The following is a 576716-nucleotide window of genomic DNA, read 5'->3' as shown; positions in this document are numbered from 1 at the left end:
TTAAAGATAAAGGTACTGTCACACTTAGGCTAGTTTCACACTAGCGTTTTTGAGCACAGCGACGGCCTGCGCACGGCCGCCGCTAAGCCCCGCCCCCTGCTGCGCCTCCGCCGGTAGCTCCGCCTACCGGCGCATGACGCTGCGTGCGCCCTGCGTCCCCTATCTTTATCACTGGGGGCGCAGGCCGTGCGCAGTATGCGTTTGGCGGCGCATGCGCCTTTTTGACGGTGCGCCGGCGCAACCAAACTGCAGCAGGTTGCGTTTGGCGCAGGTCGGCGCACCGTCAAAAGGACGCATGCGCCGCCAAACGCATACTGCGCACGGCCTGCGCCCCCAGTGATACAGATAGGGGACGCAGGGCGCATGCAGCGTCATGCGCCGGTAGGCGGAGCTACCGGCGGAGGCGCAGCAGGGGGCGGGGCTTAGCGGCGGCCGTGCGCAGGCCGTCGCTGCGCTCAAAAACGCTAGTGTGAAACTAGCCTTAGCGATGCACCAGAGATCCCGACCGGCGATATGACGCGGTCGGGATCGCTGGTGCATCCTTAAGTGGTCGCTAGTGTGCTGCCACACAGGCAGATCTCACCAGTGACATAGCAGCGGTCGGGGGTCACTACTTACCTGTCAGACGAGGCGATCCTGACGTCCTCCCGCCTGCGTCCACGCGTCGCTCGTCAGCGCCACAGGAAGCCCAGCAGGAAGCTGACGACGAGAAATGGCCCAGAACGTTCTCGCGCGATCAGCGATAACCAGCGGGGGAGCCGGTCGGAGGTAAGTATCACACACAGCGATATCGCTAGCAATATCGCTGCTACGCCACAAAACCAGTGACGCTACAGCAATATTGCTAGCGATATCGCTTAGTGTGACAGGGTCTTAATTATCATATAAGAAAATGGTCATATGTCATATGCTTTGTGTTCTTGATCACTTGCGGTCTGCATCCTGCAATCCTCACCAATCAGTCAAAACTTTAGAGCAGTATTTTGACGTATCAGTCACAGGACCCAATCTACCACCGTTTGGCCTCACATAGCATGCTCTATTACATAGGTTTTTTTTTAAATAATTATTTAATTTTTTAAGCTAATTTTCCTATACTGCACTAATCTCTTCCTAAACAAAGTTTGAATTAGTCAGGCAGCAGAGTTAAGGATAGACTGGAGAGTTGCAAGAGAGCAGGGAGGCCACAGTAAAGGATGTAGAGGCAGGAGATGATGAGGGCATGTACAAGCATTTTAGTAGATTGAGGGTTGAGGAAAGGACGGATTCTGGAAATATTTTTGAGCTGAAAGCGACAGGAGGTGGAAAAAGCTTGGAAGTGTGGTTTGAAGGACAGAGCAGAGACAAGGGTTACTAAAAGGCAGTGGACGTCCGGTATGGGGGAAAGCAGGATGTAATTTATTGTGATAGATCAGGTAAAGAAGATCTGTGAGATGGAGGAATGATGATGAGTTCAGATTTGTCCACAATGAGATTGAGCAAGTGAGAGGAGAATAAGGAGGATATGGCTGAGAGATACTCCGGGATTCTGGACAGCAGAGAGGTGACGTCTGGGCCAGAGAGGTAGATCTGCGTGTCATCAGCATAAAGGTGGTACTGGAAGCCATGGGACTTTATGAGTTGTCCCTGGTCAAGGGTATAGATTGAGAAGAGTAGGGGTCTTAGGACAGAGCCTTGGGGACTGCAACAGAGAGAGTGTGAGATGAGGATGTAGTGTGGGAGTGGGAGATGAGGTCTTTGATGCCAAACGAAGAGAGCATCTGTAGTAGGAGGCAGTGGTCAACTGTGTCAAAAGCAGATGACAGGTATAGAAGGAGGAGAATACAGAATTGTATGTTAGCTTTGGCTGTAAGTAGGTTGTTAGTAATTTTGGTCAGGGCAGTCTCAGTGGAATGATGGGGACGGAAACCAGATTGTAGATTGTCAAAGAGCAAGTTAGATGAGAGGTGGGGGGAGTTTAGAGTGGACGTGCTGATCCAGGAGTTTTGAAGCGAAAGGGAGCAGTGATATGGGTCGATAGCTGGACATAGCAGTTGGGTCGAGAGATGGCTTTTTAAGGATGGGCGTGATTGTGGCATGTTTGAAAGCAGAAGGGAAGGTACCAGAACTTAGTGATAGATTGAAGAGATGGGTTAGGGATGGGTTAAGTGTGGTGGTGGGGTTGGGGAGGAGGTGGTATGGGATGGAATCGAATGTGCAAGTGGTGAGGTGTGATTTGAATAGGAAACAATTAAGCTTTCCATGGTGTTGGAGAGGGTGGTTATGGAGGTTGGGCATTGGTCTGGTATAAAAGGAGGTTGGGCTGGTTGGACAAATTAATAGCTACATTTTAAACACTGGCACAGTGGTTTATACTGTTGCTTTGCAGTGCTGGGGTCCTGGGTTAAAATCTCACCAAGGACAACATCTGCAAGGAGTTTGTATGTTCTCCCCGTGTTTGCTTGGGTTTCCTTCAGGTTCTTCGGTTTCTGCCCACATTCAAAGACTGCTAGAGAAATTAGATTGTGAGCCCCAAACCAATGGGGACGGTGATGATAATGACTGTAAAGAGCAGTGGAATATGATAGTGCTATATAAGAAATGCATATTAAATATTAAATAACCAAAGGAAAGTGCCACATGATATCATCTCTCTCGTAAGATTATTTGGACCAATTTCCTTTCGTTTTCATACTGAGCACCGTCCCCGTAAAATACTTATAACATTTTGCACTGTGGTGGAAATCAACAGTGCCCGTCTTGCTACTTTTTTGTTTGAAGACACCAACAAAGACTGGAAGAAAAATAATCTATTTCTGTCATGGAATAAACAGCTCAGCTCTCCAGGCTAAGGGTGGGGATGGACAAGAAGAGAGTGCTGCTGTAAAATAGGACATGTTCTGTCAGTCACTGTATAGTTGATGAACCTGTTCCCTAACATAAATGCTAGGAATAGGAAGACATCTAGAAACACTCTGATTTTGGGGGAAAAAAAACTCAAGAAAATGATATGATTGGGCTCAGTCAAAAATTAGTGATCATCAGGAGCGGAGTTAATGCACTGTCACGGAGGAGGAGGCTTTCCCAGAGTTACAGGAATGCTCAGCAACAGTTGGGGTGTGTGTCTCCTGCTCACTGACTGACACACGGAGTCTATAGAGAAGTGACGGACAAGCGGCAACCTGCAACATGAAAAGGTGAGATTCTTCATAGTGTAAATCGAACAAGTGCCATTAGGGTGGAATGCAGTTGAAGGGATGAGTTTTGATGCATTTTTTAACACAAAGCCAGAAGTGGATCCAACATAAGGAAAAGCGTAAGTCCTTCTCTTATGTTTCTTTTGTATCTATCTATGGCTAAAACACTGAGCCAAAAACTGCCCTAAATAGTGAATGAGTGATTCAGCTTTAGGGTAGGCGGTGGTGTGAAGTTTAACATTACTTTTAAAAATCACAGCTTATTCTAAAGTTCTCACTGACTGAGGAGGAAGATTTGTAAAATAAAGTGTAATTTTCAGAAGTATTTTTAAAACAAAATGTGTAAAAGTCACTTTAAACCTCTTAATAGTTTTGTCTGAAAGTGGTGATGATTTGCGCCGTATTCATACATCACATGCGTCTTCTCGCCACTAAAAACATGGCAGCGACTAATGCCTTCCACTTGTGTGAGAACAGCTGACACTTCATTCTCCAAAGCCTCAGTCACGACCTGCAAAGTAAATATAAAGGGTGTATTCTGCTGTGACGGGTACATTGCGAGGAAGTATTCACACATACCTTCCATGCTTAGTGGAATAATTGTTTGATAACTTGTTAGTTACACGTGTTTTTTAATTGCAGCGTTCAATGTCCTGTATCTGAGATATATAAAGTGTTTAGCTCAAATTCCCATATACCTGTACTTCGATTTGGTGATCTTGTCAGTTAATTGAACCCCCCCGTAGTTGATTTTAGGCCCCCAATGACTGTGATCGTCTTCAGCTGAATGTGTATGTCACCTAAACTATTGTAAGGCTCCATTCACACACTTGTGCTTTCTGTTTTTAAGACAGCGAGTACACCGACCCGTAGTCTCCAACTTATCGTATAGTTTTTGCCAGAAACATTACCAAATTTTTGTGCAACTTGAAGTTGATCAAGAATGTTGTCACTTTTGACATTTTTTAACCCAACATTTTGTAAAATGGTTAAATCTTCGCGGGGACGGCATGTGGCCAAGTGCAGCAGACAAGTTCATTAGAATTTATGCCACAATGTGGAGTAAATCTGAAACTAAATGTAATTTGGTCACTGATGGCGCACGGCAGCTGAAAGATGCACCAAAGTGATGAAGAGGTGCATGCTTCATAATGAATTTGGCGCATTTTACTCAGCCGCACTTTTCATCAAGAGTCTTGATCAGTCGGAGCCACAGGGTTTATTAGAACCTTTCACACATCTTTTTTTTACAATTGATCGATATGTCTGTTCCGTTAATCTCAGAACACCCACTATTCTCATCTGTTTCCTTGGCTGAGACTCGGCCATTCAAGACTATGGGAAACCATCAAAAATGGATGAAATACGGGAAACATCCCTTTTCTAGTTTTCAGTCTGATATTTGGATATAATGTTAAGTGTCAATGGTGAGAAATAAGTTCAATCAGCTGACTGCCTTCAGGTTTTAAAAAAGTATGAGGAAAAAAAGGATGCAAAATGGTTGGGAAAACGGATGGAAAACAGATAACACGTAGGAGAAAACTGTCCACTTTTGATAGATATAAAATTGGAAACACATGTGTGAATGTGGTCTAACACTGCCCTCAGCAACATCAAGAATGAGATTATCCTAAAGTCTAGAAAACCCTTCTCAGAATGAAGTGCCCACAATCAGCTACTGTCGCAGGGGAAGATGCATGTAGATACTCTCAAAGTATAACTACCATATTACCATACACGACATAGGGCTGTAGTGTGCACAATTGGAGAGATAAAAGAATTGCCCAGTCATGGGTGCCGTGCCATCTAATACTTTATGAATGACTGCCCAGCAGTTCCCACAACACCCAAGGTAATAATCTTCTATCACCAGATGATGCTGCAGGCAGTCAATCATGTGAGTGGAAATAAGGTAGTGATATTCCATGAAGACTAAACCTATTTTATGAATTTATAGAACACCAACATGTTCCACACAGATTGTCATAACTCATATCGGTCTCTGTCCCCATTAGGGTCCAGAATCTAAGATAGATAGATAGATATGAGATAGATAGATAGATAGATAGATAGATAGATAATCAAGCCTTACAGAAGCTTTTGTAGGAAAGTTCACAGAAAATACAAGCTATGTACCTTTGCCAATTTTTGGTACAGATATTAATCGAGGGTATTTTGCTCTCACAATGGCAGCATTAACCGTGACTTGATTATCCCTGGTAATCACAGTATAACTCCAGACTTTTGTGTGTAGAGCTTAAGAGGTTGTACAATGCACTGAATACATCAGCTCTAGGTATAATCTACTGGACCAGAAACCGAGCACTTTCCACCAGGCTAAATGTTTACTGTCATATTATATCACATCCAATAGCCATTAGATGGCGGAGCAGATGTAAACTATGAATGGCACGTCATTAGTCACACAGGTAATGAGTTCAGTGCACTTATAAGGCCAGTAAACATGTATTTCTATGATAAACTGTAATAGGCCTCTCCTGGTTGTAAAGTAAAAAGACTAAGCTGGGTGTGATGTTTGGATGGCAACCGATTAAGTCATTCTTTGTATGATTGCTAAATGAGGTGTATTATACGCTGTAAATCAGCATCTTGGAGGAGTATTACCGCCGTCAGAACTTTCTTTTCTGTGAGAAAGAAATTTCCTTTGCTGGAGGGATTCTGCAACATAATGGTCTCCCGCTGAGGCAAAGTGTAAGTCACCGCTCTTGTTCTAGAAGAAGAGTTAGTTCTTTAAGGCTTCATATAACATGTAAACTATTGTACTTCCAAGGTGATCTCGCTGATCCCAAGTAACTGGGGTATAGGAAGGAGATGAGGAAATCTGTGGAGTCAGACAGTGGCATAACGAGGGCGAGCGCCCGTAATTACACCTCCTTAACCCTTCCATCATTAGAGCCCTCGGAGAGCCTTGCGCCAGTCCAGTATTGTAATTTTTTATGAAAATACTGATGTAATAATAAGTTGTGATTTGACCACCTCGTTTTATTCTGCTTTTTGGTAAAATATTAAAAATAAACAGTAATAAGTTTTTTGTTTTTTTTTAACTAAGCCTAAGCCCATCCGTAATCCATTCCCTAGCCCTAACCCTAAACCTTATCCGAGCCCTAAGTCTAACCCTAAACATTAACCTTACGCTCAGTTAGGGATAGAAAAAGTGTGAAAATGTAAAAGAAGCTCATAGGGTGTGTGCACACGCTGCAGATTCTGCTGCGGATCCGCAGCAGTTTTGGTCCTGAGGATCCGCAGCAGTTTCTGTTGCGGTGTACAATACCATTATAATCAATGAAAAATGAAAATCGCAGTGCAGACAGTGCTTATTTTTCCGCGTGGATTTGCTGCGGTTTCAAAACCGCAGCATGCCAATTCTTTGTGTGGATTCCGCTGCGGTTTGGCACCTGCTCCATGGCAGGTGTCAAACCGTAAGGGAAAACCGCAGGCTAAACCGCAGCAAAACTGCAGATAAACCGCATAGATTGTAGTGCACGGGGAAACCTTCCTCCTACCCCATGTTTGCCACATTACTGCAGTCAGGTAACTAATACACGTAAAACTCTCTAACTATTATACATTAGACAAAAGTCAGCTGACACCATTCATTTCAGCCAATGATGTAATAAGTATGGGGTATGATAGGTAAACGATGGCTCGGGTATTTATGATCCCTTTTTGATTTTTGATGTTCTGCAGCCATAGGCTTGCTCCACTCTACCATTGGAAAAAAACATGCACGCTCGAACAAGTAAGCTTGCAAAATTATGGTGGAGTTGAGTGGAACAGTTGTTGACTAAATTAATATTTGGCCAAAAGCTGAAGTATTTAGCCAGTTTTAATTGAAAACCACTTTTAGACATTTGTAATATGGACACATTTTAACATCGGAGCAGTTCCTGCAGTCCTACCAAACTATCCTTACATCACCAGGAGATCTATAGTGAGCTAAACTCCATTTGGTTGAACTGGAATAAAGGTCCATTTACATGCACTGACTGGCGGCACTAAGCGGCTGCTGATTGTTTGCCGATTGGCAGCCATTTAAAAGCCTGTTTATATAGGCAAGCCGCTCCCACAATGCAAAGTGAATGACCTGTCATACAGGAAAGATGTATATCTTTGTACCGTGTTAGCCAGTAGATAGAAAAATATTCAGAATTGAGAGTCCTCAGTGGTTGATACCTTTTAATGGCTAACTGAAAAGATGGTAACACATTGCAAGCTTTCGAGACTACTCAGGTCTAGTGTTGAGCATTCCGATACCGCAAGTATCGGGTATCGGCCGATACTTGCTGTATCGGAATTCCGATACCGACTTCCAATATTTTTTCAATATCGGAATTCGGCATCGGAATCGGAAGTTCAAAGTTGATTGACAGCCTGACGTCATCATGATGCGCGGTGTGTGCGCATCATGATGCGCCGTCATTTCGGGCCTTCCGGGGGTCTCTGCCGGCCTGCCGGGGGCTGTGTGGACTGCCCGGGGTCTGTACCGGCCTGCCGGGGGGCTGTGCCGGCCTGCCGGTGGTCTGTGCACCCTGTGGGGGTCTGTACCGGCCTGCCGGGGGGCTGTGCCGGCCTGCCGGTGGTCTGTGCACCCTGTGGGGGTCTGTACCGGCCTGCCGGGGGGCTGTGCCGGCCTGCCGGGGGGCTGTGCTGATGTCCGGGGGTCTGTGCAAGCATCGTCCGATGGGACTACAAGTCCCATCTGGCGATGCCTGCTACCATGACAGTGATTGACACATTAGCCAATGATGGGACAGTAGTAGTCCCATCATCCGGCTAATGTGTTAAATGTTAAAAAAAAAAAAAAAAAAATACTACATACATACTACATACATACTACATGCATGCTACATACATACTACATGCTACATACATACTACATATATACTACATGCATGCTACATACATACTACATGCTACATACATACTACATATATACTACATGCATGCTACATACATACTACATGCTACATACATACTACATGCTACATACATACTACATGCTACATACATACTACATGCATGCTACATACATACTACATGCTACATACATACTACATATATACTACATGCATGCTACATACATACTACATGCTACATACATACTACATATATACTACATGCATGCTACATACATACTACATGCTACATACATACTACATGCTACATACATACTACATATATACTACATACATACTACATACATGCTACATACTGCATGCTACATACATACTACATACATACTACATGCATGCTACATGCATGCTACATACACAAAACATACATGCTACATACATACTACATGCTACATACATACTACATATATACTACATACATGCTACATGCTACATACATACTACATATATACTACATGCATGCTACATACATACTACATATATACTACATGCATGCTACATACATACTGCATGCTACATGCATACTACATACATACTACATACATACTACATGCTACATACATACCACATATATACTACATACATGCTACATGCTACATACATACTACATACATACTACATACATGCTACATGCTACATACATACTACATATATACTACATGCATGCTACATACATACTACATATATACTACATGCATGCTACATACATACTGCATGCTGCATGCATGCTACATACATACTACATACATACTACACGCTACATACATACCACATATATACTACATACATACAATACATTCATACAATACATACATAGACATACAGTACATATAACATAGAGTAACATACTTACCAATACTTGTCACATTGTTCCCAGAAGCCATTGTCTTTTCCGGAATAAATATTAACATAACAAACCACAAAAATACTCACCCACGATCCGAAGCAGTCCACGAGTGTGTCCCACGACGATCTTGGGTAGAGAACTGCAGCATCTACCCAAGATCGTCGTGGGACACACTCGTGGACTGCTTCGGATCGTGGGTGAGTATTTTTGTGGTTTGTTATGTTAATATTTATTCCGGAAAAGACAATGGCTTCGGGGAACAATGTGACAAGTATTGGTAAGTATGTTACTCTATGTTATATGTACTGTATGTCTATGTATGTATTGTATGAATGTATTGTATGTATGTAGTATATATGTGGTATGTATGTAGCATGTAGTATGTATGTAGCATGCATGTAGCATGCAGTATGTATGTAGCATGCATGTAGTATATATGTAGTATGTATGTGGTATGTATGTAGCATGTAGTATGTATGTAGCATGCATGTAGTATGTATGTAGCATGCATGTAGTATATATGTAGTATGTATGTAGCATGTAGTATGTAGCATGCATGTAGTATATATGTAGTATGTATGTAGCATGTAGTATGTATGTAGCATGCATGTAGCATATATGTAGTATGTATGTAGCATGTAGTATGTATGTAGCATGCATGTAGTATATATGTAGTATGTAGCATGTAGTATGTATGTAGCATGCATGTAGTATATATGTGTTATGTATGTAGCATGTAGCATGCATGTAGCATGCATGTAGTATGTATGTAGTATGTATGTAGTATGTATGTGGTATGTATGTAGCATGCATGTAGTATGTATGTAGTATATATGTAGTATGTATGTTGCATGTAGTATGAATGTAGCATGTATGTAGTATGTAGTATGAATGTAGCATGTATGTAGTATGCATGTTGTATGTATGTAGCATGTATGTAGCATGTAATTTTTTTTTTTTTTTTTTTTTACATTCAACACATTAGCCGGATGATGGGACTACTACTGTCCCATCATTGGCTAATGTGTCAATCACTGTCATGGTAGCAGGCATCGCCCGATGGGACTTGTAGTCCCATCGGACGATGCCTGCACAGACCCCCGAAGCCTGCACAGACCACCGGCAGGCCGGCACAGCCCCCCGGCAGGCCGGCACAGCCCCCCGGAGCCTGCACAGCCCCCCGGCAGGCCGGCACAGCCCACCGGCAGGCCGGCACAGCCCACCGGAGCCTGCACAGACCACCGGCAGGCCGTCACAGCCCCCCGGCAGGCCGGCACAGACCACCGGAGCCTGCACAGACCCCCTGGCAGGCCGGCACAGCCCCCCGAAAGGCCCGTACAGACCCCAGAGGGGCTGTACAAGGCAAAAACAGGGTTTTTCTTATTCCGATACCGGAAGTCCCATAGACTTGAATGGGACTTCCGGTATCGGAATCGGCGATACCGATACTTTTTTTAAAGATCGGCCGATCCATTCCGATCCGATACTTTGAAGTATCGGACGGTATCGCTCAACTCTACTCAGGTCTCTTCATTAGGCTAGACTAATACAACATCTGAAGAGTCACATATATATGCACAACACAGCACAGAAAAAATGCAATAGATGAGACAAGTGACCTGAAGCAGAACTATCATTATGGGAGAGGGAGAAACATAAATATTGGACCAGTTCATAGATAAGGAGTCCGGATGTTTTATTGTCCTCTGATTGGGGTCTCCTAATGTGTTGTGAAAGTAGTGATGCACCAGTGATCCTGACCAGGTCGTATCGTTGTCACCAGCAGACTCACCAGCGATCAGGACCAGTGAGGACGCTGGTATCCAAGGTAAATATCGGGTAACTAAGCGCGCGCGTCGCTTAGTTACCCGCTGTGTACCTTGGATACCAGCGTGCTTGTGCTGAGAGCTGATATCCAAGGTAAATATCCGGTAACTAAGTGCGTGCGGCACTTAGTTACCCGCTGTTTACCTTGGATACCAGCTCCCAGCGCGAGCACGCTGGTATCCAAGGTACACAGCGGGTAACTAAACGCCGCACGCGCTTAGTTACCCGATATTTACCTTGGATACCAGCTCCCAGCATCTGCTTACAGCACTGGGAGCTCGCTGATCGTTGGTCTCCCGCTGCCACACGCAGTGAGCTGCCCAGCGGGAGAGCAACGATCAAAAAATGGCCCAGGACATTCCTGCACGATCATCGATACCCGACGGGGGGACCGGTCGCTGATGTGTGCCACACACAGCGAGATCGCTGATGCGTCACAAAATCAGAGATCTCGCTAGCGATCTCGCTGTGTGTGATGGGCTCGTTACACAGGAAGCCCTGGGGTGGGGCCACAAAGACTGACTCGTGGAGCAAGCTGGCAGGCAGAAAGGTTTGTCACGCAAGGTGGATACCAAGAGGTAACTTCGCAGACAAAATCAGAAAGATTTATTGGCATCAAAACTCCCAGAAATAAAACAGGACTGAAGCTGTTGTACGTCACCGACAATAATGGCACAGTGCCGCTCAGTGGCCGAAATGGAAGCAGAGGGGACAGGAAGTGGCACAGACGTTAGACTAACAATTAATAAAACAAAGATGCAGAAGCTCCAAGTCTATTGAGCCTGTCTCCAAATTCAAGGAGAGTGGCACTCACTTGAGGGATTCTGCCCTTCTGTTTTAGTGATTAGCATCAGGCTGCCTCTAATCAAGACTCAAGAAATATAGGGATGTTCCTTATAAAAAAAAGATAATCTAACATTTGAGAATTTCACATACATACAGTACTTTGTTATTTTTTCAGACTTTTCTCCCTTGTTAGACTAATGAGAATGTCACGGCCTACGTTAGCAGATTACAGTAGGAATCACATGATCATATGCTGGTTTGCAAGAGACTAAAAAGCACCTGATAGCACTTGAAGGCATGTTAGGAATAGAGATCATAACTGGTGATGTTACACAAATCTATGGCTCAGGGGGAAATACAGAAAAGGGAAAACAGACATCAGTAAAGACAGAAAGTAGGGCTCAGGTAGACATAGCTAAAATACGATGAAGGTAAACAGACACCAAGTGACTCAGTGTCATTAACCCAGAGACTGACATAAAAGACATTAGACGAAGTGATTTGCTAGTGATAAGAATTAGATAACGCATCCATAGTGCAGTCTGCTTGTACTTCAGATAATCAAACATACTGCCATTTCTAGAAATCTCTAAAACCGCCATCAGATTGTATAACCTGATATGATAAAGGGGCAGGTATGAGTAGGAGTATTTGAATGATGTAATGTCACTTTTACAGTTGTGGCCAAAAGTATTGACACCCCTGCAATTCTGTCAGATAATACTCAGTTTCTTCCTGAAAATGATTGCAAACACAAATTCTTTGGTATTATTATCTTCATTTAATTTGTCTTAAATGAAAAAACGCAAAAAGAATTGTCCTAAAGCCAAATTGGATATAATTCCACACCAAACATAAAAAAGAGGGTGGACAAAAGTTTTGGCACTGTCTGAAAAATCATGTGATGCTTCTCTAATTTGTGTAATTAACAGCACCTGTAACTTACCTGTGGCACCTAACAGGTGTTGGCAATAACTAAATCACACTTGCAGCCAGTTGACATGGATTAAAGTTGACTCAAGCTCTGTCATGTGTCCTTGTGTGTACCACATTGAGCATGGAGAAAAGAAAGAAGACCAAAGAACTGTCTGAGGACTTGAGAAACCAAATTGTGAGGAAGCATGAGCAATCTCAAGGCTACAAGTCCATCTCCAAAGACCTGAATGTTCCTGGGTCTACCGTGCGCAGTTTCATCAAGAAGTTTAAAGCCCACGGGACTGTGGCTAACCTCCCTATATGTGGACGGAAAAGAAAAATTGACAAGAGATTTCAACGCAAGATTGTGCTGATGTCGGATTAAGAACCTCGACTACCATCCAAACAAGTTCAAGCGCCCTGCAGTCCGAGGGTACAACAGTGTCAACCTGTACTATCCGTCGGCATCTGAATGAAAAGGGACTGAAAGGTAGGAGACCCACGAAGACCCCACTTCTTACCCCGAGACATAAAAAAGCCAGGCTGGAGTTTGCCAAAACTTACCTGAAAAAGCCTAAAACGTTTGGAAGAATGTTCTCTGGTCAGATGAAGCAAAAGTAGAGCTTTTTGGTCAAAGGCATCAACATAGAGTTTACAGGAGAAAAAAAGAGGCATTCAAAGAAAAGAACACGGTCCCTACAGTCAAACATGGCGGAGGTTCCCTGATGTTTTGGGGTTGCTTTGCTGCCTCTGGCACTGGACTGCTTGACCGTGTGCATGGCATTATGAAGTCTGAAGACTACCAACAAATTTTGCAGCATAATGTAGGGCCCAGTGTGAGAAAGCTGGGTCTCCCTCAGAGGTCTCCCAGCAGGACAATGACCCAAAACACACTTCAAAAAGCACTAGAAAATGGTTTGAGAGAAAGCACTGGAGACTTCTAAGGTGGCCAGCAATGAGTCCAGACCTGAATCCCATAGAACACCTGTGGAGAGATATAAAAATGGCAGATTGGAGAAGGCACCCTTCAAATATCAGGGACCTGGAGCAGTTTGCCAAAGAAGAATGGTCTAAAATTCCAGCAGAGCATTGTAAGAAACTCATTGATGGTTACCGGAAACGGTTGGTCGCAGTTATTTTGGCTAAAGGTTGTGCAACCAAGTATTAGGCTGAGGGTGCCAATACTTTTGTCTGGCCCATTTTTGGAGTTTTGTGTGAAATGATCAATGTTTTGCTTTTTGCTTCATTCTCTTTTGTGTTTTTTCATTTAAGGCAAATTAAATGAAGATAATAATACCAAAGAATTTGTGTTTGCAATCATTTTCAGGAAGAAACTGAGTATTATCTGACAGAATTGCAGGGGTGTCAATACTTTTGGCCACAACTGTATATGTTCTTCTTCCGATCCAAAGAAAATCCTTTGTGTGCATTGTGCATAATAGGTAGATTTTTAAGGAATCTAACATTTCCAATTTACTTATGACTAGAAAATATTTGCCTCCTCATTGTCAGTGTAGTGGCTGAGACAAGATCTCTATGATTACACTGTATCCATATGTATGAATATCTTTATATATGCGTGTCCATACCGTAAAGGTTGGTTTATATCACCCGACTTGCGTCATTAAATGACGGCTGATCTGTAAATATTTGTTTATTTTATTTTATGGCGCCATGAATTCTACAGCGCTTTACAGACATCGTTATCTCTGTCCCCATTGGGGCTCACAATCTAATTTCCCTATCAGTATGTCTTTAGAGTCTGGGAGAAAACCAGAGTACGGCTGGGGTCACACTAGCGTATGGCATCTGATGTGAGAGCATCCGATCGATATGCTAATGACCCTCGGCTCCTGCTCTGCTGCGAGCGGGATCCGAGTGTCATGCTACTGTGCTCCTATCGTCTCGAGTCTCAGTGCAAATCGCAGCATGCAGCGATTGTTCTCGCATGCCAATTCGGCATGAGAAAATATTCGCTGATGTGAGCTGCCCCATAGATTAACACTGGGCTGAGTGCTATGTGATGTTTTCTCACATAGCACTCGTCCATATTCTACGCTAGTGTAACCCCGGCAAACCAGGAGTAAACACACGCAAACATGGAGATAACATACCAACGCCTTGCAGTTGTCCCTAATGAAACACTAAATATTTCCTGTTTGGTGGTCGTTTAACCCCAATTTTGACTTTAATGATCGGACCAAATTTTTTAATTCTGACGACTGTCATTTTATAAGGTTATAATTCTGGAATGCTTCAATGGATCCCACTGATTCTGAGAATGTTTTTTCATGACTTATTGTACGCCATGACAGTGGTAAATTTTTTTCTATATGACTTGCGTTTAATTGTGAAAATATCGGAAATTTGGCAAAAATTTGAAAATTTAGCAATTTTTAAAATTGTAATTCTTATGCCCTTAAATCAGAGAGTTATATCACAGAAAATGGTTAATAAATAACATTTCCCACATGTCTACTTTACATCAGCAAAATTTTTGAAACAAAATTTTTTTTGTTAGGAAGTTATAAGGGTTAAAAGTCGACCAGCGATTTCTCATTTTTACAACAAAATTTCCAAAACATTTTTTTAATGACCACCTCACATTTAAAGGCAATGTGTCACCCCATTTTTGGCCTATAAGCTGCATCCACCGACATCAGGGGTTTATCTACAGCATTCTGTAATGCTGTAGATAAGCCCCTGATGTAACCTGAAAGATAAGAAAAAACGAGGTAGATTATACTCAACCCGGGATCCTCTCTGACCTTTCCCGGCGCCTGCGCACTACAGTACTTTACTCTGCCCTCAACAGGGCACATAAAGTATGTCTGCGCAGGAGCCATGGCAGAAGTAAGGAGGAGGATGTCATCTCTAAAAGATGGGAGGCGCCGGACCGGACCGCGACAGCCACCGCCCCCGATGAGTATAATCTATCTTGTTTTTCTTCTCTTTCAGGTTACATCGGGGTCTTATCTACAGCGTCACAGAATGCTGTAGATAAGCCCCTGATGGCGGAGGCCGCAGCTTATAGGCCGAAAATGGGGTGACAGATTCCCTTTAAAGTGACTTTGGAGGGCCCAAATGAGAGAAAATACCCAAAAGTGACACCATTCTAAAAACTGCACCTCCCAAAGTACTCAAAACCATATTCAAGTTTATGAACCCTTCCAGTGCTTCACAGGAGCTAAAGGAATGTGGAAGGAAAAACTGAACATTTAACTTTTTTTCACAAAAATGTTTCTTTAGCTTCAAATTTATTATATTCACAAGGGTAACATGAGAAAATGGACACTAAAATTTATTGTGCAATTTCTCATGAGTATGCCGATACCCCATATGTGGGGGAAATCCACTATTTTGGTGCACAGCAGGGCTCGGAAGGGACGGAGCACCATTTGACTTTTTGAATGCAAAAACAGCTGGAATCGAGAGCAGATGCCAGGTCGCGTTTGGAGAGCCCCTCATGTGCCCAAATAGTGGAAACCCTCCACAAGTGACCCAATTTTGGAAACTAAACTAAACTTATCGAGATGTCATGAGCACCTGGAATCCCCAGGTGCTTCACAGAAGTTTATAACGTAGAGCTGTGAAAGTAAAAAAAAATCACATTCTATCAACAGATATGTACTTTTAGCCCAAAGTTTCTTATTTTCACAAGAGTAACAGGAAAAAATTTACCTCAAAATTTGTTGTATATTTTCTACAGCAAAAATGGCTGGAATTGAGAGCAGACACCATGTCACATTTGGAGAGCCCCTGATATATCTAAACAGTAGAAACCCCTGAAAAGTGACCCCCTTTTGGAAACTAGAGGACATAAGAAACTTATCTAGATGTGTCATGAGCACCTTGAACCCCCAGGTGCTTCACAGTTTATAACGTAGACCTGTGAAAATAAAAATAAAATCACATTTCCCCCACAAAAATGTACTTTTAGCCCCAATTTTTTTATTTTTACAAGGGTAACAGGAGAAAATGTACAAGAAAATTTTTGTTCAATATCTCTTGAGTATCCCGATATACCATATGTGGATGAAAAACCATTGTTTGGGTGCATGGCAGGGCTCGGAGAGGAAGGAGTGACATTTTGAAACGCAGACTTTGATGGAATAGTCTCTGGGCGTGATTTTGAGTTTGGAGAGCCTATGATGTGCCTAAACAGTGAAAAAAACCACAAGTGACCCCATTTTGGAAACTACATCCCTCAAGAATTTTATCCAGTGGCACAGTGATCATTTTGAACCCACAGGTACTACACAGAATTTGATAACATTTGGTCGTCATATTGAAAATTTTCATTTTTTTCTCTAAATTGTTGTTTTAGCTCCAAATTTGTATTTTTTCACAATAGACAATAGGAGAAAATGGACCACATAATTTGTTGCACCATTTGACCAGAATGCAACAATATCCCATGTGTACGAAAAAGTATAGAAAAAAGTCAGCTCACCCATCAGTCGGTCCCGGAATCCAAGCATGGAAACTGCAGTGTAGCAGGAAAAAAGTAAGTCATGAAGGTTTAATCCAGCTCAGGAAGGTCCGTTAAAAACGTAATTTTTTATTGAAAAAAATATCTTTCATAAAATTGGTTACATGTCATAAAAATTTACAACCCCCATGTGGAAATATAATGTGGGCAGACGCATTTCGAACAACAGCGCTTAGTCCTTGCATGAAACGACTAAGAACTGTTGTTCGAAACGCGTCTGCCCACGTTATATTCTCAGATGGGGGTTGTGATTTTTTTATGACATGCAACCAATTTTATGAAAGACATTTTTTCAATAAAAAATAAGTTTTTAACGGACCTTCCTGAGCTGGATTATACCTTCATAAATACCCCATATGTGGTCAAAAAGTTCTGCTTGGACACAGGGCTAGGAAAGGAAAGATCGCAATTTACCTGGGATAGATTGTGAATGCTATGTCGCATTTGAAGATCCCCTAACATTTGAAAACAGCAACAACCCCCCACAAAGTGACCCCATTTTGGAAACTAGACCCCTCAAGGAATTAATCTAGGGGTGTAGTGAGTATTTTGAATCCATAGGTGCCTCACAGAATGACATTAAGATGTGAAAATATGAGATGTTAGCAGTAAAAATGTAATTTTTGTATTTGCTACAAATTTGGCAGGCACACAAGGGTTAATAGATGAAACAAGACCCCACAATTTATTGCTCAATTTTTCCCGAATGCGGAAAAAATGTCAGAAATTACTGAACTTACAGAAATTAGGCCACACATCATGACTGAGAAGTAAGGATCACTATTTGGCTTTTGTAGCACAGATTTTGCTAGAATAGTTTTCGGGCGACATTTGCGGATCCCTGAAGGTGCAAGAACAGCAGAAAAAAAAAATAACCCCACTGTAGAAACTTCACTTGTCAATGTGCATCTGTAAGTGGTTACATAGACTGGGATACACCCCTACCCCTTTAAGCACGTTCCAGTTCTTAAAGTAGTGAGAGTGTGACCATACTATGTAAATGTGATTTCATGCTGCTATGTATATAATGTTTTATATTACTGTGCATTGTATTGTGTAATACCTTAGTTGGGCCACTAGATGGGGTACATGACATCTTGTATAGTGTATATAGTTAACTATAGGAAGTGTTAACTGGGGTAAGGAAGGAACAATTTCCTGGTTAGAGGCAGAGGGGTAGAGAGCCCGGACAGCTCACATGGGCTTTAGAGCATGAGCTACCCAGTAGCTCCGTAACGTTCGAAGCCAGGAACCCAGCCATCCAGGGCCAAATGAGCCAGAAGTGCAGCCTTAGCAGCAGTGTGACAGCAGTGGTGGAACAGATACTACAGCTGAGGCCACATCAGTATGGGGACGCAGGTGGCTCTATAATGTGGCAGCTTACTTCATGGGCTGATACCCTCATATCTGGGGCTAAACGGACAAGGGAACTCCTAAATATAGTAAGTCTGAACAGGGAGGACACTGCGTTACTGCAAGAGGCGGTACGACCTGGGCATGTACTGAAGGCCGTAGGAAGAAGTGCAGGGAAAGTGGAGGATGTGGACTGTATGGAACCCTATGCTGATGTTGTATCTAAAAAGGATGTGCTGTGCAAAGAAAGAAGTAAAGTATTGCATTTAAATTTGCAACTGGACTGTGTCTCTGTTTGTGTTCAAACAACCGGAGCGGGCCTTAAGCAATGTAGAGAAGACCCTGAAGGTGCGGATAATGGAGAAACGGGTACACTGACATTGGGACATTTTTTGCATGTGACGGGAGACCAGAGTGCACAAGACTCGATATTCTCATCCATGACTACGGCCCTGGCACTCCCTCACACTTGGCATAGCCAGCAGAATCCTGCAGCTTTCCGAAGCGGGGATGCTGTGAAGAAAGAAGATACTGAAATCCTGGATGTGATTGAAATATTGGACTTAACTGACACTCTGTTTGTGACTAAGATGGCGGCCTTGCAGATGATGGGCATTGGCGCCAATAAGGAGAACGACAACTATGATGACACATTTTGTGGGCATGACAACGTAGAGATGGCACGAAAATCTGTCCAACAATGTTCCTTGCCCCACCCATGGAGGTTGCGCCTGAGAAAAAGAAGACCTCGTCCTCTGCCACAGGCTGCTAGGAAATGGGAGAAGTGGCTGGATTCGACCCCACCTTGGAACGGGCGGGGCCCACAAGAAAACTCTGCATGCAGCTGCGCAATGCCATTACGCGACACGGCACTGGCAGTGATGGAACACCCATTGCAGGAGAGGAGGCCAAGTGGAGTGGAAATGGCAGCAGGAAGAGGAGAGGACACGACCTGGATGACCAGGAGGAGTTGTAGACGAGTTCTGGACTCACCGCTTTCCAGTGCTGTCACCTGAGCAGAACAGACGGCTGCCAGAGTTGGAACATCAGAGGGAACTGGAGCCTCTTCTTGTGGAGCCAGGGCTATGACGCCTTCCGGAGCAGGAACACTGTCTTCAGGAGCCAGGACATCAGAAACAGCAACCGCCCTGGAGGAACCTACGCCGGAAGTAAAGGCCGGGCAGGGCCTCCACAGCTGCGACTGAGGAGGAATCCAACGGGCACGGCCCGGGACGGACAAGCACAGGCTGCTGAGACCGGAGGTGGTGAGTACACCTTGGCCCTTGACCCCGGAGGGTTGGTATTTGCCTCGGCCTCACACCCCAGAAGGCTGGTCTGTCCCCCAGTTGCATAATCCGGGGAGTGAGCCACAGCATGATGACCCGGGGACTGTTATGAGTTCATTTTCCCCTTCACCATTGAGGTCTGATGAACTCCCTCTTCTGGTGAAGGAAGGTAGTGAGGCTGATTACCAAACACCTGAGCTGGTAGAGGATGACTGGGTGACGGGAATTGCTGACTGGATATAAGGCAGCCGATGCCCTTCTGCCTCGCTGGTGAGTTCTCTGAGGAATTCTAGGAGACCAGTCTGATTCCTGCTCCTCAAAAGCTAAGTTTTCTGCCTTGCTTTTTGCATTTGTGTTTTGGTTTTATTTTGCCTTGCTTTTCTGGATTCTGCCATTCTCTGCTGGGGTGAGCTGAATTCCTTTGTGTCTTTTTGCTCTGTCTTCAGAAAATACCTGAGTACTGACATAGTCTTTTTGAAGCCTAGCGTCTTCAGGGCCTTTTTCCCTGTCAGTCTGTTGGCTCTTGTTTTGATAGGGTTTTTGGCAGATTGCAGACAGCAGCTTTTCTATCCTGTCCTATCTAGTTAGCTTGGGCCCCATCATTTGCTCAGTCCATCTTTCTATCTGTGTTAGTGTTTTTTCTTCTTGCTTCACCATCATTACATGTTGGGGGCTGCCTATTGCTTTGGGGTCTGCTCTGGGGCAGTTTAGATTTCCCTTTCTCTCTTTAGGCTATGTAGTTCTCCGGCTGTGATCGAGGGGTCTAGGGCACCGTAGGAACCCCCCACAGCTACTGCTAGTTGTTGTTGATAGGTTCAGGGGTCTGCAATCCGATAGCTGCCAACTTCTCTGGTTTTCTGGACTTAGCTAGCATTTCTGTTTTTGCCTCCTACAGTGACTCAATCATAACAGGGGACCCTTGATTTGTCGCCCGGCCATCGTACCCAGGTGGTCAAGCCTACCACCAATGCTAGCACATCATTGGGAGCATCTAATTTCCATCAGACTGTGGAGGGCCCATTTCCATCCCCCAGGCAGTCTGCCTGGATTGCGGGCGTGATTGAACGAAAGAAGCAGTGGGAGAAGGAGATCTGGGCAGAGCTGCGCCAACCAGGTGGGGGTGCTATGGTCAGTTGTCGTCCTCGCAGCCAGCTTGTCTATACTGACATCAATCGAGGCTTTGGATTGATACGGAAGGCGGGCACCAACCTGCATGAAGCGGACTGGGTCTCCTTCTATAAAGAGGACTGCCCCAGGGACTATTTTGCGGTGGCAGTGACTTTATGTTCAGAGGAGGATATGGAACTGTATGCCGGCCCGGACCAGGTTCGGTCGGCTCCTTGTGCCTCATCTACCTCCCAGCCCAACACTGCCTCTGCTGCGTCCTGGCAGCCTACGGACTCTGCAGCTGCAGAGTCCTCGTCAGCCTGAACACAGGCAAGGAATAATTCAGATAAAGCAGCACGTGACGCATGCAGGTTGAACTATAAAAACTTCCTGCTGAGAAGAATGTTAGTGTTCGTTGCACCATATAGCGTTGGAGTAAAATAATGGGATATACGGGGACTGTTCTTCGTCCCGGCGGGCAAAAGGAGCCCTGGAACACTCCCAGAGTTGGGAGTGATGCGGCCGATACCGCCAGGAGTAACTGTTGCATTTGAGGTTTTGTTTTGCCTGTTGCGCCATTTCTGCTGGAAAGCAGGAATTTGCCCTGGACCTGTTTCACAGACTGTGTGCAACTGCAGCAACAGACTGTTCCCGGGACAGGCAGTGCACATGGCATTTAAGGGCAGTGCTACCCTTAAGGGTGTGTGCACACGCTGCGGATTCTGCTGTGGTTCCGCAGCTGTTTTGGCCGCTGCGGGTCCGCAGCAGTTTTTCCTGCGGTGTACAGTACCATTATTCCCTTTGGGAATAAAAAACCGCAGTGCAGATGGTGCGGATTTTTCCTGCGGTTTTGAAACCGCAGAAAGAATTGACATGTCAATTCTTTCTGCAGATTCCACTGCGGTTTGCCATCTCCTCCATTGAGGAGATGAAAAACCGCAGGGCAAAACCGCAGAGCAATCCGCAGGTAAAACCGCAGGTCTTTTGACCTGCAGATTTAACTGCGGATTTTACAAAATCTGCGCGGCCAAATCCGCACTACAATCCGCAGCATGTGCACATACCCTAAAGGGAGGGGGACATATAGTGTAGCACCGCCATACATTGTGCCGAGCATGTGCTTGTGATGATACGCAACCGTAAATTAAATGCCTTTTCTCCATTATAATAATGCCAAACATTGGCCTCTTACTGTACTTTAGGCACAGTGAGGCTCAGTATGGGGACATTTGGATTTGGGAGGGTAGAATTCAATGGATTTTATTTCAGGGGGTGGGAGCCATGTCGCTTTTCCAAAGTCTTTGTTCTTCCTGTAATGTGGGAACCCCCTATAGTTCCAGTGACAGATGACGGACCTGAGTGGGGGCTGGTTTTGTGCTGGATATATTAGAACTTTTATTGGCAACATTTTGGGGTACATAATGCAAGTGCAGGATAAATGTGAGCCGAGCCTTAGTCTGATTTTTGGGAGGTAGAATGAACAAATAGAGAGCAGTACAAGATTAGTTCTTATTTTTGCACAGTTCACCATGTAAAATAAGTGATGAGGCGGATTTATTCTTCGGGTCAGTGCAATCACAACCAGATTTATATAGTTTTTTTTAGGTTTTAGGTTTTGCTGCTATCACTCAATAAGAATGCTTTTTCATAAAAACTGGGTTTTTTGTCACCATATTCTGAGAATTGTAACTTTTTTATTTTTTGGCGAACAGAGCTGTCTGAGTGCTTTTTTTTTGCAGGATGAGTTGCAGATTTTTTTGGTAGCAGTTTTGGGTACATAATATTTTTTGATTGCTCTTTATTCAAAATTTTCAAACACAGAATGAACAAAACCCAGCAATTCAGTTATGTTTTTATTTTTATTTTTTTTGCGTGGTTCACCGTGCGGTAAAAGTGATAAGACCAATTTGTTTGTCGGGTCAGTATGATTACAGCGATAGCAGATTTATATACTTTTTTTATGATTTGCTATTCTAAGGCAAGTTTCACGCTAGTGCTTATTCCACGCAGCGCACGGCGCCGCTAAGCCCCGCCCCCTGCCGGCTTCCTGCCCGCCCCATCCGGTCATCGCCGCCTACTATCGCGCATGGACGTTTGCGATCTGCGCACCCTATCTTTAGCATAGGGTGCGCAGATCGTGCGCTGGCCGTGCGCTAGTAGGATTTTGGCGTGCGCTGCGCACTTTTGAAGGTGCGCCGTGCACGCCGAAATGCAACATGCTGCGTTCGGCGCGCACTATCAAAAGTGCGCAGCGCACGCCAAAATCCTACTAGCGCACAGCCAGCGCACGATCTGCGCAGCCTATGCTAAAGATAGGGTGCGCAGATCGCAAGCGTCCATGTGCGATAGTAGGTGGCGATGACCGGATGGGGCGGGCAGGGAGCTGGCAGGGGGTGGAGCTTAGCGGCGCCGTGCGCTGCGTGGAATAAACGCTAGTGTGAAACTAGCCTTACACACTAAAAACAATATTTTAGCAAAGTGAATTTACTTTTGCACTGTCCTATTCTAAGAGCTGTAACTCTTTTATTTTTCTGCCGAATGAGCTATATTAGTGCTTCTTTTTTGTGGGACAGTTTGGCATTTTTGTTTTTATATATACTGTATATATATATATATATATATATATATAACTTTTTGATCACTTTTTATTCACTTTTTTTGTGAGTCACTATAATGAAAAAGTTAAATTTTTGGCATTTTTTTTTTATGGCATTCACCAAATATGTGTACTTTTTTTGTTTATTATTGTTTTATCAGAAACGCTGTGTATTGAGTGGCGAAACAGATTTCAGTGTTTTCTGTGCACATTTTTGTGTGTTTTTTTAACGTTTCTACATATTTTATTTCTTTTTTTTTACACTTTTTCACTGTGGGACATGTATAATTTTTACTTTGATCACTGGTCTCCTACACTGTATTCATGTACAGCAATGAATGAACTGACACTCTGGAGATCTTGCCTGTCAGAGCAGGGACCCGGCGTGGTGCTAACACCGGCCCATAGATCTTAACTCATTTACATATAACAAAAATGTGGATTTTTCAGGAATAAGACATCGGATCACAGATATCACTGTGCTTGATTGGTCAGCAAACTCGCCTGACCTTAACCCCATAGTTCTCTATGGGGTATTGTCAAGAAGAAGATGAGACACCAGACCCAACAATGCAGATGATCTGAAGGCTGCTATCAAAGCAACCTGGGCTTCCATAACACCTCAGCAGTGCCACAGGCTGATTGCCTCCATGTCACGCCGCATTGATGCAGTAACTGATGCAAATGGAGCCTCGACCAAGTATTGAGTGCATTTACTGAACAGACATTTCAGGAGGCCAACATTTTGGATTTTAAAATCATTTTTCAAGCTGGTGTTATAAAGTATTCTAATTTACTAAGATAATGACTTTGGGTTTTCATTGGCTGTAAGCCATAATCATCAACATTAACAGAAATAAACACTTGGACTAGCTCACTCTGTTTGTAATGACTCTATATAAGGCCTCATTCACACTTCAGTATTTTTGATCAGTATTTCCTCAGTATTTGTATGCTAAAACCAGGAGTGTCTCCAAAACACAGAACAGGTGGCAGTCTTTCAATTATAGTTTTTCTATGTAAGGTCCACTCCTGGTTTTGGCATACAAACACTGATGAAAAATACTGACCAAATACTGATGTGTGAATGAGGCCTAATAGGGGTGTTTCACTTTTTGTATTGAAAAACTAAAATAAATTAACTTTTTGATGATATTCTAATTTTGTGAGAAGCACCTGGAGATGCCCATATAGACGGCTTTGGAGGGTTGATCCTACTGACGCATTCCCTTTAAATCTTCTTGCAGGTATATCTAAACAGCCAAGTTATGTAGACAGCCATAATTACCCTACATGTGTAAATAGGATATGTTTGTGAAACGTTAAAAAGACTACGGACTGATAGACATACAGTTGTGGCCAAAAGTATTGACACCCCTGCAATTCTGTCAGATAATACTCAGTTTCTTCCTGAAAATGATTGCAATCACAAATTCTTTGGTATTATTATCTTCATTTAACTTGTCTTAAATGAAAAAACACAAAAGAGAATGAAGCAAAAAACAAAACATGGATCATTTCACACAAAACTCCAAAAATGGGCCAGACAAAAGTATTGGCACCCTCAGCCTAATACTTGGTTGCACAACCTTTAGCCAAAATAACTGCGACCAACCGTTTCCGGTAACCATCAATGAGTTTCTTACAATGCTCTGCTGGAATTTTAGACCATTCTTCTTTGGCAAACTGCTCCAGGTCCCTGATATTTGAAGGGTGCCTTCTCCAAACTGCCATTTTTAGATCTCTCCACAGGTGTTAGAAGTCACCTTAGAAGTCTCCAGTGCTTTCTCTCAAACCATTTTCTAGTGCTTTTTGAAGTGTGTTGGGTCATTCTCCTGCTGGAAGACCCATGACCTCTGAGGGAGACCCAGCTTTCTCACACTGGGCCCTACATTATGCTGCAAAATTTGTTGGTAGTGTTAAGACTCCATAATGCCATGCACACGGTCAAGTAGTCCATTGCCAGAGGCAGCAAAGCAACCCCAAAACATCAGGGTACCTCTGCCATGTTTGACTGTAGGGACCGTGTTCTTTTCTTTGAATGCCTCTTTTTTTCTCCTGTAAACTCTATGTTGATGCCTTTGCCCAAAAAGCTCTACTTTTGTTTCATCTGACCAGAGAACATTCTTCCAAAACGTTTTAGGCTTTTTCAGGTAAGTTTTGGCAAACTCCAGCCTGGCTTTTTTATGTCTCAGGGTAAGAAGTGGGGTCTTCCTGGGTCTCCTACCATACAGTCCCTTTTCATTCAGACGCCGACGGATAGTACAGGTTGACACTGTTGTACCCTCGGACTGCAGGGCAGCTTGAACTTGTTTGGATGTTAGTCGAGGTTCTTTATCCAACATCCGCACAATCTTGCGTTGAAATCTCTTGTCAATTTTTCTTTTCTGTCCACATCTAGGGAGGTTAGCCACAGTGCCATGGGCTTTAAACTTCTTGATGACACTGCGCACGGTAGACCCAGGAACATTCAGGTCTTTGGAGATGGACTTGCAGCCTTGACATTGCTCATGCTTCCTCACAATTTGGTTTCTCAAGTCCTCAGACAGTTCTTTGGTCTTCTTTCTTTTCTCCATGCTCAATGTGGTACACACAAGGACACAGGACAGAGGTTGAGTCAACTTTAATCCATGTCAACTGGCTGCAAGTGTGATTTATTTACGGCCAACACCTGTTAGGTGCCACAGGTAAGTTACAGGTGCTGTTAATTACACAAATTAGAGAAGCATCACATGATTTTTCGAACAGTGCCAATACTTTTGTCCACCCTCTTTTTTATGTTTGGTGTGGAATTATATCCAATTTGGCTTTAGGACAATTATTTTTGTGTTGTTTCATTTAAGACAAATTAAATGAAGATAATAATACCAAAGAATTTGTGTTTGCAATCATTTTCAGGAAGAAACTGAGTATTATCTGACAGAATTGCTGGGGTGTCAATACTTTTGGCCACAACTGTATCTGCCAATTTCTCAGGCACTAATTACATGTACAAAGACTTGCTTGTCATCCAATACTAGATGAATCAATAGTAATGCATACAATAGTCAATAATACATACTGTTGATATGAATAGAAAAACACAACATGTTTTTCTGTTGGCCTGCTGTCATCATGTTCTTCCAATCAAGACCTAAGGCTACTTTCACACATCAGTTTTTTGCCGTCAGGCAGGATCCGGCTATTTTTAGAAAAAACGGATCCGGCATAAATTTTGGAGAACTGTAGAAACGGATCCGTTTTTCTGCTGGATCCATCTAGCAGGTTATATCTGTTTCCTGGGGGCTGGCCAATTGGATCTGAGCATGCGCAGACTTAAAAAAACGGATCCGGTGGCTGGATCCGTCTTTTTCTGGATCCGGCGCCCATAGACTTTCATTGTAGCAAAAAGCCGGAAGTGTCGGATCCGGCGCTTCCGGCTTTTTCGCCGGAGACAAAAAACGTTACAGTAGCCGTTTTTTCCAGACGCCGGAATGAGACAAGTAGCCGGATCCGGCAAAAAACGGATGAAACGCAATGCCATCCGGCCTGATCCGGCGCTAATGCAAGTCAATGGGGAAAAACTGGATCCGGCATTGCATTTCGCCGGATCCGGTTTTACAAAAAAAAGCCGGATCGCGCCTGACGGCAAAAAACTGATGTGTGAAAGAGGCCTAAGTGAAATATGATGCATCTTATTGCTGACTAAATAAATTCAGTGTTTAGTCTATTGTAATTATTATAGTATGCATGAAAGATTTCCTTTTTGTATACGGTATATATATATATATATATATACATACAGTATATTGAATGTATTATCACTTTTATCAGATTCATTTATTCATTGATGGTGATTTCCCTTATAGGTGATGGAAATGTGAGAAAGATGTTGGAGCCAGTTCACTTTTGTTTCCAGAACATGGACGAGAAGGACATTTTAATTACTGAATACACAGATGAAGATAATAATGTTGACGTTTTTGACGTCAGCTTGTCATCTCCTTCAGAAGCAAAGACTGACGAATTAAATTTTAATAGTGAAAATGACAGACCTAATTTAAATAACAAGCAGCTCATATTGGATAATCCCAAGACTACATTAGAGAAATTGCACAAAAAAGCAAATATTGCTCCACTTATTTTAAGGGAGACAGATGGGAACTTCAGTACACCCTTTCAGTTTGATAGACAAGCGCCTGGCAGGATTTCTACTTCCCCAACATTGAGGAGGCTGAGGAAAAACACTATAGGGAATTACACGTCATTACAGGATGTTTTTGATGTCTCCAAGTTTCCAATTCACAAAGAGGAAAGTGTGGCGGTAAGTTATTCAGATTGTCCTTGTGACTATACACTGCATCTCTACCATCTAACCGTTAACGTGGCTATGTCACATCCTCAGGACGATGTTTCTCGTGTGTCTCCGGACGTAGAAGACACTATGGATACCTATGATCAGTTAGTAGATGCCGCTCTCCACACTAATTATACGGATGATGAAAAGTCTCCTGATAACAACCACAATGGAACAGCTGCAACGGAAGCAAAAGAAGATCCAGAAATACCGATCCATTGTGCCAAGGTAGAACATATTCCTTATTTAAAGAGAATAACCAGATTTTTGCTACCCCATCTGAGATTTGCATGAGGTAGGGGCAGAGACCCTGATTCCATTAATGTATCACTTACTGAGCTGCTTGATGCAGTTTTGATAAAATCATTGTTTTATTCGCTGCATATCTACCAGTTTTCTGAATGCTGAGCTCTGTATAACCACGCCCACACCACTGATTAACAGTTTCCTGTGTACACTTTGCATAGGCAGAAAGCTGCCAATCAGTTGTGGGGGTGGAGTTACACAGTGCTCATGAATATGGAGGACTACGTGACAGCAGATTTATTAGTCCTGTAATGATCATTTCACGCAAAAAAAACAATGATTTTTTTTTCAGAACTACATTAAATAGCCCAGTAAGTCATACAATGCTAAAATTAGGGTCTCTGTCTCTACATTATGCTGGTCTCAGATTAGGTGTGGAAAAACCTGGTGACAATTTACTTTCAATTATATTCATCAGAATACAGCTTTCATCCTTAGTCCAAACATTTTCAGAAAATATAAAAAGGCAGGAGTACGGTAATAATTAGGCTTTGTTCACATATATCTTTTATTGATACATTGCCCTATCAGTTTTATGTTAAAATATATATGATTGATTTTATTGTGACTTCCTTGTTAGTGACATAATCTACATAAAATGAAACAATGACATTAGAAACAGATGCGTCTTCAGTCAAAATACATTAGTTTTTAACTAGAAGTCAATGGAGATGATAATTTGTTGTCCACCCTGTCTTCACAGGTGCCATTCTGTGCCTCCATCAGTATTCCCTAAAGATATATTGGGTATATATTGTGGTGCAGATGTGTGTAATGGAAAACAAGCCTCGACCCCCAGGGCGGGTTTTAGGCAAAGTGGGGCCCTAGGCAAAGTTTAAAATGGGGCCCCAAATGCTAACATATTGCACATCACACAGAAGCATTTTGATTGTATTTACATGTGCTAAGTTCAGGACGGTAAATGAGTGTGATCAACAATATTGAAGTCGTTCGACACTTGTTTCCCGGCCCCTTTCCACCATCTGAGAAAGGATGCTGGGGCCAGAACAATCACTAATGGATCACTAACAGATCACCATACAGTATCATGTTATCAGCAGCACATCTACAGTTTACACCCCATAGTCCTCCATATAATATAATGTGCCCCATAGTCCTCCATAAGTATAATACACTCAGTCCTCCATATAGTATAATACACTCCTCAGTCCTCCATATAGTATAATACACTCTTCCTAGTCCTCCATATAGTATAATACTCTCCTCATAGCCCTCCATATATTAAAATACACTCAGTCCTCCATATAGTATAATGCACTACTCAGTCTTCCATATAATATAATACACTCCTCATAGTCCTCCATATATTAAAATACACTGCTCAGTCCTCCATATAGTATAATACTCTACTCATAGTGCTCCATATAGTATAATACACCGCCAGTTATCCATGTAGTACAATTTACTTCCCTTAGTATAATGCACCCCATAGTTCTTAATATAGTATAATTTATTCCCCATAGTCCTCCATCCAGTATAATGCAGCCCACATATAGTATAATGCAGCCACCCCAGAGTATAATGCAGCCCCACCATACAATATAATGTAGCCCCCCTCTTATAGTATAATGCAGCCACCCCTTATAGCATAATGCAGCCACCCCACAGAATATAATGTAACCCCCATAGAGTATAATGCAGCCCCCCTCAAATAGTAGAATGTAGCCCCTCCACAGAATATATGGCAGCCCCCTCATAGAGTATAATGCAGCCCCCCATAAAATATATGCAGCCCCTTATATAGTATAATGTAGCCCCTCCATAGAATATAATGTAGCCCTCCTCATATAGTATAATGCAGCCCCAATAGAATATAATGTAGCCCTTCATAAAGTATACTGAAGCCCCCATACAATATAATCTAGCCCCCCATAGAATACAATGTAGCCTCCTCATATACAGTAGTATAATGTAGCCCCCTCATAGAGTATGATGCAATCACCCCCCATAGAATATAATAAATATAATACAGCCCCCCATAGAATATAATGTATTCCCCAAATAGAATATAATAGCCCACCTCCCCATAGAGTATAATGCAGCTTCCCATATTATATAGCACAGCTTCCCCCATAGAATATAATGTATAATGCACCCCCATGGTATATAACACAGCCACATAGTATATAGCACAGCCACAAAGTATATAACACAGCCGCATAGTATATAGCACAGCCGCATAGTATATAACACAGTCCACATAGTATATAGCACAGCATCTCATGGTATATAGCACAGCACCACATAGTATATAGCACAGCCCCACATGGTATATAGCACAGCACCACATTGTATATAGCACAGCACCACATGGTATATAACACAGCACCATGGTATATAGCACAGCACCACATGGTATATAGCACAGCACCATGGTATATAGCACAGCGCCACATGATATATAGCACAACCCCACATGGTATATAGCACAGCCCACATGGTATATAGCACAGCACCACATAGCATATAACACAGCCCCACATGGAATATAGCACAGCACCACATGGTATATAGCACAGCACCACATGGTATATAGCACAGCCCCACAAGGTATATAGCACAGCACCACATAGCATATACCCCCCCAAGAATGGCCCCACAGTCCAGTACTCACTGTTACATTAAAAAAACACAATCCTCACCTCTCCTTGTGCCCACTCTGCTCCCAGCTCCTGTCTCAGTGGCTGCACTGCTGGCACACGTCATCGCGCACCCGCAGTGTCAGAGGCAGAGCGGGGAATGATGGGAGAGGGAACATCAGCTGACACTCTCTCCTCCATCATTGCTTTGAACTATACCGGCATCATCATTGCTTTGAACTGTACCGGGCCCCCCTGTCTCATGGGCCCCATAGCGGCTGTGTGATGTGCCGCTAGCTGTGGACCTCTGGGGGAGCGGGGGCCCTAGGCAGCTGCCTGGTCTGCCTGCCGCCCCCAAATTAAGATCAAAATTGCCTGCAGCACCAAAGTTGTACAGTTTTACTAATACTCATATGTACATTTTATATTGCTGTTTCGGAGTATTGAAATTGGGTGATATTGGGTGGTGCTCTTAATTTTTCCTGCCTTCAAGGAGTTGGGTGGAGACCTTCACCAAGAGAGATAGGTGTTCTCTCTCTCTCTCTCTCTCTCTCTCCTTCCCCAGGCAGCGGTTCCTTTAAAATTCTTCCTTTGACGGATCCGTTAAAATAACGGTCAGGTGCCAAACGTTGTTGTCAGTACAGGAACAGATCCGTTATCTGCCATTTTAGCGGATTTTGACTGACCAAAAAAACTGATGTGTGAAACAGACTTAAGCGGGGTTTTACAGAACACAAGACCACAATAGAGTGTTGTTTTTCCTTTCTGGTCAGAATCAAAATTTTAAAGGTTGTCCCTGTGTGTAGCCGGACTGTGTGTATCTCTGTCCCCGTGCCACTTTTTGTTGAAGCCCCTTTATTGCCCGAAAGGGCAGGGTCCTCTCTCCCCTCTATATCAGTATGTGTTTGTTAGTTTGTTTACTGTAAGTGATATCTGTAATCTGTATGTAACCCCTTCTCATGTACAGAACCATGGAATCAATGGTGCTATATAAATAAATAATAATAATAATAATAAAATTGCTCACTGTTCAAACTCCTTGCCATAAAATCGTTAAAAACAATAGGGAAACATGACATTCTCCACTGTAAGTGTATAAGGCCTACATGGAGCTGTCCATGACTATGGATTCTTTTATGAGTGAAAACCGTGCTGGAAGTGTGAACAGTATTTCATCATATTTTTCAGTTATTATCTGCAGTTGAAAAAAGTGGTGACAAGTTGTAGTATAGATTTGCAATCTTGGCCCTCGTTCAGAAAGTAAGGAGCTTACCTTATTCTGGATGTAACTCCTAGACTCGAGAAAGGTCTACTTTACTGAACCTACTATACCTTAAGGAGCGATTATGGTGTAATTAAGTAAAATCAAGTGGAATTCAATAGTTTCATCAGAAATATGGACTGTTAAAGGGAATGTTTCATACCTGCATCAGGTAACTATCTTGCCCAACACATAGCAGCGTCTCACCATGTTCAGTGTTAGAAAAGTAAAGTATGGCCCAACAATACAGACATAACATGCGCAAAAGACACAATTTGTATGTACTACTGTGTATGGCGAGTGCAGAGTGTTACTGTGAATACAAAGAATAATGTAATCTGCACCGGTCCATATGAGTATTATTCCTCATGTCGTGGTATACGGAAATTCAGTGATTAATTGGCACATCTTGTCAGTAGGGAGAAAGGAGAGTGAGACCATGTATTGCTCAGTAATTCTTGTAATCGTTCTAATTTCTTATTAGGTCTATTTCACTTCTTGGCCAGACTGCAAAAAGCTGCAACAACTTCAAATACCTGGCACCATAATCATGTCATACTGATTCATTGTGAAACCGATCCACAGTAGTTTTACCATAAGCAAGGGCGGTTTAGGAAAGTCAAGGGAACAAGTAATGGATAGAGATAGATTCCTCCAAGTGGTTTATTTGGTCCACATTCGGCAGAGCACACCTCCCCTGTATCTCTCCTGTATTATCCCCTGTATCTCCCCTGTTATCCCTGTATCTCTCCTGTATCTCCCCTGTATATCCCCTGAATCTCCCCTTATCTCTCCTGTTTCTCCCCTGTATTATACCCAGTATCTCCCATGTATCTCTTCTGTATCGCCCCTGTATCTCCCCTGTATGTCCCCTGAATCTCCCCTTATCTCTCCTGTGTCTCCCCTGTCTCTCCTGCATCTCCCCTGTATCTCTCCTGCATCTCCCCTGTATCTCAACTGTATATCCCCCCTGTATTTTTCCGGTATCTCTACTGTATCTGTAAGGTTCAGCCATGACCATAGTCGTAGCCGCGGACACCGGGGCCCTGGTGTCCTGGCCTCCCCTCACAGAAAATTCACATGTATTCATCAGGATACCTGTGTCTCCTGGTCCAGCTCCTTCTTGGTCCTCTCTATGCAGTGGGAGACCATTCCTGGGTAATTCCCGATTAACTGAAACACAGTCTTTCACAACTTTAACAAGAACATCTTTATTTGACTTGTTACGCAGCACTTCCAAAGTTTCCACAGCATTAGCAACAGGATACGCATCGCAAGGTTCCTTCATTTTCCCTGCTGTTTCTTCACAGCTACTCAGCGTGGACCATCCCTGACGGTTTCTCAACATTCTCTCTATACAGCTCCACTACGGATATGCATCCCTCAGTATGTTTTGCCCCAGACAAAAGATCATTAATACCTGCAGTCAGCTACTTCTGAGAGAGCGACGTGTTCCGATGTTCTGTCCACTGTGCTGGCCCCACTTTGTCGCTGTCTGCATTCACTGCTTCTGTGTGTTCCCTTGGTGGTTCAGCCCCGGTCCTAAGGGTTTGTGCCCAAGTAATGAGTTGCCACATCTTAGTACTACTTCTGGCCCCCAGCTGCGCTGGTCCGCTGTTGTATGGTGCTGCGCAGTGGTGAACTTGGCTTCACTGCTAAACGTTTCGTGATTGCTGCAGCATCCTGGGCCTATAGCCTATGTGCACTCATCGGGCGCCTCTGGCCCTCTCCCTAAACCTACCACTGTACACTACCTTACTATGCAGCAGCCCCTCCTACACTTAACCATGTGTTTACTAACTATGAACTGTGTGCACTGGAATGCCCCCTATCTAGTGGCTAAACCCATGAACTATGCTTACCCTATTCTTATTCAATGCAAAACTGTACACATTTGACAGTAATGGTAATACAACATATGATGTAGCAGTACCAATTGAATAGATAGCAGTAGTACACTATAAGTGTAGCAGTACCAGAATATAATAACATATATACATTAACATATGGTAAAAGAACAACATTTCTCTATCCCCTTACATATCTCCCCTGTATCTCTCCTGTATTGTAACAAGGGGGAACCGTGCTGGTAGTTATAGCCGGGTGACTTAAAGTCACAGTCCACAAAAAGAGTCCACTGAGCCAACAGACAGCGAACACCCCGTCCCCCTTGTACATAAAAAAGGACAGAACAGATGTAGCTCAAACGATTACCTTTGCTTTTCCCAGCCATGGCAGTCCAGGCAAATAAATTCCAAGACACAGCTGCGGTCCAACAGGGAATAAACTTTAATAAAATTGTAATTAGAACAAGGGATACAACACTGGCTTCCTGCTCTTTCCCTGACACTTTCCACGGCTGCTCCTACTACAGCCATGGTAGCCGAAATCGAGCAACTTTCCACTCGCTGGGACCTGGACGCTTTAGTCCCTTCAGTGGGGGTCCTTCCGAAGTTCTGGGGCCGTGTTGCGGTACTAAAGTCTTTAGTCCGGGGCAGCAGATTTGGTTCCCTCCTGGGATCTGGCAATGCCCCACCTGTTCTTATGCATTTGCTCAGAGCCAACATGCCTGGCCTACTGACTGGGAGCAGCAGCTTCCTGCCACTTTTTCTGCGGTTTGTTCAGACCACAAAATTAACTATTAAATCTCTGCTTTCCCTAACGCTAATACAGCATGTACATTTGGAACACCGACTATTTAAAGGGACACTTATGTAAGGAGATAGACCGGACCGCGGGTACCTGCATGCCAAGTTCGGAACTAGAAAGGCTGCATCCTCTGTTCCCGGGGGGAAGCCTGAGTGGGGTGGACCTTCCCCTGCTGTCTGGGGAAGCCTGAGAGAGGTGGACCTTCCCCTGCTGCAGGAGGGAAGGAAGAAAGAGATGGAGCTTCCTGCTCACCGAGGAGAGCTGGGAAACAGCACGCAGCAGCAGGAGGATAAAATTGAGACGCGCACCAAAAAGGTCAGTCTGGCGCCAGTGTAGAGCAGTGCAGAGGACAGCACAGAGAGCAGCGCACAGAGCAGAGAACAGCGCGCTCTTCTTCCCCCACCAGAAAGTACCGGTTTGGCGACGGGCTGTATAGAAAGAGCCCCCGTCGCCTGCAAAGTGGAGCCGTGCCAGCAGAGCCATGCAGAGCCGTTCCAGCAGAGCAGAGCTAAGCCGAGTGCCTTACTCGGCGTGATAGTATCGCACACATTCTGCCCAAGAGTGACCTCATAATTGACAGACCCCTGCATACAGGTCCACCATTTGAGGACGACCGACTTTCAGTTTCCTGCTATCCTCCACGCTAGGAGATGACCCTAGTGGAGGCAGAGACAGCACTGTGAGTGCGATGCACAGAGAGAGAGAGACAGACGGCTAGGACAGAACCTCGCTATCAAGGACTTGTGTACACTGCAGAGCGAAGTCCGATTCCAGCGGTTCCCCCACCCACTAGACTCAATACCATGCTAGATACATTTGAGCACGGGAAATCTTCCTGCCTATGCTAGATACATTTGAGTACGGGAAATCTTCCTGCCTCCCAGAGACTTCGTCGATATGTCCCACACCACTGTTGTCGGTACCACCATTGGATCCCCGCCAGTTACAGACCTCACCGACACGTCACGTGCCGCTGTTGTCGGTGCCACCGTTGGAACCCTGAGGAGCTGCACCCAAGAAGATTACAGTCTTATAAGTTTCACCTCTTTATTACTGAACTTTCATTAATCCCTGACCTACCCTGCCACTCTCCCAGTTCTGCCCCATTCCGTATCATACACCCTACAATCCCTCACTCCCTGCATGGAGTACATTCCCCTGTAAATAAACCTGTTAACCCTTGCTTGGCCTGTGTCCCGTCACTGCATCCCGCGTTCCTGCTCGTACTCTTACACTTACACGGTAAAACATTGCAGACACATATTAACATACATTACATAAAGTGAATACAATAGCAGACACATATTAACATACATGACAGCAATATACAGCACAATACAGTTAATTCAACAAAGTGCATAGGGTCGACACATAGGAGATAGTGTAAGGAGGTGGTAGGATCCTCTCTATCTCCCCTGTATCTCTCCTCAATTTCCCCTTTATCTCTTCTGCATCTCCCCTGTATCTCTCCTGTATTATCTCCAGTATCTCCCCTGTATCTCCCCTTTATCTCTCATGTATCTCCCCTGTATTTTTCTGGTATCTCTCCTGTATCTCTCATGTATTATCTCCTGTATCTATCCTGTGTCTCCCCTGTATCTCTCCTGCATCTCCCTTGTATCTCTCCTGCATCTCCCCTGTATCTGTACTGTATGTCCTCTGTATCTCCCATGTGTCTCCCTTGTATCTCTCCTGCATCTCCCTTGTATCTCTCCTGTAGCTGTACTGTATCTCTTCTGTACCTCCCTTGTGTCTCCCCTGTATCTCCCTTTTATCTCTCCTGTATCTCCCCTGTATTATCTCCTGTATCTATCCTGTGTCTCCCCTGTGTTTCCCCTGTATTTCTCCTGTATCTGTACTGTATCTCTTCTGTATCTCCCTTGTGTCTCCCTTGTATCTCCCCTTTATCTCTCCTGTTTTTCTACTGCATCTCTTCTGTATCTCTCCTGTATCAATCCTGTGTCTACCCGGTGTCTCCCCTGTATCTCTCCTGCATCTCCCTTGTATTTCTCTTGTATCTCTCCTGTATCTCCCATCTCCCATGTATCTCTCATGTATCTCCCCTGTATCTCCCCCTGTATCTCTTCTGCATCTCTCGTATCTCTCTTGCATCTCCCCTGCATCTCCCCTTTGTCTCCCCTGTATCTCCCCTTTATCTCTCCTGTATCTCTCTTGTATCTCTCCTGTATCTGTACTGTATCTCTTCTGTATCTCCTTTGTGTCTCCCCTGTATCTCCACGTTATCTCTCCTGTTTCTCTCGTGTATCTCTTCTGTATCTTCCCTGTATCGCTCCTGTATCATCTCCTATATCTATCATGTGTCTCCCCTGTATCTCCCCTGTATCTCTCCTGTATCTCCCCTGTATTATCTCCTGTATCTATCCTGTGTCTCTCCTGTGTCTCCCCTGTATCTCTCCTGTTTCTCTCTTGTAGCTCTTCTGTATTATCTCCTGTATCCATCCTGTGTTTCCCCTGTATCTCTCCTGTATTTGTACTGTATCTCTTCTGTATCTCCCTTGTGTCTCCCCTTTATCTCTCCTGTTTCTCTCCTGTATCGCTTCTGTATCTCCCTGTGTCTCCCCTGTATCTCTCCTGCATCTCTCTTGTATCTCTCCTGTATCTGTACTGTATCTCTTCTGTATCTCCCTTGTGTCTCCCCTGTATCTCCATGTTATCTCTCCTGTTTCTCTCTTGTATCTCTTCTGTATCTCCCCTGTATCTCTCCTGTATTATCTCCTGTATCCTGTGTCTCTCCTGTGTCTCCCCTGTATCTCTCCTGTATCTCTCTTGTATCTCTCCTGTATCTCTCCTGTATCTCTCCTGTATCTCTTCTGTATCTCCCCTGTATCTCTCCTGTATCTATCCTGTGTCTCCCCTGTATCTCTCCTGTATCTGTACTGTATCTCTTCTGTATCTCCCTTGTGTCTCCCTTGTATCTCCCCTTTATCTCTCCTGTTTCTCTCCTGTATTTCCCCTGTATCTCCCCTGTATCTCTCCTGTATTATCTCCTGTATCTATCCTGTGTCTCTCCTGTATCTCTCCTGTTTCTCTCCTATATCTCCCCTGTATCTCTCCTGTATCTCTAATGTATTATCTCCTGTATCTATCCTGTGTTTCCCCTGTATTTCTCCTGTATTTGTACTGTATCTCTTCTGTATCTCCCTTGTGTCTCCCCTTTATCTCTCCTGTTTCTCTCCTGTATCGCTTCTGTATCTCCCCTGTATCTCTCCTGTATTATCTCCTGTATCAATCCTGTGTCTCCCCGGTATCTCCCCTGTATCTCTCCTGCATCTCTCTTGTATCTCTCTTGTATCTCTTCTGTATCTCCCATGTATCTCCCCTATATCTCCCCCTGTATCTCTCCTGTATCTCTTATATCTCTCCTGCATCTCCCCTGCTTCTCCCCTGTGTCTCCCCTGTATCTCTCCCGTATCTCCCTTGTATCTCTCCTGTATCTGTAATGTATCCCCCTTATGTCTCCCTTGTATCTCCCCTTTATCTCTCCTGTTTCTCCCCTGTATTTCTCCTGTATTATCTCCTGTATCTATCCTGTGTCTCCCCTGTATCTCTCCTGTATTATCTCCTGTATCTCTCATGTATCTCTCTTGTATCTCTCCTGTATCTCTTCTGCATCTCTCCTATCTTTCCTGCATCTCCCCTGTGTCTCCCCCTGTATCTCTCCTGTGTCTCTTCTGCATCTCCCCTGTATCATCTTTATCTCTCCTGCATCTCCCCTGTGTCTCCCCCTGTATCTCTCCTGTATCTCTTCTGCATCTCCCCCCTGTATCTCCCCTGTATCACCTTTATCTCTCCTGTATCTCCCTTGTATCTCTCCTGCATCTCCCCTGTGTCTCCCCCTGTATCTCTCCTGTATCTCTTCTGCATCTCCCCCCTGTATCTCCCCTGTATCACCTTTATCTCTCCTGTATCTCCCTTGTATCTCTCCTGCATCTCCCCTGTGTCTCCCCCTGTATCTCTCCTGTATCTCTTCTGCATCTCCCCTGTATCTCCCCTGTGTCTCCCCTGTATCATCTTTATCTCTCCTGTATCTCCCTTGTATCTCTCCTACATCTCCCCTATCTCTCCCATGTATCTCCCCTGTATTTCCTGTGTGTCTCCCCTGTATCTGCTCCAATACTATTGTCCTGCTCTAGCTCTGATGCCTTACAATGATAAATATTTCTGTACCAACAAGTCAGACATGACTAAATACTTTATGTTTGCTTTGTCTTTCAGTTGAAGGCGTTCCACCAGTCACGGTAAGGGGAAAAAAAATACGTTATTTTTTCTCCATGAGTCACAGCACAGCTGCCAATTGTACCTGTCTATAAATGTTTGTAAGGAGAGTCTACTGCCAAGCCGCATTTTTCTCTTTGCTGAAGGTTAAAGAATGAAGTAGAAATCTGGGCTTGTGTAGCAATTCTGACTGAAAACAATATACTGTGTATATCACCAATATTTAGGACTGTCCCAAACTGACATAGACCACTCACATCAGACCCTCTCCCCAATAGCACTCTCAATCTGATTTGGCTAAGGCCACGTTCACACCTTCAGTATTTGTTCAGTATTTTACCTCAGTATTTGTAAGCCAAAACCAGGAGTGGGACAGTCAGAGGAAATGTATAATAGAAACAGGTCACCACTTCTGGATTTATCACCCACTCCTGGTTCCGGCTTACAAATACTGATGGAAAATACTGATCAAATACAGAAGTGGTGACGGGTTTCTATTATACTTTTCCTCTGATTGTTCCTCTCCTGGTTTTACCTTACAAATTCTGAGGTAAAATACTGACCACCTACTGAATGTGTGAGCGTGGCCTAAGGTCTCTTCCAAACATCAATGATTTTTATCATAAACAAAAAAATGTTCCAGGTTTTATCAGTGTTTTTGATCAGCGCCATCAGAGTTTGGTCACAGTTTCATCAGTTTTTCTCACCGTTTTCTCAAGCTTTTCCTATCAAGATGGACCTCACATAGATGGCATCCTAGCTCCGTTTTTTTCACCTACTCACAGACTAAAGGCCCCTTTACATTTAGCGATGCACCAGCGATCCTGACAACGATATGACCCAGTCAGGAACGCTGGTGCATCGCTAAATGGTCGCTAGTGAGCTGCCACACAGGCAGATCTCACAGCGATGCAACAGCAATACAGCGATCGTTACTTACCTTTCAGACGCGGCGATCCTGACGTCCTCCCGCCCGCGTCCACGCGTCGCTCATCGGCGCCAGCAGGAAGCCCAGCAGGAAGCGCCCGACGATAATTGGACCTGCGCGATCTCGCGCGATCAGCGATGGACTGCGGGGGAGCCGGTCGGAGGTAAGTATCACACATAGCGATATCGGTGATGCTTTAGCGATATTGCTAGCGATATCGCTATGTGTAAAACCCCCTTTACACTGGCGATATTCATCCAACACTAGATTAATATCTGATAAGTCTTCATACTTTTATGCAGATCACTTTGTCTGCAAATTATGCTTGTGAACTACCCCATTAACTATCATAAGTACGTGGGATATCCATGAAAAATATGGATAGCACTCGTGCAAGAAAAGCTGATGCCTAAATGAACCCTAAGCATGGGGTCAGACGAAAATGTGAAAAAAAACATAGAAAGTTCTATCCAGAAAACTCAGATGATTTTTATTTATATTGTCACTTGTGTGACATCTGTGTGACGTTCATGTGAACACATCAACATTTTAAAATGTGCATGGTCAAATACAGTTTCCTATTTTAAGAATGCAATGTATCCATAAATATTGTATACTACATAGATGATCCATATGGGATCCGTTTTCTTTTTTTTCTGTGCGCCAAATCCAAAGACTTGTATGTACAGTAAGATGCTTGGATGAGGTTAGTGCATACTGCAATTTTTTTCGCACGTCTGTATAATATGATTGTCTGATTGAGCCCTAAAACTACATTCACACATTTTTCAGACACATCCTAGTGCTGTTTCTTTATTTCACGGACAGTACACTGGCCCATAGCCTTTCATCAATCTATACATGTATCAGTTATAACAATGGATACATGTCTTCGGGCCATGAGACTTGGAGCGTGTCCCATTTTCATCCATGTTAAAGTTCAGGCTCTGCCACTAAAGAGATCCTGTTGGGTTCCCCATGCTCTCCAACCCTGCAGCATTCACCCATGTATGAGCAAATTCCCTGCTTAACCATTCCTGTATACCGTTAATCAGTAAAAACAAGGTATAAAAAAATGTATAATGTCCCATGGAGCATTAGTTTTCTCCAGACTAGTCGGCCCTCTTTCCATGCTATCACGCCCCTGTGAGCGTAATACCATAATTTTCACGAGCACCGTCATGGACAGTGGATGCAAATCTCGTGTATGCACGCCGCTTATTCCGGCAGCTTCACTGCATCTCTGAAGCCTGGTGAATGCTTCCCAACTTCAGAGGCGCACTGCGCATGACCGGAAGTTCGGAAGATGGCTTCCATGCAGTGTGGTTTGATTTCACAGACAGACAGAATGGAGAAGATGGAGATTTTTTTTTACATCTTCTCTACATATGAAAAAAGCTGATCACACTCAGATCAAACCCTGATCAGAGAGTGATTCGCATAATCGGCCCGATTCTCTCGGGTGAGAGAAAATACAGTCGGGTGACCTTAGCCTATGTTGGACTTTTCAAGCCTCTTGTATGAACAGTCTCCCATCCCATTTATGGGAATCCAGAATATGAACTCTTGATATAATTGGAACCAATATGTTGTTGGTTACAGGATCTGTGGACGGAATAACTGATAATAAACAGGCAACGCACAAACAGAAGTAAAATGGCAGCTTAATGTAGCATTGCAAATAAATGAGCTCCCGTAATTCAAACAGATTGTATTTGCTGCTGATCTGTTGCCAGAATGGTAAAATACTGAGTTGCCTGAATGGGAAGCGGACTATCCAGTTATGTGTGTACACAGCAGCCATGTGTCTGATAGAAGTTACATTAAGATTAAATGCTTTTCCTTTACCAAGAGCAAACAATGAAAACAGCCCTCAGCCTCACTTAGCTCTCCGGATACCGTGTCCGGGGGACACTCATCCTTGGCATTGCTCTGCTGCATACATCGGCATATTCACAACGCAGTGCACCTGATAGTCTGCGACACAGTATGTGGTGGACGTTCTGCCAAATGTATGGCTCGGTGCATCAATATTAACAATCATCAACAGTTATGTGACCCTGCAGCCAGTTAAGTGCCGCTATGATCGCAATAGTTCAACTCCTTAGGTGCATTTATTCTGTCAGCCATCGGAGCCACCCACAACACGATCATGGATACAGATGTGATGGTCATGGCAACCTGAGGCCTACTGAATGCCCCCATCTGTCATGTTTGTACACCTATGAAGCACTGCCTGTGGTTTGGCATCGTAGGAGTTTGTAATTTAAGCGATAGACTGCAATACTATAGTACTGAAGTGTATTTTACAGCAATCATGTAATTATAGGTTCAAGTGCCCTAAGGTGACTAACTGAAAGATGAAAAATACAAAAAATAAAAAAAAAATCTATAAAAAAACAAAAGCAATGGAAAAAAAAAACATGAAAAAAAAAGTGTTTTTCTAGCATTTTCTGTTGTTTTTATATTAACTTTTTTGTTTTTTTTTGTGGCAATTTTCAGATGCTTTTGGACATCCATTAAGCAATGAATAAATTATGTTGCGTTTTTACGCAAAAAAGGCTTAAAATGCTCAGAAGGATGCTAGGTGTCTTCATGATGTCTTCATGATGTTTTTTTTAACTTTCCCAGTGACTTCTGTTGTAAAGTATGGAGTGCCTTCTCAGAGGAAAATCCCAGAAGAACACATTACTTTTTTAAAATATTTTGCATTTTTGAAAGCCAGAAGCATTTAAAAATGCTCAAAAGTCTGCACATATGAACAACAAGTCATTTTTCCATATAAAAATACACACGTGGTCAAACCTCGTTTAATGACAGAAAAATCCACGATGGTCACAGAAATAACTTGAATCTGACAAAAGTAATAATATATAAAAAATCTATGATACTGAACAAATGAAAGTCAGACATTGCTTTTCACCCATGCTTCCACAGAATTTAAAAAAAATAAAACTCATGAAATAGGCCTGGACAGAAATGATGATACCCTTAACTTAATATTTTGTTGCACAACCGTTTGAGTCAATCACTGCAATCAAACGATTCCTGTAACTGTCAAATGAGACTTCTGCACCTCTCGAGAGGTATTTTGGCCCACTCCTCAAGAGCAAACTGCTCCAGTTGTCTCGTGTTTGAAGGTTGCCGTTTCCAGACGGCATGGTTCAGCTCTTTCCAAAGATGGAGAATAGGATTTAGGTCAGGGCTCATTATTATTTATTATTATATTACTATACATTTTTATAGCGCCATTTATTCCATGGCGCTTTACGTGTGAAAAGGGGAAAATATAGACAAGGACAATAAACATGAGCAATACAAGACACACACAAGTACAGAAGGAGAGAGGACCCTGCCCGCAACGGCTCACAGTCTACAGGGGAAGGGTGAGGATACACTAGGAAAGGGTAGAGTTGGTCGTGCGGCGGTTCAGTAGACTAAACATCACTACAGGTTGTAGGCTTGTCAGAAGAGGTGGGTCTTCAGGTTCTTTTTGAAGGTTTCCATGGTAGGTGAGAGTCTGATGTGTTGGGGTAGAGAGTTCCAGAGTATGGGGGAAGCACGGGAGAAGTCTTGTATCCGGTTGTGGGATGAAGACATAAGAGGGAAGTAGAGAAGGAGATCTTGAGAGAATCGAAGATTGCGTGTGGGTGTGTGCCAGGAGACCATGTCACAAATGTATGGAGGAGACAGGTTATGGATAGCTTTGTATGTCATAGTTAGGGTTTTGAACTGGAGCCTCTGGACAATAGGAAGTCAATGAAGGGCTTGGCAGAGAGGAGAGACTGGGGAATAACGGGGAGACAGGTGGATTAGTAGGGCAGCAGAGTGCAGGATGGATTGGAGTGGTGCTAGAGGGGAGACCAGAGAGTAGGAGGTTGCAGTAGTCAAGGCGGGAGATGATGAGGGCGTGCACTAGTGTTTTTGTGGTTTCATGGTAAAGAAATGCACGGATCCAGGAAATATTTTTGAGTTTGAGGCGGCAGGAGGAGGCAAGGGTTTGGATATGTGGCTTGAAAGAGAGGGCAGAGTCAAGGATCACCCTGAGGCACCGAGCATGCTCATAGAAGGCCACTTCAGAATAGTCCAATGTTTTCCTCTTAGCCATTCTTGGGTGTTTTAACTGCATGTTTTGGGTCATTATCCTGTTGCAAGACCCATGACCTGTGACTGATACCAAGCTTTCTGACACTGCGCAGCACATTTCTCTCTAAAATCCCTTGATAGTCTTGAAATTTCATTGTACCCTGCACAGATTCTAGACACCCTGTGCAAGATGCAGCAAACAGCCCCAGAACATAACAGAGCCTCCTCCATGTTTGACAGTAGGTGACAATGTTCTTTTCTTGATATGCTTCATTTTTTCATCTGTGAACATAGAGCTGATGTGCCTTGCCAAAAATTTCTATTGTTGTCTCATCTGTCCATAGGACATTCTCCCAGAAGCTTTGTGGCTTGTCAACATGTAGTTTGGCAAAATCCAGTCTGACGTTTTTGTTTTTTTCAGCAATGATGTCCTCCTTGGTTGTCTTCCATGAAGTCCACTTTGGCTCATACAACGACGGATGGGGCAATCTGACACTGATATTCCTTGAGCTTGAAGTTCACCATTAATCTGTTTAGAAGTTTTCTGTGCTCTTTCATTGCCATTCGTATTTTCCGTCTCTTTGATTTGTCATCAATTTTCCTCCTGCGGCCATGTCCAGGGAGGTTGGCTACAGTCACATGGAACTTAAATTTCTGAATATGTGCAACTGTAGTCACAGGAACATCAAGCTTCTTGAAGATGGCCTTATAACCTTTACCTTTAACATGTTTGTCTAGAATTTTCTTTCTAATCTCCTGAGACCACTCTTTTGCTTCCTCTGGTCCATGTTGAGTGTGATACACACCATGTCACCAAACAGCACAGTGAGTATCTGTAGCCCTCTATACAGGCCCACTCACTGATTCCAAGATTGTAGACACCTGTGATGCTAATTATTGGACACACCTTGATTTAACATGTCCCTTTTGTCACATTATTTTCAGGGGTACCATTATTTCTGTCCAGGCCTATTTTATGAGTTTTATTTTTCAAAAAGTTCTGTGGAAGCATGGTTGAAAAGCAAAGTCTGACTTTCATTTGCTCATTTTCATAGATTTTTTATTTATTATTACTTTTGCCAGATTCAAGTTATTTCTATGACTATAGTGGGTTTTTCTGTCATTAAACGAGGGTTACCAACAATTTTGATCGCGTGTGTATACAGGGCAAATCTTTTGTGAGAACTGTTTCCAGCATTTTTCAGAGTTTGCTCAAAAAATGCCAGAAATATGCAGTGTGAACATACATTAATAGTTGCAGAAGATTCTGCAGAAAAGCTTTCTCTTTCTCATGGGAAATTACCTTGAAAAGTAATAGATCACTAATGATGTAGGCGACTGACTGAAGATAATGATTGTAAGGCCACGTTCACACGTTCAGTATTTGGTCAGTATTTTACCGCAGTATTTGTAAGCCAAAACCAGGAGTGGGACAGTCAGAGGAAAAGTATAATAGAAACTCGTCACCACTTCTGGATTTATCTCCCTCTCCTGGTTTTGGATTACACATACTGATGGAAAATACTGATCAAATACTGAAGGTATGGTGGCCTGAGTTTGTTATTATTGAGAGAACTAAAAAAGTGTTTTTTGCTGTGCTTGTCCATACATATGGGGTGAACATAAGGTTCCTGACAAAGAATCATGAACATATACAGTAGTTTTGTCTTACTTGGAAGCCTGCTTAGTTTTCACTAACATGTATGCACAAGTTTCTCTCCATTATATCTTTTACTAGCTGAAGAGCCCGGCGTTGCCTGGGCATAGTAACCAACTGTGGTTAGTTATAACAAATTATAATGATTATATTGCACATAAAACCATTTCACATCATATATTCAACACTACAGATTTGCAACACAAATTAACAAAGCGATTACCCAAGTATTGATAGTATTTTATTTTCAACTCATTCAAGAGCCTTTTGATAAACAACATGTTTGGTTTTTCCTTTCGGTGCAAAGATGAACAGATTTTTGGCAGTTCCAACTCTTGAACAGACCACGTAAAGTTGACCATGAGAAAAGCATGGAGATTGCAATTCGATCCCTACTACTTTCAAGTACTGTCTCTGAGCATTGTTAATGGACATTGCAAATAGCAGTTGAACTGGAAACTCCAGTTTCCAGTTCAACTGCTATTTGCAATGTCCATTAACAATGCTCAGAGACAGTACTTGAAAGTAGTAGGGATCGAATTGCAATCTCCATGCTTTTCTCATGGTCAACGTTACGTGGTCTGTTCAAGAGTTGGAACTGCCAAAAATCTGTTCATCTTTGCACCGAAAGGAAAAACCAAACATGTTGTTTATCAAAAGGCTCTTGAATGAGTTGAAAATAAAATACTATCAATACTTGGGTAATCGCTTTGTTAATTTTGTACAATCAAAAAACAAATCAGATGGAATGAGTGGAATTCTTGGAATGAAAATGTCCTCTCCTTTGGCACATCCTGTTTCAGAGCTGTGTATCTAAACCTATCCTGTGTGATAATGTCTGCTGAGCTGTGTATCTAATCCTCTCCTGTGTGATACTTTTGTCACGGGGGGCTTAGTTCCACTAAGGCTGAAATACCCGGGGCCCCTGTGATGTCCCTTTAACTAGGAGAAACCCTGTCTGACCCTCAACCCAGGGTTTTTGCTGATGGTGCAAATGCCTGAGCCTCCAACCTCTCCTTGCCTCCTGCTCAGCCCTGCACTTAACCCTCCACCCTCCACCCAGTGAGGAGTCACACCACCAAAGCCCCCACACAAATTATGACAGACAGGGAGAACTTAAACTGCACTGCGCCGCACACACACAGGAATATACAGTAATGTGAACAGGGCACAACTAAACACAAATATGGGAAGGAGAAAGGATAACAACGGATCATACGCCACCAGATACGAATCTCTCTCTCTGCAACACCTCCACTCCAGACCGGAACCACTTGGTATGAAACACAAGCTATAATCGGCGACGCCCATAGGCCAGCATGACTATTTAAAGACCGAGGGCTTGACTAACCATCCAACCTGGTCTCCAGCAGGATTAACCCCCGAGAGCCTGAAGATCAAGCCGGCGCCACTGAGGCTATAGTGGCTGGAGGTGGAACTACCTCTGCCTGCCAGACGCTGTGGTGTGAACAGCGTCCGACATGACATTACCCCGTCTTCTACGAGGGGCCTCCGGACCCTCAAGACTCATAGGACCCGGCTTGTCCGGATGAAGACGGTGAAAAGAACTGACCAGCCGATCCGCATGTATGTCTGAGGCTGGAACCCAAGACCTCTCCTCCGGACCATACCCCCGCCAGTGCACCAAATACTGAAGAGTACGGCGTACTACTTGAGAGTCCACTACCTTGGCGACCTCAAACTCTAAATCGCCATCCACCATGACTGGAGGTGGCATCGGCGTCGTGTCCACAGAGCCTACCACCTTTTTCAATAAAGCCCTGTGAAACACGTTGTGTATCTTGTACACCGCAGGAAGTTCCAACCGATAAGCCACTGGGTTAATGATGGCAGAAATCCTAAAAGGCCCAATAAACCTTGGACCCAGTTTTAAAGATGGAATTTTGAGTTTAATGTTCTTCGTAGCTAACCACACCCATTCACCCACACACAGGTCCCGACCTGGCACGCGTCTACTGTCAGCCACCCGTTTGTACCTGGCACTCATGCTCAACAAACGCTGTTTCACCCGCCTCCAGACTGATGACAATTGGGCTCCTAGCTGATCCTCCTCCAGGACACCCCCCGAGTCACCCTGACGTAAGGTACAAAACTGAGGATGTTGACCGTACACACAAAAAAATGGAGACTCTCCCGATGACTCTTGGCGGTGATTATTTAACGCAAATTCGGCCAGAGGAAGGAAAGTAGACCACTCCTCCTGGTTGTCGGACACAAAGCATCGTAAATACTGTTCTAGATTTTGGTTCATGCGCTCAGTTTGTCCATTAGACTGTGGATGAAACGCCGATGAATGTGACAACTTGATCCCCAAACGTGAGCAAAAAGCTTTCCAAAACCTTGCCACAAATTGCGTACCCCTATCAGATACTATGTCCGACGGTACTCCGTGGAGTTTGACCACCTCCTTCACAAATACCTGAGCCAACGTCTTAGCATTGGGCAATGAAGACAATGCCACAAAATGCGCCATCTTTGAAAAACGGTCAACCACCACCAGGTTGACCATGTTCCCCGCCGAGGCTGGCAAGTCAGTGATGAAATCCATGGAGATTTCTGTCCATGGCCTATTGGGTACCCCCAGAGGCTGTAGCGTGCCAGCAGGACGGGTACGGGGTGACTTAGCCCTAGCGCACGTGATGCAAGCTGCCACGTATGAGACCACGTCCTGCCGGATTTTGGGCCACCAGAAACGACGCGATACCAGCTCTAAGGTGCCCCTCACCCCTGGATGACCAGCCAGTACCGAGTCGTGGTGTTCCTTCAACACCTTAAGCCGAAGATGCAGGGGTACAAATGATTTGTTGGCGGGAAGTCCTGGTGGTACCTCCTCTCGGGCCTCGGCAATCTCCGCCTCTACCTCCGTCATGAGAGCCGAGACCACTACCCCTTTCTGGAGGATGGGTACCGGCTCTTCCCGAGGTTCTCCCCCCGGAAAACACCTAGACAAAGCATCCGCCTTGGTGTTTTTAGCCCCGGGACGGTAAGTCACAAGAAAATTGAAACGAGTAAAAAACAATGCCCAGCGAGCCTGCCTAGGAGACAGACGCTTGGCCGACTCCAGATAGAGCAGATTCTTATGGTCGGTGATGACTGTGACCTGGTGAGCCGCCCCCTCCAAGAAGTGTCGCCATCCCTCAAAAGCCAGTTTGATGGCCAACAACTCCCTGTTGCCGATATCATAATTCCATTCGGCCGGCGACAGCTTCTTGGAGAAGTAGGCGCATGGATGCATCTCGCTCAAGGACGAGCCTTGAGACAGTACTGCCCCCACTCCCACCTCCAACGCATCAACCTCCACCACAAAAGGTTTAGACACGTCTGGTTGCACCAGAATGGGGGCTGAAGCAAAACTATTCTTCAGACGCTCAAATGCACATATAGCCACCTCAGGCCAGTTCGCCAGATCAGCACCCTTTTTTGTCATGTCCGTGAGCGGTTTGGCGATAGTCGAAAAGTGTTTTAGAAATTTCCTATAATAATTCGCAAACCCAAGGAACCGCTGGAGTGCTTTCAGACTCTCCGGCCTCTCCCATTGCAGCACCGCTTGCACCTTAGCGGTGTCCATTTTAAACCCGGCTGCGGACACAATATATCCCAAAAAGGGCAACTCCTGGACAAAAAATAAACATTTTTCCAGCTTAGCATAGAGCTGGTTCTCCCGGAGCAACTGTAACACCTGCCTGACATGCTCCAAATGAGTGTCCCGATCGCTAGAATAAATGAGGATATCATCCAGGTATACAATCACAAATCTCCCCAGGACATGAGCAAATACATCATTAATAAAATGTTGGAAAACGGCCGGCACGGTGGTCAACCCAAACGGCATAACCAGACTCTCAAAATGACCCTCAGGAGTGTTAAACGCCGTCTTCCACTCATCCCCCTGACGGACCCTTATGAGGTTATACGCCCCCCTGAGGTCCAGCTTGGAGAACCATTTCGCCCCCGCTTCCTAGTTGAACAAATCCGGGATTAACGGCATTGGGTAGGGATCACGGATAGTAATCTGGTTTAACTCTCGGAAATCCAGACACGGGCGTAACCCCCCATCTTTCTTCTTAATGAAGAAAAACCCCGAGGCTACAGGCGAGGACGAAGGCCGGATGTGTCCTTTGCTCAGACTCTCCGCGATGTAGTTTTTCAGAGCTTGTCTCTCAGGACCAGAAATATTAAACATCCTGGCCTTAGGTAATTTGGCCCCGGGTTTTAACCTAATCGCACAGTCATAGGCTCTATGTGGAGGCAGTTCTGAGCAACCCTTCTCAGAGAAAACATCCGCGAAATCCTGCAAAGCCTCCGGCAGGCTGGGCGTCACGGCGGACACACATGTGGCCAAGCAATTGTCTTGGCAGAAACCACTCCATTGTACTATGTCCTGAGTTTTCCAATCAATTACCGGGTTGTGCCTGGACAACCATGGAAAACCCAGGACCATTTGTGCTGGGAGATTACGGAGGACCCTACATATAACCGACTCAGAATGTAGGACCCCAATGTGGAGTTTCACCTCTGCCACAAACTCCGTAATCTCCCCTTGAGGGAGGGGAACAGCATTAATGGTCACCACCTGTATGGGGTGAGGAAGTTTTTCGATCTTTCCCTCCGGCGGTGTGTGCAAACTCCTCATCTATGAGATTGGTGGCGGAACCGCTATTCACAAACACTGATATTGGTAGCTCTCTGCCCGCAATAATAACCTTGGCAGGGAGCATACATTGTGATACCATCATGGAGGATATGCATACGCTCAGTTGGGTCTCCTCCATACCCTCTGAGCTTAACAGTTTTCCGCCGATGTGACCCTCTTAGGTAGTCCCGGGCAAACGTTAACATAATGACCACTTTTACCACAGTAGAAACATGCTCTGGGTTTCCGGAATCCCGGAGCGCGACGCTTAACCTGTGCCACGCCAGCAATCTGCATAGGTTCAGGGAACTCATCTACTTCAACCACACTTGCACCTCTGCTTTCCCCCAGAGGTAGCGTCTCCTGTGCCGCCTGACGAAAACGGCGATCAATACGTATCACCAAACTCATGGCAGACTCCAACGATGCCGGAGTCTCATACATCAGGAGGGCTTGTTTAACCCTCCCTGATACCTCATGAATAAACTGGCTCCGCAGTGCTGGGTCATTCCACTGTGTGTCTACGGCCCAGCGGCGAAATTCCGAACAATAGTCCTCTGCCAAGCGCTCCCCCTGGCGGAGGGCGCGGATTTTAGATTCCGCTAGAGCCAGTCGGTCAGGATCATCGTAAATGAGCCCGAGGGCAGAAAAAACATTATCAACAGAATGAAATGTAGCAGAGTCAGCTGGTAAGGAAAATGCCCATGTTTGGGGGTCACCACTCAGTAATGACAACACCAGCCCTACCCGCTGGGCCTCATTACCTGAGGAGATTGGCCGCATGCGGAAGTATAACTTGCAGGCCTCCCGAAATACGACAAATTTGCTGCGATCCCCTGAAAATCGTTCTGGCAGCGGAAACTTCGGCTCTGCACCGATACCTGCAGATGCCGTTTGCACCTTCGCTACTACCAGGCCCTGCTGCTGAATTGCCCCTTTCAACTCGGAGACCTGTATGGACAGCGCCGCCAACTGGCGGGTTATGGAATCTAATGGATCCATGGACTCCTGAAAAAATGTGGGCCGATTATAATGTCACGGGGGGCTTAGTTCCACTAAGGCTGAAATACCCGGGGCCCCTGTGATGTCCCTTTAACTAGGAGAAACCCTGTCTGACCCTCAACCCAGGGTTTTTGCTGATGGTGCAAATGCCTGAGCCTCCAACCTCTCCTTGCCTCCTGCTCAGCCCTGCACTTAACCCTCCACCCTCCACCCAGTGAGGAGTCACACCACCAAAGCCCCCACACAAATTATGACAGACAGGGAGAACTTAAACTGCACTGCGCCGCACACACACAGGAATATACAGTAATGTGAACAGGGCACAACTAAACACAAATATGGGAAGGAGAAAGGATAACAACGGATCATACGCCACCAGATACGAATCTCTCTCTCTGCAACACCTCCACTCCAGACCGGAACCACTTGGTATGAAACACAAGCTATAATCGGCGACGCCCATAGGCCAGCATGACTATTTAAAGACCGAGGGCGTGACTAACCATCCAATCTGGTCTCCAGCAGGATTAACCCCCGAGAGCCTGAAGATCAAGCCGGCGCCACTGAGGCTATAGTGGCTGGAGGTGGAACTACCTCTGCCTGCCGGACGCTGTGGTGTGAACAGCGTCCGACATGACAACTTTCTGCTGAGCTGTGTATCTCACCCTATCCTGTGTGATACCATCTGCTGAGCCGTGTATCTCACCCTATCCTGTGGGATACTGACTGCTGAGTGTGTATCTATTCCTATCCTGTGTGATACTGACTGCTGAGCCGTGTATCTAATCCTATCCTGTGTGATACTGACTGCTGAGCCGTGTATCTAATCCTATCCTGTGTGATACTGACTGCTGAGCTGTGTATCTAATCCTATCCTGTGTGATACTGACTGCTGAGCCGTTTATCTAATCCTATCCTGTGTGGGCTCCCCCTGCAGTCTGTGTCAGAGGGTGGTCTGTGTTGGCACGGTAATAAATTGTGTTATTTCCAGCTTTACAGAAGGACGATAACACCATAGAAATTATAAGAATAATAGGCCTCAGTTACCACAACTGTCTACAAAGAAAACTGTTGCTGATAGCAACCAATCACAGCTCATTTTTCATCTTTTAAACAGCTTTGGGACAGCGTGGCGAGTTTTGAGTGGCGACTTTTCTGTTTCGACTTTTATGTGGCGAGAAAAAACACAAAAAATTGAGCTTGGTTTGAGTTGGTACACATGCAGCATATAAATGCACTTTTGCATTTTACTTATTTAATTATAGCAGGGTTTTTTTCATTTTGTCTTTTGTAGGTTTTTGTGTGCTTTTTGGCCATGTGAGCATGCATTTATATGCTGCATGTGTACCAAATCAAACCAAGCTCAATTTTTGTGTTTTTTCTTTGTATTCTTGCATTCTGTGCAAGCTGGGGTGTGGTCTCCCTCTCCTAAGCTGGAAATTGTATTTAAAGGCTTCCCCTGACTGGTGTCCAGTGGTTGGGACTTGGTCCTTGTCTGCCCTTATTCACACAGACGTCAACTTTGACACATGATAAGGTTATTAATACTAGACAGTGTAGGACCGCCCCGACCACAGAGTCACCTTGTCGATGGTGGGACGGCTTTTATGCTATGTTTGATCAAATACAGTATTACTAAGAACTCTGTATGATTTAAATGCTCTTTTGCTTTGTACTTATTTAATTATAGCAGGGTTTTTTCATTTTGTCTTTTGTAGGTTTTTTATGTGGCGAGGTTGGTGTATGTGTGGTGAAATGTGTGCTGAGGGTGATATATGTGTTGAAGTGTGTGGCACATTTTGTGTGTGTGTTCATATCCCCGTGTGTGGTGAGTATCCCATGTCAGGGCCCCACCTTAGCAACTGTACGGTATATACTCTTTGGCACCATCGCTCTCATTCTTTAGGTCCCCCTTGTTCACATCTGGCAGCTGTCAATTTGCCTCCAACACTTTTCCTTTCCCTTTTTCCCCATTATGTAGATATGGGCAAAATTGTTTGATGAATTGGAACGCGCGGGATTAAAATTTCGCCACACAACATAGCCTATGACGCTCTCGGGGTCCAGACGTGTGACTGTGCAAAATTTTGTGGCTGTAGCTACGACGGTGCAGATGCCAATCCCGGACATACATACATACACACACTTTTTCCCCATTATGTAGATAGGGGCAAAATTGTTTGGTAAATCGGAACGCGCGGGGTTAAAATTTCGCCTCACAACATAGCCTAAGACGCTCTCGCGGTCCAGACGTGTGACTGTGCAAAATTTTGTGGCTGTAGCTACGACGGTGCGGATGCCAATCTCAGACATACACACACACACACACATACATACATACACATTGAGCTTTACTGTATATATTAGATATTCAATACAACTCTTGCTCACACACACATTTATCCATACAAATAAACGAGGTTGCAAAGCAAGTCAAACATAATTGGCGTGGCATATTTATTCAGCAAACAAGAAATATTGCAATAAACTATTCCATCAAAATTATGTTACATTTTTGCTATGTGTGTTTAATATTACATTTATTTAAAGCTCCATTTAAGGAGCAAGTCCACTTGTTAACATGCTTTCACAGTGGACATAAAAAGTCTACAGACCCTGGTTAAAAAGCAACTAAGCAAGGTTTTTGCCATGTAAATAAAATTACACCAAGGGTAGTCTTTTGAAAACTTTTTCCATCTTTAACATTGCCTATAATCTGTACAAATCCATTGAAAAACAAACTGAAATCTTTTAAGGTGGAAAAAGAAAGAATAAATATCTAAAAAATTGTGGTTGCCTTACTATACAGACCCTAATAAACTAACATTTTGTTGAAGTACTCTTTGAATTTATGGCAGCGTTATGTTAGGAGTCTATCAGCATGGCACATCTAGAATTGGCCATCTTTGCTCACTCTACCTTGTAGTAATGTTCCAAATCTTTCAATGTGAGGCATCTCCTGTGTTCTGCCACCTTCGGGTCACCCACAGATTTTCAGTTGGATTCAGGTCTGGGCAATTCCAGATTGATCTTCTTCTGGTAAAGCCATTAATTTTTTGAATTGGAGGTATGTTTAGGGTCGCCTCCTGCTGGCAGGTGAAATTCCTCTTCACCTTCAGCTTTTTAGCAGAGGCTTGAAGGTTTTGATGCAAATTTGACTTATATTTCACAACTGTTCATAATTACCTCCATGTTGACTATAGCCCCAATTCCAGTTGCAGAGCCACAACGCATAATGCTGCTTCACTATGGGCATGGTGTTATTTTGGAATTAGAAAAAGTTCAATTTTGGATTCATGAGACCACACCATGTTTTCCCCACATGCTTTTTGCAGTCTTGATGTAAATTTTGGCAAAAAATATGATTGCATTATATACAGGCCAGATACCTTCCAAGCAGTGGCCTGTAAGGTGAGGAGCACTGTTTGACTTTTTTAACTCAGAAAAGGCTGGATTTGAGTGCAGATGCCATGTCACGTTAAGAGAGCCCCTGATGTGCCTAAATAGTGGAATCCTCCACAAGTGACCCCATTTTGGAAACTAGATCCCTCAAGTAATGTATCTAGATGTGTGGTGAGCACCTTGAACCCCAAGGTGCTTCACAGAAGTTTATAATGTAGAGCAGTGAAAATAAAAAAAAATCTTATCTTTCCCACAAAAAATGCTTTTTTAGCCTCAATTTTTTTTATTTTCACAAGGGTAACAGAAGAAAATGGACCCCAAAATTTCTTGTGAAATTTCTTTTGAGTATGTAAGGACTGGGCAGCAGGCACCTCTACTGTGTCGGGTCTGGAACTGTGTCCAGGGTAAAGAATAGGATACCGAACAGACCTTGTTACCCGGAAGCAGGGGGCACGGCAAAGAGGAAAACGTGTGAAGCAATGGGCAGATTCCCGCTGGCGGAGACAGGGCTGGGAGGTGCGCAGCATGCTCCACAGGATGTGCAGCAGCCCTGCAACGTACCGCGGTGGGCTATACACGAGCACGCCACCGAGCCCAGCAGCAGAGGAAGAGCCGTGGGCTCCGTTAAGTTCAGTGCCGCATGCGGGCATAGGAACGAGGGCCGTGTTCAGGACTGTTCATCATGGCCCTCTTTCCCGGACAGCACACCACAGACCCTTCTTGTTAATAGACTGTACGCAGCTCCCTTGACTTTGGCTGCACAAGTTTATGGACTAATCGGCGCAACGTGTAAAAACCAGAGACCGCCCAGAAGATATACCGTGAGCTGTGGAATCTTCCCTGAAGGAATTACACCTGCTGTTACTGGGACTACATCCCTCATCGGATCATCTGCGGCTGAGGAAGCCACATGTAGGGTATCAGCGTACTCAGGACAAATTGCAAAATAACTTTTGGGGTCCAATTTCTCCTGTTACCCTTAGGTAAATAAAAAAAATCGGACCTGAAGTAATTTTTTTGTGAAAAAAAGTTAAATGTTCATTTTTTTTAAACATTCAAAAAATTCCTGCAAAGCACCTGAAGGGTTAATAAACTTCTTGAATGTGGCTTTGAGCACCTTGAGGGGTGCAGTTTTTAGAATGGTGTCATTTTTGGGTATTTTCCATCATATAGTTATAAAATTGAGAAATCGCTGGTCAACTTTTAACCCTTATAACTTCCTAACTAGAAAACCATGTATCATTTCCTTTACACTTCACAGATTATTGCTATTTTGTGTTGATATATCAAATACAAAGCTTGTGGTTGTAACGTGAAAAAATGTGGAAAAGTTCACAGGATATAAATACTTTTTCAAGGCAGTGTACAATAAATTAATCTGCATCATGTAATAATTTTTGCTTAGATTTTGGCTATTTCGTAATTGCTTCACTTTAATCCATAATTGTGCTTGCCTTATGAGAGCAGTGAAAATATTGACCTCTTGCTTCCCACCCAAATGTAATCAATTAGAGTTATTGTTAAAAGAATGTAAAAGAATTTAACATATCCATTGTTCAATCTTATCTACAGTATACCACCTGCTAGTCAAGTCCCAAATTCCAGGTTAATTTTTGTCGTCATTTATTAATCCCATATTAATATACCACTAGGGACAAACAGTTTGGGATATTTACATTTTTAAAGCAGCTTTTGAGATTAGAAAACTGTTAACAATGCAATGTGAAGAAAGATTTAGTGCAGGAAAATTGAAACTTATTCAAGGTGAAATAAAATGGAGTGCAGGAAAAACTGTAGATCTTAAAAAGTATCATTTAAATTCACAGAAACCATATCAAAAGAATCTCATAGACGAGTTAATGGGTTCTGCATCCTTAATTATACAGCACTGGCAAAAATTAAGAGACCACTTCCAAATGTTCAGTTTGTCTGATATTTCTCTTTATAGGTGCATTTTTGAGTAAAATGTAAATTATTCTTTTAATCTATAAACTTCTGACAACATGTCTCCGAATTTCCAAGCAATAAATTTTGTATTAAAATTAAAAAACAAAACAAAACAGTGCTTTAAGATCTCAAATAATGCAAAGAAAACAAGTTAATAATCATTTAGAAACAACAATACTGTTTTAACTCAGGAAGAGTTCAGAAATCAATATTTTGTGGAATAACCATGATTTTTAATCACAGCTTTCATGTGTCTTGGCATGCTTTCCACCAGTCTTTCACACTGCTTCTGTCCTCTTTCACACATCAGTGGCTCCGGTACATGTAGTGACAGTTTTCTACCGTACCGGTGACACTGACGAACGTAGACCCATTCAAATGAATGGGTCTGTGCACATGTCAGCGTGTTTTCACGGACCGTATGTCTGTGTGCAAAATACGCTGACATGTCCGTATTAACACGGACACACGGCCTGCAACACGTGCTGCACATATGCACACGGAGAACTGTTCACACTGTCCTCTGTGCTCACAGTCGGCCACCGGGAAGAAGCGGCTACAGTAAGCACTGTTCCCAGCGGCTGGTGCTGACCGTGGCTGTGATTCTTCTCTCCTGTTCTGCCGGCAGGAGAGAAGAATTAATGAAAACCCGACTTGGGGTCCCCCTCATTTTATGAACCAACCAGATGAAACTTACAGCTGGGGGCTGCCGCCCTCAGCTGTCAGCTTTAGCAAGGTTGGTTCTCAAGAATAGAGGGGTCCCCACACTGTTTTTTTATAAATAATTTTAAAAAAAACAGCGTGGGGACCCCTCTATTCTTGAGAACAAACCTTGCTGCAGCTCCCAGCTGTAAGTTTCGTCTGGTTGGTTCATAAAATGAGGGGGACTCCACGTCAGGTTTTCATTCATTCTTCTCTCCTGCTGGCAGAACAGGAGAGAAGAATCACAGCCGCGGTCAGCACCAGCCGCTGGGAACGGTGCTTACTGTAGCCGCTTCTTCCTGGCGCCGTCCGTGTTGTCCTGATGTGCCACACGGAGGTACCACGTGTCCACACAGACACACGAACAGCTCCGGTACTGGTTTTTCTGGTACCGGAATTATCTGAACGTGTGAAACTGGCCTCTGGCACAAAAATTTAAGCAGTTCTTCTTTGTTAGATGGCTTGTGACAATCCATCATCCTCTTGATTGCATTCCAGAGGTTTTAAATGGGGTTCAGGTCTGGAGAATGGGCTGCCCATGACTGGGTATTGATGTGGTGGTCTCTTAATTTTTGCCAGAGCTGTAGTATAATTTGATATTGCAGTACAGCGGAATGATCTCCTATGGTAAATTCTTAAAATGATCAATGAATGTAACCCAACCTCATATTTTTGATCCAACTGTTAACCATGTAAAAAAAACTGACCCCCCCCCCCCCCCCCCCGACATGGACAGCACTAGGACCAATATTAGGGAATTAGGATAAACATTTTTTTTCATGTGGACCAAATATTCTTGTGAAAAAAGCATAGCATGCACTAGAACCCGATTTATATGAATACATTGTAATTCTTAACATAGGAAACTGATTTTGGTCTAGTAAATTGTATAAAAATGAATGTCATAAAGATGGCATACACATGACAAGGCAGGTGAAAAATAATTTTTCTGGAAGAACATTTCTTGCATGCAAACTTAGCCTTAGAAAAACAGGACGATGGTCTTACTAATGTTATAGAAATGAGAATGACTGTTGACCACTCAGTATGCACTGCTGCTAAGATCTCAGCGGTTTGGAGAGCAGTTGGTTTAGCTTCTTCCCATTCCTTCATCAATGTTGATAACTTGAGACATCTGGCTGGGTCAGAAATCTGATGGTTCTCCAAATGAACAGAAAGTTAAATGTCACATTATATTGCAAATTTCCAATGACATGGTTGTGAATAATTTGGAAAACATCAGGAATTATACAGAGAGTCCCTGACAAATGAACACATAACTTACAAATGACCCCTAGTTACGAGCGGCGAATGTTAAAAAAAAAAAAAGTAATACGCTCCTCATCATTGAATTCTCCGCCCGCCCTCCGGTCCTCTTCTTTCCACAGGTGAGGGCAGTATCTTCAGTCTTTTCACTATAGATCAAGACTCCAAGCTGCATCCAGGCTGAAGCTCGCTGCACATCATAATGTTGCATTATCATTGCAGCCTTATGATGTACAGTAAGCTCTGGCCTTGATGAAGCATGGAAAGAGGAAGACCAGACGGTGAACAGAGGCATGGCCGGAGAGGTGAGTTAAAAAAATAATAATACTCACCTCACCTTTTCGGCTGACCCGTTGCTCTTCAACTGGTTCTCTTCCTTCCACTGTCATGCAAAAACTCTGTCATATGGATGTTGGCATTGCAACCTTATGAATCACAGTAACCTCCGAGGTCTGGGCGTGGCCGGAAGTCCTGGTCCCTAGTGAAAAGGCCAGAGATGCTGCTTGCTGTGGTGGTGTAGTAATCCCAGGCACGTGGGATGCAATGACGAGACGGGAGCCGGAGTGAGCTTAGAATGTAACTTTTTATATATATATATATATATATATATATACAGTATATATATATAGGCAGGCTATCTCGAGTAACCAACAAGCTAACATCAGCAGAGTATTTGCAGGGATCAGAACAATAATGCACAGGTAATACGATAATAACTACCCGGTCGGAACCAGTAACTAAGAGGCCACGGTATGGCCGACTACAGGTCCAGAAACTACGTTGGATTAACTACAATGTGTCACTTATCCTCCTCTGACGTCCGGCAGAGTGGAGGTCGGTGTTTCTTCAGCGTGTCAGCTGCTGGGCCCAGCCAACGAGGAGTTGGTGCAAGCTTCTGGCGTTCCTACGCTCAGGTGAAGTGTGGGCATAACAGGCCCCAGAAGAGTTCCTCTGCGTTGCGCCTCCCGACGGAGGCGGAAAGGGGACAGCCGGGGCCTGAGGCATGTAGGCTGCAGCCGCAGGCTGGGGCCGGACAGCGGCGGCCGTGGGTGGGAGCGGGCATGCCGCAACCGCGGGCTGGAGTCGAGCAGTGGCTTCCGTGGGAGGCAGCAGGCAGGCCGCAACTGTGGTCTGGAGTTGAGCAGTGGCGGCCGCGGAAGGCAGCAGACAGGTCGCAGCCGCATGCTGGAGTCGATCAATGGCGGCCGCGGGAGGCGGCAGACAGGCCGCGACCGCGGGCTGGAGTTGAGCAGTGGCTGCCGCAGTCAGCAGCGGACAGGCCGCAGCCGCGGGCTGGAGTAACGGGAGCGTTGTCGTTCGGTCGGTGCCCCGCTGCTCGAGGCTGTCTCCTCCTTGTCTGTGGTGAGTCTCTCCTCTGTCCCTCTGGTCGTCACTCACTCCTTCTGGCTGTGGCTCTCTGGCGCCACCTAGGCTCCCTGCTCCTTCTCTACCGCGCTGTCGTGTGCCCCCTGCTGGAGTTCTCAGCTCATTTTATACCTGCTCAGCCCCCACTCCTTCTAGAACTGTCTCTGGTCCATCCTCCAATTATGTCCCCTGGAAACAGTCTCCCTAGGAACCTTGGTGACAGTCTCCTTGGTTCTGGTCCGGCTACACAGCAGGGACTCTCCCTCCTACAGTGGAAAGAAGCAGAACGGATCGTGGGTGGTGATCGTCGAGGCAGCCGGAGTGGTCACAGATGAGGTAAATTTTTTTTTTTCCTGGTCCCATTCCAGCCTACATACAAATTTGGTTACAAACAAAGCTACAGAAAACGTCTAGTTCATAAACTGGGGACTTCCTGTTTCGATATGCAAACTTGGTTGATGATAAAGTTATGTAACATTGGTATGAAATTTACCATATAAATGATTTACCATATAAATGACAGGTAAAGCAGTTACTCAATGTCAAGTATACAAAACAAAAAGCTATCAAGAGAAAGCTAAGAATGCTAGACCTTTTCATCTTAGATGGAATTTTAATAAATAGGGAATACACAATAATCCCCATTCATTGGAATCTTTTGTGCTAGGAAGTATTCAGAGTAAAGCTTTCATGTACTTCTTTTTAAAGTTAATTAACACATGTCAATCAAGGAGAATTAACGATGTAGAAATTACTTACGGTGTAAGACCTAGTGGAAAACCTACATTTTTACATTTTTGCTTTGTAACCTACTGATGAGATCTGGATAACAGCATTAAGTGGACCAGTTTGGTAATAATAATATTGTTTTACGCCTTTTTTAAGTTTGAAAAATATTAAGACTTTTCCATATTGTATACTTAATACATGATCAACAGTGATGCTGGAGACACACCACTGCTGGCTGCCGAAATGTAATGTATATGCTGTAGGCTGATGTCTTCCTAGTGGACTAGTGGGTCATATTATTTACTTCCAAGTCTAGTAGCTTACAAGACTTTTTCATACACTGCATTAAATGTGAATTTCATAGGTAATAAATGTAAATGTGCTCAATATTTCATAGTTGACTGTTCACATGCAAAAGAAATCTATAATCAAGTTTTTGCCACCTAATCAGCAAACTAGCGTGGAGAAAGAGATCCCGATTCCAGCAATTTATGACTTAATATACTACTTGCTGTAGTTTTGATATAATCACTGTTTTATCAGCAGGAGATTATCAGTATAGGACTAGCAAACCTGCTGTGGTTGGCAGCTTTCTGTCTGTGTACAGTGTACACAGAAAGCTGCCAATCAGTGGTGTGGGCAGGGTTATAGGTTAGAGCTCAGCATTCAGAGAACTGCCAGATCTGCAGCAGATAGAACAGTGATTTTATCAAAACGGCAGTAAGCAGCCCAGTAAGTGATACATCGCTGGAATTGGGGTCTCTGTCTCTACATCATGCTGCCCTCAGATGTAATAGAAAAATCTGGTGACAGGTTCCCTTTAAGCATGATGCATATTAACTAATAATGTGTTTCTAAATACGTGAAATATAATCTTTTATTTTCAAAGGCAGAGTGAACGAAGACGTAGTTCTGTGGTATTAAGCATACCTGGACTGGAAGTATTCCCAGGAGATCTCCTGGTATCAGATGGTGCCTCTGACTACATGTATCAGGCCTCATGGCTTCCAAACAGTGGTATGAATATGTCCAACCTGAATCAGGTTTTAGAGATTTATTTTCCACACTCACTGAATTGTGCTGACCTAGGAGCTGAGGGAACTGAGACAAATTGACTTTTGGCTAACCATGATAGAGAACACTCCAGAATTGCCCCAATGTAACCTACTTGCCCCAATGTAACCTACTTGCCCCAATGTAACCTACTTGTCGGTAGCTTTTTTCTATTATTTGTACTGATACGTCTCCAATTCTGCTGGCAGATTGAATTGCTACACCAGCTCATAGGTTTGGTCCAAAGTGCTAACTGTGTTCTGCACTTCCTTCGGCCACGTCCTATAGTTCCTAGATATGTGACAGAACCGTCCTTGACTTACCAGCTCTATTCTGTATCTCTATAGCTTAATAAGGTGAAAAGGAAATGATAAATGCTGATTGTTTTTTAGCCATAAGTAAAAAGTTAGCGAAAAACATGAGCTCCTGGTTCTGCTATAGCTGGGGCGATCGTCATAATTTATAGTTATTCCTATTTATAAGCATTAAAGTGGATGTATGAGACTAAAAACCCATATTTGTTCACCAGTACCTTTGTTGTCCCTGGGCTCCAACTATTATATGCTTATAGCCATTACCTCCAAATGGGTGGAATGGGCTGCTTTGGACAATTCCGCTACTGTGCATAATAGGAACCCTCTGAGATCTTCATATAACCAAGCATCACCTAATGCAAGTGGTTTCATGGAAGCAACCAACCGTGTGCGGATAGATACAAATCACATATTATGCACCTACTACTAGTGAAGCATTAATATCTGACACATATTCATGTCTATGTTATAGTACAAGCTGCTTTTCTTTTATTAAACAGATGCCAAGAAACCAAAATGGCCGTTCTCTAAGAAAGCATCGGTAAGAATTTCATTTTTTTTTTCCTAATTAATTAAAGAGATATTTATGTATTTTTCTGTATTGCTTTAAGGCTCATTCAGACGTCGGTTTTTCGTGTATGAGTTCTATCCGTGGTTTTCACAGAACTCATACCTGCTATAGTAGTCTATAGAGTTGTCCATGTGAGGGAAGGCCAGGGCTATAGTCATGGCTGACAACACTGATGTATTTGTGCCCTGGCCTCTCAGCACATGAAAATAGTGTCCATTACTCTGCATACCTGTGGCTCCATCTTCTGCGCCGTCAGGGTCCTCTCTGCTTTACAGAAGATTCCCTATAGACGGTACCGCATAAATAGAGACACAATCCATCTCAACTTTCAAATGCACAACTTTACTGGTTACTTTACGCAGCACATCCATATTCTTCACAGCATTAACAACAGGTTCCGCTTTGTACATTTCTTCCTCTTTCCCTGCACTTCTCTGTCTGTCACACAGCACGTACCCGGCTCGGACTGTATCGTACAGTTCCTCAGCATCCTCCCTGTTCAGCTCTGCTACAGTTAGATGCTCCCTAGTCTGTTTTGCCGCAGACCTGAGAGTATCAGCCTCTGAAGTGAGCTGCCACATCGTGAGTGACCTGCCCTTCCGTACTGTCTCCTGTGGTGACGCAGCCTCCTCCCAGTCCAAACTCATTGCATCTGGGGGATCCCTCAGCCGTTTCACCCCGGATCTGAGTACATCAGCCCATGCAATAAGTTGCCACATTATGGAGCCACCTGTGTCCCCGCACTGCCACTGTTTCTGTCTTAAGCTTCTGTTCCAGGACTGCTGTGGCCCGCTGCTGTTCTGGCCTGCTGCTATTTTGGCCTGGTGCTGCAGATGGCTGGGTTTCTCCCTTGATAAATGTTGCATGGTCACTGCTATCATTCCGTGCTCTATAGCCCATGAGGCGGTTTGGGCACCCTGGCCCGACTAACTACTTTGAGGAAGTTCTCCCACTCTTTGCTGCAGCTGACCCCTCCTATATTAACTGCTTTCTAACTGGTTTCACTACTACTATATTACATCTACCATACTGCCCCCATCTAGTGGCGAGAAAGGGGTACTACACTTTCCCTAATAGCAGGTACACGAAATAACAAATATATACATTGCATTATGTACATTGTTATAGCACTAAGAAAGAGAGTGGGGTATTACACGGTCCCGGTACACCCCTTACATCCACATGCCCGAGTGTTTTGCAGACTGAGTGGTCGAGACAAAATCACAACAGATTTTGATTTGAGTATTTGATTCTCAAATCAATTTCACCAATAAAAGTCTACGTGCCCAAGAAAATGTCAGACGGCACTCAGATGCCACCTTTGTGCTCTCTGTATCTTAATGAATGTTTGATATGAGAAGCCTGAGAAAGATTCACAAATATTTTTTAGCATCTGAGAAAAATTGCTGATCTCTGATGGTAAAAATTGCCATTCTGATTGCTGACCAAACTCTGGTGAAACGCTACTAAAAAATACTGATTAAACTTTTTTTTTTGCATATAAGCACAATGGGTGTTGTCTGAATGAGGCCTTAGTTCTCAGAATGGTATAAATACCCTTTCTAAGCTTTCGATATGAGGGAGGTCTTTGGGTAACTATGGTTCTAGTTTTGTGATGGGAATCCAACCTACCATGGCATAATTTAATTGACTTTAAAGCTTATAGCAGGTGGTTACAATTTCAATCTTTGAGCCCCGAAACCACCACTAAACATATTTGTCCTCCTAGACATTATTGTGGCCTACCATGGATATGCTTATAGAGTAACATTGTTATTTCACTTTCATTTGAAAAATCAATAGTGTCCATGAAAATCAGAAACTTTGTAATATATTTTATCAGGAAGCTGAATAAAATGATACCTTGATATCTGCAATCCAATGTCTTATTTCAGAGAAATGTTGTGTTTTTCGTCTTACCAAGTAAATGAGCAGTTAAGATCTATGGGCCAGACATAGATCTCCCTGAGCTTATTTTAAATTAAATGGGACATTACTAGTGTGAGTAATTTAGATCAGGAGAGCAGACTGTCATTCATTACATCTTATACTGGTGATGCCCCATTTCAATTAATTTAAGCTCTGCAGGCAGATTCTTGGCGAGATCCACCCATAGATCCTAACAGCTCATTTACATATTAAGAAAATTGTGGATTTCTCTGAAATAAGACGTTGGATCACAAACATAAATGCCAATGCGAATATAGACAATCTAGGAGGGTTGATCCTACTGACAGATTCTCTTTAAAGTTTTAGGCATCTGTCGCATGGATTACAGAAAGTGGTAATAAATTCAAAGTGGAAACGAGAGATGGATGAAAGAACGATAGAAATAGGGAGAATGTGTTGTTAATGGTGAAGATGGACTTTGAAGTGTTATTTTGAGATTAGGCCTGATATATACATAATACACACTCAAGGGCAATAGCATGTAACTAATAGCCCAAATAATGAAGCGATCCAATCAATATTATGTAATAAAATCACACAATTTTTATTTGATGAGACAAAAATTAAAAAGACTACATATCATTTTACATAATGTACCCCAAGGGGGAATTGCACAGCCCAAGATACTATAATCAAAACAATAAGTGTACATACATGACACAATAAATAACCATCAAATACCTCATACAATTGCTATAATCCTCATAATTCTCACTATAAAAAACTATCAAGGGTTGACATTACTGAATGAAGCAAGAGGGCGAAACGCGCGTCGGGGCGCGTGGGATTTTTGCACAGCACCATGATTACCGTCACACCTCGGCTAAGGTAATTAGGATCTATACCTATATTGCTTTTATGCGGTAACTGTTGTTCAGTTATAGAGACCTGGTAGCAGGCTATTTAGAAACTGGCATTATTTTATGCTTTCTAGCTATGATCATTTCAGGATATGCTGCTATTATCTTTGGGTATGCAGCTGATATTGTAGATGCTATTTACTAGACCTTCTGGGGTCATTTTGGCACTGATATAACTAAATTCAGTAATGTCAACCCTTGATAGTTTTTTATAGTGAGAATTATGAAGATTATAGCAATTGTATGAGGTATTTGATGGTTATTTATTGTGTCATGTATGTACATTTTTTGTTTTGATTATAGTATCTTGGGCTGTGCAATTCCCCCTTGGGGTACATTATGTAAAATGATATGTAGTCTTTTTAATTTTTGTCTCATCAAATAAAAATTGTGTGATTTTATTACATAATATTGATTGGATCGCTTCATTTTTTGGGCTATTAGTAACATCCTATTGCCCTTGAGTGTGTATTATTGTGGAAGAAGTGCCAATATAGTATATTTGAAGGACACTTTAGTGTGTTAATGTGATATATACATAGTAGTGGACCAGTTTGGTATCCAACCGTAAGAATTTTGAATTGTAATTTTATGTAAATGGTGACTGAGGTGGAAAACAATGGAAGCAAAAAAATCATAATTCAAATATTTTTTTTTTAAGCAGAGATGCAGGTTTTAGTAGTCAAGGCAGGACATAATGAGGCCAGAAACTAGCATTTTAGTTGAGTCACGATTGAAAATGTTTTTACTCTTTATTCTTTCATAGTTCATCAAGGGCAAGCAAAAGCAAAGCTCTGACTTGGAGAACTGTTTGCTAATGTTCAAGGTCTCAGATTTCACAGAATACGAATTCACTAATATTAAGGTATTGTAAGAAAATATTAACTGCTGTAGCCAATAGACAAGAGCGAATCGATTTAATGCTAATCGAATTTGTGTAATATTTTTAACTATTTGCTGTGCTGAACTTGGCAAATGTGAGCAATTTGCAATTCACTTTGCTTGATTAAGAAAAGTCTGAAATCACCACTGCCTTTTTACACAATGCAGAAGATTGCATCAGCCGGAGAAGGCTCATAGGAAATCGGTGACAGACGGGTGGGCTTCTACATAATGACTTGCAAATATCACATCACATAGAGTAACATATCCAATCAGAAGGATCTATCGTAGCCTGTATAAAAGCAGAGGCAGGAAATGCAGAAGCTATCACATCCTACATCTTGGCAATAGTGATAGGGATAGAAAACCATAAAACAGTGATCATGCAGTACAGATAATGTATGATAGCCCAGAAGTGAAGAACAGTTGCCATCTATTTACACATAGCCATATATGTTGAAATCCCCATATATGTTGAAATCCCTTTGATATTATTAAGGATGTGTTAGCGTTAGAGTTTGAAAAGGTTTGGATACAGTTATATACATCTTTTCAAAGCATCTCGAGTTTGATTCGTAATGGGTCTTGTTTTTAAAAGAATTTAATGAAGCTGGTGAATTTACATTTCATATGATTTGTTCATCTCTATCAACCAATTATGAAAAATCCAAAATTACTATGTAATTTCCATACCCGGATATTTATTTTACTCATTTATACAGCGCCATTAATTCCACAGCGCTTTACATACATTATCGGCACTGTCCCCGATGGGGCTCACAATCTAAATTCCCTATCAGTCTGTCTTTAGAATGTGGGAGGAAACCCACGCAAACACGGGGAGAACATACAAACTCCTTGCAGATGTTGTCCTTGGTGGGATTTGAACCCAGGACCCCAGTGCTACAAGTCTGCAGCGCTAGCCACTGAGCCACCATGCATGTTAAGTTCATATTAAATATTTAATTGAAATATACAAATTTTAGTTTATGTTGTATGGCTTATATATTCTTTACAGGTGTATTTCAGGGTCATGATATCTTCCAAATAGATGAGAGTACACTTGGCACTCATCAATCTTCTAGAAATGTTTCTTTTAGTTTAAACAGTGCATTCAACATGAAGGCTAGTGGTGGCTTTCTTCCTCTAATACAACATGATGGCCATTTCGCTTCGATTCACTGGATAAAACGTCATCTGGGACATGAAATAGCGATCGTGCTATAGTAGGAGATAGAAGTCTGCTCTGGCCCTCATGTTGAAAGCATGGTTTTCATAAATAAAAGAAACATTTTCAGATGCCTGGTGAGTGTCATCCCATATTATGTCATTTCATCTATTTACAAGGTATTCTAGACTCATGTAAACTCTTCGTTAGGCGCCACCTGTTTTGGTTGAAAGAGCCGCACTGACATTTCACTGGACACTGCCCAATACTGCTGAAGTAGTGCTGACTTTCTTGGTGTATAAAAATAGTGTTATATACTTGTCCTGGGTATCTCAGTCTCTGATCCCTTCTCCTGGGTCTGCCACCCATTGTTGTGCTCCACAACAGGTTTTGCAGGTTGTCCAGCATGGATCAATGACATCATCTCCCTAGACCTATTTAAGTCCCATTGACACACATCTGTCTTGGCATTGAGACTCTTATGTTCCTTGTTTGGTCTTCTCTATGATCTGTACTACTGTGTTTCAAATCACAACCATCCCTGCAGATCTACACTCCATCTGTCAGCTCCTAAATTTACAGCTAGTCCTTGCCTCCAAGATACCAACGTCTGAGGGCCGCGTGCCCACCCGGACAAGAGGCTTAACTGATCCATCTCACCTGGTGATCCCCTTACAAATAGTATTTCAGGTTGAAGTTCCCTTATTTGCTTTTGTTTGGTGAAAGTCAAAAAAGTAGTGTACATGTTCCTGATATTCAACAAGTCTAGCTTCCACTTCAAAATGTGCAGTTCCTGTAAAACTCCTGATAGTAAAATATGGAACCAGAACTAAAAGTACAAGTACAAATAGGACAATTGGCCGACTATATCAGTATACTGTTGCCAATATATTACACAGTTGTTTGTACAAAGTAATAGCCATTGTCCCCTCATACAAGGTTTATTTTCCCCATGGCCACTTTGTGTAAAGCCCCCGTCACACATAGCGACGCACCAGCGATCCCGACAACGATATGACCTGGTCAGGATCGCTGGTGTGTCGTTACATGATTGCTGGTGAGCTCCCAAACAGGCAGATCTCACCAGCTATCAGGACCAGCGACGACACGAGTAACAAGCGCGTGCGTCGCTTAGTTATCCGCTGTGTACCTTTTAATACCAGCGTGCTGGCGCTGAGAGCTGGTATCCAAGGTAAACAACGGGTAACTAAGCGCGTGCGGCACTTAGAAACCCACTGTGTACCTTGGATACCAGCTCCCAGCGTGAGCACGCTGGTATCCAAGGTACACAGCGGGTAACTAAGCGACGAGCATGCCTAGTTACCCGCAGTTTACCTTGGATACCAGCTCCCAGCGTCTGCTTACAGCACGGGGAGCTCGCTGATCGATGGTCTCCCGCTGCCACACGCAGCGATGCGTGCTGGCCAGCGGGAGACAAACGATCAAAAAAAAGGCCCAGGACATTCGAGCACAATCAGCGATACCCGGCGGGGGGGCTGGTCAGTGTCACATACAGCGAGATTGCTGCTGAGATCGCTGATGCGTCACAAAACTTGTGACTCAGCAGCGATCTCGCTAGCGATCTCGCTAGCGATCTCGCTGTGTATGACGGGGGCTTTAGGTCAGGTTGCCACCCGTGTCAACAGCTCAGACAACAATAGTTTCATTTTGCACTGTGACAAATTAGTAATATGGGTCTCCCTCCCAGGGCTGTGGGGCACTCGGTACCGGGCCCGTTGGTTTCAATGGGAGTTGTCACGGTAGCTGTGACCCGGTCCGTGGCCCTGGGCGTCCATTGTAAAAGGGAAATGTTGAGCGTGTGGATGATGATTAAAGTTTATACTGGATGATTCGTGACGCCACCTGACGCAACTATATATAAGAAAGTTTGTAATACATTCCAAGTTCATGATCACTGCAGTTCAAATTTTCATAATACTGATGCCAAAAACTAGGCAAAAAGAAAACTGAAGAAAAACATGCTAAACAAAACAAAAAGGCACAATGGTGCTAATACCCTCCTGGGTAACAGTTTAGTTATTTATTTGTGGGCATGTTCCTTAGTAGTGGTCTCCTCCTGGGGTGGTGGAAGCTGATTTCTTTGGCTGCTTCCAGGGGAGAACTTCTGATTTTCCTCTTCCTGTGGGTGGTCTACAAATTGCAGGTATTCCTTCTCCCAAGGAGTTAGGTTAGTGGCTGCCTGTGCAAATGGGGTGGCAGCTGATGGAACTGCTGCCGGTGATATAGCAGGGGTAGCAGCTTGTAACAATGGATGTTGTACCTCAGCTCCAGGTGGTATCTCTGCTGCCTTGGCTTTTGGTCTGACCGCTGGTGAAACTTTTGCCTCTGGCCGCTTGTAGGGTGAAACGCGGGGATCATGAATCTCTGGAAGGGGGAACCCATGATGCATAGTAACACCCATCAGCTGCTCAGACTCCTCTGCTGAAATCAGAAGATGTCGAATGGGACGCGCTTGCTCCAGCCTTACTCTTTTCAGCTGGGACTTCTTCCATTTCCCCATCGCAGTCAGCTTAGTGCTTTTGAATTGAGAACACAGCTCCTCCATTTGTCCCATGCGGGGTACTGGCCCGTTGCACGCGGTGTACGGGAACTCAGGGGGCAACCCGGTTGCAGGGGTGGCGGCCGTACCTGATGCTTCCCAGTGGTGTTGTGTCAGCTCCGGTGCAGGCATCGGGTGGCAGCGAGTGGCAGAGGTGGTGACTGGAGCTGCCTGGTCACAGGCGAGAGACGGTGGTTGAGCGGATGGCGTCTCCGGGTCCGCAAGGGCCTCCGGTGTGACCTGCGCAGCCGCGCTAGGTCCAGGCAGGAGTTCAGCTTCTTCCTGCTCTGCTCCCGTGCCCTCCGGTAACTCTTCCTGGCAGACAGCGCTCAGCAGCGGTTGCAGCGGGGAGATGGTGACAGGTGCTGCCTGGGGGAGAACCAGTGCATCGGCGGTGGGTAAAGGTGGTGAAGGTACTGCTGGTGTAGGCCCCGCCTGAGCGCGCTGCAGGTTCAGGGTCCAAAGAGCCTCCTGTTTTAGCCGCAGGCAGTGGGTCAGCTGGGCAATTTCGTCCTCTAGCTGCTGGCGGTCCATGGTGGAAGCGGGGTTGGAGCCTTCAATCAGTGTGCCGAGGAAGATCAGCTCAGCCTACTCGCGCTCTTCAGGTCTCCGTGCTTCTTCCAATATGGCGTCCTGGCGTTCTCTCTCCTTCCCGGGCTCCTTTCCCGTCACAGGGCTTCGCTCCTCCTTCTGGGGGCGGCGTCTTCTTCCCCTACCTCCATACCAAGCCAGTATACGAACCCCTCTGGGGGTGGGCCATGTTTCTGTAGCATAGAAGTTTAGGCAGGGGAGGCCCAGGACAGTTCGCGCTCTTTTCTTAGAACCACCCATGTTGTCACGCCCTTCTTCACCGCGCCGGCGGCCATTTTGAGAGTCCATTTTACAGTCTATAATTGTGGTTATTTTGCACATTCTCAGCTATTAAGTCCAATAAATCTTCGGCACACAGAACCCGGTGGCACCAAGCTTCGTGATCCTGTTCGTGACGCCAAAAATGGGTTGCCCTCCCAGGGCTGTGGGGTACTCGGTACCGGGCCCGTTGGTTTCAATGGGAGTTGTCACGGTAGCTGTGACCCGGTCCGTGGCCCTGGCCGTCCATTGTAAAAGGGAAATGTTGAGCGTGTGGATGATGATTAAAGTTTATAAGTGGATGATTCGTGACACCACCTGTGGTGTTCGGCAATGAAGATGTTAAGCCGACGCTGCAGACAGATCCTCTGGGACAGATGGTGTGGTGCAGCAATGATGGTGTAGCTCTCCACAGGCAGGGCTGGAGTCCCAGGGCAGTGTAGATGAAGAGCTAGGGAGGAGAGCGTAATCGTGCAGTGTTAAGCACAGAGATGTAGCAGTGCTGAGTGGGTTGGCGCAAGAATAAGCAGAGGACACCAGGGCATGTAGTTCCAAAGCTTTACTCACAGTCTGTTGTGCATACAGGTGCCCGCCTCGGTGCTGTGTCCTCCAGGTCAGGGGCTCAGCCAACCTCCAGGCAAGATGAAGTACTCCGTTCCAACACTCCGCCAACATGTGCCTTTCCTGAACGTCTCCCTTCTAGCGCCTATTTGAAGTACTCACAGTACTGAGTTACACTGGAGTTCCTCCATTCAGATGTTCTTAGAACTCTACTTGTACGGCAGACAGCTGTAGCCTGCTTCGGGGACTCCTTGCTACTAAGTCCCGGCTTACTCTCATTGCTGTTGTGCCCTCAAGTCTTGTATGGGAATAAAGTGGTGACAACTTCTATTCCTCCGGTGTCTGCTGCAGGATCCTTAGTATCCATACAACCTCGGGGACCGGACCCCGGCCATGTGCTGAGAACTTGAGGAAGGGATCTGCTCTAACCCTAATCCTTAGTTCTCTTCTTCTCCTTACGTTCTGCACCAAAACTATCTTTCTTATGGAGAATCAGGCTTTCTAAATATCTCTTTCCTGTGCCAGCAGACCCAGGTCACTGAGGTCTGCTGCAGCACTACCTTCAATCCATCCCACTCAGGGGATCTTCTCTCACAGACTGACCTAGTCAGACTGACCTTGTCCTAATGAGCTCCCGCTCTCTTGTGCAGGCTAAGGTCCACCCACCTCCCAGCACTCTTCGTGTTCCAAGCAGGGAGCCACCAAAGGTGCTTTGCTACACTACTATGTTGTGTGGGATGCAGGTGTTGGAGTGTGGTCAGGTGTCTCCACCTTACCTGAATTGTGGGGTACCACACCTCAGGAGGAGGTGCAGTACTTCTGTGGTGACTGAACCCTCAGGGGCGCCACAAATATCATACACCACGGTGTGTGATAAGAGAAATAATGTAGAAAAGGTCATCATCACCATGACAAAAGCTATTCCAGTTACGGTAAGTTATTACCGTACTAAACTTCTAATTCTCCTATTTCTGATTTATAGGATAAAAGCTGGGATGAAATCCGAAGTACACAGAATATAGAGAACAAACAGATAATAAGATCTTCAAACAGAAAAAGGCAAGAGGCAATATGGGAACTTTTCACCTCCGAATGTTCTTACTTTTTAGAACATTTACTAGTTCTCAAGAGGGTGAGTTTGATGTAATCTTGATATAATTATTTTGCATGCGAGTATTCAGTATATATTGATTAATGAGTTTACCTGGAACCCTAAAGCCCCCGTCACACACAATGATCTCGCTAGCGAGATCGCTGCTGAGTCACAAGTTTTGTGACGCAACAGCGATCTCACCAGCGAGATTGCTGTGTGTAACACTTACCAGCGACCGGCCCCCCTGCCGGGTATCGCTGATCTTCCTGGATTGGCCAGGACATTTTTTTGATTGCTGGTCTCCCGCTGGCAAGCACGAATCGCTGCGTGTGGCAGGCGGGAGACCATTGATCAGCGAGCTGGTGCTGGTATCTAAGGTACACATCGAGTTTCTAAGAGGCGTTCAGTGCTTAGAAACCCGATGTGTACCTTAGTTACCAGCGCGCTGGTGCAGGGAGCTGGTAACCAAGGTACACATCGGGTTTCTAAGTGCCGATGTGTACCTTCGTTACCAGCTCCCTGCACCAGCGCGCTGGTAACTAAGGTACACAGTGAGTAACTAAGCGACGTGCGTCGCTTGTTACCCGCGTGTCGCTGGTGCTGATCACTGGTAAAGCTGCATGTTTGGCAGCTCACCAGCGATCATGTAGCGACACACCAGCGATCCTGACAAAGTTCATATCGTTGTCGGGATCGCTGGTGAGTCGCTATGTGTGACGGGGCCCTAAGATTAAGTGATTAATGGAAATTGGTGTTGATACTGTTGTTATTTTCCCAAAATCGCGATTGCAGCCTGGTATATTTTACTCTGAAGTTGACTTTTAAAAGCTGGCCAGGGACTATGTGTTTCGGCTGACTGGTCCGAGCCAGGTCCCAAGATGGCTTCTCCTCGCTCTCATCCCTATGTCTGACTGGTCTCTCCCTATGAACAAACATCAGGAGAGACCTGTTAGTCAAATGGAGCAGGGTTGGAAGAAGCTGACGGAGACTTGCCTTGGACTAGTCATCTGAGACACACAGTACCCGGCCTACAAAGTATGTTTACTCTGAAACGCGTTTCATAGGACACATACCTGTCTAGCGCACATAAGGAAAAAATTCCCAAAAATTCAAAAAAAAACACATTTGAAAGGTAACTCACCAAAACCCTGACTTAGGCCGGTTTCACATTAGCGCTTTTTCAGCGCGCGCACGGCCGGGGGTAGCTCCGCCCCCGAGCCGGCTCTCTGCCCGGCGTGCCCGCCCCTTGCTTGTAGCGCCACCTACTAGCGGACAGCGGCGCCTGCGATCGGCGCACCCTATCTTTAGCATAGGGTGCGCAGATCGTGCGCAGGCCGTGCGCTAGTTGCGCTTTGACCTGCGCTGCGCACTTTTGATGGTGCGCCGTGCGCGCCAAAATCTGAAAAGTTTGATTTTGGCGCGCACGGCGCACCGTCAAAAGTGCGCAGCGCAGGTCAAAGCGCAACTAGCGCACGGCCTGCGCACGATCTGCGCACCCTATGCTAAAGATAGAGTGCGCCGATCGCAGGCGCCGCTGTCCGCTAGTAGGCGGCGCTACAAGCAAGGGGCGGGCACGCCGGGCAGAGAGCTGGCTCGGGGGCGGAGCTACCCCCGGCCGTGCGCGCGCTGAAAAAGCGCTAATGTGAAGCCGGCCTAATGCAGTCGCACAGCCAGTGTCTGATTCATACTGCCCGCGGATTGGGCAATATGCATGTGATGACCAGTTCCATTTAAACTAATAATTCTGTATAACCAATCTAGTTTATCAGTCTACTAAAGTCATCATGATAGAAAGTCTGTATTCCCTGGGTGACATCTTAATAATATACAGTTGTGGACAAAAGTATTGACACCCCTGCAATTCTGTCAGATAATACTCAGTTTCTTCCTGAAAATGATTGCAAACACAAATTCTTTGGTATTATTATCTTCATTTAATTTGTCTTAAATGAAAAAACACAAAAGAGAATGACGCAAAAAGCAAAACATTGATCATTTCACACAAAACTCCAAAAAATGGGCCAGACAAAAGTATCATTGCAATCATTTTCAGGAAGAAACTGAGTATTATCTGACAGATTTGCAGGGGTGTCAATACTTTTGTCCACAACTGTAGGTATCATATTGTGACTCGCCCCCAGAGACCGTGGGGTACTCAGTGTCGGGCCTGTTGATTACAATGGGAGATGTCACAGTGGCAATGACCCGGTCCGTGGCCTCAGGCGGTCAATGTAAAAGGGGTTGAGTGATGGGGATAAAGTCATTGAGATGATTCATGACGCCACCTGTGGTTTCTGGTCAGTTTGACCAGCGCTGCAGGGTTGCTTCTCTGGGACAGATGGTGTGGTGCAGCAATGATGTTGTAGCCCTCCACAGGTAGGGCTGTAGTCCCAGTGCAGAGTAGAGGAGGTTGGCAAAGGAGGAGATAGTGAGGAGAAACAGATGGTGCAGTGTTAGCCACAGAGATGTAGCAGTGCTGAGTGGGTTGGCGCAGGAAGAAGGCACTGAGACAGATGAATGCAGTTCCAGTTCTTTTACTCACGTTCTTGGCACAGGGCTCAGCCAACTCCCAGGCAGACGGAATTAACCTTTCCAGCTCTCCCTTTCGTGTGCCTGTTCTGAACGTCTCCTTTCTAGCGCTTATACCAAAGTACTTGTAGTTGTGTGTTAAACCCAAGTTCCTCCTCTCAGATGTTCCTTGGAACTCTACTCGCATGACAAGTGACTGTAGCCTGCCTCGGGGACTCCATCCGTCATGTCCCGGCTCACACATAGGTTGCCACCGTGTCTTTGAGTCTTTTGTGGGAATAGAGTGGTCACAGCTCCTATTCCTCCGGTGTCTGCTGCTGGAACATTAGTTTCACAAACAGCCTCAGGGACCGGACCCCGACCATGCGCTTCAAACTTGAGGAACGGTTTTGCTCTGACCCTAGTCCTTAGTTCTCTTCTTCTCCTTACGTTAATCTTTCTTCCTTCTGAAGAATCAGGCTTTCTATTTCTCTTTCCCGTGCCAGCAGCTCCAGGTCACTGAAGTCTGCAGCAGCACCTCCTTCACTCCATCCCTCTCAGGGGATCTTCTCTCACAGACTGACCCTTTCCTAATATTCTCCCACTCTATTGTGCAGTCTAAGCTCCACCCACCTCCCAGCACTCTTCGTGTTCCAAGCAGGGATCCACCAAAGGTGCTTTGCTACACTACTATGTTGTGTGGGATGCAGGTGTTGGAGGCTGGTCAGGTGTTCCCATCTTACCTGGAGAGTGGGATACTACACCTCAAGAGGAGGTGCAGTACCTCTGTGGCGACTGAACCCTCAGGGGCGCCACAATTGCATTGTGTGATTTTTCTTTTTTTCATTTACACATTTACTTTGTTACTTTTCTATTTAATATTCTAGATATTTTTTCACACACTAAGGCTCTTACAGAGCAATGATCATCTGTTAGACGTGGATCCAGTCAGGCTCTTTGGCAATTTGGAGGAGCTGAATCAGGTACGCTAATTTGTATTATTACTTTGAAAATATTCTTATATGTGATTCGCTGGTAGGTGAATACTTGTAGTTCAGTTGAAAGTCATAGTTAGCATTACGTTGTATTATAACATGATGTTACTTTGGGTGTGGTCTAATATTCTTTTTATTACCAACCTCTGGAATCATAGAGTTGTTTAATATTTTACGTGGAATTTTTTTATTGTATTCTTTTTATTCTCATTATTATTAGGAAAGCCTTACCTTTGCCACCAGCTTGTTTAACACTATTGAAAGTGAAGAACTTGGATTTACAACCTCCTTCTCCTTATCACTAACAGACTTACTAACAAAGGTCAGTTTAATAAATGTCAGTATTACTGAGCACAGGAGAGCACAACTAAGAAGCGGTGTTCTGTACAGTGTGAACGTGGTGACATGGACAATGCATTTTATAATATTGGTATGTGAAGGGCTTGTCCAGGCAGAAAATATTGATAGATCTTCAGTATGATATTGGTGGGGGTCCAACACTCCACACCCCCACTGAGCAGCTGAAAAAAGCTCTGGCAGCCATCAGATGCAATAATATTGAAGGGAGATGCTTGATGCAATTTCATGCAGTGTGTAGCAGTCACTGCTGGGTACTGCAGGACAATACCCTAATGGAGCAGTTTTCAGCAGATAGAGGGTAGAGTATCTGGTGTTGGCCCCCCACAATCTCATATTGATTACCTGTTCTATTGGATACTGTTTTATTTTTTTTAACAGGCACTTTTGCAATCTACTACCCATTAAAATTTGCAGCTGTTCTTGAGATATTAACACTTTTTTTTTTTTACATCTCGATGCCTGGGAGACCAACCACCTCTGCTGTCTAGCTTGTAAGCACTGCACTGAAAGTGTCCAGGATTAGGAGATGACAATGCACTACAACATTACTGGCCAGCATCAAAACAGCGCTTACAAGTTCAGTAGGAAAGAGCTTGTAAGCACTGCATATGTTCTGCTGTCTAGCAGTGGTGGTGCGCAAACAAAGAAAAAAAATAGAATATATCAAGAACGGCTGTAAATTTTAAAAAGCAGTAAAATGCTAAATGACATATTTACAAGCACTATCTGACAAGAGCCATTTACAAAGATGAAAATAACCGTTTGTTTAATTTTCTTTGCTCTTTTCTGATACAGAGGTCCAAGTTCCATTGATGTACAATAGGTTAAATGCTAAAATGCAGCCTTCATTAGTAGGTGCTTAAGAGTAATGAAACTACATGCTATAAGCCTCTGCTAGGATTGAAAGCAGGCAGCGTTTCCATGCATATGCAAATGAGGCAAATGTGGCTGTGCAGTACCGGCCGTGGCCACTATGCAGTTCTTGGCGCTGTACTGTGCAGCTCCGCAACTGATCACATTCAGCAACCACTGTGAATAGCTCATAAGCAAATGCAGCAACAGATAGAATATATAAAGGTGTCAATGGATTTACATGTTAAAGACTTGCATGTCCATAAATGAATTTGGAGAGGGTGATCTCTCTGATTCCCTTTTACATCCTTGGGGTGGTAGTGCTCTGTAATTTTTATGCGAGCCCAATAATGCATTTGTAAAATATAACATTGATTCTAGTCATTTGCCAATAGCGTGACCAGCGACTTAACCAAGTTTTATTTTTTGCTGTTGCAGTATTTCAAAGATAATCTCTGCTTAAGTCATCAAATCTACTGCCTGAATTACACGTCTGCCATTATCTACCTGGAGACACTGAAGCAAAGAGACGATTTTGCAACATATCTGAAGGTAATAAGTCTTTTAAATGTCAAAAATGATCATTGTGTCAGAGATGAGAGAAGATAACAGAGCCACGGGCAAGATTGGTCAAACGTGAAGTCAGCACTTATAATCTAAGCGATTCTCTCCACAGACAACATTTTTTCTTAAAGTTCCCTCTGGGACTGTGCAATTGGGAAAAACCAGACATGTCAGAACTGTTTAAAGGGATTGTTTGGTTTCTAGTAAAAAGCTGTGTGCTGAACACCTTACTAGTTTGCACTGTGCTCCAGGTTGGACTCATATTTTCATCTTTCTCATGGGGGCTTTGTATGAACGTATAAGTATATAAAAGGGTACACGGTACCTGACACTTATCTGTTCTGTTTGTACCTACTGTGATGTTTGGGGCTTTCATTATTATACTTCCGTACATACAGTATATAACATATTGTTGTTTCTCTTTTAACCTAAACAATACACAGCTATAAATGTAAACTGCTCAGAAATGGTCTTAACGGTCGCCGACACATCAGAGCACTGTCGGCTGTCCCCAGAACTGACCAATCATCTAATCTATGCATTTGAAGGGAATCTGTCAGCCTGTTTTTGCTACCTCATCTGTGAGAAGCATAAAGTAGGGAAAGAGACCCTGATTCTAGCGATGTGTCATTCAGATTACTGCATACAGCAGTTGTGACACAATCAGAGTTCTTAGATGTAGGAAGGAGCAAAGCTGAGAAAGCTAATCCCGCCCATGCCAGGCTCTGTATGTCCATTGTCTGTTGACAGTGAGCTGCTTATCAGACCACTTGGCACAATGGAGCTAGTCTGGGCACTGATATTTTCCTAGTGATAAAACATTGACTGTGTGGAAACAACAAGTGACACATCCATGAAATCTGTGTCTCAGACCTTACTTCATACCTTACATAGAAAAAACATCTGACAGATTCCTTTTAATGTGTCTTGACTCTCTCCCCCAACAGCTCAGGGCAAAAAAAAGGCATGAATATGTTGACTTTTACCTCCTGATCCTTTGATCTCAAAAGAAATAGCAGCAGCTTACTCCCCTCTCCCAATTAACATTCAGCTGACACCTATTGAAGGTGGATGGTGACCTTAGGGCCATGTGCACATATTGAGCATTTGGTGGGGTTTTTACCTCAGTATGTGTAAGCCAAAACCACTAGTGGAACAATCAGAGGAAAAGTATAATAGAAACCCGTCACCACTTCTGGATTTATCACCACTCTTTTTTCTGGCTTATAAATATGGAGGTAAAATACTGACCAAATATTGAAGGTGTGAATGTGGTCTTAGAGCAAAATGGTCAATGACACTGCAGTGGCTCTTCCATTCACTTGGACAAATTGTACATACTCTGGACTACATTGCGGTGACCAGTAAAGATTTTAGTTTTTTTAATGATAGAATAAAATAATGGAACATTTTGTAATTATGCGGCACGCCAGATGGCCATCATAACGGGGCGTGGAGTACCGCTTGTTGTAAAAGTGAATACTTAAAAGGAAGTAAAGAGTCCAAAAGTAGAGTTTCCCCAGTAGGCCAGGGTCAGTCGAGCATATAAAAAATAGTCCGATTTTGCTCCCGGAAACTCGGACGATTTTCATCTGCATTGCCCTCAGTGTACCTGTATTTTATAGCCGTGTGGTATCCGCAGAATGTAAATGATTACATTCAGTTTCCTATGTTAATAATGGCAATGTAGCCGTGAAGATCAGATGTTATATGGGTGATCCGTAATGGATCAGATTTTTGAGCACCCAAAGACTTGAATCGACGAGTCGTGTCCCAAATATGGAAACAGTAGAGCATGTCGTGCTTTTATCACATACACATGGTCCTTGTGAAGGAACTGTACTTTGCACAGCAGCCATATTGGATTACATTGGTCAGTAATTGTTACTCAGGCAGCACATGTATCATACTCTCATGAGAACGAGCCCTTAGTCATAGGCCCTCCAAGGGTGTCACCGGTACCCTGTGATACCACAGATGCTTTCACCTCGTACCTGCGCTGAGCAGATTTCTTACAATTCTCCTTTGTTTTCATAGTGGTGTGAACAGCAAGAACAGTGTCGGCGGCTGCACCTCACCGATTTGCTAGTGGCACCATTACATCGGCTGACCCGATATCCGTTGCTCCTGAAGAACATATGGAAGAAAAGTAATGATGCTGCAGAGAAAGTGTCCATCTACTCCATGAAGGAGAAAGTTGAAAGTTCCATAAGTAAGTCAAGAATCCTTGATTTACCGACAACTTGTTTTATGACATTGTTTTATTGATTACCCTGACATATAAAGCATGGATCACATACATAGCACAGACCTTCTTAATGGATAGTGTCAATCGAAATATAAAGCTGTCGCCATATAATGCTGCACATTGTTGTGTGAAGGGGGCTATACAGTCACATAAAAGAAAACATTACCAGAATTGCCGTCTTTTTCTACATCCTAGCTCACAAACAGCATAATAAAAAGCTATAAGAAAAAAAAGTCCTACATGTCCCCCAAACTACTCTGCTAAATCCCCTCTGGCTCCGTGGCCGATGGTTCAGGGGCCCTGATGGTTATTATTCACATTGCAGCTACACTATAAGGTGCAGCCACAAGATGACTGCAGCCCAGTGCTGAGACTGATGGAGACCCCCGGAGCCACAAGACCACTGCAGCCCAGTGCTGAGACTGGCGGAGACCCCCGCAGCATCAGTGCCGTGGGCGATTTATCGTTTCTATACTAATTATTTTTACATTCTAGAAAAACCCTGTAGACACTGTTCACACGCACCATTTTTGCTGCGGATTGATCTACAGTGTTGGCTGGAAACATTCTACTTTTTTTTGCAGCCTTTTCACTTTCATTCTTGTTTCCTATTCATTTGAATGGGGGAAAAAACGCTGCAGAAACGCTGAAAGATGACAGCAACAGATTTATAAAAAAAAAAAAAAGCGTCTTCTGGCTGGTGTCCGTGTCTGGTCGGTGTCCGTCTCTGGCTGCTGCACTAGGACAGCGCGGAATAGTATAGTAGACTGCACTATTCCACACAATAGAATATTAAGCCCTGTTCACACTGCGCTTCTGCCTGAATCCCACTAAAATAGGAGTCACATAAATCCCAAACTGGGCTCAGACTGCACTGACACAAGCAGAGGTCAAATGAATTCTATTTGTTTTTTTCTGAATTTGACCATCTGATTTATTTTCTTAGAATCTCAGTTTGTGTTTTTTTTCAAGTAAGGCCGGGGTCACACTTGCAAGAAAGTGTGACCCCGGCCATACACTCTCGTCCCGAGTCCCGGCGGCAGTGCCGGGTAATGAGACACGAAACTTGTGTGAGTTTCTTGCAAGTGTGACCCCGGCCTAAAAGTGTCCACTTTTCTGTGGCTGTTGGAACAGATGGACACGTTCAGAAAAAAATATTAAAAAATCACAAACTGTGGGGGAAATAAATATTTGATCCCTTGCTGATTTTGTAAGTTTGCCCACTGACAAAGACATGAACAGTCTATAATTTTAAGGGTAGGTTAAATAGAATATAGAGATAGAATATCAGAAATAAAATCCAGAAAATCACATTGTATAAATTATATAAATTTATTTGCATTTTACACTGAGAAATAAGTATTTGATCCCTCTGGCAAACAAGACCTAATACTTGGTGGCAAAACCCTTGTTGGCAAGCACAGCAGTCAGACGTTTTCTGTAGTTGATGATGAGATTTGCGCACATGTCAGGAGGAATTTTGGTCCATTCCTCTTTGCAGATCATCTCTAAATCATTAAGATTATGAGGCTGTCGCTTGGCAACTCGGAGCTTCAACTTCCTCCATAAGTTTTCTATGGGATTAAGGTCTGGTGGCTGGATAGGCCACTCCATGACATTAATGTGCTTATTTTTGAGCCCCTCCTTTGTTGCCTTGGCTGTATGTTTTGGGTCACTGTTTTGCTGGAAGACCCAGCCACGACACATTTTTAATGTCCTGGCAGAGGAAAGGAGGTTGTCACTCAGGATTTTATGGTACATGGCTCCATCCATTCTCCATTAAATGCGGTGGAGTAGTGCTGTGCCCTTAGCAGAGAAACACCCCAAAACATAATGTTTCCACCTCCATGCTTGACAGTGGGGACAGTGTTCTTTGGGCCATAGGTAGCATTTCTCTTCCTCCAAATACGGCAAGTTGAGTTAATGCCAAAGATCTCAATTTTTGTCTCATCTTCCCCCAGTACCTTCTCCTAATCACTCAGAGAATCATCCAGGTGTTCATTGGCAAACTTCAGACAGCCCTGCACATGTGCCTTCTTGAGCAGGGGGACCTTGCAGGCACTGCACGATTTTAATCCTTTATGGCGTAATATGTTACCAATGGTTTTCTTGGTGACTGTGGTCCCAGCTGCCTTGAGATCATTAACAAGTTCCCACCGTGTAGTTTTAGGCTGATCTCTCACCTTCCTCATGATCAAGGATACTCCACGAGGTGAGATTTTGCAGGGTGCCCCAGATCGATGGTGAATGACAGTCATTTTGTATTTCTTCCATTTTCTTACTATTGCACCTACAGTTGTCTCATTCTCATCCAGTGTCTTATTTATGGTTTTGTAGCCCATTCTAGCGTTGTGCTGGTCTATGATCTTGTCCCTGACATCCTTAGAAACCTGTTTGGTCTTGCCCATGTTGTAAATGTTAGACTCTGACTGATTAATTGAGTCTGTGGACAGGAGTCTTTCATAAAGGGGAGTTGATTAGGTGCGTCTAACTGGTCTGTAGGAGCCAAAACTCTTGGTTAGTAGGGGATCAAATACTTATTTCTCACTGCAAAATGCAAATCAATTTATATAATTTATAAAATATGATTTTCTGGATTTTATTTTTGATATTCCATCTCTCAATGTTAACATTAGCCTTCCCTTAAACCCTACCCTGGGCAAACTTACAAAATCAGCAAGACAGCAAGAGATAAAATAATTATTTCCCCCACTGTATATTAGGAAACACTAGCCACATTAGTGCCTTCAGACCCAGTGACCATGGGCTCACTGACTGTAGGCAGGGAACAGGAGCCAGAAGGATATATGTCCTCTGCAGCTAAGGCTAATATGCCAATCTAATATATAAAGCTCAATGTGTGTGTGTGTGTGTGTGTGTGTGTGTGTGTGTGTGTGTGTCCGGGATTGGCATCTGCACCGTCGCAGCTATAGCCACAAAATTTTGCACAGTCACACGTCTGGACCCCGAGAGCGTCATAGGCTATGTTGTGAGGTGAAATTTTAACCCCGTGCGTTCCAGTTCACCAAACAATTTTGCTTATTATTCTTATCATTTCTATGGTGTTATCGTCCTTCTGTAAAGCTGGAAATAACACAATTTAGTACCGTGCCAACACAGACCACCCTCTGACACAGACTGCAGGGGGAGCCCAGTATCACACAGGATAGGATTAGATACACGGCTCAGCAGTAAGTATCACACAGGCTAGGATTACATACACAACTCAGCAGTCAGTATCACATAGGAGAGGATTAGATACACAGCTCAGCAGACAGTATCACACAGGATAGGATTAGATACACAGCTCAGCACACAGTATCACACAGGATAGGATTAGATACATGGCTCAGCAGTAAGTATCACACAGGCTAGGATTACATACACAACTCAGCAGTCAGTATCACATAGGAGAGGATTAGATACACAGCTCAGCAGACAGTATCACACAGGATAGGATTAGATACACAGCTCAGCACACAGTATCACACAGAATAGGATTAGATACTCGGCTCAGCAGTCAGTATCACACAGAATAGGATTAGATACACAGCTCAACAGTCAGTATCACACAGGAGAGGATTAGACACATAGCTCAGCAGTCAGTATCACACCGGATAGGATTAGATACACAGCTCAGCAGTCAGTATCACACAGGATAGGATTAGATACACAGCTCAACAGTCAGTATCACAAAGAATAGTATTAGATGCATGGCTCACCAGACATTATCACACAGGATAGGATTAGATACACAGCTCAGCAGTCAGTATCACACAGGATAGGGTTAGATACACGACTCAGCAGACGGTATCACACAGGATAGGATTAGATACACTGCTCAGCAGAAAGTATCACACAAGATAGGATTAGATACACAGCTCAGCAGACATTATCACACAGGATAGGGTTAGATACACCGCTCAGAAACAGGATGTGCCAAAGGAGAGGACATTTTCATTTCAAGAATTCCACTCATTCCATCTGATTTGTTTTTTTATTGTAAATGCCTCCAGTTTCCAGTTCAACTGCTATTTGCAATGTCCATTAACAATGCTTAGAGACAGTCCTTGAAAGTAGTAGGGATCGATTTGCAATCTCCATGCTTTTCTCATGTTCAACTTTACGTGGTCTGTTCAAGAGTTGGAACTGCCAAAAATCTGTTCATCTTTGCACCGAAAGGAAAAACCAAAAATCTTGAATGAGTTGAAAATAAAATATTATCAATACTTGGGTAATCGTTTAGTTAATTTGTGTTGCAAATCTGTAGTGTTGAATATACGATGTGAAATATTTTTATGTGCAATATAATCATTATAATTTGTTATAACTAACCACAGTTGGTTACTATGCCTAGGCAACGCCAGGCTCTTCAGCTAGTACTAGTTATAGGGGAAATAACCCTAAAAATAAGGTATTAACATGTTATTACACCCCTCAAAAGTCTTTTAAGACCCTATGGCAGCAACAAAGTGTAAAATAAATTTAAAAAAAAAAACTAAATTAATTAAAAAGAGCAAAGATAAAACAAAAAGAAATCATCTCTATACATAAAAATCAATGTGTGTGTGTGTGTATCACCAACCAATCACAAAGCATCTTTCATTTCACCAGAGCTGTTCAAAAGAAGCTAAGCTGTGATTGGTTGCTATGACCAACAGTTTTCCTTGCAACCAATCACTAAGCATCTCTCATTTCACCAGAGCTGATTAACAGTAGCTGAGCAGTGATTGGTTGCTATGCGCAAGTTTTCCCACTTGACAACACCTTAGCAGACACTGACATTATGGGAGAAATCTAGCATCCCCAGGAACATAAGCGCCAGCCATCGTCTGTCCCCCAGAAAGGAGCAGTGAGTACATGACAGAAATGAATTCCCCTCTCCGGTGTGGTGTCATTAAGTGACACACATGAATGTAGGAAAGTGCACACATTAAATGTCATGTGGATTTAATATTTTCTCAGACACTTTTATGCATTATTGATGTGTTACTGTGCTCTGATGCTGTGAGTTTTTTTAAAGTGCTACTTTCCCCATAATTCACCTGAATATACCCATATAACACGTAATGCTTTTCCCATAACAACCCATTAAATATGATACTATACTGCATACAGATGCTGTACATCCATGAGCAACTCAGCCGGACAAATTACAAGTTGACGGTGCATGAAAAAGTGTGTGAAGGTTTCTTTACTGTACTAATGTATAAGGTTTGTGCCTGTCCATTGGTGAAAAGCATGACTGTGATATTTATGGTGGCAGATAAGTGAGAATATCAGCCTGATCAGTAGAAAACCTGGGATCTTAGTGAACCATGTTTCTGTACAATTACACTATTCTACTTTTACTGGCTCTGACGGGATGATGTGAGATATTAGGGGTAGTAGTCTGGTAGCTTTGGCTGATGGGATAATGTGTAATCAACGCTAAGGAAAAAAAAAAAAAAAGGGGCGCAATAGGGTCTTATCTGGGTGGAAAGATGTAAAAGGTGTGAAACAAAGCTACTCACCTTTTCCAGGGGGAAAACACGCATATAAAACAACTGTCAGCCTGCTGCACGCCCGAAGGTCCACTCCGTGACCGCCAATGTTGATCCTTATGGATAAAGTTTTTTTCGGGTTTAATGTGCGCTGCTTGACCAAGATAATTTCCCACACATAAGAAGTTAAGATTATTTTAATTCCCAACGCGTTTCAAAGTGTGAACCACTTCTTCCTCAGACTTCATGTCATCCCCTGAGGAAGAAGTGGTTCACACTTTGAAATGTGTTGGGAATTAAAATAATCTTAACTTCTTATGTGTGGGAAATTATCTTAGTCAAGCAGCGCACATTAAACCCGAAAAAAACTTTATCCATGATGGGATAATGTGGGATATTATAGTGAATGTGGCTATGTGGAGTGGGCGGGACTCTACACTCAGCTTTATATATATAACGATGTGGGATATTAGGGGTAGTAGTCCGGTGGCTCTGGCTGACGGAATGATGTGGGATATTAGGGGTAGTAGTCCAGCGGCTGTGACGGGATGATGTGGGATATTAGGGGTAGTTGTCCGGTGGTTATGGCTGACGGGATGATGTGGGATATTAGGGGTAGTTGTCCAGCGGCTGTGACGGGATGATGTGGGATATTAGGGGTAGTTGTCCGGTGGCTCTGGCTGACGGGACAATGTGGGATATTAGGAGTAGTAGTCTGGTGGCTGTGACAGGATGATGTGGGATATATGGGGTAGTAGTCCGGTGGCTCTGGCTGACAGGATGATATGGGATATTAGTAGTCCGGTGGCTCTGGCTGACGGGACGGTATAGGATATTAGGGGTAGTAGTCCGGTAGCTCTGGCTGACGGGATGATGTGGGATATAATAGTGAATGTGGCTATGCGGCATGGGTGAGGCTATGCACTCAGCTTTGCACACTAACTAACCATAACCGTAGTTAGTTACTATCGCCGGGCTCTTCAGCTAGTAAATAAATAAAACAGAACTGAAAAAAATATTGCAAGTCTGAATAGCTTTTTCTATCCCCTCCCCTCTTGAAAAACAAAAACAAAAGTCAAATATATAAAAATAATTTTTATAAAAAGGTGAATGCAGTTTACGCAAGTTATTAGCAGTCCTTTGTGGTCGTAAAAAAATAGAAAATGTGTAAAATAGACAGGTACTTTCCGTTTTCTTTATAGTTTTCCCCCAATATCATAAAAAGGAAGCCCCATAAATCACAACAAAAAACAGGCAAAAAAAATGTAAATATCCAAATGAAAAAAAAAGCTGTTTAAAATCGCATGTGGGATAAAACACAAATAGTGGTCAGGAATAGGCTAAAGTGACCCAATCCTGAACTGATTGGAGTGAATGTGTCATAGTATTTCACAATACAAACTGCCTACATTATGACATAAATCTCCGAAAGCTAATGAGGCTGTTGTATTTACTTGAAGATACGTCAGAATGGTTGAATATCTCTTATTTCCAGAGTTAAGCCCCTTTACATTTACCGATGCACCAGCGATCCCGGCAACGATACGACGCGGTCAGGATCGCTGGTGCATCGCTAAATGGTCGCTAGTGAGCTGCCAAACAGGCAGATTTCACAGCGACGTAGCGACGCAGCAGTGGTTGTTACTTACCTTTCAGATGCGGCGATGATGACGTCCTCCCGCCCGCATCCACACGTCGCTGCCAGCAGGAAGCCCAGCAGGGAGCTGCCGACAAGAAATGGACATGGATGATCTCGCGCGATCAGCGATAGCCAGCAGGGGAGCCGGTCGGAGGTAAGTATCACACATAGCGATATCACTAGCAATATCGCTCCTGAGTCACAAAATCGGTGACGCTTTAGCAATATTGCTAGCGATATCGCTATGTGTAAAGCCCCCTTTAGACTCATTTGCGGCACACGTTCATTGGCCCCGTCAGGGCTTATGTCTGAACCCCATCACAAAATGGGTTTCGGACAGGGCCATAGACTATAATGATGCTGGAAGAGTGAACATACGCTGGGCCATGCATCATTTTCGGGTGTGTACGCCTACTGGAGGAGGACACCCAGACGCAGTCTACTACATCCGAGTGTCCACCTCTTGTAGGCCGTATAATGCACGTCAGAGCTCACGTCCGCTCTCTACCGCTATCATTATAGTCTGTGGCCTCTGCACACAATGTGAATGCACCCGTACTGGGATACTGGGACGTTTATGGAGTGTTCATACCAATTTATGAAAATCAGCACAACCCAGTATCTCCGGTCTGCCATGTGCCAGGGGCCAGCTGTTTGGCAGTGTTATTTACCCACCTGATAATGACAGGAGCCGGCACAGACGGAGCGTGTGCTTAGTCACAACCCCTCAAAAAAAAGCATTAAACTGCCCATATATGTGATGTAAATGTATCAGGCAGTAGGAGCCGCACTTCACACCACACAGTGCCCCAACCATCCGACGGGCCAGTCACAGACATGCAGTTCCCAGCAATACTAGTAGCTGGCATAGCACAATGATATAATAATCGCATTATATCTGGCTGAATAATCAGATGAGCTTTGGAACGATCATTTTACGTAATGATGGTAATTTGGAGTTGTCTTTCATCTTTTAGGAGATCTTGAAGGGAGAGTGAAATGGCTGGATAAATCGCAGAAATTCAGACAGCTTCAAGATGTAATCGTGTGGCCTTGTCTATGGGAGAGAGACAAAAGATTCTTCATCCCAGAGGTAGGTTAATGCTTCAAGGGGTGGACAGTTTTAGAAAAAAACAAGTACCCTTTTAAAGGGAATCTGTCAGCAGATTTTTACAATATCTAATCTGTGAGCAGCATAATATAGGATCAGAGACGATTCCAGGGATGTGTCACTTACTGGGCTGTGTTTTGCAGTTTCAATACAATGATTGTTTTATCAGCAGGAGATTATCACTACAGAACAACTGCCCTTATGACTTAGTTCATCCACATCCCTACTATTGATTAGCAGCTTTCTGTCACTATACAATGTGCACAGAAAGCTGCTAATCAGAGGTGTGTGAGGCTATGCACAGCGCAACATCTTAGCTCTGCTAGGACCGCAGCAGAGAAAACTGTGACTCTATCATCACTACTGTACACAGTAAACTAAGTGATACATCACTGGAATTGGAATCAGAGTCACTGTCCCTTCCTTTTGCTGATGTCAGATTACATGGGAGAACCTGCTGACAGATTCCGGTAATGTTTTCCCTGCTTTACTAGTACAGTTCCCCTTAAAGGAGTTGTCCTCTACAGGGATAGTCTCTTCTCAATCCCCATCTCCTCCCCCCCCCCAGTAAAATAATAACACCTAAACTCACCTCCAGTGCCAGAGCCATCCCTCCGAAGTGAGTATAAATGTTATTGTTTTACAGCTGGGAAAACTTAGGGAATGAGAAGTAGTGAACAACCCCTTTAAGGAACTCTGTAGTAGTAGTAAAGCAGGGAAAACAATAATTCATGATTCTTATTCTGTATATTATAGAATGGCTACAAAGACTATATTCACTATAAAGGACTTGCTTTCTTGCCCCGCCCCACACACACACACTGCCATTACTCATTAGGATATACAGCAGTAGCATATCCCATAATGAGTTTATTATTAGAGGACCCTACTAAAGTAAGGAATTGTCCCAAGTGGTCACTCTTTCCTGTAGAATTCTGAATAAAGCTTACCTGTTATTCAGAATAAACTGTCATACGTGCATGTGTGTACATGAGGAATTACACAATTTTTGGACACTATAAGAATTGTGTGGCGCCCCTGAGGGTCCAGTCGCCACAGAGGTACTGCACCTCAACCAGAGGTGTGGTACCCCACGACCAGGTAAGGTGGGTGCACCCGACCAGACTCCAACACCCACACCCCACACACACCAGTAGTGTAGCAGAGCACCCTTTATGGCTCCCTGCTTGGAACACGAAGAGTGTTGGGAGGTGGGTGGAGCGTAATTTAGGAGGGAGAATCTAGGCTGAAGTAGGTTGAGTCCCCTCAGAGGGAGGGAAGGAGAAGGACGTGTCTGGAGCAGCTCCTGCCTTGAGTTACCAGACGTTTGGAAAAACAGCAGATTCTTCACAGGGAAGAAAATCTGTTCTTCCAGGGACTGGGTTGGAAAGTTATCCCGTGGGTCCCGTTCCACGCTGACGGCCGTCAGGTGGAGGAAGGAACCGGACTGGTTGCAAAGGGAACGGCCCCTAGCCTAGATTGCATTCTTCAGGGTGCCACTAGCAAGCCGACAGCTTTGGTTACTTTATGGACCATCGCCTCTTCCACAGTTAGTCCAACTGGAAAGGCAGCCATATAGAGTCACCGAAACTGTGAGGCGTTGTCCGAACAGGATTCGCAGCTGCTGGCCCGGAACGCTAATTGTGAAGCGCTGGATTGGAAGAAGGAGTTTAAGCAGCATATAGTCTGGAGACGGCCAGGGAAGGAACACACTGACAGGGAGAGCTGGAATGGTGCACTTCATCTTATCTGGAAGTTGGCTGGACCCCTCACCTGGAGGACACAGCACTGAAGCGGGCCTCTGTGCATGCCAGAACTGTGAGTAAAGCCTTTGGAACTACATGCCCTTGTGTCCTCCACTTTCTTCCTGAGTCTCTCGCCCGGCTCTGCTACATCCACCACTCCACACCATTTCACCATGTACTAATTCATCACCACTGCCCAGGGACTACAGCCCTTCTTGTGGAGGGCTTCAACAACTCAGCTGCGCCCCAACATCTGTCTCAGAGAAGCGACACTGCAGCGCTGGTCAATCTGACTAGAAACCACAGATGGCGTCACAAATCACTTCATAACCTTTATCCCCATCCAATTCTAACCCTTTTACATGACCGCCTGAGGCCACAGTCCGGGTCACAGCCACTGTGACATTTCCCATTGAAGTCAACGGGCCCAGCGCCGAGTACCCCACGGCCTCTGGGGCGATTCAATTGCATTCTGCATTTTCGCCAGTTTTCTCCTCTGCAAACTCTGTCTCTAGTCTTCAGTTGTCTCTGATCTGGTGGGTGAGACTGGCTGCTATGAAGTCTCCCATACACAGCAAAGATAAAGACAGATGGATTGCTGCTCTTCTTTCTCTGTAGCACACAAACAAACAGCATTTGGAGGACTTTATACAGCAGTACCAATCAGTGTGGCTGTGAATCCAGCAATGGAGGGAAAGACATTTCCAAAATGCTGCAGCAACATCTTGTCTGTGTGTTTGATCTCTCACTATACTAAGTTCTCTCCATAGACAGTTTTTCAGAAAGGATGGTGAGTCCAGAAGGCAGGGGAAGAAGAGGCTCTTAAGTAATGAAAGACACAGATTTCTCTGATAAGATACATTACAAAGTTACTACAAATTTCCATGCAAAGATTAGTGAGCGGGTATTCAGTCAGAGCTGGGCTATGTGTTTTTTTAGTCAACTTGATGTCTCAATTTAGTTTAGGGCTAAAAGTCTGAAAGAGCACAGACCACAATGCAGACAGCCTCATAGGCATACATAGAGGCCGCGGAGTTTGGGTGGAAACCCGCAGCCAGTCCGTACATAGCGGTTCGTGCTTGGACAGAGTTTCACTGAGGGGCAGAGGAACCATTTTGCTGGGAAATGTGGAAGCTGGTACATTCCCCTAATAGGATATGGTACAAAGCTTCATGGTCTGATTTCTACATTATGAAACATGTACACAGCCATACTACATGTCACGGGGTCTTTCTCTGGTATCACACAATCAACAGAACAAGCGAAGCGTGAACAATTCCAAGACCTTTATTCAGGCAAAAATACGAAAAGGTCCATATTCAGTCCACCACACAAAGGATAAGATAGTCCAGAATAAGAATGCAGTCTAGTATCAGGATAAAATGTCCAGGGAAACGAGATTCCAAAACTCTAGCACCAGAGGATAAAATGGGTCCTTCTCTCTCTGAAGTGCTGTCTGTACACGATCCTGTCCACACCGGAACTGACTTGCCCAGCTCCTGTTCTCTCTCCACCCCCTTCCTTGTCCAGGGAAAGTCAAACAAGATGGGGCGGTTTCCAGGCCCCCCAGAGGAGAACAAAGGGCCTTAGGGATTAATGCACTACAGGGGGGTCATCAAGAGACAGATACAGTAAGGCTGTAGACGTACAATGTAATAAGAAAAACACTGTGAAAATAACTGAAATAGAAAAATAGGAATATACAAAAAATGACATCCACATAGCATATCACACCATCACACTACATGTCCTGGTATACCACAGCAGTTGGACATTTCTGTCTTATCTACACATAGTATTATATTGTACCAGAATTCTGCTTTTTTATGTTACTTAGGGCCTGAAGCACTACTTTAAAGACACCAATGTAGAGACCATGTTGTCTTCACCCAACAGGCACCTCCTCTATGAAGGGAGACTCACCCTCTCAGGTCTGTAGTCCAGGGCATTGTACTCTATATAATGACATCATGTTCATTGGGTTTGTTAACATTAGCATCTTTATCTCTTTTCTTTCCAGAGAGTACACGTCTTCTGGATGTATACCTGCTTCTTTTTGATGACTTTTTGCTGATCACAAAAATTAAAAGAAACAAACGAGTACGTGAGATAAACTACTGCAGTAATCAGCCCGGCTGTTCATGGATTGTACAAATTATCATTATTGTGTTTTCTTTGTGATTGACTTAAAGGGGTTGTTCAGCCTTAGGCTACAAGTCTGCAGTCACTCTATGTGACTGCAGACTTGTGAATCCTCACATTGCGCATACTGTGCACTGTGAGGATTCTCAGTGTGGTGGGTGTGTGACCGCAAGGATTTGATGTGCATACATCTGGTCACATGCCGATTAGATGAGTGGGGCCTCACTCCATGCACGTATATTGAGCAACGTTGGACACAGTCTAGTCGGAATGTGGCTGGAAGCATGTAAACTGCATCCTTACATTCACATGACCGCCCACTCCCGGTACCGTGGAATCCTCACAGTCCATAGTACACGAAATGTGAGGATTCATAGGTCTGCAGTCACATCGAGTGATCGCAGACTTGCAGCTTAAGGCCAGACAACCCCTGTAATACAACACACTTACGGAATGAGAAATATTTGTCTTACAGAAATCATCAAGTCTAGAAGCTAGCACAATGTATCCATCTTTACACCCAGAGCTGCAGGCCATTATTAAAGAAGGAGGTTATTGTAAGGTTCTGGACCAGCCAATTCCACTCGACAGGTTGACCATTAAAGGCATTGACCTTTTCCATGTGACAGGTAATAGAAATGCAGATATTTCCATAATTCTTCTATCAAATTCCAAAATGACAAAGTTAAGCTAATGGTTAGTGAGCCTTTGTTTGTATATTAGAAATGACATTTTGTAGAACTTCCCTAATATTAGAGTGATTCATATAAAGGGAGAAAGCAGCTGCCAGGAATAGAAATCACAGTTGGTTCCACTGGTACAGTCAGTAAAGCCCAGGATTAGGTTACAGGGGCTTTATTATGTCAGTGAACAAGCTATTATAATGTACTGACAGCCATTCATCTACACAATACTGGTGCTGTAAATGGCAAGTTATTGTGCCGCTGGCACCAGAAGAACACCCATAGGCTCTCTATCTCTTTCTAACAGAGGAAGCTGTGCTTGCAAAAGGGAGCGATGATAGATGTACTTTAGGGTAGATTGTTCATTTTGTAGTTCATTTAAAAGGCATCAAATAACAGGCAGGACTTTGTCGTGCCTATAATTGTGCAAGCTGATGTGTATAAATGTGTAGTAAAGCACCCATATTAGGAGCCTGCTCCATACCTATCTATGCCTCTCATTTTTCTCAGATCCCATGAGAAAATGTAAGGTTTACACCATTGCATTCCTTCTATGGGTAACTATGGGTCAGCAGGCAAGGCACTGGCAAGTGTGTGAACCCTTACCCTGGCCATCTATAATAGATGTATAGCACCCAAACCAACCCATTTGGCAGAACAAACTGACTATCTAATGTCCATGGGGGATTCCTGATTCTACCATGACTTTAGGCTTTGGGGGAGATAACGTAGCTGGATTTAATCTGTTCCATCCTTGTGTTCTTAGGGAGATAAGTCATCAGAAGTATCACACAGCAGCCTACTCCCCTCTTCCCATAGGGAACATATGCATGCTATTGTAAGGAGGTGACCGGGAACCTCACAAGCCTCCTCTTTACCGGACGCTGTTTGCATGTTCACCTGCGGCACCTCACTATTGATTAATGTTCACATGCTGTAATGTCATCTGAATGTACTGTTTATAGAATAATAGCAGGATAGAGGGGGGGGGCTCATTAGTGATAGAGAATAGCATAGAATAGAATAGGAGACAGGCAGCACAGGGGTTAAGTTAATGGGAGGGGCAGCACAGAGCAGAGAGACATGATCAAGATACTTCCTGATTAGGAGCAGAAGTGCAGGCAGCCTGCCCAAGGGCAGGACTTGTGAGCAGTAATGGAGCAGAGTATTGCAGGCCATGGGGATAAAGCTGTCATCGCAGTAAGGGGCCCCAGGCCAGAGAAGAGTGCCGACGGGTATCAGACGTACAGAATCATCCCCATTAGGATCCGGGGTCTAGGACCATGGCAGGAGCAGTGGAAATGGTGCTTCCGGTGCCTCTCCCCATCGGAGTCGGACAAGGGACTGACAAAGAGCTGATAACAGTAAGGGGACATGTGGGACACAGCTTGTCCAAGGATACTGTCTGAGAATACAGATGGGACACGGATTGTACAGGGATACAAGTGGGACACAGACTGTCCAACGAGATAGGTGAGCTTGCCAGAAGAGGGAAGCTGAAGGAGAAGATAGAGCCTGTCAGGATGGCAGGGATAGATATGAAGATGACTCTGTGCTTGCCTGTGCTGCCTGTGTGATGAAAGTATTGCTGTCCAGTAAAGTTACGTTGTTTGAAAAGACTTGTGACTCTGAAACGTTTTGTGAAGCTGAAGTGACAGAGTCTGAGAGGAACCTGACAGTGAGTACTTTGCTGTACACACCACACACACTACAGAAGGGACTATGTATTTCCTCTGTGAGGTGCTATGGTGTGGGAACACTACAGCTCGTTGCCACAACTACCACCCTGGCCGCCTTACACTATGCCAAACCAATTGTGAATATGAATGAGGGAGGTTGGAGAGAGCTATCTAATGTGTATAGTGAACGTTAGTCCTAATCTAGAATACATAATACTATAATACATCATTTCACAATTCACCTGTCAATTATGAGTTCATCCCTTGTTTAATGTCTTCCCAAGCAGTCTATGGAATGAAGCCCGCGTTTTTGATCCAGCATGAGAATCGATATCAGCAGTGTATTGCTGCCTTCATTTTGCAAGCAAATACTGAATCTGCTAAGGTTGGTGTTATGGCTCTTAAAATATGAAAGAAAACAATACTACAGCACTGAGGTCATTCATTTGATACTAGATTATCAAGAGAATGACAAGTAATTGCTATCATTCATTATGTCTGTCCTGCAACTAACAAGATGAAACGAGGCCTCATTCAGATGTCTGATTTTCATGTAAAAGTGCTACGTGTGGTTTTCACGGATAACACTCGTTCCTGTAATAGACTATGAGGCCATTCACATGTCCATGTCCTGCTGAAAATCATGGAGACATGTTCGATTTTGATCCAAGAGCTGGCTTAAATTTGGCATTGCAAGTCTATGGGCTCATGAAACAAAAGTGAACCACACTCTAATCAAATCTGAATGCAGTCCAGTTTTCATAGACTGTCACGTAGGAGGAGGTGGAGAAACTTTTTTTTTCTCATGTAGGAGAAAAACTGATGACACTCAGGCTACATCTTGATCAAACTCTGCTCAAAGTCTGATCAAAATAATAAGACCATTTTTCTTGTTCGTGAGGAAATCGGAAGTCTGAATGGGACCTTATTCATAGGGTTTGTCTGGCATTGTAATTCAGCCTTATTTGAATGGAGAGGGGTTGCAGTACCAGACACAACCTATGGACAAGACTGGTGCTGCAGGGGGGAAACAGACTGATTTTTAAAATCTAAGCTGTTCTCTGAACCAATGACATAAAACAATGACATACAGCATGTATTTTAAAAGTAGAACTTCTGAAATAAGGATAAAGACTTTCTAAATTTTACTACATTTATTTCACAGAAAATGTGGATCTCGCAAGTTGAAACTGCCATTTCTTGCTACAGCGAAGTTTACGAATCCAACAGAACATCAGTATATGGTCACCCTGTGGAGTCAGCAGAAATCTAGCCTTGTATTATATTATACTCACCCAGGGGCCGTGCGGTCTGATGGATGTCACAGGTCTGGGCCTGGCACCTCCCATCTTCTTGCAATGCCGCCCTCCCGCTTGCTTCATCACTCCCCAGCATCGTGCTCCAGGGCAGGCGTACTTATCTGCCCTGTTGAGGACAGAGCAGAGTACTGCAGTGCGCAGGCGCCGGACCTCACTGACCTTTCCCGGCACTTGCGCACTGCAGTTCTTTACGCTGCCCTCAACAGGGTAAATAAGTACGCCTGCACAGAAGCACGATGGCGGGGACCATGAAGCAAGCAAGAGGGTGGCATCGCAAGAAGATGGGAGGCGCCGGACCTGGACCTGTGACACCCATCGGACCAGACCGCCCCCGGGTGAGTATAATAAAACTTATTTTTCTTATCTTTCAGGTCGGATCAGGGGCTTATCTACAGCATTATAGAATGGTGTAGATAAGCCCTGAAAGGCAGCAGCCGTATCTTATAGCGGCCAAAACTGCTGACAGGTTCGCTTTAATGTATGTGTTTTCTGTCTTGTCTGTGTTTTATCTTTGCAGAAGTTGTAACATATTGAAAATATTATGTAAACTACATTTGTACTGTTTTTATCTATTTGATAGTGTAAATATTTGTAGTCATTTTCCAAATCTACAGTGTTTTTTTTTTAAAGATAAAATTAGATTTTGCTTGTTCAGGTCAAATAAAGTTGCTCATATTAAACCCAAGTCTCTGCTATCAAACAGATGACTGGTGTATTGATTTTCTGACAAGACATTTGAGTTTAGAATCATTGGAAATACATGAAGTCACTATACAGAAAGGTAAGAAATGAAGCCGGAGTGTTCCTCTGCATGCCCCTCTCTATAATATGCCAGCCACAGAACAGTTATTAAAGGGGTTGCCCCAAGACAAACACGTACCAGCAATCGGGTGATGCAAATTTGGGGTTTTTCACAGCTTGCTTCAGTGTCTTTAGATCTGTTAGTCAGATGTTTCTGAAGTAAAGTTACAGTTATATGCAAAATAATAGCATATAACATCACTAATGTGTTTAATGTTTTGGGCAAAAAAGGATAATACAACATCGGAAAAAAAAATCATGATTAGGTATAGGGGAGTAATGGGCGACATTCATAACATTCACAATTCTAATTGGGTGTAATTGACTCATTTCATGAAAAGGGGGTGTTCTAATTAATAGCAATGCAGCGTTCAATTAGTGAGGTCATTCATTGGTTTCAATTTAGCCCTTATTTAAAGAAGGAGGGCAACAAATGTTGTCCCTGCTGGTTTTAGCCATTGGTCAGTGAGCAAAATGGGTCGTTCTAGACACCATACCAAAGGAGAAAGCAGTTTGACCAAGAAGTTGATTGGAGACGGGAAAACATATAAAGAAGTGCAAGAAATGATTTTACTGATCAGCTAAAAAGATTTCCAATGCTGTAAAATGGCAAACACAACCTGAAACACATGGTAGGAAAAGAAACGCTTCCATCCACATAGATCATGTAATCACAAGAATGGCAATAAAGCATCCAGTGATCAGTTTGAATCAAAGAAGATCATCAGGTATCTGTGAGTCCTGCAGCCATCAGAAGATTCCTAAACTATTTGCAAGAAACCCTCCTAAAGTACCATTGCTGGAAAAAGACTTGTGGAAAAAGTTACAATTTGCCAATTTTGCTGTTTGGGGAGGTGCAATATTTGATATTGAATATTTTTGAGCTCATTTGCTTGATGTTTGGGGTGGTGCAATATTACATGTGTACCTTTGGCTATTATTATTTTTATTGGTTTCCATCTGATGACATCTATAATTGTCCCTGAACATACAGCAGAGTTACATCTAGTATCTATTATGCTGTGCTCATCTGCATGATATCTTGGATGGTGCAATAGTATATGTGGAGATTAGCACATCATATTGCTATATAGTATTGCTAGACAACATTCCCTCGCTACCTACTATATGCTCTTCCTGATTGTCAGACACCTACTGCATTTAGGGAAAGGAGGGACAGCCATCTGGAGCAGGGGCGCCAAAAATGTGTTTTTATCATTTAGGGTACCAACCTCCACTGACAGGCAGAAAATAGTTTAGGGTCATCGCCCGATTCTCTCTATACTGGCCCCTATAAACCAATTGTTGATCTAAGCACCTTATTCCCTTTTTTGGGCAGTAATACTTTTATTGACTAATATTTCCTCCACAAATAATGGTGGATTACTGTCCAAAGTCAATTTAAATTTACTATCCTTTTCCCTCCTTCCCCCACAATCCCATTTAGGGCTGGACAGGGTTAGAAGGGTCAGTCGACGGTGAGCGGGGGCACCATTGCGCAGGTGTCGGGTGCCAACCTCCGCAGGCAGGTAGGCACAGTGTAGCCTAGTGACAGGTACAGGCACCTCCTGGTATTTCTTTCTTCCTTTTAATTGTGGTAGTGGTCTCTTTTGATATCACTGATTGTTTGCGTTAAGATGTTAATAAAAGTAAGTTTAACTACAGTTCTTTTAAACAGTGTCCTTGGAGTTGTACTCATCCTTCTTCCTGCAAACACGGCTAATGGAGCGGATACAAAAAAGTACTATTTTGGTCTCATCTGCCCACCTGACCTCCTCCCATGCCTCCTCTGGATCATCCATATAGTCATTGGCAAACTTCACACAGGCCTCGACATGTGCTGCCGTGAGCAGGATTTTAATCCATGACATTCTAGTGTTACTGATGGTAATGTTTGAAACTGTCATCCCAGCTCTCTTCAGGCCATTGACGAGGTCCTACCATGTAGCTCTGGGCTGATCTTTCTCAGAATCATCCTTACACCGTGAGGCGAGATCGTGCATAGACCAAGGAAGATTGACAGTCATCTTTTGTTTCTTACAATAATTGCACCAACAGTTTTTGACTTCTCACCAAGCTGCTTGCCTATTGTCCTGTAGCCTATCCCTGCCTTGAGCAGGTCTACGGTTTGTCCCTGGTGTCAGACAGATCTTTGTTTTGATGGAGAGACTGGAGTTCGATTGAGTGTGTGTGGACAGGTGTCTTTTATACAGGTAATGAGTTCAAACAGGTGCAATTAATACAGGTAATGACTGCAGAGTAGGAGGGTTTCTTAAAGGAAAACTAACACACCTGAGAGCAAGAATTCTTGCAGGTTGGTCAGTGATCAAATACTTATTTCATGCAATAAGAGGCAATTTAATTATCTAAAAATCATACAATTGTATTTTCTGTTTTCTATTTTAGATTCTCTCTCACAGTTGAAGTGTGCCTAAGATAAAATTTACAGACCTCTCCATTCTTTGTAGGTGGGAAAACTTACAAAATAGGTAGTGTATCAAATACTTATTTTCCCAACTTTATGTATGCAAAGGTTGTTGAAATAACAGTGAACATTTAAGCACAGATGTCTTAAAAAATATTAAACATTTCTAATCCCTATTGAAGGGGGCACTCGATCCCCTCCTTTTTCCATCTCACACAGATTGCCAGTGAGGAAGCAATTAGCTGACAGTTTGAGGCTCGTGAATAGACTGTACAGTGGACATAAGAAAGTAAGGAATTACATATAGTTGTGAAGTGAACCATCCTAATTAACATGCAGGCAGTCCATTTTGGAAATAAAGGACCCCTGCAGTGTCAGGAATGATGTCTTTTGTACTAGAGACAGACATAAGTAGATTGGACAAATAATTAAGACAGGAAAAGGTCTTTTCAGAGGGTTGGAACAAAAGGTACCTGTGTTTACACATAGATAGAGCTGTGTGAGAGCATCTTTTTACATCCTGAAATGAAATGACACCTGAGTTCCCCCAAAGGAAGTATTATACACTGCTCAAAAAATAAAGGGAACACTTAAACAACAGAATAGAACTCCAAGCAAATCGAACTTCTGTGAAATCAAACTGTCCACTTTTGGAAGCAAAACTGATTGACAATCAATTTCACATGCTGTTGTGCAAATGGAATAGACAACAGATGGAAATTATTGGCAATTATCAAGACACACTCAATAAAGGAGTGGTAGTGCAGCTCATCCAGGATGGAACATCAATGCGAGCTGTGGCAAGAAGGTTTGCTGTGTCTGTCAGCATAGTGTCCAGAGGCTGGAGGTACTACCAGGAGACAGGCCAGTACATCAGATGTGGAGGGGGCCGTAGGAGGGCAACAATCCAGCAGCAGGACCACTACCTCAGCATTTGTGCAAGGAGGAACAGGAGGAGCACTGCCAGAGCCCTGCAAAATGACCTCCAGCAGGCCACAAATGTGTATGTGTCTGCACAAACGGTTAGAAACCGACTCCATGAGGATGTTCTGAGTGCCCGATGTCCACAGATGGGGTTTGTGCTCACAGCCCAACACCGCATAGGACGCTTGGCATTTGCCACAGAACACCAGGATTGGCAAATTCGCCAATGGCGCCCTGTGCTCTTCACAGATGAAAGCGGGTTCACACTGAGCACATGTGACAGATGTGACAGAGTCTGGAGACGCCGTGAAGAGCGATCTGCTGCCTGCAACATCCTTAAGCATGACAGGTTTGGAAGTGGGTCAGTAATGGTGTGGGGTGGCATTTCTTTGGAGGCCCGCACAGCCCTCCATGTGCTCGCCAGAAGTAGCCTGACTGCCATTAGGTACCGAGATGAGATCCTCAGACCCCTTGTGAGACCATATGCCGGTGAGCTTGATCCTGGGTTCCTCCTAATGCAGGACAATGCCAGACCTCATGTGGCTGGAGTGTGTCAGCAGTTCCTGCAAGATAAAGGCATTGAAGTTAAGGACTGGCTCGCCCGTTCCCCAGACCTCAATCCGATTGAACACATCTGGGACATCGTGCCTCGCTCCATCCACAAACGTCACGTTGCACCACAGACTGTTCACGTCTAGGAGGAGATGCCTCATGACAACATCCGCCGACTCATCAGGAGCATGCCCAGGTGTCGTAGGGAGGTCAAATAGGCATGTGGAGGCCACATGCACTACTGAGCATCATTTCCTTGTCTTGAGGCATTTCCACTGAAGTTGGATTAGCCTGTAATTTGATTTTCCACTTTAATTTTAAGTATCCTTCCAAATCCAGACCTCAATGGGATATTAATTTCGATTTACATTGATCATTTTTATGTTTTCCTGTTCTCAACGCATGCCACTATGTAATGAATAAAGATTTACAGCTTCGTTTATTTCATTCAGTAATATCTACAATGTGGTATCTTAGTGTTCCCTTTATTTTTTGAGCACTGAACATGTACAATAGACGTTCGTCTCCAAAAGAAAATGATCAATATTGGAGTTTATTTAGATCCGATTGTGATGAGACATACAGTTTCAGCTCCAGGGCTAATTGAGGAAGGCGATGCATGTTTTCATAACCCTAACACCTGCCTTTAAGCCCCAAATCCATGGTGGTCAGATAAATGACAACAGCCATGTACTATATGGTTTATGGATAACAATAAAATACCGATAAAAAATATGGTGGCGATCTCTAACTTCTGCGATCATCAGTAGTGAAGATATGGCAAGATATGGCATAAATTGGGAATTTCATAAAATCCTGAAGGGATGAGGACATTCCACATCCTGGCCCACATACAGTCATCACGGGAGTGTGGATGTAACTTCGGTACAGATAAAAGGTCAAGACACATTATGATGTGTTTATTGCTGAGGAAGATACATACCAGTGTAAGGTTGATCCCGTAACCAAACATTTCAATCAGATTTCTTCCATCCATCCACTTAGCTGAATAATCTCTGATGATCGGCGTAGTAAATCTTTTGTTAATCCCTTTTATTTTCTGCAATTGTATATGATGTATTGTTTTGTCTCCTATGTAAAAATGTTTGCACATTTTTTTTATACACACTGCCTATCGTTTGGATTAAATATAAAATTTAATAGTTCTGTTCCTTTCGTTCTGCAACCCTAAGCCTTACAGTACCAGAACAAGGTTTACAGTCAGCCTGTATAAATGAATGGTGATGGCAGTGAGTAGTCTGGGCTTATCATTGAGTGTGCAGTGACTGTATCAGTAGTAAATACATACATTCTTTGCGCTGGAATTAGAGGTGTGTATATACCATATGCTGAGCTGACTGCTAGTTTCCTGATAACTGGCCTATTAGTGGAGGCAGCCTGCGGCAACCTCCGTTGATCGTCAGTCAATCGCCTAATTGTCCAGACGATAGGGAGCAGCAGAGAGCTGTGTGCTCCAACGATAGCAGCAGGTGGATCTGAGATACAACCAACTACGGCTGCGATCTTTGACAAATTGGTGGCGATGGAGAGATTATGAGCGACCCCTCCTTGACAAATTGGTGGCAAACTGTGGGATATTACAGAATATCAGTGGCTGGGTTGAGCAATCATTCCCGTCACTGAAAACTTTCACTGTCCTTGCGAGAATTCTATTCAGAGTTTTGCGGAATCAGACTGTGTTTTTAATTTTTTTTCTTATATGGGACAGTACTGTACCTCTAGTAATTACACCTCTCCCTCCTCTTCTCTTTTTTTTTGTCCTATCTTTTATTTGCCAAGTGACTGCTGAGATGGCAGCTGCTTATAAAAAGCACAAGAAAATGGTGCTGTTAAGATTGTATGAAGAACGAGGTCTCAATGGGTCCGACAAGTCCAAAGAGGTTAATCTATGACTTGGTAGAGGACGATGCCAGGGAGTAACATGATGTGGCCCCAGAGAACAGGAACAGTGGAGCACCAGGAGACCTAGCTATGGTTCCAGCTCCCGAGCTGTCAGAGTGGGCTAGCAGCAACCACAGCTCCCAGAATGGAATGAACTTGTGTGCCCCTCCTCCTGCAGCAAATGAGAGACTGTGACCCTCAAATACGCCTGCAGCTGGTGCTACAAGGACCCAAAGCAGAGTGTGAGTTCGCAGAGCAGCATGCCAAGCTAGAGGAGTGACAAGCTCAGCGAGAGCATGAGCTGAGGATGGCCCAAATCCAGATGCAGAGATCTTCCCCACTGAGCCGTGAATCCAGCAGTGCACACAGCTTTAAATCCTGTCCTGAGCATTTTCCTGTGATAGACAAGGACGGGGGACTTGGACATATTTCTGCGGGGGTTTGAAAAATCCTGCAAGAAGTACCAGTTGCCTGAAAAAAAGTACTAGCTGAATCCAGGTGTACTGCAAAAAGTTTTGGGCCCTCCAGCGTGGACCACATGACAGCTACAGTAATATGGTGGATGGGCTATCCGTTACCACCTTCCAGGAATTGGAGGACTTTTTTGGGAAAGACCAGTTCCTTCATCTCTGCTCTGTGGAGGTGTGACAATTCGTGCTGGTTTGGGAGCCAAAGGAGGCACCAAAGAGCCAAGATAGCAGACGCTTATGAAGCCAACCATACACCGGAGATGCAGAAATCCACTCTCGCCAGCTGAAAAGGGGATAAGCCGACAACCATCCCCAGTGCCCCTGCCTGACGGTCCTCAGGGGTCCTGCCCCATCTTCCAGCATCTGACCTTCATCTGACAGTCAGCAGTGCTATACCCAAGACCTAACTGGTCACAGTCTTACCTGCCCGCAGAGGGAGAACCCCAAATTAAACACCTGGAGGGCACCATCAAAGATTAGGTCAAATACACTAAAGATAATCAACCTGATAACATGTGAAAAAACGAGGCTAATGCAAGGAGAGAAGACATGTCATAAACAAAAAGAGACCACCAATACTAGGAAAATGTATATTAAAAAGTCAATTTTATTTAAGTGTACAAAATCAGACCAAAAAGGTACACATTAAAAAAACTAAAAACAATGTTTACAAAAACAAGAGTCAAATTCTCAGTAGGCCCTGCTGACTAAGGTTACCGTTACACTTAGCGATGCACCAGCGATCCCGACAACGATATGGATCGCTGGTGCATCGCTAAGTGGTCGCTAGTGAGCTGCCACACAGGCAGATCTCACCAGTGACATAGCAGGGGACAGGGGTCGCTACTTACCTGTCAGACGCGGCGATCCTGACGTCCTCCCGCCCGCGTCCACACAACGCTTGTCGGCGCCACAGGAAGCGCCCGACGAGAAATGGTCCAGGACGATCTCGCGCGATCAGCGATAACCAGCGGGGGAGCCGGTCGGAGGTAAGTATCAGGCATAGCGATATCACTGCTACGTCACAAAACCAGTGACGTTACAGCGATATCGCTATGTGTAACGGGGCCTTAAGAGATCACAGTGTCATGTCAAATAATGCACAATGCCCCAAGTGTACAACATAAGCAAACAGTGTTATAGATAAGCAAAGTCTTGAGCTTGATAGATCAAATATGAACGAAAAAACACTAATAGAAATTGTAGATGAAAATATAAAGAACAATATTTATCAGTTCCAAGAGAAGCATTCCAAATGGTGTGTGGAAGAGCCCTATCGGGAGCGGGCAAAATGTGTTAGTAAATATTTTACAACTAATATAGTCAACACATAGATTGCATATGGAATGAGGTATATTTAAACTACTAAAGCAGAATGGCACCATTGAAGCTCTAAAAAACTATAGGGAGAAAAATACTTTATCTTAAAAAACCAATTAAAGCTGACAAAAAGGAAACAGATGCACATTGCTAAGAAGAGTAAAACTAAACCCAAATTCTCTTCAACATATTTATTAATGATCTGGTAGAAGGTTTACGCAGTAAATTATTGATATTTCAGATGGTTCAGGGGTTCAAGAGAGGCCTGGATGTCTTCCTGGAGCGTAACAATATTGTATCTTACAATGATTTGGTTCTTTATAATGACGTAGATCTGGGGATTTATTGTGACGGAATATAGGTTGAGCTGGATGGACAAATGTCTTTTTTTTGGCCTTGCTAACTATGTAACTACTGCCACTCCTGTGTCATGTGTGAAACAGTGGGGAAGTCAGGACCTACGCCCAAGGCTCCCCTGATCTCTTTGCCAATGATAGAGCCATTCCAGAGGATTGCTATGGACATAATCCATCTGCTGGTCATCTCCAGCAGCTCTAGAAAAGTTCATCCTTACTGTGGTAGACTATGCTACACGTTACCCTAAAGCAGTAGCTCTGTTCTCAATAAGGACTGATAAAGTGGCAGATGCCATTTTGGCCATTTTCTTGCTTGTAGGATTTCCCAAGTAGATGCTTACAGACCAGAGAACTCCGTTCATGTCTTGGTTATTGGAAGCCCTCTAAGAAAATGCATGTGGAGTACCTGGTATCAAGTTCATATCACCCAAAGACCAATGGTTTGTGTGAACAACGCAATGGTACCCTTAAGCAAATTCTTAAGAGGTTGGTTGAGTCCCAGGGGCATGAATGGGAACAATACATCCCACACCTACTGTTTGCCTACAGAGAGATACGACAGGCCTAATCAGGGTTCTCTACCTTCGATCTCCTGTATGGCAGATGAGTCTGGGGGCTTCTTGGTCTGATAAGAGAATTCTGGGAAGGGAAACTAAACACCCCCGAAGTGTCCGTCATAGAATATGTCATGCGACTCCGTGACAAAATGCAGTCAATGATGTGACTGCTGCATAGAAATATGGTGCAGGCCCAGGCCAGTCAAAATGCCCAGTAGTGGGTGTATGAAGTGGGCCATGTGTGGATCCTAGTCCCAGAACAAACTTCAGGTGGTGTGGGAAGGTCCATATCTCGTGCACTAGCGCCTCAACTACGTACATTACGTGGTCACCATTGACTATGCCAGGAAAAGACAGGAGGTCTTCCATGTCAACATGATGAAAGCTCATCATTACAGGGAAGCTTGTTCCCTTCCTATGTATAGCCTTCCTGACAAAATATTGGTGGACTTGCTGGCAGCCTGAGACAAGGGGTCTATGGAGGACCCAGGATTCAACCGCAGCTGTCCATGGACCAGAGGTGCCACCTGTGGGAGCTTTTCTATCCTTAGCTGACCATCTTCATGGGTGTATCGGAGGACGTAACTAGCCTTCCACCAGATGGACACAGGAAGTCACCCCCCCAGTCCGGCAGCCCGCATACCATGTCTCCCTAGAGGTGCAAAAAGACATCAAGGCGGAGATAGATTAAATGTTGTGCCTGAGGGTGATCCAAAGATCCTAAAGTGCATGGGCCTCACCTGTAGTGCTGGTCCTGAAAAAGGACCGGACAACCCAGTTCTGTACGGTATACAGGAGGCTAAATGCCATCACAGCTCCCAGTGCGTACCCAATGCCATGCATCAGGAGCTGCCAGATATCTTAGCCGGGGCCCGGTACTTGACAATCATGGACCTGAGGTGAGGATACTGGCAAATTCCTATGTCTAAGGTGGCACAAGAAAGGTCCGCCTTCATTACCCCATTTGGACTGTATGAACCCCTCGTCATGCCCTTTGGCATGCAAAATGCACCTGCCACTTTCCAGCGATTAGTCAACCAGCTGCTCGAGGGTCTAGAGGGGTTTGCGGTTGCTTACCTGGACGACATTGCCATCTTCAGTCCCACCTGGGAGGAACACCTTGAGCTGGTGCTCAGGCGGGTCCAGGGCACTGGTTTGACTATAAAGTAGGGGAAAGTGTCAAATAGGCATAAATGAGGTGCAATACCACGGTCACCGAGTGGGTAACAGAACTTTGAAGCCATATCCAAGGAAGGTTTGTGCCATCATCTCCTGGCCTACCCCTAAGACCAAGAAGCAGGTGATGCCCTTCTTAGGTGCGTTAGGGTACTGTAGAAATTTTGATCCCAACTATAGTTCCCATATTAAACTTCTGACTATCCTCATAAAAAAAAAGAAGTTACTGCAAATGGGCAACTGGACAGCCTACTGTGAACGGTCCTTCAAGGCGTTGAAGGCTGCACTTGCAAATTCCCCAGATGACCCCTCCAAAGAAGCCAAACGTGAAACATGCGTTATTGGTGTTTTTCCAGGTATGAATAATCATTTTGGGTAAATATGTCACTTTGGATTTATTTAGGGTTAATTTTTGTATGCGCATTGAAAATTCATGGAATATATACACTAATGATGGAACTTGGTTCAAGCATTGCTATATACTTTAGGATTGCATGACAATTGATGGGTGCAATGCTTTATTTGAACGCACATATCTATATATTGATCCTGGCTTGTAGGATTTTTCCCATATATGATCATTTGTCATGGATGCCAATTTTATATTTGCCATTTGGCAAATTCAAGAAAGTTCTTTTTTCTCATTAATGTACATTCTGCACCCCATCTTCACTGAAAAAAACAGAAATGTAAGAATTATTGCAAATTAAAAAAGAAAAACTGAAATATCACATGGTCATAAGTATTCAAACCCTTTGCTCAGCCACTCATATTTAAGTCACATGCTGTCCATTTCCTTGTGATCCTCCTTGAGATAGATCTACTCCTTCATTGGAGTCCAGTTTTGCTTAATTAAACTGATAGCACTTGATTTGTAAAGGCACACACCTGTCTATATAAGACCTCACAGCTCACAGTGCATGTCAGACCAAATGAGAATCATGAGGTCAAAGAAACTGGCCAAGGAGCTCAGAGACAGAGCTGTGGCAATGCACAGATCTGGCCAAGGTTACAAAATAATTTCTGCAGTACTCAAGGTTTCTAAGATCACAGTTGCCTTCATAATACTTAAATGGAAGAAGTTTGGGACCATCAGAAGTCTTCCTAGACCTGGCTGTCCAGCCTATCTGAGCAATCGTGGGAGAAGAGCCTTGGTGAGAGAGGTAAAGAACCCCAAGATCACTGTGGCTGAGCTCCATAGATGCACCAGGGAGACGGGCTAAAGTTCCACAAAGTCAACTATCACTGCAGCCCTCCACCAGTCGGGCCGTTAAGGCAGAGTGGTCTGACGGAAGCCTATCCTCAGTGCAAGACATATGAAAGCCCGCATAGAGTTTGTTAAAAAAACACATGCAGGACTCCCAGACTATGAGAAATAAGATTCTTGGTGATAATTCTAAATGGTATGTGTGGGAAAAAAACAGGCACTGCTCATCATCTGCCCAATACAATTCCAACAGTGAAACATGGTGGTGGCAGCATCATGCTATTGGAGTTTTTCAGCTGCAGGGACAGGACGACTGGTTGCAACTGAAGGAAACCTGAATGCGGCCAAGTACAGAGATATATACTGGATGAAAACCTCTTCCAGAGTGCTTTGGACCTCAGACTTAGCAGAAGGTTCACCTCCCAACAAGACAATGACCGTAAGCACACAGCTAAAATAACAAAGGCGTGGCTTCAGATCAAGTCTATGACCATTCTTGACCGGCCCAGCCAGAGCCCTGATCTAAACCTAACTGAGCATTCTCTGGAGAGACCTGAAAATGGCTGTCCACCAATGTTCACCATTCAACCTGATGGAACTGAAGAGGATCTGCAAGAAAGGCAGAGGATCCCCAATTCCAGGTGTGAAAAACTTGTTGCATCATTCTCAAGACGACTCATGGCTGTACTAGCTCAAAAGGGTGCTTCTATTCAACACCGCGCAAAGGGTCTGAATACTTATGACCACGTGACATTTCAGTTTTTCTTTAATAAATTTGCAAAAATTTCTACATTGTTTTTTTTTCCAGTCAAGATGGGGTGCAGAGTGTACATTAATGAGAAAAAAAAAACTTTTTTGAATTTACCAAATGGCTGCAATGAAACAGAGTGAAAAATTAAAAGGGGTCTGAATACTTTCCATAGCCAGTGTATTTTGCGGAATCTAATGCAAACATGATATTTATACCGCTTGCACAGTAATATCCCTGGAGAAATGTCTCTCTGTGTTAGCATCTCCCATTTATTGTTTTTTTATTTGTTGTGTACTTACCCAATAAAGTATATTGAATTTATACATGACTTTATACTTCGAGTATGTACCGTAGGTATTGTCTAAAAGTTCTAGTAGGAGAGCCTTTGATTTTTCCGGTCTACTGATAGGTACTGCTCCAAAGGTAGCAACAGGTGGATCAGAGAAACGACCCCCCTGACTGTGATTTTTGACAAATTGGTGGCAGGGGTGGGATTCTGAGTGACCCCTCCTTGACAACAGATTTTAGATCATTCTTTTGTATCGAATGTGACTTGTGATATGATCACTGATTTGTTTTTAGGCAATTCATCTTTAAATGGATCAAATTGGTAGCAAATCCAAACAATTCTGTGGAATTGGACACCTCTACAGTTTTTCTTTATTTTGAATAAAATAAGAAACTCCGTAATGAGCACAGTAAACCCCGAATAGTTGGAAAGAATCTATTTTATTTACCATTTGCTATACAGATTAGAAAACAAATAATGTTTCAACAAGCATCCTTCCACTCAGCTCAAGTTCGGGACCGGAGATATGTCTAGTCACAGATACATCTCCAACAGAAGTGCACACTGGAATAACAGCTCTCACAACGTAAGGCACCACTACATGAGCACAAGGCATAAACAACATTAAGAAAGGGCTGGGAAAGAAAACATGGCAAATACTCATGCAAAACTGTATACATGTGATATGATCCAGTTAAGTGTAGTGTAATGTGCATCAATTGCATTGCGATCCTTGTAAAAACCCATAAGCAGCTACTCATTCACTGCGGGGTGAGAAACACATCCTAAGTGTCAGGTTCTTTGTGCAGTTCCCCTCCATGTCCAGCAGTAGATACAGTGATGGGCTACACTGCGGCTCCATGCAGCTTACGCTTAGCCAAGGTGTCGATCAAGTGCATCAGGATTATGAACATTATTAACCGTGTAGTTTCTGGTATGTATTAACCTCCATTCATTAAACAGTGGGGTCATGCTCATCAGTAAACTGGTGGTCTTTATATGAACTGCTAATTCACTAAAATCACAGGTAGGGTAATATGACCAAAGACTAATTTATAGCTTTTTACTACAATCTAACCAAGGCTGATAAATGCAACATAATACATGGTCAGATGGAACATTCCTATATATAGTTCATCATGATCAAACAGGATCACAGTGATCCCTCTAGTAGTGGCATGTAAAGGGAAACCCCACCATAGGAAATAGCTGGAAATCTTTTTTGCTATCAGAGAGACAATTTTCCTTGTTCCCATCTTAGAAAACGGTCAGTTGTATAACCCAAGCCAACATGTAGTTTACTATTAAGGCCTGTTTCACACATCCGTTTTTTGGCATCCGCCATCCGTTTTTTGTGTGAAAAAACGGATCCGTTTCCGTTTTACCGCAAACGGATGCAAACGGATCCGTTTTTTTGACGGATCCGCGGTAACCGCTAATGGAAGTCTATGGGACCAAAAAACGGATCCTCCAAAAAAATGGCGGATCCGTATTTTAACGGAAAACGACGGATTTGGACGGATTTTAAAAAACGGAAGTGTGACCCAGGCCTAACTATACAGCCCATTTGACTGTCTTGAGGGATTGTAAGTCAAGCCTTAAAGGGAACCTGTCAGCAGGATTGTGCTCAGTAACCTACAGTGTCAGGTTGGCGCTGAGATACTGATTAATATTATACCTTGGTTGATGAAATCCGTCTTGTGGTTGTTGTTTAATCTTTATTTTCAGTTTTGAGTTAATGATATGCTCGTGCTTCGAGGCGGCCTGTGAGAGGTCTTCATGTGGTGCTCTGATTAGATATTCATGTGTATGGCTTCTGACAGGTCACTGATCCCTCACTGACCTGCCCCCTAGGTTACATAATGAATATTATATATATTTAAGAAAAAATAAAAATCACCTTCTGCAGGCAGCATCATCACATCTATAATGTGTATTTCATTATTTTTTTTTTGATGGTATACATTAATTCCTAAAAAAAAAAAAAAAAATACTCTGAAAATGGCACCAGCCATGGAGCTGTTTTCAGACACTTTTTTTAATGAATGTAAAAAAATAATTAAATACACATTATAGGTGTGATCATGCCACCGGTTATTTTTTTAAAATATATATAATATTTATTATGTAAACTAGGGGACAGGTCAGTGAGGGATCAGGGATCTGTCAGAAGCCATCAGTATGAATAGCTAATCAGAGCCCCACATGAAGACCCCCCTCCACAGGCCGCCTCAGAGCACGAGCATATCATTAACTCAGAACTGAAAATAAAGATTAAATAACAACCATAAGACGGATTTCATCACCAGGTATCATTTTAATCAGTATAACGGCGACAACCTGACAGTGTCTGTAGGTTACTGGGCACAATCCTGCCTTTAAGCACACATCGGAGTCTATGAGACTTATGGAATTCTGTATCAATGACACGGATGCAGACTTACCATTCTTAGTGCGCCTACACTTGGGTGGAAAATAGGCAAGGTAAAGGCACAAATTGTTTGTCTCAAACCCCTGGATAAGAAAGAGGTGCGTCAAAGTTTCTACACAAAGTATACCAAGAGTTGGTGTAAAGTGCAGATGGCAGTATCCAAAGATGCATCACATTTATATACCAGGTGGTGTATTTTAAGCATGTCCAGTGAAATGCTGCATTTAGACAAACTATTACCTGCCATTATATGACAATTACATGCAAGCCAATTAACAGAACAATCAATAAAGGGTATGGCCGGGCTCAGTAAAAAGTCTGCAGCCACTGTACGAGGGAATAGCTGCTATGGAGAGAAGTAAAATGCATCTCGTGTCTAATTGGCACATGGACACAAGTCTGAAAATCGCTTACAAGCATTCACATGGCCACACGGACCGCATCCGATCATGCCTGTGCAGACACAGTGTGACTTCAGATTTCTGTCCTGAGCCTGGACAGCCGATTTAACATGATCGGTCTGCTTGCATATCACTGTTCTCAACAGCACATGTCCTGTTTACACGGGATGATGTGCTGCCGAGAACGATGATTTTTAAAAAACCTTAAAAATCATTTCACCCAATGAACAAATGTTTTACTTGTCTGACAGGCGATTGTCGACCTGTTTAATAAGCTCATGATAAAGAAAGAGCATTACTATTAACAATTGTTCCCCAGTTACAGGCCTTAAATTTTCTTTTTTTTTGTTTCATCTACCTTGGATTCAGTAAATTTGACCCAGTATGAACCCCACATGTCTAACCAATTCCCCCATCCCTCACCACTTAATTTTCATAGTTCATCCAATGAATGTAACAAATACAGGCCTCCAGTTTTTGCATATTACCATATTATGATTCCATTTCATATAAATGCCTTATTGGCAGATCAGGGAAAACAGTCCTAAAGGATGGCTTTGTAAGACTTTCCTGATCGCCCAAGAACATCGCATATGTGCATGAGGTATTAGGCAACGCTTCAGGATGATGCATCTGCCTTTATAGAATCAAACAATACTGGCAAAAAATAACCCCAAAACATTTACTTGTTCAAAAATATCACTCCACCATTCCTTACCATCTGTGTAACATTGCTCACTGGTCAATAATGGCATATATACATGGAGCTCTGTACAACATGTGTTTATTACACGCGAGCACATAGTGGCACATGGATGCAAGGCTCTGGATCAAAGCACTGCTTTCACGGAAACAAATTACTACATAGAACAAGGATGACTATTGAGGTTCCTTTCAGTATTTTACATATGTGTACATCTAATACACATTTATTTACAGATTTCACGCATTTGTTCAGGCAACACATTTTTGGCCTTTTGTGCTTTCCATGGTTTTCTGGACCAAATATCCAAACCAAGCTTTGATCCATGCCACAGATATTGGATATGATGCCCTGGTTATATGTAATAGAGATCATGGTATATGGCAATAAGGTCCTGGAACTGCAATACTAGACAAAGCCACAAATGTTCCTTCCACATAAAACACTTTTTTTTTTAATAAGTAACAAGGTCATCCAGAAATGTGCTTTCTGATACTGAATAGGGTCACTGAGCGATTTAGAGGCTAGGGAGGATTCAATGCTGAATGTTTCACGTTCTTCGATCCCAATCTCCCTATGCATGTGTACACGCATCTGCGACATCCATACATAAAACCTATATTGGGCAGGAACACAGCATAGCAAAAACTATTAAACATACCACAAAGGATAAGAAAAGAAAATCATCCCCAACGTACAGGCCAAGAAGCGGTTAGGCCTGTTTCACACTTCCGTTTTTTCAAATCCGTCAAAATCCGTTGGTTTCCGTAAAAAAACGGATCCGCCATTTTTTTGCAGGATCCGTTTTTTTGTCCCATAGACTTCCATTAGTGGTTACCGCGGATCCGTCAAAAAAACGGATCCGGTTTTTTAAAAACGGATCCGTCTGCATCAGTTTCCGTCAAAAAAACGGAAACGGATCCGTTTGGTGGACACAAAAACGGAAGTGTGAAACAGGCCTTACAACGAAGCACCGGATGGCCATGAACGGTGCACAAGCCTACACATGAGGTAACAGCGTTACCTACAATTCCCCAACATATTCCGAAGGCAGAAATTGTTTGCAGCCCAGTGCCAATCTAGGGGTCAAAATCTGCTATTAAATATTACTGGAAAATATTCCTTAGTTAAAACAGAAGGCGCACCTACTCAATCAGCCGTGGTATGGCTCATATGCATCTAAAATAAAAAAGCAAGGGCCATTTCATGGTAACGGACTACAAAGTGTGGTTCGGCAGACATATCGCCATCTCCTGTTCCATAATTCTTGCTAACCTACAAAATATATTCGGATGACACGGACCAATCTAAGTGAATGGGCAAGAACCTTTTTTTAGGCACTGACCAATGGTCCAAGTGTAAAAAAAACAAAACAAAAGATAGGATTCTGAAAGTTTGTTTTGGATCAGACTCACACTTAAGACTGAATAAGTGCACACAAAATGCAGGTCGTAAGTGATAGCATCCAAAAAGGAACCACGTTCCATGGTTACACAGGAATCGGAATTTGGCCTCACATGGTTTTTAATGCTGGTAATAACATGTGGGACGTATAGAAGAAGAATGGTTCCTTCTTTTTCTGGAGGAGAAATGGACAATTTTTCACCTCTTTTATGTTTAGGGTGTAAACTGGGGGTTCACAAGTCTGACAGCTGACCAAAGCGTTTCCCTTTGGCCTGGGTCTGACAAATCAATATTAGTGATGAGCGCAAGCGTTCGTTCCTCGGGTATGCACCGAATATTGTGGGTGCTCAAGTGACATGTTCGAGTCCCCGCGGCCCCATGTTACGAGGCTGTTAGCCACAAAACATGTGTGTATTGCCTGACAAACGGGGGCAATTCCAGTATGTTTTGTGGCTGTACAATAGAAAAAAGGGCCGCGGGGACTCGAACATGTCACTTGAGCACCCGCAATACTCGGTGCATCCCCGAGCACCCTAGGTAAACTCGAGGAACGAGCTCTTGCCTCCATCACTAATTAGTATGGCACAACATTTTTTTAATAATTTAATATACAGTAAACAAAATAGAACCCATGTTTTTTTTTTTATCTAAACAGGGAGGTCCAAGTGTGACATGCTTTTGTAGGACAAGTGTGAATCATAGACATCATGAGCTTCTCATGTTATACTCGTGCTCTACTAGCCTATGGCTGACGGCTGCCACAGAGGCATCTGTTAAATGGAAACATCATGGAATACCCCTGAAGAGAAAAAGATGAGAATAGAAGACATTCTACAGTACGTATGAGTGCAGGATCTATAGTCTGTAATCTATTACCAGGGAGATGAACGGGTAAGTAATGATTGCAAATTGCCAAATTTTACACTTGTAATGTGTTGGAACAATAAAAATGTTAAGCGTGACCATCCTGTAAGAGCCTATAAAGCTTTACCAATTCTGACACTACTTTGCTTTACTTGTACACAATTACAATTTATTCCTGTGTACACTCCCATCTGTGGAATCAGAGAACAATGATCTGTGGGACGTCGGACGAGAGCAGTTTCGCTCCATTATGCTAGACAACAGTAACCCATCTAGGGCTAACCATCAGAATTTAGAGATCAGGCATGTGTTAAGTTCATTTAAACTGTTAAATGAATCTGTCTCCAGGTTTTTGCTAGGTAATTGGAGATCAGCATGATGTAGGGTCAGAGACCCTGATTCCAGTGATGTTTCACTTACTGACCTACTCAGTGGAGCTTTGACAAAATCACTGTTTGCGCTGCAGCAGATCTACCAAGTCTCTGATCACTAAACTCTGTATAACTCAGCCCCCACTACTGATTGGCAGCTTTCTGTGTACACGGTGCATAGGCAAATAGTTGCCAATCATTAGGGGGGGGCGGGGTTATACTCAGCAGGAGGACTACATGGGACCAGATAACTAGTCTTCTATGTGATAATCTCCTGCTGATAAAACACTGATTTTATTAAAACTACAACAAACAGTCCAGCAACTGACACATTGCTGGAATCAGGGTCTCAGCCCCTATATTATGCTGTTTTTCAGAGTAGAAGAAATAGCAAAAACTGGCTGACAGATTCCCTTTAAAAGTAGAATTACTCATTTTACACAGTACATAACAAAACAGCCTATCTCAATGCTCAAGCTGAAGGGTTCGAGAAGATGAAATTCTCTGCATATTCTTCATAGAACTGATTACACATAGTGAAAGAGGTAGTCAGCAAGGTTTTGTTCAGATATTAAACACCTTGCAGAATATTGAGGTCTTGTGAACATGGAGGATGAAGCCAGTGGTAGTGTAGTACTGCTATGACATAAGCAGAAGTATAGCCGAGGTAGAAGAAGCGCAGTTCTCAGCGTCAAACAGCAGGTAAGCACTTGTGTTGGCTCTCCAATAATATGTATACTGTGATGCCACATGGCATATCGCCCATGGGGTCACATTCACCAAGAACATATGGCACGTTGTTCATGGAAGGGAAACATTTCTAGAAAAACAAATTATTCACTTTGAGGACAAAAGAGAATGCAAAGCGAGTTCCTGTAGCTACAGACTTCCAGGACTCAGAATAGGTTCCTCTTGTAGCATTCTGTGTCATTTTGAGGAACTGACCTGATAAGGTGTGAGTTGGCTGGCACATCAGTCACATATCCCTCATCACTCGCCTTATCTGTGCCCTTTAGACGGAAACACCACTAATGATACAATCACATGCAAATCCGAGTCCAAAACAACTTATCACGGTAACTTTTCCCATTTCAGTCTTGAAACTGGACGAGGTCATGTGAACTAGAGAAATTATTAGGGTTGTTTTTTGCACTTGTGACTATTCACTTACCAAGTGCAGAAAATATAGATGTTTGCTATACAGGTAATCTAGGCCGGCATCTCTGGGTTAGTAGCATTCATACCTTAAAATCCCGACTCATCAAGACTTCAAGAACGAGGTGGAGAAAGATGGGCCAAATTCATAACGAGCACAGTAATAAATGTGGTACATCTTTCCATAAATGTAGGCTGGAGTACATTGCTGTCGTAATTAATGCCACCTTTGTGCCGTAAATGATGATGAATTTGTCAGGCGAGCTAAGGCAGGCCCCAATCTGCCCGAGGGCCATCCGGAAAACTGCCGAATTGAGATCCAAGTATGTAAGAGAGATCCGGATCACCGTGACTAACCTAAAGGACCACAACTGGGTAGGTTCCAGGAGTTGCTGAAAAGTCATCATCTCGGGGACCCTAACTGTATGGAGATACTGAGGGTACTCTGTATACATGTATGTAGAATACACATAGGATGGAAAAGCATGTGTGCACACCATACATGTTCTCATCTTGGGGGCTAGCAGTTAAATCAGTGTATGTATATATTGGTTTAACTACTGGTCAATACATATACATCAGTAAACAAGTACATCTGATGTTAGAGGTCAACCTTATGTATTGTTAGCTGATTAAAGCACAGCTCCAGCATTTGTTTTTTCAATCCTTTTGTTAAGAATCACATAAGTAAGTTTAAAGCATGTAGGTACTAACTCAGCAGTTGGTGTCTGCACCAGTTTTCAGCCCCAGTCCAGCACCACGCGACAGCTTTTGTAACCTGCCAGATCAACATGTGCTCCAAAGTCACTTTTCTCAATACATGTCTATGGGACTTAGTACCAGGCTATAAGCCACGTTCTGAATTCCCATCGATGTGCATTGAGCAGTTTCCAATCTTTGCCTCACACAGCTGGTCACAACTGGAGTCACGTGGTGGTGCCAGAGCAGGGCTGAAAACGGGTAAAGACGGCTACCAGTGAGTATGTAACAGCGCGCATTACACAACGACAAATGGAAGTCAGCTCACCCACCAGACACGCAGAAGCTTTCAGAGCCACGAGGTCGTCTCATAAAAACAATTCTTCACTGTAAGCAATTAACAGTCGCATTTTTATTTTGACAACTAAAGAACTCCGTCTAAAAAGCGCTTGTCGTTTTGGTGATGAAAGTTGTGACTTTTACTTACTTACAATAAAGAAGTGTTTATAAGAGCAGACCCTGAAACTGGATTTCTATTTTACTACATGCACTTAAAGACGTGACCCCTAATAAAGGGATAAAAAAACAAAAAAAGAGCCCTGGAATAGTGCTTTAAATTTCCTCTTTGTTTGCCGACGATGTGATACTGGTTTCGAGCAACAATTGATCAAACTTCTTGTTAAAGAGAATGTCACCCCCAAAATGCAACTTACACTAATCAGAAAGTCATGTAGGGGAATTCAGCCCTATAGAAAAAAAAAATCATGCCAGTAGTCTAAATTTCCCACATATGTTTATCCAGAAAACAATCTATATAATATTACTGAGGGTCTTCGGTGCACTCTTGGTGTGGCCAAGCGCTCAGTGCTCTGTTCTGTCCCCTCCCCTTATGATCACTGACAGCACTTTCTTGCCCACAGCCTGAACTGAAAAGGCAAAATGCAGTCAATGATGTGAATGCTGCATAGAAATATGGTGCAGGCCCAGGCCAGTCAAAATGCCCAGTAGTGGGTGTATGAAGTGGGCCAGGTGTGGATCCTAGTCCCAGAACAAACTTCAGGTGGTGTGGGAAGGTCCACATCTCGTGCACTAGCGCCTCAACTATGTAAATTACGTGGTCACCATTGACTATGCCAGGAAGAGACAGGAGGTCTTCCATGTCAACATGATGAAAGCTCATCATTACAGGGAAGCTTGTTCCCTTCCTATGTGTAGCCTTCCTGACAAAATATTGGTGGACTTGCTGGCAGCCTGAGACAAGGGGTCTATGGAGGACGCAGGATTCAACCGCAGCTGTCTATGGACCAGAGGTGCCACCTGTGGGAGCTTTTCTATCCTTAGCTGACCATCTTCATGGGTGTATCGGAGGACGTAACTAGCCTTCCACCAGATGGACACAGGAAGTCACCCCCCAGTCCGGCAGCCCGCTTACCATGTCTCCCTAGAGGTGCAAAAAGACATCAAGGCAGAGATAGATTAAATGTTGTGCCTGAGGGTGATCCAAAGATCCTAAAGTGCATGGGCCTCACCTGTAGTGCTGGTCCTGAAAAAGGACCGGACAACCCAGTTCTGTACGGTATACAGGAGGCTAAATGCCATCACAGCTCCCAGTGCGTACCCAATGCCATGCATCAGGAGCTGCCAGATATCTTAGCCGGGGCCCGGTACTTGACAATCATGGACCTGAGGTGAGGATACTGGCAAATTCCTATGTCTAAGGTGGCACAAGAGAGGTCCGCCTTCATTACCGCATTTGGACTGTATGAACCCCTCGTCATGCCCTTTGGCATGCAAAATGCACCTGCCACTTTCCAGCGATTAGTCAACCAGCTGCTCGAGGGTCTAGAGGAGTTTGCGGTTGCTTACCTGGACGACATTGCCATCTTCAGTCCCACCTGGGAGGAACACCTTGAGCTGGTGCTCAGGCAGGTCCAGGGCACTGGTTTGACTATAAAGTAGGGGAAAGTATCAAATAGGCATAAATGAGGTGCAATACCACGGTCACCGAGTGGGTAACAGAACTTTGAAGCCATATCCAAGGAAGGTTTGTGCCATCATCTCCTGGCCTACCCCTAAGACCAAGAAGCAGGTGATGCCCTTCTTAGGTGCGTTAGGGTACTGTAGAAATTTTGATCCCAACTATAGTTCCCATATTAAACTTCTGACTATCCTCATAAAAAAAAAGAAGTTACTGCAAATGGGCAACTGGACAGCCTACTGTGAACGGTCCTTCAAGGCGTTGAAGGCTGCACTTGCAAATTCCCCAGATGACCCCTCCAAAGAAGCCAAACGTGAAACATGCGTTATTGGTGTTTTTTCAGGTATGAATAATCATTTTGGGTAAATATGTCACTTTGGATTTATTTAGGGTTAATTTTTGTATGCGCATTGAAAATTCATGGAATATATACACTAATGATGGAACTTGGTTCAAGCATTGCTATATACTTTAGGATTGCATGACAATTGATGGGTGCAATGCTTTATTTGAATGCACATATCTATATATTGATCCTGGCTTGTAGGATTGTTCCCATATATGATCATTTGTCATGGATGCTAATTTTATATTTGCCATTTGACAAATTCAAGAAAGTTCTCTTTTTCTCATTAATGTACATTCTGCACCCCATCTTCACTGAAAAAAACAGAAATGTAAGAATTATTGCAAATTAAAAAAGAAAAACTGAAATATCACATGGTCATAAGTATTCAAACCCTTTGCTCAGCCACTCATATTTAAGTCACATGCTGTCCATTTCCTTGTGATCCTCCTTGAGATAGATCTACTCCTTCATTGGAGTCCAGTTTTGCTTAATTAAACTGATAGCACTTGATTTGTAAAGGCACACACCTGTCTATATAAGACCTCACAGCTCACAGTGCATGTCAGACCAAATGAGAATCATGAGGTCAAAGAAACTGGCCAAGGAGCTCAGAGACAGAACTGTGGCAATGCACAGATCTGGCCAAGGTTACAAAATAATTTCTGCAGTACTCAAGGTTTCTAAGATCACAGTTGCCTCCATAATACTTAAATGGAAGAAGTTTGGGACCATCAGAAGTCTTCCTAGACCTGGCTGTCCAGCATATCGGAGCAATCGTGGGAGAAGAGCCTTGGTGAGAGAGGTAAAGAACCCCAAGATCACTGTGGCTGAGCTCCATAGATGCACCAGGGAGACGGGCTAAAGTTCCACAAAGTCAACTATCACTGCAGCCCTCCACCAGTCGGGCCGTTAAGGCAGAGTGGTCTGACGGAAGCCTATCCTCAGTGCAAGACATATGAAAGCCCGCATAGAGTTTGTTAAAAAAACACATGCAGGACTCCCAGACTATGAGAAATAAGATTCTTGGTGATAATTCTAAATGGTATGTGTGGGAAAAAAACAGGCACTGCTCATCATCTTCCCAATACAATTCCAACAGTGAAACATGGTGGTGGCAGCATCATGCTATTGGAGTTTTTCAGCTGCAGGGACAGGACGACTGGTTGCAACTGAAGGAAACCTGAATGCGGCCAAGTACAGAGATATATACTGGATGAAAACCTCTTCCAGAGTGCTTTGAACCTCAGACTTAGCAGAAGGTTCACCTCCCAACAAGACAATGACCGTAAGCACACAGCTAAAATAACAAAGGCGTGGCTTCAGATCAAGTCTATGACCATTCTTGACCGGCCCAGCCAGAGCCCTAATCTAAACCTAACTGAGCATTCTCTGGAGAGACCTGAAAATGGCTGTCCACCAATGTTCACCATTCAACCTGATGGAACTGAAGAGGATCTGCAAGAAAGGCAGAGGATCCCCAATTCCAGGTGTGAAAAACTTGTTGCATCATTCCCAAGACGACTCATGGCTATACTAGCTCAAAAGGGTGCTTCTATTCAACACCGCACAAAGGGTCTGAATACTTATGACCACGTGACATTTCAGTTTTTCTTTAATAAATTTGCAAAAATTTCTACATTGTTTTTTTTTCCAGTCAAGATGGGGTGCAGAGTGTACATTAATGAGAAAAAAAAAACTTTTTTGAATTTACCAAATGGCTGCAATGAAACAGAAACAGAGTGAAAAATTAAAAGGGGTCTGAATACTTTCCATAGCCAGTGTATTTTGCGGAATCTAATGCAAACATGATATTTATACCGCTTGCACAGTAATATCCCTGGAGAAATGTCTCTCTGTGTTAGCATCTCCCATTTATTGTTTTTTTATTTGTTGTGTACTTACCCAATAAAGTATATTGAATTTATACATGGCTTTATACTTCGAGTATGTACCGTAGGTATTGTCTAAAAGTTCTAGTAGGAGAGCCTTTGATTTTTCCGGTCTACTGATAGGTACTGCTCCAAAGGTAGCAACAGGTGGATCAGAGAAACGACCCCCCTGACTGTGATTTTTGACAAATTGGTGGCAGGGGTGGGATTCTGAGTGACCCCTCCTTGACAACAGATTTTAGATCATTCTTTTGTATCGAATGTGACTTGTGATATGATCACTGATTTGTTTTTAGGCAATTCATCTTTAAATGGATCAAATTGGTAGCAAATCCAAACAATTCTGTGGAATTGGACACCTCTACAGTTTTTCTTTATTTTGAATAAAATAAGAAACTCCGTAATGAGCACAGTAAACCCCGAATAGTTGGAAAGAATCTATTTTATTTACCATTTGCTATACAGATTAGAAAACAAATAATGTTTCAACAAGCATCCTTCCACTCAGCTCAAGTTCGGGACCGGAGATATGTCTAGTCACAGATACATCTCCAACAGAAGTGCACACTGGAATAACAGCTCTCACAACGTAAGGCACCACTACATGAGCACAAGGCATAAACAACATTAAGAAAGGGCTGGGAAAGAAAACATGGCAAATACTCATGCAAAACTGTATACATGTGATATGATCCAGTTAAGTGTAGTGTAATGTGCATCAATTGCATTGCGATCCTTGTAAAAACCCATAAGCAGCTACTCATTCACTGCGGGGTGAGAAACACATCCTAAGTGTCAGGTTCTTTGTGCAGTTCCCCTCCATGTCCAGCAGTAGATACAGTGATGGGCTACACTGCGGCTCCATGCAGCTTACGCTTAGCCAAGGTGTCGATCAAGTGCATCAGGATTATGAACATTATTAACCGTGTAGTTTCTGGTATGTATTAACCTCCATTCATTAAACAGTGGGGTCATGCTCATCAGTAAACTGGTGGTCTTTATATGAACTGCTAATTCACTAAAATCACAGGTAGGGTAATATGACCAAAGACTAATTTATAGCTTTTTACTACAATCTAACCAAGGCTGATAAATGCAACATAATACATGGTCAGATGGAACATTCCTATATATAGTTCATCATGATCAAACAGGATCACAGTGATCCCTCTAGTAGTGGCATGTAAAGGGAAACCCCACCATAGGAAATAGCTGGAAATCTTTTTTGCTATCAGAGAGACAATTTTCCTTGTTCCCATCTTAGAAAACGGTCAGTTGTATAACCCAAGCCAACATGTAGTTTACTATTAAGGCCTGTTTCACACATCCGTTTTTTGGCATCCGCCATCCGTTTTTTGTGTGAAAAAACGGATCCGTTTCCGTTTTACCGCAAACGGATGCAAACGGATCCGTTTTTTTGACGGATCCGCGGTAACCGCTAATGGAAGTCTATGGGACCAAAAAACGGATCCTCCAAAAAAATGGCGGATCCGTATTTTAACGGAAAACGACGGATTTGGACGGATTTTAAAAAACGGAAGTGTGACCCAGGCCTAACTATACAGCCCATTTGACTGTCTTGAGGGATTGTAAGTCAAGCCTTAAAGGGAACCTGTCAGCAGGATTGTGCTCAGTAACCTACAGTGTCAGGTTGGCGCTGAGATACTGATTAATATTATACCTTGGTTGATGAAATCCGTCTTGTGGTTGTTGTTTAATCTTTATTTTCAGTTTTGAGTTAATGATATGCTCGTGCTTCGAGGCGGCCTGTGAGAGGTCTTCATGTGGTGCTCTGATTAGATATTCATGTGTATGGCTTCTGACAGGTCACTGATCCCTCACTGACCTGCCCCCTAGGTTACATAATGAATATTATATATATTTAAGAAAAAATAAAAATCACCTTCTGCAGGCAGCATCATCACATCTATAATGTGTATTTCATTATTTTTTTTTTGATGGTATACATTAATTCCTAAAAAAAAAAAAAAAATACTCTGAAAATGGCACCAGCCATGGAGCTGTTTTCAGACACTTTTTTTAATGAATGTAAAAAAATAATTAAATACACATTATAGGTGTGATCATGCCACCGGTTATTTTTTTAAAATATATATAATATTTATTATGTAAACTAGGGGACAGGTCAGTGAGGGATCAGGGATCTGTCAGAAGCCATCAGTATGAATAGCTAATCAGAGCCCCACATGAAGACCCCCCTCCACAGGCCGCCTCAGAGCACGAGCATATCATTAACTCAGAACTGAAAATAAAGATTAAATAACAACCATAAGACGGATTTCATCACCAGGTATCATTTTAATCAGTATAACGGCGACAACCTGACAGTGTCTGTAGGTTACTGGGCACAATCCTGCCTTTAAGCACACATCGGAGTCTATGAGACTTATGGAATTCTGTATCAATGACACGGATGCAGACTTACCATTCTTAGTGCGCCTACACTTGGGTGGAAAATAGGCAAGGTAAAGGCACAAATTGTTTGTCTCAAACCCCTGGATAAGAAAGAGGTGCGTCAAAGTTTCTACACAAAGTATACCAAGAGTTGGTGTAAAGTGCAGATGGCAGTATCCAAAGATGCATCACATTTATATACCAGGTGGTGTATTTTAAGCATGTCCAGTGAAATGCTGCATTTAGACAAACTATTAACTGCCATTATATGACAATTACATGCAAGCCAATTAACAGAACAATCAATAAAGGGTATGGCCGGGCTCAGTAAAAAGTCTGCAGCCACTGTACGAGGGAATAGCTGCTATGGAGAGAAGTAAAATGCATCTCGTGTCTAATTGGCACATGGACACAAGTCTGAAAATCGCTTACAAGCATTCACATGGCCACACGGACCGCATCCGATCATGCCTGTGCAGACACAGTGTGACTTCAGATTTCTGTCCTGAGCCTGGACAGCCGATTTAACATGATCGGTCTGCTTGCATATCACTGTTCTCAACAGCACATGTCCTGTTTACACGGGATGATGTGCTGCCGAGAACGATGATTTTTAAAAAACCTTAAAAATCATTTCACCCAATGAACAAATGTTTTACTTGTCTGACAGGCGATTGTCGACCTGTTTAATAAGCTCATGATAAAGAAAGAGCATTACTATTAACAATTGTTCCCCAGTTACAGGCCTTAAATTTTCTTTTTTTTTGTTTCATCTACCTTGGATTCAGTAAATTTGACCCAGTATGAACCCCACATGTCTAACCAATTCCCCCATCCCTCACCACTTAATTTTCATAGTTCATCCAATGAATGTAACAAATACAGGCCTCCAGTTTTTGCATATTACCATATTATGATTCCATTTCATATAAATGCCTTATTGGCAGATCAGGGAAAACAGTCCTAAAGGATGGCTTTGTAAGACTTTCCTGATCGCCCAAGAACATCGCATATGTGCATGAGGTATTAGGCAACGCTTCAGGATGATGCATCTGCCTTTATAGAATCAAACAATACTGGCAAAAAATAACCCCAAAACATTTACTTGTTCAAAAATATCACTCCACCATTCCTTACCATCTGTGTAACATTGCTCACTGGTCAATAATGGCATATATACATGGAGCTCTGTACAACATGTGTTTATTACACGCGAGCACATAGTGGCACATGGATGCAAGGCTCTGGATCAAAGCACTGCTTTCACGGAAACAAATTACTACATAGAACAAGGATGACTATTGAGGTTCCTTTCAGTATTTTACATATGTGTACATCTAATACACATTTATTTACAGATTTCACGCATTTGTTCAGGCAACACATTTTTGGCCTTTTGTGCTTTCCATGGTTTTCTGGACCAAATATCCAAACCAAGCTTTGATCCATGCCACAGATATTGGATATGATGCCCTGGTTATATGTAATAGAGATCATGGTATATGGCAATAAGGTCCTGGAACTGCAATACTAGACAAAGCCACAAATGTTCCTTCCACATAAAACACTTTTTTTTTTAATAAGTAACAAGGTCATCCAGAAATGTGCTTTCTGATACTGAATAGGGTCACTGAGCGATTTAGAGGCTAGGGAGGATTCAATGCTGAATGTTTCACGTTCTTCGATCCCAATCTCCCTATGCATGTGTACACGCATCTGCGACATCCATACATAAAACCTATATTGGGCAGGAACACAGCATAGCAAAAACTATTAAACATACCACAAAGGATAAGAAAAGAAAATCATCCCCAACGTACAGGCCAAGAAGCGGTTAGGCCTGTTTCACACTTCCGTTTTTTCAAATCCGTCAAAATCCGTTGGTTTCCGTAAAAAAACGGATCCGCCATTTTTTTGCAGGATCCGTTTTTTTGTCCCATAGACTTCCATTAGTGGTTACCGCGGATCCGTCAAAAAAACGGATCCGGTTTTTTAAAAACGGATCCGTCTGCATCAGTTTCCGTCAAAAAAACGGAAACGGATCCGTTTGGTGGACACAAAAACGGAAGTGTGAAACAGGCCTTACAACGAAGCACCGGATGGCCATGAACGGTGCACAAGCCTACACATGAGGTAACAGCGTTACCTACAATTCCCCAACATATTCCGAAGGCAGAAATTGTTTGCAGCCCAGTGCCAATCTAGGGGTCAAAATCTGCTATTAAATATTACTGGAAAATATTCCTTAGTTAAAACAGAAGGCGCACCTACTCAATCAGCCGTGGTATGGCTCATATGCATCTAAAATAAAAAAGCAAGGGCCATTTCATGGTAACGGACTACAAAGTGTGGTTCGGCAGACATATCGCCATCTCCTGTTCCATAATTCTTGCTAACCTACAAAATATATTCGGATGACACGGACCAATCTAAGTGAATGGGCAAGAACCTTTTTTTAGGCACTGACCAATGGTCCAAGTGTAAAAAAAACAAAACAAAAGATAGGATTCTGAAAGTTTGTTTTGGATCAGACTCACACTTAAGACTGAATAAGTGCACACAAAATGCAGGTCGTAAGTGATAGCATCCAAAAAGGAACCACGTTCCATGGTTACACAGGAATCGGAATTTGGCCTCACATGGTTTTTAATGCTGGTAATAACATGTGGGACGTATAGAAGAAGAATGGTTCCTTCTTTTTCTGGAGGAGAAATGGACAATTTTTCACCTCTTTTATGTTTAGGGTGTAAACTGGGGGTTCACAAGTCTGACAGCTGACCAAAGCGTTTCCCTTTGGCCTGGGTCTGACAAATCAATATTAGTGATGAGCGCAAGCGTTCGTTCCTCGGGTATGCACCGAATATTGTGGGTGCTCAAGTGACATGTTCGAGTCCCCGCGGCCCCATGTTACGAGGCTGTTAGCCACAAAACATGTGTGTATTGCCTGACAAACGGGGGCAATTCCAGTATGTTTTGTGGCTGTACAATAGAAAAAAGGGCCGCGGGGACTCGAACATGTCACTTGAGCACCCGCAATACTCGGTGCATCCCCGAGCACCCTAGGTAAACTCGAGGAACGAGCTCTTGCCTCCATCACTAATTAGTATGGCACAACATTTTTTTAATAATTTAATATACAGTAAACAAAATAGAACCCATGTTTTTTTTTTTATCTAAACAGGGAGGTCCAAGTGTGACATGCTTTTGTAGGACAAGTGTGAATCATAGACATCATGAGCTTCTCATGTTATACTCGTGCTCTACTAGCCTATGGCTGACGGCTGCCACAGAGGCATCTGTTAAATGGAAACATCATGGAATACCCCTGAAGAGAAAAAGATGAGAATAGAAGACATTCTACAGTACGTATGAGTGCAGGATCTATAGTCTGTAATCTATTACCAGGGAGATGAACGGGTAAGTAATGATTGCAAATTGCCAAATTTTACACTTGTAATGTGTTGGAACAATAAAAATGTTAAGCGTGACCATCCTGTAAGAGCCTATAAAGCTTTACCAATTCTGACACTACTTTGCTTTACTTGTACACAATTACAATTTATTCCTGTGTACACTCCCATCTGTGGAATCAGAGAACAATGATCTGTGGGACGTCGGACGAGAGCAGTTTCGCTCCATTATGCTAGACAACAGTAACCCATCTAGGGCTAACCATCAGAATTTAGAGATCAGGCATGTGTTAAGTTCATTTAAACTGTTAAATGAATCTGTCTCCAGGTTTTTGCTAGGTAATTGGAGATCAGCATGATGTAGGGTCAGAGACCCTGATTCCAGTGATGTTTCACTTACTGACCTACTCAGTGGAGCTTTGACAAAATCACTGTTTGCGCTGCAGCAGATCTACCAAGTCTCTGATCACTAAACTCTGTATAACTCAGCCCCCACTACTGATTGGCAGCTTTCTGTGTACACGGTGCATAGGCAAATAGTTGCCAATCATTAGGGGGGGGCGGGGTTATACTCAGCAGGAGGACTACATGGGACCAGATAACTAGTCTTCTATGTGATAATCTCCTGCTGATAAAACACTGATTTTATTAAAACTACAACAAACAGTCCAGCAACTGACACATTGCTGGAATCAGGGTCTCAGCCCCTATATTATGCTGTTTTTCAGAGTAGAAGAAATAGCAAAAACTGGCTGACAGATTCCCTTTAAAAGTAGAATTACTCATTTTACACAGTACATAACAAAACAGCCTATCTCAATGCTCAAGCTGAAGGGTTCGAGAAGATGAAATTCTCTGCATATTCTTCATAGAACTGATTACACATAGTGAAAGAGGTAGTCAGCAAGGTTTTGTTCAGATATTAAACACCTTGCAGAATATTGAGGTCTTGTGAACATGGAGGATGAAGCCAGTGGTAGTGTAGTACTGCTATGACATAAGCAGAAGTATAGCCGAGGTAGAAGAAGCGCAGTTCTCAGCGTCAAACAGCAGGTAAGCACTTGTGTTGGCTCTCCAATAATATGTATACTGTGATGCCACATGGCATATCGCCCATGGGGTCACATTCACCAAGAACATATGGCACGTTGTTCATGGAAGGGAAACATTTCTAGAAAAACAAATTATTCACTTTGAGGACAAAAGAGAATGCAAAGCGAGTTCCTGTAGCTACAGACTTCCAGGACTCAGAATAGGTTCCTCTTGTAGCATTCTGTGTCATTTTGAGGAACTGACCTGATAAGGTGTGAGTTGGCTGGCACATCAGTCACATATCCCTCATCACTCGCCTTATCTGTGCCCTTTAGACGGAAACACCACTAATGATACAATCACATGCAAATCCGAGTCCAAAACAACTTATCACGGTAACTTTTCCCATTTCAGTCTTGAAACTGGACGAGGTCATGTGAACTAGAGAAATTATTAGGGTTGTTTTTTGCACTTGTGACTATTCACTTACCAAGTGCAGAAAATATAGATGTTTGCTATACAGGTAATCTAGGCCGGCATCTCTGGGTTAGTAGCATTCATACCTTAAAATCCCGACTCATCAAGACTTCAAGAACGAGGTGGAGAAAGATGGGCCAAATTCATAACGAGCACAGTAATAAATGTGGTACATCTTTCCATAAATGTAGGCTGGAGTACATTGCTGTCGTAATTAATGCCACCTTTGTGCCGTAAATGATGATGAATTTGTCAGGCGAGCTAAGGCAGGCCCCAATCTGCCCGAGGGCCATCCGGAAAACTGCCGAATTGAGATCCAAGTATGTAAGAGAGATCCGGATCACCGTGACTAACCTAAAGGACCACAACTGGGTAGGTTCCAGGAGTTGCTGAAAAGTCATCATCTCGGGGACCCTAACTGTATGGAGATACTGAGGGTACTCTGTATACATGTATGTAGAATACACATAGGATGGAAAAGCATGTGTGCACACCATACATGTTCTCATCTTGGGGGCTAGCAGTTAAATCAGTGTATGTATATATTGGTTTAACTACTGGTCAATACATATACATCAGTAAACAAGTACATCTGATGTTAGAGGTCAACCTTATGTATTGTTAGCTGATTAAAGCACAGCTCCAGCATTTGTTTTTTCAATCCTTTTGTTAAGAATCACATAAGTAAGTTTAAAGCATGTAGGTACTAACTCAGCAGTTGGTGTCTGCACCAGTTTTCAGCCCCAGTCCAGCACCACGCGACAGCTTTTGTAACCTGCCAGATCAACATGTGCTCCAAAGTCACTTTTCTCAATACATGTCTATGGGACTTAGTACCAGGCTATAAGCCACGTTCTGAATTCCCATCGATGTGCATTGAGCAGTTTCCAATCTTTGCCTCACACAGCTGGTCACAACTGGAGTCACGTGGTGGTGCCAGAGCAGGGCTGAAAACGGGTAAAGACGGCTACCAGTGAGTATGTAACAGCGCGCATTACACAACGACAAATGGAAGTCAGCTCACCCACCAGACACGCAGAAGCTTTCAGAGCCACGAGGTCGTCTCATAAAAACAATTCTTCACTGTAAGCAATTAACAGTCGCATTTTTATTTTGACAACTAAAGAACTCCGTCTAAAAAGCGCTTGTCGTTTTGGTGATGAAAGTTGTGACTTTTACTTACTTACAATAAAGAAGTGTTTATAAGAGCAGACCCTGAAACTGGATTTCTATTTTACTACATGCACTTAAAGACGTGACCCCTAATAAAGGGATAAAAAAACAAAAAAAGAGCCCTGGAATAGTGCTTTAAATTTCCTCTTTGTTTGCCGACGATGTGATACTGGTTTCGAGCAACAATTGATCAAACTTCTTGTTAAAGAGAATGTCACCCCCAAAATGCAACTTACACTAATCAGAAAGTCATGTAGGGGAATTCAGCCCTATAAAAAAAAAAAAAAAAAATCATACCAGTAGTCTAAATTTCCCACATATGTTTATCCAGAAAACAATCTATATAATATTACTGAGGGTCTTCGGTGCACTCTTGGTGTGGCCAAGCTCTCAGTGCAGTGTTCTGTCCCCTCCCCTTATGATCACTGACAGCACTTTCTTGCCCACAGCCTGAACTGAAAAGGCTGCATGGCTAAATTTTCAGTTCAGGTAGCTTTCACTCTGGGCAAGCGAGTGGGGTCAGTGATCATAAGGGGAGGGGGCAGAACACTGCACTGAGAGCTTGGCCACACCAAGGGTGAACTGAACAACCTCATTTGACTAACTGATGATAAAAAAAAACGTTACCACATGTGAGACTAGAATAAAGGGTTTGATTTCTGCGGGGACCAAGTCCTCTATATGATCACATGATTTGTTTAAATTGAGTTCTGGGGGTGACTGACTGCTTTTAAATCCTCTGACTTTCACAACATAGTTTCCCATAAGCTTATGCATCTATGAGAGAGCTTCCCATATTTAAAGGGAATCTGTTACCCTTTGGGAAGTATATGACCTATTAATATGGGCATACAGGTGATGGAAACGTTACACTAGTCCTACCTGTATGCACCATATCAATGGTCTTGCTGCTGAGAAATGTTATATTCTGTCTTTATGCTAATGATTTCTTCCAGGCTTCGGGGCGTGCAGCGACTGGAAAAAGTCCCTGCCTCCTGTCTTCATTATACTACTATCCCCCCTCCCAAGCACATCAGTTATGGCCCTGGAATCCTGCGCCCCCGCCACAATCTGTACCTTTTCCTCCCTTCTATGGGTACTGCATTCAGGGATCTTTTGCACAAGCGCCAGTGACTTCCACTCCAGTGATCTCCGATGTGCGCAATGATAAGGTGCTCCCCTCACTTCCTCCCTGCATAGTCATCGCTAGGAACCATTTGTACATGATGACTATGCAGGGAAGAAGCGGGGAGAGCACCTTATTGCCAACGCTGGAGGTAACAGATACTCACCGACGCCTGAGCAGAAAACCCGTGAATGCAGCACCCATAGAAGGGAGGAAAAGGTACGGATTGTTGAGGGAGTGCAGGGCGCAGGAGCGGGATTCCAGGGCCAGAACTGACGTGCATGGAAGGGGGGTAGTATTAAAATGGAGAGAGGAGGCAGGGATTTCAAGTCCTAACTGTATGCCTCATTTTAGCAGCCTTATTGAGAAAACTTATATTCATTCTTTCCTTATGCTAATGATTTCTTCCAGGCTCCAGGGTGTACAGTGCCTGGAAGAAATCAGTAGCATAAAGACAGAATATAACATTTCTCAGCAAGAAGACCATTAATATGAGGCATACAAGTAGGACTAGTCTAGTGTAACATTTCTATCACCTGTATGCCCATATTAATAGGTGATATATGTCCAGGGGGGTGACAGATTCCCTTTAAATACATATATTCTTGACTGGTAGAGGAAGAGATGGAAAAGAAAGTCCTCTATGTGCAACTGTGCCATGCAAATGAAAGTGGCCAATGAGTAAAGTTCACCACAGAAAGATTTGGTCACTATATGAAGACTGCTTAGAATTGAAAGATAGCAATAAGATGTGTGGTGTTTTGGAAAAATCTTAATTTTTGTACAGATTCCTTAACGAAAACAAACAAGAAAGCCAGAAAACAAAAGCCTATATCATAAACCATTCTTCTTGTTAGCTGTAGAAGGGACAGGAAGCCTTCACTCAAAATACCTGATATAGTAAGAAGTCCAGCTAATATTTCACCAGGAGTTTCTATGAAAAATGACAGGGGTGACAATTTACCCTAATAAAGAAAGGTATTGGCTTTTGGCAGAAATGTACAGCTGAAATATAAAGGATCACCTATGACTAGATAAAGCTGCATAAAAGTACACGTGTAGCTTACAGGTAAGCTACAGCAATGAAGGCTTTAATGGCTGGTCACATCATTGGGCAATGCCTTATTACTTTTAGCAATGAGGCATTGCAGTTAGACATATACAAACTTTAAAAGGGGTATTTGGGCTCAAAACAAACTTCTGGAGCTGTACTATGCATTCATCTGCTTCTTTCCATTTTCCAGAATAAAAGTGAGAAAAGCAGAAGAGAGTCTAATGGGCAGGTGACCTCAAGTATGCAAGTCACATATTTGTGTTGCGTGACCACCCACTCATGCTGGAAATAAAGGGGAAACCACAAACTGACAATCTACAGATGGCTATTTCCCTTGAGCTTTGTGTGTCAGGTTACCGTCACTGCTATTATTGCTCCGTGTTATCACTAAGTGGGAACTCGTTATTTCATATTTAGAAGTTACTGGTTGGCTATACCATTAGTGCGCTGACACACCAGTGTTTGCTTTGCGGACAAGTTTCCTAGAACCCTTGGTTGAGAGCGAACATTTGTATGTCTGCTCCATAATCTGCCTATGTGAAAGGGTCTTAGGTCTGTGCCAAACATTTTTGGCAGTGGCTTACTATCGCCATGTGAGCTAAAGATGGTGCATGTTAGAATCTAACATACTTTCCTTCTCCAATATCAGACGTCATGGGTGACATCCAATACACTTTGGTTGGGATGATCATATAATGTGCAAGGCCGCATCTCGCAGTCAAGAGGTGGATACAATGGTATCCATCAAAAGTGCCATCTCTTTTTCTTGTTTCCATTAAAAGACATAAGACACGGATTACGCCGTGCTTACAGAAGACCACTGTGGTTACGTCTACAATACTGTTACTTTTTAGCTACAGTTTGTATGAATTAGGCTTTGTGCTCACTGGTGACAAGGGTCTATGCCATCATGTCTCCATTGCCCAGGACTGGCAGATTTGTGTTACTTGCTGCATAATTCTGCGTGGAAAAAAGTAAATGGAAACCAGACAGACCAATGAAGAGTTAATGGAAGCTGTCACTTAATGGATCAATTGTGATTTATGTCAAACATATACCAATGTTAAAAGAGCCTTAAAGTGGTAATGTCTACAACTATCCTGCTTGAATACACTCAAACCGTTTTGCAGCTTCCTCCGCGGCATTGTCACAGTATGGGATATGGCAATCATTAACTTTGCACCTCGCTAGCAGTACCTAATTTGCTTAAAAACGTGTCACCTTCATACGACACATCTGCTGCGAGACTAAGTAACCAAGTGCAAAGTCTTGTTTTCCAGTCGTCACCAATGGTATCATAAAAGACAAGGTCACATACACAGAAAATATCACCCAAATAAGCAATGTAGTCGCGCCTTAGGACAAAGTACGGATCAGCCATACTTCTGCAGGTATTCATCGTTAGACACAAGTACACACGTGTACATGGCACAAGTCTCTGGGGAGTCACAGATATTACAGCACAGCTATAGGCCACATATCTGGATGCGCCAGGGGCAAGAGGATGGGAAAATACTCATCGTCATTGAGAACTCTGCAGTGAGTGGGACAGCTTGCAGAGCCATCAACACCTAGTCAGATGGGTCAGTACTGGGGACGAAAGAAGAAACAAGGTCCTGCTATAGCATTACAGATTCACTCTCGTGCAGTACAACTACGGTTTAGACTTGTGGCTACTCTCAAATGATGGATAAAAAAATACATCGTTACTTTTCTGTTTTGCTATTATTTACAGGCAGCTGAGAAAACAAAATTGGCGGCAGATGGCAAAAGATATGTGCGGGGCAGGAGGCGCTCTTAAACACGTGTCTCATGAAAAATACAATAATTTCACTTTGTAGCAATAAAACAATTGAAAAAGGTCTTTTCGTGTTTCCACATTTTACAATCTTCATCCAAAGGGATAAGTACTCCGAGTGCTTAATGAAGTGCAATAACAAAAATACTACATGGAATTTGCCTACACATCCGCTCCTATCCTTGCAAATCAGTAAAACATGTATTGCAGACACGGACTGGTTTTTTGGAGGAGGGAGTTAAGGCATTCTTCGAGGAACATTCTGCACAGAAGATATTTCCACAGTGTCTACAGTGGTGCTGCAAAGAGAATGAAAAATACATTAAATGTTAACGACAGTGACAATAGCGGCTAAACTGCTTGTAAACCGGTCTCTGCTTGCTTTTAGGGTTTTGTGCTTCCTTCACCACGGCTAAAAGCGATGGGAGAGGTAGATTTTAGTTTGTGGTGCACAAAAAGCCCAAGATGAGAGAAGTAAATTAGGAAATATGAATCTCTTAACCTGTTCCCAACCGCCAAGTCAGCAGTGACCTCGGTGTCAGCCAAGTACACACCTGCTCCTGCTTTAACCACTTCATGACCCAGCCTATTTTGGCCTTAATGACCTGGCCATTTTTTGCAATTCTGACCAGTGTCCCTTTATGAGGTAATAACTCAGGAAGGCTTCAACACATCCTAGCGATTCTGAGAATGTTTTTTCATGACATATTGGGCGTCATGTTAGTGGTAAATTTAGGTCGATAATTTTTGCGTTTGTGAAAAAATCAGAAATTTGGCAAAAATTTTGAAAATTTCACAATTTTCAAATTTTGAATTTGTATTCTGTTAAACCAGAGAGTTATGTGACACAAAATAGTTACTAAATAACATTTCCCATATGTGCATCAGCACAATTTTGGAAACAAAATTTTTTTTTGTTAGGAAGTTATAAGGGTTAAAAGTTGACCAGCGATTTCTCATTTTTTATAACAAAATTTACAAAACCATTTTTTTTTAGGGACCACCTCACATTTGAAGTCATTTTGAGGGGTCTATATGGCAGAAAATACCCAAAAGTGACACCATTCTAAAAACTGCACCCCTCAAGCTACTCAAAACTACATTCAAGAAGATTATTAACCCTTCAGGTGCTTCACAGGGACTAAAGCAACGTGGAAGGAAAAAATGGACAATTTAATTTTTCCAACAAACATTTTCTTTTACCATCAATTTTTTCATTTTCACATGGGCAACAGGATAAAATGGATCCTAAAATTTGTTAGGCAATTTCTCCTGAGTACACCGATGCCTCATATGTGGTCATAAACCACTAATTTGGTGCACGGCAGGGCTTAGAAAGGAAGGAGCGCCATTTGCCTTTTTGAATGGAAAATATGCTAGAATATTTAGCGGTTGCCATGTCGCGTTTGGAGAGCCCCTGTGTGCCTAAACATTGGAGCTGCCCCACAAGTGACCCCATTTTGGAAATTACACCCCCCAAGAAACTTATCTAGATGCATAGTGAGCACTTTGAACCCCCAGGTGCTTCACAAATTGATCCGTAAAAAAAAAAAAAAAAAGTACTTTTTTTTTTTTTTCACAAAAATTTTCTTTTAGCCTCAGTTTTTTCATTTTCACATGGGCAACAGGATAAAGTGGATCCTAAAATTTGTTGGGCAATTTCTCCTGAGTACACCGATACCTCATATGTGGTCATAAACCACTGTTTGGGCGCACGGCAGGGTCCGGAAGGGAAGGAGCGTTATTTGACTTTATGAATGGAAAATTATCTCCAATCGTTATCGGACACCATGTCGCGTTGGTAGAGCCCGTGTGCCTAAACAATGAAAATCCCCCACACACTATTTTTTATTTTCACATGGCTAACAGGAGAAATTGGACCACAAAAGTTGTCCAGTTTGTCCTGAGTACGCTGGTACCCCATATGTGGGGGGGAACCACTGTTTGGGCGCACGGCAGGGCTCAGAAAGGAAGGAATGCCATTTGACTTTTTGAAATGAAAATTAGCTCTAATCGTTAGCGGACACCATATCATGTTTGGAGAGCCCCTGTGTGCCTAACCATTGGTGCTCCCCCACAAATGAATCCATTTTGGAAACTAGACCCCCTAAGGAACTTATCTAGATGCATAGTGAGCACTCTGAACCCCCAGGTGCTTCACAGAAGTTTATAACGCAGAGCCGTGAAATTAAAAAATACTTTCTCCCTCAAAAAATTATTTTTTAGTGCGCAATTTTTTATTTTCACAAGGGTAACAGGAGAAATTGGACCCCAAAAGTTGTTGTCCAGTTTGTCCTGAGTACGCTGGTACCCCATATGTGGGGGGGGGACACACTGTTTGGGCACACGTCGGGGCTCGGAAGGGAAGTAGTGACATTTTGAAATGCAGACTTTGCTGGAATAGTCTGCGGTCGTCGTTACGTTTGCAGAGCCCCTGATGTGCCTACACAGTAGAAACCCCCAACAAGTGAACCCATTTTGGAAACTAGACCCCCCAATGAACTTATCTAGAGGTCTGGTGAGCACTTTGAACCCCCAAGTGCTTCACAGAAGTTTATAATGCAGAGACGTGAAAATAAAAAAATAATTTTTTTTTTCCACAATAATTTTTTAGCCCCCAATTTTTTTATTTTCCCAAGGGTAACAGGAGAAATTAGACCCCCAAAGTTGTTGTGCAATTTTTCCTGAGTACGCTGATAACCCATAAGTTGGGGTAACCACTGTTTGGGCACACGTCGGGGCTTGGAAGGGAGGGAGCACCGTTTGACTTTTTGAACGCAAAATTGGCTGGAATCAATGGTGGCACCAACAGTGGAAATCCCTCAATTCTGACTCCAACCCTAACCCCAACACACCCCTAACCTCAACCCTAATCCCAACCATAACCCTAACCCCAACACACCCCTAACCCTAATCCCAACCCTAACCCTAATCCCAACACATCCCTAACCCTAATCTTTACCCTAATTCCGACCCTAACCCTAATTCCACTCTAACCCTAACCCATATTCCAACCCTAACCCTAATTCCAACCCTAACACCCTATTTCCAACCCTAGTGGAAAAATAAAAATATTTTCTTTATTTTATTATCTGTGCCTACCTATGGGGGTGATAACCGGGGGGGGGGGGGGGGTTATTTACTTTTTATTTCATTTTGATCACTGTGAGAGTGATCAAAATGAATGAATGGAATCTGCAGCCGCAGATCCTGGCGGGCGCACTGCGCATGCGCCCGCCATTTTCCAAGATGGCGGCACCCATGATCCGAGACCGCGGGACACCGGGAGCGATAGCGGCACTTTGAAGGTACCGGGGGGTCGGAGGGGAGGTGATCGGAAGGCAGGGGGGAGCGGAGGGAAGGCGGGGGGAGCAGATGAGGACAGCGGTTAACCGGTGAGGGGGTCGGGTCGGTGTTTCCAGCCATGTCCGATGCTACTGCAGCATCGGCCATGGTTGGTTTGTAATATTTTATCAAATTTCATTGATGAAATATTACTATCGCTCTGATTGGCTGTTAAGTCAAACAGCTAATCAGAGCGATCATAGGCACGTGGGGGCTAAGCCACGCCCTCTGGGGTTAACTATGAAGGGTCCTCTGTGTGCGGGTCGGGTGACCTTTCAGTGAGCCCGGTCACCCGACCTGCAGAGGGCAATTAATTCATGACGCCACATAGGCGTCACTGGTCATAATGGCACAGATTTTCATGACGCCTATGTGGCATCATTGGTCGGGAAGGGGTTAAGAGTCAGGTGCGGATCTTTGGGAGAAGACAGAGGCAGTTTAAGACTGCTTCTGTCTTTTCTGTTTTAGGCTATGTAAGGAATAGCAGAATCGGCAATGCAATATATGAACACTAATGATTTCTGGTACCTTATTTATCAGACTATAAGACGCACTTTTTTCCTCCAAAAATGTGGAGGAAAATGGGGGGTGGGTCTTATAGTCTGGATGTACCGGCTCTGGCTATGGTGGGAAGAGGTATCGGTGGAGTAGCGGGTCAGAGACAGGAGCCGGCGGCTGCGGCTAACTCCTGTGCCCGCTGCGAAAGAGAAATGAATATTCACTGCTTTCCACGCCCCTGGACGTGGATGGCAATGAATATTAATTTCTCTTTAATAGCATCTTGATATGACTGGCCCCAACCCCGGTCCTGGTATGCATGGCCCCATCCGAAAACATTGAAAAAAACAAACCATTACACTTACCTTCCAGGCACTCTCTTGCAGTGCCCTGCTCTGAGGCCAGCAGCTGCTTTAGGTAAGTGTAATGTTTTTTTTTTATGTTTTCTGATGGGGCCTTGCATACCAGGATGGGGGCCAATTATATGGATGGGGCCATGCATACCAGAAAAAGAATGGTGCCATGCATACCAAGACAAGATCGGAGGCCCTGCATACCAGGATAGGGATGGGGGCCATGCATACTAAGACAAGATGGGGGGGCCTTGCCTACCAGGATAGGGATGGGGCCCTGCATACTAGGATGAGATGGGGGCCCTGCATACTGGGATAGGAATGGGGTCAGGCATACTAGGACGAGATGGAGGCCCTGCATAACAGGATAGGGATGGGGCCATGCAAACTAGGATAGGGATTAGGGCGATCATTCCTGCCAGGCTAGGGATGAGGGGGACCATTCCTACCAGGATAGGGATGAGGGGCATGCATACCAGGATAGGGATGAGGGGGCCATGCATATCAGAATAGGGATGAGGGATGCATGTATACCAGGATAGGGATGAGGGGGCCATGCATATCAGAATAGGGATGAGGGATGCATGCATACCAGGATAGGGATGAGAGATGCATGCATACAAAGATAGGGATGAGTTGACCATATATAATAGGATAGGGGATATTAAGTACAGAATTGAACACATTTTTTGCTTAATTTTTTTCCCTAATTTCCTCCTCTAAAACCTAGATGTGTTTTATGGTTTGGTGCGTCTTATAGTCGGAAAAATACGGTAAATAAAAATGGTGTCCTGGTCCCCTCACCACCATAGCATTTCTCATCACCTTCCTCTGCCTTGAATGACAGCATTTGCTTTATAAGAATGAGGGCTGTCTGCGGTGAGGAACGCAAAGGCGGTGGGAGGAACGTTAGACATTGTAGCTTGGCCACACCAAGGGTGCACCGAGCACTAACTTAACATATTGGATTAAAGAAAATTTTCAGCACAAAGGCAGAACAGAGTACTAAATGAAAAGTATATCTTTCATAATGGCCAAGTACGCTCCATGACTATGTGACTAGTTTAAAAGACGTTTTGGGGCAGAAAAACTCCCTGTATTGGCAGATCTATATAAAGACATTTCAGGACTTACCCTTCTTATTGTTACTGAAAATCCTTTCCCACACTCCATGCAATTTTGTACGTCATTGTCTTCAGTCCACTTCCTATTTAATGCTTGACTGTGTTTTATCTGTATAATGAAAAAAAAAAAAAAAAAAATGTCTTTATGTACCTTATAGTCTACTAAAAAAAAGCCCTAAAATTATTTTTCCATGTCTTATGCCAGCTTTACAAATGGCATAACTTTTTCTCCTGTCTCTCCTATAGAGATATATGCCTACAGTGGACAAGACAACATGTGTTTTAATGGGGAGAGAGGATTAAGGCATCTCCAGACATCTCTGGTAATAAATTATCATATGGGGAACAAAGGATTAATCAAGGTGAAATCCAATATGCCGATCCATCTTTCCCACGTCGTCTTTCACCAGAGAACTAATCAAAATGTTGGCTGATCCCACAGAGATTATAACATCACCATTTCATTTTTATAGCGCCAACATAGTCCACCGTACTTTACAACTAAGCGGGGCCATGCGCAGAAACTCTGGACAACTATTAAGATATTGATGGCAGCTTCACTCTGCTTTACTTAACCTCTTCATAACCATGCAATTTCCGTTTTTTTTTTTTCATTTTCGCTTTTTTCCTCCCTTTCTTCCAAGAGTAATAACTATTTTTATTTTATAGCAGTATGAGGGCTTGTTCATTCATTTTATCATGTGATGCACTGGAACGCAGGAAAAAAAAAGTCAAGTGCATTGAGATTGCAAAAAAGGAGCAATTCCAAAACTGCTTTTTTATTTACCATGTTCACCATATGGTAAAACTGACCTGGCAAAACAATTCTCCAGGTCAGTATGAGCAGACAGACGCTAAATATGCATGGCTTTTTTTTTTAATTATTTTTAATTTAAGTGGTGAAAAAAAAAATCTAAACTTTTTAAGAAGAAAGAAAGAGAAAAAAAAAATGCTTTTGTCACCATTTTCCAAGACCCGTAACATATTCATATTTCAGGATCTGGGGCTGTGTGAGGGCTTAGTTTTTGCACCCCGAGCTGGCCTTTTTCACTGATACAATTTTGGGGTAGATATGATGTTTTGATTGCAAAAACGCAATCCTGACAGTAATTTATGTTATGTTTTGATAGATCAGACTTTTAAGAACACAGTGATACCAAATAGGTTATTTTTTTATTTTTTTGTTATTGTTTTATTTTTAATGGGGGAAAAAGGAGGGGTGCGATTTGAACTTTTTTCATATTTATAAAAACTTTTATTGTGACTCTTTACTGTTTTTGTTAGTCCCCTTAGGGAACATAAAGCTGTCCGATCACTTGGGGTATACATATTAGGCTAGTTTCACACTAGCGTTTTTGAGCGCAGCGACGGCCTGCGCACGGCCACCGCTAAGCCCCGCCCCTTGCCGCGCCTCTGCCGGTAGCTCCGCCTACCGGCGCATGACGCTGCATGCGCCCTGCGTCCCCTATCTTTATCACTGGGGGCGCAGGCCGTGCGCAAAATGCGTTTGGCGGCGCATGCGCCTTTTTGACGGTGCGCCGGCGCAACCAAACTGCAGCAGGTTGCGTTTGGCGCAGGTCGGCGCACCGTCAAAAGGACGCATGCGCCGCCAAATGCATACTGCGCACGGCCTGCGCCCCCAGTGATAAAGATAGGGGACGCAGGGCGCATGCAGCGCCATGCGCCGGTAGGCGGAGCTACCGGCGGAGGCGCGACAGGGGGCGGGGCTTAGCGGCGGCCGTGCGCAGGCCGTCGCTGCGCTCAAAAACGCTAGTGTGAAACTAGCCTTAGTGCATCAGCTCTGCTATGTATAGAGAAAATCATGATCTATTAACGCCAGCCGAGTTAGCTTTCACAGGAGGATCGAAATGACAGAAACGGGGGTCTTCACCTAATCTCCAGCTGTTAAGGCAATCCATCGGCGCCTTGCTATCATGTCACGGTCACGTAGATTGGCCCCACTGCCGGCAAGTGTTAAATGCCGTTATCAGATATGGACAGCAGGATTTTAACAGGTTAACAGCTTCGGGAGGAACTCCGCTCCACCCGTGGCTGTTAAAAAGACATCACATCTGATTAGATCAGCTGTCATGTGAAGATAAACAAATTTGATGTACAGGTCAAAAGGGTTAAAAGACAAAATTTAGTTTCCGACAATGATAAATGCATAAGAAGAGCTTCCTGCGATAGTAGTTTATCGCCTCATCACCTGTAGAGACTGATTTTCTCGTCCAAGCTCCTCCATGGCATATGTAGATTCGTCAACTTTTTTCCGCAGCTCAACTACTTTGGCTTGTAGCTTTTTAATTTCCTCTTCACTTTTGAGATATCTGAAATCAAATAGTATGCTTGTAAAGTCAGCCTTTTCAAACGCAAGAGTTACTATTACTCATTAGCTCGGGTGAGAAGGGGAGGTAAAACTAACATGTATGCGAAAATACTGTATTTTTCGGACTTTAAGATGCACTTTTTTGTGGGTCGAAATGTGGGTGTGACTTATAGTCCGAATGTAGCTTACCAGGGAGGGGGGTGTTTGTGGAGGTGGTGGAGGCATAGTCCCTTCCTCGGGAGGCAGGCGGCGGGCAGAAGGGGTGCAATTGCTGAGTGCCTGGTCTTGGCAGTGAGGCAGAGAGGAGAGCATTGCTTTCCCGGTGGCCATTCTCTTGAAGCCGTGAGCCTCCAGAGGCGGCGCATACGCACACTGGGATCTCAGCCCAGAGGCGGCCATTTCCCTGAAGCGCACAACTGGGGCGCCCACACTTCTCTCATCAAGGGCACTGCTCCACTTCTGCCTCTCCCGGTCTTTTGAGGAAGGGACCAAGCCTCCTTTGACCCAGCTCCAGCGCTGCCACCCCTCAGGAAAGATAACCTAAATTCTGACTATAAGACAGACCCCCATCTTCTAAAAAAATTTTTTTTTTTCCCCCTATTTCCCTTCCTAAAATTTGGGGTGTATCTTTTAGTCCGAAAAATATGGCATATGGTGAAAGATGAAGCTAATAAATACAATGAAGACTTTACAGTTATCCCAAGAGAAAGTTCTGTGTGAGCCATTTGGCTGGTGAGATTAATAATCCACCAGTAACAATGAGAGCTGACTGACTTCTAGGAAGCCTTTAGTGCAACTGAACACTGAACTCCATAGTGCTGAACCTTAGGAGCAATGTATAGCGTGATAATCACCTCTCTAGAAGTGCCCGTCTGTCCTCCTGGTTATTTTGGACTGTTGCCTCTAGCACTGCAATCTCTCCACGTAAATCATCTGTTTGGTTCTCCAGCTCACCGACCCTTCGCTGGCTGCTCTGCCATTCCTTCTTCAGGGTTGCCAGGTTTTCGTTTAAGGCTGTGATCTGAATGTTCAGCTTAGACTCATTCTCTTCATGTTTCTTCATTTGCTCCTCTTTTTCCTTTCCTTCCACTGCCTAAAGAGGGGGACATACAACAAAGATAATGAATTTTATATTTTTGCTTTCCTATTTTATCATAAAATAGCAATTTATATGAATATGTGTAAATGATGAACCGAAAGCAATAATGGCTTTCCTTAGAAATATAACTGATCAGTTACCAGTTTCTCTCTTAGGTCTGAATGCTGCTTCTTCCATTCATCATCTTTTTTTTTCAGTTCATCTTTCAAAGTCTGCTGCTGATTCTTCTCCTGCTTAAGGGTTGCCACTGAGCTCTCCATCTTCCCCTGCAGCTCCAGCTTCTGCTGAATGAGCAGATGTTTGGCTTCTTCCAAACTGTTGGTTTTCTGTTAGACATCACAGATCATTCATTTTACAGCCATGAAACCATGACAAAGATGATATGTCCGAAAAAATTACACTCATGTCAACATTTGCAGCTTTAAGAGCGCATAGAAGAGGACTAGTCATGAAGTCAAAAGTGGCCAGATTTTGTTCTTATTTTATTCCTGCTGCTCCAGAGTATTCAATTTCCTACTTTTTAAAATCCACCATATGGTTCCAGAGATATGGGCCTTTTTATTAATTTTTTGGGGAGTGTATCTCACAGTACTCCCTGGAGGTTTGTCCTTACGGTGCTCTGCATTATTACAGTCACACCCCCTTATAAAGACAAAAAGTAGAATTAAATAAAAAGGCCCAAATCTATTAAACAGTATGGTGGATTTAAAAAATAAGAAAAAAAAGGGCACAATATTCAGGCGAACAGTGGAAGTAAAATAAGAGCAAAAACTATCTTCTTTGGACTTGGTGACAGGTGCTCTAATTTTTTCTCTTTTTTTTTTTTTTTTAGGGGTGTATGCTAACACAAACTGACCAGGTCACAAATTTCTTAAAATACCACGTGGCGCATTGGATAATGCAACTTTATATCATTGCCTACTAACAACATGAAAGACTGATTCCCTAAATGAAATTCGCACCATGTACTCATTGTGCCATTACTTTCATTGCATTCAAATTGTATGCTCTTACGGGTAATGGTCTCTGTACCTTTGTCTCATTTGTTCCCATTGCTTGTCATTTTACTTGTTTGCTATTGCTCTCATATAAGCTACAGAAATATTAAGTGCCGTGTACAGTAACCAATCATGGCACCATCTTCTTTATTTGTGTGCTTTTGTTATTGGCGTTTTAAGAATTCATTGATCCATATTATTATTATTATGCATTTATATAGCGCTATTTATTCCATGGCGCTTTACATGTGAAAAGGGAAATATAGACAAGTATAGTAAACATGTGTAAGACAAGGGACACACAAGTACATAAGGAGAGGGGACCCTGCCCGCGAGGGCTCACAGTCTACAGTCTCCATATCCATTTAAATACATCAATTTTTACTTTCAACTATGGTACTCAAGTTATTACATTGCTTTAGTAAATCATCTTGGGAATGCAAGTTTGCAATTGACTTGCTTTTTAATCTCTTGTCATTCTCCTGCAATGAGAGATTTTATTTTTCATAGTGTACAGATAGTTTCAAAGCTTGGCCACTGAAGCCTGTTCAGACCTGTCAGCTTCTCCCTTGAAATACACTAACTCCAAGATACCAGCCATTTCTCTCTAGTCCATTGATTTCTATACAGCAGTTTTCTACTCACCTCCCTCTCAGCTTCAGACAACCTGCTGTTATAAAACTTGCAAAATTACCAGACCCTACCATTGACTCCTCCCATAGCAGTTATCCTAATCACAGGTCAGTGGCATCTGCTTGCTAAAATACCCAGTTATCTATATGTGTAAATATAGCAATAACAGTGTAGACTCCAGAACAAACTACTGATAGCTGAACAGGCCTGGATTGGTAATATGCCCAACCGGGCATTTTACCGCTGGGCCGCTGTCATGTGGGCGGCAGCGCCCGATCATCGGCCGCTTGCCAGCTGATGATGCGGCCATTGGCCTGTCTGTTGTTCCTGCCGCCAGCCCTCTGCGTGCACGGCGGTTATAGTTTCCAACCCTCCCAAGATTTTTATGTCCCGCACTGCAGGGAGATAAGCCACCACGCCCCCCCACGCACCCCATCCTAGCCCTAGCATGAGACCTCTACCCACCCCCCCGCAGCCACTCACCGTGTCGATGGGCTGCTCTCTTCTCTGTACACAGGACCTGTGATGAGGTCACAAGAGGGGAGGAGTCAGGGGGTCACATGATCAGAAGCCTTTGTCCAGACCCCCGATCATGTGACCTCTGACTCCGCCCCTCCTGTGCGCACAGCCCTGCCGCCTCTTGGTGTCTGCAGGACTCTGCTGTGCTGGTTGTCATGGTGCTGAATGAGGGAAGTATGTGTGGGGTCAGGAGGGGTTTACAGGGTAGATGTAGCAGAGCTGTGTGTGTATGAGGTGTACGGAGCGGAGCCGAGCCGTGTGTATGAGGTGTACGGAGCGGAGCGGAGCCGTGTGTACGAGGTGTACGGAGCGGAGCCGTGTGTACGAGGTGTACGGAGCGGAGCCGTGTGTACGAGGTGTACGGAGCGGAGCCGTGTGTACGAGGTGTACGGAGCGGAGCCGTGTGTACGAGGTGTACGGAGCGGAGCCGGATGTGTACGAGGTGTACGGATATAATAAAACTAGGAAACAGAGAAGCGCAATAGGGTCTTATCTGGTGGACAATTGAATAGATATAGTAAAGGTCTACTCACCCTTTCCAGGAAAGGTATAAGCATATAAACCCGCTTGCTGCACGCCCGAAGGTCCACTGCGTGACCTCCAATACGAATCCTTAAGGATAAAATGTTATTCTCGGGCTTACTGTGCGCTGCTTGACCAGGATAAAATCACCACAATGTGAGAAATTTAACCATTTAATTCCCAACGCGTTTCAAAGTGTGAACCACTTCTTCCTCAGGGGATATGGATGTGCCGGATGTGTACGAAGCAGAGCCGGATGTGTACGAGGTGTACAGAGCGGAGCCGTGTGTACGAGGTGTACAGAGCGGAGCCGCGCGTGTACGAGGTGTACGGATTGGATCCGTGTATGTACTTGGTGTTCGGAGCGGAGCCGCGTGTGTATGGGGTATACGGAGCGAAGCCGTGTGTGTACGGAGTGGAGCCATGTGTGTACGGAATGTACGGAGCGGAGCCATATGTGTACGAGATGTACAGAGTGGAGCCAAGTGTGTACGAAGCATACAAAGCGGGCTTTTCCCATGGACCCAGGAGTACACGGTGGAGCCCCGAGGAGCATTTTAAAATTCACACATGACGTTCCACCGGAAGTGATGTGCTGGAAGCTGACCGGAAATGAGATAATTTCATGAGGAGATTGTGACGGAACTAGGAATGCTTCAGATCCATCACCATGTCCTCATCCAACAGCGCAGACAGCAGGATCGCCTTGGAATCGGGGATGCAGGCCATGTGAGCGGATCATGATATGTCCTGCACCGGGAGGCTACCATCGTTCATTTTGCCATATGATGTACTGAAAACCAGGGAATAAGTGATTTTTTTTTTTAAACAGCAGACAAAAAGGCAGCAACACTTACCTGCCGAGATCTTGGAATAATAATAAGTGGACTCAAATGTTGAAAAAAATGCAGCACTGCAATTGCTTTCTGGGTTTCATTTTAACAAGGTTCATTGCGTGGTAAAAATCACCTGGATATAGGATTCTCCAGGTCAGTAAAATTATGGTGATACCAATGTTGTATAGGGTTTTATTTTGCCATTTTCTGAGAACTGCAACTTTTATATTTTTTCATTGATGTAAAGCCTTGTTTATTGCTTGGTGAACTGACTTATTGTTGGTAACATTTTGAGGTACATACAACCCTTTGCTCGCTTTTTACAGCATTTCTTTGGGGAAGTATGGCGATTGAAAATCGCAGTTCTGGCATTTTGACTTCTTTGTTTATGCATTTTCCGATATAGGTTGTTATATTTTCATACACTGGACTTTTACAGACACATCAATGCCATACAGGTCTGTGTATTTATTTATTTATAGATAGGGGAAATGAGGGAGGATTCTAATTTTAATATATTTTTTTTTTAAATATATATTTTAATTAGTTTTACTTTTTTGGCCAGTTAGGGAACTAGTTACCTGTGATTGTCTGATCCCATGTATCATTTATTGCAATGTCACAGTATTGCAGAAAATAATAAATATAATGTTTTCTAGGAGTACCAAAAATGGCAGTGGTGGGGATTTTCAGCAGGCAACCGGCTGTAATGCAAACCATTTTCTTCCTGCAATCACTTGCTAGGGTGATGGATGCTAAAACAGAGCTCTTAATGGGATTGCATGATTTAATTGCTACTCTTGGTACCTGACAGCGGAAGGTAAGTAATTAAACAGCAGTGATTAGCGCCAGTTCCAGTCAATGCTGTATAACACAGCTGGCACCTGCCGTGCATGACGTGTCCTCAGCTCCTAAGCACACAATATAAATGTGACCCCACACCATGATGTATTGGTACGTCATGAAGATGGAAGGCGCCAACTGCATTCCTGATATTAGGTATATTAAATTGTACAGTACGGTCTAGAATTACAAGCAGATACCTTTTGAGATTCTTCTCTGAAATTCTTTAGCTCCTCTCTCTTCTTTGTGAGTTCTTCTTCCAACTTACCCTTAAGGGCAGTTAAACTATTTCCTTTCACTTTTTCATCATTCAACTCTTTATCTATGAGAGCCTGAAAACAGAATACAACACAATGGTAGTGTAAGAGGATACTGCGGTTTCCACCAGCTGATTACCTACTTCTTAGGTGCTTCTTGACATAGATTTCAGAAAACACATTTATATTACACTGTTATCAATGCAACTTGTTAGGCCGGTTTCACACTAGCGCATTTTCAACGCGCGCACGGCCGGGGGTAGCTCCGCCCCCGAGCCGGCTCTCTGCCCGGCGTGCCCGCCCCTTCCTTGTAGCGCCGCCTCCTAGCGGACAGCGGCGCCTGCGATCGGCGCACCCTATCTTTAGCATAGGGTGCGCCGATCGTGCGCAGGCCGTGCGCTAGTTGCGCTTTGACCTGCGCTGCGCACTTTTGACGGTGCGCCGTGCGCGCCAAAATCCGAAAAGTTTGATTTTGGCGCGCACGGCGCACCGTCAAAAGTGCGCAGCGCAGGTCAAAGCGCAACTAGCGCACGGCCTGCGCACGATCGGCGCACCCTATGCTAAAGATAGGGTGCGCCGATCGCAGGCGCCGCTGTCCGCTAGGAGGCGGCGCTACAAGGAAGGGGCGGGCACGCCGGGCAGAGAGCCGGATCGGGGGCGGAGCTACCCCCGGCCGTGCGCGCGCTGAAAATGCGCTAGTGTGAAACCAGCCTAAGCTAGTCATCACACAAATGGAAAACAATACAAAATAAAACAGTAAAAAGTAACAATGTAATGTGAGTTAGCAAATGCTGGAAACAGAGGATCTTAAAAAATATGTATATGTATTTTAAAACAAAGATAAGAAATGGCAAAAAAACCTTCTGTTTTTGCAATTCCAGAAGACTTTGCCCATGTTCCTTCAGTTGAGTCGTCTTTGTCAATATTTCCTGCTCCATAGTGCTCTTCATTGTAGTTAGCTCCTTGATCTGTTTCACTTGGCTACTTATTTCATTCCTGTTAGATTTCAGTTCCTCTTGGGCTAGTATTAGTTTCTCCTCTAAAGACTGAAATGTATACATGAATTATGATTATCCACATTAATTATTGTAGTTTGTCAATCATTTCTGTTTTAAGTATAAGAATATGAGTGTGCTTCCCACAGACAGAACTGGTACCTGTTAGTGTTGAACGAATGTGCTCGGATACAGTGTTATATGAGCATGCTCAGGTGCTAACAGAGTGTCTTCGGTGTGCTCGAATACTATGTTCAAGTAGCCACAGCAGCAACACATGCACTGATTACTTGTTTGTTAGGCAATTCCTGCATGTGTTGCGTCTGTCGAACAGCCATGAGACATGCCGCTGCGGGGACTCGAACATAGTATTAGAGCATGGCGAAGATACTCTGTTAGCACCAGAGCATGCTCAAACAATACCTTATCGCAGCATGTTCGCTCAACACTAGACTACCTGTTCGTATGTCTGCATAATTTTGCTAATCAAGTGGTCCACGCAAAATCACAGAGACATGTCCGATTTTGATTCAATCGTCAACACAAAACATGGCAATGTAAATCTATGGGTCAGTAAAAACAATCAGACAGCACTCGCATGCCATTTGGGCACGGACTGATTTTCAGACTCTATGACGCTCGATAAACCTCCATAAGTTTTTATTTCATTAGCGAAAAACCGAAACACCGACCAAACTCAGATAAAAAAACACTGATGAAACAGCCTTATTTTGCACACAAGAAAAATCATTGACATTTGAATAAGGCCCTAGTCAGATTATTCAGTTTTTCAGTTCAAGGCAGAATTACCACTTAACTCATCAAAAAGCAGGTGGAAGAAGTTTCGGCAGAACTAAAAACACACTTTCCCCTCTTAAAGGAATTGTCCTATTTTGTGCTTAGTCCACAAGCTCAGCTATGTGTAGAATAGCAGACTGAGCTGCCCCTGTCTCCATTGATCAAATGTAGTGGCAACATCGTATTGATAGTGGCCTAGCCAATCACTGAATTCAGCAGAAGTGCAATCTACATGCACTGAGTTACTGAGCTCAGTGATTGGCTGCAGCGCTGTCGACCACTGCACCACTCACCACTGCAGCCCGATCAACCTAGTGGGACAACAGTGGAGAGGCAGCACTGGATCCGGGGAGAATAACTAGAGATCAGTTATTTTATACATAACTGAGCTTTTTGGGTTAAAAAATGGAGAAAGGAAATGACTCAAGATTGCAGTATCCATATTTTTGTAACATTTAAGTAATAGAATGAAACAAACCTATCAATTTATAACATTTTAGAGATGACAGTGGAACAATTTCTGCATTTATTACCTTTCGAACCTTTTATACACAATGCTGAATTGGCGCTTGGCTATACAGATTAAAAAGCACAGACAGTGCTTCCTCCTCCAGACCCAGTGATCATGTGATCGCTAAATGTAAGCAAGTAGCAGGAGCTGCCTGTATCTTGGAGACCCAGTAAGCTTCAATTTGCAGGCAGGAGGCTAAATATATCCTGTAAATGAGACTAATATACCAGCTACACGGGAAACTCAAATAAAAATAATGTGTTGCACATGAAAATGCCATCTAAAGGTCATTTAACCCCTTGACATCATGGTTTTCCATTTTTTTTTTTTTTGTTTTTAACTTCTTCCAACAGCCATAACTTTATTTTTCCATCAATATTGATGTATGAGGGCTTGCTTTTTTGTGTCACGATTTGTACTTTTGAATGACACCATTGATTTTACCATATAGTGTACTGGAAAACTGAGAAAAAATTCCAAATGCGGTGAAATTACAAAAAAAAAAAAAGTGCAACTCCACAATTGTTTTTTTTTTTTTTTATTTACCATGCTCACTATATGTTAAAACTGACCCGGTAAAATGATTCCCCAGGTCAGTACACATACATAGATACCAAACATGTATAGTTTATTTTTTAAGTGGTGGAAAAACAAAATTCCCAAATTTGTATGAAAAAAAGTTTTTTTGTTTGTCAACTTTTTTAGAGACCTGTGGAATTTTCATTTTTTGTGACTTCGAGCTGCATTCTCATGACCCATCACCGATCATTTACACTCTTCCGCGTTACAAGTATAACTCTTTGGACTTATATTTTTCCCATATATGCATGCTATCACCATTTACCATCTAGATATCTTTATATCTATTTATTCTGGTGGATATGCATGTATCCTTATCGCCATCTAAATTCATTTATATCTATTTTCTCAAGTATTAACATCCTGCTTTGGACTAGGGTTGGTGATAATGATATTAATACCTATAAGCATTCATTGCTATATACCTTGTTATGCCCCTATAAATACCGTGAATAGGATTTGATGAGTCAGTCTACACTGATGGAAATATATTCCAGCTCCCATTACATTACTTAATTACCGTATATGCTCGTGTTTAAGCAGAGACTTTCAGCCCATTTTTTTGGGCTGAATGTCCCCCCGCTCTCGGCTTATACGCGAGTCATATACGGGGGTCGGCGCGGGAGGGGGAGTGGGGGGGTGTCAGAGACCATACTCCCCCCTCCTGGCACAGTCTCTGCAGCCCCCCTGCTTCACTTCCCCCATGATCTCAGTGTCCCAGCTGTTCCTGCATTCAGCGGTCACATGGTACCGCTCATTAAACTCATGAATATGCACAAATTTAATGAGCGGTACCACGTGACCGCTGAATGAAGGAACAGCTGGGACGCCGACATCATGCTGGAAGCAGGGGCAGCTGGGACGCCGACATCATGCTGGAAGCAGGGGCAGCTGGGACGCTGACATCATGCTGGAAGCAGGGGCTGAAGAGACCGTGCGCCAGGAGGGGGGGTGAGTATGACAGGGAGGACGGGGAGCAGAGCAATATTTACCGATCCCCGTTCCATCGCTGTTTTCCCGGTCCTCTGGCTGTGACATTTAGCGGAGGGCGCGATGACGTAGTCAGTGCGCGCCTTCTGCTAACGTCACTGCACAGGACCCGGGAGACAGCAATGGAACCGGGAACGGTAAATATAGCTAGTGCCGGGGGCCTGAACCACCGGCGACACCGGCACCTGGCCCCCAGCGACGGAGAGGTGAGTATGTCTTTTTTTTTTTAATATAGCAGCAGCAGGATATGGGGGGTATTTATGTATGGAGATTCTACTTGAGCCACCATTAACCCTTGTGCAGCATATGGGGGGTATTTATATATGGAGCTTCTACTTGAGCCATCATTAACCCTTGTGCAGCATATGGGGGGTATTTATGTGTGGAGCATCTGCTTGGGCCACCATTAACCCTTGTGCAGCATATGGGGGGTATTTATATATGGAGCTTCTACTTGAGCCACCATTAACCCTTGTGCAGCAATATATGGGGGGTATTTATGTATGGAGCATCTACTTGGGCCACCATTAACCCTTGTGCAGCAATATATGGGGGGTATTTATCTATGGAGCATCTTTTTGGACCACCATTAACCCTTGTGCAGCACAACCCTCGGCTTATACATGAGTCAATAAGTTTTCCCAGTTTTTTGTGGCAAAATTAGGGCGGTCGGCTTATACACGGGTCGGCTTATACACGAGTATATAGGGTACTTATACCTAGGGTTACAGGATTATAAATGACATAGGTCTTATGTGATACATTGTATGGGGAGTCACTGGAAATTAACTATGTAGTACCCTACTCTATGATCATCAAATTCTTATTATGCCAGTGGTTGTTACCCATCGGTCAGGATTCAGTGGCATCCCCTATACGAGGTACTTAAGGCTATGTTTTATAGATGTTTTCCTTCAATAAAGATAGATTGGTTTTAATGTAATGAATCTCTTCTTTATTTTGGGGAGTTACCCACAGCTAGAATATGTTTTGAATGGATTAGATCAAACCCAATATTGTGCAAAAGGGCACTGTTTTACCAGGCTCAGACATACTTTAAGATCTTGTCGAAGGGCGGAAACTTCAGACTCTTTCCCGTACATATCTGACTGTAGATTCCCCAGTTTTTCCAGGACGCCTTCACTGAATTTCTGTAAATCAGACAGTTTTCCTTTTTCAGATGCCAGATCCCTACTTAATGTTGAAACCTGCTGCTGTAGTAATTCCTCTTGTTGCACCTGAAACACAAAATCATGAGCATCGAGTACAAACTTTAGGTCATTAATAATAACGGCATGATATGTGGAGTGATGGAGTCAAAAAGAAAAACCCTCTGTTACTACTACCCACCCCAATCCCAGAAAGAAACAGAGAAAAATCCACAAAAACTTAATCCTATAATTGTACATTTTTATAAATAAAGAAAACTAATGTTTAGGATCATCACTGTTCTAGTAAATTACCTAGGTCATGGTATTCATCAAAGCAATATAGGACTAGGATAAGATTATATATAATAAGATTGTGGCTTCCATTACAAACGGAAGCCACGATTCAGATGGAAACAAAGCCTTTCAAACATTTTAGATTGCCACCATCTTTTTAACCACTTAAGGACATTTTTGATCTGTACATTTGGCTCTTGCTCCGCTTTTTCTAAGAACCATAACTTTCGCATTTTTATGCTGATGTGGCGCCCCTGAGGATTCAGTTGCCACAGAGGTACTGCACCTCCTCCTGAGGTGTGGTACCCAACCATCCAGGTGAGTTGGAGGCACAGGAGAGAGGCAAGCTACAGCTGTCTGCCGTACAAGTAGAGTTCTTGGGAACATCTGTCAGGAGGCACTCCAGTGTAACTCAGTACTAGGAGTACTTAAAGGTGCTATAAGAGGAGACGTTCAGAAAGGCACATGTTGGCGGAGTGTTGGAAGCGAGCATTCCATCTGATCTGGAGTGAGTCCCTGACCAGGAGGACACAGCACAGAGGCAGGCATCTGTGTGTGCTACAGACTGTGAGTTAAGCTTTGGAACTGCACGCCCTGGTGTCCTCCAATTATTCTTGCGCCAACACACCCTGTACCACTACATCTGGGTATCAGCTTCAACACCACCTGCACCTCTCCTCTGCCCCTACATCTACACTGCCCTGGGGCTACAGCTCCACCTGTGGGGAGCTTCACCATCTTGGCTGCAACACACCACCAGCCCCAGAGGATCTGCATGCAGTGTCGGCCCAACATCCCACTTGCCGAACACCACAGGTGGCGTCACGAACTATTCCATTAACTACAAACCACCATTCAACACCCCTGATTACTTGGGCGCCCAGGGCCACGGACCGGGTCACCGATGCTGTGACACATCCCCCTGACACCGGCCCGGTACCGAGTACCCCACGGCACTGGGAGGGCGACCCACTGACATAGCCACAAAAGAGCTTGTTTTTAGCAGGACAAGTTGTACTTTTGAATTACACCACTCACCTTACCATATAATGTACCGGAAAACAGGAAAAACAGTAAAATTACAAATAGAAAAATGCAATTCCGCCATTGTTTGAGCTTTATATTTTGTTACTACATTCATTGCATAGTAAAAATGACCTGAGACCCGCAAGATTTTATTTTTCCGTCAATGGAGCTGGATTTTTTGTGCACTGAGCTGACATTTGGATTGATACCGTGCGGCGACCTAAAAGTGGCAATTCTAGGGTTTCAATTTATTTTGGTTTTGTGTTTACTGTTTGATTTCAATAACTTTATATTCTGAAATTTAGTTTTTCTTTTTGATGCAAGACAGCAAATATGTTGATTTTTCTGTTTCATTATTTTTAATGGGGGGGGGGGGGCAGGGGAATGATTCCATTTATATAGTTATACTAGCTGAAGAGCCCGGCGCTGAGTGTATAGCCCCGCCCACTCCGCATAGCCATATTCACTATAATATCCCACATCGTCCCGTCAGCCAGAGCCACCGGACTACTATCACTAATATCCCACATCTTCCTGTCAGCCAGAGCCACCGGACTACTACCCCTAATATCCCACATCATACCGTCAAATCCACCGGACTACTACCCCTAATATCCCACATCATCCCGTCAGCCTGGGGTCAGAACCAGAGCGCTGAGTGGAATTACCCTAACTTCCATACCGGAGATCCCTTTAAGAGGGGCCTGGGGTCAGAACCAGAGCACTGAGTGGATTTGCACTGACTTCCATACCAATGATCACTTTAATAGAAGCCTGGGGTGAGAATCAGAGTGCTGAGGGATTTGCTCTAACTTCCATACAGGAGACAGCTTTTAAGAGAGCCTGGGGTCAGTACCAGAGCATTTGAAGGCAATTGCCTTGACTTCCATACTGGGGATCCCTTTAAGAGAGCTTGGGGTCAGAACCAGAGTGCTGAGTGGAATTGCCCTAACTTCCATATCAATGATCCCTTTAATAGAAGCCTGGAGTCAGAATCAGGGCGCTGAGGAATATGCCCTGACTTCCATACCAATGATCCCTTCAAGAGAGGCCTAGGGGTCAGTATCAGAGCGCTGGATGGATTTGCCCTGACTTACCTACCAATGATCCCTTTAAGAGGGAAGATGTGCCTATAGGATGGAGGATGTGTGATATGTATATGGGCACGGAAGGGGTAATTCATTTCTGTCATGTGCTCTCTGCTCCTTTTTGGGGGCAGACAATGGCTGGGAGCTTATATTTCCAGGAATGCTAGATTTCTCCCACCATGTCAGTGTCTGCTGAGGTGTTCTCTGGAGAGGGAAAACTGTAGATCATAGCAACCAATCACAGATCAGCTTCTTTTAAACAGCTCTGGCGAAATGAAAGATGCTTAGTGATTGGTTGCAAGGAAAACTGTTGCTCATAGCACCCAATCACAACTCATCTTCTTTTACACAGCTCTGGTGAAATGAAAGATGCTTCGTGATTGGTTGGTGATACACACACACATTCAGTTTTATATATAGAGATAACATATACATACATACATACATACAGTAGAGCACACCATATTTTGAGGATTGTAAGACATACTAAACCTTAAAACGCACCCCAAATTATGTGGGCAAAAATAGAAAAAAACTATTTTTAATACAATTGTTGGGTGTCTTGTAGTCCACTTTTACGGTAGCTTACTGGGGCACGAGGGGGGTAGGTCGCTGCGATAGAGCGAGGTTCCAGGAGGTAGGGTCACTGTTGCAGGAAGCTGTCAGCAGCAGGAGTGAGGCGGCATCCCTGCACTTCCTATTGTTTTTACTGTGGCGGACATCGGGGAAAAACAGAATTAGCCTTAACGGTAATTCGGTTTCTAGGAACCTTCCACGACCGCAGCAGCGGAGTAATACCAACAACTAATTTCTTAGAGGGGGACCACAGTCTGCAGAACTCGTCGGCCGAATGCTAAATCTCTATTAAAACTTAGTCTGTAGTGTCTGGTAAATGTATGGACAGAAGACAAGGTGGCGGCTCTGCATATCTGCTCAGTAGATGTGTCCCCGCTCTCTGCCCATGATGTTGACACTGAATGTGTAGAATGAGCTTTCAGTGATGCAAGAGGAGATAGATTCTGTGATGAGTATGCCAGACAGATAGCTTGTTTGATCCAATTGGCTATCGTATTCTTAGCCGCCTTCTTGCCCTTATTTCGTCCTGAGGGCTGAATGAATAAATTTTGGTCAATTCTCCAACCCTTGGTTTGATGGAGGTAGAAGAGAACCGCACTGGGAACATCAAAGGTGTGAAAGGCTTCTTCCTTCGTACTGGAAGGGTTTGGGCAGAATGAGGGTAGCACAATATCCTGACCTCTATGAAAGTCCATCGGCAGTAACTGTTAAGTAAGGCTCTTGTGTCATAGGGCCTGAAGCTCTCCTACACACCTAGCGGTAGTAATTGCTACTAGGAAGACAGTTTTAAGGGTAAGGTGTTTTAAACTCATGGTTGACAAGGGTTCAAATGGATCTTTGGTTAAACTGTTAAGCACCAGATTAAGATCCCAGGGGGAATCCAGATACAAAGCCTAGGTTGGATTCTAGCAGGTGTAGTCATGAAATGTTTTATCCAGCGATGACTAGCTAAGTTCTGGTAAAAAAAAGGTGCTAATCGCTGACACCTGTACTTAGTTTACTAGGTAAGACCTAGATCCAGCCCCTTTTGAAGAAAATCCAGAATCTGCGCAATGTTAGGATGGAAGCGATCAGGAATGTTCATAGAGCACCAGGACAAATATTTCTTCCAAACCTTGCCATAGATGGTGTTGGTCACTGGCTTCCTACTCTTCTGGAAAGTTAGTATTACTTCATCTGAAAGCCCTTTAGCTTTTAGGATTTTGACTTCAGTAGCCAGGCTGCAAGGTTCAACCTGTGAAAGTCAAGGTGTAACAGGGGACCTTGGTGTAGGAGGTAGTCTTTCTGGGACAGCGGTAACAGACCTTCCTGGGCCATGTCCATCAAAGCACTGTACCAGCTTCTTACTGGCCACATGGGAGCGATTAGAATCGTGGTGACCTGATCGGATCATATCTTCTGTAGTGTCTTTGCTAGAATTGGGATCGGTGGGAAGGCATAGGCCAGGTTGAACCTCCAAGGGTGAGAAAAGGCATCTACTCCTCATGCTCCATCCACAGGACTGAGGGAAAAGAACGTATTCACCTTTTCGTTCTGGCCATTGGCAAATAGGTCCACATCCAGAAATCTCCATCTTGACAAGGGATAGAAAGACTGCCTGGCCTAGGCACCAATCCCCCGGATGGACGTCCTTTCTGCTGAGGAAGTCTGCCTGGACATTGGCGGACCCTTTTAGATGAACTGCTGTGATGGACAGATGTGTCTCTGCCCAGGAAAAAATTCTTTCAGTGGTCGACTTCAAACTGGCGTATCTCGTGCCTCCCTGGTGCTGTAGGTAGGCCACCGTGGTCATATTGTCGGAATAGACACGTACATGATGACCTTGGACAAGGACAGATACAGCTTTCAACGTCTCCTCCACTGCCTTCAGTTCTCTGAGATTTGAGGAGCTGGATCTGACGCCTGGGCCCCATAGCCTCTGGAAGTGGGCTCTCTCTACCACAGCAACCCAGCCTCTTTCACTGCCGTCTGAAGTGAGTATCTTCAGGGGAAGCTGGTCCCAGCTGACTCCCCACTGGAATTTACAGTAGTTTAGCCACCACGAGAGAGAAGACTTCACATGACCGGGAAGGGGAACTCTCCTGGTCAGAGAATTTTGGTGCCTGTCCCAAGATGAAAGAACATGAGTCTGGAGGAATCAAGTATGGGCTTGAGCCCAGGCAACTGGCCGGATACATGATGCCAGTGATCCCAGAATAGACATTCTCAGGGTAGGAGCCCTCTGGTCTCTGAACCTGGAGATCCTCTGAAAAAGATCAAGTTGACGATCCCTGGGCAAGAAGGATGTTCTTTTCCCCGAGTCCAGGAGGATTCCTAGTAATTTTTTCCTTGATGAAGGATGGAGATCCGACTCTTCCAAATTTGGCATCCATCCCAAGGATTCCAGGATTTCCAAGGTTCTTGTCAAATCTCGATTCAAACGAGGAATAGATGGTGCGACGACGAGAAAGTCGTCTAGATACGGAATGATGCAAATCCCCTGGAGATGCATGAAGATTACGGCCGAACTTTTAAATTCCTATTTTGCATCTGTTTTCTCTCAAAAAGGAAATGTAACATCAACTGTTCTTTACTGTCCTATTAAGGGAATAGAAAAATCCAGGATAGTTATAAACAGAAAGATAGCGAGGAAACACTTAGCTAACCTAAATGAATTCAAGTCTCCAGGTCCACATGAATTGCACCCCAGAGTACTGCAGGAGATAGCAGAAGAAATTTCTGAACCCCTCTCCATAATCTTTGAAAATTCTTGGAGAACAGGAGAAGTCCCAGATGACTGGAGAAGAGGAAATGTTGTTCCTATCTTCAAAAAGGGGAAGAAGGTGGACCCAGGTAACTATAGGCCGGTGAGTCTGACTTCTATACCAGGAAAGATCTTTGAACAAATTATTAAACAACATGTATGTAAGTACCTGGATAAGAACGAAGTGATTAAACAGAGTCAGCATGGGTTTGTAACTAATAAGTCATGTCAGACTAACTTAATTTCCTTCTATGACAGAATCACTGATTTGGTGGATCAGGGAAATGCTGTATAGTATATCTTGACTTCAGCAAAGCATTTGACAAAGTATCTCACTCAATCTTTATTGAAAAAATGGCTAAGTGTGGAATGGACAAGGCAACTGTTAGGTGGATTCATAACTGGCTTAGTGATCGGACCCAAAGAGTGGTTGTAAAAGGCTGCACATCCAGTTGCAAGAATGTCTCAAGTGGGGTACCACAGGGCTCTGTCCGGGGCCCTGTATTGTTCAACATCTTTATCAATGATTTAGATGAAGGAATTGAGGGTAAACTGATTAAATTTGCTGTTGACACAAAGCTAGGAGGGATAGCTAATACTAGAGAAGAGAGAGAGAGGATTCAAAAATATATAAACAAACTGGAGCAGTGGGCAGAAACTAACAGAATGGTTTTTAACAGGGAAAAATGCAAAGTACTACATCTGGGCAATAAAAATGAAAAAAGCAAATACAGAATGGGAGGAATAGGGCTAAGCAACAGCACATGTGAAAAATACTTGGGTATACTAATAGATCACAGACTGAATTTGTGATGCAGCAGCAAAAAAGGCAAATGCAATTCTAGGATGTATTAACAGAAGCATACAGTCTAGATCACGTGAAGTCATAATTGCCCTCTACTCCTCTTTGGTCAGACCTCATCTGGAATACTGTGTCCAGTTTTGGGCGCCACATTTTAAAAAAAGACATCAACAAACTGAAGCAAGTTCAGAAAAGAGCGACCAGAATGGGGACCGGTCTGCAAATCCTGTCTTATGAGGAAAGGTTGCAGGATTTGGGAATGTTTAGCTTGCAGAAGAGAAGACTGAGAGGAGACTTAATAGCGGTCTACAAATATCTCAAGGGCTGTCACATTGTAGAAGGATCATCTTTATTCTCATTTGCACAAGGAAAGACTAGAAGCAATGGGATGAAACTGAATGGGAGCAGACACAGATTAGATATTAGAAAAACTTTTTGACAGTTAGAGTGATCAATGAGTGGAACAGGCTGCCACGAGAGGTGGTGAGTTCTCCTTCAATAGAAGTCTTCAAACAGAGGCTGGACAGACATCTGTCAGGGATGATTTAGCGAATCTTGCTTTGAGCAGGGGGTTGGACCAGATGGCCCAGGAGGTCCCTTCCAACTCTACGATTCTATAATCTTGGTAAATACCCGTGGTGATGATGAAATGCCGAACGGGAGGACGTTGAATTGGTAAAGGCTGACCTGGTGACCATGGGAAACCGCAAATCTGAGGAACTTCCGGTGAACTGGATGGACAGAGAGATGGTAATAGGCATCCCTCAGATCTATTGTAGCCATTACCCAATCCTGTCCGATTAGAGAGATTGCTGACTTGATCGACTTCATCTTGAATCGTCTGTATGAGATCACCTGATTCAGGTGTTTCAGATTAAGATGATAACTCTGTTTCCCTGAAGGCTTCTCGACTAGGTATAGGCGAGAACAGTGGCCTCTGCCTCTCTCCTGCAGGGGTACTCGAGAGATCACCTTTGCTTGAAGTAGACACTGAATATTTAACAGTAAAGGGTGCTAAAGGTGTAGAGACTGTAAAGAGGTAATTCTCAGGCATTGAGGGGGAAGATTCTCGAACTCTAGTTTCAATCCGTCCTGGATGGTACGGAGGACCCACTGATTTGTGGAGATGGATTGCCACTGAGGAAGCCCAAGAGTCAACCCCCAACAGGAGAACAGTCATTGCTTATCAGGAGTTTGCTGGTCAAGGATATTTTTGCCCTTACCACCTTTGGATTACTCCTAGGGTCCGATTTGCCTTTCACTGTAAAGAGTTTACAAACGGGAGCGGTACTAATGCTACCACCCCGGCTGTAAACCACAGAGGAATGAATGAGAAGCTGCCGGCTTCAGCATCAGTGATGTCAGCGCAGTCTCCCAGCCTGACCCGAGGTGAATTCTGCAGTGTGGGAAAGTGTCAGTCCATTTTCCCACGCTGCCGAGTTCATGGCAGGTCAGGCTGCGCCCGATCAGTGACGTCAACACAGCCTCTTCCGCGGTGAACTCTGCAGTGTGGGAAAGTGTCAGTTCATTTTCCCATGCTGCCGAATTTATCGCAGGTCATGCTGGGAGGCTGGGCTGACGTCACTGATGCTGCGCAGCCTCCCAGCCTGACCTGCGATGAACTCGGCAGCGTGGGAAAATGAACGGACACTTTCCCACTCTTTAGAGTTCACCACAGGTCAGGCTGGGAGGCTGCGCTGACGTCACTGATGCTGGCGCAGGCAGCTTCACATTCATTCCTCCGTGGTTTACAGCCGGGGCAGTAGTATTAGCACCGCTCCCGGTTGTAAACTATTTAACCTCCAGATATGGATTTACGCCGTGGGATTGACTGCATGGCCAGAAAGGTATGGTATATTGTTGGTTTTTTATTTTTTTACAGGAGATTGAGGGTTTCATTTGAATTTAGCAGAGGAATAAGGTTGGTAAAACTGTGTTCTTTTATTTCATTAAAATACTTTATTCTGTGTGTGTGTATTTAACCCTTTACAAGCTTCATGATTAGTAATGTATAGGTGTCTTATTGACACCTCTCCATTACTAAGCCAGACTTAATGTTACTTTACAATAAATACAAAGGTGACACTAACCCCTTATTACCCCACATGCCACCACTACAGGGCAATGGGAAGAGAGAGGTTAAGTGCTGGAATTGGCCTTTCCTGGGGCAGATTTTTTTTAGCCGGGGGGGGGTGGGGGCAATACCCATGGGCCCTCTCTAGGCTATTAATATCTGCCCTCAGTCACTGGCTTTCCCTCTCTGGTGCAGAAAATTTTCCGTTGACACATTCCTTTCATTAAATACCTACAGCTCCCAAATTTTACACAACACTGTCACTGACATATATAAATCTAACTGTTCTGCAATAGTTTACTGTATGCAAACCATGTCTCCTATCCTGTCGGCTTCTGCAATGATTTTTCAGAAGCCGACAAATGAACTAATTTCTATTCTACTATGTATCTCTCTATGAAATAAATATATATATATATATATATATATATATATATATATATACACATACATACACACACATAATATATATACACACATAATATACACTCACTGGCCACTTTATTAGGTACACCATGCTAGTAAGGGGTTGGACCCCCTTTTGCCTTCAGAACTGCCTCAATTCTTCGTGGCAGAGATTCAACAAGGTGCTGGAAGCATTCCTCAGAGATTTTGGACCATATTGACATGATGGCATCACACAGTTGGCGCAGATTTGTCGGCTGCACATCCCTGATGCGAATCTCCCGTTCCACCACATCCCAAAGATGCTCTATTGGATTGAGATCTGGTGACTGAGGAGGCCATTTGAGTACAGTAAACTCATTGTCATGTTCAAGAAACCAATCTGAGATGATTCGAGCTTTATGACATGGCGCATTATCCTGCTGAAAGTAGCCATCAGATGTTGGGTACATTGTGGTCATAAAGGGATGGACATGGTCAGCAACAATACTCAGGTAGGCTGTGGCGTTGCAACGATGCTCAATTGGTACCAAGGGGCCCAAAGAGTGCCCAGAAAAAATTCCCCACACCATGACACCACCACCACCAGCCTGAACCGTTGATACAAGGCAGGATGGATCCATGCTCTCATGTTGTTTACGCCAAATTCTGACCCTACCATCCGAATGTCGCAGCAGAAATCGTGACTCATCAGACCAGGCAACGTTTTTCCAATCTTCTACTGTCCAATTTCGATGAGCTTGTGCAAATTTTAGCCTCAGTTTCCTGTTCTTAGCTGAGAGGAGTGGTACCCATTGTGGTCTTCTGCTGCTGTAGCCCATCTGCCTCAAAGTTCGACGCACTGTGCGTTCAGAGATGCTCTTCTGCCTACCTTGGTTGTAACGGGTGGCAATTTGAGTCACTGTTGCCTTTCTATCAGCTCGAACCAGTCTGCCCATTCTCCTCTGACCTCTGGCATCAACATGGCATTTCCGGCCACAGAACTGCCGCTCACTGGATTTTTTTTCTTTTTCGGACCATTCTCTGTAAACCCTAGAGATGGTTGTGCGTGAAAATCCCAGTAGATCAGCAGTTTCTGAAATTCTCAGACCAGCCCTTCTGGCACCAACAATCATGCCACGTTCAAAGGCACTCAAATCACCTTTCTTCCCCATACTGATGCTCGGTTTGAACTGCAGGAGATTGTCTTGACCATTTCTACATGCCTAAATGCACTGAGTTGCCGCCATGTGATTGGCTGATTAGAAATTAAGTCTTAACACACAGTTGGACAGGTGTACCTAATAAAGTGGCCAGTGAGTGTATATACACTCACTGGCCACTTTATTAGGTACACCATGCTAGTAAGGGGTTGGACCCCCTTTTGCCTTCAGAACTGCCTCAATTCTTCGTGGCAGAGATTCAACAAGGTGCTGGAAGCATTCCTCAGAGATTTTGGACCATATTGACATGATGGCATCACACAGTTGGCGCAGATTTGTCGGCTGCACATCCCTGATGCGAATCTCCCGTTCCACCACATCCCAAAGATGCTCTATTGGATTGAGATCTGGTGACTGAGGAGGCCATTTGAGTACAGTAAACTCATTGTCATGTTCAAGAAACCAATCTGAGATGATTCGAGCTTTATGACATGGCGCATTATCCTGCTGAAAGTAGCCATCAGATGTTGGGTACATTGTGGTCATAAAGGGATGGACATGGTCAGCAACAATACTCAGGTAGGCTGTGGCATTGCAACGATGCTCAATTGGTACCAAGGGGCCCAAAGAGTGCCCAGAAAAAATTCCCCACACCATGACACCACCACCACCAGCCTGAACCGTTGATACAAGGCAGGATGGATCCATGCTTTCATGTTTTTTACGCCAAATTCTGACCCTACCATCCGAATGTCGCAGCAGAAATCGAGACTCATCAGACCAGGCAACGTTTTTCCAATCTTCTACTGTCCAATTTCGATGAGCTTGTGCAAATTGTAGCCTCAGTTTCCTGTTCTTAGCTGAGAGGAGTGGTACCCAGTGTGGTCTTCTGCTGCTGTAGCCCATCTGCCTAAAAGTTCGACGCACTGTGCGTTCAGAGATGCTCTTCTGCCTACCTTGGTTGTAACGGGTGGCAATTTGAGTCACTGTTGCCTTTCTATCAGCTCGAACCAGTCTGCCCATTCTCCTCTGACCTCTGGCATCAACATGGCATTTCCGGCCACAGAACTGCCGCTCACTGGATTTTTTTTCTTTTTCGGACCATTCTCTGTAAACCCTAGAGATGGTTGTGCGTGAAAATCCCAGTAGATCAGCAGTTTCTGAAATTCTCAGACCAGCCCTTCTGGCACCAACAATCATGCCACGTTCAAAGGCACTCAAATCACCTTTCTTCCCCATACTGATGCTCGGTTTGAACTGCAGGAGATTGTCTTGACCATGTCTACATGCCTAAATGCACTGAGTTGCCGCCATGTGATTGGCTGATTAGAAATTAAGTCTTAACACACAGTTGGACAGGTGTACCTAATAAAGTGGCCAGTGAGTGTACACACATATATACACACACACACACACACACACATATATACACACCGTATTTTTCACCTTATAAGACACACCTGATTGTAAGACGCACCTCCAAATTTGGTGAAGAAAAAGAAAATTTTTTTTTAATGTTAAATGGAGTTGTGTCTTATACTGCCAGTGTCCGTTTTTCAAATCATATATATGGCCCTCATCCTGGCACCTATATAACCCCCATCCTGGCACATGGCCCCCACTATGCTTCTGGTACATTGGCACATTGCCCCCTTGTACTGGCACATAGCCCCCATCTCATCCTGGATATGCCCCCCCGATCACTATATACCCCCCTGCTGGCACTCACATGGCCCCACCTCTCTCTATATGCCCCCATGCTGGCATGCACACGGCCCCCTGTCCCTATATTCCCCCCTGCTGGCATGTACACGGCCCCCCTGTCCCTATATTCCCCCCTGCTGGCATGCACACGGGCCCCCCGTCCCTATATTCCCCCCTGCTTGCAAGCACATGCCCCCCCGTCCCTATATTCCCCCCTGCTGGCATGGACACGGCCCCCCATCCCTCCTACATTCCCCTGCTGGAATTCACACAAGCCCCCCCTGTCCCTACATTCCCCCTTGCTGGTATGCACACGGGCACCCCGTCCCTATATTCCCCCTTGCTGGCATGCACACGGGCCCCCCGTCCCTATATTCCCCCCTGCTGGCATGCACACGGGCCCCCCCGTCCCTATATTCCCCCCTGCTGGCAATCATATGATAAAATAACAAACACTTAACTCACCTTCTGATGATGGCTCCTGCTTCCAGCATCCCCGTGGCTCTTCCTGTGTCTTCCTGTGTCCCTCCTCAACAGCACACAGATTCGGTTTATAAGACGCACTCCCCACTTTCCCCCAAAATTTGGGGGAACAAAAGTGCGTCCTATAATCCGAAAAATTCAGTATACACACACACATACATATACACACATATACATACACACACGTCAGTGTGATTTTACTGTATAGCCGCATGTGAATTGCCGGATTTTCAAAGGACACAGGTGCGTAAAAATCGGACAGCATTCGCATGGTGCGATTGCTGTCCGATTTTTTTCTCGCACCCATTGACTTACATTGGCGAGTCTCGTCCGAGATATGCAGCATGCTGCAATTTTTTTCTCAGTCCAATTTCAGCTGAGAAAAAAAATTGCAGATGAGAGGTCACCCATTGAATAACATTGGTCCAAGTGCAATCTGTTTTTTTCGTCCGTATTTCTCGAGAGTATGAGTCCTTGGAAGTGATGTCACCACTCCATGACAACCACAGAGCTCTTCTAGCTGAGTTGGAGAGGAGGTAAAAGTGGCTGGGACCCTAGGAGGTAGCGACCATGCTATTTTAGAATTTTGGATAACTAGAGGAGGAAGACCTGTGAAGACTGAGACGTCAAGGTTAGATTTCAGAAAGGCAGATTTTAAGGGATTCAGAAAGAGAATTGGAGGGATCCAATGGCTGGATATCCTTAAAGACAAAAATGTCCAGGAAGGATGGGAAATCTTGAAAAATGAAATTCTCAAAGCACAATGGTTAACAATTCCGAAAAGAGGGAAGAATAGGAAGCATTTAAGGAAGCCAGGATGGAAGAACACAGAACTTAAGCACATGCTAAAAAGGAAGAAAAAAAATGTTTATAAAATGGAAAGAGGGAGGCATATCTAAAGAAGAATATAATGCTGTCTGCAGAACCTGCAGGGCACAAATCAGATTATCTGAAGCTGACAATGAATTGAGGCTTGCAAGAGATGTCAAAAGCAATAATAAAGGATTATGGGGATATGTCAAAAGCAAAAGAAAAGTCAAAGATGCTATAGGATTTTTACAGGATAAAAATGATGAAATGGTAAGACAGGATGTTGAGAAGGCCGAACTTTTAAATTCCTATTTTGCATCTGTTTTCTCTCAGAAAGGAAATGTAACATCAACTGTTCTTCACTATCCTATTAAGGGAATAGAAGAATCCAGGATATCTATAAACAGAAAGATAGTGAGGAAACACTTAGCTAACCTAAATGAATTCAAGTCTCCAGGTCCAGATGAATTAGGCTAAGTGCACACGTACCGGAACTCTCGTGGAAATTACCGCGAGAATTCCGGAATTCCAGTCTGCGGGAAAATCGCATTTTAAATTCCCGCGATTTTCCCGTGGAAAAACTAGCATTTTGCAAGCGTAATTAGCTTGCAAAATGCTAGCGTTTTCCAAGCGATCTGTAGCATCGCTTGGAGAACTGATTGACAGGTTGGTCACACTCGTCAAACATAGTGTTTGACGAGTGTGACCAACTTTTTACTACTGAGGCTGCCTATGCAGCATCAGTAGTAAAAGATAGAATGTAAAAAAAAATAAAACATGGTGTTATTCTTACCCTCCGACGTCCCGCGCATCCGTTCCTAATCCTTTGCGAAAATGCCCGCGATGACGTCCGGTCTTGCGGTGATTCGCGATGACGTCGCGCGAATGACCGCGAGACTTCGCGATCCCGCGAGAACGGACGCCATCGTGGGCATTTTCGCAAAGGACTACTGGGAACGAGAGCGTGAAGAGAAGCGGGAAGGCTGCGGGGGACGTCGGAGGGTGAGAATAACAATATTTTTTATTTTTAAATTCTTTTTTTTACAGGGATATGGTACCCAAAGCCCGGAGGACAGTCTCCTCTCCTCCGGACCGTGGGTACCATCCGCAAATGTTCTGCTTACTTTCCGCATGGTGTGCACAGCCACATGTGGGAAGTAAGCGGAACAATGCATTCCTATGGCTGCGGGATCGCCGCGATTCCGCAAATTAATGAGCATACTGCGGTTTTTACCGCGAAGCGATTCCGCCGCGGTAAAAACCGCAGCATTAGCACAGCATTGCGGAATCCCATAGGAATGCATGGGATGCTTATTTTTCGCGTTTTCGCGGCAAAATCACGCGGTTAAAACTGCCACGGAAACGCGAAAAAAACGCCACATGTGAACTCAGCCTTACACCCCAGAGTACTGAAGGAGATAGCAGAAGAAATTTTTGAACCCCTCTCCATAATCTTTGAAAATTCTTGGAGAACAGGAGAAGTCCCAGAAGACTGGAGAAGAGCAAATGTTGTTCCTATCTTCAAAAAGGGGAAGAAGGTGGACACAGGCAACTATAGGCCGGTGAGTCTGACTTCTATACCAGGAAAGATCTTTGAACAAATTATTAAACAACATGTATGTCAGCACCTGGATAAGAATGAAGTGATTAAACAGAGTCAGCATGGGTTTGTAACTAATAAGTCATGTCAGACTAACTTAATTTCCTTCTATGACGGAATCACTGATTGGGTGCATCAAGGAAATGCTGTAGATATAGTATATCTTGACTTCAGCAAAGCATTTGACAAAGTATCTCATACAATCCTTATTGAAAAAATGACTAAGTATGGAATGGACAAGGCAACTGTTAGGTGGATTCATAACTGGCTTAGTGATCGGACCCAAAGAGTGGTCGTAAATGGCTGCACATCCAGTTGGAAGAATGTCTCAAGTGGGGTACCACAGGGCTCTGTCCTGGGCCCTGTACTGTTCAACATCTTTATCAACGATTTAGATGAAGGAATTGAGGGTAAACTGATTAAATTTGCTGATGACACAAAGCTAGGAGGGATAGCTAATACTAGAGAAGAGAGAGGATTCAAAAAGTTATAAACAAACTGGAGAGGTGGGCAGCAACTAACAGAATGGATTTTAACAGGGAAAAATGCAAAGTACTACATCTGGATAATAAAAATGAAAAAAGCATATACAGAATGGAAGGAATAGGCCTAAGCAACAGTACATGTGAAAAAGATTTGGGTATACTAATAGATCACAGACTGAATATGAGTCAACAGTGTGATGCAGCAGCAAAAAAGGCAAATGCAATTCTAGGATGTATTAACAGAAGCATACAGTCTAGATCACGTGAAGTCATTATTTCCCTCTACTCCTCTTTGGTCAGACCTCATCTGGAATATTGTGTCCAGTTTTGGGCACCACATTTTAAAAAAGACATCAACAAACTGGAGCAAGTTCAGAAAAGAGCAACCAGAATGGTGACCGGACTGCAAACCCTGTCTTATGAGGAAAGGTTGCAGGATTTGGGATTGTTTAGTTTGCAAAAGAGAAGACTGAGAGGAGACTTAATAGCTGTCTACAAATATCTAAAGGGCTGTCACATTGTAGAAGGATCAACTTTATTCTCATTTGCACAAGGAAAGACTAGAAACAATGGGATGAAACTGAATGGGAGGAGACACAGATTAGATATTAGAAAAAACTTTTTGACAGTTAGAGTGATCAATGAGTGGAACAAGCTGCCACGAGAAGTGGTGAGTTCTCCTTCGTTGGAAGTCTTCAAACAGAGGCTGGACAGACATCTGACTGGGATGATTTAGCGAATCCTGCTTTGAGCAGGGGGTTGGACCAGATGACCAAGGAGGTCCCTTCCAACTCTACGATTCTATGATTCTATGACTGCGGACTACGCTGCTACGTGTACCGATTCAGCAGAAGCATCAGCAAGGAACCCTGTTTCTTTCTGAAGAAGGGGAAGAGTCTCAAGTATTTCCTCCCTAGAAGTTCCCTGATTAAGGTGGTATTCTAATGTATGGAGCCAGGAAAATAGAGATCTGGCAACACAGGTGGAAGCCACATTTGTTTTGAGTAGATTAATGGAGGTGTCACAGGATTTCCTCAGCAAGCTCTCAATTTTACGATCCATGGGATCTTTGAGCTGAAATGAGTCCTCGAAAGGAAGAGACTTCTTCTTAGCCACCCTGGACACTTTGGGAATCTCCCATAAAGAGCAATCTCCGTCTAAGGGGAAACGATTTAAGTCTGATGGGATGCTAAGCCCCTTCTCAGGGAGGTTCCACTTCTGAAGGATAAGGCTTTGGATGTTCTCGTGAATGGGAAAACCTTTCTAATTTTAAGGTTTTAGTGCCCCAAACATCTCGTCCTGTACTGAGTATCTCACTTCCTCCTTCTCAACCCCCATGGTGCTTCTCACCATACTAATGAACGCCTCCATATCGTAAGAAAAATAATATTTTTTATTATCGGACTTGGGGGTGGAATTGGAACCTTCATTCTTCCAAATATCCTCCGAACCAGAGGTACGGACTTTGCCCAAGTCTGAATCCGAATCCACAGGGCTGGCAAAGCTTCTTCTTGTACGCTGAGGGAAGCCTGGTAGCACATACACCACACTTGCAGATGGGCACTTTATCCTTCTTAGGGGCACAGACCTCGTCTCCCTAAGAGAGAGAGAAAGGTGGACCAAGTCTCCCATGAGGCTATTACCCAGATAGCAAGGGACCTTCATCCACTACTTACAGTAGGAGGGTGGACGATGGGTTCTGCAGAAACAGAAAGAGAGGGTTTGTCGCCGTCCATGGTCAGTCCGTCAGAGTCACAGAGGGACACAGACTATGGGCCTTACCTGGAGGCATCCCCCGACCAGGATTATCTACCGAAGTCCCAGTGTTGGTATCTTGTGCTCCTCCTCCTCCAGATCGTCAGGGGGGAACCCCAAAGGGAACATCCCAATCATGCCCGCAGCTCCGGAGTAGCCCAACACCAGCCGGGAGCACGTGCGTTCCACCGTGGACCAGTAAGTAAACTGGAAGTTCGCTATTGTCACTTCCAGTGCACGCGGCCTCCGGAATCAGCCAGCACGAAGAGAGGAGGATGCCGGGGAGCTACAGGAGGACCCCGGCCGCACATCACCACGAGGAGGCGCAGGAGGGGCGGAAGAAAGTCCCAAGTCACACGAGGATCGTGGAGGTGGGAGCAGCCCTCAGAGGAGGAGAGCGGTGCCCTTAACCGCAGCTGCCCGGCATTGAATAGGTAAGCATAGGGTGCTCCAGATCGCCGGCCACGGCAGCACCATCCGAAAACTTCTTCATGCCCCATAGACCTCTTTGGTTTTCTGTCCCCCATTAGGGCAGGGAGACATCCTCCGATGCTGCGGTCGTGGAAGGTGACTAAAAAAATGGGCATCGATGGTGGTGCATACGCAGATTGAGTTCTGGGAGCTGAGATCTATTTCTGTGCAAGTGCTGCAGCATCACAATGATTAAGGCAGCATGACCGTTGAAACGCGTATGATTTTAAATGCACTTTAAGCCTGTGACTGTCACTGGCAAGAATTACCCGTTTTTGTGTCTCTGGATATAAAAATAGATTTTGGACTTATGTGCTTTTAATTAAAATGGAATAAAAGTAATTTTTTATGGATATCAGCCACGCTGGACTTCTGCTTCACCTTCATACTACTTGCAGCACTGCATGAGCCGCGCGGTGGGACTGGAGAGGAGGTCAGCTGATCTTTGTTGCTTCTTTTTTGAAATGTGATTTTGTACCAAAAAGTAAAATTTCTACTAATCTACAATAATTTATTTGCTAAAATTTATAGATTTACTATAAGGTAGTGATATTCTGCTTTTTCGGATAAGCTCTTATGACACAATATTATGGAGTGGATAAGAAGCATATGCTAAATAAAAGGGTGTAGAAGTTCCAAATACCTTCTCCTTTAACTGTCCACTGAGAGCTTGTATCTCTTTTTGGTGTTTTTTCTTATCTTCCTCAGAAGACGACAGGATCTTTTTCATTTGTGTCTGAAGTTCTTGTTGAAGTTTTTCCTTTTCTTGTATGGAGCACTGCAGCTTTTCATTAATAGCTTGTATTTCAGCCTTCAGCTTGGTGGATTCCTAAATATAGGTTATAAAACAATAATAAACTGCTAATAAACAATGCTTTAGCCCAACTAAGCCATCTTAAATGTGTGTCAGTGTAGGCATTACGCTAATGAATTGACACAGAAAACTAACTTTCCGCTAGAAGACATTTTCTTGTGAAAGATTAAGAAAACGAAGCAACACAATTCATATACTGTATTAGGTATTTATACTTTCCAGTAGCACATTATTATTACTACACAGTAATCCGGTAAAGAGCAAAAACAAAAAAAATGACCAAATTACTATTTATTTGCATTCAGCAAAAAGAATAAATGCTAATGAATAAATTATATATTACCCCAAAATGTTGCCATTGGAAAATACAACTCACCAAAGAACAAGTCAGTCATCATACCAGTACATATTTATTGCACCTGGGATGGAAGAATGGAAAAAACTGCTTGATCCTTGAGGCCCAAAATAAGACTAGTCTTTATGGGTTTAAACCAATTAAGCCCTATAATCATGAGGTATTAGCGGAGGCAAGAGGCAAATTCCTTCCTACTGTATATACACCATGCATAGACTGCAACTGCTTTACTCACTTACATAGTGCCATTAATTCCACAGCACTTTCCAAACATTATCGGCACTGTCCCCGATGGGGCTCACAATCTAAATTCCCCATCAGCATGTCTTTGGAATGTGGGAGGAAACCGGAGAACCCGGAGGAAACCCACGCAAACACAGGGGGAACATACAAACTCCTTGGAGATGTTGTCCTTGGTGGGATTTGAACCCAGGACCACTGAGCCACCATGCTACCCATATATATAAATGCAAAGAATTAGAGAATGAAGAACAATCTAAAATAAATGGTTGTAGAACTTCCGCATATACGCAGCCCGTGATTAAAATACATGTTTGCCTTCAGCAACATAATGAAGAGAGACCAAATGTCTTACCTCCTCCTTTTCCGTCAGATGAGTCTTAAGCTCCTGAACATCTTTAGCTGCCGTGTCCATCTGGGCCTTAAGCTTAACTTTTAATTCATCACGGGATTTTTCCTAATAAAATAATAACACGTCACATGGTTTTTCAATCGTAACATTATTCAGGAGATATATTTTACATCACACTGGCAAGTTAGGTGCTTGTTGTGTTGTCTGCACATACATGGAATCAGCAGCTGGTTTCACATCAACTTCTTCCCGCAAATGAACATACAGTGCCTTGAAAAAGTATTGATACCCAGTGAACATTTCCATATTTTTTTCAAGTTAGACCCACAAACTTAAATTTGTTTTCTATCTTGATTTTATGTGCTATGCCAACACAAAGTAGCAAGTAGTTGAGGGCTGTTTTTTAAAATATTTTAAAAACAGAAATCTTAAAATTGTGACGTGCATTTGCATTCAGTCCCCAAGTCAATACTTTGCAGGATCACTTTTCTCTGCAATTACTGGTGCAACTCTTTTGGGGTACGTCTCTACCAGCTTTGCACATTTAGGCTGAACGTTTTGCCTATTCTTCTTTGCAAACTAGCTCTAGCTCAGTGACATTGGATGGAGAGCATCTGTTAACAGCAATTTTCACATCTTGCCACAGATTCTCAATGAGATTTAGGTGTGGACTGTGACTGGGCCATTACCACATATGAATATGCTTTGATCTAAACCACTCCATTGTAGTTCTGCCAGTATGTTTAGGGCCATTGTCGGGCTGGAAGATGAACCTTCGCCCCAGACTCAAGTCTTTTGCAGCCCCTAATAGGTTTTCCTCCAGGATTGCCCTACATTTATGACCATACATCTTCCCATAAAGTCTGACCAGCTGCCATAACCCTGCTGAACTAAACAGGGCTGTGGAGTCGGAGTCGTGGAGTCGGAGTCAGTTTTGGTTGGTCGGTAGAAATGTAGCGACTCCGACTCCAGCTTTAAAAAAAATGTATTAATATTTCATAATTGAACTTTCATATGAATTTTATAAATGTTACTCAAATATATATGTTCTATCAAACTATGAACAACAGTGATAAGCAGTTCTGCTGGAGATAGAGACATTTCTTACTTCTTGTGTGTCACTGTTCTCCACTGCCCTTATCTAATCTTATACTTGGTTAACCTCATGCTGCCCCAACCCCCCTACTTACAATGTATGAAACTGAAAGTGAAAATGTGTTGCAAATTCTTAGTAGTAAAGCTCCTCCTCTAGACTAGATCATACTAGGTGTGCATCTTCCAAGCATCTCACAGCTGCCTGCTACTCAGAAGAGGAAGACTGTAAGAAGTATTATCCTTTCAACAAACTTTGCATCAGTTAACTGAGTACATGAGGAATAATAACAGTATTACTGACCACTATATCAGTTGTACGACCTGGCAATAATTTTGTACAATTGTTTTTAGGAAAAACAATTGTCATTTGGATTGTGAATGCAGAATTAAAAACCTGAGAATGTCAAAGAAGCATCACATTAAATCAGCTGTATTTGAACATTTCACAATCACTCAAGATAGAAAACATTATGTCTGTCAGTGTATGACAAATGATCCAGACGAAAACAAATGCTGTGAAGCCAAGATGAGTGCATATTCAGGCAAAGATAAAAATGCTCCTACCAGAGCTTCTAATCTAAAGAGACATTTACAGCGCTTTCATCCAGAAGTACTGAAAGCAGTGGATGAGAAAGACTGCATCCAAACCAATGAACCAGTGCCCAGCTCTTCCAGCCAAACAAAGGAGCAGAGAACTTTGCAGCCATCAGTTGCAAGATATTTTGTCAGTGACAAAGTTACTGTGACAATGACAGTAGATACATTTAAAAAACAGATCATAGAGCTTGTTGTAAAGGATAGTGTGCCTATTTCATTATTTTCACGACCAGCTTTTATGTGTCTGAATGGGGAAATGGCCCGCAAGCTTGGTGTTTTTTCTGGAGAGAGAGAGTATTAGAAAATTAGTAATCGAAGAAGCTTTTAAACAAAAGGAAGAACTTAAAAAAACTCTCAAGGGACGCTTTCTGTTTCTTAAAATGGATGCCTGCACACGTCACAGAGTGAACTATTTTGCCATCAATGTCCGATTTGTTTGTGACAAAAATGAAATAGTTACCAAGACATTGGCAGTAAAAGACACCAAAGCTCATCACACCAGTGAGTTTCTCCAGGTCTTGGTGGAAAAGGTTCTGCAAGACTATGAACTTAAAAAAGAGCAAGTTCTTTCTGTCGTAACTGACAATGCTTCAAATATAAGTACTATTAAGCTAATGAATGAGAGTAATGATGGTGACCAGCAGCTAGAAGAACATTCTGGGTCCACAGACACAGAAATGTTTGAAATAGAGGAACACAGTATTGTAACTGAGGAGCAAACTGAAGTTGCTTCAGATGAACAGCAACATGATAGTTTAGATGATCTTTTTGAAACGGTGTCAATATGTTCTTTCACTCATCACATGCGCTGTGTTGTGCATACGCTACAGCTGGCTATAAGAGACAGTCTGCAAGAAGGACATGCTGCTGCACTGATTGGCAAGGTGAGAAAATTGGCTACTGTTGCCAGAACCCCTAAAGTTGACTCAATTTTGAAGAGACGTGCTGGAAAAGGGGCAATTATTGATCAAGCCACACGATGGGGCAGTACTTACTTAATGATTCAGCGCTTGGTTGAACTGACAACCTTTCTTGTAGACATGGCTAACCCTCAACTGACGCTAAATGAAAGTCAGTGGAATCAGGTGACTGAGCTGGAAAAATTGCTAAAGCACCCATTTACAGTGACTAAAAAATTACAAGCAGAGGACTTAACTCCAGGTATTTTCTTAAAGGAGTGGAAGAACCTGATGTTTCGCCTGTCCCAAAGAGGAGGGTTAATTGCAAGTGGCATTGCTACATCAATGAAACGGAGAGAGGAGCTACTATTACAAAATAACATTCTTTTGGCAGCTGTTTATGTAGACCCAATGCATCGGATTCTTCTAGATGATCAACAGCTAAGTAAAGGAAAATAAGCTCTGTTTGAAATAGCAGTAAGGATGAAAGGGTTGCAGAACAGTCAGGAGGAACAAGAAGAATTTGGTTGTCCTGCCACATCTTCACCCTCATCATCAACTGATGAAGAATTTAATTTCGAAAAATATTTGGATCACAAGGACCGTGCAAAGCGTTCCCGCATAGGAGAAGAGTCATCCCCATCAAGGAACACAGCCAGTACATTTCAGCAGAATTTTTCATGTGCACTAAAAGAAATTGAGAAATTTGAACGTTCATCAAAAATAACAGTGCAACAAGCGATTCCTCTGTATCCTGACATTGTCAGAGATGTTGCCCGAGTGGTTACTGCTTTGCCACCAACACAAGTTAGTGTAGAGAGGTTGTTCTCTACTCTCAAAATAATTAGATCAGATTTGAGGGCATCCATGAAGGAGGATCTGACAGAGGCAATACTTTTTCTGAGGACAAATTTATAGATTTCTTATAAACTACATAAAAGTGTTTATTGCATATTTACTTACAGTTTAGAAAAGTTTATAAAAGTTATTTGCTATATTCTAATTGTATTCTTATAAATGTAGTTTTTGCTCTAAGTGGTCTGATTACTTATATGATGGTGAGAAACTGAATAAGCACGATGTTTAATATTTTACAACAGTAAATTTGTTGTTATGAATTGGCCATTTATGAAGGAGTCGGAGTCGGAGCCGGAGTCGGAGTCGGAGCCTGATAAAATCCAGGAGTCGGAGTCGCAACTGTGGCTTACCGACTCCACAGCCCTGGAACTAAAGCATCCTCTCTGCATGATTTTTCCACCACCATGTTTGATGGTGAGGATTGTGCTTTCAGAATGATGTGCGGAGATAGTTTTCTGCAATACATAGTGTTTCACATTTTCACATCCAAAAAGTTCTACTTTGGTCTCATCTGACCATTTCCTTCCACATGCTAGCATGTGTCCCCTACATGGCTTTTTGCATACAGGACTTCTTATATCTTGCTTTCAAAAACGTCTTCTTGCCACTCTTACACAAAGGTCAGTTTTGTGGAGTATATGACTAATAGTTGTCTTGTGGACAGATTAACCCAACTGAGCTGTGGCTCTCTGCAGCTCCTCCAGAATGAACATGGGTCTTCTAGGCTGATTCTCTGGATAGTGCTTACCTTGCTGGGGATGTCAGCTTAGATGGATGACATGTCTTGGTAGGTTTGCAGTTGTGCAATACTCCTTCCATTTTTGGATGATGGATTGGACAGTGCTCCATGCTTAGAGCTTGGACTCTTGTTTTATAAACTAACCCTGATTTACTCTCCTACCCAACTTTATGCCTGACTTGTCTGGTGTGTTCCTTGGTTTCATGATGCTCTTTGATCTCTAATGTTCTCAAACTAACCTGTGAGGCCTTCACAGAGCAGCTGTAGTTATACAGAGAATAAAATACACACAGGTGGACTCAATTTACTAATTATGCGACTTCTGGGAACAATTGGTCACTCAGTATTTTATTTAGGGGTACAAGACTACAGGGGGCAGAATACAAATGCACATCACAATTTTCAGACTTATTATTTAATATATCAAAACCATGTATCATTTCCTTTACACTTCACAAATACTTGCTACTTTGTGCTGGTACATCACAAATTCCCAATAAAATACATTTAAATTTGTGGGTGTAACATGTAAAAATGTGGAATAGTTCATGGGTTATGAATACATCTTCAGGGTACTGTACGACTACTGCATGCCTAATTGTTTACATATATTTATACACTAGCTGAAGAGCCCGGCGCTGCCCGGACATAGTAACTAACTGTGGATAGTTATAACAAATTATAATTATCCTCCATCCCATAGTCCCGTGCCCATATACCCAACATACCTATCCTCCATCCCATAGTCGAGTGCCCATATACCCATCACACATCCTCCATCCCATAGTCCTATGCCCATATACCCATCATACATATTCGCCATCCCATAGTCGAGTGCCCATATACCCATCACACATCCTTCATCTCATAGTCCCATGCCCATATACCCATCATACATATCCTCCATCCCATAGTCCCGTGTGTTGCGAGCTCATTCTCTGGTTCACCAGTTGTGAGTTCTCCTTCCAGACTCCCTCTGGTGATAACAGGAGGTAGTGAGGCTGATTTGATTGGTGGAGATCTGCCACCTGAGAATGAGGATGACGATTGAACCTCAGGAGTCTCAGATTGGATTTAAGACAGCCGGCGCCCTATTCAGTTGCTGGTGATTCCTTCTGGCTTGTCAGCTCTTGGTTTTCAGCTCTGTTCCAGTCATCTAAAGCTAAGTTTTTCTGCTAATGTTCACACTTGATTTTGTTGGTCTATTCAGTTTTTTGGTGTGGTCAGCCAGCCCCGGCTGGGGGCTGTGCTGAATTTCCACTCTCATTTATCAGTATTTTGCCAATTTGCTTTTTGTCCCTTACTAGTTTTTGGTCTCTTTTTGCTCTGTCTCAGAATATTTCAGAGTGCTGATATAGTGGGAGAAGTCTAGTGACTTCAGGGCTAATTTTGCTATCAGAAGTGTTGGACATTATTTTTGTAGGGTTTTTTGCAGGTTGCAGACAGTGTCTTTCCTTTCCTCTCTAGTTAGTTTGGGCCCCATCGTTTGCTCAGCCTATTTTCCTGCCTGTGTTTGTGCCTTCATCTTGTTTCACCGTCAATACATGTGTATCTATTCCTTTGGGGTCTGCTCTGGGGCAGTTAGTTTTCCCCTTTTCATGCTTCAGGCTTATTTAGTCCTCCGGCTGTGACAAAGCGTCTAGGAACATCGTAGGTACGCTCCACGGCTGCTGCTAGCTGTGTGGTAGGATCAGGGATCTGCAATCTGCATAGTTACCAACCTCTCTGGTTTTCTGTGACTTAGCTTGTTTTGATTTTTCTCCTCGGTGACCCTTTCATAACACCCGTCTATATACCCATCATACATATCCACCATCCCATAGGCCCGTGCCCATATACCCATCATACATATCCTCCATCCCATAGGCCCGTGCCCATATACCCATCATACATATCCTCCATCCCATAGTAGAGTGCCCATATACCCATCACACCTCCTCCATCCCATAGTCCCATGCCCATATACCCATCACACATCCTCCATCCCATAGTCCCATGCCCATATACCCATCATACATATTCACCATCCCATAGTCGAGTGCCCATATACCCATCACACATATCCGTCATCCCACAGTCCCGTGCCCATATACCCGTCATACATATCCTCCATCCCATAGTCCAGTGCCCATATACCCATCACACATCCTCCATCCCATAGTCCCGTGCCCATATACCCGTCATACATATCCTCCATCCCGTAGTCCAGTGCCCATATACCCATCACACATCCTCCATCCCATAGTCAACCATTATGACATCATAATAAGCGGCGGGGCTTGCAACCTATGATGACATCAGCGTCGCCATGGCAACCATTATGACATAATAATGAGGGGCGGGGCTTGACACACTTTTTCCCAATTATGTAGATAGGGGCAAAATTGTTTGGTGAATTGGAACGCGTGGGGTTAAAATTTCGCCTCACAACATAGCCTAGAACGCTCTCGGGGTCCAGACATGTGACTGTGCCAAATTTTGTGGCTGTAGCTGCGACGGTGCGGATGCCAATCCCGGACATACATACATACACACACTTGAGCTTTATATAATAGATCTACTGTATACTTCCTTCTCACCCCCCAATGGGGGGATGGTCTTTTTTGTCCTTCCTCATTCTCGGGTCCTCTACCAGAGGCCTGGGAGTTTGAAGGTTTTGCGCAGGATCTTAGTTGTTCCCAGCATTGTGGTTTTCTGGACAGAGAGCTCAGGTGTTGTTCCTGGGATCTGTTGTAGCCATTTTTCCAACTTAGGGGTCACTGCTCCAAGTGCTCCTATCACCAACAAAATCTCTCAACTTCACCTTCCACCTCTTCTCCAGTTCTCCTTTGAGGCCCTGGTATTTCTCCAGTTTCTCATATTCCTTCTTTCTGATGTTGCTGTCACTTGGCACGGCCACATCTATTATCATTGTTATAGTAGACAAGTCAGCCATGTTTGGTTGGTTAGCCAACACCAGCTTATTCGTCTGGATCTTGAATTCCCACAGGATTTTAGCCCTTTCATTCTCCACCCCTTTCTCAGGGGTCTCCCACTTGGACTTAGGGGGACTTAGCCCATATGCTGTACAGATGTTCCTGTACACAATTCTCGCTACTTGGTTGTGGCGGTCGGTATACGCTGTTCCTGCTTGCATTTTGCATCCTGACACTATGTGTTGGACAGTTTCTGAGGTTTCTTTGCATAGTCTGCACCTTGGGTCTTGTCTTGTGTGGTAGATTCCTGCTTCTATGGATCTGGTACTTAGAGCTTGCTCTTGTGCCGCTATGATTAGTGCCTCTGTGCTGTCTCGGAGTCCAGCTTTCTCCAGCCATTGGTAGGATTTCTCCATGTCAACCACCTCCATTATCTGTCGATGGTACATCCCATGCAGCAGCATGTTTTGCCATGGCGCTTCATGTTCCTGTTCTTCTTTCCAGATGTTTTGCTGTTGCTGCCTTAGGCAGTTTCTCAGCATCTCATCTTTTGGTGCCATTTTTCTGATGTATTCCTGGATACTCCTTGTTTCATCCGTGATGGTGGCTTGGATGCTTATCAAGCCTTGACCACCCTCTCCTTTCTGTTGGTATACAATCTTTGGGTGTTGGACTTAGGATAGAGACATCCATGCATTGTGAGGAGCTTTCGTGTCTTCACATCTGCAGCTTCCATCTCTTCTTTTGGCCAGCACACAATGCCAGCAGGGTATCTGATAACTGGAAGGGCATATATATTGATGGCGTGGATTATATTCTTCCCATTGTTTCTTCAGGACCTGTCTTACCCTTTGATGGTATTTGGATGTTGCTGCTTTCCTTGCCTCCTCATCATGGTTACTATATCCCTGTGGGATGCCGAGGTACTTGTAGCATTGTCTGCACATCTGCTATGTGCCCTACTGGTAATTCCACTCCATCAGTCTTGACTAGAGATGAGTGAATTTGTTCGAATTCAGTTCCGAATACGATAAGCATCAAATATTTTTGCAATATTCGTAGAACACAGTCGAATGTCAGAGTCAATAGAAGTAGAAATTACCGAATATGTTCGGAACCAATCATTAAACATACATTTGGCACGAATAGTGTTCGAATATGGCTCGAATATGTCAAAATCGGATTCGGGGACAAAAACTGAACAAATTTGCTCATCTCTACTCTTAGAATCATAGAATCATAGAATCGTAGAGTTGGAAGGGACCTCCTGGGCCATCTGGTCCAACCCCCTGCTCAAAGCAGGATTCGCTAAATCATCCCAGTCAGATGTCTGTCCAGCCTCTGTTTGAAGACTTCCATTGAAGGAGAACTCACCACTTCTCGTGGCAGCCTGTTCCACTCATTGATCACTCTAACTGTCAAAAAGTTTTTTCTAATATCTAATCTGTCTCCTCCCATTGCTTCTAGTCTTTCCTTGTGCAAATGAGAATAAAGTTGATCCTTCTACAATGTGACAGCCCTTTAGATATTTGTAGACAGCTATTAAGTCTCCTCTCAGTCTTCTCTTTTGCAAACTAAACATTCCCAAATCCTGCAACCTTTCCTCATAAGACAGGGTTTGCAGACCGGTCACCATTCTGGTCGCTCTTTTCTGAACTTGCTCCAGTTTGTTGATGTCTTTTTTAAAATGTGGTGCCCAAAACTGGACACAATATTCCAGATGAGGTCTGACCAAAGAGGAGTAGAGGGAAATAATGACTTCACGTGATCTAGACTGTATGCTTCTGTTAATACATCCTAGAATTGCATTTGCCTTTTTTGCTGCTGCATCACACTGTTGACTCATATTCAGTCTGTGATCTATTAGTATACCCAAGTCTTTTTCACATGTGCTGTCACTTAGCCCTATTCCTCCCATTCTATATATGTTTTTTCCATTTTTATTGCCCAGATGTAGTACTTTGCATTTCTCCCTGTTAAAAACCATTCTGTTAGTTGCTGCCCACTTCTCCAGTTTATTTAAATCTTTTTGAATCCTCTCTCTCTCTTCTCTAGTATTAGCTATCCCTCCTAGCTTTGTGTCATCAGCAAATTTAATCAGTTTACCCTCAATTCCTTCATCTAAATCGTTGATAAAGATGTTGAACAATACAGGGCCCAGGACAGAGCCCTGTGGTACCCCACTTGAGACATTCTTCCAACTGGATGTGCAGCCATTTACGACCACTCTTTGGGTCCGATCACTAAGCCAGTTATGAATCCACCTAACAGTTGCCTTGTCCATTCCATACTTAATCATTTTTTCAATAAGGATTGTATGAGAGACTTTGTCAAATGCTTTGCTGAAGTCAAGATATACTATATCTACAGCATTTCCTTGATCCACCCAATCAGTGATACCGTCATAGAAGGAAATTAAGTTAGTCTGACATGACTTATTAGTTACAAACCCATGCTGACTCTGTTTAATCACTTCATTCTTATCCAGGTATTGACATACATGTTGTTTAATAATTGACTACCTTTGCCTCTCTATTACCAACCGGCTGTACTTCTCCAGTCCGAAGGACATCCCAATGTCTTCACTGTAGATCCTTGTCAGGTGGATCATTGAATTGATGTCTCGTTCGTTTTTCGCATACAGCTTGATGTTATCCATGTAGAGGAGGTGGCTGATGGTGCTTCCACTATTGAACTTGTATCCATAGCCAGACTCTATAATTATCTGACTGAGGGGGTTCAAGCATATGCAGAACAAAGGGGACAGTGCATCACCTTAGTACCCCGTTTCCCCATAAATAGGGCGCCCCCCGAAAGTAAGGCATGCTAGGGGGAGCACTGTGCCTGCTAATACAAGGCACCCCCCCCCCCCCGAAAATAAGGCATACCTTGTTCTGTGCATGGGGTATGCAGTTGTGTTCTCGCTCCCGCTGTCCGATGCCCGCCACTGCAGCCGCGCTGTTCGCAGGAGTTAGTCACAGCCTCGGAGCTGTGTGCCAATCTCTGCCCATGAGCCCTGCGCCAATCACAGCGCAGGAACCATGGGCCAGCTGATGTCATCCATAGCCTCTGATTGTTCCTGGGCTGTGATTGGCCCAGGGATCCTGCGCTCTGATTGGCCCAGGGCTCCTGCACCACCAAAGCACTGAAAGCAGCACCGCGGAGGAAACCAGTAAGAAAGTCAAAGTGTGTGTGTGTGTCTGTGTATGGTGTGTGTGTGTGTGTGTGTGTGTACGGTGCACACATGGGAGTTTGCAGTGGGATACTCTGATAATGGGAGGCTGCAGTAGGATACCGGGATGATGGGAGGCTACAGTGGGATGATGGGAGGCTGCAATACTGTACTGTAGAATGATGGGGGTGTTGTATTGGGGACTGTAAAGGGATGATGAGGGCTGCAATGGGATGATGGGAATATTTGGGGCTGCAAAATGATGATGGGGCTGCTATGGTAAAGGAACTGCTGTGGGTGTTTATTACAGTAGCGGTACAGTGTCCAGAAACTGTGTGGGAGCCATTTTAGAGCCCTTATGTTTTGTGGCCCTGTGTGGGAGTCAGGCAATTACAGTACCGTACCGTAGTGTGTTACTTTGATTTGTTGTCTGCTTTTCTGCTGAACGGTCTATATGTCTGACTACTGGTTTTACGCTACGGAACGTTCCTTATGTAAGGGTAGAGCGCGCTGGAATGTTTCTCATGAAAATAAGACCCCCCCCCCCCCCCCGAAAATAAGAGATGGTGCAACTTTCGGAGCAAAAATTAATATAAGACGGTGTCTTATTTTCGGGGAAACAGGGTATATGTCACATTTGATGGTCACTTGTGCTAGTTGTCTTGAGTTAACTTCCAATGTTGTTCTTCATAGTCCCATTGAGTTATAGGCTTTCCTGCAGTCAATCCAGGCTGTGCTGAAATTGGTCTGTCTGGACCTTGAATCTTGGACAACTGCTCTATCTGCTAGGAGCTGGTGCTTAGAGCCTCTGGTGTTGGTCCCAATGTCTTTCTGAGCTGGATTCATGTATTGGTTCATATCGTTCTGTAGCTTGGTGGCTATGATGCCTGACAGGAATTTCCATGTTGTTGTAAGGCAGGTTATTGGGCGGTAATTGGATGGAACTGTTCCTTTGTGAGGATCCTTCATGATCAGCACTGTCCTTCCTCGTGTTAGCCAAGCTGGGTGGTGGCCTGCTTCTAGCAGTTGGTTCATCTGCTTTGCCATGCGTTCATGTACCCATGTTAATTTCTTTAGCCCGTAGATGTCATGATCATGTCTGGGTCAAGTGCTGTCCAGCTCTTCATATTCTTGATCCGCTGTTGGATATCTGCTTCTGTAATGGTGACTGGTTCTTGGAGCTGCTGCCTTTGTACTGTAGTTGAGAGTACATCTTGGATATATATATATATATATATATATATATACACACACACACATATACACACACACACACGCTAGCTGAAGAGCCCGGCGCTGCCCGGGCATAGTAACTATCTAGCAAATTATAAATGTCCTCCATCCCATAGGCCCGTGCCCATATACCCATCATACATATCCTCCATCCCATAGTTGAGTGCCCATATACCCATCTTTGTCAGAAAAAAAATACAAAATTTAGTGCTTGGAAATTTAGAGACATGTTGTCAGAAGTTTATAGACTAAAAGAACAATTTACATTTTACTCAAAAATTCACCTATAAGAGAAAAATAAGACAAACTGAAAATTTTGCAGTGGTCTCTTAATTTCTGCGAGAGCTTTATATTTTTTTTTGTTACAAATCCTAAAAAAAAAAAAAAAAAGACGGCTACATCGTAATCGATTAATTAATGTCCCAGGCGTACAACCCCTTTCCTGCAGACATTCACGGCTCTTCTTTTGATTAGCCGGCCTGTACAAAAGTTGTAGGCAGCTGTGGAAAAAATGCTGCAAAAGTAAGAAATCGAAATCAAATCAATATTTGGTGTGACTTCCTTATGTCATCAAAACAGCATCAATCCTTTTAGATACACAGTTTTGGAAGGAACATGACAGGAGGAATTGTTCCAAACATCTTTGAGAACTAACTACGGATACTCTGTGGATGAAGGCATGTGCAAATCTTTCTGTCTCTTCATGTAATCACAGACAGACTCAATGATAGGGGAACTTTAGGGGCTATATCATCACTTTCAGGACTTCTTATATATGCTGAAGTTAGTTTGCTAGATGCTGAATAAATTTGGAGCCAATCACACCGCTCTCTGATGCTATTACATGATAGTTAAATTTCTGTCTGTATTTCTCAACACTGAGAACAATTAATTCTGACCAAATCCACAACTCCATTTGGTGAAATGACCCATCAGTCCAGAGCATTTGCTTCTAATTTTTCTGTACCCCGATTCCAGTTTTCATACATAGTTGAGTTTCTTGGCCTAGTTTCAATATCGAAGGTATGTTTTTTTTGGCTGCAATTACAGTATTCCATGAATCCCACTTCTGGACAAACTTCCCAAACATCAGATGGGTGTAGCTGGGTCCTGATTTGACATCAATGCTGCCCATTTTGTGTTGCTTCTTCAAAAGAGTTTCCACAGCACATTTTGAAACCCAAGTCTGCTTTGAATTCTGTGCCTGGTAGACTTGGCTGATGTAGTATAATTACCTTGTGCCTTGTTACTCTGCTTGCTTTGTGACATGAAACGGTCTTCCACAACCTCACCTTTGTAAACACAGTATGGCTGTTGCTCACAACGTTTTAAGCATCTTACAAAGCTGTTTCAGTTAATAACTAGTTCAACCTACACATGAAAAGAGGGGATTTTGGGTTCTTACCGTAAAATCTCTTTCTTGGAGCCTTCATTGGGGGACACAGAATACCATGGGTGTATGCTGCTGCTGCTAGGAGGCTGACACTATGCAAAACAAGAAAATTAGCTCCTCCCCGGCAGTATACACCCACCGACAGGCACCAAGCACCTCAGTTGGTGAAAAAGCAGTAGGAGAAGCAACCAAAAACCATGAACATATGTACCAACCCAACAAGGGACTCGAAGACCCAACACGGTACAACTTAAAACAGGGAGGGTGCTGTGTCCCCCAAAGAAGGCTCCAAGAAAGAGATTTTACGGTAAGAACCCAAAATCCCTCTTTCTTTATCGCCTTATTGGGGGACACAGAATACCATGGGACGTTCCAAAGCAGTCCCGAGGGTGGGAACAGCAATAAAAGGAACGACAGAAGGAAGGGCTTAGGTCGGCCGGTGGGCGACCGCCGCCTGCAGAACCTTCCTACCAAGAGCTGCATCAGACGAGGCCTGGGTAAGAACCCTGTAGAACCTCGCAAAGGTGTGCAAAGACGACCAGGTCGCGGCCCTGCAAAGTTGTGAGGCCGAAGCCTGGTGTCGCACAGCCCAAGAAGCCCCTACAGCCCGGGTGGAGTGGGCTTTCACTCCCGGAGGGGGCCGATTCTCCTGAAGTCGATAGGCTTCCAGGATGGTAGACCGAATCCAGCGAGCAATTGTGGATTTGGAGGCCGGAAGACCTTTCCGGCGACCCTCAGAAATGACAAGCAGGGAATCAGATTGGCAAAAAGAAGCAGTCCTGGCAAGGTAAACACGCAAGGCTCTCACTACGTCCAGTTTGTGGAGCGACTTTTCCAGAGGATGAGCAGGCGCAGGACAAAACGATGGAAGGACGATATCTTCGTTAATGTGAAAGGGAGATAGCACTTTTGGAAGGAAGGAACTGGCCTGAGAACAACCTTATCTTGGTGGAGGATAAGGTACGGAGAACGACAGGATAAGGCCACCAGCTCAGAAACTCTCCTGATGGAGGTAATGGCGATTAGAAAAGCCACCTTCCATGAAAGAAAAGACTGAGGGATGTCCTGGATTGGTTCGAACGGCGTCTTCTGGAGAGCGCCAAGAACAAGATTGAGATCCCATGGATCTATCGGAGAATGAGGAGGAGGAGCAACATGGGCGACTCCTTGGAGAAAAGTCTTCACTTGCGGTAAGGAAGCTAGATCCTTCTGGAAGAGGATTGCTAGGGCAGACACCTGGCCTTTGAGAGTACTGAGGGATAGGCCCGCATCCAAACCAGATTGGAGGAAACCAAGAATGGATGGAATGGAGAATGACAGTGGAAAAACATCGTTATTATCGCTCCAACGGAAAAAAGCTTTCCAGTACCTATGGTAAATGCGGGAGGAAGCTGGCTTCCGAGCCTTGATCATGGTCTGAATGACCCGGCTGGAAAACCCTGATTCCCTCAGAATAGTGGCCTCAACGGCCATGTCGTTAAACTCAGAGACTGAGAATTCTGGTGGTAAAGGGGGCCTTGTGAGAGAAGACCTGGACGGTCTGGAAGCCTCCAGGGGACGTCCGCGAGCATGTTCACCAACTCCGCGTACCAAGGGCGTCTCGGCCAGTCTGGAGCCACTAGGATAACTGGGATGCCCTCTGACTTTATCTTTTTGACCACTCTTGGGATGAGGGCAAGGGGAGGAAACAGGTAAGGCAGTTGGAACTGGGACCACGGAATTACTAGGGCATTGCAACCGACGGCTAGAGGATCCCTGGACCTGGCTACAAAGTGAGGAACTTTGTTGTTCATCCGAGATGCCATGAGATCGACGTCCGGGGTGCCCCAACGCTGGCATATCTGACTGAAGACTGTGGGATGAAGGGACCATTCGCCTGACGCTAGACCCTGGCGACTCAAGAAGTCAGCTGCCCAATTTTCCACCCCTGAAATGTGAACAGCGGAGATCGCCGGAACGTGACGCTCTGCCCAGCGCAGTATCCTTGCCACTTCTTTTTTTTTTAAATCAGATATTTTTTATTTGAACATTTTCCAACAAAACAGGTATAACAACCCAGGGGAACGCAGTCCCCTTACCCCACCTCCCTCCGCCCTGAATTGTCCCCCATCTAATCAAAAATAAACATATTATATAGCGTCAATGTCACGTCTCCTTGAATAACAATAATTAGAAATACAAGAGAGGCTCCAAATGTGCTACATATAGACAAGACTTCTCTTTAATTCAGCAAAGGTGCACTCAAATAAGACCTAATCGGAATCTCTGTAACTCTCTGGATGCAAGGCCCGAGGTGTCTATCCATAATGCCCAAATCTTTTCAAATTTTCCGATACAGCCTCTCTTCAAGTAAATTGCTTTTTCCATGTTAATCACCCAGTTCACCTTACTAATATATTCCGGAATGGAGGGCGTCTGATCATCCAACCAGTGCTGTGCTATCAACTTTCTAAACATATATAGCATTCTAGCCACCGCTATTTTGCCATACTCATCTGTCGTTAGATCTTCAACATACCCCAATACACATACCATAGGTGAGCAGTCCAACCCCCCCCGAATAAACTTTGTTAATGATATCAACTACTTCTTCCCATAGATGATCCAACTTGGGGCAAGACCACATCATATGAATAAGATCCGCCGACTGAGTCTTACATCTATTGCACATAGGGTTGTCTCTGAGTCCAATATCATGCAAGAATTTTGGAGTTCTGTATTTTTGGTGTAACAGTAGTATCTGTGAATAACGATGGGATTCACTCAGGGACAAGTCCGGTACCCTCTCCAAAATTTCCAACCACTGATCGTCTTCAATAGGACCTATTGCCCCCTCCCATTTCCCCTTGGACTTCGACGGAAACTTTGAAAGCATCAAATCCAATACATACGATAGATTATCGAAATCAGACCCCCTGACCCTTCAACCCCGGCTATTCTATCTATAACCCTATTTTGTGGGATCCCCTGCTCCAGCTGTCCACCCTCTGCTTGCCATGCGTGTCGTAGTTGTAAATATCTATAAAACTCCTGCTTGGGTAGATCAAACTCCCCCTGTAGCTGTACAAATTCCTTCAGCTCCCCGTTCTCCTCTAATATCTGAGCAAATCCTCGAATTCCCCTTCTCTCCCACATACTGAATCCTTGTAATTTATGTAAATTTGGGAGCCATGGAGTAGTCCAAATCAAAGTAAATCGCGAAATACCTTGTATATTCTGCAGAAGTCTTACCTTCCACCACAATTTATGCAACAGCAATAGTGTTGGTGTTTTCTCCCCCCTTATTGCAAATAATCGTGCCTCCAGAGCTCCATATAGGTCCCCTAATTCCAGGAATTGCTGTAATAATATTTTTTGTATCCCCCCACCTCCCGGATCATTCCACCCTCTAATATGCTGCAATTGAGCTGCTATAAAATATGCCCAGGGATTTGGCGCTGCCAGACCCCCCTCCCCTTTTCCTCTCTGCAGTTCTTCCAATTTAATTCGTGGTGTTTTTTTCCCCCAGATCAATTCCCTGAACAAACTGTTAATTTTGTAGAAGTACCTTTGTGGTATCCACACTGGGGAGTTATGTAAAATATACAATAATTGTGGCATCCAAATCATCTTAAGTAAATTTGTTCGTCCTACCACTGACAGCGGTAATTTTACCCATATGTTTAACTTCGATTGAAACTTTTCTAGAACCGGAATAAGATTTAATTTCTCATACTCTCCCACCTTACCTGTTACATTAATACCAAGATACATGAACTCCGTGACCAGTCGCAGACCTGATGCTATATAAATGTGCTCATTATCTTTGTTCCCATCAACTGACAGCAGCGTCGACTTATTCCAGTTGATCGTCAGTCCCGAGTAGCTACCAAAATCACCAATAACGTCCATCGCCACCTTTAAGGACGACGAGGCCTCTGCCAGAAATAGTAATGTGTCGTCCGCGTACAAGGCTATTTTCTCCTCAGTCTGTCCCCTCCTGAACCCCTGTATGTCCGTGTGGGCTCTAATGAGTATGGCAAGAGGCTCTATGGCCAAAGCGAACAGCAGTGGGGACAGAGGGCACCCCTGCCTCGTGCCTCGATGTAACTCAAAGGGAGCTGACAAACCGCCATTCACTCTCATTCTAGCCGACGGCGTGTCATATAACATCTAAACCCATGAGATAAAGTTTATGCCCAGTCCAAATTTATTTATAACTTCCCACAAATACTCCCATTCTATTGAGTCGAAAGCCTTGGCCGCATCCAATGAACATATGACCCTATCGCCCGGATTATCCACTGGTAGCTGCAGGTTAAGGAACAATCGTCTAATGTTTGTTGCAGTAGACCTCGCAGGCATAAATCCCGATTGGTCCCTGTGTATCACCTTTGTTATTACCTTACTAAGTCTAGAAGCAAGAACCTTTGCAATAATTTTAATGTCAGTGGTCAGCAGTGAAATCGGCCGATAAGAATCTGGCAGCAGGGGATCTTTTCCCGGTTTCGGAATTACAACTATCACCGCCTCCTTCAGAGACCTTGGTAACGTTCCCTCCTCAGAAGCTCTCTCAAGAGTAGTCAACAGCTGTGGTAGCAAGACACCCCCAAATTTGTTATAGACCTCCAGGGGCAGACCGTCCAAACCCGGTGATTTATTATTGGCCATTGACTCCACCGCCAATTGTAATTCCTCCAAAGTAATAGGTCCATTTAGATAGGCCCGATCTACCTCCGAAAGAGTAGGGATTGGTATTGTGTCTACGTATGCTTTAATCTGCTCCTTAGTACAGGCCAGTTTAGTGTTATATAAATCTTTATAGAAATCTGCGAAGACTGACAGGATTTCAGATGGACTATTAACAATTGTACCTGTTGTATCTTTAATAGCGCCAACAAACGCCGTTTTCCTCTGCACCTTTGCTATAAGAGCCAGCAAGTGTCCTGCTTTCTCCCCTTCTTCAAAAAACCGTTGTCTAGCAAATAATCTCTTATTGTTGGCCTTTTCCAGAACGTGGGTATTATAAGCCGTCTGTGCCCCCTTCCATTCCCGCAGGTCCTCCTCCGCTCCCGTCAGGACAAACTGCCTTTCTGTAGTACTCACTCTATCCCTAAGGAAAACCCCAAACTGCTCAGTTTTATTTTTGGCTCTGTTTATAGCTTGTATTAGATTTCCCCTTAGGCAGGCCTTCATAGCATCCCAAAGAACACTTTGCGTAACTGATCCCTCATTCTCCTCAAAGAACCTATTCAGGGAGATCCCAATTGACTCCAAGTCAATAACCTGAAGCCAGAAAGCATTCATAGACCACATAGTGACATTTGCCGGAAGTCTAACGGAGCAATTAATAGTAATTACTAGCGGGGAATGATCAGATAAAAGTCTAGGTAAGTACTCCACTTTTTCTACTGCTGCAAGGATGCTTTCCGTGCCCAGGGCCATATCAATTCGCGATGTGTTATGTGTTTTAGAATAACAAGAAAACTGCCTTTCCCCAGGGTTCTTATGACGCCATACGTCCAATAACGACATTTATTGTATAAGTACCCCAAATTTCGACTGATGAGAATCCGCCGTCGCCGCCCCTGGTCTAAGTTTGTCCCAATATGGGTGTATAATGTTATTAAAATCCCCTACACATATTACTGGCACATTCGGTATCTTATCCACAAATGCTGCTATCATCTCCAGCACTTTAGTATTAAAGGGTGGTGGAATATACACTCCAATCAGTATCATTTCCTTAGCCATTAGTTTACAGTGAAGTGCCACCATTCTGCCCTCCCCGTCCACCCGAGATGTTATCAGTTCAAATGGTATAGAGTTATGAACTAGAACACTTACTCCTCTAGCATAACTGGAGAAAGCAGAATGAAAGCTAGATCCTACCCACGCCCTATTTATCAGTCCCGTTTTCCCTTTTTCTAAGTGCGTCTCCTGCAAGCAGATGATCGCCGGGGATCGTGTGCGACAAAACTCCATCACCGCTGCTCTTTTAGTGGCGTCTCCCAGACCCCTCACATTCCAGGATAGTACATGAACTTTGTTATACATCTTACTGTAAGGCAAATGGCGTAATTGAATACCTCCTCACTCCGTCCTCCCATAAAACATAGCTGCTTCTGAACCGTAGTGACATATACATATATGGGAACCCACCTGCTGATCACAAATTGCAATATAAAAATAAAGTTATCATTGTCTAACACATTAGCACCTGGATCAAATAATAGGAGACGTGCAAACCCCTCCCACCCCAAGAAAAGAGAACAGAAAGAAATAAACCCCACAAGAAACAGCAATATAGAAATCCTTCTGCAAATAACAGAGGGACAAGGGCACCAGTCCATCCTTCAGCTGTACAGGAAGCGACCACGAAAAAAGGAAGGATACAAACAAAAAAAAAAAAAAGGGTGCAACAAGAGCAGTCTACCGTGCCGATCTTCACCCTGTGTTTCAACCGGATACAATGCACAGTATTAAAGTTCCACTGGGCCGTGGATAGACATCTTTATAAAGAAACCAAAAACATACTACCGGCAAATACCGATGGCGAATACTTTTATATGAAATCCATTTCTTTTATGAACTCCGGCGAATCCTTTGCTCATTTTGCTCAATCCAACGAAGTGCATCTTTCGGATGTTCGAAGAACGAAGTTTCTCCCAGTGCTGCCACTCTCAACTTTGCTGGGTAAATCATGGAGTACGGGATTTGGAGATTCCGCAGTTGTCTCTTTACATCGCAAAATTGGGCTCTGCGCTTGGAGACTTCGATGGAATAATCCGGGAAAAAGGAGACATCGCGGCCATTGTAGGTAGTTTTTCCTTTAGTACGTGCTGCTTTCAAAATGGCGTCTCTGTCTCTGTAATGCAGCAGCTTTATCAGTACCGGCCGTGGGGGAGCTCCAGGTGGTAATGGTCTGGTGGGGACCCTATGTGCTCTCTCCACTGCAAAGAGCGGGGTCAGTCCATCCGATGCAAATAATTCACGCAACCAGTTCTCGAAAAACTCTGAGGGGTTATTGCTCTCAGTTTTTTCAGGGACCCCAATAACTCGGACATTATTCCGTCTGAGCCTATTCTTCAAGTCATCTGCTTTAGCTTGCAAAGCTAATATTTGTTGGTCATGTCTGCGGGTGTCTCGTGTTACCTGTGGGAAAGCATCCTCCATGTCCCCGAGTCTACCCTCCGCTGCCGACACCCTGTCACTCACTTTTTGCATGTTCTGACGCATAAATGATAGTTCCTCCTTAATCTGTCCCATCTGAGTTCCCAGAGATGTGAGAGTAGAGCCATATTGTGTCACAGCCATAAATACGTCCCTCAGTGTAGGTTCTGTGTTGCCAGGAATAACAACTTCGCTGTCTGGATGAGGTATCTCTTTAAGTACCATGGCTCCCTCTGGTGGCTCTTCTGTGCAAGTGTTCATTTCCATATTATCATCTCTGGAATCTTCTCCACCATCAGCAAGCACCGAGAATCTGCTGCCCTGCGCTGCGGTGACTTCCCCCCTGCCCTCCGATCTCACTGGGGCCTTACTTGGAGTTCTGGCAAAGCCTGCCAACTTCTCTGCTGCACTGAGAGCTGCCTGCCTCTCTGACCTGGTATTTGCAACCTGCATGACGGCGCCATCTTGGATTCCTTTACCAGCTCCCACCGCTGCCTCCTTTTGCTTCTTATGCATGCCCCCAGCCATCTCTGCAGCACCCGGTGATCCCCGCGTGTTCCACACTCTCTGCCCAGTCGGTACTGGCGAAAATTCAGCAGTTGTGAGGCCCAGTGGATATACAGTGGGGCAAAAAAGTATTTAGTCAGTCAGCAATAGTGCAAGTTCCACCACTTAAAAAGATGAGAGGCGTCTGTAATTTACATCATAGGTAGACCTCAACTATGGGAGACAAACTGAGAAAAAAAAATCCAGAAAATCACATTGTCTGTTTTTTTTTCATTTTATTTGCATATTATGGTGGAAAATAAGTATTTGGTCAGAAACAAGCAATCAAGATTTCTGGCTCTCACAGACCTGTAACTTCTTCTTTAAGAGTCTCCTCTTTCCTCCACTCATTACCTGTAGTAATGGCACCTGTTTAAACTTGTTATCAGTATAAAAAGACACCTGTGCACACCCTCAAACAGTCTGACTCCAAACTCCACTATGGTGAAGACCAAAGAGCTGTCAAAGGACACCAGAAACAAAATTGTAGCCCTGCACCAGGCTGGGAAGACTGAATCTGCAATAGCCAACCAGCTTGGAGTGAAGAAATCAACTGTGGGAGCAATAATTAGAAAATGGAAGACATACAAGACCACTGATAATCTCCCTCGATCTGGTGCTCCACGCAAAATCCCACCCCGTGGGGTCAGAATGATCACAAGAACGGTGAGCAAAAATCCCAGAACCACGCGGGGGGACCTAGTGAATGAACTGCAGAGAGCTGGGACCAATGTAACAAGGCCTACCATAAGTAACACACTACGCCACCATGGACTCAGATCCTGCAGTGCCAGACGTGTCCCACTGCCTAAGCCTGTACATGTCCGGGCCCGTCTGAAGTTTGCTAGAGAGCATTTGGATGATCCAGAGGAGTTTTGGGAGAATGTCCTATGGTCTGATGAAACCAAACTGGAACTGTTTGGTAGAAACACAACTTGTCGTGTTTGGAGGAAAAAGAATACTGAGTTGCATCCATCAAACACCATACCTACTGTAAAGCATGGTGGTGGAAACATCATGCTTTGGGGCTGTTTCTCTGCAAAGGGGCCAGGACGACTGATCCGGGTACATGAAAGAATGAATGGGGCAAAGTATCGTGAGATTTTGAGTGCAAACCTCCTTCCATCAGCAAGGGCATTGAATATGAAACGTGGCTGGGTCTTTCAACATGACAATGATCCAAAGCACACCGCCAGGGCAACGAAGGAGTGGCTTCGTAAGAAGCATTTCAAGGTCCTGGAGTGGCCTAGCCAGTCTCCAGATCTCAACCCTATAGAAAACCTTTGGAGGGAGTTGAAAGTCCGTGTTGCCAAGCGAAAAGCCAAAAACATCACTGCTCTAGAGGAGATCTGCATGGAGGAATGGGCCAACATACCAACAACAGTGTGTGGCAACCTTGTGAAGACTTACAGAAAACGTTTGACCTCTGTCATTGCCAACAAAGGATATATCACAAAGTATTGAGATGAAATTTTGTTTCTGACCAAATACTTATTTTCCACCATAATATGCAAATAAAATGAAAAAAAAAACAGACAATGTGATTTTCTGGATTTTTTTTTCTCAGTTTGTCTCCCATAGTTGAGGTCTACCTATGATGTAAATTACAGACGCCTCTCATCTTTTTAAGTGGTGGAACTTGCACTATTGCTGACTGACTAAATACTTTTTTGCCCCACTGTAAATACAGGGTGAGTCGTCCAGAGCTCTTACACTTTGCAGCCGCTCACATGTCCAGCCAGGCCACGCCCCCATCCTTGCCACTTCTGACATCACCTGCCTGCTGTGAGTACCGCCCTGGTGGTTTATGTACGCCACGGCCGTGGCGTTGTCTGACTGAATGTGGACAGGTTTGCCTACGAGGAGATGCTGCCAACGAAGGAGAGCAAGGAAGATTGTCCTGATCTCCAGAAGGTTGATGGGCAGAAGAGTCTCTTGGGCGTTCCAGCGCCCTTGGGCCGTTTTCTGATGGTAAACCCCCCCCCCAATCTTAGGAGACTGGCATCGGTGGTGATGACCTTCCACTGAGGCAGAAGAAAAGACCTTCCGCAGAGAACGGACGCCGGCAATGTCCACCAAGTCAGCGATTGTCTGACTCTGAGCGGAAGAAGAATGGGACGGTCCAGAGAAAACGAGGTTGAAAAGAAAAAGATTAAATGCGGATCTGAGGAGATCCCGGTCCGCCTCCTACAGACACTAAGCACAAACTGAGGTGCTTGGTGCCTGTCGGTGGGTGTATACTGCCGGGGAGGAGCCAATTTTCTTGTTTTGCATAGTGTCAGCCTCCTAGCAGCATACACCCATGGTATTCTGTGTCCCCAAATAAGGCGATAAAGAAATGAAAATTATCGTCACTGGTTTGGTATAACTGGATACTCATACACACATCTATAATACGATGGTATTGATGCTGTTTTAAAGGCAAAGGGCGGTCACACTAAATATTGATTTGACTTAAATTTCTCTTTTGCTCATTCACTTTGCATTTTCTAAAACGATAAAAATATGGTATTAATACTTCTATTTTTGGAAGCATTATTATTCTGCAGCATGTTTTCCTCACCTGGCTAAAACTTTTGCACGAGTCATTAAAAGGACAAAACTCAGCCCTGAAAGGCCCAGTAAATACTTAGACAAAGACCTTGAGGTGACAATATGCTTACCATGACTTGGATGAGTTCTTTTCCAGTCTGTCTTTCCTTTTCCATTACCTCTTTAGACTTTTCAAGAGCCGCTGTCCTTTTTGTTAGCTTGTCTTTGGCATCTAAGATTTCCTTCTCTAATGTTTCTCTCTCCAGCTTCAGTTTCTCCAAGCTAGTGACAGCTTCTTGTTTGTGAGTTGATAATTTTTCAAGGTCTTGCTTCATCTTTTCTGCGGATTCCTTAAGACTGGTCAACTCTTTCTCTTGTTTTGAAATTTGTTCCTTGGATTGGATCAAGGCATCTGATTTTTTCTGCACCTCCTGCTTCACATTACCAACTCTGTTAACAAGAAACACATTAGATAAAAGATTGTTCGGGATCTGTAGTGCACCACAGAATAAACCACCACCCTTCTTATTTAAAGCAGAGGATGAGTTTGGTTGAGGGTTGTCCTGTAAGGTCACTGTAATAAAAGGGGTTGTCTACTTTAGATAATCACTTTTCACAAAGATACATCAGTTTATGTTTGTAAGGAGCTAGCCACTGGAACTCATCATCATTCATGAGAATGCACAGCCTTCAGTGTTCTTTGTCTCCAAACACCCATCTGTTGAGGAAACTGCATCTGGTCCATTTACTTCAATAAACTGTGCTGCAGTTCCTTGCTGTATAGGGATCTAAGTGCCGCACATCAGGGAAAGACTTTACGGTCTACAGCACTGAATTATTGCTGTTATCACTTTATTCTGTGAAGGTCCTACCTCTTGGACCAGTACAGATCCAGAGAATGAACATTTCGGGGTGATTTATCCTTACTGGGTGCTATGACTAAGAGCCAATGCGGTCTAAAAAGCATTACTGTTGAGCTTTCTTCTATCGGATATGATGCGGAATTACTTTTTATTGACTAAAAAAAATGTTGTATTTTATGGCAAAATAGTATGTTTGTTTCTTTTCCGTCGGGACCCTGGTCCAGTGGCTGCTAGATCAAAGTCCTTCAAACCTCCTCTAACATGCAGGCATCTCTTTGGAGAGTAGGCCTGGTGTAATATAATGCATGCAATCTGCCACAATGACGACACTGCCCAAGACCTACTAATCAGAAGAGGCACTGGGGTTCCAGGAAAGTAGAAGGTGGTTTGCATGGTTCTGGTGTGGCAGACAATACTTCAACTAACTCCAATAATAACAGCTGATTATATGCAACACAATAAATGTGAAAAAAGAGCCCTTACAAGACATACAAAATACTTAAGAAATTAAAAAATAAAAGTGCAGTCATGAGCCTTCCAACACTCCTAGCAGAGACCTTATTCATAAAAGGGAGCTATGACTTTAGTATAGACATTGGGGACAGTTCCTTACATTGCCTTCTCATCCTCAAGCTGTTGGACAAGTTCTGACACTTTTAGCTCCAGTTGTGAGCTCTGCTGCTTCTGTTGCTGAAGATCTTGCACACATTGCTCACGATTCGCTTTTACGCTTGTTAGATCTACTTCCAGTTTCTGAAGAAAATACAATGTAAAACATATAAACACCACCATATATAACACACATTAAAAATGCTTAAAGTGAACCTGCTCTGCAGGATTTGTGCTCAGTAAACTACACACAGTGTCAGGTCGGTGCCGTTATACTGATTAACATGATAAGTGTTTAATCTGTGTTTGTAGTTTTCAGTTAGTGAGATTCTCGTGCTCCTGGGCGGCCTGTGGTTGCTCTTTATGTGGTGCTCTGCTTACATATTCATCTGTATTACTTCTGGTAAGTCCCTGATCCCTCAGTGATCTGTCCTGTATTTTACACATTGCACAGAATATTGTTTAACAAAACAAAACAACCTCAAAAAAAAAAGCAAAACATTCATCAAGTCAGTGCCCGTGCTGTAGCATGATACGATGGATAAAATATCCATGAATTAGTTTGATCATATAATTTTGTTGGGGGAAAAAACCCACACATTATATTGATCAAAATGACGCCAGCAACCACGCCTGCACAGTAGCATCTATCGTGTTCCAATAGATGGTGCTGCTGCCATCTTGTTAGAGATTTAAAAAAAATGGCTCCATCAAAATGGCGCCGGGGCAGCACCTGCTCAGTAGCATCTATCTGCAATCCGATAGACGCCACTGCGCAGGCACTGCTGAGGCCCCCTTGATGGAGCCAATTTTATTTCCTCTAGCAAGATGCTACTTGCAGGCTCGGCCGCCGCCATCATTTTAATTAAGATATAGTTTTGATGAAAAAAAAAAAAAAAAATTATGAGTACCGTAAATCAAATGAATACATGCATCTTATGGGTGCGAAACGGTGGCTCAGTGATTAGCACTGCAGCCTTGCAGCGCTGGAGTCACAGGTTCAAATCACACGAAGGAGTACATCTGCAAGGAGTTTTTATGTTCTCCCCGTGTTTGTGTGGGTTTCCTCCGGGTACTCTGGTTTCCACCCACACTCCAAAGACATACTGATAGGGAATCTAGATTGGAGACAGTGCCGATAAGGTCTGTAAAGCGCTGTGGAATTATTGGCGCTATATAAAGGAGTACAAAAAAAAATAAAAATCTTATGCTACAGTGCAGGCGCCGCCACCTTCCTGATGACTATAAATATTTTTTAAATAAAATTCTATGCAGTATGTAAAATAGGGGGCAGGTCAGTGAGGGATCATTAACTGAAAACTACAAATACAGATTAAAAAACAACCACAGGACGGATTTCATCACCCCAGGTATCATGTTAATCAGAATAACAGCTCCGACCTGACACTGTCTGTAGGTTACTGTGCACAATCCTGCTGACAGGTTCCCTTTAAAAAACTACCAAATAAACACAGTCACAGCAACCCTATGTGGCCACCATTCAGCACTACAAAGACAACCCTAGTACAAAATACATTATCTAAAATAAGCCACAATGCACTGTAAAATGGAAAAATATATAAAAATGCCAAGTCAGTGAACAATCCTCCAAAATATGACGGGGTGAGCAATAATAATCTCTAAGTTTTAGTTACACTGTACCCAACATAACGGAGGAAAGCAAAACTCTCACATTGGCCGCAGCTAAAATAATAGAAAATATGGTAGAAGATGATTTAATAGAAACAGGCTGTGTGGCTGCACAACATGGCTAGAAGATTGGTTGGGTCCTCATGCATACCGGTGGCAATGGCAGTTTCAATGGCTAGCAGTACCATTTGGAGACCCATCACATTTAGCCCTCTAGATCTGTTCTCTAGCCACACACTTGGTGGTCCTGTAATTACATTGATCCAATATATTTCAGGACAAAATTACAGCAGTTGACAGTACAGTGCTATTTTTCCAGAGTACTGATAAATCCAAGTAAACTTAATGTGGTTTATAAGTGTTTAATTAAATATGTTAACAAGCACACTCCATTTCAGTGTCATGGTTTCCATAATGAAATATGAACCGAGCTTAAGAAGACAGCTATCCAACATCTGGAGTACTAATCAATTGAGCTAGAAGGCCCATAGAAATGCTCATGTGGAAAACATGCAAATGGGTTGCTATGCAAGTCAAATAGAAAGGGGTGACCTTTACAAACAAAAAAATAATTTTGCTATTCGCTAAAAAATCCTTTTCTCAGCAATCTCATTTTGGGGGACAGAAATTGTAGTTTATAGCTTTTGCCACTAAGAGGTAGACACTAAGTAAAAAAGTGTTAGTTCTTCCAACCAGCTATACCCCTTCTACAGGCACGAAGATAAATCAGGTGGAACAGAAGCAGAAGTAGAAAAAACTTGTAGGACATCAAAAGCAGTTCTTAGGGGTGGGAAGAGAAAGAATGATCACACAGTACCATGCGATCTGGAGAGGCAATGCAGGAAACAAGTTAGGGCCCTATAAGGAATTCAGGAAAAAAAAGGCTAAGGTCTACTGTATATGAAACCAGCTCTGTGTAAACATATTACAGAGAAAAATTGTGCTCCAGTGCAATTGGCCATTCTGTAAAGGGAGCAGGACACCATGTGAATGTACTTCATCATGTCATTTTAAGACCAACTGTGAAGAAAATGAAATTGACATAAGGAGAAAGGGAGATGCCCTTGACATATGAACGGCTGAAAAGATCCTTAGGAAACAGAAAAGGGTCACTCCATCCAGAAGGTCCCCGAAAAAGAAAGTGAATGAATTAAGAACCCGAGTAATGTTCTTATGAAGAAATAGACTAATGGAAAAAATTTTATATATATATATATTAGCAAATTCAGTAGCCAAAGAGGAAGAGTGACGAATGGAGAAACCTTCATTCACAGCAGCACATAGGAACTTGCTTGCTTCATGGTGGATCTGGGAGAAGATAGCCTCTTCCGGAAAAAATCTGCATCCTAGTTTGGAACACTGTATTCAGATCAGTTTAAACTAATAGTCCTAATTCCAATGAATACCATTGTAACCAAACCAAAAAATAAAACATAACTTTGAATAAATTCATAAAGAAAACGGATATATGTGCATATAATTTATTCACATACATGATTAAAAGCACACCATACCCCTAACAGGTTATATATATTGGCATTACTGGGAATAAATGAAAAATTCCACTAATGTACAAGTAAATTCCCAATGCGTTCTCAGTATGGTGGCGTAAATGGCTATGTTACTAAAAAAGAATTTAGTAAGTTTAGATGGAAGTGTGGACGAACCGGAAAGAGTGCCCCGTAAAAGCAGACAGCAAAAGGCTTGGGTCAGAAAAGTGACCAGGTTGGAAACCTGCCTAGGCGATGCAAGTCTAGAGTGAGAAGAAGCAATGGAGTGCTTTCTGATGGATGATGTTTAAAGGAAGCAAAATGGAAATACAAATCAATAGCTTAACTACTTTCTGCAGCATCTTGTGCTCGACACCAAAATCAATCAATTGGAGTCTATAGGATCTAGACTGCTCAGAAAACGCAGCAAATACTTTTTTTTTTTTTTTTTTTTTAGTGAAAAAAGGTACGGCAGGATGTGAAACCAATTTATTTTTGTGATTTTTCCTAGTTTAGACCAATATCTCTTGGTCTCCACACCTGAGAATGGCAGTTAGAATTAGGGTCCCGTCACACATAGCGACGCACCAGCGATCCCGACAACGATATCACCTTGTCAGGATTGCTGGTGTGTCGCTACATGATCGCTGGTGAACTGCCAAACAAGCAGTTTCACCAGCGATCAGCACCAGCGACATGCAGGTAACAAGCGACTCACGTCACTTAGTTACCCACTGTGTACCTTAGTTACCAGCGCGCTGGTGCAGGGAGCTGGTAACCAAGGTACACATCGGGTTCCTAAGCGGCGCGTGGCACTTAGAAACCCGATGTGTACCTTGGTTACCAGCTCCCTGCAGGCTTGGAAAGACGGGCCCTTGGCTAGGAGGTCGTCTAGGTATGGCAAAATGACCACGCCCTGAGAGTGCAGAATGGACATGATAGCCATCATGATTTTCGTCAACACTCTGCAAGCCTTTGCGAGGCCGAAGGGCAAAGCTGTAAACTGGAAATGTTCCTCGTGGACAGCGCAGCCCAAGAACCTTTGGTGATGGGGGGCGGGGAGGAAATCAGGATATGCAGGTAAGTATCCCGGCTGTCGATGGATGCTAGGAACTTCCCCATCTCCACCGAAGGGATGAACGGAGGGACTCCATCCTGAAGTACCGGATCTTGACAAACTTGTTTAGGAGCTTCAGGTCCAGAATGGTCCGCACCGTCCCCGTCCTTCTTCAAGTTTAGAACCCCTCGAGCCTCTCGTTTTTGGGACCGGAACAATGATTCGGTTTTGGCGAAGTGAATTGATGGCTCGGTAGAAAGACCGTGCCTACGCCTCTGTTTTGGGGGGACGAGAGGGGAAGAACCGTGCTGGAGGGCGGGAAGAAAATCTTGTAACCGGAAGACGCCAAGTCCCTGACCCATTCGTTGTGAACGACGGAGAGCCAGGTACAGCGAAATCGGAGTAGACTGCTGCCTACTCTGCTGGTGTTGACCGGATAATGCCGTGGGTCATTGAGCCGAGAATCTATGGGACCTGGCTCCCTTAGATCTGGATTGCTTGGGACAGTTCTTCCATGACTGGCTGGACTTACACGAAAGCTGGGGGCCCCTGTCTCCACGGGTGGAGCGCCCCAAGCCGGAAGAGGTGGCTGTATTGGACCAAATGGGATTGCCGCGAAAGGATCGGAAACATCTGCTGATGCCGAGGAAAAGGATGTCTAGTTTTCTGTTGGGGGAGGAATTTACTTTTTCCTCCTGTGGTACAGACACGTTTGGGATTTTTTTGGAGGCAGAGTCCATTCACCATTCTCTGAGCCACAATGCTCGTCTAATGGAGATGGCGTTTGCGGCTGTAAGAGGGGCACAGTTAGCAGAGTCCAGGGAAGCGTGCACCAAATAGTCCCCGGCTAAGAAGATTTGATTTGCCAGATCCGCTGCCTCAGGGGGAAGATCACTAGGTCACTATCCTGAATGGTTCTGGTCAGGGTATCTGCCCAAGAGACTAGCTTTAGCTACCCACGTTGCGGAGAAAGAGGGAGAGAGTTCGGAGCCCGAAACTTCAAAAACTGAACAGGTAAGATTCTCTTTAATGGAATAACCATCTGGCAAGGATAGGAGGGTTTTGGTGGACAGGCGTGATACCGGTGATGTCAACTGGAGGAGATTCGGCCCATTCCTTCCGCAGATCCGATAAAAATTGATATCTTGCTTCAAGCGGCTTCTGACTTGCGAAGCGTTTGTCCGGTCGCTCCCTATGCCGCCGAACTTTGTCCTTAAATTCGGAATGGTTGTAAAAAAACCTATGAGAGCGTTTTGGTCCTCTTGAAGGACACCGTGTGCTCCGGGACGGAATTAAAGTCCTCGTCATTCTTCACAGTCTGGACTACTGTCTCAATGAGACTATCCACCGTCGCCTGATAATCCGGAGAATTTAGATCAAGCGGCATATTGGTATCAGGCTCAAAGTCCTGATTAATGAGAACCCCGGTTGAGGGGGAGCGGGAAACGGAGCTCATGTATGCCGAGGCACGAGAGGGCCAGGGAGACGTGCTATGGATCCGTTTACTAGATGCCTGTGGAGTTTTTCACTGAGAACGGCCCCTGAGAGGTAGAGGAACCTTCTAAGACAGGCAGGCACATGCCCCGACCCGTGGCGGGATCTTGGAGGGACTCAACTGCTTTAGTCAGAGAAGCCATGAACTGCGACAGTGACAAAGCCCGCTCAGGGGGACTAGGTACACTGGGTTCGGTGGCGGCTGAGGGCTCCTGAGCACAATAGGGATCATAGGCCTTGCAGAGTGGTGTACTTTGTCCCCGTGGTAACGCAGGCTGGCACGTGGTTCATGAGGTGAAAAACACTGTATGTGTGTTGTTAGCCTTTTTGGATGTTTTAGAGAGAGACATGGTATACCCCAGAATGTTCCTGATACTGCGGATATACCCAATAGGGAGGACTGTGTCCAGTAAGCCCCAGTGATTATTGCAGAGAAGAGCTAATGAGGCTATTGAGTGTATATGGCGCAACCCAGAGGTCTTACCCTGGTCCTTTGGCCCTGTGTGAGCGGTCCTCCTGGTCCACTGCATTTTTATGAGGTACAAGCAGGCTGTACGTGTAGGGAGCCGGCCTGTGGATAAAAATGACTGCTCTGTTCGGAATTGCAGAGGGACCATGAGGAGTGCCACCGTCGTGCGACCAGGCTGCACGTGTGGAGAGGCGGTGGTCGGGTAAAGATGGCCACTGAGAATTGCAAGGGGAAGTCTTGCTGTGTGTGGGATGCGCTAAGAGGAGGGCGGAGCTGGCGCCGCAAAGTCCTAAAATGGGCAGAGCACCGGGTTGCGGCCTAGAATAGGCCCAAGCCGGGGCCTAAATTTTGTACGCTGGTCGGAAATGCGCCTGGAGGAGAGGGGACGCCAGGGGGATAGCGCTTAAAGAGCAGTTGCAGGAGCCCTCTGTCGGTGCTGTCGCACTCACTGTACCGTGTCCTGGTCCCACACTTACCAGAGGTGTGCGTCCTGGTATGGAACCACCGCAGCCAGGACCCGGACTGTGGAAGCGATCCTGCCTTACAGGTCAGCTGTAGCTTGGACGGTGCAGGGAAACTTTCCATCCACCATCCCTTTGTCAGAGAGGTGGAGAAGGACCATCCGCCTTCCTTCCATTGCAGTTATTCATCAGTCGCGATGCAGTGGGGGCCGCACGGACACCATAAGAGCCTCTGGACATCCAAGGGGTTAATTCCCCCAAGATGGGACAGGGCTGTTGGTCCAGCTGTAATAAGCTTGGAAGCAGAGGGGTGTACATGGAGGCGACACTCCATGTTCCCATCTGTTCCTTAAGGGATCTGTCGCCCCCTGTAATCCTTTGATGATGTTGAAAATAAAAATAAAAATAAAAATAAGAAAGCTATAGATGTGGTGTGAAGATAAGCACACATGTGCCTCCTACTGACACCAAGCTTGAACTGGTTCAGCTGGAACCAGTGTGTGTGGTGTATACTGCAGAGGAGGAGCTAATCTTTTTGTGTCTACTTAGTGTCAGCCTCCTAGTGGCAGTAGCATAAAACCCATGGTCCTGTGTCTCCCCATAAGGCGAAGGAGAAAAGCAACAGAATGCTTCAATAAAGCTCGCTCACCCACTCGCTGATTTAGAAATACATTGATCGTGTATACCCCAGAACAAACCACTGATAGCTCCTACTCTCTGGCCTCCCCTCTAGCACTCTGGCTCTGCTCCAGTCCATCCTACACTCTGCTGCCCGACTAATCCACCTGTCTCCCCGCTATTCCCCAGCCTCCCCCCATGCCAGGCCCTTCACTGGCTTCCTATCGCCCAGAGGCTCCAATTCAAAACCCTAACCATGACATACAAAGCCATCCACAACCTGTCTCCTCCATACATCTGTGACATGGTCTCTAGGTACCTACCCGCACGCAACCTTCGATCATCTCAAGATCTCCTTCTCTACTCCCCCCTTATCTCTTCTTCCCACAACCGCATACAAGACTTCTCCCGTGCTTCCCCCATATTCTGGAACTCCCTGCCGCAACACATCAGACTCTCACCATCAACGGAAACCTTCAAGAAGAACCTGAAGACTCACCTGTTCCGACAAGCCTGCAATGATCCTCGGTCTACTGAACCACAACACGACCTGCTCTACCCTCTCCTACTGTATCCTCACCCATCCCTGTAGACTGTGAGCCCTCGCGGGCAGGGTCCCCTCTCCTTATGTACTTGTGTGTCCCTTGTCTTACACATGTTTATTATACTTGTCTATATTTCCCCTTTTCACATGTAAAGCGCCATGGAATAATGGCGCTATATAAATGCATAATAATAATAATAATGGCTGAATGTGATGAGCTTTATAGTTCTACCATTACTACAGCTCTACTATTCACTCAAGGAGGAGAGACCGCCTGCCAGAAACTAGGAAGTGAAATCGACTGGAAAGCTGCGTGTTGCTCAAGAGATAGCTTGAGAATAAACCTTTAAAGGTAAATCTGCACTGCCAAATGTATAAGATGAAGTAGGAGCAGATACTGCATCTGGTACTTTTGGCAGCGCAGATTTGCCTCCACATTTCTACAGTTTCAAAAGGATCCAAAGAAGGCTTTAATTTGCATATGAATTAAAACTTATTTTCTCAGGCACTGTGCCAGTAACCGGTACAGTGTTAGTATGGTTGTTAAAAGGGCTAAGTCTATATTGACCATTTAAAATGCATTTTGAGGGAGATAGACTTCTTTTTACTACTTGTTGTCCACCTCATAGTAGCAGTTCTAACCCACGGTCTCGTGTCCCCCAAAAACATGGACCAGAAAAACACTTTTTTAGTAACAAATGTAACAAAACTGGAAATTACTTAAATAAATATTTCAAAGCGAGATGAAGCAGAGATGAATACCTCTAAGGAACAAAAAGTTCTGTGGCTAGAAATGCTACAAAAATAACAAAAGGTTATTAAATAGAGTTCTAATAATTATAAATGGGTGCATTTGCAAATAGAGCTTATTAAAACAAGCAACTTTGCAATTTACCTTTAATTAAAAATCTTTTTTGTTCTCAAAAATGATTTTGTTGCCAAGGTAACTAGCCACTTCTGCAGTCTATCAGAGGTAGCTGGTTTCCTAGGCAAGGAACGCAGCATTAAATCAGGTTCTTTGCTGTAGTTCTTGGAAACACTGCTCTGAATATGGCAAGATCAATGGATCCAGCAGAATATATTGCTCCTGCACTCCTCCCATGCCGCAGAGGCAAACCTGCATATAGCTGCAGCATGGGGGAGCATCCAGGTGTAAGCTACTGATCCAAACTGCTAATCAACAATAGACGCAAACAGGAAGCCAAAAGGCAGAGTAATGATTGCCTTCCTGGGAAAAAAAAAAAAAGAGAAAATGAGAATAAACCTTTAAAATAGAGTCAACACGTAAAAGAGTCGCATTTAGAGCTTCCGCAACTCAACTGTAGTAATGGATACAACCTTTGGATGGTGTGGCACAGTTACTGGGAAAAAGCGTAGTTTGAATGACGTAAACACCCCTTAAAGGGATTCTCTAAGAGTGCAGTAAAATAGACTCAGTCATGTTATTTAAACAGATGCTCATCTTCGTCATGTGTCAGGATGGACCCGTGTCTCAACTGACAGAGGAGCTGTATCGTAAACATACATTCTTGTAGCTGCTGGAGAAGTCTGTGACATGAGACCAAGTAAATCATCTCCTCCACTGACTGAGTACGGAGAACTGAAGCTCATTTGTTCGCAGTCAGATGAGGAAAAGATTTATTTTTTCTCCTGTCACTAGCTTCTCTGGCAGCTCCCTTTATGTGTGCTTATGATACAGCTTCTGTCAGTTGGCACAATCTTCGTAGCAGTGTTTCTTTAGACTGCAGGAAATCCTGATAAGTGACTAGGACAAATTGCCATTTGAATGTGATGGGGGCCATTTTATTACATTTTTGGAGAATCATTTAAAGCCGCCTTTTTGAGCTAGGACGAGGCTGGCTATACTGTTCCATCATTGGCTTTATGCACTCACCTTAATTTGCCCCTCAAGTGCTTCTGCATTTTGTTCTAGGTTGAGATGCTTTTCCTTGTACTCTTTGAGAGTTTGTTCCAGCTGTGTACAGTGATCCTGCTTTTCTTGTAATTTTGCAGTCACTTGCTCAAGCTGAGCATTAACTTTATTCAATTCCTACTTAGAAAAGAAGAGGCTCAATAGAAAAATACAGCACAAAAGAACAACAATCCAGAACACGTACACACATACAATGTGTTAGGCGTCGGATTCCTGGCACTGCACAGCGGGAATCCAGAGCCAGACATCCTGCGGTCTCCCATTCTCCTCCAACCGCTCGGACTCCTGCTCAGCAATCTCGGCGAACCAGGCATTCCCCGCAGACTCGTTCTGTGAGCCTGGATGTTGCTGCCACCTCTGGTGCAGCAATGATAACGCAACCTGCTTTGCAGGGAACTGCTCTAGAGGCTAAGTCCTTGCGCCGTGCGACTGGGCATGCCCGCAACTTGTCCTCTCAGTGGAGAGCAGGGGTCACATGTGAAGGTCCTATGTCGGATCTGATTGGTCCTTCCTATAGTACTGGAAGGTCCCGGAAGCGCATGGCTATAAAAAGCCTGCATGGCGGCTCGGCCATGCGCTAGTGTAGCATATTATGCTGTGTGTATGGTGATGGATGCATGGACTGGTGGTCTGACTTATTATGAAACCCCTTCCCTCGGATATTACGAATGGTGACAGTATGTTGGGTTAGTCAGCTCCAGATTGAGGCAGGCTACACGCCACTGAGCCTTCCTCACCTACACTAGCGTCCGTCGGTGCCCGGCTCCTCCGGCATCGTCGCTTAGCGGCTTCAGTTACGGCCGCGCTGCAGTAGTAGCAGCTTTTGGTGTTCGCGGCTGCGACGCCACACGCCGGCTGACCTGTGCAGCTAACAGGTTCAGCCTTTACGTCTAGTTCATACTTTGGCGTCTCTGTGACTAAACAGAGTCCGCTCTCAGGCTCTCGGGTGACGTTAACCCGAGCGCTGTATCGCACTTCTAGCGTATCTGCCATTGTCCAGCAGCGGTCTTGTCATCTACCGCACGGTGGACCCCGGGCGGCGAACGCGCCTTCCATTATTTATATCTGGTGCGTTCCGCCGACCCTAACACAATGTACATTATAGTTCCCGGTTTCATGGTTAGTGACATTAAAGCAATGCTTACCTGTTGCTTGTCTTGCAATGCATTTTGAGCTGTATCCAAATGATTTTGCAAGTCAACCCTCTGTGCAGTCTTCGCAGCTTCAGCAGATAACAAAAGCTCAGTTTTTGCTTTGATCTAAAATTTAGTGAACATAGACCAATCTTACAAATTTTATCAATTAAGAAAAAGAATAGTTATACAAAAAGCCAATTGTCCTAAGATACAAAATAGCTGCCCATCTTCTAGCACCTGCAATGATATCCTTGAAATATTGGCACAGAAAAAGTAGTCAGCACGGTGGCTCAGTGGTTAGAGCTGTTGCTTTGCAGCGCTGGGGTCTAGGTTAAAATCCCACCTAGGACAAATGCAAGGAGATATGGTCCGAAAAATACGGTACAAAGACGCACTTTTTTCCCCAAAAATTTTTGGGGAAAATGGGGGTGCGTCTTATAGTTGGAATATACTTACAAAATACAATGGCAGCGGTCCCGGTCCGACGTTGCAGGGCGATGCAGCCTCCCTTCCCAGGCTGGTGCGGCGGGGTTCCGAGAACTGAATCTGAGCTTGCACCGCCCCCAGGGGCCATTTTCCCGGAAGCCACCGCATTGCAGCACATTAAGATCTCGGCGACGAGATCTCATTGCCGAGATCTCGATCTGAGCATGCGCTACCTCCTGCGGCCATTTTCCCGGAGGCCACCTCATCGCAGCAATGGATCTGCGGGTGCCTCCGGGCTTCCACAAAACCCTTGCAGAGCCCCGCCGCACCACAGAGCATCACTGCCGCACCAGTTGCAAAATGCTGGCAGAGCCCCACCGCCATACCTGTCACAAAATACCAGTGGAACCACCGGGACCCGAGCACCACCGCCGTACCAGCCTGGGATGGGATTTACCAGAAGCCACCGCATCAGCCTGGATCGCCGAACAACCCGTGACCACTCCTCCACCTGTGTAGATTCCCTCCCGGTAAGCTGAATTCAGTCTATAAGATGGATCCCCATTTGATACATTATTTTTTTTCCAATATTTTCTTTCTGAAAATTTGGTGTGCGTCTTATGGTCCGGTTCGCCTTATAGTCCGAAAAATACGGTATGTTTCTTCCCGTGTTTGAGTGGGTTTCCTCCGTGTGCTCTAGTTTCCTCCCATACTTCAAAGACATACTGATAGGGCATTTAGAGCTCCGATGGGGTCAGTGCCTATAATGTTTGTAAAGTACTGTGGAATTAACAACGCTATATAAACGAGTAAAATAAATGAATAAAAAGTAATGTCATACCATTAACAGACCCTCCAGTTTTAATCATCATGTTTACAGACCCATTTAGGTGTTGTAAAAATAACTACAGCGATCTCCAACATTAAAAAGGAAACCTGTGGCCAGATTATTCCCATATCAAGAAGGGCCAGCATCTGTAAGCTCCATGTGACAGCATTAACGCTGCTATAAATACTCCCCAATGCATTCTCCATATAACAAAAAAAAAAAACATTATTACATTCTCCTACAGGAAGGTTCAGACCGGTGGGAGTTGCTGGTCTAAATTAGGCGCCTCCTCTCTTCTTGCTTCATATGGACGATGGGCTCATCCACAAAGTGTCCCCGGCATCGTGCTTCCGCATAAGCATAGTTCTCTGCCCTGCCTACGCGGCAGTGCTCTTTAGCCTTTCCCCGCATATGCGAATTGCAGTACTTTGCTCTGACCCCAGCAGGTCAAAGAAGTACGTCTATGCAGGAGCATGACAGAGGACGTAGAACATGTCCTCCACACGAAGCAAGAGAGGAGGCGTCAGATCAAAAACAACAATGCCCATTGGACCGGACCTCCCCCGTAGGAAAGTATAACAAAAGCTATTTTTTGCCTTCTGGAGAGCGCATTGGTGACATATAGACAATATTCTAGTATGCTGTAACAGGGGTCTTACAGGTACTTTCCCTGCTTTATATGGGAAAAACCTGGTGACAGGTTCCCTTGACAGCTAAAAAAAAGGAAACACTCAACACGTGTGCAAATTATCAATCCCCACGGATTCTTATACAGAAGACATGTAAAAAAAAATTGAAATTGGCCTGGGGAATTTACACTTTTAAATAGACCTTCTAATTTTAATGCGAAGCAGCAATATACAGTGGATTGTGAAAGTATTCACCCCCTGGCATTTTTTGTGCTTTGCTACCTCACAACCTGGAATTTCACTTTTTTTAGGGTTTGCATCAGTTCATGTAAAGAACATGCCTACAACTGTGAACATTTGGTTTTCTTTTCATTGTGAAGCAAACAACAAATAGCACAAAATAAATGAAAAATTCAATGTGCATAACTATTCTCTCCCCCCTAAAGTCAATACTTTGTAGAGCCTCCTTTTGAAACAATTACAGCTGTAAGTCACTTTGGTGAAGTCTCTATTAGCGTTCTGTGAAGGGTTAATACTAAAATCAGAGCTTAAGTTTCACTTCTCCATTTCTCTGTAGGTTTCGTTTCTTAACTTTTGTTGCTGCAAGATAAATTTTTATAATTGGCATGGGCTGTCATGAAACCAGACTGTTCTCATCAGGTACAAAGATAAGGGAGGCGGGAGTGTAAAACTCTGAAGAATATGCCATTATACTACTTTCTACGCTATTTAGGTATGGACATATATGTAGTTTCCGGTTTTCTTGCAATATTATTGGCTTACAAAGTGAAATGATGCTATTGGTACTTGAGAACCTTGCATAAATAAGCAAAAGATTATAAAAGATGTGACTAAAATAAAGGGGCTTAGTGATCTGCCTCGATCCTCCCGTACAGAGACCCCCGTCTTCGTGTGGTCATTTGAGTTGCTAGCAACACTGGAATAATTTGGAAATCACTGGCTCAACCGTGAAGGGTTAATTTAGCCCTCTCAAAATAGCTACCTCGACAGTTCCACATCTTGCTACTGGTATTTTTGCCCATTCCTCAAGGCAAAACGACTCCAGTTCCTTCAAGTTAGATGGTTTCCTCTTGTGAACAGCAATCTTCAAGTCTGACCACAGACTATCAATTGGATTATGGTCTGGGCCTTGACTAGGGCACTCCAAAACATTTACACGTTTCCCCTTAAACCACTCGAGTGTTGCTTTAGCAGTATGCTGTGGGTCATTGTCTTGTTGAAAGGTGAACCTCCATCCCAGTTTCAAATCACTGACAGACTAAAACAGGTTTTGCTCATAAATATCCATGTATATCACACCATCCATCTTCCCCTCGACTCAAACCATTTTCCCTTCCCTGCTGACGACAAACACCCCCACAGCATGATGCTACTAACACCATCGCTTATTGTGGTCATATGGACAAATACTCCAGTCTCTGCTTGAGAACTCTGCAGCTCCTTCAGGGTTATCTTTGGTCTTCATGTTGGCTCTCTGATTAATGCCCTCCTTGCATGGGCTGAGAGTTTGGGTGGGTGGCCTTTTCTCTTGGCAGGTTTGCTGTGGTACCATGTTCTTTTCATTTGATGATAATGGATTTGATGGTGCTCTGGGGGATCACAAGAGATTGGGATTTTTTTTTTTTTTTTTATTACCCTACCCTGACTTGTACTTAACAACTTTGTCCCTGACTTCTTTGGTGATCTCCTTGGTCTTCACGGTGGTGTTTGGTTAGTGGTGCCTCTTGTTTAATGGTGTTGTAGCCTCCGTGACCTTTCAGAAAAGGTGGGTATAATGTATACTGGCAGACCATGTGACACTTAGACTGCACACAGGTGGACTCCCTTTCACTAATCATGTGACTTAAGATAATTGCTTGCACCAGAAATTTTTAAAGCGAACCTGTCAGCAGTTTTGGCCGCTATAAGACACAGCCACTGCCTTTCAGGGCTTATCTACAACATTCTATAATGCTGTATATAAGCCCCTGGTCCGACCTTAAAAAGAAAAATAAGTTTTAGTGTCACAGGTCTGCGTCCGGCGCCTCCCATCTTTTTGTGATGCTGCCCTCCTGCTTGCTTCATGGTCCCCGGCATCGCGCTCCTGCACAGGTGTACTGACCTGCCCTGTTGAGAGCAAAGTAAAGTACTGCAGTGTGCAGGCGCTGGGTCTCTCTGACATTTCCCGGCACCCACGCACTGCAGTACTCTACTCTGCCCTCAACAGGACAGATAAAGTACACCTGCACAGGAGCGCGATGCTGGGGAGGCATGAAGCAACAGGAGGGCGGCATTGCAAGAAGATGGGAGGTGCCGGACCTGCGACACCCATCGGATTGGACCACACCAGACCTCCTCCATGCACATGCCAATTTTTAGTTATTTGATCCCATAAATTTAATTTATGCCTATATTTTTTCGCTTCACCAACTAAGGCTAGTTTCACACTTGCGTTAGGAGGAGCAGCGCCCCGCCGCCGTGCAGCTCCGCCCGGCCACCGTGCAGCTGTGCCCTCTGCCACTCCCCCTCCGGTCAACTCCTCCTATGGTCGCATGATGCTGCATGCGACCTGCGCACCCTATCGTTAGCATTGGGTACGCAGGCCGTGCACTGGTATGATTTTAAGGGGCGGCCGTACGCTGCGCCTCCTAACGCAAGTGTGAAACTAGCCTAAGGCCTGTTTCACACTTCAGTTGTTTGCCGTCAGTTGAAATCCGCCTAAGTGTGAAAAAACGGATCCGTTTCCGCTATGTAACAAACGGATGCACCAGATCCATTTTGTGGACGGATCCGCCGGGGTATGAAATTTAAGGGAACAGAACTCTGGGAAAAAAGGAGAAAGAGAGTTTTTTGCCGCTTCCAGAACACCGTTTAGGGTTAGAATGCATCAAAGGAAAAATCTTCCGGGCATGCGCTGTTTAAAATAGCGGTCTGCCGCTGGAAAAAAAATGTTCCTTTGTCCGTCTACTCCAGCCGCTGGACGCTAAAATTCAAACTGATCCGTCAAAAAACGAATGCAACGGACGACCATCAGTCAGAATCAGCGGCTAATGCAAGTCTATGGGAAAAAAAAAGGATCCGCCAAAAAAAATGGACAGCACCTTTTCCCACATATCATGCTTCAAACAAAGATAACAAATGTAAATTTTGGGTGAAGAATCAACAAGTGGGACACAATTGTGAAGTTGAATGAAATTTATTGGTTATTTTAAATTTTTGTGGAAATTCAAAACTGAAAAGTGGGGTGTGCAATATTATTCGGCCCCTTTAACTTAATACTTTGTTGCGCCACCTTTTGCTGCGATTACAGCTGCAAGTCGCTTGGGGTATGTCTCTATCAGTTTTGTACATCGAGAGACTGAAATTCTTGCCCATTCTTCCTTGGCAAACAGCTCGAGCTCAGTGAGGTTTGTGGAGATCGTTTGTGAACAGCAATTTTCAGCTCTTTCCACAGATTCTCGATTGGATTCAGGTCTGGACTTTGACTTGGCCATTCTAACACCTGGATACATTTATTTGTGAACCATTCCATTGTAGATTTTGCTTTATGTTTGGAATCATTGTCTTGTTGGAAGACAAATCTCTGTCCCAGTCTCAGGTCTTTTGCAGACTCCAACAGGTTTTCTTCAAGAATGGTCCTGTATTTGGCTCTATTCATCTTCCTATCAATTTTAACCATCTTCCCTGTCCCTGCTGAAGAAAAGCAGGCCCAAACCATGATGCTGCCACCACCATGTTTGACAGGGGTGGATGGTGTGTTCAGGGTGATGAGCTGTGTTGCCTTTACGCCAAACATATTGTTTGGCATTGTTGCCAAAAAGTTCAACTTTGGTTTAATCTGACCAGAGCATCTTCTTCCACATGTTTGTTGTGTCTCCCAGGTGGTTTGTTGCAAACTTTAAACGACACTTTTTATGGATATCTTTGAAAAATGGCTTTCTTCTTACCACTCTTCCATAAAGGCCAGATTTGTGCAGTATACGACTGATTGTTGTCCTATGGACAGACTGTCCCACCTCAGCTGTAGATCTCTGCAGTTCATCCAGAGTGATCATGGGCCTCTTGGCTGCATCTCTGACCAGTCTTCTCTTTGTTTGAGATGAAAGTTTAGAGGGACGGCCGGGTCTTGGTAGATTTGCAGTGGTATGATACTCCTTCCATTTCAATATGATCGCATGCACAGTGCTCCTTGGGATGTTTAAAGTTTTGGAAATCATTTTGTATCCAAATCCGGCTTTAAACTTCTCCACAACAGTATCACGGACCTGCCTGTTGTGTTCCTTGGTCATCATGATTATCTCTGTGCTTCAAACAGAACCCTGAGACTATCACAGAGCAGGTGCATTTATATGGAGACTTGGTTACACACAGGTGAATTATATTTATCATCATTAGTCATTTAGGACAACATTCGATCATTCAGAGATCCACAATGAACTTCTGGAGTGAGTTTGCAGCACTGAAAGTAAAGGGGCCAAATAATATTGCACGCCCCACTTTTCAGTTTTTGCATTTCCAAAAAAATTTAAAATGACCAATAAATTTCATTCAACTTCACAATTGTTATAAATATATGTATATACCAATGGCGCTAAAGCGTACAACCACAGAACACAAAGCAGCAAGTAATAAGACAACACACCACTCAAGTTGTCTCCATAAAATAATAATAATAAATAAACCTAATAGAAACTTGCGCAAATTAAATGTGTCTTGGTTAAATAAAGATATCTTATGAAGAAATCTATTACCTTTACTGAAGCTAAAAACTGGCGAGGCAGGGAAAAAGGTCTTCAGAATGCAGGGTGGATTTCCAGGTCCTTTCCCAATAATACTCCCCGACACAGGTATATAAAAAGTTACTGGAGCTAAAAGGTGCTACCTCCTAGCATGCCGCCGTCCCGGCCGGTGACTGGCGCGCAGCTGGAGGTGTATATCGGCAGGCTGTAAGAGTACCAGCCGCCGCTTGCAAAAGCAGGCCTGCAAGGTCCGAAAAAGCTGAAGGACCTTGCGTGACGTCACATTGCTTTCTGGCCCCATCAGCGCCCCATAGGGCTTTCTTGCCTGTCACGTGATCTATCACGTGACTGTGACGTCACGCAAGGTCCTTCAGCTTTTTCGGACCTTGCAGGCCTGCTTTTGCAAGCGGCGGCTGGTACTCTTACAGCCTGCCGATATACACCTCCAGCTGCGCGCCAGTCACCGGCCGGGACGGCGGCATGCTAGGAGGTAGCACCTTTTAGCTCCAGTAACTTTTTATATACCTGTGTCGGGGAGTATTATTGGGAAAGGACCTGGAAATCCACCCTGCATTCTGAAGACCTTTTTCCCTGCCTTGCCAGTTTTTAGCTTCAGTAAAGGTAATAGATTTCTTCATAAGATATCTTTATTTAACCAAGACACATTTAATTAGCGCAAGTTTCTATTAGGTTTATTTATTATTATAACTTCACAATTGTGTTCCACTTGTTGTTGATTCTTCACCAAAAATTTACATTTGGTATCTTTATGTTTGAAGCATGATATGTGGGAAAAGGTTGAAAAGTTACAGGGGGCCGAATACTTTCGCAAGGCACTGTAAATCAAACACAGATCGGATTACAAAAATATTTAAACACAGGTTGTAATGTAACAAAATAGGTAAATTCGTATCAATTGGTTTTACAAGGTGGTATTTTTTGAGGCGACTTGTAGACTTTATTAATGCTATTTTTAGGTCAATACCATGTTTTATTTAATTTGGAAGCAGACATAACCAAAACCAGCAGTTCTGGCATTTTTTGCTTTATGCCCCCTACCGTGTGACCACCTGTGGATCAAATGTGCAGAAAAGTTTTAGCCTGCACCAAAAGGTCTGCAACAAAGTGTGGGCACTGCAAATGTATGGGGTTTTACAGAAAATCACACACTGTACAAAAAAAAAAAAATATCCTGCATGACGAATTCTCAATAAAAATCAATGGCGGTTACCCCAATCTGACTTTTAAATAATGTGAGTGAATAATGTGGTCAGAAAAACTTAAAAAAAAAAAAAAAAAAAGCTATTTTATATCTTAGCACATGGTGCTCTGAATGATCGACATGCTGAAGTGGGGAAGCCTCTTTTTTCCGCCCAGAATAAAAACGACTGAGAGCAAAACGGTCTAAAAGAAGGACATGATAAAAATCCCAAATATTTTCTCTAACATTATAAGCAAGTGCTGCTTATTATTAGTACTAATGTGACATTTCCTGAGATTATGTTCTGAGAAGTTTCCTATGGAAATAAGGAGAAAGCGGTTCTACAGTATAAGAATAAGGATAAAGCACCCCTTTAGAATAAGTAAAACATCACAGAATGCCAACACGTACCTGCAGATCCAGCTGCACCATTTTTTCTTTGCTTTCATTTAATTGACTGGTCAGTTCTCCAATGGTGGTCTCCAGCGATAAGACACGGTCTTGGGCAGCTCGCAGCTGAGATTTCTGTTCCTGCACTTGCTCATGCAAATCTTCCTGAGCTTGTTTGTGACTTTCTGATTGGTTCTTTAATTTCTCTGTTAGTTGTGTTAACTACAGGAGAAAACAATGCCAAAGTCTACATATAATGTACGACGAAAAATCATTGATGACCAGCTCAATGAGCCCTATGGCATAGGTAGCTATACATATGTATCACAGCTTGGGTAGGGGATTTAGCTTTATAGTCACCTACTGACATTAGACACCTGTATACTTAAAGGGGGGTTTCCATTTACATTTTTTATTACATTTATCGACTTTCCCTTGTTTAAAATAACAAACAAATGTATTTACCAACCCCTGCTCCAGGAATGCCTCTCCGCCGCTGCTGCAGATGATTGTTTACAACCTGCAGTGGTGTTGTCATGACTACAGCGCACGTGGTCATTGCCACCAATAACTGGGCTCACCAGCTCAAAGTGCAATGATTGGCTGCAGGGTACATGCGCTATAAAAAAATGATTAACAAAAATCCCCTTTGCTTTATCATATGATCACGTCATACCTGTTCCTGTAAAGTGTGGTTCTTTTCTTGGAGCTGGTTGAGGACAGCAGTTTCTCCTTCACCAGATTCAATTTTGGCACAAAGATCTTCCCTCTCTTTCTCAAGGACTGAAATATTTTTTTTGCTTTTCTCCAACAAGGCCTCAAGGTTTTGAATTTTTTGGTCTTTGTCCCCAATCTGCCGTAATACTTGTTCAAGGTCACTCTGAAAAAAAAAAAAAATTACTTATTTGGAAATCAAATAATAAAAAAAATACAAAGGACTAGGCTTTCATCACTCCTTGTAGCCAAACATTCCAAATAGTATAGACCTGAGTGTAACACAGGGTAGTATATTCAGCTGATAGATGTATAAGGGGAAATTCATGTTTTGTACATCCACATTTATGCACGGATTGAACAGAATTGCCAGCAATGTTTTTTAGTGGGGGGTTTTCAAGTCCCATCCACACGCTCTAAAGTCACAGATTTCACAGTCTGTGGTATGTTCATGATTCAAGCCGATTTTGAGCTGAAAATCTTTAGAAAAATTATCTTTGAATGGCGCGAGTCCAAATCTATGTGCCAACTCCTTCAAAGCACAAATTTCTGCTCCATATTTTCTTGAAAGCTCACAGATTTGCCTACAGTGCCATACCCTACCTAGACTTTTCCCAATACATGCAAATTCCTGACTACTACTGACTAGTAGAAGCATATGAAAGCCTATATATTTTTAGTTTCTTGGCTTGATCATTTCATAAGGTCAAAATATCAAACAGGACATGGCAAAAAGAATCCAATCAGAGACACTGTCGTGCGGGCGGTCACCAGCTTGGACGGGGCCTTTCCGAGGAGGATCCGAAGCTTGCGGCAGGGACTAGGGGGCAGCTGAGACAGCGAGCCTGTTACCCTATAACTTGAAGCCGGACCAGGGGAATGTCAGTAAGCTGGTGGGCTTAAAGGCACGGACGGGACAGGGACTGTCCAGAAGAGCAGTGATTGCTGGAAAGGGATTGTCCAGAAGAGCAGTGATTGCTGAAAAGGGATAGGGATTGTCCAGAAGAGCAGTGATTGCTGGAAAGGGATTGTCCAGAAGAGCAGTGATTGCTGAAAAGGGATAGGGATTGTCCAGAAGAGCAGTGATTGCTGAAAAGGGATAGGGATTGTCCAGAAGAGCAGTGATTGCTGGAAAGGGATTGTCCATTAGAGCAGTGCTTGCTGAAAAGGGACAAGGATTGTCCAGAAGAGCAGAGATTGCCAGAAGCGAGGCAGTGATTGCCAAAAGCGAGGCAGGGATTGCCAGAAAGAACAGAGGTTGCCAGGAAGGCGGGGAAAGTTTAAGAAATGTCACTCTGTATATACTGTGCCGAATTTGTGTTGGATACCCTACTGCTAAGTAAAGTTGAACTCATGGGAAAGAACCTTGTCTCTGGAATGGTTTGTGGAGCTCGTGGATACAGAGCTGGAGTGACAGAAGCTGAGGGGGACTCTGACAATAAACGTGAGTGTACTTTTGCGCACGCTGCTCATGCTGCAGAAGGGACATAATATTTCATCTCTGGGGCGCCAGGGTGTGGGAACACTACAGCTCAATGCCACAACGACCACCCTGGCCACCTTACAGCTGCACCCATAAAAACATAGTGTTACAGAGTGGACATTCACATGTATATACAAGGTTGACGTGAATCTCCCAGAACAGGAGCCATTCTAGTAAATTGGAATGCTCCAGCGATGAAAACGTAGGTATAAAACGTCACTTTTATTGCAATGATTTAAAAAAATGGTGTATGACATATCACAGAGGTTAGGGCAGACCGACCTGTTTTGGTGTTCAAGCATTAATCATTGTAAACTTCTAAAATGACAGATATGCATTTATATTCATCATCAGAACAAGTAACCCATGTATATTTATATATATTTATATCAACAAATGGTAAAACTATCCCAATTAAAGCACACACCCTTGGGAAGATAAAGGGTCAAAAACACATGCACACTGTAGTGTAAGTTCAAGTGTAATATTCATCATGGAGTCCTAGTTGGCAATTTAAAAATCCAAACGATTTTCTATCAAGAATCTTTCTTTTGAGGTCCCCACCCCTTATAGGCTGGTGGACCTTTTCTATGCCAAGAAAGTGTCTGGAAACCGCTGACATATTGATCGATGTTGTACTGGCCGCATCGGACATGTGTCTCTTGATGCGGTTTTTCAGGGGTCCTACCATACAACCAACATACTGTATTTTACATATACAACATTCGACCAATCATACTTGGATGAGGAACTCCACCTTATTAATGCCACTTCCGTCACCCCTAGTTAGAGTAATAGATTTGCCTGATCTATACTTACACCAAACTAAACTTAAATCCAAAGACTTGTTACACTCGTTTAAAGAAAACAGACGATATCCTTACAGAAGGCACACTACTCCCTCTCCCAGACTTACAAAATAAATTTCCAAAACGACATTAATTTTCTGCATTACAATAGGCTCCAAAAAGCCGTCTGATTTGGAATCCAGTTTGTAAATACAATCTGAAAACTAACGACTTTTGAATCACTAATAACCCAACATAAACAACCTAAAGGAACCCTAGCAAAATTATATCAGAGTCTTCTTACAGACCCAGTACCTATTAAGCGGGCCTACATTTCAGCATGGGAGAAAGAACTTGAAATTAAATTACAGGACTGGGAAGTTGAAAATATATACAAAAACCCGTTCGGCCCATCTAGATGTGTAAGAGTCCAAGAAAACTCGTATAAGATCATTGTAAGATGATATAATACCCCAGTGTCGCTGCACACATGGTACCCCAACGTTTCCCCAACCTGCTGGAGGTGCAATAAAGAGAATGGGACATTATTACATATTTGGAGGTTATACGGCAAAATATAACCGTTTTGGGATAATGTTCTGAAGATTATAACTAAACTTTGCAGACTACCAAAACCCCCCCAACCACGTCTCATCTTTTTAAACTGGTCTAGCGAAACGTCTAAGATCAATCATAATTCACTGCTTCTATATTTAATAGCAGCAGCCAAATTGATAATACCTGCGAAATGGCGATCCCAGAACCGCCCAAGTGTTCCTGAGTGGATCCAAAAAGTAGACCAACTCTATTATAGTGAAGAAGTTGGAGCTACTCACTTCTCAAATGATAAATTCAAGGTAATTTGGGCGCCGTGGGTTTCATATAGAGAGTCAGTTGAATATTTAAAGGCTACAAACCAACAATCCGAGATGAAAAACTAGTGAGGGACACGTCTACACCCTACAAAACTCAGCATGCCACGACCAGACGATACTACTCTCTCCTGAGGCGTATAGAAATATAAGCCATCAACCGCCAATACCATTATCCACCCCTATAGTAGGCACTACCTCTAGTTCCTACCCCTTCCCCCCCTATACCTTCCTCTCTCTCTCTTTCCCTATATGTCTATCTATATAATTGTTTTAAATCTTGTTATCTAGATATGTAAGCATTGGTCAATTGGCCAACTTGAAAAAGTAACAGAAAAATATTGGCAAATTGCTTTGGAAAGAGGTTATAAGATGTATAACTCAACATATTGTACCATGTAATTTGCTGTGTTTCACCGAAAGATATTGTTATAGTTACTTCTTGTTTATATACCGTATTTTTCGGACCATAAGACACACTTTTTTCCCCAAAAATTTTGTGGGAAAGTGGGGGGTGCATCTTATGGTCGCAATATACTCACTTGTGACCATGGCTGGTGCGGGGCTCTGTGGTGTGGTGGTGGCGGGCTGTGCTCCGAAGCAGGGGCAGCGACTCTCTGTGCTCCGTGGGGGACTCTGCCGGCATTTCCTCAAAGCCCGGAGGCCCCCGCACATCCGTTGCTGCCATGTTGCAGAGATTTGAATCTCGTCTCCTGAGATCTCGGGACGAGATCTGAACCTGAGCATGCGCCGTCCCCGGACCGGAGGCCATCTTCCCGACGTCCATGTTCCCGGAGGCCACCGCAACATGGCAGCAATGGATATGTGGGGACCTCAGGCTTTGAGGAAATGCTGGCAGAGCCGCTGCTCCTGCATCGAAGCTGCTGCCCCTGCACCGAAGCACAGCCCACCGCCACCACCACCACACAGCTGCCCCAGCACAATCAACCTGCCCCAGCACAACCAACCTGCCCCAGCACAGCCCACCTGCCCCAGCACAGCCCACCTGCCCCAGCACAGCCCACCTGCCCCAGCACAGAGCCGCCACCGCACCAGCCTGGACCACTGAATGACCCCTGTGACCACTCCTCCACCTGTGCCTGATGGTAAGCTGAAATCGGACTGTAACACAGACCCCCATTTGACACATTATTATTTTTTTCCCTATTTTCCTTCTGAAACTTTGGGGTGCGTCTTATGCTACTTTCAGACTAGCGTTACCAGGCGCAGCGCTCGGCCGCCGCTAAGCTCCGTCCCCGGCAGCGCCCCCTCCGGTCAGCTCCTCCTATGGTCGCATGACGCTGCATGCGATCAGCGTACCCTATATTTAGCGTTGGGTACGCTGGCCGTGCGCTGGTATGTTTTTGCTGGCACATGCGCCCTTTTTGCACTGCGCTGACGTGCGCCAAACGCACCTTGTTGCATTTTTGTAAAATCTCTTTCTCTTAGCCTCTAATTGGGGGACACAGAACCATGGGTGTTATGCTGCTGTCCACTAGGAGGCGACACTATGCATAATCTGAAAAAGATTAACTTTGGCTCCTCCTCTGCAGTATACACCTCTGGACGGCGTCAGCCTTCTCCAGTTTTGTGCAAAAGCATTAGGAGGAACGTAACCAAATAACATAACCATGCCTGTAAGAAGGCTACTATGTACGAGCTCAAAGAACAATATGAGAACTCAACCGTAAACAATGGCCCATAAGGGCAACAGGGTGGGAGCTGTGTCCCCCAATTAGAGGCTAAGAGAAAGAGATTTTACGGTGAGTACACAAAAATCTCCTTTACTCTGTCGCCTCATTGGGGGACACAGAACCATGGGACGTCCCAAAGCAGTCCCTGGGTGGGAAGCAATGGACGAATAATGTGCTAGCAGGTCCCTAAATTTGGGGCACTGCCGCCTGCAGAACCCAGGCTCGCATCCGCTGAGGACTGGGTATGAACACTGTAGTGTTTTGTAAACGTGTGTAGGCTAGTCCAAGTGGCAGCCTTACACACTTGTTGTGCCGAAGCCTGATGCCGAATGGCCCAGGAGGCCCCTACTGCCCGTGTAGAGTGTGCCGTGATACCGGCCGGAAGAGGGGAACTGTTAAGTCGGTAGGCCTCATGTATGGTGGACTTGATCCACCTGGCAAGGGTAGCCTTGGAAGCTGGCAGTCCTTTGCGACTACCTTCTGGAAGAATGAAGAGGGAATCAGACTTCCGGAAAGGTGCAGTCCTGGACACGTAAATCCGCAATGCTCTGACGAGGTCAAGCATATGCAGAGCCTTCTCCACTCTATGAACCGGAACCGGGCAAAGGGATGGCAGTGAAATCTCCTCATTGAGGTGAAAGTTGGACACAACCTTCGGAAGGAAGGATGGTACCGTGCGGAGAACCACCTTGTCCTGGTGAAAGGCTAGGAAAGGCCGTCTGCAGGAAAGTGCTGACAATTCCGACACTCTGCGTAACGAGGTGATCACCACTAGAAAAACCACTTTCTGAGACAGAATGGAGAGTGGAACTCCTCTAAGAGGTTCGAAGGGTGGAGCTTGCAATGCTGTCAGGACCAGATTGAGGTCCCACGTATCCAGCGGACGTTTGTAGGGAGGAACCAATCGACAAACTCCCTGGATGAAAGTCCTTACTTGCGGTTTAATAGCAATGCGCTTTTGAAAAAGGACTGAAAGCGCCGACACCTGACTCTTAAGCGAGCCCAAGGATAGCTTGGCGTCTAGGCCCGATTGAAGAAAACCTAGTACCTTCGGGAGGGAATAAGGGAGTGGGACTTGTCCATGAGATTCGCACCAAGAAAAGAAAGCTCTCCAGGTACGATAATAGATCTTGGCGGAGGCAGGCTTCCTTGCCCTGATCATAGTTGCAATGACTGCCGGTGAAAAACCTGCCTGGGTTAGAATCCAGGTTTCAAGGGCCATGCCGTCAAATTGAGAGCCCCTGAATTCTGATGGAAGAACGGACCTTGAGACAGAAGGTCGTGACGGTCGGGTAGACGCCAGGGGACGTCTGCTGTAAGTTGAACGATGTCGGCGTACCATGTACGTCTGGGCCAGTCTGGCGCGATGAGGATGGTTGGAACTCCCTCTTGCTTGATCTTCCTCACGAACCTGGAGATTAGGGGGAGGGGTAGAAAAATGTACAGGAGTAGGAACTGGGACCAGTCCTGGACCAGGGCATCTGCTCCGAGCGACCGCGGGTCGTGTGTCCTGGCCATGAAATTGGGGACCTTGGTATTGAGATGGGATGCCATTAGGTCCACCTCCGGGGCTCCCCAGCGTTGACAGATCTGGTAAAAAATCTCGGGATGGAGAGACCACTCCCCCGAGTCCATTCCTTGTCTGCTGAGGAAGTCGGCTTCCCAATTTTCTACACCCGGAATGTGGACTGCAGAAAGTACCGACCTCGTGTCTTCCGCCCAGCGGAGGATATGCGCCACTTCTCTCATCGCCTGGGCGCTGCGGGTCCCGCCTTGGTGGTTCACGTATGCCACAGCCGTGGCATTGTCCGACTGTATCCGTATGTGCGAGGCTGCAAGCAAGTAATGAAAGGCTCTCAGTGCCAAGAGGATGGCCCTGATTTCCAGAATATTGATGGGCAATGTCACTTCCCTCGGTGACCACTTGCCTTGTGCCCTGTGATGTAGGTGCACCGCCCCCCAGTCTGTCAGGCTTGCATCGGTAGTCAGGATCTTCCATTGTCTTGAGAGAAAGGGCTTCCCTCGTGTAAGCGAGGTTGGTTTGAGCCACCAATGCAGGGACCTCCTGGTTGACGACGTCAACCTGAACTCCCTGTCGAGGGAGAAGGGATTCCTGTCCCAAGATCTGAGTATGGCTAGTTGAAGGACCCCGAGGTGAAACTGGGCAAATGGCACTGCCTCTATTGCTGCTGCCTTCCGGCCGAGGACTCTCATGGCAAACCGGAGAGATCGAGGAGGACTGCGAAGGAGTGTGCGAACTCCCAGACGGATGGCCAGTGTCTTGTCCTTGGGAAGGAGCACCAGGCCCCTGGAGGTGTTGAATAACATTCCCAGGAATGTTAGAGTCTGACTTGGGATAGTCGACGATTTCTGTAGGTTGACTAGCCATCCCAGGCGACTCAGTGTGTCTATTGTGATTGAGACACTGACCTTGCAGTCTTTGAAAGTGGGAGACTTGATGTGGAGGTCGTCCAGGTACGGGATAACTAGAATGCCTCTTGAGTGCAGAACGTCCATTGTGGCCGCCATGACTTTGGTGAACGTTCTTGGAGCCGTGGCGAGTCCGAACGGAAGGGCGACAAACTGGTAGTGGTTTTGGTTGACCGCGAACCTGAGAAACCTTTGGTGGGCGGGAGCAATTGATATGTGCAGATACGCATCCTGTATGGCTATGGAGGCAAGGTATTCTCCCTGCTCCATGGATGCAATGATGGACCGGAGGGACTCCATGCGGAAATGACGGACCCGTACGTAATTGTTGAGCTGTTTTAGGTCCAGTATGGGTCGGACGCTGCCTCCTTTCTTGGGGACTACGAACAGATTTGAGTAGAACCCTCGGAATCTCTCGTTCGCGGGAACCGTCACCACAACTCCTGCTTGAAGGAGAGAGGAGACCGCTGGTGGAAAGCACGAGCCTTGTCTGGTGGTGTTGGAGGAATAGAAAGGAAGAACTGGTTCGGTGGAGCGGAAGTGAACTCTATCTTGTATCCGGAAGACACTATATCCCTGACCCACCTGTCTTCTGTAATAGGCAGCCAGACTTGCTGGAAGAGTAAAAGTCGGCCGCCTACTGGTGGGGTGTCTTCCAGAGTTCGTGAGTCATGATGAACCGAAGTTCTGAGGTTTTCCTCCCTTGGGTTTCGCTTGGCCTGCTTTCGACTGCCAAGACCTGTCCGGTCGCTGCTGCGTCCGTGGGTTGTCCCTGCGTGGAGAGTGGTTACGGTTTTGCGCTAGGCGCGAGACGGACCAGCCCGAGGAATTCCGAAAGGATCGGAATCGCGTCTGGTTTCTTCGTTTAAACGTGCGTTTCGGGTTTTAATTGAGGGAGAGAGGTACTCTTACCCCCAGTGGCATTGGTTATCATTGTGTCCAACTTTTCGCCGAAAAGTCTTCCAGTAAGATACGGAAGTCGCGTGAGGGACTTCTTTGAGGCCGCATCCGCTTTCCATTCTTGCAGCCAGAGGATGCGTCGGATCGTGATGGCGTTTGATGCTATTCCCGCTACACCTCTTGCGGAATCCAGGGCTGCATGAAGCATGTAGTCTGCTACCACTGCTATCTGGACCGCTTGGTCCGAGAGCTCGGGATTTGAAGCTTGAAGACCCTCCTGTAGTTTTTTGGCCCAAGCCAGGATGGCCTTGGCCGCCCAAATTGAAGCAAACGCAGGGCCCAGAGAGGCGCCTGCCGCTTCGAAAATAGAACGAGCCATGCGTTCTACTTGCCGGTCTGCTGCGTCCCTGAGCGTTGAGCTATCTGTCAGAGAAAGTAAGGTCTGCGCTGCTAGCCTAGAAACCGGGGGGTCCACTTCAGGTGTATCTGTCCATTGTTTGGTGTCTGTCTGTGGGAAGGGGTACTTCGCTTCCAAATATTTGCGATTAGCAAATTTTTCCTCAGGCTGCGCAAACTGTTTGGTAAGTATTTTCTCAAACTCATGGTGATTAGGGAAGACCTTAGGTGGTTTCTGAACAATTTCGAAGCAAATCCTATGTTCTGGGACTTCCGGGGCCGACTCTGGAATTTTTAGCACCCAATGGCAGAGATTATGTCCTCAACTAGCGCTGTATTGCTAGGGGGAGAAGGTACCACGGACCTCTCCGTTTCGTTATCTGAGTCGGAGTCACAGATGCCCTCCGAATCCTGTGCCTCGCTAAGGTGATCCCTGGAGGGCGACCTGGGGCGGGGGTCTTCTGTGGTGGTGGATCTCTGTGGTAAATTGCACTGTCTGTCTGTGACAGGGGACTGCCTAGGAGACCTGGAATGACGCTGTCTCTCCCTGGGGGGGGGGACGACTCAAGTGATCGAGACCTGGGGGCCAAGGAAGGAGCCATGTCGGGAGTCTCGCTGGAGACCCACTTTTCTTCATCTGTTCCTGACGAAAAAAAAAAAAAAAGAGAACGGAAAAAAAGGTGTGCCTCCTTGCGACACTAAGCAAAAACTGGAGAAGGCTGACGCCGTCCAGGGGTGTATACTGCAGAGGAGGAGCCAAAGTTAATCTTTTTCAGATTATGCATAGTGTCGCCTCCTAGTGGACAGCAGCATAACACCAATGGTTCTGTGTCCCCCAATGAGGCGACAGAGTAATACGGTATTCATACCATGTACTGCTAGTGTTCTAACACTTTCAAAAAAACTGAATAAAAAGATGTTTAAAAACAAAACAACATTCGGCTAAATACATAACCCCAGTGGTGCTACAGTTGATAAAATGTCTAATAGAAAACTGTTCGACTGTAACATTAGATGAAGATATTTAACCTTTGGTGACATGACTGCATAAAATACATTGCAAATGTCCACATTTCTAAAAACCTTTCAAAAGAGAGTCAAGTATTTCCTCAATTTTCTACAGGCTTTGAAAAAAAAGACAGGGGGATAAAACAGGCTTGTGTGGATGTGGATATTTTTTCAATAAATCTGATATTATTGTTCAATACCTCCGACAGCTTTTTATCCTGGTAACGCATGGGAAGATATTATTTAACGATGCTTACAATGTCATAATATTCCGGACTATATAGTGTCGAAAAAGTAATGATGTGTTTGTTATTCTTGTCGTTATTCCTGTTGGCAGTATTTTTCCCAGTTTGTCACTTAACAGATTGTCCCTGTCTATTCCTGCGACTATTGAATTTGCTCTGTCCAATGTCTATTTTTTCTCTCATGTAACCTTGATATCACTTTATTACGCTCTGCAGAAAAAATGCTAATTGAAGGGCAATTCCTCTTGGCTTGGATGACTTCTCCTACTGGAATATTTTGTGTGTGGAGGATGGGTTACTTGTTCTAATGATACTCAAGTGCATGTCTGTTGTTTAGAAGTTTACCATGGCTAAGGCTTGAACGCCAAAACGCGTTGGTCTGCCCTAAACTCTGTAATATGTCATACACAGTTTTTTTAAATCACTGTAATAAAAGTCAAGTTTTATATTTACCTTTTCACCGCTAGAGCATTCTTATTTTCTGCATTTTCCTTGACCTGCACCCTAAAAAAATTAAGCTGGGTGTATATACCAAAAAAGGAAACTGCACATGAAGTAGGAATAGATCTTACACATACCAGCATTATGGTAATAAGAATCACAAAGCATAACAAGAGATTATTTGGACTTTGACAAATCAACAATTCTTCAGCTTTACTGCAGCCTGTAATCCTGTGTTTTACTAACATGTCTATATATCAGGGGAAAGAAGGTGCAAATTAATAGCGTGAATGAGGAAATGCTGCACTAAAATCACACTACAAAATTAAGTTTTGGTTCTTTTTGGGTTTTCATCAAGCAAGTACAATGGGTAAACTGACGCCTGCAGTAACAGAAGCTGGGGTGCACACTAGTGGAAAACACTTTTGGATGACTTTTTATTCCATGCGGTGCGCTCTTGACAGGAGAGGACATTTACCTGGGCTTCTCGCAGTTTGGATGTAGTGGTTTGCTGCAGAGTATGCTGTTCCTGATGTTGCTGTCGGATTTTCTCCAACTGATGCTGCAGATCAGCTGATGTAGAAGCCTGTTCTTTAACCTGAAAAACAAACATTCACATTTTAATTCTTCTAGATCCAACATCTTTTTAAGTACATTTTTTTTTCTCCAAATTCCACTATTTGAAATGCTTTAATCTAGGCATATTCCTCGTAATGTTAAGAACAGGTAAGGCTAGCCAGAAAAGTAATATTGAGTTTTACATTCTGCAGGCTTAGCGTAGGAAGTTGGTGTACTGAAGACATTTTAAAGGGATGTCCAGGTTTAGCATAAAAGTATGGAGATACTCGTGTGACTGAAGTCTTGTGAATCCTCACAGTGTGTGCATTTAGGGTTCTCAGTGATGGGGCGGTCATATGACCGCTAGTATGAGCTATGCATACTTATGGCCACATTCCGACTAAACGAGCGCGGCCTCGCTCAATTCACTTGTATTGAGCGAGGCTGTGCATGTCTCGTCAGAATGTGGCCGAGAGTATGTATACTGCATACCTGTAGTAACATGACCATACCCTTTCATGTCAAACATGGACAACCCCTTTAAGTCCTTAGGACAAGTAACGCACGTTTCAAAGATATTTAAAAAAAAAAACAAAAAAAAAAACAAACAAACAATTTTTAAATGTCATTGTAAAGGAAGGAGTAAGCATAAGGAGTAGTGATGAGCGAGTATACTCGTTACTCAAGATTTCATGAGTATGCTCGGGTGATCTCCAAGTATTTGGATGTGCTCGGAGCTTTAGTTTCTGTCGCCGTAGCGGCATGATTTGCAACTGCTAGACAGCCTGAATACATGTGGAGGTTGCCTGTTTGTTAAGACATCCCCACGTGTATTCAGACTGTCTAGCAGCCACAAATTATGCAGCTACGGCGACAGAAACTAAAGCTCCCAGCACATCCAAATACTCGGGAGATCACCCGAGCATGCTCAGGAAACCTCGAGTAACAAGTACTCTCGCTTATCACTAATAAGGAGAAAATACAGCTCTTGTTTTCATCTGCATTTTCCTTCCTTTTTAATTCCCTTCATGTCACAGCCAGTTTTGGCCTTGACCAACCATTTTTTCCCACTTATTTATTATTTATTTTTTTTTATAATTTCTTTGGCAACCTGTTTAAGGATCTAATATTTTACATATGTGAAAGTATCTAATAAGAATATAATAAGAATCTAATAAGTGAAGTTGGGAACTGACTGGTAACCGTGGCACAGGACTTATAAATACACTCATGGTGGAATATATGTTGCCTGGAACATAAACCAGTTTACACAAGGTGAAAGGTTCAGACCTTCAGAGACTGGCAGTAGCTAGAAATATAAGTGCAGAGCAAACATTCAGACCTGCTCCTCTGAACGTGAAAGCTTCAGCTGCAAATCTGCCACCTGCTGCTCCTTGTCCATCAGTTTCTCCGCGGACAGCTGTCTCTGCTCTTTCAGCCTCCCGTGTGCTTCCCCTAGCTGCCGCTCTGTCTCCAGTAATTTGCTGTGGAGCTAAAAACACAAAGTTGACGGCCAGGTACTCTCTATCGATCTCCCATACAACATGCCCCAGTACCATTACAAACATGTATAGCTTTTTCCCGATTTCATTAATTTAAAAAAAAAATAAAAAAGTAGTTTTGCATTGCTATTTTCTGAGATCTGTACATTTTTTTATATTACCATCAATGGAGCGGTGTTGGGACTTTTTATGTAATCAGCTAGTATTTTTATATATATACTGTGGTGTAGTGACCACTGTGTCCGCTAGGGGGCGCTGTGTGGGTGTCCCAGGACGGGTATACAGTCATATCCAGTGTGGTAGCAGGAGTAGGGTGCTAGAGGACCGTTATGTATCCCAAGGTGGGTGGCCTTGGGATGAAGGCTTGATTATGTGCTGATCAGCAGAGCTACTGCTGATGTTCTGTTCCAATGTGTTAGGGAGAAGCCTTCAGGTGATTGGTGAGACGGGTGGGATCAATCACCTACAAATCCACCCAGGGGCGGGTGTCTAAAACGCCCATAATGAATAGTATGAGTGAATGGTTGTAGGACCCGCGATGAGGTCATAGCCATGTGATCGGGTGGGAGTGGCTACGGACCATATAAGGTGACCAGGGTAGGTCACATGAGTGAATGCTTGGACCCGGTTGGTCCGTATGGAAGGTCTCATCAGACCGACTGCCAGAAAGATGTGTCTGCCTTCCTGAGTGCACGTGGGGATGCTGTGTATCATGACTGCATGTGTCTGAGAGTTCCCAGGAGAGGGAATGAACGTCAGGACTGAGAAGCAGCTATGAGGTAAACAGGGGAAATAACTGTGAGGCTAGAGAGCCTGCGTACCGGACACAACAAAGCCTGTGTGACCATAGGGTTAACAGAGCGGAGCTCTGTCATGGACATTATGCTGTTTTGATATGAACTTTCTGTTGCTGTTGATGGTTTATGCTGCATAATAAACCGAATGGACTGAGTTAAGTTGAGAAACCTGTGCCGGACCTGATTTATAGGCTGCCTAGCGAGTATCCCCTACATTAATGACAAGCGCTACCTTACAATACACATACTATGCTTTGTTTCGTAATGCATGTTTTAGCGTTATTGAGGTAAGAAAAAAACTGCAATTTGGTGTTTCACTTTCCTTCTCATAACAGCATTTACTAATCAGCTTAATTTTTTATTTTGATAGGTCGGACTCAGCGATACCAAATATGTTTATTTTTTACATTTCTTTATTGCTGGGGCAGTATGGTGGCTCAGTGGTTAGAACTGCAGCCCTGCAGCACTGGGGTCCTGGGTTCAAATCCCACCAAGGACAACATCTGCAAGGAGTTTGCATCTTTTGGTGGGACCTGCCGACTATCTATTGTATATGGAAATTCTTCCTTACTGTCAGATCCTATGGCGCTATATAAAAATAGATTTATTATTGCTAACTGGGAAAAGGAGTGATTTTCTCCAATTTTAATAATTTTTTAAAAACTTAATTTTCCAATTTTTTTACTTTGTTAGTACCCTTAGGTGACTTGAACCTGGGATCATTTGATCGCTTGTACTATATACTACAAAAATCCAAAGGTATTGCTGTATATAGTGAAAATCGCAGTCTACTATGAAGCCCATCACAGGCTGGATATGAAGATTGGCACATGGGCCTTCGGTCCCTCAACTGTGTTGAGGGGAAAGGGGCTGAAGGGAAGACTAATTTAAGAGGTATCAGTTTGTTTCTAAATTGAATTGTACAGATTATGTGTAACATTACATGTGGAAAAAGTTCTGAATTTAATTCTTCTTGGGATGATTTTTTTTATCATGACAAAAGCCTGGCATATTAACATTTGTGTGTAGACTTTTATATCCACTGTATACAACGTTATTAGTTTATTTTAAAGTGACAGAAAATCATTAGACCGCCTGTGTATTACAGAGTATCTACATATTAGTGCTTTAATTCACTTGATCATCTTTTAAAAGATAGCTATACAGGATCTGGGTAGCTATAGAGTTGTACTACTGGAACATGTGAACTCACATTAACAATACAAAAGTTAATGTGAAACCGTTATCTTCTCACATAGAAGCGGTGCAGGTCGCACAGAGTGCGCTTACATTCTAAATTTGTGAAAAGAAAAGGGGGAGACAGGGCGCTTCCAATGCGTAGGTCTGTATGGAAAGTAGATGAGTGCACAGCAAGTGTTAGGCTCACCTGATAGGGTTGTGAGAGTCACAACACCTATAATCGCATAAAACAGCTGCAGCAGTCTGCACGAGGTCCAAGGACTTGGTACAAAGAGAAGGCTGGTAGTGCAATAAGAGACTGCGCTGCTGTGGTAGAATTCAAGGTATCTTTATTGCCAACGCGTTTCCTGAGCCAGTCCCAGCTCACTTCATCAGGGCATGTTTACAGAAGATCATTGCAGGGGTATATATACAAAAAAAAAAAAAAAAAAGGGGAGGCACCAAGAATAGTGGGGTGACACGTCAGCATGGATACATATACATGAATCATACAAAACAATAAAACTTTATTACAACCATATTAAAAATGATGTTTAAAATGCCATAAAAAGAGTGTTAGCATAAAAAACGTGATTAAAAAATAAAAAGACACGGGGGGGATCACGAGATTAAAAAATGGCTCTCGAGTCCTAGGGTGGATTAGAACTTGCCTCAGAGGATATAACTCATGGTATTAGTCCACTATGCTACATGTGAAACTGGAAAGTAAGGAGAAAATGGTTAAAATCATGTATAAATAGCTAAAACTAGTCTCAAATATCTTTTTTCTAGGTGGAGAAAAGAGAAGAACAACAAGAAGAAACTCTCTGGAATAGGTGATATAAAAATGGTTAAAAATTGAGTGTTGAGACTTAATAATAATAAAAAAAATATATATATATATTTTTGAAGACTAATTAATGAAAATAATTACCTAATGTCTAGGTCCATAATTAAAATGAAAAAAAAAAATAAAAAAAAATTTTTTTCTATAAAAAACGAAGATAAGGATAAACTCAAATCTATTGAGCCCAATGGTCTTAATATCATCAATGATGTTTTTTATTGATTTTATTTTGACCCTGTGTTTAATATCTTATCCTTTCACTTCCTTATCATCATCAGCTTCGTTTTTTAAAGAAAAATTTTTATTTTTTTTTGTATATGTATTATACCCCTGCAATGATCTTCTGTAAACATGCCCTGATGAAGTGAACTGGGACTGGCTCAGGAAACGCGTTGGCAATAAAGATATCTTGAATTCTACCACAGCAGCGCAGTCTCTTATTGCACTACCAGCCTTCTCTTTGTACATTCTAAATTTTGCTTTTTCATTAAACACATATAAGATTGTGCTGCATAATAAAGAGTACCTGCAGGTTTAGAAAAAGTATATGCATGAACGGTACCGTCACGTGGGGGCAATCAAGAGATGTGACTACATGTGTGTCTGTGAGGAGCCAAGGAGCTGGAGAGGTGAGCGTCAAGGTAAGCATTTTACTTTAATCTTTTTTTAAGTCCCTTATGATTCAGAAAAATAGCAGCCAGCGGCCATCATTTTTCTGAATCCGAGTGGAATTCAATTAGAAAAAAAAAAAAAATCTGCATTTGGATCAATATGGATTTTTGTCAAATTCAAATAGAATTCAATTGCACTTTAATTCAATTCTAATTCCTCTCTAAAACATTCACTCATCTCTAGTGGGCATACATATTAGATGAATATGGATCAAACCTGATGATTTTGGTGGGACCGGCCAACCATCTACTGTATATGGAAATTCTTCCTTACTGTCAGATCCTCAGGCATAATCAACCCACCCAATCTTATTGTACACAAGGAAGATACAGGTACTTATCACTAACTTAGAACAATCATCAAAAAGTTAATTTATTTCAGTTCTTCAATACAAAAAGTGAAACTCATCTTTTATATAGAGACATTACAAACAGAGTGATCTATTTCAAGTGTTTATTTCTGTTAATGTTGATGATTATGGCTTACAGCCAATGAAAACCAAAAAACATCTCAGTAAATTAGAAAAATTAACAAAAAACACACTGCAAAGGCTTCCTAAGCATTTAAAAAGGTCCCTAAGGCTAGTTTCACACTAGCGTTTATGAGCGCAGCGACGGCCTGCGCACGGCCACCGCTAAGCCCCGCCCCTGCCGCGCCCCCGCCGGTAGCTCCGCCCACCGGCGCATGACGCTGCATGCGCCCTGCGTCCCCTATCTATATCACAGGGGGCGCAGGCCGTGCGCAGTATGCGTTTGGCGGCGCATGCGCCTTTTTGACGGTGCGCCGACGCAACCAAACTGCAGCAGGTTGCGTTTGGCGCAGGTAACCGTCGCTGCGCTCATAAACGCTAGTGTGAAACTAGCCTTAGTCTGTTTCAGTAGGCTCCACAATCATGGGGAAGACAGCTGATTTGACAGATGTCCAGAAGGCAGTCATTGACACACTCCACAAGGAGGGTAAGTCACAAAAGGTCATTGATAAAGAAGCTGGCTGTTCACAGAATGCTGTATCCAAGCATATTAATGGGAAGTTGAGTGGAAGGAAAACGTGTGGTAGAAAAAGGTGCACAAGCAACCGGGATAACCGCAGCCTTGAAAGGATTGTTAAGAAAAGGCCATTCAAAACTTTGGGGGAGATTCACAAGGAGTGGACTGCTGCTGGAGTCATTCCTTCAAGAGCCACTACACACAGACGTATTCAGGACATGGGCTACAAGTGTCGCATTCCTTGTGTCAAGCCACTCATGACCAATAGACAACACCAGAAGCGTCTTATCTGGGCCAAGGAGGAAAAAGAACTGGACTGTGGCTCAGTGGTGTTGTTTTCAGATGAAAATAAACTTTGCATGTCATTTGGAAATTAAGGTCTCAGAGTCTGGAGGAAGAGTGGAGAGGCCGCAATACAAGCTGCTTGAGGTCTAGTGTGAAGTTTCCTGGTGCAGGTCCACTGTGCTTTATCAAGACCAAAGTCAGTACAGCCATCTACCAGGAAATTTTACAGCACTTCATGCTTCCATCTGCAAACAAGCTTTTTGGAGGAGATGGAAATTGAATTCTCCTTCAGGGCTTGGTACCTGTCCACACTGCCAAAAGCACCAATACCTGGTTTAAAAACAACAATATCACAGTGCTGATTGGCCAGCAAACTCGCCTGACCTTATTATTGTCAAGAGGAAGATGAGACACACCAGACCCAACAATGCAGACAAGCTGAAGGCTGCTATCAAAGCAACCTGGGCTTCCATAACACCTCAGCAGTGTCACAGGATGATCACCTCCATGCCACACCACATTAATGCAGTAATTGATGCAAAAGGAGCCCCAACCAAGCATTGAGTGCAATTACTGAACATACATTTCAGTAGGCCAACATTTCGGATTTTAAAATCATTTTTCAAGCTGGTGTCAAAGTATTCTAATTTACTGAGATAATGGCTTTTGGGTTTTCACTGGCAGTAAGCCATAATCATCAACATTAACAGAAATAAACACTTGAAATAGATCACTCGGTTTGTAATGACTCTATATAAAATACGAGTTTAATTTTCTATATTGAAGAACTGAAATAAATTAACCTTTTGATGATATTATAATTTAGAGAGAAGCACTTGAATGTCAGTATCAGAGAAATGTGGCAGCAGCCTTTTCCCTTCTCCCCATTTGAGAACATATGAATGCTGGCTGACGGGAGTGTGCATTAGTAATGGGTGTTGGTGGAATAGCCTTTTGATGATGGCTTTGTAATGTGTATGGCTACTATTACTTAATGTCAGAATAGCACCAGCACTGTACCTTTATAGGAACCCTAGGGCCCATTTTGAGAAATACGAATGAATACTAACGGTAACTATGAAATCTACTCAACAAAAAGCTTCCTTCAAAAGATTGGATTAAGCTCCAAAGTATTATTTAATATCAGTAGTAAAATAAACCCTGTTTTTTTTTAGAGGTAGACAGAATATGTACAATATGTCACCTGGTTAATCTCACTCTGCTGTTGTAGACCATGTTGCACCTTCTCTTCTCGCTGTTGCTGAAGCTGTTTAAACTCAGCCTTGAGATTCTGGTGTTTAATCTCTACTTCCGATAGCTCTTCTTTCAGTTTCTGATTGGCTTCTCCTTTCTCGGCTACTTCCGTTTTGAGGGTCTGTTGCACAGCTTCACTAGCAGATAGCCGTACCTGGAGCTGTTGGCACTCTACATCTCTATGATTGAGATTAATTTGCAGGTTCTTTCTGGACATAATCTCTTCATTTTGTTTTTCTTCCAACTGGGTGAATTCAAGCTCCTTCTTTAAAAGTTTCTCCACTAAGGTCTACAAAATTTAAAAACACAAGGACAAATTATTAATGTTGATCATGCCATAATATCTAGATCATTCAGTTCTATCAGTTTTGAAGCCAAGAGCTTGATTAAAGACTACCCACACTTTAATTATTGATGAGTGTTTGTAAAAGTTATCAACCTTTGTAAGATGCAGGGAGAGTGAGATGGATGAAGGAGCTTACCACGTTGAGAATCTGTAGCTGGAAATTTGGCCCGGAGTTCTTCCTGAGGGTGCCGTTTCCACTGGTGATCACAGGAAAGTAGAATAAAAAATGGGGAAAGATTCTGGCACAACCATCCAGGGATAAAACGGATTCTTTATTCAAACGTGGACAAGCGGTGGACACCGCATCCTAGGTGTACTCATGCGTAGCCACTCTAATCTACAAGATTATTTATATATGCCTACAAGCTACATAATGCACACAGTCCTGACGGATGCTGATGTATCCGTATAACTCCATTATGGTGTTCATTTGAAACCCTCTATCACACTAGTACGTAACTGACGAAGGTCAGATTGACCGAAACGTTTTTGCTGTACTACTTACTTTGGACTTAATAAAAGCGCCTTTCTTTCTGCATTAATATCTGCAAGGGTGTGTATACACTTGAAAAATATCTCCTTTTAATATTTTAACCACGTTTGAATAAAGAATCCATTTTATCTCTGGATGGTTGTACCAGAATCTTTCCCCATTTTTTTATCTATCAATCTTTGTAATCGCCCTTATTTTGCTTCCTTCTCTCTGAAACATCATGCTGAACGTGCTATTTTAGAAGAATAGTTTATGCTCTTTTGGAGTCTACTTTGAACTGTTGCTCTACTAAGAAAATGTATTGAAACACTATTTACAAAACAATCTCATTGCTTGAGTATGGGGGCCGGGATCAGAGAAAAACACAAAAAGATTTTTTATATAGAATGGTGTAGTATGGATTCTTCCTAGAGCAGTAGTTCAAAACATCATCTATAAAACATGAACTAGGCAGGTAAAAAGCACTTCAGCATAGTGTTTCAGAGAAAAAGAAGCAAAATAAAGTAATTGACCTCATTACAAAGATTCAGAACTTTGCCAAAGTCAATCAATAATTAAAATTTAGTTACTCTAACTGTTCGAGCATCTTTTCAAGGATCTTTACATGTGCGATACTGTGTATAAGTTTTAGAAGTGCGTAGAAAAATGCTGCAAAGTAAGAATCCCGTCAAAAATAGAAGTGTTGTTAACTGTTTATTTTTATTAATTAACAAAATGCAAAATGAATATAAAAAAAGAAATGCAAATCAATGTTTGGTGTGATCAATCTTTGAACTTCAAAACCGCACCAATGCATTTATACTTCTTTGTACACTTGCACAGTTTCTAAAGGAATTCAGTAGGGAAGCTGTTCCAAACATCTTGGAGAACTATGCAGAGATCTTCTATGGATGGCGACTTGTGCAAATCCTTCTGTATTTTCATGTAATCCCAGAAAGACTCAATGTTCATATCAAGGCTCTGTAAGAGCCATATCATCACATCTGGGACTTATTGTTCTTTTTTACGCTGAACACAGTTTAGAAACATTTGCTGTATGTTTTGGGTTGTTGTTCTGCTACACAATCATTTTGGAGCCAGATGCATTCCTTATGGTATAACATGATAAATATTTGTGCCTGTATTTCCTTAGTGTAGAATATGATAGCTAAATCGTGCCCATTTCCTCTTGACATTAGAAGATGTCCAGCAGTACCATCAGTTAAGAAATGGCAGTAACCAGTGGGACGCAGCAACACCCATCAACTGTTCAAAAAAGGTCTGCCGATAAGTGCTAATCATGGAACTGTGACCAAAAACCATACCTTTGGCATGGAACCAAGGCCAAATGACTCAGATACGCATTAAATTTGGGGTGCAAAAAAATGGCAGTAGATGCTACCAGACTGTTTGCCGAAGATCTTGAGAGTGGTTAAATAATGAGCATCTGCAGGAACAGTGACAAATGTTGAAGGTTTCCTGCAATTCTGGGTCTCCATTTCGGCAAATGGAGTTGGAAGTATGGTCAATATTAATGGTGTCATCAATGCTGAGAAAGAAAGGCAGATACTTATGCATCATGCAAAACTATTATGGAAACATCTGATTGGCTGCATGCTTTGGTGTTGTGAGCTCATTTTCGGGTTTGCCTCTGGCTTCTGGTGAGGGTTATGGAGCTGGCTGTGCTGACAGAGGAGTAGTGAGTTCTCTATCTGGACTCCCTCTGTTGGTGAAGGGAGGTAATGAAGCTGATCTAAATGGCAGAGACCGGCCACCTGAGGAAGAGGACTGCGATTGGACATCAGGAGTTTCTGATTGGATTTAAGGCAGCCGACTCCCTAGTTTCTTGCTGGTGATTTCTCCTGACTGTGGCTTCTGGTTTCCAGTTTGGTTCCTGCCTTCTTAAAGCTAAGTTTTCTCTGGTATTGTTCATATGAGTTTTTGTCTGGTTTACTTAGTTTTTGCGTTTAGCCAGCCCTGGCTGGGACTGGGCTTAATCCCAGTTTTATCTCTGATCAGTTGATCGCTTTTGCTCTGTCTTCAGAATATACCTGAGTGCTGATATAGGGAATTGAAGTCTAGCGACTTCAGGGCTTTTTTCTATCAGACGTGTTGGACATCTTTTGGCAGGGTTTTTTGCGTGATTGCAGACAGCAGCGTTTCTTTCCTGTCCTTTCTAGTTAGTGAGGGCCCATCGTTTGCTCAGCCTATCTTTCTATCTGTGTTTGTGTTTTCATCTCGTTTCACCGACAATACATGTTGGGGGCTGTCTATTGCTTTGGGGTCTGCTTTCTTTAGGCCTATTTAGTTCTCCGGCCGTGACGAGGCGTCTAGGACCACCGTAGGCACGCTCCACGGCTACTGCTAGTTGTGTGGATAGGATCAGGGGTCTGCAATCCGCTAGTTACCAACCTCTCCGGTTTTCTGGGCTTAGCTTGCTTTTTGTTTTTTCCTCCTCGGTGACTCATTCATAACACTTTGGGTGGTTGTCCTGAAAAATTTGGAGCCAGTGTCATTGAGAACTATTTTCAATATGTAGAAAAACAAAAAGCTTTACAAATAGAAACTGAAGAATCTGTGCAAGATTTCATTGACAGAAGATCTGTGGTTAGTTATCCAATATGTTTGGAACAACATCCCTGTTGAGTTCCTTCAAAAACTGCGAGCGTACCTAGAAAAAAATGTTAGTCTGCTTCTATTTTGAAGGATGGTCAAGCCAAATCAAATAATGGCTTAATTTACATTTTTATTTGGTTCATAAGTTGAAATTGTGTCAGTTGCTAAAAATAACACTTCTATTTAAAAAAACAAACAAAACAAAACATTTTCACGTTCATCTCATTGAGGAACACAGAAACCATGGGAAAAGAAAATTGTCTCCTTACAGGCTCTTAAGCTTTTTTTTTTTTGTAGTGTCAGGTTTTCTTCTCTCAGACTTGTTTTAGGCTAGGCATTAACCATTTTTCTTTTTTGTGCTTCAGAGAACACAGATCTCTGATCTCATCCTAGGTCAGACCTATCGACGAAGACCTTTCAATTTGGCGAAGTTGCAGGACTTCTGTGCACTATTCCAACTTCCAAGCCAGTGTTTTCATTTCAGGAAGAGACTTCTCAGCTTAGTACATCCCTTAAGCACTTTAGGTAGCTCTGATCAGGCTTTTCTGCTGAAAAAGAAGAGGGTTTCCTCTTTATTCCAGCCTTTAGCAGGAATATTTCCTCTAATTCTAGAGACAGGGATTACTAACATCCAGCAGATTGTTTTATGCTTGGCAGTATTGGATGCAGGTGGCTTACACTCAATTAGGCACCTTCATCTGATAGGAGACCATTGATCAGATGCACTAGGATTGATGTTTCCTGAGTAGGGGGTAGGTTTTTAGTTTCTATATTATACATTTTTAGTTGCATTGGGTGACAATTGAGGCATCTCTATTGAGAAGGGTAGTTCAATACTTGATTTTATCCTTTATGTTGTCTTTGTCTCCACCTTATCCTAGTACTGTTCACCTACAGTCCTTGATGCCTGAGTTAGAGAGTGCTGGCAGTGCGTCCATCCTTTCATCTCCTATGGAAGACCTGGCCAAATTAGTCTCATTTTGGTGTTAATGCAGGTTGTTTGAGACAATCAACTTCTGATACGTTGCCTGGATCCCCAGGCTCTTTCACATTCCAGATGAACCTTGGTCTTCTTTTCAGTAGGGCAGGATTCTTTTTACTTCGCTTGATCTGAATATTTTGCAGACTTCTTCTGCTTAGGATTCTGAAGTTTGAGTCCAGAACCCCTGTTCATCATGGCAGATGCCCCCAGGCACCAGCAGTCCTCTTCTTCACATTTTTTTTGTCAATAAGTTTACTGTCAGGATTGTTGGACCCGCAGTTTGGAAGGCTCTGTGCCTTTCGGATTTAGTTTGTCTGTCTAAGCTTAAGGAACAAGATTCTTAAGGGTCACTTTACTGCTATTTAATTTAGCATGTTTAATAAGTGAAAACCTTTGGGCATCGTTCGTGTGGCAATATCCTTTTTTTATTTTTGCATGCCTATATTGAGCTAGGACAGATTCCTAAGAGCCAGGTTCCCACCTTGGCTCTTCTGGTACAGCAGAATTTAACTTGTAGGCCATGGGTCAGGACTGTCTGTCCAGGTAGGGTGAACGTGTGACAGTGTTATTACCCGGAATTCGGGAGATCTCTAGTGGGGCCAGTCGCCTTCTGTCCTCCCCCTTTCCCTGATCAGAGAGAACCTTATATTTCAGCATTCTAGTGCTTTTTTTTTTCCTTTATAGTGATCTCCTTTTCTAGGATAGTAGTCTGGCATTCAGCTCCCTTCCTTTCGCCTTAGCAGGATTCTCTGGCTTTTCACTTTAATATGGATATTGCTCTCCTCCTTCCTTTAGGTATTTCACCTCTCAACTTCCTGAGAGGCTCTCACATGATCTGACGTAGTCAGAGCTGTGCTTCTCTTCCTTGGCTCTCAAAGCTGGGTTTGGATGTCTTGTTGTCATCCTGGAACGAGGTATGTTATGGCAGAGGTTCGACTGCCTCTAAAGTGATCATTGCTAGCTGAATGAGATTAGCCATTACCAATGCTTATAGGGCAGGTATCAGTGCTCCTCCATTCAGGGTCAGGGAACACTTTGCATAGACTAAGACTTTCCTGGGCTGTTGTCCTCCAGGTATAAGACCTGCAATGATGTAAGGAAGAATATCGGCGCAGATCTTTTCTAGGTTATACAGAGTCACACAAGTCTTGGAAGGAAGATACTGCAGTCAGCAGTTGCCCAGGCGGCATCTTGAGAAGCAGTGGAAAACATCTGTAGTACCAGTATAATATTTGTTTTTTCATTCTCACCCCAGGGACAGCATTTGGATGTCCCATGGTGTCTGTGTCCCCCAATAAAACAAACGCGAAAAGTAGATATTTGCCACTCACCGTTTCTTGGGGACACAGCATCCACCCTTGGTTGCCCAGTTGGGTGTGCATTTACTTTATTTTTTTCCCAGGGTGGAATTGCATTATTTTCCTTTCAAGTCGTAATTCTTTTTTTGGGTTTCTCCTTAAATTGAACAGCATGATGCTAGCAGGCAAAATATAGTCTGCAGGGGAGGAGCCATTTCTCAATTATATATATTAATAGTGTCAACCTCCATGGTTTCAGTGCCCCCCAAAGAGGACTAAGAAAAACACATTTTTAACGTAAGTACAAAAAAATCGACTTTTACTTTGCAGTATTTTTTCCACACCTGCCTAAAACGTTTGCACAGTACTGCATTTACATTGATAAAATCAGATGTGTTCTGCCATTTCTAGCTACTCATTTTGTCTCCTGCATCATGTGACTTCAGCTCTTTCTTGAGAGAGCCCACCTCAGACTGTTCCTTTCCTAACCTAAGTCTACAAGAGCCTTTTTCTGCGCCTTCTAGAAGTACACTGAGAAAGTGACTTTTGGTCCACACAAACAGGGTAGTTACAGAGCTGCTCTGGAAGCAGCAGAAGACAGCAACCAGTAACCATTTTAATGCACACACTGAACATACAAAAGGTGAAAAAAAAATGCTGGAAAGGGACTTGCAAATTATTTGTTCATGTCCTAGGATTCAAGCTATGATTGCATTGATGAAGTCTCATTGTCTGATGGCAGCATACTGCCTCATGGACCGTAATCAGTAACATGCTGTCTGCAATGCTGAACTGTAGGAACTGAATGTTAACCATTGTAGGTCAGAGTGCCAAAGATTGCTTCATGCAAATGGGGTTGAAAGACAGGTCATCAAATTTGCTATATTGGCACTCTGCCCATGCAAAGGGACTCTAACACTACATTTTGTCAAAATAGCAAAAATAAAAAAGGATTAAGGATGTCAAAACAGAGGTCAGAGTCACATCACATAATAAAAAAAAGCCTTGGATTTTTACAGCGCTTCCATAGAAGTGTTGGAGCGCATGACACATACCTCATTTTTCTGTGACAACTCAGTCAAGGAACTCTTGAGTTGCTGGAGTTCTTGAACATACACTGCAACTTCCTGAGGTCCTTTTTGAAGCTCAGTTTTTAATTGGTTAATGGTGGCCTATAGAAAAAGAATCCATGAGACTAAATTTATCAGATAATGCTAGTAAGACCAAGCAATGATGTATTTGTCAGGTCACCTATAAAACAATCTGAGATCATGCATTTCAGTCATTATTGCTAATAAGATAAATACTTTGATCGCTGCTAGTACGTAAGGAAACCCTGAGAGTCCTGCTTCTCAATACACCTCAAACAGAGTGAGTAACTCACGCGTTGTTTTCGCAGCGTGTTAGGCATCGAATATGGAATTGACGAGAATTGCTTAAATTACTAAGGAATATGAAGACAAAGGATGTCATACCCAGGAATCCCAGCAAGAAAATGATGATTGACTCGTGGAACTATTACAAAAGAAATCTCCCGTCATGGGCAGATGTGTATGCAATGCATAAGTAATACAGACAGAAATGTGAGTCATTTGCAGATTTGGGGATTTCTTCTCTCTAACTCAGCACTTATATCACACCAAGATGAATCTTTACTAGTCAGATGTCTCTTCACTGAAAACCCTATCTCTATACAGTCTCACACAATGGCTTGGGCACTAACACAGTAAAAAAAAAAATCACGGCAGACTGAGACTAAGGCCGGGGTCACACTTGCGAGTGTGGCACGAGTCTCTCGCATCAATACACGGCACTGCTGCCGGAACTCGAAGCCAGAGTATTTCTATGCGGCTGAACGCTCCGTTCTGAGTGCCGGGTATTGATGAGAGAGACTCGCGCAAGTTTCTCGCATCACACTCGTAAGTGTGACCCCGGTAAGTTAGAAAAGCAGAAGATCTCCTTTGTTGCTCTGGTTTGTGTTCTATTAACTGTATGCTGAGGAGGCATGTGAACACTAAGATGGAGAAGAAAGAGATTACACTTCAACCACCACTGAAATATGACTTCACATTGAACATATGGGATTAATTGTAACTGGGGAAGTGAGAGACCTGACACTTAAACCTACATTGAAGTAGGGGCATCCTGCAGTGACTAGGTAATTACAACAGGAAATCTACTCCGGGAACCAGACACTCAATTTGGGATTAGCTTACGCTAAGGCGGAGAACTATACTTCCAAGGTATGAGCTTCCTCTGTTCAAAGCACGGATTGCAGACCTTATAAAGACAGTGGTAAAAGTCATGACTTGGTGTTTGCATCAAGCTGATATTTATGGGAGAAATATTTTCATCGTTGCAGCGAGGGGACGAGCATGAACAAAAAGAGAGACGCATTCTGAAAAATAGAGATTTCGATTCTCCACAAATAAGATTAAAAAGCAATACTTTATTGCAAACAAAAGATAATAAAAACATTTAAAAACAAAAACATGGTAAACTCACATGTCATGCCCATGATACGGCAGTGACACTCCTCCAAAAGAACTGTTCCTATGTATGCGTGGCCCCAAATATGAATCTATGCAGACTGAACAATATTAAACACTTGAATAGGTTAGCATACCAAACTGAAAAAATAAGTATAGATTAATAAAACCCAATACGTAATGGGTCTATGTTCACAGCACCATGTGAAAAAAGGGGAAATAAATGGCGCCTATGACAGAGACATAAACAGGAGCAAAAACGTAGACCCTAAACCACATAATGTGGTGGAGAGAAAATGAATCAAGCAATATAGACGTAGAAAATGCATAGATGCATATCACAAATATGGCACAGAAGAATTTAGATGCGCAAGACAATAAGACCCTGGTAAAAAGTTTTGCACATCCAGGAAAAGCAGACTGTCAAACCTGCAAGTGTGAAGATGAAGACACTGCAGGTGGGGCCATGCTGGCGAACAGGAAAGGAGGAGGAATCTGACCCCACGCGTATTGCCACCGACATATGTTGCTTCTTCAGGGGTGATGTCTGCCTCTGTTTGCATGTGAGAGGTATATATGTAAATCGAGTAACATTCAAATGTATAGATAACTTGATAATATTTACCAGCCATTGGGAGTAGCGTGTGTGAACGATCAGGATGGGGGCCGCCATCTTTGTCAGTGTGCTCAGCCTGTTTTTCATCTCACTTCCTGCTTCGTTGAACGTGGCTCTCCACGCAAAGTTATATCCAAAGTGTTCCAACACTCACAAAGTAGTAACAGAACTTCTCTACTGCAGCATAAGCTTCAGAATAAATTACACACCATTAATCTAACCACAGTTTACAACAACCAATGGCATGACTTCCATGGAATATTACAAAAGTATTGGGACATTTTGCTTAGTGAACACAAGCTTAGACCATTCCTATCTGAGAGCCCCAAAATGGTGGCCAGATGAGCCAGAAATTAAAAAGATCACTTGAAAACAAACCATTTCAATTGGCCGACAAAACAGGTACGGGGCAGATTATTTCCTTGCAGGAGATGTAATATTTGCCCTTTTTAATCGCAGATGACAACATTACTTTGCCAGTTCCTCCTGGACAAGTCAGGACCAAATTATATTCAAACTGTCGTTCAAGAAACATCATCTACTTTCTCATCTGCCAATGTCCCAAGATCTACGTAGGTCAAACGAGAAAACAATTAAGACGAAGAGTGCAACACCACATTTTGAACATTGCAAAAGCTAAACGCGACAAGGCGAAAGGTAAACCTATTACATCAGTTGCGACGCACTTCTTAAGCCAACACAATGGCCTCCACCATGGGGTACGAGTAATGGTCATTGACCAGGTACAGGTGAACATCAGGGGTGGCAATGTGACAAAAGAATTACTCAGTCGCGAATCAAGATGGATATATAGCTTAAGCAGCATGGCTCTCACTGGTCTAAATGAAGAGCTCCTCGTCTCAGGTTTCTAAGGCTAATTGTCCCTTGCAGGACTATTATTGTTAGCGATTCTCTATTTGTTCCTTTTTTCCACAATTTCCACCTTTTTCTTCTATCAAGATTTTTATGTGGATTGTTCATCAAGCATAAAGTATATTCATTTTCAGTTGGACTTCTTCGTTACCCAAATACATAAATCATCTGGACTTTGTCCAGTCAGTGGTTTGGATTCTGTTTAACACTACAAGCTGTTAGGTTCAATTTTATGGGTCTTTTATACCTTTCCATGCTCACACATCTCCATACCTCTAGTCTGATGAAGGTCTGAGTTATAGACCGAAATGTCACACGATTTTGGGAGAATCTGTTATGCAAATAAATTTTTTCTGCATATACTTCTTTTGAGTGCCAGAATTTCTTATACTATACTTATTTATATTTGGTGAGCAACATGTTCACTCATTTGCGAACAATAATAAAATTATATTTGTCTATTGACAGATTGTGTCACGTTTTAACCTTTTTATTTCTTCCACTTTATTAATTGCAATTTCCGTCACTATGTCACATTTCTTTTCCATTTCCTCCTCTCCACACTCCCGTTTTTCCCTTCTCCCTTACCATTTCCCTCCAACACTTTTTGCTCACTCACACTTCCATTCATTCACAATTATTTTGAGTTTTCCCCTTCCCTTTCAGAAGTCACACCCTGCATGCTCCCTCTCCCTCCAATTTTGCTTTCCATCATCATGTTTAACCCCTTAGTGACAGAGCCAATTTGGTAACTAATGACCAAGCCAATTTTTACAATTTTGACCACTGTCACTTTATGTGAGGTTATAGCTCTGAACGCTTCAACGTATCCCACTGATTCGGAGAATGTTTTTTCGTGACATATTATACTCCATATTAGTTATAAAATTTCTTTGATATAACTTGCATTTATTTATGAAAAAAATGGAAATTTGGCAAAAAAATTTAAAATTCTGCAATTTTCAAACTTAATTTTTGTACCCTTAAATCAGAGAGTGGTGTCACACAAAACAGTTCATAACATTTCCCACATGTTTACTTTACATCAGCACAATTTTGGAAACAATTTTTTTTTCGTTAGGACGTTATAAGGATTAAAAGTTGACCAACGATTTCTTACTTTTCCAATAGAATTTACCAAACCATTTTTTAAGGACCACCTCACATTTGAAGTGAGTTCGGGGGGTTAATATAACAGAAAATACCCAAAAGTGACACCATTCTAGAAACGGCACCCCTTAAGGTGAACAAAACCACATTCAAAAAGTATATTAACCCTTCAGGTGCTTCACAAGAACTAAAGTAATGTGGAAGGAAAAAATGAAATTTTTCTTTTTTCATAAAAAATTAACTTTGGAACCAATTTTTTTTTTATTTTCATTAGGGTATCAAGAGAAAATGGACCACAAAATTTGTTGTACAATTTCTCCTGGGTACGCAGATATGCCCCATATGTGGGGAAAAGCCACTGTTTGGGTGCATGGCAGGGCTGAAAAGGGAGGGAGCACCGTTTTACTTTTTGAGCGCAAAACTGGCTGGAATCGACAGTGGCGCCATCTCGTTTGGAAAGCCTCTGATGTGCCGAAACAGTGGAACCCCCCGAACTCTTACTCTAAGGGTGTGTGCGCACACGTTGCAGATTTTTTCTGCATAAAAATCCGCATCGCTTCGCAGAAACCGCAGGGTAAAACGCATGCAGTCTTCCTGCGGTTTCCTATCCTTTGCCCAGCGGAATAGATGCAGAATCTTGTGCGGTTTTTGGAGGGAGGGAGAGAAGGAGAAAGGGAGAGAGGGAGAAAGGGAGAGAGGTCCCGGAACGAAAACTGCAGCAGCGGTTCCGCAAAAAAGAAGTGACATGCTGCGGAAAATAAACCGCAGCAAATCTGAGCGGAATTTTCCACTGCATGTGCACAGCGGTTTTGGTTTTCCATAGGCTTACATGGTACTGTAAACCGCATGGAAACTGCTGAGGATACGCAGGACCAAATCAACTGAGGAAAACCGCAACGTGTGCACACACCCTACCTTACCCTAACCGCAACCCACTTTAAGCCCAACTCACTTTAGCCTAACTCTAACCCTAATGGGAAAATGGAAAAACTTTTATTTTATTATTTTCACCTAAGGCGATATCAAAGGAGGGTTTGATTTACTATTTTTTTTTTTAATTCTGATCACTGTGATAGGGTCTATCACAGTGATCAAAATCAACCAATAGGAAAAATTTCCTATTGTTGCCGGGTGCCGGCAGATCTTGACAGGCTCACTGCGCATGCGCCAGCCATTTTCTCCCCGAAGACGCCGACGGCCTTCACAGGGGGTTGCAGGCACAATGGAGGTACTGGGGGAGGGGGGAATCGGGGACCCTTTTTCTCTCTCATCTGATGTGTGATCGCAACACCAGGGTCGGTAAAAACTGACCCGAATCATGTGCTCTGGGGTCTCGGCTGAGACCCCGGAGAATTTCCGACTCTTTAGGGCTATGCCCTTACTCCTCAGAGCCGTTAAAAAGCGGCGCTGTGGTTTAAGTACCCTTAACTGACGTTGTTAAAAGGCGTATCGGCGGTCGTTAAGGGGTTAAATACATTTTATTTTTCATATTTTATTATTTGTATCACGAAAGCACTTATGTCATCTCTCAATTTTCATTGATTAATCCCTTAGTGACGGAGCCAAATTTCTGAAATCTGACCAGTGTCACTTTATATGGCAATAACGCTGGACGCTTCAACAAATCCCAGTGATTTTGAGATTGTTTTTTCGTGACACATTGTACTTTATGATAACGGTAAATTTAAGTCAATATGTTATGTTTTTATTTATAAAAAATATCAGAAATTTGAGAAAAATGTTAACAAATTAGCAATTTTCAAACGTTGAATGCTTATCCCTTTAATCCAGATTATTGCAAAAAAAGGGGGAGACCTTGTGGTTTTTAATATATTTTTTTATAGATTTGTTTGCACTTAATGCAATACCTAATTGCAATTTTATATTTATAATTAATTTTACAATACTGTGCCTCCTTGGTCTAATGAAAAAGAAAGGAAAAGGGAAAGGGAAAAAAAAAAAAAAAAAAAAAAAAAAAAAAATATTTATGTATTTGCTTAAATATTGCTTGTGCTTTAGCTCTAAAAGAGTGTTATATATATGAAAATCCTGTATAGCCTCCTATCAGGTTTAGCTCCTTTTGCCCTTGGGAGCAATCACTTTCATACCTCTGTCTTAAACATTATCTCTGTTAGTTGCATTTTGAAGAATTTTTTGAAGAGTTTTTTTTTTTTTTTTTTTTCCTTCTTTAATTAAGCCCGGGTAAGCGCTACTAATTCTACTAGTCTGACATGAAAGAATGACCCCGGCTGATAATAGTATCTTATTTCTCCTTTAACTCAGCTCCCATGCATATATTGCCTAGTCATAGAGATTAGTGAACAGTGCAAGAATGTTACTGCCACTCCTTCACAGTAAAAAGACTTGTGTCAGGGGGTGAACACTAAAGCTGCCTGCGATCTTATCTATTAATGAAGCCACCCATTCACTCTGCCGCTTTATCCTGCGTTTTTTCTTTGAGCAGTAGTTGGCTCCTGCACAGCGTCCTGTGTGTTGCTGCATCTGATATTAACCCCCTTTTTTATGTGCTTCATGTTATATCTAAAATTTGCCCATGATCTTTGTATTAGTGAAGTAATGAATCCATGCTGTTTGCGTTCTCATTCTGAGCAGCGCTGGCTGCTGTGCAGCTTCTCGTGTGTTGCTGCTTTTAGCATCCTTTATTATTTTTTAACCCATTTCCTCTATACTAAAAAATAATTTATATTTAATTTTTTAGAATTTAACTAAAATTATATATTTTTTATTGGTAATGAATTAAAATTATGTTTTTACTTTTTTCCCCTTTTTGTATTAAGATTGCAATGCTTTCAATGAAAAAAAAGCGGTTTGCTGTTTCCATACGATAGTCCACTTGTAAGGTATCCACCTCTAAACAGGAATAAACTCCCCCCTTCCCCTTTTTTTTTTTTTTTGTTTTTTTTGTTTAAATCGTAAATTTGACTTTATTATCTGTTTTGTAAACGAAAATTTAATCAAAAAATCTTTTAAAATACGTATTCTTTTGTAATATATCTTAGGTTAACTGTTAACCATGTGGTGTCATTGAACTTTGACACTGCATCATCTGACTTGTTGGCGCTCATTTTTTTGAAATCCAGCATCCTTACAAACCTATTTATGTCTGTGATACCTGTATGTATTTGTGGTATTTCCTGATGAAGGGGGCATGAGACCCCTGAAACGCGTAGAATAAAACCACTGCAATCATACAGCATTCTCCTGGAATTTGTCTAAAGCGGCAGCGCGGAATATAGCTACAAACTCCCTTTGGATTCATTCTTTAATCCAGATTGTCATACCACACAAAAACATTCATAAATAACATTTTCCACATGCCTGCTTTACATCAGCACCAATTGTAAAATGTTCTTTTATTTTGTTAGCCTTTTAGGTTTAAAAATGTAGCAGTAATTTTTCATTTTATCAAGGAAATTTACAAAAAAATTTTTTAGGGACCTATCCACGTTTGAAGTGACTTTGGGGGTCCTATATATTGGAAAACCCTCAAAAGTTATACCATTTTTAAAAATAGCACCCCCTGACATATTGAAAACTTCTGTCAGGTAGTTTATTAACCCTTCAGGTGATTTTCAGGAATTAATGCAAAGTGGCATGACAGAAATGAAAAAGTGTATTTTTAACACCTAAATGCCGCTAACTTCTGAACAGGTTACAACAGCCGTCAGACTCTAAGGCCGCTAATTGGTCGTGCATCAGGACCACACAATCATGATCTCAGGGTGCCGATAGGGATAAAGAGGAAGCCCCAACACTCTGTTTACCATTTATATGATGTTGTCACTATTAACAGCAGCATCTAAGGGGTTAAACAGATTTGGACAGTGCAAACACTGATCGTGGCTGATGCAGCAATTTGTCAGCAATAGTGTGCAGTCGACAGCTGCTGGATTGTCACCTGTATGGGGATGCTATTCTCTTATATCTCACGTCAGTTAAAAGACGTATTGGCGGTTATTAAGGGATTAATCTATTATTTTCCCCTATGTTTGTTTTTTTCATCTTTATTTTTGTTTTTATTATTTTTTGATATTTTTTGTGTCACTTTCCTTCACCATTTTTGGGCAAATTTAGAGTCATAATATATTTTTGGCAACGTGCTCATTGAATAGCATATCATTTTGTTCAAAACTGATTGAAAAATGTTGTACAAGTGTATAATGTTTTTGGATTTGATCTAGCCGCTTTTGACAGAATCTCCAAGGAACAATTGGCACATACCTTTTTTGTACTTTTCCACATTCATGCTCCTACTGCGCACAGCACAGCTAATGCTTTGTGACCATTGTATTATTCGCATGCGCACTGCCATGCCGTGACTCACACTGACTGACTGAATGTGCGCATGTGCTCTTTGCCAACACTTGCCGCGACTGTCTGTTTCATTTGCGCATGAGTGTTATGCCACAATCTGCTGAGATATCCCGTGCATGCGCATAATGCCTTTAGAATGAACTTTATTTACAACAAACAGGTGAGCACACTGAGAAAGATGGCGGCCGCCATCCTCATTGTTCACACACGCTACTCCCAATGGCTGGTAAATATTATCAAGTTATCTACACATTTGAATGTTACTCGATTCCATACTGTATTTTTTGGACCATAAGATGCACTTTTTTCCCCAAAAATTTTGAGGAAAAATGGGGGTGCGTCTTATGGTCCAAATGCACATACCAGGAGAAACATCCGAGGCTGATGGGCGGCGATTTGGCAGATGATCGGTGGTGCGGGGGGCTCCGCCGGCATTGGTGGAAATCCCGGAGCCCCCGCACATCCATCCCGGGGCTGGTGCGGCACTTTTGCAGGTGATCAGCGGTGCAGGGGCTCCGCCAGCCTTTTGTGAAAGGCCGAAGCCCCTGCACTTCCATTGTTGTAATGCTGAATTGAGCTTCATGAAAATGGCAGCGCATAGTGAGACCTCGGGAGACAAGATCTTGGGAGACGAGATATCATCCCGGCAGATGAGATCTCGTCTCCTGAGATCTCACTCTGCGCATGCGCCGCCTCCAGCGGCCATTTTCCTGAAGCTCAATTCAGCATCACTATGCGCAGCCATTTTCATGAAGCTCAATTCAGCATTACAACAATGGAAGTGGCTCCGCCGGCTTTTTGTGAAAGGCCGGAGCCCCTGCACCGCCGATCACCTGCAAAAGTGCCGCACCAGCCCAGGATGGATGTGAGGGGGCTCCGGGATTTCCACCAACCCCCACACCACCGATCATCTGCCAAATCGCCGCCCATCAGCCTAGGATGGATGTGTAGGGGCTTTCACAAAATGGCAGAGCCTCCACACCACTGAACCTGCTGCACCAGCCAGGGATGAGCCAGACCACCTCCTGTGACCCCACTCCGCCAGCGCTCCATATCACACCCTACCCCCCAGGTAAGCTGAATAATTTGGACTATAAGACGGACCCTCATTTGACGCATTAATTTTTTTCCCTATTTTTCTTCTGAAAATTTGGGGTGTGTCTTATGGTCCGGTGCGTCTTATAGTCCAAAAAATACGGTATATACAGTGGGGAAAAAAAGTATTTAGTCAGTCAGCAATAGTGCAAGTTCCACCACTTAAAAAGATGAGAGGCGTCTGTAATTTACATCATAGGTAGACCTCAACTATGGGAGACAAACTGAGAAAAAAAAATCCAGAAAATCACATTGTCTGGTTTTTTTTTCATTTTATTTGCATATTATGGTGGAAAATAAGTATTTGGTCAGAAACAAAATTTAATCTCAATACTTTGTGATATATCCTTTGTTGGCAATGACAGAGGTCAAACGTTTTCTGTAAGTCTTCACAAGGTTGCCACACACTGTTGTTGGTATGTTGGCCCATTCCTCCATGCAGATCTCCTCTAGAGCAGTGATGTTTTTGGCTTTTCGCTTGGCAACACGGACTTTCAACTCCCTCCAAAGGTTTTCTATAGGGTTGAGATCTGGAGACTGGCTAGGCCACTCCAGGACCTTGAAATGCTTCTTACGAAGCCACTCCTTCGTTGCCCTGGCGGTGTGCTTTGGATCATTGTCATGTTGAAAGACCCAGCCACGTTTCATCTTCAATGCCCTTGCTGATGGAAGGAGGTTTGCACTCAAAATCTCACGATACATGGCCCCATTCAATCTTTCATGTACCCGGATCAGTCGTCCTGGCCCCTTTGCAGAGAAACAGCTCCAAAGCATGATGTTTCCACCACCATGCTTTACAGTAGGTATGGTGTTTGATGGATGCAACTCAGTATTCTTTTTCCTCCAAACACGACAAGTTGTGTTTCTACCAAATAGTTCCAGTTTGGTTTCATCAGACCATAGGACATTCTCCCAAAACTCCTCTGGATCATCCAAATGCTCTCTAGCAAACTTCAGACGGGCCCGGACATGTACAGGCTTAAGCAGTGGGACACGTCTGGCACTGCAGGATCTGAGTCCATGGTGGCGTAGTGTGTTACTTATGGTAGGCCTTGTTACATTGGTCCCAGCTCTCTGCAGTTCATTCACTAGGTCCCCCCGCGTGGTTCTGGGATTTTTGCTCACCGTTCTTGTGATCATTCTGACCCCACGGGGTGGGATTTTGCGTGGAGCACCAGATCGAGGGAGATTATCAGTGGTCTTGTATGTCTTCCATTTTCTAATTATTGCTCCCACAGTTGATTTCTTCACTCCAAGCTGGTTGGCTATTGCAGATTCAGTCTTCCCAGCCTGGTGCAGGGCTACAATTTTGTTTCTGGTGTCCTTTGACAGCTCTTTGGTCTTCACCATAGTGGAGTTTGGAGTCAGACTGTTTGAGGGTGTGCACAGGTGTCTTTTTATACTGATAACAAGTTTAAACAGGTGCCATTACTACAGGTAATGAGTGGAGGAAAGAGGAGACTCTTAAAGAAGAAGTTACAGGTCTGTGAGAGCCAGAAATCTTGATTGCTTGTTTCTGACCAAATACTTATTTTCCACCATAATATGCAAATAAAATGAAAAAAAAAACAGACAATGTGATTTTCTGGATTTTTTTTTCTCAGTTTGTCTCCCATAGTTGAGGTCTACCTATGATGTAAATTACAGACGCCTCTCATCTTTTTAAGTGGTGGAACTTGCACTATTGCTGACTGACTAAATACTTTTTTGCCCCACTGTACCTCTCACATGCAAACAGAGGCAGACATCACCTCATATACTGTACGTCGGTGGCAATACGCGTGGGGTCGGTTTCCTCCTCCTTTCCTGTCCGCCAGCATGGCCCCACCTGCAGTGTCTTCATCTTCACACTTGCAGGTTTGACAGTCTGCTTTTCCTGGATGCACAACCTTTCTGGCATTATCCAATGTGCACCACTGAAACTAAATTCTTCTTTGCCATATTTGTGATATGCATCTATGCTCTTTCTACATTTACATTGCTTGATCCTTTTTCTCTCCACCACATTATGTGCTTTAGGGTCTACATTTTTGCTTATGTTTATGTAGCTGTCATATTATAGGCGCTATTTATTTCCCCTTTTTTCACATGGTGCTGTGAACATAGACCCATTATATGCTGGGCATATTGGGTTTATTAATCTATACTTATTTTTTCAGTTTGGTACACTACCATTCAAAAGTTTGGGGTCAAGCAGACAATTTTGTGTTTTCCATGAAAACTCATACTTTTAATAATCAAATGAATTACCAAATGAATTTAAAAATCTAGTCCATACATTAACAAGGTTCGAAAAAAAAAAAAAAGATTTTTATTTGCAATAATAATTTTCTCCTTCAAACTTTACTTTCGTCAAAGAATGCTCCCTTTGCAGCAATTACGGCATTGCAGACCTTTGGCATTCTAGCAGTTAATTTGCTGAGGTAATCTGGAGAAAATTCACCCTATGCTTCCAGAAGCCCCTCCCACAAGTTGGTTTGGCTTGATGGGCACTTTTTGCGTACCATACGGTCAAGCTGCTCCCACAACAGCTCAATGGGGTTGAGATCTGGTGACCGCACTGGCCACTCCATTATAGATAGAATACCAGCTGTCTGCTTCTTCCCTAATTAGTTCTTACATAATTTGGAGGTGTGCTTTGGGTCATTGTCCTGTTGTAGGATGAAATTGGCTCCAATCAAGCCCTGTCCACAATGTATGGCACGGCGTTGCACAATGGAGTGATAGCCATCCTTATTCAAAATCCCTCTTACCTGATACAAATCTCCCACTTTACCAGCACCAAAGAACCCCCAGACTATCACATTACCTCCACCATGCTTGACAGAGGGCGTTAGGCACTCTTCCAGCATCTTTTCAGTTGTTCTGCATCTCACAAATGTTCTTCTGTGTGATCAAACCACATCAAACTTGGATTCGTCTGTCCATAACACTTTTGTCCAATCTTCCTCTGTCCAATGTCTGTGTTCTTTTGCCCATATTAATCTTTTCCTTTTATTAGTCAGTCTCAGATATGGCTTTTTCTTTGCCACTCTGCCCCGAAGGCCAGCATCCCGGAGTCGCCTCTTCACTGTAGACGTTGACACTGGCATTTTGCGTGTACTATTTAATGAAGCTGCCAGTTGAGGACCTGTGAGGCGTCGATTTTCTCAAACTACAGACTCTAATGTACTTGTCTTGTTGCTCAGTTGTGCAGCGGGGCCTCCCACTTCTCATTCTACTCTGGTTAGAGCCTGTTTGTGGACTGAAGAGAGTAGTACACACAGTTGTAGGAAATCTTCAGTTTCTTGGCAATTTCTAGCATGGAATAGCCTTCATTTCTAAGGCTAGTTTCACACTAGCGTATGGAGGAGCTGCGGACGGATGCGGACTCCACGGCCACACCTTCTCCGGTCTGTTCCGCCTCCGTTGGCCTGCATCCTGCGTACCCCATTTTTAGCATTAGATACGCAGGCAGTGCAAATGTATGCGGATGTCTCCGCATGCATCGTTTTGACGGTGCGGCGACCTGCGCCGAACGCAACATGTTGCATTTTGGGCGGTCGCTTCACCGTCACAACGATGCATGCGGAGGCATCTGTATACATCGGCATTGCCTGTGCATCTAATGCTAAAGATAGGATACAGGCTGCATGCCGACGGAGGCGGAGCTAACTGGAGGTGTGGCCATGGGCGGAGCTTCACGGAGGAAGTCCGCATCCTTCCGCAGCTCCTCCATACGCTAGTGTGAATCTAGCCTAAGAACAAGAATAGACTGTCAAATTTCGCATGAAAGTTCTTTTTTTCTGGCCATTTTGAGAGTTTAAGGGAACCAACAAATGTAATGCTCCAGATTCTCAACGAGCTCAAAGGAAGGTCAGGTTTATAGGTTCTCTAATCAGCCAAACTGTTTTCAGCTGTGCTAACATACTTGCACAAGGGTTTTTAAGAGTATTCTAACCATCCATTAGCCTTCTTATACAGTTAGCAAACACAAAGTACCATAAGAACACTGGAGTGATGGTTGTTGGAAATGGGCCTCTATACACCTATGATAATATTGCATTACAAACCAGACGTTTGTAGCTAGAATTTTCATTTACCACATTAACAATGTATACAGTGTATTTCTGAATCATTTAATGTTAGCATAATTGAAAAAAACTGTGCTTTTCTTTCAAAAATAAGGAAATTTCTAAGTGACTCTAAACTTTTGAATGGTAGTGTATGCTAACCTATTCAAGTGTTTAATATTGATCAGTCTGCATGGATTCATATTTGGGCCACGCATACCTTGGAACAGTTATTTTGGAGGAGTGTCACTGCTGTATCGTGGGCATGACATGTGAGTTTACCATGTTTTGGTTTTTAAATTTTTATAATATTGTGTTTTGGTCGCATGGTTGATTATTAAATGAAGTATTGCTTTTTACTGTTATTTCTGGTGATCCCTATTTTTCAGCATATGCCTCTCTAGGTTTTTGTTCATGTCATGCAATAACATGCTGCAGGTGATCCCATTCATCATCCAGTCTCTCAGGCGGTGCCCTCCTGTTTTCTCTTTGTAGAGGGGACGAACATAAGGCATTCACTCACATCACTGTATGAACATTCTAACTCCTCCAACCTAATATTGGTCTGATGGATGATTCTATTCATGACATGTTTCATCTCTATAAGAAACATGACAATAATATTTACTGCCTGGGACCTCCTCCCCCTCGCTGTCATCCCTGACATGATTTGATAAAGGAGCAGACTAGTCAAAATAACAGGAGAATCACTGAGAAGCAGACCCTATCGTAATAAATTCAGCAGCTCAGTCTCTGCAGCAAGGAGGCTGTTACACAATGTTTGTATGAGAGCTGGCAGATACAGTGATATACAGTGGGGAAAAAAAGTATTTAGTCAGTCAGCAATAGTGCAAGTTCCACCACTTAAAAAGATGAGAGGCGTCTGTAATTTACATCATAGGTAGACCTCAACTATGGGAGACAAACTGAGAAAAAAAAATCCAGAAAATCACATTGTCTGTTTTGTTTTCATTTTATTTGCATATTATGGTGGAAAATAAGTATTTGGTCAGAAACAAGCAATCAAGATTTCTGGCTCTCACAGACCTGTAACTTCTTCTTTAAGAGTCTCCTCTTTCCTCCACTCATTACCTGTAGTAATGGCACCTGTTTAAACTTGTTATCAGTATAAAAAGACACCTGTGCACACCCTCAAACAGTCTGACTCCAAACTCCACTATGGTGAAGACCAAAGAGCTGTCAAAGGACACCAGAAACAAAATTGTAGCCCTGCACCAGGCTGGGAAGACTGAATCTGCAATAGCCAACCAGCTTGGAGTGAAGAAATCAACTGTGGGAGCAATAATTAGAAAATGGAAGACATACAAGACCACTGATAATCTCCCTCGATCTGGTGCTCCACGCAAAATCCCACCCGTGGGGTCAGAATGATCACAAGAACGGTGAGCAAAAATCCCAGAACCACGCGGGGGGACCTAGTGAATGAATTGCAGAGAGCTGGGACCAATGTAACAAGGCCTACGTAAATGAGCTGATAAGATATTTGGGCCAGACACAGATCTCCCTGAGAATATACCTCCAAAGCTTATTTGTAGTGAAAAAGGACAATTACCAGTGTATTGAACTTGAATGAAGGCCAAGCATGACTGAGACCCTGACTAATGGACACCCAGCCATGAGGAGCTATATAAAAGTAATGTTATTTTGTTTTTATCTTAGGTCTCGCCTGTTCAACGGCCAGTGTGAACATGCATCTACATGCTGCATGCACACCACCTTATATTCTAGTTCATTTCCTTAGGTTATTGTTTAAAGTTTTTGCACTGTGTGCAAATAAGGGCATGGCCTCTTCTTTGAGCTGGACATTACATTAATATAACTCCCCATGGTTGGGTGTCCATTAGTCTGGGTCTCAGTCCCGCTCAGCACTTATTCACCTTTACGTCATTTGACATGTGGTAAAGTGTTAATACCAGTGGTTAGGTCCGTCCGAATAGGGTCACCTTGACGTGGTGGGACGGCTTTTACATTTTTTGGATCAAAATTATGTTATCTAAAAACACTTATTTTTATGGACTCTTGCTATTTAATTACTGAGGGTATTTACTCATTTTGCTTTTTTATCTTATGTTTAGTCTGCATTGATTTATAGTTATACTGCATGTTGCAACAGTTTTTAAATGCAATATGGTTGTTACGTGTGTCTGTGTCCAGAGTTTGATTAAAAAAAAAAAAAGAAAAAAGAACTATAAATTATCAACATGTAAACTCATTTATCATTTATCAAGGTCTGATGGACCTGAAATGCAGCAGTTATACAATATAATTGGCTTAAACCATTACCTTGAATGGGATTATCTCCATTAGCAAGCAAAGAGAGAAAATGACAAAGATGATGGATGAAAGGTGATGAACAGCAAATGAAGGCCAGCAATTGATTACTGTAGAGTAGAAAATGGATATTGGGCGTTTATAGTTTTTTCAGATGGCGCACTCGCATTGCAGCATTTTTTCATTTTTGTCACAGTTACAAATATGTAAATTATATGGGGAAAATGAAGAAATGTTTGACCGAATATCACTGTGTAAAATGATCAAGTTAGAAGAAACAGTAAAACATATAATCTTAAAATGAAAAAAAAAAACTAAAAGAACATTTTCCATATCTTTTTGATCAAATACATCATGGGATATTAAATCTTTGCTACCACTTTCTTCACTGTGCAAATGTATGAGGTTAATTTGTCATTAATTGGAGCACTTTCCTGACATATGCGCCCAGCCATGTTTTGAATTGTTAAAAGAAATGTAAACAATTGTTTCATGAAAGGGAATATTGCTTGGTATTAAACGTCGCTTACAAAGATAATGAACACAAATAAATGAAGCCTCAGAAGAGACAAGAAAATAGATGAGAAATGGAGAAAAGAAAGGTAAGGAAGAATATACAAGCACAATTCCCAATTGCGGCCTGAAGCATTGTGATCCTAATTTTTGCATTCAGCATTGATGGCTTCGGCTGCATTCTTAAATGTAAAAAAAGACACTAGATAAAGGTATGCAGGTTCCCGTGCCCTGACAGATAATCTCCAAAATATTATATACCCATGTAATACAGATGGTATAGCTTGGCTCTAGGATGTAATTTTCCAGTACCACCCCCTATTTACCTCAGAGTTAGCATTTTGCATTTGCAGTTGCTTGCACTCATCTTTCAGCTTCTCTGATTCTTTTTCACGTTCCAAAGAGGTTTTGTCCATAAGCGTCTGAACCTGGATGAGCTCTTTTTTCAAAACAGCCACATCTTCTATTCCAGGTCGTTGTAACTGTGAGGAACAAAGACTATAACTATACATAAGGCTAGTAAATTCTCTAGAAAACAATGTGCAAACCATTATTCTACATAAGGAAACGCATTTCTGTTGTGCAATACATTAATTCATTTTAGAATACATACTCCTAAACATTGAAAATGCAATACCACAGGCCATTAAACACAGGGCCCCTGAGTTCTGGTGGCAAATCGGGACCTGGGAGAGCAAATCTGGACGATCCGGTAGTCGCCAGGGAACGTCAACAACGAGCTGCACTGACTCCACGTACCACACACGGCACGTCCAGTCCAGAGCGACCAGGATTACTGGAATCCCTTCCGTCTTGATCTTCTTGATGACCCTCGAAAGTAGTGGAAGAGGGGAAATGCATACGGAAGACGCAATTGGCGCCACGGAAGGACTAGTGCATCTTCCCTGATGGCCTCTGGATCCCGCGACCGAGCTATGAACTCGGGCACCTTGCCATCAGATCCACGTCTGGAATCCCCCATCGATAAATCTGTTGGAAGACCTCCGGATGGAGAGACCACTCTCCCAAGACGAGACCCTGACGGCTGAGGAAGCCGCCACCTAGTTTCCACGCCCATGATGTGGACCGCTGAGTTGACTGAATGGGTCATCTCGGCCCAGCGGATTATGTGTTCCACCTCGTGCATCGCCGCCCTGCTGCGGGTGCCCCCTGATGATTGATATACGCCACAGCCATGGTGTTGTCCGAATGTATTCGGATGGAACGAGCAGCCAGAAGGTGATGGAACCACCGCAGGGACAACCGAATCGCCTGAATTTTCGGGACGGTGATCGGAAGCCGCAACTCCTGAGGTGACCACCGCCCCTGGGCAGTGTGATGACAAAGAACAGCCCCCAGCCGAGAAGACTGGCGTCGGCGACCACCAGCCATTGCACCGGGAAAAAAAGATCTTTCCTGGGTGAGTGAAGAACGCAACGTCCACCACCTGAGAACTCGCTTGACCCACGGAGACAAGCGGCAGAGACAGTCAAGACAGAAAGGATTCCTGTCCCAGGCCGACAGAAGCACAAGCTGCAGGGGACGGAGTTGCCGCTGGGCAAAGGGAACAGCTTCCATCGCTGCCACTATCTTGCCCAGGACCCCAATGCCGAACCGGATAGAGAGAGGAGATGAGTGGCAAAGTTCCCGGACTCCTTGCTGAAGGGCTAAGACCGCGTCTCGAGGGAGAATCACCAGCCCCCGGGAGGTGTACAGGGTCATTCCTAAGAAGGATATCTGCTGGACTGCAACAGGGGAAGATTTGTTTAAATTTATCAGCCAGCCCAGCTGAGAAAGTTTATCCATCGTGATATGGACGCATTCCACGCAGGCTTGGAAAGACGGCCCCTTGATTAGGAGGTCGTTCAAGTCTGGCAAGAAGACCACTCCCCGCAAGTGCAGAATGGAGATGACTGGGAGGCCAAAGGGTAAAGCTGCAAACTGGAAATGTTCCTCGCAAACAGCAAAGAGAAACCTTTGGTGAGGGGGAAAAAAAAAAAAAAAAAAAAAAAAAATCGGGATATGAAGGTAGGCATCTCGGATGTCGATGGATGCTAGAAACCCCCCTTCTCCATGGAAGAGATGACAGAGCGGAGGAACTCTATCCTGAAGTGCCAGGCCTTGACACACTTGTTTAGGAGCTTCGGATCCAGAATGGGCCGCCTGCTCCGTTCTTCTTCGGAAGCACAAATAAGTTTGAGTAGAACCATTCAAACCTCTCTTTCTCTGGGACCGGAACAATTACCTCGTCTTGGCAGAGCGAATCGATGACTTGGAGAAAAGCTGGGCTTGCGCCCCTGCTTTGGGAGGAGGAGAGAGGAAGAACCGAGCTGGAGGGTGGGAAGAAAACTTTATTTTGCATCCAGAAGACACCAGATCTCTGACCCATTCGTTGTGGACGAGAGAGAGCCAGATATGACAAAACACTACTCTGTTGGTGTCGATCGGATAATGCCATAAATCATTGGGCCGAGAATCTATGGAACCTGGATCCCTTAGATCTAGATTGCTTGGGGTGGCCCTTCCATGACTGGCTGTACTTGAGCGAAACGTGGGGACCCCAATCCCCCCAAGGAGAATGCCCCGATCTGGAAAGGGTGGTCGTACTGGACCAACCGGGAGAGCTGCATAAGGACCGAAAACACGTCTGTTGCTGACAACAAAAAGGCCGCCTAGTCTTCTGCTGGGGAGGAATTTGCTTTTTCCTCCTGCGGCATCCGAGATAAGCTGATCCAGCTTCTCTCCAAATAGCCGACCGCTCTGGTAGGGCCGAGACGTTAGGGACTTTTTGTACGCGGAGTCCACTCGTCATTCCCTGAGTCACAGAGGTCGTCTGATGATGATGGCGTTTGTGTTAGCCTAGTCCAGGGAAGCGTGCACCAAGTAATCCCCGGCCAAGGATATTTGATTGGCCAGGTCTACTGCCTTCGCGGGAAGGTCGCTATCCTGAATGTTTCTGGTCAGGTTGTCTGCCCAAGAGACCATAGCTTTAGATACCCATGCCGCGGTGAAAAAGGGAGAGAGCCGATCCCGAGGCTTCAAAAACTGAACGGTCAAGGTTCTCTGACAGTCCATGGGGTCTTTAATCGAGGACCCGTCTGGTAAGGACAGGAGGATTTTGGTGGCCAGGCGGGAGACAGGTGGATCAACTGGAGGGGATTCGACCCATTCCTTCTGCAGATCCGAGGAAAATGGGTTTCTCGCCTCAATAGGCTTCTGACAGGTGAAGCGTTTGTCTGGTTGCTCCCTATGCCGTCGAACTATGTCTGGGAACTCAGGTTGGTTGGAAAAAAACCCTATGAGAACGTTTGGTCCTCTTAAAGGACACTGCGTGATACGGGACAGAATTAGAGTTCTCATCAACCCTCAAAGTCCGACTACTGGCAATAGGCCCAAGCCGGGGGCTAAATTTTCGGGGACATCCGTAATGAAGCCAGAGGGGAGGCCATGAGAATAGCGCCGCATGCAGGAGCCCTCCGCCGGGGATGTGACCCTTCGCCCAAACGATTGGTACTCTGTCCCCGGACCCAGAACCCAGAAGCACACCCAGCCCATCCTGGCATAAAGCTGCCCGCAGGGGAGGAAAGCACAGGCCCCGGACTCCCCAGGTCAGCTGCTGTAGTTTGGATGGTGCATGCCACTCCGTTAGGGAGGGGGAGAGGGACCGTCCGCCTTCCATTCATCGCCGCTGTATATCAGAGGCGATGCAGTGGAGGCCGCACAGACGACGTAAATGCCTCTGGACATCCAAGGGGTTAACACCGCGAGGATGGGTCAGGGCTGTTGGTTTGGTACGCCAAAATGGCTGGATGAGCCTGGATGCAGAGGGGGGGTACATGGAGGCGACACTCCATGTTCCCATCTGTTGTCGGAGCAGGGAGAGCGGTGCCCTGAAGGGACCCGCTGCCCCTAAAAAAGATCTCAGGCCCACTGATGAGAAAGATGCAGGAGGGGGTACGTGTAGGCGACACTCCACGTTCCCGCCTGTTGTAGGTTTGGGAAGAGCGGCACCCTTAATGGATCCGTCACCCCCTGTAATCTTGAAAAATGAAGAATAAAAATAAAAAGCTATAGGTGTGATCTGAAAATCAGAGTACATGTGCCTCCTACTGACACTAAGTTTGAACTGGTTCAGCTGGAGCCAGTGTGTGTGGTGTACACAGCATAGGAGGAGCTAATCTTTATGTGTCTACTTAGTGTCAGCCTCCTAGTGGCAGCAGCATAACACCATGGTCCTGTGCCCCCCCCCCCCCCCAATGAGGTGAAGGAGAAATTGTTTTTATTATGCAGGTCAATACAGTTTGGATGCACAGTTTGGATGACTGAAAAAACTTAAAAATGCTAATATACTGGCCAGATAGAGGTCAAAAAGTCACTTTTCGCCTCCTTCTGGTACATCAGAGCCTTTGAATTCTGCAAACTCATACTACGATTGGTCGAGAAGAGCATATTAACCCCTTACCGACATATGACTGAATGGTACAGTGAAGGAAATAATTATTTGATTGTGATTTTCTGGATTTTATTTTTGATATTCTATCTCTCAATGTTAAAATTAATCTACCCTTAAAATTATAGACTGTTCATGTCTTTGTCAATGGGCAAACTTACAAAATCAGCAAGGGATCAAATAATTATTTCCTTCACTGGATGTCATATATTGTCTCCCTGTCTTTGACGCAAGCTCAGGAGCTGAACTTGCATTATTGTCAGCAGATGATAGATCGCCCTGGGGCTGTTAACCTGTTAAAAGCCACTGTCAATTTGTGATAGCTGCGTTTACAGCAAACAGCCTGGAGGGGGTGTTGTTCTATCCACCCATGTCGATGGATTTCTACAACAGCCGTCAAGTAAAGACTTTCATGCCAGTTATGACGGTAATCTTTAGAAAGCTAGCCGAGCCTGTTGTTCAAAGAAGACCCTGATTTTTGCTGTGGTATTGGTGTACAAAAAACATGCAATCAAAAAATAGAAGATTTAGGTCGCCTAAGGGGACTATTAAATACAGTAAAAAATAAATAAATAAAAAAAAAGTTTCAAAAAATTTAAAATAGAAAATGTTTGAATGACTTGCATTTTCCCTGATAGATCTAACTATTGATAGATCGATCAAAATAAAAAAATAATTGACCTGATTGGTAAACACTGCAATAAGAAAAAAAATCTAAAAACACCAAAATTGCAGTTTTTCGGACGGTGCAACCCCGCAAAAAAAAAAAAAAGTAGGAATTAGTCCTACCAGTAATGGTATTTCCAGGAGTCCATCATGACAGCACCACCAGGAGGTTGTCCTTCTTATCTTTGATAGGGACAGGAACACAGAAGAGGTTAAATAGAAAATCACTGAAGGGTGTTGGTGGGGAGGGGCTAAGTACCACACCACACATGTTACATCACATAACAGATAGGAAGTTCAAGGGAGGGTATATAAGAGGTGCTGTCATGATGGACTCCTGGAAATACCATTACCGGTAGGGCTAATTCCTACTTTCCAGGACGTCCCTCCTGACAGCACCACCAGAAGAATTACCAAATTTCTCCAACTAGGGCGGGATTACAGCCTGGAGGACTTTCCTCCCAAAGGCTATCTGAAGATTTGTCATAACATTTAACTTATAATGTTTGGAAAAGGTATTAAATCTAGACCAGGTTGCGGCCCTGCATATCTGATCCATAGATGCTCCCGCGCTCTCTGCCCATGAGGCAGAAACAGGGATTTTTGTGAGTACTGACCGTAAAATCCTTTTCTCCGAGACGCTCATTGGGGGACACAGAGACTGTGGGTGTATGCTACTGCCGTCTGGTGGCTGACACTAGGTATACAAAAAACAAGTTAGCTCCTCCTCCGCCACATACACCCTCGCCCCGGTACCGGGCGGAAACCAGTTTAGTGCAAAAAGCAGTAGGAGGACATAAACATAATTTTAACTTATGCCAAACATATGTCTGAAAAAGGACCACCCTACCTTAAATAAGGAATTATACTAATTAAATAAACAAAAGCCAACTGGCTATCAGGGTGGGTGCTGTGTCCCCCAATGAGCGTCTCGGAGAAAAGGATTTTTACGGTGAGTACTCACAAAAATCCCTGTTTCTCCTTCGTCTCATTGGGGGACACAGAGACTGTGGGACGTCCTAAAGCAGTCCCTGGGTGGGAAGACAACTCACCGCTCCAAGCCGCATGCCCTCCTGACTAAAGGTGTGCCACTGCTGCCTGGAGAATTTTCCTACCCAGGCTCGCATCAGACGAAGCCTGAGTATGCACATTGTAATGTTTACAAAAAGTGTGCAGGCTGGACCAGGTTGCTGTCTTGCATACCTGCTCTGCCGAAGCGCCCAAGGGGCGCCCACTGCCCGAGTAGAGTGCGCCCCTATTCCCGTAGGAATCGGCGTGCCTCTAAGACGGTAAGCCTCCTGAATAGTTAGGCGAATCCATCTGGCTATGGTTGACCGTGAAGCTGCGAGCCCCTTCCTGCGCCCTTCGGGGATCACAAACAGCGAGTCTGTCTGGCGGAAAGGTGCTGTCCTTGACACATACCTCCTGAGAGCTCTTACCAGGTCCAACGTGTGGAGCGCTCTCTCCACTCTGTGAACTGGTGCCGGACAAAACGAAGGCAGAACAATGTCCTCATTAATATGGAAAGAGGACACGACCTTCGGCAAAAAAGGCGGCGGCGGTCTAAGGACTACCTTATCCTTAAAAAAAGTCAAAAATGGAGCCCTGCAAGACAATGCCCCCAATTCCGAGACCCGCCTAATGGAAGTTATGGCTACCAGAAACACCACCTTCCTGGAGAGATATGGCAACGAAACCTCCTGTAGCGGCTCAAACGGGGCCTCCTGCAGGACACTCAGTACCAGATTCAGGTCCCAGGCCTCCAAGGGTGCCCTAAAGGGGGGTACCAAATGAGAGACCCCTTGAATGAACGTCCTGACCTGCATGATGGTAGCGATCTTTCGCTGAAAAAGGACCGACAAGGCCGATCTCTGCCTCTTAAGAGAACTCGGAGCCAACCCTGCGTCTAGGCCGGACTGGAGAAAAGCCAGGATGTTGGGGACCGAGAAGGATAATGGCGCAACTCCGCGTTCTCGACACCACTGAAAGAAAACCTTCCAAGTGTTATGGTAGATTCTCGCCGAGGCCGGTTTCCGGGCGCTAACCATTGTAGCCACCACATCACGCCCGAACCCCGACCGGGTCAGAACCCAAGATTCAACGGCCATGCCGTCAAACACAGGGCCTCTAAGTTCGGGTGGCAGATCGGCCCCTGAGACAGCAAGTCTGGACGTTCTGGTAGCCACCAGGGTACGTCTGCGAGGAGCTGCACCAGATCCGCATACCATGCCCGACGGGGCCAATCTGGGGCCAGCAGAATCGCCTGAACCCCCTCGGTCTTGATCTTTCTGATGACCCTCGGGAGAAGTGGCAGCGGGGGAAATAAGTACGGGAGCCGAAACTGGTTCCATGGTAGGACCAGCGCATCTACTGCGAGCGCTCGCGGGTCCCGAGACCGGGCGACAAACACACCCACCTTGGCGTTTTCCCTGGAGGCCATCAGATCCACGTCTGGAGTCCCCCACCGCTGGCAAATTTGCTGAAAACATCGGGGTGCAGAGACCATTCCCCGGCCGCGATCCCCTGCCGGCTTAGGAAATCTGCCGCCCAATTTTCCACACCTGGTATGTGGACTGCTGAGATCATCGAGTGGTTCCTCTCGGCCCAGCGGAGTACATGTTCTATCTCGCGCATGGTTGCCTTGCTGCGCGTGCCTCCCTGGTGATTCACATATGCTACTGCCGTGGCGTTGTCTGACTGAATCCGGACCGGGCGCCCTGCCAGCAAGTGCTGAAACTGCTGCAGTGCCAACCGCACTGCTCGAATCTCCAACAAGTTGATAGGGAGACGCGCCTCCTGAGGCGACCATTGCCCCTGGGCCGTGTGGTGGCGGAAGATTGCCCCCCAACCGAAAAGACTTGCATCGGTCGTGATCACTAACCACTGATCCGGGGGAAAGGGCCTTCCCTGACGGAGAGAGGAGTCGCGCGTCCACCACTGAAGCGCCCCTCGGACCTGAGAGGACAACCTGTGCTGATGATCGAGCAAGAACGGGCTTTTGTCCCATGTCGCTAAGAGAGCATGCTGCAGGGGGCGGAGATGAAATTGCGCAAACGGAATTGCTTCCATCGCCGCCACCATCTTCCCTAGAACCCTCATCCCAAACCGGATAGTGTGGGGCCCCGGCTGTTGAAGGGTTCGAACTCCCTGCCGCAGTGCTTGAGCCTTGTCCTGAGGGAGAATCACCAACCCTCGGGAAGTATCGAAAATCATCCCTAGAAATAGAATCCTCTGGGCTGGAATAAGGGATGACTTCTTCCCGTTGATCAACCACCCTAGGCGAGTTAGGGTGTCCAGAGTAATGCTGACATTCTCTTCGCAAGCTCGAAAGGTCGAACCCTTTACCAGGAGGTCGTCCAGGTACGGCATAACCACTATGCCCCGAGAATGTAGGGTGGCCATAACAACCGCCATCACTTTCGTGAATATCCTGGGGGCCGTGGCCAACCCGAAAGGTAGGGCCACAAACTGGAAATGTCGCCCATTGATTGCGAACCTCAGGAATTTTTGATGCGGGGGAAAAATAGGGATGTGCAGGTAGGCGTCCTGGACATCGATGGAGGCCAAATATTCTCCCTGCTCCATGGACGCTATGACCGACCGGAGAGATTCCATGCGGAAATGCCTGACCCTGATGAACCTGTTCAGGAGCTTTAAGTCCAGAACCGGCCTTACTGTTCCATCCTTCTTGGGTACCGCGAATAGGTTGGAATAAAAACCCCGGGTTTTCTCGCCCTCTGGTACCGGGACAATGACCTCGTTGCGCTGCAGCACTTTGATGGCCTCTAGCAAAGCCTGTACCCGAACTTCCGTCTTGGGAAGCCGAGAAAGGAAAATTCGTTTTGGCGGATCCCTCATAAATTCTATTTTGTACCCGGAAAACACTAACTCTGCCACCCATGCGTCGCGTGCCACTGCGACCCAGACGTGGCAGAACCTGAGCAGACGTCCGCCTACCCTGCTGTCCCCGGGTACTGGATGTTTCGAGTCATTTTGTTGAGGTCCTTTGAGACCTGGCCCCCCTTGATCTGGGCGGCCGGCCCCGCATTCTGCCCAAGGGGTTGGCCTTGTACGTAACCTGACGCTCTTTGTCTTGGCCATAGCGAGCTGGGCCGGAAGTACCGGCCGCTGCCATCCCTGGGGTACGAAATGCTCGAAAGCGCGTTTGTGGTTGACGAAACGGCACTTTATTCCTCTGTTGTGGAAGAAAGCTGCTTTTTCCCCCCCGTGGCGTCTGAAATAATCTTATCCAATTTCTCCCCAAATAACCGGTCCCCCTGAAAGGGCAGAGAAGTCAACGATTTTTTAGAGATTGAATCAGCTCGCCACAGCCTTAGCCATAAGGCTCTCCTAATGGCGATTGCGTTTGCCGCCGCTAGCGCTGCGCCATTAGCTGCATCTAAAGATGCATTGATTAAATAGTCCCCTGCCATTGCGATCTGACCTGCTATCTCGCCTACTTCTGTCGGCACCTCTCTATCCTGCAGGATTTTGTTCAAAGACTCCGACCACGACATCATGGCCTTGGCTACCCATGTCGCTGCAAAAGAAGGGAGGAGCGCTGATCCTGATGCCTCATATACCGAGCGGGCTAAGCCCTCTATGAGCCAATCCGTGGGGTCCTTAATGGCGGAGCCACTGGGAACTGACAACAGGGATCTTGAGGCTAGGCGAGACACTGGGGGATCCACTACCGGGGATTCCGCCCATTTTTTACAGAGCTCTGATGCGAACGGATATTTCGCTTCTAGCGTTTTCTGTCCCGAAAACCGCTTATCAGGACGTTCCCTGTGCCGCTGCACAATGTCCTCGAACTCAGGATGGGAGCTAAATACTCTGTGTGGTATCCTGGCCCTTTTAAAAGATACCTTATGACCTGTAGCTGGGGAGACATCATCCTCAATACCCAGAGTCTGATTAACAGCTTCAATAAGACTGTCTACCGTCTCCCGACACCCCGGTATATCCAGGTTCAAGGGTTCCTCTACGTCATCACCCGAACTCTGCTCGTTCCCAGAAAAAGGTGACGGTGAGCGTGATGCCACACTCGCGGATGCTGACGCACCGGAGGGGCCTGGAGACACAGTATGGGTTCTTTTCCTGTGCGTCTGCCTAGAGAGTGTGCGGCCCCTGCAGGCCGGAGGCTCCTGTGAGGTGGACGACCCCTCCCAAACAAGCGAGCCATCGTCTCTACCCCTATCCGGGGCCTGAAGGGTCTCAATCGCTTTCGTAAGTGAAGCCATGGACCGAGACAGTGATAACGCCCATTCCGGGTGATCCAGACCCCTGGGCTCTGTCGCAGGGGAGGGCTCCTGGGCGCGTTCGGAGTCGCAGGCTTCACACAATTTGATAGTCTGTGCTCGTGGGAACATAACCCCACAGGAAACGCATGCGGCATAAAGGAACGTGTGCGTTTTCCCTTTTCCAGACATAATGCCGCTTACTCCTATCACAAGCTAAAGGGGAAAGGAGGAGGAGGAGGGTAACTTTTTAAATGTGCCCCAGGCAGTCCAGGACAGGGTCGCACTTACCCACAGTCTGTGTGCCCCCCTTCCAGCGTGACTCCTTGCACTGGCGGATGCTCAGCCTGGTGCCGATCCTCTGGGTAGGTTGCCCGTGCTTTTTCCGCATGCGGCCTACCCTGCTCTGAAGCCGGGGCCTCGGTTTAAGCCAGCGCCCGCCCTAGGCTGAGGGGCGGCGCCGGATCTGATGTCACGCTGGGGCGGTGCCGCTGTGACGCCGCGCCGTGGGCGGCGCCAACTGCGACGTCACGCCGGGGGCGGCGCCGGCTATGATGCTGCGCCGGGGGCGGCGCCGGCCGTGACGTCACGCCGGGGGGCGGCGCCGGCTATGATGCTGCGCCGACCGTGACGTCGCGCCGGGGGCGGTGCCGGCCGTGACGCCGCGCCGGGGGCGGCGCCGATCACGCCACCGCGTGCCCCTAATGGCGGCGCCGACCGCGACGCCATCCTGATGAGTCCAGCTCACCCCCCGACGGCGCCCGGCCCTGGGCCTACTCCGGTCCTACACCCTCGCCCTTCCTGCAGGTAATCTTAGGCGAGGGGCGAGCGAGGGGCGCGAGGAGGGGGGGGGGGTACCTGGCTCCTACTCCTACTCCTTGCCCAGAGCCCTCCCCAGCTGCAAAAACTTACCGGGTATTTTGCTCCGTGGACGGTGCAGGCACCCTAACTCCGTCTGCCCAGCAGGGGCGAGGAGAGCGACCGTCCGCCGCCATGCAGCACCGCCGTTTAGCGTTGGTGGAGCAGTGGGGGCGCACAGACTAGTCTTGTGCCACTGTGCAAGCCCATGGTTTCCATACCTAGGGGTGGACAGGGCTAAGTCTGGAATAATGTCCCACGTTGCGGGAGAGAAAAACGTGGAGGGATACTCGCACGTGGTCGCCCGTTGCTGGTTTGGGGAAATTGGATCCTTTCAATAGGATGCGTTGCCCCTGTCTCATCTTCAAAAAATAATAAACACGGAAAAAATAGATGTCTGGGGAAAAGTCCCAGAGATGTCCCTCGGTGCGGGAAAGGATACGCGGAGCGATGCTCAACGCGTGCTCGCCCGTTGTTGGTTTGGGGAGATTGGACCCTTTCTATAGGATCCGTCGCCCCTGTCTCCTCTTCATAGCGAGAGAACCGAAAAGGAATTAAAAAAAAAAAAAAAATAGTCTGGAGAACTCCAGACTGCGTGTGCCTCCAAAGACACTAAGCATAAAACTGGTTTCCGCCCGGTACCGGGGCGAGGGTGTATGTGGCGGAGGAGGAGCTAACTTGTTTTTTGTATACCTAGTGTCAGCCTCCAGACGGCAGTAGCATACACCCACAGTCTCTGTGTCCCCCAATGAGACGAAGGAGAAACTGCTCTTAGAGAATGGGCTCTAAAGTATTCAGGCGGAGTCTCTCCCGCCGACACATATGCTGCACTGATCATTGACTTCAACCATCTAGTCAGGGTAGCTTTCGATGCCTTCTTCCCTTTGTTTTTGCCTGCCATCTGGATGAAGAGGTTAGAGTCTACTCTCCAGTCTTTTGTAACATCTAAGTATTGTAGGACAGCTCTTTTAACGTCCAAGAGGTGGAGAGAGCGTTCCCTCTCGTTGTTGTAATTCTGGCAGAGAGCCAGTAGTACTATTTCTTGACTCCGGTGGAAGTCTGTAACCACTTTGGGAAGAAAGGCTGGATTTAATTTTAAAACGATGCAGTCTTCCTGGATCTTCAAATATGGATGCTCTATAGACAGGGCCTGAATCTCCCCTATGCGTCTAGCAGTAGTTATTGCCACTAGAAAAAGGGTTTTAAATGTCACTGATTTTAAGGGGGCCTGTTCTAGTGGTTCATATGGGTCTCTGCGCAGCTAGTTTAGGACCAAGCTAAGATCCCAAGGTAGTATCGAGCTACGGATTGTGGGTCTCATCCGCTGAGTGGCTTTTATGAACCTCACTACCCAGGGATGATTGGCTAGGGGGAAGTCGAAGTATGAGCCTAAGGCTGACACCTGTACTTTCAGCGTACTAGGCCTTAGTCCTCTGTCAAAGCCCACCTGGAGAAAGTCGAGAATCTGCGGGATATCTGGTCCTCGGATGACTGATACTGGCCCCTTACATTGAGAACAGAATGTTTTCCAGATTTTTTTTGGTATATAGCTGAAGTTACCGGCTTTCTATTGTTCTGCATAGTAGATATTACTAAGTTAGAGAGTCCTTTTGATTTTAGGATCTCCGCCTCAGAATCCAGGCCGATAGTTGTAGCATTTCTGGTTTTTGATGAACTAAAGGTCAATAGTAATAGTATCGGGTCTTCCCGTGCCATCCATTTTAGTAAGGAGAACCAGCTTCTTTTGGTCCAGTAAGGAACAATCAATGTTACTGATGCTCTGCTTTCCTGGATCTTTCTTAGGACCCTTGGTATAAGAGGGAGCGGCGGGAAGGCGTAAGCGAGCTCCATGTTCCATTCCTGAGCTAAAGCGTCTAATCCGGTTGGGTTGCCTGCCGGGTTGAGCGAAAATAATTTCTTTGTTTTTGAATTCTTTCTTGTGGCGAATAAGTCGATCTCTGGTTGCCCCCAGTGTTGGGATAGCTGTGTGAAGACCTCCTCGCTTAGTGACCACTCTGAAGATTGGACCTGCTCTGCTCAGGAAGTTGGCTACCTGATTTCTGGATCCTTTCAGGTGGACTGCCGTAACTGAGGTTATTGTCCGTTCTGCCCAGCAAAAGATCTCGTGCGCTAGGTCCTGAAGGTGATGGTATCTGAGGCCTCCCTGATGTTGAAGGAAGGCAACTGTAGTCGAGTTGTCCGAGAAGATCCTGACATTCTGACCCTTCAGTTCTTCTTGGCATATTTTTAGCGACTCCCAGACTGCCCTGAGCTCTCTGTAATTCGAGAACCGGTTGTGTACTGATGGGCCCCATGTCTCCTGGAGGTATCGACCTTTCATGTGAGCCCCCCAGCCTCTGAGACTGGCGTCGGTAGTGATGTTTGTACATGGCAACAGTCTCCAGGGTCTTCCTTTTCCGAGGTTTTGTGTGTTTGTCCACCAGGAAAGGGACTGCTTTCCTTCCTCGGAGAGTATCATGTTCTTGTCTAGCGATGTTTCTCTGCCCTCCCAGGTCGCCAACACTTCTCTTTGTAGGATTCTTGAGTGGAACTGGCTCCATTGTACACTGGAGATGCATGAAGTCATGAGACGCAGGACTCTCATGGCTTTCCTTATGGAGATGTACTTGCGTCTCTGGAGCCACTGGACCTCTTGTGTGATTGCCTGCTGTTTGTGCAGGGGAAGGAAGGAACATTTTTTCCCCGAGTTCAGTATGACTCCGAGAAACATCTCTCTTTCTGGTCTTAGGCAGGACTTCTTCCAATTTATTACCCATCCTAGGCTCTCTTTAGGACCAATATGGTGGATGTAAGGTGTTGCTCCATTTGTTGTGGAGAGTTTGCCACTAGCAGCAGGTTGTCCAAGTACGTATGATAAGGGTATTTCTTTCCCTTAGATGGGCCATGATCTCTGCTATGAGTTTTGTAAAGATCCGGGGCGCCGAGGCGACTCCGAATGGCAAGCAACGGAACTGGTAATGTTGTATATTCCCGTGATCTTTTATCGCGAACCTGAGGAATTTTTGGTGAGATATGTGAATGGGCACATAATAGGCACTTTTTAGATCTAGGGTGCACATGACCGAGTCCTTTTTTATTAATGGTATGACTGCTTTCAGGGATTCCATCTTGAATCTTTTGTAGATCACCCACGGATTTAACGGCTTTAGATTTATTATGGTCCGGTATTCTCCTCCTGGTTTTTTTTATGGAGAATAATGTTGAGTAGTGACCCTGAAATCTCTGAGCATGGGAAACTCAGGTTATGGCCCCTATCTCTATCAGGTCCTGTACGTCTTTTAACAGTCTTTGGTGGGTCACCTGAGACTGGGTCTGGGTTAGGGTGGTTTCACATTAGCGCTTTTTAAGCGCACGCACGGCCGGAGGTAGCTCCGCCCCCGAGCCGGCTCTCTGCCCGGCGTGCCCGCCCCTTGCTTGTAGCGCCGCCTCCTAGCGCACAGCGGCGCCTGCGATCGGCGCACCCTATCTTTAGCATAGGGTGCGCAGATCGTGCGCAGGCCGTGCGCTAGTTGCGCTTTGACCTGCGCTGCGCACTTTTGACGGTGCGCCGTGCGCGCCAAAATCCGAAAAGTTTGATTTTGGCGCGCACCGTCAAAAGTGCGCAGCGCAGGTCAAAGCGCAACTAGCGCACGGCCTGCGCACGATCTGCGCACCCTATGCTAAAGATAGGGTGCGCCGATCGCAGGCGCCGCTGTGCGCTAGGAGGCGGCGCTACAAGCAAGGGGCGGGCACGCCGGGCAGAGAGCCGGCTCGGGGGCGGAGCTACGCCCGGCCGTGCGTGCGCTTAAAAAGCGCTAATGTGAAACCACCCTTACACAGTATCTCCTGGGTGGTCGCTCGGTGAACTCGATTTTGTAACCTTCTGCGACCGTATTCCGAACCCACGGGTTTTGGGTAATATCCTTCCAGATGTTTTGGAAGTAACGGAGCCTCCTATCTTCCTGGCATCATTCTCTGGTAGGTCTTGCCTTCTGCTCCTGAGAACTTCTCCCTCTTCCTCCCTTCGGGTAAGCTCCACCTGCCGGACTTTCCCTTTCCCCTATAGTCCTGTCTGGGATGGGAGCGGGTACTCCGAATAAAGGCGTTCGTTCAGGCTTTTCCTCCGGAAAGCCTTTCTTTTTGTCGGAAGCTTTCTCAAGTAGCTCATCTAATATGGGCCCGAAGACGTGGAGTCCAGAGAAGAGTACAGAGCACAGATTGTTCTTCGACTGAGTGTCTCCTGTCCAGGATCTCAGCCACAGCGCCCGCCTTTGCATTAGATAAAGCATTATTTCATGTGGTAAAACAGACTGATTCCGCCGAGGCGTCCGCCATGAAGTAGTTAGCCATTCTCAGGAGAGGTAGTGATTTTAGGATCTCCTCTCTGGGGGTTTTGTCTCTAATCTGATCCTCTAGTTCTCCCACCCATAAGCTCATTGATCTGGCTACCGAGGTGGCTGCTATGTTAGTTTTCATAACTGCTGCTGAAGCCTTCCAGGCTTTCTTGAGGAGGTCCTCTGATCTCCTATCCATCGGATCTTTTAGGCCGGATGAATCCTCAAAGGGGATAGCCGTTTTCTTTGACACTCTGGCTACAGGTATGTCGATCTTCGGAACTGTCTCCCACATTTTTGTCTCTTCTGGATCAAAAGGAAGACGGTATCTGAAGTCTTTTGGGACTATCAGTTTCTTGCTCGATTCTTCCCATTCTTCCAATATCATCGCTGTTATATCTTTATTAACAGGGAATACTGTATTTCTACGGGCTCTCAGCCCTCCGAACATCTCATCTTGGGTTGTTCGTGGTTCTGTAGAATCTTCTACCTTCATTGTATCTCGGACTGCCTGTAGGAGTATGTCTGTATCTTCTGCAGAAAAGAGGTATCTCTTCCTTTCTTCCGGACGAGCTGCCGAGGAACCTTCGCCGGAGTCAGGATCAGAGTAGTCTGACACCTCTCCTTCCTCCGAACTTTGTTCCAGCTCCCATCTGGGCCTCTTAGGGCACGGATATTGTGTCGGTACCAGTGCTGTGACTGTGGACTGCACCTCCTCTCGTATTACAGATCTCCTATTGTCCAGGAGAGAGGACTGTTCTTGTCCTAGGAGTCCTGATTTACAGTCCTCACATAACTTTTTTGTATGTCCTGACGGGAGCTTGGCCGAGCATAGGGGGCATTTGCTAGGTTTTTTCCTGGTGGTCGAGGTGGATTGCTTAGGTGCCTCTTTGGCCTGCAAAATATATAGGAAAGAGGGTCCTGTGTGTCCGTGTATGGAGACTGTAAGGGACCCTACTACCCCTTTACTCACATGGTCCGGATCTGGCTCTAGGGACTGGACGTCTGCACGGCTACCACCTTCTATCTCTACTGAGTCAGTGTGCTGTCCGTCAGTGTGTCTTAAGTAGTCGCCTTACCCGGCTTCAAGACATCTGATTCGTCCTCCTTCCGAGCCCAGCTGCTGTTGATGATGCGGCTGCCTGCAGCGCAACCTTCGGTGCGCGGATCTGTGCGGGTCTGTTCTCCGCCCTTTGCTGACGCCCTTCCATGTACAGGGCACCAGGATCCATGCGACGCCGGCCCAGTGGGGTACCTTGTCTGCCCGGGCCGCCGCCATGTTTTCTGGCCCCGCCCCCGATGACACGGTGCCCCGGAAATCCGGAACCCGAGGCGCCGGCGTCCTGCAGCCAGGAACAGCAGCTGCTGTGGCGCCGAGCCCTCCGAGGGGATGCGCGCTGACGGGGAGCAGCCAGCTTGACCCCAGCGCTGAGGGACCTCCAGCGGGCTCAGCGCTGCTGCGGCGGGGATCGCCGCCGGAAACCCTTTGAGAGGGCACCGCTCCCAGCAGCTCCTGCCACCGGGACCCGACGTCTCACGCTTCACAGGTACACGCATCGCTGCGCTCCTCTGCGTCTGTCCCTGATAGGGACAGGATAAAAACACTGAAGGGTGTTGGTGGGGAGGGGCTATTTAACCTCTTCTGTGTTCTTGTCCCTATCAAGGATAAGAAGGACAACCTCCTGATGGTGCTGTCAGGAGGGACGTCCTGGAAAAAAGCATTAAAGACGCGATCAACTAACTACACCAAAATGGTATAAATAGAAACATCAGATCAAGGTGCAAAAAAACAAGCCAACACCTACATCGACCAAACATTTTAAACATAACGGCTTTTGAAATACAGCGAATCAAGAAAAAAATTTCCCCCACACCGAATTTCCAACATTTTTTTCACCACTTATAAAAAATGCTTATTTTTTTTTCTTTATTTATCATCATAGTCGATCTCACCTGGAGAATATATATTGGCAAGTCATTTAAGCCATAAAACGAATGCAAAAGCAAAAACTCAACAAAAAAAGTGGAATTGCTTTTTTTTTCCCGCACAATTTTGCCGCAAGTAGACATTTTTATCTAGCTTTAAAATACATCACGATAAAATGGTGTCATTCAAAAGTTCAACTTTTCTTGCAAACAACAAGCCCTCATATGTCTTTTGTCGAAAGAATAAAAAAAAGTTATGGCTCTTGGAAGAACTGGTAAAAAACGAAAGCGCAAAAACAGAAAATTGCTAGGTCAGGAAGGTGTTAAATATTAAAAGTTGATTTTAATCATCTTAGAATAATAATAATTTCCAAGACGGGAATGTGTTTAAAAAAAGTGTACCTGTGCTGAGATAGTCTTTTAACTATGCCTCTGCTATGGCTATATACTGTGTAATGGCCGTGTCTGACCGTGTAGGAACGTGGACTAATCATACCACGGCTCCTGGGCAGGGGGGGGGGGGGGGGAGAGGAAAAGAACATACAGACATTATTAACTGCAGGGGATCGCAGCTGATCCTTTTAGTGAGAAAAAGCATTTCACAGCTTGTTTGTAAAAAAATGTTTTAGCTGAAAGAATTATTTGTGATCCCATGCTGTAATGTCTGAATAATTTTTTGCTTCCTTCCTGCCCAGGAGCTGTGGTATGATCAGACCATGTTCCTGCATGGTCAGACACGGCCAATACACACAACACAGCAGGGGCACATTTATAAGATTATCTTAGCACAGGAACATTTTATTTAAGCGTCCAATTGTGGAAATTATTCTTCTTCCAAGGTCTAGTGATTAAAATGAACTTTGTGGAGCAGCTTCATTCTAGAAATCCAAACCCTACAAAGTACAGCTAGATTGGGAAGGAAAAAAATTGATATATATTTAGGTCTGGTTTACTGAAGCCAATTGACTGTGATACACATGGTCATAAAGAATCATTACAATATTCAATTAGCTGAAATATTAATAAGGATTTCTTTGAATATGACCATAGTGGCATTTACCAGCTCAGTCTTCAGATCTTCAATTACACGTGACCTTAACTGTATTTCCTGGTTTAAACTTTTCACTGTCTCCTCGGCTGCAGCAAGGTGACCTTTTTCTTCATCACGTGACGCCTTTAACTCTGTATTAAAAAAAGCAAAAATAGGAATTCACACAGTAGTAAGCATTAATCCAATCACGACATAGGATGTACATATAAGTCATATGTAGTGTCCCTATGCGGGTTCGCATGCCGAGCCCACATATTTCTCTGCAGATGATGGCCGATTTCATAAGCCATCATGTGCCTTTTACAGGTTGTTAACCTGTTAAATGCCGCAGTCAATCTATGACAGCGGCATTAAATACGCACCGGCAGTGGACGTGTCATTCCACATGCCCATCATCACGCCCGTGATGTGATCGCGAGACGTTGATGGGTTAGCATGTCGGGAGTCTGCCGAAGATCCTCATGCCTATCATTACAATACTCCTGTGAAAGCCGGCTTGTAGCTAATGCACTGCTAAGTATAGCACAAACGATCAGACAGGGACTATTAAATAGAGTAAAAAGTAAAGAAAAGGTTTCTGAAAATATGAAGAAAAAAAAAGCCGAAAAGTTCAAAACACCCCACTTGCCTCATTAAAAGATAAAACAATTAAAAAAAATTAAAAATACACAAATTTAGTATCAATGTTTTCATAAAAGTTAGATCTATCTAAATATAAAGTAAATTATTCAAATCAGTTTATGGCGCAACAAGAAAAAAAAAAAATCACAAACATAAGAATTACATTCTTTTGGTTGCCACAACATTGGAATAAAATGCAATGAGAGGCAATCAAAACATAGAATCTACTTCAAAATGGAAACAGTATAGATGTCACATCGGCAAAAAATAATCCCTTACAGAGCACCATATCCTGAAAAATGAAAATATCACGGGTCTTGGAAAATTACGACAAATTTGTGAAAAAAAAAAAGAAATTTTTTTTTTTTTTCACTAATTAAGCAATAAAAAATACCGGTACACGTTTGGTAACTGCGTACTCATACTGACATAATATTATCAGGTAAATTTTACTATATAGTGAACAAGGTAAAAATATAACCAAAAAACAATAGTGGAATTCCTTGCAATTTCAAAGTACGGAGAATGTTTTTCCCACTTCCCAGTGCACTATGTGGTAGAATGAATGATATCATACAAAAACTCGTCTTGCAAAAAAACAACTCTCTATCTGGACTGAAAAATAAAACAGGATGTTTGGTTGCTTACTGTAAAAACGGTTTCTCGGAGCCTTCATTGGGGGACACAGGAACCATGGGTGTATGCTGCTGCCACTAAGAGGTTGACACTATGCACAAAAAAAGTTAGCTCCTCCTCTGCAGTGTACACCCCAGCAACCGGCACTAGGCTACTCAGTTGGTGAGAAAGCAGTAGGAGAAAACAAGCTAAAAGGAACAGACAACTCAAAACGGAACAAGAGAAAGAACAAGAGTTGTTAAACAAAGGAGGGTGCTGTGTCCCCCAATAAAGGCTCCAAGAAACAGATTTTACGGTAAGCAACCAAAAATCCTGTTTTCTCTTTCCCCTTTTTGGGGGACACAGGAACCAGTTCGGAGAACTCAACACTACTGCCTGTAAGATCCTTCTCCTAGACTGGCGTCCGCTGAAACGTAGGTATGGACCTTATAAAATTTGGCAAACGTGGATGGCAGACCAAGATGCCCCTTTGCAAAGTTGTAGGGCGGAAGCCCTATGGTGCACCGCCCAGGGGGCGCCCACTGCCCGGGTAGAGTGAGCCCTGATCCCAGGGACAAGCACTCTGTTCTTGACCCGGTAAGCATCCAAAACCGCCGTTCTGATCCCGTGAGCAATCGTAGCCTTAGAGGCCGGAAGACATCTTCGAGCACCATCAGGAATGACAAAAAGAGAGCCCGTCTTCTAAAAGGGGGGCAGTCCTGGCAAGATAGATCCTCACTGCCCTCACCAGGTCTAGCATGTTCAATGAACGCTCCAGAGGATGAGCTGGACAAAAAGAAGGGAGGACGATATCCTCATTTAGGTGGAAGGCAGACACCACCTTGGGAAGGAAGGAATGAGGAAGCCGCTAAACCATCTTATCCTGGTGCAGAACCAAAAAGGGAGGGTGACAGGAAAGGGCCGCCAACTCTGAAATGCCTAATGGAATTGACGGCCACCAGAAATGCAATCTTCCAAGACAGAAAGTACAGGGAAACCTCTCGGAGCGCTTCAAAGGGAGGACTCCTCAGAGCCTCCAGAACTAGATTGAGGTCCCAGGGGTCCACCGGTGTCCTGTACAGGGGAGCCGCATACGCAACCCCCTGAAGAAAAGTTCTGACCTGAGAACAGGAGGATAGATTATTCTGGAAATGGGTGGAAAGTGCTGACACCTGACCCTTTAAGGAACTGAGGGCCAGACCAGCGTCCAATTCCATCTGGAGAAAGGTCAAGATGGAAAGCAGAGAAAAGGACATAGGTGGAAAGCGTTGAGACTCACACCAGCTGAAATAGGCTTTCCAGGTGCGATAATAGACCCTGGAAGATGACGGCTTCCTAGCCTGGATCATAGTGAGAATCACCCGATCTCAAAAACCGGACGCTCTTAGCACCGCGGTTTCAACAGCCACACCAATAAATTGAGCGACCGAGAATTCTGGTGGCAGATCAGACCTTGGGATAGAAGATCCGGTCTGTCTGGGGGCCTCCAGGGGGCGTCCGTGAGAAGATTGACGATGTCCGCGAACCATGACATTCTGGGTCAGTCCGGCGCGATGAGATTGACCGGCACCCCCCTCCACCTCTATCTTCAACAGCATGGGAAGAAGGGGGAGGAAACAGATAGGGAAGCGCAAACTGGGACCAGTGAATGGCCAGAGTGTCGGCGCCCACTGCTAGTGGGTCGAGGGACCTGGAAACGGAACGTGTGATCTTCCTGTTCAGTCGGGATGCCATGAGGTCCATGTATGTCCAGAGTCCCTTATGCAATGCAGATCTGATTGAAGATCTCCTGATGTAGGGACCATTCTCCTGCCGCGAGACCCTCGCGACTGAAAAAAAATCGGCGGCAAAGTTGTCCACGCCGGGAATATGAACTGCAGATATTGCCAGAACCATCGACTCTGCCCAGAGAAGAATCTTGGTTACCTTGGCTATTGCCATGGAACTTCTGGGTCCCTCCCTGGTGATTGACATATGCCACCGCTTTTGCATTGTCAGTCTGAACTCGGATTGGCAGGCCCTTGAGAAGCGTTTCCCTGTTGAGGAGGGACAGAAGAATAGCTCTCAGCTCTAGGATGTTGATCGGCAGAGAGGATTCCTTTACCGACCAACGTCCTTGGACAGTCAGACGACAGAATACTGCTCCCCAGCCGAGAGGGCTGGCATCCTTCGTCACCACTTGCCTGTGGACGGGAAGGAAGGATCTGCCCTGGTGGATGAGTATGGAGTCCAGCCACTATCTGAGAGATCATTTGACTTGGTAAGAGAGCAGAAACGGACGATCCAGGGAGAGAACAGACTTGTTCCACTGTGAAAGGATGGCACGCTGAAGAGATCTTGAATGGAATTGGGCAAAGGGAATCGCCTCCGACGCTGCCACCATCTTCCCTAGAACTTTCATGGCTGAGCGGAAGGAAGTCGAGCTCTTTGTAGAGCGTGAACTCCCTGCTGGAGGATTACTCTTCTCTTTGGGGAGAAAGACCCTTGTCCGATGGGTATTGAACAGCATGCAGGACTTTTTCCTGTTGACAAGCCACTCGAAACTGGAAAGGGTGTCGAGAATGATGGCGAGGCTGTCTTAGGCCTGAGAAAAGGACAGAGCCTTAATGAGGATGTCGTCGAGGTATGGGATGTGGACAAGAGCTCTGATTCTCAAAATGGCCATCAAGGCTATGATCTTGGTGAAAACCCTTGGGGCGGTTGCAAGGCCGAATGGTAGGGCAACAAACTGGAAATGATGCTGATGTACTGCAAAACGCGGGAACCTCTGATGCCCTGGGGAAATAGGGACATGAAGATAGGCATCCTGAATGTCTATGGAGCACAGGAATTCCTGCACCTCCATGGAAGCAATTACAGAACCAAGGGACTCCATCCTTCCTGAAATATTTCAGACGGACTCTCCTGTTCAGCAACCTGAGATCCAGGATGGGCTGCACCATGCTGTCCTTCTTCGGCACCACAAACAGGTTGAAATAGAAATCCGAGAAACGTTCTCGCTCCGGGACGGGCACGATCACCCCTGAACTAAGAAGGGATGCGATGGCTGCAAAGAAACCCGAGACCAGAGAAGGATCCCTTGGAGGACAGGATTCGAAGAAACGATTTTGGAGCCGCAAAACGAAATCTATTTTGTATCCTGAGGATACGATCTCCCTGACCAATGAGTCTTCCATTGAAGCTAGCCAGACGTTCTCTTTTTCAAGGAGACGACCGCCCAGCTTGGGAGATACACTGGGATCTTGACATGAGTCATGTCGAGGAAGATCTGCCAGGCCTAGACCTAGTGGGTCTACCCACCCTGGGTGCTACGGGAACGCCAGGAAAGGGTGGCTTTAAAGGAAACCTTCTTCCTATCCTGGCGAACCTGCGGCCTCTGTTGGTGGGAAAAAACCTCCGTCGCCGCGAAACGATAAAAAGACCAAAACTGCCGCTTCGGAGGTGGCCAATGGGGTTTGGACTGGGGAAGGGAAGAACGCATACCCCCAGTGGCGTCCTTAATAATCTGGTCCAGCAGGGAGCCGAAAAAACGAGATCCCTGAAAAGGCAAACTGGTAAGTGACTTCTTTGAAGATAAGTCCGCCGGCCAGGCCTTAAGCCAGACAGCCTAGCGAATAGCCACAATATTGCTAGACGCCTAAGCTGCGCAAGAAGCAGCGTCCAGGGAGGCAGAGACCAGGTACATTCCTGCATGCAAAATCTGGTCGGCGAGACCCGACAAGACATCTGGACGAGCTCCAGCACGAATGCCATGACGGAGTTGTGTGGCCCACTTGGCAATGGCCATCGAGACCCAGGTGGAAGCAAAGGCCGGGCATAATGTGGAAGCGGCCGCTCAGAAAGCTGATTTTGTAAAAAATTCTATGATCCTGTCATTGGAATACTTGAGGGTCACTCCATTAGCAAGAGGGAGCACTGTGCTGGTGGACAGTTTGGACACTGGCGGGTCCACGGTAGAAGCTGTCCAATTAGCGGTGAGCTCAGGAGAAAAGGGATATAAGACTCCGAGGCACTTTCCTCTCTGAAAGCGTCTGGTCAGGTTCTCCCTTTCCCTGGTGATTATCTCCTCAAATTCTCCATGACGGTAGAAGACCTTGGAAGATGGTTTTGACCATCTAAACGAAACCGCCTGATCTGCGTGGGTTCCGTAGAGGTGTCCTTGATATTAAAGGTCTGGTTAACCACCACAATGAGGCTCTGGACCAAATTTCTCAGGTTAGAGGTTTGGTCCGAATCTAGATCAGATTCATCCTCTAATGGCGCGTCCGAGAAAGTCTCACTTCACTCGGCGGAGGAGCATTGGGGAGAGGCAGACCGCCGGGAAGGCCCGGGGGGTGAGATGGTGCGGGAAGAGGACCTAAAAAGGCGCTTCTGTCTCTGTCTGGATCTCTTACGGCCTGTGTTAGAAGGCCCGGACAGTGACTCCTGTGACCCAGTAGCAGCTGATGGCATAGGAGGGAGCAACCTGTCAAGTACAGACACCAGGGTCTGTGACACCTTAGTGAGGTCCGGACTGCGACAGAGAGGCAGCCAAGCCTGGAATAGAGGCTTTGCTGTCGGCCGGAACAGAAAGGGGCTCCTGGGCGGTGGGTACAGTGGGGTTGCTGCAGCTCTGACAGAGGGGAGAGGACTGACCCGTAGAAAGCTTGCACTTACACAAAGAGCACACAAAATGACTGACCAGAGCAGAAGAAGAGGAGGAAGAGGTGTGAGGGCAAGAACGCTCTCATTTAGGCATGATGAGACAGACTCACTAACAGATGCCAGAAGGTTACGGGACAGGAAGGCGCAGAGGAGAGTGTCAGGCTGCAGAGCACCTACTCACAGTCTATGCAGGCTGATGGCAGAGCAGGCCAATGCAAGCTCCTGCAGGTATCAGGCAGTCTGCGGGGCATCCAGGAGGCAGGCGACAGGCAAGTCCCTGCAGTTACCAGGCAATCTGCGGGGCGTCCGGGAGGCAGGCAACAGTCAGTGGTGCCAGTAAAGAACGTGCACGCAGCAGGAGGAAAGAGCGCGCTTTCTCCGGATAGGCTCGGTCTCAGGGACCCAGGGGAAGAGGCGGAGCCAGCCGCCATATTCGGGAGAAGCAAGATGGCGGTGGTAAGCGATCTGAGGGAGTGGGCGGAGCTAAATGCCGGGCGAGACAAGACGGGCGGGGAGAAAAGCCCGCCCAGATGCAGGAGAAAAAAGGGGGCGGAGCCCACGCAGAGAGCTAGGCCTGAAAAGTCGGGGTCTAAATTTGTTGTGATGACTGCCAGAGCAGGGGGGGAGTGGCGCAGAGGTCCCGTGGAAGCGCCCAAAAAAAAAAAAAAAAAACAACAGGTAGCCCAGCGCCCCTTCTGCCAGAATTAAGGGATAAAGGCCCCTAACATCAAAATGCCCCAGCGCTCCAAAAAGTCCGCAATAAAGTGGAAAAAACTTCCTCCATTATGCCCATCTCTTATTTTTCTCTCGTCCTTCTTCATTCTTCTTGAACCTCTTTCCTTTCTTCTTTTTAGAACCTGGGGAAGAGGGAGAAGAGTACCTCTGTCTCCGGAGATGTAAAATGTCCGAACTTGTTGCCTTGTGGGACGTCTTCGCCTCAGAGTACCGACAGGCTCTGGTGGGCGAGTGGGTAAGGAGACGGGAGCAAGGACCAGATCTGGGTCGCCTAAACATGCTTCTGTGTTAGGGGCTCTTGGTCCTGCCAGGAAGACGTATGAGGATAAGGGGTGGCAGTACACGCCGTACTCATAGTCTCTTTGTGGGAGTACAGTTGTGACTATTCACACTGTATCCCTCCGGGTACCTGAAAAGGAATGACACACACTGAGGTAGATATGGGTCTAATGAAAGACCTATGTCCATCTCTTACTGACACTAAGCTAAACTGAGTAGCCTAGTGCCAGTCAGTGGGGTGTACACTGCAGAGGAGGAGCTAACTTATTTGTGCATAGTGTCAGCCTCCTAGTGGCAGCAGCATACACCCATGGCTCCTGTGTCCCCCAAAAAGGCAATAGAGAAAAAAGTTATGTCTCTTGGAAGAAGGGGAGGGAAAATCAAAAATGAAAAATCACCATGTCATGAAAGCGCTCGCACTTATATCTAACAGGGCTGTGGAGTCAGTAAGCCAAACCTCCGACTCCTCAATTTCCATGACACAGACTCCAACTCCACCAAAATGGGCTCCTGATATCTAAAGAGGTAATTGGAGCCTTATAGCACATCTCAAATGCTGTCAAAAACCACCATGGTTACTTACCGGTAGCCGGTTTTTCCGGAACCCATGACAGCACCACATGAGAGAGGGATCTGCCCCGCCAGGACAGGAACCTACTGAAATATAAGGGGCGGCACCTCTCACCCGCTTCAGTTGGATTACAGAGGATTGAGAGGACTTCCCGGTTAGTTACAAGTTTATCCAACACCACATCACACAAATACACCCGACTATTGTGCACACCCATACGGTGAAAAAAAGGGGGGGGAATATACGGGTGCTGTCATGGGTTCCGGAAAAACCGGCTACCGGTAAGTAACCATGGTGGTTTTCCCTTCACCCATGACAGCACCACATGAGAGATTTTTGGAGACTTCGAAACACCTTAGGGAGGGACCACCGCTTGCAGCACCCTTCTACCAAAGGTCAAGTCAGCCGAGGAGAATAGATTTAATCTATAGTGCTTAAAAAAGGTTGAGGGTGAGGCCCAGGTAGCGGCCTTACAAATTTGCTCAATTGATACCTCTGCCTTTTCAGCCCAGGAGGTCGCCACGGCTCTGGTGGAATGAGCCTTGATGCCATCAGGAATCGGAACACCACTAGCTGAGTAGGCAACACTAATGGCCTCCCTAATCCATCTGGCAATAGTCCCTTTCGATACTCCATAACCCTTCCTGGCACCCTGGAAGGCTACAAATAGGGACTGGGACCTCCTCCACTGGCTGGTTACTGATATATACTCTAAGAGGGCTCTTTTCACATCTAGATTATGGAATTTCTCCTCTCCTTTTGTGGCCGGCGCCGCACTAGGCGCCATGTCCGTCGCGTCCGTGACGTCAGCCGGCGCATACCCAAGCTGCACCGCGCCGCTGACGTCAGGCGCCGGAAGTCGCGCCCGGCTTCCCCTGTCCCAGGGAGAAGGAGCGAGCGGGCGCGCGCGCAGGGGGAGGGAGGCACAGGGGAGCGCCCCGAATGGAGGCCGCCTTACCGCACCCGCACGAACCCGGGGCCTGCTGGAGGAACCCCGGGGACTGCGCTTCCAGGCGCCGACGGCCAGCGCTGCAGGTAAGCTGACCTGCTCTTCCCGCGCCGGGACGGCCCTGGGTCCATGTCTTCATCCATGGCAGGCACCGCCGCTGTCAGCCTGGGATCCCGCTCCAGGACAGGAACCCAACTGAAGCGGGGGAGAGGTGCCGCCCCTTATATTTCAGTAGGTTCCTGTCCTGGCGGGGCGGATCCCTCTCTCATGTGGTGCTGTCATGGGTGAAGGGAAAATAAGGATTCTATATTCTAGCTATAACTTGGCATCTACCAAGCTAAAATCTCAAACTCTTAGGTAGGGAGAGGTTAGATGGTCTGAAATAGTATATTGCAGTCTGAATATAAATTAATAGGATGATAAACCTTACCATACGTTATATTCACACACACAACACTTACCAACCAGTTCTGTGGCCAGCTGGGCTGCTTTCTGCTCAAACAAGTCCTTCATTTGCTTAATATTAAAGATCTCAGTCCTGGCCTCTTCCACCTGCTGCTCCAGGGACTGGAGTTCTGTAAGACATACATTTTGGTTAGTTTTAGATTCAGATGAAATCTTTCACTGACTTTTATGGCATAGTTCATAAAGTCATATTATGTACTGTACTCTAATTCTAACAACTAAAAAACCTTCCAAAGTGACAAACGAATAGATTGTCAGCTCTAGGAAACCTATTTCTCTTGTCACACGGCTTCCTACCATTAGGACGCCAAGTGATCAGCTTTAACAGTGGTGGTAAAGTGGCAGCTCAATTTCTTTCCAGCATCACCACAAAGAATTTTACAAGATTATACAGTTTACTTTAAATCAATGTCTGTTGGGGGAGGCTATACGCTTTACAGGTGTCCTCTGGCGGTCCAGAACAGAAGACCTGCTCTATTGATGCCTCAAATATTTGAGAGGAGCCTAAACCAGACAAAGTGAGGTTTTTCAGTTGTGTTTTTACACAGTTTATCTTATAAAGCACTAATACATCATTAGGAAATGCCAATTTGATGATGGTGAAGGAACAACATACAAGCTGTATACATGTTGTACTGTTTCCCTTTCTAAGTGTTCCCTACAGAGCGATGCGTCATGCGGACGACCCTCCACTTTGGGCAATTGATACTAGACAAGCACTAATATTATGGCTTGGAGTTACTAGTCAGAATATTAGCATACTGTTTTTAAGCGCTTTTGAAGGTGGGTAGTTGGGCTTATAGAGATGATAAAAAAAGCAGCTGCTGGAGTGTGAAAGGAAACCTGTTGGGTGATTTATACTGTCTTAATCAAGAGTAACACGAATCAGGGACACATTTCACCCATTGCGGGCAACTAGTAGCGTTTTAAGGGGCTGTACACTAAAAGTTTGATATCAATCCTTAAACGACATTGGACATAAATGGTATGGGCAATGTTGGCTGCCTATGTATGCATGCTGCAGGCCCAGAAGTGGAGCAACATTTTTTATATTTTTTTAATGACCCCAAAGGTCTCATTTTTTTTTTTACATAAGACATATATTGGACATCCACTCTATAAAGAAGCCAGTGAAGGGAGAACTGTCATTTGGGCGGCTATCAAATAGTTTCTTCCCTCCTGGCTCAGTTCTGAGAAATATCTCTCCATACATAACAACTAAAAATCGGCTGGTCAATCTAGCAGTTAGCTTGGGAGAACCCCCACAACCCGTAAAGGCACCAAGATGACTGTTCTCCCGGTTCCAGTCTCCTATTCAAACTATATAAATGATACAGCACTTCGGAGTAAAATAAATGCCTGCAATGAGGAGCTTGTCCCAGATTTATGACACTGGTGGTTCAGGAAGTATGAATCATCTGACAGGTTCCATTTTAGGACTCATTCCAATGTCAGTTTCTCTCACACAAGAGTTAACCATGTTTTTTAGCCCTCGTACCTATGATAGTCTAATACAAGTGGACGTGGTTGGCTCACCTGTGTAGACGTGAGAAGTTCACAGCTTCCACAGCCAAACACAGATCTAACCAGAGCAGCTGCAGCAAGAACAATTAGAAGGAAGCGATCCAGCAAAAAATGGGCTTCAATACTTGAATATAAAACGTAGCATTTATTAGACCATTAAAAAAGCTCCAAAACATTGGTAATAGTGCACTTAGAAGCTGATGATGTGACCTATGAGTTTCAACTTCATGTCTTACTCATGGCCTATGTAGAGCATGGGTAAAATATGCAGTCGAAACGCGTAGGTCCCATCATCAGCTTCTGAGATTTACTATTGCCAATGTTTTGGAGCTTTTTCATGGCTTAGTAAAGGCTACGTTTTATATTCAAGTATTCAAGCCCATTTTTCGCTGGATCGCTTCTCCTTCTAATTATGATAGTCTATGGGGTAGTTCACAAGTCTTATTTTTACCTTGGATTGAGTAGACCCCACAAAATTGCGTTGACTTTCATCAGCGTGTTGGATGAAACGCAAAGAAGCAAGTATATCAGGTCTGTGAAAAAAACACTTGACAAAACTCAGTAAAAATAACTGACCAAACTCTGATGACATTTGGACCATTTTTTTAAGAGAAAAATCACTTAATTGTGAAGGAGCCCTTAGGCTCACAGAGTACTGTCCAGACTGGATACATTTGTATTCACTTATCAGCTGTCAGCAGGAATAACAGGATTTTGGTTGCTTACCGTAAAATCTGTTTCTCAGAGTCTTCACTGGGGGACACAGGAACCGTGGGTGTGTGCTGCTGTCACTAGAAGGTTGACACTATGCATGAAAAAAATGCTAACTCGGCCTCTGCAGTATACACCCCTCTGACAGGCTGTAGGACAATCAGTTAATGAAAAAGCAGTAGGAGGAGACATTATCATGTAAGTCATCATATATTCATTACACGTAATAAAATCATGGGAGGGCGCTGTGTCCCCCAATGAAGACTCTGAAAAACAGATTTTACGGTAAGCAACCAAAATCCTGTTTTCTCTTTCGTCTCATTGGGGGACACAGAAACTGAGGGACGTCCAAAAGCATTCCCTGGGGTGGGAAAAGACAGAAACTTCCTTCAGGTCGGAGAACTCACCACTGACGCCTAAAAGATTCTTCTGCCTAGGCTGGCGTCCGCTGAAGCATAGGTATGGACCTTATAGAACCTTGAAAAGGTATGCACGGACGACCATGTGGCAGCCTTGCACAACTGCAAGGCTGATACCCTGTTGTGTACCACCCAAGAGGCGCCCACCGCCCGGGATGAATGGGCCTTGACACCAGCAGGGGACACCCTGTCCTTCAACCGATAGGCTTCCAGAATTGCTATTCTGATCCATCGGGCAATTATTGCCTTAGAGGCCGGCAGGCCTCTTCTCACCCCATTGAGGGTAACAAAGAGCGAGTCCGCCTTCCTGAAGGGAGCGTCCTGGCCAGATAGACCCTTATCGCCCTGACCAGGTATAGCTTATTCAAAGAACGCTCCAGTGGATGGGTTGAAGCAGGACAAAATGACGGAAGGATTATATCCTCGTTCAGGTGGAAGGCCGATACCACCTTCGGAAGAAAGTTTAGGAGAAGGCCGCAAAACAACTTTGTCCTGGTGCATAATTAGGAACTGAGGGCGACAGGACAATGTCGCTAATTCAGAAACCTGCCTAACAGAGGTGATGGCTATGAGAAATACCACCTTTCAGGACAACAAAGACATGGGAGCTTCAAGGAGGGGTTCGAAGGGTGAACGCGTCAACGCTTCCAAGACCAAGTTAAGATCCCCTGGAGTCACAGGGGATCTGTAAGGAGGGGCCGCATGTGCCACTCCTTGCAGAAAGGTCCTAACCTGTAAGCGGGAGGCCAAATTTCTTTTGAAAAAGAATAGAGAGAGCAGATACCTGGCCTTTCAAGGAACTTAGGGCCAGACCGCCATCTAACCCTGCGTGGAGAAAAGCTAGGACAGATGGCAGGGAACAGAGCATAAGTGTGATGTGATTAGACTCACACCAGCCAAAATAGGCCTTCCAGGCACGATAATAGACCCTGGAAGAGGATGGCTTCCAAGCCTGGATCATTGTATTAATGACTCCCAAATGGTCCGAAAATCCCGGGATTAATAGTCCGAAAAATCCTGCTGCTCTCAGTATTGTGGTTTCAATGGCCATGCCGTCCAATTGAGCAACCGAGAATTCAGGTGGTAAAACGGCCCCTGAGCCAGAAGATCTGGTCTGTCGGGGAGTCTCCATGGGGTGCCTGCGAGAGGACTGATAATTTCTGCGAAACAGGCCCTCCTGGGCCAGTACAGGGCGATCAATATGACCGGCACCCCTTCCGCCCTGATCTACTTTAGCAGTCTGGGCAGGAGAGGAAGGGGAGGGAACAGGTAAGGGAGTCTGAACTGTGTTCAGGGAATGACCAGTGCGTCGACCCCTATTGCTAGAGGATCGCGGTACCTTAGGACAAACTGTTGGACCCTTCTGTTCTGTCGTGATGCCAGGAGGTCCACGTCTGGAGTCCCCCATAGCTGGCATATCTGACGGAACACTTACTGGTGTAAGGACCATTCTCCTACCGTGAGCCCCTCCCGACTGAGGAACTTGGCGGCCGTGTTGTTTGTGCCGGGAATGAAAACTGCCAACATTGCCGGAATTGCGGTTTCTGCCCAATTGAAGATTCTGGATACCGTGGCCAGTGCCCGGGAAATTCTGGTTCCCCCTTGGTGAATGATGTATGCCACCGCCGTGGCATTGTCCATTTGAATCTGTACTGGCTGGTTGTTGAGGTATCTTTCCCCAATGTAGAAGTGCTAGGAAGACCGCCTTCAGTTTTAGAATGTTGATAGATAGTGAGGATTCTTGCCTCGACCATCATCCCTGGACTGTCAGATGACGGAATACCGCACCCCAGCCCAGGGAACTGGCATCTGTAGTTACTACCTGCCAGTGGACAGGGGGAAAAGGCCGTCCCAGATGAACGAGGGGGGAGGTCAGCCACCACTTGAGGGACTCCCTTGTCTGAATGGAAGGGAGGAAGGGGCGATCCAGCGAAGAGCTGGACCTGTCCCAATGAAGGAGGATGTTCCTCTGTAGTATCCTGGAACGGAACTGGGCAAAGGGTATTACCTCTGAAGCGGTCACCATCCTTCCCAGGACTCTCATGGCAGAGCGAAAGGATAGACGCCAGAATTTCAAGAGAGCAAATTCCCTGCTGGAGGGTAATCCACTTTCTTTCTGGGAGAAAGACCCTCGAGAGGCGGGTGTTGATTACCATTCCTAAGAATTCTAGGCGTTGTGTTGTTGTTAGGTGAGATTTATCCCTGTTTATGATCCAACCACACCGGGACAGCGTGTTTAAAACTACTGCTAGATTTTCCTGGGCCTGAGCGAAGGAGGGCTCTTTGACGAGAATGTTGTCGAGATATGGCACCAATATTACGCCTCTGACTCTTAATATAGCTACCATCGCTGCCACAATCTTTGTGAAAATTCTGGGGGCTGTTGCCAGCCCAAATGGCAGGGCCACAAACTGGAAATGATGCTTTTGGACAGTAAAACGCAGAAACCTTTGATGTCCCTAAAAAATGGGGACGTGTAGGTAGGCGTCCCGGATGTCTATGGAACACAGGAATTCCTGACCCTCTATAGACGTAATTACCGACCGAATCGATTCCATCCTGAAATGGTGTAAGCAGCCCCATCTGTTTAGCCTTTTGAGGTCTAGTATGGAACGAACTGAGCCATCCTTTTTTGGTATCACAAACAGGTCTGAGTAAAAGCCGGCAAAACGTTCCTGCTCGGGAACGAGGACGATTACTCCTGTGTTGAGGAGACAGTCGATTGCCGCAGAAAATACTAGAGCCCTAGCAGCGTCTTTTGGTTGCGATAGAAAGAAGTGATCTCGCGGAAGGACGTTGAAGTCTATCTTGCATCCTGTCGATACTACCTCCTTTACCCAGATATCCTCTACTGAACTCTGCCAGACATCTCTGAAGAGGAGAAGGTGGCCTCCTAGTCAGGGAGAGGTAGTGGAAAGGGAGTTGGACTCCCTGCTGGCATCAGGCTGAAGTGGCTCTGCCCGGCCCTGACCTGGTAGTTCTGCTGTTGGAACTGTGGGAATGCCATGAAGGGGTGGCCCGAAAGGACACCTTCCTCCCATCTCTCGGTGCTTGCGACCTCTTTGGGCCCTCAGCATAAGTGCCTGTCGCTGGGGTACGGCGAAAGGGCTGAGCCCTAGGTTTGAAAACATATCGACGAGGCTTGGCCTGGGGGAGAAGGAAGCGTGTACCCCCCGTTGCATCCTTAATGATTTGATCTAGCATTGACCCAAAGCCGGGTGCCCTGAAACGGCTAATTGGTCAGTGATTTCTTTGAGGATAAATCAGCCTGCCAAGCCCCTAGCCAGACCATCCGCCGGACGGCTACCACGTTACCGGATGCTTGAGCTGCGCAAGACGCGGCATCCAGGGTTGCTGATACCATACACCTCCCGGCATGGGAGATTTGAGCTGCAAATTCCGCCAGTTCCGCCGGTGGTGCTCCGGCCAATATGCCCTGCCTAAGCTGTTTGGCCCACTCTGTAACAGACTTAGCTACCCAAGCTGAGGCGAAGGCTGGACACAATGTGGCGGCTGCTGCCTCAAAAGCAGATTTTGTCAGGGATTCTATCCTCCTATCATTGGGATCTTTTAGGGCTGCTCCACTGGGGAGTGGGAGGACTGTATTGGTAGCGAGTCTGGACACTGATGGATCCACCGAAGGGGAGGTGGCCCAGTTGGCGGTGAGATCTGGAGGGAAGGGATATAGAATCCCAAAACGACTTTCTCTCTGACATCGCCTGGTTGGGTTTTCCCTTTCCCTGGCCAACACTTCCTCAAAATCCTTGTGGGAGGTGGGGGACTTATGAAGCTTAAACGAAAAAACCTGATCATTAGGTTTTGATGTGGCGTGCCCAATGTTAAAAGGTCTTCTTGACTGCGGCAATGAGGCCCTGAACCATATCCTTGACCTGGGACTGTTCTGGCCCGTACTCAGAACCCTCCTCTGAGTGTATCTCCGATAACGCCTCGCCTGATTCCGGGGATGAGGACCGGGAGGAGGCAGACGGCCAGAGGAATTCTGGCGGTGACATGGAGTGAGAAGGGGACCTGGGTTGATGGTCCTGTCTAAACCTTTTACGGCCTCTAGAAGGCCCAAAAGGAGGCTCATTTGGTGCTCCTATGTCCACTGGAGTCTGAAGTGGCAATCTGTTAAGCGTCGTTACCAAGGTCTGTGATACCCTGGTAAGGTCGGCCACGGACTAGGAGAAGGAAGAGGCCCATCCTGGACACTCGCTGTCTCCCGTGGCGATGGATGGCCCATGGGCGGCAGGCAAGGTGCTTCCTCCTGCTCCAGGGGGAATGTGGGAGCTCTGACAGGCAAAACGGGGGCTGCACCTGCTCTCTATCGTAGGTGACACCGTAGGTCTGCTGCAATCTGAGCAGAGTGGCGAGGACAGACCTGACGGAGGCCTGACATTGCATTTGGTACATACAAAATATTTGACCAAGGTCACTCACCGCGTGCTTGAAAGTAAGTGTTGGCTCTTAACATAAGTATAGAGCCCTGGGCTGTAAGCCCGAGTTCACATTCAGCCAGAGCGGCTGGTTAGTGGATCATACAACACTGCAGCCTCTTACCTCCAGTTCACCCCGTAAAATGGGTCGGTTATCTGCATGAAAAGATTGCTGTCCCAAACCTTATCTGCAGGGTGTCTCTCTCGATCATCAGGCTCTGGTGGGCAAGTGATGGGAGACGAAGGTCAGGAACAGGAGCTGCCACCTGAACACGAGTCCTGTGTTAGGGGATAGGGTCCTGCCCGTGGGATTCATGAGGATACAGGGTGGCAGCACACGCCGTACTCATGATCCCGGTGTGGGAATACAGATGTAACATATCTACTCTGTATCCCTCCATGGTTACCTGAAAAGGAACGACGCACATTGAGGTAGGCATGGGTCTGCGAGAGACCCCTGTCCACCTTCTGCTGACACTAAGCAAAACTGATTGTCCTATAGCCTGTCGGAGGGGTGTATACGGCGGAGTTAACATTTTTTTCATGCATAGTGTCAACCTCCTAGTGACAGCAGCACACACTCACGGTTTCTGTGTCCCCCAATGAGACGAAAGAGAAAGATAGGTTACAATATACTAAAACAAATGTAAAGTACAATGTTAATGAATGGAATTTAAAAACGGCAGTGCACATGCTGCGGATTTTTCCAAGCGGATTTGCTGCGGTTTTAAATCTGCAGCATGTCAATTCTTTCTGCTGATTCCGCAGCAGTCTGACACCTGCTCCATTGTACAGGTGTCAAAACGCAGGGGCAAACCGCAGGTCATTTTACCTGAGGATTTACCTACAAATCCGCGGGGAAAAATCTGCACTTCGTGCACTCACCCTAACAATGCCACAAACCATCTATTAAGGAGGAAGCTCTGTCACATGATAGTCACCTGTAGATGATACTGTGGTCACTCCATCAGGTACTGAGTTCTGAGGAAAGAAGAAAAAATAATAAAAATAAGAGAAAATAAGTTACGACATTGAGGAAAAGCTTTACAGGAAAGATATAGGGACGCCATATAAGGAGAGACGCAATAACATCTGCAGATACAACACCAGTGTGAAACAAAGGATAAATCATGAATGTACAGTTGTGCTCAAAAGTTTACATACCCCGGCAGAATTTTCGTTTCTTGGCTTTTTTTTCAGAGAATATGAATGATAACACCAAAACTTTTCCTCCACTCAAGGTTACTGGTTGGGTGAAGCCATATATTGTCAAACTACTGTGTTTTCTCTTTTCAAATCATAATGAAACCCAAACATCCAAATGACCCTGATCAAAAGTTCACATATCCAATTTCTTAATACCGTGTATTGCCCCCTCTAACATCAATGACAGCTTGAAGTCTTTCGTGGTAGTTGTGGATGAGGTTCTTTATTTTCTCAGACGGTAAAGCTGCCCACTCTTCTAGGCAAAAAGCCTCCAGTTCCTGTAAATTCATGGACTGTCTAGCATGCACTGCGCACTTGAGATCTCCCCAATGATGAGGTCAGGAGACTTTTGCTATAGCGAAAGACAGGTCGACTTGGCCTTGTGTTTTGGATCGTTCTCATGTTGGAACATCCAAGTACGTCCCATGCGCAGCTTCCGGACTGATGATTGCAAATTTGCCTCCAGTATTTGCAGATAACCTGCTGCATTCATCTTTCCTTCAACTATGATCAAGTTTCCTTTGCTTTTGTAGCTCACACATCCTTAAAACATCAGCGATCCACCTCCGTGCGTTACAGTAGGAATGGTGTTCCTTTCATCATAGGCCTTGTTGACCACTCTCCAAATGTAATGCTTATAGTTGTGGCCAAAAAGTTCAATTTTGGTCTCATCACTTCAAATTACCTTGTTTCAGAAATGTTAAGCTTGTCTCTGTGCCCTTTTGCATATTGTAGGCGAGATACTTTGTGGCATTTGAGCAGTAATGGCTTTCTTCTGAAGACTCGACCATGCAGCCCATTTTTCCTCATGTGCCTCCTTATTGTGCATCTTGAAACAGCCGTACCGCTAGTTTTCAAAAGTCCAGTATTTCAGGTGATGTTATTTGTGGGTTTTTCTTTGCATCCTGAACAATTTTCCTGGCAGTTGTGGATGAAATTTTTGTTGGTCTACCTGACCATGGTTTTGTTTTTACAGAGCCCCTGATTTTCCATTAGTTAATCACAGTTTGAACGCTGCTGACTGGCATTATCCATTCCTTGGATATCTTTTTGTATCCCTTTCCTGTTTTATACAGTTCAACTACCTTTTCCCGTAGATCCGTTGACAATTCTTTTGCTTTCCCCATGATTCACAATACAAAAACGTCAATGGCTGGAAGAAAAATGCAAGAGTCTGTCTGGAAACCAGAAACTCACTCAGCTTGTATGCACACACACAGATTACAAGCAAAGAGGTCACTGAGGATGTTACCTTTAGTAGCCATTCAAACCCATTTGTATCAACTTCTGTGCATATTATCAGGCCAAATTCACCAGGGTATATAAACTTTTGATCAGGGTCATTTGGATGTTTTGGGTTGTCGTTATGAGTTAAAAAGAGAAAACACAGTAGTTTAATAATAAATGGCTTCACCCAACCACTAACCATGAGTGGAGATAAAGTTTTGGTGTCATCATTCATATTCTCTGAAAAAAGGCCAAGAAAGCAAAAATTTTGCTGGAGTATGTAAACTTTTGAGCACAACTGTACATATCAGCATAAGTGGCAATGTTATGTACAACATACTGGAAAGGTTACATTCACTCATACCATTGATATATGTGAGAATGTGTGTACTGTTAGCAAAGTAGCAGAAAATAGATATAGCTAAGCTAAATGCAGCTCTAAATTTCTAAACGTGTAACAAGGTTTTCATTTCCGGTCTAAAAAAGCGTGATGCTACATCAAAAATCTTAAAGGAATTACTTGCTTCAGTTGCTCTTGAACATTTTCCAACTCCTTCTTCAGCTCTTCTGCATACCATTTCTCTTCCTAAATCACAAAAAGGCAATATATAAGAATATTCAAATTCTACAGGGTGAATGTAAAGGCTTCTTCATATAGGAAACAGTAGGCCTCAAAGATTCCAGGTATCGTCTAACGTGGTCCCATAGTGTGGCTGTGTCCACACGATTGTACTTAAGGGAATAAAAATGGTGCAGGTGTAAAAGAAATATTAAACAAGAATCACCTAAATAACTTTTCCACATGTAATTCTGTACGTAACACAGATATTTTCAAGAGATTAGACTTTTATGATGATTTCTCATTGGCAGATCTCATTCCTGCTGATGATTTTATACACATCTGTGTTCAACATCGCAGAGTTCAAGACTAAGTCTGGCTGTGTAAATGACATTATGTCTCTCTCTATGTGTGTTTTGTTAGCCAAGTTTGGCCCACGGAAGACTTGATGCTGAAGCGACCAGGGATTTACAAGCGAGTAATGCTTAGTTTTATGTTTTGGTTGTTTTTTTTTTATAGCATTTATTGATTAGCAGTTATGTAAACCTTCTTCAGTAGTGAAATTACACCAAGAAGGAAAAGTTATGGAAATCTAGAAATCACAGGATGATTAAATAATGATATGCAAATAACTAAAACATGGAAACAAATTTTCAAAATATCCAGATTCATTCAAGATTGAGTATGAGAACTATGCACATAAATGCATGCACTTACACGCCTCGGCATGCTATCAGTAAGATCATTATCCCCTTTACCCCCAAGGGGGGTTTGCATGTTCATGACCGGGCCAATTTTTACAATTCTGACCACTGTCCCTTTATGAGGTAATAACTCTGGAACACTTCCATGGATCCCGGTGATTCTGACACCGTTTTCTCGTGACATATTGTACTTCATGATAATGATAAAATTTCATTGATATGACTTGCGTTTATTTGTGGAAAAAAAAACAGATAATTTGGCGAAAATTTTGCAATTTTCCAACTCTGAATTTTCATGCCCTTAAATCACAGAGATATGTGATATAAATACTTAATAAGTAACATTGTTTAATCAGCACAATTTTGGAACCAAAACTTTTTTTTGTTAGGAATTTATAAGGGTTAAAAGTTGACCAGCGATTTTCCATTTTTAAAACACCAATTTTTTTTTTAGGGACCACATCACATTTGAAGTCACTTTAAGGGGTCTATATGATAGAAAATACCCAAAAGTGACACCATTAAAAAACTTGACCGCTGAAAGTACTCAAAACCACATTCAAGAAGTCTATTAACCCTTCAGGTGCTTCACAAGAATTTTTGGAATGTTTAAAAAAAAAAAATGAACATTTAACTTTTTTAAACAAAGATTTACTTCAGATCCATTTTTTTTATTTTCCCAAGGGTAACAGGAGAAATTGGACACCAAAAGGTGTTGTGCAATTTCTCTTGAGTATGCGGATAACAGGATTTTGGTTGCTTACCGTAAAATCTGTTTCTCAGAGTCTTCATTGGGGGACAAAGGAACCGTGGGTGTGTGCTGCTGTCACTAGGAGGTTGACACTATGCATGAAAAAAATGTTAACTCCGCCTCCGCAGTATACACCCCTCCGACCGGCTGTAGGATCATCAGTTAGTGAAAAAGCAGTAGGAGGAGACATCAAGTAAGTCATCATATATTCATTACACGTAATAAAATCATGGGAGGGCGCTGTGTCCCCCAATGAAGACTGAGAAACAGATTTTACGGTAAGCAACCAAAATCCTGTTTTCTCTTTCGTCTCATTGGGGGACACAGGAACCGTGGGACGTCCAAAAGCAGTTCCTGGGGTGGGAAAAGACAGAAACTTCCTTCAGGTCGGAGAACTCACCACTGCCACCTGCAAGATTCTTCTGCCTAGGCTGGCGTCCGCTGAAGCATAGGTATGGATCTTACAGAACCTTGAAAAGGTATGCACGGACAACCATGTGGCAGCCTTGCACAACTGCATGGCTGATGCCCTGTTGTGTACTGACCAGGAGACGCACACCGCCCAGGTTGAATGGGCCCTGACCCCAGAAAGGACACCCTGTCCTTTACCCAGTAGGCTTCCAGAATTGCCATTCTGATCCAGCGGGCAATTATTGCCTTAGAGGCCAGCAGGCCTCTTCTCACCCCATTGGGGATAACAAAGAGCGTGTCCGCCTTCCTGAAGGGAGCGGTCCTGGCCAAATAGATCCTTCTCGCCCTGACCAGGTCTAGCTTATTCAAAGAATGCTCCAGAGGATGGATTGGAGTGGGACAAAATGACGGAAAGATTATATCCTCGTTCAGGTGGAAGGCCGATACCACCTTGGGAAGAAAGTTAGAAGGGGGCCGCAAAACAACCTTGTCCTGGTGCATAATTAGGAATGGAGGGCAACAGAACAATGCAGCTAATTTTGAAACCCGCCTAACAGAGGTGATGGCTACGAGAAATACCAATTTCCAGGACAACAAAGACATAGGAGCTTCCTGTAGGGGTTCAAAGAGTGAACCTGTAAAGGCTTCCAAGACCAAGTCGAGATCCCCTGGAGTCACAGGGGATCTGTAAGGAGGGGCCGCATGTGCCACTCCTTGCAGAAAGGTCCTAACCTGTAAGCGGGAGGCCAAATTTTTTTGAAAAAGAATATAGAGAGCAGATACCTGGCCTTTCAAGGAACTTAGGGCCACACCGCCATCTAACCGTGCCTGGAGAAAAGCTAGGACAGATGGCAGGGAACAGGGCATAGGTGTGACGTGATTAGACTCACACCAGCCAAAATAGGCCTTCCATGCTTGATAATAGACCCTGGAAGAGGAAGGCTTCCTAGCCTGGATCATTGTATTAAGGACTCGGTCCGAAAAAAACGCTGCCCTCAGTAATTTGGTTTCAACGGCCATGCCGTCAAATTGAGCAACCGAGAATTCGGGTGGTAAAAAGGCCCTTGAGCCAGAAGATCTGGTCTGTCGGGGAGTCTCCAGGGGTGCCTGTGAGAAGATTGATAATTTCTGCGAACCAGGCTCTCCTGGGCCAGTACGGGGCGAATAATATGACCGGCACCCCTTCCGCCTTGATCTTCTTTAGCAGTCTGGGCAGGAGAGGAAAGGGAGGGAAACAGGTAAGGGAGTCTAAACTGTCCAGGGAATGACCAGCGCGTCGACCCCTATTGCTAGAGGATCGCGGTATCTTGAGACAAATTGTTGGACCCTTCTGTTCTGTCGCGATGCCAGGAGGTCCACATCTGGAGTCCCCCATAGCTGGCATATCTGACGGAACACTTACTGGTGTAAGGACCATTCCCCTCCAGCGAGCCCCTCCCGACTGAGGAAGTCGGAGGCAGTGTTGTCTGTGTCGGGAATGTAAACTGCCGAAATTGCCGGAATTGCGGTTTCTGCCCAGTTGAAGATTCTGGATATCTCGGTCAGTGCCCGGGGACTTCTGGTTAACCCTTGGTGATTGATGTATGCCACCGCCGTTGCATTGTCCGTTTGAATCCGGACTGGCTGGTTGTTGAGGTATCTTTCCCAATGTAGAAGTGCTAGAAAGACCGCCTTCAGTTTTAGAATGTTGATTGATAGTGAGGATTCTTGCCTCGACCATCGTCCCTGGACAGTCAGGTGGCGGAATACCGCACCCCAGCCCAGGAGACTGGTACCTGTAGTTACTACCTGCCAGTGGACAGGGGGAAAAAGCCGTCCCAAATGAACAAGGGGGGAGGTCAGCCACCACTTGAGGGACTCCCTGGTCTGAATGGAAGGGAGGAAGGGGCGATCCAGCGAAGAGATGGACCTGTCCCACTGAAGGAGGATGTTCCTCTGCAGTATCCTGGAACGGAACAGGGCAAAGGGTATTGCCTCTGAAGCTGCCACCATTCTTATCAGGACTCTCATGGCAGCGCGAAAGGATAGAAGCCGGAATTTCAACAGAGAGCGAATTCCCTGCTGGAGGGTAATCCACTTTCTTTCTGGGAGAAAGACCCTTGAGCGGCGGGTGTCGATTACCATTCCTAAGAATTCTAGGCGTTGTGTTGGCGTTAGGTGGGATTTCTCCATGTTTATGATCCAACCAAACCGGGACAGCGTGTTTAAAACTACCGCTAGATTTTCCTGGGCCTGAGCGAAGGAGGGCGCCTTGACAGGAATATCGTCAAGATATGGTACCAATATTATGCCTCTGACCCTTAATATAGCTACCATCGCTGCCATAATCTTTGTGAAAATTCTGGGGGCTGTTGCCAGCCCAAATGGCAGGGCTACAAACTGGAAATGCTGCTTTTGGACAGCAAAACGCAGAAACTTCTGATGTCCCTCAAAAATGGGTACGCGTCCCGGATGTCTATGGAACATAGGAATTCCTGATCCTCCATAGACATAATTACCGACCGAATCGATTCCATCCTGAAATGGCGTAAGCGGACCCATCTGTTTAGCCTTTTGAGGTCTAGTATGGAACGAACTGAGCCATCTTTTTTTGGTATCACAAACATGTTTGAGTAAAAGCCGGTAAAACGTTCCTGCTTGGGAATGGGGACGATTACTCCTGCGTTGAGGAGAGAGTCGATTGCCGCAAAAAAACCTGGAGCCATAGCAGTGTCTTTTGGTGGCTGCAATAGAAAGAAGCGATCTCGCGGAAGCGAATTGAAGTCTACCTTGCATCCTGTTGATACTGCCTCCTTTACCCAGATATCCTATACTGAATTCTGCCAGACATCTCTGAAGAGAAGGCGGCCTCCTAGTCTGGGAGAGGTACTAGGAAGGGAGTTGGCCTCCCTGCTTGGCGTCAGGCTGAAGTGGCTCTGCCCGGCCCTGACCTGGTAGCTCTGCTGTTGGAACTGCGGGAATGCCATGACGGGGTGGTCCAAAATGCTACCCTCCTCCGATCTCTCGGTGCTCGCGACCGCTGCAGGCCCTGAGCATGAGTGCCTGTCGCTGGGGTACGGCGAAAGGGCTGAGCCCTACATTTGAAACCATGTCGACGAAGTTTGGCCTGAGGGAGAAGGGAGCTTGTACCCCCCCGTTGCATCCTTAATGATTTGATCTAACAGTGACCCAAAGAGCCAGGTACCCTGAAACGGCAGATTGGTCTGTGATTTCTCTAAGGACAAATCAGCCTGCCAAGCCTTTAGCCAGACCGTCCGCCGGATGGCTACCATGTTACTGGATGCTTGAGCTGCGCAAAACGCAGCATCCAGGGCTGCTGATACCATATACCTCCCGGCATGAGAGATTTGATCTGCGAACTCCACCAGTTTCGCTGGTGGTGCCCCAGCCAATATGCCCTGCCTAAGCTGTTTGGCCCATTCTGTAACAGACATAGCTACCCAGGCTGAGGTGAAGGCTGGACACAACGTAGCGGCTGCTGCCTCAAAGGCGGATTTTGCCAGGGATTCTATCCTCCTATCATTGGGATCTTTTAGGGCTGCCCCACTGGCGAGAGGACTGTATTGGTAGCGAGTCTGGACACTGGTGGGTCCACCGAAGGGGAGGCGGTCCAGTTGGCGGTGAGATCTGGAGGGAAGGGATATAGAATCCCAAAACGATTCCCTCTCTGAAACCGCCTGACTGGGTTTTCCCTTTCCCTGGCCAACACTTCCTCAAAATCCTTGTTGGAGGCGAAGACCCTAGAGGGGGACTTATGACGCTTAAATGAAAAAACCTGATCATTAGGTTTTGATGGGGTGTCACCAATGTTAAAAGTCTCCTTGACTGCGGCAATGAGGCCCTGAACCATATCCTTGACCTGGGACTGTTCAGGCCCGTGCTCAGAACCCTCCTCTGAGTGTGTCTCTGATAATGCCTCGCCTGATTCCGGGGATGAGGACCGGGAGGAGGCAGACCGCCAGAGGAATTCCGGCGGTGAAATGGAGTGAGAAGGGGACCTGGGTTGGTGGTCCTGTCTAAACCTTTTACAGCCTCTAGAAGGCCCAAAAGTAGGCTCCTTTGGTGCTCCTGTGTACACTGGAGTCTGAAGTGGCAATCTGTTAAGCACCGTTACCAAGGTCTGTAATACCTTGGTAAGGTCGGCCACGGACTTAGATAAGGAAGAGGCCCATCCTGGACACTCGCTGTCTCCCATGGCGATGGATGGCCCCTGGGCGGTAGGCAAGGTGGCTTCCTCCTACCCCAGGGGTAATGTGGGAGCTTGGCTAGGCAAAGCGGGGGGCTGCACCTGCTCTCTAGCGTAGGTGACACCGTAGGTCTGCTGGTACATATAAAATATTTGACCAAGGTCACTGAAGCGGATGAGGAGCGGGACTGCTCTCCCTCGGGCATACTGACAGGTTTTACCTGGTGCCGACCGTCGGGGGTAGAGAGCGGAGTGAGGGCGCAACCTATAGTGCAGTAGTCACATACCCACGACCTGTGTCCCCACCGCAGATGCCGCCCGAAGGCTGATGAGAGAGCGAGGTGAACAGCCCTGCCGCTGCCTAGAAGCCTTATGAAATCCCCGTTTGGAAGTGGTGGGCGGGGCCCTGCTCTGGCCTCCTGGAGCACCAAGATGGCACTGGTATAAGAGGAAGCTGGGGGGCGGAGCCTGCCGGGAGCCGGAATCTGGCGTCAGCCGTGCTGGGCTCCTACTGGAGCCCAGGGCCATAACGCTGCCACAGGAGGAAGCTGGAACCGCGCTGCACAGCGTGCTTGAAAGTAAGTGTTGGCTGTTAAACTAAGTATAGAGCCATGGGCTGCAAGCCCCAGTGCTGATTAGAGTGGTCACATTCAGCCAGAGCAGCTGGTGAGCAGATCATACAACGCTGCAGCCTCTTACCTCCAGTTCACCCCGTAACAGGGGTCGGTTTACCTGCATGAAAAGATTGCTGTCCCAAACCTTTTCTGCAGGGTGTCTCTCGATCATCAGGCTCTGGTGGGTGAGTGATGGGAGACGAAGGTCAGGACCAGGAGCTGCCACCTGAACACGAGTCTTGTGTTAGGGGATAGGGTCCTGCCCGCGGGATTCATGAGGATACGGGGTGGCAGTACACGCCGTACTCATAATCCGTACTCATGTGTGGGAATACAGATGCACCATATCTACTCTGTAACCCTCCATTGCTACCTGAAAAGGAACGACGCACATTGAGGTAGGCATGGGTCTGCGAGAGACCTCTGTCCACCTCCTGCTGACACTAAGCAAAACGGATTGTCCTACAGCCGGTCGGAGGGGTGTATACTGCGGAGGCGGAGTTAACTTTTTTTGCATAGTGTCAACCTCCTAGTGACAGCAGAACACCCACGGTTCCTGTGTCCCCCAATGAGACGAAAGAGAAACCCCATATATGTAGGTAAACCACTGTTTGGGCACATGGCAGAGCTCAGAAGGGAAGGAGTGCAGTTTTTTCTTTTTCAATGCAAAATTGGCTGGAATTAAGATCGCACGGCATGTTGCATCTGGAGAGACCCTGATGTGCCTAAAGAGTGGAATCAATCAATCCCAAGCAATCAAATTTATTATCGCCAAGTACATATTACATATATACAAGGAATTCTTTGTGGCAAAGAGGCAACATAATATATAACAACAGATACAACAAGTAACATCTAACAAGACAGATACAGTATATAGTCTACACATGACGATTTAATTGTTGAACAGAGAGTGGATAGAAGCTGTTCATATGGCGGTTGGTACTGCATTTGGGGACTCTGAAGCGACGTCCTGAAGGGAGTAGTTGGAATGAGGAGTGTCCCGGGTGAGAGGGATCGGATGAAATTTTCAATGCGTGGGATCGAATACTCTTATCATAAAGATCCTGGATTTTAGGCAAGGGGGAACCTATAATTCTCTCTGCTGTTCTGAAAGTCCTTTGGAAGCAGAGTTTGTCATGCGCAGTGGCTCACTCATACCAGACTATCAGAGAGGAACAAATCACAGATCTGATGACAGCATTAAAGAATAAGATCAGCAGATTCTTAGACAAACCATATCTTTTCAGCTGACGCAGGAAGAACATCCTCTGTTGTGCTTTTCTTATAACAGCATCCACGTTTTTCCCCCATTTAAGATCATGAGAGATGATAACACCAAGGAATTTGGTCTCTGTGACCCTAAGAACCACTTCGTCATGGATGTAGATTGGAAGTATCTCATGTTGATCTTTCCTAAAATCCACAACCATCTCAGCAGTTTTTTTAGTGTTGAGTACAAGATTATTGGCTTTACACCAGTCACATATTCTTTCCACCTCACTCCGATACAAGTCTTCAGCATTTCCCCTGATGAGACCAATCAGTGTCATATCATCGGCAAATTTCAAGATTTTTACTGAGTCTGCTGAAGAGATGCAATCATTCGTATAGAGAGAAAACAGTAACGGGGACAAAACACACCCCTGAGGTGCCCCGATGTTTGTGACCAAGGTGTCCGAAGTGAATGGTCCAACTTTTACACTCTGTATCCTGGCTGTCAGGAAGTTATAAATCCACAAGCATAAGTTGAGAGGGACTCCAAGAGCTACCATTTTCTTATGAAGTAAATTCGGATCAATGGTATTGAACGCTGAGCTAAAGTCCATGAAAAGAATCCGGACATATGAGTGAAGTTCATCTGTATGATCCAAAATGTACTTCAGTGCCAGATTGACAGTGTCATTTGCCGAACGACCCCCCCCTCCCACAAATAACACCATTTTGGAAACTAGACCCCCTAAGGAACTTATCTAGATGTGTGGTGAGCACTTTGAACCCCCCAAGTTTTATAATATAGAGTCATAAAAATGAAAAAAAAATTCCACGAAAATGATCTTTTCGCCCCCAATTTTTTTATTGTCCCAAGGGTAACAGAAGAAATTGGACCCCAAGAGTTATGGGGTATCTGCGTACTCAGGAAAAATTGCACAATATGTGGGGGGTAAACCACTGTTTGGGCACATGGCAGAGCTCAGAAGGGATGGAGTGACAGATTTTACTGTTATGGTTTGCAGGTGCCACGAACCACTGGAAGAGTTATGAGGTGTCAAAACAGCAGAACCCCCCATAAGTGACCCCACTTTACAAACTACACCTCTCATAAGTTCATCTAGGGGTGCAGTGATCATATTGACACCATGGGTGTGTCACAGAATTTTATACCATTGTACAGCCATGCGGAGAGACTAGGGGGGAATGGAACGCTATTTGACTATTCAAGTGAATGGCTCTGTGCATATGTCAGTGTACGGACCGCGTGTCTGTGGGCAAAACATGCTCACATGTCCGTTTCTTAATGTCAGCATGGGCCACAAAACATCCAGCACACGTACATACGCATAACACAGGGATGTCATCTATGTGACACGCATTGGCACCGGGGAAGAAGAGTCACAGTAAGCACTGTTCCCCGGCACCGGGTGCTGAACACGGCTCTCATCACTCTCCCCTGCTCCTGCTTGTGCCGATCGCTGTCAGAGCAGGGGAGAATGATAAGAGCCGTGTTCAGCACACGGCGCCGGGGCGCTTACTGTAACGCTTCTTGCCTAGCGAACTTCCTTGTGGTACTGATGCGGCACACGCATGTCACACGTGTGCCGCAAGTATTACGAACATGGACACTGACATCTCCGGTACCGGAAATATCAGGACATGTGAAAAAGGCGTTATAGCGTGCTTGTCTGTTTGGCAGCTGTCACACATGGAAATACGCTTTTTGTTGCAAAAAGTAGTTTTTGCATAACCATATTTTTAGAGCTATAATTTTTCCATATTTTGGCCCACAGAGTCATGTGGGTCTTGTTTTTTGTGGGACGAGTTGACGTTTTTATTGGTACCATTTTCGGGCACATGACATTTTTTGATCGCTTTTTATTCCGATTTTTGGGAGACAGAATGAACAAAAACCAGCAATTCATGATTTTTTTATTTTTTTTTTTATTTTTTTTTTTTAGGGGGGGGGGGGGGGACGTTTATACCGTTCTGCATGTGGTAAAATTGATAAGGCAGTATTATTCTTCGGATCAGTACGATTATAGCAATACCTCATTTATATTTTTTTTATGTTTTGGCACTTTTATACAATAAAAAGTATTTTATATAAAAATTATTATTGCAGCGCTTTATTCTGAGAGCTATAACTTTTTTATTTTTTCGCTGATGGAGCTGTATGGGGGCTTGTTTTTTGCGGGACAAGATGACGTTTTCAGCGATACCATGTTTATTTATATCTGTCTTTTTGATCGCGTATTATTCCACTTTTTGCTCGGTGGTATGATTAAAAGCATTGTTTTTTGCCCTTTTTTGGTGTTCACTAAAGGGTTAATTAGTGGGACAGTGTTAGAGGTCGGGTCATTACGGACGCAGCGATACCAAATATGTGTACTTTTATTGTTTAGATTTTCTTTTCATTCAAATATTTATTTAGTGATAGAATATTGATTTTTTATTACTTTTGGTAAATATTTTTACAATTATTTTTTAAAATTTTTTTTACTTTATTTTGACTTTTGTCCCACTATGGAACAATCATTTTTGCAGGCTGATCGCTTCTATAGCATGCAGATGAAGCATTGTACACTGACCTGAGAGACTTCCTGACATGCACTGTGCATGACAGGAAGTTTCTTAGCTCTGGTAACCCGGATGTCGCAATGACGACATCGGGTTACCATGGCAACGATTGGGATCATGCCGCGGGGTCTCCGATCCAAAGGCAGAGGGGCTGTCAGGCCTCTGCCTGCTTCCGGAATTCTGCAATCATGTTTAATTGCAGCATTTCAGGGGGTTAAAGTGCCGGGAGCAACAAATATGAACCTAGCACTCAACTTAAAGGTATTTGTAAGGCGGTTTATTGTAGTACACGAAAAAAGACGTTTCGGTCAATGTGACCTTCTTCAGTTACGTGTGGTATATAGATTGTGTAGAGCTTATAGGCATCTATCAGAAAGGACGATGGTGCTTTAGGCATTGAGGAGAATGATCTCTCTAAGGTAATGAGCTTGTCAGTATATAGGAGAGGGGCAAACGTGCCTCCAGATGCGGTGTCCACCGGTGGATACCGCATCTGGAGGCACGTTTTGCCCCTCTCCTATATACTGACAAGCTCATTACCTTAGAGAGATCATTCTCCTCAATGCCTAAAGCACCATCGTCCTTTCTGATAGATGCCTATAAGCTCTACACAATCTATATACCACACGTAACTGAAGGTCACATTGACCGAAATGTCTTTTTTCGTGTACTACAATAAACCGCCTTACAAATACCTTTAAGTTGAGTGCTAGGTTCATATTTGTTGCTTTAACGGTTTGGGAACCTAACCTTAGCACCATCTTGAGTCGTGCTCACGGTGTTCTTTCTAAAGTGCCGGGAGCAGTCCGTGACCGCTCCTGCCACTTAGTGCCGGTGTCAGCTGTGAGAATCACAGACTTTTGTCCTAAGTCATGTGACAAGGCTTGTTAAAGGGTCGACATTGACTTTTAGGATTGCTACTTCCAATAGGTGGTACTAGAGTTCTAGTCCTCTTCCACTCTGTAGAGATAATTTGCACTACCAAGAGAAATTTGACATCATACACCTAGCCTAAAGCATCAAATAGTGTCTACACACACTATCAGGAGGCGTTAGCATGACACGGAGCTACGATATAGACAGACGTCCAACTACATGATTTCCACTGACCTCAAAGACTATCAAGGTGCAGAGCAAGACCGCAATCAAGGCTGGAATGATGGACTAGTCTCTTCAGTGATCACGCTTTTGTCTTGTAGACTGAAGACAATGATACTTAGAGATTGGTATGGAGACCATGTATACAATGTTATGACGGCCTTCACGACATTTGGGATATCATTTGTATGCAATTGTAAAGGTGCAGCCAGAAGCTGACATTAATTTGCATGAAGTGCATTCAGTGATTCAGAAAATTCCTCAGATAACCATTTATAAGATCGCTAGCATGCCAAGGGGTGTAAATGTGTGTATTTCTGCATGTGATGTTCCTATTCGACACTGAATTGATTTGAAAATTTGGTTTCCATTTTTTTTCATCCTTTGTATTTTATTAACAATTCTATTGATTCTGTGAATGCCATGATTCCATGATCTTAAAGGGAATCTGTCACCCCTTTTTTCGAATATGAGCTGCCGGCACCGACATATGCTGTAGATAAGCCCCCAATGTAGCCTGAAAGATAAAGAGAGAAAAAAGAGTTAGATTATACTCACCTCCGGCGTCAGGTCTGGTCCGGCGCCTCCCATCTTCATACGATGCCGTCCTCTTCTTTCCTTCCTGTTGTGGCTCCTGCACAGGTGCACTGCTCTGTCCTGTTAAGGGCAGAGTCCTGCAGTGCGGAGGCGACGGGAGAGGTGCGGCAGAGCAGTGCGCCTGGGCCGGAGCTACGACAGGAAGGAAAGAAGATGACGGCATCGTATGAAGATGGGAGGCGCCGGAATGCAACACCCATCGGACCAAGACCGGACCACCCCCCCCGGTGAGTATAATATAACTCCTTTTTCTTCTCTTTCAGGTTACATCGGGGGCTTATCTACAGCATTACAGAATGCTGTAGATAAGTCCCTGATGTCAGTGCCGGCAACTCATTCGAAAAAAGGGCTGACAGATTCCCGTTAATTTCCTGGTATTGCAATTTCCGAGTTGAGGAGTGTATTCTATAAAGCAGTGGAGTAGCTTCTAGTATATTCAATATCAAGTGGCCATGTTCATTTTCAGCCTTCTTATAACATCCAGAAATAACCACCTACACATCCCTTCCATAGACAGATACCTAAAATAAATAAATGTACTGCAAAATCTTAGTCACAATTTGAGGGAGAGTAGTAACGTTTGGTTATATACTAAACCCGATAACACTGTACGCAGTAAGCTGCCCCTAATGTTGACTACAGCAGACCAGAGTGGGGTCTTTTAATCTGTATCTGGAGCAGAGGATTTGTAATTCTGTATTGGAAAAATGGGGCTGTGAACAAAATAAGAACACATTACCAAATTTTCAGCACATCATTTTTAAATCTATTTAGAAAAAAAATAGCAGCTATACTAAAAATGGAGAACTATTAAAGAAGCACCCCCAGATTTTGTTTCTCTATTCCCTATGCCCCCACCTGTTTGCCTATTACAGACTCCATCTTAGTTCCCAGCTTTAACACAGCCATTTTATTACTCTACGCTTTGTCATCAATCCCATGATGCATCAGTACAGCATGACATGGGAAGCTGAAGCAAGTACCATCTTTGTATGCCATGGTAATATAATATCAGGTTAGCATAGTCAGGGAGACTGAACTGTCATCTACTACATTCTATCTGTGTTAGCTGATAAACAAAGACAAGCAAAACAGCTATATATATAACGTCAAGTCTCATAGCTGTATATAGAATAGTTATCTAAGACTGTCAAAAGAAGAAACTCCACAATATACATTTGAAACAAAAAGATTTGGAGTGCTGACTTCAATAAATCATAAATATCAACAAATTTTATTAATAAAAATTAAAAATTAACACGTATAACACACAATACTAGGCAAGATTCCACATCGACACTCCTGGGGATAGTTTTCATGGGAAAGCTAAGCAGCAATTGGAACTATGCCAAAAATTGCAGTTCCACCCATCTGGGAAACAAAATTAGAGCAGTGGCAGAGAAAAGTGCATATAGGAAACAGAGTGCATAGTGCAAATGTTCTAATCAAAGCACCTGCAATTACTAACATGGGTAAGCTTGCTTAAATGGCTTTGATTAGAACATTTGCACTATGCACTTTATGTTTCCTATATGCACTTTTCTCTGCCACTGCTCTAATTTTGTTTCCCAGATGGGTGGAACTGCAATTTTTGGCATAGTTCCAATTGCTGCGTAGCTTTCCCATGATAACTATCCCCAGGAGTGTCTATGTGGAATCTTGCCTAGTATTATGTATTGTGTGTTATACGTGTTAATTTTTATTAATAAAATTTGTTGATATTTATGATTTATTGAAGTCAGCACTCCAAATCTTTTTGTTTCAAATATACATTCTATCTGCGCGAGAGGTGCTGTTTAGTCATCATTAGGTACTATGATAGGAGTTTCTGTCCCATCCTGTGGAGAACTTCAGTGGTAATTTCATCCCACAGAAACCCTTCAAGCCTCCCTTCGTGACCGGGCCAATTTTTTAAATTCTGACCAATATCACTTTATGTGGTCATAACTCTGGAATGCTTCAACAAATCCCAGTGATTTTGATACTGTTTTTTCGCGGCACATTATAATTTATGATAATAGCAAATTTAGATTGATATGTTTTGTGTTTATTTATAAAAGAATCAGAAACTTGACAAAAATGTAAAAAAATTTGCAGTTTTCAAACTTTGAATGACTATCCCTTTAATCCAGATAGTCATACCACAGAAAAACATGAATAAACCACATTTCCCACATGTCGGCTTTACATCAGCACCATTTTTTAAACTGTAATTTATTTTGTTAGCCTTTTAGGAGGTTTAAAAATGTAGCAGCAATTTTTCATTTTTTCAAGGAAATTTACAAAATTTATTTTTTTGAGGGACCTATCCAGGTTTGAAGTGACTTTAGGGGTGCTATATATTGGAAAACCCCAAACGTGATACCATTTTAAAAACAGCACCCCCTGACATATTGAAAACCGCTGTCAGGTAGTTTATTAACCCTTCAGGTGATTTTTAGGAATTAATGCAAAGTGGTATAGCCGGAATGAAAAAGTGTTTGTTTACCACCTAAATGTCGCTAACTTCTGAACTGACCGCTATAGCCGGGAGACTCTAAGGCCGCTATTTGGCCATGAACAGCTATGGCAAACATCAGGACCACACAATCATGATCTCGGTGTGTCAATTAGATTAAAGTGCAAGCCCCCACAATCTTTTAACCATTTATTTGATGTAGTCACTTTTGACAGCAGCAACTAAGGGGTTAAACAGATATGGACGGTGTCAACACCGATAATTTGTGATACGGCAAGTTGTCAGATATAGTGGACAGCCGAAAAACTGCTGGATTGTCACCTTTATGGGGATGATATTCTCTTATATCTCAGGTCAGTATATATACGTATTGCGGTCTTGAAGAGGTTAAAAGAGCAAAGACATTTAATTCCTAGGTCCCCGTGACCCATCTAAAGAGAAAATATCCATGAATTTTCAGATAGAAAAGTAGCTCATTAGTAACTACGATGGGAGTTTTTGTCCAATCCTGTTAAGAACTTCAGTGGTAATTTCATCTCACAGAAACCTCTCGAGCCTCCCTTAAAGGGAACCTGTCAGCAGGATTGTGCACAGTGACCTACAGACACTGTCAGGTCGGCGCCGTTATACTGATTAACATGAAACTTTGGTTGATAAAATCTGTCATGTGGTTGTGGTTTAATCTGTATTTGCAGTTTATAGTTAATAGGATTCTCGTGCTCCTGGGCAGACTGGGGGGGGAGGGGTGATCTTTATGTGGTGGTCTGCTTATATATTCATCCATATGGGCTAATGACAGGTCAGTGGTCCCTCAGTGACCTGCCCCCTATTTTACATACTGCATAGAATATGGTTTTAAAAGGTAATATGTCATCAATCTTTTTGAGTATCAGCTGCGGCCACCGCCATCAGGGGCTTATCTACAGCATTCTGTAATGCTGTAGGAAAGCCCCCGATGTACCCTGAAAGATAAGAAAAAAAGAGTTCTCACCCAGGGTCGGTCAGGTCCAGCGTCTCCTATCTTGCAGTGATGACGTCCTCTTCATTCCTGCCTGTCACGGCTCCGGCGCAGGCGCACTGCTCTGCCCTGTTGAGGGCAGAGCAGAGTCCTGCAGTAAGCAGATGCTGGACCTCTTCCAGCGCATGAGCACTGTAGTAATCTGCTCTGCCCTCAATAGGGCAGAGCAGTGCGCCTGCGCCGGAGCCGCGACGGGCAGGAATGAAGAGGACGCCATCGCTGCAAGATGAGAGACGCCGGACCGTGACTCCCTCTGGAACCGAAGTGGACCCGGAACGCCCCTGGGTGAATATAATATAACTCTTTTTTCTTATCTTTCAAGGTACTATGGGGGCTTAGCTACAGCATTACAGAATGCTGTAGATAAGCCCCTGATGGAGGAGGCAGCAGCTGATAGTCAAAATAATTGATGACAGATTCCCTTTAAAAGAAAATTAATTAGGCAGGCGGTAGCACCGCCTGCACTGTAGTACGAGGGGCGCCTGAAAACTTCGAGGTCCACCCATGAAATCTTTTTTGCATGGTCTTGTTTTGCAAAGCAATATGTTACAGTCATAAGTTAAAGTTTGGGAACCCCTAATAATGTTAACCTTTTTTCTTTATAACAATTTTGGTTTTTGCAACAGCTATTTCAGCTTCATATATCTAATAACTGATGGACTCAGTTATATTACTGGATTCAAATGAGGATTATTGTACTAACAGAAAATGTGCAATCTGCATTTTAACAAAATTTGACCGATGCAAAGTATGGGCACCTCAACATAAAAGTGACATTAACATTTCGTAGATCCTCCTTTTGCAAAAATAACAGCCTCTAGTCGCTTCCTGTAGCTATTAATGAGTTCCAGGATCCTGGATGAAGGCATTTTGACCATTCCTGTTTACAAAACAATTCCAGTTCAGTTAAGTTTGATGGTCGCCGAACATGGACAGCCCGCTTCAAATCATCCCACAGATGTTCAATGATATTCAGGTCTGGGGACTGGGATGGCCATTCCAGAACATTGTAATTGGTCCTCTGCATGAATGCCTGAGTAGATTTGGAGCGGTGTTTTGGGTCATTGTCTTGCTGAAATATCCATCCCCTGCATAACTTCAACTTCGTCACTGATTCTTGCACATTATTGTCAAGAATCTGCTGATACGGAGTTGAATCCATGCGACCCTCAGCTTTAACAAGATTCCCGGTGCCGGCATTGGCCACACAGCCCCAAAGCATGATGGAACCTCCACCAAATTTTACTGTGGGTAGCAAGTGTTTTTCTTGGAATGCTGTGTTTTTTAGCCTCCATGCATAACGCCTTTTAGTATGACCAAACAACTCAATCTTTGTTTCATCAGTCCACAGGACCTTCTTCCAAAATGTAACTGGCTTGTCCAAATGTGCTTTTGCATACCTCAGGCGACTCTGTTTGTGGCGTGCTTGCAGAAACGGCTTCTTTCGCATCACTCTCCCATACAGCTTCTCCTTGTGCAAAGTGCGCTGTATTGTTGACCGATGCACAGTGACACTATCTGCAGCAAGATGATGCTGCAGGTCTTTGGAGGTGGTCTGTGGATTGTCCTTGACTGTTCTCACCATTCTTCTTCTCTGCCTTTCTGATATTTTTCTTGGCCTGCCACTTCTGGGCTTAACAAGAACTGTACCTGTGTTCTTTCATTTCCTTACTATGTTCCTCACAGTGGAAACTGACAGGTTAAATCTCTGAGACAACTTTTTGTATCCTTCCCCTGAAAAGCTATGTTGAATAATCTTTGTTTTCAGATCATTTGAGAGTTGTTTTGAGGAGCCCATGATGCCACTCTTCATAGGAGAATCAAATAGGAGAACTACTTGCAAGTGGACACCTTAAATACCTTTTCTCATGATTTGATACACCTGGCTATGAAGTTCAAAGCTCAATGAGGTTACAAAAACAATTTAGTGCTTCAGGAAGTCAGTAAAAAGTAGTTAGGAGTGTACAAATCAAGAAAATGATAAGGGTGCCCATACTTTTACACCGGTCAAATTTTGTTTAAATGCAGATTGCACATTTTCTGTTAGTACAATAAACCTCATTTGAATCCAGAAATATAACTGAGTCCATCAGTTATTAGATATATGAAACTGAAATAGCTGTTGCAAAAACCAAAATTGTTATAAAGAAAAAAGGTTAACATTAATAGGGGTGCTCAAACTTTAACATATGACTGTATTTAGTTAGTTGAATGGTCTCATGAGCAATCTGGATTTATTTTGATTTTTTTTTTGCTTCCGTTACAGCATTTTAAAGTTGGGTTGCAAGGCTGAGATATGGAAATGGAGAAGTTGGCAAAGTTCACACATTGGCTGTTGCAATGACTGCAATTCCACCTTCCACCAAGGTGCTTTTTCATCTGTGGGAATAGGTGATAGTCCGAGGGAGCCAAATGAGGGGAATAGGGTGGGTGCTGAAGCAGTTGGAAACCACAGGAGTGAATTGCAGCAGCCGATGTGTGAACTTTGCCAACTTCTCCATTTCCATATTTCAGCCTTGCGACCCAACTTTAAAATGCTGTAACGGAAACAAAAAAAATCAAAATAAATCCAGATTGCTCATGAGACCATTCAACTAACTAAATAACATATTGCATTGCAAAACAAGACCATGCAAAAAAGATTTCATGGGTGGGCCTCGAACTTTTCAGGCACCCCTCGTAAGATATGATGGATAATATGCATGTATTTGTTTGATTTTATCATAATTTTGTTGGGGGAAAAAAAATATATCTTATTCAAAATGGTGCCAGCGGAAGTGCAGGCGCCACCACCATTCTGCTAGAGAAAAAAAAACGGCTCCATCAAGATAACGCCGGCGGCGCCTGAGCAGTAGTATCTATTGGATCGCCAACAGATGCTAATGTGCAGGCACCGCCAGCACCATTTTCTACAGAAGAAAAAAAATTGGTTCCATCAAAATGGCGCCAACACAGTAGCATCTATCGCGTTCCAAATGATGCTACTGCACAGCCGCTGGTGCCATTTTGATTAAGATAATCCCCTCCCCCCCAAACAAAATTATATGACAAGATCAACTGAATGCATGCATATTATCCATTGTATCAAGCTACAGCGCAGGCGCCGCCGATGCCTGCCTACTGAATGTTAATTTTTTCTTTGAAACAACATTCTATGCAGTATGTAAAGTAGGGGGCAAGTCACTGAAGGATCAGCGACCTGTCATAAGCCCATAAGGATGAATATGAACGCTCTGTGATGCTCTATCACAGGAAGACCAACAACCACAAGACGGATTTCATCAACCAAGGTATCATTTTATTAAGTATAACAGCACCAACTTAACCGTGTCTGTAGTTTACTAAGCAAAATCCTGGTGACAGGTTCACTTTAAGAGAACATAAAGACATTTAATTCCCAGGACCCCATGACCCAACTAAAAAGAAAATATCCATTAATTTTCAGATAGAAAGCAGCAACTAAATAAGGTTATAAAAGCAGAAGCACTAATGATAGAAGGAATTAAAATAATTAATAAATCCAGACTGTTACTTTTATTACCCATAGTATCTTCACACACAATTACATTGTTTTTCCTTTTAAAGGTAAGTGCACACTTTCAGTATTTGCTGCACATATTTCTGCAACAAAAATGTATCTCTTGTCAAGAAAAGAGCTGCAAAAAAACATGTTTTTACGCTTTTTTTTCCAGGCATCTGAATGCTTGAAGAAAACGGCAACAACGCTGAATTAATGGAGGTGATGCAGATTGGAAATTACTTTAAATCTGTAAAGAAAACAAAAGAACGTCCTAGGAGGAACAAAACTGCAAATCAAAAAACCGTGACAAAAACGCAAATAATTAACATGTGGACAAAATGTGCCGAGTACTAAAATATACACTCTCTTATCAATGTATTAGGAAAATGTATTCCATTGTGCACGGTCTCACATTTTGCCTAATACGCAACTTATAACAGACATCTAAAAATAATATTAACCTTAAGTGATGCTTGTAAGTCTTGAACTTCCCGTCGAAGTAGCAATATCTCCTCCCTAAAAAAAGAAAAAAGGCATGTTAGAGATTTTACACTGTAAATGGTTCAGGACAGGTATCACTCAATGCAGGCCAATCATGCCATATTTCAGTGGTTATCCAGGCTATGACTGATGACCTTTCAAATATGTTCTCCATGTCTGTTCAGACACCGATCAGCTGCTTTCAGCCTCAGCAGCTGGATGTAAACAGCAGTAAGGCCTCTTTCACACATCAGTTTTTTGCCGTCAGTCACAAGCCGTCCTTTTCTGAAAAAAACGGATCCAGTGAAAGATGACACTAGATCCGTTTTTTTTTTTTTCATAGACTTTTATTAGCGACGGATTGTGACGGATGGCTGCACGTTTCATCCGTCTTTTGACGGATCTGTCGTAAATTCTTTGTCCGTCGTCCAGAGACAATGGACAAAGTAACATTTTTGTTAACGTCAAAAAGTCGGACAGCGACGGATCCAGCGCTGTCCGTCGTTGGCTACAATGGACGCCTATGGGCGCAGGATCCGTTGCCGTCCGTCGAAAGAATCCGTTGCTGGATTCCATTTTTTCAAACAAAGCATGCCCGGAAAAATTTTTTCTCTATTTAATTTAACCCCCACAGTCAGTCAGTCTCTCTCTCTCTTCAGAATTCTGTTCCTTTAAAATTCCAACGAATGCTGCTTCGATGGATCCGTCAAAAAACGGATCCAATGCATCAGGTTTTTCCAATCTGCACAGGATCCGTTTTTTAACACTGACGGATTGTGACTGATTCTAAAAGACTGATGTGTGAAAGAGGCCTAAGAGCAAGCCGCAGTACCGGAGAACGGCCAAGACACAGTGTATGGAGCAGGAGCTGCAAGGCTCTACAATGTACAGTGGCCATTTTTCAGTGCTGCAGATTAGCTTATATTGATTTCAATAGGAGATGAGCTGCAGCACTGGAAACGGCCAATACACAATGTACAGAGCCTTGAGGTTTCTGTTCCATACACTGTTCATATTCAGCTGCTGGAGAGAATGACCACTGATCTGCAGTTTTGGGTGTTGGAATTACAATCTGATATTAATATCCTATCCCATGGACAGGTTATCAACATTATACATTCAGACAGCCTGTTTAAGTAGTATGAAGCCCAATAGTTTATATAAGATTAAAAAGTAAGGCAGTGACAAATACTACTCACTTATATTTAACTCCTCACATACTACATGGCCTGCTACTGATGTAAACCTTCTGTTATTTCAGGAGGTCAACGCTACGCAGTGATTATTGTTATTTTATAACGGCGCCTGCCTACACGTGCTTGGATATATAACGGATAAAGCCCCTCCCGTCGGGGCGCGCCTTCCGTATTGCGGTTGACCCTGGCCCTACCTGGGATGTATTTGTGCCTGTTTCTTGCTTGGCCCTAATCTATTGTTCATATTTACTAAACAAAACCTGGCTTTCTCTGATGTCTAAACATATTGTATAGACTATGTAAGCTGCTTCAGCTAAATCTCAGCTGTAGTATCCCCCTCTCTTTTTACATGCATACCTTGTGACTACATACTGCTCTCCATCCCCCATGGATACATTTGTGAACCCCAGTAGCTCTAAATCTGTTAAATCCAGAGCTGGGGTTGCCCAATCACTTCCTAAAACACTGGACTCTAATACTGCCATGTCTGTGGAATCTCTGCAAGCCATTGCCGCTTCTATTACTATGAAATTCATGCCGGCGATTGACACCAGACTTCAGTCTTTCCAATCCTCACTGGAAACAATCACATCCCAGTTGACTGAACACACTAGTAAAATCTCAGTGACAGAGCAGTGGATTTCTGATTTGGAGGAAACTTTACAATCCTACGCTGCTCAAGTAAAGGACAGAGACCATGCAATAGAGCAGCCAGGAAAAATTCGATGACTTGGAGAATTAGAGTCGGCGAAACAAACTCTGGATCATTGGCGTCCCTGAGTCAGTGAAAGACCTTCATCACTTTATTTCCTCTTGGCTCCCGCAGGCACTAAATTTGCCAGACCTGCCTGGCTCCATGGTAGTAGAGAGAGTGCAGAGGACTGGACCTGAGCGCTCCGATCCAAAAGCCCACCCACGCCCTGCTATTTTTCAGTTGCTTAACTACCAGAACAAAATCTGCTCCGGGCATCTCGAGCCGCCTCCTCATTGAAGTATGAGGGTCACTCCCTTCTCATGTTTCAGAACTTCTCAGCTTTGGTAGTGGCCAAGCGAAGCACTTTTTCATCAGTTTGTAGACTGTTAGATGACAGGATAGAGTCTATATTGAAAAATACACCGAACGGTTTTTCCTTACATCGTCTTCTTTTATTAACGCCCAGACATTATCTATACGCCAGGCGATTTATGGTTGCTTCCAATTTACAGACTGGTACATGAGAGAACAAATTGTCGGCAGAATTCCTGTTGGGCTTAATTGATATTATGCTACGAAGGTGGGGATGTGTGCTGGGGGGGAGTTGGTTATAGTTATAATATTCTGTCTTCTAATGTTCAAAGCACCGCAAAACTCTATTTGACATCTATTTGATGCTTCTGAACAATTTATATACCTCTTTATTGTTCAATAAAGACTGTTTTTATTTCAGGTACAAACTATCTGACTTCCTCCACACAGTTATAGAAAACTGCACATCTGCTCGTAGCGCTAGATATGAGACCTACAAAGGTGCTTAAACTTATTTTTGTTTATGTTGTTCATATTAGCAACACCAAGAAGCAGTTTTAATCCTCCTTATATCATGATCACAAGTTCCCAGATGGTGGTCTCTGCACTGGACTTCGTGCTCTACATGCACCCAACACCTTCTTTCTATCCTGGACGATGGCTCTAACATCCATATGGGAGGCCAATAGAGCCAGCACTATCAGAATGAGGGCTCGCTCACACCTGCATATAAATCGGATCACTGCAATGCAAGAAAACATCGCACTGCACTCTGACCACTGTTATACAATGATTCAGTGCTCATCTGCAAGTTTTTCCTCGGACTGAGAAAATACTGCAGCATGCTACGATTATCTGCGAGAATAAGATCCCACTCGTCAATGCAAGTCAATAGGTGAGAGAAAAAAAAAAAAACGAAAGGCACAGACCATGCGTGTGCCGCCTGATTTTTCCGCACACATCTCAAAGGAAACACAACATGTCATCAGGCAAGTACAGTAAATTCACAGCCCGAACGGTCAGAAAAGAACAGATACACATATGTCAGTGAGATATAAAATCAGTGCTATGCGTGTACTTTTCTGTACTTGTATTTAGCTATTAAATAAAAAACTCAATAAATAATGGGGTGGGGACCCCTTTAATTTTTACTAACCAGCTGAAGGAAAGCAGACAGCTGTGAGCTGGTGTTATTACTCTGGGAAGGGGCCAATATCCGTGGAGCATCCCGGGCTTTTAATATCAGCTCGCAGCTGTCGGTGTAGCCTTTACTGGTTATTAAATTGGGGAACTCAAGAAACAAAAAAAAAAAAAAAAAAAAAAAAAATCACACCTGTCCTCCCGTAACCCATAATATGGATGTTTCACAACGATCCCCGACTCTGCTACAGCCGAAAGCAGTGATGAGCTGTGACAACACCGCTCTTCACTGCCGCTGGCTCTCACGCTACTCTCAAGTGTTTCCTGGAGGCCGTGATGAGTGGTATAATAATTTTAAAACTACTGGTTAACAAAAATGACATGAAAGCTGTATATAAATTAAACATAAAACAAAATGAACAATTATAATACCTTTCTGTAGAAGAATTCACTTCTCCTCCATGACCAGCATCACTACATGGCTCATGAGAAGCTTCATAATGCTTAAAAAGTTCTTCGGCTGTTCCATGCGATTTCATACAAAGAGGACAAATGAAGCCCTACAAGAAAAGAGGGATCCCATTATACAACAGTATTACTTTAAACCAACATAAACACAAGAGAGTTAGGCCGAGACACTAGCATATCACATCCGATGCGGTATGCTAATGACACCTGACTCCTGCTCTGCTGCGAGCATAGGCTGAGCGTCAGTGCTCTGTGCTCCGATCCTCTCGCATCAGAGAATAGCAGAAGAGAAGCGCAGAAGACAGAGAAATTAATTTTTCCATCTTCTCTATTGCCGGCATCAGGGGGAATCACACTGCACTCGGGTGATATCTTACTTACAGTGCCTTGCAAAAGTATTCGGCCCCCTTGAACTTTTCAACCTTTTACCACATACAGTCATATGTAAAAGTTTGGGCACCCCTATTAATGTTAACCTTTTTTCTTTATAACAATTTTGTTTTTTGCAACAGCTATTTCAGTTTCATATATCTAATAACTGATGGACTCAGTTATATTTCTGGATTCAAATGAGGTTTATTGTACTAACAGAAAATGTGCAATCTGCATTTAAACAAAATTTGACCGGTGCAAAAGTATGGGCACCCTTATCATTTTCTTGATTTGAACACTCCTAACTACTTTTTACTGACTTCCTGAAGCACTAAATTGGTTTTGTAACCTCATTGAGCTTTGAACTTCATAGCCAGGTATATCAAATCATGAGAAAAGGTATTTAAGGTGGCCACTTGCAAGTAGTTCTCCTATTTGATTCTCCTATGAAGAGTGGCATCATGGGCTCCTCAAATCAACTCTCAAATGATCGGAAAACAAAGATTATTCAACATAGCTTTTCAGGGGAATGATACAAAAAGTTGTCTCAGTGATTTAACCTGTCAGTTTCCACTGTGAGGAGCATAGTAAGGAAATGGAAGAACACAGGTACAGTTCTTGTTAAGCCCAGAAGTGGCAGGCCAAGAAAAATATCAGAAAGGCAGAGAAGAAGAATGGTGAGAACAGTCAAGGACAATCCACAGACCACCTCCAAAGACCTGCAGCATCATCTTGCTGCAGATGGTATTACTGTGCATCGGTCAACAATACAGCGCATGCATAACGCCTTTTTGTATGACCAAACAACTCAATCTTTGTTTCATCAGTCCACAGGACCTTCTTCCAAAATGTAACTGGCTTGTCCAAATGTGCTTTTGCAGACCTCAGGCGACTCTGTTTGTGGCGTGCTTGCAGAAACGGCTTCTTTCGCATCACTCTCCCATACAGCTTCTCCTTGTGCAAAGTGCGCTGTATTGTTGACCGATGCACAGTGACACCATCTGCAGCAAGATGATGCTGCAGGTCTTTGGAGGTGGTCTGTGGATTGTCCTTGACTGTTCTCACCATTCTTCTTCTCTGCCTTTCTGATATTTTTCTTGGCCTGCCACTTCTGGGCTTAACAAGAACTGTACCTGTGTTCTTCCATTTCCTTATTATGCTCCTCACAGTGGAAACTGACAGGTTAAATCTCTGAGACAACTTTTTGTATCCTTCCCCTGAAAAGCTATGTTGAATAATCTTTGTTTTCAGATCATTTGAGAGTTGTTTTGAGGAGCCCATGATGCCACTCTTCATAGGAGAATCTAATAGGAGAACTACTTGCAAGTGGCCACTTTAAATACCTTTTCTCATGATTTGATACACCTGGCTATGAAGTTCAAAGCTTAATGAGGATACAAAACCAATTTAGTGCTTCAGGAAGTCAGTAAAAAGTAGTTAGGAGTGTTCAAATCAAGAAAATGATAAGGGTGCCCATACTTTTGCACCGGTCAAATTTTGTTTAAATGCAGATTGCACATTTTCTGTTAGTACAATAAACCTCATTTGAATCCAGAAATATAACTGAGTCCATCAGTTATTAGATATATGAAACTGAAATAGCTGTTGCAAAAACCAAAATTGTTATAAAGAAAAAAGGTTAACATTAATAGGGGTGCCCAAACTTTTACATATTACTGTATCATGCTTCAAACAAAGATACCAAATGTACATTTTTGGTGAAGAATCAACAACAAGTAGGACATAATTGTGAAGTTGAACAAAATTTATTGGTTATTTTAAATTTTTGTGGAAATTCAAACACTGAAAAGTGGGGCGAGCAATAGTATTTGGCCCCTTTACTTTCAGTGCAGCAAACTCACTCCAGAAGTTCATTGTGGATCTCTGAATGATCCAATGTTGTCCTAAATGACTAATGATGATAAATATAATCCACCTGTGTGTAATCAAGTCTCTGTATAAATGCACCTGCTCTGTGATAGTCTCAGGGTTCTGTTTGAAGCACAGAGAGCATCATGAAGACCAAGGAACACAACAGGCAGGTTCGTGATACTGTTGTGGAGAAGTTTAAAGCTGGATTTGGATACAAAATGATTTCCAAAACTTTAAACATCCCAAGGAGCACTGTGCAAGCGATCATATTGAAATGGAAGGTGTATCATACCGCTGCAAATCTATCAAGACCCGGCCGTCCCTCTAAACTTTCATCTCAAACAAGGAGAAGACTGATCAGAGATGCAGCCAAGACTACCATGATCACTCTGGATGAACTGAAGATCTACAGCTGAGGTGGGACAGTCTGTCCACAGGACAACAATCAGTCATACACTGCACAAATCTGGCCTTTATGGAAGAGTGGCAAGAAGAAAGCCATTTCTCAAAGCTATCCATAAAAAGTGTTGTTTAAAGTTTGCAACAAGCCACCTGGGAGACACACCAAACATGTGGAAGAAGGTGCTCTGGTTAGATGAAACCAAAATTGAACTTTTTGGCAACAATGCCAAACGATATGTTTGGCGTAAAGGCAACACAGCTCATCACCCTGAACACACCATCCCCACTGTCAAACATGGTGGTGGTAGCATCATGGTTTGGGCCTGCCTTTCTTCAGCAGGGAAGATGGTTAAAATTGATGGGAAGATGGATGGAGCCAAATACAGGACCATTCTTGAAGAAAACCTGTTGGAGTCTGCAAAAGACCTGAGACTGGGAGGGAGATTTATCTTCCAACAAGACAATGATCCCAAACATAAAGCAAAATCTACAATGGAATGGTTCACAAATAAACGTATCCAGGTGTTAGAATGGCCAAGTCAAAGTCCAGACCTGAATCCAATCTAGAATCTGTGGAAAGAGCTGAAAACTGCTGTTTACAAATGATCTCCATCAAACCTCACTGAGCTCTAGCTGTTTGCCAAGGAAGAATGGGAAAGAATTTCAGTCTCTTGATGTTCAAACCTGATAGGAGATATACCTCAAGCGACATGCAGCTGTAATCGCAGAAAAAGGTGGCGCAACAAATTATTAAGTTAAAGGGGCCGAATAAAATTGCACGCCCCACTTTTCAGTTTTTGAATTTCCACAAAAATGAAAAATAGCCAATAAATTTCGTTCAACTTCACAATTGTGTCCCACTTGCTGATTCTTCACCAAAAATTTACATTTGGTATATCTTTATGTTGAAAAGTTCAAGGGGGCCGAATACTTTCACAAGACACTGTATATGGGTGCGTGCTATCCGAATCTTGAACGCTGAGTTTTTTACCCGTCTGATTGCGATCCGATAGGAGAAGGAAAAAAAAGCCACAGAGAACACAAGGATAGGATTAAATTGGTACAATTTTTTATCGGATTGCATTCGTCCGATTTAATTACAAGTGAGAGCGAACTCTTATATTGTTTTTAATACTCAGTGCATGCACATTACCATGTTATTAGATTACAAGAGTCGAGCTACTTTAAACTAAGCTTTTTTACTTTCCAACAGAGTAGGGATTTACCAACCAATTTAAAACACAGTTCCGGCTAAATGCCCTATTCTCGTATTTATGAAGCCTCTATGTTACTTTTTTCAACACGTAAGAATGGCACAAAAACAGTGGCAAAAAAACACAAGTTTCAAACTAGCTTTGTTTTAACTTACACTAGATTTATTACCAGAATCAATATGGAAAGCACTACAAAAAGGAAAAACGGTAATTAGACCTACCGGTAATTGTGTTTCCAGGAATCCATCCTGACAGCACGATGGAGGACGTCCTTCTTATCCACAGTGGGACAGGAAACCACGAGAGTTCAAAAGGACCCTCCCCTCGCCATCCTTCAGTGATTTCTCAAAGTAACACATCTGGGTGGATGCAAGAAGGTTTTTATTCAACAAATTTCCACATACACATGTTACATCACAATAGTACGGATGAATATCTTAGGGAGGGAACTGAGGGAACTAACAGTCAGTACTGTTAGGATGGATTCCTGGAAACACAATTACCGGTAGGTCTAATTACCGTTTTCCAGGTCACCACCTGACAGCACGATGGAGTAGTACCAAAGGAGACTGATCCTAGGGTGGGACTACTGCGTGAAGTACCTTTCTGCCAAATGCCAATTGTGCGGATACCACATCTAACTTATAGTGTCTAGAGAAGGTACTCAGACTGGACCAGGATGCGGCCCTACAGATTTGTTCCGCCGAGGCTCCCCCCCCTCTGCCCATGACGTGGCCATGGCCCTGGTTGAGTGGGCTCTAAGGTTACCTGGTTGATTCTGCCCCTGTGTGCTATAGGCTAGATTAATTGTGGACTTAATCCATCTTGCGACTGTGGATTTAGCTGCTTTCCTCCCTTTATTCGGACCACTGTACTGAACGAAGAGATTATTATCCCTTCTCCAAGGCCTGGTTGCGTCTAGGTACCTGAGAACCGACTCCATGACGTCTAGGTTATGGTATGCGCTCTCCTTTTTATTCTTAGGGAACTGACAGAATGAAGGGAGTACTACCTCTTGGTTCATGTTTGAATTTGAGACCACTTTGGGAAGGAAAGCCGGGTCAAGTCTTAAGACTAATCTATCGTCGAACACCTGAAGATACGGGTCCTGGATAGACAGGGCCTGAAGTTCTCCTAGCCTCTTTACTGACGTGATCGCTACCAGAAATGCTGTTCTGATCGAGAGATTATCAATCCCAATGTCTGTCCCTAGCTGGAATGGGTGCTTACATAAAGCATTGAGGACTAGGTTAAGGTCCCAGGGGGGAACAGACTTCCTTATTAAGGGCTTCAGCCTCTGAACCGCTCTGGAGAAACGGGCTACCCAGGGGTGTGCTGATAGGGCGCAGTCATAGAACACGCTAAGGGCTGCGATCTGAACTCTTAGCGTACTGGGTCTAAGACCCTTCTTGAACCCTGCCTGTAAGAAGTCCAGAATTTTTGGGATATTGGGGTGGTCAGTCTCAACTGTCGTCTCTCCACAGAAGCTGCAGAATCTTTTCCAGATCTTGTTGTATATTGCGGCAGTTACTGGTTTTCTGCTCGCCTGCAGGGTAGAGATGACGTCGTCTGATAGGCCTCTTGATCTTAAGACCTGCCGCTCAGGATCCAGGCCGACAACTGAAGTGTCTCTGGCTTCTGGTGCCAAACCGGGCCCTGGCGGAGGAGGTCCCTTCTTTCTGGAAGAAGAATGGGTTCTTCTTCTGCCATCTTCCTGAGCAAGGGGAACCAACTCCTCTTTGGCCAGAATGGCACTATTAGTATGACTCTGGCTTTGTCTTCGTTGATCTTCCTGAGAGTCCGTGGTATGAGAGCGAGAGGCGGGAAGGAGTATAACAGGCCCCCGCTCCATGATTGGGACAGAGCGTCGATTCCTGCCGGGTTCCCTTAAGGGTTCAGAGAGTAGAAATTCCTGACCTTTGTGTTCTGCTTGACTGCAAACAGGTCTATCTCCGGCGTTCCCCACCGGCTGCATAGGCTGTCGAATACCTCGCTGTTCAGCTCCCATTCCGTTGCGACTACTCTTCTCCTGCTGATAAAGTCTGCCACCTGGTTTTTGTCGCCCTCTAGGTGCACTGCTGAGATTGAGAGGGTGTTCTTTTCTGCCCATCTGAAGATCTGTTCGGCTAGGCGCTGCAGTCCTGGGTGTCTTGGACCGCCTTGGTTACGGAGGAAAGCTACTGTCGTGGTATTGTCTGATAGTACTTTGACATGCCTGTTCCTCACCAGTGACTGGGCCGACGATAATACTTTCCATACCGCATGAAGCTCCCTGAAGTTGGAGGACTGCATGCTGTCCTCTCGACCCCAACGTCCCTGGTAGTATCTTCCTTGGACATGTCCGCCCCAGCCCTGCTGGCTTGCGTCTGTGGTAACTATGACCTCCGGGAACTGGACCCATGAGACACCGGTGTGTAGATTCTTCGGAACAGTCCACCAGAAAAGGGAACTTCTGACCCGGTGAGACAATCGCATCTTTCTGTCCAACGAGCTCTGTCTTCTGTCCCAGGAAGATAGAACTGCCCGTTGTAGATGTCGAGAGTGGAACTGTCTCCACCTGACGCAGGGAATACAGGATGTCATCAGGCCTAGAATCTTCATGGCCTCCCTGATAGAGACCCGTTGTTTTGTGAATTGGCGAATCCTTTCCTTCAAGCTGGTCTGTTTTCCCTCTGGGAGGTAAGACATTCTTTCTTCTGAGTCTAATATTACTCCCAGGAACTTTATTCTTGGTTTGGGCATTAGATCTGATTTTTGCCAGTTTATAATCCAGCCCAAGCTCTGCAGCGTGGAAATCAAAGACTGACAGTCGAACCTGAGCCGGGCCACTGAGTCTGCTATGATGAGGAAATCGTCTATGTAAGGGACCACCGTGATATCCCTGATTCTTAGGTAGGCCACTACCTCTGCCATCAGTTTTGTAAAGACCCTTGGGGCCGATGCTAGACCGAACGAGAGGCAGCGGAACTGATAATGGTAGATCTTGCCCCCTTTCCTCACTGCAAACCTGACATACTTTTGATGGTCTGGATGGATGGGGACATGGTAATACGCACTTTTTAAATCTAGAGTACACATTACCACCCCCTTCCCCAGGAGGGGAATTGTAGATTTTATTGATTCCATCTTGAATCTTTTGTATCTTAGCCACCTGTTATGGGGTTTGAGATTTATTATAGTTCTGGACTCTCCTGACGGCTTTTTTATTGAAAAAAGGCTCGAGTAGTGCCCTCTGCCTTCCTCTCGCGCGGGTACTGGGATGACTGCAGCCGTTGTCAGGAGGTCCTGAATGTCCCGCCACATGGGGGAGGCCGAATGGAGGTGGGGACTGGTTATCAGAAATCGGCCTGGAGGAAGGGAGTTGAACTCTATCCTGTACCCCTGCGAGATCACCTGTAGCACCCAGGGGCTGCTGGAAATTCGCTGCCACTCTCCTAGGAACCCGAGCAATCGGCCCCCTACTCTGGTGGTGTCATTTCCTTCGGGAGTTTGACCCGGTGAAGATGGAGTCTCTATTTCTGCTCCTGCTCTCTCCCCCTTTGGGGTAGCTCCATCTTCCAGTTTTCCCCTTCCCTCTGTAGTCCGTTCTTTGGTTAAAACGGGGCCTACGAAAGGGCTGATATTTTTTCCGTTTCTCTTCCGGGAAACCTTTTTTCTCGTCAGAGGCTTTTTCTAAAATATCATCGAGCACAGGCCCGAATACCTTGCCTCCCGAAAACGGGATTGAGCATAGCTTATTTTTGGATTGTACATCCCCTGACCAGCTTTTTAGCCAGATGGCTCTCCTGGCCGCGTTAGTCAGGGATTGATTCCTGGCCGTAAATCTGACGGTCTCTGCTGAGGCATCAGCTAGAAACCCGGTGGCTAATTTTAACAGGGGAAGGGATTTTAGAATAGCCTCCCTTGGGGTTCTATCTGTAAGGTGCTCTTCTAAGTCGTCTATCCACAGGTGCATTGAACGCGCTACAGACGTTGCTGCAATATTATCCCGTATGACCGCGACCGAACTTTCCCAGGCTCTCTTTAAGAGGCCGTCTGCCTTCCGGTCCATGGGCTCTTTCAGATTGGAAGAGTCCTCAAAGGGAATGACTGTCTTCTTAGACACCTTTGCAACTGGGATATCTATTTTTGGGATTTCCTCCCAGACCTTGACCTCCTCTGGGTCGAATGGTAGGCGCAGTTTAAAGTCTCTAGGGACAGTGAGTCTCTTCTCCGCCTCTTCCCATTCCTCCAGGATCATCGCTCGTATATGCGTATTTACTGGGAACACCATCGAGGCTTGCGATCGCAGCCCACCAAACATCTCGTCCTGTACCGATAGAGTCTCTGGGGGTTCCTCAATCTGCATAGTGTGTCTTACTGCACCCAGCAGTTCGTCCGTATCCCCGGACGAAAAGAGGTATGTCTTCCCCTTCTCTGTGGGTTTTCTCATCTCCTCCTCCTCTAGTCCTGATTCGGACGGGTCCTCCTCCGATGAGGAGTCCAATTCCCTTGGCCTTTTACCGGATACCTGGGGAGTCGGCTGCGGAGTCTGGGGGCATCTCAGGCCTGATACTGAAGCCTGTACCTCTTCCCTTATAATGGATCTCATGTTAGCCATGACAGTGGCTTGCTCATCCCCCACTATGCGTTTGGTGTATGCGTCACATAACGGCTTATGCCATGTGTCCTTTAGTTTTTTGGCACAAATTGGGCACTTTTTCTCCTTTTTCTTAGACTCCTTCTTCTCTGCTGGGGTCCCCTAAAATACACAGAATATGTGTGCTGTGGGGTCTGCCTATTCAGGGTCCTGCAGTAACCTTTGCAGAGGTACTCACGTGACCCTGGCCATCCGGCCCCGTCTCGGTCCTCGCCTGATCCTCCATCTCTGTGCAGGAACGGCTGTGTGGGCCCACCTGCTGCTAGGCCTGATTTGGTCACGATGTCCGACCTGCTCTGAATCCTCCTGGAGGGGCGTCGCCTGCGGCTTTCAGCTCCGGGAGCACGCGGTTCAGTTTCATTGCCCTGACTGAACCGCCACCCGGAAGTATTGCAGACGCCCTGGGCCCGTCCCCCCGGAAGTGACGCGGCCCCAGGGCGCAATCCGGCCGGCCGGAGAGACCGGAAGTGACGTGGGCCCCGCGACCTGGAAGTGGCGCCAGGGCCTGTGACGCCGCCGCTTGGAGCGGCGTGGTCCCCCGCCAAGCCGGCCTCCTCACCTCCCGGTGGTCTGCAAAGATGCCCTGCGGCGGTGACATGGCGTCGGGACCGCTTACCAGATGCGGCTCTGTAGAGGCGGCCCGGCAGAGGGACATCGAAGGCGACGCCTGAAGTCGAGAGCCCCCTCAGGGGAAGTGACTCCGGCCCCCAGGAGCAGCGCTACACTGGGTCTGCTGAGGGACCCTCAGGTGGGTGTCAGCCTGCAGAATTCTTGAGGCGGGAAGGGAAAGGCTGGGCCCCCCGATCCTCACCATCTGCTCAGAACGGTCGGCTCCCATCGTTCCTATCCGCAGTGGGACAGGAAAAACACTGGCGAGGGGAGGGTCCTTTTGAACTCTCGTGGTTTCCTGTCCCACTGTGGATAAGAAGGACGTCCTCCATCGTGCTGTCAGGTGGTGACCTGGAAAAAAAAATATAAACACAATGCACCTTTCACATATTTGAACATTATATACTGGCCACATCATGGAAGAGTGGCTGCAGAGATGAGTAAAATGTAGTTTTATTTTTCAATTTCTCTTCTCTGTTGAGTAGATATTAGCTTGTATAGTTTATATGCCAATTTCCCGTTCAGCCAAGGGGGCGCTAGCATAAATTTATCTCTGGGGGCGTATACTTTTTCCCCTGTATGATGTTGACCAATTATAAGTAGGAGGTGTAATGAAGGGGAAAAAAGAACACGCCCCAGAGAATGTCAGACTTGGCTTTTTCTGTGTGAGACATGTAGTGAAACACAACCCTACTTTCCTCACTGATCTTACTACTGTGATTACTAGCGGGGAACAGAAGTGGAGCAGTGACGTGTGTCATTACAATACAACCCTCCATTTACAGCTCTCATCCCATAGCACTTTCGGCTTTGTTCTACTCCCACACTTTCAGTGCCATGGGATAAGAAATCCAGATGCAAAGACGTTTGTAAAAACACACAACTCCGCTCCATACCCTCGCTTGTAATGACAGTAAATGTCGGCAGTAAGAACAGTGAGGAGAGCACGGCTGTGTGTCGTAACATGTCTCACACAGGAAAAGCCAGGATGAGAGAGCCAAGTGCCACAGGTTGAGAGATCCAGATGTAGAGGAGTTTGTTACTCATAACACACAACTCTGTTCTATTTCCTGCCCCTGCTTGCAATGACAGTAGGTTCCAGTACTGAGCTCAGTGAAAAGAGCAGGGCTATGTGTCGTTACATGTCTCACACAGACAGTCAGGACTGACATGTCTATGCCCATGTTCTCTATTTTCCTGTGCTTGATGCCTCCTCCTTATGTCATGGAGTAGAAAAAATAAACATCCCCATTGATACATTTCTGCAAATTGCCCCTTGGTTGAAGATTAAATTAGAATCTAAAGTTTACAAGCTTATATCTCTGCAACAGAGAGCAGAAATGAAAAATTAAAAACTAGGTTTTATTCAGCTCTGCAGCCATTATTCCCTGATGTTTGTGGTTTAATAGGCTAAAAGTGGAGAAAGGTCCTTTTTAATAAATCTACCTTTCTATTTCATACATTTCAAATCAGAAAAAAATAAAAAGTTGCTCACAACTAGCCTGTTCGACCTTCAATAATAAGACATTGTGTCAGAACAGATCCTAACTATAAGATTGTTCCATTGCTGATAGCCATAGAAATGAGCTGATCTTTGAGACAACAGGTAGATGTGTTAAATTCACTATCACCACTTCTCTCTTGTCTACACACACAGCGACATTGGCATGGTGGTCTCATTTGAGGCAGTACTGTCATTACAGTGACAATTTTAAATGGAACTTGGCAGATATCCCCGGCAAGCGTGGTCACTGTTCAGCACGATTTACTAAAAAAAGTGTAAAAAAAATAAAATTATATACATCCGCAGTGATCATTTGCCTTTCCAGCACTGTTAAACTACTCAAAACCAAGTTATCCTAAATTAGACAAGTAAAACTTAGATAATATGTAGACAAATAAATCACAAATAAGTAGACTTTACTGTGCCACTACATTATGATAAAAATTAACCAAAATATTAAACAGCACATTTTTTCCTTTTTTTTTTTTTTTTGCAAAAGGAAGCTTAAAAAAATATATGTGTGCGTGTATATTCATGTGTATAATGGTCACAAAATAAACCTGCAGCATTAAAAAAAAAAAAATCAAGTCACTAGCCCAGCAACAGATGTTACAACTGTTAAACTAATTTTTGCTGAAAACAGCTAAATTGCTTCTGGTCCTGATGTCCTAAAATCCCTGGACTTGTAATATTTAGGCCAACGTAAATGGAGAAATTTGTATGTAAGAACAGCTACAAGACCTGAAGCAGATGCAAAAAAATACAGGAACCATAATTCATGAATTAAAGAATAACTAAACCCTTGATATAAAAAAAAATGCTATTTTTTTGTCCTCTTAGTTGCAAGCAAATCAGAGGTTGTCCTGGTCCTGAGATGCAACCAACCACTCAAAAATACTCTGACAAGGGCTGCTTGGTAGTGCACCTTATATATTTACTATTCAGCTTGAGAGACAGGAGCGTGCACATAGGATAGAGTATGGATACAATGGAAAGCATAGCCTACTCCAGTCTTCCAAGCCGCACTCTTAAGAGGGGGTTTTTTGAGAGATCAGTGGGGGTCTTAAGAACAAGACCCCCACAAATGTGCTTGCAGAGGATGATTAAAAATTAACTTTTAACAGAATGTCTGTAGTTTACTTCCTAAGAATGAGTAGAAGTGACGAAACACATCATGATTCAGTTGTACAGAAAAATGAAATAAAAAGAATGCCCTTTCCCATCTGCTTGTGTAAGTACAATAAGTAAATGATTGGGTAGCAAACAAGGAAACTATTACCAGATTATTCAATTACCACCTCACCAGCTTAACATCTGAGTCACAACTTACACACAGGGAAGTTCCCAGAAGCTAGCTTCTGCAGAATGAGAAAGACAATACAAAAGACGTATTCCTACCCTGGGAAGCAGTACAGGCTTGGTCTACACAGGGACGACCATCTCAACACTTGGCTGCATATTTATTTCAATGGAGAGGGCAATTAGTGGGTTACAAGCACTTCTAAAATCGAGGGATTCCTTATACTTCTTTCTCCTTACCGCTACATACTTTTACAAGGGTTTTCCAGCACCTTAAAGAGGTTGTTAGGGGTTATAAAAGTTAAGAACCATCTAAATCCCTAGACACATGAGATAGCCGTCAGCTGAACAATCCTGTGGGCTATATCTCTCTGGAGACATATGTATGAGCAGTCAGCTGGGCAGAGCACTCCTGTGTTCTCCAAGAGAACTTATCTGAAAAGTCAGTGAAGGAAATCAACAGGCTGAACCCCACATCATCATCTGTCAGGGAAGAGTCGGGGGACCCCCAAGCACATTATTAGCATATTGTTTTAGTTTAAATGTGCATGGGGGGTCTTAAAAGGGAAACCAGCAGATCCAATAATGCTATTAAAAGGGGTTATCCAAGACTTTTTTTTTTTTAATAATGTACCCAAGAACTAACAGGTAGGTCAATTGCAACTTACCTCCCTGTTGTACACAAGGCCATTCTACCCCAGCATAGAGGAGTAACAGAGACCTCCTGCCAGGGATTAAGAAGCCTTTGCTGATGTCACATATATAGAGCGGAGGCTTCTTTTCTCCTGTCAGGGATTCAGACGCCTTTGCTGACATCAGATAGAGCGGAGGCTTCTTTTCTCCTGCCAGGGATTCAGACGCCTTTGCTGACGTCATGTACATAGAGCGAAGGCTTCTTTTCCGACCGCTCTGACTTCCAACCCCCATTCTGATTGATAGCCGGATCCCCGCTGCCTAAATAAGGGACCAAGCTGTCAATCAAAATGACTTTGGAAGTCATGCCCCGTTGTGTCAGCAGATGCAGCTGAATCCCCAGCAGGAGCCATCTGTGACCGTTCTGTGCCAGGGAAGAACAGCGCAGGACACAACAGCCAGGTAAGATGCAATTACCTGCCTGTTAGTGCTTAGACTCATTTTTTGTTTTTCCATAAAGTCCCGGATATCCCCTTTAATGCCTTTAACCTGGAGACTAACTCTACATCTGCACATTGTGAAGGTGCCTGGCCACAGTAATAAAAGTTACTGTAACTTTATTAGATTTAAATTAACTTTATTTCTCTTGGGCGCTGACGGCTGTCAGTCATGCAGGCATGGTCAGAGCAATTACAGTCACCTGCATGACTGACAGCCGACGGACATCAGGAGAAAGTAAGTTAAACTTTTTCCAGAGTACTGCAGTTACAATACAGTGGCCAGGCACCTTCATAAAGCTATTAACCTGCAGATTAACCCTATAGCTACAGGATACTAGTGTTATCGGAGATAACTGCTTCCATTTAAAGAAAAACTATCACCAGTTTACTGAGTGCAGCAGTTCTGATACAATCAGTTTTTAGATGTAACATGTAGCAGAGATCAGAAAGCTAACCATGGCCACTCCAAAGCCTTCTGTGCAGTGTCTATAGACAGTGAGCTGCTTGTGAGGGCAGGGAGCGTGTCAGACCAGGGCTCATGTGCACTGTGGTCCAAGCAGCAATAATCTCCTGAAGATAAAACATTAATTGCATGGAAACAACAGCACACAGCCTAATAAGTGATACATCCCTGAAATCTATGTCTTAGCCCTTATCTCATGCTGTCCTCAGAGTACATAGCAAAAATCCTGCTGACAGATTCCCTTTAAAGGGAATCTGTCACCCATTTTTAGCCCTATCAGCTGCCGTCACCGCCATCAGGGGCTTATCTACAGCATTCTGTAATGCTGTAGATAAGCCCCTGATGTAACCTGAAAGATAAGAAAAACACGTTAGATTATACTCACCGGGGGGCGGAGTCGGATGCGGTGGATGTCGCGGTCCGGCGCCTCCTATCTTCATATGATGATGTCCTCCTCCTCCTTGCTTCTCCCTCGGCTCCTGCGCAGGCGTATTTTATCTGCCCTGTTGAGGGCAGAGTAAAGTACTGCAGTGCGCAGGTGCTGGGAAAGGTCAGAGAGGTCCGGCGCCTGCGCACTGCAGTACTTTACTCTGCCCTCGACAGGGCAGAGAAAGAAAAGGAGCCGAGGCAGAAGAAAGAAGGAGGACGGCATCGTATGAAGATGGGAGGCGCCGGACAGAACCTCAACATCCATCGGACCGGACTGAATGCTGGGGTGAGTATAATCTCTTTTTTCTTATCTTTCAGGTTACATCGGGGGCTTATCTACAGCATTACAGAATGCTGTAGATAAGCCCCTGATGGTGGTGACGGCAGCTGATAGGGCTAAAAACGGGTGACAGATTCCCTTTAAGTTTAGGTCATCAATATCCAAGTGCGGTGTCACAACTGTTCATGGACACTACAGTTCAGCTCCTATTCACTTCGATAGGTATTCAGTCACTTGTACAGTACACTACAGTATTTCTGTGTGGCCAATATGAAAGCAGAGATGAAGGTTTCAAACTACAAGTATGTTAACATGTAGCTTTTTTTATAGAAAGAATTTGCATTTTACAGTGCCCACAAAACATATAAAATTTCGGAAATCTCACGCGCACACTTGTTTTTTTTGTTTCCTAACCGAATTGGCGCACTGCAGGATTGTTTTTCAAGCTGCAGCATGTTAATGCTTTCTGAATTTTTGCAGTGTTCTTGTCACCCTCCAAAGCAATACGAAACAGGTTGAGGCTTATGGTGAATAAAACCTAACAGTATTAAACATGTACTGTAGACAAATCACACATGTATTCCACATCCACAAAAAAGAAACTAGAAACCACAGTAGTGGCTAGATTGGCACAAATAGAGGGCAGCAGGTACATGTACTAAATATTGTAGCATTACTGACAAGACTCAGAAGCCTGGCTACAGATATAGCAGCATGTTTTGCATTTTGTCCTGTAAAATTCTGGGCACACGACCGTAGCCTGATAGACTCCGTTTGCATGAAGAGAGCCTGGCAGAGTTGCAAAAGTACCGTATTTTGTGGATTATAAGACGCACCCCAAATTTTGGAGGAGAAAAATAGAAAAACTTTTTTTAATAAAATGGTGGAGAATAATCCATGCGTCTTATTGCTTACCGGGAGTGATGGTTGCGGTGAAGCGGGGTCCCAGGGTCACTGCTGGAGGAGGCAAGAGCTTTCCCAGAGTCTATAGCACAGTAAACCAGGTAAGTGCGGGAGCTCTGGGATTTCACAAAATGTTGGCAGAGCCCCCACACCACCGAACACCTACAGTGGCGCACATCGGAACATCCCCTCACCCAGCCTGCGGAAACGCTCCACTCTTGCCTCCTCCAGCAGCGACCCTGGGACCCTGCTCCACAGCGGCCGGTAAGGTATATCTGCATTATAAGACGCAGTTCTATTTTACCAAAAAATTTCGGGGGGAAAAAGTGCGTCTTATAATCTGAAAGATACAGTAAATAAAAAATGCTGATGTGCACAGAGACGAGATATCACTAATTGATAGCGCAGATAATACCAAAGCTGAAGCATCATTTCATTTGGCTGTGAACCGAGGCGAGGCAGAAATGTGCCTTGTAAGAAGACTAGGCATCAGAATGGATGAGAAGCATGCTGCGCTACGAGGCCTGACTGAATAGGAGATGCATTTAATTGTCCGTGAAAGTCAATTATTCACAGAATGTATGCATGTAAAACACAGTATTGCTACGATACTGCTTTCCAATCCTGGAAACCAAACTGTGGAGTTTGTGCCCAGCTTAGTAATATTCCAGGGATCTGTGCCAGTGACCAAAAGAAAAGATTCTACATCTAGTGGGGAAAAAAGTATTCAGTCAGTTACCAATTGTGCAAGTTCTCGCACTTAAAAAGATGAGAAAGGCCTGTAATTGACCTCATTGGTAGACCACAACTATGAGAGCCAAAATGAGAAAACAAACCCAGAAAATCACCTTGTGTGATTTGGCAAGATTTATTTTGCAACTTACGCTGCAAAATAAGTACGGTATTTGGTCACCTAAAAGCATACAAGATTTCTGGCTCTCACAGACCTGTAACTTCTTTAAGAGGCTTCCCTGTCCTCCACTCATTACCTGTAGTAATGGCACCTGTTTGACTGTGTTATCAGTATAAAAGACACCTGCCCACAACCTCAGTCACACTCCAAACTCCACTATGGTGAAGACCAAAGAGCTGTCGAAGGGCACTAGAAACAAAATTGTAGCCCTGCACCAGGCTGGGACGACTGAATCTGCAATAGGCAAGCAGCTTGGTGTGATGAAATCAACTGTGTGAGCAATAATAACAAAATGGAAGACATACATTGGGGGAAATAAGTATTTGATCCCTTGCCGATTTTGTAAGTTTGCCCACTGACAAAAGACATGAACAGTCTATAATTTTAAGGGTAGGTTAATTTTAACATTGAGAAATAGAAAATCAAAAATAAAATACAGAAAATCACATTGTATAAATTATATACATTTATCTGCAATTTGCAGTGAGAAATAAGTATTTGATCTCTCTGGCAAACAAAACCCTTGTTGGCAAGCACAGCCGTCAGATGTTTTTTGAAGTTGAGGTTTGCGCACAGGTCAGGAGGAATTTTGGTCCACTCCTCTTTGCAGATCATCTCTAAATCATTAAGATTATGAGGCTGTCGCTTGGCAACTCGGAGCTTCAACTCCCTCCATAAGTTTTCTATGGGATTAAGGTCTGGAGACTGGCTGGGCTACTCCATGACATTAATTTGCTTCTTTTTGAGCCACTCCTTTGTTGCCTTGGCAGTATATTTTGGGTCATCGTCTTGCTGAAAGACCCAGCCACGACCCATTTTTAATGTCCTGGCGGAGGGAAAGAGGATGTCACAGAATTTTACGGCACATGGCTCCATCCATTCTCGCACTGACGCGGTGAAGTAGTCCTGTGCCCTTAGAGAAACACCCCCAAAACATAATGTTTCCACCTCCATGCTTGACAGTGGGGACGGTGTTCTTTGGGTCATAGGCAGTAATTCTCTACCTCCAAACACGGAGAATTGAGTTAAAGCCAAAGAGATCAATTTTTGTCTCATCTGACCACAGCACCGTCTCCCAATCACTCACAGAATCATCCAGGTGTTCATTGGCAAACTTAAGACAGGCCTGCACATGTGCCTTCTTGAGCAGAGGGACCATGTGGGCACTGCAGGATTTTAAACCTTTATGGCGTAATCTGCTACCAATGGTTTTCTTTGTGACTGTGGTCCCAGCTGCATTACGATCATTAGCAAGTTCCTTCTGTGTAGTTTTAGGCTTATCTCTCACCTTCCTCATGATCAAGGATAGCCCACGAGGTGAGATTTTGCATGGTGCCCCAGATCGATGTCGATTGAAAGTCATTTTGTATTTCTTCCATTTTCTTGTCTCCTCCTCACCCTTAAGTACTGTCACACTTAGTGATGTACCAGCGATCCCGACCAGCGATATGACGCGGTCAGGATCGCTGATACATCGCTAAGTGGTCGCTAGTGAGCTGCCAAACAGGCAGATCTCACCAGCGACATCGCTGGGGACGGGGGTCGCTACTTACCTGTCACACTAGGCGATCCTGCGTCCTCCCGCCCGGCTCCACAGGATTGCCGCAGGAAGCTGACGACGAGAAGCGGTCCTGAATGTTCTCGCGCGATCAGCGATAACCAGCGGGGGAGCGGGTCGCTGGTAAGTATCAGACTCAGCGATATCGCTAGCAATATCGCTATAACGTCACAAGTTATAGCGATATTGCTAGCGATATCGCTTAGTGTGACAGTACCTTTACTTATGGTTTTATAGCCCATTCCAGCTTTGAGCAGGTCTATGATCTTGTCCCTGACATCCTTACAAAGCTCTTTGGTCTTGCCCATGTTGTAGAGGTTAGTCTGACTGATTGAGTCTGTGCACAAGAGTCTTTTATAAAGGTGACTATGTAAAACAACTGTCTTTAAAGCAGGTAACAAGTTGATTAGGAGCGTCTAACTGGTCTGTAGGAGCTAGAACTCTTAATGGTTGGTAGGGGGATCAAATACTTATATCTCACTGCAAAATGCAAATAAATTTATATAAGTTATACAATGTGATTTTCTGGATTTTATTTTTGATATTCTATCAATGATAAAATTAACCTATCCTTAAAATTACAGACTGTTCATGTCTTTGTCAGTGGGTAAACTTACAAAATCAGCAAGAAATCAAATACTTATTTCCCTCACTGAACAAAACCACTGATAATCTCCCTCGATCTGGGGCTCCACGCAAGATCTCACCCCGTCGGGTCAAAATGATCACAAGAATGGTGAGAAAAATCCCAGAACCACACGGGGAGACCTAGTGAATGACCTGCAAAGAGCTAGGACCACCGTAACAAAACCTACCATCAGTAACACACTACGTCGCCAAGGACTCAGATCCTGCAGTGCCAGACGTGTCCCCCTGCTTAAGTCAGTACATGTCCGGGCACATCTGAAGTTTGCTAGAGAGCATTTGGATTATCCAGAAGAGTATTGGGAGAATGTCATATGACCTGATGAAACCAAAGTAGAACTGTTTGGTAGAAACAAAACTTGTGTTTGGAGGAGATAGAATGCCAAGTTGGATCCAAAGAACACCATACCTACTGTGAAGCATGGGGGTGGCAACATCATGCTTTGGAGCAGTTTCTCTGCAACGGGACCAGGACGACTGATCCGTGTACATGAAAGAATCAATAGGGTCATGTGTTGTGAGATTTTGAGTGCAAACCTCTATCAGCAAGGGCATGGAAGATGAAACATGGATGGGTCTATCAGTATGATAATGATCCCATGAACACTGCCAGGGCAACGAAGGAGTGGTTTCGGAGGAAGCATATGAAGGTTCTGGAGTGGCCTAGCCAGTCTCCAGATCTCAAACCCATAGAAAACCTTTGGAGGGATTTGAAAGTCCGTGTTGCCCAGCGACAGGCCCAAAACATCACTGCTCTAGAGGAGATCTGCATGGAGGAATGGAACAACATACCACCAACAGTGTGTGCCAACCTTGTGAAGACTTACAGAAAACGTTTGATCTCTGTCATTGTCAAAGTTTTGCTGTAGAAGAGATGGAACTTAAATTAGAGAAAGCACGCTTAGAAGACCAAGAGAGAAGGTCACGCATAGAAAGAGAAGACCAAGAGCGAAGGTCACGCATAGAAAGAGAAGACCAAGAGAGAAAGTCACGCATAGAAAGAGAGGAGCAAGAGAGGTTATGCTAAGAAAGTGATGAGCAAGAGAGAAAGACGCAGTTAGAGAAGGCACGCGTGAATGCCGCCTTAGAGAGCCTAGCAGCAAAAAGAGAGGCTGCTGCAGCACTAGCCGAAGCAGAATCACTAGAAGCCGAGCACAACCCTGAGCTGCATAGCCGAAGCAGTACGTCAAGCCTGAAGTTGTCACTGCAAGATTCGCCACAACACACAACGCAGTATGTTAATAAACTTCCTGATCCAAACTATAACCAAGAACACGACACATCCAGTGAAGCGAGCGAGAGTCATCTTGAGGCTCAGCTCCAGAAAAACGTGGAGCAAAAAAAATTCTGCTAATGACTACCTTGCCCCTCACCAGGTAACCAACGTGAATCACCTTGCTGACACACCACAAGTCAGACCGAAGCAATATGACACAGGCTGGTGCCACCCTGAGGATACTAACAGGTATGAACGCACCTCACATCACTTATCAGTGAGACCCATCACCAGTATACTCTGCTGACAACCGGTTCACAACAGAATTTGCCAAGTTCTTCACACGACGTGATCTGGTTGCCAAGGGACTCGTGAAATTCACTGACCACGCTGAATGTTACAGAGCTTGGAAAGCTTCCTTCCAAAATGTCACTAGAGACTTGGGGCTACAACACAGGGAAGAGATAGACCTCTTAGGCTGGTTTCACATTAGCGCTTTTTAAGCGCACGCACGGCTGGGGGTAGCTCCGCCCCCGAGCCGGCTCTCTGCCCGGCGTGCCCGCCCCTTGCTTGTAGCGCCGCCTCCTAGCGCACAGCGGCGCCTGCGATCGGCGGCCTTCCCTATCTTTAGCATAGGGTGCGCAGATCGTGCGCAGGCCGTGCGCTAGTTGCGCTTTGACCTGCGCTGCGCACTTTTGACGGTGCGCCGTGCGCGCCAAAATCAAACTTTTCGGATTTTGGCGCGCACGGCGCACCGTCAAAAGTGCGCAGCGCAGGTCAAAGCGCAACTAGCGCACGGCCTGCGCACGATCTGCGCACCCTATGCTAAAGATAGGGTGCGCCGATCGCAGGCGCCGCTGTGCGCTAGGAGGCGGCGCTACAAGCAAGGGGCGGGCACGCCGGGCAGAGAGCCGGCTCGGGGGCGGAGCTACCCCCTGCCGTGCGTGCGCTTAAAAAGCGCTAATGTGAAACCAGCCTTAGTCAAATACCTGGGAGAAGAGTCAGTCAAACACACAGTAAGGATCAGAGACATTAATATAAACCACTCTCAAATTGGCCTTAAAGAGATCTGGAAGAGGCTAGATGAGTGTCACGGCTCAGCAGAGGTAATAGAGAGCCTTGTTCAAAAGAATCGATGACTTTCCTAACATATCTAAACAGCGTCTCCAGAAACTTAGAGAACTAGTTGACCTGCTAAAGGAAGTCCTAGTTGCCAAATGTGAAGATGACCTACAAGAACTTGCATTCCTTGACACAGCTAAAGGTGTTAACCCTATAGTCCAAAAGTTGCCCTACAATCTACAGGAGAGGTGGCTCACACGTGGTTCCACGTACAAATACAAACACAGCGTTTCATTCCCTCCCTTCTCCATTTTTGTAGATTTTATACAAGAACAAGCGACAATCAGAAATGATCCCAGCTTTAACTTTGCAATGTCATATGACACACCGTCACCAGCTGCAAATCCACGCAGAACATCTGTGGAAGTGCACAAGACTTGCGTTTCTTCTCCAAGTTCCAATTACAGGTCTGCTGGCGGCTCTCAAACAGAGACAAAGGTACAAGACCCTGACAAGCAGTGCCCGCTCCATCAGAAGCCTCATCTCCTGAAATTCAGAGTCTTTAGGGGGAAATCTATGCCAGATCGCAGAAGCTTCCTGAAAGAGAACGGTATCTGCTACAAGTGCTGCTCATCCACCACTCATTTCGCCAAGGATTGTAAGGTCAGTGTAAAATGCACAGAATGTGGCACCACAGATCATAACACTGCCCTACACCCTGGCCCAGCTCCATGGAGTGCACAAAACACTCCAGCTGACAGTGAGCATGCCGGCAGGAAAGGAGCACTAATACAGCTACGCCAGAGATCACTTCACAATGTACTGAAGTCTGTAAAGGGATAATAGACAGTAGATCCTGTTCAAAAATATACCTCGTCAGAGTGTACCCAAAGGGTCATAGAGACAAAGCTGTGAGACTGTATGCTATCTTGGATGATCAAAGTAATCGATCCTTGGCTAGAGCAACATTCTTTAACCTATTCAACATCAAAGGGCCAAGCACCCCATACTCACTAAAGACATGTGCAGGTACTGTGACAACAGCAGGTTTAGAAAAGCCACTGACTACCAAACCGAGTCCTTAGACGAACGATTCTGCCTACCACTAACTACAATCATAGAGTGTAATCAGATCCCAGACAACAGATCTGAAATTCCTACACCAGATGTGGCAATCCATCATGCTCACTTAAAACGCATAGCACACCTTATACTGGAACTCAACCATCAGGCTCAGATAATATTGCTATTGGGAAGAGATATCCTACAGGTTCATAAAGTGAAAAGTCACATCAATGGACTCCACAATGCTCCCTATGCCCAAAGGCTAGACCTAGGATGGGTCATAATAGGAAACGTATGCTTGGGTCATATGCACGCCCCATCTTCTGTGACAAGCATGTTAACAAATACATTGGAGAAAGGACACACATCTCTGTTTCAACCTTGCAACAACGAGTTCCATGTCATGGAACTACCCCACAGCATCCAACTACCCAATCATTTAATAGATTTTACTCATGACAACAGTATGGTGTCAGGAAGCTATGAGGATCAGTAGGGGTTGCACAGTCTTCCAGAGAACTAAGCAAGACAACCAAGTAGCAATGTCGGTACAGGACAAGTTGTTCTTAGAGGTAATGGACAAGGGACTCGTAAAAGATGAGACCAACAGCTGGGTTGCAGCTCTTCCCTTCAGAACCCACAGACCACGTCTACCAAACAACAGAAATCAAGCATTGAAACGTTTCTCCTCTCTTAAACATAATCTGCAAAAGAAACCGGAGATGAAAGATCACTTTTTCTCCTACATGTCAAAGATTTTTGAAAACTGTCATGCAGAGCTAGCTCCCACTCTCAAAGACTCTGAAGAATGCTGGGCCAGATTAGAGTGGCATTTGACTCCAGTGCTAAGCTTGATGATGTCTCTCTGAATGATGATCTACTGACAGGACCAGACCTCAATAACAAACTGCTAGGAGTACTTATGCGCTTCCGTAAGGATTCCATTGCCTTCATCGCTGACATCCAGCAAATGTTCCATTGTTTCCTTGCGAGAGAGAGAGAGACAGGAACTTCCTAAGATTCTTCTGGTACAGAGACAATGATCCTACTAAAGAGGTCACAGAGTATCGCATGAGAGTGCACATCTTTGGCAATAGTCCTTCACCTGCAGTCGCCATCTATGGACTCAAAAGGTCAGCTCTAGAAGGAGAAACAGAATACGGATCAGATGTCAGACAATTAATAGAAAAAGACTTATGTTGACAACTGTCTGAAAGCCATGCCTTCAAATGAGACTGCCATCAGTCTTCTCAGGAGAGTCCAAGAGATGCTTGCTTGCTCTAACCTCAGGTTTCACAAAATAGCCTCAAACAGCCAAGAACTCATGAAAGCATTCCCTTCACAAGACTTGTGTAACGGTCTCAAGAGACCTGGACCTGGGGTCAGACTCCACACCAATGCAACGCAGCCTCGGGCTTCTCTGGAATCTACAGTCAGACACTTTTACATTTCAGGTCAGCCAGGAAGAAAAGCCTTTCACACGCAGAGGTGTCCTGTCTACCATCAACAGCCTGTACGATCCCTTGGGTTTCGCAGCACCTGTTACTATACAAGGCGAAGCCTTACTAAGAGACTTAACTAAGGAAACATCTGACTGGGATGCACCTCTGCCACCTGACAAGAGAACCCAGTGGGAAGTATGGAAGAACTCTTTAGCAGCCCTCTTCAACCTGAATGTTCCAAGACCATACACCCCTGTGCTGGCTACAGAAATACAAAGCCAAAGACTGTACGTATTTGCAGATGCTTCTGTCAAAGCAATTGATGCTGTTGCCTATCTCAAAACTGTGGACTCCAAATGTCAGAGCCACATTGGATTCGTTATGGGGAAGGCCAAACTTGTTCCACAGCTAGAGCACACTATACCCAGGTTAGCGCTTTGTGCTGCAGTCTTAGCTGTTGAGTTAGCAGAGTTCATCGCATCCGAGATGGACATCGACCTGACACAAGCAAAGTTCTACTCAGACAGCAAAGTAGTCCTTGGATACATCCACAATGAAACAAGACGATTCTACGTTTATGTCAACAACAGAGTGCTACGAATTAGGAGATCAGTTCATCCAAATCAGTGGCATTACATTCCCATGGACCTAAACCCTGCAGATCACGCAACGAGAGCGGTTGACGCAAGTCGACTAGGAAGCACAACATGGCTCTCAGGACCAAAACTATTATACACTGAGGAACATTTTCCAGACACCTTTGAACTAGTGAGAGAGGACTCAGATGCTGGAATCTGCCCTCAGTTGTCTACACTTCATACACTGACTCCAGCTACTCTCCTCACCCAGAAAACAGGACTATCCAGTGCCCCTCCAGGAGGTTTTGATGCTAAGGACCTCTACAAGCGCCAATGGAGACAGGTACAAAGTCTTGCAAATACTTTCTGGGACAGGTGGCACAAACAATATTTGTCTACCCTGCAGCCACGTACGAAGTGGCAATCTACTAGGCTCAATCTAAGGATTGGTGACCTCGTCCTTGTGAAAGACTGTCAGGCCCATCGGAACCAGTGGCCACTTGGTCTAGTGACCACAACATTCCTGAGTAAGGATGGCAACGTCCACAAAGTCAAACTGAGGATGGCCAAAGGGATTAAACTTAAGACATTCTCCAGCCAAGTAACTGAGCTGGTCCTATTGTCTACAAAGAAAAAGAATAGTGACATCCGTTTGATGCCAAACAGGGAGTGTTCTGTCTCCAACATTTAATTCAACATCTGATTTTTTCTGCTTATTAATGTTTACAGTGTTTTTTGGCTCCATCTAGTGACCAGAATCATAACTGTAATGTTATTTTGTGTTTTACTTTCATTTTGCCATTCCCTCCATTTGCAATGCATTCTGGTAAGGCTGCAATGCACTCTGGTAGCCTTTTGCAAAGGTTTATGGTTAGTTCAGCCCCCATTTTCCCTCCAATCCACCATTTTCCTTCTGCCTGCATTCAGGAAGCATCTCATTTCTCTTCTCCCCTTGTGACAGCATCGCTGGTATGTACTTATGTTTCCTGTATCCAATTCCTGTCTCATATTAGCCTGCTTAGTTAGCTCCCTTGGTTAGCTATTAGTGCAGATGATGTATGTTATGTATATTATGTATTCCTATGTACCCTGCATTGACTGAGTGTATTTATATGTTTGTTTGTAGTTTCACCGCGCCAATATACCATCAAGTTCAATAAAGCACAGATTCAACCTAAAGTCTCCTTATTGGACCCCGGTATAGCGGTTTAGCTGCCTGTATAAGCTACATGAATTCTGCTTCATTTAATGAGGACAGAACAGTGTTCTTTGGATGCAACTCAGCATTGTCTCCTCCAAACACTACAAGTTATGTTTCTACCAAACAGTCCTACTTTGGTTTCATCAGAACTTATGACATTCTCCCAATACTCTTCTGGATGATCCAAAATGCTCTCTAGCAAATTTAAGACAGGCCCAGACACGTACTGGCTTAAGCAGGGGGACACATCTGGCACTGCAGGATCGAAGTCCCTTGCGGTGTAGGGTATTACTGATGGTAGCCTTTGTTACAGTGGTCACAGCTCTATGCATGTCATTCACTAGGTCCCCTGTGTGGTTCTGGGATTTTGGCTCACCGTTCTTGTGATCATTTTGACCACACGGGGTGAGATCTTGCGTGGACCCCCAGATCAAGGGAGATTATCAGTGGTCTTGTATGTCTTCCATTTTATTATTATTGCTCCCACAGTTGACTTCACCACACCAGGCTGCTTGCCTATTGCAGATTCAGTCTTCCCAGCCTGGTGCAGGGCTACAATTTTGTTTTTGCTGTCCTTCGACAGCTCTTTGGTCTTCAACATAGCGGAGTTTGGAGTGTGACTGTTTGAGGTAGTGGACAGGTATCTTTCGTACTGATAAGTTCAAACAGGTGCCATTACTACAGGTAATGAGTGGAGGACAGAGGAGCCTCTTAAAGAATGAGTTACAGGTCTATGAGAGCCAGAAATCTCTGCATGTTTTTAGGTGACTAAGTACTTGTTTTCCACCATAATTTTAAAAATAAATCTTGCCAAATCAGACAAGGTGATTTTCTGGATTTGTTTTCTCATTTTGACTCTCATAGTTGTGGTCTACCTATGATGTCAATTACAGGTCTCTCATCTTTTTAAGTGGGAAAACTTGTACATTTGGTGGCTGATTAAATACTTCCCCCCCCCCCCCCCACTATAGATGGAAAGCTCAGGTCAATACGGATATATAATACAAGAAAGGCATATTTAATAATAGAGCGTGTCAAGCTACATTTTGCAAGGTTTGAGGTCTTTGAGTCTTTAACCATTGACCCTGAAGTAACACAATAGTTAACTTTGTTTTCCTCTTTCCTTTTTCTGTGCATTATTTTTACTGCCATCAGTGTCAGGATAGAGATCAAGCACCTAGTACTCTCTGGCCTTTTTCTTGTGGGACTCTATTAATCAGTCTAGATATCTTATTTAGCCTGACAGTTTAATGCATCTATTTCATTTCGTACATTTTTCCAGGTTGTAACAAAATGTTTTTATACATGATCGCTTATCCAAATGCATACATGGTTTGTACTAATTTATTGCTGTTTCTTGCAACATGGTAAATAAAACAAAGTAAAAAAAGTATCAAACACTATTTCACTCCAAACCCTGAGGAGACAATCACACGCTGCAATGCGTCACCGAAACAAAATGATCTGCAATAGATTCAGAGAACAAAAAGAGCCACAGAAAACCCACCATATCTAAGGAAAGCTGCAACATGCAGAGCTGGAGAAATAGTTTTGGCTTTCAGCCAAGGAGATTTGATTGAAGGAGGAACCAAACACACCAGAAGCAAGGAAGCAGAGCTACAACTATGAAATATAGAGACCCACAGTTGCGTCGGGAGGATCACTGGATGGCTGCTGTCTTCTTGTTCCTGACTCCACATGCTCGCTCTCGTAATGCTCAGCGAGCTCAGGGGCAGTGATATACATTTTCATGCATAAAGGACAGATGAATCCCTGTAGGACGAATGTATAAAACGCCATGCTCAATAAGTTAAGGAAGAAGTTACAGGTTCATGAGGACCACAAATAATAAGAGACAGATTTTGGGTGAAAAAAAAACAGGTTCTCAAATACACCTTGCGATTAAAGGGTTCTTCAAAAACAGCTATAACTGGAAAAAGTTTGTAAAAAAAAAAAACAAGCAACTTATTATATTATTGCTCGTCACCAGATCAAAAAAATTGTTATATTGCTTAAAGCTTGTTATCTAGAAAAGGGTCCACCTCTGCTAGACTGCAGCGTTGTACTGTCTTTCTAGGCAATGAGCGCACTGCTTACAAGCTCTTTCCAAGAAAGCATGTAAGCACTGCCCTAACAAAGCCAGATCACACTGTTAGCTCTTGATCCTGGCCCGTTTTAGTGCTTCTATGCTCCACTGATGATGCTGCAGAGGCAAAGCTATAGTAGGATCAAAGAGACCGCACGGTTGTGGTCAACAGAGAAACAATGCTGATGGTCCCAACTGTCAATCAAGCGGGATGCTGGGAGGCTGAAGAGTAGTGCGCACATAAAGAATTACATTACGTTAGAATATAAAACTGAAGAAAAAGAGAACATGAGCTAACATAACTAGCCATATAACTGGTGATTTTGTCCATGACAGATTTTCACCACTTTTTCTAAAATGGTCAGCCTTTACCTGACACACAAAATATGAAATCAGACACAAAGTCTACACAGGCAACTGTGAAAAACTCCATCTGGCGTACATATTCTCAGGTGAACGCATTAGGACTTGATAATGGCAAGCTATAACGCATATGTGTAATTTACCTCTGAAGTGCTTTCATTGTTAACAGTGTTTCCAGGAGCTGCAGAAGGTTCAGATTCCGCATTCTGAGCTCCAACTCTCCCAGGAGTCTAAAATAAAAAGAGAGAAAGTAGTAAAATGGTTATAAAAAGGAGCAAGGAAAGAATTTATTTTGATTTCTTCGCCAGTGTGGTGTCACTAGTGCATGTTACTAGCCCGTAGCTGCTGCCATTTTATTCTGTTCTCGGTGCTTCTCCTATCCTGTTCTGCTAGCTGTGACCTAGTGTCTGATGGGCGAGCCGGTAGTCACTACTCTTTGCAAACCCACGAGAGCCAGAAGGGAGCCCTCATAGAACCGATTTTAGAGCTTGTGGTCAGTTAGAAGCTGGAGTCACAACATGGCGGAACGAGACCAAAGCAGAAGACTGCGGCTGGTAAATATTTTACTAGGGGTAGGGAACATGCATTCGTGATACCACTTTGGTGTATAAATTTAAAAAAAAAACAAAAAAAAAAAAAAAAACACGGGAGTGGTGGTTTAACCCTTTAGTGACAAAGCCAATTTTGACGTTATTGACCAGGTCAAATTTTAGACACCTGACCAGTATCACTTTTTGTGGTGTGGTAATAATTGAATCGGAGGTGTTTTTTTGTGACATATTGAGGTTCTAGATGGTGGTATAATTTGTTTGACATGGCTTGCGCTTATTTGTGAAAATATCGGAAATTTGCCGAAAAATTTGAACAAAAACCCTTGCAATTTTCAAAATTTCAATATTTAAATCCCTAGACCAGTCTGTTAAAGCCATACAAAATAATATCTAATATTTCCCATATGTCTACTTTACATCTGCATCATTTTTCACCTCCTTCAAAACATGTGCCGTACAAGTATGGCGCATATCAGGTCTCTCCATTTGATGTGGACTCGGGTGCTGAGCCCACATCTTTCTCGGCACAGGTCAGCTGATTTGAACAGCTGACATGTGCCCCTAACAGCCGTGGGTGTAATCGGGATCCACCCGTGGCTGTTAACCTGTTAAATGCCGCTGTCAATCTCTGAAATCAGCATTTAACATGATCGCGCCTGAAGAGCATCACTATTTCAGCCAATTGGCGCCTGTATCACCATGACCACGGGTCGACGATGTTTTTTTAAACCAAAGATTTTTATTATATTCAAATGTCGTTATAATTACATTCAAGCAAAGCTTTCAAATCATCTCCATTGCATATAGAAGAATACACGACATTCAATTTCCTCCCCGTCATAAAAAGAAAAGATAACCTAACCCGACCTCCTCCCTCCCCCCCCTTCCCAACTGCAATACAGACTTTCTCAATGTGATTGTCTCCACTGTAACCACATGGCCCAGAGTTTTTCAAAGTGAGCTTCCGTATGTCGCCTTCTATAAATTCTCTCCTCCAATCGGATTACGTTATTCACACGGATAACAAACTCCCCAGTCGTTGGGGGTTCAGCATCGATCCATTTTTGAGCTATCAGCTTACGGGCAATATATAAGAGTTTTGCTATGATGGACTTATAGGCATTCCCCACCGACACCTCCTCCACATACCCCAACACACACGTTACTGGGTCCCTTCCTATATCACATCGGTATATCTTCTCAACAAGCCCTATAACCTCCTCCCAGTATAATGAAAGTCTTGGACAAGACCAAAGCATATGGAGCATTCCCGCAGGTTCATACCCACATCTTGGACACTCCGCATTATCCCTCAAGCCCATTTTCCTCATAAGTTCTGGAGTCTTATATGTTCTATGTACAATATATATTTGCGATATCCTACCTGGCTCACTCAAAGAGAGTTTAGGTATATACTCTAAAATAGACTCCCATGTATCATCTACTATTTCCCCCACTTCTCTCTCCCATTTAGATTTTACTGTTAGAGGAAACCCAGTCAAGTAAGAATATAATAAATCTCTATAGATGGTAGATATAACACCTCTCGTACCCCCGGACGCACACACATAGTCCAATACCACATCCCTCTGCACCGTCATATTCATTATCTGTTTCTGCGCTTGAAATGCATGCCTGAGACCAAAATATCGAAATTCCCCACTACATGGGAGTCCAAACTCTTCTTTCAAAACAGTAAAAGACTTGATCTCAGACCCCTCCAATAGTTGCCACACATATTGCAAACCTCTCCTCTCCCAATCAATAAAGTCCTTCAGTTTGTATAGTTCAGAAAGGTTCACATTATCCCAGATAGGTGTGTATGTCGTCAATTCCTCAACTCTTCTAAGAATTTTGATATGTTGCCATATTTTGTGCATTAGTCCAAATGTGGGCATGTCCTTCCCTAATCTCCCAAAGTTTCCTGCTTCTAGACTCTGTACCAATGTTCTCTTGTTGGTCAGTTGGGCCAAAACTCTCCCCATAACGCTCAAGTCCCCCTCCTCTTGCCAACCCCTAAAGTGCTGCCCCTGCGTTGCCACAAAGTATATCCATGGATTTGGCGCCGCCAACCCACCCTCTTCCTTCCCCCTTTGCAGTATTTCCAATTTAATTTTTGCTTGTTTTTTCCCCCAAATCAATTCTCTAAAAATGGTATTAATTTTGTAAAAATTTTTCTTGGGAATCCAAACCGGGGCATTATGGAGGACGTACATCAACTGAGGCATCAGAATCATTTTAATTAGATTTGTCCTCTCCACTATTGATAGTACTAGCTTACACCACGCTGTCATCCTAACTTTAAATTTAACTAGTAATGGGTCCAAGTTTAGTTTGAGAAATCTAGATATAGGCATAGATACCCATATTCCGAGGTATTTAAATTCCTTAACTACTTTCAAGTGTCTAACTACCCCCCCCACATCTTGATCTCCCAGCTCTCTATCAATCCCCATGATACATGTCTTGTCCCAATTAATTCTCAATCCGGAAAAGTATCCAAATTTCCCTATAAGGCCCATGACCTCAGTCAGTGCTTCTCCGCCGTCTTTTAAGAAAAGGAGTATATCATCCGCGTATTGGGCGATCTTTTCCTCCAATTCCCCATATCTAAAGCTTGTATTTCTTTGGAGTTACAAATTTTAATCGCTAACGGTTCCATCGCTACAGCAAACAATAACGGTGACAATGGACATCCCTGACGAGTTCCTCTGAACAACCCAAATGCCTCCGAAGTCTCCCCATTAATCCTAATATATCCTTTCGGGTCTACATACAGTAACTTAACCCAGGAGATAAATCTATGCCCAAATCCCATACATTTCAGTACTGCCCATAAATACTTCCACTCTACCCTATCAAATGTCTTTCGTGCATCCAGTGAGACCACCACCCTTTCCCCCCCTATTATCTGCTGGAATCTGAATATTCAAAAAAAGTCTTCGAAGATTAATGGCGGTGGATCTATTTTGTAAGAACCCTGATTGGTCTGGATGTATCAATTTGGGGACAACTCTAGACATTCTTATCGCCAACATTTTGGCTAGTATTTTAACATCTGATGTCAATAACGAGATTGGTCTATAGGATTCTACGGATGAGGCATCCTTCCCTTCCTTAGGAATCACCACGATTACAACCTCCCTCATAGATCCTGGCAATACCCCTTTCTCTACTGCCACCTCAAGTACGTGCTTAAGTTTGGGTGCTACAATTTCTATTAATTCTTTGTACACTTCTCCTGGGATCCCGTCAGATCCAGGTGACCTGTCATTTGTTAATGATAGGATAGCCTTCTCTACCTCTTCCACAGTAAATAATTCTTCCAAGTTTTGTTTATCAATATCATCTAACTTAGGTAGCTCTATCTCTTGTAAATATCTATCCATCTCCAGATCCGAGGCCCTCAATTCCGAGGTATACAGTTCAACATAATATTCCTTAAAACACTCAAATATCCCGGTGGTATCCTTATGGACTGCCCCATCTTTAGTGACAATTTCATATATTTGTGAGGGTTTTTTCTGTGCTGCAGTAATCACTGATAATAAATGTCCCACCTTTTCCCCCTCTTCATAGAACAATGCTTTTTGGAATGCCCTTTTCTTATCTATCCCTTGTAGGTATAACTTATTTACTTCCTCTTGTGCTTCTTTTAATGCGTTTTGGGTGTCGGCATTGGGTCTAACTATCATTTCTTCCTCTGCCCTACTAAGCCTATCTGCTGCCTCCTGATTCACTTGCTTCGTTCGTGTCTTCTGTCTCGAGATATCTCGTATGAATAAACCCCGCAAGTAAGCTTTCATGGTATCCCATACAATAAGTGGATCCGCAGTACCTTCGTTTAACTGAAAAAACTCAACAATATCATTTTTAATAGTTCCCATGTTTAAACATTTGAGCCATTCCGGGTGAATTGTCCCCCCTGCTCTCTTCCCTTTCCCCATTCCCACTCTCAGACTAACCACAACTGCCCTGTGATCGGAGATAAGTCTCTGTAAGTATTCCACCGTCCCAACCATTCTGTCCATGCCCCTATTACCCAGTGCTAAGTCTATTCGTGATAAAGTGTGATACGAACTCGAAAAACACGAAAAGCATTTCTTCCCCTCATTGCGTACTCTCCATAAATCTATCATATCCATTTCGCTAACATATATCCCAAATGGAGTCATCTTGTTTTTCCTAGGGCAATTACCCCCATTACCCGCCCGGTCCCAAAACTCATTCATAACATTATTAACGTCTCCTAATATTAGCACTGGATAATCCCCTCTCCCTCCAATCCACTCAAAAATCTCCTGCAATTTCTTTTTCGAATATGAGGGTGGAATATAGAGGGCCACCACAATCATGCATATTCCAGAAATTCGACAGTGCAGAGACACAAACTGTCCGTCCTTATCTACGCAAGAATCAATTTCTTCATAATGAGTATGAGAGTGTATCAGTACAGATACTCCCCTTGCGTAAGCTGAATACATAGAGTGATAGGCCCGAGTGATCCATTTTTTCCCCTCCAACCAGTTTTCCTTTCCTTTAATCAAATGGGTTTCCAATAAACATGTAATAGCTGGATTATGCCTCCTAATTTCTGCCATAACTGCCGCTCTTTTATTTGGATCAGACACTCCCCGTATGTTCCAACTTAGAATTTTTGCATCACCACTCATTATGTCCTAAAAATATAAAATATAGCCGAGCTCCTGTGGTCACTATATTGTATTGCAGTATATGAACTACCCCATAACAAGGCCCCCCCTGCCTCCCTCCACTCCCCCCCCCCTCCCCTCTGTCCCAATCTAGCCGATTCTCTCTTTCCAACGAGAGAGGATACAGCCAGCCCCCAGTTATTGCAGACCCATATAAAGCCACTGAGTCTCCTTCCTCTGGCGTCCATCACTCCCACCATCAAAAACAAGAATGCTCATCAATACTAATCAGGCCGAATAACATTTTCTAACAAGGATATTGCAAGAATCATCAAAAACGCCCGGGGATCAATACCCCTAAATATAGTTCTGAAAAAAACAGGTACCTCAGGGCACCACATCAAAAAGAAAAAAGTATATACGTCCGAGAGTCACTACTTCATCCGTCTCCGTCTCTCTCTGCTCCCAACTTGGAACGATTGTTCTCTATCCATTTGACGGCTTCCTCTGGGGTCGGGAAGAACTGAACAGATCCCAACGCTGCTACTCTCAGTTTGGCAGGATACATCATAGAATACTTCACTCCCAGCGCTCTCATTCCTCTCTTGACCTCGCCAAATTTCATCCGCATTTTCTGGACCTCTGCTGAATAGTCCGGATATATTTCAATACGGCTTCCATTAAACGTGAGGTCCTGCAGCCTCCTGGCTTCCCGGAGGATAGTCTCTCTGTCCCTGCAATTTAGTATCCTGGCCAGCATAGTACGGGGAGGACTAACCGGTGGGAGGGGTCGTAGGGGGACAAGGTGTGCTCTCTCCACTGCGAACACCCTGGAGAGCGTATCTCTGCCGATCTTGGATAAAATCCATTGCTCAATAAAGTCGGTGGGATCACTGCCCTCTGCTTTTTCTGGAAAGCCCACAAATCTAAGGTTGTTCCTCCTTGATCTAATTTCTAAATTGTCCTGTTTTAAGTGCACTTCTGATATCTTTTGAGCATGCTGGGATTGAGTTCTCTGCATTTTGTTTACAGAATCCTCAGTGGTGCTCACCCTCTCTTCCACAGCACCCATCCTAGTATCCGTCTTGTTCAGTGCCTCCTTAATGCCAGTGATTTCTTCTTTGATCTTATCAACCCGGCTATTCAATCTAGTCAGTGTCTTTTTGCAAAACGACACCACCATAAAGACATCTTTCAGGGTTGGCTCTCTCTCAGGGGTCTCATCATCGGCTCCACTGTCTTCCTTCTCAGACATACATTCAGGGGCAGCGACTTCCCCTCCCCCTCTTCTCCTGTTATCAGCGTCTCCTGTGGCTTCATCGCTCACCCCTTCCCCCTCCAGCACAGTACCTTCTCCGGTGTCCCCCTCCTCCTCCCTTGCAAAGCGCTGCAACTTCTGGAGGATTTGTGACCGTTTATCATAGCTCTCAGACTGTCTCCGCGCCTCCTCCACTTTCCCGGCGCCATCTTGTGCAGTCACGCTGCCGTCCTCCCCGATATCTTTCTGCCTCCTCCTTCCCATCTCAGCGCTTCTCTGTACTCCCGGCGTCTCCTCCCGACTCTTAAGCACTTACTGTGCCGATAGATGTGCCCAGATCAGTGCTAAAGCGGCCTGATGAAGGATATTACATAAAGCTGATGGCAGAGCTCCTTTGCCTAGCGTCTGCTCACATCAGCGCTAGGCCACGCCCCCCCAACTCCAGTTGCGGGTCGACGATGTTTGGGCATGACAACCCAGGATCTGCAGGAGACCCCTGTGGTTGTCATTGCCAGATTGCTATAAGCTCCACCCAGAGGTCGACACTCATAGCAAGTGAGCATTTCTGTAGCACAAGCGATCAGATGATCGCAGATTCTAGTCTCCCATGGAGACTATTGAAGCAAGTGTAAAGTAAGAAAAAATGTTTTTAAAAATATTAAAAAAATTTCATTCACCCATTTGCTCCATTCAAAATAAAACAATTAAAGTAAAAAATACACATATCTGGTACCGTAGAGTTCAGAATCGCCCGATCAATATATAAAAAGAATTAATTCGATTGATAATCGGCGTAGCAAGGGGAAAAAAAAAAAATTAAACCGCCAGAATTCAGTTTTCTGGTCGCCACAACATTGCATTAAAATACAATAACGGGTGATCAAAATATTGGATCTACACTAAAAAGGCATCAATAAAAACGTCAGCTCGGCACGCAAAAAATAAATCTTTACCCAGACGCTACGGATCTCGGAAAATGAAGCAAGTTTTTTTTGGATTGTTTTTCACCACTTAAATAAAAAAAGAACCTAGACATGTTTGGCATCTACAAACGCGTAATGACCTGGAGAATCATAACGGTAGCTCAGTTTGGTGAACATGGTTATAAAAAAAAAAAAAAAAAAACTACAGTTGTGGAATTGCACTTTTTTTTTGCAATTTCATTGCTCTTTATTTCCTGTTTTCCAGTACATGATATGGTAAAACCGGTTCCCTGAAAAATGCCCACAAGAAAAATGCCTACAGGAAAAATGCCCACACAGAAAATTGCCAATTGCAGCATCACAAAGTTTAAGATCTATGATTTTTGAGGTGCAAGGTGAGAATGGTCACATGATGTGATTAACTTGTGATTTACAGTTGGTCTAGTGCAAAACTGCAAAAATGAACATCTGTGTTTGTAGCAGTCTGTCATTATCAGCAATAGATAGATATAGTCTGCTCTCATCTCTCACTGATTCTGCCTTACTCCTCCCACCAGCCTAAAACAGCAGCACATGCAGAACCAGCAGCAGTGTGATCCAGAGGAGCTATCAGTACTCACAAAAGTATCACTGTATTATCTGTGAAGTTACATGGGACTGCAGGTCACCTCTAATACATTATCATCTCAGTGGGAGCCCACCAAAAGCAGGGAGCTGCTGGCAGAGATAGCTGTTCCTGGAAGCCCAGAAGGCACAGCAGAAAGGTGAAATTATGCCACTTGTACCACCTTGTGTACTTGCTGAGAACGAATGGTTTTGCAGTGGTGTAACTGGAGTCCGATGGGCCCCATTGCCAAATTTGGACCTGGCCCCCCCCCCCACACACACGTTGGTCAGATGTATGGGCCCCTGTAGTGTTCTAAATTCTATAAAGACTTATGAATTGCCCCTTTCATTATGTAGTAAAAAGTCCCCCATCCTGGTATACAGTATATGTCCCAATGCTGGTATATATAGTCCCCAATCCTAGTGTATGTGTTCCCGTTCTGCCCCTAATGCATAATTAAAACATTCTACTCACTGTAATGTAAAATGTCTGTAAGGTATGATGTTTTCTGTTGGAACCTTCCAGAATCTCCCCTTTCCTTCTGAGGACATTGTAGACTGTCAGCTGCAGCATTCCCCTCACCTCCCCCCCTCTGCCTGCTGGTAACAGGAAACCGGGCATTTCCTCTCGAAGCCTCCTTCTTCCCCCATCCACCCCCAGCACAGCTAAGTGGAAAGGATGTCCCTTTGTTCTGATACCACGAGGTTTGAATACTGGTATAGGAAATATTAAAGAAGTCTAGCGTGCGCTTCGCTCATGACAGAGATATAAAACCCACATGTCTGCGAAGGGCACGAGGCCAGCTTTCTAATTCCTAATTTTCACAGTTATAACCTCTCCAGAAACTGAGATATGGATTGCTCCCAAATGGAGTGCCTTAATTATGGCATGCTTGGTGTTAATGGAGTCTACTCGATGAATCACAAACAATGATACCATATATGTGTCTGTGCGAACTTCCCTCGTGAAGATATGGTTATTATAAAGTTTTAGTAAAGAATCATAACTTAGAGATAGGGGGGTTGGACCTCACCAGACCGCCCATTTCGTGAGGTCACAGATCCTGGACTATAAAGGTATTCCCAACCAAATTCCAGTTAGTTGGAGCTACAGAGTCCGTGCTGACAAGACGTGCAGATGAGTGGAGACGTGTGGCTCCGCCTTCTCCCCCACATGGTCTGCCTGATACCGACTAAGCACATGTGAGTGTTGCTTTCTGTCTTTTAATACCTTTATGTTATATTTGTATTGTACATATTCGATGTCTCAATTTATAGCAACTTTTATCTATGTAATCACTGCCCTTTTGGGAATAAATGATAAAATCTATTAGCTCTGTCTCCATTCTCTAAGAAACGAACTATGCGCCCTTTTTAGATAATCGCTACTAATTTGGGGTTTGTCACGGACCCTCTTAATTAACTCTGTGATTAAGTAAAGCGTGGCTGGTGGCAGCGTGGTGTGTGCGGTTGGTTAGGCTAGCCGGCAGTACAGACGGGTCTTACATGCTGAAAGAGGGGCTGCAGCCACAGCATTGATAATTCCCTTACTACAGTAGTCTAAGTGCCCGTACACAACAAGCAGCCCATCCGGCGACTACTTATCCTAGGTGCAGTTCCCTGACTGACCTGAGGGTAAGGGGGGCACCGGAGAGCTGAGAGTTCCAAAGTGGAACTGAGAAAGTGGGATATACATAAATCCCCGCAGTTCTTGGAAGGTGGTTAGCAGTGGTGGGGCATCCAAAATACCCCCCTGCGGTAAATTGTTAGAGCGAGATTAGCTTGCTGTATATTTTGGACACATGGTGTCAGTGGTGGGATAACCAAGATAAGCCCCCACTGTGCCTGTGATAGCTGTGTGCCGGCAGTGCGTCGCGTCCCTCCGTCCGCTGACAAACCCGTGTCAGTGGTGGGATCGCCACTTATTGGTGGCACAGGCTGCGCTGTCCGCCGCAATTTGGCAACAGCGGTCCGCTGTTCGTCACACTCACCTTTCCTCTGCTCCCACGTCGCCCAATGTGTTTTCTATCCACCGCAAAGCCCGGCAGCTGACATCGGAGTGTGCGCAATTGTCATGTGCCGCTCCCTGTGGCTGCACCTCCGACGTCAGCTCACAGCCACTGCATGTGTTGCGTGCAGCATGTATCGCAGTGCAGGGACCCGACGGGTCTCTGCAACACCATGTATGTCATCTGGATCTGCGTGTTCGGTGAGGACGGAGATCCAGCAGGAGAAGGCATCTGTTCCCCCGTGCCTGCTCGTGGCCTTCAAAACAGTCATTGCACCTCTGTGTTTTTTTCTGTTGGTGAACCAATAGTCTTACCAATGTGTGTTCCCCGCACCCTGTGTTGTCTGAGTGGTGTCCTACCTGTGGGGATCGAGTGCGGGCGTTCAGTGGCATGAGCCCTGGTTTTTGTGGGCTCTCGAAAGACAGCCAGGTTAGCAGACAAAAGCACCCACTGACCCATGTGTCTCCTTAGTGATGTCACTGACCAACAGAGGACCCGGAAGTGCCAGAGCAGCGCCACTCTCCTATTGATTTCAGTGGCAGTGAATCTGGTGCCTGCACTTCCTTCCCTGTCCACTTATGACTACCAAGAGTAAGAGTGAACGGATACTAGTTATGTATCATACACATATACTGCAGGTGTAGGCAGGCATAGGATGAAAGAAAATGCAGAATGGATTTGAATAAGGGTCTCTAGGCTCATACACACCACACAGAGTGGAATCATTTTTAGCACAGTGGACTGACAGCTCGTAAGAACAGAATCTGTACTCTGGGACTAGATATGAGTGAACCAAACCTGTAGAACCCAGAGAAGTAAGCTGGGCCCAGAGACCTGTGGTGAAATCCATTCTGCATTTTCTTTGCTGTCTGTGTTGGGCTGTATTTCAATGGAGCCCATGGAAGTCAACTGGGTTTCCTTGACATTATTTCACATGTTCCTTCCAGCGCTCCCCCAGCCCCATTGTTTCAAATTGGCAATCCAGTCACATCTTTTGGTACAACCCCAGTGAACAATGACTTTCCTGCTGTGCCAGCCAATTGTGTTTTGGTTAGTTAAAGCATGTACTTTAATAGCTCTATCCCCATATTTTTAATTTCTTTTCAGTAAAAGTGTATTTTGAGTTCATTTAAAGTATTCTAGCCAGAGGAACAACAAAGTTATGATTTACTTGGGGTTTGAATATCTTGCATTTCATACTATCAATGCAGTGGTGACTTGGAAATGCCGACTGCATCGCTCTTCAAAGTGCCATTCAATTCTGAAAACAAAAGATGACAACGTAGTTCAAGAACCAACAGAACATTATCATGACTCCTGCCCTCAAAAAGCAGAAGCAAATGTGCTTCTGTGCTGCAGAGCATCTCACCTAGAATTCTAGATTATTCTTCTGCCCTGCAGAGCATCTCACGTATACTTGCATACTATCCCCCTGTCCTGCAGAGCATTTAACCAATAGATCTATGCTACTCTCTGTCCTGCAGAGCATCTCAACTATAACTCACTACTGTTTTCCTGTGGGTATGCATGTCTGTGGGCAATTTTCTGTGGGCATTTTTCACATATCATGTGAACATTCTCACGTTGCACCTCAAATATCATAGATCTGAAACTTTGTGATGATGCAATTGGCAATTTTCTGTGTGGGCAATTTTTTGGTCACCGGTAAAGCCAATGGTGTCGTTCAAAAGTATAACTTGTCCCACAAACAAGCAGCCCTCACATGGCCATATTGACAGAAAAATAAAAACGTTATGGCTCTGGGAAGCAAAAAATAAAAACGGAAAATGACCCAGGGGTGAAAGAGTTAAGGGTCATTTTATTTTGTTAGTGTGTTAGAATGGTTAAAAAGTTTAGCAGTAATTTCTCAATTCTTCAACAAATTTACAAACCTGTTTCCAAAGGGACCTGTTCAGATTTCAATGGACTTTGAGGGGCCAATATATTGGAAACTTCCCAAAGCCATTTTAAGAACCGCACCCCTCAAATACTTTAAAACTGCTGTCCAGAATTTTTTTAACCCTTCATGTACTACACAGAAATCAAAGCAAAGTGGAATAAAAAATAAATACATTTAAATATTACCCCACGCCTTTTTTTTTTTTAATTAAAAATCATGATGGGGACCCCTCTATTCTTGATAATCATTGTTTATTTATAACATAACTATAGGATTACTAATCGATAGGTGTCTTAGACAACTCTCCATTACTAAGGCTACTTTCAGACTAGGGTTCTGAGGCGCAGCACAGTGCCACCGCTAAGTTCCGCCCCTCCACCTAAGCTCCGCCCCGGCCGTGCCTCCTCCGGTCAGCTCCTCCTATGATCGCATGACGCTGCATGCGATCAGCGTACCCTATATTTAGCGTTGGGTACGCTGGCATGATTTTGCCGGCGCTTGCGCCGAGCGCACAAAAACGAACTGTGTTGCATTTTTGTGCGCAAAATCCTTAGGCTATGTGCCCATGTAGCGTTTTATTCCGGACACTAAAAACCAGACTCCTTCCCAGAAATCGCTCTGTTTTTTCCACGCGATTTCACCACGATTATGATCGCGATTTTGCCGCGATTTTTGCGTGCGATATTCAAGCACTTTCCAAGCGATTTGAAGCATCGCTTGGAAAGTGATTGACAGGTTGGTCACACTCGTCAAACATAGTGTTTGACAAGTGTGAGAAGCTTTTTACTATTGAGGCCTATGCGGCATCAATAGTAAAAGATAGAATGTTAAAATGCTAAAAAAAATAAAAAAAATCGGGGTATATTTACCTTCCGGCGTCACGCGCTGCATTCCCGGGCCTCAGCGTTCCCAGTAATGCCTTGCGAGACCTGTGATAACGTTGGTCTCGCGTTGCTATAGCGATCTCGCGAGACCGGTAGAGTCACGCGAGACTACGTCATCACAGGACCTTGCCGCAAGGCATTACTGGGAACGCTGAGGCCGGGAATGCAGCGCGTGACCCCGGAAGGTAAATATACTCTGATTTTTTTTTTTTTTTTTACAGGGGTATGGTACCCAGGGCCTGGAGGACAGTCTCCTCTCCTCCACACCGTGGGTACCGACCGCACATGAGACGCTTAACTTCGCGCATGGTGGGCATAGCCACACACGGGAAGTAAGCGATTCTCATGCATTCCTATGGGTGCGGAATCGCGGCAATTCTTTGCGATTCCGCACAAAAGAATGACCATGCTGCAATTTTTTCCGCGATGTGATTCCGCCGCGGAAAAAAGAGCAGCATTAGCAAAGCATTAGCACAGCATGTGCGGAATGCCATAGGAATGCATGGGGGGCGTTCTGTACACGATGTTTAAACGTTTTCGCGCCGAAAATCGCGGCAAAAACGCTTAAAAATCGCTACGTGGGCACACAGCCTTATTATGCATAGTTAAAAATACAATGGAAAAATGGACATAATGAAAAAAGTGCAGGCAGATGGGGTTTCTAATGGTCAGAAACCAAAGCGTTTCAACCTAGGTGGTCTTACTCATGTCCATTTTTCCATTGTATTTTTAACTATGGATAATAAAATTTTTGGTTTCTAAAAAAATACTAAGATTACGCTGGAGATTCTTCCTTCATGTATTGCTTCAGTCAATGCCTTGATCCAGGTGGCTCGGTGCATGACAGAATTGTGGATTACTACTGACACTGGTAAGCTGGCTTTTTTCCTTTTTTTTTCCCCCTTCCTATATGTATTAAGAAAAAAAACACTTAAATGCCCAAATTACGTTTTTTTAGCTGCTGCAATATTGCAATAAAATGCAAGAAGACGATCTAAACAACATGTCTAACTCACATTTGTATTAATAAAAATGTCAGCTCAGGGCGCAAAAAAATAAGCTCAAACACATCCCTGTATCCTGAAAATTGAAAATGTTGCGGGTCTCGGAAAACAAGCATTTTTTTTTTTTTTTTCAAATGTCCCAATTTTTTTTCAAATTTATTTTTAAATAATAAAAACCTATACATGTTTGATATCTGCGTACTTGTACTAACCTGTAGAATCGTAATGCCAGGTCAGTTTTACTGTATAGTGAACATCGTAAATAAAAATTGCACTTTGTTTTGCAATTTTGAAGCACTTGGAATGTTTTTCCCGCTTTCTAGCACATCACATCATAAAATGAATGGTGTCATTCAGAAGTACAATGCATCCTGCAAAAAACAAGCCCTCATTCGGCTATGTGGATGGAAAAAAAAAAATGATGGCTCATGGGAGAAGGGGAGGAAAAAACAAAAAGGAAAAATGGACACTGGCTGTGGTGTGAAGGGGTTAAGGCATGAAGACTTGGCTCGGAGTGGTTGCTATATCTCATAAGCACAGTTCTCTGGAGAGCTTAATAAACTGCATCATGTATTAAGAGAAAGTAGAACTTTGAAAAGACTGTACAAGACCAGATGACCAAGATAATGCTCAATTCTTCATTCAAATGTACAAAAGACTCATGTCACGGGGTTACCGCGACAGAACAGAGGCGGAAGACAGCAGCAACTGACGGCTCCTGCTTTGCCACTGAGAAGCACTACTCTGTCATATTAAGGGTGTTTATTTTCTTTCAGCAGGACAGGGGTTAGCCTGCCATGTGGAAATCCCTGCTTCCAGCTGTGCTTGGTTAACCACTCCTCTCTCCTATAAAAGCTAGGTCTGCAGGCCAGATCCTTGTCTGAGTAAGGCTGAGTTCACACGTGGCGTTTTTTTCGCGTTTCCGCGGCGGTTTTAACCACGCGATTTTGCCGCGAAAACGCGAAAAATAAGCATCCCATGCATTCCTATGGGATTTCGCAATGCTGTGCTAATGCTGCGGTTTTTACCGCGGCGGAATCGCTTCGCGGTAAAAAACGCAGCATGCTCATTAATTTGCGGAATCGTGGCGATCCCGCACCCATAGGAATGCATTGTTCTGCTTACTTCCCGCATGTGGCTGTGCACACCATGCGGAAAGTAAGCAGAACAATTGCGGATGGTACCCACGGTCCGAAGGAGAGGAGACTGTCCTCCGGGCTTTGGGTACCATATCCCTGTAAAAAATAGAATTTAAAATAAAAAATATTGTTATTCTTACCTTCCGGCGTCCCGCGCAGCATTCCCGCCTCTCCACGCTTCCGTTCCCAGTAATCCTTTGCGAAAATGCCCGCGATGGCGTCCGTTCTCGCGGGATCGCGAAGTCTCGCGGCCATTCGCGCGACATCATCGCGAATTACCGCGAGACATCGCGATCCCGCGAGAACGGACGTCATCACGGGCATTTTCACAAAGGATTACTGGGAACGGAAGCGTGGAGAGAGGCGGGACGCCGGAAGGTAAGAATAACAATATTTTTTTTTACATTCTATCTTTTACTATTGAAGCCGCAAAAGTTGGTCACACTCATCAAACACTATGTTTGACGAGTGTGACCAACCTGTCAATCAGTTCTCCAAGCGATGCTACAGATCGCTTGGAAAACGCTAGCATTTTGCAAGCTAAATACGCTTGCAAAATACTATTTTTTCCGCGGGAAAATCGTGGGAATTTAAAATGCGATTTTCCCGCGGAATGGAATTCCGAAATTCTCGCGGTAATTTTCGCGAGAGTTCCGGTACGTGTGCACTTAGCCTTAGTGTTTGCTACAAAGATCTGGAGAAGGAGAAGCTGGTGGTTGGAGTGCTGGAGGAATTTATTGTGCGACTGGTGCTTGGTTTGTACGCTTGGAAATTCCTCATCCCATCCTGCTTTATTTTCTTCCCCTGTCCTTCACACCCTGGTGTATACCTCTGTGGTTTGTGAGAGTATTATTTGTGAGTGGAATTTTCTTTTACCCTTGTATCGTTCCCCTGTCTGTCAGGTTTGTGTACTTCAGTGCACAGTAGCGCCTCTCTTCCCCGGGTGGGGGGAAAGGGGACAGACGCAGGGCTGAAGCTAGGAGACAGGGCTAGGGTGGAGGTCCCGGCGCCCTCGCCATCTGAGGTATCCCGGGGAACAGGGCGAGTTAGTGTGCCCCCTCGTGTCAGGGCCAGGAATGGTGCCACTTTTCCCAGTTTACTCGGCAGCCTTCCGTCACAACTGTGCCACCTGTGGTAGCCTCACTGCTGTGCTGCTACGCTATAGGCCAGCTCTGTTTAGGTGCTGCCCTGTTTCCACTCTACTGCCATCTAGTGAAGCCTGCACCTACCTACATTGTAGCAGTGTGACAACTGTGCCACAATAAAATTTGGTGAAATATTACAATCCAGCCATGGACAATGCTGCAATATCATCAGCCATGGCTGGAGACCGAGATCTGCCCCCCCCCCCACACCGACTGACAGCGGCGATCAGCTGCCACAGTCAGCATCTACTCCTGTTATGAATGGGTCACCGAGGAGGAAAAAAGCAACACTACGCTAAGTCTCAGAAAACCAGAGAGGTTGGTAACTATGCAGGCTGCAGAGCCATGATCTTAACACACAACTAGAAGCAGTCATGGAGCGTGCCTACGGTAGTCCTGGACGCCTCATCACAACCGGAGAGCTAAATAAGCCTAAAGTAAGAAAAGAGGAAAACTAACTCCCCAGAGCAGACCCCAAAGGAAAGACAGCCCCCCACATGTATTGACGGTGAAGCAAGATGAAAATACAAACAAAGGGAGAAAAATAGGCTGAGCAAAACGATGGGGCCAAACTAACTTGAAAGGACAGGAAAGGAAAGATACTGTCTGTAATCTGCCAAAAACCCCTACCAAAAATAATGTCCAACGCTTCTGATAACAAAATTAACCCTGAAGTCACTAGACTTCTCCCATTGTATCAGCACTCTGGAATATTCTGAGACAGAGCAAAAAGAGGCCAATCTAATAAAGGACAAAATGGCAAATTGGCAAATACAGATAAATAAGAGTGGAAATTCAGCACAGCCCAGCCGGGCTGGCTGACCACACAAAAACCGAGTTGACCAACAAGAGCAAGTGTGAACATTTGCAAAAAACAAACTTAACTTGAGATAACTGGAGCAGAGCTGAAGTCCAAGACCTGAGAAACAGACTGAATCACCAGCAACAGGATAGGGCGTTGGCTGTCTTATATTCAGTCTGATACTCCAGAGATCCAATCACTATCCTCCTCGTCAGGTGGCAGACCATTACCAATTAAAGTAACCTCACTACCTCCTGTCACTACCCGAGGGAGAACAGAAGAACTCCCAGCTGGTGGAGCAGAAAATGAGCTCATAACATACTCCCCCCCGCCTTCCGATCTCCCCCTCCACCCTCCCAGTACCTCCGGTGTCCCGGAATCCATCACGGTGTCCCTGCTGAATCCTGCATGGGCACCGCCATCTTCCAAAATGGCGGGTGCATGCGCAGTGCTCCCATCGAATGTGCCAGGTTGCAGATTCATTCATTCAGGTACATTTTGATCAACATGATAGACCCTATCATAGTGATCAAAATAAAAAAAAAGGTAAATTAACCCCCCCATTTATCACCCCCATAGGTAGAGACAAATAATAAAGAAAAAAAAAATTTTATTTGTTTTTCCATTAGGGTTGGAAATAGGGTTAAGATTAGGGTTAGGGGTGTGCTGGGGTTGGGATTATTGTTAGGCTTGTGGTTAGGGTTGGAATTGGTGTTGTGCGGTTGTGGTTAGGGGTGTGTTGGGGTTAGGGTTGAGTTAGAACTGAGGGTTTTCCAATATTTAGGCACATCAGGGGGTCTCTAAACGCAACATGGCGGCATCATTGATTCCAGCCAATTTTGGTTTCAAAAAGTCAAACGGTGGTCCCTCCCTTCCAAGCTCTGCCATGCAACCAAACAGTGGTTTACCTCCACATATGGGGTACCAGCATACTCAGGACTAACTGGACAACAACCTTTGGGGTACAATTTCTCCTGTTACCTTTGTGAAAATAAAAAATTGCAGGATAAAAAATCATTTTTGAGGAAAAAAAATGATTTTTTATTATCACGGCTCTGCGTCTATAAACTTCTGCGAAGCACTTGGGGGTTCAATTGGCTCACCCCACATCTAGATAAGCTCGTTTGGGGGTCTAGTTTCCAAAATGGGGTCACTTGTGGGGGGTTTCTCCTGTTTAGGCACACAGGGGCTCTCCAAACACGACATGGTGTCCGCTAACGATTGGAGCTAATTTTCCATTCAAAAAGTCAAATGGCGCTCCTTCCATTCAGAGTCCTGCCGTGCGCCCAAACAGTGGTCCCCCCCCCACATATGGGGTTTCAGCGTACTCGGGACAAATTGGACAACAAATTTTGGGGTCCACTTTCTCCTTTTACCCTTGGGAAAATAAAAAGATTGTTGCTAAAAGATAATTTTTGTGACTAAAAAGTTAAATGTTCATTTTTTCCTTCCATGTTGCTGCTGCTGTGAAACACCTGAAGGGTTAAACTTCTTGAATGTGGTTTTGATCAGCTTGAGGGGTGCAGTTTTTAGAATGGGGTCACTTTTCGGTATTTCCAGCCATATAGACCCCTCAAACTGACTTCAAATGTGAGGTGGTCCCTAAAAAAATGGTTTTGTAAACTTTGTTGTAAAAATGAGAAATTGCTGGTCAACTTTTAACCCTTATAACTTCCTAACAAAAAAAAAAATAAATTTGTTCCAAAATTGTGCTGATGTAAAGTAGACATGTGGGAAATGTTATTTAGTAACTAGTTTGTGTCACAAAACTCTCTGGTTTAACAGAATAAAAATTCAAAAATTGCGAAATTTTGTAAATTTTCGCCAAATTTCCGTTTTTTTTTGTAATTCTTTATTTTATTAATAAAGAGAGATTACAGCAATACAGAAGCAAGACATGTTCAAATTTTGAGGTACAAGTCTGTATGTAGAATTACAGAGCATTACTTAACGAGGTAAATAACCTAACTAAAACTAACCCATTACATAGGCAGGTATCCTTGATGCTCTAGGGCACACTTTACAAAGAAAAACAAGCTCTTGAGGTTCTCCGATAAAAATTTCCGTTTTTTTCACAAATAAACGCAAAAATTGACCTAAATTTACCACTAACATGAAGCCCAATATGTCACGAAAACACATTCTCAGAATCGCTAGGATCCGTTGAAGTGTTCCTGAGCTATTACCTCATAAAGGGACAGTGGTCAGAATTGCAAAAAATGGTCTGGTCATTAAGGTCAAAATAGGCTGGGTCATGAAGGGGTTAAACATGGCTGATACTTGTCCCAATGTTACTAGTAGACCAGAGCTGCCCATAAGTTCCCTTTAAATATTCTATGGAGAACGAAGCACAAAAGTAGCAACAGTTCTTATCTGGTGATCCGGATAAATCTAGACGTCATGATGGAATCTAGACAAACCTAGAAACCGTGGGATATTTTAAGGATTTACTTTCAAAATTAAAGGATTAGATTTCAACAAGAATGTATCTGAATAACTGGGCAATAAAGCCGTGTTAATCACACTGACTAGTTGGCGTCATTTATTTAGACCTAACAAAAAATGTTGAAAAGGTAATGCTTCGTCAGTTTTTGCATTGCTGTTATGTTATGCTGACTCATTTGTAAGAAGTGGTGTGCGAGTCATGAGTTATGTTTGGCTGCCGGGGACCACACAGGACTTCTCTGGTTAAAACTGAAAAACAATGCACATCTAAAAACAAGTTTGGGGGAAAAAAAACTATCACTTTATAATTTTGATAATCACCCATGTAAGAGCCAGTCGTGGAATCTGGTTAACGTTAGAAAAACATAGAATCGTAGAGTTGGAAGGGACTTCCTGGACCATCTGGTCCAACCCCCTGCTCAAAGCAGGATTCGCTAAATCATCCCAGACAGATATCTGTCCAGCCACGGTTTGAAGACTTCTATTGAAGGAGAACTCACCACCTCTCGTGGTAGCCTGTTCCACTCATTGATCACTCTGTCAAAAAGTTGTTTCTAATATCTAATCTGTATCTCCTCCCATTCACTTTCATCCCATTGCTTCTAGTCTTTCCTTGTGCAAATGAGAATAAAGTTGATCCTTCTACAATGTGACAGCCCTTGAGATATTTGTAGACAGCTATTAAGTCTCCTCTCAGTCTTCTCTTTTGCAGGCAAAACATTCCCAAATCCTGCAACCTTTCCTCATAAGACAGGGTTTGCAGACTGGTCACCATTCTGGTCGCTCTTTTCTGAACTTGCTCCAGTTTGTTGATGTCTTTTTTAAAATGTGGTGCCCAAAGCTGGACACAGTATTACAGATGAGGTCTGACCAAAGAGGAGTAGAGGGCAATAATGACTTCACGTGATCTAGACTGTATGCTTCTGTTAATACATCCTAGAATTGCATTTGCCTTTTTTGCTGCTGCATCATACTGTTGACTTATTCAGTCTGTGATCTATTATTATACCCAAGTCTTTTTCACATGTGCTGTTGCTTAGGCCTATTCCTCCCATTCTGTATATGCTTTTTTCATTTTTATTGCCCAGATTACTAGTACTATTATTAGTACTTTGCATTTCTCCCTGTTAAAAACCATTCTGTTAGTTGCTGCCCAGTGCTCCAGTTTATTTATATCTTTTTGAATCTTCTCACTCTCTTCTCTAGTATTAGCTATCCCTCCTAGCTTTGTGTCATCAGCATATTTAATAAGTTTACCCTCAATTCATTCATCTAAATCGTTGATAAAGATGTTGAAAAATACAGGGCCCAGGACAGAGCCCTGTGGTACCCCACTTGAGACATTCTTCCAACTGGATGTGCAGCCATTTACGACCACTCTTTGGGTCCGATCACTAAGCCAGTTATGAATCCACCTAACAGTTGCCTTGTCCATTCCATACTTAGTCATTTTTTCAATAAGGATTGTATGAGATACTTTGTCAAATGCTTTGCTGAAGTCAAGATATACTATATCTACAGCATTTCCATGATCCACCAAATCAGGGTTTCTGTCATAGAAATTAAGTTAGTCTGACATGACTTATTAGTTACAAACCCATGCTGACTCAGTTTAATCACTTCATTCTTATCCAGGTACTGACATACATGTTGTTTAATAATTTGTTCAAAGATCTTTCCTGGATCTTTGAACAATGTGAACACCTGTTCACATTTGTCTGTTTGGAAGTGATGGTCAGTTTTTTTATATTTCTATACACATGCTTTTTGATTGACCACTCCACCCATCAGCCTATGCTGGGTTCTAATCACAGCTTCATCCTACCCATATCATTTGGCTATCAGCCCAGGAGCATTATCATATTAGGTGTTAACTTCACACATTCTGCGCCAATTCTTTGGAATGCACTTCCCAGGTCAATACGATTAGTACAAAATCCCTACAATTTTAAGCGTGTCCTGAAAACGCATTTATTCAGATTAGACTGTTACACACTTAACATTATGGCTGGTCCATACAATCAGGGCAACTGTTACCACCCACCTTTCGTGTCTACCTCTTTCCTCATAGACTGTAAGCTTGCGAGCAGGGCCCTCATTCCTCTTGGTATCTATTATGATCTATGTGATTATTGTTATGCTGGAATGTCTATCGTCTGTACAAGTCCCTTCTGAAATGTAAAGTGCTGCGGGATATGCCGGCGCTATAGAAATAAAATTTATTATTATTACGTGAGAGAAGATCGCCTTGTTATTGGCTGTTGGGCACGCATGAATTGGCCAAATCATGTGCTAAGTATCTTCATTTTCAGCTTATGTTCTATGGCAGCAATGCAATCCCAATTTCATATTTGCCATATTTGCATACTACAGCGTTACAAAGTGCAGCTTTAGGCTAAGTGCACACGTTGCACAAATGCTGCGGACCGCAACTCCCTGCTACGGGTAAAACGCATGCGGAGTTCGCATGCGTTTTCCCGCAAAACACAAGCGTTTTTAGCTTGCAGAATGCTTGCGCTTTCCAAGCGATTTGAAGCATCGCTTGGAAAAGTGATTGACAGGTTGGTCACACTTGTCAAGCATAGTGCTTGACAAGTGTGACCAACTTTTTACTATTGATGCAGCATCAGTAGTAAAAGATAGGATGTTAAAAATAAAAAAAATAAAAAATATGATTATTTTCACCTTCTGACGGCCCCCGATCTCCTCAGCGGTGTTCCCGTTAGGTTCCATTCCCAGGGATGCTTTGCGCGATGGACCTTTGTCACGTCACGTTCACGAGACCGCAACATCATCTCAGGTGATTCACGCGATGCATCCCTGGGACCGGAAGATGCCGGCAGCATGGCTGAGAGGCGGGAAGGACTCCGGGGGGCCGTTAGATGGCGAGTATATCCCTATTTTTTATTTTAATTCTATTTTTACAGGAATATGGTACCCAGGGCCTGGAGGAGAGTCTCCTCTCCTCCAGGCCCTGGGTACAAACCACACATGAAGCGCTCACTTCAAAGCCACATGCGTAAAGTGAGCGTTTCAATGCAATCCTATGGCGGCGGAATCGCCGCGATTCTGCAAAATTAATGGACATGCTGCAGATTTTTCCACTATGCGATTCCGCAATGGAAAAATCCGCAGCATTGGCACAGCAACTGCGGAATCCCATAGGAATGCATGGGACGCGTTTTGTTAGCGTTTTTTAAGCGATTCGGCTGCGGCAAAAAAGCGTCGGAAACGCTTAACAAACGCAACGTGGGCACACAGCCTTAATCTGTTAAAAGACACGGCACAACACCTGCCCATACGTTGTTTCTGGTATTGCAGCTCAGACACTGGACATTTAAAACAGTCAGCAGCTCCACGATATTGCGTAGCTGTAGGAGCCAGTTGGTAGAGACAGCCAGACTCTCCACACAGAAGGCAGGGATGGCTTATTACCATCCCCACTTTCCTAATCATTATATAAACTGTTTAGGAGAGCATTTAGGATCCAGTTTTGGAAGCACTAATAGTGATTACTCCTCCTGTCTCAGTGCCCATGTGATTGTGTTGTGGTATATGGTCAAAGTAAGACGTCCGTACGTGTATAACGGTCTCAGTATTGACTGGCCATGGGTCTCCTGTATTCACCTCGACTGCATCATAGGCATAAAATTGGGTTGCTGAGTTCAGGTTAAGTGACCCACAGCCAGTCCATGCATCACAGTTCATACTTGTGTAGGGAAGGTGACTGACGGACAGGCCTGTCTGTAGTGGGAAGGCGGAGGTAGCCGCTGAGATAAAGAGAAAGGGTGTAGTATTGTAGTTTGACCATTAGAGGGCAGTGGAGAGTGTAAGAGTGGGACTGAACAACTGCCATTGGTCAGAGAAACTGTCAGGTCATGGTGGGCGGAGTTATCAGAACTGGAAGTATAAAAGGTTGAGAGAAGGTTCTGGAAAGTTCAGTCAGCGAGAGGAGCACAGTAGAGGAAGTTCTGCTGAGGAGAGAGACAGTAGAAAGGCTCCGGAGGGGTCTGACAATTGAGGCAGTCACGGGGGGTGGCCCAGAGGACATTAGCAGCAGAGGACAGCCTGGGGGTACCAAACGGACGGCGTACTCAGACTGGTGAAGCGCTGTGGTGGATGGGCCTAGGGCAGCCACAGTGAAAAGAGCCACGAAGGACACCACGACTATTGTAAAAAAAAAAAAAAAAAAGAAGTGAAGGTACCCGGGCCTGTGTACGGAGAAGTGTGAAGCTGCTGTGGTGGTCAGGAGGACAGCCAATAAAAAAACGGACCTGTTGAATACAAATTTTGTCTCAGTCTCGTGTTTGTCTGCGGCTAAAAGCGGGTCACCCCCCCTGTCGGTTACCCTACCTACACTTGGACCATGATACATCTGAATTTTGTCTGAAAGTTGCTGGTGTTAAACCCAGGACATCACTGCAGTAAAGGCAGGAGAAGGAATTTGTCCTTATGGGCCAATGCACCAGATCTACTAATCAGCAATATACAAATATACTTACTGTAGCTGTTCACCAAAAGTCTTTTATGACATTATTGAGGAATCAAACTAGTCAGACCAAACTACTGTTTTGATCTCTGCTCCATATATAAGAACAAAAACATATATAATATATGAAAATAAATATTATGGAAAGGGGTATCCAATGTAAAATGTATTTTGTTGGTCATTTCTGATCTTAAAAAATAAATACGTAAATAAAAACAGACATTTTCCTTTATTTTCTCCCACTATCACAAAAAAAAAAAAAAAATACATAGAAAAAGGACATACAAAATTAGGCCACACATATTGCTACTTAAAGAGGCAAAAATTATGTGAATAGTTGAGAGAAAAAAATGCAAACTCTTAACCAGCATGCACATAAAAAGTGGATGGTCTTGCACTGGTTAATGGCATTGCGGAACTAAAATTGAAGACCCAATGGACAGGTGTGATGTCGCTTCAGGGCAAAAGCAGCCATTTTTCTCTATTCCTGCACAAACTCTTCAATTTTTAGGAGTTGTCTGGTGGTTGGCCAATGGATAGGCGATAACTTATTGCTTGGTGGGGGTCCAATTGCGGAGCCAAAAATTATCTACTCACATAATAGGTTATGAACAGAGATAAGCGGAGCGTGCAATCTCAGTCCACAGTCCAAGATAATGCTCTCCGGCGAGGGATCCCAGATTCAGCTTATGATTAGGTTGGCTGGCGAAGAGTCACCTGTGCACCGCACACATGACATCATCCCAGGTTAGCCAATCAAACACCGTATCAGGGACCTCGGAAGCTCAGGAAATTCGTCTGTCCAAAGCCAAAGAGTACAGACCTAGAATGTGGCCAAGGATTGTGCAAAGCGACTCATCTCTAATTAGGAATGTATGATCAATGGGGATCTTTCCATGATCAGTGGTGGTCCTAATGGTAACAGGGGTCTTGTGTCCTCTGCATGAGATTTACAGTCCGTTTGCTACTGTTACACAACAAATCCCACATATCATAGTAGGAAAGGAAGAGATCCCACAATGTAATATATTAAAACAAGGTATATATTTTATTGAAAAAATCACTAAAACCAATGTGAAATAACAGCAAGATTGCCATGGATAGGACATACCGCAAAGGCCTTTATCAGGACTATATATTCATGCAGTAAGGCATATAAATATAGTAAACATATACTTTCATAAGAAAAATTATCCAAAATATGCAGTGCTTTGTAAACAATGATGATGCATAAATGTGGGCTCTAAAAAAGAGTAATCCCCAGACACAATACCTGTAGCAAACACCATCAAAGCCCCTACTGCAGGAAGAGATCTACCATACTGTTGCTATTAAAGTCCTAATAATGCCAGAGAAAACAGCTCCATAATAACCTCCTAATAACCTCCTAATGAACCGGTATGCAATAAACCGTATGAAAGGTAAAGGAGCGGAGTAAATGAATATATATACCTGTGACAGAGCGGTGTCCCCACACCCCGACGCGTGTTTCGCCGCCTGCTTCTTCCGGGGGGACACCGCTCTGTCACAGGTAGATATATTCATTTACTCCGCTCCTTTACCTTTCATATGGTTTATTGCATACCGGTTCATTAGGAGGTTATTAGGAGGTTATTATGGAGCTGTTTTCTCTGGCATTATTAGGACTTTAATAGCAACAGTATGGTAGATCTCTTCCTGCAGTAGGGGCTTTGATGGTGTTTGCTACAGGTATTGTGTCTGGGGATTACTCTTTTTTAGAGCCCACATTTATGCATTCATCATTGTTTACAAAGCACTGCATATTTTGGATAATTTTTCTTATGAAAGTATATGTTTACTATATCTATATATGCCTTACTGCATGAATATATACAGTCATATGTAAAAGTTTGGGCACCCCTATTAATGTTAACCTTTTTTCTTTATAACAATTTTGGTTTTTGCAACAGGTATTTCAGTTTCATATATCTAATAACTGATGGACTCAGTTATATTTCTGGATTCAAATGAGGTTTATTGTTCTAACAGAAAATGTGCAATCTGCATTTAAACAAAATGTGACCGGTGCAAAAGTATGGTCACCCTTATCATTTTCTTGATTTGAACACTCCTAACTACTTTTTACTGACTTCCTGAAGCACTAAATTGGTTTTGTAACCTCATTGAGCTTTGAACTTCATAGCCAGGTGTATCAAATCATGAGAAAAGGTATTTAAAGTGGCCACTTGCAAGTAGTTCTCCTATTTGATTCTCCTATGAAGAGTGGCATCATGGGCTCCTCAAAACAACTCTCAAATGATCTGAAAACAAAGATTATTCAACATAGCTTTTCAGGGGAAGGATACAAAAAGTTGTCTCAGAGATTTAACCTGTCAGTTTCCACTGTGAGGAACATAGTAAGGAAATGGAAGAACACAGGTACAGTTCTTGTTAAGCCCAGAAGTGGCAGGCCAAGAAAAATATCAGAAAGGCAGAGAAGAAGAATGGTGAGAACAGTCAAGGACAATCCACAGACCACCTCCAAAGACCTGCAGCATCATCTTGCTGCAGATGGTGTCACTGTGCATCAGTCAACAATACAGCGCACTTTGCACAAGGAGAAGCTGTATGGGAGAGTGATGCGAAAGAAGCAATTTCTGCAAGAACGCCACAAACAGAGTCGCCTGAGGTATGCAAAAGCACATTTGGACAAGCCAGTTACATTTTGGAAGAAGGTCCTGTGGACTGATGAAACAAAGATTGAGTTGTTTGGTCATACAAAAAGGTGTTATGCATGCGCTGTATTGTTGACCGATGCACAGTGACACAGTGAATCCAGAAATATAACTGAGTCCATCAGTTATTAGATATATGAAACTGAAATAGCTGTTGCAAAAACCAAAATTGTTATAAAGAAAAAAGGTTAACATTAATAGGGGTGCCCAAACTTTTACATATGACTGTAGTCCTGATAAAGGCCTTTGCGGTATGTCCTCTCCATGGCAATCTTGCTGTTATTTCACATTGGTTTTAGTGATTTTTTCAATAAAAATTGTTTTAATATATTACATTGTGGGATCTCTTCCTTTCCTACTATGATATGTGGGATTTGTTGTGTATCATTGGTTGAAGTGCCCCATTTACCTCTATTGGACTATTGTTGTTATATATATGTTTGCTACTGTTGTAGATAGTCATGGACTGCCACACAATTCAACGTCTATAGGGCTGATGGAGATAGCCATACTCTGTACTCAGCTGTGTCATTCAGTCCCATTGACATGGAGTAGAACAGCAGGGCATATGCGTGGTCTTCATTTCATTCAAACCGGAGACACACAAGCCCAGTTCGCATGAGCATATTTACCACCTATCCAACATACAGCCTGCATGTCTTCCACACAGAGGAGATGGAAATGATTAGCTGTCAGGCACTTCTCTTCCCTGAGACCAATTATTGAAATTGTGAATGAGATAAAGGAGCCAATATAGCCAATGCAATGGACAGATTACAATGGATATCTGGCCATAAGAGGAATATGACAAGTGTTTTTCATAACGGCAGCCGCAGATTAGTTCTACAGCAGTAACGGCTGCTTTGGGGATATGAACAAGCAATGTGTGTCTCTGGTACATTGACAGTAATGGCGCAGCATAGTCAAACTCATTTAGCATTTTCATTACTTATGAGCCATAAACCAAATCCCAAACCATCTAAAGACTTATTAGCCATGAATATCAGCATCGTATCAGACTTCACATCTTGTTTCTTCACCGACCAGTATACCACATTGCAAGGCAGATTATGGGAGCAGGCTTTTATACCCTCACTGTAGGGATTATTTTTTCTAGATAGTGGAGTCCATTTTTCAGTATGTTATTACTTGAAGGATTATTCCTATCAAATTATCACTCATTCAAAAGATAACTGGTAACTTGCAGATTTGTTGGGGGGACCGCATAGACCACACCAATATAGAGAATTAGACTTTTAAATGCCTCATTCATTCTCCATGGGACTGCCAGAGATAGTCATGCATGGTATTCAAGCACCTCTGGCAGTCCCATAGAGAATGAATGAAGCTGTATATCGCAATTCAGAGCCCTGTTCTTGAGAAATTGGACCTCCACAGGATCCACAAGTAATCATCTATCCTTTAATAGGTCATACAGTAATCGTTGGGAATACCCTTCTAAGGGAAACAGTCGCAAGAACCTCATGATGTACAGTGTCTTACAAACTATTCACCCCCCCCTTGACATTTTTCGTGTTTTGCTACGTCACAACCTGGAATTTCACTGCTTTTTTTTAAGGGTTTGCATCAGTTCATGTAAGAACATGCCTACAATTGTGAACATTTGGTTTTCTTTTTTGTGAAGCAAACAATAAATAGGACAAAATAACGTAAACCGTCAGTGTGCATAGCTATTCACCCCCCTAAAGTAAGTACTTTGTAGAGCCTCCTTTTGTTACAACTGCATATGCAAGTCATTTTGGATGAGTCTCGGAGGTTTCCACAGCTGGTCACTGAGATTTTTGCCCATTCCTCAAGGTAAAACTGCTCCAGCTCCTTCAAGTTAGATGGTTTCCTCTGGTGAACAGCAATCTTCAAGTCTGACCACAGATTCTCAATTGGATTATGGTCTGGGCTTTGAGTAGGCCACTTTAAAACATTTACACGTTTCCCTTTAAACCACTCGAGAGTTGTTTTAGCAGTATGCTGTGGGTCATTGTCTTGTTGGAAGGTGAACCTCTGTCCTAGTCTCAAATCACTGACAGAAACAGGTTTTACTCAAGAATATCTCTGTATTTCGCACCATCCATCTTCCCCTTGACACAGACTATTTTCCCTGTCCATGCTGCCGGTAAACATCCCCACAGCATGATGCTGCCACCAGCATGTTTCACTGTGGGGATAGTGTTCTTGGGGTGAGGAGATATGTCGGTTTGCAGCCACCTTGGTGGCCAAAAAGTTCAATTTTGTTCTCATCTGACCACAGCACCTTCCTTCATACATTTTGGGAGTCTCTCACGTCTTTTGGCAAACTCAAAACGAGCCTTAAAATTTTAAAAGGCTTTTTGTGCCCACTATTCCATAAAGGCCACTTCTATGCAGTGTATGGCTTATTGTGGTCGCATGGATGGATACTCCAGTCTCTGCTTGGGAACTCTGCAGCTCCTTCAGGGTTACCATTGGTCATGGTGCTGCCCCTCTGTTTAATGCCCTCTTTGCCCAGGCAGCCCTCTCTTGCCAGGTTTGCCGTTGTACCATGTTCTTTCCATTTGATGATAATGGATTTGATGGTGTTTCAGTGGATCATCCAAGATTGAGATTTTAATACCCAACCCTGACTTGTACTTTTCAACAACTTTGTCCCTGACTTGTTTGGAGATCTCCTTGGCTTTCATAGTGTTTGGTTAGTAGTGCCCCTTGCTTAACCCCTTCATGACCCAGCCTATTTTGACCTTAATGACCTGGCCATTTTTGGCAATATTGACCAGTGTCCCTTTATGAGGTAATAACTCAGGAACGCTTCAACGGATCCTAGCGATTCTGAGATTGTTTTTTCGTGACATATTTGGCTTCATGTTAGTGGTAAACTTAGGTCAATAATGTTTTCATTTATTTGTGAAAAAAACGGAAATTTGGCAAAAATTTTGAAAATTTCGCAATTTTCACATTTTTAATTTTTATTCCGTTAAACCAGAGAGTTATGTGACACAAAATAGTTAATAAATAACATTTCCCACATGTCTACTTTACATCAGCACAATTTTGGAAACAAAATTTTTTTTGTTGGGAAGTTAGAAGGGTTAAAAGTTGACCAGCGATTTCTCATTTTTACAACGAAATTTACAAAACCATTTTTTTTAGGGACCACCTCACATTTGAAGTCACTTTGAGGGGTCTATATGGCAGAAAATACCCCAAAGTGACACCATTCTTAAAACTGCACCCCTCAAGCTACTCAAAACTATATTCAAGAAGATTATTAACCCTTCAGGTGCTTCACAGCAACTAAAGCAATGTGGAAGGAAAAAATGAACATTTTAATTTTTCCAATAAAAAATTTCTTTTAGCATCAATTTTTTCATTTTCACATGGGCAACAGGATCAAATGGATCCTAAAATTTGTTGGGCAATTTCTCCTGAGTACACCGATACCTCATATGTGGTCATAAACCACTGTTTGGGCGCACGGCAGGGCTCAGAAGGGAAGGAGCGTCATTTGACTTTTTGAATGGAAAATATGCTGGAATATTTAGCGGTTGCCATGTCGCGTTTGGAGAGTCCCTGTGCGCCTAAACATTGGAGCTCCCCCACAAGTGACCCCATTTTGGAAACTAGACTCTCCAAGGAACTTATTTAGATGCATAGTGAGCACTTTGAACCGCCAGGTGCTTCACAAATTGATCCATAAAAAAAAAAAGGACTTTTTTTTCACAAAAATTTTCTTTTAGCCTCAGTTTTTTCATTTTCACATAGGCAATGGGATAAAATGGATCCTAAAATTTGTTGGGCAATTTCTCCTGAGTGCACAGATACCTCATATGTGGTCATAAACCACTGTTTGGGCACACGGCAGGGTCCCGAAGGGAAGGAGCACCATTTGACTTTTTGAATGGAAAATTAGCTCCAATCGTTAGTGGACACCATGTCGTGTTTGGAGAGCCCCTGTGTGCCTGAACATTAGAGCTCCCCCACAAGTGACCCCATTTTGGAAACTAGACCACCCAAGGAACTTTTCTAGATGTGTGGTGAGGACTTTGAACCCACAAGTGCTTCACAGAAGTTTATGACGCAGAAAAGTGAAAATAAAAAAATAATTTTTTTTCCTCAAAAATGATTTTTTAGCCCGCTATTTTTTATTTTCACAAGGCTAACAGGAGAAATTGGACCACAAAAGTTGTTGTGTAATTTGTCCTGAGTACACCGATACCCCATATGTCAGGGAAAACCACTGTTTGGGCGCATGGGAGAGCTCAGAAGGGAAGGAGCTCAATTTTGGAATGCAGACTGATGGGATGTTCTGCAGGCATCATGTTGCGTTTGCAGAGCCCCTGATGTGCCTAAACAGTAGAAACCCCCCACAAGTGACCCCATTTTGGAAACTAGACCCCCCAAGGAGCTTATCTAGATGTGTAGTGAGCACTTTGAACCCCCAAGTGCTTCACAGAAGTTTATAAACGCAGAGCCATGAAAATAAAAAATTATTTTTTTTCCTCAAAAATGATTTTTTAGCCCGCTATTTTTTATTTTCACAAGGGTAACAGGATAAATTGGACCCCTAAAGTTGCTGTTCAGTTTGTCCTGAGTACGGTGGCACCCCATATGTGGGAGGGAACCACTGTTTGGGCGCACGGCAGAGCTCAGAAGGGAAGGAGCGCCATTTGACTTTTTGAATGGAAAATTAGCTCCAATCGTTAGCGGACACCATGTCGTGTTTGGAGAGGCCCTGTCTGCCTACACTTTGGAGCTCCCCCACATATCACCCCATTTTGGAAACTAGACCCCCTAAGGAAGTTATCTAGATGCATAGTGAGCACTTTGAATCCCCAGGTGCTTTACAGAAGTGTATAACGCAGAGCTGTGAAAATAAAAATATTTTTTTTTCCTCAAAAAATGATTTTTTTAGCCCGCTATTTTTTATATTCACAATAGTAACAGGAGAAATTGGACCCCAAAAGTTGTTGTACAGTTTGTCCTGAGTACGCTGGTACCCCATATGTGGGGGGGGACCACTGTTTGGGCACACATTGGGGCTCGGAAGGGAAGTATTGACGTTTTGAAATACCGACTTGATGGAATGGTCTGCGGGCGTCATGTTACGTTTGCAGAGCCCCTGATGTGCCTAAACAGTGGAAACCCCCCACAAATGACCCCATTTTTGAAACTAGACCACCCAAGGAACTTATCTAGATATGTGGTGAGCATTTTGAACCCCCAAGTGCTTCACAGAAGTTTATAACGCAGAACCGTGAAAATAAAAAATCTATTTTTTTCCTCAAAAAATGATTTTGTAGCCCGCAATTTTTTATTTTCACAAGGTTAACAGGATAAATTCGACCCCAAAAGTTGCTGTCCAGTTTGTCCTGAGTACGCTGGTACCCCATATGTGGGGGGGGACCACTGTTTGGGCACACATCGGGGCTCGGAAGGGAAGTAGTGACGTTTTGAAATACCGACTTGATGGAATGGTCTGCGGGCGTCATGTTACGTTTGCAGAGCCCCTGATGTGCCTAAACAGTGGAAACCCCCCACAAGTGACTCCATTTTGAAAACTAGACCCCCCAAGGAACTTATCTAGTTGTTTGATGAGCACTTTGAACCCCCAAGTGCTTCACCGAAGTTTATAACTCAGAGCCGTGAAAACAAAAAAAAAAATCATTTTTTTTCACAAAAATCATTTTTTTAGCCCCCAATTTTTTATTTTCCCAAGGGTAACAGGAGAAATTAGACTCCCAAAGTTGTTGTGCAATTTTTCCTGAGTACGCTGATACCCCATATGTGGGGGTAAACCACTGTTTGGGCACACGTCGGGGCTCGGAATGGAGAGAGTGCTGTTTGACATTTTGAACGCAAAATTGGTTGGAATAAATCGTGGCGCCTTGTCACGCTCGGAGACCCCGTGATGTGCCTAAACAGTGGAAACCCTTCAATTCTAACTCCAACCCTAACCCCAACACACCCCTAACCCTAATCCCACCCTAATAATAACCCTAACCACAGCCCTAACGCCAACACACCCCTAACCCTAATCCCAACTCTAACCCTAACTACAAGCCTAACCCTAATCCCAACCCACCCCTAACCCTAATTCCAGCCCTAACCCTAATTCCAGCCCTAACCCTAATTCCAGCCCTAACCCTAATTCTAGCCCTAACCCAAATTCCAACCCTAACCCTAATTTTAACCCTAACCCTAATTTTAACCCTAATTCCAACCCTAACCCTAATTCTAGCCCTAACCCTATTTCTAACCCTAACCCAAATTCCAACCCTAACCCTAATTTTAACCCTAATTCCAACCCTAACCCTAATTCCAGCCCTAACCCTAATTCTAGCCCTAACCCAAATTCCAACCCTAACCCTAATTTTAACCCTAATTCCAACCCTAACCCTAATTCTAGCCCTAACCCTATTTCGAACCCTACCCTATCTGTAACCCTTATTCCAACCCTAACCCTAATTCCAACCCTAACCCTAATTCCAACCCTAACCCTAATTCCAACCCTAAATGGAAAAAAAAATATTTTTTTTATTTTATTATTTGCGCCTGGCTATGGGGGTGATAAAAGGGGGTGTATTTACTTTTTTTTCATTTTGATCACTGTGAGAGTGTATCACAGTGATCAAAATGAAAAATGAACGGGCAACCGGCAAATTCATGGGCGCCATCTTGGACAATGGCAGGCGCACTGCGCATGCGCCCGCCATTTTGCAAGATGGCGGCGCCCATGATCCGGACACCGGGAGCCACGGCGGGACACCGGGAGCACGATCGGAGGTCCTGGGGGGATCGGAAGGTGGGAGGGAGCGATAGACAGGGGAGGGGGAGCAGATGATGACGGCGGCGAACGATCGCCGCCGTCCATCGGTGGCGGGGGCCGATCGGCCCCGCCAGTCGGTGTGTGGGGGGGTCGGGGGTCGGTGTCCAGCCATGTCCGATGCTATTGCAGCATCGGCCATGGCTGGATTGTAATATTTCACCAAATTTCATTGGTGAAATATTACAAATCGCTCTGATTGGCTGTTTCACTTTTAACAGCCAATCAGAGCGATCGTAGGCACGTGGGGGCTAAGCCACTCCCCCAGGGATTAACTGTAGAGTGTCCTTTGTGTGCGGGTCGGGTGACCTTTCAGTGACCCCGGTCACCCGACCTGCAGGGGGGCTATTTATAGCATGACGCCTACGTAGGCGTCATAGGTCGTTTGGGCACGACTTTTCATGACGTCGTGAAGGGGTTAATGGTGTTGCAGCCTCTGTGGCCTTTCAGAAAAGATGTGTATACACTGACCGACCATGTGACACATATTGCACCGTAGATGTGGACTCCTTTTCACTAATTATGTGACTTATGAAGGTTTTAGCAAAAACACATCATGAAAGTAGCCTCACCAAACCTTGTTAAATGACCAATGCACTAGCAGGACGCAGCAGGCTCCCGATAAAGGCTGGAGCAGCACAGGTGCCCCCCACTGATGAAAACAGCCTCCCTATCACTAAAATAGTGATGAAGGTGTTCGCTGTCTATCACTATTTTAGTGATATGAAAACAGCCACCCTATCACTAAAATAGTGATAGACAGCGAAGTGCATTGGTTATTTGACAAGGCTTGGTGAGGCTACTTTTCATGATATGTTTTTGCTAAAAAAGTTTACAGGATTTTTTAGTCCTTTTTTCCTGTCTGTGAACTTTTAATTGATGTTTAGTTAGGAATTGCAATATAATGTGGACCCTTGACGTTGGGTTGCGAGCTTATCTGTTTTGGACAAAATAGTAACCAATACCTCTTTTAATGCATTTATTATATGAATTATTTTTGCATCTTTTTATTGCACTTTTTATCATTTTTTGCATGATGGGGCTAGGTTTCTTTTTGATGGCTTGATTTTCTGTGTGATGCATATATAGTGCTGAACAGCCCACCTTCCAGTATAGGCATTATAAATAGGCTGCTATCCAGACACTGTGCATCACACTTTCCTGTGTGACTTATGTCCTAAGCAAGCCCTATCTATGTGCTTTTTTTTCCACTAGGCAGCTAACACCTTCATCATCACTATTTTAGTGATAGGGAGGCTGTTTTCATCAGTGGAGGGCACCTGTGCTGCTCCAGCCTTTAATCGGTGGGAGCCTGCTGCGTCCTGCTAGTGCATTGGTCATTTGACAAGGTTTGGAGAGGCTACTTTTCATGTGCTTTTGCTTCAAAATTTTACAGGATTTTTGTCCTTTTTCCTTGCAGTAAGCTTTTGACTTATGAAGGTAATTGCTTGACGCAAAAATGTTTATGGGTTTCATAGCAAAAAGGGTGACTACATATGCACATGCTAATTTTAAGTTATTTGATCCCATACATTTAATTTATGCCTATATTTTTCTCCCTTCACTTCACCAACTTAAGACTATTCAGTGCTGATGCATCGCACACAAATACGATTACAAAAATATTTAAACATAGGTTGTAATGTAACAAAATAGGTAAACGCCAAGGGTAGTGAAAGCCACTGTAAGTTAAACTCAAAAATTATGCTAAATTTTTGAGAGTACACAACTTTAAGGGGGTTGTTCCACAGTTACAGCTCATTGACTATAACAATAAAGTTCGGCGTCCGTACCTATTGTTTGGGAACAGACACCGAACACGGACTTCACCAGGAAGTCGTGTTACTGTTCGAGTTGAGCCCCCCGAACACTGGGTGATTGTCTCGCTGTCATGTGCATGACAACTCGGCGGTAAAATCACAACCGTCAGTCAGACAGCCGCGGTTCCCACGCTGTCAAGTGACAGCATGAGCCCGCAGCTGTGATTGGAGGAATAAAGCTTACCTCCGGTCACTGGTGTCTGCTGATGGGACTACTGTTCCCATCAGCCAACACCTGCTGCCGCTAACAACAGTGAGAGCAGGAAAACCTGATGGGAGCACTCACCAGCCGGCACCCGCACTGTAAATGAATAATTTAAAAAAATTGTGGGTTCTCCTGTATATTTGATAACCAGCCAAGCAAAACTCACAGCTGGGAGCTGCAACTCTCAGCTTCAGGATGGTTATCAAGAATAAAGGTGTCCCCACTCCACTTTTAATTATTTACATAGTAACATAGTTATTAAGGTTGAAGGAAGACTTTAAGGGTATGTGCACACGCTGCGGATTCCGCTGCGTTTTTGGCCGCTGCGGACCCGCAGCAGTTTTAGCTGCGGTGTACAGTACCATTCAAATGAATGGTAAAAAAAAACGCTGTGTAGACGTTGCGGAAAAATCCGTGCGAATTTGCTGCGGTTTTGAAACCGCAGAAAGAAGTGACATGTCAATTCTTTCTGCGGAATCCGCAGCGGGTTCCTATCTCCACCATTGTGGAGATGGTGAATCCGCAGGACCAAACCCGCAGATAATCCGCAGGTCTTTTGACCTGCGGTTTATCTGCGGTTTTTGCAAAATCCGTGCGGATTAATCCGCAGCGTCTGCACACACCCTAAGTCCATCTAGTTCAACCCATATCCTATCCTAACTTCCCCTAACATGTTGATCCAGAGGAAGGCAAAAAAAACCATGTGACAACAGCAAGCTTCACATTGGGGAAAAAATTCCTTCCCAACTCCACATACGGCAATCAGACTAGCTCCCTGGATCAACGCTGTATCAAGGAAACTAGTGCTTATAACATGTAATATTATAATTTTCAAGAAAGGCATCCAGACCCTTCTTAAATTTTAGTAGGGAATCACTCATTACAGTAAAGAATCCGCGTCTGTGATTATGCTTAAACCTTCTTTCCTCCAGACGCAGAGGATGCCCCCTTGTCCCCGTCACAGGTTTAAGAGTGAAGAGATCATTAGAAAGGTCTTTGTACTGTCCCCTCATATTTCTACATTGTAATAAGATCACCCCTAAGCCTTCGATTTTCCAAACTAAATAACCCCAAGTGCCTTCCTCTGGATCAACATGTTAGGGCAAGTTAGGATAGGATATGGGTTGAACTAGATGGACTTAAAGTCTTCCTTCAACCTTAATAACTATGTAATAACCTGTCTTGGTATTGCAGACCCCCTAGTTCCCTAATAACCTTGGTCGCTCTTCTCTGCACCCGCTCCAGTTCAGCTATGTCTTTCTTATACACCGGAGACCAGAACTGTACACAGTATTCCAAGTGTGGTCGCACTAGTGACTTGTTTAGAGGTAAAATTATGTTCTCCTCATGAGCATCTATGCCTCTTTTAATGCATCCCATTATTCCATTTGCCTTTGCAGCAGCTGCCTGTCACTGACCACTAAATGGGAGTTTAAATACGTAAAAAAAAAAAAAAAAAGTGTGGGGTCCCCTCATTTTTTTACAAACAACCTTGTCAAAGCAGACAGCTGGGGACCGATATTCTCAGGCTGGTAAAGGGCCATGGATATTGGCCCCGACCAGCCTAAAAATAGCAGCCTGCAGCCGTACGGAAAAGGCGCATTTCATCTATTAGATGCACCAATTCTGGCGCTTTGCCCGGCTCTTCCCACATGCCCTGTAGCGGTGGTAAGTGGAGTTCATATTTGTGGGGTTGTCGTCACCTTTGTATTGTCAGGTGACATCAAGCCCACGGCGAGTCGTCTATGAGTCAACATAAAGTCCTTTATTTGAAATAAAACAAAACACACTTTTCCCTTTATATTTAAAAATAACAGTTATACTAACCTAATTCCACTGAATACCTCGTCTTCTGTAATAAAACAAAAATAAAAACAACATCTTTCACCTGTCTGTCGTTCTGTCCCACGCCATAATCCATGTTTGGGGGATAAATAGTATTCAACGTTGATGTATTCAACCTGGATGGTGCCAAGATGCACCCATCCAGGCTGAGAACCACTGGGGAATCAGCTGCTGCGAGCGCAGCATCAGTGACTTCATCTATTCTAGGTTACTGCCAGTCACCGAGGCTGCGTTCCCAGCTTGCAAATGAACTGTGGTGACCTCCCCTCCGGTGAAATCACCGCTAGCAAAGTGACAAAAAGTCTCACGGTGCAGAGGAGAGTTCACCACATTTCAGGAGCTAGTTCTAAGGTTCCAGTATCCAAGTAACTTTATAGAGGAAAAAAAGCTTTTTCTAGAATATAGAAATACAGATGTCATGTGACTGTGCGCTGTAACTGGTGAGCACCATTCATGGTCCTAGGTGTAGGTGTAGAGTGCCTGGGGTTTTCTACATCTGTAAACAATTGAGCTCTTCTTGATTCCTAGAAAGTGTATGCCTATTTAGGGCTCGCTCACGATGGCATAGCTTTGCTCATGCAAGAGAATTGGAGCAGATTATGCTAATGTCACTTGTCTCAAACTCTGTCAGAGTTTGATCCAAGTGTCATCTGAGTGTGATCAGATACTCATGAACCGCAGAACAGGTGCGAAGAAGACTGAGAACTTAATCCTAAACCCCTTTACGACCTTTAGCATATCCATAAGTCCAGGTCACCTGGTACTTATCGACCTTAGACATATGGATATGTCTAGGCGATTTTGCGCGCACAAAGGCTGTGTGTGGGAGATCTCCGCCGGGTGTCACACAGGAAAGTGTGATGCAAAGTGTCTGGCTTGAAACCTATTAATGACGCCCATAGTATTATCAGGCGGGCTGCTACAGCACTATAATATGCAACACACAGTGACAGACGCCCCAATAGACCAAGCCAACAGAAAGGGGCCCGGCTGCATCCTGCAAAAAGTGACATAAGTGTAAAAAATTAATGCATACAATGAGTACATTAAATGAGGTATTGGTTAATATTTTGACCAAAATACATAGAGCCTGCAAGCCAACGTCAAGGCTCCTCATGAAATTGCAGGTCCCTAACACTAATGTCAAAACAGCTAACATAGAAAAAATTCAAAAAAACTATTGGGGCATCTGTCACTGTGTGTTGCATATTATAGTGCTGTAGCAGCCCGCCTGATAATACTATGGGCATCAATAGGTTGCAAGGCAGACACTTTGCATCACACTTATATGTGTGACTTGCGTCCTATGCAAGCCTTATCTATGTGCATTTTTCCTACTAGGCAGCCAACCCCACCATGGTTTGTTAGGTGTGGGGTGGTTGTTTTTATCAGTAGTTTGCACCTGAGCTGCCCCTTGCCTTTATTAGTGGAGGCCCGCTGCATCCTGCTATATGTGCATTTGTCAACAGACAGGGTTTTGGTAAGCCCTTTAGTGATCACCACAAAAAAAACATGCTTAATCATCATACCCCTGAACAAAAAGTGGAATAACACACAATCAAAAAAGAGGTGAAAGCAAATAAAATGGTATAGCTGAAAACATCATCTTTTCCCAGAAAAGACAAGCCAAAATACTGCTCCAGCAGCAGAAAAATAAAAAAGTTATAACTCTCAGAATAAAACGATGCAAAAATATTTTTGATCTAAAATAGTTTTTGTTGTGCAAGTGCCAAAAAAAACAAATATGAGGATCACAATTATACTGACCCTAAGAATAAAGCCGCCTTATAATTTTATCACACAATAAACGGCATAAAAACAAAACAACAAAAAAAACCAGGGTTGTGGAGTCGGTAAGCCAAACCTGTGACTCCGACTCCTCAATTTCCCTTACACCGACTCCAACTCCACCTCCAACATACAGTATATTGCTTATATTTAAGTGAAAAATTTATTGTAGTACAATGTGAACATCAGACATTTAATCATTTTTATGATACAATAATCAAGATATTTTAAGTAGAACATAATATATATTGGAATACAATTTTAGAAAACAAAAAACTGTAATAAATTGTAAATATGTAATACACTATGTAATATCGATTACATATATATATCACTATGTAATAAACTATATAAGTGGCAAAAAAAAGTTTTCAACAAAAACATACTAAATAACATTTGTGCAGTCTATGAATTTGTTCTAAGAAATAGAATTGCCTCCATCAGATCCTCCTTCATAGATGACCTCAAATCTGACCTAATAATTTTAAGGCTAGAGAACAACCTCGCTACACTAACTTGGGTTGGAGGCAAAGCCGTCACCACATGGGCAACATCTCTAACAATTTCCGGGTATAAAGGAATTGCCTCATGCACAGTCAGTTTTGATGAACGGTTGAATTTTTCTATTTCTTTGAGAGCAAGTGAAACATTTTGATGAAATATGGTCAATCTGCTTGCTATAGGAGAAAGAGTGAATTCTTTTTCCTTGCAGCAACGCTTTGCCTGCTCCATGTCATCCAAATACTTGTCAAAATCAAACTTCCCATCTGATGATGAAGATATGGCAGCAGTAGCACTGTCAGGACCCAAGTCCTCTTGCGCCTGGCAGTCCTCCTGTAGGCCACTCATCCTAACTGCTACCTCAGTCAGAGCTTCTTTTCCTTTAGTAAGCTGTTGATCATCAAGCAGTATACAATGACTTGGGTCCACATAAACAGCTGCCAGAAAAATTTTATTTTCCAATAGCTGTGTCTCTCTCCATTTCATTGAAGCAGAAAAGCCATCTGTGAATAAACCTCCTCTTTGGGACAGGCAAAATAGCAAGTCCACTCCCTTATGAAAATGCCAGAAGTTAAATCCTCAGCTTGTATTTTTTTTAGTCACGGTAAATGGGTGATTAAGCAATTCCTTCAATTCAGCCACCTGTGTCCATTGACCTTCATTTAGGGTTACCTGAGGGTTCATCATATCTATAAGAAACGGTTTTAGTTCAAGCAATCGCTCAATCATTAAATAAGTGCTGCCCCACCGAGTGGCTTGATCAACAATTGTCCCTTTCACAGCACGTCTCTTCAAGATGGAATCAATTTTAAAGGTTTTGGCGGCAATAACCAATTTCCTCACTTTTCCAATCAGATTTCCAGCATGCCCCTCCTGCAGACTATCTCCTATTGCCAGCTGCAGCGTGTGCAGAACTTTCTCCAACTCGGGGCCCAGGAATCGGATCCTGTGCAGGGCAGGCACCCCTCCCCCTCCTCCAGTGAAGACGGCAGAAGACAGGACAGAGGAGGGGAGATGGCCCCTGAAGTCTGGAGCCGATGCAGCATACAAGTGAGTTTTGATAGGTGGGAGCCCCTGCTTCTAGGGTGGGGGGGCAGCTGCTCCCCCTACCCCTCGCTGGCTACGGCCATGATTCACACACAGCGTTTTTGTGGATCTGTTTTTTGCAGTAAGATGCAGTGACTCTGTGCATCCCAGCAAAGTCAATGGGTTTCAAGATATGACATTCAGACACATTGTTGTGTGAGGATCTGTTTTTGGGCTGAATGAGCATGTCAGTTTGTGTGGCGTTTTTCTAATCTGCTTTTGCTATTGAAAACATTATCTATCAGCTCAAAAACATTTCAGGTGATGCGATTTTTTAAAAAGCTGATCTGCTTTTGTAGCTGAAAAATGTATCCTCAAAAAACACAGCAAAAACGCTGTGTGTGAATGTAGCCTTAGATCAGGAATAGAGCAGCCATTTATAGGACATTTGATAACTTTCCCAAATTCCTATGAAAAAATATTCAGCACATTATGCATTGAACTACTGTACCCAATTTATTATATATTTTAGGAGTCGGTCCATTTTATACAGACTCCGACTCCACAGCCCTAAAAAAACAATTTCTGAATTGCTGGTTTTAATTCATTTTGCTCATTCTGCCTCCCAAAAATCAGAATAGAAGGCGATCAAAAAATGTCAAGTGTCCGAAAAAGATACCAATATAAATGTCAACTCGTTCCACAAATAAAAGAAAGCCCTCACATGACTGTCGGCCGAAATATGGAAGAATTATAGCTCACAGAAATAGAAAAAAAAAAAAATAGAGTGTGACAGCACCCAAACATAAAAAAAACTATATAAATCTGGTAACGCTGTAATCACACCAACCCAAAGAATAAAGTCGTCTAATCACTTATACCACAGGATGAACAACATAAATAAAACCAATTCTTCATCTGCTGTTGATTTGTTAATTCTGTCTCCCAAAGTTCACAGGCACACATTTATCCTGTGCTCTGCGCTGAGTGCTTACACCGGGGTTTTCGTATAAAATCACTGAAATACTTGATTCAGGCAGAACCCCTGGCGGAAGATTCACTATAATGAGGTAGATGGAGACACTGTGGACGCAGTCTGGACAATGATCCATTTTTTAAGGCATGCATAAAAACGCGTACCGCCACAGTTTTGTGAACGTCTGAAAAGAAAAGGACATCGCTGAACAGAGATAACTCTGCTACCTCATTATAGAGTATGAATCCTTCCGGGTCTCATCTGAATCACGTCACTTGGAGATTTAGATGGAAACCACAAAGTAAGTAAGTGATCATTGCGGAGCCCGCTGGACAAGTGTGATCCCAATGTTATGCAAATTGTTCCAACTAATAGCTTTAACTCAAACCACATAAAAAATCCCCACTCAGGTCTGTCATCTGTCAAAAGAAATATAGGAGCCATCCATGTTACTGGTAGCATAAAGGCTCTGGAAATTGGAAAAGCTGTCTTCCCCCCCCCCCCCCCCCCCAAAAAAAAAAAAAAGGAAATTCACCAAATTCTGGGCTCCTAAATCTAAATGCCCCTCTCCCTTCTGAGCCCCATTGTATGCCTAAGCCACATTTAGGGTTCACGTTTTGCATTTCTGTAGCAATGTAACCCAGCCTAATTTATGGTTATGTGTCTCCAGAAGCTTGAGTTGGGCATAATGTTCTGGTTACTACAATGTACTGGTCACTACAATGGCAGTTTGCACATTTCAATCAGCAACGTGGATTGTAGTTGCTGCTTGCTTCTGGAAAACACCCATGGAGTCAAAATTGTCACAACTGTAGAAAAAATTCCCAAAGGGGTTTATAATTTCCAAAATGGGGTAATTTGAGGGGGGATTCTGCTACTTTAGCACTTAAGTGCTCTGTATGTGAAGTCTGCAATCTATTCTAGCAAAATTTGAGCTCCAGAAGGCAAATAGCGCTCCATCCCGCCCGAGACTCGCTGTGTGGCTGAGCAGTACTGTACAGCCATATACAGCGTATTTCTATATTCAGCAGAAATTGTGGGACACATTTTGGTGTCATTTTTACCCATTTCCCAGTGTGAAAATGTAAAATACGGGGCTAAAACAAAATGTTGGTGGTAAAAAAGTATTTTTTTTTCTTCACTGCCCAATGACATAAAATTCTGTGACCTACCTGTACTGTCAACATAATCCCTACACCCCTCATTGAGAGGTGTAGTTTCTAAAATGGTGTCCCTTATGGAGGGGTTCTGTTCTGGCATCTCAGAGGCTCTGCCAATGTGACATGGCACCCTCAAACCAGTCCAGCAAAATCTGAACTTTAATATGACGCTTCCCTTTTGAGCTTTGTACTGTGCCTAAAAACTAGTTTTCAACCACATATGGGATATCAGCATACTCAGGAGAAATTGCAACCATTCGTAACCTTCTATACTGTTACTCACAAGAAAAGCATCCATTCCCTTCTTAAATTCATTCAGTGAGTTGGCCATCACCACTTCCTCAGGAAAAGAATTCCAGAGCCTCACTGCTCTTAGGCCATGTGCACAAACTGCAGTTTTTTCTGCGGTTCTGCTGCAGTTTTGACCGCAGCAGAACTGCAGCAGTTCTGCAGACAGTGTACAGTAGCATGTTATCCTATGGGATTAACATTCTGCTGTGCACATGCTGCGGATTTTTACCTGCAGAAAAGCTGCGGTTTTTTTTTTCCGCAGCATGTCAATTGTTTCTGCGGTTTCTGCTGCGGCTTGCCACCTATTCCATTGTCCAGGTGGCAAACCGCAGGTCAATCCGCAGGAAAAACCGCAGGTCATTTTACCTGCGGTTCTGCAGATATGAATCCGCAGACGAATTTGCAGTGTGTGCACATAGCCTTACCGTGAAGAACCCTCTTCTATGCTGGTGCAGAAATTGTCTTTCCTCCAAACGAAGAGAATGCCGCCTTGTTCTTGTCACAGTCCTTGGTACAAACAGTTCATTGGAGAGATCTCTGTATTGCCCTCTGATATACTTGTACATATATATTAGATCTCCCCTAAGCCTTCTCTTTTCTAGAGTAATAGACCTAATTTTGATAACCTTTCTGGGTATTGTAATAAACCAACTCCATTTATCATCTTAGTAGCCCGCCTTTGAACCCTTTCAAGTTCAGTAATGTCTTTCTTGAGCACCGGCGTCCAAAATAGCACACAATACTCCCAAGTGTGGTCTGACGAGTGATTTGTACAGAATTATGTTTTCATCTCGTGTCTCCAGACCTCTTCTAATGCATCCCAGCTGACATGTGGCTCTAGCAGCCACGAGTGGAACTGTGATCCACCTGCGGCTGTTAACTAGTTAAATGCCACTGTCAATCTCTGGACAGCGGCATTTAACTCGTGCTTCCAGCAAGCGCAGTGGAAATCCCGCCCATCAGTGACCCCGAATCACCGATGGGTTGGCATGACAACCAGAGACCTCCAGCAGACCTCTATGGTTGTCACTGCCGGATTACTATGAGCGCCGCCCAGTGGTCAACGCTCATAGCAAGTCAGCAATTTCGCTACAAACGGGCGATCTGTATGTAGCAGAGCCAATCAGATTATGGCAGCTTCTAGTCTCTCATGGAGATTATTGAATCATGCCAAAAGTAAAAAAAAAAGAAAAGTTTTTTAAAAAATAAAATTTAAAAGTTCAAATCACCCCTCTTTCGCCCCATTGAAAAGAAAACAATAAAAAAATACATATATGGTATCGCTGCATTCAGAATCGCCTGATCAGTAAAAAAAATAAACTGATCGCTAAACGGCGTAACAAGAAAGTCAAGATGCCAGAATTATGTTTTTTGGTCGCTGCAACATTGCATTAGCTCAGTGCACAAAACATAAGCCTTCAACCAACCCTAGATCATGAAAAATAGAGACACTACGGGCATTGGAAAATGGCGCAACTTTTTTTTTTTTTAAACAAACCTTGGAATTTGTTTTCACCATTTCTAAAGAAAGAAGCTAGATATGTTTGGTGTCTATGACCTGAAGAATCATAATGGCAGGTCAGTTTTAGCAAATAGGGAACAAGGTTAAAAAAAAAAAAAAAAAGTGGGATTGCACTTTTTTTTGCAATTTGCACTTGGATTTATTTTCCCGTTTTTCAGTACACAATATGTTAAAACCAATTGTGTCGTTCAAAACTACAATTCGTCCCGCAAAAAACAAGCCCTGACATGGCCATATTGAACGAAAAATTAAAAAAAAAAAAAAGTTATGGCTCTGGGAAGAAGGGGAGCAAAAAACCAAAAACACCTCCGGGGGTTATGGGGTTCAATGCATATCTAGCACAGATCTTACAGTTCACACAGCAAAGGTTTCTAGCAAAAAATGCCCCTCCCGTGCCAATTATCTAGGCTCTATTACTCACTAACCGACTCACCCAATTTCTTCTTTATTTCAGCCCACAGTTTACCTTTCCTGAAACAGGGACTCTGATTTAGATGCAATAAGCATAGTCCTAGGAAGTGAAAATGAATTGAGTAATAGGAGAAACACGTAATGTCTTGCTGAACTGCTGGGTCAGAGAGCAAACCCAGCCGTGAATGGCATTTCCCTGCGTGAATCCAGCAAATCTAAAGTCCACATGTTAGTCCTACAATGGACAGCGGCCAGAAACTGGTGCGGCCCTCCACCATGCCACACATTGGTACAAACAATACATCCCCAATACCTAAAACTAGCATCACTGGATTCTCACCAAAAATATTTCAGAGGCACCCTAAACTAATCATCTCTGACAGTTTTTCCCTTCCAGAAAAACAAGTTTAAGATTATTAGAATTTTTGTATTATAAAATGGCAGATTAAAGTAATATAATTGATAGAATATATCTTAAAATGTCTGAACAGTACAAATCCCAGTGCACTAATGCATGGGAGTATACAATGAAACCTTATGATGAGCCTTGGCCGTTATTATATAACCAGCTCTGAATAATGGAGAGTAGCCGTGTACAAAGGCATATACACGCAAAGGCCAGAAAAGCAAACCCTGTATAACTAAAAGTCTCCTTTACATGTATAATATAACCTTCCGATTGTATATTACTAAAGGGAACCTGTCAGCAGGGCTAAGAAATTTACCACTTCATGTCGTTTTAAACAGTACTTCAGCAACCTGTGTATAAGGCCGCACGAGAAGCATACGAGAAGCATGGCCGAGTCTCGCATGTTAATACCCGGTACTGCCCCCGAAGCGTGCGGCCGCATAGCAATACATGGAGCCGCATGTTCCGCTCCTGAGTGCCGGCGGCAGTGCCAGGTATTAACATGCGAGACTTGGCCAAGTTTCTCACATGTGTGATCCCAGCCTAAGAGCCGAGCACCCTCAAACATCTAAGGCCTGTTTCACACTTCAGTTTTTTTCCCATCAGCCAAGATCCGCCATTTTCCTAAAACAACGGATCCGCCATTTTGTTTGGCGGATCCGTTTTTTTCCCATTGACTTGCATTACTGGCGGATCTTGACGGATGGTCATCCGTCGGATGCGTTTTTTTGCGGAACCGCCAATTTTTTTGCGTCAGCCGACATGCCCGGACGGAGCTTTTTTTGGCTGAAGGATCCGCATTTTTGTACTGCGCATGCCCGGAGGAATGATCTCAGCCGCAAATTCACCCTGAAATCATTTCTTGCCAACGGTAATAAAACAAATTCATTCTCTCTCTCTCTCGTCCCCGGACTGCGGTTCCTTTAAAATTCTTCAGCCAACGGATCCGTCAAAAAACCGGTCCGCTGGCATCCGTTAACTTCAGTTTCCAACGGATCCGCTTTCCGCCATTTTGGCGGATTTTAACTGACAAGAAAAAACTGAAGTGTGAAACAGGCCTAAGAAAACAACTTTTCTCATCCTCCAGCGCAGTCTATTAAACAGCGGTCCCATGGTCTCTGCAGTAGCCAGGCCATTTGCCTTATCGACATGGCTGACATAATCATCAGTCAGCTGTGCCAGGGCAGGTCTTGTATCCAACTGTGCAGGCAGGAGATCTTGACAGGCTGTGTATGACGTAGGAGACATCTGCCACGTCAATCAAGATAGGAGGAACCGAGCATCACCCATAGAACTCGAATGCACCTATGATAAAATATATATGGATTTTTTCCCAGTTTGCTGGATTTGTTTTAGGTCCATGAGACAGTTTTTTCTATCTTTATCACATTAGTTTTTCAGAGATTTTGAACTTTTCGTACTGCCCCTGAGACCCGTTAGGCTGTGTGCCGATGTTGCGTTTTTGCAAGCGTTTACGCAGCGTTTGAGCCGGATCAGACGCTGCAGAAATGCTTAAAAGAAGCTTCCCATTAAATTTAATGCATTTTTGGCTTTTTGTGCCAATGCATGCGTTTTTAAATGCTCAGAAAACGCTTAGCGGCTACAAACGCAGCATGCTCATTCATTTCCGAATTGCTTCGCGTTTTTAGTCGTTCCCAGAAACCGCGCGGAAAAACGCATCAAAAACGCGCGGTTTCTGGGAAGGAGTCCGGCTTTCTGAGCATTTAAAAACGCTAACGTGGGCACATAGCCTTAAACAGTAAAATACGGACAGCACATGGATGATATCTCTTTGCCATACATTTCTTTTTTTTTTGCAGGGGGTCATATACTTAAATTTGATTGTTTAATCCGCAAGGCGGATCTATTAGGACATGCCTTCATTTTTGTTTTCAGTCCGTAAAAAAAGAACATTTGAAAAGTCACATTCATTGTAATACGTGAACTATATACAGTGGGGAAAAAAAGTATTTAGTCAGTCAGCATTAGTGCAAGTTCCACCACTTAAAAAGATGAGAGGCGTATGTAATTTACATCATAGGTAGACCTCAACTATGGGAGACAAACGGAGAAAAAAAAAATCCAGAAAATCACATTGTCTGTTTTTTTTTCATTTTATTTGCATATTATGGTGGAAAATAAGTATTTGGTCAGAAACAAAATTTCATCTCAATACTTTGTGATATATCCTTTGTTGGCAATGACAGAGGTCAAACGTTTTCTGTAAGGCTGGTTTCATTAGCGCATTTTCTGCGCGCGCACGGCCGGGGGTAGCTCCGCCCCCGATCCGGCTCTCTGGCCGGCGTGCCCGCCCCTTCCTTGTAGCGCCGCCTCCTAGCGGACAGCGGCGCCTGCGATCGGCGCACCCTATCTTTAGCATAGGGTGCGCCGATCGTGCGCAGGCCGTGCGCTAGTTGCGCTTTGACCTGCGCTGCGCACTTTTGACGGTGCGCCGTGCGCGACAAAATCGAAAAGTTTGATTTTGGCGCGCACGGCGCACCGTCAAAAGTGCGCAGCGCAGGTCAAAGCGCAACTAGCGCACGGCCTGCGCACGATCGGCGCACCCTATGCTAAAGATAGGGTGCGCCGATCGCAGGCGCCGCTGTCCGCTAGGAGGCGGCGCTACAAGGAAGGGGCGGGCACGCCGGGCAGAGAGCCGGATCGGGGGCGGAGCTACCCCCGGCCGTGCGCGCGCTGAAAATGCGCTAATGTGAAACCAGCCTAAGTCTTCACAAGGTTGCCACACACTGTTGTTGGTATGTTGGCCCATTCCTCCATACAGATCTCCTCTAGAGCAGTGATGTTTTTGGCTTTTCGCTTGGCAACATGGACTTTCAACTCCCTCCAAAGGTTTTCTATAGGGTTGAGATCTGGAGACTGGCTAGGCCACTCCAGGACCTTGAAATGCTTCTTACGAAGCCACTCCTTCGTTGCCCTGGCGGTGTGCTTTGGATCATTGTCATGTTGAAAGACCCAGCCACGTTTCATCTTCAATGCCCTTGCTGATGGAAGGAGGTTTGCACTCAAAATCTCACGATACATGGCCCCATTCATTCTTTCATGTACCCGGATTAGTCGTCCTGGCCCCTTTGCAGAGAAACAGCCCCAAAGCATGATGTTTCCACCACCATGCTTTACAGTAGGTATGGTGTTTGATGGATGCAACTCAGTATTCTTTTTCCTCCAAACACGACAAGTTGTGTTTCTACCAAACAGTTCCAGTTTGGTTTCATCAGACCATAGGACATTCTCCCAAAACTCCTCTGGATCATCCAAATGCTCTCTAGCAAACTTCAGACGGGCCCGGACATGTACAGGCTTAAGCAGTGGGACACGTCTGGCACTGCAGGATCTGAGTCCATGGTGGCGTAGTGTGTTACTTATGGTAGGCCTTGTTATATGGGTCCCAGCTCTCTGCATTTCATTCACTAGGTCCCCCCGCGTGGTTCTGGGATTTTTGCTCACCGTTCTTGTGATCATTCTGACCCCCCCACGGGGTGGGATTTTGCGTGGAGCACCAGATCGAGGGAGATTATCAGTGGTCTTGTATGTCTTCCATTTTCTAATTATTGCTCCCACAGTTGATTTCTTCACTCCAAGCTGGTTGGCTATTGCAGATTCAGTCTTCCCAGCCTGGTGCAGGGCTACAATTTTGTTTCTGGTGTCCTTTGACAGCTCTTTGGTCTTCACCATAGTGGAGTTTGGAGTCAGACTGTTTGAGGGTGTGCACAGGTGTCTTTTTATACTGATAACAAGTTTAAACAGGTGCCATTACTACAGGTAATGAGTGGAGGAAAGAGGAGACTCTTAAAGAAGAAGTTACAGGTCTGTGAGAGCCAGAAATCTTGATTGCTTGTTTCTGACCAAATACTTATTTTCCACCATAATATGCAAATAAAATGAAAAAAAAACAGACAATGTGATTTTCTGGATTTATTTTTCTCAGTTTGTTTCCCATAGTTGAGGTCTACCTATGATGTAAATTACAGACGCCTCTCATCTTTTTAAGTGGTGGAACTTGCACTATTGCTGACTGACTAAATACTTTTTTTCCCCACTGTATATGTAAAAAATAACAGTGCGCCTACCAAAAAACTTGGGGTGTGAAACCGGCCTAATTTGCACAAATAGACCTCAGTAGCCGGGATCCTGGAGCCAACTCACATGTTCAGGATTTGGTCAGGATTGCGCATGACAAAACGTATTAAATCCACTAAGAACATCTCTAGAATCTGCCCTTTTCTCACCATGAAAACAACAAAAACCCTCACTGTAGCATTGATCCACTCCCGCCTGGACTACTGCAACGCTCTATTAAAGGGAACCTGTCACTCCCCCAGGCGTTTTTAGAGCCACCTTGTGCAGCACTAATGCTGCATTCTGTCAAGGTGGCTCTGTTACTTAGCTACCGTTCCACCGCAGAAATAATTGTTTATAAAATCGTTCAAAAATACCTGAAATTTGACAGGGGGGCAGGTCTTTCCCCCTCTGACAGTGAAAATGAGGATGAGTGACCTCATGGAGAACAACATCCAACACTGCGGAGACACCATCACATGTTTCTCAACGCAGTGATTCTAGAGCAATGCCCCCATCCCTTATGGGAAATATGCAAAAACATGCAAAACAAGGGCCACGGAGACACCATCACGTGTTTCTCAACGCAAGCAATGACTAGCCAGGTCTTTCCCCGGGAAGGAACAACCACGGGAAGGGCAGTCTCCAATGAAGGAAACCACCTATGCCAAAACATGGTATCCATCCACAGACAGCTGTTTCGGTGTGTTGCCCCTCATCAGTGTGGAGTAGGAAACTGGCTAGTAGGAGCAATGCCTAGTAAAAGACTGTGAAAATGAGGATGAGTGACCTCATGGAGATCAACATCCAACACTGCGGAGACACCATCACATTTTTCTCAACGCAGTGATTCTAGAGCAATGCCCCCATCCATTATGGGAAATATGCAAAAACATGCAAAACAAAAGACGCGGAGACACCATCACGTGTTTCTCAACGCAAGCAATGACTAGCCAGGTCTTTCCCCCTCTGACAGACGCCTCGCATCCATCAGTCATTTCGTATGTGGCGCCGCCTCCTCAGTTTTCTTTTGAAATGCTGGCGCCTGCACTGTACTATAGTTTCGTGAGCATGCGCAGTTAGCGCTGCCAGACGTGCCCGTGCTCTCAGATCACATCCTGGCCTTCATATCGCGCGGCCACAGATCCCGCCCCGCAGTCGCTTATGATTTATTCACACTGCAGTGCTGGGAATCTTGGGCATGAGAACCGCAGAGAACTACATGGACATACTCGGACGCATCCGCTCTTCGCCAATCGTTACACTGGCTGACCATTCATTATAGGATCCAATTCAAAGTACTTGTTCTCACCCACAAAGCTATCCACAGTGCAGCACCCCCCCTACATCTCCTCCCTCATTTCTGTCTATCGGCCTAACCGACCGCTGCGCTCTGCAAATGACTTTCGACTAACCTCTGCACTAATCCGCACCTCCCACTCCCGACTTCAAGACTTCTCCTGCGCTGCGCCAATCCTGTGGAATGCTCTACCCCAAGAAATTAGGACTATCCACAATCTGAACCAGGGTGGATAAAAATCAATGTTTTTTTTTAAAAAAAATCAAAAAAAAAAAATCGGATTTTTTTGATTTAAATCGGATTTTTTTCAATAAACTGCTTTTTGAGGAAAATATTTTACCATCCAAAGGTTCTTCCATCATGAGATAAAGCTGAGTTGTTTAACTCAGTAGAATAAAGGCTGTATATGTGTAACATTCACAATGCTATGCTCTTCCAGAGGTTTCTGTAGGATTAGTGGGCAGTTTCTCTCCTATATTATCACAGACGCTCGCTTTACTTACGCAGTTCTCAAAATTGAATTTGACTCCGCAGAGGTCCCAGCCTCTTCTTCACGGCAAAAATGTTACAACATGAACAGAGTTGAGAAAAAGACCTTAATCCTATTGTTCTACAAACCTATGAATACAGAATCAACCCCTTCAGTGCCAAGTCCAAGAAGTTAGACAATATGTTTCTGATTGTTTGGAGTGGAATAGATCTGCACAACACAAGAAGAATGTGAATCTAAGTGTGAGGAGGAAGAAGGGCAAGCAGACAAGAAAATGAAATTGAAACTTTGAGCACAATACTGCAGCATAGCCACAGACAGACAAGTCTGGATCTGTTTGTGTGTACGATCTGAGGTTTATTACATTCTCTCCTTATAATGGCAGCAGGCCGTAAAAGAGACCCAGTTTGGGAATATTTTAATGAAGCTCCTTCGCCTATCGGTAAGGCAGGCATGCGTGCAAAATGCAAACGATGCAACAAAGAGACGCAAGGCCTGGTGGCAGGAATGAGGCAACATCATGAGATGTGCGGTGATGAAGATGACAAAAGAAACACTTCTGAACAGGCAGGATCTTCAGGTTGGTAAACATTTTTATTGAATCCTATTTCTAAAGACTGAACTGTCATGTGTGAGAAAAATTATATCTCTTATTATTACTGCATGTTACTGTCATTTGGTACAGTTATGAAGAAAAACAAATATTCCTGAAAATGTGTGCAAACTGTAAAGCGCTGCGGAATATGTTAGCGCTATATAAAAATAAAGATTATTATTATTATTCCTTTTGGGGCAGGGGCAGTGATGTGTTGTGTACAATAAGCAGAAATTGTATAAACAATAAAATAACAGAACAGTGGTGTCCAAATATGAATGATTAACCCCCATTAAACTGGGGAGAAAAAAGTAATATAAAAAGTGATTCTAAAAATCTTCATCTACTTGCATGTTAAAGTAGCAAGAACTAGTTTAGGTAGAAACTTTGATTTAAATCACTGATTTAAATCAAGCCTTACTGACTAGTGATTTAAATCGTGATTTAAATCAGTTAGATTTAAATCAAATCCAGCCTGATTTGAACAGTTTTAGGTGTTCCCTCAAAACACATTTGTTCAGAGCGGCGTATCACGTTCACTAATCAAAATCATTCTACAGTATGTGTAAGTGTGCATGAGTAGCCCATTCACTATATCTATCCCTCACTCCCTCAAGATGGCTGGACCATCATTGTAAATACACACCTGTACTCTGTATCTCCCAAACCACATTGTAAGCTCACACGAGCAGGGTCATCTTATCTTGCTTTACTTATTGTATTGTTAACGTTGTTACTTATGACTTGTGTTTTGGAACTGTTAAACTGTAACGCGCTGCGGAATATGTTGGCGCTATATAAAGATTTATTATTATGAGGGCTTTCGTATTGCGTTCTGTGTCCCCGTTGGGGCACAAGTCTAAAAATCCCCCTAAAAACAGGGTCTGGACGCATGCACCAATAGGGCCAATAGACTGTTAGGCAAAATTCACACTAAGCATTTTTGCATCATTTTTTAATGTGGTTTTTCAATGCAAATTTTCAGCTGCGTTTTACAGTACCAGCAAAGTCTGAGATTTCAGAAATCTCATGCACACAGCTTGGTTTTTTGTCATCAGGATTTTGTGCTTTGCATGGTTTTTTGCATGATGGAGCATGTCACTTCTTTCAATGTTCTTCACCAATTGAAATGAATGGGCGATAAAAAAAAAAAAAAAAGGCACTAAAATCGCACGTATCAGGTTTTACCGAGTTTTTTGTGCCAAAACCTGATTCTATGGAATAGGACTTTTTTTTCAACACTAAACTTTATCACCATGCACAAGACACAAACCTAGCATGCCAAAACTGCAGCAAAAGACACAAAAAAAAGCATAAAAACCATAACTTTTTTCTGCAGCTTCTTTCCTGCCCAGAGGTCACGTTCTGCTGCAGAAAAAAAACACTGACAAACGCCTAGTGTGAACTTACCCTTATGGTGATGGCAGCACAAGTGTGCGCTCTGCCGTGCACTTTTTCAGGAATGTACTCCTACAGGAGACAGACACTCAGATGCAGTCTACTACGTCTTAGTGCCTGCCTCCTTTAGGCATTTACTCCCGAAAAAAGTGCAAGACACTACCAAATGCAAACACTACCAAAAATGATGCACTGCAAACTGCGTACATGCTGCCAGCAGTGATGTCAGTAAGATTACCGCAGTTCATTGGCTATATCAGTCCTCCCATGCGGACTGTATTACACAGCGCAGCACATCAGTGACTAGGAGGCAAAAACTTGTGGACATCAAATGGTAGAAAGAAGGTGGAAAACGTCTGCTCATTGGGCCGGTTTCACACATTTGGGTCGGGAGGCTCTCATAGGCACAATGACACACAAAGTGATGTCAGGGTCCTTATATGACCAGGCACACAGGGTGTTAAAGTTGTCCAGTACTATAACTTTTTTTTTTTTCTTCATAAATCTTGCTATTATGTGCCACTCAAAACATCCACTGTATTTATTTTAGCAATATTACCTTTTATCATGCTGTAGCAGCACATCCTCAGTGCTGGCTCCAGCTCTCATGGGGTTAATCGCCAACTTCCTTTCTCCTGACTTCCTGTGCTCTAATACTACAAGTTCCATGATGCATTGCACTGGCCTGTAAGCCAGCACCTAGCACACCCACTCCAAAACACACCCAAACCCCTCCCTCCTCTCCCTTCAATCTGAAGTATTTTATTCCAACACATTGCAAGCACCTAGGCTGATGAGGAGAGGTCACATCAGGGTGGATGCGGAGCTGGGGAGAGGAGACAGATGCTGCAGAGCGACGGGGCTGTGACGTGCGGACGCAGCACCGCCCACAGCCCAGTCACTCTTGATGACTGACCGCAGTCTGTGGAGGCTGGGTCACGCCTGGCTGATGTCACGACAAGTTCCAGAGTCAGGAACTTGTCATGATGTCAGCGGATATTAGCGGCGGCTGCAGTCTGGGGAGTCACGTGACCCGGACTCAGCCGCCGGCATAGCGCTGCTCAGAGGCTATTAGGACTGCACAAGGTATTAAACAAAACCATTGTCTTACAGTATTATATTGATATGCCCACTCTGGAAAGTAGTGGACAACCCCTTTAATGATGTTAGGAACATATCGCCGGGCACTCGGGTGGTTATGGCAAGGTCTTATATAACTGGGTTGGTAATTACAGCAGGGCCTTATATGATCAGACACACAGAAGGTATCCACAACGGGGCTTTACATGACGAAGTACTCAGGCACCAAAGACGGCAGGGCCTCATATGACTGAACATCAATGACAGCAGGGCCTTATATGGCCGGGCGAGCGGCGGTGACGGCTGGGGGCCTTACGTGGCCGGGCGAGCGGCGGTGACGGCTGGGGGGCCTTACGTGGCCGGGCGAGCGGCGGTGACGGCTGGGGGCCTTACGTGGCCGGGCGAGCGGCGGTGACGGCTGGGGGCCTTACGTGGCCGGGCGAGCGGCGGTGACGGCTGGGGGGCCTTACGTGGCCGGGCGAGCGGCGGTGACGGCTGGGGGGGCCTTACGTGGCCGGGCGAGCGGCGGTGACGGCTGGGGGGGCCTTACGTGGCCGGGCGAGCGGCGGTGACGGCTGGGGGGGCCTTACGTGGCCGGGCGAGCGGCGGTGACGGCTGGGGGGGCCTTACGTGGCCGGGCGAGCGGCGGTGACGGCTGGGGGGCCTTACGTGGCCGGGCGAGCGGCGGTGACGGCTGGGGGGCCTTACGTGGCCGGGCGAGCGGCGGTGACGGCTGGGGGGCCTTACGTGGCCGGGCGAGCGGCGGTGACGGCTGGGGGGCCTTACGTGGCCGGGCGAGCGGCGGTGACGGCTGGGGGGCCTTACGTGGCCGGGCGAGCGGCGGTGACGGCTGGGGGGCCTTACGTGGCCGGGCGAGCGGCGGTGACGGCTGGGGGGCCTTACGTGGCCGGGCGAGCGGCGGTGACGGCTGGGGGGCCTTACGTGGCCGGGCGAGCGGCGGTGACGGCTGGGGGGCCTTACGTGGCCGGGCGAGCGGCGGTGACGGCTGGGGGGCCTTAAGTGGCCGGGCGAGCGGCGGTGACGGCTGGGGGGCCTTAAGTGGCCGGGCGAGCGGCGGTGACGGCTGGGGGGCCTTAAGTGGCCGGGCGAGCGGCGGTGACGGCTGGGGGGCCTTAAGTGGCCGGGCGAGCGGCGGTGACGGCTGGGGGGCCTTAAGTGGCCGGGCGAGCGGCGGTGACGGCTGGGGGTCTAACATACGCAAGTGACAGGTGGGGGTCTTACATAGTGGGGCGGCGGTGACAGCTGAGGGTCTCACATGGCCGGGCGGCGGTGACGGCTGGGGGTCTCACATGGCCGGGCGGCGGTGACGGCTGGGGGTCTCACATGGCCGGGCGGCGGTGACGGCTGGGGGTCTCACATGGCCGGGCGGCGGTGACGGCTGGGGGTCTCACATGGCCGGGCGGCGGTGACGGCTGGGGGTCTCACATGGCCGGGCGGCGGTGACGGCTGGGGGTCTCACATGGCCGGGCGGCGGTGACGGCTGGGGGTCTCACATGGCCGGGCGGCGGTGACGGCTGGGGGTCTCACATGGCCGGGCGGCGGTGACGGCTTACACCGGGAGCATACAATGCAGGACCCGCACACCATGTCACCCTCAGTATAATAGCACAGTCCACACCCGCCAGCAGACAGCCGCTCGTTCACGGCCGTGCACACACCCTGCACTAGGAAGTGCCTGTCATTCACGTGTGGCGGCCATAGAGCAGTCTCACCAGCTGCAGGATCCTCCTGAACATGTCTCCTGTGTGCGCAGTGCGAGGACGGACGCGGCTCTGACGAAGGCTCCGGCGGTGTCTTCTCTATTCTGTACCGGAGGAATCACACAGACATAAGGACCGTCTCTTCTCGATCATCCAAACCAGCGACAATGTTTACACGCCAAACCTCCTGTTCTGTCAAACGCTGAGCCTGCTCTCTCGGGCGCCACCTGGCGTCAGTCCTCCCACCTCCTCCTCAGCAGGCTGGGCATCTGTGCCCCGGAATGTGGAGGAAATACAAGTGTGCGCACAGCAGGACACAACTCGCCCTTGGAAAAGGAGTGAAGTACTCAGCCCACCCCCAGGAGCACAGAGCAGGCCTAGCCCGCTGCCCACCCCCAGGAGCACAGAGCAGGCCTAGCCCGCTGCCCACCCCCAGGAGCACAGAGCAGGCCTAGCCCGCTGCCCACCCCCAGGAGCACAGAGCAGGCCTAGCCCGCTGCCCACCCCCAGAAGCACAGAGCAGGCCTAGCCTGCTGTCCACCCCCGTAGCACAGAGCAGGCCTAGCCCGCTGCCCACCCCCAGGAGCACAGAGCAGGCCTAGCCCGCTGCCCACCCCCAGGAGCACAGAGCAGGCCTAGCCCGCTGCCCACCCCCAGGAGCACAGAGCAGGCCTAGCCCGCTGCCCACCCCCAGGAGCACAGAGCAGGCCTAGCCCGCTGCCCACCCCCAGGAGCACAGAGCAGGCCTAGCCCGCTGCCCACCCCCAGGAGCACAGAGCAGGCCTAGCCTGCTGTCCACCCCCGTAGCACAGAGCAGGCCTAGACAGCTGCCCACCCCCGTAGCACAGAGCAGGCCTAGCCCGCTGCCCACCCCCGTAGCACAGAGCAGGCCTAGCCCGCTGTCCACCCCCGTAGCACAGAGCAGGCCTAGCCCGCTGTCCACCCCCGTAGCACAGAGCTGGCCTAGCCTGCTGTCCACCCCCGTAGCACAGAGCTGGCCTAGCCTGCTGTCCACCCCAGGAGCACAGAGCAGGCCTAGACAGCTGCCCACCCCCGTAGCACAGAGCAGGCCTAGCCCGCTGTCCACCCCCGTAGCACAGAGCAGGCCTAGCCCGCTGTCCACCCCCGTAGCACAGAGCTGGCCTAGCCTGCTGTCCACCCCCGTAGCACAGAGCTGGCCTAGCCTGCTGTCCACCCCAGGAGCACAGAGCTGGCCTAGCCCGCTGTCCACCCCAGGAGCACAGAGCAGGCCTAGCCCGCTGTCCACCCCAGGAGCACAGAGCAGGCCTAGCCCGCTGTCCACCCCAGGAGCACAGAGCAGGCCTAGACAGCTGTCCACCCCAGGAGCACAGAGCAGGCCTAGACAGCTGTCCACCCCAGGAGCACAGAGCAGGCCTAGACAGCTGTCCACCCCAGGAGCACAGAGCAGGCCTAGACAGCTGTCCACCCCAGGAGCACAGAGCAGGCCTAGACAGCTGTCCACCCCAGGAGCACAGAGCAGGCCTAGACAGCTGTCCACCCCAGGAGCACAGAGCAGGCCTAGACAGCTGTCCACCCCAGGAGCACAGAGCAGGCCTAGACAGCTGTCCACCCCAGGAGCACAGAGCAGGCCTAGACAGCTGTCCAATGACTTTACATAGCAGACTAAGGCCCTGTGCAGATTCTGTGCAGTTCTGCAGCAGATTTGGCCCTGCAGAACGTGATGTACAGTACCATTTAAGGCTATGTAAAACAAAAACCGCAGTGCACATGCTGCAGATTTTTCCACGCAGATTTGGTGCGGAATAAAAGAAGCAGCATGTCGCTTCTTTTGTGCGGTTTTGCTGCAGTTTTCCACCTGCAGATTTGGTGCGGAATAAATTAGGCTATGTGCACACGGTGCGGATTCTGCTGTGGAATTTTCCATGCAGATTTTGCTAAATCTGCAGGTAAAATGACCTGCGTTTTACCTGCAGTTTTAGTGCAGATTCAGGCCATGTGCACACGATGCAGATTTCCAGCGGATCCGCAGCAGATTTTACCACGCAGAAACGCTGCATATCCGCATTGTGATGTACAGTAGCATGTTAATCAATAGAAGAAAAAAACGCTGTGCAGACGCTGCGGATTTTTCCACGCGGTTTTCTTGTTCAAAATATACAGCATGTCACTTCTTTTGTGCGGTTTTCCACCTGCTCCATTCTCCAAATCCGCAGGGGGAAAAGCGGAAGAAATCCGCAGGAAAAATGCAGGTCATTTGACCTGCGGATGTCTTCAATTCTGCGCGGAAAAATCCGCAGGGCTCAAAAGTACGTGTGCACACAGCCTCAGTGCAGTTTTTGTGCGGATTTCCCCTGCAGTTTTCACCTGCAGATTTCTATAATGGAGCAGGTGGAAAACTGCAGCAAAACCGCACAAAAGAAGCGACATGCTGATACTTTTATTCCGCTCCAAATCTGCAGCATGTGCACAGCGTTTTTTGTTTTACATAGCCTTAAATGGTACTGTGCATCATGTGTAGTTCTGCAGGGCCAAATCTGCTGCAGAATCTGCACAGTGTGCACAGGGCCTTATAGGGTATGTGCACACGCTGTGAATTCTGCTGCGTTTCCGCAGCGTTTTTGGCCCTGCAGAAACGCAGATTTTGCTGCGTTGTACAGTACCTTTATTTCCTATGGAAATAAAAAAAAGCAGCGCACATGCTGCAGATTTTTCCGCGGTTTACAATCCGCAGCATGTCAATTCTTTTGTGCAGAAACGCTGTGGTTTCATACCTCATCCATTATGAGGTGTAAAACCGCAGGACTTTAGTCCTGCGGATTTATCTGCGGTTTTCACTACAAAATCCGCAGAGCCAAAAAACTCTGTGTGCACATACCCATAGAAATCTGCAGGTGAAAACTGCAGGGGAAATCCGCACAAAAACTGCACTAAATCTGCACTAAAACTGCAGGTAAAACGCAGGTCATTTTACCTGCAGATTTAGGAAAATCTGCGCGGAAAATTCCACAGCAGAATCCGCACCATGTGCACATAGCCTTAGGGTGAGTGCACACATTTAGGATTGTGCTGTGTTTTTTCCACGCGGATTTTGCTAAATCCACAAGTAAAATGACCTGCGGATTTAGTGCAGAGTTCCTGCAGATTTTGTGCAGTTTTCACCTGCGTTTTTAGGCTACGTTCTCACGTAGCGGAACTCTCGCAGAAATTACCGGGAGAATTCCGAATTCCATTCCGCGGGAAAATCACATTTTAAATTCCCGCAATTTTCCCGTGGAAAAACTAGCATTTTGCAGGCGTTATTAGCTTGCAGAATTGCTAGCGTTTTCAAAGCGATCTGTAGCATCGCTTGGAGAACTGATTGACAGGTTGGTCACACTCGTCAAACATAGTGTTTGACGAGTGTGACCAACTTTTTACTATTGAGGCTGTCTATGCAGCATCAATAGTAAAAGATAGGATGTAAAAAATAATAAAAAAAATAAAAAATATTGTTATTCTTACCTTCCGACATCCCGCGCAGCCTTCCCGCCTCTCTCCACGCTCCCGGTCCCAGTAATCCTTTGCGAGAATTACCGCGATGACGTCTGTTCTCGCGGGATCACAACGTCTCGTGGATGACCGCGAGACTTAGCGATCCTGCGAGAACGGACGTCATCACTCGCAAAGGATTACTGGGAACGGGAGCGTGGAGAGAGGCGGGAAGGCTGCGCGGGACGTCGGAAGGTGAGAATAACAATATTTTTTATTTTAAATTCTATTTTTTACAGGGATATGGTACCCAAAGCCCGGAGGACAGTCTCCTCTCCTCCGAACAGTCTCCTCTCCTCCGGACCGTGGGTACCATCCGCAAATGTTCTGCTTACTTTTCGCATGGTGTGCACAGCCACATGCGGAAAGTAAGCAGAACAATGCATTCCTATGGGTGCGGGATCGCCGCGATTCCGCTAAATGAGCATGCTGCGTTTTTTACCGTGAAGTGATTCCGCCGCGGTAAAAACCGCAGCATTAGCACAGTATTGCAGAATCCCATAGGAATGCATGGTATGCTTATTTTTCGCGGTTAAAACCGCCGCGAAAAAAACGCCACGTGTGATCGTAGCCTTACACCTGCAGATTCCTATAATGGAGCAGGTGTAAAATGCTGCAGAATCCGCACAAAGAATTGACAAGCTGCAGATATGAACCCACAACGTTTCTGCTGTGGATTTTTCCGCAGCATGTGCACAGCGTTTTTATTTTACATAGAATATAATGGTGCTGTACACTGCAGGAGAAACTGCTGCGGATCCGCAGGACCAAATCCACAGCAGAATCCACACCGTGTGCACAGACCCTAAGGGCCCATACTCACTTGTGAGAGACTCGCGCGAAAACCAGACACAGCCGCCGGCACAATTGGACCGGAGCGTGCGGCTACATGTATTTCTATGCAGCCGCAGGCTCCGGTCCCAGTGCCGGGTTTTCATGCGAGAGACACGCACGAGAATCGCGTGAGTCTCTCGCAAGTGAGTATGAACCCTAAGGCTAAGTTCACTTTTACATTTGGATGGTCTGCGTACGTCCTCCCTTAAGCTCTGCCTACTTCCGCATGCGTCCTGCGTACCAATCTTTAACATTGGGTATGCAGAGACATGCGTTGTATGCAGATGCGTCCACATGCGGCGTTTTGACGTGCCCGCCGAACACACAGAAATGCAACATGTGCACAGATATAGCACCATAAGGGTAACCACTACAACAAAATCAGCCCAGAGGGCGATAGCTATGGGCGAGGTACTCGTTTCTTACAAGACAGCACGCTACATAAAGATGGAAGTCCTGGCTGGGTTTGTGGACTTGTGCTATGGGGGCGCTACAGCCTTACAGGCCATAGGTTACTAATGACTCATGTTGGCCAGGACCAGATGTTGAGGACATCAGTGACGGAGACCACCAGTTGAAAATAAACTTTCTACAGTACTTACAGATAACTTTGTGCTAAGGGGTAAGGTTTCTTCTTGTGGAGAGTGACATGCCAGCTCTGGCTTGTCAAGGTAAGGAGGCTTATTGGCCGTGCAATGGTCCTCTGGGAAAATAATATGCAAATTGCCACTTCAGAGAAAAAGAGGACTTGAACTCTATAGCACAACCTGTTGGTAGTAGCGATCCTACAAGTCACAATCAACCCTTTAACGAGTCTTGTAACCTATTCCGCGGGAAATATGCGAGCAAATCGCATTTTAATTTCTGCCTATTTCCCGCAGAAAAACTAGCGATTTGCAAGCGTAATTAGCTTGCTTGGCAAACTGATTGACAGGTTGGTCACACTTGTCAAACATAGTGTTTGACAAGTGTGACCTACTTTTTACTATTGAGGCCGCCTATGCAGCATCAGTAGTAAAAAGATCTAATGTTAAAAAAAATAAAAAATGGTGTTTTTCTTACCTTCAGACGTCCCGCGCAGCGTTCCCGATCATCGCGATGCTCCCGGCAGGTCCCGTTTCCAGTGATGCATTGCGCTCTCGGGTCTCGCGTGACTGCGACATCATCAAAGGTCATTGTCGCAATACATTACTGGGAACGGGAGCATCGTGGAGGCCTGGGAATGCTGTGCGGGACATCGGAAGGTGAGAATATGACGATTTTTTTTATTTTCATTCTATTTTTTACAGGGATATGGTACCCAGAGCCAGGAGGAGTATCTGCTCTTCTCCATCCCCTGGGTACCATCCGCAAATATTCTGCTTACTTTTCGCATGGTGGGCACAGCCACATGCGGAAAGTAAGCAGAACAATGCATTCCTATGAGGGCGGAATCACCGCGATTCCGCAAAATTAATGAGCATGCTGCGTATTTTTCCGCTATGCGATTCCGCCGCGGAAAGATCCGCAGCATTAGTACAGCATTGTGGAATCTCATAGGATTGTATGGAATGCTTTTCTTTTTGCGTTTTCGCGGCAAAATCGCGCGTTTAAAAACTCATTGAAAACGCAATAAAATGCTACGTGTGAACACAGCCTAAGAGAGCAGCTGCTAAAAAGCTATTACAAACCAGCAAACAGATATTTGAAGCTGCTGGTGCCTCTGGAATCCCTCGAACCTCAAGGTGTAGGATCCTTCAAAGGCTTGCTGTGGTGCATAGACCTACTATTTGGCCACCCCTAAACAGTGCTCACAAGCAGAAACGGTTGCAGTGAGCCCAGACATACCTGGAGACTAATTTTCAAACAGTCTTGTTTATTGATGAGTGTCGAGCAACCCTGCATGGTCCAGATGGATGGAGTAGTGGATGGCCACCATGTCCCAACAAGAGGGGTGTAAATTATTTTTCTCTCTGCGTCTGTGCGCCTCTGGGAATGAAAGCCAGAGGGTGGGAATAATTATTTATTAAGGGGGCTCCACAGGCTTGGGCTTTTTATCTCTCTCCCTCCTCTCTGGAATGTATGTCTGTGGATCTGTTTTTTGAGGCTCTTGGGCATATTTACGATTAGCCTGATAGAGTGCATCTGGCTGAGGATATGGTGATAAGTGTGACACAGGAGAAGCACTCTGCTGAGTGGTTTTGTTCCAAGTTCAGACGCTGGGCGGCTGAGATAGCCTGGAATGATGCTGCCTTAAGAGGGCTGTTCCGCAGTGGCCTGTCAAACCGTTTGCAGGATGCTTTGGCCTTGCATCCTTCCCCGGATTTCCTGAAGGACTCCATAACCCAGGCTGTCCGTGTGGACCGTAGGCTCTGTGCCAGAGGGGTGATGCAGCAGGAAACCCCTTTATACTCCAGCTCAGGGGACACCACGTCACCTACAGAACCCATGGAGGTGGGAGCCATCTCGGTCAAAGAGAGAGAGGTGATGCCGCAGAGATAGCCAGCTGTGCTTTTACTGTGGAGCCCCGGGACACTGGAAAAAGGACTGTCCTCCTTGTCCTTCCTCATCTAAGATGTCAGGAAACCCTTAAGTCTGGGTAACAATCGAGGAGGTTGCCCAGACTCTCAGGTACAATTTTCCTCATTTGCTAAAATCCTCCAGGTGGAGTTGGAGGTTGTTGGTGGCCCCGTTTTGACCACCGCTTTTGTTGACTGTGGATCTACCATCAATTTAATTGACTCTTGTGTTGTGACTCTTTTTATAAGATAGGGACAGTTAGGCTTGAATCCCCTGTCAAGGTGATGGCTATTGACTCCTCTCACCCGAGAGGGAATCTGTTTTGTGTGAGGTTTTCTCACTAAGAGTGGGTCCTGCTCATGTGGAAAACAAGCTCTTTTGTCTTTAATAATTTGTCTGCGGGTTTGGTTTTAGGTATGCCTTGGCTTCAGCGCCATAACCCCGTTATTGATTGGGTAACTGGGGAAATTATGCAATGGGGGTCCAATTGTACCAGTCTGTGTTGCAATTCTGTGCGGTTGTCTACCCCTTTAAAATCTGTATCTGTGTTGTCTGTCGGTCTGGAGGGTATTCCGGAGTACCTAAAAGACTTTGAAGACGTGTTCTCCAAAAGCGAGGCTGAGGTGCTACCACCACATAGACCTTTCGATTGTGCCATTGACTTAGTTCCTGGGGCTAAACTTCCCAAGGCTCACTTGTTTAATCCGTCCAGGCCCGAGCGCCAAGCCATGAAGGAGTATATTGCGGAGAGTCTCCGCAAAGGGCATATTCGCTCTTCTGTCTCGCATGTAGCCGCTGTTTTTTTTTTTTTTAGTTAAGAAAAAAGATGGTGGTTTGCTGCCGTGCCTCGACTTTCGGGAAGTCAACAAGATTACCGTGAGAAACACGTATCCAGTCCCCCTCATTCCGGAACTGTGTAACCAACTCTCGGGGGTCAATTGGTTTTTCAAGCTTGATTTACGGGGGGCCTATTCTCACGTCTGAAGGACTGTTTGAGAACCTGGTCATGCCCTTTGGTCTGACTAATGCTCCTGCTATTTTTCAAAATGTTATCAATGTCATTTTTTCTGATCTGATTGGGCACTTTGTGGACATTTATCTTGAAGACATTTTAGTGTACTCACCTGATAGTCAATCCCACTTGAACCATCTGCGAACTGTTCTGAGACTTAGAGAAAACCATTTGCATGCTAAGTTAGAGAAGTGTTCATTCTTTGTGCATGAATTGTCTTTTTGGGTTTGATTATTTCTTGTGAGGGGTTTTGCATGGATCCGAAAAAAGTCCAGGCTATTATTGATTTTGTTCAATCTCATGATTTAAAGGGTTTGCAATGCTTTCTGGGCCTTTACAAACTACTATCGAAAATTCATTAAGGGTTTTTCGCAGGTGGTTAAGCACCTGACTGATCTCTCACTCGAGGGTGCTGATGTGAATAATTGGTCTACTTCTGTGAAAAATTATTTTCTGAACTTAAAAAAGGTGTTTTATTTTTGCCCCAGTGTTGGTCCAGCCAGACCTGTCTAGACCTTTTATCGTGGAGGTCGACGCTTCTGAGGTGGGAGCAGTGTTGTCTCAGGGTCCCGCTACTCTGAACAACCTCAAACCTTGTGCTTTTTTTTCCAGAAAGTTCTCTTCTGCCGAGAGAAATTACAATGTGGGTAATAGAGAGCTTCTGGCAGTCAAGTTGGCCTTTGAAGAATGGAGGCATTTTTTGGAGGGGGCTGTTCAGCCGGTCACCGATCACAAAAACTTAACTTATATTGAGTCTGCCAAAAGATTGAACCCCAGGCAGGCCCGGTGGTTGCTTTTTTTTTCCCGATTTCAATTTTCCATCACCTTCCATCCAGGGTCTAAGAATATTAAGGTAGATGCATTGTCCCGAAGCTTTGATCCGGTGTCTCCTCCTGAACCCCCATCCTCCATTCTTCAGCCTGGAGTAGTGGTGGCCGAAACCTCTTCTGAATTGGAGAGAGAAATTTTTGAGGCCCAGGCTCTTGCTCCCAATAATAAACCGGTGGCTAAATTGTTTGTACCGGAACAATTCTCTTAGACTCCTGCAGGAGTTTCATGAGTCTGTATTGAGTGCTCCCCTGGGATTTTGGCCACCCGGGAGGCAGTTGCTAGGGTTTTCTGGTGGCCCGCTTTGGTTGTGGATGTTAAAAGGTTTGTGTCTGCATGTGGGGTTTGTGCCCGTTCTAAAAATTCTCATTGCCGGCGAGCCGGGGAATTGGTGCCTTTACCAATTCCAGAAAGACCATGGACACATTTATCCATGGATTTTATCACTTATCTCCCTCCTTTCAGGGATAACTCTGTTGTGTGGGTGGTGGTGGATAGATTTTTCAAACAGGCTCATTTTGTACCTCTACCCGCTTTACTGTCTGCTGAAACCTTGGCCAGGTTGTTTTTGCAGCATGTGGTCCATCTGCATAGTGTGCCTATGAATGTGGTATCTGACAGGTGTGCAGTTTGTGGCCAAGATTTGGAGGGCTTTTTGTAAGAAGTTGGGAATCACTCTGTCTTTTTCCTCTACCTATCATCCGGAGTCTAATGGGCAAATCGAACGCACTAATCAGTCCCTGGAGCAAATTCTGAGATGTTTGGCATCCTCCAGACAGGATGACTGGTGTGATGCATTACCCATGGCAGAGTTTGCTTTCAGTGGTCATGTGAGTCAGTCCATGGGAATGTCTCCCTTCCTGATCAACTGTGACCTATTTTGTATGGCCTCCTTTTGGTTTGGGGAGGGCTATATTTACCCACCTTTGTCTGGGGATCCTTGTCAGTGATGCATCTGTCTTGGCTGTGTGTCTGAAACCCTGGTGTGCTTGCATACTGTTTAGTCTGATTGCTTTCTCGTGTATGACCCAGTCTGTTTTCTCGTTCTGTGCATTGCCTTGTGACTGTGCTTGTAGTCTGTTTCTGGCTCTGACCTTCGGCTTGGTACTCTAACTTCCCACCTGTCTGCCCTGTTTGTACTGCACCGCTATCTCTGGCTTCAGGCTTCCCGACCTTTTTGCTACGTCCTGACCACTCTTAGCGTCTCATCCTTTGGCTCATTGATCTCTCGGGTCGACTTCAGCATGTTCAGACTACTCTCCGGCTTCGCCGATCACCGCCACTGCTTAGCATCTGGCTCCGCCTCCATCCACTCCCCTGGTGGTCACGTGTTTCAGGCCCTGCGCTCCAGCAGGTAAGCTCACCGCAGTGCTCCTCACACACTCTCTGTCCTTCTGTAACACGTGCACAGACTCCTGCTGTAAGTCTGCAGCAGGGTTCTTGATTAATATTCATAGTGACGTCACACAGGGACACCATCAGGACATGACAGCCCTTACAGGTGTATGGAGCCCGGTGATTAGGGGGGCCCGCCCGGCGCCCAAGCACGCTGACAGCTTGGTCCGCGCTCGGGCCCCGGGCCCTCCCTACATTTTGTTCAGCCTCAGCCTGGCTTCTCCGCTTTTCCATCGCCACTGTGCCGCTTATTTAATAAATCATCTTGGATGGCGCAGCGCCTGCCGGGCCCCTCCCCCCCCCACCCGGTGCACCATGGTCCAGCACCGCCCCCTCACGTGACATCACATGCTGCTCTGCTCCACTTCCTCATTCCGGAGCAGAGCGGTGTGCACGTGGGACTGGGAGTGGTGGCAGAAGACGGTGGACAGTGGCGGGACGGCGAGGCACAGATGGGCGGCAGGCAGAGTCGAGGCGGTGGTGAGTGAGCAGGGTAAGTAGTCTGTCTTTGTCTTGTCTGATTCTCTCTCCGTGGAAGCTGCGCTGATGATGGGGGTCTGGGGGAGCCAGGGGGCCCAGCTGATGATGGGGGAGCCAGGGGGCCCAGCTGATGATGGGGGTCTGGGGGAGCCAAGGGGCCCGGCTGATGATGGGGAGCCAGGGGGCTCGGCTGATGAAGGGGTGAGCCAGGGGCTGATGATGGGGGAGCCAGCCAGGGCCAGGGGCTGATGATGGGTGAGCCAGGACCCAGGGGGACAAATCTCCAGTGTCCATGATTAGTGTTAGGGCTGGCGGAACGCACCAAATAATAAAGATGGTAATAAGGTGTGTTCGCAGCCCGGGGTCCACCGGGAGGCGGAGGGGGACATCGGAGGTACCGGGGCGGGGTCGGAAGGTGGGGGGAGCACAGAGAAGTGGGAGGGGAGCCGTTTATGACGGCGGCGGCACATTGCCGCCGTCAGTCGGTATCGGGGGCCGATCGGCCCCGTGAGCCGGTGGGGGGGGGGGGGTCGGATCACGGTCTCCAGCCATATCCGATGCTACTGCAGCATCGGCCATGGCTGGATTGTAATATTTCATCAATTTTCATTGATGAAATATTACTATCGTTGATTGGCTGTTAAAAGTGAAACAGCCAATCAGAGCGATCGTAGCCACGTGGGGGTGAAGAACAAAGCCCCCTGTATCTGCGGGTCGGGTGACCTTTCAGTGACCTAGGTCACCCGACCCAAAGGGGGGCTTTAAAGTCATGACGCCACATAGGTGTCATGGGTCGTTCTGGCACTTTTCATGACGCCTATGTGGCGTCAAAGGTCGTGAAGGGGTTAATACCAATAAAGATGATTTTTTTTGTAGTGTATAATCAGTGATTATATATGCAGTAATATACACATTCCATTTATTTGATAGGCAGGATGAGGCGGCAGCGCTGGGCAGGCTGAGACGACCATTAGATTCTTCTTGACTGGATGGTGGGTGCGGTGGCAACACCGGCTGTGTGAGTAAATACCAAGTCCATGTATTCGTTTGTCCACAATTTCAGTATGTGTTGTAATATATTGTAAAGCAGCGGTGTCCACACTGCAGTTATGAGGCAGTGACCCAAGCAAGTTCAAAACAAAAAGGTTTTTAATGTCCAACAAAAACTCATTCAGTGCACAGCACGCTGTATCTTCCGGATCGCAGCCAGGTAAACAAAACGCCAGTTCAGGGCAGTTGCCGTGAGCGACTTACTGCCGGGTATGCAGGGAGGGTTGCCAGTCCCTTTGGCTCCGCTGGCCTTATGTTAACTCACACAGGGCGTGCTCTGCAGATCACCTGCTCTGTTTTCTCACCAGAGCAACACTGAACAAATCAACCCTCCCTGTAGGGTTTTATTTCCTTTTCCAACCTGTGGCCATAGGCCACTCATAAGACCTGGGCTGGAGGAAACGGACCGGTCCCCACTACCTTCCTGCAGTCCGTTTAAAAAATAAAAGCCCATACCGGGTTTTCCTAAACAAACTCCTTGGTCCAAATAGCTTCACCTGGTTCGAACTTACTTTTATTCTGCCCTGCGAGTCACAGGTCCATTGCGTGATCACAAGGCACTCCAGCGGATCTAATACATTTCAGAGCACATCCTGGGGGACACATAGCGACCCTCACATATGACACCGGTCACTGCCTCACAATATATATACAGTACAGACCAAAAGTTTGGACACACCTCATTCAAAGAGTTTTCTTTATTTTCATGACTATGAAAATTGTAGATTCATTCTGAAGGCATCAAAACTATGAATTAACACATGTGGAATTATATAATTAACAAAAAAGTGTGAAACAACTGAAAATATGTCTTATATTCTAGGTTCTTCAAAGTAGCCACCTTTTGCTTTGATCACTGCTTTGCACACTCTTTGCATTCTCTTGATGAGCTTCAAGAGGTAGTCATCGGAAATGGTTTTCACTTCACAGGTGTGCCCTGTCAGGTTTAATAAGTGGGAATTCTTGCCTGATAAATGGGGTTGGGACCATCAGTTGTGTTGTGCAGAAGTCTGGTGGATACACAGCTGATAGTCCTACTGAATAGACTGTTAGAATTTGTATTATGGCAAGAAAAAAAGCCGCTAAGTAAAGAAAAACGAGTGGCCATTACTTTAAGAAATGAAGGTCAGTCGGTCTGAAAAATTGAGAAAACTTTGAAAGTATCCCCAAGTGCAGTGGCAAAAACCATCAAGCGCTACAAAGAAACTGGCTCACATGAGGAGTGCCCCAGGAAAGGAAGACCAAGAGTCACCTCTGCTGCGGAGGATAAGTTCATCCGAGTCACCAGCCTCAGAAATCGCAGGTTAACAGCAGCTCAGATTAGAGACCAGGTCAATGCCACACAGAGTTCTAGCAGCAGACACATCTCTACAACAACTGTTAAGAGGAGACTTTGTGCAGCAGGCCTTCATGGTAAAATAGCTGCAAGGAAACCACTGCTAAGGACAGGCAACAAGCAGAAGAGACTTGTTTGGGCTAAAGAACACAAGGAATGGACATTAGACCAGTGGAAATCTGTGCTTTGGTCTGATGAGTCCAAATTTGAGATCTTTTGTTCCAACCATCGTGTCTTTGTGCGACGCAGAAAAGGTGAAAGGATGGACTCTACATGCCTGGTTCCCACCGTGAAGCATGGAGGAGGTGGTGTGATTGTGCTTTGCTGGTGACACTATTGGGGATTTAGTCAAAATTGAAGGTATATTGAACCAGCATGGCTACCACAGCATCTTGCAGCGGCATGCTATTCCATCCAGTTGGCGTTTACTTGGACCATCATTTATTTTTCAACAGGACAATGACCCCAAACACACCTCCAGGCTGTGTAAGGGCTATTTGACCAAGAGGGAGAGTGATGGGGTGCTATGCCAGATGACCTGGCCTCCACAGTCACCAGACCTGAACCCAATCGAGATGGTTTGGGGTGAGCTGGACCGCAGAGTGAAGGCAAAAGGGCCAACAAGTGCTAAGCATCTCTAGGAACTCCTTCAAGACTGATGGAAGACCATTTCCGGTGACTACCTCTTGAAGCTCATCAAGAGTATGCCAAGAGTGTGCAAAGCAGTAATCAAAGCAAAAGGTGGCTACTTTGAAGAACCTAGAATATAAGGCATATTTTCAGTTGTTTCACTCTTTTTTGTTAATTATATACTGTAATTCCACAAGTGTTAATTCATAGTTTTGATGCCTTCAGAGTGAATCTACAATTTACATAGTCATGAAAATAAAGAAAACTCTTTGAATGAGAAGGTGTGTCCAAACTTTTGGTCTGTACTGTATATGGGTCGCCCTCCCAGGGCTGCGGGATACTGGGTACCAGGCCGGTATCAGTGGGATGTGTCACAGCAGCGGTGACCCGGACCGTGGTCCTGGGCGCCCAAGTAATAGGAAGATGGGAATGGTGGAATATAGTTAGATGAATAGTTCGTGACGCCATCTGTGGTGTTCGGCAAGGGAGGTGTTAAGCAGACGCTGCAAACAGATCCTCCGGGACAGATGGTGTGGTGCAGCAATGATGTTATAGCCCTCCACAGGCAGGGCTGTTGTCCCAGGGCAGGATAGGTGAAGAGACACTTAGATGGTGTAGTGTTTGGCGCAGGGGATGTAGCAGTACCAGGCGAACGGACGCAGGAAGGAATGGAGGACACCACGGCATGTAGTTCCAAAGCATTACTCACAGTCTGTAGTGCCCGCTTCTGTGCCGTGTCCTCCGGGTCAGGGACTCAGTCAACCTCCAAGCAAGATGGAATGCTCCCTTCCACACTCCGCCAACTTATGTGCCTTTTCTGAACGTCTCCTCTATAGCGCCTTTAAGTGTGAAGATCTCCTAGTACTGCGTTACACTGGAGTTCCTCCTGACAGATGTTCCCAAGAACTCTACTTGTACGGCAGACAGCTGTAGCTTGCTTCGGGGACTCTCTACTCCTGAGTCCCGGATCTCTATCCGTGTTGCTGTTGTGCCCCCAAGTCTTAGATGGGAGTAGTGCATTTACAGCCCACTACTCCACCGGTGTCTGCTGCAGAACCATTAGTGTCCATACAACCTCGGGGACCAGGCCCCAGCCTTGCGCATAGAACTTCTAGGCAGGGTTCTTCCTCTAACCCACGTCCTCTGTGTTCCCTTTCACTCCTACGTTCCGTACTTGTCTTTCCCTCCTATGAAAGCTCAGGCTTCGGTTCAATGTCTTTCTCCTTTCCTTTCCCGTGCCAGCTGGCTCAGATCACTGAGGCAGCTGCAGCACTCCTTCCTCCATCCCTCTTCCAGGGATCCCCACTCCTCTCCAAGTGGCTTCCTCTCTCAGACTCTCCGTCTGACTGACCTACTGAACAACTGACTTCTCATCCTAAACCTTCCCGCTCTTTTATATGTATTCTCAACTCCACCCACCTCCCAGCACGTTTAGTGTTCCAAGCAGGGAACCACCAAAGGTGCTCTGCCTCTCTCTAAGCAAGGAGCCGCAATGTGGTTTTGCTGAACTACTCTATTGTGTGGAGTGCGAGTGTTGGAGCGTGGTCAGGAGCCCCCAACTTACCTGGATGGTGGGGCACCACACCTTAGGAGAAGGTGCAGTACCTCTGTATCGACTGAGCCTCAGGGGCGCCACGTGTGTGTGTGTATGTGTATATATATATATATATATATATATATATATATATATATACATATATATATATATATATAATTTCAATTAGTTAAAAAAAAGTATGTGACACATTCCCTTGAAGAAAGATAATTAAAATATACAAAAAAAAAAATTACAAATGTTTAATAGGTTAGAGTAGGGCCCTGCCAATAGAGTCTACCTTGTCGTAGTGGCAGGCTTAAAAAAATCTTTTGGTTAAAACAAAAGCTGATGGCTATGTATGTGGTATGGTGTTAATGTGTGATTGGTGAGGGCGTGGTGCAGAAGTGAAGTTTTTCCAAGAAAGGGCGGAGGGATTTTGGAAGGTTTGCATGGTGGAGGAAGAGCTTGGGTGGAGGCGGAACTGGGGGTGGAGCCTGGGCGGAGTCTCAGGGGGGCCCCATAAATTTTGTCAGTATGGGGCCACAAAATTCCTATTGGCAGCCCTGACATCACAGCACAGGAATAATAGCCATGGTGACATCACAGCACAGGAATAATATACATAGTGATGAAACAGCACAGGAATAATAGCCATGGTGACAGCACAGCACAAGAATAATTGCCATGGTGATGTCACAGCACAGGAATAATAGTCAAGGTGATGTCACAGCACAGGAATAATAGCCATGGTGATGTCACAGCACAGCAATAATAGCCATGGTGGCCTCACAGCACAGGAATAATAGCCATGGTGACGTCACAGCACAGGAGTAATAGCTTTGGTGATGTCACATTACAGGAATAATAGCCATAGTGATGTCACAGCATAGGAATAATAGCTGTGGTGACATCACATCACAGGAATGATAGCCATGGTGACGTCACAGCACAGAAATAATAGCCATGGTGACATCATAGCACAGGAATAATAGCCATGGTGATGTCACAGCACCGGAATAATAGCCATGGTGACGTCACAGCACAAGATTGATAGCCATGGTGATGTCACAGAACAGGAATAATAGCAATGGGGATGTCACAGCACAAGAATAATAGCCATGGTGGTGTCACAGCACAGGATTGATAGCCATGGTGATGTCACAGCATCGGAATAATAGCCATGGTGACGTCACAGCACCGGAATAATAGCCATGGTGACGTCACAGCACAGGATTGATAGCCATGGTGATGTCACAGAACAGGAATAATAGCAATGGTGATGTCACAGCACAAGAATAATAGCCTTGGTGGTGTCACAGCACAGGATTGATAGCCATGGTGATGTCACAGAACAGGAATAATAGCAATAGTGCTGTCACAGCACAGGAATAATAGCCATGGTGATGTACCAACACAGGAATAATAGCCATGGTAACATCCCAACACAGGAATAATAGCCATGGTAACATCCCAACACAGGAATAATAGCCATGGTGAAGTCACATTACAGGACTAATAGCCATAATGACATCACAGCACAGGAAAATCACAATGGTGACATCACAGCACAAGAATGATATCCATGGTGACGTCACAGCACAAAAATAATAGCCATGGTGACATAACAGCACAGGAATAATAGCCATAGTGACATCAGAGCACAGAAATAATAATCATAGTGATGTCACAGCATAGGAATGCTAGCCATGGTGATGTCACAGCACAGGAATAATAGGCATATTGGCGTCACAGCACAGGAATAATAGCTATAGTGATGTCAGAGCACAGAAATAATAGTCATGGTGATGTCAAAGCACAATAATAAAATCAATCGTGAAGTCACAGCATGGGGGTAATGACCAAAATAATTTAACCACTGTGACAGGGTCACTGGCACTGTATGTGAAGGGAGATGTGTGTCATGGAGATTGCTTTCCTCTGTGATCTAGAAACCCATAAGTTTCTTTTCAGCATGATACTGTATGTGCTGAAGGAGTTAAGCGGCCATGTTATGGGTGGGTTTTTAGATGAGTATGTAAGAGATGGGTGGGAAGCCTACTCACCATATCTCCACCTCAAGGGTTAGGCCTCTTTCACACTTCAGTTTTTTGCATCAGTTATAATCCGCCAAAAAGGCGGACAAGCGGATCCGTTCTAAACTGATGTGAACGGATGGCACAGGATCCGTTTTCAGACGGATCCTGAAAATGAAGAAATTTAAAGGAATCGCTGGCCGGGAAGGAGAGAGAGAGAGAGATTTTTTATTTTTGTCCGGTACCCAGAAAGAATTTCGGGTTAAATGAGTGTCTGGAGGATCCGCCAGAGAAAAAAACGTTACAAGCTCCGTTCTGAAATCTTTGAGGATGGTGACGGACAGCAACTTTTGGCGGATCCTCACAAAAAACGGATGCAACGGACAGCAATCCGTCACAATCCGCCATTAATGCAAGTCAATGGGAAAAAAACGGATCCTCAAAAAAAAATTGAGGATCCGTTTTTTTTCAAAACCTGGCGGATTGTGACTGATTGTAAAAAACGGAAGTGTGAAAGAGGCCTTAGGCTGGGGAAATGTCCAGCCAGTATTTTTTTCCTTTGTGTTGTGTAGAGGCAAGGAAGCCTCTAGGCTGATGCTCCTGTGAGAGTTGTCATATGTATTGTCCCAGAAGTGCTGGGCAGGACTGTGTATGAGCTGTTTATTTTCTTATGAGCCAGAAAGGCTGTATTTTTCTGTTACCATTTTGGGTTTTTGGTTTATGATTGTCATGCCCGCCATGTCCATTATGCCTGTCATGTCCGTTATACCTGTCATGCCCGCTGTCTTTTATGCCGCATGACTCCTGGAGCAGTGTGCACGTGCACTGAATTCTCATGCCCGTTATGTCTCGTGCTGCAAGATGCCTGGAGCAGTGTGCACGCGTGCCTTACCTCATGGCTGCACGCCGTTGCTAGGTAACCATCCTTCTCTGTTCTGACTCTGCAATCCTCTATGTATTCCTGGACCCCCTGATCATGTGACCTTTCCTATGTTCCAGCACTGTCTGATTCTGCAATCCTCTATGTATTCCTGGAGCCCTGATCATGTGACCTTCTCTATGGTTCTGCACAGTCTGATCTAGCAATGCTCTCTATGATCCTGAAGGATCTGAACCGGAAGTCCTTCCCTGATCCTGACCCGGAACTGCAGGTCCTATATCAGACCGCCCCTTCCTATGGTCGGGGCCTGAGTATTGTGTTGCTTCCCTGCATGGCTGCTTGGTCTGCTCGGTCACTCCCTGTATTCTGTGCCCCTGCACTCTGCCCTGTCGTGCGTCTCTGCACACGCTCTGTGCTTGTACTCTGCCTCTTGTCTCGTGCCATGTCTTGTGTTGTCTCTCGTGCCATTTTTGTCCTTGCCTTGTCTTGTAGTACTTCCGCTGTTCTCTGCCTTAGCCTGTTTCACCATGTCTGGTCTTTGCTATTCTGAGCCTTGTAGTACTTCTTATGCTTCTTGTCTCTGCCTGGTTTTCCGTACTCTGCCCTATGGTGCTCTCTTGCACGTTTCCATGTCTAGTCCCAAGGCTCTGCCTTGGCCCAGCTCTGGGCTTCGGCCTACGCTCCGCTGCTAGACTCTGTCCTCTGATGCTCTCTAGCACACTCCCTGACTAGTCCCAAGGCTCTGCCTTGGCCTGGCTCTGGGTTTCGGCCTACGCTCCGCTGCTAGTTCTATGTCTCGTTTCCTGGCTGGTCCCAAGGCTCAGCCTTGACCCCGCTCTGGGCTTCGGCCTACGCTCCACTGCTAGCTCTGTTCTCGCTCTGACCTGGCTCTGTGTTTCTGCCTACGTTCCGTTCCGTGTTCCGTACCTTGTCTTGCCTTGTTACCCTGCCTAGCTTTGCCTTGTTTCTTGCTTTGCCTTGGCTTGTTTCTTCGTGTGCCCTTTGCATGCGTCTGGCCTTCCTAACCTCCTGCTTGTACCTCAGCCGTGCCCGCCTGCTTGTGCCTCAACCGTGCTCGTCGGTCAGTGACAGCTGTGTCGCCTGCTATGCCCCAGTCGGGTTCGCTGGAGTCTTACCCGCCTGTTTGTGCTGCAGCCTGTCCAGCTAGCCAGTGCCCCAGCCGTGCTCTCTGTGCTTCCTTGCACTTACGCTGTCTACACTGTGCTCTCCGTGCTTCTCTTAGCACGCGCAGGCCCTCTGCCCCGTGGCATACCTCCCCCGTGCTTCTGTAAAAGTACACGCAGGTCTTGCTCTGTGCCCTGTCGTGCCCTCTCACACGCACAGGTCCTGGCCTGTACTTTGTCCCTGGCGTGCCCTCTGCACGCGCAGGACTCTGCTTTTAACCCTGACCCTGGCGTGCCCTCTGCACGCGCAGGACGCTGCCTTGAACCCGACCCTGGCGTGTCTCTCTGCATGCGCAGGACTCTGCCTTGAACCTGACCCTGGCGTGTCTCTCTGCATGCGCAGGACTCTGCCTTGAACCTGACCCTGGTGTGTCTCTCTGCACGCGCAGGACTCTGCCTTGAACCCTGACCCTGGCGTGCCCTCTGCACGCGCAGGACTCTGCCTTGAACTTGGCCCTGGCGTGTCTCTCTGCACGGGCAGGACTCTGCCTTGAACCCTGACCCTGGCGTGCCCCCTGCACACGCAGGACTCTGCTTTGAACCCTGACCCTGGCATGTCCCTCTGCATGCGCAGGAATCTGTCTTGTACCTTGTGCCTTGGTGTGTCTCTACACATGCACCCTTTCTTGTTTGTTGAACTTTGAACCCTGGCGTGTCCCCTACACACGCACCTTGCCTTGAACCCTGGCGAGTCCCCTACTCAAGCACCTTGCCTTGGACCTTGCCCTGGATCCTGGTGTGTCCCTAACACGCACCATGCCTGGAGATCTGTCGTGCCTCCTTGCCTGAACCCTGGTTTGCCTGCTGGATGCCCGGAACCTGCCGATCACTGCCAGAGATCGTAAGCCTGATGACTGCGGCCTGATGTCCGGAGTTGATGTCCGCAGCCTGATGCCCTGATCATGTCGATCGTTGCCAGCTGTCCGGAGTCCAATGCCATTGTGCCTTTGCCTGTACCCAGGCGTGCCACCTGGCACGTACCATGCTATGGACCTTGGCGTGCCCACGCACGCACCTTGCCGTGTTTGCTTGTTCTCACGTTTTTGCACTGAATGTTTCCCCGAAGTTGTCTTAATGAAGATACCTTGAACTTAAGTCTTGTCTTGCTTCCTGCTCGTCCTTGTCGTCAGACACTTGTACCTAGTGTCTACTTGAGCCGGCCGTCTGGTGCCAGCAGTCGTGGTGGCTCATCCCCTTGGTCTTGCCCCTGACACTCCCTGTATAGGGGGTGGTTCCACACAAGGTCAGCTCGCCCTAGGTGCGTGGGTGCCACGACCCAGAGGGTCCACTCTAAAGAAAAAGTCGACTCAGGGTAAGCTGACCTCGTCACAATGATACAATAAAACACCCAGATACTTTAACCTAACGTGTGCCTGTGTCTCTCTTTCTCGAGGAGCAGCTAAGTGAGCTGACCTTCCAGAAGTGGTGGAAAATGCGAGCAACGTTCCAGGAACACGTGTAGCAGTGGTGGACAAATCATATGTCCTGAGTTAAGGCAGCTACGGAGATGGAACAGCTGTCAGACAAAATGGACGAGCTACTCAAGCACCTGATCCTGAGCCATCAGCAACAGCACCAGGTACAGCAGATGACTAATGAACTCCTATTGCAACAGCTGCAACAACAGCAAAGGCAGATGCAACTCCTGATGGGAGAGGTCCGCAGCAGAGAAACCGACCCTCCCCCACATCAAGTTGATGACTCGTGCGTCCGGAAAGCGGTAAGACGAGTATAACACCTCAGTGAGGAGAGTTTCCTAGAGTGGACCCTCTGGGCAGTGGTTGCGAGCCTCCACTGAGTGAGCTGAACCTAGTGGAACTGGCCCCTATACAGGGACCATCGGGGGCAAGCTCAGGGGACTCAAATGCAACAGCAGCCAGAAGCAATAGGGCAGCTCATAGGGAACTAGAGTACCAAGGGAAGCAGAATGTAGATCAGATGGAGATTGAGGGAGCTGGGAAACTGGGAGTTCAGCCAATGAGAGCAGAGCGTTCCTAGGGCTACTAGCTAGTAGAGAGTTCCTGGAGCTACTGGCGAAGGACTGAAGAGAAGGGACGGGATTCAAGAACCACTAGGGACTCGAGGCGGGCGGCACTGTGGAGAAAACAAGGGCAAAGCAGGGTAAAGCAAGTAGAGAGCTAGCACACAGTTAAGCACACGGAGAGCCTGAGTTACTATCAGAGAATTAACGCAATAATCAGGTGCCTCCTCCAAGAAGAAGCGGTCTGATATACCCCGTACGTTACCGCTACTGGCTGGACAGGACTACCAAGCTAGGACACGTCAGTTCCATAAGACACTTGGAGATGTGCGCGTCCGCGTCCTAAGCCGTCCTGGGGGCATGCGCAAGCACCAGAATCCCACAGGCAACTGCGAGACAGGAAGTGCCAGAGAGGCACGGTGACACCTCCGACCAGCAGCACGTTGGAACACTGGAGCAGGGTGAGTGTCGGGGGACACGGCAGCAGCAGACATAGCAAAGAGCCATGCAAAAGGGATGATAAAGAGGCATTTTTGACTGTTTTAGAACGGGCTGTAGAGTGGGAGAGGCTTCCCCCCGGAGCAGTGGGCGGAGGTCATGACACCCATTCTGACAGGTGAACCTGAGAAAGCTTATTTTCACTTGGCCTTGCAGGATGCCCAGGAATATGCCAAGTTGAAAATGGAGATGTTGGCACGCTTATGGGTCACTATGTCCGTCAGAGCCCAAAGGGTTCATCACTGGGCATATTGTGGTGACAAACCTTCTAGCTCCCACTCCAGCCCAGATGGTCGAGCGGGTCATCATAGACAGATTTATTCAGGCCGGTGCAGACCTGGGTTGTTCAAGGAGACCTCAGGAATGTGAATAACCTGGTGGGCCTCTTAGAAAGGTACCAGGTGGTTGAGAGGTCCCTGAGGAAGCCAGGGGATGGTACATTTTCCATACTGGGATATCCAGCAGGAGCTCGAGTCCAAAAAGAGGGGTAACAGAGCCACCACTGGGGGGAGTCCGAGGTCCCAAGGAGCCGCTGAGGGGCTACCAAAGGCTGCTGGTAAAGACCTGATCTGCTGGCAGTGTCACGGTCCTGGACAAATAGCGGCCCATTGTCCTATGTCTGCCGAGCAGATGGATTGTAGCCTAGGCAGGCACTGCTCATATTATGCCTACCCAGACTGCAGTGTCGACTATCAGCCTGGAGTGGGGCCGCAGTTATGCCCCTTGACCATAAACGGAGTACTGGTATCAGGACTCTTAGACTCTGGGTGTTTGGTGACCTTGATAAGAGCCACGCTTCCCACCAGTTGATCCCAGGGAAACGTGGGCACACACTGTATCCACGAGGATACCAAAGACTACCCTGTTGCCAGAGTGTTGATTAAAACGAGCCGCAGTACGGAGTTCCATGATGTCAGGGTAGTCAGAGACTTACTACACTCTGTGATAATCGGGTGAGACTTCAGCCTGTTCTGGACTTGTGGGGAAAGGCAGGGTTACCCAGTGGCTCAGGCAGAAGCCAGCACTGCCCTGAAGAATCCCTGTCGCAGTCGGAGGTGGAGGTTTGGGACTGCTCAAATGCGGGATTTTACCCTAAAAGGGCCTTTAAAAATGTGTCTGTGATTGATGGGGTTGCTCAAGAGCCAGTGGCTGACACCAGGTACCCTCACTACGCAGTCAATAGCGAATTGCTGTATAGAGTGACTACACTGAGGGGAAGTTAAATAGTGGAGCAGCTGTTGGTTCCAGGGCCATACTGGAAGAGGGTTCTATATATGGCCCCTTCGCATGTTTAGGGGGGACATCTTGGGGTGGAGGAAACGCAGAAGAGAGTACTGCAGAGGTTCTATTGGCAGGGATGTTATCGGGAGATCCTGAATTATTGTAGGACCTGACAGATAATCGCTCACTCTGCGCACTTCCAAAGTCCTCTAGTCCCGTTACCGGTAATAGAGATCCCGTTTGAGCGAACTGCCATGGACCTAGTAGGTCCTTTAGTTAAGTCTGCATAAGGGCACCAATATATTCTAGTGGTCATAGACTATGCGACCAGGGTACCCTGAAGCAGTACCCCTAAGGAACTCTTCGGCTAAGAGTATCACCTGGGAACTTGTCCATATTTTTGCTAGGACGGGCCTGCCGAAGGAGATTCTGACAGACCAGGGAACCCCTAAATCATATGCTATTAAATGGGTACACTCAGTTGAACCACCATAAGGAAAAACCCAAAACCTTTTGAAAACTTTTTAATAGAATAAGTTAAATATATATAGACAAATAGTAACTGACAGCACCTAGAACTGGGTAGGTTTTGAAAATACGGTTCATATCATCCTAAAGAAAAAGGGGGGTATCAGAATGAACCCTCTTGGATACCAATGAAAACAATAATTTTATTATTCAAATATATATAAAAGTAGTCCTATTATAGTAAAGGGCTACAGAGATGACATAAATGGTAATACATTGCAAAAAACAAAACCAACTTTTCACCACCCAACCACAAACACACAAAAATAGCTGATTAGCCCAAAAAAAAAAAATAACATAATATATATATATATCTTTGAGGAAAAAGGCACCTGCTACTGAAATGAAGAAGTGTATACTATAATATAGCTCACTTAGTTAAATGTAAAGATTGTCTCAAAAAATGCCCATAAAAAACTGACCCTCAAATAAGAGGTATTCTTCGCCAGCTAGTCATCCCGTAGACTGGGCCATATAAAATATTAGATGGCCAAGAATTCCACTACCTGGATATAATATGCCTAGTCTAGAAGCTTTCCCTTTAGCAATAAAGAAAATTGGCTTTTACAATGAAATGCACATAAACTTAATATACAGACATACTATAGCTACTCAGCTAGTAAATATCTGAACATGCTTAATGATTTATAGTCCCTGTCAAATACAGGAATACCATATCACAATTTGGTCTTGGTACAATCAGTCCTGAGAGCACAAGAAAAAAGCATGTCCAGAGAGGACCATAATACGGTAGGTTACTTATCTGAATCCAATCCCAATAGCATCGTCTCTACGCGTTTCACCCCCTCCCAATGTCAGGGCTCATCAGGGGACCACAGATTAGGAGTAATCCATAATGGCATGGCTGTTGATTGTGGGTCATCCCCCTTCATGAACAAGGTTATGAAAGAATTCTCCAGATTGCTCAGCTGCGAACCTCAGTGTACCATCCACAGACCGATGGCCTAGTAGAGCACCTCAATAAAACCTTGAATGCCATGCTCAAAAAGTTCATTGAGAAGCACGGTAGAGACTGAGACTACCTGCTTTCGTTTCTGCTCTTCTCCATCAGGGAAGTTCCCCAGGCCTCTACTGGCTTCTCGCCATTCGAGCACCTGTATGGTCGACCTCCACGAGGGCTCCTGAACATCCCCAAGGAAACGTGGGAAGCTGAGGTCACTCAACTCCCGAGCATCATAGAGCATGTCACTCAGCTGCAGAAGAGAATGGTTAAGGTGATGCCTTTTGTGAAGGAGCATCTTCCCCAGGCACAGGAGGCACAGGCAAGGGTGTATAACCGATCAATGAAGCTGAAGCAGTTCCAGCCAGGGGGCCGCATGCTAGTGCTTATCCCCATGGTGGAGAACAAGATCCTAGTCAAGTGGCAAGGCGCATACGAGGTGGTAAAAAAACTGGGCAAAGTTAAATACAAGATAAACCAGCCAGGGCGAAAGAAGCCGTACCAGGTCTATCATGTGAACTTGCTAAAACTCTGGCGACGCCCCTTGCCTGGAAACCAGTCCCAAAGTCACTGTGGACAATGTCACCATTGCAGAGACTCTGACGCCGGCCCAGAGGCAACAGTGTCGGAAGCTGTTGTAGCGGAACCGGGACCTATTCTGAGTTGGCAGGGCATACGCAGGTGGTCAAGCATGACGTGTTGAGAGAATCACACATGAGGGTGAACCTCAAGCCCTATAGCATTCCGGAATCATGGATAGAGGTGATATCTAATGAGATGATGAGCATGCTATACATCGGGGTGATAGAGAAGTCGAAAACTGGATGGTCGAGTCCCATCATCCTCGTACCGAGGCCTGACGGTGAGTAGCGGTTCCGCAATGACTACCGCAAGCTGAATGAAGTCTCTAGTTTTGATGGTTACCCGATGCATCATGTGGACGAACTCTTTGAGAGGCTTGGACCGGCAAGGAATGTTACAACCCTGGACCTGGCGAAGGGCTATTGGCTGATCTCTATGTTCCCGAGTGCCAAGGAGAAGACAGCCTTCTCGACGTCTGATGGGTGTTTTCAATACACCAGGATGCCCTTCAGTCTGCAGGGGGCCCCAGCCATCTTCTAGAGGGCAATGGATTGGATCCTGGCTCTACATAAGAAGTATGCCACAGCGTACCTCGATGACATAGTGGTCTTTTGCCTTGACTGGGCTAGTCATCTGCCACAGGTACATATGGTTCTGAATGCTTTAAGAAATGCGAGGTTCACAATAAATCCGAAAAAATATGCCATAGGGAAGGAAGAGGCCAAGTACCTAGGCTATATTGTCGGGAGAGGCGAAATTAAGCTACAAATCAACAAGATCGAGGTTATTCAAGAGTGGCCGCAACAGCTTTCCAAGAAGCAAGTGAGGGCGCTTTGTGGGGTACTATCAGCGATTCATTCCAAATTTCGCTATGATCGCTGCGCCATTGACAGATCTTTTTAAAGACACAAAATTGTTGATAGTTAAATGGACTGATGACACAGAGATGGCGTTCCAGGAACTGAAGAGAGCTCTGTGTAAACATCCGATTCTGGTCGCACCAGTCTTCAGCAAAGAGTTTTTGGTCCAGATGGTTTGTGAGAAGTTGGCTTGGGAGCCATGCTGTCTCAAGTAATAAATTAAGAAGAACATCCCATCCTGTATTTGAGCCAGAAGCACTCGTCATACGAGAAAAACTACGTCATTGTCGAGAAGGAGTATCTAGCCATAAAATAGGCCATGGATACATTGAGGTATTACCTATTAGCCCAGAGTTTCAACCTTTTGTCCGATCATGCCTCTCTGAGATGATTAAGGGGAAAAAGGGTGAGAATGCCTGGGTGACTAGGTGGTTCTTAGGCCTCCAGAATTTCAAGTTCCATGTAGAACACAGGCCCAGGAAGTCGTACGGGAATGCAGATGCCCTCTCCCGAATTCCCTGTTTGGTGTCTGAAGGAGCCAAAGCCCCCAGCTTTGAGCAGAGGGGGGAATATGTGACAGGGTCACTGGCACTATATGTGAGGGGAGATATGTCATTGAGATTGCTTTCCTCCGTGATCTAGAAACCCATAAGTTTATTTTCAGCCTGATTTGTGCTGAAGGAGTTAAGCGGCCATGTTATGCGTGGGTTTTTAGGCGAGTAGATAAGAGATGGGTGGGACGCCTACTCACCATATCTCCACTTCAAGGGTGTGGCTGGGGAAATAAATGTCCAGACAGTATTTTTTTTCCTCTGTCTGTGTTGTGTGGAGGCAAGGAAGTCTCTACGCTGATGCTCCTGTGAGAGCTGCCATATCCGTTGTGCCAGAAGTGCTGGGCAGGATTGTGTATGAACTGTTTATTTTCTTTTGAGCCAGAAAGGCTGTTTTTTCTGGTACCATTTTGAGGTTTTGGTTAATGATACAATAAACCACTCAGAGACTTTAATCCCACGTGTGCCTGTGTCTACCACAAGAAATGATTATACAACACTAATGCACATTGTTATGTCATACTATGTCATAATACTTGTGTTACGAGCAGAAGTAATAAACAGTTACAGTATGTTATAGCTAATGGGTAATTTAAACATTTTTTAGTTCAATTTTTGAGTTCATCAATTTCATCCTATTTCCTATATTTAGACATTGTTTTTTGACCTGCATGCAGGGGTGAACCTAGCTTCTCTGCTGCCTGAGGCGAGCAGCAAAATGACGCCCCCCCCCCCTCGCACACAAAGTAAATTTTCATATCTATCCTGTAAAACTGAGTACAATAGTGGACATTTTGATTTAGATAAATAGAGAAAAAAAGGTGTCCAAACACAAGGATGTCAGCGCCATCACACGCACATACAAGAACAACACAGAAGTATCCAGAACAAGGGTCATTAATGGCAATGGTAGGCCTGGCACAGGGCCGGACTGGGACAAAAATGCAGCCCTGCCACACAAATCCCACCAGCCCACAAACTATAGCACTCATCACCCCGATCAGTGAATTTTTGCTATACTTTGTCGTCCCCATATCACTCTCTTTAAGGAGTTATTTGAAGAGCCACATGTGAATGGCACCACAGTGCGTATGATTGACCACAGCTCCATTTACATGGTGCTCTTCAAAGCTATGTTACCTAGGATCATGGGGGTCCCAGCGGTCAGATCCACAACAAACAAAGTCATCCCCTATCCCCACATAATGCTCCATACAGTATTATGGGCCCCATATATTACTACGAACAGTATAATGGGCACCATATACTACTTCATACAGTGTAATGGGCCCCATATATTACTGCATACAGCATAATGGGCCCCATATAATGCTCCATACAGTATAATGGGTCCCATATATTACATCATACAGTATAATGGTACCCATATATTACTTCATATAGCATAATGGGCCGCATATATTGCTCAATACAATGTAATGGGCCCCATATAATTTTTCTCCCCAAACCCCACTGCTCTGGTCTCTTCAGTGTATTCTGATCCTCCGCACTGCTTGGCACAGGGACATCATTACCTTTACGTATATAATTGTCCACTTGGACTGATAGTAACAGTGATTTGTTTGTACCCTGTTGTCTGGGGCTGGCCCTCTTTGGGGGGTGCTCAGGGCATATGATTATACACCAATAAAAAGTATGAGAGGCTCAAAGTGACCAGTGCCACCTAGTTTCCTACCCCCTTATTCTTCTGGTACTGTGGGCACGCTGACTGGTACTGAGGAAAAGAAAGAAAGAACAGAGAGGGAAAAGAAGAAAGAACAGAGAAAGAAAGAACAGAGAGTGAAAGAAAAAAAGAAAGATTAGAGAGATAAAGAAACAGAGAGAGAAAGAAAGATTCTATAAAGATACTATAGCAGCCCAGCTCCCACTGTAGTGCCCACCTAAGCCTCCCAATGCAGGACATATCATGATCCGCTCTCATGGCCGGCATCCCGGAGTTCAAGGCGATCCTGCCATCCGCGCTGTTGGAGGAGGACACTGTGATGGATCTGAAGCATTCCCTGAAGTGCCTCCATGGTTCCGTCACAATCTCCTCCCGAAATTACCTCTTTTCCGGTCAGCTTCTAGCACGTCACTTCCGGTGGAACATCACATGCGAATTTTAAAGTGCTCCTCGGGGCTCCGCCGTGTACTCCTGTGTCCGCGGGAAAAGTAAGCTCCCAGCCGGGGCAGTATCTCTTTCAAAATCGGGACTGTCCCGCTGGGAGGTATGAATGCTCCCCACCATACACCTTGTACTCGTATGGCTCCGCATACATCCTACACAGTGTTCTGCTTTTTCTGCCTCGTACACACGGCTCCGTTCTGTACACCTCGCACACACGGCTCCACTCAGTACACACATGGCTCCTCTCCGTAAACCTCGTACACCTTATACGCACGTGGCCACGCTCTGTAAACCTTGTACACAAAAGGCTCCACTCCGTAAACCTTATAGACATGCGGTTCCACTCCATACACCTCACACACACGCGGCGCCGCTCCATACACACATGTGCGACTCCGCTCCTTACACCTCACACACTCGCGGCTCTGCTCCATACATCTTGCACACATGGCTCTGCTACATCCACACTGTAAACCCTCCCTGACCCCACACATAAACTTCACTTCATCCAGGACGATGAGAACCAGCACAGACAGCAGACAGCAGAGTCCTACATAAACCAAGGGCTGATACTGGGTACTGGGGGAACATTATACTGTGTAAAGGGGGGATGGCAGTACTGGGGGAACGTTATACTGTGTGGGGGTTGACGGTAGTGGGGAACATTATACTGCGTGTGGGGGATGGCGGTACTGGGGGAACATTATACTGTGTATGGGGGGGGATGGCGGTACTGGGGGAACATTATACTGTGTGGGGGATGGCAGTACTGTGGGAATATTATACTGTGTGGGGGGTGACGGTAGTGGGGACAGGAAAGGGACATTGCAATACATGTTTCGTAACTTCCTGTTTTCCATACTTGGGTCATATTTATCTATCAGAGGAAAAGGAACAAAATGCTATGATTCTTACAAAGTGTCAACAAAAAAGCACCAAGATAGTCTCAGCTCTGAAAAGGTTACTTCCCCCTGTGCCCAGTAATGGGGAATCTCCAGCACCGACCTCCACCCGCAGAGCCACACTCCACATAGGGAATAATGGAGCCTCCAGCACCGACCTCCACTCGCAGAGCCGCACTCCACATAGAGAATAATGGAGCTTCCAGCACCGACCTCCACCCGCAGAGCCGCACTCCACATAGAGAATAATGGAGCTTCCGGCACCGACCTCCACCCACAGAGCCCCACTCCACATAGAAAATAATGGAGCCTCCGGCACCGACCTCCACCCGCAGAGCCCCACTCCACATAGAGAATAATGGAACCTCCAGCACCGACCTCCACCCGCAGAGCCCCACTCCACATAGAGAATAATGGAGCCTCCAGCACCGACCTCCACCCACAGAGCCACAATCCACATAGAGAATAATGGAGCCTCCAGCACCGACCTCCACTCGCAGAGCCGCACTCCACATAGAGAATAATGGAGCTTCCGGCACCGACCTCCATCCACAGAGCCACACTCCACATAGAGAATAATGGAGCTTCCGGCACCGACCTCCACCGGAGAGCCGCACTCCACATAGAGAATAATGGTGCCTCCAGCACCGACCTCCACCCACAGAGTCGCACTCCACATAGAGAATAATGGTGCCTCCAGCACCGACCTCCACCCACAGAGCCACACTCCACATAGAGAATAATAGGGCCTCCAGCACCTACCTCCACCCGCAGAGCCACACTCCACATAGAGAATAATGGAGCCTCCAGCACCGACCTCCACCCACAGAGCCACACTCCACATAGAGAATAATGGAGCCTCCAGCACCGACATCCATCCACAGAGCCACACTCCACATAGAGAATAATGGAGCTTCCGGCACCGACCTCCACCGGAGAGCCGCACTCCACATACAGTCATGGCCAAAAGTATTGACACCCCTGCAATTCTGCCAGATAATACTCAGTTTCTTCCTGAAAATTATTGCAAACACAAATTCTTTGGTATTATTATCTTCATTTAATTTGTCTTAAATGAAAAAACACAAAAAGAATTGTCCTAAAGCCAAATTGGATATAATTCCACACCAAACATAACAAAGAGGGTTGACAAAAGTATTGGCACTGTTCGAAAAATCATGTGATGCTTCTCTAATTTGTGTAATTAACAGCAACTATAACTTACCTGTGGCACCTAACAGGTGTTGGCAATAACTAAATCACACTTGCAGCCAGTTGACATGGATTAAAGTTGACTCAACCTCTGTCCTGTGTCCTTGTGTGTACCACATTGAGCATGGAGAAAAGAAAGAAGACCAAAGAACTGTCTGAGGACTTGAGAAACCAAATTGTGAGGAAGCATGAGCAATATCAAGGCTACAAGTCCATCTCCAAAGACCTGAATGTTCCTGTGTCTACCGTGCGCAGTGTCATCAAGAAGTTTAAAGCCCATGGCACTGTGGCTAACCTCTCTAGATGTGGCCGGAAAAGAAAAATTGACAAGAGATTTCAATGCAAGATTGTGCGGATATTGGATAAAGAACCTCCACTAACATCCAAACAAGTTCAAGCTGCCCTGCAGTGCAAGGGTACAACGGTGTCAACCCGTACTATCCGTCGGCATCTGAATGAAAAGGGACTGTATGGTAGGAGACCCAGGAAGACTCCACTTCTTACCCCGAGACATAAAAAAGCCAGGCTGGAGTTTGCCAAAACTTACCTGAAAAAGCCTAAAACATTTTGGAAGAATGTTCTCTGGTCAGATGAGACAAAAGTAGAGCTTTTAGGGCAAAAGCATCAACATAGAGTTTACAGGAGAAAAAAGAGGCATTCAAAGAAAAGTACACGGTCCCTACAGTCAAACATGGCGGAGGTTCCCTGATGTTTTGGGGTTGCTTTGCTGCCTCTGGCACTGGACTGCTTGAACGTGTGCTTGGCATTATGAAGTCAGAAGACTACCAACAAATTTTGCAGCATAATATAGGGCCCAGTGTGAGAAAGCTGGGTCTACCTCAGAGGTCATGGGTCTTCCAGCAGGACAATAACCCAAAACACACTTCAAAAAGCACTAGAAAATGGTTTGAGAGAAAGCACTGGAGACTTCTAAGGTGGCCAGCAATGAGTCCAGACCTGAATCCCAAAGAACACCTGTGGAGAGATCTAAAAATGGCAGTTTGGAGAAGGCACCCTTCAAATATCAGGGACCTGGAGTAGTTTGCCAAAGAAGAATGGTCTAAAATTCCAGCAGAGCATTGTAAAAAACTCATTGATGGTTACCGGAAGCAGTTGGTCGCAGTTATTTTGGCTAAAGGTTGTGCAACCAAGTATTAGGCTGAGGGTGCCAATACTTTTGTCCGGCTCATTTTTGAAGTTTTGTGTGAAATGATCAATGTTTTGCTTTTTGCTTCATTCTCTTTTGTGTTTTTTCATTTAAGACAAATTAAATGAAGATAATAATACCAAAGAATTTGTGTTTGCAATCATTTTCAGGAAGAAACTGAATATTATCTGACAGAATTGCAGGGGTGTCAATACTTTTGGCCATGACTGTAGAGAATAATGGTGCCTCCAGCACCGACCTCCACCCACAGAGTCGCACTCCACATAGAGAATAATGGTGCCTCCAGCACCGACCTCCACCCACAGAGCCGCACTCCACATAGAGAATAATGGAGCCTCCAGCACCGACCTCCACCCACAGAGACACACTCCACATAGAGAATAATAGGGCCTCCAGCACCTACCTCCACCCGCAGAGCCACACTCCACATAGAGAATAATGGAGCCTCCAGCACCGACCTCCACCCGCAGAGCCGCACTCCACATAGAGAATAATGGAGCCTCCAGCACCGACCTCCACCCGCAGAGCCGCACTCCACAGAGAATAATGGAGCCTCCAGCACCGACCTCCACCCGCAGAGCCGCACTCCACATAGAGAATAGTGGAGCCTCCAGCACCGACCTCCACCCGCAGAGCCGCACTCCACATAAAGAATAATGGGGCCTCCAGCACCGACCTCCTCCCGCAGAGCCGCACTCCACATAGAGAATAATAGAGCCTCCAGCACCGACTTCCACCCGTAGAGCCGCACTCCACATAGAGAATAATGGGGCCTCCAGCACCGACCTCCACCCGCAGAGCCGCACTCCACATAGAGGATAATGGAGCCTCCAGGACCGACCTCCACCCGCAGAGCCGCACTCCACATAGAGAATAATGGAGCCTCCAGCACCGACTTCCACCCGTAGAGCCGCACTCCACATAGAGAATAATGGGGCCTCCAGCACCGACCTCCACCCGCAGAGCCGCACTCCACATAGAGGATAATGGAGCCTCCAGCACCGACCTCCACCCGCAGAGCCGCACTCCACATAGAGGATAATGGAGCCTCCAGCACCGACTTCCACCCGTAGAGCCGCACTCCACATAGAGAATAATGGGGCCTCCAGCACCGACCTCCACCCGCAGAGCCGCACTCCACATAGAGGATAATGGAGCCTCCAGCACCGACCTCCACCCGCAGAGCCGCACTCCACATAGAGGATAATGGAGCCTCCAGCACCGACCTCCACCTGCAGAGCCGCACTCCAAATAGAGAATAAGGGGGCCTCCGGCACCGACCTCCACCTGCAGAGCCGCACTCCACATATATGGCTGCTCTGTGCGCACAGGACCTGTGATGAGGTCACAGGAGGGGAGGAGTCAAGGGTCACATGATCAGGGGGCCATTACTACTTCCCTCCTGTCACTGTGACCATCAATTACAGCCTCTTGCATGACCGGCCGCAGCACCAGCGTGCAGACTCAGAGGCTAAATGGTAGGTGCTGCAGGTAGAGGAGAGCATAAAGCCACCCCCTGCTGCCTGCCGCTTCAGCAAGTTGCTCAACTTGGCTCATAGCTGCGGCCCTGCATGCATGGCACTGACAGTAAAATTTATGGGCAGCATGTTGGCTCAGTGGTTAGCACTAGAGACCTTAGTTCAAATCCCACCAAGGACAACATCTGCAAAGAGTGTACAGAGTATTCGCCCCTTGTTTGTGTGGGGGTCATGATTAGTGTTGAGCATTCCGATACTGCAAATATCAGGTATCGGCCGATATTCGCGGTATCGGAATTCCGATACTGAGTTCCGATACTTTTTGCATATCAAATACCGGAATCGGAAGTTCCCATAATGCTATGAGCCAGACTGATTTGATTCAGCCAATGAGGAATCCTAAGAAGTGTGGGCACATCCTGTTAGGCATGTAGGCATGTTAACTAATGGCATGGCTGTGATTGGCTGCTGAAATGATGTCATGATGCACTATGAAAGCCGCTGCCGCCATTTTGGGTTCACTCTGCTGTGAATTCAGTTAGGGACAGGACGCTGCTGTTTTGACTCTGAGGGACAGTTAGAGATAGCGATTTGCTATATTGTGCTTTACCCAGGCTACTTTAGCAACCGCTGTGTGAAGCTTTCTTTTGCCTTGCAGCGCTGTTCACAGCTATCTGCAAGGTGTGTGTGTGTGAGTGCAGCTCACGCTGTAGTGTGTCCTGCAGCCACCTCTGGTTGTAGTCCGCTCAGCGTGCGTCACTGCCTCATACATAGTCCTTTTTTTGTTTTATTGCTGCTCATTTTTCCTGATTTTTGCTATTAGTGTGCTTCCATCCGTATCCAACTACATTGGTTGCAAACACTATATAGGAGTAGATAGCGGAGCCTTTCTGCAGCCTTTCAGTGCTAGTGCACAGTTCTCTGCACTGTTCACAGCTATCTGTGAGGTCTCTGTGTGTGAGTGCAGCTCACGCTGTACTGTGTTCTGCAGCCACTTCTGGTTGTACTCCGCTCAGCGTGCGTCACTGCCTCATAAATTGTCCTTTTTTCGCTGTAGTGCTGCTTATTTTTCCAGAATTTCTCCTATTAGTGTGCTTCCATCCGTATCCAGCTAGATTGGTTGCAAACACTATATAGGAGTAGATAGAGGAGCCTTTCTGCTGGCTAGTGCCCTGCAGCCCCAGCCAGATTAGTATTAGCCTAATTTTTGGAGCCTCATCTATTGCATTGTAGGTTACCTTCCTGCATTGTAATAGCTACAAAAAGTTTGTGATACTATCGCTTTTACATCTTTGGTCACATCCTTTTTTTGTGAAAAAAAACACATAAATAAAGTTCACCAAACAGTCCACTTTACAGTTGTGTAGGCCACATTAGCTCATATTAAAGTGTAGTCCACACTTTATAAAATTAGTGTTTCTTATACCTGTTAGCAGCTGTTCAGGAATAAGCACACTAAGCCCTTAGTACTTTTCTGCTTATCTTTATCAGTCTACCAAGATGAAGAAGGCACTCCCTGTAAGGCACGTGGTCGTGGGCGTGGAGTTTCAGCAGGGAGAGGACGTGGGGATTCTGTGCCTGCTGCGGGCACCAGTGACTCAGCATCCCCCAGTTTTACCAGGGAACAGTCCTTTATGTGCAGCTTTGTAGGAGCTCGCCGTACCCCACTGCTGCGGGACGAGCAAATTGAAGCCATTGTCGGATGGATGGCAGCTAACACATCGACTTCAATTACTTCCACATCCTCTCAGGTCCAGAGCACTGAAGAGCAACCATCTGTCTCTTCACCACCTGCCAAATTGCCCAGGCAGTCAGAGAGCCCTGGACAGGAGCATCTCTACTTCTGTTCTCTGAATCTCTTGGCTTGGAAAGAGGGGGCCAGCCAAGCAGCATTCTAGAATGTGAAGAAGAGGCAGTGCTACAACATGAGCTGAAGAGGTGGTAGGAGGTGCTGTAGGTTGGCCTACGTCTTCAGTGTGTCTTTGTAACGCCACCACGTGCTTGGTCCGCACATGTTTCCACATATTTGTGGTATTGAGGTTGCAGACACTTTTCCCTCTTTTGACTTTCTGATTACACAGCTTGCATTTGACAAAGCAAATGTCATCTGCAACTGTGTCAAAAAAGGACCACGCACTGCAAGTCCTGGGAGTGCCCGTTTTGGGTTTTAGAAGAGGAATGCTCCTAATGGGTGCCGAAGTGGAGGCTACAGGCAACCAAGGTTGCCCCCTCCCTCTCCCTCCTTGACCCATCATGGCGTGAGGAACAGGAAGGTGGTGGGAGCAGCTCTGAGGAAGAGATTCCCTGAACGGCCAAAACAGGAGGGAGGGGGCAGACTCCGAGGCCACTCTACAGCCAACGGTAGCACAGGCATGGGAGAATAGGCGGCCATACTCGGCAAACCATCCCCGAGCACAGGCTCTGAATGCTGGCATTGCAAAACTACTGTCCCTTGAAATGCTCTCATTCAGGCTGGTGGAGACTGACACCTTCCGTAACTTCATGGCATTGGCAGTCCCACAATACAACATGCCCAGCCACTTTTATTTCAGCAGGCAAGCCGTCTCTGCCCTGCAAAAGCATGTGGAGGGAAAAATTAAACATGTGCTACTAAACGCCGTCAGTTTCAAGGTCCACCTGACCACCGATGCGTGGACCAGTAACCATGGACAGGGACGATACCTTTCCCTCACTGCCCATTGGGTAAATGTTGTGGAGCCGGGTACAGATCTTGAGAGTGGCGCTGTACGTGTTCTGCCAACTCCAAGGATTGCAGGAATCCAGTCTGTACAGCCTCATAACACCGTTGAACCGGGAGCGTAAAATGCGGGAGTACCAAGACTCACTGGTGCATTCCATCATGTTCTCCATTCCACCCGAGAGCAGTGCTGCTAGTGCTTTACAAAGCAGATCTGTGCGTCGAGGCAGTGGAGGAAGCTCTGCACAAAGAGGGAGCAGAAGCAGCGCCTCAGCACAAGGCAAGACCAGTATGGCCCAAATGTGGCAAAGTTTTGTGTCCCTGCCACAATTGTCTACACCATCACAGATGGCTCCTGTCAGCAGGAGGCAACGTTTCCGTCAGATGGTGACAGACTATATGTCTTGCCCTCTCAGTGTACTCCCAGACGGCTCTTTCCCCTTCAAGTTTTGGGTCTCTAAGCTGGATACATGGCCAGAGCTTAGCCAGTATGCATTGGAGGTGCTGGCTTGCCCTGCTGCTAGTGTATTATCGGAACGCGTCTTTAGTGCCGCAGGTGGTGTACTAACAGACCGTAGCAAGCGACTATCCTCCGATAACGTTGACCGGCTTACTTTTCTGAAAATGAACAAGGCCTGGATCTCGCCGGAATTTGCCAGTCCTCTTCCAGATTAAATAATTGGTTGGCAACAGTATCCAGGTCTCCTGTTGTGTTCATGTTTCTACCACCTGAACTGATTGACCATGGGCTCCACCACCGCCAGTTGCTGCTCAGAAGTGCCATCTGCACAGAGAAAAACACTAGCTCCTGTGTTATTGGGGTTCAGTAACGCCAGCTCCTCCCCTGCTATGTGTCCGGCAATGTCTCCTGCTCCCTCCACATTCACACTACATCAGATATTAAACTTGTTCCAATTAGGCCTCAGCCTACACCCTGATTGACCCTGTCTCCTGTTACCTCCACATTCACACTACATCAGATATTAAACTTATTCCAATTAGGCCTCAGCCGACACCCTGATTGACCCTGGGCTCAATGGCAGTAGTAGTAGTGGGAATGTGGACAGAGCAGGAGAAATTTCTGGACACACAGCAGGAGATCAGCTGATGTTACTGAACCCCAATAACACAGGAGCAAGTGTTGACTGTGCAGATGGCACTTCTGAGCAGCAACTGGCGGTGTTGGAGCCCAGGGTAAATACTAGAAACAGAGTGGAGCCAGAGGCCTAATTGGAGCAAGTTTAAAATCAGTAGTAGTCTACAACAGATATTAATCTTGATCCAATTAGGCCTCTGACTTCACTATGTTTGTAGTATTAACCCTGGGCTCCCACACCGCCAGTTGCTGCTCAGAAGTGCCGTCTGCACAGTCAACATATGCTCCAGTGTTATTGGGGTTCAGTAATGTCAGCTGATCCCCAGCTGTGTGTCCGGCAATTTCTCCTGCTCTGTCCACACTCACACAACTGCAGATTTTAAACTTGCTCCAATTAGACCTCTGCCTCCACTCTGTTTGTACTATTGACCCTGGGTTCCAGCACCGCCAGCTGGTTCCCGGCAGTGTCTTTGGCATGGGTACTCCCTCCTGCCCAGCCTGGTTCCAGCACACCAGCTGTTTCCGGGTAGTGTCAACATCACTTTGCCTCCAAAACTTTGTCCTGTCGTGTTGCGGTCGGGTTAGCCGCCTCTACGGTGCCTGCAGTTTAGGTGCTTCCTATGTGTGCTGCGGGATCTGGCAATAAAGGCTGTGTGACGTTTTTGGTAAGAGCTACGTCGGAGAGTGGACCCTCTGGATCGCGGATCCGGAGCCCCTGGGCCGAGCACACCAGGTGAAGACCGGCCCCTATACAGGGATCGTTTGGGGCAGGACCACAGGGGACGGAAGCGCGACAGCCGGAACCAAGAGGGACGGCTCCACGGACAAATAAGGACTAGGGAGGAGGTTGGCTTAGATACGGGCCCGGGACTGACGGACAGAGGAATGTGACACAGGGCAAGGCAGTGAGACAGAGCGTGGACAAGAGGAACTACAGCGGCATGTAACACAGGGCACGGCAGGGAGACAGAGCATGGACAGGGGGAACTACAGAGGCATGAAACACAGGGCACGGCAGGGAGACAGCATGGACAAGAGGAACTACAGAGGCATGTAACACAGGGCGCGGCAGGGAGACAGAGCATGGACAAGAGGAACTACAGAGGCATGTAACACAGGGCATGGCAGGGAGACAGAGCATGGACAAGGAACTACAGAGGCATGTAACACAGGGCTCGGCAGGGAGACAGAGCATGGACAAGGGGAACTACAGAGGACTGTAGCGGCCAGAGGGTGCAGGAGACTACACGATCATCAGGCGTCCTCCTCACAGCGAGGATGCCTGAAGTATCCTAGCACCCCTGTCCTGCCCCTCAGCGCCGCCCTCCGCTGGAGGGAGAGAGCGGGAGGGGGCGCGCGCGCGACAGAGAGCGGGTACCAGGAGCTGCAGTGAGGAGGAACGCAGGATGAGCGGGTGCCTGGACGGGGGCGCGTAGGTAAGGAGACGCTGCGGCGTGCGCTGCTGCTGGAGGGGCATCGGCGGGCATAGCTGCCGATGTCACAGTACCCCCCTCCTTACGTCCTCTCCTAATGAGATTGGACAAAAACCTTTTCAGAATCAGGGGGGCATTGATATTCTCTCGAGGCTCCCAGGACCTTTCCTCGGGGCCAAAACCCTTCCAATCGATAAGAAAAAGGGTCTTTCCCTTGACTCTTTTCATAGCCAAGATATCTTTGACCTCAAAGACGTCGTCTGAGCCGACTGGTGAAGGAGAGGCGATGGAAACTGGTTGGAACCGATTCAGGACTACGGGTTTCAAGAGCGAGACATGGAAGGCGTTGGGAACCCGGAGCGAAGCAGGCAACCTCAGCTTATAAGACACTTCATTAATGCGTCCGATCACTTCAAACGGCCCAATGTACCGAGGGCTCAACTTGTAAGGGGAACTCTCAGACGGATATGTCTGGTTGAAAGCCAGACTTTGTCACCCGGATGGTACGGATGCACGTCCTTTCGTCTTTTGTCCGCATGTTTCTTGATTCGGTTATTGGCACTCTTGAGCGCTTCCCTGGTCTCCCTCCAAATCTGCGAGAATTCCATTGTGAGTGAATCTGCTGCGGTCACTCCCGTAGACATGGAAAAGGGTAGCGGAATACCTGGATTCTGACCGGTTACCACAAAGAATGGTGACTTGGCGGTAGATTCGCTGGGATGGTTATTGTGCGAGAATTCAGCCCAAGGTTGGAGCGCGACCCAATTGTCCTGATGGGCGTTGGAGAAGTGACGTAAGAAGGTAGTTAACACCTGATTAATTCGCTCCACTTGCCCGTTGGTCTGAGGATGGTATGCAGAGGAAAAGTCGAGAGATGTACCCATAAGCCGGCAGAGAGCCCTCCAGAAGCGAGAGGTAAACTGGACCCCCCGATCCGACACAATCCGCTGAGGAAGACCATGCAGCCTGAAGATCTGGTGGATGAAGATCTGGGCCAACTTCGGGGCGGACGGTAGTCCCGGTAAGGGAACAAAATGGGCCATCTTGGAAAAACGATCTGCTACGACTAAGATGGTGGTACATCCAGCTGAGCGGGGTAAATCAGTCACAAAATCCATAGCGATTTGCTGCCAGGGAGCCTCTGGAACTGGTAATGGGTGAAGAAGACCGGAGGGCAAAGCCCTAGCCACCTTGTTCTGGGCACAGGTTGTGCACGAGGCTACATAGTCCATCACATCCTGGCGTAGCGTGGGCCACCAGTAATACCAGGAAAGCAGCAAGAGAGTCTTCTTAGTCCCAACGTGCCCAGCAACTTTGGAGGAATGCCCCCAGCGCAAGATCTCCCCGGAGCGCCAGTCGACAACTGGCTCATGCCGCCTGAGCCAGGGTAACTCTAAGAGAATGGCATGGGATAGTTGAGGCAGGACATAAAAGGCAATCTTCTCGAAGTGAAGTGCACCAATTTCTAGCTCAACTTCGGTGGTAACCGTGGTGATGAGTCCGGGCAGAGGTTTGCCATCGACGGAGGTGATTGCTCATGGGTTTCTTAGGACGACCACGGGAATCTGGAGTTTGTCCACCTCTTCTTGGCGGATGAAGTTGCCCGCTGCGCCCGAGTCCACATACGCCTCCACGGAGCCACGCCCCCGACCTGTAATAAGCAGAGCTGAAAGAGTAAGTGGAAGAGAGGAGGTCTGATCACCTAGGAGGCCCTCTCCTACCTGGCCTAGGTGGATGCGTTTCCCGGTCTCTCAGGACAAGAGCGTACGAAGTGGTTGGCCCCTCCGCAATATAAACAGAGTCCATTAGTCATCCTCTCCCTGCGCCGTTGTTCGGACAGCTTGACACGATCCACCTGCATAGGCTCAGGAGCAGAGTTACTAGAGGGTGCAACAGATCGCGGAATGGGGGCTTGGTATAACCTAAAGGGCCTTCTCTCCCTGGCTGACTCTATGGCGCATTCCTGAAAATGCAGATCAATACGAGTAGCCAGAGAGATGAGATCTTCCAGGGTGGTTGGAGAGTCACGCCCGGCCAGCTCATCCTTGATTTTACTAGAAAGGCCTCTACAAAAGGCACCTACAAGAGCTTCATTATTCCACCCCAGCTCCGAGGACAGGGTCCGTAAATGGATGGCGTATTGCCCTACCGTCAGGGATCCCTGGCGAAGGTTAAAGAGGGCCTCCGTAGTGGAAGCAAGGCGCCCGGGTTCATCAAATATCTTGCGAAATGTTTCCAAAAAACTCCGGATACTGGTGACCACCGGGTCATCTCTCTCCCATAAGGGATTCGCCCAAGCCAGCGCCTCTCCCTCTAGATGGGACACTATAAAGGCCACCTTAGCGCGGTCCGTGGGATATTGTTGGGGCAGAAGCTCAAAGTGCAGTCTGCACTGGTTTAAAAATCCCCTACACAACTTCGGGTCCCCACTATACCTGGGCGGCTTTCCAAGGCGAGGAGGGGGAGATGGGACAGCGTCCCGGGGTTGGTTGGGTAGAAGCGGCCGCGGAGGACTGTAGAGCAAGCAGTCGATCATCCACGGACGCCATGTACCCCAGAATGAGAGATTGAGCATCGCGCTGCTGCGCGAGCTCCTGCTGGAGACTGGCTAAGAGAGGGGCGTGCCCAGGGTCAGCGGTTTGCAGGGCGGAAAGCCGGGTGTCCATGGATTTCATGAAGGACATAATCCGGGTCTGATTCTCCCTTAAGAACAGCAGTTCCTTTTGAGTGGCAGCCACGGCACCGGCGGGGTCCATGGCCTGATGATACTGTGACGTTTTTGGTAAGAGCTACGTCGGAGAGTGGACCCTCTGGATTGCGGATCCGGAGCCCCTGGGCTGAGCACACCAGGTGAAGACCGACCCCTATACAGGGATCGTTTGGGGCAGGACCACAGGGGACGGAAGCGCGACAGCCGGAACCAAGAGGGACGGCTCCACGGACAAATGACTAGGGAGGAGGTTGGCTTAGATACGGGCCTGGGACAGACGGACAGAGGAATGTGACACAGGGCAAAACAGTGAGACAGAGCGTGGACAAGAGGAACTACAGCGGCATGTAACACAGGGCACGGCAGGGAGACAGAGCATGGACAGAGGGAACTACAGAGGTATGAAACACAGGGCACGGCAGGGAGACAGAGCATGGACAAGAGGAACTACAGAGGCATGTAACACAGGGCGCGGCAGGGAGACAGAGCATGGACAAGAGGAACTACAGAGGCATGTAACACAGGGCACGGCAGGGAGACAGAGCATGGACAAGGGGAACTACAGAGGCATGTAACACAGGGCGCGGCAGGGAGACAGCATGGACAAGGGGAACTACATAGGACTGTAGCGGCCAGAGGGTGCAGGAGACTACACGATCATCAGGCGTCCTCACAGCGAGGACGCCTGAAGTATCCTAGCACCCGGAAGTGCGTCCCCCTGTCCTGCCCCTCAGCGCCGCCCACCGCTGGAGGGAGAGAGCTGGAGGGGGTGCGCGCGCGACAGAGAGCGGGTACCAGGAGCTGCAGTGAGGAGGAACGCTGGACGAGCGCGCGCCTGGACGGGGGCGCGTAGGTAAGGAGACGCTGTGGCGTGCGCTGCTGCTGGAGGGGCATCGGCGGGCATAGCCGCCGATGTCACAGGCTGGTTCCGTAGTGCCAATAGGACAAGCACCCCCTGTTGGACTGTGGGTTTCGGTAACTGCGGCCGGCTTGCGGCCTTGCAAGTTTGTTTTTCATGGGTACCTTCTGCTACCCGTACGGGTTCCAGTACTGTCAGCTGGTTCTCGGCAGTGCCTTTGGCTTAGGTGCCTCCTTCTCGGTATCCGAGTTCCAGCAACGTCTGCTGGTCCTTGGTAGTGCTTTCTGGCACAGGTACCTCCTGCTTAGTAACCGGGTACCAGTACCATCAGCTGCTCCTCGGTAGTGCCATTGGCTCTTGTTCCTTCTGCTGCCCCTCCGGGTTCCAGCACCGTCAGCTGGTCCTCGGTAGTTCCATTGGCTCTTGTAGCTTCTGCTACCCATCCGGGTTCCAGTACCGTCAGCTGGTTCTCGGCAGTTCCTCAGCCTTCTTGTACCTTCTGCTACATTTCCAAGTTTAAGCTTTTTGAAATGGTTTTTGGTAATCACTCTGGATCTCCCTGACGACGACCCTGAAGACGACGACCCTGAAGACCACCCCGAAGAAGACAACGACCCCAAAGACGATGACCCTGAAGACGACGACCCTGAAGACCACCCCGAAGAAGACGACGACCTCAAAGACGACGACCCTGAAGACCACCCCGAAGAAGACGACGACCCCAAAGACGACGACCCTGAAGACGACGACCCTGAAGACCACCCCAAAGAAGACCAAAAACATGACCCTGAAGAAGATGACCAAGAGGACAAAGAACATGAAGACAACCACCAAGATACAGAACAACAAGAGACAGAAGACCAAGAAGCAAAAGAACAAAAAGCAGAAGAACAAAAAGCAGAAGAACATTAAGCATAAGACTAAAAATCAGAGCAAAAGATATTATCTAAATTATAAGCAGAAGAAGACTAAGCAGTGTATGGGGGTGAGTCCGTTCCTCCTCGTGGTGCCCCTGGAAAATGCCTGCTGCTGCAGGCCAAACTAAACGCAGACAAATCCTGTTGTAAATCTTTTGTGACAGGCAGAACGGAAGGTCTAATCTTCAAACTTTTATAGATAACAACTACAGGTATGCCTGTCACAAATAAGAATATGATGAAGAAGAATAGGAAGAAGATGAAGAAGTAGAATATGAAGAAAAAGAATAATAGGAAGGAGGTGAAGAAGAAGAAGATGAATAAGGTGAAGAAGAAGTTGATGAAAAAGATGCTGCTGCTGCTGCTGCTGAGGATGAAGGAGAAAGTGTGGGAGAAGTAAAAAAGAAGGTGAAGAGCATGGAAGTAGTGAAACATACATATCTGACAAAATATAAAAAAGGTTAATATAGTCAATATCTTTGTAACTCCGTACGTCTTAAAAAAAAAATTATTCCTGCTATTCCATTTGATTGGGCTAAACCTCTATGCCTTTAATGTCTCCTCCACCTCCCCCAATACATTCTACATTATTCTTAGTTGTTTTCCTTCATGTAGAATTAACCTACAAGGAAAGAAAGGGTTTATTTTCATTCCGATATTTCTGTCCCATTGACTTGCATTGGTTTCCGGTATCAGAATCGGCGATATCCGATACTTTTTGGGTATCGGTCCGATCCAATCCGATCCGATATTTCCCGATATCGGAAGGTATCGCTCAACACTAGTCATGATCCATTTTTGGATTTGTGGCAGCTCTGGCTTCACTAACTTAAATTTTTTTTCCTTTCAGGCCAGCGGGCGTTAAATGTCAGTTTTTCCCTGCTGGCAAGGTGGTGTAATTGCATTGCTGCTGGGTCAGTTTATATGGGCGTTGACCACTCCCACCATCCTTTAAAAGGTCATCTGATGCATTAGCTGACTGTCGGTGTTAGAGCAATCTGCAGTGACCAAGCTGTAGTAAGGAACTATCTGGGTGCAGTGGTGTTCGCTTATCTGGTGCCTTTATCCTGCTGTGCGGTGCTTTGCAGCAGAGAGAGCTAAATGTTGTATTTTTGTTACCTTGTCTGTTATGATTGGGTCACCGAGGAGGATAGCAGGCCCAGGCTAAGCCACAGAAAACCAGAGAGGTTGGAAACTAAGCAGATTGCAGACCCCTGATCCTGTCCACACAACTAGCAGTAGCCGTGGAGTGTACCTATGATGATCCTAGACGCCTCGGCACAGCCAGAGACCTAACTAAGCCTAAAGTAAGAAAGGGGAAATCTAAACTGCCCTGGAGCAGACCCTAAAGGAATAGATAGCCCCAAACATATATTGTCGGTGAGACAAGATGAAAACACAAATGCAGGCAGAAAAATAGACTGAGCAAACGATGGGGCCCACACTGACTAGACAGGACAGGAAAGGAAAGACACTGTCTGCAATCACGCAAAAACCCTGCAAAAAGTCCAACACGTCTGATGCACAAAAAACACTGAAGTCGCATGACTTCGCCCCCACTATATCAGCATTCTGGTATATTCTGAAAGCAAAGCAAAAAAGAGACCAATATAACAGGGGACAAAACAAACTGGCACAAGCAGTAACATATGGGCGGTGATTCAGCACAGCCCCAGCCGGAGCTAGCTGACCCGCACAAAGCTGATAGACAGAACCAGAGCAAATGCAAACAGAATAGCAAATGAACCACTTAGCTGAACCATGCAGGGAAAGAGCAGGAGACATCAGACCTCAGAAGGAACAGGAAGAAAATCACCAGCAGGGATAGAGGCAGTCAGCTGTCTTAAATCCCAATCAGAAACCCCAGATCTCCAATCATCTTCCTCATTATCAGGCGGCAAGCTTCTGTCAATCAGATCAGCTCCACTACCACCAGTAACCACCAGAGGGAGCCCAGAAAGAGAACTCGCAACCCCTCTGTCAATCTGACCAGCACCACTACCTTCAGTAAAGCCAGAGAGAGAATTCACAACACTTGTCCCTTTGGTGTCTGGCACTTCCTCCTGTGTTTATTACCTGCAGAGTTGAGGCTAGTGCCCCTTCCAGCCAGTGCACTAGCCAGGGCAGTTATAGGTGACAATTAGGGACAAGGTATCCTGACGGCGGCGGGGGGAAAGACCCGCATAGGGCATTAGGGGAATGCAGGGACAGGCTCAGGTTGGAGCTCAGGTGGTGACCATCCCTCATTCCCTATTGGTAGGGCCTTCCTCCCCCTTATTCCATCCCCATTGTATGAGAGTTGTGCCGACCGTTGACCGACCACCCATTGGGTCGTGTCACACCGTGATAGTCACTCCCTGACAGTGGGTTTTGTCTGGGTTCTCCGGTTTCCCCCCACATTGCAAAGACAGGAATTTATATTGTGAGCCCCAATGGAGACAGTGATATGTTGTGAGTTCATTTTCCCCTTCACCGTTGATGTCTGATGAACTCTCTCTGCTGGTGAAGAGAGGTAGTGAAATTGATTGGGTTGGGAAGAACCTGTCATCTGAACAGGTGGAGCCTGATTGGACACCCAGAATCACTGAGTGGATATAAGGCAGCCGACGCCCTACAGGGGTGCTGGTGATCCTTTCTGCTCTGAGCTCTTGCAAACCAGTTCAGTACCTGTCTTCTGAAAGATAAGTATTTGCTCTCTTATTTTTCCATGAGATATTGTCTGTTTACTTAGTGTTTGTGCTCTACCTGCCCTTGTTGGTACAGGCTGAGCTCCATTTTTGTCTCTGGTCAAGTTGATCTTTTGCTCAGTCTTCAGAATATACCTAAGTGCTGATATAGTGTTTTTGAAGTCTAGTGACTTCAGGGCCTTTTTTCTATCAGACGTGTTGGACATTATTTTGGCAGTATTTTTGCGGATTGCAGCCAGCATCTTTTCTGTCCTTTCCTCTTTAGTTAGTTGGGCCCCATCGTTTGCTCAACCTGTCTTTCTGTCTGTGTTTGTGTTTTCATCTGCTTTTCACCGCCAATACATGTTGGGGGCTGTCTATTGCTTTGGGGTCTGCTCTGGGGCAGTTTAGATTTCCCGTTTCTTTCTTTAGGCTTATTTAGTTCTCCGGCTGTGATCGAGGGGTCTAGGGCACCGTAGAAACCCCCCCCCCCGGCTACTGTTAGTTGTGTGAATAGGATCAGGGGTCTGCAATCCGATAGCTGCCAACCTCCCCGGTTTTCTGGACTTAGCTTGTATTTTTGTTTTTTCCTCCTTCGGTGACTCATTCATAACAGTGATAATAATAATAATAATAATCTTTATTTTTGTCATACTCACCATGTCTGTCATGTCCGCCATTTTTGTTTTGCCTCATGGCCCTTGGAGCGGTGTGCACGCGCATCTCATGTCTGCTATCCTGCATGTTCCCTAGAGCAGTGTGCACACTCACCTCATTACTGTTGGGCTGCAAGATGCCTGCGCTTCTGCTCTGCCTTCTGTGATCGTCTCTGCATGTCTGAAACCCCTGATCATGTGACCCTTCCTAGGATCCAGCACTGTCTGGTTCTGCAATCATCTCTGAATGTCTGAAACCCCTGATCATGTGACCCATCCTAGGTTCCAGCATTGTCTGGTTCTGCAATCATCTCTGCATGTCTGAAACCCCTGATCATGTGACCGCTCTCTGTGGTCCTGGTGGAACTGAAATGGAAGTTCTCCCCTGGTCCTGACCCGGAAGTGGAGGTGCTAATGCCCTATATCAGACCGCCCCTCCCTATGCTCAGGGCCTGAGTATTGTGTTGCTTCCCTGCATAGCTGCTTGGTCTGCTGGGTCGCTCCCTCTATTCTGTGCCCTTGCACGTTGCTCTGTCGTGCGTCTCTGCACACGCTCCGTGCTCGTACTCCGTCTCTTCTCCCGTGCCTTGCCTTATGTTTGTCCATTGTGCCATGTTCGTCCTTGTCCTGCTTGGACTTGTAGTCCTGTTATTCTCTGCCTTGCCTGTTTCTGCCATGTCTTGTCTTCGCTATGCTCTGCCTTGTGTTTTCTCCTCTGTCCTCTGTCTCTGCCTGTTATTCCTGCTCTCTGTTCATGGTGCTGCCTAGCACATTTATAGGCTATTCCCAAGGCTCTGCCTTGGCCCGGCTCTGGGCTTCGGCCTACGATCCGCTGCTAGCTCTGTTCTTGCTCTGTCCTGATTCCGTGTTTCTGCCTATGCTTCCGTTCCTGGTTCCGTACTCTGCCTAAGCTCTGTCTTGTTTCTCGTCTCGCCTTGCCTTGTTGCTCTGCGTGTCCTTTGCATGCGCCTGGCCTTCCTAGCCTCCTGTTTGTGCCTCAGCCGTGCCCGCCCTAGCCGTGCCCGCTTGCTTGTGCCTCAGCCGTGCTCGTCGGTCAGTGACAGCTGTGTCGCCTGCCATGCCTCAGCCGTGTTCGCTGGAGTCTTGCCCGTCTGTCAGTGCCATAGCCCGATGAGCTAGCTAGTGCCCCAGCCGTGATCTCTGTGCTCCCTTGCAGTTCACGCTGTTTCCGCACTGTGCTCTGCGTGCTCTCTAAAGCACGCGCAGGCCCTCACCTGCCCATGGCATACCTCCCCGTGCTTCTGTAAAAGTACACGCAGGCTTTGCCATGTCCCCTGTGGTGCCCTCTTGCACGCACAGGACCTAAACCCTGTCCTTGAACCCTGACCCTGGTGTGCCTCTCTGCACGCGCAGGACTCTGCCTTGCCTGACCTTGGCGTGCCTCTCTGCATGAGCAGGACTCTGCCTCGCCTGACCCTGGCGTGCCTCTCTGCACGTGCAGGACTCTGCCTCGCCTGACCCTGGCGTGCCTCTCTGCACGCGCAGGACTCTGCCTCGCCTGACCCTGGCGTGCCTCTCTGCACGCGCAGGACTCTGCCTCGCCTGACCCTGGAGTGCCTCTCTGCATGCGCAGGACTCTGTCTCGTCTGTCCCTGGCGTGTCCCTCTACACGCGCAGGCCTCCGTCCTTTTACCTGTCCCAGGCGTGTCTCTCTACACGCGCAGGCCTCCGTCTTTGTACCTGTCCCTGGCGTGTCCCTCTACATGCGCAGGCCTCCGTCCTTGTACCTGTCCCAGGCATGTAACCTAGCACGCCCCCTGCCTCGTATCCTGGTTTGCCTGCCGGATTCCCAAAACCTGCCAACCGCTGCCAGAGGTTCGGAACCAGATGTCTGCGGCCTGATGTCCGGAGCTGATGCCCGCAGCCTGATGCCTGGATCCTGTCGGTCGTTGCCAGTAGTCCGGAGTCCGATGCCATCGCACCCTGTCTTGGACTCTGGCGTGTTTCCTAGCACGCACCTTGTCTTGGACTCTAGCGTGTCCTAGCACGCATCCTTCCTAGGAACTCTGGTGTGAACCCTAACACGTACCCTGCCCTGGACCCTGGTATGTTTTCTGCACATGTTATGTCTGGAACATTTGGCGTGCACCTTGCCGTGTTTCACCGTTAGTGCCCTGCACCTGATTCCCTGTTTATGCCTTGCACCTGAATAAAGTGTATAACCACGTTCTGCAAAAGAAACCCTGTGACTTCGCTTTGTGTTTCGTATCCTGTCCGTCCTGTTGCCAGACACTCAATAGTGTGTTCCTGAGCCAGCCGTCTGGTCCAGCTGCTGTGGTGGCTCACCCCCTTGGTCTTGGCCCTGACACTCCCTGTATAGGGGGTGGATTCTCACTAGGTCAGCTCGCCCTAGGTGGGTGGGTGCCACGGCCCAGAGGGTCCACTCTAAAAAGGAAAGCGACTTAGCGTAAGCTGACGCTCGTCACAATTTTTATATATCGCTAACATATTCCGCAGCGCTTTACAGTTTTGCACACATTATCATTACTGTCCCCGATGGGGCTCACAATCTAAATTCCCTATTAGTATGTCTTTAGAAAGTGGGAGGAAACCGGAGTACCTGGAGGAAACCCACGCAAACACGGGGAGAACATACAAACTCCTTGCAGATGTTGTCCTTGGTGGGATGATGACATATGTAAAGCGCTGTGGAATTAATGGAGCTGGGAATTTAGTCCACAAGAAACCGGGCAAATACTATAATAAACTAATAGTCTGCAGAGCTATAGTATGTCCAGCATGGCTTTATTTTTAGTTTCTAGTTGACCTTCTGGCAATGGCAGTGGGCACCTGTCTCTCGCCTCGGCCAGTGGTGTGTGTTTTTGCAGTTGGCTTACAATATGTTCAGATTACAGAGGCGATGCTATGGTTGCCTAGTTATACTAACACTTTTTGGAACAAGTCATTTTCCATTCCCAAACCTGATTTTACACTAATTTATGATTCCCTTTTCTCTCAAGGGCCATATTTTAGTAGCCCAGCAAATTTAATAGATTGCTATATACACAAACAGAACACTAAAATGCCACATCCTAGATATCACTGAATGAAATATTCCAGTTGCAAATTTTTATTAATTACATCGTGAAATGCATTGAGAACAGTAAAACATAAAAATGATTAATGTAAATCAAAATTAATATTCCATTGATATCTCATTTTTGAATGTGTGAGATAGCGCTCACTGAATGTGTTGGGGGACACTCATTTGGCAGCAGGTTAAGACACACAGGAACAGTTTTCCACTCAAACAGTCCTTCCAGTTTATTTACACAGCATAAACCAAATAAAGTTTAGTCCATTTCTTTACATCAACGGAACCTGTTGTGACCACCAGTCTGTTCCAATAGCTGAAACACACCAGTTTGCCTTTCATATGTGGCGCCCCTGAGGCTCAGTCGCCACAGAGGTACTGCACCCTCTCCTAAGGGGTAGTGCCCCACCAACTAGGTAAGTTGGGAACTCCTTTCCACACTCCAACACCTGCATCCCACACACAGGATAGTTCAGTAGGTCCGCCTAGCAGCTTCAGGCTGGGGGTAGCAGAGCACCCTTCGTGAAACCCTGCTTCGTAACACGAGATGTGCTGGGAGGTGGGTGGAGTTAGTATAAAAGAAGGGGAAAGTAGAGAATAGAAGGTCAGTCTGACAGAAGGTCAGTCTGGGGTGAGTCCCAGAGAAGTTCAGTTCTGAAGTTCAGTTTTGAGTTCAGTTTGAGTACAGTTTAGAAAGAGAGTGCTGCAGCTGCCTCAGTGATCTGAGCCAGCTGGCACGGGAAAGAGAGGAGAAAGAGGACGTAGACCTGCAACCTCAGCTTCCATAAGAGAGAGAATCATAGAATCATAGAATCGTAGAGTTGGAAGGGACCTCCTGGGCCATCTGGTCCAACCCCCTGCTCAAAGCAGGATTCGCTAAATCAGCCCAGTTAGATGTCTGTCCAGCCTCTGTTTGAAGACTTCCATTGAAGGAGAACTCACCACTTCTCGTGGCAGCCTGTTCCACTCATTGATCACTCTAACTGTCGAAAAGTTTTTTCTAATATCTAATCTGTGTCTCCTCCCATTCAGCTTCATCCCATTGCTTCTAGTCTTTCCTTGTGCAAATGAGAATAAAGTTGATCCTTCTACAATGTGACAGCCCTTTAGATATTTGTAGACAGCTATTAAGTCTCCTCTCAGTCTTCTCTTTTGCAAACTAAACATTCCCAAATCCTGCAACCTTTCCTCATAAGACAGGGTTTGCAGACCGGTCACCATTCTGGTCGCTCTTTTCTGAACTTGCTCCAGTTTGTTGATGTCTTTTTTAAAATGTGGTGCACAAAATTGGACACAATATTCCAGATGAGGTCTGACCAAAGAGGAGTAGAGGGAAATAATTACTTCACGTGATCTAGACTGTATGCTTCTGTTAATACATCCTAGAATTGCATTTGCCTTTTTTGCTGCTGCATCACACTGTTGACTCATATTCAGTCTGTGATCTATTAGTATACCCAAGTCTTTTTCACATGTGCTGTCACTTAGCCCTATTCCTCCCATTCTATATATGCTTTTTTCATTTTTATTGCCCAGATGTAGTACTTTGCATTTCTCCCTGTTAAAAACCATTCTGTTAGTTGCTGCCCACTTCACCAGTTTATTTAAATCTTTTTGAATCCTCTATCTCTCTTCTCTAGTATTAGCTATCCCTCCTAGCTTTGTGTCATCAGCAAATTTAATCAGTTTACCCTCAATTCCTTCATCTAAATCGTTGATAAAGATGTTGAACAATACAGGGCCCAGGACAGAGCCCTGTGGTACCCCACTTGAGACATTCTTCCAACTGGATGTGCAGCCATTTACGACCACTCTTTGGGTCCGATCACTAAGCCAGTTATGAATCCACCTAACAGTTGCCTTGTCCATTCCATACTTAGTCATTTTTTCAATAAGGATTGTATGAGAGACTTTGTCAAATGCTTTGCTGAAGTCAAGATATACTATATCTACAGCATTTCCTTGATCCACCCAATCAGTAATACCGTCATAGAAGGAAATTAAATTAGTCTGACATGACTTATTAGTTACAAACCCATGCTGACTCTGTTTAATCACTTCATTCTTATCCAGGTATTGACATACATGTTGTTTAATAATTTGTTCAAAGATCTGTCCTCCATTCGTCACTAACACCTTCAGCACCGCTACATCTGGGTACCTGTAGCTATACCATTCTGTGCCTCTCCTCATCCATTGCACCCATACTGCCCTGGGACTACAGCTCCACCTGTGGGGAGCAACACCATCTTTGCTGCACCACACCATCAGTCCCAGTGGATCTGCGTGCAGCGTTGGCTCAGCATCTTACTTGCCGAGCACCACGGGTGGCGTCACAAACTATTCAACTAAGCTATAACACTATTGACATCACCGCCATTGATAATGGGCGCCCAGGGCCACGGACCGGGTCACCGCTGCTGTGACACATCCCCCTGACGCCGGCCCGATACCAAGTACCCCGCTGCCCTAGGTGTGAGGGGCGACCCACATACAACCCCCTTGTCTGAGGTTACCTTTCAGGAGCTTCGCTCCACAGGCTGACTTCTTCTTGTCAGTCCTGAATTCCAGGCAAGCTGCCTTACTGGAATCAATGACTTGCTCGACAAGATCAACCCCGTCAGTTCCAGATCCACAGAAAGATGGTAGCTTCCCCAACGCAGTAGCCATCACATACTCTGCAGGTACATGATCTCTACCATGTGCTTTTCAGGAAACCTGTCCTCTTGCAGGACCTTCCAACACAGAGACCATGTGACCAAACAACAGTCTCATTATATCCTATGAGACACACCCCTTGATGGGAGGTGTGTGGTTACCAAGACCCTCCCAGCTCTTTTGCTAACTCTGCAAGCCCCACCCCTTATAAACTAAACAAGGCTCGTGAAGCTACAGATCCCAGAGCAACATTCCAGGCTTACAGCGCAGAGGACCTCTGCCTCTGTGACACATACCGACCATTCACAATAACACCGGTCACTGTCTCACAAATGATACTCAAATCAATTTACAGGCTGATCCAATTTCAGTGGCAATGCCTTAAGACAAGAATGTGATGCTCAGTAGTGTGTATGGCCTCCACGTGCCTGTATGACCTTTCTTACAACACCTGGGCATGCTCCTGTTAAGGCGGCAGATGTTCTCCTGAGGGATCTCCTCCAAGACCTTGACTAAAGCATCAGTCAACTACTGGACAGTCTGTGCTGCAACATGGCATGAATGGGATGATATATGATGACCCAGGTGTGCTTTATTGGTTTCAGGTGTGGGGATTGAGCAGGCCAGGCCATAACATCAATGCCTCCATCATGCAGGAACCACTGACACTTCAGCCACATAAGGACTAGCATTGTCATGCATCAAAAGGAAAATGGAGACCACTGCACCTGCATATGGTCTTACAATGGGTCTGAGGATCTCATCCCTGTGCCTAATGGCAGTCAGAGTACCTCTGCTTTCATTTTACCATGTTTTAATCTATTTTCCAATGAAGAAAGATTTTACTTATATCATGGATGGATGTGCCGACATACTTACTTTTCCTCCACTATTTGTTTCAGAAGAACCTTTCTGTGATCGCCCACTGCAGACCCACTCCTTTATAGGGGTTGTCTTGCTAAATGTCTATCATTTATACATGTTGTCTGTTCTATTTGCACAACAGCAGGAGAAATTGATTCACCATTAGTGTTGCTTCATAACTGGACAGGTTGATTTCACAGAAGTGTGATTGACTTGGAGTTACATTGTGTTGTTTAAGTGTTCCCTTTATTTTTTTGAGCAGTGTATATAGTCCATTTATTGCCTTACTTGAAGTTCTTCTCTAGCATGTTGAAGAGGTTATTTAGGGTTAGAAAAACATGGCTGCCTTCTTTGAAAAACAGCACCACCCGTCTAAAGGTTGTGCCTAGTATGTGGGAGCAACTAGATACTTCTATAAATGTGTCAATATTTTTATTGCACAATTAAAATGCCAAATGCCCTTAAATCAAAAACTAATATAAATATTCTGACACTAATTGATAAACCTTCTGTGAAAAACCCTGTTATGCCTCATTCAGACATCTGTCCTTTGTACCAGCAGTGCTTGGTCAATGTGTTCAGTTTTGTTATCACTGATTTTCTCCTATATTCCAAAAAATAAAAATTACAGAGGTTCTGCCAGTTAGGGCTCATGCAGATGACCATTTTCTGTACCTCTGAGAAAATCTGTGCTATTATGCTAATCACACTCTGATCAGAGGGTGATCCATTTTTTGGGATGTGGAAAGCTAAAAAAAAAAAAGTTTCTCCATCTTCTCCATTCAGTCTGCCTTAGAAAATCAGTCCTCACTCAGATGTCATCCGAGTGCAATTCAATGTTCTTTGTTCTGTCTCCGACATCTAATTCATAACCTTTGAATGTCTATTTGATAATATTTCCAATGATGTATTGAGAATATATAGAATGGTTGGCTTTCTATAGATTCTATTGTTTTCATTGTGTCTGGCTCCATCTAGTGGCCAGAGTCATAACCGCAGTGTTATTATGTTATTTTACTCTCATTTTGATGCTAGTCTTCTTTCTCTCTGTGGCAATGCATTATGGTAAGTTTTGCAGTGCTTTCTGGGAGCCCTTTGCAAAGGATCATGGTTAGTTCAGCCCCCATTTTCCCTCCAGTCCACCATTTTCCTTCTGCCTGCATACTGGAAGCATTTCATTTCTCTTCTCCTCTTGTGACAGTATTGCTAGTACGTAATCACGCTTCCTATATCTAATTTCTGTCTCAGATCAGACTGCTCAATTAGTTTCCCCCTCCTCAGCTTGTAGTGCAGATGTTGATTCTTAATGTATTATGTATGATATGTATCCCAGATGAACCCTGTATTGACTCAGTGTATGTATATGTTTATTTGTAGTTTCACCGCATCAATATACCACCACATTCAATAGAATACAGATTCAACCTACAGTGTCCTTATTGGACCCCAGTATAGCGGTTTAGCTGCCTGTTTATGCTACATGAAGTCTGCTTCAATTAGTGAGGACAGAACATTCTGTATGCACCCATAGATAGGCGAGTGCCATCCTACTATCGTAGTCAAATTGACATGCTGCAATTTGTTTCCTCAGACCACTCAGTCCAAGGAAAAGACATGTGCACAGCTTCATTGAATAACATGGGCCCGAATGCTATCCGATGTTTTGGAGGATCACACTCAGACTGAAACTACGGTCGTCTGCACGAGCCCATGCAATGTAAAAAGCGAACAACACACACATGGCATCAGTTTTCTTTCTGTGACTTTCACAGACCGATGGACTATTTTGTTGATTTAGATCTATCATCCGCAAAAAATAAAGATGGACACGTGAAGATCAGAGACTATCATGGGTACATGTTTTATCCATTAAAACCAAGGATAGAACGCATACTTGAAATGTGAATGTCTGAATGAGGCCTAAAGCTGCATGTAAACTGGTCAACCATGGCCGTTAAACAACTACAAATCAGTTGTATGTAGGCCAATCGACGGTTGTCTCATACGCTGGACAGGCTGACCAAACTAACAAGCACTCTGATTGATAAATTTAAAAGATCACTGACAGTTTCCTATGTTACAGAATTGCAATGTATCCATAAAAAAGGATGCTATACTCTGCCTCCGTATGGCATCCAATATTTTTTGCACACCTATAGACTTACAGGGATCCTGTCACCAGTTTTGTCCTGTGTCCTCATAACTATGACGTTTATCAGCGCTTGTGCTGCAGTCCATCAATGGTTCTACAACCCCCTAGCTCCCCCTGTATACCTCCCCAAAAAATCTTTTGAAGTTTTCCCACAACGTACGTTAATCCTGTCAGTCCGGTCCGATGAGCATGGTATCTGTGGTCTCCATCCATCCTCCAGGTGCATGCGCCGTTATGATTTAAGGCTCTATCCACAATAGGGCAGAGTATAGTGTGGCTCAAGATTTTGCTTGATTATATGGATGATGGAGAAGGCGTCATACGCGTCACTTACAGCAGGAGGACAGCTATCAGCTGGGAGGAGTGATAGAGAAGCCGGGAGGAGGAATGGAGACTGCAGAAATCACGCTCATCGGACCGGACCGACAGGATTAACATACAGTGCAGGAGAACTTCAAAAGGTTTTTTGAGAGGTATACAGGGGGAGTCAGGGGGTTATGTAACCAACGATGGACTGAAGCACAAGTGCTGATTAAAGTCATAGTTTTAGTTGACAGAGGACAAAACTGGTGACAGGGTTAATGGCTAAGGATGCTTTCACATTGTGTCTAGTACACGCTTGGTGGCCCCGTTGGAGCATACAGTTGTGCGCAAAAGTTTACAAGGCAAATTATGACCTGTGTTCCTGCAGAGACGTCAGTGAATGCATGATTCCTCTCCACTGGACGTTTCCTATATACCGTAAATGCTCCCCTTCGTTAGCTGAGCCATATTAGTTACCAGTGTACTAAGTTTCTTTTGTTTACACTGTTATTTTATGTAATTGTACAGTTGTGCTCAAAAGTTTACATACCCTGGCAGAATTTTTGCTTTCTTTTTTTTTTTTTTAGAGAATATGAATGATAACGCCAAAACTTTTTCTCCACTCAACGGTGAAGCCATTTATTGTCAAACTACTGTGTTTTCTCGTTTTAAATTATAATGACAACCCAAAATGTCCAAATGACCCTGATCAAAAGTTTACATACCCTGGTGATTTTAGCCTGACAACATGCACAGAAGTTGACACAAATGAGTTTGAATGGCTACTAAAGGTAATATTCTCACCTGTGACATTTCATCATAGGTCTTGTTGACCTCTCTTAAAATGTAACATTTATGGTTGTGGCCTAAAGGTTCAATTTTGGTCTCATCACTCCAAATTACCTTTTCCATAAGTTTTGAGACTTGTCTCTGTGCTGCTTTGCATATTGTAGGTGAGATACTTTGTGGCATTTGCGCAGTAAGGGCTTTCATCTGGCAACTCAATCATGCAGCCAATTTTTTCTTCAAGTGCCTCCTTATTGTACATCTTGAAACAGCCACACCGTTAGTTTTCAGAGAGCCCAGTAATTCAGCGGATGTTATTTGTTGGTTTTTCTTTGCATCCCAAACAATTTTCCTGGCATTTGTCACGGGTGACAGGTAAGGATGTTACCTTTAGCAGCCACTAGCCATTCAAACCCATTTGTGTCAACTTCTATGCATGTTATCAGGCCAAAATCACCAGGGTATCTAACCTTTTGATCAGAGTCATTTGGATGTATTGGGTTGTCATTAAAAAGAGAAAACATAATAGTTTGACAATAAATGGATTCACCCAACCACTAACCATGAGTGGAGAAAAGTTTTGGTGTTATCATTCATATTCTCTGAAAAAGGCCAAGAAAGCAAAAATTCTGTCAGGGTATAATAATAATCTTTATTTATATAGCGCCAACATATTCCGCAGCGCTTTACAATTTAACAGTTTCAAAACACAAGCATAAGTAACAACGTTAACAATACAATAATTAAAGCAAAATAAGACCACCCTGCTCATGAGAGCTTACAATCTACAATGAGGTGGGGGGAGATACAAAGTACAGGTGTGTATTTACAATGGTGTATTTACAATGATGGTCCAGCCATCTTGAGGGAGTGAGGGATGGATGGAGATAGTGAATGGGCTACACATGCACACTTACACATAGAATGACTGTGATTAGTGAACGTGATCGGCCGCTCTGAACAAATGTGTTTTGAGGGAGCGCCTGAAACTATGCAAATTGTGGATAGTCCTAATTTCTTGGGGTAGAGCATTCCAGAGGATTGGCGCAGCACGGGAAAAGTCTTGGAGTCGGGAGTGGGAGGTACGGATTAGTGCAGAGGTTAGTCGAAAGTCGTTTGCAGAGCGCAGCGGTCGCTTAGGCCGATAGACCGAAATGAGGGAGGAGATGTGGGGGGTGCTGCACTGTGGAGAGCTTTGTGGGTGAGAGCAAAGCTGTATGTAAACTTTTGAGCACAACTGTATGTCCAAACCTTCAAACGTATGTGCCGACAGGACTATAGTACGCTCGGTGGCCCCGTTGGGGCATATGTCCAAACTACTCGCAAAACGGGATTCGAACGTATGTGCCAACATTTTTGAGCATTTACAACCTACTGGAGACAGACACCCAGATGAAGTCTACTAGGTCTGAATGTCCGTCTCAAATAGACATACACGATCGAAAATTATGCACGTGTGCTCCTCTGGCACCATTATGGCCTTTGGTCCCTGTCAGCGCAAAAAATGCCATTTTGTGGGATGTTTGGACATATCCACCGACGGGGCAATTGGCTATAATCGTGGTGTCAGAGCATTCAGTCTACTACGTCCACTTCCAGTAAGCATACACTATCGAAAGTGATGCACAGCAGAGCACACGTTTGCTCTACTGGCACCATTATAGCCTATGGACGCTTAGCACATATGTCCAAATCCCGCTTTGCGGGAGCTTTGCACATATGTCCCGACGGGGCCACCAAGCTTGTACTAGACGCAATATGAAAGCTCCCTAATAATAATAATAATAATAATCTTTATTTATATAGCGCCAACATATTCCGCAGCGCTTTACAGTTTAACAGTTTCAAAACACAAGTCATAAGTAACAACGCTAACAATACAATGATTAAAGCAAAATAAGACGAAATAAGACTACAACACTTTTTTCCTGCACAGCTTTGGGTATTAATAAATATAGACAATAAATACCTGTGCCTTAAAGAAAGGGAGAAGAGGTTTCACCTGATATTTTCCAAGGTGTTGGCCAAATGGTTCATGTAATAAAGGGTTGCTGTGGCATGGCTAAAAATAGTCAAATCACATGTAGCTGCATCACGCTTCCAAAATACATTCTCCTTTCACCTAGTACTCGGTGGGGAATACTAGAATGTGCTATGTTTGGCATGGTCGTGTGTACCGCAATGAGTCTTTGATTCGCCCAGTATTGTTGTATTGAATGATAATGACACACAAATAAAACGTTTTACTTAATTATAACATATTATGACATACATATTATTTTAGACTTGGGGCAGTTTTTGGTTCTGTGATAACCTGTAAAAACTATTTTTTAAATTTAAAACATCCACTTTTGTAACCAATTTTAGTTAAGCACCCAATATACAAGTATGGCTTACAAGCCATATCAATTATACTTCTCTCATGCCCATTTAGGCTCGGACTACAACCAGGTCCTGATTCATCATTTGTGTATTTTAGGTCACCTTCCTTTTTTGCCTTGTGGTATTAGTTGCCATTTTTTTTGCCAAATTCTTCAAAACGGCACACTCTATTATCAAATTTGGCGGAAAGTTAAAATTGGCCTTTTCTTCTGTCTTGTACTGTTTTTGTGAATTTATGGCTCCAAAACTATGGCAAAATGGTGCAAAAATTGCACTAAAGCACTGACGTATTCAAAAATACACCAGGGAGGACTGGAGTCAGATACCCCAAATTTTGTGCATTTTTTTAAAACAAAAAAAGACGAAAAACACAAAAGTAGACAAAAACAGGCACAAAGGCAATGGTGCATTGGGGCCCCAAGATTTTTCACTGCTTGCTATAAAAATTCACTATGATATCACAGTCCTTTGGTAGAAACAGAACAGCTTGAAAATGTCTTTAAAAATTGTCCATCAAGCATGTAGATGGGCTTTCTGAGCTATTTTGCAATTTTACAAAGTAGTTAATTTTTTCTTGCATAGTGTAACATGATCACTGCTGGTGATAATGATCACTCGTTAAAGGGTGTCTGTCACCAAGTTTTTGCCAACTGGGTGGCTGGGCACTGGTGTGTATGATAAGAACAGTAGAGGGGAAACAACACTAAATCAGAACTATATAATGGCTTGGATTTATAAATCGTAAAGTTAGTAACACATTCTTTTTAACGAGAACCTGTCACCAGGTTTTCTCCACCTAATCTGAGAGCAGAATGATGTAGATAAAGAGACACTAATTCCAGCGATGAGCTGGGTTGCTTGCTGTAGTATTGGATTATTAGCAATTGATTATCACTAGAGGACTAGTAAACACGCTGCCATGTAGTCCTCCATATTCATGAGCTCTGTATAACCCAGCCCCACGGATTGACAGCTTTCTGTGTATGCACCGTGTACAGAGATAGATTTAATCAGTGTGAGCGTTGGGAGTTTTACAGATCTCAGCATTCAGATAATTGCTTAATATCCAGCATATAAAATAATGATTTTACAAAGGGGGTAAAACATGATGTGCACTATCCATATCTGACCCTCTCTGTATACTGCTTATTAATGCAATATTATCCATCTATTGGGAGTTCTATTGTTTTTCTAAGGGGATCAGGAATGGATATTTCAGCAATGTTTGATATCTGCATTTACAATTTTTTGCCTTTTGACTATAGTTAATTTTGCACTTGCACTTTATCTGCTCAAGTAATACTTTATTTAGGCAATGTCTTAATATATTGTACTTGATGCCACTTGCTGAATTTCATTAGACGTCACTATATTCGTTATCCACCCAGTATTGTGCGCATTCCAGTTTCTTTTTTGGTTTGTCTTCATCTCCAACATCTTTTTAAAAAAAGCTTGTTTTTTAATAAATAAAGAATATAATTTGTTAAGCTTGGCTACTGGCAGACCTTTTTCTTACATGGCTGTACTGTAGCTTTGTCACACGGTCCTCCTTGTTATATACATTGAGGGCATTTCTTTTGAAGATGAGAAGACAAGCCGGGTCTGTAACAGGATAAATGGAGCAAACCAACACCTTGCGAGAGCACAAGTTACTACCTGCATCAGAAGTTAAGCTCATGCAGGTGTGTTTGGCGCAGGTCGGCGCACTGTCAAAAGGACGCATGCGCCAGTAAATGCATACCTGCGCACGGCCTGTGTACCCAATGCTAAAGATAGCGTACGCAGGTCGCATGCAGCGTCATGCGCCCATAGGCGGAGCTGACCGGTGGAGGTGCGGCCGTGGCGGAGCTTCACGGCGGCCGTGCGCATCCCCCCGCAGCTCCAGGAAACGCTAGTGTGAAAGTAGCCTTTGTGACCTTCCTATCATTTCTACCTGTTGTTTATTCCATTGGCACAACAGCAGGAGAAATTGAATCACAATCAGTGTTGATTTTTCAGAAGTGTGGCTGACTTGGAGTTTCCTTTTGTTGTTTAAGTGTTCCCTTTATTTTTTTGAGCAGTATATAATGTCCACTGATCCATAATATATAATGTCCTGAAAAATCTATCTATCTATATACAGTATAATCTCCAGTTGGCCGCTGTCCCCGAATCCCATAAGGCACTGCTGCAGTCAGTTGTGCAGGAGCAGTTCGTGGTCGCAAGGCCACCAACTGCGCAAGTGACATACACGTCTCCAATAGTCCCATGCAGGTGCAGTAACAACAGCGTCATTACTATGCATGCGCAGGAATAGTGGTGATGTGTATGTCATTTGCACAGGCGCAGTTCGAGATTTTGGAACGAGATCTGAATCTGAGCATGCACCGTCCCCAGCGGCCATTTTCCCGAAGGCCACCGGGGCCGTAGGAGGATTTTTTTTTTTCCTAATGGAAATTAAGCAATTGTCTGATCGTGTGGAGCAACTTGCTGCTGAAGTGCAGGGAATTTCCACCTACCTCATTCAGTCACATGCTGCTGAACCTAAGATCCCTACTCCTGATGTGTTGAATGAAAAAAAAAGTGTCAGAATTTTTTTTTATATGTATTTTTTCCTCTTTTTCTCTGGGGCCATAGGAGGATTTTTTCTCTAATGGAGATTAAGCAATTGTCTGATCGTGTGGAGCAGCTTGCTGCTGAAGTGAGGGGAATCTCCGCCTATCTCGCTCAGTCACATGCTGTTGAACCAAAGATCCCTACTCCTGATGTGTTTTCTGGGGATCAGTCTAAATTTTTGAATTTTAAGAATAATTGTAAATTATTTCTTGCCTTGAAGCCTAACTCATCGGGGAGCTCTGTGCAGCAGGTTAAAATTGTCATCTCCTTGCTGAGCGGCGATCCTCGTGATTGGGCTTTTTCTCTGACACCTGAAAATCCTATTCTGACTAATGTGGATGCATTTTTTCAAGCCTTGGGGTTGTTGAATGATGAACCTAATGCTATTGATCATGCTGAGAAAACCCTATTGGCATTGAACCAGGGTCAGGATTCTGCAGAGTTATACTGTCAAAAATTCCAAAAGTGGGCAGTCCTTACTACATGGAATGGTGGTGCATTGGCAGCTCTCTTTCGGAAGGGTTTATCAGAGACTGTAAAAGATGTTATGGTGGGATTTCCTGTTCCCTCTGGTCTGGATGATTCTGTCATTAGCCATTCAAGTTTATCGGCGTGTACGTGAACGTAAAACTACACGGGAGGCGCTGCCACCTTTTGAACAAACGTCTGAACCTATGCAATGTGATGGGGTTTTGTCTAGGGCACAACATCAGGAGTTTAGAAGGCGTAATAAGCTGTGTTTTTTCTGTGGAGACGCCTCTCATACTATTTCTGTCTGCCCTAAACGAGAGAAATGTTTTGCACACACATTTGCTGTGGGCAGTGTACAAACTAAGTTCCTTTTGGCAATTACTCTGATCTGCTCCTTATCCATGTTTTCCACTAAGGCTTTTGTGGATTCAGGAGCAGCGTTGAAACTGATGGATTTGGACTTTGCTAAACGTTGTGGTTTTTCTATGATGCCTCTGGGAACACCTATTCCTTCGAGGGGTATTGATGCTACTCCTTTGGCGGAGAGTAAACCTCAGTTTTGGACCCAGGTGATAATGCGAGTTGCCCCAGACCACCAAGAAAATTGTAAATTTTTGGTGCTGCATAATTTGCATGATACTGCAAACTCATAATCCAGTTTTGGATTGGAAATCTGGGACTGTGGTGAGTTGGGGTTGTCAGTGTGTTCTTAGGGACGCTCCTGTTTTCTCCACCTCTCCTCAGCCTCATGATATTCCTGATTATCTGGCCGATTTTTCTGATGTATTTAGTGAGAGTAAGTCTGTGCCTTTGCCTTCTCATAGGAGTTATGACTGTGCAATTGAGTTGATGCCTGGGTGTAAATTTCCCAAGGGTCGGCTTTTCAACTTATCAGTACCCGAACATGATGCTGTGCGATCCTATATTAAGGAGTCATTGGAGAAGGGTCATATTAGACCATCCTCGTCACCTTTAGGTGCTGTTTTTTTTGTGGCCAAGAAAGATGGTTCATTAAGACCGTGTATTTGTGGCCCCCCTTGCTTCAGTCGCCACAGAGGTACTGCACCCTCTCCTAAGGTGTGGGACCCCACCATCCAGATAGGCTGGGAACTCCCTTCCACATTTCAACACCTGCACTCCACACACAGGATAGTTCAGCAGGGACCCATCCATGCTTTATGCTGGAAAGGTCATAGGGTGCCTTTTGTGGTCCCTGGCTTCGTAACACGGGAGGTGCTGGGGAGGCGGGTGGAGTTAGCTATAAAAGAGAGGGAAGGTGTAGGATTTCAGATCAGTCTGAGGTCAGTCTGACAGAGGATCAGAGAGAAAGGAAGTTACTCAGACAGGAGTGAGGATCCCTGAAAGAGGGATGGAGGAAGGAGTGCTGCAGCTGCCTCAGTGACCAGAGCCAGCTGGCACGGGAAAGGAACAGAAGGAAAGAGACGTAGACTGGAGACTACAGATTCCATAAGAGAGATAGAACAGATCGGAATGAAGGAGAATAGAAGGACGGTGGGAAGCAGGTTGAGAAAGAGAGAGAACCCTTCCAGTCCAGAGCGCAAAGGCCAGGGCCTGTCCCCGAGGTTGATTGGATCTTTATGTCCGGCAACAGACACCGGAGGAGTAGTGAGCCACTAACGCCTTGCTCCCATCATAGACTTGGGGCACAACAGCAACTGAATAGTGAGCAGGGACGCAGAGAGGAGTCCCCGAAGCAAGCTACAGCTGTCTGTCATACAAGTAGAGACTAGGAACACCTAGAGAGAGGCATTCCAGGGTAACTAAGTACTGGAGTGCTTCTCACCTAAAGGCGCATTGGAGGAGTCGTTCAGTAAGGTACATATTGGCGGAGTGTGGAGGGGAGAATCCTATCCTGCCTGGAGGTTGGCTGGGGCCCTGACCCAAAGAACACAGTGCGGAGGCAGGCAGTTGTGTGAACTGCAAACAGTGAGTAAAGCTTTGGAACCGCATACTCTGTTGTCCTCCAGTTATTCCAGCACCGCTACACCTGGGTACCAGCATCTATACCATTCTGCGCCTCTCCTCATCCATTGCACCTACACTGCCCTGGGACTACAGCTCCACCTGTGGGGAGCTACACCATCTTTGCTGCACCGCACCATCAGTCCCAGTGGATCTGCATGCAGCGTTGGCTCAACATCTTACTTGCCAAACCCCACGGGTGGCGTCACAAACTATCCAAATAAACTATTCAATCATTAACATCACCGCCATTGATATTGGGCGCCCAGGGCCACGGACCAGGTCACCGCTGCTGTGATGCACATTCCCCCTTGGCGCCGGCCCGGTACCGAGTACCCCGCTGCCCTGGGTGTGAGGGGCGACCCAATTTTGGCGTCACGAACAGGATGACGAGACCCGATACTATCGGGTTCTGTGTGCCTTGGATTTACAACTTTTGAAAATGTGCAAAAGACCAAATTTAATAGACTGTAAAATGGACATTAGAAATGGCCGCTGGCGCAGAGAAGAATGGCGTGAAGAGATGGGTGGTCCTAAGAAAAAACCGAGAAGAGTCTTGGGCCTTCCCTGCCGGAATTACTATGTGACAGATGCATGACCCACCCCCCGAGGGGTTCGTATACTGGCTTGGTATGGAGGCGCTGGAAGAATACGCTGCCCCCGGAAGGAGGGGCAGAGGAAGGGCGGAGCAAGAGGAAGAACGCCAGAACGCCATTTTGGAGCGTGAGGGAAGGCGGCCTGCGGAGCACGGGGGAAGAGCAAAACCCCGGCGCCATGGCTGACTGCTCCAACCCTGAAAACTGGCATGAGTTGCCGGCAGCTACAGGATGAGATCACAGAACTGACTACTCGTCTGCAGCTAAGAAGAGAAGTGCTGGAGAGGCTGAGACGGCAGCGCGCCCCGACGGGGCCTACACCAGCGGTAGCCCCTCCGTCGGTACCTGCCGCTACCACACCGGACTGTCCTCGGGCAGCGCTGACCTACACATCTACCCTGACCGTGCGGTTGAGCATCACCTGCCCGGAGAAGTTATCGGAGGACCCGGGAGTGGAAGCGGAGCTCCCGCCTGGACCTGACGCGGCTGCGCCGGTCCCCACCGAGACCCCTGCGGATCCAGAGTCCACACCTGCTCCTTCATCACGTGCACCGGAGCAGAGGCCGCACCGCCGGGAGACCTCAGGTATGTTCAGCACCCTTTCACCCGAGAAGACCAGGGGTTGCCCCACCTTTGCAGCGGCCCGCCAGGTAGTACTAGACCTGGTCTGGGATCGGGAAGCCAGTCCCCGAGGGGAGCCACCGGAACCCCCAACGGTGGTACCGCAGGCCCCAGTAGGCAAAAGCAGGTCCCAGGAAGAGGAGAAGAATGAGGCCTATTGCCGAGCCACCATTAAAAAGCTGGCAGCTGAGTACCGGGAGAGGGAGCAGAGGAGATTGGCTGTACTGGGCCCGGATTTGAGCAGGAAAGAGAGGACCCATGCTGGGCATTACAGTTCCCAGGATGCCGCAGGATGGGGGCAGGTCCTTAACGTCAATCAATAACGGGGGTTCAGATTTATTGCAGACCCCAAGAGGATAAGTGACTTATTCTTTAACCGGAGGGACGTTGAATCCCACTTGCCCAAAGGACACCCTAAAAGAAACCTGCAGCCTGGGGAGTATGTGACCTTAACTCGCCATGAGGGGCTCAGGGGAAGGTAAGCCCTGAATGTACGACATATCCCTACAGAGTTTATTGAGCGGTACCTGCCAAAGAGACCTGTTAATGCTCCTCCACCTACAGTTGCCACCCAAGCTGCTCAGGTGCCTAGGAATCCAACCATTACCACGTCAATTCCAACCCGGCAGCTTAAAAAGAAGATCTCTGGCTTGACACCGTGGGAAGAGGACTACCTAAAAATGGTCAATGATTATCTCGAATATGGTGATGGTTCAGCTTCCAGAACCCCAGGAGGGGATCACCAGTAGAAGAAAAATAATTCTCCAAATCTCGTTACCCAGGAGGGTTTTGTTTGCACCAGTTGTGCCCTTGTATTTTTTTGTTCATCATGTTGCCCAGCTTTTGATTGGCAGCGTTGTTTTTGAAATGGAACTGTAGAGATCATAGACGCTGATTGGTCCAAAACTTTTATTGTACATAGTTTGCACCTCTTTGGGTGCCCTTTCTTGGTTTTACATATAGGACCCCTTTGTGAAGATAATGGTTACACAAAGACACCTTGCGAAGATGATGTTTTTGAATGGACACTTTTCGAAGAATGATGTCTACCTCAAGGGACACTGCAAGAAATCCCGGCTGGGAGCAGTGTTCAGCACTTTGCAAGAATCTTTGAATGTTTTATGATGACGTATTTGATAATGTTGTGTTTTATGAAAAGTAAATGTCTTTTATAGGATATTTGATACAGAAAATAGAAAAGTTTTGAGATAGAATGTGAGAATTGAATAAAGAATAAAGAATTGAAAGTAGACAGGTGACAGACCAGGTATTTGCGGTCAGTGTCTTGCGTCTAGAAGAGATAGTGAAAGTAGACAAATAAATGTGTACTAGAGAGAAAGAATAATTGCACTTTGAACTAGGAATTGCACTTAAAGAAATTTTTGATACTAAGATAGGAAGTTAGCCTGTTTGTAACGTTTAACAAATGTGCCTCCTACATTGGGATGATTAGATAAGTATTGTTAAACAGCATTTAAAATTTTTGTGTGTTCCTGTATTGTACCTTTTGTTGTCTTGCAGCCCGCGGACGTGCTGTGTTTAACGGGGGGCGTATGTGGTGCCCCTGAGGCTTCAATCGCCACAGAGGTACTGCACCTTCTCCTAAGGTGTGGTACCCCACCATCCAGGTAGGCTGGGAACTCCCTTCCGCATTCCAAAACCTGCACTCCACACACAGGATAGTTCAGCAGGGACCCATCCATGCTATATGCTGGAAAGGTCATAGGGTGCCTGTTGTGGTCCCTGGCTTCATAACACGGGAGGTGCTGGGGAGGTGGGTGGAGTTAGCTATAAAAGAGAGGGAAGGTGTAGGATTTCAGATCAGTCTGAGGTCAGTCTGACAGAGGGTCAGAGAGAAAGGAAGTCACTCAGACAGGAGTGAGGATCCCTGGAAGAGGGATGGAGGAAGGAGTGCTGCAGCTGCCTCAGTGACCTGAGCCAGCTGGCACGGGAAAGGTACAGAAGGAAAGAGACGTAGACTGGAGACTACAGATTCCATAAGAGAGATAGAACAGATCGGAATGAAGGAGAATAGAAGGACGGTGGGAAGCAGGTGGCGAAATAGAGAGAACCCTTCCAGTCCAGAGCGCAAAGGCCGGGGCCCGGTCCCCGAGGTTGATTGGATCTTTATGTCCGGCAACAGACACCGGAGGAGTAGTGAGCCACTAACGCCTTGCTCCCATCATAGACTTGGGACACAACAGCAACTGAATAGTGAGCCGGGACGCAGAGAGGAGTCCCAGAAGCAGGCTACAGCTGTCTGTCATACAAGTAGAGACTAGGAACACCTAGAGAGAGGAATTCCAGGGTAACTAAGTACTGGAGTGCTTCGCACCTAAAGGCGCATTGGAGGAGTCGTTCAGTAAGGTACATATTGGCGGAGTGTGGAGGGGAGAATCCTATCCTGCCTGGATGTTGGCTGGGGCCCTGACCCAAAGAACACAGTGCGGAGGCAGGCAGTTGTGTGAACTGCAAACAGTGAGTAAAGCTTTGGAACCGCATACTCTGTTGTCCTCCAGTTATTCCAGCACCGCTACACCTGGGTACCAGCATCTATACCATTCTGCGCCTCTCCTCATCCATTGCACCTACACTGCCCTGGGACTACAGCTCCACCTGTGGGGAGCTACACCATCTTTGCTGCACCACACCATCAGTCCCAGTGGATCTGCATGCAGCGTTGGCTCAACATCTTACTTGCCAAACCCCACGGGTGGCGTCACGAACTATCCAAATAAACTATTCCATCATTAACATCACCGCCATTGATATTGGGCGCCCAGGGCCACGGACCGGGTCACCGCTGCTGTGACACACATTCCCCCTTGGCGCCGGCCCGGTACCGAGTACCCCGCTGCCCTGGGTGTGAGGGGCGACCCATATTGATTAACGTTCCCTTAACAAGATGAGTTAAATATCAGTACCCGTTACCTCTGATGTCTGATTTATTCTCCAGAGTTAAGAGTGCCTGCTGGTTTACTAAGCTTGACCTCAGGGGGGCGTATAATCTTATTTGCATCAAGCACGGGGATGAATGGAAGACGGCGTTTAATACTCCGGAGGGACATTTTGAGTACCTGGTGATACCTTTTGGGCTCACTAATGCCCCTTCTGTCTTCCAGTCCTTTATGAATGATATTTTCCGTGAGTTTGTGGATAAGTTTTTGATCATCTATCTGGATGATATTTTGATCTTTTCTAGTGATTGGGATTCTCATGTGGAACACGTCCGGACTGTGTTCCGGATTTTGAGGGAGAATTCCCTGTTTGTTAAAGGATTGAAATGCCTCTTTGGTGTACAGAGGATTTAATTTTTGGGATTTATCTTGTCTCCGTCGACTATTGAAATGGACCTGGCCAAGGTACAGGTCATTTATGATTGGGTTCGGCCTACTTCTTTGAAGGCCCTCCAGAAGTTTTTGGGTTTTGCTAATTTCTGTCGTAAATTTATAGGTAATTTTCTGGTATTGTCAAACCACTGACTGATCTGACCAAGAAGGGCGCTGATGTGCTGAATTGGTCTCTTGAGGCTGTCTCAGCATTTCAGGAGCTTAAGCGGAGATTTACTTCAGCTCCAGTTTTATGGCAACCTGATGTCTCACTTCCATTTCAGGTGGAGGTAGATGCTTCTGAGATTGGTGCAGGAGCTGTTTTGTCCCAAAAAGACCCTGTGACTTCTAAGATGAATCCCTGTGCCTTCTTTTCTCGAAAGTCCTCCCCATCTGAACGCAACTATGGCGTGGGGAATCGGGAATTGTTGGCCATGAAATGGGCATTTGAGGAGTGGAGACATTGGTTGGAGGGAGCTAGACATCAAGTTGTGGTCCTCACCGATCACAAGAATTTGATTTATCTGGAGTCGGCCAAACGCTTGAATCCTAGACAGGCTCGATGGACCTTGTTTTTCACGCGTTTTAATTTTGTGGTCTCTTTTCTTCCGGGCACTAAGAATGTTAAGGCAGACGACCTTTCTAGGAGTTTCTTTGCCAATTCTCTTAATGTGACCGAGCCTACTACCATCCTAGGTGAGGGGGTAGTTCTTTCTGCCATTTTGCCCGATTTGAGACGCGCCCTAGAGGAATTTCAGGAGGATAAACCTGAGCGTTGCCCTAATGGAAAATTGTATGTTCCTGATCAGTGGAGAAAGAGAGTGACGTCTGAAATTCATTGCTCCGCATTAGCTGGTCATCCAGGTATTTTTGGTACCAGAGATTTGGTGAGTCGGTCTTTTTGGTGGCCCGCCTTATCTCGTGATGTCAGGAATTTTGTACAGTCCTGTGGGACTTGTTCTCGGTCTAAACCCTGTTCTCGTTCTAGTGGGTTGCTGATGCCCCTGCCGGTGCCCAAGAGGCCATGGACCCATATCTCAATGGATTTTATTTCTGATCTTCCTGTCTCTCAGAGAATGAATGTTATCTGGGTGATTTGTGATAGATTTTCTAAGATGGTCCATCTTGTACCACTCCCAAAGTTGCCATCTTCCGCTGAGTTGGTACCCTTGTTTTTACAACAGGTGGTTCGGTTACATGGGATTCCTGAGAACATTGTGTCCAACAGAGGAGTCCAGTCTGTTTCCAGATTCTGGAAAGCCTTTTGTTCCAATCTGGGAATTCAGTTATCCTTCTCCTCCGCGTTTCATCCCCAGACCAATGGACAGACAGAGAACAAACCAGACCTTGGAGTCTTATTTAAGATGTTTTATATCTGCTGATCAGGATGATTGGTTCTCATTTTTGGCCTTGGCCGAATTCGTGCTGAACAATAGAGCTAGTTCTGCCACTTTGATGTCACCCTTTTTCTGTAATTTTGGGTTTCATCCTCGATTCTCTTCAGGGCAAGTGGAATCTTCGTCCTGCCTAGGTGTGGACACTGTGGTTGAGAGAATGCAGCAGATATGGGACCAAGTGGTGGATAAGTTGTCACTCTCTCAGGAAAAGGCCCAGCGATTTTCCAACCGGCATAGGACCATTGGTCCCCGGTTTAAAGTGGGTGATATGGTTTGGTTGTCGTCTAAGAATATTCCTATGAAGGTTGCATCTCCAAAATTTAAGCCAAGATTTATAGGACCTTATAAGATTTTGGAGATTCTTAATCCTGTTTCTTTTCGATTGGCTCTTCCAGTTACGTTCAAGATCCATAACGTATTTCGCAAATCTCTGTTGAAGAGGTTTGTTGAGCCAGTGGTTCCTATGGCAGCACCTCCTGACCCTGTGTTGGTTGAAGGCAATGTGGAATATGAGGTAAGGAAAATATTGGATTCTCGTTTGGTTAGACGGAGACTCCAGTATTAGACGGAGACTCCAGTATTTGGTCAAACGGAAGGATTATGGCCAGGAGGATAATTCTTGGGTCTCTGCCTCTGATATTCATGCCAATAGATTGGTTCGTGCTTTTCACCGGGCCCATCCTGATCGGCCTGGTGGCGTGGATGAGGGTTCGGTGACCCCTCCTCAAGGGGGGGGGTTCTGTTGTCAGTTCATTTTCTTGTCTACCAGTTGTGAGTTCTCCTTCCAGGCTCCCTCTGGTGGTAACAGGAGGTAGTGAGGCTGATTTAATCAGTGAAGATCTGCCACCTGATAAGGAGGATGACGATTGGATCTCAGGAATCTCAGACTGGATTTAAGACAGCTGACGCCCTATTCTGGTGCTGGTGATTCCTTCTGGCTTGTCAGGTCTTGGTTCTCAGCTCTGTTCCAGTCAGCTCAAGCTAAGTTTTTCTGCTAATGTTCACACTTGATTTTGTTGGTCTATTCAGTTTTTTTGTGTGGTCAGCCTGCCCTGGCTGGGGCTGTGCTGAATTTCCACTCTTATTTATCTGTATTTGCCAATTTGCTTTTTGTCCCATATTAGATTGGCCTCTTTTTGCTCTGTCTCAGAATATTTCAGAGTGCTGATATAGTGGGAGAAGTCTAGTGACTTCAGGGTTAATTTTGTTATCAGAAGTGTTGGACTTTATTTTTGTAGGGTTTTTGGCAGATTGCAGACAGTGTCTTTTCTTTCCTATCCTTTCTAGTTAGTTTGGGCCCCATCGTTTGCTCAGCCTATTTTCCTGCCTGTGTTTGTGTTTTCATCTTGTTTCACCGTCAGTACATGTGTGGGGGCTGTCTTTCCTTTGGGGTCTGCTCTGGGGCAGTTAGTTTTCCCCTTTTCTTGCTTTAGAGTTATTTAGTCCTCCGGCTGTGACGAAGCGTCTAGGTTCATCGTAGGAATGCTCCACGGCTGCTGCTAGTTGTGTGGTTAGGATCAGGGATCTGCAATCTGCATAGTTACCAACCTCTCTGGTTTTCTGTGACTTAGCTTGTTTTGTTTTTTCCTCCTCGGTGACCCATTCATAACAGAACACCATACATCATGTTTACATTATCGTGAAACCTCCACCTTTTGGACTGTGCTACGTATGCAGGACCTCTTGGTACACCTCCATGCGCACCTCAGTAGGTTCGCCCCGGCAGGGCAACCCATCGGCGTTGCCATGCTCGCTGCCCTTTTTGTGTTGCACAGTAACGTCGTACTGCTCGAGGGCAAGGCTCCAGTGTAGCAACCTTCCTCACTCTTGCCAGTCTAGCACTTTCCCGGCTTGATGGTCAGGCCTGCCTGATGAACACGCCAGAGCACCTCCTGGAGATGCTGAAGGTGTTCCTCCCAGGTGGAACTGAAGATGGGAATGTCATCCAGTTACGCCACCACGTACTTCTCCAGTCCCTGAAGCAGGTGTTTGACCATCTGCTGGAAAGTGGCAGGGGCATTTTTCATGCCAAAGGGCTTGACCGTGGACTCGTACAGTCCAAAGGGGGTGATAAAGGCGGATTTCTCCTGGCCCCCTGGGTTCAGGGGAATCTGCCAGTATTCTCGACTCAAATCCATTATGGACAGATATTGAATGCCAGCTAACCGCTCAAGTAGCTCCCCAATGCGCGGCATTGGGTGCGCATCAGAGGTAGTGGTGGCATTGAGCCCCCTGTAGTCCACGCAGAACGAGGTTGTCCGATCCTTCTTGGGCACGAGAACTACAGGTGAGGCCCACGCACTTTTGAACTGTTGAATCACCCCCAGCTATAACATCTCATCGATCTCCTTGCACATAACCTGCTGCACCTCGTCAGAGATCCGACAGGGTGTTCGCCGTAGTGGGGCATGATTCCCGGTGTTTTCACTTCGTGGACTGACAACTCAGTCCTTCCAGGTCGGTTGGAGAATATGGCCTGGAAGGTTCCAACGTGGTTTGCAGCTGCGACCGCTGGGAGTTGGATAGCGAGGCGCTTACCTCCATGTCCTCAATGGACCCACCGGCCTTGGCTTGGGTCCACCTCTGGTTCAGTCACTCCTGTGGTGGAGACTTGTATGTGTGTATATAGTATGTGGTGTGTGTATAATATGTGATGTGTATATAGTATATGGTGTGTGTATAGTATGTGGCTTGTGTATATAGTATGTGGTGTGTGTATATAGTATGGTGTGAGAATATAATGTGTGGCTTGTGTGTGTATATATGGTATGTTGTGTGTATATAGTACGTTGTGTGTATGTTATATGTGGCTTGTATGTGTGTATATAGTATGTGGTGTGTATATCTAGTATATGGTGTGTGTATATAGTACGTTGTGTGTATGTTATATGTGGCTTGTATGTGTGTATATAGTATGTGGTGTGTATATCTAGTATATGGTGTGTGTATATAGTATGTTGTGTGTATGTTATATGTGGCTTGTATGTGTGTATATAGTATGTGGTGTGTATATAGTATATGATGTGTGTATAGTATATGGTGTGTGTATAGTATGTGGCTTGTGTGTATATAGTATGTGGTGTGTGTATATAATGTGTGGCTTGTGTGTGTATATATGGTATGTTGTGTGTATATAGTACGTTGTGTGTATGTTATATGTGGCTTGTATGTGTGTATATAGTATGTGGTGTGTGTATCTAGTATATGGTGTGTGTATATAGTACGTTGTGTGTATGTTATATGTGGCTTGTATGTGTGTATATAGTATGTGGTGTGTGTATCTAGTATATGGTGTGTGTATATAGTATGTTGTGTGTATGTTATATGTGGCTTGTATGTGTGTATACAGTGGGGCAAAAAAGTATTTAGTCAGTCAGCAATAGTGCAAGTTCCACCACTTAAAAAGATGAGAGGCGTCTGTAATTTACATCATAGGTAGACCTCAACTATGGGAGACAAACTGAGAAAAAAAAATCCAGAAAATCACATTGTCTGTTTTTTTTTCATTTTATTTGCATATTATGGTGGAAAATAAGTATTTGGTCAGAAACAAAATTTCATCTCAATACTTTGTGATATATCCTTTGTTGGCAATGACAGAGGTCAAACGTTTTCTGTAAGTCTTCACAAGGTTGCCACACACTGTTGTTGGTATGTTGGCCCATTCCTCCATGCAGATCTCCTCTAGAGCAGTGATGTTTTTGGCTTTTCGCTTGGCAACACGGACTTTCAACTCCCTCCAAAGGTTTTCTATAGGGTTGAGATCTGGAGACTGGCTAGGCCACTCCAGGACCTTGAAATGCTTCTTACGAAGCCACTCCTTCGTTGCCCTGGCGGTGTGCTTTGGATCATTGTCATGTTGAAAGACCCAGCCATGTTTCATCTTCAATGCCCTTGCTGATGGAAGGAGGTTTGCACTCAAAATCTCACGATACATGGCCCCATTCATTCTTTCATGTACCCGGATCAGTCGTCCTGGCCCCTTTGCAGAGAAACAGCCCCAAAGCATGATGTTTCCATCACCATGCTTTACAGTAGGTATGGTGTTTGATGGATGCAACTCAGTATTCTTTTTCCTCCAAACACGACAAGTTGTGTTTCTACCAAACAGTTCCAGTTTGGTTTAATCAGACCATAGGACATTCTCCCAAAACTCCTCTGGATCATCCAAATGCTCTCTAGCAAACTTCAGACGGGCCCGGACATGTACAGGCTTAAGCAGTGGGACACGTCTGGCACTGCAGGATCTGAGTCCATGGTGGCGTAGTGTGTTACTTATGGTAGACCTTGTTACATTGGTCCCAGCTCTCTGCAGTTCATTCTCTAGGTCCCACCGCGTGGTTCTGGGATTTTTGCTCACCGTTCTTGTGATCATTCTGACCCCACGGGGTGGGATTTTGCGTGGAGCACCAGATCGAGGGAGATTATCAGTGGTCTTGTATGTCTTCCATTTTCTAATTATTGCTCCCACAGTTGATTTCTTCACTCCAAGCTGGTTGGCTATTGCAGATTCAGTCTTCCCAGCCTGGTGCAGGGCTACAATTTTGTTTCTGGTGTCCTTTGACAGCTCTTTGGTCTTCACCATAGTGGAGTTTGGAGTCAGACTGTTTGAGGGTGTGCACAGGTGTCTTTTTATACTGATAACAAGTTTAAACAGGTGCCATTACTACAGGTAATGAGTGGAGGAAAGAGGAGACTCTTAAAGAAGAAGTTACAGGTCTGTGAGAGCCAGAAATCAAGATTGCTTGTTTCTGACCAAATACTTATTTTCCACCATAATATGCAAATAAAATGAAAAAAAAACCAGACAATGTGATTTTCTGGATTTTTTTTTCTCAGTTTGTGTCCCATAGTTGAGGTCTATCTATGATGTAAATTACAGACGCCTCTCATCTTTTTAAGTGGTGGAACTTGCACTATTGCTGACTGACTAAATACTTTTTTGCCCCACTGTATAGTATGTGGTGTGTATATAGTATATGATGTGTGTGTATAGTATATGGTGTGTGTATAGTATGTGGCTTGTGTGTATATAGTATGTGGTGTGTGTATATAGTATGGTGTGAGTATATAATGTGTGGCTTGTGTGTGTATATAAGGTATGTTGTGTGTATATAGTACGTTGTGTGTATGTTATATGTGGCTTGTATGTGTGTATATAGTATGTGGTGTGTGTATATAGTATGTGGTGTGTATATAGTATATGATGTGTGTATAGTATATGGTGTGTGCATAGTATGTGGTGTGTGTATATAGTATGGTGTGAGTATATAATGTGTGGCTTGTGTGTGTATATATGGTATGTTGTGTGTATATAGTATGTTGTGTGTATGTTATATGTGGCTTGTATGTGTGTATATAGTATGTGGTGTGTATATAGTATATGATGTGTGTGTATAGTATATGGTGTGTGTATAGTATGTGGCTTGTGTGTATATAGTATGTGGTGTGTATATATAGTATGGTGTGAGTATATAATGTGTGGCTTGTGTGTGTATATATGGTATGTTGTGTGTATATAGTACGTTGTGTGTATGTTATATGTGGATGGTATGTGTGTATATAGTATGTGGTGTGTGTATATAGTATGTGGTGTGTATATAGTATATGATGTGTGTATAGTATATGGTGTGTGCATAGTATGTGGTGTGTGTATATAGTATGGTGTGAGTATATAATGTGTGGCTTGTGTGTGTATATATGGTATGTTGTGTGTATATAGTATGTTGTGTGTATGTTATATGCGGCTTGTATGTGTGTATATAGTATGTGGTGTGTATATAGTATATGATGTGTGTGTATAGTATATGGTGTGTGTATAGTATATGGTGTGTGTATAGTATGTGGTGTGTGTATATAGTATGGTGTGAGTATATAATGTGTGGCTTGTGTGTGTATATATGGTATGTTGTGTGTATATAGTACGTTGTGCGTATGTTATATGTGGCTTGTATGTGTGTATATAGTATGTGGTGTGTGTATCTAGTATATGGTGTGTGTATATAGTATGTGGCTTGTGTGTATATAGTATGTGGTGTGTGTATATAGTATGGTGTGAGTATGTTATATGTGGCTTGTATGTGTGTATATAGTATGTGGTGTGTATATAGTATATGATGTGTGTATAGTATATGGTATGTATATAGTATGTGGTGTGTGTATATAGTATGTGGTGTGTGTATATAGTATGTGGTGTGTGTATATAGTATGGTATGAGTATATAATGTGTGGCTTGTGTGTGTATATATGGTATGTTGTGTGTATATAGTACGTTGTGTGTATGTCATATGTGGCTTGTATGTGTGTATATAGTATGTGGTGTGTGTATCTAGTATATGGTGTGTGTATATAGTATGTTGTTTGTATGTTATATGTGGCTTGTATGTGCGTATATAGTATGTGGTGTGTATATAGTATATGATGTGTGTATAGTATATGGTGTGTGTATAGTATGTGGTGTGTGTATATAGTATGGTGTGAGTATATAATGTGTGGCTTGTGTGTGTATATATGGTATGTTGTGTGTACATAGTATGTTGTGTGTATGTTATATGTGGCTTGTATGTGTGTTTATAGTATGTGGTGTGTATATAGTATATGATGTGTGTATAGTATATGGTGTGTGTATAGTATGTGGCTTGTGTGTATATAGTATGTGGTGTGTATATAGTATGGTGTGAGTATATAATGTGTGGCTTGTGTGTGTATATATGGTATGTTGTGTGTATATAGTACGTTGTGCGTATGTTATATGTGGCTTGTATGTGTGTATATAGTATGTGGTGTGTGTATAATATGTGGTGTGTGTATATAGTATGTGGCTTGTGTGTATATAGTATGTGGTGTGTGTATATAGTATGGTGTGAGTATGTTATATGTGGCTTGTATGTGTGTATATAGTATGTGGTGCGTGTATATAGTATGTGGTGTGTATATAGTATATGATGTGTGTATAGTATATGGTGTGTGTATATAGTATGGTGTGAGTATATTATGTGTGGCTTGTGTGTGTATATATGGTATGTTGTGTGTATATAGTATGTTATATGTGGCTTGTATGTGTGTATATAGTATGTGGTGTGTATATAGTATATGATGTGTGTGTATAGTATATGGTGTGTGTATAGTATGTGGTGTGTGTATATAGTATGGTGTGAGTATATAATGTGTGGCTTGTGTGTGTATATATGGTATGTTGTGTGTATATAGTATGTTATATGTGGCTTGTATGTGTGTATATAGTATGTGGTGTGTATATAGTATATGATGTGTGTGTATAGTATATGGTGTGTGTATAGTATATGGTGTGTGTATAGTATGTGGTGTGTGTATATAGTATGGTGTGAGTATATAATGTGTGGCTTGTGTGTGTATATATGGTATGTTGTGTGTATATAGTACGTTGTGCGTATGTTATATGTGGCTTGTATGTGTGTATATAGTATGTGGTGTGTGTATCTAGTATATGGTGTGTGTATATAGTATGTGGCTTGTGTGTATATAGTATGTGGTGTGTGTATATAGTATGGTGTGAGTATGTTATATGTGGCTTGTATGTGTATATAGTATGTGGTGTGTATATACTGTAGTATATGATGTGTGTATAGTATATGGTGTGTATATAGTATGTGGTGTGTGTATATAGTATGTGGTGTGTGTATATAGTATGGTATGAGTATATAATGTGTGGCTTGTGTGTGTATATATGGTATGTTGTGTGTATATAGTACGTTGTGTGTATGTCATATGTGGCTTGTATGTGTGTATATAGTATGTGGTGTGTGTATCTAGTATATGGTGTGTGTATATAGTATGTTGTGTGTATGTTATATGTGGCTTGTATGTGTGTATATAGTATGTGGTGTGTATATAGTATATGATGTGTGTATAGTATATGGTGTGTGTATAGTATGTGGTGTGTGTATATAGTATGGTGTGAGTATATAATGTGTGGCTTGTGTGTGTATATATGGTATGTTGTATGTATATAGTATGTTGTGTGTATGTTATATGTGGCTTGTATGTGTGTATATAGTATGTGGTGTGTATATAGTATATGATATGTGTATAGTATATGGTGTGTGTATAGTATGTGGCTTGTGTGTATATAGTATGTGGTGTGTATATAGTATGGTGTGAGTATATAATGTGTGGCTTGTGTGTGTATATATGGTATGTTGTGTGTATATAGTATGTTGTGTGTATGTTATATGTGGCTTGTATGTGTGTATATAGTATGTGGTGTGTATATAGTATATGATGTGTGTATAGTATATGGTGTGTGTATAGTATGTGGCTTGTGTGTATATAGTATGTGGTGTGTATATAGTATGGTGTGAGTATATAATGTGTGGCTTGTGTGTGTATATATGGTATGTTGTGTGTATATAGTACATTGTGTGTATGTTATATGTGGCTTGTATGTGTGTATATAGTATGTGGTGTGTGTATCTAGTATATGGTGTGTGTATATAGTATGTTGTGTGTATGTTATATGTGGCTTGTATGTGTGTATATAGTATGTGGTGTGTATATAGTATATGATGTGTGTATAGTATATGGTGTGTGTATAGTATGTGGCTTGTGTGTATATAGTATGTGGTGTGTATATAGTATGGTGTGAGTATATAATGTGTGGCTTGTGTGTGTATATATGGTATGTTGTGTGTATATAGTATGTTGTGTGTATGTTATATGTGGCTTGTATGTGTGTATATAGTATGTGGTGTGTATATAGTATATGATGTGTGTATAGTATATGGTGTGTGTATAGTATGTGGCTTGTGTGTATATAGTATGTGGTGTGTGTATATAGTATGGTGTGAGTATATAATGTGTGGCTTGTGTGTGTATATATGGTATGTTGTGTGTATATAGTACGTTGTGTGTATGTTATATGTGGCTTGTATGTGTGTATATAGTATGTGGTGTGTGTATCTAGTATATGGTGTGTGTATATAGTATGTGGCTTGTGTGTGCGCAAATAGTATGTGGTGTGCTATAACATATGACGCTGCACAGTGTCCTTACAGGACCACCTGTATAACCGTGGCTCTGGAATACCCTGTGACATATTTGAGAAAGATTCATTGAATCAATACATGAATACATGACTTATACCTATGGAAATAAATACAAATCATCCATTTTGCTTGAACTGAATTGAGTGTGCAGTGAACATTTCCAGGATAGAGGAGCAGCACCATGCAAAGGAGCAGTGAGGGACCTGCAGCCGCTAAGGCCGGACAGAGCCCTGACTTCAACCCCATCCAACACATTTGGGATGAACAAGAATGAAGATTGCTAGCCAGGACCACCCATCCAGCATCAATGTCTACTGTCACAAATGCAATCCTGATTGAAGGGGCAAAAATCCCCACAGACACCTCCAAAATCTTGGAGAAAAAGACAAACGCCACATTAATGCCTATGAATTTAGAGTAACATGTTATAAAATTCCGTATCCCTACACTTATGTGCATATGTATAATAACAATATAAGAAAAAAATTGGACTATACTCTTCTTTATACATGTGTTCATGTGTGTGTGGAGTGGGGGGGCGCAGGGGTGCTGTTTTCTATAATATGCTGTATCACATTATTTACATATATCTATAAATCCTCCAATACTTTATTATACAGGATTATACTGGATCTGATTGTCTCCTGCAGCCATTCTAGAATGTTGTGACATCACAGGATCGGCGCTATTGTCAGCCGCTCTACTGGAACTCCTTTGAGAGTTGCAGTTGTGGATGAGAGTGAGTATGCGCGTCTGATGCTCCTGCCCTCAGTATTCCCCATTTCCTAGATATACAAATTTCTGATTTCTTGTGATAAGCTTCCCCTATTTCCCAATTCTCATGTCCCATACATTTTTAGAAAGAAAACCTTTTATTTGTTAATTAGTTACAGTAATATTTACTGTTGATAAAGTTGGCATTTGAGATTAGGCTATTTATATGGAAACTTCTCTATTCAGGATTGTGCGATTGGTTCTAGAAGAATGTGGAGCACAAACGAGAGACCGATCTATGTAAGTTCCAAATAAGAAAAGCCGTGGAATTCAGAATAGTGATAGTAATGCTGTCTCTATACGTGTATGTAATAATGAATTTCTGTTGTCTGATGTCCGTTCTTTATACACTTTCTTTTTTTGCATGGTATCCTGATGTATTAATAATATTTTGAGGTAGTTATGATTATGTGATTGCTGTTATGTATTTTTTTGTGGAGTTGTAGCAACCAAAAACCTGCAACGTTGGCATTTTGATTCTTTTTTATGCTTTACAGTTTCTACAGATTAGGTCAGTTAATTTTATATTTTCATAGGTCAGACTTTTCTGAACAGATTGATACCAAATATGTGTTTTTCTTTTATTTTTCCCTTTCTTTAATATTAACTGGAGGAAAGGGGGTTGATTTGAATTTTTATCTTTTTACATTTTTAAAAACTTTTTTCTTTCATGGGTAGAGATGAGTGGACCCCTGGTTGTTTGGGTCCAGCGGGTTCGGCCGAACTGGTAAAAAACCCGGACCCCATTCACTTGAATGGGGAGCCCGAATATCCAGTGTCTGCCATGCACTACTACTACAAATGACAGCGTGAACCCACCGCTGAGATCGGCGGTACAAAGTTTACCTCCAGTCACTGGTGTCGGCTGATGAGACATCTGCTCCCATCAACCGACGCCAGCTGCTGCTAATAACATTGAGAGCAGGTGATGACTCATGCTCTCTAAATAAATAATTAAAAAAACAATGTGTGGGCTCCCCTGTATTTTTGATAACCTGCCAGGCAAAACTGACAGCTTGGGGCCCCAATGCTCAGCTGTCAGCTTCAGCAAGGCTGGGTATCAAGTATAGAGGGGTTCTCAGGGCTGGAAGGAAGACTGAGATCAGCTGCAGCCCGGACTTCCTCTTCATGTTCAATCTGTACGAAGGTGGGGACAATGATGCCAGCGCTGATTGGGCGCCGAGCACCACGTGTCACAACACGGCACCAGAGCTCTGGGGACCGCAAGTGCTGACACTGCTGGAACAGCACCAGCATGGGAGGGGAGTCTAAGCTTTATTATTTTATTGGGACCAAACATTTAGTTCAAGAAGGAATTGTCCAAGTAGTGGACAACTCTTTTAAAGAGTTAAATCTTTGTAGCATAATAACGTTTACTTATATATAGCGCTAGCATATTGTGCAGTGCTTTGCATACATTATCATCGCTGTCCCCAATGGAGCACACAATCTACTTTCCCTATCAGTATGGGGAGAACATACAAACTCCTTGCAGATGTTGTCCTTGGTGGGATTTGAACCCCAGCGCTGCAAGGCTGCAGTGCCATGAAACACACACAACTCTTTGTTACATTACGGCAGATGTAGTAACGCAGCGATGCCAGTTTACCCCCATTTTTAAACCCAATAAATATGTACAGAATGGACGCAGCTCCAGAGCTTCCTAATACACAACTAATGTATAAATATATTCCACATATCTTATAGCTGTCAGCCGATGCCGGGTCACATAGCAGGCGTGCTGTTTATGGACTGTATGAATGCTGCATGGGGCACGGACTGGCGCTCTGCTCATAGATTTATTAATACTAGCGCAGTCTATCTTGTGTGATAATGTCACATTCATTGTCTAGTGTAATGGGTGTAATGGAAGCCTATGAGTATGTGATGTACAGGACAATGTAAGAAGATGAAAGATTTCATAGACTTTTTACACTTCTCTGTTTTACTTTTACAGCCTGCAGTGATTGACATCCCATGTAAGTATCACATTCTTCTCACATGCATTTATAGCATTTATGCCTGGCCGTGTCCCCCAGCGCCCTGCTCCGGTCTGTGTAGTGTGGGGCTGAGGTTTTCTACAGCAGGCGCGGTCTATCGCTGCCTATCGCGCCTGCTGAGCCGAGTCTCAGGCTGAATGGTGGAACAAGAAGCTGATGGTAAAATTATGATGATGGGGAAACAAAGCCAACACTCCCCAGGACTCACGGGTCGTGTGGCCCCCCGCTATTGATGTGACGCCCCTGCAGTCCAGTAGGGACTGTATAGCCGAAAGCTGGATGCCAGATCAGATCCGATATTGTGTAAGGAAGTCTCTGTACAATCACGTTGTAAAGGAAGGGCTCAGTCACGTGTGTGTCTATGTACCAGGGGTGCTGCCAGTATTTTTCACTGGCCCTTATGTTCTATGGAGCTGGTAACATGTCAGCTGTGGGGCGAATTGTGGATCACACTCACCCACTGACTGACTACTAGGAGAAACTTGGGAAACTTCCATCAGGTTTTGGTTTTCTTTTTGCATACAATAGAAAAGGATGAGATACTGATGGTAAAAAATGGACACATGGAGTAAAACTAGATGAAAATTGGAAGCAGCGCACTGATGAAAATTAGTTTGGGTTTGTGCAGATGAGAAAAACAAAGACGTGTGAATACGACCCAAAAATAAGTCGTCCGCTGCAACTGTTATAAAATACTTCAATAAATCCAATTGTAAACTGTTGTTTCTTTTTCAGCTGAAGGTGTAAATCGCAGGTAAGAGTCTTTCTCATCATTGTACAGTGTGTGGGGCGCATGCGCCACCTCGGCTCCATGCTACAGGGGCATCTCAGGGCTGGAGGGTCCGGGGAACGCAGCCCCAGCAAACAGCAGCTTATTCCCTATACTGTGGATTGGGGATAAATAAGTGGGAACATCTATTTTAACAGCTCCCATCAATTACTAGTGTTACCATACCTTCTAGTTAACCCTTACCTAATCTATGCATTGATGTATTTCCTTGTACTATAGGATGGACTTCACAGGGTTCCGTAAATTTACGACACTGATGATAAAATATATAGAAAGGATCACAATTTGGTAAGTGATAAAAATGTAACGCTCTAATATAAACCAACCTTCTGGATTCCATAATGATGGAGCTGTCTCCTTATCTCTGATGACTGAGTCATTATATTCTGGGAGGGATGTTACCCTGTAGATCCTGTCTGCACACAATATCTGTCTACACAGAGAGCCGCCATGTTTTGGGCACCGCTCATGGATCGTATCTTACAGCACAAAGATGCCACAACACAGGGATTGTTACTTCACTTGTTCAATGGTAGGAGGAGAAAACACAGGAGCCATTATGGTAGTATGGCTTCTTAGAAAGGAAGGACGTATACCTTCTCTAGGGATCTGTATTCAGAGCTCATCTGACAGTTTTCCCAATGAACAGTGTATAGTTAGAAAATCACCACTAAATTAAATTCATTATGTTTGGAATAATCATCTATTGTAAATTTAAAAAGGGAAATAATAAAGACAAGAAAGGCCATGGGATCTTTTTCTGCCAATAATCTTCTAGTTCTCTCGGTATCCCCGTACAGAAACATCCTCTATTGGCAGCTGCTGCCAGACAGAATTTGAGGATTTCAAGAGAATCTATCACCAGGTTTTTGCTGCCGCATCTAAAAGCAACAATTTCAGCAATGTTTCTCATTACTGGGCTGCTTACAATTTTGATAAAATTATTTTATCTGCTGCAGATCTAGCAGTGCTCTGAATGTTGAGCCCTGTATAACTCCGCCCACAACACTGATCGGCTGCTCAATGTACACTGTGCATTGGCAGTCTTTTGCCTATCAGGGGTGGGTGCAGAGCTCATAAATAAGGAGGACTACATGGCAGCAGGTTTACTAGTCCTCTAGAGATAATCTTCTGCTGATAAAAGCGTGACTTTATCAAAGCTACAGCAAACAGCTCCATAATTATGGATGCGCATTCACCAGAGACGCGTCGATGTCACATATCATGTAACTTGCGTCGCTGATTCTATTTTATCCTCTATTGAGCACTTTTGGTGAATAAAGGAAGAAGGTTGTTCACAAGTTCATTGAGATGGATTTTCTCCTGTTTAGGTTGCAGCAAACAACCCAACAAGTGACACATCCCTGGAAGCAAGGTTTCCAGCTCTAAGTTATGCTACTCTCAGATTAGGAGGCAAAATCCTGGTGACAAATTCTCTTTAAAGGGAATCTGAAACCAAGTTTTTGCTACATAATCTGAAAATGGTATGATGTAGGGACAGAGAAAATGATTCCAGCAATGTGCCACTTACTAGGCTTCTTGGTGCAGTTTTATTAAAATCCCTGTTTTCTCTTGTACAGATCTATCAGTGCTCTGAATGTTGAGCCCTGTATAAACCCTCCCACACTACTGATTGACAGCTTTCTAGGTAAATTATACTTTGCCAGAAAGCTGCTAATCATCGGTGGGGACGGAGTTATACAGAGCAGGAGGACTACATGGCATGAGGCAACTAGTCCTCTAATGATAATATCCTGCTAATAAAACAATAATTTTATTGAAACTACAGCAAGCAGCCCAGTAAGTGACAACTTGCTGGAATCATGCTCTTTGCCCCTACACAATGCTGTTCTCAGATTAAACAGCAGAAACCTGCTGACAGATTTTTTGTATCTCTGGAATGTAGTCAATGTAAAATGTTGGCAAAGAAAGTACCTAGAATGGAGGGAGGAGGGGAGGAATGAAGCCACATTTGTCATGATCACTAATGGTATTGAACATCCTAACAATTAATGGTATTTGTACCTTTCTATATGAGATATATATGTTCCATGTACCATAGGGAGCAGACCATACAGTGGCCGGAAGAAGAAGTTAGCACCGAGATCATGGAGATGGAGATTATACATCTGACTCTGTAAGTGCTGAGATTTATTGAGCTAATAACAGCAAACCTCACAGATTGCACAGTGATATATAGAATTACTGCCTCCCACTGTGGACTATGACTTAGTGGGGGTTTAGGTTACACTTTACACTAAGTTACAGGGAAACATCAGAACTTGACTGGGTAGAACAATAGTGACCAGCAAGATTCAATTAAAACCCCCTACTTTACAGGGGGCTAACCACCGCTCCATGTAGGTGACTGAGGCAGTGCTGCCCCCAATACAGACATGGCTGAGAGCACTGTGGTACCTGGAATAATAGAGAGGATGCGGCACTGACCAGCACTGTGGGCTCTCCACTCTCAGGATCTGTGGGAGGACGAATGGTAGTCGGACCCCCACCGGGTCAGAGAGTGGAGCTGCGCTTGCGCAGTATGTTTCTTACATGCGCTTGCACATTGTTCATCGGCAATCTACACATGCACCGTGACGATAGATGTATATACACACACACACATATATATAGATATACATAATATGAGTGTGTATATATATATATATATATATATATAGTATATATATATACATATATAGAGAGAGAGATAAATATATATATATATATACCTTATTATGTATGTATATATTGACAGCTCAATTATTACATATAAATAAATGAGTATACAGTTGAAACCAGAAGTTTACATACACTATATACAAAGGCACATATACATGTTTTTCTCAATATCTAACATGAAATCAGAATACACTTTTCCTATTTTAGGTCAATTAGAATTACCATAATTATTAATATTTGCCAAATGTCAGAATAATGAGAGAGAGAGAGAATGCTTTAAAGGGAACCTGTCAGCAGAATTGTGCTGAGTAACCTACACACACTGTCAGGTTGGTGCTGTTAAACTTAATAAATTTATACCTTGGTTGATGAAATCCGTCTTGTACTTTTTTAATCCTTATTTTTAGTTTTGTGTTTATGATATGCTTCTGCTCTAAGACGGGGTTGGTGTTTATGGTGCTCTAATAGCAGTCTGCATTATGAATACCTAACAGGTCACTGATCCCTCACTGACCTGCCCCCTAGTTTGCATAATGAATATACTAATGTGTGTATTTGAAAAAAAAAAGTTACTTCATCAAAAAGGCGGTGCCTCCAGCATCTGCACATTATCACTTGTCAGTTAGTGCCTATTTTATTGTGGTGTTGAAAAAAAAAAAAAACACCATCAAAATGGCACCGTCGGCTGCGCCTGTGCATTTGCACCTATCGTGTACCAATAGATACTACTGTAAAAGAGTCGCCTCCTGCGCCATTTTGTTGTAGTGTAACATTTTTTGGCTGTAGCAACAAGGGGTGGGCGGAGGCGTTTGCACAGTACTATCTATCGGTATGCGATAGATGCCAATGTGCAGGCGCAGCCAGCGGCGCCATTTTGATGGTAAATTTTTTTTTTCAACACAGCAAAATAATAGGCACTAACTGACAAGTGCACAGGCCCCGTAGACGCCACCATTTTGATGAAGTGACATGTCTTTTTAAATATACACATTAATATATTCACTAAGCAAACTAGACGGCAAAAAGAAGCACAAGATGGGTTTCATCAACCAAGGCATCATTTTATTAAGTATAAGGCCGGGGTCACACTGGCGAGGAATACGGACGAGTGAGAGGCGTTAAAAGCACGCATTACACATGGACAAATTATTCTCTATGGGTTTGCTCCCAACAGCCGTATATTTCTCGGGCGTATTCTACTGTCCGTGCCAATAGCAGCATGCTGCGATTGTCAGCGTACTACGCCCGTAATACGCCAATGCAAGTCTATGAGTGCACAAAAAAAAAGGATTACACATGGACCACACATGTGACTTGCGAGAAATACGCACCCGGTGTCTTTTATAAAAGCTGGCAATTCAGTGCGCTATACAGTAAACTCACACTGACAGGTTTAATAAAGAAATGAAAGAATAGATACAGTATATACACATAGAATACATATATATACATACAAACATACATGTCATTGTGACAAACATATATATATATATATATATATATATTTATATTTCACAGAGTTCTTCATAGCAGAATAGCCGCTAATTAAATTGGCGGCTTCTATCAAATCATTCACGAACCCGACATGAAATTACACATGGTTTACATTCAGTAAAGCATTTCATTTCATGTATTTTTATATGTCCCTGACTAATAATTAGATGAGGGTTTGTGTGCAAAATTTGGGAGTTCTAGTTGTTATTTTAAGAAGTTAATTCGTTGTTAAAAAATGCGTGGGCTTCCCATTGCCCTATAGTGGTGGCGAGTGGTTTAATCTAACAAAGGGTTAATGTCACCATTCGATTGTAAGGTGACATTAACCCTTTGTTAGATTAACCCATTCGCCACCGCTACAGGGCAAAGGGAAGCCCACACATTTTTTAACAACGAATTAACCCCTTTAAATAACAACTACAACTCACAAATTTTGCACACAAACCCTCATCTAATTATTAGTCTGGGACATATTCAAAAACATGAAATGAAATGCTTTACTGAATGTAAACCAGGTGTCATTTCATGTCGGGTTGTGGAATGATTTGAAAGAAGCCGGCAATTTAATTATCGGCTATTCTGCTATGAAGAACTCTGTGAAATATAAATATATATATATATGTTTGTCTCAATGACTTGTGTGTATATATATATATATATGTATTCTATGTGTCTATATCTATTATTTTGTTTCTGTTAGAAACTCTGTCATAGGGCTCCATTATATGTCCATTTTGCAAGGCGGCGAGAAAATCTCGCCATACGGATTGCATACGGATGCCATACGGATTACATACGGATGCAGACATGCACAAAATATGCAACCACACCTTGCTTACGGATGACATACGGAGCACTATTTAGGGGTCATTCATCCGTATTACGCATGTAAACTACGGACCGTATTTTGCATCGGTTAGTGTGACCCCGGCCTAATGGTGCAGACTTGACACTGTCTGTAGGTTACTGAGCACAATCCTGCTGACAGGTTACCTTTAAGGCATTTTTATTGCTTACTGCAAAGTCAAAAGTTTATATACATTTAATTAGTATTTGGTACCATTGCCCTTAAACTAAATGACTTAGGTCAAATATTTGGGATATCGTTCCACAAGCTTTTCCCAATAGTTGGTTGGAATTTGGGCCCATTCCTCCTGACAAAACTAGTTTAACTGATCCAGGTTTGTAAGTGGCCTTGCTCACACAGTGCTATGAATATGTGCACTAATCCCTGCATAATGTACAGTATATATGTTCCGTACTATTTCGTGCCTATTGCATACATTCTCTGTACTATTCCCTGCTTAGTGCATATATTCTCCACACTATTGTCTGCCTGTTGCATATATTCTCCACACTATTCCCTGCCTATTGAATATATTCTTTGCACTATTCCCTGCTTAGTGCATATATTCTCCTCACTATTCCCTGCCTAGAGCATATTTTATCTGCACTAATCCCTGCCTAGTGCATATATTCCCTGCACTATTCCCTGCCTAGTGCATATATTCTCTGCACTCTTTCCTGCCTAGTGCATATATTCTCCACACTATTACCTGCCAAGTGCATATATTCTCTGCACTAATCCCTGCCTAGAGCATATATTCTCAACACTCTTTGCTACCTAGTGCACATATTCTCCACACTATTCCCTGCCTAGAGCATATATTCTCTGCACTCTTTCCTGCCTAGTGCATATATTCTCCACACTATTACCTGCCTAGTGCATATATTCTCTGCACTATTCCCTGCTTAGTGTATATATTCTCCTCACTATTCCCTGCCTAGAGCATATATTCTCTGCACTAATCCCTGCCTAGTGCATATATTCTCTGCACTCTTTCCTGCCTAGTGCACATTTTCTCCACACTATTACCTGCCTAGTGCATATATTCTCTGCACTAATCCCTGCCTGGTGCACATATTCTCCACACGATTTCATGCCTAGTGTATATATTCTCCACACTATTCCCTGCCTAGTGCATATATTCTCTGCACTCTTTCCTGCCTAGTGCATATATTCTCCACACTATTACCTGCCAAGTGCATATATTCTCTGCACTAATCCCTGCCTAGAGCATATATTGTCAACACTCTTTGCTACCTAGTGCACATATTCTCCACACTATTCCCTGCCTAGAGCATATATTCTCTGCACTCTTTCCTGCCTAGTGCATATATTCTCCACACTATTACCTGCCTAGTGCATATATTCTCTGCACTATACCCTGCTTAGTGTATATATTCTCCTCACTATTCCCTGCCTAGAGCATATATTCTCTGCACTAATCCCTGCCTAGTGCATATATTCTCTGCACTCTTTCCTGCCTAGTGCACATTTTCTCCACACTATTACCTGCCTAGTTCATATATTCTCTGCACTAATCCCTGCCTGGTGCACATATTCTCCACACGATTTCATGCCTAGTGCATATATTCTCCACACTATTCCCTGCCTAGTGCATATATTCTCTGCACTAATCCCTGCCTAGTGCACATATTCTCCACACTATTCCCTGCCTAGTGCAGATATTCTCCACACTATTGTCTGCCTAGTGCATATATTCTCCACACTATTGTCTGCCTAGTGCATATATTCTCATCACTTTTCCCTGCCAAGTGCATATGTTATCTGCGCTCATCCCTGCCAGTCAGGGTACAGCTTGTATAAGAGTTTCAATTTGGTGTGGCCTGTAAATAACTCCACACACAGCCATTAATGTGTTAACCGCTGGTAACAATAGTGAGCACACCTCTAAGTGAAAATGGCCAAATTGTGCCCTAAGTGTCAATATTTTGTGTGGCCACCAATTTTTTTAAAGCATTGCCTTTACTCTCTTGGGCATGGAGTTCACTAGAACTTCACAGATTGTCACTGGAATCCTTTTCCACTCCTCCATGACAACATAACGGAGCTGGTGGATGTTGGAGACCTTGCACTCCTCCACCTTTGTTTGAAGATGCCATGCAGAAGTTCAGTAGGGTTTTGGTCTGGTGACATGCTTGGTCAGTCCAGCTCCTTTACCCTCAGTTTCTTTAGCAAGGCAGTGGTCATGTTAGAGGTGTGTTTGGGGTAATTATCATGTTGAAATACTGCCCTGCGACCCAGTTTCTGAAGAGAGGAGATCATGTACTGTGAAATACTGAAGCAGACCATGTTGGCATCCATGGTTCCCTCTGTGAACTATAGCTGCCCACAGATGGCAGCACTCATGCAGCCCCAAACCATGACACTCCCACCATCATGCTTGACTGTAGGTCTTTGTACTCCTCACCTGGTTTCTGCCACACACTTGACACCATCTGAACCAAATATGTTTATGTTGGTCTCAGCCCGCAGGACTTAATTCCAGTAATCCATCTCTTAGTCTGCTTGTCTTTAGCAGTGTTTGCAGGCTTTCTTGTGCATTATCTTTAGAAGAGGCTTCCTTATGGGATGACAGCCATGCAGACGAATTTGATGCAGTGTGCGTCATATGGTTTGAGCACTGACAGGCTGACCCACCACTCCTGTAACCTCTGCAGTAACGCTGGCAGCACTAATACGTCTATGTTGAAAGGACAGCTAATGGATATGATGGTGAGCACATGTACTCAACTCGTTTGTTCAACTATGGCGAGGACAGTTCTGAGTGGAACCTGTCTTGTTTAACTGCTGTATGGTTTTGCCCACGATGCTGCAGCTCAGTTTCAGGTTGTTGGCAATCTTCTTACAGCCTAGGCCATCTTTTAGTAGAGCAATAATTGATTTTTACAGATCCTCATAGAGTTTCTTTGCCCTGAGGAGCCAGGTTGAACTTCCATTTACCAGTATGAGAATGTGTGAGAGCGATAACACCAAATCTAACCCACCTGTCACCCATTCACACCTGAGATCTTGTAACACTAATGAGTTACGTGAAACTGGGGAGGGAAAATACTAAACTAGGAACAACTTAGCCATTTCACTTAGGGGCGTACTCAATTTTGTTGAAAGCGATTTAGATACTAATGGCTGCGTTTTGAGTTATGTAGAGGAAATGCCACATTTATACAAGCTGTACTACTTTATTTTGAAGATTTGACACCTTGATACATTGTTGTCCCATGAAAACAAAGTATTTACAAAAATGTAAGGAGTGCACTCACTTTTGTGATATACTGTAGGTCCTGAGGATAGCATATCAATATCTTGTAGCTTGAATGCGCTTTAAAATTGTTTGTTATATCCCAACTCTATAAAGGAAAACCGAGATATACTGCCAGCCGCAGCCCGAGATATACTGCCAGCCGCAGCCCGAGATATACTGCCAGCCGCAGCCCGAGATATACTGCCAGCCGCAGCCCGAGATATACTGCCAGCCGCAGCCCGAGATATACTGCCAGCCGCAGCCCGAGATATACTGCCAGCCGCAGCCCGAGATATACTGCCAGCCGCAGCCCGAGATATACTGCCAGCCGCAGCCCGAGATATACTGCCAGCCGCAGCCCGAGATATACTGCCAGCCGCAGCCCGAGATATACTGCCAGCCGCAGCCCGAGATATACTGCCAGCCGCAGCCCGAGATATACTGCCAGCCGCAGCCCGAGATATACTGCCAGCCGCAGCCCGAGATATACTGCCAGCCGCAGCCCGAGATATACTGCCAGCCGCAGCCCGAGATATACTGCCAGCCGCAGCCCGAGATATACTGCCAGCCGCAGCCCGAGATATACTGCCAGCCGCAGCCCGAGATATACTGCCAGCCGCAGCCCGAGATATACTGCCAGCCGCAGCCCGAGATATACTGCCAGCCGCAGCCCGAGATATACTGCCAGCCGCAGCCCGAGATATACTGCCAGCCGCAGCCCGAGATATACTGCCAGCCGCAGCCCGAGATATACTGCCAGCCGCAGCCCGAGATATACTGCCAGCCGCAGCCCGAGATATACTGCCAGCCGCAGCCCGAGATATACTGCCAGCCGCAGCCCGAGATATACTGCCAGCCGCAGCCCGAGATATACTGCCAGCCGCAGCCCGAGATATACTGCCAGCCGCAGCCCGAGATATACTGCCAGCCGCAGCCCGAGATATACTGCCAGCCGCAGCCCGAGATATACTGCCAGCCGCAGCCCGAGATATACTGCCAGCCGCAGCCCGAGATATACTGCCAGCCGCAGCCCGAGATATACTGCCAGCCGCAGCCCGAGATATACTGCCAGCCGCAGCCCGAGATATACTGCCAGCCGCAGCCCGAGATATACTGCCAGCCGCAGCCCGAGATATACTGCCAGCCGCAGCCCGAGATATACTGCCAGCCGCAGCCCGAGATATACTGCCAGCCGCAGCCCGAGATATACTGCCAGCCGCAGCCCGAGATATACTGCCAGCCGCAGCCCGAGATATACTGCCAGCCGCAGCCCGAGATATACTGCCAGCCGCAGCCCGAGATATACTGCCAGCCGCAGCCCGAGATATACTGCCAGCCGCAGCCCGAGATATACTGCCAGCCGCAGCCCGAGATATACTGCCAGCCGCAGCCCGAGATATACTGCCAGCCGCAGCCCGAGATATACTGCCAGCCGCAGCCCGAGATATACTGCCAGCCGCAGCCCGAGATATACTGCCAGCCGCAGCCCGAGATATACTGCCAGCCGCAGCCCGAGATATACTGCCAGCCGCAGCCCGAGATATACTGCCAGCCGCAGCCCGAGATATACTGCCAGCCGCAGCCCGAGATATACTGCCAGCCGCAGCCCGAGATATACTGCCAGCCGCAGCCCGAGATATACTGCCAGCCGCAGCCCGAGATATACTGCCAGCCGCAGCCCGAGATATACTGCCAGCCGCAGCCCGAGATATACTGCCAGCCGCAGCCCGAGATATACTGCCAGCCGCAGCCCGAGATATACTGCCAGCCGCAGCCCGAGATATACTGCCAGCCGCAGCCCGAGATATACTGCCAGCCGCAGCCCGAGATATACTGCCAGCCGCAGCCCGAGATATACTGCCAGCCGCAGCCCGAGATATACTGCCAGCCGCAGCCCGAGATATACTGCCAGCCGCAGCCCGAGATATACTGCCAGCCGCAGCCCGAGATATACTGCCAGCCGCAGCCCGAGATATACTGCCAGCCGCAGCCCGAGATATACTGCCAGCCGCAGCCCGAGATATACTGCCAGCCGCAGCCCGAGATATACTGCCAGCCGCAGCCCGAGATATACTGCCAGCCGCAGCCCGAGATATACTGCCAGCCGCAGCCCGAGATATACTGCCAGCCGCAGCCCGAGATATACTGCCAGCCGCAGCCCGAGATATACTGCCAGCCGCAGCCCGAGATATACTGCCAGCCGCAGCCCGAGATATACTGCCAGCCGCAGCCCGAGATATACTGCCAGCCGCAGCCCGAGATATACTGCCAGCCGCAGCCCGAGATATACTGCCAGCCGCAGCCCGAGATATACTGCCAGCCGCAGCCCGAGATATACTGCCAGCCGCAGCCCGAGATATACTGCCAGCCGCAGCCCGAGATATACTGCCAGCCGCAGCCCGAGATATACTGCCAGCCGCAGCCCGAGATATACTGCCAGCCGCAGCCCGAGATATACTGCCAGCCGCAGCCCGAGATATACTGCCAGCCGCAGCCCGAGATATACTGCCAGCCGCAGCCCGAGATATACTGCCAGCCGCAGCCCGAGATATACTGCCAGCCGCAGCCCGAGATATACTGCCAGCCGCAGCCCGAGATATACTGCCAGCCGCAGCCCGAGATATACTGCCAGCCGCAGCCCGAGATATACTGCCAGCCGCAGCCCGAGATATACTGCCAGCCGCAGCCCGAGATATACTGCCAGCCGCAGCCCGAGATATACTGCCAGCCGCAGCCCGAGATATACTGCCAGCCGCAGCCCGAGATATACTGCCAGCCGCAGCCCGAGATATACTGCCAGCCGCAGCCCGAGATATACTGCCAGCCGCAGCCCGAGATATACTGCCAGCCGCAGCCCGAGATATACTGCCAGCCGCAGCCCGAGATATACTGCCAGCCGCAGCCCGAGATATACTGCCAGCCGCAGCCCGAGATATACTGCCAGCCGCAGCCCGAGATATACTGCCAGCCGCAGCCCGAGATATACTGCCAGCCGCAGCCCGAGATATACTGCCAGCCGCAGCCCGAGATATACTGCCAGCCGCAGCCCGAGATATACTGCCAGCCGCAGCCCGAGATATACTGCCAGCCGCAGCCCGAGATATACTGCCAGCCGCAGCCCGAGATATACTGCCAGCCGCAGCCCGAGATATACTGCCAGCCGCAGCCCGAGATATACTGCCAGCCGCAGCCCGAGATATACTGCCAGCCGCAGCCCGAGATATACTGCCAGCCGCAGCCCGAGATATACTGCCAGCCGCAGCCCGAGATATACTGCCAGCCGCAGCCCGAGATATACTGCCAGCCGCAGCCCGAGATATACTGCCAGCCGCAGCCCGAGATATACTGCCAGCCGCAGCCCGAGATATACTGCCAGCCGCAGCCCGAGATATACTGCCAGCCGCAGCCCGAGATATACTGCCAGCCGCAGCCCGAGATATACTGCCAGCCGCAGCCCGAGATATACTGCCAGCCGCAGCCCGAGATATACTGCCAGCCGCAGCCCGAGATATACTGCCAGCCGCAGCCCGAGATATACTGCCAGCCGCAGCCCGAGATATACTGCCAGCCGCAGCCCGAGATATACTGCCAGCCGCAGCCCGAGATATACTGCCAGCCGCAGCCCGAGATATACTGCCAGCCGCAGCCCGAGATATACTGCCAGCCGCAGCCCGAGATATACTGCCAGCCGCAGCCCGAGATATACTGCCAGCCGCAGCCCGAGATATACTGCCAGCCGCAGCCCGAGATATACTGCCAGCCGCAGCCCGAGATATACTGCCAGCCGCAGCCCGAGATATACTGCCAGCCGCAGCCCGAGATATACTGCCAGCCGCAGCCCGAGATATACTGCCAGCCGCAGCCCGAGATATACTGCCAGCCGCAGCCCGAGATATACTGCCAGCCGCAGCCCGAGATATACTGCCAGCCGCAGCCCGAGATATACTGCCAGCCGCAGCCCGAGATATACTGCCAGCCGCAGCCCGAGATATACTGCCAGCCGCAGCCCGAGATATACTGCCAGCCGCAGCCCGAGATATACTGCCAGCCGCAGCCCGAGATATACTGCCAGCCGCAGCCCGAGATATACTGCCAGCCGCAGCCCGAGATATACTGCCAGCCGCAGCCCGAGATATACTGCCAGCCGCAGCCCGAGATATACTGCCAGCCGCAGCCCGAGATATACTGCCAGCCGCAGCCCGAGATATACTGCCAGCCGCAGCCCGAGATATACTGCCAGCCGCAGCCCGAGATATACTGCCAGCCGCAGCCCGAGATATACTGCCAGCCGCAGCCCGAGATATACTGCCAGCCGCAGCCCGAGATATACTGCCAGCCGCAGCCCGAGATATACTGCCAGCCGCAGCCCGAGATATACTGCCAGCCGCAGCCCGAGATATACTGCCAGCCGCAGCCCGAGATATACTGCCAGCCGCAGCCCGAGATATACTGCCAGCCGCAGCCCGAGATATACTGCCAGCCGCAGCCCGAGATATACTGCCAGCCGCAGCCCGAGATATACTGCCAGCCGCAGCCCGAGATATACTGCCAGCCGCAGCCCGAGATATACTGCCAGCCGCAGCCCGAGATATACTGCCAGCCGCAGCCCGAGATATACTGCCAGCCGCAGCCCGAGATATACTGCCAGCCGCAGCCCGAGATATACTGCCAGCCGCAGCCCGAGATATACTGCCAGCCGCAGCCCGAGATATACTGCCAGCCGCAGCCCGAGATATACTGCCAGCCGCAGCCCGAGATATACTGCCAGCCGCAGCCCGAGATATACTGCCAGCCGCAGCCCGAGATATACTGCCAGCCGCAGCCCGAGATATACTGCCAGCCGCAGCCCGAGATATACTGCCAGCCGCAGCCCGAGATATACTGCCAGCCGCAGCCCGAGATATACTGCCAGCCGCAGCCCGAGATATACTGCCAGCCGCAGCCCGAGATATACTGCCAGCCGCAGCCCGAGATATACTGCCAGCCGCAGCCCGAGATATACTGCCAGCCGCAGCCCGAGATATACTGCCAGCCGCAGCCCGAGATATACTGCCAGCCGCAGCCCGAGATATACTGCCAGCCGCAGCCCGAGATATACTGCCAGCCGCAGCCCGAGATATACTGCCAGCCGCAGCCCGAGATATACTGCCAGCCGCAGCCCGAGATATACTGCCAGCCGCAGCCCGAGATATACTGCCAGCCGCAGCCCGAGATATACTGCCAGCCGCAGCCCGAGATATACTGCCAGCCGCAGCCCGAGATATACTGCCAGCCGCAGCCCGAGATATACTGCCAGCCGCAGCCCGAGATATACTGCCAGCCGCAGCCCGAGATATACTGCCAGCCGCAGCCCGAGATATACTGCCAGCCGCAGCCCGAGATATACTGCCAGCCGCAGCCCGAGATATACTGCCAGCCGCAGCCCGAGATATACTGCCAGCCGCAGCCCGAGATATACTGCCAGCCGCAGCCCGAGATATACTGCCAGCCGCAGCCCGAGATATACTGCCAGCCGCAGCCCGAGATATACTGCCAGCCGCAGCCCGAGATATACTGCCAGCCGCAGCCCGAGATATACTGCCAGCCGCAGCCCGAGATATACTGCCAGCCGCAGCCCGAGATATACTGCCAGCCGCAGCCCGAGATATACTGCCAGCCGCAGCCCGAGATATACTGCCAGCCGCAGCCCGAGATATACTGCCAGCCGCAGCCCGAGATATACTGCCAGCCGCAGCCCGAGATATACTGCCAGCCGCAGCCCGAGATATACTGCCAGCCGCAGCCCGAGATATACTGCCAGCCGCAGCCCGAGATATACTGCCAGCCGCAGCCCGAGATATACTGCCAGCCGCAGCCCGAGATATACTGCCAGCCGCAGCCCGAGATATACTGCCAGCCGCAGCCCGAGATATACTGCCAGCCGCAGCCCGAGATATACTGCCAGCCGCAGCCCGAGATATACTGCCAGCCGCAGCCCGAGATATACTGCCAGCCGCAGCCCGAGATATACTGCCAGCCGCAGCCCGAGATATACTGCCAGCCGCAGCCCGAGATATACTGCCAGCCGCAGCCCGAGATATACTGCCAGCCGCAGCCCGAGATATACTGCCAGCCGCAGCCCGAGATATACTGCCAGCCGCAGCCCGAGATATACTGCCAGCCGCAGCCCGAGATATACTGCCAGCCGCAGCCCGAGATATACTGCCAGCCGCAGCCCGAGATATACTGCCAGCCGCAGCCCGAGATATACTGCCAGCCGCAGCCCGAGATATACTGCCAGCCGCAGCCCGAGATATACTGCCAGCCGCAGCCCGAGATATACTGCCAGCCGCAGCCCGAGATATACTGCCAGCCGCAGCCCGAGATATACTGCCAGCCGCAGCCCGAGATATACTGCCAGCCGCAGCCCGAGATATACTGCCAGCCGCAGCCCGAGATATACTGCCAGCCGCAGCCCGAGATATACTGCCAGCCGCAGCCCGAGATATACTGCCAGCCGCAGCCCGAGATATACTGCCAGCCGCAGCCCGAGATATACTGCCAGCCGCAGCCCGAGATATACTGCCAGCCGCAGCCCGAGATATACTGCCAGCATAAAAAATAACATTGTAATGTATTAATAAAGCTAGTTTCACCTCTATTGAATTTATGACACCCTGAATTTCACTTTATTGCCTGCACGGAGTTTGATTACATGCTGCTCCCCACACTAGGCAAATTGCTCTGCTTTTTTTCCCCTAAACTCTCCTCCAGCGCTGCCCTCTTCCCACGCACTACACAATCATTGGCTTTTAAGATTAGTGCTGGGGCAGATACTATCATTCATTCCAGCACTGAAACTGACTGAGTAGTGATCCTGTGCTTCCATCTGTGGCAGTTCAGCACCGATCACTACACCTCACACCACAATGGTGATAGCACTGTCACATGTCCTCTATTACTCATGGGTGTAATGATTGCAATTACAGAGGGTGCAACCGGGTCCATACTGAAGGGGGACCCCCACGTCAGGTGTATGTGCATCCAAGTGTGTTGCAGCGTGGAGATAGCAGCTGACAGTGACGTGCACGGCAGGAACGTTATCCCATAAACACATGCTGAAGCAAAATGATGTTTAGTTACAGCATAGATCAAGCTGCCAAACTTCTCTTCATGCCTCTGATACAGGTGAGGAGGGTCACATTGCGACCCCTGCAGTGGTGGGACAAGTTCTGATTTTTTTTTTCAATCTGCTTGTCGTGGTACCCAGGGGATGTGTTGTGACCCTAATCACTTTATTTCTGCTGCTATGTCATGTAGCAGCAGCTTACAATGATTTTATGCTGCACAACCTGTGCCATGGCCAAAATCATTGTGTAACCCAGAATCAGTATATAATGCAGTGTACTGTAAAGCCGAATAAAAAGATTTACAGGACTCCATGGGAATCCAGTTAGGGTCATGGAAAGTTACACATTTGGTCAAGAAATAGTACACTCTTGTATTACATGCCACATTCAGCCAGGATGCTTGTGTCAGAATAATCAAGTCTGTGTATTATACACTGATATATATATATATATATGGACACATGTATGCAGCTGTTTTTCATATAGAAATGTAACCATATGAATATAGATTGATGTAGATACATGGCAAAAAAAAAAAAAAATATATAGCAGCACTCCAGGCATGAGATCGTGAAATAAACTGTGGTCTTTATTCACCCAGATATGCGCGACATTTCAACTTTTCAAACTGTGAACCTTTCTCAAGCCATCAACATTCACAGAGTATAAGCACAGTACATATAGGTTACACTGTATAATCAGTGATCAATCAATATACATCAGGAAAGAATAGTTGATATGTACAGGGCCGGCTCCAGGTTTTCATGGGCCCTGGGGAAATGGTCTCAGTGGGTCCCTTTAAGACATACCACGATACACAGATACGGCAGAGAAATATAGGTATAGAACAATGCCAAAGATTTCACTTACTTCTTACATTACATGAGTAATAACTATTTAGCTCAGAAACCGGACAGTTTAGTCCTCTATACAGTATTATTATTTATTTATATAGCACCATTGATTCCATGGTGCTGTACATGAGAAGGGGTTACATGCAAATTACAGATATCACTTACAGTAAACTAACAATGACAGACTGATACAGAGGGGAGAGGACCCTGCCCTTTCGGGCTTACATGCTACAGGATGGTGGGGAAGGAGACAGTAGGTTGGTGGGTTACAGCAGTTCCGGTGTTGGGCTCCAGTATTATGGGTTCCACATAGCTCTCCATACAGGATCGTGGGCCCCATATAATGCTCCAGTATATGATGGGCCCCATACAATGCTCCAGTATATATGAGTCCAATATATTGCGCCAAGCGTAAAAAAAATGAAATGCTCACCTCTCCTCGCTGGCCGCTGCTCTGCTCCAGACTCCTCAGCATTGCAGTCGTCCGGTTTTTTGCACTGTGACTGTTCAGAGAAGAGGGAGCACACTAGTCACATCATCGCACCATCTGACCTGAAACATCCCAGAGTGAGAAGATGTGGAAGACACTGCAGCGGAAGAACAGGGAGAGGTAAGTATTACTAGTACTTGGGCCCTAAGCAAGCGGGGGGGCCAACTTGTGGGTGCTGGCACCGGTCCCCATAGCGTGCTGGTGTCCCCAATGGTGAGTGGGCCCTCCAGCCTGCTCAGGGCCCTGACACTTACCCAAGAGCTGACGCTGGCCCTGCATATGTATACAGTGCAATAATATCAATCTCCTCATGAGTCATTAAGCATATAACAATAACTGATTTTCATCCTGTGCCAGTTCACAGGTATTGTGCATATAATATTAAAACCTTAATTGCTTGATAGAGATAATGTGATAACACAAGTGTTATAATTAATGATTGCTCATATAACTGCTGACGGTAGTAATATACATAGAATGTGCTCTAGGCTCAAGTGTGATGTCAGTGATCCCAGCTACTCACTACACCAGGGGCCTTGAGGTGGAGGGGGCACGCCAACACCAACGACTATATCAGCTGGATGCAAGTCCTTGGAGCCACATTCTGCTGAAATGTTTTGTGGTGCAGGGGACCCGCTGGCTCCCTGAGCTGCAATACATGCCAGTGGCCTATCAGAGACTGGAAGCTGACGTCGGCGTGCCAGTGACTGGTGACACATGGCATCGACATCATGCACCATGGCGAGGATGCTGAAGTCAACTGCAGCGGCTGTAGAAGCGAACACCAGGCAGCATAGGGGGAAGACGAGTAGAATTTTTTTATGTATTGGAGAACAGAACACATTATCCCAGGAAGGGGCACATTATCCCAGGAATGGTCCCAGTATGGGGGACATTATCCCAGGAAGGGGCACACTATCCCAGGAATGGTCCCAGTATGGGGGACATTATCCCAGGAAGGGGCACACTATCCCAGGAATGGTCCCAGTATGGGGGACATTATCCCAGGAATGGTCCCAGTATGGGGGACATTATCCCAGGAAGGGGCACACTATCCCAGGAATGGACCCAGTATGGGGGACATTATCCCAGGAAGGGGCATCCCTGATTACGTACCATCCTCTTTAGTTATGTATGGGACAGTCCCCTAATATGTTGCGTCCTCTGTTTTTATGTACATTATTGTCCCATTATTACAAAGTATTATATCTTCTTATATATAGCACCGTTCTTTACATATTGCTTTCTTGTTATTTTTGTTAATCACAGCGCTCTCTCTTTACTACAGTGTCCTCTCTTGTTAGATATAACATGACTGCTGATGGTGCAACATCTCACCAGTTAATCATACTTTGCTATCAGAAAAGAAGCTTTACCAACTTCCATCAGCAATCACTTCAGTTTTTATATAACAAGAGTGGATACTATAATAAAACAGGATGCTCTAAATAACGAGATTCCGATATGTAAGGGATGGTGCTGTACATAAGAGGGCATCATGTAATAGGGGACAGTAATATTCATATTGAGAGGAGACAAATATCTGTAGCTTGGTTGCCATAAACATAGAGGGGCCCAAACATTTTTTTTGCACAGGGGCCCCAAGCTGTCAGTGTACACCCCGGCACTGACTGATTTGCACATGCTCTCTTCTCTCCATCAAGTTGTGTGGCGCCATATTAGATCAGGGAGCTGCCCTCAATCTGTGCATGTCTACTGCACTCAGTTATATGTACCTGCCATATTGGAGTGGGGAATGCTCACACTCCGGCACAGGCTGTATAAGCTTGTAGATAATTTGAAGATTGCTCTGGTTTCTCAATAGTAAAATATAGGCAAAATAAGCAGAATTACAGATATATCTAGTATATAAAAAAGATGGTATGGAAGTAATAAATAATAGTATAGGAAGAAGAGCCACCTTGTTTGAACAGGGACCTATGTGAACAAAGGGCAATGGCCACATAGCAGATGGAAACTGCAGATACATTGAATCTATCCAGTCTGTTTCTGGTATAAGAAGAAATGGGTGCCACTCGTGGCAGACTACTAGTTAGTATCCAGATGGTTGTCTGTATCTCTCACCCATTATATGTATTATAATTTAGTGCCGTCTACCAAATTGACAGACACCCATCTATGGGTCTCATCCCTCCAGTGTGACAAAGGATGGGCCATGTATATATGGAGGATACTGGGTCGATACTCTGAAGCGTGCTCTCGTTTGCAGTGTCAGTTTTGTATAGTGCTGCTTTCTTTAGAGGATACTTTAAGCGATATAGATCTATATTTCTATGAGTGCATAAATACTATTATATAAACCCACACAATGAAGGATTTCTTACTATCAGACATTAGGTAGCATTCACACAGGCAGGGCTGTCACCAGGAATTTTGGAGCCCCATATTCTACAGTCCCCTGCCCAGTCTTGGAAAAACTCCACTTCTGCATCACGTCCTCACCAATCACACATTAGTAGTTCCCATCCAACACCAGATCACATACAGCCATCGATTTTTTAAGCCCCACCACAAGGAAGACTCTTTTGATCGGGCCCTACTCTATTAAACATTTCTTAAAATATTCAATGCTCTTTAGGTACATTTTTAAAAATGACTAATACCACATACAAGGAACAAATTCTGTCATACCATGGCTGGACCACATATTACCACAATATAATGACCAAATAATATTACATACAAGGGATAAATACCACCACACCATGACCAGACCACATAGTGACCAGATACTACAATACTGATCATTAATTTAAAAAAACACAATACTAATATTACCATAAGGGCCATTATACCAAAGAGCTCTGTATATACAGTAGTGTAAGTATACAGGTAATACAGGGATCACCAGTGACATTATACACAGTCCCACTGTCTAGTCTTGGAAAAACTCCACTTCTGCACCATGTCCTCACCATTCACACTTTTAGGGTATGTTTCCATGGTCCGGAAACATTCACTATTTGCTGTGGATTGGACGCTGCGTACAGCTGCAGCATCCAAATGTTACAGCATATTGGAGGGGATTTTATGAAATCCTGTCTCCACTATGCGTGCAGGGCTGCATCCGGCGGCCCTGCGTATATGGACATGCAGTGCGTCTTTCCTGACCGCAGCATGTCTATTTATCTTGTGGCGACACTCCATCTCCGCAAGATACAGTCATGTGTTAAAGTTTGGGCACCCCTATTAATGTTAACCTTTTTTCTTTATAACAATTTTGGTTTTTGCAACAGCTATTTCAGTTTCATATATCTAATAACTGATGGACTCAGTTATATTTCTGGATTCAAATGAGGTTTATTGTTCTAACAGAAAATGTGCAATCTGCATTTAAACAAAATTTGACCGGTGCAAAAGTATGGGCACCCTTATCATTTTCTTGATTTGAACACTCCTAACTACTTTTTACTGACTTACTGAAGCACTAAATTGGTTTTGTAACCTCATTGAGCTTTGAACTTCATAGCCAGGTGTATCAAATCATGAGAAAAGGTATTTAAGGTGGCCACTTGCAAGTAGTTCTCCTATTTGATTCTCCTATGAAGAGTGGCATCATGGGCTCCTCAAAACAACTCTCAAATGATCTGAAAACAAAGATTATTCAACATAGCTTTTCAGGGGAAGGATACAAAAAGTTGTCTCAGAGATTTAACCTGTCAATTTCCACTGTGAGGAACATAGTAAGGAAATGGAAGAACACAGGTACAGTTCTTGTTAAGCCCAGAAGTGGCAGGCCAAGAAAAATATCAGAAAGGCAGAGAAGAATGGTGAGAACAGTCAAGGACAATCCACAGACCACCTCCAAAGACCTGCAGCATCATCTTGCTGCAGATGGTGTCACTGTGCATCGGTCAACAATACAGCGCACTTTGCACAAGGAGAAGCTGTATGGGAGAGTGATGCAAAAGAAGCCATTTCTGCAAGCACGCCACAAACACAGTCGCCTGAGGTATGCAAAAGCACATTTGGACAAGCCAGTTACATTTTGGAAGAAGGTCCTGTGGACTGATGAAACAAAGGTTGAGTTGTTTGGTCATACAAAAAGGCGTTATGCATGGAGGCTAAAAAAACACAGCATTCCAAGAAAACACTTGCTACCCACAGTAAAATTTGGTGGAGGTTCCATCATGCTTTGGGGCTGTGTGGCCAATGCTGACACTGGGAATCTTGTTAAAGTTGAGGGTCGCATGGATTCAACTCAGTATCAGCAGATTCTTGACAATAATGTGCAAGAATCAGTGACAAAGTTGAAGTTATGCAGGGGATGGATATTTCAGCAAGACAATGATCCAAAACACCGCTCCAAATCTACTCAGGCATTCATGCAGAGGAACAATTACAATGTTCTGGAATGGCCATCCCAGTCCCCAGACCTGAATATCATTGAACATCTGTGGGATGATTTGAAGCGGGCTGTCCATGCTCGTCGACCATCAAACTTAACTGGAATTGTTTTGTAAACAGGAATGGTCACAAATACCTTCATCCAGGAACTCATTAATAGGTACAGGAAGTGACTTGAGGCTGTTATTTTTGCAAAAGGAGGATCTACGAAATATTAATGTCACTTTTATGTTGAGGTGCCCATACTTTTGCACCGGTCAAATTTTGTTAAAATGCAGATTGCACATTTTCTATACAATAAACCTCATTTGAATCCAGAAATATAACTGAGTCCATCAGTTATTAGATATATGAAACTGAAATAGCTGTTGCAAAAACCAAAATTTTTATAAAGAAAAAAGGTTAACATTAATAGGGGTGCCCAAACTTTAACATATGACTGTAAATAACCCTGTCTATGGATACGATGCGGTGATTCTGCATATGTTCAATGAACACATGCGGTATCAAGTCGCATGCAAAGGGGGGCGGCACTTTGGGCAGACCATGTTTCCGCTTTGCCCAAAGTGCTGCCAGCATGCCCCGTGGAGACATACCTTATAACAGTTACCATCTAACACCATATCACATTCACAGCCAGCAGCTTTTGTTTTGGCCAAAAGATTTTTTTAAGCCGCCACCACAAACAGCAAGGTAAACTGTTTTGGCCGGACCCTACTCTAAACTATTAAACATTTCTTAAAATACCTAATAATCTTTTTAGGTACGTTTTATTTATTTTTCTGTAAGTATGTGTCAAACATTTTTTAAAATTACTAATAATACCACATTCAAAGGACAAATACCATCACACTATGACTAAACCACGTAGTGACCGAATAATACCACATAAAAGGAACAAATACTGTATTACAATAGCCGAACCACATACAGTGCCTTGCGAAAGTATTCGGCCCCCTGGAACTTTTCAACCTTTTCCCACATATCATGCTTCAAAACATAAAGATACCAAATGTAAATTTTTGGTGAAGAATCAACAACAAGTGGGACTCAATTGTGAAGTTGAACGAAAGTTATTGGTTATTTTAATTTTTTGTTAAGATTCAGAAACTGAAAAGTGGGGCGTGCAATATTATTCGGCCCCTTTAACTTAATACATTGTTGCGCCACCTTTTGCTGCGATTACAGCTGCAAGTTGCTTGGGGTATGTCTATCAGTTTTGGTACATCGAGAGACTGAAATTCTTGCCCATTCTTCCTTGGCAAACAGCTTGCGCTCAGTGAGCTTTGATGGAGATGGTTTGTGAACAGTAGTTTTCAGCTCTTTCCATAGATTCTCGATTGTTTTCAGGTCTCGATTTTGACATTCTAACACCTGGATACGTTTATTTGTAAACCTTTCGATGGTGTGTTCATGGTGATGAGCTGTGTTGCCTTTATGCCAAAATGTTCAATTTTGGTTTCATCTGACCAGAGCACCTTCTTCCACATGTTTGGTGTGTCTCCCAGGTGGCTTGTTGCAAACTTTAAATGACACTTTTTATGGATATCTTTGAGAAATGGCTTTCTTCTTGCCACTCCATAAAGGCTAGATTTGTGCAGTGTACGACTGATTGTTGTCCTATGGACAGACTGTCCCACCTCTGCTATAGATCTCTGCAGTTCATCCAGAGTGATCATGGGACTCTTGGCTGCATCTCTGATCAGTCTTCTCCATGTTTGAGATGAAAGTTTAGAGGGATAGCCGGGTCTTGGTAGATTTGCAGTGGTATGATACTCCTTCCATTTCAATATGATCGCTTGCACAGTGCTCCTTGGGATGTTTAACATTTTGGAAATCATTTTGTATCCAAATCCAGCTTTAAACTTCTCCACAATAGTATCATGGACCTGCCTGTTGTGTTTCTTGGTCTTCATGATGCTCTCTGTGCTTCAAACAGAACCCTGAGATTATCACAGAGCAGGTGCATTTATACGGAGACTTGTTTACACACAGGTGGATTATATTTATCATCATTAATCATTTTAGGAGAACATTGGATCATTCAGGGATCCACAATGAACTTCTGGAGTGAGTTTGCTGCACTGAAAGTAAAGGGGCCTAATAATATTGCACGCCCCACTTTTCAGTTTTTGAATTTCCCCAAAAATTTAAAATAACCAATAAATTTCATCATTGTGTCCCACTTGTTGTTGATTCTTCACCAAAAATGTATATTTGGTATCTTTATGTTTTAAGCATGATATGTGGGAAAAGTTCCAGGGGGCTGAATACTTTCACAAGGCACTGTAATGTCCGAATAATATTACATACAAGGGATAAATATCGCCACACCATGACCAGACCACAGTGACCGAATACTACAAAACTCATCATTAATTTAAAAAAAAAACCCACAATACTAATATTACCATTATACACAGGAACGCTATACATAGTATGCAGTGTATAGTGTAAGTGTACAGTTAATACAGGGATCACTAGTGACATTATGCACAGGGGCTCTGTATATAGTATACAGTGTACAAGTAATACAGTGATCACCAGTGACATTATACACAGGAGCTCTGTATATAGTGTCGGTGTGCAGGTAATGGTGATCAGCAGTGACATTATAAACAGGAGCTCTGTATGTTGTATGCAATACACTGACTCATCAGTGAAATTTGTTTTTGAAGTCCTTCAACTTCTCTTTTTCTTCTTCATCCAGTGCATACTGACATCACTTCTTCCAGCCAGGACTCGTCTCTGCAGAAAATAAGCACACAGTGCTCAATAGCTGATCACTTCCATAGCACATTCCCCAACTTCTACACTATGCCAGATGAAAAAAGTAAAATCAACAGTGTCGCACTGCACAGTAACATAACATCCCACACTGAAAACAGGATCCTCAAAAATAAAATACATCACAGCATTAATAATATCCCTTAATTAGCCCCTACAGTAATAATCTCCCACATACTGGGCCCCACATGCTCTACTATCCCAGCCCCCATATGGCAGCTTTCAGTAGAATAAAAGCTTCTTTTTACCTGGCCGCGGTCCAGCAGCATCCTTTTCCTCATTCATTTGATGCGCCAGTGCATGGCAATGACATAACATGCTGACATCAGCTGCCGGCCTCTGATTGACTGGCAGCTTTAAACTATTGCCGTGCAGAAAGCTATAGCTGTGCATAGATTTTAACTTATTGTGTGTCCTCGGACATGCGTTCCGTTACTGACCTGGCCGAATCCTGCCCCTGGAGCCCAGTAAGAAGAAGTACACCGCCCCCCTCTTTGCTTCTGCTCACCATGCCCCATACACTAGTAAGGGCAGTAATGCTCTTATGGTGGCTCTGCACACAGGCACAGGTTTCTTGTGGAATAATGTGACATTTTTTCCACAGGTTGTACAGGACCAAAAAAACAAAACCATAAGCATAAATCCCTAGCCTTATCCAGGGGCTGACTACACAATATATACCCTGGCTACTCAGGCACGGCTGAGCTAGTCTCAGTTCGGTCAAACAAAACAGCTATTGTCCACAGTAACCAGTGATACTTGCAGTTTGGTGCACACAGCCTGTGCAGTCTCTCTTCAGCTCCACTATCACCCACTCTGGTCAGCTTTTCCCAAGCAGATTGACTAATGTGAGCACCTAGCCCGATTATATGCAGAGCAGCCAGGTGCTAATAATCAGAGCCTGCAGAGTTTGGGTTTAACCCTGTCCTATCTGGCTGTGCTACAATACTCACTGTAAGTGAATATGGATCTATATCAGTCGTTATTCATATGGTTACATTATTCTTAGCTGCCTGTAAAACCTCACAATGCACTAAGCTGATACAGAAAAGCATAATATACACCTTAGCTGTAAAGCCGATAAAACTGGTCAATATAGGATATGGTGATAATAATGTAAACAGTATTGATCAAGCAGTTGGTGTGTGGTAATCAAGAACAAGATGAAAAGCAGGTTCACATCCAGATTAAACAATAGTGTGACTATATGTATTTCTATGCAGCAGCTGCTCCGCTCCTGTGTGCCGGCGGCAGCGCCTGGTGTTAATGCGAGAGACTCGTGCGAGTTTCTCGCATCACATACGGTAGTGTTATCCTGGCCTAATAGTTATAGTTTATACTCAGCACATCCTTATTATAGGGGTTTTCCACCCAGTGAAAATGTTTAGTCACCAGTGCTGATTACTAAAAGAATGCAATCTTCAGATTGGACTTTATTAGGTGGTTCAAGCACTTGTCACACTTCAGTCTTTTGACATCAGTCGAAATCCGCCCTTTTTTGAAAAAAACGGATCTTTTTTTAGCGGAATCCGTTTTTTTTCTCATAGACTTGCATTAAGGACGGATTGCAATGGATGGCCATCCATTGCATCCGTCATTTGACGGTTCCTTCGAAATTTCAGCATCCGTCGTCTGGATACAACGGACATAGTAACGTTTTTTGTCTGCGTTGAAAAGACGGATGGTGACGGATCCGTCGCAGTCCGTTGTCTGCTATAATGGATGACTATGGGCGGCAGATCCGTCGCCGTCCGTCACATGACGGAATCAAGTGATGGATTCCGTTTTTTAAACTGAGCATGCCCACAAGATTTTTCATTCATTTAATTTAACTCAAAAAGCCGTTCTGGCACAGCAAAATTGTCTCTCTCTCTCCTCCTTTAAATTCCAAAATCTGCAACTTCGACGGATCCGTCAAAAAAACAGATCCGGTGCTTCAGTTTTTAGCCAATCTTCACACTTTGAAGGATTTTGACTGACGCCAAAAGACTGAAGTGTGAAAGAGGCCTTAAAGGGGTTGTCTAAATCCCCAAGTCTGCATTTACTCTTTGTCACTCTATATGACCGCAGACTTGTGAATCCTCACACTGTACACACTGCACACTTTGTGGATTCTTTGGTTCAGAGCTGGGAATGACGGTCAGTTGGTCTCGTGACTGCGAGTAGTCAATATGCATACACCCGGCCCAGGTACAGACTGGGACTGAAATTCAGCCCTGGCATTTGAAATCATACAGGCCCATGCTGTTCATATCCCCAAGCACCAGATGGAATATATTACTAATATTCCCCTGGATGGAGCAAAGCAAGAATTACAACATGACCAATATTTCTAATGATACCCGTGGCCTGCTGGGATAAGCGATGGAGTCGGCGACTTTGTGCTCCGTCACAACTCTTAACAGTATGGGTGTCTTGAGAACACCAATTCTGTTTACAACGTAGCAGGCAATGTGGCCCATGACCAGACAGGCCATTCTGCTATTTGCTAGAATTGCCAGATGGCCAGTCCAGCTCTGACCCGGCCACATTCACACTTGCAATATACTTACTAGTGACATATAGCGTGAATGCAGACTCGTGGATTTAGACTAGATAACCCCTTTGAGAAAAATGGATGAGAATCTGGTTGGTAAAAGCATACTTACAGTCATGTGTCAACTGCTTGAGCTCCCAGTAAAGCTGAATCCAAACATTACTCTACTCAAGTCTCAGAATGATTATTTATCCTGCAGAGGGGTGATCAGTATTCCCTGACTAGACAACACGTCTAACTTGGGCTCTGTTACATGGACTAGATGGATGACTGTGATTATTCGTCCTTTAGGATGATCCCCAAGATCAGACAATAGAGCAGGTGGAGGTGTTGGTCTGCTCCTATCATCAAAATGTACCTTTCAGGTTATCCCTCAAGTACCCTCACTTGTCTTTCCTTCTTTTGAGGTCCATGCCGTCAGACTCTTCACCCCCTTCTCCATGCGAGTGGCGGTGGTATATCGTCCTCCCGGCCCCTCCCTTCAGTTCCTGGATCATTTTGCCACTTGGCTTCCACATTTTCTCTCCTGTGACATCCCTACCCTCATAATGGGAGATTTCAACATCCCCATTGCTCTTCCACTCTCCCCATCTGCTACTCACCTTTTATCTCTAACCTCCTCATTTGGCCTTTTACAGCTTACTAATTCTCCAACGCATGAAGACGGAAACTCCCTCGACTTGGTCTTCTCTCGGCTTTGTGCAGTGGATGATTTTGCAAACTCCCCTCTCCCGCTCTCTGACCACAACCTTCTTTCATTCTCTATCAAGAACCGCCAGGCTGCTCAGGTCACCCCCACTGTCCATATTTATAGAAACAAACAGGCCATTAACACCCAGAAACTTATGAAGAACTTGCAGTCTTCATTGGCCCCTATCTCCTCCCTCTCATGTCCTGATTCTGCATTGAAGCATTACAATGAAACACTTCAAAGTGCCCTGGATGAATTTGCTCCTCCTATACCTAGAACACCACAACACAGACGGCGACAACCCTGGCACACCCTGCAAACACGTTTCCTGCAGCGGTGCTCCAGGTGCGCCGAAAGTCTGTGGAGAAAATCCAACCTACCCGAAGATTTCATCCATCATAAGTTTATGCTTCGAACATACAACACTGCCCTTCACCTCTCAAAACAAACCTACTTCAACACCCTCATCACTTCACTGTCCAATAACCCTAAAGGTCTCTTTGACACTTTTCATTCTCTACTCAACCCAAGAGTACAGGCCCCAACCACGGAGCTTCGAGCTGACGATCTGGCCAATTACTTCAATGAAGAAATTGGCCAGATCCAACAGGAAATTATCTCCCAATCACCTCATACCATGCACTGTCCTCCCTCCCCCACTGCATCTAGCTCACTCTCTGATTTTGAACCAGTCACAGAAGAAGAAGTAAGCAGGCTCCTTGCATCTTCTCGCCCAACCACTTGCACCAGTGACCCATTTCCGTCACATCTACTCCAGCCCCTTTCCCCTGCTGTCACCCCTCACCTAACTAAAATATTTAACCTCTCTCTCTCTTCTCTTATCTTTCCCTCCTCATTTAAGCATGCCATCATACATCCACTAGTTAAAAAACCATCCCTTGACCAAAACTGTGCCGCTAACTATAGACCTGTTTCTAATCTTCCCTTCATCTCTAAACTCCTGGAACGCCTGGTCCACTCCCGTCTTATCCGCTATCTCTCAGAAAACTCTCTTCTCGACCCTCTCCAATCCGCTTTCCGCTCTTTACACTCTACTGAAACTGCCCTCACTAAAGTCTCTAATGATCTACTAACAGCTAAATCAAAGGGTCATTACTCCATGCTAATTCTCTTGGATCTCTCTGCAGCATTCAACACTGTGGATCATCAGCTTCTCCTCACTATGCTCCATTCCATTGGCCTCAAGGACAACGTTCTCTACTGGTTCTCCTCCTATCTCTCTGACCACTCCTTTACTGTATCTTTTGCTGGCTCCTCCTCCTCTCATCTTCCCCTTACTGTTGGGGTTCCTCAAGGATCAGTCCTAGGCCCCCTCCTCTTCTCTTTGTATACTGCTCCTATTGGTCAAACAATCAGTAGATTTGGTTTCCAGTACCATCTCTATGCTGACGACACCCAATTATACGCTTCTTCTCCTGACATCACGCCAGCCTTTCTAGAAAACACCGACAATTTTCTAAATGCTGTGTATAACATCATGTCCTCACTATATCTGAAACTGAACCTGTCAAAGACTGAACTCCTTGTGTTTCCTCCCGCTACTAATGTACCTATACCTGACATTGCCATTTCCGTGTGTGGTTCTACTATTACTCCCCAGCAACATGCCCGCTGTCTTGGGGTCATACTTGACTCTGAGTTTTCCTTTGTCCCCCACATCCGATCACTGGCTCGCTCTTGTTATCTGCACCTCAAAAACATTTTAAGAATTCGACCCTTTCTTACTTTTGACTCTGCAAAAACTCTGACTGTTTCTCTTATTCATTCTCGTCTTGACTATTGTAACTCCCTTCTAATCGGTCTCCCTCTTACCAAACTCTCCCCCCCTCCAATCTGTCTTGAATGCTGCTGCCAGGACCATATTTCTCACCATTCGTTACACCGATGCCTCTACCTTGTGCCAGTCATTACACTGGCTACCCATTTACTCCAGAATCCAGTACAAACTTATTACCCTCACCCACAAAGCTCTTCATGGCTCAGCATCACCCTACATCTCCTTCCTTGTTTCAGTATACCATCCTACCCGCGCCCTCCATTCTGCTCATGACCTGAGGTTAGCATCCTCAATAATCAGAACCTCCTACTCCCGTCTTCAAGACTATACACGTGCTGCGCCAATTCTTTGGAATGCACTTCCCTGGTCAATACGATTAGTCCCCTATCCCCACAATTTTAAGCGTGCCCTGAAAACTCATTTATTCAGACTGGCCTACCGCCTCAACACATTAACCTAATCTATCCCTATGTGGCACAGCCAAAAGTTTTTTACCATAACCAGGTTCCCCGCATCATGTTCCCACATGCTTTATGCTTCCATTAGCCCTCTGCATCTGAACTGTTACACACTTAACATTATGGCTGGTCCATATGTGGCACCCCTGAGGCTTCAGTCGCCACAGAGGTACTGCACCTTCTCCTAAGGTGTGGTACCCCACCATCCAGGTAGGGTGGGAACTCCCTTCCACATTCCCACACCTGCACCCCACACACAGGATAGTTCAGCAGGGACCCATCCATGCTTTATGCTGGAAAGGTCATAGGGTGCCTTTTGTTGTTCCTGGCTTCGTAACACGAAAGGTGCTGGGGAGGCGGGTGGAGTTAGATATAAAAGAGAGGGAAGGTGTAGGATTTCAGGTCAGTCCGCAGAAGAAGGCAGGCAGAGTAGGAGAGAACAGCCACTCGGTGAAGAGTGGGGATCCCTGGAAGAAGGGATGGAGGAAGGAGTGCTGCAGCTGCCCCAGTGAACTGGGGCAGTGAAGGAAGAGAAGGAGAAAGAGATGCAGACTGGAGACTACAGATTCCATAAGAGAGATAGAACAGATCGGAACGAAGGAGAATAGAAGGATGGTGGGAAGCAGGTTGAGAAAGAGAGAGAACCCTTCCAGTCCAGAGCGCAAAGGCAGGGGCCCGGTCCCCGAGGTTGATTGGATCTTTATGTCCGGCAACAGACACCGGAGGAGTAGTGAGCCACCAACGCCTTACTCCCATCGCAGACTTGGGACACAACAGCACTTGGATAGTGAGCCGGGACGCAGAGTGGAGCCCCCCAAGCAGGCTACAGCTGTCTGTCATACAAGTAGAGACTAGGAACACCTAGAGAGAGGCATTCCAGGGTAACTAAGTACTGGAGTGCTTCGAACCTAAAGGCGCATTGGAGGAGTCGTTCAGTAAGGTACATATTGGCGGAGTGTGGAGAGGAGAATCCTATCCTGCCTGGAGGTTGACTGGGGCCCTGACCTGAAGAACACAGTGTGGAGGCAGGCAGTTGTGTGAACTGCAAACAGTGAGTAAAGCTTTGGAACCGCATACTCTGGTGTCCTCCAGTTATTCCAGCACCGCTACACCTGGGTACCAGCATCTATACTATTCTGCGCCTCTCCTCATCCATTGCACCTACACTGCCCTGGGACTACAGCTCCACCTGTGGAGAGCTACACCATCTTTGCTGCACCACACCATCAGTCCCAGTGGATCTGCACGCAGCGTTGGCTTAACATCTTGCTTGCCAAACACCACAGGTGGCGTCACGAACTATTCCAATAAACTTTAACATCATTAACATCACCGCCATTGATATTGGTCACCCAGGGCCACGGACCGGGTCACCGCTGCTGTGACACATTCCCCCTGACACCAGCCCGGTACCGAGTACCCCGCTGCCCTGGGTGTGAGGGGCGACCCACATACAATCAGGGTAACTGTTACCACCCACCTTTCGTGTCTCCCCTTTTTTCCTCATAGATTGTAAGCTTGCAAGCAGGGCCCTCATTCCCCTTGGTATCTGTTATGATCTATGTGATTATTGTTATGCTGTAATGTATATTGTCTGTACAAGTCCCCTCTGAAATGTAAAATGCTGCGGAATATGTCGACGCTATAGAAATAAAATTTATTATTATTATTATTATTATTATCTTTTTTCACCTTTGATCAGAAGCCTGTCTAACTGAAATATTATTGTGAAACCAGCATTCTTAAAAGGGGTTGTCAACATTTTTCACAGTGTGTCACTCTATATGACTGCAGATTTGGGAATCCTCCCAGCAGGTGCAGCTGTCAGGATTTTACGGTGCTGAGACCAAGCGGCCATATGCGATACGCATATATCAGGCCACATTGTGAGACACATCTGGCCTCGTTCAATACAAGTACTGTATATTGAGTGAGGTTATGCAGACTGGTCAGAATATGGCTGTCCGCATGCATACCGCATATTAACAGTCACGTGAACGCCTGTTCCCGCCGGCGATGGAGAATCCTCACAGCTTGTCTAGTCATATAGAGTGCAGACTTTGCCATAAGCCTGGACAACCCCGTTATGGGTATGTGCACATGGTCAGTAATTAGCAGCACTTTGGATACAGCAGATGTCCGCTGCATCCAAAGCGCTGCCGGCTATTGAACGCAGGTGATTCCGCCTGTGTCCAATACGTTGTACTGGTGAAATTTATCTTGCGGAGACTCGTGTCTACGCAAGATAAATAGACATGCTGCGGTCTGGAGAGACATGTGCGTCTCTGCAGCCGTCTACGGACATATAGTGAACATGGGATTTCTTGAAATCCCATCCACTATGCTTTAACATCTGGATGCTGCGGCTGTACACAGCGTCCAAGCTGCAGTGTTTACTGATAGTGTGCACATACCCTAAAAAATAATTGTTCATAACTACCCTTCAGTATACAAGCAGTATTACTGTTTCACACTGTCCTCACGCGGTTCCATCACATACAGCATCCAAAAAAAGAATGGTGATCTTTGCAGGGGCTTATTGTGATATGACCTCTGGAAAATCAGTCCCTATAGAAATCATAGCATCTCTTTGACAAATAAGCTCCTGGTGCAAAACTTGCTGGAGGACTGGCCACTTTAAGAAGGGGAAAATCTAATTATGATAACTCATATCCCCAGTCCCAGTAGGCAGCCTGCAGCCAGTTCTGGACCAGGGAAGGGAAAAGGCAAGGGAATCAGAACATATTTTCATGTAGGCCGGGGTCACACTTGCGAGAAACTCACACGAGACTCGCACCTCAATACCCGGCACTGCTCTGGACTGGAGTGTGCAGCTGCATGTTTTTCTATGCAGCTGAACGCTCTGGTCTGAAGCTCCGGTGGCAGTGCCTAGTATTGAGGTGCCAGTCTCGTGCGAGTTTCTCAGACTGTGTCGACCTAAAAGGAGGGGAAGGTAACCCCTTAACGCATTTCCTCAGCCCCTCTTAACCACTATTAATCAAACACTGAGATCGAATGATGGGTGAAAGTCGGTCATAGCTTTAGTAAACTTCTTTTATAAAATTTAACAACCTTTTGTAAACAGGCACTTAGCTTTCTTAAAACGCACTAGCCGCTCAATGCCCTGCTCCGTAGACGCAGGCAAGTCAGCCGGCAAGCCGTAGCTTCGTGCCATAACTTCTCCACCGCCGTGACTTGTAATAACTACGAATAAAAGAACGAAATAACATAACATCAGCAAATTTGTAACAAAAAGGAGAGGGAGGGTGGGAAAAGCACTTCCAGGACCGCAGTGAACGGAGGAAGAGGAAGGGCTGCTAACGTCCAAGGACTTTATATACGTAGGAAGGGGCTGTGCTAATCCCTTCTTCATCCCAATTGGCCCCCCTATACTTAAACCCCACCTCACTAAATCATGGAAGGGCAGCTGTCATGCCCGAACCAATCAGGGGTAAGGGGAGGGTAGGAAAGGCACACCCAGTCAGTGGCACTTTCCTTAATCAGATCCGTGCTCACCACAAGTATGACCCTGGCTGTATACTTGTTTCAGGGCTGGGAACACTCACCCAGACCCAAACTTAAATGGAAGCAGGCAGCAGCCGAGATCAGGCATGCAGGTAGGAGCTCCAGCTGTCCCTGATACGTCCTGGTGCTGCACTGCAGGGCTCGACTAACAGCAGGGTTGTAGTTAGAACGTATGGGCTCCTTCCAGATCCTGACTACAACCATACATTCTAGCTGTCTCAGTATGGAATGCACTAGAGCAGGGGTGGGTAACCCGTTTCTTGATGGGGGAAATTTGTACCATCATTCAGGGGCCACACAAAAATGACTACCTTGAAAATTACCCCGGTATATTTAGTCAAACAATCAATTGCGGTAACTCACCCTTAATGTGATGGCTGGAGCTGCTTCTCTTTGGTGTATTTGTAATGTTAGGTGGTATTGATCATGTTGCTTCTCACAGCTGCTTTTCCAGGTTTGTGACGGCCAGGAGCGCAGTCAACTTTTTGTCATAATAAGTTTTATAAATCATGGGAGACGCCGAGACTACTGTATATACATCACATAGGTAACACTGAGACAGCTGTATATACATCACATAGGAAACACTGTGACAGCTGTCTATACATCACATAGGAGATGCTGGGACTGCTGTATATATCACATAGGAGACGCTGAGACAGCTGTACATGCATCACATAGGAGACGATGGGACTGCTGTATATACGTCACATAGGAGACGTTGGGACTGCTGTACATACATAACATTGAGACTGCTGCATCACAGGAACCTCTGGGGTCATATAAATTACAGGAGGGACTGGGGGCATAGATGTCACAGGAGAGGCTGGGACATATTCATCACTGGGGAGGCTGGGAGGAATAGACATCACTGAGGGGCTATATACATCACTAGGAAGCATCGTCAGCCCTGGGGGTATATATGTCCCTGGGGAGAATATACATCACTGGTGGGGGCTACATACATCACAGATGGGGGATATACAGCACTGGGGGGATATACAGCACTTCTGGGGTAAATGCAGCACTGGTGAATATACATATCAGTTGGGGGCACATACAGCCCTGGAGAGGATTTACAGCACTGGGGGAGGGGGGATATACAGCACTGGGGGGTACAGGTATTGCCAGGCAGGCACATAAATTACCGGGTAGGGCTCATAGATCACCGGGGGGACAGAGATCACCTGGGGGGCACGAAGATCACAGGGGGCACAGAAATCACAGGGGGGTACAAAGATCACAGGAGGGCACATAGCTGGGGGGCACATAGCTGGGGGGGACAAAGATCACAGGGGGCACAGAGATCACATGGTAGCACAAATATCACAGGGGGTACATAGCAGGGGGGCACAGCGATCACAGGGGTCACAAAGCTGGGAGCCACTAAGATCACAGGGGTGTACATAGCTGGGGGGCATAGATCACAGGGGGCATATAGCTGGGGGAGCAGAGAGATCACATGGGGAACAGATCACAAGGGGGCACATAGCTGGGGGCACAGGGATCACAGGAGGACATTTAGCTATGGGACACAGAAATCACAGGGAGGCACATAGCTGGGGCAACAGAGATCACAGGGGGCACATAGCTAGGGCCACAGACATCAGAGTGGGGCACATAGCTGGGAGCACAGAGATCACAGGTTCACATAGCTGGGAGGCACAGAGATCACAGGAGGACATATAGCTATGGGGGACAGAAATCACAGGGGGGCACATAGCTGGTGCCACAGAGATCAAGGGGGCACATAGCTGGGGCAACAGAGATTACAGGGTGGCATATAGCTAGGGCCACAGAGATCACAGGGGCTCATAGCTGGGAGCACAGAGATCACAGGGGGGCATATAGTTGGGGGACAGAGATCACATGGGTGCACAGAGATCATATTGGGGCACATAGCTGGGGGGCACATAGCTGGGGCCAGAGATCACAGAGGGGTGCATAGCTGGTGCCACAGAGATCACAGCGGGCATATAGCTGGGGGAGCAGAGAGATCACATGGGGAACAGATCACAGGGGGCACATAACTAGGGCCACAGAGATCACAGGGGGGGCACATAGCCGAGAGCACAGAGATCACAGGGGCACATAGCTGGTAGGCACAGAGATCACAGGAGGCATATAGTTGGGGGGACAGAGATCACATGGGTGCACAGAGATCATATTGGGGCACATAGCTGGGGGGCACATAGCTGGGGCAAGAGATCACAGGGGGCATATAGATGGAGGGCACACAAATCACAGGGGGTACAGAGATCACAGGGGGGCACTTAGCTAGAGCCACAGAGATCACAGAGAAGCCACATAGCTGGGGCCACAGAGATCACAGGGAGGCACATAGCTGGGGCCACAGAGATCATGGGGGCACATGGCTAGGGCCACAATGATCACAAGGGGGCATATAACTGGGGCCACAGAGATCACAGGAGGGCACATAGCTGAAGGGCACAGAAATCAGTGGGGGAACAGAGATCACGAGGAACACATAGCTGGGGCCACAGAGATTACCGGGGGGCATATAGATGGAGGGCACACAAATCACAGGGGGTACAGAGATCACAGGGGGGCACATAGCTAGAGCCACAGAGATCATAGAGAAGGCACATAGCTGGGGTCACAGAGATCACAGGGAGGCACATAGCTGGGGCCACAGAGATCATGGGGGCACATGGCTAGGGCCACAATGATCACAAGGGGGCATATAACTGGGGCCACAGAGATCACAGGAGGGCACATAACTGAAGGGCACAGAAATCACAGGGGGAGCAGAGATCACAGGGGACACATAGCTGGGGGCACAGGGATCACAGGGGTCCATATAGCTATGTGCACAGATCACAGGGGGGCACATAGCTGGGACCACAGAGATCATGGGGGGCACATTGCTGGGAGGCACAGATCACATGGGGGCATATAGTTGGAAGGGAACACAGATATCACATGGGGCACAAATCTGGGGGGCACATAGCTGGGGCTAAAGAAATCGCAGGGTGGGCACATAGCTGGAGCCACAGAGATCACAGGGGGGACACATAGATCACTGGGCGGCACATAGCTGAGGGGCACAGATCACCAGCAGACAGGCACAGAGCTGCAAGCACAGATATCTCTCTGGCAGCAGCAGCTCCTCTTCCGGCACAGTAGCGACTAGAACGATTTTTTGAGGTAATGATGTCACCAGAAGGGGCGGGGACTAGAGCCATATTGATTAGAGTGGCTAAAATGAGGATCACAAAAATCAACTCTGGTCTAAACAGCTCTAGGCCCCGCCCCTTCCGGTGGCATAATTATCTCAAAAAATCAACTCCATTCTTGTTGCAACCCTTCTAGAACCACCGTGCCAGCAGATTTAAAGGGCCAGTGGCCGGAAAAACGGGTCGGTGGCCAGATTAGCGGCCAGTCGGTCGGCAAGATCAGTGGGCATTACCGGCCCGCACCCACTATGAATGGAAACATCGTGGCCCAGAGGGAAAATGCCCGGTTGGGCAGATTATCAATCCTGGCCTGCGATTGATCTATTCACTATAATGAGGCAGCAGAGTTACTCTGGACTCCGTCTGGCCTCTGTTCAGTGGTATTCTTTTCAGAAGTGCACAAAAATGTGGCTGAGAGCACGTTTATGCAATCCTAAAAAGATGGACACCACTGGATCACAGGTCCTTCTATAGCACCCACAGTGCCTCCATCTGCCTCATTATAGGGAATCTTCCACCTGGGGTTCAATCCAGGGGCGGACACTGACAGCTTGGAGCCCCTGTGCAAGAAATGTGCCTGGGCCCTCTTCCTTTTATGGCGACAAAGCTATATATATATATATATATATATATATATTGTATATATACTGTATATATATATATATATACAGTGGGGCAAAAAAGTATTTAGTCAGTCAGCAATAGTGCAAGTTCCACCACTTAAAAAGATGAGAGGCGTCTGTAATTTACATCATAGGTAGACCTAAACTATGGGAGACAAACTGAGAAAAAAAAATCCAGAAAATCACATTGTCTGTTATTTTTTTCATTTTATTTGCATATTATGGTGGAATATAAGTATTTGGTCAGAAACAAGCAATCAAGATTTCTGGCTCTCACAGACCTGTAACTTCTTCTTTAAGAGTCTCCTCTTTCCTCCACTCATTACCTGTAGTAATGGCACCTGTTTAAACTTGTTATCAGTATAAAAAGACACCTGTGCACACCCTCAAACAGTCTGACTCCAAACTCCACTATGGTGAAGACCAAAGAGCTGTCAAAGGACACCAGAAACAAAATTGTAGCCCTGCACCAGGCTGGGAAGACTGAATCTGCAATAGCCAACCAGCTTGGAGTGAAGAAATCAACTGTGGGAGCAATAATTAGAAAATGGAAGACATACAAGACCACTGATAATCTCCCTCAATCTGGTGCTCCACGCAAAATCCCACCCCGTGGGGTCAGAATGATCACAAGAACGGTGAGCAAAAATCCCAGAACCACGCGGGGGGACCTAGTGAATGAACTGCAGAGAGCTGGGACCAATGTAACAAGGCCTACCATAAGTAACACACTACGCCACCATGGACTCAGATCCTGCAGTGCCAGACGTGTCCCACTGCTTAAGCCTGTACATGTCCGGGCCCATCTGAAGTTTGCTAGAGAGCATTTGGATGATCCAGAGGAGTTTTGGGAGAATGTCCTATGGTCTGATGAAACCAAACTGGAACTGTTTGGTAGAAACACAACTTGTCGTGTTTGGAGGAAAAAGAATACTGAGTTCCATCCATCAAACACCATACCTACTGTAAAGCATGGTGGTGGAAACATCATGCTTTGGGGCTGTTTCTCTGCAAAGGGGCCAGGACGACTGATCCGGGTACATGAAAGAATGAATGGGGCCATGTATCGTGAGATTTTGAGTGCAAACCTCCTTCCATCAGCAAGGGCATTGAATATGAAACGTGGCTGGGTCTTTCAACATGACAATGATCCAAAGCACACCGCCAGGGCAACGAAGGAGTGGCTTCGTAAGAAGCATTTCAAGGTCCTGGCGTGGCCTAGCCAGTCTCCAGATCTCAACCCTATAGAAAACCTTTGGAGGGAGTTGAAAGTCCGTGTTGCCAAGCGAAAAGCCAAAAACATCACTGCTCTAGAGGAGATCTGCATGGAGGAATGGGCCAACATACCAACACCAGTGTGTGGCAACCTTGTGAAGACTTACAGAAAACGTTTGACCTCTGTCATTGCCAACAAAGGATATATCACAAAGTATTGAGATGAAATTTTGTTTCTGACCAAATACTTATTTTCCACCATAATATGCAAATAAAATGAAAAAAAAACAGACAATGTGATTTTCTGGATTTTTTTTTCTCAGTTTGTCTCCCATAGTTGAGGTCTACCTATGATGTAAATTACAGACGCCTCTCATCTTTTTAAGTGGTGGAACTTGCACTATTGCTGACTGACTAAATACTTTTTTGCCCCACTGTATATATATATTGCGCCACACACATACATGTATATATTACATAATCTCCTTTATTATGTATATTGCTGTCCCTTATTATGCAGTGCCCTCTCTTGTTATGTACAGCACCGTTCCCTGCATATTGTATTATATAGATCCCTGTTTTTTATTACATACCGTCTTGTTAGCTGTATAATGCAATGATGGCTAGGAAAGCTTCCTTTCTAATGGAGGAGATGGTGGACTAGTCGTCTGGTCACCGGCTCCTCCATCAACAGTCACTTTATATCTAAATGAGTGGGGACTATGTAATAAAAGAGAGCAATGTTAATTACAAAATTAACAAGAATACACTATGTAAGAGACATCACTGTACATAACAGCAGAGGAAGCTATATAATAAGGGACGGCACCATATATAACTAGATAGGATGGTACGTAATAAGGGACGGTGTTATACATAATAAAAGAGGAAACTATGTAACTAAGGATGGTGTTATACAGAATTAGTGAGTGCACTATATGCTAAGGGACTGTGTTATACATAATAAGTACATTTACTATATGCTAAGGGACTGTGTTAGACATAATAAGTGAGTACACTATATACTAAGGGACTGTGTTAGACATAATAAGCGATAATAATGTCGTACTCCACCTCCCCCTGTTCCTAAGGCCATTATAGGTCCCCCTTCCTCCCATCCCAATCCCCTACACCCCTCATTGTCCTCCTCTCCCCACATCCCATTATTGTCCTCTCCCCCACCCCATCATTGCCCTCTTTCCCACCTCCATCATTGCCTTCTCCCCACCACAATCATTGCTTTCTCCCCTGCCACCCCATCATTTCTTTTTTCCACCACCTCCATCATTGCCTTCTCCTCCACCACCCCCATCATTGCCTCCTTCCTCATCACTCCCATCATTGTCTTTTCCACTACCACCATCATTGCCTTCTCCCCCACCCCATCATTGCCCTTTCCACCACTTCCATCATTTTCTCTTTCCCGACCATCCCCATCATTGCCCTCTCCATCACCCCCATCATGGCCTTATCACCATCACCTCCATCATGGCCTTTTTCCCATCACCTCCATCATGGCCTTCTCCCCATCACCTCCATCATGGCCTTTTCCCCATCACCTCCATCATGGCCTCCTCCCACCCTCACCTCCATCATGGCCTTCTCCCCATCACCTCCATCATGGCCTTCTCCCCATCATCTCCATCATGGCCTTATCCTCATCACCTCCATCATGGCCTTCTCCCCATCACCTCCATCATGGCCTTCTTCCCATCACCTCCATTATGGCCTTTTCCCCATCACCTCCATCATGGCCTTTTCCTCATCACCTCCATCATGGCCTTTTCCCCATCACCTCCATCATGACCTTTTCCCCATCACCTCCATCATGGCCTTCTCCCCATCACCGCCATCAAGGCCTTCTCCCCATCATGGCCTTCTCCCCATCACGGCCTTCTCCCCATCACCTCCATCATGGCCTTTTCCCCATCACCTCCATCATGGCCTTTTCCTCATCACCTCCATCATGGCCTTTTCCCCATCACCTCCATCATGACCTTTTCCCCATCACCTCCATCATGGCCTTTTCCCCATCACCTCCACCATGGCCTTTTCCCCATCACCTCCATCATTGCCTTCTCCCCCTCTCCTCCATCATGGCCTTCTCCCCATCAGCTCCATCATGGCCTTCTCCCAATCACCTCCATCATGGCCTTCTCCCCATCACCCCATCATGGCCTTCTCCCCATCACCCCTTCATGGCCTTCTCCGCCTACACATACACATCGATCCACACACACACATACACATGACACATACATACATACACACACACATCCACTTCACACACATACTACATATTACATCATTGCCTTCTCCATCACTCCCCATCACTGCTGCATTAGGCCCGGAGGCCTTGGCTGGGGGGGTTCTTCTGCTTCTCCAGACAGATGGCGCTGATATGTCCAGTCCGTTTGCAGGAATAACACTGGCGAGGGTCCGTTGAGGCGTTGGCAAATGGGACAGGGCCTCTGGCAGGGGCACTGGGGTTGGTTGCAGGCTTACCCCCTCTCCAGCTGGCGGTGACTGGCTTCCTCATCTACGGTTTCTGGTTGGCATCATAGGTGTCGCGATCTGTGCTGCTTTGTCCGCATCCTTTGGCTCTTGGTCCAGCACGAACTGGCGGACCTCAGCTGGGCAAAGATGTAAGAACTGGTCTTTGATCATCAGGTCCCTCAGCCACTCAAAGGTGGTCGTTGACATTCCTTGGATCCACTGGTCAAAGTGGGTCCTGAGTCCTTGCACCACATTGCTATAATTGTCATGTTGGCCACGTTGGAGGTTCTGGAACTTCTTGCGGTATACCTAAGGGGTTAGCCGGTGTTTGGTGATCAGGGCCTGCTTGATGGCTTCATAGTCATCATCTTGATCTTGCGGCAGAGAAGCAAACACCTCCAGGGCTTTGCCTCTTAGCCCTGGGGTCAAGTAACGGGCTCAATAGCTCGCAGGCAGCTGGTACTGTTTGCAGGCTTTCTCGAAGACCTGCAGAAAAGTGTCCAAGTCCCCGTCCTTTTCCATCATGGGAAAGTTCTCTGGCCGCGGCTTAAGACACTGGGCGCTGCTGGTCTCACTGCTCCAGGCTGTGGAGGGTATCCCCCCCAGCTGGGCCATCTCCAGTTCATGGTCTCTCTGAGTTTGGGCCTCCCGCTGCTTGCCCTCTTGGTGGGCTTGACGCTTGGCTCTCTCAGCCTCCCGCTCGGCGTCTCACTGGGTTTGGAGCTTGGCTCGGACCTCCTGCTGGTATTGTTGGATCAGCCTCAGACGTCCATCACAGTCTTCAGCGGGAAGTTGTTCCAAGGCCGCCTGCAGGTGGGGGTCCAATCCTCTCTGGTTGCAAGTGGGGCCAGCATTCGGTGGTTGGACCTCTGCTGCAGCACCATTTCCGCTTGGGCCGTCTGCTGGGCCCTGGGCGTTTTCCAGTTGCATCAGAGCCGCGACCAGTTGGCCTTTTTTTGCGCGCGGTGTCAATCTGCCTCCACCCCAAAGGGCAGAAAGAGTGACCTTGGCCTGCAGCTTATACCAGTCTTCTCCCATCATAGCCATGGTTTCCAAATAAAAGATAGTATAGAAAAACAAAGAGAAGGGAGGGGGTACTCGCAAGTACACACAATTGTCTCAGGATTAATAAACACTGAGTGCGTTCTCCAAAACCTTTGCTGCAGGGTCTCCGCAATAACCGTGCAAGTTTTTAGTGAGACGAATGATTGTTCATACCCGATCACTAATGCTCTATTATCTCACAGCTCTGCCACCAATTGTTATGTAAACCTTACACACGCAGCACCTATCATATTCGCAAGGGGACTTATTTTACTTATCCCACCACTGCCACCAGATGGGATGAAAAAACAGCAAGCTAGTCTGTTGACCTAACAATTTACCGCAGGGGGGCTTATTTTAGTTATCCATACTCTGCCACCAATATGTCAAGAACTTCAGGGATTTATGTATATCCCACTTTCCAGTTCCGCTTTGGAACTCGCAGCTCTCCGGCACCCCCTTACCCTCAGGTCAGTCAGGGAACTGCACCTATGATAATTAGTCACCGGACGGGCCGCTTGGATGTGTACTGCTATTAGGCATGCTGCAGCGAGGGAATTATAAATGCTCCTAGCCGCAGCCAGACAATAAGCTTATAAAACCCATTCCGTCACTGCCAGCTTAGCCCAACTAGCCCAGAACACACTTCGCTGCAACCAGCTCCGATTTCTTAATTAATGGGTCTGAAGCCAACCCAAATTAGTAGCGTAATTCACTTCAGAGACGTGCAGATACGTTATAGAGCATGGAGAAATGAAGCTAGTAATTGTGTATTTTACTCCAAAAAGGTAGGCAGTGTTTACAGAAGGTCTAAAAAGATTTTACAATATCAGACAATTAAAGTATGTACAGACAATTACAAAATAAGAGGGATTAAAGAAGAAGCACTTACATTTGATTAAGTCATTTCAGGCAGACCATGTAGGTGGGAGTGGCGATACATTGCAGTGCATCACATACTCATTCTGTATCAGGTTTCCAAGGCAAGAGAGTCCCCCAGACTGAGCTGGGACTAACTTATACCTCCTAGTGGTGACATCACTAAAGGGGCTGAGTTATGGAAACCCTTATCTTTCTGCCAGAATGAACATTTTGCTACAAAACTTATAATTATCATGTCTCGGGGAGGGAACCTCATACGGAGACTCACATAGTATCCTCTTACTCAGCATGACACTGGGGGTTCATTCAAGCCTAAACTTGAAGTACTGGGGTGGCTTGGCTGTGTAGAAATCCATTTCTTGGATTCCGCCTTAGAAAAAGGCACTGGAGTGTAGCTTAAACATTGCAGGTCCTAAATATGTAATTTTCATATTCATAACATAAACTGGTGTCGAGTTATGACCTAATGGTCAGATTCTACATCAATGCTATCTGAGACCCAGCGCACATGGTCTTAGACAAAGAACTGCTCTTGGCTAATTAACACATTCCTTTGGGAGGGGTGAGGAAGGAGTATAGGATTAAAGGCAAATGAATGAAAAGAGCTCACCTGGTGCAAGGGCTGTGAGGGGGGGTCACATCAGCGGCATGTGTGTGTGCGTCAGACAAGCTATGGAATGTTCTAGAAAGGTGTGATGAGACAGAAAACCATACATCACATTTACTTTATCATGACAGATGGGTTTTTAGGTCCGTCTGAAGGATCCGAATGTGGTTGATAGTCGGAGGTGTCGGGTCAAAGAATTCCAGAGGATGGGGATATTCGCGAGAAGTCTTGGAGGAAGTTGGTGAGGAGCGAATAAGTGTGGAGGAGAGGAGTTATTGGAAGGACCGGAGATTACATGAGGGAAGATATCGGGAGATTAGTTCAGAGATATATGGAAGAGATAGGTTATAGATGGTCTTGTAGGTCAATATTATTAATTTGAACTGGATACACTGAAGGAATGGGAGCCAGTGCAGAGATTTGCAGAGAGGAGAAGCGGAGGAGTAGCAAGGATAAAGATGAAGTAGTCAGGCAGCAGAGTTAAGAGTGGACTGGAGAGGTGCGAGGGTGTTAGCAGGGAGGCCCCAGAAAAGGATGTTGCAGTAGTCGAGGTGGGAGATGATGAGGGCATGCACAAGCATTTTAGTAGATTGAGGGTTGAAGAAAGGATGGATTCTGGAAATATTTTTGAGCTGGAGGTGGCAGGAGGTGGAAAGAGCTTGGATGTGAGGTTTGAAGGACAGGGCAATCAAGGGTTACTCTGAGGCAGCGGACTTCTGGTATGGGGGAAAGCGTGATGTCACTAATTGTGATAGGTCAGGTAAGGAAGATCTGTGAGATGGAAGAAAGATGATGAGCTCAGGTTTGTCCACATTGATTCTGAGGAAGAAGAAGGATATGGCTGATAGACACTCCGGGATTCTGGAAAGCAGAGAGGTGACGTCTGGGCCAGAGAGGTAGATCTGAGTGTCATCAAAATAAAGGTGGTACTGGAATCCAAGGGACTTTATGAGTTGTCTCAGGCCAAGTGTATAGATTGAGAAGAGTAGGGGTCCTAGAACAGAGCCTTGGGGGACTCCAACAGAGAGAGGGTGGGATGAGGAGGTAGTGTGGGAGTGGGAGATGCTGAATGTGCGGTTGGAAAAGTATGAGAACCAGGATAGGGCAAAGTCTTTGATACCAAAGCAGGAGAGGATCTGTAGTAGGAGGCAGTGGTCAACTGTGTCGAAAGCAGAGGAAAGGTCTAGAAGGAGGAGTATAGAGTATTGTCCATTAGCTTTGGCTGTAAGTAGGTCATTAGTAATTTTGGTCAGAGCTGTCTCTGTTGTGAGTTCATTTTCTGCTTCACCATTGAGGTCTGATGAATTCCCTCTTCTGGTGAAGGAAGGTAGTGAGGCTGATTACCAAGCATCTGGGCAGGATGATGATGACTGGGTGACGGGAATTACTGACTGGATATAAGGCAGCCGACGCCCTTCTGCCTTGCTGGTGATCTCTCTGAGGGATTCTAGGAGACCAGTCTGATTCCTGCTCCTCAAAAGCTAAGTTTTCTGCGCTACTTTTTGCATTTGCGTTTTGGTTTTGTTTTGCATTGTTTTCCTTGATTTCTGCCATTCCCTGTTGGGGTGAGCTGAGTTCCTTTTTGCTCTGTCTTCAGAAAATACCTGAGTACTGATATAGTCTTTTTGAAGCCTAGCGTCTTCAGGGCTTTTTTCTATCAGCTGATGGCTCTTATTTTGATAGGGTTTTGGCGGATTACAGACAGCAGCTTTTCTATCCTGTCCTATCTAGTTAGCTTGGGCCCCATCATTTGCTCAGCCTATCTTTCTATCTGTGTGAGTGTTTTTTCATCTTGCTTCACCATCATTATATGTTGGGGGCTGCCTATTGCTTTGGGGTCTGCTCTGGGGCAGTTTAGATTTCCCTTTCTGTCTTTAGGCTATGTAGTTCTCCGGCTGCGATCGAGGGGTCTAGGGCACCGTAGGAACCCCCCACAGCTACTGCTAGTTGTTGTTGATAGGTTCAGGGGTCTGCAATCCGATAGCTGCCAACTTCTCTGGTTTTTTGGACTAGTATTTCTGTTTTTGCCTCCTACGGTGACTCATTCATAACATGTCTCAGTGGAGTGACGGGGGCGGAAACCAGATTGTAGATTGTCAAAGAGCAAGTTAAATAAGAGGTGGAAGGAAAGTTCAGCGTGGCACCCAGCTCCAGGAGTTTAGAAGCAAATGGGAGCAGCGATATTGGGCGATAGCTGGACATAGTGGCTGGGTCGAGGGTTGGCTTTTTAAGGATAGGTGTGATTGTGGCATGTTTGAAAGCAGAAGGGAACGTACCAGAAGTTAGTGATAGGTTTAACAGGTGGAATAGGGATGGGATAAGAGTGGTGGTGAGGTTGGGGAGGAGGTGGGATGGGATGGGGTCGAGTGCACAGATGGTGAGGTGTGATTTGGAGACTTGCCTTGTTTGGTCGATCTTATTTTTGAAGTGTGTGGCAAAGTCCTCGGCAGAGATGAGGGTGGTTGGAGGAGGCAATGATGGGCGGAGGAGGGAGTTAAAAAGTTAAAAGTTTTGAATAACTTTTTTGGGTTGTAGGATAGGGAAGATACAAGGGTTGAGAAGTAGACCTGTTTAGCAGAGGTGAGGGCAGATTTGAAAGCGAGTGTTGTCTGTTCGAATACAGTGAAGTTGTCTTGCGAATTTGTTTTCTTCCAATGCAGCTCTGCAACCCTGGACACTTGCCAGAGCCTTTTAGTGGTGGTATTGTAAGGGCGTGGCGTTGCTATGGACCATTGAGACAAGCTGCCACCTTAAGAGACAGCACCCCCCTTAGTTAGAGCAATGGGACATTCTCTCTCCCCTGCAGTAAAGACTGTGTGGTTTCTTCTGCCAGCACTGGAGAGGGGAGGGGCTGCCTTTCTGTGTGTGAGTTGAGAGCCGAGATATCTGCAGGAAGCAGACGTGCCTGCCTGGAGCTGTGAGGAAAAGAACATTTAGTCTGAGACTGTGACTTTGTAAACTATTCTGGAGATAATAAGGTGGCTTTCCTGTGTTGCTGTGAGGATCCACGAAGAAAAGACAAGAAAGGAATCTAGAGGAGGGAATCCACCGTTCCTAGGAGCATCACTGGACCTGCACTCAAGGAAAAGACCTCGTTGCACAGAGCTTCCAGGAAGACGTGTGCACCATCTTGCAAAGCTGCAGGCATTAGTGGAATCCTTGCAAGGACACTCCCTATGGGCAACATATTTAGTGTGCTTCCAAAGTTTGACAGCAATAATATGCCCCTGTCTGATTGGGTGTCTCAGCTGCAAAGCACCCTGAAGATTTATAACATCAGCAAAGACCTTGAATTGGACATTGCTTTGACTGCCTTGGAGGGAGAGGCCCATAAAAATGTCTGTCTACAGCCGGAACTCACCCGTAGTTCCCTGAAAAAGCTAGTGAAATTTTTGGAAGATGTCTACGGCGAGACTGCTAATGCGGGACACCTTCACGCCAAATTTTTCTCTAGTCTGCAGCGGGAAGAGTAAGGGATCTCCCAGTATGCGACAGCACTGCAAGGAGTGTTGGCAGTAGTGCAGAGGAAAGAGACGGATGGGCTCGGTGGCATGGGGTCTAAAGACCGGATACTCCGGGAACAATTCATTCTGGGACTGCACAACACATTCCTTGAGTGGAGAACTGTCAGAACGGGTCCGTGCAGATCCGGCTCTTTCATTCTGTCAAATCCTGGCAGAAGCTGTGTCCCGAAGCAAGGAAGACAGCTACACGTCTGGGGTGATGCGTGTCCAGGGTGCCAATACCAGAGGGGACCCAAATCATCAGGAGGCGCTGGTCCATGTAGTGCAAGACTTGCAGCGGTCTCTTGTCAGTATGCAAGACAAATTAACCCGGATGGAGCAAAGAACGGGAGAACAACAGTCTGACCCATCGTACTCATATATCCACTCTTCGGCCCGACCTTTAAGGGATCAGTGGGTGCGGGCTCCCTCCCGTCAGATATCGGAGGCGCGAAGACAGGCTCGGGGTGCCCCTCGGTGGAGAGGAGGCATCCAATGCTGGGAATGTGGAGGACAAGGGCCAGAGACTGCCGGAATTATGCTCAAAGCCAGCCATAGCCACTGTTAAACTACCAACCCCCGCAGTAACGCAGCACTCTGCTGGAAGGCAAGAAGAGAGGCCGCTCCTTATCATAATGAACATTTGATTGCTGGGAGTCTCATCCTGTATACCGAATTTGAGGGTGTTCCAGTCGATTGCTTGATAGATACCGGGTCAAAAGTGACAACGATGCCAGAATCATATTTCAAACATCATTTTCAGGCCCTGGCCAAGCCTGAGAAGTAGACATTGATCCGGTTGTTTGCTGCCAATCAACAACTGATCCCGGTCACAGGTGTCATGTGGATGAATATTTGAATCTGTGGGCAAGAAGTTGGAAAGAAAGGGATCCTGCTAGTCCCTGAGCCCATCAAAGAAGATATGCCTGTAGTACTGGGAATGAATATCCTACGAGAACTCGATCAGATAATGCTTAGCAAACGGGGACCCAGTTATTGGAAGAAGGCTGCTACACACAAGCCTACTCAAGAAGCCATTCAGCGATTGATCTGCGTCTGTGGGACGCAGAAGAGTGTGCCGTCTTATCAGACGGTAGAGGTCATCAGGGCCCCAGGGAAAGAGCCTGTAATCCTGCCTCCCGAGCGAGAAAGTATATTACATCTTCCAGTGGGTACAAATCGCAACTTTGTCGTGCTGGAGGTAATTGTTCAGCCTGTGGTAGGCGGAGGAGCAGACCAAGAAGTCATGATAGCTCGTACGATAGAGGTGGTCCAGCGAGGACACGTCCCCATAAGAGCTTTGAACGTGGACACCGGGGAGGTCACCTTGCCGGAAGGGACAGATCTGGCCCGGGTGTACCTACACAAGGGCGAAGTGGTGAGTCAGAAGGAGATGTCTTTATCACCGATAGAAGGTATGGGGTGAAGTCTGGCAGTCGCTGCGGGGCCCGAAGAGACTCCATCCCCGGAGTGGAATGGGCGGGTCATCCTGGATTAATTGGAAGTGGATGTGAAGGCTCTAGGCCCTGAGCGTGGGCAGGCGATAGAAACTATGCTGTGGGAAAATCAGGCCGCATTCACTTGTCACGACGCAGATTTAGGCTGTACCAAAGCGATCACACACGAGATACCGACCAGGGACGCTCGTCCAATTCGAGAGCGATACCAGCAAATCCCACCCAAGATGTATCAAGAGGTAAAGACATTACTCAGGCAGATGCTGGATTCAGGAGTAGTGCAGAGTAGTCAGAGCCCCTGGGCGGCCCCGGTGGTGCTCGTCAAGAAGAAGGATGGGACCATCCGATTCTGTGTCGATTACAGGAAACTCAATGCTTGCACTGTGCAAGACTCATACCCGTTACCCCGCATCGAGGAATCCTTGACAGCATTGGGGAAAGCCAAGTACTTCTCCACCTTGGACCTAGCAAGCGGATACTGACAAGTAGCCGTGGCAGAAAAAGACAAGGAAAAAACCGCCTTCATCCTCCCTATGGGATTGTTTGGGTTTAACCAGATGCCCTTCGGGCTCTCCAATGCTCTGGGCACGTTTCAACGGTTGATGGAAAAGTGTTTGGGAGACTTAAACTTTGAGGCTACCCTGATCTACCTGGATGACATCATTGTGTTCTCTGCCTCGTTCGAAGACCATCTTGCCCGGCTTGGACTGGAACTTGGAAGACTGCGGGCTCATAATCTGAAGGTGAATCCATAGAAATGCCACCTCTTCAAGAGAGAGATCGAGTACCTGGGCCACATAGTGTCACAAGACGGAGTTCTAACCTCACTGGAAAATGCGGCTGCTATCCAGAACTGGCCAGTCCCTCGAACAGTGAGGGAACTCCAGGCCTTCCTTGGACTCACCGGGTACTACCGACAGTTTGTCACAGATTTCGCAAAGGTAGCGCCTGAATGAGCTGCTGAGGGGGACCGCTGGAGTGCCGAAGACCCAGTGCATCCCTTGGGACCAGAGGCGAGATGAGGCCTTCCAGGCTATAAAGAATGCTCTTACTTCAGCCCCGATTTTGTCTTACGCAGATTTCGATCAACCTTTCCTGTTGTCCACAGACGGTAGCCTTCATGGACTCGGTGCAGTACTTAACCAAATACAGGATGGACATGATAGAGTCATCAGGTATGCTAGCAGGTCCCTGCGAGACTGCAAAAGAAACCCCCACAATTACAGCTCTTTCCGGTTAGAGCTCTTGGCCCTGGTGTGGGCCATGACAGAGAAGTTTGCAGGCTTCTTGGCAGGGACCAAGATTCAAGTTCGAATGGACAATACCCCCCTGGCCCACCTTGAGAATGCTAAATTGGAGGATTTGGAACAAAGGTGGGTGGCTCGCCTGGCCAAGTTTGACTTTGCCATCCGTTATCGCTCTGCCACTGAAAATGCAAATGCCGATGGCCTGTCACGAGTGACGGTGGAAACACCATTGAGGGATCTCGATGAACAACTCGAAGAGGAAGAAACCCCAGACTTCCGTAAGTTCAGGACCCCAGTGGTTGCTGTCCAGTCAAGTAGGGAGGCCTGCGCTCTACCCCGATCTCTGGGGGAACCAATGTAGAATGAGGATGTGTTCAAGATGAAGACGAAGGGGTGAGACAGATGAAATGCTGCGTAGAGCAGAAGTGGAAGCCAGGCAAACAAGAGAGGGATAGTTTTGACGCTGAGATGAAGAGTGTCTTACACCAGTGGGATAGGCTGGAGGTGCGAGAATCGGTGCTATATCACAAGAAACAGCAGCCAAAAGACACTGAATTAAGGTGGCAGGTGGTCATCCCTGGAGGAATGGCCCAGGAAGTGGCTAAAGAAGCCCACGAATTCAGAGCCCACTTCGGGTCCACAAAGACCTACCAGTGGTTACAATGGTATGTGTACTGCCCCCGGTTGGAGTCCATAGTGGAAGAGGTCTACCGGCAGTGTCAGTTATGTGACCTCGTTAAGAGTACTGAACAAAGGGCACCCATCCAGACTATACATACTAAGGAAACGCTGGAAGTCTTGATGATTGACTATCTCCTCATGGGACACTCAGCCCGGGGGCCACAGTACTGTTTGGTGATGACCGACCATTTCTCCAAGTTCGAGGTAGTCACCCCGATCAAAGATCAGACTGCCGAGTTGCCGGCGCTGGCCATTTGTCAAGACTTCATCCGAGTGTATGGGTGCATGTTTCCAAGGCAGGGTGATGGAAGAACTGTATCGTTTGTATTGCATCGAGCAGTCCTGGACCACCCCTTACCACCCTCAAGGCAACGGAGCATGTGAACACTTCAACCGAACCTTGCTGCAAATGCTGAGGACGTTGGAAGAGGACAAGAAGGCATGCTGGCCAGACTACCTGCCAGAGTTGGCCTGGACCTACAACAATCGGGTCCATTCCACCACAGGTTACACCCCATATCTGCTGCTGTTTGGAAGAGAGCTGGACAAGAGATCATTGAGTTGAAGTTAGAACAGCCAGAAGAGCTGATGGAGTGAACCGTCACTTCATGGGTGAAGGAACATCAGCAACGATTGCAAACAATACGGCGGTTGGTGGGTCAGCAGCTATAGGAGAAAGAACATACGGGCCGTAAACCGATTCAGGAGATACTGTTCTGTCCCGGGACCGAGTATTAGTCAGAGAGAAACGCTCCAGGGGTAAGCTAAGCGAGAGATGGGAAATACAGCCTTACAAAGTAATCGAGCGAGTGTATGCTGACGGCCCGGTCTACTAGGTGCAGGTTGAGAATGTGGCATCCGCCCCTAGAGTGCTCCACAGAAATATGCTGCGGCCATGCCGGTCCATGACCTGTCCTGTACCAGTGCCGCTTGAGGGTGATGCTCCACCTCCTGAACCTGTCTTGCCTGCTGGTGAAATCAATGATTGGCCATGACAATGTGGGGGGCCCTCAGTCAGACAGAGATGGTAATCTTCTGGAGGTACCACTGCCGCCACGTGGCGATGAGTCCAGACAAGAGACTACTACAACTCCTGCAGCAAGTATTCCTCTGGAAGATAGTCAAGACATCCGGAGATCCCAGAGGTCTACTGTAGGGATTCCACCAGCCCGATACATAGAAAAGTGTTCTCTGTCTGTTTCACTGCTTGTGTTTTCTCCCGTACAGGTGCTGTTCCGCATTGCAAGTGTCTCTATCCCACTGCCACCTTGATGCTGAAATGGTCGAGGATGACCATCTTTAAGTAAGGAGGCATGTAAGGGGGTGGCATTGCTATGGACCGTAGAGACAAGCTGCCACTTTAAGAGACAGCATCTCCCCTTGGTTAGAGCAATGGGACATTCTCTCTCCCCTGCAGTAAAGACTGTGTGGTTTCTTCTGCCAGCACTGGAGAGGGGAGGGGCTGCCTTTCTGTGTGTGAGTTGAGAGCCAAGATTTCTGCAGGAAGCATACGTGCCTGCCTGGAGCTGTGAGGAAAAGAACGTTTAGTCTGAGACTGTGACTTTGTAAACTATTCTGGAGATAATAAGGTGGCTTTCCTGTGTTGCCGTGAGGAGCCACGAAGGAAAGACAAGAAAGGAATCCAGAGGAGGGAATCGACTGTTTCTAGGAGCATCACTGGACCTGCACTCAAGGAAAATATCACGTTGCACAGAGCTTCCAGGAAGACGTGCGCACTATCTTGCAAAGCTGCAGGCCCCCGGGAATGGAGTGAGATACCAATGCTACTGTGAGTGTTAACCTCTTCTGTGCACATGCTAGGGTTTAAGATAGGTTGCAATAGATAGAGCACAGCACCCGTGTGGCCTGGTTAGCAAAGGCCAGATAGGTTATAGTTAGTGTAGCATCATACATTACTTTACAGTGTTGTCTTGCCAGTTGGATAAATACACTGAGCTGTTATAGTTGGTGCTCCATGCTGCTTGATGACCCGCTAAAGAATATTATCCTTGTAAATTGTCTGTTTCCATAGCATACCCCTGTTTCTGCATTTTCCTAAACACTGCATTCCTTGCCTGTAAATAAATTAACCCTTTGTTTCTTGCACCTCATCTTGCATACCGTAGTCTCCCTGCATTGTGGTGGTCCCTCGGCCATCGCTTTATTATTGTGCCAGGGTTGTCTGTTAAAACGTTGCACTCTGCCATGAACGAGAGGGGTGACTGCGTCAATAGCTGAAGTGAGAGTGACGTTGTAGAAAGCTGTGGCACTGTCTGTGTCGTGCAGTGAGGATATGGATGCCAGTGGTAGAATAGAGTCAAAGAGCGTGTGGGTGTCTAGGTGTTAGGAACGGCGGAATGCACTAAATAAAAATAATAATAAAGTGCGTTCGCCGCTCGGGGTCCACCGTGCAGTAGGTGTTACAACCGCTGCTGAGTAATGGCAGACGAGCAATATGGCGATATAATGCGCAGGGGTTCAACTTCACCCAAAGTGCGCAGAGCGGGCTCTGTTCACACACAGAGATGCCGCAACAAAAACATACAAAAGGCTGAGCCTGTTAGAGTCACAGGCCTCAGGTAAATGCATACATGGTATAAGGTCACAGGAGCAGGAACTAAGACAGAGGGGCTGCGTCCGTCTAGACCTACCGTGTGTGTGGCGTCGCTACTGTGAACGCCAAGAAGGGCTGCAACTGCAGCGCGGCGCAGGTCACTGCCGCTGGACGACACAGCTACAAAGCAGGCGCTATGTCGGACGCTAGCGCAGAGGTGCGGTGTGCACAGTGGCCTAAGGCTTGCCACAGACAGGCGCAGACTACTGAACTAATTCCCTAACCACATGTGTAATATCAGAGGGAAGGGTGCTTCATAATAAGTCAGACACCAGAATCATACATCCGTCACCATACACACATAGCAGTATAGTCTATACTAGCGCATGGCGGAACAGCCATGCACGCTTTTTATAGTAGCCGGGACCTTCCAGAAGCTTCCAGATCTCCGAGATGGACCAATGAGATCTGGAGCAGGACCTGAGCACATGACTCCCGATCTCCAATGGGAAACCGTCTCATGAGCATGCTCAGTAGGAAGACAGAGGGACTTAGCCCCTGGGGAGATTTGCTGCAAGGCAATCTCCTCTGCGGTAGATAAAGAGCAAGAGACCGCAGAATATAAGGGTCTGGATTCCTGCAAAGCAGACGCAGGAACCTGACTCCTAACACTAGGTATGCCAGGTTTCTGCGGGGGTGCGCATGTTGCTGGACATGGGTGACAGGTGAGGAGGACGGGAATGAGAAAGTGAGTAGATGGTGGTCGGAGAGAGGGAGAGGGGAGGTGGTGAAATTAAATAGAGAGCAGAGTTGAGTGAAGACCAGGTCTAATATATTGTATGTTCGTCTGTGTGGGTGGCTGAGGAGGACCACTGAGCAAGTCCAAAAGATGAAGTAAGGGACAGGAGTTTGGAGGCTGTTGACTGAAAAGTATCAGTGGGGATGTTAAGGTCACCCATGATGATGGTGGGAATGTCAGCAGAGAGAAAGTGAAGAAGCCAGGTGGAGAACTGGTCCATAAAGGCAGTGGTTGGGCCTGGAGGTCGGTATATGACGGTCACTTGGAGGTTGGAGGGAGAGTAGATGCAGATAGAGTGGACTTCAAAAGAGTTGAGGATTAGGGAGGAAAGAGGTGGGATTGTGTTAAAGGTTCAGTTAGACAAAAGGAGAAGACCCATTCCTCCACTGTGTTGTGCCTATTGCCGGGGCGAGGAGTGTGGGTGAAATGGAGGCCGCCGTAACACAGCGCAACAGAGGACGCAGCGTCAGAGGGTGTCAGCCATATTTCTGTGGGGCCGAGGAAGGCAAGATTGCAAGAGAGAAAGAGGTCATGAATCACATGAAGCTTATTGCAGATGGAGCAGGCCTTCCAGAGTGCTCCAGAGAGAGGTGAGCAGGGGGGTGGGCATCACAGGCACGGGTTTTAAGTTGGAAAGATTGCGGTAGTTCATATTAGATAGGGAGCAGTAGGAGGGGTAGTAATGGGAGCCATGAGCTGTGTGGATCCAGGATTGGGATATATGTCACCAGCAGTGAGAAGCAGAGAAAGGGAGAGCAGGTGGCAGGAGAATGGGTGGCTAGTTTTATGTTTTATTAGGGCAGATCTGAAGTTGAGGAGCAGGTCAGCAGCGGATGTCAGGTGGGGAGGATAGAGGGAAGGGGATATGATTATTTGTTTAGAGGATGCTGGGGTTTGGGGATAGCAAAGGAGAGTGAGGATTAATGGAGCAAACACAATGAGGGCATATGTAAACATGGTGAAGGAGTAAATGGGTTAATAGAAAAGCCAGGTCCAAGTAATAAAAAGTGCTTACTCAGCAGACATACCCAAAACAGCCAGAGACATAGTGTGGGGTCCTGATTCCTGCCGTGACTAACTGCCGTTGAAATACTAACTGCAGACTCTCGATACTTTAGCTGCAGTGATACTTTTGCTGCAGGGAGACATGTTCCAGACCCCACGCGGGTGACCCCCTTCGCATGCTATTAAATTTATAGAGCTGAGTAGAGGATCAGGTGAGAGGGATTGTGGGAACAGGTTTGGGATAAATTAGCAATTGGCTAGCACACCAGGGGAGGTAAGATGATCAAAGGCACTGGTCCTGGCTACATCCATTGTGGTGGATCTGGTATGGCCGATAGTAAAATCTGTCCAGGGCCACCAACACATATTAGTGGTCGTAGACTACGCCACCCGGTAAATGCCACCTGGTAACTGGAGGTCATTCCACTTTGGCACACCATGGCTAAGCTTATCACCTGGGATGTTTGCCATGTTCTGTTGCCTTGGGCTACTGAGGGAGATCCTTACTGACCAGGGGACTCCTTTTATTTCCAAGGTGACTAAGGAACTGTGCAAGCTCCTCAAGAAAAAGCAGTTGCCCACATCGGTGTACCACTCCCAGACCGATGGATTAGTCGAGCGCTGTAACAAATTTCCCAAATCCATGTTGAAGAGGGTAGTTTCCAAGGATGGAAGGGATTGGGACAAGTTGTTGCCCTATTTGATGTTCGCCATTTGTGAAGTACCGCAGATTTCCACGGGGTTTTAACCCTTTGAGCTACTATATTGCAGACATCCAAGAGGTTTGCTGGATATAGCCAAAGAGACATGGGAGCAGGAATCTACACCATATAAAAATGTAATAGACCACATTGCCAATATGCAGGACCAGATCATAGCAGTCATGCCTATCGTAAAGGAGCATTTGGTGGATGCTCAGGTGGCGCAGAGCCACACATATAACGGAAAGGCCACGGTCTGCTCCTTTAAAGCAGGAGATCAGGTTTTAGTCTTGGTACCCACCGCCGAAAGTAAACTTATGGCCAAGTAGCAAACGCCATATGAAGTTCGGGAAAAGTTTGTGCAAGTGAACTACCGAGTATACCTGCCCTGGAAGAGAAAACTGAAACTGTTGTACCACATCAATCTGTTAAAGGCATGTAAGGACTGGGAGTGTATGCTTACGGAGGCGACTCAAGAGGTGTTCTCTGGGAACCCTCTGTTAGCGGCCCAGACGGAGGCCGAGAGAGAGATAAAGATAAGTAACACTCTCTCGAAACCGCAGCGTCAAGAAGTTCGGAAACTAGTACAGGAGAACACGAATGTATTCTCGGAACTACCAGGTTGCACCTTTGTCATCCAGCATCCCAAGAAATGTGCAATAGGGCTCGAGGGAGCCCGGTACTTAGCGTGAGAGGTGAGAGTGTTTCTCATCATCCTTGGGTATTACTGGAGGTTTATACCTAATTTCTCTGGGAGAACGACACCACTAACCGATCTCCTAAAGGGAAAGAAGTCGGTCATGGTACCCTCAGGCGGAGTAAGCATGCCAGTCTATGAACTTGGCGCTGTGCGGACAGTCCGTTCTCATCAGCCCCAACTTGAAGAGAGACATTGTTGTGCAGAGAAATGCCTCCAACATAGGCTTAGGAGCAGTCCTGTTGCAAGAGGGAAGCGGAGAAGAGTATCCGGTCACCTACCTGAGTAGGAAACTCACCCTGGCCGAGAAGAATTATAACGTAGTGGAGTCCCTATGCTATTATTTGCTCGGACGACTGTTTCGTTTGATGATGGATCGTTTACCCTTGGTCTGGATGAGAAATGCCAAGGAGAGGAATGCTCGGGTCACCCAATGGGTCCTGTCTCTGCAAAATTACAATTTCACCTTGGAACATTGTGCAGGGAAAGCACAAGGGAATGCGAATGCCCTGTCTCGGGCACCCTGTATGGTGACAAGTGTTCAACTCCACAAGTTTGAACAGAGGGGGGAATATATGAGGCAGTGAGGGGGATCATATGCGAGGGTCGATATGTGTCCCCCAGGATGCGGACGGAGTCCTATTAAAATCACTGGTGTGCCTTGTGTTCACAGCAGTACGCCTGTGAGTCACAAGGTAAAATAAAAGAGCGGATTGGGTCCAAGTAGTGCCTCAGTCAGATTTTTAGGAAAACCTATTAAGTGCCTTTATTTTTAGAGGGATTTGCAGGTTTGGTAGTGGGGAGAATCCCTCTCTCCACTCCGAGTTTCGGAAGTGGCTCTATGGCCACGATTTCATTTAAATCTGTCAGTTTTGCCTTGGGTGTGTGAGCGTTGGAGTTTGCAAGCTGCAGAGCAGGTGGTGCTGTACAATCCAGGTCTGTGTGGAGCTAACACAGAGCCAGGGATTTCCAGGTGGCTGACACACTCAAAAGGTACGGCAATGCCATTGACCACGGCAACGGGTTTTTGAGTTCTGGATTGTGTTTATGAAAATCCGGCTGCGTTCCGGAGGACATCATTCCTAAGTGTGAGTTTTTAAAATAAAGGCTCCATTTATATTTAACTTTCTGTGGTCTATACGTATCTGTCGCACTGCAGCAACCCCGCTGCACTACACAGCAAAATCAAATGTAGACATGCTACTTGTTGCAGTAACAATTCATGATCAGTAGATGGTGCTAATACCCTGCAATTATGTTATGAACTGTCTCCAAATATATTATTCATCTGACTTTTTTTTTTTAAACATTTAATATTGGTACCTTACGAACTGACTCAAATCAATTTCTAAGACTGTCTCATTTCTGGTCTTCAAAATTTGGGCTAAGTTGTTGTTGTTATTTCTCTGTTAAAAATATTGCCAAATTGCTTCAACATTAATTTTTGGATCTGTAACTTGTGTCCTATTGGAACGATGGATAATGATTTCTCAATATACATGGCAATTAGAGGCTGTGCATGAGATATTAGTATTCTTCAGTATTTGTAGATAGAGGGGCAAATTTATTGGTGTTATCACAGGGTAAAATTCTGCTGTTATGTAAAAATGCAGTAATTTTGCTAAAGGCTCCTATGCATATTAAAGTCTCCCAATTCTCCCCATCTAATGATTGCCTGCAACAATTATAGTGGAGACTAGAGTTGAGCGACTTTAGTCGGATCGGGTTTCATGAAACAAAATTTGTTTCAGATGAAACTGATCCGACTAGGGCAAAAAAAGTCGGAGTTTCATCCGAAACCCGACCCCAATGCAAGTCAATGGGGAATAAAAGTCGGCATTGAGCGGATGACATTCATGCACTCATTGCCGACTTTTAATCCCCATTGACTTGCACTGGGGTCGGGTTTCGGACGAAACTCCGACTTTTTTTGCCCTAGTCGGATCGGGTTTCATGAAACAAAATTTGTTTCAGATGAAACTGGTCCGACTAGGGCAAAAAATGTCAGACCAGTTTCATCTGAAACAAATTTTGTTTCATGAAACCCGATCCGACTAAAGTCGCTCAACTCTAGTGGAGACAGTTTGGTCCGAATCGAACACCACATACATAAGTTTTTATGACTGGGTTTGTTATGAAATGGATAGCACAAAGATGCCATCTGGCTGTTTTCTGTCCTTTAGCCCCTTTCCGACATTGTAATAATACGCCGATGTTGGACACCCTCCCTTTGATGTGGGCTCCGGCGCTGAGGAGCCCACATCTTTTCTGGCCCATGTCAGCTGTTTTGAAAAGCTGACATGTGTCCCTAGCAGCTGCGGGTGGAGTCCGGATCCACCAGCGGTTGTTAACTAGTTAAATGCTGCTGCCAAACTGTCAGCGGCATTTAACGTGATCCTCTGGCAAGCACGCCGGAAATCCCGCCCATCGGTGACCTCTCCCGCCACGTGATCGCGGGTGGTCTGCGCTCACAGCAAGTCAAAAATTCTACTACATACAGGTAATCTGATAATCACCTGTATACAGCAGAGCTGATCGGGTTATGGCAGCTTCTAGCCTCCCATGGAAACTATTGAAGCAAGCGAAAAGTAGAAAAAAATGTTTTTAAAAATATTTTTTAAAAAATAAATAAAAGTTCAAATAACCCCCCTTTCACCCCATTCAAAATAAAACAATAAAAATAAAATCAAACATACACATATTTGGTATCGCCGTGTTCAGAATCGCCCGATCTATCAATATAAAAAAAGAATTAACCCGATAGCTTAACGGTGTAATGAGAAAGTAAAAACGCCAGAATTACGTTTTTGTTCACCGCAACATTGCATTAAAATGCAATAACGGGCGATCAAAAGATCGTATCTGCACCAAAATGGAATCATTAAAAACGTCAGCTCGGCACACAAAAAATAAGCCCTCACCCAACCCAAGATCACGAAAAATGAAGACGCCTCAGGTATCAGAATATGGCACAATTTTTTTTCAATAAGCTTTGGAATTTTTTTTCACAACTTATAAAATAAAACCTAGATAAAAAGAACCTAGACATGTTTGGTGTCTATGAACTCGCAATGACCTGGAGAATCATAATGGCAGGTCAGTTTTAGCATTTAGTGAGCATACAGTGCTGTGCAAATGAATTGGGACAAAGCATTTTTTTAAGTAAAATCGTAAGTTGGTGACCAGTCAGTGATTTAAACCAGTTTTAACTGCTTTGAACCGGAACTCACACCTGTTCAAAGCAGTTAAAACTGGTTTCAATCACAGACAGGTAACAACTTTACGATTTTACTTAAAAAAAATGCTTTGTCCCAATTAATTTGCATAGCACTGTAGTAAAAAAGCAAAACAAAAACAATTGTGGAATTGCACTTTTTTTTGCAATTTCACCGCACTTGGAATTTTTTCCCATTTTCCAGTACAAGATAAGTTAAAACCAATGGTGTTGTTCAAAAGAGCAACTTGTCCCTCAAAAAACAAGCCCTCACATGGCCATATTGACAGAAAAATAAAAAAAAAGTTATGGCTCTGGGAAGAAGGGGAGCAAAAAACTAAAACGCAGAAACGAAAATACCTCCGGTCATGAAGGGGTTAAAAACCACGGATGTATGTGTCATGATATGTATTTTTCCCCAATACTTTGCAATGTCTTGTGTATACCTGTAACAATATGTTTCCTTTCCCCATTGCCTGTGTCTCTGGGACTATAATGTAATTATGTAAGTAACCTGTCTCCTTTCCACAAGACTTGTGTATCTAGACCATAATTGAATTCAGGCTTGGGTCAACACAGCTAGGGGAATCACCATTGTTCTCCTCAGCAGGGGGAGGACTCACAATACACATCCTCGTAGACACCTCGGAGTCATGCGATGGACCAAACCATTGACTAGGAGGTGGGAACTTCTACTCCCCTACACTTGGGCTGATCCCAGGAGCCCAAGACAATGGACTTATGTGTGACCCATCAGATGTGAGTTGGATGCTGAAAGAGAAGGGCGAGGCTGTCTGAGGAAGCCTCGGCCTTAGTGTGATCGTGGCGGATTTCTGGGACTCTAAAAGGACTATGGTTTTGTGATCTGGCACAAGGATTGTCGGGAGGTGCCCCCGAATCAGTTTCCTGTGGACTTATTTTGGGACTCTGCAAATTACCTTTGTGTTGTTCCTGTGTTCTGGTCAATAAATCTGTTGGATCGTTCCCAGGCCTGTTGTCCCTCCTTGCTCTGGAGAATACTCCCGTCACAAACTGGTTGGCAGCGGTGGGATCAGAGCAGAAGGAATGGAGGACAACGGCCCATCAACATCTGGAACCAGCACCGCAGAGTACAAGAACCTTACTGCGGTGAACCTACAAACAAAGGCCCGTGAACTGGGAGTCAGCTACAAGGGACTCTCCAAGGAGCCGCTGATTGAGGCTTTGGAAGGAGTTCACCTGCAAGATGATGCTGAGGAAGGATCCTCACAGCAAAGAGAGGAAAGACGGCAGCCGGAAGTAAATACCCAAAAAAGTCAGTGGGTTGTGTGGTACAAGGAGGAGATGGCCTTGCTGGGAGAAGAGGCTACCATAGAAGATAAGAGGGAGGTCATGCGCACAGCCAAGGAGAGGCAGCGCAGGATGGAGGAGAGGGCAATGCTGGAGAGGGAGATCGCTTTGGAGGCAGCGAGAAGCTCCAGACAGACTGTACCCACAGCATCCCCCATGAGGGAACTCCCCAGAGTGTCCCGCAAAGACTTCAAGCCGTTTAATGAGGCTTCCGGTGACATTGAGGGCTTCTTCCTGGACTTTGAGCATCAGTGTCGATTAATGGAAGTCCCGGAAAGGGAGCGCGTCCGACATCTTGTGGGGCTCTTAGAGGGTGGAGCTGCCGCAGCCTATAGAGCTATGGACCCTCGGTGGAACTGTGAGTATGCAGAGATTAAACGGACTGTTCTAGAACATTATGCTGTGACCCCAGACACTTACAGGACCCAGTTTCGTACTTTAGCCTGTAATGAGGAAGTGTCTTTCAAGATGTATGCCCACAGACTCAAACAAATATGTAATCGCTGGCTGGAGGCAGAGGAGGCCTTAACCTGGAACACCTGTCTCCAGGTTATCCTAAAAGAACAATTTTTTGCCCAGTGCCCCGCTGAGATCAGGGAATGGGTGCGTGAGAGGAAACCTGCTACAGTGGAAGAAGCTGCATCTCTCGCTGATGAGGCTCTCACCATCAAGCCTCGGTGGAGAGTTCTGTTGGAGGATGGAGAGAGGCCTACCAGCTCCACAACACCGGTGGCCCCCAGTTCTTCTGTCCCCATTGTTCCCCGTTCCTCTGAGCCACCACCTCGTGTTGATACCTGTGTTAATGTGCCTCCTGTTGCTTCCACTGCGTTTTCTGGAATACGATGAGGAGAGGAAGTAGCAGAGCGCAGGTGTTATGGTTGTGGGCATCCGGGGCATCTGCAGGCCTCATGTCCAGCCAGCTCATGGAGGAATCGTCCTCAAACCCCTACAGCACCTTCAGGTGGGACCCGACCGGCAGGTTCCCTTACTCCTCGCCCAAGAGGACGCATTGGATGGAGTGAGACACAGCACAGATGCTATCGATGTGGGCAGCCGGGGCATCTGCAAACCTCCTGCCCAGCTGTTCAAATGAGGATTGATCCTGTACCCAATTATATTATTAATTATGTACAGCCAAGTGCCATGGAGGAAGACGTGTCACCACTACGTGAGGACTGGCCTAGTGCCTCACCCACCCATGTTGCACCACTAGGAGTTTATGGTGTGCGACCCGCAGCTATGACGACTTCAGCTCATCGAGGTAAGCACTTGCAGGAGGTCGTGCTGGATGGACAAAGACTTGGTGGATTTTGTGACTCAGGGGCTTTCCTCACGCTGGCTGATCCCCGAGTGGTTCGGCCTGAGGCAATCCATAGAGGACCTGGGATTGTCATTGAACTGGCTGGTGGACAATGGAGGACTATTCCCACAGCCACTGTGGATCTGAACTTTGGTTTTGGGGTCAGGCGATGTTTGGTTGGGGTGATGGGTGGTCTGCCTGCAGCTGTTCTCCTGGGCAATGATGTGGGAAAGCTACGATGCCAATTCGTGGCTGCATGAAGCCACATGTAAGTTACGCCATGCCTGTGTGTACTTAACCAGTGACCTGTAGAGGTCCCTAGTACGTACACAAATTAGGAGGGGAAGGGATTGTCATGATATGTATTTTTCCCCAATACTTTGCAATGTCTTGTGTATACCTGTAACAATATGTTTCCTTTCCCCATTGCCTGTGTCTCTGGGACTATAATGTAATTATGTAAGTAACCTGTCTCCTTTCCACAAGACTTGTGTATCTAGACCATAATTGAATTCAGGCTTGGGTCAACACAGCTAGGGGAATCACCATTGTTCTCCTCAGCAGGGGGAGGACTCACAATACACATCCTCATAGACACCTCGGAGTCATGCGATGGACCAAACCATTGACTAGGAGGTGGGAACTTCTACTCCCCTACACTTGGGCTGATCCCAGGAGCCCAAGACAATGGACTTATGTGTGACCCATCAGATGTGAGTTGGATGCTGAAAGAGAAGGGCGAGGCTGTCTGAGGAAGCCTCGGCCTTAGTGTGATCGTGGCGGATTTCTGGGACTCTAAAAGGACTATGGTTTTGTGATCTGGCACAAGGATTGTCGGGAGGTGCCCCCGAATCAGTTTCCTGTGGACTTATTTTGGGACTCTGCAAATTACCTTCGTGTTGTTCCTGTGTTCTGGTCAATAAATCTGTTGGATCGTTCCCAGGCCTGTTGTCCCTCCTTGCTCTGGAGAATACTCCCGTCACAGTATGAATTCAGTCTTGAAGGGAATCTGTCACCAAGTTTTTGTTACCCCATCTGACAGGAGCCTAATGTGGGTAAAGAGACCCTGATTCCCAGGATGTATCACTTAGATCAGGGTTCCCCAACTCCAGTTCTCAAGGCCCACCAACAGGTCATGTTTTCAGGATTTCCTTAGTATTGCTCAGGTGATAATTCCACCACCTGTGCAATACAAAGGAAGTCCTGAAAACATGATCTGTTGGTGGACCTTGAGGACTGGATTTGGGGAACCCTGACAGATTACTGGTCGCAGTCATTCTGACACAAATAGAGCTTTTAGATTTAGCAAAGAAGCTGAGCTAAGAAAGCTAACCCCACCCACACCAAGCTATGTACACTGCCTATTGACAGTGAATTGCTTATCACAGGAGGGGCAGAGTCTAACACCTTGGTATGAGAGCTAGTCAAGCAAATGATAATGTCCTATTCATAAAACCTTAAGTGTAAGCAAACAACAGCACACAGCTTGATAAGTGACACTTCATTGAATTCTATGTTTTAACCCCTATTTCATGCTGTTCTCAGATTGCATAAGAAAAAGCCTGCTGACAGATTCCCTTTAAAGAGACAGGGAGATTTCTTGAGATTAACTTTCTGTACTTGCACCACCATCATGAAAACCATTGATGACATCATTAAATCTTGGTCCTCAAATGTAAAATGGGGGAGAGGAGCATAAAGAGAACACTTGAACTGTGTCCTCCCAGCAGTGCTGTGTGTGCAGATCACTCTTTATTGACATTTAGTTGCCAGCAAGCATTGCATCACTGTTATCTATGATACAGAACACGCTTCTCCAGCTTCCACCAGACTTGGAAAAGAGAAAGCAAAAAAATAAATAAAGCCAGTGAAATCCTTCACACCATCACAGTTCATCCTCTGTTGCTTGGAGTTAAGTTTTGCTGTGGACAGTGAAGCATTTGGAAAAACTTGGCCTTGAAAGGGTATATCAGCATGAGTCTCAGTTTAAAATGAACTTATGTTTTATAGCTGCCTATTAATCTAAAGTCAATTTTCAAGCCTGCCTCATAAATGAGTCACTCTTTTTTCATGCAAGCAAACAGGGATTTAACTGTTTGTCAGTTTGCAAAGACCTTTCACACAGAAGACATATACATAAGATAACATGTCAGCTGCCACGCCAGGGGGGAAATATGGGACCAGCATTTATTGCGTGTTGCAGGATCTTTCATCACATCATAATAGAGCAATAGATCAGATTACTAGCTGCCAATCACTATGGTATGTTACTGAATTATCTGTCTGGCCATGATGGAATTTTGCACATCTACATAAATCTGCAGATGTAAGTCCTTAAACAGGCAATATGAAGTCAACAATAAACTAATAAGGTGGTTGTCCGTTTTCAGTAAAGTGGTCCCCAATTGTGTGAAATACCTTAAAATAACAAACCCAACAGGTGCTCACCGTTCCTGGGTCCAGCGCTAGCTCTCCATTGCTTCTCCTCTTTCAGCATGTTGGCTGTGGTGTAGACGTCATGTGAACGCTCTGGCCAATCACTGAGCTCAGTGTTGCGTGCCTCGAGCTCATTGGTGTTTGCCATCGACCTCAGCACAGCCGCTGAGTTCGGGGATTCAGCAGAGCGGTGGCGTGTGCTGTTCGCATGACCCAGGGAAGGTGAGCACCTGCTAAGTTTCTTATTTTAGGGTTTCCTGAAAGTTGACTTGATGGGAGTTGTAGTTTGGCAATGATGTTTAATTCTTCAGTCTTACAGCTCATGCAGATGACACTAATAATCAGACGGATTGCACTTGTCCTGATGTTAAGCACTGACTCATTGAATATGTCAGATTCTTTTTCTGTGGACAGCATCTGTCCGAGGAAAATAATTGCTGCATACCCGAGTTTTGGTGAATATAAATTTGCTTTCACTAAAGGCCATGTCATACACAGCGATATCGCCAGTGAGATCGCTGATTTTGTGACGCCACAGCGATCTCGCCAGCGAAATCGCTGTGTGTGAAGGGGATCAGCGACCTGCCCCCCTGCCGAGTATCGCTGATCGCGCTCCATCTTCCTTGGCCGGTCTTTGATCGCTGGTCTCCCGCTGGCCAGCGTGCATCGCTGCGTGTGCAGCGAGAGACCAGCAATCAGCGACGCTGGACGCTGGTTTCCAAGGTAAACAGCGGGTATCCAAGAGCCGCGCGGCTCTTGTGGATCTGCTGCGGATCTGCTAACGCGCACGCTTGTTACCCACGTTGTCGCTGGTCCTGATCGCATGCGGCGCTTAGTTACCCGCTGTTTTTCTTGGATACCAGCTCCAAGCGCAAGCACGCTGGTATCCAGGGTACATAGGGGGTAACTAAGCGACCCGTGCGCTTAGTTACCAGCTCCCAGGATCTGCTTACAGCGCTGGGAGCTCGCTGATCGATGGTCTCCTGCTGCCACAGGCAGCGATGCGTGCTGGCCAGCGGGAGACCAATGATCAAAAAATGGCCCAGGACATTAGAGCACGATCAGCGATACTCGGCGGGGGGGGGCCGGTTGCTGATGTGTGCCATACACAGTGATATCGCTGTTGCATTACAAAACTTGTGACTCAGCGATCTCGCTAGCGATCTCGCTTAGTGTGATGGGGACTTTATTCAGGTTTGTGTGTGCGCACTTGCACTTTATATATCATGCCTATTTATTTGCAAAATACCTAATCTCTACACAGTACAAGCACAGCATTTGCACTTTAGGTTATGTCTATTTATTTGCTTTAGATCTGAAGGTCAGATAATATATGCACTTGCATCTTATTGTTTCTGAGTCCACTCTAAAGGCCCTTTTACATTTAGCGATGCACCAGCTATCCGACCCGGTCAGGATCACTGGTGCATCGCTAAATGATCGCTAGTGAGCTGTCACACTGGCAGATCTCGCAGCCATGCAGCAGCGACGCAGCGCACGATACTTACCTTTCACACACAGCGATCCTGGCGTCCTCCAGCCCGCCTCCACGCGTCACTCGTCGTCACAGCAGGAAGCCCCAACAGGAAGCTGACGACGAGAAATGGAGCCAGACATTCTCGCGCGATCAGCGATAACCAGCGGGGGAGCCAGTCGGAGGTAAGTATCACACATAGCGATATCGCTATAACGTCACAAAATCGGTGACGTTATAGCGATATCGCTATGTGTAAAACCCCCTTTAGTACTCAGAGACTAATAACAGGACAGTTCAACATAGCCTTCTTTATTAGTAATTTTTCAATTAAATGCATAATTTGTTATTTTACTTTTTGACATAAGTGTATCCTTCATCAATATGATGAATTTAATTTTTCATTGCACAGCACTTTATCCATGAATTATGTATATGTTCTTTCATTAATGCCCTTCACTTGATATTATTAATTGTTTGGACATTTATATTTTGGATTATTTAAATTATTTTTGCTTTTTTATCTGTATGGTCACACATCGACAGTTTTTCTTGTCTTTCATCTCCTCTATTTTTGTTGTAATTTTAAAGGCATCATTATTTTTATGGATTATCAATAAACTTTATAAATTTTACTTGGGCTCAGCACTTCTAATTTCTTGTAGGTTTTTTTGCCTCCAGTATTTGCTGATAACATGCTGAATTCATCTTTCCTTCAACTTTGACCAAGTTTCCTGTGCCTTTGTAGCTCACACATCCCAAAAACATCAGCGATCCTCCTCCATGCTTTACAGTAGGAATGGTGTTCCTTTCATCATATGCCTTGTTGACCGCTCTCTAAATATAACTTTTATGGTTGTGGCCAAAAATTCAATTTTTGTTTTAAAACTCCAAATTACCTTGTTCCAGAGGTTTTGAAGCCTGTCTCTGTGCTGTTTTGTATCTTTTAGGTGAGATACTTTGTGGCATTTGGGCAGTAATGGCTTTTTTGTTCTGGCGATTCGACCATGCAGCCAATTTTTCTTCAAGTACCTCCTTATTGTGCATCTTGAAACAGCTACACTGCTAGTTTTCAGAGAGTCCAGTATTTCTGCTGATGTTATTTGTGGGTTTTTCTTTGCATCACAAACAATTTTCCTGGCAGTTGTGGACGACATTCTTGTTGGTCTACCTGACCATGGCTTTCTTTTTACAGAGCCCCTGATTTCCCATTTGTTAATCACAGTTTGAACGCTGCTGACTGGCATTATCAATTCCTTGGATATCTTTTTGTATCCCATTCCTGTTTTATACAGTTCAGCTACCTTTTCCGGTAGATGTGTTGACAATTATTTTGCTTTCCCCATGACTCACAATCCAGAAATGTCAGTGGCTGGATGAAAAATGCAAGAGTCTGTCTCGATCCCAGAAACTCACTAAGCTTTTATGCACACACACTGATTATAAGCAAACAGGTCATAGGTGAGGATGTTACCTTTAGTAGCCATTCAAACCCATTTGCATCAACTTCAGTGCATGTTATCTGGCCAAAAGTTCACATACCCTGGTGATTTTGATCAGGGTCATTTGGCTTCACCCAACCACTAACCATGAGTGGAGAAAAAGTTTTCGTATTTTTTTTTATATATATATAGTGCTAATATATTCCGCAGCGCTTTATAGTTTTCACACATTATCATTGCTTCCCCAATAAGGCTCACAATCTAAATTCCCTATCAGTATATCTTTGGAATGTGGGAGGAAACGGGAGTACCCAGAGGAAGCCCACACAAACACGGGGAGAACATACAAACTCGTTGCAGATGTTGTCATTGGTGAGATTTGAACCCAGGACTCCAGTGCTGCAAAGCTGTAATGCTAACCACTGAGCCACTGTACTGCCCATATTCTCTGAAAAAAGGCCAATAAACCAAAAATTCTGCCGGGGTATGTAAACTTTTGAGCACAACTGTTTGTGCATTAAAATAGTGTCACATGGGAAAGAATGCTAGTTAGCAGTGTAAATATGAAGAAACTCTGTTGTAACTCGGCCTCGTAAGTTTCAATATGGTAAAATGATAACCAGGTTTATTGACTGTGAATGTCTGCCAGGTTATGATTATACTACTTTCCAGACTCTATATACTATAAAACAAAATGTGAAAGGCCTTCTATGTCTGGGGTATAACAATATGTATAACTAAGAGAAACGGATTATTTTGCTTTTTCATATAGGCGTTGTTACTGTTAGTTTTTGACATGTAAAGAGCTTAAAGCAGTGTTAAACTGAGACTGACCCCCTTTTATGATGTCTTAGGTACTTGTAACCTAATAAATACTTGTCATGAGTTTTCTGTTTCATTGGTCCTGTTAACATGGCACTTACATCCTCTAAGTACCAAAGGTTCCATGGCATGAAATGACTCGTAATATAACGTTATACAAATTGTTCATATCTTATCTCAGGAAGTTACCGTAATAAATATTTGCCTTGTGTAATGACTCAGTTTATTCTTTAGTTTCCTTGTTACAAGGTAAGTTAAATACTTCATAGAAGCCTCTGCTATTGAGAACATTTTTCAAGGGCCACTAATCTTAAAATATACACTAGCTCATGCCAAAAATACAGCTTGTAATAATCAAGAATGTGTCCAAGTTTTAGGAGCTCACACAATTGTAGACATTTGTGATAAAGTTATGACTGTGTAGAAAGTTTAATTTAGCTGATCATAGACTGGACATCTGCTAGACAACGCATCAATCTACGACTACACGATTGAGCAGGTGGAGATAATGTCCAGCTTTTCAAAATACACAGGAAAAAAGATGCAGCACTCTTCAACTTCAAAAAACCAAAGTCCTTCATTGAATTAGTTGGACAAGGTTAGCATCGGGCTAGGTACATGAACACATGCAGTGAAAAAAGCAGGACTACAGCTGTTTCGCGTTATCCACGCTTCAACAGATCCAGCTTTTTTGTTCTGTGGTCCAGATATGAAAGAATAACTGTACAAGGTGCTTGATCTCTCATTTGCCATACCCCATAGATAATTATACTGTAGTGTTTGAGAAAATTGGTCGGATCAACCGAAATCAAATGCCTATATCAAGCTTTTCCATGATATATTTAAAATGTAGAATATCCTTCACACTTAATCATAGAATCATAGAATCGTAGAGTTGGAAGGGACCTCCTGGGCCATCTGGTCCAACCCCCTGCTCAAAGCAGGATTCGCTAAATCATCCCAGTCAGACGTCTGTCCAGCCTCTGTTTGAAGACATCCATTGAAGGAGAACTCACCACTTCTCGTGGCAGCTTGTTCCACTCATTGATCACTCTAACTGTCAAAAAGTTTTTTCTAATATCTAATCTGTGTCTCCTCCCATTCAGTTTCATCCCATTGCTTCTAGTCTTTCCTTGTGCAAATGAGAATAAAGTTGATCCTTCTACAATGTGACAGCCCTTTAGATATTTGTAGACAGCTATTAAGTCTCCTCTCAGTCTTCTCTTTTGCAAACTAAACAATCCCAAATCCTGCAACCTTTCCTCATAAGACAGGGTTTGCAGACTGGTCACCATTCTGGTTGCTCTTTTCTGAACTTGCTCCAGTTTGTTGATGTCTTTTTTAAAATGTGGTGCCCAAAACTGGACACAATATTCCAGATGAGGTCTGACCAAAGAGGAGTAGAGGGAAATAATGACTTCACGTGATCTAGACTGTATGCTTCTGTTAATACATCCTAGAATTGCATTTGCTTTCTTTGCTGCTGCATCACACTGTTGACTCATATTCAGTCTGTGATCTATTAGTATACCCAAGTCTTTTTCACATGTGCTGTTGCTTAGGCCTATTCCTCCCATTCTGTATATGCTTTCTTCATTTTTATTGCCCAGATGTAGTACTTTGCATTTTTCCCTGTTAAAAACCATTCTGTTAGTTGCTGCGCACTTCTCCAGTTTATTTATATCTTTTTGAATCCTCTCTCTTCTCTAGTATTAGCTATCCCTCCTAGCTTTGTGTTATCAGCAAATTTAATCAGTTTACCCTCAATTCCTTCATCTAAATCGTTGATAAAGATGTTGAACAATACAGGGCCCAGGACAGAGTCCTGTGGTACCCCACTTGAGACATTCTTCCAACTGGATGTGCAGCCATTTACGACCACTCTTTGGGTCCGATCACTAAGCCAGTTATGAATCCACCTAACAGTTGCCTTGTCCATTCCATACTTAGTCATTTTTTCAACCCCTTAAAGAGGTTGTCCACTCTATTTGATTTCAGACTTCTGAATCCGTGCACTGAACACTGTGAGGATTCTCTGTTGCCGGCACCAGGAATGGCGATCATGTGACCGCGAGTATTTGATATTGTGATGTGCATACTCCCGGCCACATTCCGACCAGATGGGCATGGCCTCACTCAATACAAGTGTATTGAGCGAGACTTGAAACAGTTGGAATGTGGCCGGGAGTATGCATATCACATACCGCACTTGTGGTCACATGACTGCTTGGCACTGGAGAACCGTCATTGTGCGCAGTGTGCACAATGTGAGGATTCACAAATCTGCAGTCACATATATTGACCACATACCTATCGTTTAAAACTGGACAACGCCTTTAAGAACAGAGAATCATTGCTGGGAAAGAGTCATCACTCATCATCCTAAAGGTCCCATCACACACAGCGATCTCGCTAGCGAGATTGCTGATTTAGTGATGCCACAGCGATCTCGCCAGCACGATCGGTGTGTGTGATGGGGATCAGCGACTGGCCCCCCTGCCGGTTATCGCTGATCGTGCTCGATCGGTCTGGGCCATTTTTCGATCGCTGGTCTCCCGCTGGTCAGCATGCATCGCTGCGTGTGGCAGTGAGAGACCAGCGATCAGCGACGCTGGACGCTGGTTTCTAAAGTAAATATCAGGTATCCAGGAGCCGCGGCTCCTGGATACATGCTGTTTACCTTGGAAACCGGCGTGCACGCTGGTTTCCAAGGTAAACATCGGGTATCCAGGAGTCGCGTGGCTCTTAGATACCGATGTTTACCTTGGAAACCAGCGTGTACGCCGGTTTCCAAGGTAAACAGCGGGTATCCAGGAGCCACGGCTCCTGGATACCTGATGTTTACATTAGAAACCAGCGTCACTGGTCCTGATCGCTGGAGGGGCTGTCTTGTGACAGCACACCAGCAATCAGCCTAACAATGTCCCAGCGATCCCATCATGTCGGATCGTTGGTGGGATCGCTGGGACATCGTTATGTGTTAACGGGGCCTTAAGAGTTACGTGAAATGCTGGTGTATGGATAGAAAGAAATAGGCAACCAACTTGAAGCTATTGAGATAATCTTTTCTTAGAGGCTCCGATATTCATGTTATTCATTTGTCACATTGTTATAATTGTTGCCTATAGAAGTAATGACTGATCTGAATTAGGCAACCAGCAAATAGGACCAATAGATATGGTTTGTGTGTTTCACAGTTAGGGCCTATTTTCCATAGTTTGAGAACCAGTCTGATTTGTTAAAGTGTAAAAGAGTGGTTACTAGGGGCTGAGATACATCAATGAGAGAAGAGACTCTGTACCTAAAAATTGCCACTACATACTGTATAGTATGGAGCTGTGGTGTTCCAGTTCTGTACACTGTGCACATCTAGGTGCCCCATGCATCACATGATGATTGGGGGTAAGGGGTGTCAGACCTCACTGACCAGATATTGATCATCAACCCTAATTGTGTATTTACAGGAGTAGAATTGGTGAATAAACAGGCTTAGAACATCTCTTATCAATTATCAGCCTGTGTAATCAACCCAAGATCACCAGATTAACAAGCAAACGCAATGTTGTCGGCCGATATCATGATGCTATTTGAAGACAGTAATGTACTTTTGGTCCCCATCATAGTTCACTGGCCTGAGTAAATAGGCTGGTAAATCACTACTGATGGCCTTTTAGTTAGCTGATCAGTGCTTGTCAAAGATCCATTGACAAGATGAAGTCATCACGTCTAAATGCCCCAGAAGGCTATCTCAGTCCCTGACAGCCCCTTAAAGTTAAGGCCCCGTCTCGCATAGCGAGATCGCTAGCGAGATCACTGAAGCGTCACTGATTTTGTGACGCAACAGTGATTTCACCAGCGATCTCGCCACATGTGACATGCAGCGGCGATCGGCCCCCCCCGCAGGATATTACTGATCGTGCTCGAGTGTTCTGGGCCATTTTTTCATCGTCGGCGTCCCGTTGGCCAGCATGCATCGCTGTGTTTGACGCAGACGAGCGACCTCACTGGCGACACAGAACTCAGGGACGCAGGCTGGAATCGTTCAGAATAGCTACTGTGTGACAACGCACCAGCGATTCTTACCAGGTCGTATCGTTGTCGGGATCGCTGGTGCGTCGTTGAAGAGATCTGCCTGTTTGGCAGCTTACTAGCGACGATGAAGCGACACACGGGCGATCCCTACCAGGTCGTATCGTCGGGATCACTGGTGCGTCGCTATGTGAAACGGGACCCTTAGATAAACAACAACCAAGGAATCAAGAGGTGCTGTGCAGAAATACATTACCTTTGCTTACTGCTGGAAAACTTTGTTTCATCTGTGTTTTTCCCCAGAATTAGAGATAGAACAGGCATGCTATGAGGTGTTTTTTTTTCTATCACTGTGTGGAATCACCAGAACAATTTTACACCAAAATCATATTTTTCACACATTTCCATTACAAACATTGCATATCTGTACGTTGAGTCATAAGCTAGAGCCACAAGAATGCTCAAGTAATAATACAGTAAATCATTTTAACAAATATCACTGATCATTTTGTGTACTCACATTTAAAGAGACAGTATTATTAAATGAGCTAATACTAATATTGTAAGTCTTTGGTTGCACAATGACAATATAAGGATATGTTTTAACACAGTAGATTTATTACAGAAATTCCTTAGTCTGAATTATTTTTTTTTCAGAATGTGCATTGAGTTTTACAAATCTCTACCTCTTGTAGGCCTTTTAAAGGTTTCTAAGCTTTAACAATTAGTATTCCATGGTCATTATATGGGAGTCCTGTGAACCGCCTTCTACCCGTTGTCAGCCCTAGCTCCTCTTTTGATTGCCAGGTCTGGTGCAATGTTATAATTGTGGCGTTACACATATATTACGCCATGCCAGACTAATCAAAAGAAGAGCTAGTGATGACAGGTAGGAGACAGTTTGCAGGGCTTCCCTTCAAGTGGCCATGGAATGCTGACCTGTCCGTTGGACCAGGGTCCTGCAAATTTATTTTTTTTACCAGTAATGTGTTTCCTTGTGAAATGTATCATTGTTTTACAATTTTATTCATTATAACAGATTAGATTTGTATTTTTAGATTGCAAGACTAAAATATTTTGAGTGCTTTATAAAAAGAAATAATAATGCTGTTTTCAAAATCCTTTAATTATTGATATAAGTAAATAATGACGTTTGATGATGGAACCATTTGCTATTTATTTTGAGCTAGCTGGCAAAAGCAATAAATTATTTCCTTATACATTCTAAAGGTGTTGTCCAATACTTACACATAGATAACCTCTCTTTAGATCATCAATATCAGATTGATTCAGGTTCATCAACCGGCACTCCCACTGATCAGCTATTTGCAGCATTGCCAATGTCAGAGTATGGACCAGAACAGCATAGGTCAGAACATTTTATAGTGGCCATTTCTGAGAACTGCAGCTCAGCTCCTATTGAAGTGAACATGAGCTGAACTGCAGCACCTAAGATCTGCCACTACATGGATCTTGCTGTTCTAACTTGCTAGACCGTTTAATGGCACTACAAACAGCTGATCCGCAGTTGTGCTGTATATCAGATTCCCTCTGCTCTGACCTCTAAGTCTTGGACAGCCTCTTTAAATTATACACACAGAGTGGCTGTAACAGAAAACCATTCAATTGTTTCCAAAAATATCTCTTGTAGTAGGTAAATTAATGTAAAGCACTCAACTGATGAGGTGGATTGTGTATGTATGGGGTATGCTTTATTATGGTTATATCTTTGCCTTTCTCTTTCGTCCCAGTGCCTTATATTGTCAGTGTATGTATATTTGTTAATATATAACGGTACTGCAACACGATTAAATGTATTACCATTTCTATTTCTATACAATGGTACTGCTACACTGTTATGTGTATTACCGTGTCTTGCTAAATGTATATACTGTACGTGTATAATGTTATACCGTTGTAATGCTGCTATGTATAGTGTATAGGGTAAGTGTAGTTATTGGACCGCCCACTAGATGGGGCATTGAAGTGTACAGAGCTTTCAGCTAGTGTATAGTATTGGAAAGAGTTAACCATAGGAGGGCTGCTGTTTGGTAAGGTAGGAACATTCCCTTAGGTAGTCAGAAGGGCCCAGGTACCCGAATAGTCCATATGGGCTCTAAGCCCAGGACACCACAGCAGCCACATAACGTTATAAGAAAAGAAGCTTAGCCATTCAGAGTCTATATAGTATGGTATCAAGCAGCAGGATTTCAGCAGTTCATAGCTGGAGAAAGGAAGTGGTCCAGAATAGTACAGGGCGCAGATTGTTCAACATGTCACTATGTGGTGGTAATATTGTGTCTGGTCATGGTGCGGTGGTATTTGTTCCTTGTATGTGATATTATTCTGTCACTGTGGTAGTAATATGTGGTCCGATCATGATGTGGTGGTATTTGTTCCTTGTATATGTTATTATAGGTCACTATGTGGTGGTAATATGTGGTCTGGACATGGTGTAGTGGTATTTGTCTTTTGTATGTGATATTATTGGTCATTTTAAAAATTGAAAAATAAATAAAAATATACCTAAATTGTATTGCATATTTTAACAAATATTTAATAGGTTACAGTAGAGTAGAGCTCGACCAAAAGAGTCTACCATGTTGTGGTGGCAGCTTAAAAAATCTTTTGGCCAAAACAAAAGCTGCCGGCTATATGTGTGATCTGGTGATGGGAACTGTTAATGTGTGATTGGTGAGACGTGGAGTTTTTCCAAGAGAGAGCGGTGGGGCTGTGGACAGTTTGAGGAATAGAGGAAGGGCTGGGGTGGAGCCTGGGTGGAGTCTCAAGGGGCCCCCCAACATTTTTCCAGTATGGGGCCCCAAAATTCCTTGTGGCGGTCCTGGACAAGGGACTGTGTAATGGATAATATGTATGATGGGTATATGGGCACAGGACTATGGGATGGAGGATATATATGATGGGTATATGGACAAAGGACTATGTGATGGAGGATATGTATGATGGGAATATGGGCACGGGACTATAGGATGGCGGATATGTATGATGGGTGTATGGGCACTGGGCTGTGGGATGGAGGATATGTATGATGGGTATATGGGCACTGGACTATGGGATGGAAGGTAATCATTCTTATTTATTATAACTAACCACAGTTAGTTACTATGCCCGGGCAATGCCAGGCTCTTCAGCTAGTCATGCATATCCTCCATCCCATAGTCCAGTGCCCATATACCCATCATACATATCCTCCATCCCATAGTTCCGTGCCCATATACCCATTATGAACTCTTCGCCATGGCAACCATTCTGACATTATCGTCACCATTGCAACCTATTATGACATCATCATCGCCACGGCAACCGTGATATCATCGTCGATACACACATACGCACACACATACTCTCAGCTATGGGACTATGGGATGGCGGATATGTATGATGGGTATATGGGCACGGGATTATGGGATGGAGAATACGTATGATGGGTATATGGGCACTGAACTATGGGATGCAGGATAATCATTATAATTTGTTTTAATGAACCACAGCTATTTACTATGCCCGGGCAAGTAACTGTGTGTGTGTGTGTATCAAGCCCCGCCCCTCATTATGATGTCATGATAGGTTGCACAGGACTGTGGGATGGAGGATATGTATGATGGGTATATGGGCACTGGACTATGGGATGGCGGATATGTATGATGGGTATATGGGCACTGGACTATGGGATGGAGGACAATCATTATAATTTGTTATAACTAACCACAGTTTTTTACTATGCCTGGGCAATGCTGGGCTCTTCAGCTAGTATTTATAACAAAGGCATAGTAACTAACTGTGGTCAGTTATAACGAATTATGATTATCCTCCATCCCATAGTCCAGTGCCCATATACCCATCATACGTATCTGCCATGCCATAGTCCAGTGCCCATATACCTATCATACATATCCTCCATCCCATAGTCCCATGCCCATATACCCATCATACATATCCTCCATCCCACAGTCCAGTGCCCATATACCCAAACTTCATCCATCCCATAGTCCCATGCCTATATACCCATCATACATATCCTCCATCCCATAGTCCAGTGCCTATATACCCATCATACATATCCTCCATCCCACAGTCCCATGCCCATAGACCCATCATGCATATTCGCCATCCCATAGTACCGTGCCCATAAACCCATCACATATGCTCCATCCCATAGTTCCATGCCCATATACCCATTATGACATCATCGTCACCATGGCAACCATTATAACATCACTGTCACCTTTGCAACCTATCATCATCGCCATGGCAACCATTATGACATCATAATGAGGGGAGGGGTTGATACACACACACACACACAGTTACTTGCCTGGCTATAGTAACTAACTGTAGTTAGTTATAACAAATTATAATGATTATCCTACATCCTATAATCCAGTGCCCATATACCCATTATACATATCCTCCATCCCATAGTCCCGTGCCCATATATCCATCATAGAAATCCGCCATCCCATACTCCCATGCCTGTTATGAGCTCATTTTCTCGTTCACCTTTGATGTCCGATGAACTCCCTCTGCTGGTGAAAGGAGGTGGTGAAACTGATTTGGATGACAGAAATCTGTCACCTGAACAGGTGGATTGCGATTGGACATCCGGAATCTCTGAGTGGATATAAGGCAGCCGACGCTCTGTAGGGTTGCTGGTGATTTCTCTGCTCTGAGCTCTGGCCTCCAGTTCAGTTCCTGTCTTCTAAAGCTAAGTTTTTGCTCTGTTATTGTTCGATGAGATTTTGTCTGATTTGCTTAGTTTTGTGTTCAGCCAGCCCCGGCTGGGGCTTTGCTGAATTTCCATTTTTGTCCCTGATTGGTTAATTCTCTTTTGCTCTGTCTTCACAATATATCGGAGTGCTGATATAGGGATTTTGAAGTCTTGTGACTTCAGGGCCGTTTTTCCTATCAGACGTGTTGGGACATTTTTGGTAGGGTTTTTGCGGATTGCAGCCAGCATCTTTTCTGTCCATTCCTATCTAGTTAGTTGGGCCCCATCGTTTGCTCTGCCTGTCTTTCTGTCTGTGTTTGTGCTTTCATCTGTTTTCACCGTCAATACATGTTGGGGGCTGTCTATTGCTTTGGGGTCTGCTCTGGGGCAGTTTAGATTTCCCCTTTCTTTCTTTAGGCTTATTTAGTTCTCCGGCTGTGACGAGGTGTCTAGGACCACCGTAGGAACACTCCACGGCTACTGTTAGTTGTTGTGAATAGGATCAGGGGTCTGCAATCCGCTAGCTACCAACCTCTCCGATTTTCTGGACTTAGCTTGTATTTTTGTTTTTTCCTCCTCCGGTGACTCATTCATAACACATGCCCATATACCCATCATACATATCCGCCATCCCACAGTCCCGTGCCCATATACCCATAATACATATCCTCCATCCCATAGTCCCATGCAAATATTCCCATCATATATATCCTCCATTCCATAGTCCCCTGTCCATATACCCATCATACATATCCACCATCCCATAGTCCCTGTCAAGAACACCACACTGCACTTGCTCACTGAGCCAGTGCACGTGTCCTGAGTAAAACAAACTGTGCTCAAAGATACCTGTGGAGCGGGGCAGCAGCGGTGAAGATGCGTGCTCCAGACAAACAGGACCTGAAGCACGTGACTGCCAAGGGGCGGAGCCGGCCACAAGTCTCTCAGAGGAAGCAGGAGCAGAGAGAGATTGCTTCAGGCCAGAGGACCTGAAGCACCTGACTGCTGGGGGCGTGGCTTAAGCTCCAGAGTGCTAGGAGCTGAAGGAAAACTCCTAGAAGGGTAACTATGGGGCAAAGTTACCAAGGGGCATAGACAGGGACGTAAACCAGATCAGGCTGGGGTCAAAGAACGAGATAGCACGACAGTACCAAAGGATTAGACAGAGAGGATAGTCAGGATGTAGCAAGAGGTCAGTAAACCAGAACGGGCAATAGATGGTACAATAGGGACAAACTGTAACGGAGTAACAATAGCCAAGCCAGGAGGTCAGAACCGGAGAAGACAATAGTACCAAAATGTGAGACAGAGAACAGAGTGAGCAGACACATCAGGTCATACACGAGAGGAAATCAAGTAATGCCGTATACAAGCATACCAGGGGGTCAGACGCACAGTCAGAACAACAGTATAGCTGACAAGGAATCCTAGTCTGGAGTGAGTATAAATACCCCTCCCAGATTCAAAGGGAGGCCAGAAAAAGTTAACCCTGAGAGAGCAGGACATTAACCATGTCCTATACCATGACAGTCCCGTGCCCATATGCCCATCATACATCCTCCATCCCATAGTCCCATGCCCATATCCCCATCACACATTCTCCACCCCATAGTTCTGTGCCCATATACCCATTATGACATCATCTTTGCCATGGCAACCTATTATTACATCATCGTCGCCATGCAACCATTATGACATCATAATGCGGGGCCTGGCTTGATGCGCACACACACACACACACACATACACACAAACACTAATATATAAAGCTCAAAGTGTGTATGTATGTATGTGTGTATGTATGTGTGTATGTATGTGTGTGTGTATGTCCGGGATAGGCATCCGCACAGTCGCAGCTACAGCCGCAAAAGTTGGCACAGTCGCACGTCTGGACCCTGAGAGCGTCCTAAGCTATGTTGTGAGGCGAAATTTTAACCCCGCACGTTCCAATTCACCAAACAATTTTCCCCTTATCTACATACTGGGGAAAAAGTGTGTGCGTGTCAAGCCCCGCCCCTCATTATGATGTCATAACACCCCTATCTACATACTGGGAAACAGTGTGTGTGTATCAAGCCCCGCCCCTCATTATGATGTCACAATGGTTGCCATGGCGACGCTGATGTCATCATAGGTTGCAAGCCCCGCCGCTCATTATGATGTCATAATGGTTGACTATGGGATGGAGGATGTGTGATGGGTATATGGGCACTGGACTATGGGATGCAGGATATGTATGACGGGTATATGGTCATGGGACTATGGTATGGCGGATATGTATGATGGGTATATGGGCATGGGACTATGGGATGGAGGATGTGTGATGGGTATATAGGCACTCGACTATGGGATGGAGGATATGTATGACGGGTATATGGGTACTGGACTATGGGATGGAGGATATGTATGACGGGTATATGGGCACGGGCCTATGGGATGGAGGATGTGTGATGGGTATATGGGCACGGGACTATGGGATAGAGGATAATTTATAATTTGTTATAACTAACCACAGTTAGTTACTATGCCCGGGCAGCGCCGGGCTCTTCAGCTAGTATGTAGATAATGACATAGATAATGTCTTTTTAACTGGCAATTTCTGGGGCATTTCCAATGTATACACATGTGTATTTTTATGTTATATCTTTAATTATTACTCTGTACCTTGTTAGTGGCTAATTGCTAACATATATTGTGGAATGTTATTGATTGGCTTTGTATTATTTATTTTTTGAGTTTCATTAGAGTTCTTTTGGTTAATTTGATAATTCTGACATGGTTTCTTTTATTATGTACTAGGCCTGCACCGGTCCCTGCTCCACATTTACACACCATATGAGGGGGGTACCTATATTATGGTACATCTGTAGGCATGATCTGAACCATCCTCCTGTGGTGTTTGTGTGTTGAGCATTTTCTGATGCATTGACATGAATATGTGTAATATATGTTTTTTGCCCATATACATTTCATGTCTTCACAATTTGTCATTTAATTACCACTACTTGGTTGTTTGTCAGACATCCATTCTCCCTTGTTAATAACCCCATATACCGTTTTCCCTTTTCTTTGCCCACATCCAAGATGGCTGCCACTATGATGTTTATTGTGCACAAGCGTCTCCCTTCTCTGCCTCGGCTGGTTTCACTTCCACTCGCACCCAGTGCCGGATCACGGGGGGCCCTACATGTTTCCGGTGTCGACTGGACGGGCGGGAGATGTCTATTGGCACTTCAAGTCTGCAGTATATACTGTATATATATATATATATATATAAACTCGCAGTTTACATCTATCTCCACACCCCCTGAGGAAGGAGTTTGCTCCGAAACACGCGTCGGGGGTGGGCTGGTGTACCCTGTCTCTGCACTGTGTCAGGTTATTGTTCCTATGGCCCTTAATACATGCTGATTCATTTGATTCTGATTTTTTTGATGTATGGGCCAGTGGGTATAATGAATGTTATTACAGGTGCAATAATTCTTACATGATGTCTATGTATGGTCCTTCCAGCCTAATTTTTGTATGTTGGCTGTAGGTGTCCCCTCCTTTGCCTTTGGACTTGTTCTATTTTTATATTTAAATAATTAAGTTTTTCATAGTCATTACTTAGATGGACTCTCTGACTGTGGTTTTTTTCGGTTTTGACAGGAGATAGGTTGAGGAAGGCAATCCCTGTAAGACAAAGCAGGGTTACATTTTTTTGCAGGATCTGGCCGGTCCTATCTATAGCCATGTGGATAGAGCAGGGATTTGCAGCAGAGCTGGAAGTGCCGCATGAGGACTCAGCGTGGTGGCCTGATACGGGGAGGAGCAGAGTGGCGAATACAATAAGTTGCACAGTGTTGGGAATGCGTGTGTTTTATCATCGTGACATAACAGTTGACTAATGTTTTACCACAATGACTACCTCTAACTTTAATTTTTCTAGAAAAGGACCAGGAGGAGCCTAGAATACAACAGACTTAAGATTTGTAGTGAGTTCCGATAATAGAAATGGAAATGCAGGAATAAGAATAATCATTATGGTACGGTATAAAAGTAGAGTGACGATATAAAATACATGTGTTCTACGCAGACTTTCAATAAGTGTTACTGGCAAGCTAAGTCTCTAAATTTGCAGTTGCTGCATAATCCAATCTTCTGAGGTGCATGCTGTAGCTAAAGGTTGTCTAGTATTCATTTACATGTCAAGATATATATCATGACTGTTTTAGTGTCTGTAGCATACTGTTATATCTTTTAACCTCTTAGTACACTAAGAGGTTAAAAAACAGCACTTTTTGTTTAGATCATTTTGACTACAGTGGTACCAAATTTTGTATATTTTCATATTTAAATGGAGCCTGTTATTGGATGAGGTTATTAGCCTGCAAACATCCTCATGTTAATAGGGTTAGAAAGGTGCCTGGCCATCGTACTGAAAAAAGCAGCACCTGAGAGAAAATTAACTTTTTCTTCCCTGGAGCCGCTGGCTTTGAGTCATACATATGTGAAGGCAATGCTACAGTCACTGCTAACTAATGCACTGAAGAGTGAGCTGTCAAAGTGTGAGTGCGTGCTTACAGCTGCCACTCACAGCATATTGAGCAGTGACTGTAGTCACATCGGCAAGCCTGTATGGCTGAAAGCCAACAGCTGTTGGGAAAAATAAACTTTATTTTCTCCCATGTGTCGCCATGCTTTCAGTATGGTGGCTGGGCACCTTTCTAACACTATTAACCTGAAAATTATCTCAATATCTAAATGTTAATAGATCAATTGTAACAGGTTCCCTTTAACCATCTAAAAAATACAGCAATAAAAATGTATTGGTTTTCCTTTTTTTCATTTTGCTTTTATTCCCTTATGAGACTTCAAGTAGCAATCATTTGATCGCTGGTATAATTAACCCCTTAATGACCACCGATACACCTTTTAACAGCGGTTGTTAAGGGTACTTAAACCACAGCGCCGTTAATTAAAGGCACTGTGGAAAAAGTGTATAGCGCCCCCCAGAGTTGGATTTTCTCCAGGTTCTCAGCTGCCGGGGGTAGCCGAGACCCCAGAGAATATGATTTGGGTCAGATTTTACCGACCCCGCTTTTGCGATCGCCGTTATTAACCGTATAACAGCGACCGCAAAAAAAAGCAGCGATTTTGCATTTACTTTCTCTCTCGTCTAAAGTGATCACACATCTCATCTAAAGTGATCACAGAGGAGAGAGAAATAGGGTCCCGGATGCCCCCGGTAACTCCCGGTGGTCCTCAGGCCCTCCTGCATCCTCCGGTGGGTGCCGCCATCTTCTTCTGGGAAGAAAATGGCGGGCGCATGCGCAGTGCACCCGCTGAATTAGCTGGCCGGCAGATTTCTTTCATTTATTTAATGTACATTTTGATCACTGTGATAAACCCTATCACAGTGATCAAAATTAAAAAAAATAGCAAAATAACCCCCCCCATCTCACCCCCTTAGTTAGGGAAATATAATGAAATAAAGAAAACGTAATTATTTTCATTTTTACATTAGGGTTAGAATTAGAGTTAGGGTTGGAATTAGGGTAAGAGTTAGAATTAGGGTTAGGATTAGGGTTAGAGTCGGGATTAGGGTTAGGATTATGGTTAGGGAATAGGATTGGGTTAGGGGTGTGTTGGGGTTAGGGTTGGAGCTAGAATTGAGGGGTTTCCACTATTTAGGCACATCAGGGGGTCTCCAAACGTGACATGGTGCCACCATTGATTCCAGCCAATTTTGCATTCAAAAAGTCAAATTGTGCTCCCTCCTTTCCGAGCCCAGACATGTGCCCAAACAGTGGTTTACCCCAGTGTACTCAGGACAAATTGCTCAACAACCTTTGTGGTCCAATTTCTCCTGTTAGCCTTGTGAAAATAAAAAATAGTGGGCTAAAAAATAATTTTTGAGGGAAAAAAATGATTTTTTTTATTTTCACTGCTCTGCGTTATAAACTTCTGTGAAGCACTTGGGGGTTCAAACTGCTCACCACACATCTAGATAAGTTCCTTGGGGGGGGTCTAGTTTTCAAAATGGTGTCATTTGTGGGGGGTTTTCACTGTTTAGGCACATCAGGGGATCTCCAAATGCGACATGGCGTCCAATCTCAATTCCAGCCAATTCTGCATTGAAAAAGTCACATGGTGCTCCTTCCATTCCAAGCCCTGCCGTGCGCCCAAACAGTGGTTTACCCCCACATATGGGGTATCAGCGTATTCAGGAGAAATTGCACAACAAATTTTATGGTTCATTTTCTCTTTTCACACTTGTGAAAATAAGAAAATGTTTCTGAAGAAAAATGTTTTTTTAAAAAAAGTTAAATGTTAATTTTTTCCTTCCACATTGCTTCAGTTCCTGTGAAGCACGTAAAGGGTTAATAAACATCTTGAATGTGGTTTTGAGCACCTTGAGGGGTGCAGTTTTTAGAATGGTGTCATTTTGGGGTATTTTCTGTCATATTGACCTCTCAAAGTGACTTCAAATGTGATGTGGTCCCTAAAAAAATGGTTTTGTAAATTTTGTTGTAAAAATCAGAAAGCGCTGGTCAACTTTTAACCCTTATAACTTCCTAACAAATAAAAAATTTGGTTCCAAAATTGTGCTGATATGTGGAAAATGTTATTTTTTAAGTATTTTTTGTGACATATCTCTCTGATTTAAGGGCATAAAAACTAACAGTGGTCAGAATGGTAAAAATTGGCCTGGTCATTAAGCTTCAAATTGGCTCAGTCACTAAGGGGTTAAGAAGTGTGATGGAGTATGAGCTGTATTCATTAAGATGCACAAGCCACTTAATGATTTTGGCACATATTCTTAGTGGCGTGCACCTCCATTCGCCTCACTAGAAGTATTGCAATTCTGAAATAAGTAATGCTGTATTTTGCTGAAGTCAGGGCTTGTGTGCCCGTTCCACCCTTGTGCTCCACATATTGGTTGAACTGGGACTGTTGTGAAAATGCAATGTCGCAAAATTGTTATTCAAAAATGTTGTGACTTTTCAAAGTGTTTCTGAGGTAAGTACTTTGATTAATCTGACCCCGTATTGCAAAGGATTTTTGCCTGTAAGTATTACACTGACAAGCAATCTAATAGGTCATGCCGAGACCAGGCCGCTAGGCTTTCAAGTATTTCGGCCTTTTTGGGCTACCCCTCTACAGCTCTGTTGTGTGTGAAAATGCATTGGTGAACCAGGGAAGGAGTCGGAGAGGGTTTTTTTTTTCTTAAATGAAGTATTTTTGTGCGTGTTTTTTTTTTTTTTTAGTACTGGGTTAGTAACGGAGGTGTCTGATAGGCACCTCACCATTACTATGACCAGGGCTTGATGTCAGCTGTGTTTTTGGACAATTCACAGCTGACATCACCCCCAACTACCTGTGCCCCAATTGTCAACACACCAGGACAATTAGGAAGAGTGAAGGCCAAGCGCCAGACTTGGAGCATCTCATGTGATGTGCCACTTGTGGGGCGGCTGAGGGATGGTATTTTAGGCTGGGAAGAGCCCAATAACCATGGACTTTACCAGCCTCATAATATCAGCTCTCAGCTGCCTGCTTTACCTTTGCTGGTTTCATTAACTAAGGGGAACCAAACATTGTTTTTTTTCCGATTTATTTAATTATGTTAAACAAGCCTAAAAAGCTGAACAATAAACTCCACAAGAAAGGCACTAAAGGGTGTCATTTGAAAATACGTGGGGGGGTGAAATTCTACAGCTGCAGGGAATCTATCTACATCTTTATGTAAGAATTTTTTTATTATTTGCTTGGTTGACAGGAGGGTTCTGGCAGTGAATTTCCTGTGCTTGGCTGATACAATTACACACACACACACACACACACACACACACACACACACACACACACACACACACACACACACACACACTATGTGGACCAGTCAAAATTTTGCACACACCATTTCATGCAATGGATTTCTTGTTCTTATTGGAATGCATACATTGTACAGTAGATTTAGACTTAAGGCAACTATATGGCAAAGAAACAATTATGGAAACAAGAAGTACACATGAAAAAAAACATGAGAAACAATAGAGAATGTGTTAAACTTTAGATTCTTCAAAGTAAACTCCTTTTAAACTGATGACAGCTTTACACACCCTAAGTATTCTTTCAAGCCACTTCATCAGGTAGTCACCTGGAATAGAACATGTATGCCTCGTCAACAGTTCATTTGTGGTATCACCAGCCTTCACAGTTCCATACACTGCTGAACCATTTTCCACAATTATTCCAAACTCAAATAGGCAAGAACTACTAAACTAAGAAAAACAACAGTCCATCACTATTTTAAATACATGAAGGTCATTCAATTGCTAGAACCTTGAAGCTATTATCAAGTGCACTCATGACCACCAACAGCTGCTCTGATGAAACTGGCCCTCTTGGAGACAGCTCCAGGAAAGGAAGACTTCTGCTAGGAAGTATACAATAAGTTCATCGGTGTCGCCAGCCTCAGAAACCACAACACTGACAGGTAGCAGACACATCTCAACATCAACTGTCCTGAGCAGCTTGAGATAAGTGTGGCACCCCTGAGGGTCCAGTCGCCAAAGAGGTACTTCACCTCAACCAGAGGTGTGGTATCCCACCTTTCCGGTAAGATGGAGACACCTGACCTGGCTCTGACACAACACTGCATTCATCATACACTAGGGCAGCAGGTGCTCCTAACAGCTAGAAGTACTGGCACGGACAGAAGGACTGTAGGAATCTCCCTGAAGGGGAAAGGGATTTCCCAGAGGCACGGGTAGAGAGTGCTCCCCGTGGGGCTCGTTCTACGCTGACGGACATCAGGTGGGGAAAAATCCAGGTCCCAGAAGGGTCCCGGCCCCTTAGCCTAGTGGAGTGGACATCAGGACTTAGCTAGCAAAGCCGACAGCTGTGGCAACTTTAGGGGCCACAGGCAACTACCACAGTTATCTTCTCCGGAAAGGCAGCCAGAAAGGATCTAGGAAACGCTTTGGATCACTATATCCGACAGGATCCGCGGCAGCTGACCTTGGACACTGACTGTGAGGAGCTAGAAGGGAAGGAAAGTGGAAATCAGCACTGTGGAGACGGCCAGGAAAGGCACATACTGACAGAGAGTTCTGGAAAAGGTGTTCACTATCTGCCTAGAAGTTGGCTGGATCCCTCTCCTGGAGGACGTAGCACTAAGTGGGCATCTGTGTGCACCAGAAAGCTTTGGAACTGCATTAAGCTGTGTCTTCTGCCTTCTTCCTGTGTCATCTTTTCAACACTGCTACATCCCTTGCTCCACACTGCATCACCATCTATTTCCCAACATCTCTCATCTGCCCTGGGATAAAGCTCTACTTGTGGGACGCTCTACCAACCCTGCTGCATCACCATCAGACCCAACGGATCTGCACTGCAGTGCTGGTCACTATTGATCAGATGTCATGAGTGGCGTCACAAACACTTTATACAAAAACTCTTTATTTTTCATTCCTTGTAAATAAATCCCTTTTATTGGACGCCCAGGGCCACGGACCGGTTCACCGCTGCCGTGACACTGCCCCTTTAAAAAGTGGCCCGGTACCGAGTACCCCACGGCCCTGGCGGGTGCTCCATAAGCATGCCTTTATGGTCAAATTGCTGCAAAGAAGCCACTGTTGAGAGGAGTCAACACTTTTGGTGATTTATTCCAAATTCAAGACACACTTGCCCAGCATGGCTACTACAGAATTCTGCACTGACATGCAATTTCATCTGGTTTGCATTTAGCATGACCATCAATTCTGTTGCAACAGGGCAATGATCCAAAATACACCTCCAGGCTATGTATGGGCTGTGGGACCAAGAGTGGGAAAGATGCAGTGCTGTATCAGATTACATGGCCTCCACAATCACCCAACCTCAGCTGATTGAGATGGTTTGGGATAAGTAGGATTGAAGAGGGAAGGCAAAGCAGCAAACAAGTGCACAGCACCTCTGGGAATTCCTTCAAGACTGTTGGAAAGTCATTCCAGATGATTACCTGAGGATGGCGTTTGAGAGAATGCTAAGAGTGTAAAACTGTCATCAGCTAAAGGAAAGTACTTTGAAGAATATTTTGCTATGAAGCAAAGTTTAAAGTGCCTTTAATCACTGCTGCCCTAAAGCTGCGGAAACAGCGTACTTTTACAAAAAAAAAATATTGATAGAACATTACCCCCTTTGGGACTCCTAGCCTTAAGCCTACATAGCCTAAAAAAAAAATATATATATAGCCCTGTGCCTAGGGCATTACCTAATAGGCAGAATGTTATGGTATACATCAAACCTTTATCAGGCTCCTTGCAGTCATAGTAAATAGTGATGAGCGAACGTGTTGAGGTAATGTGTTATCCAAGCATCCTCCGATGTTATCCGAGTATCTTGAGCATCCTTGGATAATATGTTCGAGACCCCACAACTGCATAATTTGTGGCTGTTAGAGAGCCTCAACATATGAGGGATTGCCTGTTTGTTAGGCAATCCCGACATGTTTTGCGACTCTCTAACAACCACAAATCATGCAGTTGTGGGGTCTCGAACATATTATCCAAGGATGACCAAGATACTCGGATAACACCCGAGGATGCTTAGATAACACATTACCCCAACACGTTCGTTCATCACTAATAGTAAAGTACTACTCCCTGCCCCAGCAGGACTCACGGGGGACCCGTCTCGACAGGAATTGACTGCACATAATGCTGTAAACTTCCTCTGTAGAATGTTGTAAAAGAAGTCCCTTAAAAAATGACTGTAAAAAAACATTAGGGTGGTTTTATGGGGTTAACTAATAGTTGCACAACATTACATGTTATTATTACTCACCTGGCTGATATAACCATAATTAAGGAACATGAAAGCAGCGTTCACTTTTATTAAAGTTCTCCCATGAAGATTTTTTTTCACTAAACATGTGTACATGTGTATGTAGAGCAAGAAGGGAGGGTGAGGTTCAGCACAAACATCCAGGTAGTAAAATCCAAAATTTATTAAGTGAAAAACATAAGATTTAAAAACAAAACCCTGCATTTCTGGAACGTCAGTGCCGTTAGTCATATGATATCCTATGACTAAGGGCACTGACATGCCAGAAACACGTCAGGTTTTATTTTTAAACCTTATGTTTTTCACTTAATAAATTTTGGATTTTACTACCAGGATGTTTGTGCTGATCCTCACCCTTCCCTACTGTTCTATGTTGCTCCAATCACCGGTTGTGCCAGCATTCTCCAGGATCATACTAACCAGTACTCTACATTGTACGGCGTGGTAAGCTGTTTTTTCTCCATATCATATACAGGTGCTTCTCACAAAAGTAGAATATCATCAAAAAGTTAATTTATTTAAGTTCTTCAATACAAAAAGTGAAACTCCAGCAGGACTTGGTACCTGTCCACACTGCCAAAAGGACCAATACCTGGTTTAATAACAACAGTATCACTGTGGTTGATTGGCCAGAAAACTCACCGGACCTTAACCCAATAGAGAATCTATGGGGTATTGTAAAGATAAAGATGAGAGACACCAGACCCCACAACGCAGACAAGCTGAAGACTGCTATCAAAGCAGCCTGGGCTTCCATAACGCCTCAGCAGTGCCACAGCCTGATCGCCTCCATGCCACACCGCATTGGTGCAGTAATTGATGCAAAAGGAGCCCGACTAAGTATTGAGTGCATTTACTGAACATACATTTCAGTAGGCCAACATTTCAGATTTTAAAATCATTTGTCAAGCTGGTGTTATGAAATATTCTAATTTACCGAGATAATCACTTTTGGGTTTTCATTGGCTGTAAGCCATAATAACATTAACAGAAATAAACACTTGAAATAGATCATTCTGTTTGTAATGACTCAATATAGGACTTTCTCTTTTTGTAATGACTTTTTGATGATATCCTAATTTTATGAGAAGCACCTGTATGTGTATGTAGTATAGTGAGTGTGTGTCTGTTAATATAGTCAATTATCGCTGCCTTTTCTGGGATACAGCACCATTCTGCTCAGTAGCGTCACTGCTCTTCAGGTTCTCCTGGTCACACTGCACTCTGTATGATCCAAAAGTGCCTGTTGCAATGTAACCCTATTGAGCATCAGAACAGGGCTCCATAAGCTTACATTGTAAAAGACACCAGCTGTCTCATTATACTGTATGTGTTACGTATGAACCAGAAGCCTCTCCTGGAGCACTTTCACACGTCCGTGTCTCTGCTACGTGTGGTGATAGTTTTCACTCGTACCGGAGACACACATAGGCACACTGAAATCTACGTTGCTGTGCACATGTCCGTGAGTTTCCACAGACCGCCTGTCCGTGTAACCCACACGTAGACAGGTCCGTTTTTTTACCTCAGCACGTCCTGCACATGTGCACATGGATGACACACTGGAATGTGTCTGTGTGACATTTCCCGGTGCCTGAAAAGCAGTGGTACAGTAAGCGCTGTTCCCCGGCACCAGGTGCTGAAGACCGCTCTCATCATTCTCCCCTGCTCTGCCGGCGATCAGTGCAAGCAGAGGAGAATGATGAAAGTTATATTCAAGTGAGAACAATGACAGCAGGCGGTGGCTGATGAGACTATTACTCCCATCATCTTACACCTGCTGCTACTAATAACAGTGACAGCAGAAGCAGCTGATGGGAGCATTCATCACCCACTGCCTGTACTATAAATAAAGGAAAAAACCTGCATGTGTTCCAATCTATTTTCTATAACCAGCCAGGCACAACTGTTTTAATTATTTAAATAAATTATTTTAAAAAATGGTGTGGGGTCCCCCCATTTTTGACAACCAACCTTGTTAAAGCTGACAGCTAGGGGCTAGTATTCTCAGGCCGGTAAGAGGCCATTGATATAGCCCCCCTTCCAGCCTAAAAATAGCAGTCCGCAGCTGCCCAGAAAAGGCGCATCTATTAGATGCACCAATTCTAGCGCTTTTTCCCAGCTCTTCCCACTTGCCTTGTAGTGGTGGCAAGTGAGGTTCATATCAATCAATCAATCAATCAAATTTATTATAGCCAAGTACATATTACATATATACAAGGAATTCTTTGTGGCAAAGAGGCAACATAATATATAACAACAGATACAACAAGTAACATCTAACAAGACAGATACAGTATATAGTCTACACATGACGATTTAATTGTTGAACAGAGAGTGGATAGAAGCTGTTCATATGGCGGTTGGTGCTGCATTTGGGGACTCTGAAGCGACGTCCTGAAGGGAGTAGTTGGAATGAGGAGTGTCCCGGGTGAGAGGGATCGGATGAAATTTTCAATGCGTGGGATCGAATACTCTTATCATAAAGATCCTGGATTTTAGGCAGGGGGGAACCTATAATTCTCTCTGCTGTTCTGAAAGTCCTTTGTAAGCAGAGTTTGTCATGCGCAGTGGCTCCCCCATACCAGACTATCAGAGAGGAACAAATCACAGATCTGATGACAGCATAAATTAAAGAATAAGATCAGCAGATTCTTAGACAAACCATATCTTTTCAGCTGATGCAGGAAGAAATATTTGTGGGGTTGATGTCACCTTTGTATTGTCAAGTGACATCAAGCCCACAGCTTAGTAATGGAGAGGCATCTATAAGACACCTATACATTACTAATTCTATAGTTATCTGCTAAATAAATACACAGCAAGTATAAAGTCTTTTATTAGAAATAAAACATAACAATTTTGCAATTTTTAGTTAAAAATAACAAACAGAGTTATACTCACCTAATGTCTAATACCACTGAATCTCTTGTCTCCTGTAATAAACCAAAAATTAAAAAAAAAAACAATATCCTTCACCTATTTGACGTTCTGTCCTATGCCATAATCTCTGTTTGGGGAATAAATAGTTTTCGACCTGGAAGGTGCCAAGATGTGACCGTCCAGGCTGAGAACCACTGGTGAATGAGCTGTTGCAAGCGCAGCATCATTGACCACCGGTGACATCATCATGGTTACTGCCGGTCAGTGAGGCTGCGCTCCCAGCAGGGATGAACTGCGGTGACCTCAGCACCGTGGCAAAAAGGCAGTGATGAGGTCACCACAGTTCAAGCTCAGTGTCTTCACAGCAGATCACAGTGAGAATTTTTCACGGTGGCATAGTGTTGAGGTCACAGTGATAAGCCATAACCATAATAATGTTTTATTTTGGGTTTATTACAGGAGACGAGGGATTCAGTGTTATTAGGCAATAGGTGAGTGTAACTGTGTTTGTCATTTTTAAATAAAAATGGAAAACTGTGCTTTGTTTTACTTCTAATAAAAGACTTTATACTTGCTGTGTCTTTATTTTCCGTATAACTATAGGATTAGTAATGGCGAGGTGTCTATAAGACACCTCTCCTTTACTAAACAGTGGGCTTGATGTGACCTGACAATACAAAGGTGACATCAACCCCACAAATATGAACCCCACTTGCCCAGCAAGTGGGAAGAGCTGGGCAAAGTGCCAGAATTGGCACACCTAGTAGATGCACTTTTTCTGGGCAGCTGCGTGCTGCCATTTTTAGGTTGGGGGCACCTATATCAATGGCCCCTTACCAGCCTGAGAATATCAACCCCCAGGGGTCTTCTTTAGCAAGGCTGGTTGTAAAAAATGGGGGGATCCCCACACCATTTTTTAAATGTATTTAAATAATTAAAAAAACAGCGTGGGGACACCTCTGTTCTTGATAACCAGCCTTACTGAAGCTGACAGCTGAGGGTTGCAGCCCCGAGCTGTGAGTTTTGCCGGGCTGGTTACAGAAAATAGAGAGAACCCATGCAGGTTTTTTCCTTTATTTATATTATAGCATAGGCGGTGGGTGATGAATACTCCCATCAGCCGCTCCTGTCATCACTGTTATTAGCGGCAGTAGGTGTCGGTTGATGAGAGTACGGGCGGTGGTCACACTGGCGAGGAATACGGGAGAGTGAGAGGCGCTAAAAGCACGCATTAGACACGGACCAATGATTCTCTATGGGGTCACTCGCACCAGGCGTATATTTCTCCTCAGTATCCTACGCTCCATGTCACTCGCAGCATGCTGCGATTGTCAGCGTACTACGGCTATAATACGCCAATGCAAGTCTATGGGTGCGCAAAAAATACGGATTACACACGGACCACACGTGTGACTTGCGAGAAATACGCACCAGGTGTCTTTTAGCAAAGCCGGCAATTCAGTGCGCTATACAGTAAACTCACACTGACAGTTTTAATAAAGAAATGAAAGAATAGATATAGACACATAGAATACATATATATATATATATATATATATATACACATGCATTCTATGTGTCTATATCTATTCTTTCATTTCTTTATTAAAACTGCCATAGGGCTCCATTATATGTCCATTTTGCAAGCCTGCGAGAAAATCTCACCATACGGATGCCATACGGATTACATACGGATGCTGACATGCGCAAAATACGCGACCACACCTTGATTACGGATGACATACGGAGCACTATTTAGGGGTCTGTCATCCGTATTACGCATGTAAAATACTGACCGTATTTTGCGCAGGTTAGTGTGACTCCAGCCTACTAGTCCCATCAGCTGCCACCTGCTGTCACTGCCCTCACCTGGATATAACTCTCATCATTCTAGCCTGCTCTCGCTGATCGCCGGCAGAGCAGGGGAGAATGATGAGAGTCATCGTCAACACCCGATGCCGGGGAACAGCACTTAGTGTACCACTTCTTCCCTGGCGCCCGTCCGTGTCATACTGATGAAGCACACAGTTGGCATTACAGTTGCCACATGTGTGCCGCAAGTATTAAACACATGGACACTGCCATCTCCAATACTATTATTTGCCAATACTAGAAAGAAACGGACGTGTGAAACCAGCCTTAGACCAAAGCCTATATAGCCTCGTTCTGATGCTCCATAGACTTACATTGTAAAAGTCACTTGCAGGTCACGCAGATCACTGTGAGCTAGAGAATCTGCAGAGCAGTGATGTCACTGAGAAGAGGAATAGCTCTGGATACTGGACAAGATGGCAGTAGATGAGTATATTAACACACACACACACACACACACCATGTTACATACACATACTGTATATGCAGATTTAGAGAAAATTAAACTTGATGGTAGTGCTTTCTAAAGAGCATTTTGATTGAAATGCTGTTTATGTAATTCTATGGTGAGCACATAAAACTTCATAACTGTTATAAACATGTTCACACTCACACCAGGGAAATGCCACACCTACACCCAACTGGTCCTTTTACAGACTAGAAAGGCCCTAGCCACAGAACTAGAAAACACCACCTTGGACCTGGCTCCCAAAAATCCCATTGTTAGGCGTCAGGTTTCTGCGTCTGCTCTGCAGGAATCCAGAGCCTCACATTCCGCGGTCTCCTGCTGTCTATCTACTGCAGAGATTACTTTGCAACAGACCGCTCCAGAGACTAAGTTCCTCTGTGCTCCTACTGGGCATGCTCACGAGGCGATCTCCCATTGGAGATCGGGAGTCATGTGCCCAGGTCCTGCTCCAGATCTCATTGGTCCATCTCAGAGATCTGTAAGGTCCCGCACGGCTATAAAAAGCGCGCATGACCGTTCAGCCATGCGCTAGTATAGACTATACTTGCTATGTGTGAATGGTGACGGATGTATGTTTCTGGTGACTGACTCATTATAAAACCCCTTCCCTCTGATATTACGCATGTGGATAGGGAATTAGTTTAGCAGTCAGCGCCAGTCAGTGGCAAGCCTTAAGCCACTGTGCACACTGCACCGCTACGCTTGCGTCCGACATTGCGCTTGCTTTCTGGCTGTGTCGTCGATCGGCAGTGTCCTACGCCACGCTGCAGCCCTTCTTGGCGCTCGCTGAAGCGACGCCGCGCACACGGTAGGTCTAGAGGGACGCGGCTCCTCTGTCTTGGGTCCTGCTCCTGTGACCAGATACCGTGTGTGCATTTACTTGAGGCCTGTGTCACTAACAGGTTCAGCATTTTGTCTGTTTTTGTTGCGGCACCTCTGTGTGTGAACAGAGCCCGCTCTGCGTACTCCAGGTGAAGTTGAACCCGTGTGCATCATACCGCCATATTGCTCCTCTGTCATTACCTAACAGCGGTGTAACACCTACTGCACGGTGGACCCCGAACGGCTAACGCACTTTATTATTTATTTTTATTTAGTGCGTTCCGCCGTTCCTAACACCCATAGAGAGGTTTCTTGAATCTCCTGAGGAACTAGAGGTGAGGCCACAACACACTTTCAACAAGGGGAAAGCAAAGTGTGAGGAGCGATACGAGAACCCATGGTGTGAAAGTAAGACATTCAAATAAGGTGGAGAGGTAAAGCTTAACAAATACCAAAAATAAAAAGGAACAAGAAAGACCTTCCAAGAACCTAAGAATGGGAAAAGGAAAAGATGCTAGGAAGGAAAGCAAATCAACGTGCAGCAAGAATAAAACGGAAGTTTACCCAGCAAGGTAAGCCCCTAAGATAAAAAGCTTGAATTCCTAAGAATGCATCCACCAGGAAATATAGCCAGCAAGGAAGTGCAGAGAAGGGATACTATATAAAGCCCCACGCAGAACATTACAGGGCAAACCAAAATAGGAAAATGGAAAGAAAACACATGGAAAGGCGCAAACCAAGAAGGGTGTGATATACTGTGTACAATTCAT

General features: G+C 45.1%; 2 protein-coding genes across 7 annotated transcripts; one reads left to right on the top strand and one right to left on the bottom strand.

The window, feature by feature from the left end:
• The first annotated feature begins 2917 nt into the window (after positions 1-2917).
• On the top strand, positions 2918-95694 carry PLEKHG7 (pleckstrin homology and RhoGEF domain containing G7). Of its 4 annotated transcripts, none has more exons than XM_073554272.1 (18): positions 2918-3176; positions 27168-27622; positions 27704-27883; positions 38708-38730; positions 61335-61462; positions 62313-62353; positions 65960-66058; positions 72196-72345; positions 75702-75797; positions 76030-76131; positions 77460-77573; positions 79623-79797; positions 87933-88048; positions 91649-91742; positions 91832-91911; positions 92429-92582; positions 94600-94700; positions 95481-95694. In XM_073554272.1, the coding sequence occupies exons 2-18, from the start codon at positions 27188-27190 to the stop codon at positions 95586-95588; spliced, it is 2196 nt and encodes a 731-aa protein (XP_073410373.1). In that variant the 5' UTR covers positions 2918-3176; positions 27168-27187; the 3' UTR covers positions 95589-95694. The 4 variants fall into 4 exon arrangements, with proteins under 4 accessions (XP_073410373.1, XP_073410371.1, XP_073410372.1 ...); XM_073554270.1 differs by having other exon boundaries at positions 3169-3295; XM_073554271.1 differs by having other exon boundaries at positions 3169-3295; positions 94603-94700; positions 95481-95693.
• A 26853-nt stretch (positions 95695-122547) lies between these two features.
• On the bottom strand, positions 122548-400958 carry EEA1 (early endosome antigen 1). 3 transcript variants are annotated; one of them, XM_073554267.1, is made up of 30 exons: positions 400622-400958; positions 344821-344907; positions 343873-344001; positions 317394-317521; positions 313601-313655; positions 293949-294014; positions 291937-291976; positions 283902-284015; positions 275036-275157; positions 256828-256983; positions 240182-240298; positions 233363-233701; positions 227233-227382; positions 225811-225930; positions 215038-215241; positions 214383-214583; positions 206157-206270; positions 204973-205128; positions 195300-195439; positions 193955-194273; positions 170696-170797; positions 169575-169760; positions 151378-151560; positions 147310-147495; positions 146393-146524; positions 141982-142167; positions 141597-141835; positions 140623-140743; positions 138424-138522; positions 122548-133392 (listed from the first exon to the last, which is right to left on the bottom strand). In XM_073554267.1, exons 1-30 carry the CDS (start codon positions 400643-400645, stop codon positions 133270-133272), a joined length of 4338 nt encoding a protein of 1445 aa, XP_073410368.1. In that variant the 5' UTR covers positions 400646-400958; the 3' UTR covers positions 122548-133269. The 3 variants fall into 3 exon arrangements, with proteins under 3 accessions (XP_073410368.1, XP_073410369.1, XP_073410370.1); XM_073554268.1 differs by lacking the exon at positions 343873-344001 and having other exon boundaries at positions 400622-400957; XM_073554269.1 differs by lacking the exons at positions 343873-344001; positions 344821-344907; positions 400622-400958 and having other exon boundaries at positions 293953-294014; positions 317394-317476.
• Between the last annotated feature and the right edge of the window lie 175758 nt (positions 400959-576716).

This window comes from Dendrobates tinctorius, unplaced genomic scaffold (genome assembly GCF_039654945.1).
Source record: "Dendrobates tinctorius isolate UK_male_01 unplaced genomic scaffold, ASM3965494v1 ptg000209l, whole genome shotgun sequence".
NCBI classification, from domain to species: Eukaryota; Metazoa; Chordata; class Amphibia; order Anura; family Dendrobatidae; genus Dendrobates; species Dendrobates tinctorius.
This window is presented reverse-complemented; position numbering and strand designations above follow the sequence as displayed.

What these genes read in the sequence shown, in the direction of transcription:
- EEA1 (XM_073554267.1), bottom strand. Translation starts at nt 400,645, where the DNA reads ATGTTCAGGAGGATCCTGCAGCTG. An exon ending in AGACGGGCACTTCTAGAGAG is followed by an intron (nt 140,744 to 141,596) that starts GTGATTATCACG and finishes ATTTGATTTCAG; the next exon opens with ATATCTCAAAAGTGAAGAGG. An exon ending in GAGAAAATCAGTCTCTACAG is followed by an intron (nt 138,523 to 140,622) that starts GTGATGAGGCGA and finishes TTCATTATACAG; the next exon opens with ATAAAACACAGTCAAGCATT.
- PLEKHG7 (XM_073554270.1), top strand. Translation starts at nt 3,247, where the DNA reads ATGCATTTTTTAACACAAAGCCAGAAGTGGATCCAACATAAGGAAAAG. An exon ending in ACAAAGAGGAAAGTGTGGCG is followed by an intron (nt 27,623 to 27,703) that starts GTAAGTTATTCA and finishes TCACATCCTCAG; the next exon opens with GACGATGTTTCTCGTGTGTC. An exon ending in CTCATGGCTTCCAAACAGTG is followed by an intron (nt 61,463 to 62,312) that starts GTATGAATATGT and finishes TTTATTAAACAG; the next exon opens with ATGCCAAGAAACCAAAATGG.